Below are 576716 nucleotides of genomic sequence, written 5' to 3'. Positions count from 1 at the left end.
TTGGTGAGTTCACAGGTTTTGAGATAAACATAGTAAACTCTTTTGAAAACTTTTTAGAAATTCTTACAATGATTATGATCATTTTTCTTAAATTCATGGTTTCATATGCTTTATTACATTATCTCTTATCTTTTTAGGATACTTTACTAATCCGAATTTACTATCTTTGTAGGATATTTGTTGATCCTATCTTATTATGTTTTAAGACATTACGATCCTAATTTACAATCTTTTATAGGATATTTACTGATCCTATATTATTATCTTTTAGGATATTACCGATCTTAATTTACTCTCTTTTGTAGGATATTTACCAATCCTATCTTATTATCTTTTAGGATATGTTATTAAACCTAGCTTATTTTATCAAACACTCTAAGGTGTCCTTTAGAAGTTGGATCTATAAGGTAGTTGTAATGTATTACCCTGGACCCCCATAATCGATATTGGTTGATTAGTGATTTCCCCGCCACGATGCGTCATCAGACATCGAATAGTGACTAATAAGAAAGTTGTAATGTCAGGGTTGCAGCTAGCAATCGTAGGTCGGGGTGTCAATTCCCGTATAGATCTATACATATCATTCTTACTCTCGCAAGTTTAACTATTACATGTTCAGGCTAGCCAAATTTAATCAGACTAAGGATGATAATATTAGCTCACTAATGCATTAAACATAGGTATTTTATCTTTTATCTTTATTTCTTAGTGATTTCCTATAACTATCATAATATAAACCCCTTTAATTTATTTGTTAGATCTCAAAACTATATTCTATATATATATATATATATATATATATATATATATATATATATATATATATATATATATATATATATATTATTTTCCATACATATATACCCTAATTATGGTTAATTTGATAACTAAATATTTGGGCAGTGTAACGATTAGCTACATTGCAAACACCTATATTCGACCAACATTACTTCTAGTTACTATGTTATCCTAGGAAATAGGCGATTATAACATCTAGGTAATATCTCTTCCTAGAATCTCGGGCATCATGACTCTTAGGCATAATATCATAGCATACAACTGGGTATAGTTTCTATACCAACACTATCCTAAGGTTTCATGCTTCATAAAATGATTGATATTTATAGATATAAATATATTTTGATAAATAAGTTTGATAAGCATGTATTCCCCCTGTAAAACTTTTAAAACAGTAAAATGGGGCCGTGAACTCACTTTAGTAGTATATTCTGAAGCAACCTTGCTACTACACCTAAAGCTTTGTGGCATTGGCTGGACTTCCAAAATAGCTTGAGAGATAAAGAGAATGAGTTTTGGGAGTGATGAAATCTGATATTGAGCACCTCTATTGATAGTGTTTGTGTGTACGGCGCACGTCATGCGTGAGGTGCCCACAACTCGTGGCCCCATATAGGTTTCACCACATGTCACAGTTCTAATGGTCCACATCACTGTAATCTTGACAAATCTGGGTGTTAGACGTACGTGTCGAGCATGGCACGCACTCGGGGTGCATCTCTAGATCTTTAATAAAATTCATATCTTCCTTATGCAAATCCTTTTTCTTATCATCTTTATATATCTGTGAAGCTATCCACTAGTTTTGCAACTTTCCTTAAGGTTGCATTATAAAATTGTAACTTTTATTTTTAACATGTATTTTACTTTTTTCTAAAACTCGTATCTCCTTCGTACGAACTCCCTTTTTGACCTTTTTCCTTTAAATATCGTATCACACAGAGTACTACGATTTTCCTTTTAGTGACGTTAGCTAAAACTTAACTGATTTATTTATGCCATTTTGACGCTAAAAGCATTATTAACACATTTGATTTTTACTTTTTATAAAACCATAACTCCTCCAACCGGAGTTAGATTTTTACAACGTTTATTTCCTTAGGACTAGTTTGTTGTGTACTTTCCAAATACTCTTACCATTTTTAAAACTGGTGTAATTTTTTAGGCCACTCATTTTTGGCACTATCATATAACATTATAACTGATCATATTTTTTCGGAAATATGAAAAATTATATTATCATTATTTTTCGAGGGTAATCTCTAGTGATAGTTGATGATAGGAATTTCACAGTTTTTACAGTAACAGGTTCAACTATGTCACACCCCCAAACCAGAACGGCAGAAACGTTCAGGGGCGGAGGACGTCATGTACAATATCATATTAATACATAATAGTAAAAAAGCAACAACATCATCCATTGCATTAATAATATAATTTAATACAAGTGTCTTATATATATATATATATATATATATATATATATATATATATATATATATATATATATACATATAGATATAAGACACTAAAAATGAATAATCAAAACAAAGACGAGTCTTGTATAAGCTCCGTTTTCTCAAAACCTGGTCCAGCATACCTGTCTACCGGTGACCTAAGAATACAAGTTATTTTGAAAGAGTAGATCAGCATTAAAGCTGGTGAGTTCATAAGTATTTAGTGTCATTGTTGTATGAATGAGTTTGTAAATGTTTGTTGTAAATATTTTTCACACCCCATAACCGGAACGGCGGAAACGTTCTGGGGTGGATAACGTTATGTCAAGTATCACAACACATGCATTATAGTAATCACAGTACAACAAAACATTTCATTAATAGTAATAGTTTTACATGGTTTACGTATCAATACATCAACGTAGTACAAATAATAGTATAAGAGCAGCTTGGCACAAAACCGTCTTCAATAGAAGCTCCTGGATTGTACCTGTCTAAAGCTGACCTGAGAATACAAGTTATTTGAAAAGCGAGTATCAGCATTTTTACAAATGCTGGTGAGTTCATAAGCATTTAGTGTCAGTTTATCCAAATAACTTTAATAAAAGTAGTAGTTTTAGAGTGTCCATTACATTAGTGTCTTTATTACATTAGTGTGTTTTCCAGAAAATCCTATATTTTCTTTAATAAAAGCAGTCTTCTACCAAGACTGGACGGAGTTATGTCGTAAAAAATAGTTTTCCCTTAATCGCTATCACTATCAAAATACAAAATTTGATTATTAAAGAAAGCAGGAGAAATCAGGGAAAATAACATATGCCTCAGCAGTGAAGACTGCTGACTAAGGCAAGAGGAATCATAGACTCCAGGAGAGTATCGAACGAACGACACGCCTGGCTCAGTCTAACAAAAGAGACACAGACCCCAGACGGTACCAAATGAAAGGTACAGCTGGCAAGGTCTAAACAGGGAATACAGACCCCAGACATTATCAAATGAAAGATACAGCTAGTAAGGTCTAAAAACAGAGAATACAGACCCCAAACAGTATCAAATGAAAGATACATCTAGCAAGGTCAAAAAACAGTGTGACTCTGAGAGTGGGTTTCAAGCAAAGAGTGTAAATTGCTGGTGAAATATCATTACCTTAAGGCCATGAATTATAAGGTAACCTAGGATACTCGTAACCATACTAACCGACACTAGAGTACCTGATGCCCTACAAGCATCTACAAAATATTGTTGGATAAGGTTTCTAAGTCCATAACTTATTTGGTATATACTTGACCCGACCCGGCATGGTCCATTTGGGTTGCACTTCACCCGAACTATTTATGGATAATTTTATGAGAGTTATACACATATGTTTATTAATATATTATAAGTTATAATATAGTAATATGAAGTAATGTTATTTAATTAGTCTTAGTCTTAAATTAATTATGAATTAATTTAGAGATTAAAAGGAAGACTAATTAGATTATGGGCTATTGGTTTTAAATGGTGTGGGCTAACACTCATTTGTTAATGGGCTAGGCTTATATGGAAGTCCATGGATGATCCATGGAGCTTTTAACCATGGATCCTTGGAAAAGGAAAGGTCATGGGTTATTAGGGCTTCACCCTAACCATGTACACTATATAAGAATGCTTATGTTGCATGAAATAGCATCTAGTGTGTGTGCTTGTGTGTGGCCAAAAATTACAAGTGTGTGTACACTCTCTAAAGGTTTCCAAGTGTTTGTGGTGATTTGTGATTTCCATTTGAGGCATTCACACTATTGGTGCTTGGCTCTCAAACTCCAAGGAATCAATCTCATCAAAAGGTATGTAATTTCATCTAACTCTTTTATGTTTAAAAGTTCCCCATGCCATGTTAGATAAGTTATGAACCTTGGAAAAATTATTATTTTGCATGTATTAGACAAACATAGATCCAAGGTTTATTAGGGTTGCATGCACACTTAGGAAGTGTTAGATTGCTCAAAACCCAACAGTGGTATCAGAGACTAGGTTTGCTTGTTTGATACTTGATGCAAAATAGTGAAAAAAGTTGAAATTGTTGCTGTCTGGCTGATGGACTCGCCGAGTCCATGGGGGGACTCGCCGAGTTCAAGGCAAAATTCATCCTACTCGCCGAGTAGGTTCGTGCACTCGGTGAGTAGAATGATCAGAATGCAGAATTTCGACTTTTGCTGCTAGAAATGGACTAGAAACATTACCCTAACCTTTTTTGGTGTTTTAAAACTTGTTTTAGTTGGTGTAATGGTTGTTCTAATCCATTTACAATAGCATACATCAAAATTCCATGTTTTTTGAAATTTTGATGATCATGTTCATGTTCTTATGAATTTAGAAGATGATAGGAATTATTTGCTGAATTGTTTAGAATTAATTCTTGATCATTTATGTGTTTTAATGGAGTCCATAATTTGTCCTCAAGTTATGGATATCCAAAGGTCACTTTTCTTTAACACACATTTAAACACATAAGTTACATGAAAATGAGGAGTCTTCATTTTTATGAACCTTTAATTCATAAGTTATGAAATGAAAAGTTTTGGATAGTTATAAAACTTGCCCTCAAGTTTTGGAATTTGTAAAGTTTCACACACTTTAATAAACTTTAATTCCAACCCTTAGAGTTTTAATAGTTAAAATTCAACCCTTATACTATTTATAACATTAATGGTTAATTATTATATATATGTATAAGAATAAGTCGTTCTACCGTTAGTAGGCGTCATTCACGAAGCCGATCTATAAGGGGGGTATAAGGTTGTTGCCTATAAAATGGCAGCTTAATGGGTGTCCACTCTCACCCACCGCTTCCTTGATCGGTGGAGGGTCGTTAGCCGAACGGGTAGGACAATGACTTTAAATCCTCATTAAAAGTATAATGATTATTATAAAGTAACTAAACATTTTTTTTAATTCCCAATCTTAGTTACTTTAGGAAAATGTGAACATGGTGCTAGTCCATGGAATTCACACTTTGTACCTTACCAAGTCGTTGGTGGAGCGTGTGTGGTTAACCGGCACACTAACTTGGACTAGTAAGGATCACGAAGGGTGACTTAATGTTTGTCATAGATCAATGGAGCGTGTGTGGTTAACCGGCACATTGATTAGGTGATAATATTAAGGGAACCAAGTGAATTAGCATGGTTATTCACACCTTGTTTTGTGATCCTCGTCATCCTAGTCACAAAACTTGAAGGGCACAATCGAGATTGAAACATGCCATTGAAAAGTTCAATGAATCTCAAAAGAATCTAGGAATTTCAAATCCAATTAAAACCTAATAATTCATTTTGTTTTTCATGGTGGAAATTGGTGAATCGTCATTCACCTGCCTTTCAAATATATTATTACTTAGATTATGGCATCCCTCTTCTAAGTATAATATATTGTGATTGGATCCTAGCCTTAATATTACATTTGGGTGTCTTATTAAGGATTCTATATATCTAATCTAAACTTTCTTTCTTCTTTCAGATGTCTTCCAACACTAATGCTTCGGGCTCTAACCTAGCTGGTTCTTTCTCTCTCATGAATCTTTGTGGGAGAGTCATCTTTGATGGTTCCAACTTCATGGATTGGATTAGGAACATCAGGATGGTTACTCGTTATGAGGACAAGGAATATGTCCTCGATAAGGATTTAAAAGAGCTTGATGAGTCTACTACTACTCCTGAGGAGATCGTTGAATTCAGGACACATGAGAGAGATGCTACTAAGGTGGCATGCATCATGATGGCCACGATGACAGCCGAGCTCCAAAAGTCCTCTGAGGACTTCTACCCTTTTGAGATGCACCAAGACCTGATGGAAAGGTACCATCAGAGTGCTCGTCAGGAGCGGTATGAAATAATCTCCTCCATAATAACTACCCGCATGAAGGACGGTGAATCCGTCACGGCCCACATGCAAAAGATGCAAAGGTATGTGGACCGTTTGCTGAAGCTGATTGTGAACTTCCATGAGGAGTTGGCAATTGACATCATTTTGCACTCCTTACCTTCTTGTTATGACCATTTTCGTATGACATATCATATGAACAAGGAGGAAGTTACCCTCAGCAAGCTTCAAAGACTCTTGAAGACCGCTGAAACCGGTCTTAAGGGCAAGGCGGTTGTTACCTCTACTACTCCTACTCCAACATCTACCCCTGTTTTGGCTATCGGGCAAGGCAAAGGGAAAAAGAGGAAGCACCCTTCGAAGGGTACCAAGGGAAAGTCTGTTGAAGGCTCCTCATCGAAGACCAAGAGCGGTTCTGTCACTTCTTCTGCCATTCCCAAGGATGCTGATTGCTACTATTGCCTGGACAAGGGGCATTGGAAACGAAACTGCCCTAAGTACTTGCAGGATCTAAAGGATGGGAAAGTGAAACCCACCCATGCAGGTATTTACACAATATTGTCTAATTACTCATCATATTCTAACTCTTGGGTGCTTGATACAGGATGTGGTATTCACATATGTTCTGATTTGCAGGGCCTAAGAAGAAGTGAGGATGTGGAGCACGGGAAGATAAACTTGATCATGGGGAATAGGAAGGCTTCACCTGTTTCCAAGATTGGAGTTTATACTTTGTTGCTTAATAATGGGTTAAAATTAGATTTGAATAAATGTGTGTACTCGTCTGAAATGGAGAGGAATATTATTTCTTTTCATGCTTTGTACAAACAAGGTTTTACCTTTTCGTTTGATAATGAATGTGGTGGTATTAATGCTTTCTTTAAAAATGTTTTTTATTTTAAAGCATTACCTTGTGATGGTGTGTATGAAACTGTGTCGATTGTAGACAACTTAGGAAATAATGTGTTGTATATTGATTCTTCTACTAGCCTAGATAAAGCATCATTGTGGCATTGTCGTCTTAGACATGTAAACAAGAAACGCATAGGCCAACTCCAAAAGAATGGAGTCTTGGAGTCATTCGACCTTAAATCGGATGATAGCTGTGAATCTTGTCTACTTGGAAAGATGACAAAATCACCCTTCACTGGAACTTGTGAAAGGGGTGAGGGTTTGTTGGACGTAATACATACTGATGTATGTGGGCCATTCAAAACTGCCACAAGGGATGCTAATCAGTATTATGTGACTTTTATTGATGATTTTAGTAGATATGGGTATGTCTATTTAATCAAACATAAGTCAGAAACCTTTGAAAGGTTTAAGGAATTCAAACAGGAAGTAGAAAATCAATTGGGCAGGAACATTAAGATGCTTCGATCCGATCGAGGTGGTGAGTATCTTAGTACCGAGTTCCTTGACTATCTTAAGGAGTGTGGGATTGTCTCACAATTGATTCCTCCCAGGACACCACAGCTAAATGACATAGCTGAGAGGCGTAATCGAACCTTGTTAGACATGGTTCGCTCTATGATGAGTCGAGCTTCACTACCAATCTCTTTTTGGGGGTATGCCTTAGAGACTGCTGCCCATATCCTTAATCTAGTCCTTACAAAGAAGGTTACCAAAACACCTCATGAGATGTGGACTGGGAAGGTTCCCAATTTAGACCACATCAAGATTTGGGGTTGCGAGGCTTTCGTGAGGTGTGAGACTCATGATAAGCTCAAAACCCGAAGTGAAAGGTGTATTTTCATCGGCTACCCACAAAAATCTTTCGGTTACCTCTTCTACAGACCCAGTGAGAATGTGGTCTTTGTAGCAAGAAGAGGGGTCTTTCGTGAGAGGGAGTTTATAAGCCAAGGAGACAGTGGGAGGCAAATTGATCTTGAAGAAATTCAAGAAGCAATTGGTGAAGGAACCTCAGACACTAGCAATCAACCTGAGGAGGAAACTCCTGTTGAGCAAGCTGACAAGTCTGTACCTCCGAGGCGTTCCACACGGGTTAGGAACACACCTTCGTTTTATTATGGCTTTCATATTACTACGGAAGGTGATACGTTTATCAGCGATAGTACACTGGTAAATTTGGATGAACCTAGCAGTGTTAAGGAAGCCATGGCAGGCCCGGAGTCTGCTAAATGGAAGGAGGCTATGGACAGCTAGATACAGTCCATGTATGACAATCAAGTTTGGAACTTGGTTGACAATGTACCAGGCCATAAAACAGTCGGGTGCAAATGGATCTTCAAGAAGAAGACCGATATGGAAGGAAAAGTGCATACTTATAAGGCTCGACTGGTTGCGAAGGGTTTTACTCAGACTCAAGGTATTGATTATGATGAAACTTTCTCGCCGGTAGCAAAGATTAAGTCTATTAGGGTTATGCTAGCCATTGCTGCATTTCATGATTATGAAATATGGCAAATGGATGTCAAAACCGCTTTTCTTAATGGAAAGTTGGCTGAGGATGTGTACATGAATCAGCCAGAGGGTTTTGTCAGTGCAGAGTACCCTAATAGAGTATGCAAGCTTGAGAAATCCATTTATGGATTAAAACAAGCATCTCGTAGCTGGAATCTTTGTTTTGATGAGAAGGTCAAAGAGTTTGGCTTCTCGAGAAGTGAAGATGAGTCTTGCGTGTATGTCAGAGCTAGTGGGAGTATAGTTAGCTTCTTGGTACTGTATGTGGATGACATACTACTTATAGGAAATGACATCCCAACCTTGCAGGAGGTTAAGTCCTGGCTTGGGAAGTGCTTTGCTATGAAGGACCTAGGGGAGGCTGCCTATATCCTAGGGATAATGATATTAAGAGAAAAGAGTAAAAGACTAATTGGACTTAGTCAGAGTACCTACTTAGATAAGGTGTTGAAAAGGTTCAACATGCAGAATTCCAAGAAAGGAGATTTACCGATCCAAAGCAATGCCAAACTGAGTAAGACTCAGAGTCCGAGTACAGAGGCAGAAATAGCTGAGATGAGCCAATTACCGTATGCTTCCTTTGTTGGTTCGATCATGTATGCTATGACTTGTACCCGCCCTGATGTGGCCTTTGCTTTGAGCATGGTCAGCAGGTATCAAGGGAACCCTGGCAAGGCTCATTGGACCGCGGTAAAGAACATTCTCAAGTACCTGCGGAGGACTAAGGATTGGATCCTTACCCTTGGTGGGAGTGATGACTTGAGAGTATCAGGGTATAGTGATGCTAGTTTTCAGACTGATAGGGATAACTTCCGCTCTCAGTCGGGCTGGGTCTTTACCTTAAATGGAGGGGCAATTTCTTGGAAAAGTTCCAAGCAGGAGACAGTGGCTGATTCGACTTGTGAATCAAAGTATATAGCAGCGAGTGAAGCAGCGAAGGAGGCAATATGGCTGAAGAACTTCATCGGAGACCTTGGAGTTGTACCAGCTATTAAAGAACCTATGGAGATTTTCTGTGACAGCAATAGTGCGGTTGCCTTAGCCAAGGAACCAAGAGATCATGGCAGATCCCGACACATTGACAGAAAATATCACTTCATAAGACACAAGATTGAAGAAGGACTCCTCGTGGCAAAGAGGGTATCATCAGATGAGAATCCTGCAGATCCCCTTACGAAGGGACTGACGAGGGTTAAGCATTTTCAACATGCGAGGCGCATCGGGCTGAGAGATGATATTAGTTTTACAGATTAGATAGTTTTCCTGAAACTTGTAAAATGTAATCGACATTTGATGATGAATAAAATTTGTGATTTATTTATGAGTAAGGTGTTACTGTCATTGTCAATTATTTACTATTGTTTCAGTTTTGCATGTTTTGACTTCCAGAATAATTAATTTATTCAAACCTCCACAATCGGTCATACGTCGGAAGTAGGTATGAATCAAGATTGTCATGAATTAGGATTGTAGATGGCTAAAGGTGTTTAGACATGGCAATGGTTGATGCAACGTTCATGAGTACTCATAAGTTATGAGTATTGGTATAAACCCACGCTCACTTGTATCACTTCATGGAATTTATCTCAAGTGATCGTGAGACGATAATATCATATAAGTCTTCAAACCTAGAAATATGAGTTGTTACCTATGAGTTGGTTGTGCATTGATTGCACGTAAACGCATCAGTAACTTGATGTTGTAAAACATGCCTTTGTGTACAATTCAACAAGTAGTAGAACAAGCATATGAGTCGAAGTTTATCTGTTCCTTCTAGAAATAGAAGCGATATCTGGGCCCATTGATGATTTTGTGTTGACCCATGCACTGGGCCCGATCAGAACTAAACTGATGTGTTCAGTAAAGTTCTTTGTCAAACAAATCGGAGATCGAGAAACAACTGCCAGACAATAAGCAAGACATAGTTCCATGTGTTTGTCCGGCTGATATCATGAGAACAGAGGATTATATGACCACTTGTCTTAAAATGGCGCTTCATAGTTTAACAGAGTTTTCGAGAGCTACGATTGCTGGTTGGTTCCTGAAGTTATATAGGCAAATACAGTTATTAGACTTATCCAAGTGGGAGTCTGTTGGATAAGGTGTCTAAGTCCATAACTTATTTGGTATATACTTGACCCGACCCGGCATGGTCCATTTGGGTTGCACTTCACCAGAACTATTTATGGATAATTTTATGAGAGTTATACACATATGTTTATTAATATATTATAAGTTATAATATATTAATATGAAGTCATAGTCTTAAATTAATTATGAATTAATTTAGAGATTAAAAGGAAGACTAATTAGATTATGGGCTATTGGTTTTATATGGTGTGGGCTAACACTCATTTGTTAATGGGCTAGGCTTATATGGAAGTCCATGGATGATCCATGGAGCTTTTAACCCATGGATCCTTGGAAAAGGAAAGGTCATGGGTTATTAGGGCTTCACCCTAACCATGTACACTATATAAGCATGCTTATGTTGCATGAAATAGCATCTAGTGTGTGTGCTTGTGTGTGGCCGAAAATTACAAGTGTGTGTACACTCTCTAAAGGTTTCCAAGTGTTTGTGGTGATTTGTGATTTCCATTTGAGGCATTCACACTATTGGTGCTCGGCTCTCAAACTCCAAGGAATCAATCTCATCAAAAGGTATGTAATCTCATCTAACTCTTTTATGTTTAAAAGTTCCCCATGCCATGTTAGATAAGTTATGAACCTTGGAAAAATTATTATTTTGCATGTATTAGACAAACATAGATCCAAGGTTTATTAGGGGTGCATGCACACTTAGGAAGTGTTAGATTGCTCAAAACCCAACAAATATGACATTTGTCACCCCTTGGCTTGATAGGTCGTGGACTGTAGCCAGCAGTCAGGGTGCGGGGGTGTCAATCTCGTATAGATCTATACACACAATGTCCGCTCTCCCTACAGGAAACTCTGGTTACCAACTAGATGACGGAGAAGGCCGTGTCCCGAAGATGCATCCCAAATAGTAGGTAGTGTATTTCCAATATAAGTGCTGAACTAGAGGTAGAAAATCATAACTGAACTGACTAGAGGTAACCTATATGTCTATGCTCGTATACATAATATATAACTAATGAATCAAACGACCTTTAGATGGACATCCGATCCCACCAGACCACATCTCAACGAAGAAAAGGAAATAGGGCGAACAAACCTTCCTAAGTCCTTCAATCATTATTTATATGCATCTATACAAGCATAGGCATACATCCAACTACACTTGAGTGTGTAACAAGTGAAGGCATATCGTGAAGTATAACCAAATCGTGATGTATAAGTGAATCATGTGGAATAACCAAATCGTGGAGTATAAGCCTACAGTCCGGAATAATCGAATCGTGAAGTATAAGCGTACAGTGTGGAATAACCGAATCGTGAAGTATAAGCATACAGTGTGGAATAACAGAATCGTGAAGTATAAGCGTACAATGTGGAATAACCGAATCGTGAAGTATAAGCGTACAGTGTGGAATAACCGAATCGTGAAGTATAAGCGTACGGTGTGGAATAACCGAATCATGAAGTATAAGCGTACAGTGTGGAATAACCGAATCGTGAAGTATAAGTGTACAATGTGGAATAACCGAATCGTGAAGTATAAGCATACCATATATAAGTGTATCACGAAGTAGAAGTGACAACAAGTGATGTAAGAGCATCTAATAGGTATAAGTGACTACAAGTATAAGTGTAATAGAGGCAATAACAAGTATAAATGCATCACAAAGTGAAAGCGTTATCAAGTAGGAGTTTAAACTAAGAGGGAGTATCAAAACATGGAAGAAAACCTTTATACTTGAGAAAATCACAACTTAGTGTTCTTTGGTAAAATAAGTTTGAAAACGTTTAGAAATTCTTTGGAAACTTTTCATAAACCAGTTTAAAATGAACTTTGATAAAACAGTATAAGTAAGAGTTTTGAACAAGTGAAAACCTTTTGGAAAACCATTTATAGTATCCTACTTGGTAAAATAGTTTACAGTGTGGTAAATCCTTGTGCATGCGGGTTATCAATCACATGTAATTGATATGATAACTGGCATGTTTAACTTGTATCCCCCCCTTTAAAACATGTAAAAACATTTAAAAGGTTCATTCAGGGGTATGAACTCACCTGACGTGAGTGGATCCGACGAAGGTGCCGGTTGGGTGCTCGGTGTCAAGTAAAGACTTGGACACACTTAGTGACCTATTTAACATATGATAACATATGTTTACATACAATTAGTATATATCATACCAATTAAACAAGTATACGCACTCTAAGGAGCAGAAAACACTCTGGTTAAGTGTTTGGGGTGTCCCGGGTAACATGTAACATCTAAGGGCTTGAATGGCTTAGGAATGGAGTTTACTCTCCAAGAGTAAACTCTCCATATGGTGTTTACGGCCCTGGGATGACTCCCCATGAGTTTACGGCCGTAAACTCATGGTGAGGGTGTTATAGGATGTTTAAAGGCTTTATCTTGATCGTGGAATTTTTCTAGGTCCAAATCTAAAAGGAATGAATGGATTTAAGGCATTTAAAGGGACCAAATGGGAGTTTACGGCCCATGAACCACCCCTATGAGAGTTCACGACTGTGAACTCCTATACCTTGATTTTATGGAAGTTTAAGGCCCTTATCTCAATCCTAGTAATTTATAATGAAGTATAAGGCCATTTGGGGGGGGGGGGGGTTAAAACCACCATTTGCCATGGTTTGGAGGTGTTTATGGCCTAGGCATGTGCTTGGGCCGTAAACCCCTTTTTACCCCTCATTTCTTAGTGTTTAATTGTTCCAAACCCGAAATAACAAGCCCATATTTTATGTCTTAAACCTAAGGGTGGTTTGGGAGTGTTTGGAACCTGATTTTACAAGTTTAGAGGGTGTTTACGGCCTAAGCATGTGCTTGGGCCGTAAACCCTCTTTTATGCCCCAAAATTGATTGTTTTAAGGTGCAAACACTCCTAGGCTAAATCCTCAATTAGTTTCCAGGCTTTTAGGGACAAGTTTGGGGTCATTTTGGCCTGTTTTTAGGGGTTTACGGCCTAAGGAGGCTCTTAGGCCGTAAACTCCTTTTCAATAGCTTAAATGGTCGATTTTTGTGCTATAATGATGTGCAATAGGTTGTAAAACAAGTTAGGGTACAAGAACATACTATTTGGAGGCGGAAACTTGCGGTTTTTGGGACGAAATCGGGTTTTATGAGAGAGAGTATAGAGAGAGAGGGTGAAAAAGGTTGAAGTGGAGTTTACTCCCCCTTATATAGGGGCTTGAGTTGAAGCTCAGAGGAAATCTACCCGATACTGCCGTTATACGGGGCTTTTGGCTGCACCCAATTTAGTGGTCGTAGTAAAATTTAACTTTTTCCCAAATTGATATGGAAATGTAAAGTAATTGTTTTATTTATTTTATTACGACTTTAACGACATAGAAATGTAAATAAATAAAACATTTATTTATTTGGCGACCTCTAATTAACGGAACTTTTATAAAATGGAATATTTTGTTAACGGTAACGGGGTAATGTAACTGTATAAACTTTGGGTTGTCACATCATCCCCCCGTTAGAGGGAATTTCGTCCCGAAATTTAGGTCTAGGCAAGGTAATAGGTATGAATGACCAAGTAGAGGCAGGAGGGTACTTCCTATTCGGTTTTTCCTCGCATTCCCAAGTGAACTCTGGTCTGTGTTTGTCATTCCAACAAACCTTCACCTACGGGATGCGGATTCCGTCTCGTGTAGTTAGTAGGTTTCGACTGGTGTATCTACGAGGTTAGGTTTCTCAATGGTCTCTATCAAAATGAGTGGGATACGAAGAGTGACGTCGGGTAAACACATAATAGTCTAAGAAGTGGATTGATCCAGGATGAAGCTTGTGGAATATCCGGAAGTAGTAGTAGTCTGACGAGGGTTGGACCAAATCTCCACGAGAATTCTTAGATGGTCCTAAGCTCTCGGAAGGGTAGAGCTCTTCAGTACATAGAACATAGTGTACTTCTATGGTAAGATCACCACTAGCGTGATTGCCATTCCGAAGTTCCTAACGTTCTCTCCCATACTGGTAGTGCAGTCCTTCAGGTTGGTTCTTAGGAAGCTCAAGTTGTCCTTGGTTTCGCGCTTTCCTGTTAATTGGCTTTTAGAGGCTTTCTAGGTCATCGAATGGGTTGTGTGGCTACGGTTTTCTGTTTGCTGTAGAGTGTCTATCTCAAGCTCGTGCAAAATGAACCTGCACAATGAATCTTGAGATATTCCCAACGGAAACCCTCAGGTCCAGGGAGATAGGGTTTCACTAGATGAGTGTTGGACTATCTCGGGAGGTGGTTCTACTATTTATGCGTGATATAGCATTTGTGGAACACCTAATAGTCCAATGAATCTCTAAGACTTTGGTTTAGTTTAGTGCGGAAAGCGCATGCTCCTGCATAACCCCTTGACTAACACCAAGGCTGGTGTCAATTCTATAATCTCTTCGGGATCTGGGTCATGAGGCTTAACGCAACTACTTTCGCACTTTGATCAAGTATTCTTGGCTGCGGAGGTTATCCTGTGGTTCTTGGTATTCTAGTATTCACTTCGGAGAATGAAGTCTATCATCTATAGGGCGACGACGATTTCCACCATGCGAGAGGGTGGAGGGTTATAGGCACTACTTGTCTGTAACAGGGTGGAAGAAGTGCCTGAGTAGTGCGAACATCTTCTGCAACTACTTTTCCGATGTTCCTGAGTGTTTCCCGGTCTAGGTCAAATCTACTGAGAATAGGGTTCCATTACTCGAAAATTTATTCTCTTTACTAACTGAGGGTGTTAGCTATCATGTGAGCTTAACCGATATGACAACAAATTTCAGATTTGTGGTCATTATAGTAGCTCAACTCACAGTGGTTATCTTGACTCCAGCTCCTATTTTATGGAATAGGATGAAGGGCTTTACTATGAGGTTCGTGGTAAAGCTCACACTCGGCTTAACCACTACTACTTAGTGTATGCAAGCCGTATATAATTGAGGTCGGCAGGATGTTCAGTTGTGCGACTCCACCCCAGACCCACAACCCAACGAGGAATAGGGAGTAGGGAGGCAGCACACATCTTAAATCTTTTTGACCTCAACTATATACCACCTTTATGCATATACTTGGTTATAGTGGTCAGTCTCATGAGTTCTGTCCTTTGGGTTCACGAACCTGATGTGCGAGGTGCGAAGGGTCTTTCTGGGAGAATCTACAAAGTATGCTTCGGATGGTTATCGTCTTCTGGAGTGTCTGCAGTGTCTTTCGCTTGGGTTTCCATATGACTAAGAGGGCCGGTCAAGATCGTGCGGTACTCTTCTCTTGGGTACTTCAGAAGGTTTGAGATAATAGGGACGACTGACGGATCACATTAGGTTTGATTATTTGTATTATGTTTAGGTTCGGAAGAACCTTTATTTGCCGACATGGCTATGGAGAAAGTTCTTTTTACACAGCACTTGGGATGTACACATGGTTGCACTACGTCAAACCATGATCGATAGAGTCGTCGAAGTTAGCATACTTCAACATGATATAAAATGAGGATCGATAAAGTCATGCACCGAACAGGCACACAAGTTCTAGGTGTCTTAGGTTTCGTCCTGTGTATCACTGTCGTGGATACTTGGACCGACAGAGTCGACGCAGAACTATAAAGAGTCCTAAGTGTTTCTGAGTAGAGTACCTTTTCATGAATGGATTCTCACGAGGCATTTCTATAATCGCCTACCATATACTAGTCATGTATAGTTAAGGTGGGGAGGACTGTTGACTGAGCGACTCCACCCTAAATCCACTACCAAACGAGGAACAGGAAATGAGGCGGCATTCACTCACTCTAGGTCTATCCATCTTAACTATACATGGTCGTAACGCATATGTTTAGCCATTATAGTTTTACCTAATGAATTTTAAATTTTATAACAGTGCTGTGACTTTTGCCTTAATGGGGAAGGACTTACATTTGAATTAGCCCTTTAATGTTCTTAGTTAGTTATCTGAGATCGAGAGACGTACCAAAATCTTCCGAGTTCCTTGACGCTTCTCCCTAAACAGTAGAGTTAGGCTCCTCCTGTGTCCTTGTTGTTTCCTTCAGTTGGGCGATCTCTTTTGAAGTGTCCAATCTCACCACAAAGTCGGCAAACTGGATTGGCCGTCACATTGGTGATTGATGCAATACACTCCACCGGAGTTCTGCATATGCGAGCAGTATGCCCCTTCATGTTGCACCTAGCACATAAAAGTTCCCGGCATATACCATGATAATGGTAGCTACACTTGCCGCAGTGGGGAAGGTTTCCTAGGTATGGTCTTCTTGAAGTCGGGAGGGAAGGACTGACAGAGGCATTGACTGTCTCAGCTCGTTACCCCTCTGAAGGTCCTTGAGCCGAGGTACCTCCCTCCTCGATCTTAAGTTTTCTCTTTAGTGGATTCGGTTGAGGTTCTTGGGTAGCTGGGTAAGCAGGTGTTGGTTGCTGCTGTCGATTGCTAGGATCAGAAATCCCGATAAGGCCCTTGCTAACATTAGCGTTGTTAGCATTCAGGTGAGCCATGACAGCTGCTACGGCTGCCGAGACTGTAGCTTGGAACGTAGCTTCATCGAATAAGAGAGTAGGTTTCTTGCTTGTGTACTGGTTACACTTCTTCGGAGGCATGCTTGTTCTTACACGGAAAGGAATACAAGATAATGAGAGACGATGGCTAACCCTGGACATATCTATCCTGACTGTATTAGGCGTAAATTTTTCCCGTGCCTTGGTTACTGGTTGTCTGAGTGTGGACCTACATCCCTATGACGTAGTCCTGGTAATCAAGGTAGGAGTATGAGTATCGGAAAAAGGCCATAAGATGCGAGTCGTTCCTACTACGTTACCTTTATACTGGGAAGGATTCACTCTCCGGCCTGGAAAGATTTGAGAACAGTTCGGAACGAACACCGCTGGGAGAGAGGCTTATAAAGACTTATGGCTAAATACTCACAATAGAGGTACGGGGATCCGCTCTAATCGTGTTACTGTCAACGGGAAACGACGATTTTACCTAACACATAGCGTGAGTAGTGTAACCACTAACTCACTAAATTTGTATAATTTTATAGGTGTATTAGCATGACGAACACGAGGAGAAGACACTTCTCGGGTTCCATGTACTGGCTCCCTCTGTCTACCTCGTACCTTTGACTGGAATCAACGTTGGTTTCCTTCGGGTAGTTACCTAGGGTTCTCTTCTCGTATGGACATATTGAATCTCTACTCCGCCTTGCTTCCGAATCCGACTCTGGGTGTCATCACTTCATGATGGATGACTGGAAATCTTGGATGTTTGGGCGAGTTTCTCACCGATGTCCCTAAAAAGATATAGGCACTTGGTGAACTCAATAGTCTCGACCCAGTTCACTTATTTATGAATAGGAAATCTTCTCAATGAACCTCCTCTGGGCCTGAATCAACTCTTCTGTCAAGCACTGAAGTGGATAGGGTTGTCTACAAGGTTCGTGCGAGAATGGAAATGTCTAAAAAATCCTAAAAGATTATTAACATTTCACCGGATGATCCATATCGAGTCCTGTTACAATTACATAGGGTATACAAATCATATATAAGTTAGATCCGATAGGCCTTCGAATATGTGATACTACTCGGTATCCACATCCAAACAAGGAAAAGGAGGTAGAGCGAAACCACATATTGTTAGCCTATGGGATCCTTATTATATATAACCTTGGAAGTATACTCTCTGTAATTGTAGGTATATCAATAAGGATCTTTTTAGTTATTCACATAAGGTTATCTATGGATCCTAAAATACCCCTATGGTATTTTAATTTCTTGTTTGGTTCTTATCTTCTGAATATGGTTCTGGGATTAGTGTGAGTCTTTTAGTGTTCCAAAATACTCCTATAGTATTTTAACTTTATGTTTGGCTCTACCATTCCTAGTTGGTAAGTTTCAGACCTGTTGCACACCACTATCACTCCCAAGCACATGTTCAGCGCATCTTGAATAAATGTAGTTGATCAGGTTACATTTATTGCAGCTTACGATTAAATAATTGCCCAGGTTTGACGGAAATGCTCAACATCCGAAGACTTTTATTATCGTTCTTCTTGTGATACTTGTGTTTGAGTGTTTAGGTTCCGGATGTTCTTATACTTTGGTAAAATATGGTTATACTTTAAAGTATAATTCTTGTTCAGAGTGTTTTATCCCTTTGTATTTATAGGTTGTATATATTTTATGATTTGATATACTTAGCTCACTATAAACAATGCTCTGATACCAATTTGTCACACCCCAAAACCGGAACGACAGAAACGTTCTGGGGTGGATGACGTCATGTCAAGTATCACAACACATGCATTATAGTAATCATAGTACAACAAAACATTTCATTAATAGTAATAGTTTTACATGGTTTACATATCAATATGTCAAAGTAATACAAATAATAGTATAAGAGCAGCTTGGCACAAAACCGTCTTCAATAGAAGCTCCTGGAACGTACCTGTCTAAAGCTGACCTGAGAATACAAGTTATTTGAAAAGCGAGTATCATCATTTTCACAAATGCTGGTGAGTTCATAAGCATTTGGTGTCATTTTATCCAAATAACTTTAATAAAAGTAGTAGTTTTAGAGTGTCCATTACATTAGTGTCTTTTCCAGAAAATCCTATATTTTCTTTAATAAAAGCAGTCTTCTACCAAGACTGGACGGAGTTATGTGGTAAAAATTAGTTTTCCCTTAATTGTTATCACTATCAAAATACAGAATTTGATTATTAAAGAAAGCAAGAGAAATCAGGGAAACTAACATATGCCTCAGCAGTGAAGACTGCTGACTAAGGCAAGATGAATCATAGACTCCAGGAGAGTATCGAACGAACGACACGCCTGGCTCAGTCTAAGAAAAGAGACATAGACCCCAGATGGTATCAAATGAAAGGTACAGCTGGCAAGGTCTAAACAGAGAATACAGACCCCAGACAGTATCAAATGAAAGATACAGCTAGTAAGGTCTAAAAACAGAGAATACAGACCCCAGATAGTATCAAATGAAAGATACAGCTAGCAAGGTCTAAAAACAGTGTGACTCTGAGAGTGGGTTTCCAGCATACAATGTAAATTGCTGGTGAAATACCATTACCTTAAGTCCATGAATTATAAGGTAACCTGGGATACTCGTAACCATACTAACCGACACTAAAGTACCTGACGCCCTACAAGCGTCTATAAAATATAACATTTGTCACCCTTTTGCTTGGTAGGTCGTGGACTGTAGCTAGCAGTCAGGGTGCGGGGGCGTCAATCCCGTATAGATCTATACACACAATGTCCGCTCTCCCTACAGGAGACTCTGGTTACCAGCTAGACGACGGAGAAGGCTGTGTCCCGAAGATGCATCCCAAATAGTGGGTAGTGTGTTTAAAATATAAGTGCTGAACTAGAGGTAGAGACTCATATTTGAACTGACTAGAGTGAACCTATATGTCTATGCTCGTATACATAATATATAACTAATGAATCTAACGACCTTCGGACGGACATCCGATCCCACCAGACCACATCTCAACGAAGAAAAGGAAATAGGGTGAACAAACCTTCCTAAGTCCTTCAATCATTATTTATATGCATATATACAAGCATAGGCATACATCCAACTACACTTGAGTGTGTAACAAGTGAAGACATATCGTGAAGTATAACCAAATCATGATGTATAAGTGAATCATGTGGAATAACCAAATCGTGAAGTATAAGCATACAGTGCGGAATAATCGAATCGTGAAGTATAAGCGTACAGTGTGGAATAACCGAATCGTGAAGTATAAGCGTACAATGTGGAATAACCGAATTGTGAAGTATAAGCATACAGTGTGGAATAACCGAATCGTGAAGTATAAGCGTACAGTGTGGAATAACCGAATCGTGAAGTATAAGCGTACAGTGTGGAATAACCGAATCGTGAAGTATAAGCGTACAGTGTGCAATAACCGAATCGTGAAGTATAAGTGTACAATATGGAATAACCGAATCGTGAAGTATAAGCGTACCATATATATGTGTATCAGGAAGTAGAAGCGACAACAAGTGAAGTAAGAGCATCTAATAGGCATAAGCGACTACAAGTGTAAGCGTAATAGAGGCAATAACAAGTGTAAACGCATCACGAAGTGAAAGCGTTATCAAGTAGGAGTTTAAACTAAGAGGGAGTATCAAGACATGGAAGAAAACCTTTATACTTGAGATAATCACAACTTGCTGTTCTTTGGTAAAATAAGTTTGAAAACGTTTAGAAATTCTTTGGAAACATTTCATAAACCAGTTTAAAATGAACTTTGATAAAACAGTATAAGTAAGAGTTTTGAACAAGTGAAAACCTTTTGGAAAACCATTTATAGTATCCTACTTGGTAAAACAGTTTACAGTGTGGTAAATCCTTGTGTATGCGGGTTATGAATCATATGTGATTGATATGATAACTGGCATGTTTAACTTGTATTCCCCCTATAAAACATGTAAAAACATTTAAAAGGTTCACTCAGGGGTATGAACTTACTTGACGTGAGTGGATCCGACGAAGGTGCCGGTTGGGTGCTCGGTGTCAAGTAAAGACTTGGACACAGTTAGTGACCTATTTAACATATGATAACATATGTTTACATACAATTAGTATATATAATACCAATTAAACAAGTATACGCACTCTAAGGAGCGGAAAACACTTTGGTTAAGTGTTTGGGGTGTCTCAGGTAACATCTAAGGGCTTGAATGGCTTAGGAATGGAGTTTACTCTCCAAGAGTGAACTCTCCATATGGTGTTTATGGCCCTGGGACAACTCCCTATGATTTTACGGTCGTAAACTCATGGTGAGGGTGTTCTAGGATGTTTAACGGCTTTATCTTGATCATGGAATTTTGCTAGGTCCAAATCTAAAAGACATGAATGGATTGAAGGCATTTAAAAGGACCAAATTGGAGTTTACGGCCCATGAACCACCCCATGGGAGTTCACGGCTGTGAACTCCTATACCTTGATTCTATGGAAGTTTAAGGCCCTTTTCTCAATCCTAGTAATTTATAATGAAGTATAAGGCCATTTGGGGAGGGGGGCGTTAAAACCACCATTTGCCATGGTTTGGAGGTGTTTACGGCCTAGGCATGTGCTTGGGCCGTATACTCCTTTTTACCCCTCATTTCTTAGTGTTTAATTGTTCCAAAACCGAAATAACAAGCCCTTATTTTATGTCTTAAGCCTAAGGGTGGTTTGGGAGGTGTTTGGAACTTGATTTTACAAGTTTAGAGGGTGTTTACGGCCTAAGCATGTGCTTGGGCCGTAAACCCTCTTTTATGCCCCAAAATTGATTGTTTTATGGTGTAAACACTCCTAGGCTAAATCCCCAATTAGTTTCCAGGATTTTAGGGACAAGTTTGGAATCATTTTGGCCTCTTTTTAGGGGTTTACGGCCTAAGGAGGCTCTTAGGCTGTAAACTCCTTTTCACAGCTTAAATGGTCAATTTTTGTGCTATAATGACGTGCAATAGGTTGTAAAACAAGCTAGGGTACAAGAACTTATGATTTGGAGGCGAAAACTTGCGGTTTTTGGGACGAAATCGGGTTTTATGAGAGAGAGTATAGAGAGAGGGTGAAAAAGGTTGAAGTGGAGTTTACTCCCCCTTATATAGGAGCTTGAGTTGAAGCTCATAGGAAATCTACCCGATACTGTCGTTAAACGGGGCTTTTGGTCGCACCCGATTTAGTGGTCGTAGTAAAATTTAACTTTTTCCGAAATTGATATGGAAATGTAAAGTAATTGTTTTATTTATTTTATTACGACTTTAACGACATATAAATATAAATAAATAAAACATTTATTTATCAGGCGACCTCTAATTAACGAAACTTTTATAAAATGGAATATTCTGTTAACGGTAACGGGGTAATGTAACGGAATAAACTTTGGGTTGTCACAATATTTGTAAGAGTTCAATGTAATTGTTGTATCTCCAAGAAAATCCTATATTTTCTACTTTATTATGAAATGTAGCCTTCTACCAAGACCTAAGTGTTCTGTATGTCTGTTCTTGTGTAAAAGTGAGTGTTATTCCCAAGTGTGACTACCATTACCAAAATATAGTTTACATTGTCGTTTATATGAGAAGATCACAATGTGAATGTAATGAGAAAAATAAAGATATATTGTAGTATTGTATATAGTAACTGTTTGATTAAATGTATAAGCCCATAAGTATTATTGGTATGTACTTGACCCGAGAGTAGCATGGTCCATTTGGGTTGCATATCATCAGGGCAATTTGTTAGCATGGACTTTTCAGAGAAGGTGTTGTATATGATTTATTAATATATTATAAGTTATAATATATTAATATGAAATCATATGTTTTAATTAGTATTGATCAAGAATTAATTTGGATTTAATTTAGTGATCAAAAGAGACTAATTAAATCTATGGGGACTAATTATGTTGATTAGTTATATTTATATGTGTTGGGCTTATGATCCATGTTGGACCAAGTTTATGTATGGATACATAAAGAGTTGGGACACATGAACCATGGATCATTAAACCCATGAGTATGGATTTGGGTTATATCCATGACCCTAGAAATCCCACATATAAATACATACTTCATTGCCCATAATCATGACAACTGCATTCTTGGAGTTCATGGTGGATTTTGGGTACATGGAGATTCTCTCTCAAGTTCATCCTTAGTTCATGATGTTTTGTGATTCCACTTGAGGCTTCCACACTATTGGGGCTAAGCTCTTAAGGCTAGATACATCAAGACTTCAAGATCCATAACAAGGTATCTTATGTTAACTAGATTCTTGTGTTATATATGATAATTGTATGCTAGTAATAGGTAATACCTTGGAAAGTTCATATTTGCATGTATAATAGAGAAAATATAGATCCAAGGTATTTAGGGTTGCATGAACACCTTAGGAGTGTTAGAATGCTCAAAAACCATCAGTGGTATCAGAGCCTAGGCTTGTTTTCTTGTTATACTTGCTTAAATTACTGAAAAAATCGAAGATTTGTGCTGTCTGGGCAGGGGACTGGACGAGTCCATAAAGGGACTCGACGAGTCCAAGTGCAAACTCATCAAACTCGTCGATTTGGTTCATGCACTCGACGGGTGGGAACCCAAAACAACAAATCTTCAAGTTTTGGTGCTGGAATTGGTCTAGAATCATTACCTTCGGCTCTTTTGGACTTATAAAACCTATTTTTAAAGTGGTAATGATTATGCAAAACCAATTTCAATGTTATAATCAAAGTTTCAAGTTTTATATGTGTTTATGTAATTCTTGAAAAATGTTGATTATGAATATTCATGCTTATGAGTTTTGGTAGATCATAGGAATTATGTGCAAATTTTTTGTTAGTATAATTCTTGATCTCAATGAAATTGTATGGAGTCCATAACTTGTCCTCAAATTATGGATTACCAAGAGTTTTATGTTTCCTTCTGATGAGTTATAAAAAAAACTCTTTGATCGATTAGATCTTTGTAACAGGTAAGTAATGAACGTAAAGATAGTAAAAACGAAACACAAGTATGAATCAGAATGTGTCGAATGATTAGATTACTCGATCCTCAGCAGAGCTCGACTAAGAACTTCCACTGTAGAGGATTCTAGGGTTACAAAATAAGAACGATGAATATGCTGAACAATACTTTTCTAATCGTCTCTAATACCCTTTTTTTCTAGGATGCATGCAAACATCTATTTATACTAAACCCTACAAAACTCACGTATGGACAGGCCCATACCGGAGACAAACATGGACTAGCTAACGAGCCCAATAGACGCAACACTATACTGACCCTAACAATCTCCCCCTTTGCGTCAATTTGGAGCGAGACTATCGTTTCTTCTTGCTTGGACCAGCAGCAGGAGCCTTCTTTACTGTATGGAACAGACGTGTGATAAGTGCAAGGATTGTCTGTCTGAAGCAAATGTACCATTGAATCATATCATCAAAGTACTTGATATCATCCGCTGTGCTCACCTTGCATCGATGGATGATCCCTAAAACGTGTTCCAAACAGGCAGTGGGGTAGAGATGTTTGTCTGCCAAGGCAAAAAGAAATTTTTGTCCTTCGTTCCTGGTAAACATGACGGAGTTTCTCTTTGGGTCAATCTTCCCCATCTGCATCATGTTGAGATCACTGGCAGAGCCAACAGGAGATATGGTGGGCTTCTTCTTGAATACGCTTGCTATCTCCTGATCCATCAGAGCAACTTCCATGACATAGAATACAAGTATCCTCTTAAAGTGGTCGATGATCGGACCATATTCAGCTTCGTTCGTAAGAAGAATGTTGTGCAAGATAATCCAGTCATGGGGATTAAGGTTGGGAAGAACTACAAGTGAGATGGCATGTTCGGTCTTGGCAGATCCTCGTAGTACCTTGAACCGAATGTTGGTGAAGTTGCCTTCCCTGTACGGCTTTAGGACCCGAACATTGATGAGTTTCTGAGCGCTCCAAGTTTGGTATTGAGGTTGAGCTGCCCTCAGATAAAATTCAACTAAGTCCCGATCAACCTGTGGATGAGGATGGTGGAACTCAACAATGTTGTCAAAGGCATGAAAGACAAACACCTTTCGGGTCAGTGACATATCGAACTAAGAGTCGACAGTGTTAGAACAATCTAAAGAGATCACAGGTTCTAGCCACAAGATACTTGGTGTTTCGATGGCTTCTTTAATCAGCTTCTCAAGAGTCCAAGGAGGAAAAAGAGTTTTCCTGCTCTCGAGAAGGTCGTGGGCTTCTTTCTGTCTTCTTTCGGCTTCTTCAGCCTCTCTAGCCACACGAGCACTGATGTCAGCCTCTTTATCTCGACCCTGTCGCTTCAAAAGGTCGACAATAGTCTCCTTATCATCTTCATCATCACTCTCCTCATCAATATTCTTGCCTTTGTCTTTCACACTAGAACCTGAGGCTTGGCCTACTGGAGGAGGTTCGGTGGTGTGAGTTGCTGAAGTAGGACGTGGTTGAGACACTTGTTGTTCTTTGTCTCCCCCTTGTTTCGAAATGGACACGAAATCAAGGAGCCCTTCAAGTTTGCTTAGGAGACAGAGGGCGAGAGCAAGCTTCTCTGCAAGGTCACACCTCACAGAATAATTAAGGATCGGGTCATGTGCTTCAAGGATGGTTGAGATAGCTGAGTGGACATCTGAAACACATGATTTAACCACCTCTCTTTCAGATCGAAGAGAGTCAATCTCCTGTTGAGAGTTGGAGAGTTGAGTACTCTTGACCTTCAGAGCGGTACTTCCTTGCGAGAGCATCCATGAGAGAGTTCTTAGCAGCTAAGTCTTCTTGAAGCTTGGAGAGACGCTCCTCAATGGTTGTTCTGAAAGCTGAGTTGTCGTCAGAAATTGTTTGACGAAGTGAAGCGAACGACTTCAGCTCTGATGCGACTGAGTTAGCCAGTTGGTTGACAATGGGTTCCAGCTTTGTCGAGGTTGCTTTAGCGTTTTCCTGTAAAGATTTCAACAAGGAAGAAGCATCAGTGAATAGTTTATCGACTTTTTCGGTTGCTGCCTCACAAGCTTTGGTTGAGGCGTCAATGGCTGCAGTGGCAGAATCAAGAGAAACTTGATGAGCTTTGGAAAAAGCATCAACAATTTTCTGAATGGCAGCTTCAGAGATTGAGGACTGTGATGTGGAAGATGAGGCGATGAGAGAATCGATTTTATCATGCAACTCCTTGAGATGTTTCTTTGTGACAGGAGCATCATCATCATCATCACTTTGAACTTGAAACGGACTGTAATAGACCGAATCGAAGGTCATGTCCTCCCCATCAAGGAGTGGTTCGTCATCCTCTGATGCATGAGCAGGAGAAGATGGTGGTGGTGAAGCTTGAGGCTCGGTAGTAGTAGTAGTAGTAGGTTCGGGTTGGGTGGTGTGTTCGGTTGTTGGTATGGGTTCGGGTGCTGAGGTGGATTGGGGTGCGTCAGTATGAACCCCCGTATCAGATACGTTGGTTCTTACGTCTGCACTGGTGGTGGTTGTCGCTTCGGTAAATATAGGTGGTGGTACTGGGATGGAGGTGGATGGTATTTGAGTGGTGGAGGTTATGGGGGAATAGAAAAAGGAATTGTAACTGGTGGAGAGGAAATAGGAGAAGTGGGAATATGAATCTCTGGTTTAGGAAAACGTGGTGGAGTGTTACCACGTTGAGATCCATCAGAATCAGAACCCTCTGCCTCAGATTCGCTTGAGGACGAAGCGATGATGAGCTTTCGCCTTGGTTGGGGTTTTCGCTTCTTTATTGGAGGGGATTGGGTTGCTCTGGTGGTTTTCCTCTTCTTGGGAGATGGGCCTTTTGCTCCCTTTGCAACCTGCTTGCCCTTATCAGCCTTCTTCCCTCTGGGGGCAGGCTTGTCAGCATCATGAATCGACTTCAGCATCTCTGGAGTAAGGTCTCTCGGACCAGAACGTCGGAACTCCTTGTACGTTTGAATGATCCGGCTATCGGCAGGAACATCACCATACATTGTTTCAGGGATAGAACCATTGAAGGGAAATTTGGATGCGTCAGAGACAATGATCTTCATGGTATGGAAAGTACCAATCAAAGACATTGGAGCACCAGCGACAATGGGGACGTGGTACTTGTCCATCACCCATATAGTGACAAGAGTCCAGAACCGGGCATATGAAATCTCTGAATGTCGAGAAGTGGAAGAAAGACTCTGAATGAGTTGTTGCCATAGGACCGACCCGTAGTCCATGTTGATACCATTGTAGATCCCGTACATGATTGATAGGAACAGACGACTTTCCCCATCTGATCCAGCACTTCTTTCAGACAAGCCCTTGAAAAGCACAGTAAACATCCCATTCCACTGAGGGGGCAGATACGATATCTTGAATTCCGTGACCGTTGTAAGTACCTCAATGTACCCCATGTTGTAGAACATGTTGAACAGATGACCCATCGGAATGGTTTCAGGATTAACCTTCAACGAATCAGGTTCAAACCCTAACAGCGTACAAAACCTCTGCTTGGAAATCGACACCTTGTGCTCGAAGACATCGAAGAAAATCCTGTCGAAGACCTTGTCGTAGTGAGCTATGGCAAAAATCTGGGACAACAACTCCATGGCAACAGCTTCAGCCCTGGTAAGAGCAGGAGCGATTGGCGAGTATTTCAGGCATTCGATGATGGGAAACATGAACGCGTCGTATGCCTGAGGAGTAAGATCAATGATCAAACTATGCTGGGGACGAATAGGCAAGATGTGAGAAGTTGCGTGAACTAATGAAGAATCCGCCATTATTGTGATGAAGATGGGAGAGATGATGAACAGTAGAGGTTGGAGGATTTTCTTGCTCTCTGAGAATATAGGTGCGGTACAGAGGTAAATGGTGGTTTACATTGCCTTTTATACTATGGGTAAAGGAGAGAGAAGAATCTTTTCCCAAATCTTCAATTGAAAAACGAAGAGTTTTTTTGAGGCGATTGACGCGTGACTGTTGGTGTTGCTGATGATTACGCAGGAGAGAGAGTGTCAGTCCCTAATTACACGCCTTCCCATCAGGCGCCGTTTGGAGATGAAACGGTTCCAATTCGCACGCTTTGCCTGTTTGCGCCGTTTGAAATCAAATCGATTTGACTCCCGCCTGAGTCATCATTTTGTTATCTTATCCCTTTAGAGTTTAACGGCATCTTTAAAATAAAATCGCCCACGTGGATCAATATCAACCACAACCTTTTTATAACAACCAATCCGATTAAAATGCCTTGAAATTGATGAAACCAGAATTTTGGAAAATCAAAAAGATTTTCGTGCACGAATCTCTTCCTTCAAAGTCAACACTTTGAAGGATTAGGTGATGTCAATAAAGACATGAAACAATTGATTCCGGGCACGAATCTCTTCCTTCAAAGTCAAGAGAGACCTTAAAGTGTTTGTGTGGTTTCCCGTTGAATAACGATCAGACACTTATTAAGAAGTGTTGAAAGACTTCTTTTAATTAGGCTTATGAGGGTGGCTTTCACTTCGATTCATAGTTCCTGATCTTGATATAAGATAGAAATCGAACGAAGTACTTGCGAGACCAATGTAGTCTGTTTAACAAGTAGGTTGGAGATACTTAAAGTGGCAAGGTAAACTAATGTATGCGAAATCTCAAAGAAAAATTAAAACTGGATCCCAAGGGAAGAAATGTTATTGGATTTAACAATTTCATAGGAATCACTCAAAAGAAAAATAAAGATTTCATGTTGTACCCCCATGGATAAGTCCGTCAATTCATTAGTGAAAGCTAGAGCAAGTTAATTGTTCACCGTCAATGCATAGTAGGTATTGAATTTTGGGTTTCACTTAGCACGTAGTGACACGAAGCTAAGATCATGAACACAGAAATTGTGCAACCATAAACCTCAGTGGTAATGTCTGAGAGTCTCAAGGGTTACATTTGTGAAGCGAATGCGATGGAGAAAAAGTAATGTAGATGGTGTAAAGAGACCAAAGTACCTCTGCTGTGAAAAATAAGGACTAAGCAGAAAACTCTTATCTCATGTGAGAAGAGAGTTAGGTAGCTCATGATTAGAATAAATATGAGAGCCTAATTGGGAAGACAAGGTTTGTTTGTACCAAGTCAGTAAGGCTTTTATTCAGAATCAGGTGAGGCTTTGGACATATACAGCAACATGCTTCTAGGGACACTTAGCTAGTGAAATGATTTACCCACAAAGAGATATACAAAAAGATAAAAGCCAAAATTAAAATAACATAAAGAAAGAAAAATAAAAAATAAAAAAATATATTTTTGGAGTTTTTGAATTTAAAAAAAAAAATAAAAATAATAATAATAAATATTTTTGGAATTTTTGATAAAAAGGAAAATAAGAGATAAAAAAATTAATACAAAAAAAATGTTGGAACCGAACCCGAACGTTCAGTTTATTTCGGTTGAGAAAATTTTGGAACCGAACCCGAGCTTTCGGTCTATTTCGGGTGAGAAAAATTTTGGAGCTGAACTCGAATGTTCGGTCTATTTCGGTTGCCAAAAAAGTAAGTTTGAAAAAGAAAAGAACTTTGACAATAAGATAAATGAATTTGGAAAAATAATACAAAAGATTTACAACCAACGAAACTACCTTTGAGTGATAAGCGAAGATCAGATGATACAACCGAACCCGAGCGTTCGGTTCATTTCGGTACACCAGAACAAGACCCGAACCTGAGCGTTCGTTCTATTTTGCTTCTTACTTTTGATATTGAGAGGTAATTTTTGGCACTAACTCCGATTCCATCATTCCTAGCCCTTGTAGAATTTTGTTGAAAGAAGCTTCAGGAAGAGCTTTGGTGAAGATGTCAACCAGTTGATCAGTGGTTCGAACAAAATGAATTTCGACGTTCCCATCTTCCACATGATCCTTAATAAAGTGATACCTCAGTGCTATGTTATTAGTCTTGGAGTGTTGCACTGGGTTATGATAGATCCTAATTGCACTCTCGGAGTCGCAATATAGTGGGATCTTTTTCATATTGAGTCCATAGTCCCGGAGCTGGCTTTGGATCCAAATCACTTGAGATGTACAGGAGGCAGCTGCGATGTATTCTGCTTCAGCTGTAGACAGAGATACATAAGTCTGTTTCTTTGATTGCCAGCTAACCAACTTCACGTCAAGGAATTGGCAGCCTCCAATGGTGCTTTTCCTGTCTAGTCCACAACCTCCAAGGTCTGCATCTGAGTAGGCTTGGACGAAGAAACCTGAGTTTGATGGATACCATAAACCGACAGAGGTAGTTCGTTTTAGATACCGAAGTATGTTCTTCACTGCAAGCATATGAGGTTCGCGAGGATTCGCCTGAAATCTAGAACAGTAACAAACAGAAAACATTATATCAGGCCTGCTAGCAGTAAGGTACATTAAAGAACCAAACATCTGGCGATATAGCGTAATATCGACTGCTAGCTTATCCAAGGATGGAGTGAGCTTGGTGCCCATGGGAACTTTCACCTTCGAGTCTCCCATCATTCCGAATTTAGCAAGGAGAGTCTTGGTGTAGGCTTCCTGGTTAATAAAGATGCCTTCGGGTCCCTGTCTAATATTTAAACCAAGGAAAAAGTTAATCGGACCCATTGAGATCATTTCAAATTTAGTCTCCATCAGCTTTCTAAATTCAGCTGTTACGCAAGGATTCGTTGAGCCAAAGATGATATCATCGACATAGATTTGAACAATCATAAGGTGGTTACCTTCCTTTTTACGAAAGAAGGTTGGGTCAACCGAACCTTGTTTGAATTTGGACATCTTTAAAAACTTGGTTAGCGTTTCATACCAGGCCCTAGGTGCTTGTTTTAGCCCATAAACCGCTTTGTCCAGAATATAGCAGTGATTGGGGTACTTTTCATTGACGAATCCCGGAGGTTGCTCCACGTACACCGTTTCTTCAAGTTCTCCATTTAGAAATGCGCACTTTACATCCATTTGGTAGACCTCAAAGTTCTTGTGTGCAGCATAGGCAAGAAATATTCTAACAGATTCCAGCCTAGCTACAGGGGCAAAAGTTTCCTCATAATCGATTCCTTCCTCCTGGCAGTATTGTTTCACCACTAGACAAGCTTTGCTTGTTATCACATTGCCTTCCTTGTCCATTTTATTTCTGAAGACCCATTTGAGACCAACAACCGAGGCATCTTTAGGAGTTGGAATAAGGCGCCAAACCTTATTTCTTTCGAACTCATTAAGTTCGTCTTGCATAGCTTGAACCCAATCAGAGTGATCAAGAGCAGTGTTTACTGTCTTTGGTTCAACTTTTGAGACGAAAGAGTTAAACAAGCAGAACTCTACTTTTGAGAACAGAGATGCTTGCTTTGCCTTCAGTTGAGATCGGGTCAAGACTATTTCGAAGACATTACCCATTACTTGTGAAACAGGATGATCTCTGGTCCACTTGACAAGAGGAGGGTAATTTGGATCATAGGACGGATCCAATTCAGCATTCACCATTTCTTCTAATTCAGATTGACTATCATCGTCATAAAACATATCGGCATTCTCCCCCTCGACTAATGAGCTTTCAGGTGTAACGTGACTTTCCGGTGCTACAGGACTTTCGGGTGAAATTGAGCTTTCGGGAGCTACGGTACCTTCAGGTGCAGTAGAGCTTTCGGGTGCAGCTGGAGAAGAGTTCTCCCCCTCAACTTGTGAGCTCGGCTGTTTTGAAGAACATGGATTATCCCCCTCAACTGAAGCACCGTGCTGAGGAGGTTCATTTGAAACTGATACTCCTTCATCCATTCGTTTGGCAGCGTCTTCGACGATTTGCTTTAGATTGTCAACTTTGTTGTCTGCTCCATTGGCTTCTGAGAGAGTAGCCTTCTCCAGTTCATCGAATAACTCCACAAACTGCTCAAATAAATTTGCAATCGAGGCCGTGACTTGGCCTGTTTGAGAGAAAATTTCTTCAACTGATTCTATAGTGGCCTTCAGCTTCTTGACGTAGCTGTCATCGAAAGTCACATAATACGTTTCTTCAATCTTCCTCGAATGCTTGTTTAGAACCCGGTATGCTTTTGAAGTAAGAGAGTATCCCAGAAAAATTCCTTCATCGGCTTAAATGTCGAACTTGTTACGATGTTCTTTAGAATTGAAGATAAAGCGTCATGAGCCGAATACATGGAAGAATTTAACGTTTGGCTTCCTGTTGTTGATGATCTCATAAGGAGTGAGAGTGAAACGTTTATTGAGATATGACCTATTCTGCGTAAAACATGCTGCAACAATAGCATCAGCCCAGAAATATAAAGGTAGAGAAGCGAAACTTAGCATGGTTTGGGCCGCCTCACACAAAGATCGGTTTCGTCTTTCGACAATTCCGTTTTGTTGAATGGTGTAGGGGGCTGAGAAGTTGTGACTGGTTCCTTTTTCTGCCAAAAAGTCTTCAAATTCTTTATTTTTGAACTCCAGCCCATTGTCGCTTCTGATGTTACGAACGACTTTCCTCAATTGCATTTCAACCTGCTTAATAAACATCTTAAGCTTGAGAGTTGCCTTAGATTTGTGCTTCAGAAAGAACACCCATGTAAAACGTGAAAAGTCATCGACAATAACAAGAATATACTTGCTACCGCCAATGCTTTCGATAGATGATGGACCACACAAGTCAATGTGAATTAACTCAAGTGGTTCAACGACCTTAGTGTTTATAATGGATGGGTGACTTTGACGACTTTGCTTCCCCATTTCACACGCAGCACACAAATGTTCTCGATCAAACTTGAGCAATGGAAGACCCCGAACATGACCTCCTGTGACAAGTTTGTTGATATCCTTGAATTTGAGATGGGAGATACTTCGGTGCCACAGCCAGCTTTCGTCAGAATGTGCTTTGGATAACAGACAGATAGCTGGATTTCCTTTGATAGGTTTGAGATTGAGAGGAAACATTTCGCCTTTGCGTTCTGATTTGAGAATCACTCTTTTTGTTTTCTTCTCAATTATTTCTGAACCCTCATCTTCAAATGAAACTTTAAGACCGGTACCTCCAACAAGCTGAGATACACTGATGAGGTTGTGTTGTAGTCCTTCAACGTACGCAACCTTTCTAATCGAGAAGTCTCCATTTGTTATCATCCCATAACCTTTTATCGTGCCATATGAGTTGTTTCCGAATTTGACATTCCCGCTGTTTGGAAGAGATCGAAACTCCCTCAGCTCTTCCTTCCTTCCTGTCGTGTGACGTGAGCAGCCACTGTCAATATACCATTCTTCGTCGAACTGCTCGTCACTGATAACCTGCAAAAATCAAGCAGATTTAGGAACCCAAAGTTTCTTGGGTCCACGTGAGCCTTTCACAGGAACAGGAATATGAAGAGAAATATCAACAAGATATGTTCTTTTTATTAAAGTTCTTTCATCTTTCTTCTTAATAGTGAAAACTTTAATTTTGTTAGGATTTGTTACAGTCGGTTTGGATTCAGGTTCAGGCGTTTGGGCCTTGGAATGCTTTTGATCGTTCTTGACTGAGGAAACCTTCGATTTTCCTTTCAAATCTGTTGAAGATTTTGGATTTTGAGTTTGAACAGAATTGGATTTAGAATGGGGTTGAGAAGAATTAGAATGAGAGAATTTAGACTGAGATGTTTTCTTGAGTTGAGGTTCTAAGTGACCCTTTAGGTTTTGGTCATTAGTGGGACCGAACCTTGGACCTCGATAGCTTTTGCTGTCTGAACCGAACCTATGCTTTCGGTAGTTGGTGTTCTCTGAACCGAACCTTTCCCTTCAGTTGTTATTCCTTTCTTCCGGCCTAACAACACTTTTCTCTGACTTTGAATTTTTGTCATGATAAGAGAAATGGGCGTTTTGAGATCGCCAAAACTGTTTTTGTTCTGAGAGATTCTTTTTGTATCTCAGATTCCTTTGCTGCTTCTGATTCTTCACTTGCTTTGGCTGTCGGTGGATGTTGGCTTTTTGCTTTTGCATCCTGTCAGCCGGTTCACTTTAACAGATGATGTTTCGCTTGTAGGAGTGACTCCTTCTACAGGAACATCTTTTGTACCACTAGTACTTGGCACATCGAAGTGGTCAGGCTTGTTTAGTGGCTCTGGCACATATCTGCCTTTGGTTTTCCAGGACGTTCACTCCGACAGACCAACGGTTTCGTCAGCATTATCTATAGGAGCAGACCAGAAAAACTCATCACAACCATCTGCATTATCTTCGTTTACTATGGCGGTGAGTTCGGCTGTCTGATGTTCGGTTACTCCTATGACCTTATACACCTAATTTGGTGTTGTTCTCACCTTTTGGTATACAACGGCCTTTTCTTCAAGAATCAGGGACTTATTTTCAGACAAACGAGCAAACTCCACTGAATTTTCAGAAATAAGATTTTTGTGGTTTTCGTGTTCGCTCTTGACAAACTCAGAATAGTCGACTTCATCCTCTACAGAAATTACGCTCATATCATCATCCTCATTAAGCTCAGACGCGTTTTCAACATCAATTTTATTTTCTGAGCTCAAGTTTGCATTCAATGAGTCAAAATTTTGTATGGTTTCGTTCCTTAGTTTCAGTTTATCGTTTTCATCCAAAAGGTTTTTCAGCATGTCCTTATGGTCCTTGGACTTTATAAAAGATTCAATTTTGTCCAGACCATACATATAAGTCAGATTCACATCATCAGACGAAACTACACTTTCGCAATTATATGCTTCAGCATCGATTTCATCCTCCTTAAACTCAAGGAAGGGCAAAATCATGCGATGAATTTTCTGCCCTATTTCACAGTTCAGATGAAGTTGAGTGATGTTAGCATAAAGACGTTTAGCAATTAAACAAAAAACATTTCTCTGTTTCAGAAGTTTTAAATTGTCTCTTTGTAAATAAATGTTTTTGTCCTTAGATTTAATCAGCTCCAACTCCTTCATCTCTATCCACATCCTGCGTTCCTCACTCTTGGATGACACCCTGCTTATTTGGTCAGTTAGGTTAGAATTGGTGACCCGTGTTTGAGTTAAACTGCTATCTAGATTTGAGATTCTTGAATTTAAGCTTTTCAATTCTTTTTCATATGAATTTTGTGGGACTTTGAATGAAACAAAAACGGATTGTACCTTCTTGATCAATTCATCAAGCTCATTGAACTGCACACTGAGAGGTTTTGCTGTGAAGCATAAGTCCTCTCGCTCCTTGGTGTCCTCTTTCCCACCGTCTGTATTGTATCCCCTCATTTGAGATATATTTGTCACCATCAAACACTTCCCACTGCTTTCATCACCTCTTGCAACATACGACTTTCCATGAGATGGCTTCCTGACTTCATCATCCTATGAGTGGGTTGACCAGACCTACACGCCACCGAACTCATCATCCGCTGCCGAACCCTGCACAATCAAAGCATTCATCGAAGGGTTAGTAGCAGCTTTCTTTCTCTTGATCTCTTCTAGCTTTTTCATCAACACAGCTTCTTCATCTTTCTCCTCATCCTTCTCTGCCATTTTCTTCAGCACACATTCTTTGGCATAGTGGTTCTTTCCTCCACAGTAGTAGCAGTTCACACTAGAATCTCCTTCAACTTTCGCCTCTTTCTTTGGTTCTTTTGTCTTCGGTTCCCCCTTAACCTTTTCAGAACTGTAGCTTCCCTGCCAATTTCGGTTCTTATTGGTAGGGAACCTTTTCTTAATGAACCTCTTTGGATTCGACACCATCATTGCATAGTCTTCAGAAGTAAGATCATAGTCTTCTAAGTTGAGATCTTCATCTTCTACCACACATTTGCTTTTAGACAGGAGTGCCAAGGACCCCAAACTTGAGACCACATTTTTCTCTTGCAAGACAATCTTTTCTTGGGATTTCAGAATCCCCACCAGCTTTGCCAATAAATAAGATTTAAATTGCTCATGAGCTTTAACAGTGGACACAACTTCTCTCCACTCGGGTCTTAGGCCATTCAAGAAGGTTACTTTCTGTTCAATCAGCTTCCTTTCTATATCGTGTTTGATCATCTTGCTAAGAAGATGATTGAAGCGATCAAACGTCTGAGTAACAGTTTCATCAGAATTCTGTTTAAATTCACCAAACTCAGACAAAAGCAAGGTCTGAATAGAATGCTCCAAATCTTCATCTGTGGAATATAGCTCTCGCAGCCTATCCTAGATTTCTTTAGCGGTGCTGCAAGAACTTACCAGCCTGCATGTATCTCATTGAAGAGCGAATCGAATCAGTCTCAATGCTTTAATATTGCACTGAAAGTTTTCCTTTTCGTCTTGAGCAATGTCCTTTGCGTCCTTTAACAGATCATTATACTCTTTCTGAGTTTTAATGATTTTTGATGTTCCTGAGTGAGCAAATGGTCCAGAAACGATTGCTTCCCAAATAAGGTATCCATTGTCTTCAGATCTGATGACATAATCTTCAAAATGACGCGCCCAGACTTTGTAATCCTGGGTGTAAAGAATAGGAATCTTCATTGTTGATCCAATCCTGTTTGAGATGTTTATGGGATTAGATTGTGACTCGTCCATGCTTGATCGTTTAACCTATTTGAAAGATCAGACTTGTAATATGTAATATTAGGGCAAAACAAATAAATGTTGAGTTACCTCAATTATGGAATGAAGGCTCAATAAATATTAGTTAATGCGGAATAACCCTAATCACAAACTCTTTCATAGAAAAGATGTGTATGAATTACACAGCCTCCTGCTTTGATACCAATTGATGAGTTATAAAAAAAACTCTTTGATCGATTAGATCTTTGTAACAGGTAAGTAATGGACGTAAAGATAGTAAAAACGAAACACAAGTATGAATCAGAATGTGTCGAATGATTAGATTACTCGATCCTCAGCAGAGCTCGACTAAGAACTTCCACTGTAGAGGATTCTAGGGTAACAAAATAAGAACGATGAATATGTTGAACAATACTTTTCTAATCGTCTCTAATCCCCTTTTTTTCTACGATTCATGCAAACATCTATTTATACTAAACCCTACAAAACTCACGGATGGACAGGCCCATACCGGAGACAAACATGGACTAGCTAACGAGCCCAATAGACGCAACACTATACTGACCCTAACACCTTCATAAAATGTGTTTTTGTAACTTGTCCTCAAGTTACATAAAAGGTCACATTTACAAATCTTAAAACCCATAAATATGTCATAGGTTAGAAAATGAAAGGTTTCTTCTCATAAATGTTTTCTTTATTGACTTCATAACTTGTCCTAAGTTGTGGATTTCAAGAGAGACAGTTCTTTAAAATTGTCATTAAAGAATGAGAGGTTACATAAAATGAAGAGTCTTCATTTTAATGAACCATTAAACTCATAAGTTATGAATTGAAGATTCTTGAAATAGTTTCAAAACTTGCCCTCAGGTTTTGGAATTTGTAAAGTTACCCCCTCATGTACACTTTAATTCCAAATTGAACTCTAGAATTTTAAAAGGTTTAAAATTCAAATCTTATACTATTATTATAATTTTAATTATATAGATATGTATAAGATAAAGTCAATCTTACCATTAGTATGCCTCATTCACGAAGTCAGTCTATCAGGGGGGGGGGGGTATAAGGTTACTGCCTATAAAATGACAGTTTAATGGGTGTCCACTCTCACCCACCGCTTCCTTGACTGGTGGAGGATCGTTAGCCGAACGGGTTGGAAAGGACTATAATTCTCCCTTCATTAAAAGTATAATGATAAATACTAAGTAACTAAACACTTATAAATTCTCAATCTTAGTTACTTAGGAAAATGTGAAATAGGTGCTAACCCTTGAAATTACACTTTGTACCTTACCAAGTCGTTACTGGAGCGTGTGTGGTTAACCGACACACTAATAAGGACTAGTAAGAGTGGCAATGGGTAATTTCACTTTATTATAGATTGATGGAGCGTGTGCGGTTAACCGGCACATCGATTAGGTAATAAATTTAAGGGTACCAAGTCAATTTGCATGGTTATTCACACCTTGTTTGTGATCCTCGGCATCCCAGTCACAAACTTGAGAGGGCACAATTGAGATTCAAGCATGCCATTGAAAGTTCAATGTATCTTAAAAGATCTAGGAGTTTCAAATCCAATTAAAACTTAATTATATTTCGTTTTTCGTGGTGGAAATTGGTAAATCGTCATTTACCTACCTTCAACTATTTTATAATTTGGATTACGACATCCCTCTTCCAGTTATAAATAGGTTGTTGGGTCCTAGCCTTAATATTTCATATTGGGTGTTATATTAAGGACTTTAAATCAACTAAACTTGAATTTCTCCCATTATAGATGTCTTTTTAAGACATCTATGGTCTTCCCAAATCCTTAGGAACGAGCTTTCCTAATGAGGATGATATCCCAAATGGTAATCAAGGTTGAAGATCAATCCCTTTGTTGTGCATTAATGGGACTAGAAATCATACTTCACTTCCTCTATCTCCTCCAATAAATCTCCCTAACCCACAAGTTTCAAGACTTGATAAGTTCAAAGTCACTCAATCCCTATTAGCAAGCCTGGAGAGTCGGGTGTCAAAGTCTCGAGGCAGCTGACTGTTGACTTGGTTCTTCAGTCACTCCCTGATGATAGATCATGACATGACCCTTAGTGATATTACCTAGTTGCATGATGATGCCGAATCAGCAATGATTTGTAGCATTGGTAAAGAAAATTAGATTGGAAGAGCTACTTCCCAAACTTTCAGGACATTAACAATGGTAACACTAGAAGTCCAAAAAATCTTTCTCTTCCTAATGGAAAGGGATCGACCATGGTCAAGTTGTTTGACCCAATGGTAAAGAGAAAGGCTAAGTTTGTGATAGTCTCGTGTACCATTTCCAAAGGGTCCATATGTTTCTTTTGCCAAACGAATGCGCATTAGTTGCGAAGCTTCCGAATTTACCTAAAAGTTCATAAGGATAGTAAAGTCAAATGTTTGACTCTACTTTAGGTAAAGCCCATTATCTAACTCTATTAAGATCCTGTTTGGAGATTCTTAATACATAATGCAATGTAATGGTATTTTGATCTTTTGGAAGATTTAAAGGAATCTTAAAGAAAGAGCGTCTTGATTCTGATCTCATGGTTCGATGACCAGAATTTTGATCTGCTGGATTAGAGTTATGAAATATTTCTTAGGAGTAGATAACAACAATGTTTTTCATATGTATTTGCATTGTAAGGATAAGTTTTTCTGCAAGTTTTTAAAAGAAAAGAAATTTTTAGTTTTATTTTTTTAAGTATCTTTTACAATGGCATTTGTGAAAAAAAATGTAATTTATATGTTTCCATTGATAAGCAATATTGGTAAATGGATTTGATTCTTTCATTTGTGGTAGTGTTATAATTTACCAAATAAGGAAAGATTCTCATCACCCAAGTTTCAATTGGATAGAAAATTGGAATCATGCAAGTTGTATTTTGTGATGAATGAGAATTTTCATCTTTGGGAAATTAAGACTAAGACCTTGTTCACATGTATGTGTGAGTCAAGTGAAGGACAAAAGGATTGGGTACACTTGGTTGTGTGCTGGTCAGGTCCACCACAAAGGTTAATAAGATTATTCAGTATGATTTACTAAACTTTAGTAAATATGGTTATGCTTACAAGTTTAAGAGTAATTCTGAAACATTGGAAAAGTTTCAATGTATTACAGAAAGGATAAGAAGAATCAAATAAGGCAGGAAGATAAAAGTTTCTCCAATCTAAAGAGATGGGAGAGTACTTGAGTGTAACTCCCCAAAATACCTGTGTATCAATCAGATCCATTTGATGGTGCGGAATCCCAATCCAACAGATGATGTCAGATCAAATAGAAGAGAAGGAGAAGAAGAATATGATGAATCGTGTATGTATTGATATGAATGAAGATTCGGATACAAGATTCACACATACTAACACATACTCTCTTTTCTCTCTCTAGAACACCTTCAAATACACACACATAAGCTCTTCTATTCTCTTATGTTCATCAATTCTACTCCTCACCCCTTACACCTATATTTATACATGAGAAACATGGGCTTGGTGAATATGGGCCATGAATGGGTTTACAGCCGTAAACCTGTTCACGGCCATAAACACAATCGTAAACACGTATAAGGCCATAAACATCAAGCTGTTTACGGTCCAAGTCAAAAAAATACAGTTTCCTAGAAAAGTAAAGTATAAACCATATTTTTGACCCAACAATCTCCCCCTTGGTTTATGACTCTCTTTTCTTGCCAATCTTCATCGAGAGCTTGACTTCATCGTTAATCTTCAAATTCTTTAAAACTTCAAGATGAACTTGATGAATCTTCAAAGAATGACTTCATCTTGAGCAGTTGGGATTTTCTGCAGAATTTGACATTGAACACCCATTGGGTGAGGAGGCTTGATGTACTGAGGAGGCTTCAATGCAATTTGTCATATAATCTTCAATTTCAGCTTCACCTTGCTTCTGGGGTAGAAAAAATGAATGTTGAAAGAATAATCTTCATTTCTTGCTCCTTCGAATGAGAATTCTTCGATGATCACGAATGAAGCTGTAACGACCCAAATTTCACTTCCAAAAATTTCATTTAAATTAAGTAGTTTGTAAAACATTTGTAGTAAAACCTCATACGATCATATCATTTCAATAAACATATCTCATGTCTAAATACCCAAAACATGAAAATAGTAATAATGTCAGAGTACAATCCCAGAATATTTCATAATGCGAAAAACCATTGTGTGTGTGTATGATGTGCCGCTACCGCATCGGCTCCTTCCCCTTCGCTGAAGAGGTAACTGAAACAAAAACTAAAAACTGTAAGCATGAAGCTTAGTGAGTTCCCCCATCGTACCACATACCATATAATCATATCACATACATACTGCCAGGAATTTTTGGGGTGCCCGACCTACCCGGTACGGCCATTCTGGGGTGCCGACCAACCCATGCGGCCATTCTGGGGTGTCATCCTTCCCGTGTCAAGCCATTCTGGGGCGCTGACCTATCCGTGTCGAGCCATTCTATGGTGCTGACTACCCATCAGTCCTAACAACTGAACCTCGGAGACTGGTCCCCTCCTACTACCTCTATCGCATATAACATACAAGCCAACATGCAAACATATCATCACATACTGTCAGACGTATCTCGGATGTCTCACTACCCTTCGGTCCTAACAACCGAACTCTACTACTATCACATACAACATATCATGCTAGCATATAACATATCAGGTAGTAGCAAACCTAGATGATATCACAAATACAATCATCTAACATACGAACCCTATTGGTGGGCCGACATTGTGGTCGTAGACCCACCGCTACTGGAAGGTAACTCACCTCGTAGCTGCTGAACTATGCGGGAATCCTCTGACCGATGTCATTGTTGCTCCGGAAATCCTCCAGCTATAATTCCCACAAAACACTTAGTTAGAAACTGACACCTACCTTTAGGGTAAAATGACCATTTTACCCCTTGACCAAGTCAAAGTCAAAGTCAACTTCCAGTTGACCTGACTCACCGAGTTGGCTCGCCAACTCGCCGAGTCCCTATCCTTCCATCAGACCTTATACCCGTCTCTACTTGTCGAGTTAGGCGATGACTCGATGAGTTTTCCTTCTAAAAGAACACCGACTGAATCCACATCCGACTCACCGAGTCGTATGAACAACTCGTCAAGTTCATCATCAACTGATACTCATGTCCTGCCCTGACTCGCCGAGTTGTATGAACAACTCGTCGAGTTACTCTTCATCCTATGAACACGTTCTGTCCTTGACTCCTCGAGTTGTATGAACAACTCGCCGAGTACCATGAAGATTGCCTTGGACTCGCTGAGTCCGTTCATGCACTCGCCAAGTACCATGAATTCCCATAACACTTTGCTTAGTCCAAAACGTTGGGTCACTCCCCAAGACTCCTAAAACCCTTCCGCACTCAACTGGTCCTTATGATCCTCACTGATATGGGACCAAAACCCTTGGACTCGCCCGAGTCCAGGAATGGACTCGCCGAGTCTATCACATTCCTTACTAATAACTTCGATTTTTTATGTACAACACTTAACCAAATGATAGATCCAGGCCCCTAAACTCGATCTAGCACGTAAAGTTACAAACTTTATGTGCATGCATGGGACATTAGAGTTTAAAAGGCTCTAAAAAGGTTCTTTTGTTGCATGGGGCCTTCCTTGGTGCAAAAAGCAACCTAGATCTGACTTCTGGCTCATAAAATGACATTATACAGAAGCCCAAACCCCTAACCGTGTTTGCAAACATGGTTGGCCACCAAAAATGGCTTATAAAAACCCTAAATCACCTCAAAGAGGGATCTAACAAATGAATGAGCAAGGTTTAGACTTTATACCTTCCAAAGACTCCAAATGATGAACCAAACTCAAATCCTTCAGTCCACTCTTGATCCTTCTATGCTCTTCCTTCTTCCTTGAGATCAAAACTCACAAGAATCACTCAAAAAGCCTTAGATCTACTAAAAAACGGCTAGGCTTTTCTATGAGGAGTGTTTGGGAGCATAAAGGAGGAAAGGAGGCTGCATAAGGTCATTTAAATAGGGTGCAAACCCTTGGATTAGGGTTTTTGTCCAAACAACGGCTACTCGCCGAGTCCACAGCTCAAACCCCGCCCCTCATCCCGCTTCTACTCGGCGAGTCAGTCCTTCGAATCGCCGAGTCGAAGGCTAAAATGAAAAAAATAAATGAAGATTTAATAACATAATGCATACCAAGAACGAGGTGCTACAAATCTCCCCCACTTATTTTAGACTTCGTCCTCGAATTCTGCCGCTCGATCCTGAAACAGCTCGGGGTAGTGCTCCATCATCTCACTCACCGGCTCCCAAGTCCACTCCAAACCCTTCCGGTGCTGCTATTGCCCTTTCACGAGTTCTACAGTTTTGTTCCTCAGATCCTACGACTTCCGGTCAAGGATCACTACAGGTCGCTCGATGTAATTCAGGCTGCCATCAACCTGAATGTCCTCCAAGGGTAACACTGCCATATAGTCCACTAGACACTTCCACAGCAGAGAGACGTGGAAAGTGCTATGGATCTGAGTGAGTCCGGCAGGTAGATCCAACTGATACGCCACCTTGGCCACCCGGGCTACAACCCTAAACGGCTCGATATACCTTGGGCTTAAGTTGCCCCGCTTCCTGAATCGGATGATGCCCTTCCATGGCGACACCTTCAGGAGAACCATATCCCCGACCTGGATTTCCAGGTCTTGTCGACGCTTATCAGCGTAACTTTTCTACCGACTCTGAGCAGTCTGAAGCCTGCTTCGGACCTGCTGAATCTTCTCTGTCGTCTTGAACACTACTTCGGTGCTCCCCATGACTCTTTGGCCAACCTCGCCCCAACATATCGAGGTCCTGCACCTCCTCCCATACAACATCTCGAAGGGAGGACGGTCGATACTCGCATGATAGTTGTTATTATACGAGAACTCCGCCAACGGGAGGTAGGTATCCCAACTACCTCCGAAATCTAAAACGCATGCCCGCAACATATCCTCCAGAGTCTGGATGGTCCGCTCGCTCTGGCCATCCGTTTGCGGGTGAAAAGCGGTACTAAAATGCAGAGAAGTACCCAGCTCGTCATGAAACCTCTTCCAAAACTTGGAAGTAAACCGCACGTCTCTGTTAGAAATCACCGAAACTGGCACTCCGTGTCGTGCCACCACTTATCTGATATAAATATCGGCCAATTTCTCGGCCGAGATGCTCTCTTGAATCGGGATAAAGTGGGCACTCTTGGTCAATCGATCCACGATGACCCATATCCAATCCATTCCCCGCGCGGTCCTGGGAAGCTTCGTGATAAAATCCATCATAATATCATCCCATTTCCACAGCGGGATATCCAACAGCTGCATCTTGCCGTGAGGTCTCTCTTGCTCGGCCTTGACCTTCCTGCAGGTCTAGCACCGCTCCACGTACCATGCCACATCCTGCTTCATGCAGGGCCACCAATAGTCCAGACGAAGATCCCTATACATCTTTGTCGCCCCTGGATGAATAGAGAATCGGGATTTGTGCGCCTCCTCCATCAGAACCTGACGCACGCCTCCATGATAAGGGACCCACACCCTACGGTGAAGAGTTAATAACCCTCGACTATCATAGTCAAAGGGGAAAACTGCCCCACAATCCGCTCACTCTTCCGATATTCGTCCTTCATAGCCTCCTGCTGAGCCTCCCAAATCCTCTCCAATAGCGGAGTCTCTACTGTCATCCTCAAGCAGATACCCCTGATCGGCGCCGCCTTGCAGCTAAGCGCATCGGCCACCACATTGGCCTTACCCGGGTGATAAAGGATCTCGCAATCGTAATCCTTTACCACATCCATCCACCGACGCTGCCTCATGTTTAGATTCGATTGATCCATGAGGTACCTCAAACTCTTATGATCCGTACAAATGGTACAACAAACCCCATAGAGGTAATGACGCCAAATCTTGAGGGAGAACACAACAACCCCCAGCTCCAAGTCATGTATTGGGTAATTCGCCTCGTGAGGCTTCAGTTGCCTCGACGCGTAGGCGATGACATGCCCTCTATGCATAAACACCATGCCCAAACCAGAGATGGATGCATCGCAGTACACAACAAAATCCTCCATGCCCTCTAGCAGGGCTAAGATTGGCGCCTCGCACAATCTCTGTCTCGGTGTCTCGAACGCTGCCTGCTGCTCAGGCCCCTAACGAAAGACCACGGCTTTCCTCGTTAGCTTGGTCAACGGTACGGCTATCTTAGAGAAATCCTGGATAAATCTCCGATAATAGCAGCTAATCCCAGGAAACTCCGAATCTCAGATATCTCAGATGGACACTTCGGAGCCTCCCATCTCATCACGGCCTCCACCTTGGACGGGTCTACCGAAATCCCGTTTTGGTTGACAAGGTACCCAAGAAAATCCACCTCGCGCAACCAAAACTCACATTTGGAGAACTTGGCATACAAGTTATCCCTCCTCAAAGTCTCCAGCACCTATCGCAGGTGCTCCTCTTGCTCCTCCTACGTCTTGGAATAGACCATGATATCATCGATAAACACTATCACTGACCGGTCTAACATCGGTCTACACACGTGGCTCATGAGGTCCATGTACACGGCAGGAGCATTGGTGAGCCCGAAGGGCATCACCACAAACTCGTAGTGGCCATAGCGCGTTCGAAACGCAGTCTTCTGCATATCCTCCTCCCTGACCCTCATGTGATGATATCCTGAACACAGATCAATCTTAGAGAACCAAGATGCTCCCTGTAGTTGGTCAAAGAGGTCATCAATCCTCGGGAGTGGGTAACGGTTCTTCACTGTTACCTTATTCAGCTCCCTATAGTCTATACACATACGATGCGACCCGTCCTTCTTCTTCACAAACAGAATCGGGGCTCCCCAAGGCGAACTACATGGCCTGATAAATCCCTTGTCTAGCAGATCCTGCAGCTACGTAGACAACTCCTGCATCTCGGGAGGAGCCAACTGATAGGGTGCCTTGGCTATCGGATCCGCACCAGGGACTAGGTCAATCCTGAACTCCACCTGGCGCTCCAGAGGTATCCTAGGCAGCTCCTTGGGGAATACGCCCACGAACTCTCGTACTACGGGCACCTCGCCCACCGTCGCTATACCCACCTCCCTGATATCCATAACATACGCGACATAAGCAGCGCAACCCTCCTGGAGGTAACGCCTAGCTCTCGCTGCTGAACATAGTGCTGGTCCTCGCTGTGGCTTCTCGTCCTGAACCACCAGCTCTCCCCCACTTGGGGTCCTGATCCGCACCAACTGTTGCGCGCAGTCGATCACTGCTCCATTGGGGCTTAACCAATCCATACCGCTAATAACCTTGTTCCCCCGCAAAGGTATGGGAACCATATCCACTAGATAGCTCTCCTCAAATAACCTTAACACACAATCCCGGAACACCATAGATGCTCGCACCAAACGGTCATCTGCAATCTCTACATCTAGAAGGCAATCCAATATGACTAAAGACTCGGAAAATCTCTTGCTGAGCGCAAGAGAAACAAACGATCGGGTAGCTCCCGAATCAAACAATACCTAAACTGGAATACCGTTCACATGGAACGATCCTAAACAAAGCACATACATATTATATCAAAATCACAGCAGCATATCATAATAGCATAAATAAGAAGTCATACCCGTCACCACATCGGGTGCAGCACGTGCCTCCTTGGTAGTCAACTGGAATGCCCGACTCCTCACCACTGAAGCCTCTGCCTTGCCCTATCGGCCATCAGTGATCCACAGGGTCGCTGGAGCTGGCGCCTTCACCGGCGCTGATGCTGCTGAAAATTCAGGGCAATTGGCTTTCTTGTGGGCCCTCTGGTTGCAGTGGAAACACAGCAACTTAGACGTCTGAATAACCGATGCAGGGGCAGTACAATCCCTGTTGAAATGCCCGGTTTGCCGCACTTGTAGCAGCCCGACGATCCCAATCTACACGCCCCCTCATGTGGCCTGTCGCATTTCCTGCAGCGGCCCGGTCCTGACTGGCCTTTCGGCCTACCATCTAATCCATTGGGCTTCTTCCCCGAAGCCCCCATCGACTGCCCCTCCTCTATTTTCCTCTTCCGGACATGCTCCAGATCAATCTCCCTCTCCGTCGCCCTAGCAATCATAGAATCCAGGGTAGGGAAAGCTGAAAAACAAACATGCTCCCGTATGTCGGCTCGCAGCATGTCATGATAGCGGGTCTTCCTCATATCCTCGTCTCCCGCATACTGGGGCACCAGCAATGCCCTCTCTCAGAACTTGGCGGTGATCTCCGCTACAGTCTCTGTCATCTTCCTCATATCCAAAAACTCCCTGGCCAGCTGCTGAAGCTCAACAGCCAGCGCAAACTCTGCCCTGAACCTGGTCACAAAATCCGACCAGGTCATAGCCTCAACAGCCGAGGCTCCCAATGAGTCACCGACGGACTCCTACCAATCTCTATCTCGGTCTCGTAAGCATCGTGCTGCATATCTCACCTTCGACCCCTTGGGGCAAAAGCTAGTCAACTGTGCAGACTTGATGTCTGCAATCCACCGCTTGGTAGCTATGGGGTCCTTTGCCCCATGGAAATTCGGCGCACCACTGCCCCTGAAGTCCTTAAAGGACAGTGTGCGAGATCCTGACTGGCCAGATGCCATGTCACTCCTGAACGCCTTGAGGCAGTCCTCCATCAGCTCAACTATCCCTTCCTTGATTGACCCAAAAATGATGGGGGTCGACTCAAGGATGCCTCTGGTGATCTCCGACGAGATGAACTCGCGTAGCCTCTCATCTGTTGGCTTAGAACCTGATCTCGAACCCGATCCTTCTCCAGAACTGCCAACTGTTGGCCTCTGACGTAGTACCACCATTCTGCAATACATACAGGCAACTATTAGTGATACTGATATCTTTAAAGGGATCACATCTATTAAAAGTTCCCCGGTCTTGTCTTAGTCTTCCTCAAGTCGGGTACGGATCCTCTGCTTTCAGTAGTACGGGCCCATACTACCTTCCAAATCTATCCATACCTTCCTCAAGGACTCCCTTGACTCCACCAGATCCCTTTTACCACTGCTGATCTCTGCTATTCTTATCCTAGGCTTACCCTAGGAAACCTCTGACCCCACCCAAACCGGTCCTCAGCTGCTGAAGGTCTCTTTGTAATGCCAATTAGCCATTACCTGAATACAATCACATGCAACGAGGCTCGGATAATCCTTCGAGTAAGGGACTTATCCCTACAACGGTTAGGACTCAAACAAGAGCTACACCATAGGGTCAAATCCAACACTCTGAGATTATTCAACCCTAATTACATGTGACTTTAACGTATTCACCTAACAGTTAACTCCCATCACTCAAGGCCCACGAAGCACAAACCAAACAACATTCGGACAAAAGGAAACAATCTCAAGCAACTGTATCCTCATAATAGGAACTGCATTAGCATACAATGCTAAGCTCATACTATCGGGCATAACCTAAATAGGCCATCCTATTGCTGTCTACTCAAATCTAGCATGCAACTCTCATAAGCTAAAGCATATAAAGCAGGCACATAAGGCATCACTCCTAGATCCTTATTCCTATTCTAGCATGCTGTTCTACTAAAGCTGATAACGTAACATAAACTTGTAAGGGTACTTTGGGGAGTACTTACTTGAGCTCGGCCGGTCGCGCACATCACACACTTGTTCTTTCTGAAACAAAATCTCTTCTATTTTATTCATTAGAAAACTATTTTCTTATAAAATCTTTTAATCCCTGGGTTTGATTCCAGACGCCTCTGAAGGTGTGTTCGAATCCCTCAAACCAGGGCTATGATACCAACTTGTAACGACCCAAATTTCACGTCCAAAAATTTCATTTAAATTAAGTAGTTTGTAAAACATTTGTAGTAAAACGTCATATGATCATATCATTTCAATAAACATATCTCGTGTCTAAATACCGAAAACATGAAAACAGTAATAATGTCAAAGGATAATCCCAGAATATATCATAATGCGGAAAACCAAAGTGTGTGTGTATGATGTGCCGCTACCCCGCCGTCTCCTTCCCCTTCGCTGAAGAGGTACCTAAAACAAAAACTGAAAACTGTAAGCACGAAGCTTAGTGAGTTCCCCCATCGTACCACATACCATACAATCATATCACATACATACTGCCAGGCATTTACGGGGTGCCCGACTTACCCGGTACGGCCATTCTGGGGTGCCGACCAACCCGAACGGCCATTCTGGGGTGCCGACCTACCCATCCGGCCATTCTGGGGTGCCCTCCTTCCCGTGTCAAGCCATTCTGGGGTGCTGACCTACCCTTGTCGAGCCATTCTGGGGTGCTAACTACCCATCGATCCAAACAATCGAACCTCGGGGACTGGTCCACTCCTACTACCTCTATCGCATATAACATACAAGATAACATTCAAACATATCATCACATACTGTCAGACGTATCTGGGGTGTCTGACTACCCTTCGTTCCTAACAACCAAACTCTACTACTATCACAAACAACATATCATGCTAGCATATAACATATCAGGTAGCAGCAAACCTAGATGATATCACAAATACAATCATCTAACTTACGAACCCTACTGGTGGGCCGACATTATGGTTGTAGACCCACCGCTACTGGAAGGTAACTCATGTGACAACCCGGAATTTCCATTCTGTACAAACTATATCACTTCAATAGAAGTTGTAGCAGTCATAGTTAATTTTCAGACTTTTTGCGTAAGTTTGAGTAATTTAGGGTTTACACTTCAGGAAATATCAGGAGAGTGGGTACACTAGGGTTTTGTGCAACACTGTTATTCCAACACTCTATTATATTAGAGATCATTTCAGGAATAAAAATATTTTCTGCCAAAAATATTTCAGGACTATAAATAGAATTCTGAACCAAATTCATTCATTATTCGCATTTCCAATTAGAGAAACGCCATTTTCTCTCTCACAGATCTTTGGGTTTTTATCCCGAATCGTGAGTACCTCTTTCTAGTAATGTTAGAAAGCTTTATATGTGTTTATAACAAGATTTAGAAGGCTAAATCACTAGATCTAGGAGTTTACTCCCCAAGGTGTTCTTGGGCGGTAAACTCCCGAAACAAAGCCGAGACCGACCCTTGTGTTATGCAACTGCCTTAGACTCATATGTATGTGTGTTAGGGACAAGAAAACAACCTAGAATCACCCAAGTTTGGGAGTTCACGGCCCAAGAGTTTCTTAGGCCGTAAACTCCCTTTTTCAAACTCAAAAGAGTGTTTTAAGGCACCTAAAGCTTTAAGACTTTTATCAAGACTAGTTCCCATTTAATCTAAGGCCTTAAGCACATCAAAATCATTTATCAAAGTGAGTTTACGGCCAAGACTTTGTTCTTGGGCCGTAAACATGAAAGGATGGCACCAAAGTGTGCCTAATGTCTTCATATGCTTGGAAAAAAAGCCAAGAACTTATACCACCTATGCTTGAGACTTGAAAACAACAAGAACACCATTCCAATGGAGTTTACAGCCGTAAACTCCAAAGGAAATGGCCTTAGGGCTGTAAACTCCTAATTGGAGTGTTTCTAGACCTTAAACCCTTTCAAGAATTGAACCACCAAGTTGGAATAATTCTAGGAATCATTTGGGACTTCAAAACAAACAATACCCCCATGGTTGGGAGTTTACGGCCGTAAACTCAAGAGTTTACAACCGTAAACTCCATGTGTGATAGTATATGAGGAGTAAACTCATATATGGGGTCCTTTGGAACCCTAAACACAAGTTCCTTGTCCCACAATAGCTTAGATGCAATCCTTAGGGCTTAAAACACTTATATAAAGTGTTTATTATGTCTAGGATGTCTTAGCTTTATCAATTAGTAACTTAAGACTAAGTGAGTGCATATATGTGTGATTATATGTTCATTAGGATCGTAGTGTGTGTACAAGTCCTTGCTTGACACCTAGCAATCCTATACTGTTCAGTTCATCCCAATCACCAACTACAGGTGAGTTCATACCCCTTAATCAATGTTTTAAATGATTTTAAATGCTTTCATGGGGGGGGGGGAATACAAGTAGAAAATAGTATGTTATTAAATCAGTCTTATGTATTTTATAACTGTGTTTTCACTCAGTAGATTTCACATATTTCAAAAGGTGTCACATGAAATGGTTTTCTATCTTAAAATACTTTGATAACAAAAGTATTAGTTTTGAAATGTTTATTAAAATGACATCAAGTCATTCTTAATTATTGTTCAAAACTCCTAGATATCTTGCAAAACCATTATTTTACCTTCTTGAATCGAACTATACATATGCGCATATGTTCATTTATATGTTAGAGATTATAGTTTTCATCCTTCGTTCAGTTTCCCACACCCTGGTGTATCGAGGGTGCATAAATCTACTTGAATAACCACTTACTTTCCAGTTAATTATCATAGGGATAGTTAGAAGAAACAAAACATTATTCCTATTACAAGGAATCTAACAAGAGTAAGTTCATTCATGAGTCTATACTAGTACATTACCTGATACATGAGTGCATTTACAGTTGATTACATGATACCTGAGTACGTTTACATATACTTACATGATGCATGATCACGCTTACATGAACACATTACATGAATACCATACAGGAACACTATTACTTAGGTGCATTATCCTGTATTTACTTACCTGGATACTTCTACTTAGAACTACGAGGATGATTTATTAGTACTTACTGTGTAAATTATCTTTCCTATCCCAGTTCAATAGGATAATTCGGCGGGACTTACCATTCCGAACGCCACTGATTAGCACCAGTGGTCGATGAATGTCTACGGATGTTTAAGGTTGTTACTTACTTAGTAGTCAGTGACGGGACTAACCATCCCTCTGTCCAACTATTGCAACAGTGGATGCGATGTGAATCTTCGGAGGATCATTAGGTTAACGATCGATATTAGGAGATTGATGTTGGGACTAACACTCCCTCCAACCTGCTGCCGCTACAGAGGATGAGGGGACACTCTTCGGATGTCCATAGGGTCTATCTTTCGCTTCGGCGATGTCGTGTTTGTCCTGGTAACCCGAGACAATAACACTTACATGATTAGATTTTCCTGTTTACTTTATTTTGTGATGCTTTCACATAAACGAGGAGTTTAGACTAAGTACTCTAGTACTAGTCAATAGAAAGGAAAAGCTATCATATTACTTATAGAACATTCGGGTCTTGGTAGAAGACTACATAGTCATAACAAAACATTCGGGTCTTGGTAGAAGACTATACTTCATACTTATAGAACAGTCGGGTCTTGGTAGAAGACTACATAGTCATAACAAAACATTCGGGTCTTGGTAGAAAACTACACTTCATACTTATAGAAAATAAGGGATTTTCTAGGGTTTTTCATACTTACATCGACATTTTCATTTAAAGGTTTACATGGCCTTCATGATAGATTTTCATAAGCAAGACAATGACACTTAAATACTTATTAATTCACCAGCTTTAAAGCTAATACTCTCTTTCAAAATAACTTGTATTCTCAGGTCAACAGTAGACAGGTACGATGGCCAGGTTTTGAGAAGACGGAGCAGACAAGACTCGTCTTTTATTTTGATTGTATATTTTGGGGTCTTATTACAATGAAAGAACACACATGTATTAAACTTTACTTATAATGCAATGGATGATGTTGTTGCTTGTTTATTATATTACACTGTTGTGATACTGTACATGACGTCCTCCACCCCTGAACGTTTCCGCCGTTCGTGGTTTTGGGGTGTGACAGATTGGTATCAGAGCATTGTTTTTAGTGAATATAATATATCAACCCATAAAAGATATACTAACTATAAATACATCAGGACTAAAACACTCTGTCTCAGAGTTATACTTTTAAATAATAAAATATTTAAGTAAGTATACGTGCCTGCATTCATACTAAAATTAGTGTCACAATGACAAGAACAAAAGTATTATGATTGTTGAATATCACAAGTAAGCCTAGGGATATATGGTCAGTCTTGGGAATGGCATAGGCTGATCAACTATGCTAGTCCGAGGAGTGATTAGCATATGCCCAAGAATGGTTGTGATATGGCAACAAGTCTAAAAACTTACCAACACAACCATAAAGAAATACCATTGGGGTATTTGGTCTTACTGTAATTATCTTAGTTAGTTCGTCTATTTTAGCTATTTCTTATATCCCTTTACTCGCGTAGATTAAAATGGCTGGATTTCACCATGGCGATCCGTACTTCCCAAACCAAGGCAATGCTGGTTGGCTAGAGGTAGAACCAGAAGATGATCACCCAATCCCTTTGGATGATCACCATGCTGAGGGTTTTTCTGATAGTTCTGACTCGGAGCCAGAAGTCAACAACCTACCCCTAGGTGCTCAAAACCCAAACCTGAACCCCCGCCCTGTGTTTCAAGGACCCACACCTATGTGGGCCACTAACTTGATTACATGGAGTCATGAACAGGGTCAGCCCATTCCCTACAATGGAGACCGAAGTTTCTACAACCTCACTGAAGGGGGTTCTGCTGATAGAGTCGTACCGATCATGGTGCGTTGGATTTCTCGGAACACGATAATGGCTCAGGCGACTATAAATCAAGTCTTGGAAGTTGACACCAACTCTGTTGTTAACACTGTCCACATTCGCCAACTAGAGTCTGCTCATGAAAGGACTCTGGTCCGCAATGCAAATCTGCAGAGGGAACTTGCTGAAACCCGAGCTGAAGTTAGAGAACTTCGAGCTCAGCAAGCAAGGTCGGACAGGCGTATAAGGGACATTGAACGTCTACTGTCGGGATCAAGGACTCATGCTAGCAGTTCTCGTCGCCGATAGAATATCGTTAACTCATCTTTTGGATATGACCTAGTTTATGTAAAACTTTGGTCTAATTTCCTATCTGTATAAATATTAGACCTGTTAGGTCTTGATCTAGTCTTAATTCTGTCAAAGTTTTCCATCTTGGTTGATGTAAGGCCTACTTCTAGGCCATTTTTCCCGAACTTGTTACATCTGTAATTCCAGTATTATTGACAGATATCTAATCTTATGGAAATTATTATCCAAATGCTATCTTCTTCAGTTAGTCATACTATTCCTTCTGTTGTTGGGCTATGGGAATTTAGTCCATGAGACACATTCATTAATCATGTACTCTTATCCATGTCGTCATCTTTTAAACGTACAGTTAAAGATGCCGCCACGCATGAATCGAAGTCGAAACCCAAACAACGAAGCACCAATACCACCACCTGAACCTCTTCAACTACCAAATCCTTTCGATGCCAACATGTTCCAGGCAGCTTTCACAGCAGCAGTTGCAGCTGCTGTGTCAGCAATCAACGCTCCTGCCCCTAATGGATCAGGAACAGGTGCACCACCCTTGAACCACGGTGAAAGCCATGGACACCCTCAGGAATGCACCTACAAGGACTTCACAAACGCCAAACCCCGCAGCTTCAATGGTACTGGTGGGGTTATGGTGTTAAGACAGTGGATTGAGAAGATGGAATCTGTCTTCAAGATCTGTGGATGCCAAGAAGGCAACAAGGTCAATTTCGCAGCTTGTACCTTCTCTGACAGAGCACTAACGTGGTGGAACAGCCATGTTAACTATCTGACTTTGGTGGTGGCGTATTCCATCAGCTGGGAAAAGTTGAAAGACATGCTGATGAAAGAATACTGTCCTTGAGGTGAAATACAAAAACTCGAGCAAGAATTATGGGGTCTACAAATGGTTGGATCTGACATCACGACCTACACAAATAGGTTCTGTGATCTGGCAAACTTATGCCCCGACATGGCTGCTCTCCAGAGCAAAAAGATAGAGAGGTATATCTGGGGACTGTCGCCCCAGATCCAGTCAAGTGTGATAGCTTCCAGGCCTATTACTTTCGATAGCGCCAAAGAGCTAGCACAATCTCTCATAGACCACAGGAAACCTCAAAACCCATCAATCCTTATACCCGTACCACAAAAGTCCAACCTCGACCACAACAGGAAGGGTGGAATAAGAGGAAAAGAGGGGCTTCACAAGGATCCTCCAAGAAACAACAACTTGTAGCGATCAATGCTGCCACAGTTACTCCCATTGTCCCTGCGAACCTCTTACCAGCAAAAACATATGCTGGAACTGTCCCGAAGTGCACCAAGTGCAACAAGATGCAGTGCTCTAACTGTAACAGCAAGGGACACACAGTCCATTTCTGCAAGACTCCAACAGCTCAGGCCACCCAGGTTCCTAACGCCGGTATGGGCCAAGCTTGCTACGGTTGTGGCGAAGTGGGCCACTACAAGAGGAACTGCCCTAAAGCAGGAATGGATGGCGGAGTAGGAAGAGTTATGGCCCTAGGCAACGAGGAAGCGGTAGCTGATCCTACGATAGTTACTCGTACGTTCCTCCTCGATAACTCATATGCTTGCATACTTTTCGATAGTGGAGCCAAGAAAAGTTTTGTAAGTCACAAATTTGCACACCTGCTTAAACAAAAACCATGTGCATTAGATAGTTCATTCACGGTAGAAATGGCTAATGGGAAAACAGAGAGTACAAACTGCATATACGTAGGTTGTACCTTAACTTTAGATGGCCATACTTTCAAGATAGATCTCATGCCAGTCCCTATTAAATGTTTCGACATTATCATCGGTATGGATTGGTTGAGTCTTGTTTGTGCCGACATCATGTGCTTTGAAAAAGCAGTCCGTCTTAACCTCCCTAACAACGAAACTTTAGTTATCTATGGCGACAAACCTAGTACGAGCCTTCGCATCATTTCGTGCATTCAAGCTCAGAAGTGCTTGCGAAAGGAGTACCATGCATTCCTCGCACACGTCATCGATACCAGTCAAGAACTGAAAGACATTCAGAACATCCCAGAAGTACATGACTTTCCTGACATCTTCCCAGAAGAACTTCCTGGTTTACCACCGCAACGCCAAGTCGAGTTCAGAATCGACTTAGTGCCAGGGGCTACCCCAGTAGCCAAATCTCCTTATCGTCTGGCACCGGCTGAAACGCAGGAACTTTCCAGTCAACTTAACGAACTTCTCAAGAAGGGATTCATACGACCAAGCTTCTCACTATGGGGAGCAGCGGTCTTGTTCGTCAAGAAGAAAGATGGATCGTTTCGCATGTGCATCGACTATAGAGAACTCAACAAACTTACCATTAAAAATCGTTATCCCTTGCCCCGCATTGACGATTTATTTGATCAACTTCAAGGAGCCAACTACTTCTCGAAGATAGATTTGCGATCCGGATACCACCAACTACGAGTGTTAGAGGAGGATGTTCCCAAGACAGCCTTCCGAACTCGTTATGGCACTACGAGTTTGTAGTGATGCCATTCGGATGAACTAATGCGCCTGCAGTATTCATGGATCTGATGAATAGGGTGTGTCGTCCTTACTTGGATCAGTTCGTCATCGTCTTCATTGATGACATACTCATCTACTCTCGAAGTAAGGAGGAACATAGCCAACATCTTCGTAAAATTTTAGAAACATTGCGATCGGAGAAGCTCTACGCGAAGTTCTCCAAGTGCGAATTTTGGATTCGGCGAGTCGAATTTTTGGGCCATGTGGTTAGCGAAGAAGGTATACACGTGGACCCTTCCAAAATTAGGGCCATCGAGAACTGGTCAGCACCAAAGACACTTACTGAAATTCGTCAATTTCTAGGTCTAGCTGGCTACTATCGCAGGTTCATTCAGAACTTCTCCAGCATAGCGAAACCTCTTACAACCCTAACCCTGAATGGCGTGGCCTTTGACTGGGAAGAGAAACAAGAAAGAGCGTTCCAAACGCTCAAACGAGCCTTGTGCACCGCCCCGATACTATCCCTTCCCGAAGGGATAGAAGACTTCATTGTCTATTGCGATGCATCCAATCAAGGACTCGGATGTGTTCTGATGCAGCGAGGTAAAGTCATCGCCTATGCCTTGAGACAGCTGAAGACACATGAGGTTAACTACACAACCCACGATCTTGAACTAGGAGCAGTTGTGTTTGCTCTGAAGATCTGGCGACATTACCTGTACGGTACAAAAAGCAAGATCTTTACAGACCATAAGATTCTACAGCACATTTTCGACCAGAAAGAGCTCAACATGAGACAACGATGGTGGGTCGAGCTACTCAGTGATTACGAGTGCGAAATTCGTTATCATCCGGGTAAAGCCAATGTAGTAGCCGACGCCCTAAGTCGGAAAGAATATATTGGTCGTAGAGTCAGATCTTTGACTCTAACTATCCATTCACACTTGTCCACGCAAATAAAGGAGGCTCAGCTCGACGCTTTGAAACCTGAAAACGTGGCTGGTGAATCCCTTAGGGGGATGGATAAGAACTTGGAAGTCAAGGGTGGCGGAGCCTTATACCACATGGATCGGATCTGGACACCGAAACACGGTGGCTTCAGAGACTTGGTCATGACCGAAGCTCACAACACTCGTTATTCTGTCCACCTGGGTTCAGATAAGATGTATCTGGATCTTAAAAAGTTATACTGGTGGCCTAACATGAAAGCAGATATTGCTACCTTCGTGAGTAAATTCCTTACTTGCGCAAAGGTCATGGTCGAATACTAGAAACCTTCCGGTCTTCTGAAACAACCGGAGATACCAGAATGGAAGTGGGAGCGGATCACTATGGACTTCATAACCAAGTTGCCCAAGACGACGGGTGGACTTGATTCCATATGGGTCATCGTCGATAGACTGACCAAGTATGTACACTTCCTACCGATCAAAGAAACAGACAAGATGGAGAAACTTACCAGAACTTACATTAGGGAGATTGTAAGGCTGCACGGTGTTCCTTTATCTATCATCTCGGACCGAGATAGTAGATTCACTTCGAGGTTCTGGCAGTCATTACAAAATTCCCTAGGAACTAGGCTGGACATGAGTACAGCCTACCATCAACAGACCGACGGGCAAAGTGAGAGGACTATCCAAACCTTAGAAGATATGTTGCGTGCCTGTGTGATTGACTTTGGAAAAGCTTGGGATACTCATTTACCCCTTGTTGAATTTTTCTACAACAACAGTTATCATACGAGCATAAAGGCAGCTCCATTCGAGGCCCTCTATGGCCGAAAGTGCAGATCCCCTCTATGCTGGGCTGACGTGGGTGATACCCAGTTAGCTAAGGGACGAGTTCCCAAAAGCACTCTCATGGGTCCGAAGATCATTCCGGAAACGACAGAGAAGATCGTTCAAATTCGTGAACGATTGAAAGCCTCTAGAGACCGACAGATAAGCTATGCTGACAAGCGTAGGAAACCATTGGAGTTCCAGGTGGGTGACCAAGTCCTACTGAAGGTCTCACCCTGGAAGGGCTTGATATGCTTTGGAAAGCGTGGGAAGCTCAATCCAAGATACATAGGGCCTTTCGAGATTCTTGCGAGAATCAGCCCTATGGTTTACAAACTCAATCTACCGCACGAACTCAGTAATGTACATCCTACCTTCCACGTGTCAAACTTGAAAAAGTGTCTATCCGATGAGACTCTTGTTATTCCACTCGACGAGATCGAGATCAACGAGAGCCTCAACTTCGTGGAGGAACCAGTAGAGATCATGGACCGAGAGGTCAAGCAAACAAAGCAAAGCTGTATCCCGATAGTGAAGGTGCGCTGGAACGCAAAGCGTGGACCGGAATTCACTTGGGAACGTGAGGATCAGATGAAACTGAAATACCCGCACCTTTTTGCTTAGATATTTGTAATTTCTTATTTGCTTAAATTCTAATTTCGGGACGAAATTCCTTCTAACGGGCGGATGATGTGACAACCCGGAATTTCCATTCTGTACAAACTATATCACTTCAATAGAAGTTGTAGCATTCACAGTTAATTTTCAGACTTTTCGCGTAAGTTTGAGTAATTCAGGATTTACATTTCAGGAAATATCCGGAGAGTAGGTGCACTAGGGTTTTGTGCAACATTGTTATTCCAACACACTACTATATTAGAGATCATTTCAGGAATAAAAATATTTTCTGCCAAAAATATTTCAGAACTATAAATAGAATTCTGAACCAAATTCGTTCATTATTCGCATTTCTAACTAGAGAAAAGCCATTTTCTCTTTGACGGATCTTCGGGTTTTTATCCCAAATCGTGAGTACCTCTTTCTAGTAATGTTAGAAAGCTTTATATGTGTTTATAACATGATTTAGAAGGCTAAATCACTAGATCCAGGAGTTTACTCCCCAAGGTGTTCTTGGGCGGTAAACTCCCAAAACAAAGCCGAGACCGACCCTTGTGTTATGCAACTGCCTTAGACTCATATATATGTGTGTTAGGGACAAGAAAACAACCTAGAATCACCCAAGTTTGGGAGTTCACAGCCCAAGAGTTTCTCAGGCCGTAAACTCCCTTTTCAAACTCAAAATGGTGTTTTAAGGCACCTAAATCTTTAAGAATTTTATCAAGACTAGTTCCCATTTAATCTAAGGCCTTAAGCACATCAAAATCATTTATCAAAGTGAGTTTACGGCCAAGACTTTGTTCTTGGGCCGTAAACATGAAAGGATGGCACCAAAGTGTGCCTAATGTCTTCATATGCTTGGAATAAAAGCCTAGAACTTATACCACCTATGCTTGAGACTTGAAAACAACAAGAACACCATTATAATGGACTTTACGGCCGTAAACTCCAAAGGAAATGGCCTTAGGGCCGTAAACTCCTAATTGGAGTGTTTCTAGACCTTAAACCCTTTCAAGAATTGAACCACCAAGTTGGAATAATTCTAGGAATCATTTGGGACTTCAAAACAAGTAATATCCCCATGGTTAGGAGTTTATGGCCGTAAAATCAAGAGTTTACAACCGTAAACTCCATGTGTGATAGTATATGAGGAGTAAACTCACATATGGGGTCCTTTGGAACCCTAAACACAAGTGCCTTGTCCTACAAGAGCTTAGATGCAATCCTTAGGGCTTAAAACACTTATATAAAGTGTTTATTATGTCTAGTATGTCTTAGCTTTATCAATTAGTAACTTAAGACTAATTGAGTGCATATATGTGTGATTATATGTTCATTAGGATCGTAGTGTGTGTACAAGTCCTCGCTTGACACCTAGCAATCCTATACCGTTCAGTTCATCCCAATCACCAACTATAGGTGAGTTCATACCGCTTAATCAATCTTTTAAATGATTTGAAATGCTTTAATGGGGGGAATACAAGTAGAAAACAGTATGTTATTAAATCAGTCTTATGTATTCTATAACTGTGTTTTCACTCAGTAGATTTCACATATTTCAAAAGGTGTCACATGAAATGGTTTTCTATCTTAAAATAATTTGATAACAAAAGTATTAGTTTTGGAATGTTCATTAAAATGACATCAAGTCACTCTTAATTATTGTTCAAAACTCCTAGATATCTTGCAAAACCATTATTTTACCTTCTTGAATCGAACTATACTTATGCGCATATGTTCACTTATATGTTAGAGATTATAGGTTTCATCCTTCGTTCAGTTTCCCACACCCTGGTGTATCGAGGGTGCATAAATCTATTTGAACAACCACTTACTTTCCAGTTAATTATCATAGGGATAGTTAGAAGAAACAAAACATTATTCCTCTTACAAGGAATCTCACAAGAGTCAGTTCATTCATGAGTCTATACCAGTACATTACCTGATACATGAGACAGTTGATTACATGATACCTGAGTGCGTTTACATATACTTACATGATGCATGATCACGCTTACATGAACACATTACATGAATACCATACAGGAACACTATTACTTAGGTGCATTATCCTGTATTTACTTACCTGGATACTTGTACTTAGAACTACGAGGATGATTTATTAGTACTTACTGTGTAAATTATCTTTCCTATCCCAGTTTAATAGGATAATTCGGCGGGACTTACCATTCCGAACCCCACTGATTAGCACCAGTGGTCGATGAATGTCTACGGATGTTTAAGGTTGTTACTTACTTAGTAGTCAGTGATGGGACTAACCATCCCTGTGTCCAACTGTTGCAACAGTGGATGCGATGTGAATCTTCGGAGGATCATTAGGTTAACGATCGATATTAGGAGATTGATGTTGGGACTAACCCTCCCTCCAACCTGCTGCCGCTATAGAGGATGAGGGGAGACTCTTCGGATGTCCATAGGGTCTATCTTTCGCTTCGGCGATGTCGTGTTTGTCCTGGTAACCCGAGACAATAACACTTACATGATTAGATTTTCCTGTTTACTTTACTTTGTGATGCTTTCACATAAACGAGGAGTTAGACTAAGTAATCTAGTACTAGTCAATAGAAAGGAAAAGCTATCATATTACTTATAGAACATTCGGGTCTTGGTAGAAGACTACATAGTCATAACAAAACATTCGGTCTTGGTAGAAGACTACACTTCATACTTATAGAACAGTCGGGTCTTGGTAGAAGACTACATAGTCATAACAAAACATTCGGGTCTTGGTAGAAGACTACACTTCATACTTATAGAAAATAAGGGATTTTCTAGGGTTTTTCATACTTACATCGACATTTTCATTTAAAGGTTTACATGGCCTTCATGATAGATTTTCATAAGCAAGACAATGACACTTAAATACTTATGAATTCACCAGCTTTAAAGCTGATACTCTCTTTCAAAATAACTTGTATTCACAGGTCAACAGTAGACAGGTACGATGGCCAGGTTTTGAGAAGACGGAGCAGACAAGACTTGTCTTTTATTTTGATTGTATATTTTGGTGTCTTATTACAATGAAAGAACACACATGTATTAAACTTTACTTATAATGCAATGAATGATGTTGTTGCTTGTTTATTATATTACACTGTTGTGATATTGTACATGACGTCCTCCACCCTGAACGTTTTCGCCGTTCGTGGTTTTGGGGTGTGACAACTCACCTCGTAGCTGCAGAACTGTGTGGGAATCCTCTGACCGATGTCGCTGCTGCTCCGGAAATCCTCTGGCTATAATTCCCACAAAACACTTAGCCAGAAACTGACATCTACCTTTAGGGTAAAATTACCATTTACCCCTTGACCAAGTTAAAGTCAAAGTCAACTTCCAATTGACCTGCCTCGCCAAGTTGGCTTGCCAACTCGCCGGGTCCCTATCCTTCCATCAGACCTCATACCCGTCCCTACTCGTCGAGTTAGGTGATGACTCGACGACTTTTCCTTTTAAAAGAACACCGACTGAATCCACATCCGACTCACCGAGTTGTATGAACAACTCCTCGAGTTCATCATCAACCGATACTCATGTCCTGCCCTTACTCGCCGAGTTGTATGAACAACTCGTCGAGTTACTCTTCATCCTATGAACACGTTATGTCCTTGACTCGCCGAGTTATATGAACAACTCGCTGAGTACCATGAAGATTGGCTTGGACTCGCCGAGTCCGTTCATGCACTCGCCGAGTACCATGAATTCCGAGAACACTTTGCTTAGTCCAGAACGTTGGGTCACTCCCCGGGACTCCTAAAACCCTTCCACACTCAACTGGTCCTTATGATCCTCACTGATATGGGACCAAAACCCTTGGACTCGCCGAGTCTATCACATTCCTTACTAATATCTTCGATTTTTTATGTACAACACTTAACCAAATGATAGATCCAGGCCTCTAAACTCGATCTAGCACGTAAAGATACAAACTTTATGTGCATGCATGGTACATTAGAGCTTAAAAGGCTCTAAAATGGGTCTTTTGTTGCATGGGGCCTTCCTTGGTGCAAAAAGCAACCTAGATCTGACTTGTGGCTCATAAAATGACATGATATAGAAGCCCAAACCCCCAACCATGTTTGCAAACATGGTTGGCCACCAAAAATGGCTTATAAAAGCCCTAAATCTCCTCAAAGAGGGATCTAACAAATGAATGAGCAAGGTTCAGACTTTATACCTTCCAAAGACTACAAATGATGAACCAAACTCGAATCCTGCAGTCCCCTCTTGATCCTTCTATGCTCTTCCTTCTTCCTTGAGATCAAAACTCACAAGAATCACTCAAAAAGCCTTAGATCTACTAAAAAATGGCTAGGGTTGGCTATGAGGATTGTTTGGGAGCATAAAGGGGGAAAGGAGGCTGCATAAGGTCGTTTAAATAGGGTGCAAACCCCTGGATTAGGGTTTTTATCCAAACAGCGGCTACTCGCCGAGTCCGGGACCCGACTCGCCGAGTCCGCAGCTCAAACCCCGCGCCTCATTCCACTTCTACTCGGCGAGTCAGTCCTTCGACTCGTCGAGTCCAAGGCTAAAATGCAAAAAATAAATGAAGATTTAATAACAAAATACATACCAAGAACCAGGTGCTACAGAAGCTTTGGCTCAGAAAATCTTCGATTTAGTCTCCATGAGTCTTATCTACACCTGAAATCACTTTTCAAAACAAAACAAAACTAAAGGAAAACTTAGCACACAAAAAAATATTTTTGGATTTTCATATTTTTTGGAAAAATAAAATGTAAACAAAAATATTTTTGGATTGTTGATTTTTCTGAACAAGAAATAAAACAACAATAACCAGATGTCCCGAGTTCGAACCCCTACACCTCGAAATCGACTTCCTATTTTTTTAGATGCGAAGGCCAGTCAGTTGCTTGCGAGGACGAGCTCCGAGGAACAATACCGAGGCTCCTAAACGAGGCGAGGTGCGAAGCGATGCGAGGAACTCGTGCGATCCGTACACGTACAAGCCGTAAACTCCGAGGGCCGAAATCTCGGACCGTAAACCGTGGGTCGTACACGTACGAGGCCTCTGACCGTTAACCTTCTGACCGCGAACTCCTCGGACCGCAAACTCCTCGGAAACTCTAGCTGCTGGCCATACATGCCGCCACCCCCTCGCTGGTTACGACCAAAAACAATGTTTTTTCGACTTTGAAGCTCCAAAACTCGATCAAAAACCCCTTTTTATCAAAAACACAAAGAACAAACCCACCTTAATTTTCAGAGATCTATCCAAAAATGCAAAAATCTTTCAAAAATAAGATCAAATAAGCTCTAGATATGACAAAATTGACTGATACAATCCAAGATATGATACCAATTGTAAGTCCCCAAAATGCTTGAGTATCAATCAGATCCGTTTGATGGTGTGGAATCCCAATCAAATGGATGATGCTAGATAAAAATAGAAGAGAAGGAGAAGAAGAATATGATGAATCTTATATGTATTGATATGAATGAAGATCCGGATACAAGATTCACACACACTAACACACACTCTCTTTTCTCTCTCTCTAGAACACCTTCAAATACACACACTTAAGCTTCTTTAATCTCTTTCTCATTACTCTACTCCTCACCCCTTACACCTATATTTATACATGAGAAACATGGGCTTGGTGAACATAGGTCGTGAACGGGTTTACGGTCGTAAACCTGTTCACGACTGTAAGCACAACCATAAACACGTATACGACCGTAAACACCAAGTTGTTTACAGTCAAAGACACAAAAAATACATTTTCCTAGAAAAGTAAAGTATAAACCATATTTTTGACCCAACAATCTCCCCCTTGGTTTATAGCTTTCTTTTCTTAAATGACCCAACAAGCTCCCCCTAAAAAGTAGTTGACTTTTCTTGTTAATCTTTAGTTGGAGATTGGCTTCAGCGTTTATCTTCGATGACTTCACAGCTTCAAGATGAAGTTGATGAACCTTCAATAAATGACTTCATCTTGAGCAGTTGGGCATTTCTTCAGAATTTGATAGTTAACGCACATTATGTGAGCAGGCTTCTTGTACAGATTCTTGAAAATTGGTGCTTTCAGCTTGAGAATCTTCAGAGAGAACTTCAGAGAGAAATAATCTTCTGGATCACATCAGCAAGTTCATAAGTAGCAACATATTGATTAAGGAGTCTTCAATGCAATCTGTCACATAATCTTCAATTTCAGCTTCACTTTGCTTCTGGGTTTGAAAGATAGAATGTCAAAAGAATAATCTTCATTTCTTGCTCCATCGAATGAGAATTCTTCGATGATCATGGATGAAGTCTTGGCACATAAATCTTCGACACAAACTCCATGAGTTTCATCTTCACCTGAATTCACTTTTCAAGACAAAAAAAACTAAAAGAAAATTTAGCACACAATATTTTTGGGTTGTTCATATTTTCTGAAAAATAAATCGGAAACAATAATATTTTTGGATTTTTGATTTTCTTGAACAAGAAATAAAACAGAATATAACACTATTTTTGATTTTTGAATTTTCTGATTTTTATTTATTTTTGAATATCTTTTTTTTAATTCTCCCCTAAATTTGTGCATAGAGGAAAACTATGAGCAAATTAAATATATATATATATATATATATATATATATATATATATATATATATATATATATATATATATATATATATATATATATATATATATTTGTGATGAAAGTTATGAGATAGCCTGAACTTGTCTATCAGTACCTTCACCTTCATGAATAGATCTGGTCAATTGTTGGTATTGTGGTCCACTTAAACACGAAGAGTATCGACAAACTTTTCTAAATAAACCATTTAGCTAACGACGACCACGGGTATTATTGTCCACTTAAATTAAGCAACGAGATCTACAGGCAACCTCTTAAATGGTTCAATTTAGTTGCACTAGAACGTGTTCCCCACTTCCCGATATACCCTGGTTATCAATAACTTCCTAAGGACTCCTTACTTTAGGTCTGTAAGCAATTACTAAGGAGAAAGTCAGATTTAGAGATAGATGCATATGTTGTGTCCCAGGTCAGTTATATTTCAATCACGTAGAGGGGACAACATATGGCTTACTAGGATAAAGGGATTGAGAGGTAGAATGTTGCATATGCTGTGTCCTAGGTCGGATCTTCCGATCATGCAGAGGGGAGAGCATATGGATAACAGATAGAAAAAATTTCATAGATAAGGAGGTGCGTAGAAATAGAGTTGCATATGTTGCAATCCAGGTCGGATCTCTTCCAATCATGCAGAGGAAGCACCATATGACTGGCAGATAGAAAGCAAGAAAATAATTTCTACAGACCTACTTTATCAGAACCCCCCAGTTGCCCTATCAGAACCAGAATTAAGGACATAAGTCCGTACATGAAGGAAAAATTGAACCATTGTTCTAGATGCGTATTAATTTAGTGTATTTTGTGGATTCCCGTGTTTATCTCATTGCTCAATCTACCCGAGCGTCGTATGGTCAATCCAAACAATCCTCACTAAATCCACACTATCAAATCCTTCATGCCTACCACCACATTGAGCACATAGTCTAGACAATTCATATTTAGTCCTTTACACATGCTTTAGACTGCCCATTATCACATTCTTGAAATCAATTCCCAAACAATACTAACGAAAAGCTAAAAAAAATAAAAAATTATCTTCAAACTGAATCAGATTAAGATAAACTCAGGAGTATAGAGAAGAAAATGCAAACTGTAATTCACCGATTGAATTTTCATCCAGAATGTCTGAGAACAGCACACATAATCTCAGAATATATCAAAAAATTCTTCATGTCATTAAGCACTAACCCTATATGATCCCTTCCTTTTTTCCCTTCCTGCAAAGGACACATACTCTCACTTAAACTTTAAAATGTTGTATAATTGAGAGATGTCCCCTAATATGTGCCTGGAACAGCCACTACCAACAAACCGAAGTCTGATGATATGCCTCCATAGCTGCTCCAACACAAAGAGAGAGATCATTTGGTCTTTGGAACCCAGTCCACTTTAAAACTGGGTCGACCTTTTTCATCATTGCAGGGTACTCTCGACCATGACATATCCTGCTTATCACAAATAGAAGATGGAGAAATATTAGAATCATTAATTGATTTGGGAGATTGAACCTTTGGTACCCATCTGTAGCTGGGTTTAACCCATTTCTTTTTCGAGTGGATGGGTGCCTTGGCACTTGATTTTGAACTTGAAGTCGGCCGTTGAGATGACTTTGACCTAGCCGGTCTTGGTTTCGCTCGAGCATTTCTTGGATTGGACTTCTTGGCTGGCATTCCCTTCTTGCCCTTGGGATTTGGATTCTAGGCCTTGTAAGATTGATTCTTGGCCTTCTGTGTGTTCCATTCACCATTGTTTGAACGTGACCTTGAGGGATTTCTTTTGGAGTATCTCCCTCTTGGCGTGTGGTGCCAGCCTTGTGCATAGTAGGGAACGTATGCGCGACTAGGACAATTTCTGGAAATGTGTCTAGGTGTTCCTCAGTGAAAACAAGTCTTTTTCTTCACTGTGAAGTTATTTCTTCCTACCCCCGGTGGCGTATCCTTGCCTTGTCTCTTATTATTCCTACAAGCACAATTACAACAGGCACTCTGTTTCACTGGAATTGGTGGCCTGTATTTCTCAACAACAGGTTGATCAGAAGCGGCTGAGTTCGAAGCAACAGATTCAGAGCTCAAGGAGATGTTGGTTTGTTCAATGGTTTTCTCCTTTTTCTCATCTTCTGCTACTTTACCTGCACATAAATTAGAAACATTAGAATCTTCAACCTTAATACCTCCTGACAGAAATCCAGATGGTTTGCCATAATGAAGATGTACCTCCTTGTCAATTTCTTCCTGTCTCATAGGGATGGATGTGTAGTTATGATTCAAAGGTAGAGGAACACTATCATACCTTAGACCTTTTTGCTAGTTATTTTTAAATTGCAGACAATGGTCAATCATGTTGGCAACTACCTCGCTTGATACATCATACTTTTTAAAATCAAAATTCACAGTTTCAAATTTGCTTTTTAATGTATCAAGCTCAGTAATTAACTCGACATTCTGTCTCTTGATATAGTCACAGTTTTCACATTTGTTACTATAGTCTTTCTGAAGCCTCCTGAAGTCTTTGGTTTTTGCTTCTAATTCAGCCTTTAGGGTTTTTGTCCTTTCCTGAGTTGATATCCTTCATATCTCAGGTCCTCAACTTCTCATTTTAATAAATCAATTTGTTCACGAAGAAGTTTAATCGTAGATTCACATGATGGAGAGCATTAAACTTCATTGACCGGGATGTTTGTAGAACTCATTGTATTTCCACACCTCAAAGCGTCAAGTTCTGCAATTATAGCAGCAAGACTGAGATGATTGAGATCTTTTGTCTTCTTGATGACAGCCACGTTCATATCCCACGATTTTTGAAAGTGAATTCAGTAGCTTTTTGTTTATCTCGGACTTAGTTAAGAAGATCCTAACTATATTCATCTGAGTAGTAAGTGTAGTGAATCGCTGCAAATGAGCTTCCAGGGTTTCTCCAGAGATATAATTGAATATGTTGAAATTTTGTCTTAACATATCCTGATGACTCTCTTTCATGTCTTCAATTCCCTCGTAGACCTCAAAAGCCATTAAAAGCACAACTAGAAGCCAAAATCAAACTTAAAAATTAAACCCTTTGACTACAAACCTCAAAAGTCAAATTTAAAAAGTCAAACTTGAAAAGTCAAAAGTAAAAGTCAAATTAACCAAAAAGTCAAACTTAAAAGTCAAACCGAAAAGCTAAATTTGAAAATTTAAAAGTTAAACGAAAAAGTCAAAGTTTAAAGTCAAAGGTCAAACTTTAAAAGTCATAGGCAAAATCTTAAATAAAAAGTCAAAATTTAAAAACTAAAATTTTTGGTTGAAAATGGAATTTTAAAATAAAAGAAATTGAAATTTTGGGCTAAAAGTGTCAATTTGCGAAATTGGGTTCGAAAATGAGAGCTTTTCAATTAAAACGGAAGGAATGGAACAAGATGCTTAGTAGATCAACTGGTAAGGCGCGCTTGTTGAAGAACTTGAGGACCCGGGTTCAAACCCCGCCACCTCCAATTCCGCTTATATTTTTTAATAAGATGTTGCTGCAAGGCTTGCTGCTGTTGAGCCGACTTCCCAAGCCGTTCACCGAGCCGCGATTCACCAAGCTGTCTACCGAGCCGAGGCCGCAATCGCCTGAGCCGCACACCGCCGACCGCAAACCGCCGCCGTAAACCGCCGGCCGCAAACTCCGGCGACCGCAAACTGCCGGCCGTAAACTCCAGTGACCGTAAACTATTTCCGGCTGTAAACTCTTCGCAGATTTCGTGAAAAACAGCGTTTTTCACACCTTTTTGCTCCAAAACTCTATCAAAAACGCGAAGAACAAACCCCCCCTAATTTTCAGAGATCTATCCAAAAACGCAATAAACTTTCAAAAATAAGATCAAATAAGCTCCAGATCTGTCAAAATTGACTGATACAATCTTCGCTCTGATACCAATTGTAAGTCCCCAATCTGCTTGTGTATCAATCAGATTCGTTTGATGGTGCGGAATCCCAATCAAACGGATGATGTCAGATCGAAATAGAAGAGAAAGAGAAGAAGAATATGATGAATCTTGTATGTATTGATGTGAATGAAGATCCGGATACAAGATTCAAACACACTAACACACACTCTATTTTCTCTCTCTCTAGAACACCTTCAAATACACACACTTAAGCTTTACTATTCTCTTTCTCATCACTCTACTCCTCACCCCTTACACCTATATTTATACATGAGAAACATGGGCTTGGTGAACATGGGTGGTGAATGGGTTTACGGCCATAAACGTGTTCAAGGCCGTAAGTACAACCGTAAACACGTATACAACCCTAAACACCAAGTTGTTTACGGTCCAAGACAAAAAAATACATTTTCCTAGAAAAGTAAAGTATAAACCATATTTTTGACCCAACATTGAGTATCTTGATTTATGATTATCTTATTAATATGAAACCATATCACAATTGATCCTCTAAGGACACCTTAGTTCATTTGTTTGGCTAAGGAGAGGAATCATGAATTATTGAAATTGTCAAATCAAAAAGATAAATCATACTTCGTTCCAGAATCAAATCTTAAAGTCATACTCCAAGATTAAGCCTTGAGTAAAATAATATTAAGAAAGGTTTAAAACACATGTCAAATGTAGAGTAAAATGTTTTCTTACTCTTGTACATTTGATATTGGTAAGTTGTGATGTTTTGGATAAAATAACGACCAACTAAGACCTATTGTGAGAAATGTTTTTCGTTGACATGAATCCGCACTAAATCATAAATATCTTTTTTGTCAAGGTTTGGTTCATGACAAAGAGAATCTTATATGTCAAGAGGACAATGGGAGTCTTGAGATAGTTTCGAGAACTGATCAAGAGTATTGTTCATCACTAGCCCACGACTTAAGGTTTATAACCTATCGTGTTGACACATTCTAATTTATGTGAACATTCTAGTTAAAGTTGTCCATGCATGTGAGTTCCAAGAGTTCTCAGTTGTTTGCATAACAACCTGGAAGCAATGGTAGGCCCTTATGCTGCCAGATGGCAAAAAATTAAGATTGAACAAGTTCAGTCCATATGAGTTCAGTCCATATGAGTTTATATTTGTCACGAATCTTGTCTTCGATTCATGAAAATGATTGTAAGAAAACTCTTTCACTAAGTAGATTTTGAGTAGATAGCAATTATGAGAATGACAAAAGGTCAAAACATTATGATTACGACATCCCTCTTCATAATTGTTTAGTCACACATATGAGATATCTAAGGAAAGATGTATGTTTTTGATAAAGTCTTATCAAAGCATCTCGTATTAGAAATCTAAACTTTGGTAAGAAAGTCAAAAAAGTATTGATTTCTAGAAGTCCAGTTGATTTCTGGGTACATGTCAAAGCTAGTGGGAGCATAAGTGTTATGCTAGTAAGATAATAATAATTATGCTAGTGGGAGCATGATTATTATGTTAAGAATTGCAAGTTAGCAATGTTAATTATAGAAAACAAAAGGTTCAATTCACTTTGAAAAGTTGTTTTACTATAATTAAGGGAGAGGATTTTATACTGCATTCCAATTCTACAAGTTTAGATTAAGATTTTAATCAACTTTAGTCAAGGATATATATGAATGTTATGTTGGAATGGTTCAACATAAGGAAATTCTATAAATGTTGCGTTCTCAGAATTCGTTTATGACTACGGCATCCCTCTTCATAGTTCGAATTTTGAGAACATGGCAAATTAAAATTTTATAGCATGAATCGTATCCCATATGCTTCATGTATAGGATCGATTACATATGTTATAATATTTTTCATTCTAAATTTTCCAAATGTCTGGGACATTGAGAGGGGAAAAGGTCTAGTATTGGATATGACTAAAATGATTAAGCAATTGCAGAGGACGGTCTAAGATTTACCAAAGATTGCTTGCTAAGGGACAATTGGAAATATAGAGCTAGGACCATATTGACATATTCTGAAAAGAGGCAACTCTTCTTCAGAAGTGATAGTCAAAATGGGAATATAGAAATGTTTCCATAGGTGGAAGTTATTCTTTGAATCTGTGTAAGATTAGAGTACTTAATGCAAAGAAGGATGTTCAAAGGAATGTACTTTGAATTTAAGACTTCATTTCCATGGAATTGCTCTCCATTGGAATACTTTGTAAATGTATGTTGCCAAGTCTTTGTGACTTTTGTGCATAGTCATAGCAAAGGGATCATGACATATAAGTTTAGAATCTAACAAATTATAGTAAATGGCAAGAGTTTCGTATTCTTACATTTACTATAAGGATTTGGGATTGTGAAATAGAATCATGGAATTATGTTCAATTGATCTATTTCACAAAGTAAAGATCATATACAAACATAGTATGCATACTTGGTGTATGGCATGACAATTGTTTGAACAAACATAGTGGGCATGCTTGGAGGATGCATGACTATTGTTTTCAATTCAAGTATAAAGTTCATAAATCGAAACATAAATAATGAGTAATCCATATGGTGCTTATATAAAAGGTGTTTTTATTTACACTCAAAGTGTTGGGGCCATATAACATTAGTATTATTCTTGTGTTTCACTTTGCATGTTTTGACTTCCAGAATAATTGGCTCATTCTTCCCGAATGACTGAGTTATTCAAACCATCCATAGTCAGTCATATATTGGAAGTAGGTATGAATCAAGACTTTCATGAATTTGGCTTGTACGATTTGTCTAAGGTGCATTAGATATAGCAATGGTTGCTGCAACATTCATGAGTGCTCCTGGAATAAGATTCGAGTATTGGATTAAACCCATGCTCATTTAAATCACTTCATGGATTTTATCACGAGTGAATCATGAGATGATAATATCTTATATTCTTCAAAGCTAGATATATGAGTTATTACTATGAGTTAGTTATACATTGATTGCACGAAAATGCATTTCATAACTTGATGTTATAAAACATGCCTTTGTGTATGATTCAACAAGTAGTAGAACAAGCCGTATGAGTCGAAGTCTATCCATTCCTTTTACCTTCGGGATAAAATTGATATATGTGGGCCCCTTGGTGATTTAATGATGACACATGTGAGTGCTTGGCCAAGCCACGACTGATTTGATTTGTTCAATCAGTCAGTCGTTATAAATCGGAAATCAGGAAAAAACAAATGGATAGAGAGAATGATTATAATCCATGTATCAGTACATATGATATCTATAATGGAGGAATATATGATCACTTATCTAATGGACGTGTCATTTGATTTGTTCAAAGTTTGACAACGGCTTTAAGAGCTACGATTGCTAGTCAGGTTATGAAGTCGTACTTGCAATAATAGTTTTAGACTTATCCAAGTGGGAGACTGTTGGATTAGATGTCTAATGTGACAACTCGAACTTTTCATTTGTATAAACTCTACAATAAAGCACATCAAAGTTTTGCCAAATTCACCTCAAAACATTTTTGGCCGGTTTTAAGTCCGTTTAAGTATTTTATTTTACATTTTTCGTCAAGCAGACAAATAAAAGGAGGTATACTTTAGAAGTTGTTGTGCATCACGTAAGTCTCAAAACTCCAAGAGTTTGGAGTTTAAGGCCCCAAACATGGAGTTTACGGTCGTAAACTCTAAAGAGTATAAATATGACACTTAGTCATTTTTGGCTCATTTTTCACTTCCAAGTTCAAGAACACCCAAGATTCTCTCCTAAGTATCATATCACATTTCCGTCAAATCCGCCAAAATGTAAGTGTTTTCTTCTTAGATTCATTCATTTAACACTTTATCTAGTGTTTATACTCGATTTCATCCATGGAAATATCATCTTTTCTTAGATCTTCAAGTGTTCATCAAGAACACCATGAACACACGCTAGTGTTCTTGGCCAAAATCGATCATTCAAGCTCCTAGATCGTAAGTACACTTTCCCTAGCTTCTTGTCTGCTTAATAGGAACTTGTTTACACTCGAAAATCATCAAAATTCCCATGTTCATATGTGTTTACGGTTTGGGGAGACCTCCCAAAACCGTAAACACCTTCAAAGGGTGTTTAAGTGCCCTTAACACCTTCTAATGCTTGTATAAGTGACTAGAACCTTGCATGCATAAGATAGAAACACCAAAACACCAAAGAAATGGACAAACATGAGTTTATGGCCATAAACCCATGTGTTTACAACCGTCAACTCCCAAGGAGTGATCCAAGGACCGTAAACTCCAAAGGAAGGGTCATTTTGAGCCCCAATTACTTCCTAAGCCCTTGATTCGAGTCTAGCATAATTCCTTGAGTGGTATAAGACTTTTGAACACCCAATGGCACCACTTCCATGACTTCACGACCGTAAACTCATGGGGGAAGTGGTCTAGAAACCGTAAACACCCCAAAAGGCCACCATTTGAGGAGTAAACTCCAATGTGAGGCCATACTCTCTTTATATGCAACCCTTAGTACTCCTAGCACTGGTAGCAAAGTGTTTTCATGTATTAGGATGTCCTTACTTGAATAATTAGTTATTAAATGACTAACTAGATACTTAAATGTATCACTATACGTTAAATAGGATTCGCGTGTGTGTTCAAGTTCTCACTTGACACTTAGCATCCTATACCGTCCGTTCATCCGAATCACCCACGTCAGGTGATTTCATACCCCTTAATCAACCTTTTTAAATGATTTTAAATGCTTTTATGGCGGGGAATACAAGTTGAACTAGTAAGTTATTAGATCAATCACATGTGATTAATAACTGGCTAGCAAATAGATTTATGCATGTTAAACAGTTTTTATCCATCTAAAGGTTTTCAAATAATGTTTTTTTTATAAACTGACATCAAGTCATAAATTCTTATTTATAGATTTTCCAAAGGTTTTACCAAAAACTTACTTTTATACTTTTATATTGTCAAATCCATGCCTGTATGTGTATAGTTATATAAGTAATGTTTAAAAGACTTAGGAAGGCTAACTCACTTTAATTCCTTTTCCTTGTTTGGATGTGGCTTTAGAGTAATGGTTATCCTTCCAAAGTTCGTTAAAATATTAGTTATATATTATGTATACATATATAGTCATAAAAGTTCCATCAAGCAATTCATCACCTTTGAGTAGCAAAGGCAGCTAGATAACCTCTCAAGTAAACTATAATAGGTATAGTTTAGAAACCAACCATAACATTCATGAAGGAGAACTTAGTTATATCTATATTCTAAAACATATACTTTTTAGTAAAAGGAAAGGTATATAGAAATCAAAACACGAGATACATCCTCATGACGCGGATTCCACCGTTGTCAAATTGGTAACCAGAGTCTCCAGGAGAGCGGGCATTGTGTGTATAGATCTATACGGGACAGACACTCCCACATCCTGACTGCTAACTACAGTCCTGGCCGACCAAGCCAAGGGGTGACAAATGTCACATTCATTCCGACGCCAGCAGGTCGTCAAGTATTCAATTGTCAATCAGTATGGTTACGAGTATCTTTACATTTACCTTATAATTCATGGCTTTAAGGTAAGAAGTATTATCACGGTATTTTCTATATATGAAACCATGATGATATAATTTCCAAGTTATATACTAGGCCACATTATTAAACCGTTAAACTAATCTACATAAGATTAAAGGCTATTTTAGACTCTCCGAGGCGTGTTGTTCCCTTAATACTTCCTGGAGTCTGTATTTCACTCTTTTAGACTCTCCGAGGCGTATTGTTCACTTAATACTTCCTGGAGTCTGTATTTCATTCCTTTAGGCTCTCCGAGGCGTATTGTTCCCTTAATACTTCTTGGAGTCTGTATTTCATTCCTTTAGACTCTCCGAGGCGTATTGTTGCCTTAATACTTCCTAGAGTCCGTCTTTCATTCTTTTAGACTCTCCGAGACGTATTGTTCATTTAATAATTCTTGGAGTATGTATTTCCTTCCTTTAGGCTCTCCAAGGTGTATTGTACCCTTAATACTTCCTGGAGTCTGTATTTCATTCTTTTAGACTCTCTGAGGCGTATTGTTCACTTAATACTTCTTGGAGTCTGTATTTCATTCCATTAGGCTCTCTGAGGCGTATTGTTCACTTACAACTTCCTGGAGTCTGTATTTCATTCTTTTTGGCTCTCCAAGGCATATTGTTCACTTAATACTTCCTGCAGTCTATGTGTTATTTACTTTTGGCCAGCAGTGTTACTGCTGAGGTAAAATACTATTTTCCCTATTACTTTTGCTTGTGATCTTCTCACATGTTCTTTAAAGTATAAACTATATTTTGATAATGATAGTACTTTTGAGGGAAATTACTCCATAAACATAAAACGGTCGGGTCTTGGTAGAAGACTGCTTTTAGTAGAGATACTCCTTGGTTTAAACATAAAACAATTGGGTCTTGGTAGAAGACTACTTTTATTAGAAAATATAGGATTTTTTGGAAAGGATTCTAATACTCTGTAAACTCAAGTCACCATCACCTAGTGAGATTATTTTGAAGTAAAACATGTATCTATAACCAATGTCATTAAATACTTATGAACTCACCAGCATTTAAATGCTGATACTCGCTTTAAAAATAACTTGTATTCTCAGGTCATAAATAGACAGATACACTATGGGAGCTTTTGCGAAGTCAGCCTAGTACCAAGCTGCAGCTTATGTTATTTCCTATATCTACTTTGATGTAATTATTAAATGAAACCTATGTAAACTTATTACTATTAATGCAATGGTTGTTGTACTTCGATTACTATACTGCATATGTTGTGATACTGGACATGACGTCCTCCACCCCAGAACGTTTCCGCCGTTCCGGTTTTGGGGTGTGATAGATTGGTATCAGAGCATTGTTTATAGTGAGCTCAGTATATCAAATCATAAAAGATATACAGCCTATAAATACATTGGGATAAAACACTCTAACTAAGAATTATACTTTAAAATTTAATCATATTTTACAAAAGTATAAGAACATCCAGAATATAAAAACCAAAATAAAGTATCACAAAAATAACTAGAATAAAAGTCTTTGGATGTTGACCATTACCGTCAAACCTGGGCAGTTATGTAATCGTAAGCTGGAATAAATGTAACCTGATCAACTACAATTATTCGAGATGCGACTAACGTGTGCTTGGGAGTGATGGTGATGTTGCAACAAATCTGAAACTTACCAAATAGGAATGCTAGAGCCAAACATAAAGTTTAAAATACTATAAGAGTATTTTAGGAATCATAAATAACCTTGTGTGAAAAACTAAAAAGATCCTTATTGATATACCTATGATTACAGAGTGTATACTCCCAAGGTTATATATAGTGAGGATCTCATAGTCTGAGAATGTGTGGTTTCGCTCTACTTCCTTTTCCTTGTTTGGATGTGGATATAGAGTAGTACCACATATTCGAAGGCCTATCAGATCTAACTCTTATATGATTTGTGTACAATGTGAAACTGAAGCAGGACTCGATATGGATCACCCAGTGAAATTTTTTAATAATCTCTTAGAATTCTTTGACATTTCCATTCTCGCACGAGCTCCAATTAGAAAACCTTATACACTTCAATAATCGACAAAAGAGTTGATACAGATCCTGAAGAGGTTCATTGAGAAGGTTTCCAATTAGGAAATAAATGAACAGGGACGAGATTGTTGAAACCACCATGTGCCCATAACTTTTAGGGACAGCAGTGGGAAATTCGCCTGATCTTACGAGATTCCAGTCATCCAGCATGAAGTGATGACACCCAGAGTCAGAAACGGAAGTAAGATGGAGTAGAAATTCAATATGTCTACAAGAGAAGAGAACCTTAGATAAGTACCCAAATAAAGTCAACGCTTGTTCCAGTCAGGGATAAGAGGTGGACAGAGGGAGCCAATGCATGGAACCCGAGAAGTGTCTTTTCGTCCTTATCGTCACGCTAATAAATCCATAAAATAATACAATTTAGTGAGTTAGTGATTTCACTACTCACACTATGTGCTAGGCAAACTGTCTTTCCCATTGTGATTAATATAAATAGATCGGATCACGAAACCTCGACGGAGAGTGTTTAGCCATAAGTTTCGTGAGCCTTTTCTTCATTGATCTTCGTTCCGAACTCCTCTCAAATCTTTTCAAATCCGGAGAGTGAACCTCTCCAATTTAAAGATAACTTAGTTGGAGCGACCCTCGATTTATGGCCTTCCGATACACTTACTCCTACCCTGTTACCCGGACTGCATCATAGGGATGTAGGTCGATACTCATATAACCATAAATCAAGGTGCGGGAAAATTTATGCCTATCATAGTAAAGAAAGATACGTCTAGGGTTAACCATCGTCTCTCATCAGCTCGTGTTCCTTTTCGTGTAGGAAAAACCATGGCTCCAAAGAAACGTAACCAACCCGCTAATAAGACACCAATTCTTCAAATCGATGAAGCTACGTTTCAAGCTGCAGTTTCAGCAGCCATAGCAGCTGTCATGGGTCACTTGAATGCTAACAACGCCAATGTTAGCAAGAGCACTATTTGGAATCCCGATCAAAGCAATGGACAACAGCAACCAGCACCGGTGTGTAAAGCCACCCAAGAAACCCAACCATATCCACTGAAAATAAAATTTAAGAACGAGGAAGGAAGTACCTCAACTCAAAGACCTTCCAAAGGGCAACGAGCTGAAGTGGTCAACGCCTCTGTCAACCCTTCCATCCCGACTCCAAAAAGACCATACCTAGGAAACCTCCCCCGTTGCAGCAAGTATAGCTACCATCATCATGGTATCTGTCGATAACTCTTTTGTGTTAGGTGCAACATGAAGGGGAATACCGCTCGCTTCTATAAAACCCCGGTTGAGTTCATTACATCAACCACCAATGTGGAGACCAGTTCAGTATGCCATCTATGTGGAAAAATTGGGCACTTTAAAAGGGACTTTCCAACTGAAGGAAATGACAAAGGCACAGGAGGAGTCTAACCCTAATGCCTAAGGGAAACGTCAAGGAACCCGGTAGAATTTTGGTACGTGTCTCAATCCTAAGTATCTAACTGAGAACTTTAAATAATCAATTCTAATTGTAATTACTCCCTCGTTAAGGCAAAATTCGCAGCACTGTTGTAACACTTGAAAAACCATCAGGTAAAGCTATGATGGCTTAGTATATATATTAAGGCCATTTATTATTAAGAATGATAGACCTCGAGTGAGTGATGCTGCCTCATCTCCTATTCCTTGTTTGGTTGTGGATTTAGGGTGGAGTCGCTCAATCAACAGTCCTTTTAATCTTAATTATACATGACTAGTGTATACTAGACGGTTATAGAGAGGCCTCGTGAGAAATCCGTTCATGAATAGTACATTATTCCAAAACATCAGGACCCCCTAGAGTTCTGCGTCAATTATATCGGTCCAAGTATCTGCGATATGATACCCTGGATGAAACCCGAGACGCTGAGAACTTGTGTGCCCTGTTCAGCACATGTTCCTATCGATCTTGGTTCCATATCTTGTCGATGCTTTTAAATTCAACACTTCCGTCAATCATGGTTCCACTTGGTGCGACCATGTGAAAATTCCTAGTGTTGTGTAAAGAGAACTTTCACCATAACTTATGTGTCAAATAAAGGTTCTTCCGAACCTAATGTGAACCGTCAGTCGTCTCTCTTATCCAAACCTTCATAAGTACCCAGGTGAAGGGTACCACGCGCTGTTAACCAACTGTAACAACCCGAAGTCGTTCATCACCGAAAACCCGTTCTACCCGAATAACTCGTCGGAAATCGAAATGTCCCGTTATCGTTTTTGGGCTTAGTTAACTAAAATTATATATTTATTTTCATTCAATGAGGGTCCAAATCATTTAGGAACTCATGAATTTAGCCCAAAACATTTATTTCATAAGTTTTAGAAATATCCTCGTCGGGTGACGGAAACTCAATCGGGTGCGACCCAAAGCTTCGTTTAAGGCCGGTATCGGGTAGAATTCCACCGTGTCCAAATTTTAGGAACTATATAAACATGTTTAACCTCTCATTTGAAGCTTTTTCCTTCTCTCTCTACTCTCTCTCTAACCTCTCTCCTAAATCCAAGGATTAAGTGTCCAAAACTCAAATTTAAGGCTTCAAATCCTTAAGGTACCTTCCTAGCCTTAATCTATAGCATGTTTAGCTTCCAAATTAGACACTTAATCATGAAATTGGACAATATATGTGAGTTTACGGCCCAGGAGGCTGCCTAGGCCGTAAACACCATTTTAAAGAGTTTTTAGCCCTTAAACAACTTCCTAGACTCAATTGGACTTTAGATATGGCTAAGTGACTTCATGATATGGACTTAGAACACTTAAAACTTTGATTTTGAAGAATTTGAAGGAGTTTACGGCCAAGGCATAAGCTTGGGCCGTAAACTCATGTTAATGGGGTTTTTCATGCCTTTAAACCCTTCCAAATCACCTCTATGGCTTAGATATAAATTATAGGACCTTGGTAATAGCATTTGGACACTTGAAACATAATTTTTGGGGGACTTAGATGATTTTACGGCCAAGGATAGTGCTTGGGCCGTAAACTCCCCAAAACTTGGCATAAATCCAATTCTAAGGTGTTAGAAAGCCATCCAACACCACCAAAAGCCTTGGAATAAATCAAGGGACCAACCAAAAATACTTTAAGGGCCTTAAAAACATCATTCATGGGATTTCTAAGAGTTTACGGCCAAGACCTGTTCTTGGGCCGTAAACTCCAAAATTTTTGGTGTTAGAATGCAAACTAAACACCCCTAAGGCCCTTAGATAAATTTTAGAAGCCATTCTATGCAAGTTTTAGACCTTGAAACACCTTGTAGCATCATATATTAGAGTTTACGGCCATGAAGGGGGTTTCATGGGCCGTAAACTCCATAAATCCCTCATATGTCCCATATAAACTCATTTCTAGGCTTGTGGAATTTTTTAGAATCACATGTGATTGATTTTAACAACCTAAAAACACTAAATCATGGAGAATTGAGAGTTTACGGCCAAAGACCCCTTGCCTAGGCCGTAAACTCCCTTATGTAGTGTAAATGATGTTTTTAATTCAATCCAAGCCTTAAGAAAAATTAATCCAAGCATTTCCAAGTGTCCATATCCATTTATAACCCAAATTTGCACCATAAACCACCCTACCATGAGTTTACGGCCGTAAACTCATGGGGAATGGGTGTTTTGGACCAAAAACTCTTGTATAAGTTTATTCATGGGGAGTAAACTCAAGTCCCAAGTCCCTAGTGTCATTTCACATCCTTAAACGCCACCCGGGTCCCTTCAAACACTCGTATCGAAGTGTTTTCGCGACTTGAAGCAAGTGCCTCTATCATATAAATAAAATAAGTCCTAATTAGATACAAATGTGTATCTTTACATTATAATTAGGAACCTCGTGTATTTACAAGTCCCGGATCAACTCTTAGCATCCAAATCGTCATACTTCTCGTCCGGTGAGTTCATACCCCTACGCCTTTTTCACTGTTTTTTACTGTTTTCAGGGGGGAATACAAGCAAACCAAAACTGTTTTCAAATCATAACATTTATGTGTTTCAAATAATATCTGGCAAACTTATAAACTCTTATTCTCCTTATGTATTATGTTGAGCATAAGGAATGATTTATCAATTACAACTAAATGGATTTTAGTTAAGAAAATAATCAAACTAATCAAATTATTATGGGAATAATTTGGGGTTCTATGTTTCTCTTTATATCATGTACTGATATCTGTATTAAGTTATTAGATAAACTATGTCTGATTCAGTTTATCTCTATATCATTCGAATGTTTTGCCAGATAGTCTCTTTATACGTATTTATTTTTCAATGTATCATGTCTTGAAATCTTTGTATGTATGGTATCGTATGAGAATCCTGTGAATAGTTTAATACTAGTTTGTGAGATAGTCACTACCCTTTATGGATGATCAAGTAAATCCTCTCCGGAAGTGTAACCAGAGTCTCCTGGAGGGAGAGCGAGGAATTTGTGAATAGATCTATTCGGGACTGACAATCCCACACCTTAACTGCTAGCTACAGTTAGGCGGGCACGCTTGGGGTGACAAATTCTGTATATCGTCCGACGTCTGACTAACGTCAAGGAGGTCTCGTTGTCGTATCAGTATGGTTACCCGATTCACAATACGTATTAATATAAACTTATTCACAGTTAGGATCTGTTTAGAATCTATATCTTGTTCGGGATGGTAATCCCATGGTCTTGTAATCTATATCTCGTTCGGGATGGTAATCCCATGGTTTTATGTTTATATCTTGTTCGGGATGGTAATCTCATGGTCTTGTAATCTATATCTCGTTCGGGATGGTAATCCCATGGTTTTATGTTTATATCTTGTTCGGGATGATAATCCCATTATCTTATGTCTAAATTTCGTTCGGGATGGCAATCCCATGGGTTTGAAACTAAATCTTATACGGGATGATAATCCCATGATTTTATCAATCTATCATATATCTACTTTCGGGATAGTAATCCCATGATTTTATCAAGTTATCTTATATCTACTTTCGGGATAGTGATCCCATGGTTTTTATCGAATTATCTTATAACTGGTTCGGGATGTAGTCCCAAGGTTTTCAAAATACTTGCTATTTACAGTTCGTCTAAATTATAGTTTTGTGTATTAAACTATACCATGTGTTATTCAATCAATCTTTTAATTAGGAAAATATGGGATTTTCCTGGGATTAACTTATATATGTAACAGAACTGTAACGAAAGATAACTTAACTACTTTACTTAAGAAAATATAGGATTTTCTTGGATATCAAATCTTTTCAGAAAACTAAAGGAAACCGATACATTTTCACAAAACAAAACCGCTTATGAACTCACCAGCTTTATGCTGATTTTCAAACTGCTTGTATTCTCAGGTCCAAGTTAGACAGGTAACCGGCGATATCTTTTGGTGAAGACGGAGTGCTCCAAAGACTCGTCTCTTTTGTTCATATGATATATGTATAATTTTGTACAATTTACTTTTGAACCCAATGTAAACTTTCACATATATGTAATGCAATGGTTGTTTACTGTGATTACTATGTACATTGGATTTGATACACAACATGGAGTCAACCCCGGGAACGTTTCCGCCTTTGGTTTTCGGGGTGTGACAGATTGGTATCAGAGCCCTTGTTTATAGTGAACAGAGTATACCAAACCTTACATGGTATAAAACTATAAACATTAAGGGGCCTAAGTGCTCTAAACTAAAAGTATCCTACAAAATATAAGTATTTTCAAAAGTATTTAAGTATGCCGAGCCGTCGAAATCCGTAACTATAAGTAGAACAAAACATAAGTAAATGGATGTTGTACACTGCGGTTAAACCTGGGCAGTTATGTAGTCGTGTCTAGGTTCAATATAGCCTGGCCAACTATATTAATTCGAGACACGACCAACATGTGCTTGGGAGTGACTGTGGCATGCGGCATACCTAAAACTTACCCAATATCCCAAACAACAAATCGACGCTGCAGCGAACCATGAAATACTATGGGAGTATTTCTCAAGCCAATCCTTTGTAGAAAATCCTCGTATACGCGTTATTCCTTGATTATTTCTCTAGCGATAAAATGTTCTATCTTTATAACTCCTTTCTGCTTTATCGCTTAGTATGATGCTATAATTGCCATGATGAAATATCTCCTATCCCATATCTCTTGATTCAATTCAGAGGACTTATGATCCTCTCTTTCCTGATCTTTTTAGATCAAGATGCCTCCAAGAAAGAGACCTAGCTCAATGAACAACAACAATCCTCCTCCGCCACCACCTCCTCCTCAACTTGATCTTGCATCGCTTCAGACAGTTCTGACTGCTGCAATGGTAGCAGCCATGTCGCAAATGAACTCTAGTAATTCAAGAAGTGGTCCGCAACCCGAAAACCCAGAAGATAGTCAGGGACACCAAAAAGGGGGTTCCTATAAAGACTTCATGAACGTAAAACCGACATTCTTCGATGGCACAGGGGGTGTCATTGCCTTAACCCGATGGTTCGAGAGAATCGAATCAATCTTTGAAATATGCAGCTGTTTGGAGTCTGATAGAGTCAAGTTTGCTGCCTGCACCATCCTAGACAAAGCCCTGACTTGGTGGAATGGCCGAGTCAAATCCTTAACTTTACCTGTAGCCAATGCTACGGGTTGGGAAGCTATGAAGGAGCTTCTTCTCGCAGAGTATTGCCCTCGGGGCGAACTTCAGAAGCTAGAACACGAACTTTGGAACCTTAAGATGAAGGGTTCTGACATAGCTGCTTATACCTCAAGATTCGATGATCTGGCATTACTTTGTCCGGGAATGGTTACCCCGAAGAGTAAAAAGATAGAGAGGTTCATCTAGGGTTGACCCAGACAACAAAGGGGAATGTCTTGGCTGCGAAGCCAGACACATATGACAGTGCTAAGTGCCTTGCGAAAATCCTGATAGATCACGAAGACAACTCTGATGAAGAAGCTACTACCCCCGAGCCAGTCACTAGTGGAGGCGGAAGTAAAAAGAAATCCTGGAACAAGCGGAAGGCCCAGAGTACGCAAGGGTCTTCTAAGAAACAGCAAACGGTAGCAGTCCATGCTGCTACTGCCCTTGTCACTGTTTCAGCTGTAGGTTCCACAGACCAAACTCCCGCCAGTGGATACACTGGTACCCTTCCTTGGTGTGGTAAGTGTAACTACCACCACCGCATTCCTGGACCATGTCGCGAAAGGATCTGCGACAAATGTGGCAATAAGGGCCATCTTGCGCGAACCTGTAGAAAACCAGCCAAGCCAACGAACCAATCATCCGGAGTGGGAATCAGTCCGGCCTGTTACAATTATGGTGAAGCTGGACACTTCAAAAGGAATTGTCCCAAGACAGCTACAACCACAAATCCCTCTGCTGCCGCAGGTATATCTCTCTTTGATAATTCTTATGCTTGCAACTCTTTTCGATTTTGGGTGCAAAAAGGGAAACCTGTTATCTATCTATTCGAACGTATTCTAAACTCAATCCTTCGCATGTAATCGAAATGTGTACCGTCGAGACGACTAACTAGTGAGATAGAGAACACTAACTTCGTACCTATAGACTAAATCCTCGGTCCGGAGGACTATTCTATTCCATTCGAGTTATAAAGGGGGAAACTTTCCATGAAAATACTTTGATGCTATGTTTAACATGAAATGACCGAGTCTCATTCATGTTGTTATCTTTACTTTCAAAAGGGTCGCTCGTCTAGATTCTTCCTCGACCCTGTTCTCGTGATCTTCGGCGTCAAACTTTCGTACCATTCTATGCCTTAGAACTCAAAAGTTTTCCCAATGTGAGTTACCACGCATCCCTCGTTTCTGTGATTATTGAGAAACGGGAAGTTAGCAGCCTTTCCCTCTAAATGTATGTCCCGAAGGATTCCCGGGAGTTTCTTTCGAGAGCGTCTAGCTTAGTCTCGCATCAGACCTTTCGAGATCTTCGTAGAGATCGATTCAGCAACCTTCAGGTTTCGGATGCCCTTAGAGCTTGGTAATATCTATCTAGACTATCACGTCTCGAATCCTTAGAAACGTCTGCCCAACGAAACCCTAGTGATTCCTTTGAGGAAACCGAAGTCATTCAGTGTTGGAGCTTCCACGAGAAAGCAGATTGATATCGTAGATTGAGAGAGAGTCAAGAAGCGAAACCAAGGCATGTTCCGATAATGAGAATTCGTTAGAACGCCCAATAGAGACCTGATTCCACTTGAGGAAGTGAAGATCCGAGGCAACAAATCCATTCGTATCTCATTCCAATCCACGACCTGTATTTTATTCTTTGAATTTCGGGACGAAATTCCCTCTAACGGGGGGATAATGTAACAACCCGAAGTTGTTCATCACCGAAAACCCGTTCTACCCGAATAACTCGTCGGAAATCGAAATGTCCCGTTATCGTTTTTGGGCTTAGTTAACTAAAATTATATACTTATTTTCATTCAATGAGGGTACAAATCATTTAGGAACTCATGAATTTAGCCCAAAACATTTATTTCATAAGTTTTAGAAATATCCTCGTCGGGTGACGGAAACTCAATCGGGTGCGACCCAAAGCTTCGTTTAAGGCCGGTATCGGGTAGAATTCCACCGTGTCCAAATTTTAGGAACTATATAAACATGTTTAACCTCTCATTTGAAGCTTTTTCCTTCTCTCTCTACTCTCTCTCTAACCTCTCTCCTAAATCCAAGGATTAAGTGTCCAAAACTCAAATTTAAGGCTTCAAATCCTTAAGGTACCTTCCTAGCCTTAATCTATAGCATGTTTAGCTTCCAAATTAGACACTTAATCATGAAATTGGACAATATATGTGAGTTTACGGCCCAGGAGGCTGCCTAGGCCGTAAACACCATTTTAAAGAGTTTTTAGCCCTTAAACTCCTTCCTAGACTCAATTGGACTTTAGATATGGCTAAGGGACTTCAAGATATGGACTTAGAACACTTAAAAATTTGATTTTGAAGACTTTGATGGAGTTTACGGCCAAGGCATAAGCTTGGGCCGTAAACTCATGTTAATGGGGTTTTTCATGCCTTTAAACCCTTCCAAATCACCTCTATGGCTTAGATATAAATTATAGGACCTTGGTAATAGCATTTGGACACTTGAAACATAATTTTTGGGGGACTTAGATGAGTTTACGGCCAAGGATAGTGCTTGGGCCGTAAACTCCCCAAAACTTGGCATAAATCCAATTCTAAGGTGTTAGAAAGCCATCCAACACCACCAAAAGCCTTGGAATAAATCAAGGGACCAACCAAAAATACTTTAAGGGCCTTAAACACATCATTCATGGGATTTCTAAGAGTTTACGGCCAAGACCTGTTCTTGGGCCGTAAACTCCAAAATTTTTGGTGTTAGAATGCAAACTAAACACCCCTAAGGACCTTAGATAAATTTTAGAAGCCATTCTATGCAAGTTTTAGACTTTGAAACACCTTGTAGCATCATATATTAGAGTTTACGGCCATGAAGGGGGTTTCATGGGCCGTAAACTCCATAAATCCCTCATATGTCCCATATAAACTCATTTCTAGGCTTGTGGAATTTTTTAGAATCACATGTGATTGATTTTAACAACCTAAAAACACTAAATCATGGAGAATTGAGAGTTTACGGCCAAAGACCCCTTGCCTAGGCCGTAAACTCCCTTATGTAGTGTAAATGATGTTTTTAATTCAATCCAAGCCTTAAGAAAAATTAATCCAAGCATTTCCAAGTGTCCATATCCATTTATAACCCAAATTTGCACCATAAACCACCCTACCATGAGTTTACGGCCGTAAACTCATGGGGAATGGGTGTTTTGGACCAAAAACTCTTGTATAAGTTTATTCATGGGGAGTAAACTCAAGTCCCAAGTCCCTAGTGTCATTTCACATCCTTAAACGCCACCTGGGTCCCTTCAAACACTCGTATCGAAGTGTTTTCGTGACTTGAAGCAAGTGCCTCTATCATATAAATAAAATAAGTCCTAATTAGATACAAATGTGTATCTTTACATTATAATTAGGAACCTCGTGTATTTACAAGTCCCGGATCAACTCTTAGCATCCAAATCGTCATACTTCTCGTCCGGTGAGTTCATACCCCTACGCCTTTTTCACTGTTTTTTACTGTTTTCAGGGGGGAATACAAGCAAACCAAAACTGTTTTCAAATCATAACATTTATGTGTTTCAAATAATATCTGGCAAACTTATAAACTCTTATTCTCCTTATGTATTATGTCGAGCATAAGGAATGATTTATCAATTACAACTAAATGGATTTTAGTTAAGAAAATAATCAAACTAATCAAATTATTATGGGAATAATTTGGGGTTCTATGTTTCTCTTTATATCATGTACTGATATCTGTATTAAGTTATTAGATAAACTATGTCTGATTCAGTTTATCTCTATATCATTCGAATGTTTTGCCAGATAGTCTCTTTATACGTATTTATTTTTCAATGTATCATGTCTTGAAATCTTTGTATGTATGGTATCGTATGAGAATCCTGTGAATAGTTTAATACTAGTTTGTGAGATAGTCACTACCCTTTATGGATGATCAAGTAAATCCTCTCCGGAAGTGTAACCAGAGTCTCCTGGAGGGAGAGCGAGGAATTTGTGAATAGATCTATTCGGGACTGACAATCCCACACCTTAACTGCTAGCTACAGTTAGGCGGGCACGCTTGGGGTGACAAATTCTGTATATCGTCCGACGTCTGACTAATGTCAAGGAGGTCTCGTTGTCGTATCAGTATGGTTACCCGACTCACAATACATATTAATATAAACTTATTCACAGTTAGGATCTGTTTAGAATCTATATCTTGTTCGGGATGGTAATCCCATGGTCTTGTAATCTATATCTCGTTCGGGATGGTAATCCCATGGTTTTATGTTTATATCTTGTTCGGGATGGTAATCCCATGGTCTTGTAATCTATATCTCGTTCGGGATGGTAATCCCATGGTTTTATGTTTATATCTTGTTCGGGATGATAATCCCATGATCTTATGTCTAAATTTCGTTCGGGATGGCAATCTCATGGGTTTGAAACTAAATCTTATACGGGATGATAATCCCATGATTTTATCAATCTTTCATATATCTACTTTCGGGATAGTAATCCCATGATTTTATCAAGTTATCTTATATCTACTTTCGGGATAGTGATCCCATGGTTTTTATCGAATTATCTTATAACTGGTTCGGGATGTAGTCCCAAGGTTTTCAAAATACTTGCTATTTACAGTTCGTCTAAATTATAGTTTTGTGTATTAAACTATACTATGTGTTATTCAATCAATCTTGCAATTAGTAAAATATGGGATTTTCCTGGGATTAACTTATATATGTAACAGAACTGTAACGAAAGATAACTTAACTACTTTACTTAAGAAAATATAGGATTTTCTTGGATATCAAATCTTTTCAGAAAACTAAAGGAAACCGATACATTTTCACAAAACAAAACCGCTTATGAACTCACCAGCTTTATGCTGATTTTCAAACTGCTTGTATTCTCAGGTCCAAGTTAGACAGGTAACCGGCGACATCTTTTGGTGAAGACGGAGTGCTCCGAAGACTCGTCTCTTTTGTTCATATGATATATGTATAATTTTGTACAATTTACTTTTGAACCAAATGTAAACTTTCACATATATGTAATGTAATGGTTGTTTACTGTGATTACTATGTACATTGGATTTGATACACAACATGGAGTCAACCTCGGGAACGTTTCCGCCTTTGGTTTTCGGGGTGTGACACCAACCCCTCCTTAGACAGATAGAACCCGAAGCTAAAGGCACTGCAGGTATCCCAAAAGACAATAACCGCCCGCGGCCTACTCACTAGATCCCCCAAAAATACCCTTAGCACCTCACAATCAGGTTCGTGAATCAAGAGAAAGAACTCATGGGATTAACTTACTGCTACTGAGTATATGCATTAGAGAGGTATATAATTTAGATCAATAACATTTAAGATGTGTGCTTCCTCCCTACTCCCTGTTCCTCGTTTGGTTGTGGGTCTGGGGTGGGGCCACACATCTAAACATCCCGTCGAATCTCAATTATATACGACTTGCATACACCGAGTATTAGTGATTAAGCCGAGTATGAGGTCGACCACGAACCTTATAATAAGACCCTTCATCATGTCCCATCGAAAAGGAGCTGGAGTCAAGAAAACCACTTTGGGCTGAGCTACTAAAATGACCACAAATCCAGAAATTGTTGTCATCCCGGTTAAGCTAACACCCTCAGTTAAGAAAGTAACTCGGGTCATAAGAGTCAAGGACATTAACTACGACCATCCATTCACACTTAATCCCACAAACTAAGCATCTCAGCAGGAGACCCAGAGACCTGAAAGATGCGACAGGTTAAACTCTGGGGAGAATGGATGAAGAAATTAGAGGTTCTGTGTAGCAGGATCCATTCCTATCCATATTAAATCTAAATGGAGAAACCCATTAACACTTGAAGAGTAGTTGCAAGGGATACTCGTACTACTCAGGCACTTCGTCCATCCCGTTACAAACGAGTAGTGCCTAGTACACACCGCCTCCTCACGTGAGAGAAGTCACCGTCGCCCTATAGACGGTAGACTGCATCCTCCAAAGTTAATACTAGAATGCTAAGAACCACATGAACACCTCCACAACCAAGAATACTTGAATAAATTATATGATAGATTGCGTTAAGCATTATAACCCAGATCATAAAGAGATTATAGACACTAGTGTAGGTGTTAGTCGGTGGGTTATACAATAACACGCGCTCCTAAATGTAGAGGTTGCAGACGCGATGGAAAATGAAGCAAGTCATAGAGATTTGTTAGACTACTAGGTGTCCAAGGAATACTATCCCTAAAGAGATAGTAGAACCAGCTCCTGAAATAGTCAAGTGCTTCGGAAAATCTCTAAGGGAGAAGTTAGCCCTGATCGAAGACTGCTATCCATGAAACAACGAAGCGAGTAAGAGCATGATTCTTTCCGATTAGGGATCATGCTATGAAATCATCTATTAGATGATATTCAATATTTAAATTTTCTAAGCATCATCTAGTAAAACCCCCTATCACACCGACTTTGAGAGTTTCCGTTAGAAACACCTCAAGAGTTAGAAGTGCAGGTCCATTTTGCACTATGTCGAGATAGATGTCACATAACCAATAGAGGCCAGTACATAGCCAAAACCTCCCATGATCTAGAAAAACCTCTGAAAGCCAACCATTAGGAAATGCGAATCAGAAGACGACCCGAGCCTTCTAAGAACCAAACCGGGAACTACACCCCTGTAAGAGAGAACTTTTGGAACTTCAAAATGGCGATCACGCCAGTGATGATCTCACTATAGAAGTACATTATGTTCTATGTACTAAAAAAACTCTATCTTCCCAAGAGTGTAGGACCATCCGAGATTCTTGATATGAATTGGTCCAACCCCCATCGGACTACAAGTTCTGTCAAAATTCCATAAATTCCACCCGAACCTATCCACGTCTTAGACTTGAAAAAGTGCTTGTCTGACGTGACTCTTGAAATCATACTCGTCAAAGATCGAAATCATGAGAACCCAACTTCGTGTAGAAACCTATAGAGGTCAAGCGACCCAAGAAAAGCCATCTCCCGGTAATGAATATTCGTTGCATCACTAAGCGAAGCCCTTGAATTCACATGGGAGCGTGAGCTGATGAAACTAAAGTATCCTCATCTTTTGCTTCGCTAAACTATAACTGCTTGTGCGCTTGAACTATAATTTCGGGACGAAATTCCCTCTAACGGGGGGATGATGTGACAACCCGAAATTTTCATTTGTGTAAACTCCGCAATCAAGCACATCAAAAATTTGCGAAATTCATCACAAAACATTTTTGGCCGATTTTAAGTCGGTTTCAATATTTTATTTTAAATTTTTCGTCTAGCGGAAAAATAAAAGGAGGTATACTTTAGAAGTTGTCATGCATCACGTAAGTCTCAAAACTCCAAGTGTTTGGAGTTTACGGTCGTAAACTCTAAAGAGTATAAATATGACAATTAGTCATTTTTGGCTCATTTTTCACTTCCTAGTTCAAGAACACCCAAGATTCTCTCTCAAGTATCATATCACATTTCCGTCAAATCCGCCAAAAATGTAAGAGTTTTCTTCCTAGATTCGTTGATATAACACTTTATCTAGTGTTTATAATCGATTTCATCCATGGAAATCTCATCTTTTCTTAGATCTTCAAGTGTTCATGAAGAACACCAAGAACACCGAGAACACACACTAGTGTTCTTGGCCAAAATCGATCATTCAAGCTCCTAGATCGTAAGTACACTTTCCCTAGCTTCTTGTGTGCTTAATATGAACTTGTTTACACTCGAAAATCATCAAAATTCCCATGTTCATATGTTCACGGTTTAGGGAGACCTCCCACAACCGTAAACACCTTCAAAGGGTGTTTAAGTGCCCTTAAGACCTTTTAATGCTTGTATAAGTGACTAGAACCTTGCATGCATAAGATAGAAACACCAAAACACGAAAGAAATGGACAAACATGATTTTATGGACATAAAACCATGTGTTTACAACTGTCAACTCCCAAGGAGTGATCCAAGGACCGTAAACTCCAAAGGAAGGGTCATTTTGAGCCCCAATCACTTCCTAAGCCCTTGATTCGAGTCTAGCATAATACCTTGAGTGGTATAAGTCTTTTGAACACCCAATGGCACCACTTCCATGAGTATACGGTCGTAAACTCATGGGGTAAGTGGTCTAGAAACGGTAAACACCCCTAAGGGCCACCATTTGAGGAGTAAACTCCAATGTGAGGCCATACTCTCTTTATATGCAACCCTTAGTGCTCCTAGAATAATTAGTTATTAAATGACTAATTAGATACTTAAATGTATCACTATATGTTAAATAGGATTCGCGTGTGTTCAAGTCCTCACTTGACACTTAGCATCCTATATTGTCCGTTCATCCGAATCAACCACGTCAGGTGAGCTCATACCCCATAATCAACTTTTTTAAATGATTTTAAATGCTTTTATGGGGGAATACAAGCTGAACTAGTAAGTTATTAGATCAATCACATGTGATTAATAACTGGCTAGCAAATAGACTTTTGCATGTTAAACTGTTTTTATCCAGATAAAGGTTTTCAAATCTTGTTTTTTTTATAAACTGACATCAAGTCATAAGTTCTTTTTATATATTTTCTAATGGTTTTACCAAAAAATTCTTTTTATACTTTTATATTGTCATATGCATTCCTATATATGTATAGTGATATAAGTAATGTTTAAAGGACTTAGGATGGCTAACTCACTTTAATTCCTTTTCCTTGTTTGGATATGGCTTTAGAGTAACGGTTATCTGTCTGAAGGTCGTTTAAATATTAGTTATATATTATGTATACATATATAGTAATAAAAGTTCCGTCAAGCAACATCACCTATGAGTAGCAAAGGCATCTAGATAACCTCTCAAGTAAACTATAATAGGTATAGTTTAGCAACCAACCATAACATTCTTGAAGGAGAACTTAGTTATATCTATATTCTAAAACATATAATTTTTAGTAAAAGGAAGGGTATATAGAAATCAAAACACGAGATACATCCTCATGTTGTGGATTCCACCTTTGTCAAGTTGGTAACCAGAGTCTCTTGGAGGGAGAGCGGGCATTGTGTGTATAGATCTATACGGGACAGACACTCCCACATCCTGACTGCTAGCTACAGTCTCGGCCGACCAAGACAAGGGGTGAAAAATGTCACATTCATTCTGACGCCAACAGGTCGTCAAGTATTCGATCGTCAATCAGTATGGTTACGAGTGTCTTTACATTTACCTTATAATTCATGGCTTTAAGGTAAGGAGTATTATCACGGTATTTTCTATATATGAAGCCATCATGATATATTTTCCTAGTTATATACTAGGCCACATTATTAAACCGTTAAACTAATCTACATAAGACGAAAGGCTATTTTAGACTCTCCGAGGCGTATTGTTCCCTTAATACTTCCTGGAGTCTGCATTTCATTCCTTTAGGCTCTCCAAGGTGTATTGCTCCCTTAAGACTTTCTAGAGTCTGTATTTCATTCCTTTAGGGTCTCCGAGGCGTATTGTTCCCTTAATACTTCCTGGAGTCTGTATTTCATTCCTTTAGGGTCTCCGAGGCGTATTGTTCACTTAATACTTCCTAGAGTTTGTATTTCATTCTTTTAGATTCTCCGAGGCGTATTTTTCACTTAATACTTCCTAAAGTCTATGTGTTATTTACTTTTAGCCAGCAGTGTTACTGCTGAGGTAAAATACTATTTTCCTTATTACTTTTGCTTGTGATCTTCTCACATATTCTTTAAAGTATAAACTATATTCTGATAACGATAGTATTTTTGGGGGAAATTACTCCTTAAACATAAAATGTTCGGGTCTTAGTAGAAGACTGCTTTTAGTAGAGATACTCCTTTGTTTAAACATAAAACAATTGGGTCTTGGTAGAAGACTACTTTTATTAGAAAATATAGGATTTTATGGAAAGGATTCTAATACTCTGTAAAATCAAGTCACCATCACCTAGTGAGATTATTTTGAAGTCAAACATGTATTTATAACCAATTTCATTAAATACTTATGAACTCACCAGCATTAAAATGTTGATACTCGCTTTCAAAATAACTTGTATTCTCAGGTCATAAATAGACAGGTACACTCCGGGAGCTTTTGCAAAGTCAGCCTAGTACCAAGCTGATTCTTATGTTATTTCCTATATCTACTTTGATGTAATTGTTAAATGTAATCTATGTAAATTATTACTATTAATGCAATGGTTGTTGTACTTTGACTACTATATTGCGTATGTTGTGATACTTGACATGACGTCCTCCACCCCAGAACGTTTCCGCCGTTCCAGTTTTGGGGTGTGACATCTAAGCCAATAACTATTATTGGTATGTACTTGACCCGAGAGTAGCATGGTCCATTTGGGTTGCATATCATCAGGGAAATTTGTTAGGATGAACTTTTTAGAGAAGATGTTGTTTATGATTTATTAATATATTATAAGTTATAATATATTAATATGAAATCATATGTTTTAATTAGTATTGATCAAGAATTAATTTAGTGATCCAAAGAGACTAATTAAATCTATGGGGACTAATTATGCTAATTAGTTATATTTATATATGTTGGGCTTATGATCCATGTTGGACCAAGTTTATGTATGGATACATAAAGAGTTGGGCCACATGAACCATGGATCATTAAACCCATGGGTATGGATTTGTGTTATATCCATGACCCTAGAAATCCCACATATAAATACATACTTCATTGCCCAAAAGCACGACAAGTGCATTCTTGGAGTTCATGGTGGCTTTTGGGTACATGGAGATTCTCTCTCAAGTCCATCCTTTGTTCATGATGTGTTGTGATTCCACTTGAGGCTTCCACACTATTGGGGCTAAGCTCTTAACGCTAGATACATCAAGACTTCAAGCTCCACAATAAGGTATGTTATCCTAACTAGATTCTTGTGTTATATATGATAAGTGTATGCTATTTATAGGTAATACCCCTGAAAGTTCATATTTGCATGTATAATAGAGAAAACATATATCCAAGGTCTTTAGGGTTGCATGAACACCTTAGGAGTGTTAGAATGCTCAAAACCCATCAGTAACTACCATTGTACTAACTACCTTAAACCAGTTTGTTTAATTAAGGTAACATGTGATATGATTATAACCATACTTGATTAACTAGTAAGACACGAAGATCAAAGACGTCAAAATGGTATGACATTCGTCACCCGTAGACCTATAGTTCCCACTGTAGCTAGCAGCAAGGTGTAGGATGGTCAATCTCGTATAGATCTATACAAAAACTCACGCTCTCCCTCCAGGAGACTCTGGTTACAAAACGTGACACAACAGTATATTGCCATTCCATGAAGTAGTGGGTCACATTAATGTTGCAGTATTCTTGTATTTGTATAGTATGTTGTACCTGTTCTAGTATATTGTTTGTTCTCTTTGTATAGAATGTTCCTCCCTGTTTCTCATTATAGTATGTTCTTTCTGTTTCTCGTTGTAGTATGTTTGAACTGACTTGTGTATGAACTCACTCTTGTATGTTTCATTGTACTAGAAATAGTGAGTAGTAGTCCTCTAAACTATACCTATTATAGTTTACTAGTAATGGTGTTTGAATGACTGGGTATGTTTGTACAGTTTTCCTAACCAAAGGTGTTGAACTGATGTAAGAACTTTTATATATATACACATATACTTAATATATAACTAAGATTCAAATGAACCTCGGAAAAACAACTGATACCTTAAGTCCACAACCAAACAAGGAACAGGAAATAAAGTGAGTTATTAGTCCTAAGCCCTTTTCAACCTCATTTATATAACTATATCTATATAGACATGATTTTGACAGTATATAATTTCAAAAGAGTTTGATAAAGAGTTTTAACCATTTGAATGGTTATAGATGACTTGATGTCAGTTTATAAATTGTTTCGAAATAGTTTGTTTGATAACACAGATTGAGGTATAAGAGATCCACTTGTTTTGATAGTTATAAATCACATGTGATTGATTATACAACTATATGATTTTCTACTTGTATTCCCACCTATAAAAGCATTTAAAATCCTTTAAAACATAAGTTAGGGGTATGAACTCACTTGGTGGAAGTGACGATTTGATGAAAATGATATTTTGCTCATGCAGTACTTCGACTGGAAAGACGTTGATTTCTCGTAAATCTTGGGAACTTTGGGAATTCGGGCTTCCGTCAAGGCTTCGACACGTAACCGGGGCGTCGGGGTAGTCTCGGGAGGCTTGACACAAAGTAAAAGTAGAAAGGGAAGTAGAGGTTAGCAGCCTAAACTCGACACTTTTGGTTTCTATTTATAAGGAGTGATTTTGGAGCTCACATCGTGAGAATGTAGTGGCTCATGTCGTGAGGTCGATCCTATCCACCTGCTGACTCTACTTCTGACAACCCAACGATGGAATCCTATCCATCCCTGGCTCAGGTCGTGAGCATGGAGTGGCTCACGTCATGAGTCCTCTGATAGAGTGAGAATTCGTGTCTTGAACTTCGTAAATTCATATCTGTCGCATACGAGTTCCGATTTTGAAGTTCTTTATATCAACACGTAGGTGATATTAGGATCTACAACTTACATTTAGACTCCGTCGGCTAATTTTGACTTTTCTTTTTAATATTATGTTTTTAATTGGCCGGGACTGCAAAAGTCCGTTAAAATTTCATAACTTCTTTATCTGACGACCGTTTTCGTCTGTCTTTTTACCATTGAACTACTATTGTCGAGATCTTCGATTCTCGTTTTGGTTGTATCGGCTAAAAGTCACTCGATCTCTATTTCGAGTTTTTAGTTGTCTACTGTTATATCTGAAACTTAGAAAAATCATAACTTCCTCATACGAAGTTAGATTTGGACATTCTTTTTATATACGTTTACAGTTTAATGATATCTACGACTTTCATTTAGATACCTAAGGCTAAAAAGCGTTTTATTGAAATTTCGCATTTTCTGCTTAACAATGTTTTACCGGTTTTGTTGCGGATCTTTCGTTGGTCATAACTTATTCGCTATAACCCGGATTTTAGTGTTCTTTATATTTTTGAAAACCTTTTTACGATATCTATCATTTATGTATCCCAATTGAGATTTTTGAACATTTCATTTTTGACGCTATTCTTATTATTTCATAAATAGGTTACAATACTTGACTTTAGATCGTTACATTGACTTGAAAATATCGAGTTGTTACAAACTACTGACACTTCTTTGGGTGCACACTCAATCACTCGTGGCTCTGACTACTGGTTTCCATTAGCATTTCCTAAAGCGCTTTGTGTTCTTACCATGATGTTATATATACCGAAGCATACGTTCAATGTACAGTGACGAAAATTTTAGATAGGGAAATCTCTATTTACGACAGACGTATAAATCTCATTATCACTCCAAAAAGTTACATGTCAATTCTGTTATCGTAGTTAAACATTTTGAAACGTGAACACATAAAGTATTCAGATCCAATCGACAATTTAGGCATTTTCTCTAAAATAAGCTAGTGCATGTGTCATTTTAGCCATACAACCTAAAATATAGCAGACGGTCATCTCACAATCATTTCTTAGCATTCTAAGTTTAATTTTAGAAATCCAAGAAACTTCTAGTTCTCTTAAACTACAGCTCTAATACCAATTGTAACATCCTCAATTTCATGATCAGAAAAGATTGATTTGTTTATGCATACTTAAAAATTTGAGTATCCTTTTTTAAGAATAATATTGCGGAATTTGTTCCCAATAATATGATAAAGATATTATCAAATCATTTCCCAAGAAATGTATCTTATTTATATTAAAAACATTGAGATGTTATCTTCAATATTGTACATAAGCATAAACGGGAATAATACAGGCCTTACATACATCTATTATTCTATTGGTCTACGAATCTCTCATCTGATCATCATATATGTGCTCTCATGCTATAATACAAGAAACTGAGTGGATCAAGCTGAGGAGCCTATTGAGCACATTGGGTTTTCAACCCACAACAATTAAATTCTTTTATTTATATATTTTAATCAAAACATTCAACCTGATTACCGATTCCCATTATCCTCATTTTTTGTTCCTAAAGCATCTAATTTTGTGGCCTATCCTAAGGATCATCTTTGGGATGGAGAATAATGCTTAGGAGATTCCTTAGCAATATATGCCAACAAGGAAACCATGGGGATGGAGTATAGTTGGTGAACACGCAGTTCAAAAACACCTACAGGTTGCAAGCCTGTTAATATTCCATTGGATTGTCGAGAATAGTATATTAATATAAATCATAAATATACTATTCTCAAAAGACTAACCATATAAATTGTGTCAGTGAAGTGCAACCCAAATGGACCATGCCGGGTCGGGTCAAGTACATACTAAATATAGTTATGGACTTAGACATTAATCCAACAGTCTCCCACTTGGATAAGTCTAAAACTATTATTGAATATGACTTCAAAACCTAACTGGTAATCGTAGATCTTAAAGCTGCTGTGGAACTCGGATCTTGTAAATGACTTGTCCATTAGACAAGGGATCATATATTCCTCCATTCTAGATATCATATGGACTGAGACATGGATTATAATCATTCTCTCGGTCTATTTGTTCTTTCTTGATTTCCGATTCATGATGACTGACTGATTAAACAAATCAAATCAGTCCTGCCTTGGCCAAGCACTCACATGTGTCATCATTAAATCATCGAGGGGCCTACAGATATCGCTTTTATCCCGAAGGTAAAAGGAATGGATAAATTTCGACTCATATGGCCTGTTCTACTACTTGTTGAATCATACACAAAGGAACATTTTATAACATCAAGTTACCGAATGTGGTTTCGTGCAATCAATGTATAACCAACTCATAGTAACAACTCATATCTCTAGGTTTGAAGAATATAAGATATTACCATCTCATGATCACTCGTGATAAAAACCATGAAGTGATTCAAATGAGCGTGGGTTGAATCCAGTACTCAAAACTGATGAGAACTCATGAGTGCTGTAGCACAACTTTGTCCACCAACTTGGACCTCTACAAGCCAACCCATGACAGTCTTGATCTATATCTACTTCCAACATATGACTGACTGTGAATGGTTTGAATAACTTAGTCATTACAGAAGAATAACCTAGTTATCATGGAAGTCAAAACATGCGAAGTGAAACACAAGAATAAATGAATCTAATATGGTATCAAAACCTATGAAGATAAATAAAACACTTTCTATTTATCACCATACTGATTACTCATAATTCATTGTTTCGGCTTTATCAACTTTATGCTTGAATTAAAAAACACTAGGTGTCCCATGCTCCAAGCATGTACACTATGTTTTATAAACAATAACTTTGCCATACACCAAGTATGAACTCTATGTTTGTCTATGATCCTTTTCTTTGTGAATTAGATCAATTGAACATAATTTCAATGATTCTCTTTTCACACTCCCAATTCCTTGTCTTAAATGTAAGAATTCCAAATTCCTATCATTTATCGAAATCTGTTTGGATTTTAAACTTATATGCATTGTTCCTCTTGTAATAATTATGCACATAGCCACAAAGGCTTGGCAACAATCATTACAGAGTATCCCAATGGAGAGAATTCCATGGAAAAGATGTCTTAGATTCAAAGCGCATTGCTTTGAACATGCTACTTGCATTAAGTTTCTTTAACCTTACACATATTGCTTCCACCAATGAAGACAACTCTATAATCCCATTTTGACTATCACTTCTGAACAAGAGTTGCCTTTTTTCAGACTATGTCAATATGGTCCTTCCAATATTAATAGTATACTTCCAACTGTCCTTGAGAAACCAATCTTTGGTAAACCTTAGATTGTCCTCGACAATTGCTTAATTACTTTAGTCATGTCCAATTCTAGACATTGTTCCCCCTTAATTCCCCAAGGCATTTGGAAAATTCAGAAAGCATAAATATTATCGCACATGTAATCGATCTTGTACCCAAAGTAAATGGGACACGATTCATGATGTTTCACATAAAGACATGGTTCTAGACCAGTATTTTGCCATAATAATTTTTTTGTTTTCCATATTCTCAAAATTTGACTATGAAAAAGGATGTCGTAATCATAATCGAATTTTGACAACGCAATATATAGAATTTTCTTAAGTTGAACCAATCTAGCATGAAATTTATATATATATTCTTTACTAAAGGTGATTAAAATCACAATATAAGCTCTTTAGAATGATTATAAACTCAATCTTAGCTTTTTAGAATTGAAATAAAGTATAATTTCCTCTCCCTTAATTATAGCAAAACAACTTTTTCAACCCCTGCAACCTCACGAATTGAAACTTTATTTTTCTATAATTAACATTGCTAACTTGCAATTCTTATCATAATTATCATGCTCCAATTAACATGATGATTATTAGCATAACACTTATGCTCCCACTAGCTTTGACATGTATCCAGAAAACAGCTAGACCTCTAGAATTCAATACTTCATAGTTCTGAATAATTTTAGAACTATGAAAAAGGATTCCGTAATTATAGTCTCAATTTTTTAGACCTTTTTTCAGTTCTCATAAGTCAATGTTAGTGTGTCGGTTAACCATGCACACTCCAATAACGACTTTGAGAACTGCAAGTATCACAATTGCTATCTACTTAAAATCTACTTAGTGAAAGAATTTTCTCACCATCATTTTCATGAATCGCAGAGAAACCTTGTGACACTTAGATTTTATGGTGTATATGTTCTTATCCATGTGAATTTCTCAAAACCATAATCACAAGGCTAGGTTTGTGACAAATCCTAACTCATATGGATTGAACTTGTGCAATCTTAACTTCTTGCCACCTGGCAGCTCAAGGGCATGTCATTGCTTCCAAGTAGCTATGCAAGCAATTGAGAACATGTAGAACTCAAATGTATCGCCAACTTAACTGGAATGGGCACAAAAATGTCAACACGATAGGTTATGAACCTCTAGTTTGTGCTAGTGATGAAATATAGTTTTTTATTCTTCATTACTTCTTGAAACCCTTTCAGGATCTTTTAAACTCCCACTGTCTCTTTGACCTATAAGACTTTCTTGTCAAATATTCAAGAGACAGTGTGGATTCTAATCAAGACAAACACTTCACACAATTGGCCTAAGTTGGTCTTTGTTTTATCCAAAACATCACAACTTACCATTTTCAAATGTACAAGAGTAGGACACTTTTACTCTTACATTTGACAAGTGTTTTAAACCTTTCTTTAAGATATGTCCCTCAACTTATAGTCTCGGAGTATAACTCTAAGACTTGTTTTTTTTGGAACAAAGTATGAATCATCTTCTTGATTTAACCACTTCAACAATTCATAACTCCTCTTCATAACTATCAGAATGCACTTAGAGGATGAATTGTGATAAGGTCTCAAAATCAATAAGATGATCTTAAAACATGATACTAAATTACTCTCACATCTTTTTAGACTTGAGAAACTTTTTATCCTTCTGCCTAATTTGATTCTTCTTATTCGTTTTGTCATACATTGAAACTTTTCCAATGTCTCAGAATTATACTTAAGCTTGTAAGTATAATCATATTTACTAAACCTTAGTAAATCATGATGAATAGTCTTATCCATCTTTTGTGGTGGACATTGACAAGTGCACAAGAAAGTGTACTTGATCCCTTAGTCCTTCTCTTGAGTCACACATACATGTGAACACGGAACTAGTCTTAATTTTCCAAAGTTGAAAATTCTCACACATCACACTCAACACCTTGTATGATTCCAAGTTTCGGTCCAATTGAAACTTGGGTGATGAGAATATTTCCTTATTTGGTAAATTTAGACACTACCACAGATGAAAGAATCAAATTCATATTTCCAATATTGCTATAAACATACAAACATCAAGTTTTCATTAATGTCATTGTAAGGAGATAAAAATAAAGTAAAACAAACTTTTATTTATTTTAAAAATGCGGAAAAACTTTTTCCTTACAATGTAACTTGAAATGAAAACTATGTTATTACATGTTTCCTATTCAACATACTCTTTCTTTAAGTTTCCTTCATTTTTCCTTTGATTCTTAAAACATCAACATGTGACCTAGTCACATCATGTAATAAGAATCTCAAAATAGAAACTTAATAGAATATGATAGTGGACTTTACCTGAAGTAGAGTCAAATTTATTGACTTTACCAGCCTTATGATCTTTCAGGTAAATTTGGCAGCTTCGCAACCAATGCCCTTCCTTTTTGGCAATAGAACCATATGGATCCTTTGGGAATGGTACATGGGATAATCTCATACTTAGATTTTCTCTTTACCATTTGGTCAACCGAGTTGACTATGGCCGATCCCTTTTCATTGAGAAGAGAATGCTTTTTCTGGATTTCCAGTGTCACCATTTTCAATGTCCATAAAGTTTTGGGAAGTCGATCTTCTAATTAAATTTGCTTTACTAGCCTTCCAAATCATTGCTGATTCAGCAGCACCAAGCAAATAGATAAGATCATTAAGGGTCTTGTCATAGTCTGTTTCATAGGAGTCCCAAAGGAACTTACTATATGACTTAGAAAGTGATTGAACCACCAACTTTCTCAAGACCTTGACACCCAACTCTCCCGCTTTGTCAATATGTTACTTCATCTCCAAGATGTGATCACACCTAGACCTTGCCTTGCCAATAGGGGTTGAGTTACCTAGAACGTGTGGGTTAGGGAGAATAATTGGAGGAGGTGGAAGAAGTGAAGTTCCAAGACATTTGGGAAGATCATAGATGTCTGAACTAGACATATTTTGGGAGATATTCAAGTTTAGTTGATCTAAGGTCCTTAATATAACACCCAATATGAAATATTAAGGCTAGGACCCAACACAATATTTTATAACATGGAAGAGGGATGCCGTAATCCAAGCTATAGAATATTTGAAGGTAGGTGAATGAAGATTCACCAATTTCCACCATGAAAACGAAATAATTTAATTAGGTTTTACTTGGATTTAAAACTCCTAGATCTTTTGAGATTCATTGAACTGTTCAACGACATGTTTCAATCTCGAGTGTGCCCTTCAGGTTTTGTGACTGGGATGCCGAGGGTCACAAAACAAGGTGTGAAGTAACCATGCAAATTACATGGTACCCTTAAGTGTCTACCCCTCAATCAATGTGTCGGTTAACTACACACACTCCATCGATACTATGATAAACAATAAGTTACCCTTTGCCTACCTTGTTAAATACGAGTTAGTGTGTCGGTTAGCCACACACGCTCAAATAACCGACTTAAACAAAGTGCAAAGTGTAATTTTATGGATTAGCACCTTATTCACATTTTCCTAAGTAACTAAGATTGGGTATTAATAAAAGGTTTAGTTAATTAGTATTTATCAATAATACTTTTAATGAAAGGAGAATTTATAGTCTTTGTCCTACCCGTTCAGCTAACGACCCTCCACCAGTCAAGGAAGCGGTAGGTGAGAGTGGACACCCATTAAACTGCCATTTTATAGGCAGTAACCTTATACCCCCTTTATAGACCGGCTTCGTGAATGAGGCCTACTAACGGTAAAACTGACCTGCTCTTTTATATATATATATATATATATATATATATATATATATATATATATATATTAACTTATAATAATATAAAGTATAAGGGTTGAATTTTAAGTTTTAAGATTCTAAGGGCTAAACATGGAATTAAAGTATTCATAAGAGAAAACTTTTCAAATTCCAAAACATGAGGGCAAGTTTTGTAACTTCCAAAAGTTTTCTATTTCATAACTTATGTGTTTAAAGTAGTTTTAAAAAAACTCTTCACGTTCCATAACTTAAGGACAAGTTATGGAAGACTTTAAACTAATTAAGAAAGTGACTCTTCATTACTCATAACTTATGGAAGCTTTATGAGTTTAACTAAGGTTAAATAAAGAGACTCTTGAACCTCCACAACTTGAGGACAAGTTATGGAGTCATAAAACCATTTACTGAGAACAAGACTCTTCATTTTTGTAACCTATGACACTTTTTATGAGTTTTAAGAAACTTAAATGTGACTTTTCATGTAACTTGACGACAAGTTACACAAAGACATTTTAGAATCAACTTTTAGATTAAAATGGATTGAAAACAACTATTCAATTAATCTAAGCAACTCATATGAAGAAAGATAATTTACATTAAACTTTTCCATGTAATTAGCAATACGCTTAAACTAATAAAAAACATGAATCTATTGACAATTATCTTTGAAATTGGATTAGCATGAACATTACCACATGAGAAATAGGTTTATAAGTTCAAAAACAACTTAGGGTAATGTTCCTAGTCCATTTCTAGCCAAAACAGTCGAATATATGTTGTCTGGGGGTGCAACTCGTCGAGTGCATGAACCAACTTGGCAAGTTGGATCGATTTGAACATTCTTAAGGCATGGAGTTGTCGAGTCCCCTGATGGACTCGCGGAGTCCGTTGTCCAGACATCAAAAAACTTTGATTTTTCAGAAGTTTTTGCAAGTGTAACAATAAAACATGCCTAGGATCTGATACCACTGATGGGGTTTGAGCATTCTAACACTCCTATGGTGTACATGCAAACTTATAAACCTTGGATCTATGTTTTCTCTATTGTACATGCAAATAAGAACTTTCCAAGGATTTAATCCTAACTAGCATACTATGAGGAAACTATACTACAAAGACTAGTTAGATGACATACCTTTTGGTGTAGCTTGATGTCTTCAAGCTTTAAGAGCTTAGCCCCAATAGTGTGGAAGCCTCAAGTGGAATCAACTAGCCCTCTTAGTGTACCCACACTAGTGCCAATTTCACCAACCAAGGACATCTTTATATAGTGTGGAGACTAGGGTTCCCATGAGCTTTCATTTCATATGATCCATGGGTTAAACACTCCACGGACTATCCATGAAAGCTTAGCCCAACATAAATGAACTTGGCCCATTCCATATATATAAGAGTCCATATTTAATTTTTTCATTTTGATCACTTATTTAATTCTAAATTAAGTCTTGATCAATACTAATTAAATAATATGGTTCCATATTAATATATTAGAACTTATAATATATTAATATAAATCATAAATATACTATTCTCAAAAGACTATCCATATAAATTGTGTCGGTGAAGTGCAACCCAAATGGACCATGTCGGGTCGGGTAAAGTACATATTAAATATAGTTATGGACTTAGACATTAATCAAACAATTATATCACCATAAGCACGTATACTACAAATTATTACACATAGAACACACAATTATCCTTCATTATATCAAATAGGTTACAATTGTTGACCCTAACTATTACATCATCTTACTAATTTGTCTAGTAGGAAACCTAGGCGTTACATAAAATCATAGCGGGAAACGCCGGAGTTACAAAAAATCGTAGTATCTTTGTGTACGGAAGATTCCAGTATAATAAAGCATTTTGTAGAAACTGTTTCATTTTATAAAATTATCTTTGAGTAGTGAGGTTGTTTCAAATTCAAATTCTCTAAGGATGTCATGATTAATACACAACATTTTTATGACGTAAATATCTAATGGTCCTGAACACTAATGCAAGCTGTCTCTTAATCACTCGACATCCTAATCAAATTCAAGTAACATAACCTTGTGACCTGTGATGCAAAAAAACTGAGTGGCTCAGGCCTGGGAGCCTGGTGAGCACATATGACTTTCAACCCACAATAGTATAATTATAATCTATTAAATATATATTTCACACCCAACAAATAACCCAATTACCCATTCCCCTTATTCTCACTCGCTTATTCTAATATGATGATCTCAAGTGACCTAGCCTAATAGAATCACTATAAGTAATGAGAAGACAATGATGCTTTGGGAATTATGTAGCAATATATGTCATTGAGGATGGGGTACATGTATGAACATTCTTTTCTTTTCCCTAAAAATCATGATCATTAACACCTTCAGGTGGCGAGCCTCCCATAGATGACCGGTCCCAATTGTATAATAGTGTTACGCTTGGCGTCTCACCATTGTTTTATTTTCCCATAATCCTTCACTACTTAACACATTTTACCTTCACTACCCAACACATTTTAAATATGATAAGATAAATACACAAGTAAATCCTATAGCACTTAACCATCTAAATACTTTGTATTTATGTGTAAACACATATAGCAATTAATATAACAATTAGTCATCTAAATACTTTGTATTTATGCGTAAGATAAAAGTAACTATGCAGTCACTTGTTAAAGGCGGATGACTTTTAGTTACGTCTGCGCTCCAAATATACTTCAACTTTTCTTATAAAGAGAACCTAAATATAAATATTACTACGTTCAATCACCGTTTATATTAGTCACGACTATAATTATCAATAATTCCAAACGAAACAATGACTTATAGTTGATATGAAACAACCAGGTAAGATCACATCAGATGTAGGATTCGTTTGGCATATAAAGATATATTGTTTGGAAAATCCACTTTAAACACCTCACTAACCTTACCTTTTCATCATTATCGTAAGTCAACCGATCAGTATAACAACTGGTATTACTGATAGATCTTATTTCTAAGTTCATAATAACAATTATGAACATAAATATAAGTTGTACCTAAAGCGTAGTAAGTGTAACTTAACTTGCTGGGTCATCTGGAAGAAGTTCAAAAAGTTCATGGGCAGAACTATGACTCCAAGAACTTCTTTTCGTTGGCTATCTGATGCTACAGAACCTTGCATAAAGTACTCAAAAAGCTAAGAAGAATCGGATATGAAAGAGTGGAATTTCAAGAGAGGATTTGACAAAAATATGAGCAACAATGAACAAAATTGAACTTGTATTTATAGGGGTCTGGATATGGGGCTGTAAGTAGGGACCACGTTTCGTTAGTGTCTTCCACGTATAAGCTTCGTTTTTGGCTGTCTTTATATCTTTATCTTTGTATTGGTGAGTAGTACAACTTTCATTTAGGTGTTGTTTGTTTTTTTGAAGCAAAAATTCATAGAGTCTGCAGACCACCTCTACAACCCTCTACAGTAGAAAAAGTGGACCAAATGGCTGCAGAGTGTAATAAGAAACATGTTTGTTTTTTTAACATCTGCATGCTGCTGTAGATATTAAAAAATTAAAATAAACTGATTTTAGAATCCGAAAATAGTTTTTTAATACCGAAAATTTAATAATGTATGACATTTCGGCGAGAATTTATGATATTTCAGCAAAAAATAATGATATTTTAACAAAAAAAATAAATATATTTTAGAATAAATTAATGATATTTCATCAAAAAATTAATATTATTCATTATAAAAAAAGCAAAAAAAATTCAACAAGAATAAACACGAAAAAACGAAAAAAAAAATGTGAAATAAGATTTCAGCAATATATAATAAATATTTTAGCAAGGAAAAAAAAAGAAGAAAAAGAATGTTGGAAGAGGTAGGAAGAAAAACACGTGCTGTGCCAAAAAGAACACGCGCATAGGTTTTTTAATTCGAAGACTTCTGAAAAACAAACAGTTGTGAGATGAAAATTGTTGCGCGTGTGCTGCGCCGCACAACAATAAGAGGTCTGAAGAGTTTTTTTTCCAAAAAAACAAACAAAACCTTAGAATCCATTGGCTAATTCTCATCCTTTTTTCAAATTTATGAATATGTATCGAATTCACCGCTTTCGAAGAGTAGGGACCAATTTTCGTCCATATCTTTCACAAATGAGCTATCTTATCGATGTTCTCTTTATCGACATCTTCGTAATTTCATAGACATCAACTTCTGTTTAAACTTTGTTTGCTAAATTTCACTTTATTTTTCTGTGATTTGGTTCGAGGAGGCTTATACTATAATTATTACTACAATATTCGCAACTTATTCATACAAATTTCGTTTTCGACTATGTTTATATCCTTGAATTTGTATCGACCAGTAATGCAACTTTTATTTTGACTCCGTCGATTAATTCTCATTCTATTTTAATTTTAGAAATCTGAATACATTTTGCCTGCGTTTCAAAACTTAGGGACCAAGCTTCATTTATATACTTCACATACGAGTTCCGTTCTCGACTGTATTTATATTGGCGAATTAGAATTTACGATATCCTCAAATCTCTTTTACATTGTTTTGGCTAACAATCAACCAATTTTGATTTTGATTTCTATGTCGACACTAATGTATTTTGTCGCATTCGAAACTTTGAAAAATCTAAACTTCCTCCTACAAATTCAGATTTTTCATCCTTTATATCGTCGAGTTCCTATTGACGAGCACTACGGCTTTTTTTTACATCACTATGGCTAAAAAACAACCCATCTCCGGTTCTGTTTTTATGACTCATCTTGACGTATCATTTTGAACACGAAACTTAGATAAATTATAATTTCCTCATACGAAGTCATATTTGTACGTTCTTTATATCCACGAGATCATCTTCACGACTACTACAACTTTAGTTAATATTATCTATCTAAAACAATTTTTATTTTTAATATTTATTTTATTGCTTAACGATAAATTTTATATTAAGGTTTTCTACAAATATTCTATACTCCGAATATTTGTTCACTTACTGTGTATGCGATAATTATTTACTATTTCATAACACGTATGAAGAACAATTAATCTAACCAAGGATTTTAATTGATAGTTAAAATTTATAACTATTATTGTTACTCTATACACGCCTAACCCTAAATTGCAGTGGTTACAATTACCTCCCAATTACGATGATTATGTCCCAAAATCATATAGCGGAAAAATGAATCTAAATACCGATTCCTCAATCATCACTCGATCCCACTATGTTATACACTAACTAATTTTTTAGGTTTATTTATGGCAGCTTAACAACCTGTTAAGCTAATTCCATAACATTAAGTTTATTTAAGGTCTCATTTAAGTGATCTTATTACAACTAATTCCTCACATGACCATTTCTACATATCCAAAAATTTGACAAAGTTAACAAACTTAGCTATTTTGTTCTCCTTTCAGTTTTCAACCTTGTATGACTATAATAGTTTTCACGTTATCACCATCATAAGTATTCTTAAGAAGGTCAGAGAAGGTTCTCGGACCGAAATTTATGCTTATTCCTGATAAAGTATCTATGAAATAATTCTCTTCAGACCAATTCACTACATATGTGATACAGAGGAAGGTATACTTTTATTTCTTGGTTAATTTTGACCCGTAGCATATCGTGATTCTGCACAATCCTGGGACACTTGATGATGAGATCCAAGGCAAGATCATTCCATTTACCCATTGGCATAGGTAAAGGTCTTAATTTCTCTTATGATATTTGATGTTGTTTTCTTTCTTTCCAATGAAAACATCCATTTTATTATATACATACCAAAAATCAAAGCTAGTAACTCTTATCCTAGCTTCTTGTGCTACAACTCTCTTGGATCTTGACGTTCAATATGTAGTCGAGTTGCCTTTCACACTATTGCCTTAAGGGTTTATTTTCCCTTACATGGGTTTGAATCCTTAATTACTACTACTCACAATTGATTAAAGCCTAACTAGTTTGGCATATGTGATGTGTAACTTTTTTTCTTACTAAAAGAATTTTGTAATTGTCATATTAATGACGTTAATATTGTTAAGGTAGTATTACTGCTTATGTATACAACGAGGGATCTTCTCACATAACATGATCAAGATTATGACAAGAATGAAGTCGTTCATTAATGAGCATGTATGAAAAATGGTTATAGTAGGATATTACTAACATAATGGAAATATTAGCACCAATGATAGTTGCTGAACTATTATCCTTCCCACTTTTTTTTGGGATGATAAACCTTGTCGTGCTTCAGTTTATCTTCTTGTAATGATCCTTCCGATCATCTCTTTCTTTAATCTTTGACTAAAGATGGTCACTACATCGGACATGGTTCTTTGAACCGGGTAACTTACACCACATATTTATCTTAATCAAAATCGAATCTTTATGACTGCTAGCCTCTGAACAAAAAATCATCTTCTTAGTTATCATGAAACGAGAGTATCGGGTTTACACATCCTCTATTTGTGCCTCGGATACTTGATAAATTGAGATTCATTATAACTATTCAGTGACATGTTAATATCAGGTTTGCACATCCTCTGTTTGTGCACGAGATGCTGAGGTCTCACAAATAAGATGGCAACCAACCATGTAATAATGCATGACCTTTATTTATGTCTTAGTCCTCAAATTTTCATGCAACTTAACCACACACACTTCAACAAACCACGGCCACAAGTTCCATGTCATCTTCTTCTTATGTCTCGAATTTAGGTTTCGGTTAACCACACACGATCCATAAATAGATAGTAAGGAATAATGCGAATTATTCATGGATTAGCAACTATTCACATTTTCCTACAATAAATAAGAATGTGAATTTTGTTTTTAGTACTTACATTTGTATACTTTTAACAAGGCATCATCCTATCAAACCCTTTAAGCTAATGACAATCCACCACACAAAGAACTGATGGGTGAAAAGGACACTCATTTAACGGTCATTTTAAATGGATGAAAAGGACACTCATTCAGAAGGTGGAGAAGCCTGTCTTGTATAATGACAGTCAAAGTGCTTTGAGTTTTGAAAAGAACCCTGCATATCATGAGAAGACGAAGCACAATGATGTTAGGCTGAATTTCATTGGGGATATTCTGGAAGGAGACAAGTTTTCAATACTACAGATTGATACCAAGGTTAACCCAACATATATGTTGACAAAGTCGTTACCCATGGAGAAGTTCAAGCTTTTCTTGGACTTGGTTGAAGTTCGCAGGAGGTAGGTCCTTTCGGGGAAAAATGGCAGGAAGGGAGAGTAAATTATTGTTCAAAATGGAATTTAGAGGATGCTCAAGTCAAGGTGGATATTGTTAAGTGTGGCTCGATCATTTGGATTATGTTCATGGTGCATTTGGATCTCGTTCATGGATCATTTGGAACACTTAAAAATCGATGGAGCACTTAGGGTTCATGGAGCATGTGACAAAGGAACGGATCATCTTAGAAAGGAATGGATCATCTGACAAAGGAAAATATAATACAGAAGGGTGTTTGGAGCACCTGTAAGAGGTTTGGAGCAGTTGGGAGTGATATGGAGCAACAAGGGAACCTTGTTGCACCATATGTTGAAGGGATGGGTCATGAAGTTGTTGGATATAGTGTCTAAGTCCATAACTATATTTGGTATGTACTTGACCCGACCCGGCATGGTCCATTTGGGTTGCACTTCACCCGAACAATTTATGGATAATATTTAAGAATAGTACAAGTTATGATTTATTAATATATTATAAGTTCTAATATATTAATATAAGATCATATTATTTAATTAGTAGTGATCTATAATTAATCTAGGATTAATTTAGTGATCAAAGATATTACTAATTAAATATGGGCTTTTATATTTATATAGTGTGGGCTTATGCTTATTTGGAATGGGCTAGGCTTGGATGGAGAAGTCCATGGATACTCCATGGAGCTTTAACCCATGGATCTCATGGAAATGAAGAGACATGGGTATTAGGGTTTACATGGATGTAACCCTAATCCACCACACTATATAAAGGATGCTTTGGCTCTTGAAATCAATCTAGTTGTATCTAGTGGATACTAGTTGACACATGTTGAGGTGAGGGCCGATTTCAAGAGAAGTGTGACTATTCTCTCAAAGTTTCAAGTTTGTGGTGATTTGTGACTTTCATTTGAGGCATCCACATTATTGGTGCTAGGCTCTAAAACTCCAAGCAATCAACTACAACTACAAGGTAAGTGTTTTTACTAGCTTTATTTGATTCAAGTTCCCCATGCCATGCTAGTTAGGATATAAGCCTTGGAAAAATAATTATTTGCATGTATCTTAGACAAACATAGATCCAAGGTTTATTAGGGTTGCATGTACACTTAGGAAGTGTTAGAATGCTCAAAACCCATCAGTGGTATCAGAGCCTAGGCTTGTTTGTTTGATACTTGTTGCAATATGCTTGAAAAAGTCGAAATCTTGCTGTCTGACTAATGGACTCGCCGAGTCCATGGGGGGACTCGCCGAGTCCACTTGTATCTTCAACCTACTCGCCGAGTAGGTTCATGCACTCGACGAGTAGGGTCGACAGAGTGCAGTTTTTCGACTTTAGTTGCTGGAAATGGATTAGAAACATTACCCTAAACTGTTTTGGTACTTTAAAACTTGTTTTAGAAGGTGTAATGTCTTTTCTAACTCATTTACAACAACTAGTTATCAAAATTACAAAGCTTAAGTGTGATTTTGATATATGAAAGTGTTCATGTTCATGATCTTGTTCTTATGATGTTTAGATGATCATAGGAATTATTTGTAACCTATGTGGTAGTTTAATTCTTGATCATAATGTGTTTTAATGGAGTCCATAACTTGTCCTCAAGTTATGGAAAACCAAAAGTCTCTTGGATTAAAAAACCATTAAAAGAACACAAGAGTTAGAAAAATGAAGAGTCCTCATTTTATTACTCTATTAGACTCATAAGTTACAAGAAATGAAAGGTTTTGAAAGTTTACAAAACTTGCCCTCAAGTTTTGGAACAAGTAAAGTTAAGTTAAAACTTTAGTTCCAACCCTTAGAATTTTAAAAAGTTAAAATTCAACCCTTATACTTATATTATTATGATTTAATAATTATATATATATGTATAAGAACAAAGTCGTCTTACCGCTAGTACGCCTCATTCACGAAGCCGGTCTATAAGGTGGGTATAAGGTTGTTGCCTATAAAATGGTGACTTAATGGGTGTCCACTCTCACCCACCGCTTGCTTGACTGGTGGAGGGTCGTTAGCCGAACAGGTAAGACAAGGACTTATAAATTCTCATTCTAAGTATGATGAATATTATAAAGTAACTAAATGTTTTATTAAATTCCCAATCTTAGTTACTTTAGGAAAAATGTGAATAAGGTGCTAATCCATGAAATTACACTTTACACTTTGTTTAAGTCGTTGGTGGAGCGTGTGTGGTTAACCGGCACACTAACTTGGACTTAACAAGGTAGGTAAAGGGTGACTTAAAGGTTTATTATAGTATCGATGGAGCGTGTGTGGTTTACCGGCACATCGATTGAGTGATAAACTTTAAAGGGTACCAAGTGATTTGCATGGTTACTTCACACCTCGTTTTGTGATCCTCGGCATCCCAGTCACAAAACCTGGAGGGCACACTCGAGATTGAAACATGCCTTTGAAAAGTTCATTGAATCTCAAAGAATCTAGGAATTTCTAATCAAAAACCTAATACTTAAATATTTCGGTTTTCGTGGTGGAAATTGGTGAATTGTCATTCACCTACCTTTCAAATATGGTATAGCTTAGATTACAGCATACCTCTTCTAAGTTATATTATATTGTGATTGGATCCTAGCCTTAATATTACATTTGGGTGTTTTATTAAGGACTCTCTTATATCTAAACTAATCTTGTTCTCTTCTCTTCAGATGTCTTCCAACAATGCTTCTGGCTCTAATCCTAATGGCTCCTTTACCCTTATGAACTTGTGTGGGAAAGTCACCTTTGATGGATCCAACTTCAATGAGTGGATCAGAAACATCAAGATGATTACCCGCTACGAGGACAAAGAATATGTCCTTGACAAGGAGCTTAAGGAGATTGATGAGACCACTGCAACTCCTCAGGAGATCGCTGAATTTCGGGCACATGAAAGGGATGCTACGAAAGTGGCTTGCATCATGATGGCCACGATGACAGCGGAACACCAAAAGTCTTATGTGGATTTCTACCCTTATGAAATGCACCAAGATTTGATGGAAAGATACCATCAAAGTGCAAGACAAGAGAGGTATGAAATCATCTGCTCCATGATAACAACCATGATGAAGGACGGGGAATCCGTCACGAGCCACATGCAGAAAATGCAAAGGTATGTGGATCGTTTGCTGAAGCTTAATGTGAACTTCCCTGAGGATCTTGCAATAGATATCATTTTACACTCCTTACCATCATGCTATGATCAATTCCGCATGACATATCACATGAATAAGGAAGAGGTCACACTCAGCAAACTTCAGGGACTTCTCAAGACCGCAGAATCAGGTCTTAAGAGGAAGTCGGTTGCTATCACTCCTACTCCAAACTCAACTCCGGTTTTGGCAATTGGGAAAAATCGATGGAGGAAGAGAAAGAGATCCTCGAAGGGTACCAAGGCTCGGACCCTTGATGGCTCTTCTTCAAGTGGAACCAAGAAAGGTTTCGTCACTCCTTCTTTTGACCCAAAAGAGGCTGAATGCTTCTATTGTCATGAAAAATCTCATTGGAAGCAGAACTGACCAAAATACCAGCAGGATGTGAAGGATGGGAAAGTCAAACCCAACCATGCAGGTATTTACACTATCATTTCTAATAACTCACCCCATTCTAAATCTTGGGTCCTTGATACCGGTTGTGGTATTCATATTTGTTGTGACTTGCAGGGACTAAGAAGAAGTGAGAATATGGAGCAAGGAAGAATAAACTTGATCATGGGGAATAGGAAAGTTTCACCTGTCACAAAGATTAGAGTTTATACTTTATCGCTAAGTAGTGGGTTTAATTTAGAATTGAATAAATGTTGTTATTCGCCAGGAATGGCAAGAAATATTATTTCCTTTCATGCTTTGTACAAACAAGGGTTTACCTTTTCATTTAATAATGAAGTTGGTTCTATTGATGCTTTCTATAATAATGTCTTTTATTTTAAAGCATTACCTTGTGATGGTGTGTATGAAGCTGTATCTGTTGTAGATAACTTAGGAAATAATGTTTTGTGTATTGATTCTACAAATAATAATAACTTGGATAAAGCATCATTATGGCATTGTCGTCTTGGACATATAAGCAAGAAATGCATAGGCCAAATCCAAAAGGATGGAGTTTTGGAGTCGTTTGACCTAAAGTCAGATGATAGTTGCGAATCATGCTTACTTGGAAAAATGACAAAGTCACCTTTCACAGGCTCGTGTGAGAGGGGTGAAGGTTTGTTGGACCTTATACACACGGATGTGTGTGGACCATTCAAACATGCCACAAGGGATGCTAATCGTTATTATTTCACTTTTACTGATGATTACAGTAGATATGGATATGTCTACTTAATCAAGCATAAGTCAGAGACTTTCGAGAGGTTTAAGGAATTTAAACAGGAAGTCGAGAATCAATTGAGCAGGAACATTAAGATGCTTCGATCCGATCGAGGAGGTGAGTATCTTAGTTCAGAGTTCCTCGACTATCTTAGGGAATGTGGGATTGTCTCACAATTGACACCTCCCAGGACACCACAGTTGAATGGTGTGGCTGAGAGGCGTAATCGAACCTTGTTGGATATGGTTCGTTCCATGATGAGTCGAGCTACGCTACCAATCTCATTCTGGGGGTATGCCTTAGAGACTGTCGCCCATATTCTTAATCTTGTCCCTACAAAGAAAGTTGCCAAAACTCCTCACGAGATGTGGACTGGCAAAGTACCTAAGCTAGACCACATCAAGATTTGGGGTTGTGAGGCTTATGTGAGACGCGAGACTCAAGATAAGCTCGAACCTTGAAGCGAGAGGTGTATTTTCATCGGCTACCCACAGCAATCCTTTGGTTACCTCTTCTAAAGACCTAGTGACAATGTGGTCTTTGTAGCAAGAAGAGGAGTCTTTCGAGAGAGAGAATTTATAAGCCAAGGAGACAGTGGGAGGCAAATTGATCTTGAAGAAATTCAAGAATCAAGCGGTGAAGGAACTTCAAACACTAGCCCTCAACTTGAGGAGGAAACTCCTGTTGAGCCAGTTGATGAGCCTGTACCTCTGAGGCGTTCCACGAGAGTTAGGAATGCACCTGAGCATTACTATGGTTTCCATATTACTGCGGAAGGTGAGACACTTGTTAGTGATGAGACACTAGTAGGTCTGGATGAACCTAACAACTACATGGAAGCCATGGCAGGCCCTGAGGCTGCTAAATGGAAAGAGGCCATGGATAGCGAGATACAATCCATGTATGACAATCAAGTTTGGAACTTGGTTGAGAATGTACCTGGTCGTAAGACTGTAGGGTGCAAGTGGGTCTTCAAGAAGAAGACCGACATGGATGGTAAAGTACACACTTATAAGGCGAGACTGGTTGCAAAGGGCTTCTCTCAAATTCCTGGAGTGGACTATGATGAGACCTTTTCTCCAGTAGCCAAGATTAAGTCTATTCGGGTTCTGTTAGCCATAGCTGCATTTCATGACTATGAAATATGGCAAATGGATGTCAAAACCGCTTTCCTTAATGGAAAGTTGGCTGAAGATGTTTACATGAGTCAGCCTGTCACACCCCCAAACCAAGGATGGCGGAAACGTCCAGGGGTGGAGGACTTCATGTACAGTATCACAACAACGTGTATAATAGTGCTCAAAGTAAATACAACCATCATAAATATAATTGAAAGAGTTACATCAAAGTGTATGTTTAAATGTTTCAAAATCAATTACAATATGATGACAAAAATAAATTGTTGACGGTTTATCGTCCCATCCTCAAAGCGCTGAAGTTTTCCTGTTTCACTGATTTCCTGAGAATACAAGTAGTTTTGAAAAAGAGTGTCAACAATTAAGTTGGTGAGTTCATAAGAGTTTTGTTTGGAGTAGAAACCGTTTTCCTTTTTAAAATCGATGAAGTTTGATTTCCAGAAAATCCAATATTTTCTTAGTTAAGTGTAAACAGAATAATCCTAAATGATACGTTGATGTATTCTAGATTTACCCGTAGATTTCCCCTATAATTGTCCAGCCTATATAAGTTATATAAGATTTAGGTTAGATAAAACGTCGAATGTAATGGGTCCGCCCTAGGTCCACAACCAAACAAGGAACAGGAGATGAGGCAGGCACCACCAATTCCAAGCCAATCCAGACTAAATTCTTGTATGACTCAAGCATATACGCTCAACGATTATAGTTGAAGTCTAACCATATGAAAATCTATTGTGATTATAACCTATACATATCATAGTTCACCGGGGAGTAATAGGGATTAGGGAACCTGAACTATGCATATGAATAGCTTCTCAAAAGTGATGGTGATGGTGAGTGTAACCTATACATATCATAAGTGATGGTGAATGTGAATATAACCTATACATATCATAGTTCACCGGGGAGTAATAGAGATTAGTGAACCTGAACTATGCATATGAATAGCTTATCGAAAGTGATGTGAATATAACCTATATGATGTGTTAATGTGAATATAACCTATACATATCATAGTTCACCGGGGAGTAATAGAGATTAGTGAACCTGAACTATGCATATGAATAGCTTATCGAAAGTGATGTGAATATAACCTATATGATGTGTTAATGTGAATATAACCTATAGATATCATAGTTCACCGGGGAGTAATAGAGATTAGTGAACCTGAACTATGCATATGAATAGCTTATCGAAAGTGATGGTGAATTCCTTTCTTGTAATTTAGTTCCTAGGGTAGATGAAACATAAACTATACCTATTATAGTTTATTACTTTGTTTGTAATATGTATTTACCATAACTATACCGATTATAACTAACGCGTTCGTTTGTGGGGGTATAATGGCTTAACTATACTTATTATAGATTATCTTAATCGTCCATAGCGGCAATAACTCTTTTGTAAGTGTAAGACCTTTAATATTGTGTTTGTTATATGAATAACCCTAAACTATACCTATTATAGTTTATCGATTTATTCCGTGGGAAATGAGCATAGGCCTTACTTGTCATAATTTATCAATGTTTATATTTTAATGGATATAGCCTCGTAACATCGTGTATATATATATATATATATATATATATATATATATATATATATATATATATATATATATATATATATATATATATATATATATATATATATATATATATTTCATACTTGTGAAGGTATAAATCCATTTGTTTTCTGATGTATGTCTATGTAAGAATACAAAATTTGTTATATATTGCAACTACACATAATCACATAACGATGTATACCTTGCTCAACATGTTACAAGGTGAAATGAAATTTATTGTGTTTTTCTATTAATAACATTTTCTGTAACTGTTATTGGAAAAATTGTAGAAAAATCATAAAATGTCCAAATCAGGTTCTGTAACTTCTGAGAGTTTGGAAAATGAGTCTAGTTTGTTCATGATTTTTATTATAATTTTTAATGACCTCTAACTTGGGTGAAAAAGTCCATAATCACAAACTGGTCCGGATTGATGTTTGAAATGATAGGCGCTTTTGTAAAAATCACCATAAATTGTAGAAAAATTGTATGGAGATGTGCAAGTAGTCATTTTAAAGCTAAGAAGTGGAACTACATGCACCTAAAACAGTTTTGAAAACACAAATATTTAAGATGTCCAAAACAGTCCGTGAATGGAGTGAAACTTTTCTGAAGAAAGCTGTTAGAAAAATGTAGTTATGTTCTAAGCATTTTAACTTGTATTCCCCCCCTAAAAACTTGAGAAAACGTGAAAATGTAGGGGTATGAACTCACCTTGTGTGATTTTAGTAGAACACTAGAAGAACCGTTTGAAGATTCGAAGCTCTAGAAGAACCGTTTGAAGATTCGAAGCTCTAACACAAATATAATGGAGTTTGTGTAAGATATCCATGATTTGAGTGGAAATAATTGAGGTAATCATAAAGGAAATGGATTATGCTTACCAAAGATGGAGGAAACTCTCAAGATCAGCCCTTGAATCTCGGATTTCTAGAGAGAGAAAGTGAGAGAGAAAGGAGTTTGATCTTCTTGTGAAATGAGAACAAATGAAAGAAAATGAGGAGAGAGGATGATTATCCAGCTCTCAAAGGCATGGGGATGGCTTGTGAGGGAGGTAAAAAGTACAAGGTATGGTGGGGAGGAGTGTGGGTTGTCATGGAGTGGGTGTGGGGGTTGCTTGCGTCATAACTAAGGTAAGGTCAACACTCTTCTTTTTGTACTTTACCAACCCCTTTTTAAATAAGATTTTATCCTTAAAATGTGATTAAATCATTAATTTAGGGGTCTTATAATGAAAAATAAAGTTTTGGGTGAAAATTCCATGTTAAAATAATTAAAAATGGGTTTAAAACGCAAAAATACGCAAAAACGGGCGAAAAATGTAATTTCCAGCGAGTTTCTTCGGACCTAGGCCGAAGTTCGGTCGGATGGTGCAGGTTTCGGAGGCGAGGGGCGCGAGCCGGAGGGAAGAAGCGAAGCGAGGCTGGTCCGAGGCTCGGTCCGAAGTGAAGGCGAGAAGCGAAAGCGGGTGGTTCGGTCCGAAGGGAAGCCAGAACCGAAGGTACTGTAGTGAACAGTAATGAACAGTAGCTTCGGTTCGGACCTTCCTTCCAAGTTGGGTTCGGTTCGGACCTTCTTTCCAAGCTGGGTTCGGTTCGGATGAACAGTACTCTCGGTTCGGACCCTCATGAACAGTAACTTCGGTTCGGACCCTCTTGAATAGTGCTTTCGGTTCGGTTCATGAATAGTACTTTCGGTTCGAAGGGTTCGTTTCTTAAGTCCATTTTTCGCGTAGACTTCCATTCTTGGGCTATTTTTCGCCAATTTCGAGGGTCGGGATGCCCCGAGTGATTATAGAAAGTCGGGGAGAGATTTCGAGAGAGATTTGAGAGAGATTTCGCATACTCAGAGAGATTTGGGAGAGATTCGACATACTTGGGGAGATTTGGGAGAGATTTGACATACTTGGAGAGATTTCACATACAGAGAGATATTTGGGAGAGATTTCACATACTTAGGGAGATTTGGGAGAGATTTGACATACTTAGAGAGATTTGGGAGAGTTTTGACATACTTGGAGAGATTTCACATATAGAGAGATATTTGGGAGAGATTTCACATACTTAGGGAGATTTGGGAGAGATTTGACATACTTAGAGAGATTTGGGAGAGATTTGACATACTTGGAGAGATTTCACATACAGAGAGATATTTGGGAGAAATTTCACATACTTAGAGATATGTGGGAGAGGTTTCACATACTTAGAGATATGTGGGAGAGGTTTCACATACTTAGAGATATGTGGGAGAGGTTTCACATGCTTAGAGATATGTGGGAGAGGTTTCACATACTTAGAGATATGTGGGAGAGGTTTCACATACTTAGAGATATGTGGGAGAGGTTTCACATACTTAGAGATATGTGGGAGAGGTTTCACATACTTAGAGATATGTGGGAGAGGTTTCACATACTTAGAGATATGTGGGAGAGGTTTCACATACTTAGAGATATGTGGGAGAGGTTTCACATACTTAGAGATATGTGGGAGAGGTTTCACTGGTGACCTTTTTGAGTGTCCGGCTACGCACTGCAAGGTCCTTAAACCCAGTTAAGCCTTGATTAGGGATCTTGCATACTCCCGATGAGTATGTAACATTGTTGTATCGGTTTGGCTTTCTACGTACCACCGTTTCAGGTTAAGGAGATTTAGGTGAACGCACTTTTCGATTTATGATCTCTCATTAGAATAGAGAGTTGTTTAGAAGTTACTTAACGTAAACTCTAGTACTCACGGCAAATTGGGTTGACCGGTTTGACTTGTTGACTTTTGTTGACTTTGACTTGACCGAAAATTGACGGTTGTCACACAGCCAGAGGGTTTTGTCAGCAACGAGTACCCTAATAGAGTGTGTGAGCTCGAGAAATCCATTTATGAATTGAAATAGGCACCTCGCAGGTGGAATCTTTGCTTTGATGAGAAAGTCAAGGAATTTGGCTTTTCGAGGAGTGAAGATGAATCTTGCTTCTATATCAAGGCTAGTGGGAGCATAGTCAGTTTTTTGGTACTGTATGTGGATGACATACTACTCATAGGAAATGACATTCCAACCCTGCAGGAAGTAAAGTCCTGGCTTGGGAAGTGTTTCGCTATGAAGGACCTTGGTGAAGCTGCCTATATCCTAGGGATAAAGATTTTGAGAAACAGGAGTAAAAGGCTAATTGGACTTAGCCAAAGTACCTACTTGGACAAAGTCTTGAAAAGATTCAACATGCATAAATCCAAGAAAGGTGAGTTACCCATTCAGTGTAACGCCAGATTGAGTAAGACACAAAGCCCTAGTACTGAGGCTGAGATAGCAGAAATGAGTCGATTTCCTTATGCTTCAGCTGTAGGATTGATCATGTATGCTATGACGTGCACTCGACCTGATGTAGCCTTTGCTTTGAGCATGGTTAGCAGGTATCAGGCAAACCCTGGCAAGGAACACTGGACAGCGGTAAAGAATATCCTCAAGTACCTGCGAAGGACTAAGGACTGGGTCCTTACCTTCAGTGGGAGTGATGACTTGAGAGTTGTAGGGTATAGTGATGCTAGCTTCCAGACTGACAGGGATAATTTCCGCTCTCAGTCAGGCTGGGTCTTTACCCTAAACGGAGGAGCAATTTCTTGGAAGAGTTCCAAGCAGGAGACAGTGGCTGATTCCACTTGTGAATCAGAGTATATAGCAGCGAGCGAGGCAGCAAAGGAGGCGATATGGCTAAAGAACTTTATCGGAGACCTTGGAGTTGTACCAGCTATAAAAGAGCCAATGGAGATTTTCTGTGACAGCAATAGTGCGGTTGCCTTAGCCAAGGAACCAAGGGATCACGGGAGATCCAGGCACATTAACAGAAAATACCATTTTATCAGACATCGAATTGAAGAAGGACTCCTCGTGGCGAAGAGGGTATCATCGGATGAGAACCCGGCAGATCCCCTCACGAAGGGACTGAGTAGGGTTAAGCATCTCCAGCATGCTCGGAGCATAGGGCTGAAGGATGATATAAGTTTTAGTAGTTAGATAACCCAGAAATTTGTAAAGTGTAATTGACATTTGATGATGAATAAAAGGTGTTTTATTTATGAGTAAAGTGTTACTATCTCTTGTCGATCTTTTACTATATTTCTTTTGCATGTTTTGACTTCCAGAATAATTTTGTTTGGTATAGCATATTATTCAAACCTCCACAGTCGGTCATATGTCGGAAGTAGGTATGAATCAAGACTGTCATGATGGGTTGTAGAGGTCTAAGGTGTTGGACAAGGCTACAACAATCATGAGTGCTGATAAGTTCTGAGCATTGGACTCAACCCACGCTCACTGGAATCACTTCATGGAATTTTATCTCGAGTGATCGTGAGACGGTAATATCATATAAGTCTTCAAACCTAGAGATATGATTTGTTACTTACGAGTTGGTTATGCATTGATTGTACGTAAACGCATTGGTAACTCGATGTTATAAAACGTGCCTTTGTGTGTAATTCAATGAGTGGTAGAACAAACATATGAGTCGAAGTTTATATGTTCCTTCTTGGATTAGAAGCTGGTATCTGGGCCCCTCGATGATTTTGTTTTGACCTATGTACCAGGCCCGGTCAGAACTAAATTGATGTGTTCAGTTGAGTTCTATGTCAAACAAATCGGAAATCGGGAAACAAATGCTGGACAATAAGCAAGACAATGTTCCATGTGTTTGTCTGGCTGATATCTAGAACAGAGGATTATATGATCACTTATCTAAATGGCGCGTTCTAGTTCAACAGAGTTTAAAGAGCTACGAGTGCTGATCGGTTCCTGAAGTTATACTTGCAAATATAGTTACTAGACTTATCCAAGTGGGAGACTGTTGGATATAGTGTCTAAGTCCATAACTATATTTGGTATGTACTTGACCCGACCCGGCATGGTCCATTTGGGTTGCACTTCACCCGAACAATTTATGGATAATATTTGAGAATAGTACAAGTTATGATTTATTAATATATTATAAGTTCTAATATATTAATATAAGATCATATTATTTAATTAGTAGTGATCTATAATTAATCTAGGATTAATTTAGTGATCAAAAATATTACTAATTAAATATGGGCTTTTATATTTATATAGTGTGGGCTTATGCTTATTTGGAATGGGCTAGGCTTGGATGGAGAAGTCCATGGATACTCCATGGAGCTTTAACCCATGGATCTCATGGAAATGAAGAGACATGGGTATTAGGGTTTACATGGATGTAACCCTAATCCACCACACTATATAAAGGAGGCTTTGGCTCTTGAAATCAATCTAGTTGTATCTAGTGGATACTAGTTGACACATGTTGAGGTGAGGGCCGATTTCAAGAGAAGTGTGACTATTCTCTCAAAGTTTCAAGTTTGTGGTGATTTGTGACTTTCATTTGAGGCATCCACATTATTGGTGCTAGGCTCTAAAACTCCAAGCAATCAACTACAACTACAAGGTAAGTGTTTCTACTAGCTTTATTTGATTCAAGTTCCCCATGCCATGCTAGTTAGGATATAAGCCTTGGAAAAATAATTATTTGCATGTATCTTAGACAAACATAGATCCAAGGTTTATTAGGGTTGCATGTACACTTAGAAGTGTTAGAATGCTCAAAACTCATCAGAAGTATGTTGTTGTGCCAAGGGCATTCCTTCTTGCACCATTATACTCCCTCTTGCGCCATGAGGATCCCTCTTGCACCATGGGGTACTCCTATTGAGAATTAGAGTATGCTATTTCGCCATGCATGGCCTCGTTGTGTCATGTATGTTCCTATTGCACCAAGGTGGTGTTATTTCTCCAATCTTGATGTGCTTGTGCCACACTTGAATCATGTTGCACCATCCATACACTTGTTGCGCCATCATGGTGCAAGTTGGAAGATCTTGGTCCTTAGTGATCCAACTATGCTATAAAGTCCTCTATGATACTCAAGAATGTTCTAGAAGATGATGCATGGAGGAATATGATCGGTTGCCTCCATTCATGCGCCTATAGGCCAATGGGCTTAGCCCATTAGGGTTTTAGGTCTGATCTTATGTTTAAATAGGGATGTATGTTAGGTCATTTTGTATCTGGAATTCTAGAGTGATACGAGAATCTCTATGTAATTGTACTTGTAACCTCTGTTTGAGAGCTCTGAAATAAAGAATACTACCCTCCTACCGCTGGACACAGGTCACCTTGACTAAACCATGTAAATACTGTGTCTTGTGTGCTTATAGTTTTGCTATTTATCCGCTTTACTTCCTAACAATTTTATTGGGTTATGCTCTAGAAACTATCGCTTACATACTTAACCTGGTACAAACTAAGAAGGTTTAAAACACACCATTCAAAATGTGGAAAGGGAATCACCCTTCAGTCTATGTATGACAACCAAGTATGGAAATTGCTTGATCCCAAATGACCTTAAAATGATTGAGTGTGGATGGGTCTTCAAAAAGAATATTGACATGGATGGGAACATGTAGACTTCTATAGCTTGAAATGTCACACCCCAAAATCGGAACGACGGAAACGTTCGGGGGTGGAGGACATCATGTCAAGTATCACGTGATATGTATATGGTAAGCAAGTAATGAACAACCATTTCATTTAGAAAGAAAGTGTTTACAATGTATGTGTTCACAAAACATAGAACTCATAAACAAATAACAAAACAAGACTTGACGTTGTAATGCTCCATCTTCTGAAGTCCCAACACGAGCACCTGTCTAATAGTCTCCTGAGAATACAAGTTATTTGAATGAGTTGATCAACAATTAAGCTAGTGAATTCATAAGATTTAAGTGATGTGAGTAAGCTGTAAAATGTGGTTGAAAATGTATATGTACAAGTGATGTAAGCTGTAAGTTATGTTTTGAAAAGTTCGTCTGTTCCTCTAAAAAATCCTATATTTCCTACTTGAATGAAAGTTAAGTAAAATTTCACTACAAGCCTTTCTATGGGTACTAAGTGGGTACAAGTTATATATACTCAGAGTAAACAAGCAATCGATTGTGCGCATCTGCCCCAATCTCACAACCCAACGGGGAACAGAAAGTAAGGCGGATAGCACACATTCCATTGGTTGTTAGATCGTTATCATATATAACCCTGGTGTATTCACTTGTTACTCATGGAGTTATTTGTAATGATTCCTTTATATCTAATGAAAAGTTATTTAAGAAAACCTATATTTCTTATAGTAAAATAATGACTACGATGATTACTTGTATAATAGCTTTGTTTATACTGCTATATATAATCTGATAGCCGGTAGAAAGTTAATTGGGTGAATCTGCCCTAAGCACATAATTCAACAGGAACAAGAAGTAAGGCAGAAAACACACATTTAACTATCTATTGGATATTAGTTTTATATATAAACATGGTGTATAAACTAAGGTGTTATAGAGTTACTCACCTAAAGTCTCTAAAACTGTACTGGCTTAATAAAATGGATTAAGCCCTTATCTGGGAAATCTCTAGTTTTGTATACTAAGCATAGATATATATAGAGTCGGGTAGAGAATAGATTAGGCAACCTCATTCCAAGCCCACAATCCAACGAGAACAGGAAGTGAAGCGAAGAGCATACATCCTATTAGCTGTCGGAATCTATTAGTATATATGTATCCTATAGTGTATACATTAACGAATCATAAAGCTATCATTATGATCCTAACCTTTAATCGTAGCCTTCTACCAAGGCATCTTCTGCTCTGTGTTAAACCCGACTGTTCCTTTGTCAAATGTGAAAGTATATTCTCCCTAGTTTATAACTATCTTGACTAGAAAATAGATCAACTTTCAAGTGGTACTTTCACTTTATGAAAGTAATGGGAAAAGTAAGTACACAGATGTCGTTTATAATGACATGCGGATGTACTAATAACCTAAAAACATACATGTTTTATTACGGTCATAATGTGAAAGCTAGAACTCCTACTAAGTGCTCTCAATGTAAAGAGATTAAGGGAACCAAACGTGACCGCAACAATTCCTTGCAAGCCGTGTAATTCACATTAAAGTTATATGATCATGTATACCCAATATAACTATCACTAATGCGTTAGTGATTCATTGGTATAATTAGATCCTCTCTATATGTTCTCATGCTATAGCAACTTAACTTGTTTGTTATGCTCTGTTCTGCTATTGTTTGGTTCTCTTCACTGTTTGTTCTATTCTGGTATTGTTTGATTCTCTTCACTGTTTGTTCTGTTCTGGCATTGATTCCTTGTGTGCTTCATTGTATTAGAAATCTGAATACATTTTTCTTGCATTTCAAAACTTAGGGACCAAGGTTCATTTATATACTTCACATACGAGTTCCGTTCTCGACTGTATTTAAATTGTCAAATTAGAATTTACGATATCTTCAAATCTCTTTTACATTGTTTTGGCTAACAATCAACCAATTTTGATTTTGATTTCTATGTCGACACTAATGTATTTTGTCGCATTCGAAACTTTGAAAAATCATAACTTCCTCCTACAAATTCAGATTTTTCATCCTTTATATCGACGAGTTCCTAAAAACAGAAAGTGTTTACAATGTATTTGTTCACAAAACACAGAACTCATAAACGAATAACAAAACAAGACTTGAAGTTTTAATGCTCCATCTTCTGAATTCCCAGCACGAGCACCTGTCTAATAGTCTCCTAAGAATACAAGTTATTTGAAAGAGTTGATCAACAATTAAGCTATTGAATTCATAAGATTTAAGTGATGTGAGTAAGCTGTAAAATGTGGTTGAAAATGTATATGTACAAGTGATGTAAGCTATAAGTTCTGTTTTGAAAAGTTCGTCTGTTCCTCTAGAAAGTCCTATATTTCCTACTTGAATGAAAGTTATGTAAAATTTCACTACAAGCCTTTCTATGGGTACTAAGTGGGTACATGTTATATATACTCAGAGTAAACAAACAATCGATTGTGCGCATCCGCCCCAAGCTCACAACCCAACGGGGAACAGAAAGTATGGAGGATAGCACACATTCCATTGGTTGTTAGATCGTTATCATATATAACCCTGGTGTATTCACTTGTTACTCCTGGAGTTATTTGTAATGATTCCTTTATATCTAATGAAAAGTTCTTTAAGAAAACCTATATTTCTTATAGTAAAATAATGACTACGGTGACTACTTTTATAATAGCTTTGTTTATACTGCTATATATAATCTGATATCGGGTAGAAAGTTAATTGGGTGAATCTGCCCTAAGCCCACAATTCAACGGGAACAAGAAGTAAGGCAGAAAACACACATTTAACTATCTATTGGATATTAGTTTTATATATAAACATGGTGTATAAACTAAGGTGTTATAGAGTTACTCACCTAAAGTCTCTAAAACTGTACTGGCTTAATAAAATGGATTAAGCCCTTATCTGGGAAATCTCTAGTTTTGTATACCAAAAGTACTGACTTTGTAAAGTAAGTTTTGTACTAGAAAAACCATGTGTTGACTCTGTGTCCTATGACTTGATCCATACCTGGTACCCTTATGATGACTTAATATATACTAAGCATAGATATATATAGAGTCGGGTAGATAATAGATTGGGCGACCTCATTCCAAGCCCACAATCCAACGAGAACAGGAAGTGAAGCGAAGAGCACACATCCTATTAGTTGTCGGAATCTATTAGTATATATGTATCCTATAGTGTATACATTAACGAATCATAAAGCTATCATTATGATCCTAACCTTTAATCGTAGCCTTCTACCAAGGCATCTTCTGTTCTGTGTTAAACCCGACTGTTCCTTTGTCAAATGTGAAAGTATATTCTCCCTAGTTTATAACTATCTTGACTAGAAAATAGATCAACTTTCAAGTGGTACTTTCACTTTATGAAAGTAATGGGAAAAGTAAGTACACAGATGTTGTTTATAATGACATGCGGATGTACTAATAACCTAAAAACATATTTGTTTTATTACGGTCATAATGTGAAAGCTAGAACCCCTACTAAGTGCTCTCAATGTAAAGAGATTAAGGGAACCAAACGTGACCGCAACAATTCCTTGCAAGCCGTGTAATTCACATTAAAGTTATATGATCATGTATACCCAATATAACTATCACTAATGCGTTAGTGATTCATTGGTATAATTAGATCCTCTATATGTGTTCTCATGCTATAGCAACTTAACTTGTTTGTTATGCTCTATTTTGCTATTGTTTGGTTCTCTTCACTGTTTGTTCTGTTCTGGTATTGTTTGATTCTCTTCACTGTTTGTTCTGTTCTGGCATTGATTCCTTGTGTGCTTCATTGTATTAGAAATCTGAATACATTTTTCTTGCATTTCAAAACTTAGGGACCAAGCTTCATTTATATACTTCACATACGAGTTCCGTTCTCGACTGTATTTAAATTGTCGAATTAGAATTTACAATATCTTCAAATCTCTTTTACATTGTTTTGGCTAACAATCAACCAATTTTGATTTTGATTTCTATGTCGACACTAATGTATTTTGTCGCATTCGAAACTTTGAAAAATCATAACTTCCTCCTACAAATTCAGATTTTTCATCCTTTATATCGACGAGTTCCTAAAAACAGAAAGTGTTTACAATGTATTTGTTCACAAAACATAGAACTCATAAACGAATAACAAAACAAGACTTGAAGTTGTAATGCTCCATCTTCTGAAGTCCCAGCACGAGCACCTGTCTAATAGTCTCCTGAGAATACAAGTTATTTGAAAGAGTTGATCAACAATTAAGCTATTGAATTCATAAGATTTAAGTGATGTGAGTAAGCTGTAAAATGTGGTTGAAAATGTATATGTACAAATGATGTAAGCTATAAGTTCTGTTTTGAAAAGTTCGTCTGTTCCTCTAGAAAGTCCTATATTTCCTACTTGAATGAAAGTTATGTAAAATTTCACTACAAGCCTTTTTATGGCTACTAAGTGGGTACAAGTTATATATACTCAGAGTAAACAAACAATCGATTGTGCGCATCTGCCCCAAGCTCACAACCCAACGGGGAACAGAAAGTAAGACGGATAGCACACATTCCATTGGTTGTTAGATCGTTATCATATATAACCCTGGTGTATTCACTTGTTACTCATGGAGTTATTTGTAATGATTCCTTTATATCTAATGAAAAGTTCTTTAAGAAAACCTATATTTCTTATAGTAAAATAATGACTACGGTGACTACTTGTATAATAGCTTTGTTTATACTGCTATATATAATCTGATATCCGGTAGAAAGTTAATTGGGTGAATCTGCCCTAAGCACATAATTCAACAGGAACAAGAAGTAAGGCAGAAACACACATTTAACTATCTATTGGATATTAGTTTTATATATAAACATGGTGTATAAACTAAGGTGTTATAGAGTTACTCACCTAAAGTCTCTAAAACTGTACTGGCTTAACAAAATGGATTAAGCCCTTATCTGGGAAATCTCTAGTTTTGTATACCAAAAGTACTGACTTTGTAAAGTAAGTTTTGTACTAGAAAAACTATGTGTTGACTCTGTGTCCTATGACTTGATCCATACCTGGTACCCTTATGATGACTTAATGTATACTAAGCATAGATATATATCGAGTCGAGTAGATAATAGATTGGGCGACCTCATTCCAAGCCCACAATCCAACGAGAACAGGAAGTGAAGCAAAGAGCACACATCCTATTAGCTGTCGGAATCTATTAGTATATATGTATCCTATAGTTTATACATTAACGAATCATAAAGCTATCATTATGATCCTAACCTTTAATCGTAGCCTTCTACCAAGGCATCTTCTCTTCTGTGTTAAACCCAACTGTTCCTTTGTCAAATGTGAAAGTATATTCTCCATAGTTTATAACTATCTTGACTAGAAAATAGATCAACTTTCAAGTGGTACTTTCACTTTATGAAAGTAATGGGAAAAGTAAGTACACAGATGTCGTTTATAATGACATGCGGATGTACTAATAACCTAAAAACATATTTGTTTTATTACGGTCATAATGTGAAAGCTAGAACCCCTACTAAGTGCTCTCAATGTAAAGAGATTAAAGGAACCAAACGCGACCGCAACAATTCCTTGCAAGCCGTGTAATTCACATTAAAGTTATATGATCATGTATACCCAATATAACTATCACTAATGCGTTAGTGATTCATTGGTATAATTAGATCCTATCTGTGTGTTCTCATGCTATAGCAACTTAACTTGTTTGTTATGCTCTGTTTTGCTATTGTTTGGTTCTCTTCACTGTTTGTTCTGTTCTGGTATTGTTTGATTCTCTTCACCGTTAGTTCTATTCTGGCATTGATTCCTTGTGTGCTTCATTGTATTAGAAATCTGAATACATTTTGCCTGCATTTCAAAACTTAGGGACCAAGCTTCATTTATATACTTCACATACGAGTTCCGTTCTCGACTGTATTTATATTGGCGAATTAGAATTTACGATATCTTCAAATCTCTTTTACATTGTTTTGGCTAACAATCAACCAATTTTGATTTTGATTTCTATGTCGACACTAATGTTTTTTGTCGCATTCGAAACTTTGAAAAATCATAACTTCCTCCTACAAATTCAGATTTTTCATCCTTTATATCGACGAGTTCCTAAAAACAGAAAGTGTTTACAATGTATGTGTTCACAAAACATAGAACTCATAAACGAATAACAAAACAAGACTTGACGTTGTAATGCTCCATCTTCTGAAGTCCCAACACGAGCACCTGTCTAATAGTCTCCTGAGAATACAAGTTATTTTAAAGAGTTGATCAACAATTAAGCTAGTAAATTCATAAGATTTAAGTGATGTGAGTAAGCTGTAAAATGTGGTTGAAAATGTATATGTACAAGTGATGTAAGCTATAAGTTCTGTTTTGAAAAGTTCGTCTGTTCCTCTAGAAAGTCCTATATTTCCTACTTGAATGAAAGTTATGTAAAATTTCACTACAAGCCTTTCTATGGGTACTAAGTGGGTACAAGTTATATATACTCAGAGTAAACAAACAATCGATTGTGCGCATCTGCCCCAAGCTCACAACCCAACGGGGAACAGAAAGTAAGGCGGATAGCACACATTCCATTGGTTGTTAGATCGTTATCATATATAACCCTGGTGTATTCACTTGTTACTCATGGAGTTATTTGTAATGATTCTTTTATATCTAATGAAAAGTTCTTTAAGAAAACCTATATTTCTTATAGTAAAATAATGACTACGGTGACTACTTGTATAATAGCTTTGTTTATACTGCTATATATAATCTGATATCCGGTAGAAAGTTAATTGGGTGAATCTGCCCTAAGCACATAATTCAACAGGAACAATAAGTAAGGCAGAAACACACATTTAACTATCTATTGGATATTAGTTTTATATATAAACATGGTGTATAAACTAAGGTGTTATAGAGTTACTCACCTAAAGTCTCTAAAACTGTACTGGCTTAATAAAATGGATTAAGCCCTTATCTGGGAAATCTCTAGTTTTGTATACCAAAAGTACTGACTTTGTAAAGTAAGTTTGGTACTAGAAAAACTATGTGTTGACTCTGTGTCCTATGACTTGATCCATACCTGGTACCCTTATGATGACTTAATGTATACTAAGCATAGATATATATATAGAGTCGGGTAGATAATAGATTGGGCGACCTCATTCCAAGCCCACAATCCAACGAGAACAGGAAGTGAAGCGAAGAGCGCACATCCTATTAGCTGTCGGAATCTATTAGTATATATGTATCCTATAGTGTATACATTAACGAATCATAAAGCTATCATTATGATCCTAACCTTTAATCGTAGCCTTCTACCAAGGCATCTTCTGTTCTGTGTTAAACCCGACTGTTCCTTTGTCAAATGTGAAAGTATATTCTCCCTAGTTTATAACTATCTTGACTAGAAAATAGATCAACTTTCAAGTGGTACTTTCACTTTATGAAAGTAATGGGAAAAGTAAGTAGACAGATGTCGTTTATAATGACATGCGGATGTACTAATAACCTAAAAACATATTTGTTTTATTACGGTCATAATGTGAAAGCTAGAACCGCTACTAAGTGCTCTCAATGTAAAGAGATTAAAGGAACCAAACGCGACCGCAACAATTCCTTGCAAGCCGTGTAATTCACATTAAAGTTATATGATCATGTATACCCAATATAACTATCACTAATGCGTTAGTGATTCATTGGTATAATTAGATCCTATCTGTGTGTTCTCATGCTATAGCAACTTAACTTGTTTGTTATGCTCTGTTCTGCTATTGTTTGGTTCTCTTCACTGTTTGTTCTGTTCTGGTATTGTTTGATTCTCTTCACCGTTAGTTCTGTTCTGGCATTGATTCCTTTTGTGCTTCATTGTATTAGAAATCTGAATACATTTTGCCTGCATTTCAAAACTTAGGGACCAAGCTTCATTTATATACTTCACATACGAGTTCCGTTCTCGACTGTATTTATATTGGCGAATTAGAATTTACGATATCTTCAAATCTCTTTTACATTGTTTTGGCTAACAATCAACCAATTTTGATTTTGATTTCTATGTCGACACTAATGTATTTTGTCGCATTCGAAACTTTGAAAAATCATAACTTCCTCCTACAAATTCAGATTTTTCATCCTTTATATCGACGAGTTCCTAAAAACAGAAAGTGTTTACAATGTATGTGTTCACAAAACATAGAACTCATAAACGAATAACAAAACAAGACTTGACGTTGTAATGCTCCATCTTCTGAAGTCCCAACACGAGCACCTGTCTAATAGTCTCCTGAGAATACAAGTTATTTTAAAGAGTTGATCAACAATTAAGCTAGTAAATTCATAAGATTTAAGTGATGTGAGTAAGCTGTAAAATGTGGTTGAAAATGTATATGTACAAGTGATGTAAGCTATAAGTCTGTTTTGAAAAGTTCGTCTGTTCCTCTAGAAAGTCCTATATTTCCTACTTGAATGAAAGTTATGTAAAATTTCACTACAAGCCTTTCTATGGGTACTAAGTGGGTACAAGTTATATATACTCAGAGTAAACAAACAATCGATTGTGCGCATCTGCCCCAAGCTCACAACCCAACGGGGAACAGAAAGTAAGGCGGATAGCACACATTCCATTGGTTGTTAGATCGTTATCATATATAACCCTGGTGTATTCACTTGTTACTCATGGAGTTATTTGTAATGATTCTTTTATATCTAATGAAAAGTTCTTTAAGAAAACCTATATTTCTTATAGTAAAATAATGACTACGGTGACTACTTGTATAATAGCTTTGTTTATACTGCTATATATAATCTGATATCCGGTAGAAAGTTAATTGGGTGAATCTGCCCTAAGCACATAATTCAACAGGAACAATAAGTAAGGCAGAAACACACATTTAACTATCTATTGGATATTAGTTTTATATATAAACATGGTGTATAAACTAAGGTGTTATAGAGTTACTCACCTAAAGTCTCTAAAACTGTACTGGCTTAATAAAATGGATTAAGCCCTTATCTGGGAAATCTCTAGTTTTGTATACCAAAAGTACTGACTTTGTAAAGTAAGTTTTGTACTAGAAAAACTATGTGTTGACTCTGTGTCCTATGACTTGATCCATACCTGGTACCCTTATGATGACTTAATGTATACTAAGCATAGATATATATATATAGAGTCGGGTAGATAATAGATTGAGCGACCTCATTCCAAGCCCACAATCCAACGAGAACAGGAAGTGAAGCGAAGAGCGCACATCCTATTAGCTGTCGGAATCTATTAGTATATATGTATCCTATAGTGTATACATTAACGAATCATAAAGCTATCATTATGATCCTAACCTTTAATCGTAGCCTTCTACCAAGGCATCTTCTGTTCTGTGTTAAACCCGACTGTTCCTTTGTCAAATGTGAAAGTATATTCTCCCTAGTTTATAACTATCTTGACTAGAAAATAGATCAACTTTCAAGTGGTACTTTCACTTTATGAAAGTAATGGGAAAAGTAAGTAGACAGATGTCGTTTATAATGACATGCGGATGTACTAATAACCTAAAAACATATTTGTTTTATTACGGTCATAATGTGAAAGCTAGAACCGCTACTAAGTGCTCTCAATATAAAGAGATTAAAGGAACCAAACGCGACCGCAACAATTCTTTGCAAGCCGTGTAATTCACATTAAAGTTATATGATCATGTATACCCAATATAACTATCACTAATGCGTTAGTGATTCATTGGTATAATTAGATCCTATCTGTGTGTTCTCATGCTATAGCAACTTAACTTGTTTGTTATGCTCTGTTCTGCTATTGTTTGGTTCTCTTCACTGTTTGTTCTGTTCTGGTATTGTTTGATTCTCTTCACCGTTAGTTCTGTTCTGGCATTGATTCCTTGTGTGCTTCATTGTATTAGAAATCTGAATACATTTTGCCTGCATTTCAAAACTTAGGGACCAAGCTTCATTTATATACTTCACATAGGAGTTCCGTTCTCGACTGTATTTATATTGGCGAATTAGAATTTAGGATATCTTCAAATCTCTTTTACATTGTTTTGGCTAACAATCAACCAATTTTGATTTTGATTTCTATGTCGACACTAATGTATTTTGTCGCATTCGAAACTTTGAAAAATCATAACTTCCTCCTACAAATTCAGATTTTTCATCCTTTATATCGACGAGTTCCTAAAAACAGAAAGTGTTTACAATGTATGTGTTCACAAAACATAGAACTCATAAACGAATAACAAAACAAGACTTGACGTTGTAATGCTCCATCTTCTGAAGTCCCAACACGAGCACCTGTCTAATAGTCTCCTGAGAATACAAGTTATTTTAAAGAGTTGATCAACAATTAAGCTAGTAAATTCATGAGATTTAAGTGATGTGAGTAAGCTGTAAAATGTGGTTGAAAATGTATATGTACAAGTGATGTAAGCTATAAGTTCTGTTTTGAAAAGTTCGTCTGTTCCTCTAGAAAGTCCTATATTTCCTACTTGAATGAAAGTTATGTAAAATTTCACTACAAGCCTTTCTATGGGTACTAAGTGGGTACAAGTTATATATACTCAGAGTAAACAAACAATCGATTGTGCGCATCTGCCCCAAGCTCACTACCCAACGGGGAACAGAAAGTAAGGCGGATAGCACACATTCCATTTGTTGTTAGATCGTTATCAGATATAACCCTGGTGTATTCACTTGTTACTCATGGAGTTATTTGTAATGATTCCTTTATATCTAATGAAAAGTTCTTTAAGAAAACCTATATTTCTTATAGTAAAATAATGACTACGGTGACTACTTTTATCATAGCTTTGTTTATACTGCTATATATAATCTGATATCGGGTAGAAAGTTAATTGGGTGAATCTGCCCTAAGCCCATAATTCAACAGGAACAAGAAGTAAGGCAGAAAACACACATTTAACTATCTATTGGATATTAGTTTTATATATAAACATGGTGTATAAACTAAAGTGTTATAGAGTTACTCACCTAAAGTCTCTAAAACTGTACTGGCTTAATAAAATGGATTAAGCCCTTATCTGGGAAATCTCTAGTTTTGTATACCAAAAGTACTGACTTTGTAAAGTAAGTTTTGTACTAGAAAAACTATGTGTTGACTTTGTGTCCTTTGACTTGATCCATACGTGGCACCCTTATGATGACTTAATGTATACTAAGCATATATATATATATATATATATATATATATATATACAGAGTCGGGTAGATAATAGATTGTGCGACCTCATTCCAAGCCCACAATCCAACGAGAACAGGAAGTGAAGCGAAGAGCACACATCCTATTAGCTGTCGGAATCTATTAGTATATATGTATCCTATAGTGTATACATTAACGAATCATAAAGCTATCATTATGATCCTAACCTTTAATCGTAGCCTTCTACCAAGGCATCTTCTGTTCTGTGTTAAACCCGACTGTTCCTTTGTCAAATGTGAAAGTATATTCTCCCTAGTTTATAACTACCTTGACTAGAAAATAGATCAACTTTCAAGTGGTACTTTCACTTTATGAAAGTAATGGGAAAAGTAAGTACACAGATGTCGTTTATAATGACATGCGGATGTACTAATAACCTAAAAACATATTTGTTTTATTACGGTCATAATGTGAAAGCTAAAACCCCTACTAAGTGCTCTCAATGTAAAGAGATTAAGGGAACCAAACGCGACCGCAACAATTCCTTGCAAGCCATGTAATTCACATTAAAGTTATATGATCATGTATACCCAATATAACTATCACTAATGTGTTAGTGATTCATTGGTATAATTAGATCCTCTCTATGTGTTCTCATGCTATAGCAACTTAACTTGTTTGTTATGCTCTGTTCTGCTATTGTTTGGTTCTCTTCACTGTTTGTTCTGTTCTGGTATTGTTTGATTCTCTACACCGTTAGTTCTGTTCTGGCATTGATTCCTTGTGTGCTTCATTGTATTAGAAATCTGAATACATTTTGCCTGCGTTTCAAAACTTAGGGACCAAGCTTCATTTATATACTTCACATACGAGTTCCGTTCTCGACTGTATTTATATTGGCGAATTAGAATCAACGATATCTTCAAATCTCTTTTACATTGTTTTGGCTAACAATCAACCAATTTTGATTTTGATTTCTATGTCGACACTAATGTATTTTGTCGCATTCGAAACTTTGAAAAATCATAACTTCCTCTTACAAATTCAGATTTTTCATCCTTTATATCGACGAGTCCCTAAAACAGAAAGTGTTTACAATGTATTTGATCACATAACATAGAACTCATAAACGAATAACAAAACAAGACTTGACGTTGTAATGCTCCATCTTCTAAAGTCCCAGCACGAGCACCTGTCTAATAGTCTCCTGAGAATACAAGTTATTTGAAACAGTTGATCAACAATTAAACTATTGAATTCATAAGATTTAAGTGATGTGAGTAAGCTGTAAAATGTGGTTGAAAATGGATATGTACAAATGATGTAAGCTATAAGTTTTGTTTTGAAAAGTTCGTCTGTTCCTCTAAAAAGTCTTATATTTCCTACTTGAATGAAAGTTATGTAAAATTTCACTACAAGCCTTTCTATAGGTACTAAGTGGGTACAAGTTATATATACTCAGAGTAAACAAACAATCGATTGTGCGCATCTGCCCCAAGCTCACAACCCAACGGGGAACAGAAAGTAAGGCGGATAGCACACATTCCATTGGTTGTTAGATCGTTATCATATATAACCTTGGTGTATTCACTTGTTACTCATGGAGTTATTTGTAATGATTCCTTTATGTCTAATGAAAAGTTCTTTAAGAAAACCTATATTTCTTATAGTAAAATAATGACTACGGTGACTACTTTTATCATAGCTTTGTTTATACTGCTATATATAATCTGATATCGGGTAGAAAGTTAATTGGGTGAATCTGCCCTATGCCCATAATTCAACAAGAACAAGAAGTAAGGCAGAAAACACACATTTAACTATCTATTGGATATTAGTTTTATATATAAACATGGTGTATAAACTAAGGTGTTATAGAGTTACTCACCTAAAGTCTCTAAAACTGTACTGGCTTAATAAAATGGATTAAGCCCTTATCTGGGAAATCTCTAGTTTTGTATACCAAAAGTACTGACTTTGTAAAGTAAGTTTTGTACTAGAAAAACTATGTGTTGACTCTGTGTCTTATGACTTGATCCATACGTGGTACCCTTATGATGACTTAATGTATACTAAGCATAGATATATATATAGAGTCGGGTAGATAATAGATTGTGCGACCTCATTCCAAGCCCACAATCCAACGAGAACAGGAAGTGAAGCGAAGAGCACACATCCTATTAGCTGTCGGAATCTATTAGTATATATGTATCCTATAGTGTATACATTAACGAATCATAAAGCTATCATTATGATCCTAACCTTTAATCGTAGCCTTCTACCAAGGCATCTTCTGTTCTGTGTTAAACCCGACTGTTCCTTTGTCAAATGTGAAAGTATATTCTCCCTAGTTTATAACTATCTTGACTAGAAAATAGATCAACTTTCAAGTGGTACTTTCACTTTATGAAAGTAATGGGAAAAGTAAGTACACAGATGTCGTTTATAATGACATGCGGATGTACTAATAACCTAAAAACATATTTGTTTTATTACGGTCATAATGTGAAAGCTAGAACACCTACTAAGTGCTCTCAATGTAAAGAGATTAAGGGAACCAAACGTGACCGCAACAATTCCTTGCAAGCCGTGCAATTCACATTAAAGTTATATGATCATGTATACCCAATATAACTATCACTAACGCGTTAGTGATTCATTGGTATAATTAGATCCTCTCTATGTGTTCTCATGCTATAGCAACTTAACTTGTTTGTTATGCTCTGTTCTGCTATTGTTTGGTTCTCTTCACTGTTTGTTCTGTTCTGGTATTGTTTGATTCTCTTCACCGTTAGTTCTGTTCTGGCATTGATTCCTTGTGTGCTTCATTGTATTAGAAATCTGAATACATTTTGCCTGCGTTTCAAAACTTAGGGACCAAGCTTCATTTATATACTTCACATACGAGTTCCGTTCTCGACTGTATTTATATTGGCGAATTAGAATCAACGATATCTTCAAATCTCTTTTACATTGTTTTGGCTAACAATCAACCAATTTTGATTTTGATTTCTATGTCGACACTAATGTATTTTGTCGCATTCGAAACTTTGAAAAATCATAACTTCCTCCTACAAATTCAGATTTTTCATCCTTTATATCGACGAGTCCCTAAAACAGAAAGTGTTTACAATGTATTTGATCACAAAACATAGAACTCATAAACGAATAACAAAACAAGACTTGACGTTGTAATGCTCCATCTTCTAAAGTCCCAGCACGAGCACCTGTCTAATAGTCTCCTGAGAATACAAGTTATTTGAAAGAGTTGATCAACAATTAAGCTATTGAATTCATAAGATTTAAGTGATGTGAGTAAGCTGTAAAATGTGGTTGAAAATGTATATGTACAAATGATGTAAGCTATAAGTTCTGTTTTGAAAAGTTCGTCTGTTCCTCTAAAAAGTCCTATATTTCCTACTTGAATGAAAGTTATGTAAAATTTCACTACAAGCCTTTCTATAGGTACTAAGTGGGTACAAGTTATATATACTCAGAGTAAACAAACAATCGATTGTGCGCATCTGCCCCAAGCTCACAACCCAACGGGGAACAGAAAGTAAGGCGGATAGCACACATTCCATTGGTTGTTAGATCGTTATCATATATAACCTTGGTGTATTCACTTGTTACTCATGGAGTTATTTGTAATGATTCCTTTATGTCTAATGAAAAGTTCTTTAAGAAAACCTATATTTCTTATAGTAAAATAATGACTACGGTGACTACTTTTATCATAGCTTTGTTTATACTGCTATATATAATCTGATATCCGGTAGAAAGTTAATTGCGTGAATCTGCCCTAAGCCAATAATTCAACAGGAACAAGAAGTAAGGTAGAAAACACACATTTAACTATCTATTGGATATTAGTTTTATATATAAACATGGTGTATAAACTAAGGTGTTATAGAGTTACTCACCTAAAGTCTCTAAAACTGTACTGGCTTAATAAAATGGATTAAGCCCTTATCTGGGAAATCTCTAGTTTTGTATACCAAAGGTACTGACTTTGTAAAGTAAGTTTTGTACTAGAAAAACTATGTGTTGACTCTGTGTCCTATGACTTGATCCATACCTGGTACCCTTATGATGACTTAATGTATACTAAGCATAGATATATATAGAGTCGGGTAGATAATAGATTGGGCGACCTCATTCCAAGCCCACAATCCAACGAGAACAGGAAGTGAAGCGAAGAGCGCACATCCTATTAGCTGTCGGAATCTATTAGTATATATGTATCCTATAGTGTATACATTAACGAATCATAAAGTTATCATTATGATCCTAACCTTTAATCGTAGCCTTCTACCAAGGCATCTTCTGTTATGTGTTAAACCCGAGTGTTCCTTTGTCAAATGTGAAAGTATATTCTCCCTAGTTTATAACTATCTTGACTAGAAAATAGATCAACTTTCAAGTGGTACTTTCACTTTATGAAAGTAATGGGAAAAGTAAGTACACAGATGTCGTTTATAATGACATGCGGATGTACTAATAACCTAAAAACATATTTGTTTTATTACGGTCATAATGTGAAAGCTAGAACCCCTACTAAGTGCTCTCAATGTAAAGAGATTAAAGGAACCAAACGCGACCGCAACAATTCCTTGCAAGCCGTGTAATTCACATTAAAGTTATATGATCATGTATAACCAATATAACTATCACTAATGCGTTAGTGATTCATTGGTATAATTAGATCCTATCTGTGTGTTCTCATGCTATAGCAACTTAACTTGTTTGTTATGCTCTGTTCTGCTATTGTTTGGTTCTCTTCACTGTTTGTTCTGTTCTGGTATTGTTTGATTCTCTTCACCGTTAGTTCTGTTCTGGCATTGATTCCTTGTGTGCTTCATTGTATTAGAAATCTGAATACATTTTGCCTGCATTTCAAAACTTAGGGACCAAGCTTCATTTATATACTTCACATACGAGTTCCGTTCTCGACTGTATTTATATTCGCGAATTAGAATTTACGATATCTTCAAATCTCTTTTACATTGTTTTGGCTAACAATCAACCAATTTTGATTTTGATTTCTATGTCGACACTAATGTATTTTGTCGCATTCGAAACTTTGAAAAATCATAACTTCCTCCTACAAATTCAGATTTTTCATCCTTTATATCGACGAGTTCCTAAAAACAGAAAGTGTTTACAATGTATGTGTTCACAAAACATTGAACTCATAAACGAATAACAAAAAAAGACTTGACGTTGTAATGCTCCATCTTCTGAAGTCCCAACACGAGCACCTGTCTAATAGTCTCCTGAGAATACAAGTTATTTTAAAGAGTTGATCAACAATTAAGCTAGTAAATTCATGAGATTTAAGTGATGTGAGTAAGCTGTAAAATGTGGTTGAAAATGTATATGTACAAGTGATGTAAGCTATAAGTTCTGTTTTGAAAAGTTCGTCTGTTCCTCTAGAAAGTCCTATATTTCCTACTTGAATGAAAGTTATGTAAAATTTCACTACAAGCCTTTCTATGGGTACTAAGTGGGTACAAGTTATATATACTCAGAGTAAACAAACAATCGATTGTGCGCATCTGCCCCAAGCTCACTACCCAACGGGGAACAGAAAGTAAGGCGGATAGCACACATTCCATTGGTTATTAGATCGTTATCATATATAACCCTGGTGTATTCACTTGTTACTCATGGAGTTATTTGTAATTATTCCTTTATATCTAATGAAAAGTTCTTTAAGAAAACCTATATTTCTTATAGTAAAATAATGACTACGGTGACTACTTTTATCATAGCTTCGTTTATACTGCTATATATAATCTGATATCGGGTAGAAAGTTAATTGGGTGAATCTGCCCTAAGCCCATAATTCAACAGGAACAAGAAGTAAGCCAAAAAAACACACATTTAACTATCTATTGGATATTAGTTTTATATATAAACATGGTGTATAAACTAAGGTGTTATAGAGTTACTCACCTAAAGTCTCTACAACTGTATTGGCTTAATAAAATGGATTAAGCCCTTATCTGGGAAATCTTTAGTTTTGTATACCAAAAGTACTGACTTTGTAAAGTAAGTTTTGTACTAGAAAAACTATGTGTTGACTCTGTGTCCTATGACTTGATCCACACGTGGTACCCTTATGATGACTTAATGTATACTAAGCATAGATATATATAGAGTCGGGTAGATAATAGATTGTGCAACCTCATTCCAAGCCCACAATCCAACGAGAACAGGAAGTGAAGCGAAGAGCACACATCCTATTAGCTGTCGGAATCTATTAGTATATATGTATCCTATAGTGTATACATTAACGAATCATAAAGCTATCATTATGATCCTAACCTTTAATCGTAGCCTTCTACCAAGGCATCTTCTGTTCTGTGTTAAACCCGACTGTTCCTTTGTCAAATGTGAAAGTATATTCTCCCTAGTTTATAACTATCTTGACTAGAAAATAGATCAACTTTCAAGTGGTACTTTCACTTTATGAAAGTAATGGGAAAAGTAAGTACACAGATGTCGTTTATAATGACATGCGGATGTACTAATAACCTAAAAACATATTCGTTTTATTACGGTCATAATGTGAAAGCTAGAACACCTACTAAGTGCTCTCAATGTAAAGAGATTAAGGGAACCAAACGTAACCGCAACAATTCCTTGCAAGCCGTGTAATTCACATTAAAGTTATATGATCATGTATACCCAATATAACTATCACTAATGCGTTAGTGATTCATTGGTATAATTAGATCCTCTCTATGTGTTCTCATGCTATAGCAACTTAACTTGTTTGTTATGCTCTGTTCTGCTATTGTTTGGTTCTCTTCACTGTTTGTTCTGTTCTGGTATTGTTTGATTCTCTTCACCGTTAGTTCTGTTCTGGCATTGATTCCTTGTGTGCTTCATTGTATTAGAAATCTGAATACATTTTGCCTGCGTTTCAAAACTTAGGGACCAAGCTTCATTTATATACTTCACATACGAGTTCCGTTCTCGACTGTATTTATATTGGCGAATTAGAATTTACGATATCTTCAAATCTCTTTTACATTGTTTTGGCTAACAATCAACCAATTTTGATTTTGATTTCTATGTCGACACTAATGTATTTTGTCGCATTCAAAACTTTGAAAAATCATAACTTCCTCCTACAAATTCAGATTTTTCATCCTTTATATCAATGAGTTCTTAAAAACAGAAAGTGTTTACAATGTATGTGTTCACAAAACATAGAACTCATAAACGAATAACAAAACAAGACTTGACGTTGTAATGCTCCATCTTCTGAAGTCCCAACACGAGCACCTGTCTAATAGTCTCCTGAGAATACAAGTTATTTTAAATAGTTGATCAACAATTAAGCTAGTGAATTCATAAGATTTAAGTGATGTGAGTAAGCTGTAAAATGTGGTTGAAAATGTATATGTACAAGTGATGTAAGCTATAAGTTCTGTTTTGAAAAGTTCGTCTGTTCCTCTAGAAAGTCCTATATTTGCTACTTGAATGAAAGTTATGTAAAATTTCACTACAAGCCTTTCTATGGGTACTAAGTGGGTACAAGTTATATATACTCAGAGTAAACAAACAATCGATTGTGCGCATCTGCCCCAAGCTCACAACCCAACAGGGAACAGAAAGTAAGTCGGATAGCACACATTCCATTGGTTGTTAGATCGTTATCATATATAACCCTGGTGTATTCACTTGTTACTCATGGAGTTATTTGTAATGATTCCTTTATATCTAATGAAAATTTCTTTAAGAAAACCTATATTTCTTATAGTAAAATAATGACTACGGTGACTACTTTTGTCATAGCTTTGTTTATACTGCTATATATAATCTGATATCGGGTAGAAAGTTAATTGGGTGAATCTGCCCTATGCCCATAATTCAACAGGAACAAGAAGTAAGGCAGAAAACACACATTTAACTATCTATTGGATATTAGTTTTATATATAAACATGGTGTATAAACTAAGGTGTTATAGAGTTACTCACCTAAAGTCTCTAAAACTGTACTGGCTTAATAAAATGGATTAAGCCCTTATCTGGGAAATCTCTAGTTTTGTATACCAAAAGTACTGACTTTGTAATGTAAGTTTTGTACTAGAAAAACTATGTGTTGACTCTGTGTCCTATGACTTGATCCATACGTGGTACCCTTATCATGGCTTAATGTATACTAAGCATAGATATATATATATATATATATATATATATATATATATATATATATATATATATATATAGAGTCGGGTAGATAATAGATTGTGCGACCTCATTCCAAGCCCACAATCCAACGAGAACAGGAAGTGAAGCGAAGAGCACACATCCTATTAGCTGTCAGAATCTATTAGTATATATGTATCCTATAGTGTATACATTAACGAATCATAAAGCTATCATTATGATCCTAACCTTTAATCGTAGCCTTCTACCAAGGCATCTTCTGTTCTGTGTTAAACCCGACTGTTCCTTTGTCAAATGTGAAAGTATATTCTCCCTAGTTTATAACTATCTTGACTAGAAAATAGATCAACTTTCAAGTGGTACTTTCACTTTATGAAAGTAATGGGAAAAGTAAGTACACAGATGTCGTTTATAATGACATGCGGATGTACTAATAACCTAAAAACATATTTGTTTTATTACGGTCATAATGTGAAAGCTAGAACACCTACTAAGTGCTCTCAATGTAAAGAGATTAAGGGAACCAAACGTGACCGCAACAATTCCTTGCAAGCCGTGTAATTCACATTAAAGTTATATGATCATGTATACCCAATATAACTATCACTAATGCGTTAGTGATTCATTGGTATAATTAGATCCTCTCTATGTGTTCTCACGCTATAGCAACTTAACTTGTTTGTTATGCTCTGTTTTGCTATTGTTTGGTTCTCTTCACTGTTTGTTCTGTTCTGGTATTGTTTGATTCTCTTCACCGTTAGTTCTGTTCTGGCATTGATTCCTTGTGTGCTTCATTGTATTAGAAATCTGAATACATTTTGCCTGCGTTTCAAAACTTAGGGACCAAGCTTCATTTATATACTTCACATACGAGTTCCGTTCTCGACTGTATTTATATTGGCGAATTAGAATTTACGATATCTTCAAATCTCTTTTACATTGTTTTGGCTAACAATCAACCAATTTTGATTTTGATTTCTATGTCGACACTAATGTATTTTTTCGCATTCGAAACTTTGAAAAATCATAACTTCCTCCTACAAATTCAGATTTTTCATCCTTTATATTGTGACAACCGTTAATTTTCGGTCAAGTCAAAGTCAACAAAAGTCAACAAGTCAAACCGGTCAACCCGATTTGCCGTGAGTACTAGAGTTTACGTTAAGTAACTTCTAAACAACTCTCTATTCTAATGAGAGATCATAAATCGAAAAGTGCGTTCACCTAAATCTCCTTAACCTAAAACGGTGGTACGTAGAAAGCCAAACCGATACAACAATGTTACATACTCATCGGGAGTATGCAAGATCCCTAATCAAGGTTTAACTGGGTTTAAGGACCTTGCAGTGCGTAGCCGGACACTCAAAAAGGTCACCAGTGAAACCTCTCTCACATATCTCTAAGTATGTGAAACCTCTCCCACATATCTCTAAGTATGTGAAACCTCTCCCACATATCTCTAAGTATGTGAAACCTCTCCCACATATCTCTAAGTATGTGAAACCTGTCCCACATATCTCTAAGTATGTGAAACCTCTCCCATATATCTCTAAGTATGTGAAATCTCTCCCAAATCTCTCTAAGTATGTGAAATCTCTCTCACATATCTCTTTGTATGTGAAATCTCTCCAAGTATGTCAAATCTCTCCCAAATCTCTCCAAGTATGTCAAATCTCTCCCAAATCTCTCTAAGTATGTGAAATCTCTCTCACATATCTCTTTGTATGTGAAATCTCTCCAAGTATGTCAAATCTCTCCCAAATCTCTCCAAGTATGTCAAATCTCTCCCAAATCTCTCTAAGTATGTGAAATCTCTCTCACATATCTCTTTGTATGTGAAATCTCTCCAAGTATGTCAAATCTCTCCCAAATCTCTCCAAGTATGTCAAATCTCTCCCAAATCTCTCTAAGTATGTGAAATATCTCTCACGTATCTCTTTGTATGTGAAATCTCTCCAAGTATGTCAAATCTCTCCCAAATCTCTCCAAGTATGTGAAATCTCTCTCACGTATCTCTTCGTATGTGAAATCTCTCCAAGTACGTCAAATCTCTCCCAAATCTCTCTGAGAACGAGGAATCTCTCTCAAATCTCTCTCGAAATCTCTCCCAACTTTCTATAATCACTCGGGGCATCCCGACCCTCGAATTTGGCGAAAATAGCCCAAGAACGGAAGTCTACGCGAAAAACGGACTTAAGGGAACGAACCCTCCGAACCGAAAGTACTATTCACGAACCGAACCGAAAGCACTATTCATGAGGGTCCGAACCGAAAGTACTGTTCATCCGAACCGAACCCGGCCATGAAAGAGATCCGAACCGAACCCTGCTAAGAAGAAAGGTCCGAACCGAACCTCACATGGAAGGAAGGTCCGAACCGAAGTTACTGTTCACTACTGTTCACAACAGTAACTTCGGTTCTAGCCACCCTTCGGACCGAACTCTACCTTCGCGTCGGATAGCTGCCTCGGACCGAACCTGCTTTCGCTTCCCACTTCGCTTCGGACTGCATCGCCTCGGACCAGACCCTCGCCTCGCCCCTTCTTCTGGCTCGCGCCTTCGCTTCCGAGACCAGCCACCCGCGTCCGAACCCAAGCGCCGCCTGACCAGACTTCGGCCTAGGAACCGAGCCTCGGCCTAGGTCCGAAGAAAGTTGCTGGAAATTACATTTTTCGCCCGTTTTTGCATATTTTTGCGTTTTAAACCCATTTTTAATTATTTTAACATGGGATTTTCACCCAAAACTTTATTTTTAAATATAAGGCCCCTAAATTAATGATTTAATCACATTTTAAGGATAAAATCTTATTAAAAAGGAGTTGGTAAAGTACAAAAAGAAAAGTGTTGACTTTACCTTATTTTATGACACAAGCAACCCCATACCCACTCCATGATCAACCCACACTCCTCCCCACCATACCTTGTACTTTTTACCTCCCTCACAAGCCACCTCCATGCTTTGAGAGCTGAATTTTCACCCTCTCTCCTCATTTTCTCTCATTTGTTCTCATTTTCACAAGAAGATCAAACTCCTTTCTCTCCCACTTTCTCTCTCTAGAAATCCAAGATTCAAGGGCTGATCTTGAGAGTTTCCTCCACCTTTGGTAAGCATAATCCATTTCCTTTATGATTACCTCTATTATTTCCACTCAAATCATGGATATCTTACACAAACTCCATTATATTTGTGTTAGAGCTTCGAATCTTCAAACGGTTCTTCTAGTGTTCTTGGGTTGAACACTTCTCTTCTTCATCACTTATCTACTGAAATCACACAAGGTGAGTTCATACCCCTACATTTTCACGTTTTCTCAAGTTTTTAGGGGGGGAATACAAGTTAAAATGCTTAGAACATAACTACATTTTTCTAACAGCTTTCATCAGAAAAGTTTCACTCCATTCACGGACTGTTTTGGACATCTTAAATATTTTTGTTTTCAAAACTGTTTTAGGTGCATGTAGTTCCACTTCTTAGCTTTGAAAAGAGTACTTGCACATCTCCATACGATTTTTCTACAATTTATGGTGATTTTTACAAAACCGCCTATCATTTCTAACATCAATCCGGACCAGTCTGTGATTATGGACTTTTTCACCCAAGTTAGAGATCATTAAAAATTATAATAAAAATTATGAACAAACTAGACTCATTTTCCAAACTCTCAGAAGTTACAGAACCTGATTTGGACATTTTATGATTTTTCTACAATTTTTCCAATATCAGTTACAGAAAAGGTTATTAACAGAAAAACACAATAAATTTCATTTCACCTTGTAACATGTCGAGCAAGGTATACATCGTTAGTTGATTATGTGTAGTTGCAATATATGACAAATTTTGTATTCCTACATAGACATACATCAGAAAACACATGGATTTACATCTTCACAAGTATGACAAATATATATATATATATATATATATATATATATATATATATATATATATATATACGATACTACGAGGCTATATCCATTAAAATATAAATATTGATAAATTATGACAAGTAAGGCCTATGCTCATTTCCCACGAAATCAATCGATAAACTATAATAGGTATAGTTTAGGGTCATTCATATAACAAACACAATATTAAAGGTCTTACACTTACATAAGAGTTATTGTCGCTATGGACGATTAAGATAATCTATAATAAGTATAGTTAAGCCATTATACCCCCACAAACGAACCCGTTAGTTATAATTGGTATAGTTATGGTAAATACATATTACAAACAAAGTAATAAACTATAATAGGTATAGTTTATGTTTCATCTACTCTAGGAACTTAATTACAAGAAAGGATTTCACCATCACTTTCGATAAGCTATTCATATGCATAGTTCAGGTTCACTAATCTCTATTATTCCCCGGTGAACTATGATATGTATAGGTTATATTCACATTAATACATTATATAGGTCATATTCCCATCACTTTCGATAAGCTATTCATATGCATAGTTCAGGTTCACTAATCTCTATTATTCCCCGGTGAACTATGATATGTATAGGTTATATTCACATTAATACATTATATAGGTCATATTCCCATCACTTTCGATAAGCTATTCATATGCATAGTTCAGGTTCACTAATCTCTATTATTCCCCGGTGAACTATGATATGTATAGGTTATATTCACATTAATACATCATATAGGTCATATTCCCATCACTTTCGATAAGCTATTCATATGCATAGTTCAGGTTCACTAATCTCTATTACTCCCCGGTGAACTATGATATGTATAGGTTATATTCACATTCACCATCACTTATGATATGTATAGGTTACACTCACCATCACCATCACTTTTGATAAGCTATTCATATGCATAGTTCAGGTTCCCTAATCCCTATTACTCCCCGGTGAACTATGATATGTATAGGTTATAATCACAATAGATTTTCATATGGTTAGACATCAACTATAAACGTTGAGCGTATATGCTTGAGTCATACAAGAATTTAGTCTGGATTGGCTTGGAATTGGTGGTGCCCGCCTCATCTCCTGTTCCTTGTTTGGTTGTGGACCTAGGGCGGACCCATTACATTCGACGTTTTATCTAACCTAAATCTTATATAACTTATATAGGCTGGACAATTATAGGGGAAATCTACGGGTAAATCTAGAATACATCAACGTATCATTTAGGATTATTCTGTTTACACTTAACTAAGAAAATATTGGATTTTCTGGAAATCAAACTTCATCGATTTTAAAAAGGAAAACGGTTTCTACTCCAAACAAAACTCTTATGAACTCACCAACTTAATTGTTGACACTCTTTTTCAAAACTACTTGTATTCTCAGGAAATCAGTGAAACAGGAAAACTTCAGCGCTTTGAGGATGGGACGATAAACCGTCAACAATTTATTTTTGTCATCATATTGTAATTGATTTTGAAACATGTAAACATACACTTTGATGTAACTCTTTCAATTATATTTATGATGGTTGTATTTACTTTGAGCACTATTATACACGTTGTTGTGATACTGTACATGAAGTCCTCCACCCCCGGACGTTTCCGCCATCCTTGGTTTGGGGGTGTGACAGATTGGTATCAGAGCATTGTTTATAGTGAACTCAGTATATCGAACCACATAAGATATACAAACTATAAATACATTGGGACCGAAAGTCTCTGATTTAAAGTTTTCAAAACAACTATACTTTTAGAAAGAAATAATTCTTCGGTAAAAGTAGGAGCATGTGCACACACACACTAGGGTCAGTATCACGATGGGATGGGACAAAAGTAGTAATTGTTGAACAATACGAGTAGGCTTGGGGATGTATAGTCAGGACTGGGAATGACATAGCCTGATCAACTATGTCTCACCCAGAAATGATTACCATATGCCCAGGAATGGTCGTAGGAGTTGCAACAAGTCTAAAAACTTACCAACACTACCACAATGAAATACCATAGGGGTATTTGGAATTATTATAATTACTTATGTGAGAACTAAATAGATTTTTATCAATAGGTCAATAACTGCCTAGAGGATACAATAAAACTATATGTATCCAGGACGTCATAGGCTTAGAATCTGTGAATCTTTGCTTTACTTCCTGTTCTCGTTGGATTGGGGATTTAGAGTTAGGATCGCTTATTCGAAGGTCTATCCTGTCCCAAATACATGTGACTAGTATACCCTAAATAATATATTGAAGTACCTGATAAAGATCACCTTATAATTATCTAATTAGTACGTCTACTTAGTTATCTTTTATATCCCCATTTCTCGCAAAGATATTATGGCTGAATTCCTTCTCCACGACGACCCGTACTACCCTAACCACGGCAATACTGAATGGCTCGGAGAGGAGCCATAGGGTGAGTACCAAATCCCTTTGGATGATCACCAAGCTGAAGGCTTCGCTGATGGCCCTGACCCCAACCCTGAAGTGGAGAACCTACCCTGATAGCCCTTGTTCCAAATCCTAACCCTCGTCCGGTTATTCAAGGCCCAACGCCTCCTTAGGTAGAGTGCTTGGAAACCTGGAAAGAAGAACACGACCAACCTAGGTTGTTAAGTGGAGACATTCGAATCTTTCAGAATCCGGAGACTACACTATTCAAGGGAACCGTAGCTTTGCCCAAAACCTTCCTTACGTTAATGAGATGTAAACCTATTATCCTCGAACCCTATACTACAAACAATATACATATGGTAACTCTAAGAAATTCTTAATATGTATAAAGTAATTTAGAAAGGGATCAGGCGAAACGAATCACTAGTTGCATTTGAGTCACCAGCACTAAAATTCATTCACGAGGACTTTGTTGCGAAATACATACAAAATACTTTTAAAACAGAACATGATACAGACAAGTCTGGCTTGATAACTTCTGACTTGTCTCTATTATTAAAAACTTATCGTTTGTACGTCTCTACCAACTTATGACAGGACTATGCCGCCAAAGAAAAAGTCCAGACCCTCCGGGAGCACAGCACCGCCCCCTCCGCAGTTTGATCCCATAATGTTTCAAGCTGCCGTAACAGCAGCAGTGGCGGCAGCAATGTCGCAAATGGGTACAAATGGATCCGGCGGCTTCGGATCCGGGAATACTAACTCGAATCAGGGGGACAGCACAGGACGCACTAAGGAGTGTTCTTACAAAGACTTCACAAATGGCAAACCCGATTCTTTCGACGGAAGCGGGGGCGTCATCGTGCTGATGCAATGGTTTGAAAGGACCGAAGCAGTCTTTGAAATCTGCTCTTGTCCTGAAGCGAGCAAAGTCAAGTATGCGGCATTCACTTTTACAAGAAAAGCTCTTACTTGGTGGAATAGCCGAGTTAAGTCACTTACTCCTGCAGTGGCTAACTCTATAAGCTGGGAGGATCTAAAAGCTTTAATGCTAAAAGAGTATTGCCCAAGAGGCGAAGTGCAAAAACTAGAAGAGGAACTCTGGAACCTCAAAATGTCGGGAATGGATCTCGAAGCTTATACTGCCCGATTCAATGACCTAGCACTCCTCTGTCCTGCGATGGTCACCCCAGAGGAGAAGAAGATAGAACGATACCTTTGGGGGCTATCATCCCAGATTCATGATAGTGTATTGGCCTCAAGACCAACTACCTTCGACAGCGCCAAGGAGTTGGCACAACAACTGATCGACCATCGAGCCAGCCGTGACACTTCGACAACCACGCCAATTGTCGCGATTCATGCTGCCACAACCCTCACCACACCAACTCCCATAAAGAAATATGCTGGAACCCTTCCGAAATGTAACAAGTGTAGTTTCCATCACACTGGGGCTTGTAGAGAATTGTATTGTAAGAACTGCAATAGAAAAGGACACACTACCCGTTTCTGTAAGGCACCGGTACGACCCATCAACCAGTTCCCCGGCTCTGGAGTAAGCCCAGCCTGTTACAAATGTGGGGAAACAGGCCACTTTAAAAGGAACTGCCCAAGAGCAAGGGATGCTAGTGGTGGTGGAAGGGTACTTGCGATCACCGAAGGAGAGGCCACCCCGGAACTGCCCGCAAATAATAGTACGTGTTTCTAACATCGACGACTAAATTCCAAATTTCTTTATTTAATTAAGTCTAGCATCAATTAAAGCATGCATAGTAGTAATGCCAAGGATTAAACTGAGAACATAAACAATAGGAAATTCCAAGGTCGTCATAAGACCATTCTATGAATTTGCTTCGACTCCGCAATGGGACTGCATCATAGGGATGTAGGTCAAACTTTCGAGAACATACTTCTACTTTATAGGTGAGCGGTTAAAACACATCTAGGTTCAATGTTAGCCCTGACTAGGAACTCTAATTCATTAAGGAGAATTACTAAGTTATTTGTTATGATTTCCTCGCTTATACATTCCCCAGTTATATATAACAAATACCTGGTAGATAATAAAATGTGGGAATTCTGACTTAGTTTCTTTTCCTCGTTGGGATGTGAAACTGAAAAAGAATCACACATTTTACTATCCGCCCAGTATTGGTTATATCATAATGTGTATAAGCTAAGTTTCATGTATGATAACTCGTCTCTTAGTCAGAATCAAAATAATGTAGAGCCGACCTTAGTCATTTTCAAACTCCTTGCCTAAATTCGAATTTCGGGACGAAATTCCCTCTAACGGGGGGATGATGTGACAACCGTCAATTTTCGGTCAAGTCAAAGTCAACAAAAGTCAACAAGTCAAACCGGTCAACCCGATTTGCCGTGAGTACTAGAGTTTACGTTAAGTAACTTCTAAACAACTCTCTATTCTAATGAGAGATCATAAATCGAAAAGTGCGTTCACCTAAATCTCCTTAACCTAAAACGGTGGTACGTAGAAAGCCAAACCGATACAACAATGTTACATACTCATCGGGAGTATGCAAGATCCCTAATCAAGGTTTAACTGGGTTTAAGGACCTTGCAGTGCGTAGCCGGACACTCAAAAAGGTCACCAGTGAAACCTCTCTCACATATCTCTAAGTATGTGAAACCTCTCCCACATATCTCTAAGTATGTAAAACCTCTCCCACATATCTCTAAGTATGTGAAACCTCTCCCACATATCTCTAAGTATGTGAAACCTCTCCCACATATCTCTAAGTATGTGAAACCTCTCCCACATATCTCTAAGTATGTGAAATCTCTCCCAAATCTCTCTAAGTATGTGAAATCTCTCTCACATATCTCTTTGTATGTGAAATCTCTCCAAGTATGTCAAATCTCTCCCAAATCTCTCCAAGTATGTCAAATCTCTCCCAAATCTCTCTAAGTATGTGAAATCTCTCTCACATATCTCTTTGTATGTGAAATCTCTCCAAGTATGTCAAATCTCTCCCAAATCTCTCCAAGTATGTCAAATCTCTCTAAGTATGTGAAATCTCTCTCACATATCTCTTTGTATGTGAAATCTCTCCAAGTATGTCAAATCTCTCCCAAATCTCTCCAAGTGTGTCAAATCTCTCCCAAATCTCTCTAAGTATGTGAAATCTCTCTCACATATCTCTTTGTATGTGAAATCTCTCCAAGTATGTCAAATCTCTCCCAAATCTCTCCAAGTATGTGAAATCTCTCTCACGTATCTCTTCGTATGTGAAATCTCTCCAAGTACGTCAAATCTCTCCCAAATCTCTCTGAGAACGAGGAATCTCTCTCAAATCTCTCTCGAAATCTCTCCCAACTTTCTATAATCACTCGGGGCATCCCGACCCTCGAATTTGGCGAAAATAGCCCAAGAACGGAAGTCTACGCGAAAAACGGACTTAAGGGAACGAACCCTCCGAACCGAAAGTACTATTCACGAACCGAACCGAAAGCACTATTCATGAGGGTCCGAACCGAAAGTACTGTTCATCCGAACCGAACCCGGCCATGAAAGAGATCCGAACCGAACCCTGCTAAGAAGAAAGGTCCGAACCGAACCTCACATGGAAGGAAGGTCCGAACCGAAGTTACTGTTCACTACTGTTCACAACAGTAGCTTCGGTTCTAGCCACCCTTCGGACCGAACTCTACCTTCGCGTCGGATAGCTGCCTCGGAGCGAACCTGCTTTCGCTTCCCACTTCGCTTCGGACTGCATCGCCTCGGACCAGACCCTCGCCTCGCCCCTTCTTCTGGCTCGCGCCTTCGCTTCCGAGACCAGCCACCCGCGTCCGAACCCAAGCGCCGCCTGACCAGACTTCGGCCTACGGACCGAGCCTCGGCCTAGGTCCGAAGAAAGTTGCTGGAAATTACATTTTTCGCCCGTTTTTGCATATTTTTGCGTTTTAAACCCATTTTTAATTATTTTAACATGGGATTTTCACCCAAAACTTTATTTTTAAATATAAGGCCCCTAAATTAATGATTTAATCACATTTTAAGGATAAAATCTTATTAAAAAGGAGTTGGTAAAGTACAAAAAGAAAAGTGTTGACTTTACCTTATTTTATGACACAAGCAACCCCATACCCACTCCATGATCAACCCACACTCCTCCCCACCATACCTTGTACTTTTTACCTCCCTCACAAGCCACCTCCATGCTTTGAGAGCTGGATTTTCACCCTCTCTCCTCATTTTCTCTCATTTGTTCTCATTTTCACAAGAAGATCAAACTCCTTTCTCTCCCACTTTCTCTCTCTAGAAATCCAAGATTCAAGGGCTGATCTTGAGAGTTTCCTCCACCTTTGGTAAGCATAATCCATTTCCTTTATGATTACCTCTATTATTTCCACTCAAATCATGGATATCTTACACAAACTCCATTATATTTGTGTTAGAGCTTCGAATCTTCAAACGGTTCTTCTAGTGTTCTTGGGTTGAACACTTCTCTTCTTCATCACTTATCTACTGAAATCACACAAGGTGAGTTCATACCCCTACATTTTCACGTTTTCTCAAGTTTTTAGGGGGGGAATACAAGTTAAAATGCTTAGAACATAACTACATTTTTCTAACAGCTTTCATCAGAAAAGTTTCACTCCATTCACGGACTGTTTTGGACATCTTAAATATTTTTGTTTTCAAAACTGTTTTAGGTGCATGTAGTTCCACTTCTTAGCTTTAAAATGAGTACTTGCACATCTCCATACGATTTTTCTACAATTTATGGTGATTTTTACAAAACCGCCTATCATTTCTAACATCAATCCGGACCAGTCTGTGATTATGGACTTTTTCACCCAAGTTAGAGATCATTAAAAATTATAATAAAAATTATGAACAAACTAGACTCATTTTCCAAACTCTCAGAAGTTACAGAACCTGATTTGGACATTTTATGATTTTTCTACAATTTTTCCAATATCAGTTACAGAAAAGGTTATTAACAGAAAAACACAATAAATTTCATTTCACCTTGTAACATGTCGAGCAAGGTCTACATCGTTAGTTGATTATGTGTAGTTGCAATATATGACAAATTTTGTATTCCTACATAGACATACATCAGAAAACACATGGATTTACATCTTCACAAGTATGACAAATATATATATATATATATATATATATATATATATATATATATATATATATATATATATATATATATATACGATACTACGAGGCTATATCCATTAAAATATAAATATTGATAAATTATGACAAGTAAGGCCTATGCTCATTTCCCACGAAATCAATCGATAAACTATAATAGGTATAGTTTAGGGTCATTCATATAACAAACACAATATTAAAGGTCTTACACTTACATAAGAGTTATTGTCGCTATGGACGATTAAGATAATCTATAATAAGTATAGTTAAGCCATTATACCCCCACAAACGAACCCGTTAGTTATAATTGGTATAGTTATGGTAAATACATATTACAAACAAAGTAATAAACTATAATAGGTATAGTTTATGTTTCATCTACTCTAGGAACTTAATTACAAGAAAGGATTTCACCATCACTTTCGATAAGCTATTCATATGCATAGTTCAGGTTCACTAATCTCTATTATTCCCCGGTGAACTATGATATGTATAGGTTATATTCACATTAATACATTATATAGGTCATATTCCCATCACTTTCGATAAGCTATTCATATGCATAGTTCAGGTTCACTAATCTCTATTATTCCCCGGTGAACTATGATATGTATAGGTTATATTCACATTAATACATTATATAGGTCATATTCCCATCACTTTCGATAAGCTATTCATATGCATAGTTCAGGTTCACTAATCTCTATTATTCCCCGGTGAACTATGATGTGTATAGGTTATATTCACATTAATACATCATATAGGTCATATTCCCATCACTTTCGATAAGCTATTCATATGCATAGTTCAGGTTCACTAATCTCTATTACTCCCCGGTGAACTATGATATGTATAGGTTATATTCACATTCACCATCACTTATGATATGTATAGGTTACACTCACCATCACCATCACTTTTGATAAGCTATTCATATGCATAGTTCAGGTTCCCTAATCCCTATTACTCCCCGGTGAACTATGATATGTATAGGTTATAATCACAATAGATTTTCATATGGTTAGACTTCAACTATAATCGTTGAGCGTATATGCTTGAGTCATACAAGAATTTAGTCTGGATTGGCTTGGAATTGGTGGTGCCCGCCTCATCTCCTGTTCCTTGTTTGGTTGTGGACCTAGGGCGGACCCATTACATTCGACGTTTTATCTAACCTAAATCTTATATAACTTATATAGGCTGGACAATTATAGGGGAAATCTACGGGTAAATCTAGAATACATCAACGTATCATTTAGGATTATTCTGTTTACACTTAACTAAGAAAATATTGGATTTTCTGGAAATCAAACTTCATCGATTTTAAAAAGGAAAACGGTTTCTACTCCAAACAAAACTCTTATGAACTCACCAACTTAATTGTTGACACTCTTTTTCAAAACTACTTGTATTCTCAGGAAATCAGTGAAACAGGAAAACTTCAGCGCTTTGAGGATGGGACGATAAACCGTCAACAATTTATTTTTGTCATCATATTGTAATTGATTTTGAAACATGTAAACATACACTTTGATGTAACTCTTTCAATTATATTTATGATGGTTGTATTTACTTTGAGCACTATTATACACGTTGTTGTGATACTGTACATGAAGTCCTCCACCCCCAGACGTTTCCGCCATCCTTGGTTTGGGGGTGTGACATATATCGACGAGTTCCTAAAAACAGAAAGTGTTTACAATGTATGTGTTCACAAAACATAGAACTCATAAACGAATAACAAAACAAGACTTGACGTTGTAATGCTCCATCTTCTGAAGTCCCAACACGAGCACCTGTCTAATAGTCTCCTGAGAATACAAGTTATTTTAAAGAGTTGATCAACAATTAAGCTAGTGAATTCATAAGATTTAAGTGATGTGAGTAAGCTGTAAATTGTGGTTGAAAATGTATATGTACAAGTGATGTAAGCTATAAGTTCTGTTTTGAAAAGTTCGTCTGTTCCTCTAGAAAGTCCTATATTTCCTACTTGAATGAAAGTTATGTAAAATTTCACTACAAGCCTTTCTATGGGTACTAAGTGGGTACAAGTTATATATACTCAGAGTAAACAAACAATCGATTGTGCGCATCTGCCCCAAGCTCACAACCCAACGGGGAACAGAAAGCAAGGCGGACATCACACATTCCATTGGTTGTTAGATCTTTATCATATATAACCCTGGTGTATTCACTTGTTACTCATGGAGTTATTTGTAATGATTCCTTTATATCTAATGAAAAGTTCTTTAAGAAAACCTATATTTCTTATAGTAAAATAATGACTACGGTGACTACTTTTATCATAGCTTTGTTTATACTGCTATATATAATCTGATATCGGGTAGAAAGTTAATTGGGTGAATCTGCCCTAAGCCCATAATTCAACAGGAACAAGAAGTAAGGCAGAAAACACACATTTAACTATCTATTGGATATTAGTTTTATATATAAACATGGTGTATAAACTAAGGTGTTATAGAGTTACTCACCTAAAGTCTCTAAAACTGTACTGGCTTAATAAAATGGATTAAGCCCTTATCTGGGAAATCTCTAGTTTTGTATACCAAAAGTACTGACTTTGTAAAGTAAGTTTTGTACTAGAAAAACTATGTGTTGACTCTATGTCCTATGACTTGATCCATACGTGGTACCCTTATGATGACTTAATGTATACTAAGCATAGATATATATATAGAGTCGGGTAGATAATAGATTGTGCGACCTCATTCCAAGCCCACAATCCAACGAGAACAGGAAGTGAAGCGAAGAGCACACATCCTATTAGCTGTCGGAATCTATTAGTATATATGTATCCTATAGTGTATACATTAACGAATCATAAAGCTATCATTATGATCCTAACCTTTAATCGTAGCCTTCTACCAAGGCATCTTCTGTTCTATGTTAAACCCGACTATTCCTTTCTCAAATGTGAAAGTATATTCTCCCTAGTTTATAACTATCTTGACTAGAAAATAGATCAACTTTCAAGTGGTACTTTCACTTTATGAAAGTAATGGGAAAAGTAAGTACACAGATGTCGTTTATAATGACATGCGGATGTACTAATAACCTAAAAACATATTTGTTTTATTACGGTCATAATGTGAAAGCTAAAACCCCTACTAAGTGCTCTCAGTGTAAAGAGATTAAGGGAACAAAACGTGACCGCAACAATTCCTTGCAAGCCGTGTAATTCACATTAAAGTTATATGATCATGTATACCCAATATAACTATCACTAATGCGTTAGTGATTCATTGGTATAATTAGATCCTCTCTATGTGTTCTCATGCTATAGCAACTTAACTTGTTTGTTATGCTCTGTTCTGCTATTGTTTGGTTCTCTTCACTGTTTATTCTGTTCTGGTATTGTTTGATTCTCTTCACCGTTAGTTCTGTTCTGGCATTGATTCCTTGTGTGCTTCATTGTATTAGAAATCTGAATACATTTTGCCTGCGTTTCAAAACTTAGGGACCAAGCTTCATTTATATACTTCACATACGAGTTCCGTTCTCGACTCTATTTATATTGGCGAATTAGAATTTACGATATCTTCAAATCTCTTTTACATTGTTTTGGCTAACAATCAACCAATTTTGATTTTGATTTCTATGTCGACACTAATGTATTTTGTCGCATTCGAAACTTTGAAAAATCATAACTTCCTCCTACAAATTCAGATTTTTCATCCTTTATATCGACGAGTTCCTAAAAACAGAAAGTGTTTATAATGTATGTGTTCACAAAACATAGAACTCATAAACGAATAACAAAACAAGACTTGACGTTGTAATGCTCCATCTTTTGAAGTCCCAACACGAGCACGTGTCTAGTAGTCTCCTGAGAATACAAGTTATTTGAAAGAGTTGATCAACAATTAAGCTAGTGAATTCATAAGATTTAAGTGATGTGAGTAAGCTGTAAAATGTGGTTGAAAATGTATATGTACAAGTGATGTAAGCTATAAGTTATGTTTTGAAAAGTTCGTCTGTTCCTCTAGAAAGTCCTATATTTCCTACTTGAATGAAAGTTATGTAAAATTTCACTACAAGCCTTTCTATGGGTACTAAGTGGGTACAAGTTATATATACTCAGAGTAAACAAACAATCGATTGTGCGCATCTGCCCCAAGCTCACAACCCAACGGGGAACAGAAAGTAAGGCGGATAGCACACATTCCATTGGTTGTTAGATCGTTATCATATATAACCCTGGTGTATTCACTTGTTACTCATGGAGTTATTTGTAATGATTCCTTTATGTCTAATGAAAAGTTCTTTAAGAAAACCTATATTTCTTAGAGTAAAATAATGACTACGGTGACTACTTTTATCATAGCTTTGTTTATACTGCTATATATAATCTGATATCCGGTAGAAAGTTAATTGGGTGAATCTGCCCTAAGCCAATAATTCAACAGGAACAAGAAGTAAGGCAGAAAACACACATTTAACTATCTATTGGATATTAGTTTTATATATAAACATGGTGTATAAACTAAGGTGTTATAGAGTTACTCACCTAAAGTCTCTAAAACTGTACTGGCTTAATAAAATGGATTAAGCCCTTATCTGGGAAATCTCTAGTTTTGTATACCAAAAGTACGGACTTTGTAAAGTAAGTTTTGTACTAGAAAAACTATGTGTTGACTCTGTGTCCTATGACTTGATCCATACCTGGTACCCTTATGATGACTTAATGTATACTAAGCATAGATATATATAGAGTCGGGTAGATAATAGATTGGGCGACCTCATTCCAAGCCCACAATCCAACGAGAACAGGAAGTGAAGCGAAGAGCACACATCCTATTAGCTGTCGGAATCTATTAGTATATATGTATCCTATAGTGTATACATTAAGGAATCAGAAAGTTGTCATTATGATCCTAACGTTTAATCGTAGCCTTCTACCAAGGCATCTTCTGTTCTGTGTTAAACCCGACTGTTCCTTTGTCAAATGTGAAAGTATATTCTCCCTAGTTTATAACTATCTTGACTAGAAAATAGATCAACTTTCAAGTGGCACTTTCACTTTATGAAAGTAATGGGAAAAGTACGTACACAGATGTCGTTTATAATGACATGCGGATGTACTAATAACCTAAAAACATATTTCTTTTATTACAGTCATAATGTGAAAGCTAGAACCCCTACTAAGCGCTCTCAATGTAAAGAGATTAAGGGAACCAAACGAGACCGCAACAATTCCTTCCAAGCCGTGTAATTCACATTAAAGTTATATGATAATGTATACCCAATATAACTATCACTAATGCGTTAGTGATTCATTGGTATAATTAGATCCTGTCTGTGTGTTCTCATGCTATAGCAACTTAACTTGTTTGTTATGCTCTGTTCTGCTATTGTTTGGTTCTCTTCACTGTTTGTTCTGTTCTGGTATTGTTTGATTCTCTTCACTGTTTGTTCTGTTCTGGCATTGATTCCTTGTGTGCTTCATTGTACTAGAAGTAATGAATAGCATTCTCCTAAACTATACCTATAATAGTTTACTAATCCTCTACTTGGACTGTTACTGAAAACACTCATTTCTCTACTAAGTTATGCTTTTACTTTAAAAACGGAGTTTTGTTAACTATCAAGTAACATAACTTTAAACGAGTTTTGAAATGTTTTGACAACTTATAATTAACATAAGTAACATTTTGAAAGATGTTTAACAATAAACATTTACACAATTATCATTGTGTTCAACCTGTATTCCCCCCTTAACACATGTTAAATAGTTAAAAGATTAATTACAGGGTATGAACTCACCTGATGTGGGTGATTTAAACAGGTATGCGTGTAAGGATGAGAAGTTCCACGAATGAAGTCCCAAGACACAATAAGTCCTAGATGATATATAAGGACACATATTGACATGAATATAGTGTTTATAAACAACTATATGAAAGGAAACACCTTAGGGGACTAGGAAATACCTTGACTAAGTGTTGGAATCACATGTGATTCAAAAAAGGAAGGTAGAATGGCAATCACATGAGTTTACTACTATGGGTTTATGGCCCGAAGGAGTTTACGGCCGTAAACTCATGGTTACTCATGTGTATGTGCATGTTTGAAAGGCTAGAGATGATTTAGGGACCTTAGCTCTACCCTAGGATGAGGAAGACCACTTTCTTTGGAGCTTTTGAGGTGTTCACGGCCCTAATGAGTTTACAGCTGTAAACGCATGGCCATTTTTGTTTATGAGGGTTGTTTAGGGTCCTAAAAGTCATAATGAAGCATCCTAACTTCAAGTCTAAGCCCTAGGAAGTGTTTGTGCCATGAAAACACCCCTAACTTGAGTTTTCGGCCCATGAAACACTTTGGCTTATGTTTGTGGCCGTAATCACCTATGGGTGATGGTATTTTGATTGCTTTGAGTCCTAAACACACCAAGGTAAAGCGCTAGGCTAGTCTCAAGGCTTAAGGAAGGAATTTGGGGCATCTTTGCACCATAAAAGGGAGTTCACGGCCCAAGAACATCCTTGGCCGTGAACTCTCTTCTAACCCTTGTTTCTTGATGTTTCTATGGTCTAGACATGTGTAACCTAGTGTACAACAAGGTAGAAGAAGAGTGCTTACGATATAGGAGCTTGAACTAGTCGATTTGGCCAAGAACACTAGTGTGTGTTCTTGGTGTTCTTGGTTTTTCTTGAGTATCTAAATAAACATGACTTTTCATGGATGAAATCAATGTAAGAAGCTAGTTAATAAGATGTATTAACTAATCAAGGGATAGAATACTCACTCTTTTGAAGATCTACGGTGATTGTTGTTATGATAGTTGAGAGAGAACCAAGGAGGATTGGCCAGGAAATGAGAGAAATGACTTAAAATGACCATTTGCCTTATATATGCTCTTGATTTTATGGCCCCATGAGTTTACGACTATAAACTCATGGTCTTGTGGTCGTGAACTCACTTAGATGGGGTTAGGGTTCTCTGTGCTACACTGTGGTTCTAGCGGGTACTTTCTAACACTTATTCCTTAAGTGTATTAGGCTTAAAACTCCTTAGAATGACCTGTAACAAGGCTAGAACTCTATACTAACAATTTTGACACTCAGTTGAGTTGATTGACTGAGCTTATAAAAAATAAATTTTTCGGGTTGTCACATGAAAAGTTGCTGAAGTTTATACTAATGCTCAAGGAGTTGACTATAATTAAACTTGGTCACCGGTAGCTATGATTAAGTTTATTAGGATATTACTTTCCATGGCTGCATTTTATATCTATGAAATATGGGGAACAGATGTAAAAATTGCTTTCCTTAATGATAAATTGAGTGAGGGTGTTTACATTGCTTAGCCAGAAGATTTTGTAGTTGTCTTTCTTGCCTTATATGTTGACGGAATTCTTCTTATTGGAAATGACATCCCAACACTGAATACTGAAAAAGCTTGGCTTGTGAAGAGTTACGGTACTAAGGACTTGGGAGAAGTTTCTTATATACTTGATATTAAGATGTATAATAGATCTAGGAGACTGATAGGACTTTTCCAAACTACATGCTTAGAGGTAATCTTGTATGGTCGAATATATATTGTAATATGTCGAATTCTATGTAATGCTTGTTTCATTAGTTTTGTTATGTATTTATTAAGGCATCTTTGTAACGAAGTCTAAACCTTAGTCCTTAGTATTTTTTGTACTTTCAGTCCTCCTATAAATAGGAGTGTTTACATAGAGTTAGATAAGAGTATTTCCAAATTCCTCTGTCTGATATTCTCTTTGTAAAAAATTGAAAGTAATATGAGTTGAATCAGATTATATTTAGATCTTCTGTTCTTTACTTGTTGACTCTGATTTTTATTCCAATACTGGATTATTCACTTCTAGAAATCTTAAACAAATTCAAGTTGGAAGACTCTAAGAAAGGAATACCTATACAACTTGGCACGATTTGGATTAAAAACCAATGTACCAGTACTAGTTATAAACTGGAAAAGACGAGTCGAGTAACATATGTTTCGGCTATAGGATCAATCATGTATGCCATGATATGTACAAGGCCAGACATCTTATACACAATCAATATGGAGATTCGTTATCAAGCCAATCATTGTGAAAGTCATTAGATTGTAGTGAAGAACATTCTAAAATATCTTAGGAGGACCAAAGATATGTTCTTGGTTATTGGTGGTAAGGAAGAACTAAGTGTTAAAGGATATGTGGATGCAAGTTTCCAAACCGATCGACAAAGATAATTTTAGACCACAGTCTGGTTTTGTGTTCATGTTAAACGGAGGAGCAGTGACTTAGAGGAGTTCCATGCAAGAGACTATAGCACACTCAACTACATAGTCAAAGTATATTGAGGCCAATGAAGCGCCAATAAAGCAATGTGGCTAAAGAAGTTCATCAACAATTTTGGTGTTGTTCCAAGCATAGTTGAACCTCAATCTTCCATGATAAAGACAGAGTGGTTACAGTAGCAAAAGAACCATGAGATGACAAGAACACAAGACATACACTCAGAAGGTTCAACTATATAAAGAAGCCAGTTGAAGATAGAGACATTATTATGAGCCGAGATCCATTAGGAGATAATCCAACTGATCTTCTCAAAAAACTTTTGTCACGAATTAAGCATGATGCTCATACTAGATCTATTGACATTAGATTTGCTAGTGAACTTGTAACGATCCAAAAGTCTAGGGTAAAAATTTCATTTTTCGTTATAGACAAGCACAAATGTTACTTAATCCAACCATTCAAAAACATTGCTTAATTAAAACATTTATCAAAGTTACATCCCAAAATCACATAATGCGAAAAACACTGGTGTGTTCGCTGCGATCAAGCCAGACCCTTCCTTTCCAAACCAATGATACCCAAAACCATAAGCAAAACTATAAGCACGAAGCATAGTGAGCTCCCCAAAACATACACCACATAATCAACATAACCAAATAAAGCATATCAATCACATAAGTCATGCATATAAACACATAAGGATGTTGTGGACTCCCTCCAGGCTCTTACTCCAAGATGTTTTGGGCTCCCCCCAAGGTCTTACACCTACGTGCCATGGGCACCCCCTATGGTCTAAAATGGAATGCCATGGCCACCCCTAAATGGTCTGACAACCAAGACCATGGGCACCCCATGGTATTTACCTGGAAGGCCATGGTAACCCCCATATGGTCTGACAACCAAGTGCCAATGGTACCCCCATGGTCTTTACCTGGAATGCCATGGGCACCCCCACATGGTCTGACATCCAAGTGCCACGAGACCCCCCTGGGGTCTTCTGTGTAGGTATCATAAAGACAACTAGCATATCACGTACCACATAATCAACTAGTATACCACATAACATATAATGGGCCGACCATGGTGCCTTTGACCCACTGGTATGGTGAGCAGACTCACCTCAAATGCGAATTGTAGCTAAGTAGGTCCAAACTCCGACTATCAGCTCTGCCACCTCCCTAATCATAAACAATTCCTTAGATGCCACTTAACCCTTCAAACCCCTTAAAAGTCAACCTTGGTCAAGGTCAAAGTCAATGCTTCAAGTTGACCTGACTCGTCAAGTCCATCCCAAATCCAGAATCGCGATGTTGCGATCCAACTCGTTGATTTCTCCTACAAGTTGTCGAGTTCCTCCTTTTTCCAACAGAATCAAGGTAACTCCAACCCAACTCGTCGAGTTCCCTTATGAACTCGTCGATTTCTTCATTCTATCAACCCACTTGATGCATTAAGACCTTTTTCTTGAATCCAAAGGTTCCAAACTACAGATCAACCTTCATAGAGATGTCTAGAAGCGTAAAGTCTCCAACTTTACCCCCAAGGGTCATCTAATAAGATTTAGACCCAAGCCCTATCTCCTTGGAGGAGGGTCTTGACCCATTAACCCTCTAACCCTTGCTTCAATGTTCCATATTACAGATATGAGGTCCTAAGGTGGTTAATCATGTAAAGTTTCCAACTTTACGTCCATGCATGCTAGAAATATACTCTAAGGTTTATTTTTGGCTTCATAATGGACATATGGCATGAATGGGCCATGGAGGCTATTAAAGTGTGCAACATTAATTCTCTGGAGGTCCTATAGAGGCTAGATCTACACCTTCAACCTCTAGAAACCTCTTTTCTTTGGACATCCTAGCCAAAGTCCCAAAAACCAAGCTCAAAACTACAAAAGATGAGATCTAATACGATACATGTCAAGGTTATGACATTATACCTCCAAGATGTTGCCTTTGATGTAGAGTTTCTGGATCCAAGTTCACTTCTCCAAGTTTGATACTTCTCTCTTCAAAACCTCCTTCAAAGATCTTCAACACTCACTCAAACACTCATAAAACTCAATGAACAAGTGGAAGGACGATCTTGGGTTTCTTCTGGACAAGGGAGGTTGGTAAGGAGGACAACCCTAGAAGTTAAGCCCATTAAATAGGGTTATATACTCGGAAAATTAGGGTTTTCTCTTCCAGCACCAACTCGTCGAGTTGGACCTCCCCAACACGTCAAGATGATCTTCCAAAACACGAGTGCCACATATTTCCAACACGTCTAGTTTATGCCTTAAACTCGATGAGTTGAGCTTTAGAGATAAGGTTTTATTTCCATAATTAACCTTTTAAATTCCAGTTGTTCCAACCCTCCCCCACTTAATTTAGATTTTGTCCTCGAAAAAGCTCCTTATTAACACTTATGCCAACACAATCAAACTGTTGATCATGACCAGAAATTTTGCGCATAAAATAACCTTCTCAAGGAAACGGAAACCCGAACTGAAACTTCTATCCCGAAAATACACCCGAACCGTCAACCCTTGCAAGCCACTTCCTCATTCTAAGACCTGAAACCTACCATATCCTGACTTCCCAACAGCTCGCCCGTGCTGAAATTACTTTCTGCCAAACTCTCAATGAGTTGCAGACCAATCATAACACTTCCAACAATAATCCTTCCAGATCTGTCGAAACCATCTTCAGAATAGTTCCCCGAATCCGATGAAGAACGAATCCTCAACTCTTGAATAGAAACCAAATCCACTTATCTGGAATCTGAAACCTAAGTGTCAATGATCTAACTCCCTGTCAGACCCCTCACACTGAACTACCACCAAGCCATGCTCATAGAGTCTCGCACCAGACAATATGCTTTCAATCCCTGATCACATTGTCATCTCGACAGAGAGAAAGTCACTGACCATATACCGCTAAGAACACTTAACTTGACAGGAAGCTCATATAATCCTTCAAGTAGAAGATTCAACCCTGAAATGATTAGACTCAGACGAGAGCTACGCAACAGGGTCAAATCAATTAATCTGCGATTATTTAATCCCCCTGTGAGTGACTTGGCAGTACACAAACACCCAGATACTCCTCATTTCCATGAAACCCAAATCGCTAATACTGCCTGAAACAGTAAAATTGCCTGAAACAGTAGGCTGCTGCCTTCTGGCTACTTTCCTCAATCCACCGAGACCTCCCTGGCCCCAATTTGTCAGCCAGTCATTTGAAATTTCAGGTTCCAGCCCGGTTACTGAGCCAAAATGGCTCCCACACTTTCGCACTTCGTGACTTCCAACATAAAACTTCACAGGTAATAACTACTCAAACCTTCTTGACATTATCTCGATGCTAGGTTAAACGCTACAGCTCTAACTGTAGTCTTCCTCATACCCGTTCTCCCACGACCTACCATTTCATGATTTCAAAGATGTTGTGGTTTACCCAAAATCTTGCGAATTGGCCGACCCTTGCCTAATCATCTGAAAGAATCCAGGAATGCTATAGGTCATCCCGCATTCTCACAACATTTCCCACATTATCTGGCCGCCAGTAAATTCTATAGCTACCCTACAGTCTTACAAGACTTTCCATACTATCTAGTCGCTAGTGAATGCTACGGCTTCCCTGTAATCTTACAATACTTACCGTACTATCTAGTCGCTAGTGAATGCTACAGCTACCTCGTAGTCTTACAACACTTCCCATACTATCTGGCTGCTAGTGAATGCTACGGCTACCCCGCAGTCTTACAACACTTCCCACACTATCTGACCGCTAGTGAATTTTACGGCTACCATGAAGTCTTACAACACTTCCCATACTATCTGGCCAGTAGTGAATGTTACGACTACCCCGTAGTCTTACAACACTTCCCACACTATATGGTCGGTAGTGAATGCTATGGCTACCCCTCATTCTTACAACACTTCCCACACTATCTGTCTACTAGTGAATGTTATGGCTCCTCCGTAGTCTTACAACACTTTCACCCCAACTGACTACTAGTGACTGCTATGGCTCCCCCGTAGTCTTACAACACTTTCACCCGAACTGAGTACTACTGAATGCTATAGCTCTCCCGTAGTCTTACAACACTTCTGCCCTAACACAAATGTAGCCCATTACCTTACTCCTAATCTACCAATTCGAGACACACACAAAGTCCAGCACACACTCGACCGAACACCCAAACTGAACTCAATTCATTACTGAAACCCCAACTTGTTACCCCCAAATTTTGCAATCAAGCACCAAGAAGACGCGATTCACATGTTGGGAAGTTTTACCGAACTCCCAACTCACACAATCCTCAATCCCAACAGTCACTTGGGTCATCTTTCTTCCCAACGAGGATGCAAAACTTATCTCATTTTGATAACCGCTCCGGCTCCTGAATACCTGAATGATTCTCCCCAACTTTGAATCGACTAAATTCCCAAAGCACATAAGAATTGAAGGATTCCCAATTTCTTACCCTCCAACGATCGATCTGCTGACGACCGAGGCTTACCCTTGCTAGTGATCCATTACTTTCCAATCTCAACAATTACCCAACTCTTGGAATCCGGAAGAATACTCTTGAGACCTTAACCAGTTCGATAATCGAAATCACCTCCCATGATACCATACCAATTCCTTGAGTTCTTATGTCGATGACTAAGAACCATAACTCTTGCCATGTATTGATGAATCTTTACTCTAGCTTCTATCCTCAAGGAATCATTGAACTCTAACCGACTTCATTCCATGCGAAGGTACTATTCCCTTGACGCATCCAATGATCAAACAACTCACGCAACTGACCCCACCATCTTCATGCTACCATTCCTTTCCTAGTAACGATATTTCCTTGAACTCCAAAGTTCTTCCATAGACAAATGTTGATCATACCCAAACAAATGATAGAACCACTAAAGCCTGACTTCACTAGAGAACCATCCCACTAATTCCTGACCAAATATCGTCCAAGCAATACTCCTGAACAGATTCGGACAAAGACCCGGAACAATAGTGGTACATGTCGGACCCACTCCGCAAGATACGTCCATCTGAAGATTCATCAAAGACTCATTAGCATGTAGAATGGCATATGACAATCCTTGATAACTCAGATAGTAGCAAAGAACCGACTCGAGATCTAGCTTATTCAAACTCAATCAAAAATCTAAAGCGATAAAAATTCCCGATATCCACTTGAAGTGGTAGAAGATAACATACCCACAAACATCTAGAGGAATTCTGACCACCTCCTCCTGAGTTACCTCGACCATCCTGAGGACATGGTGCAACACTCCCTTCCGATCCCCATGAAAGGAACTAACAGTAGGATCCTCCTTCTTAGAGGATTTTAAGGATCCACAGGCTTTGGGCTCCAGATGATCCCCTAATTGCCCTGCGACAATTCCGGCCCGAAAGGCCCCAAGAGGACTATCGAGAGCTCCTGAAATCCCTTCCTTGGATGAACGAAAGACCATCGAGGTCCATTCCATAACTCTACGAGTAACCTTCGATGAGATGAACTCCCGTGATCACGTATTGATTGGCCCAGGTCCTGCTCCTAAGCCAGAGCCAGAATCTGCATCCCATTTCTGAGTTCTCCAAATTAGTCTATCGCTCTCTGGCTCTAGAAATTATATAATTCACGGTCTCGTACCCTGACACACTCACCAGCTTAATTGTCCATGGCTGAACAACAATAGCTGAAGCAACCTCTGTCACACCCCCAAACCAAGGATGGCGGAAACGTCCGGGGGTGGAGGACTTCATGTAGAGTATCACAACAACGAGTATAATAGTGCTCAAAGTAAATACAACCATCACAAATATAATTGAAAAAGTTACACCAAAGTATATTTTTACATGATTCGAATCAATTACATTATGATACAAAATGAACTGTTTGACGACTTATCATCCCATCCTCAAAACATTGTTGATTTCATGTTTTCACTGAATTCCTGAGAATACAAGTAGTTTTGAAAAGTGTCAACACAAAGGTTAGTGAGTTCATAAGCTTTTGACGGTAAGAGTTTGAAAATCGATCAAGAAAAATCCAATATTTTCCTTATAAAAGTTATGTGGTCCTAAATGCCAGGTCCGAAAATGAACAAGTATTTGTCATACTTAAGGATATAAATGCGGTTTTAAATTGGCATAAAACCCTTTCTGATTTGAGAAAAATCCCGAAATGAATGATGTGTAGTCTTAAATACCAAGACTGAAAATATACCATAATATCTGTAATTATTGATATAAAAAGTGATTTTAAATCGACGTACGAAAGAGATTGTCTCACAATTTAGGTTAACAAGTTTACGTGTGGTGTGCATGAGTGTAAAACCTTTTTCTGTGGGAATAAAACCTTCCAAAATGTGTTTGTTGTGTTAATGGAAACATAAACCGTACCTATTATAGTTTATCCCAAAACGTTTGTAATGTATAAGAACTCTTTTATGAAAACACATTTGTGTTATGAATCCATAAACTATGCTTATTATAGCTTCATATACGTGTTCTAAATGAATGAATAATCTTATTATGAATTACTAAGTTTCAGTTTATGTTGATAAACTAACAAGGAAACACATTCAATATTTAGAACTTATTGTTATACACTTTGCTCAACATAATACAAAGTGTTATGAAATTTATATGTTGTTAACTAAATTTAACCATCTTGCGCTGTTTTAGAAAAGTCTTAGAAAAATCATACGAAGTCAAAAACTAAATCCGTAAATTCTGAGAGTTCCCAAAATGTTTCTAGTTTACTCACAATTTTTTTCATGATTTTTAATGACCTCCAACTTCATTGAAATAGTCCATAATCACAGACTGGTCCGGATTGGTGTTTGAAATGATAGGCAGTTTTGTAAAAATCACCATAAATTGTAGAAACATCTTATGGAAATGTGAAAGTAGTCATTTTAAAGCTAAGAACTGGAACTACTTACACCTAAAACAGTTTTGAAAACAATAATGTTTAAGTTGTCCAAAACAGTCCGTGAATAGAGTTGAACGTTTCTGATGAAGGCTGTTAGAAAAGTTTAGTTATGTTCTTGGTGTTTTAACTTGTATCCCCCCCCCCTAAAAACTTGAGAAAATATGCAAATGTAGGGGTATGAACTCACCTTGATTAGTTTCAGTAGATGAGTCTTGAAGAAGAGAAGTGTCCAACTCAAGAACACTTGAAGAATCACTTGAAGATTCGAAAATCTAACAAGAATGTGACGATGTTTGTGTAAGCAAACTATGATTTTGAGTAGGAGGATGTGTAATAATCATAAGAAAGAGGATGATACTTACTAAATGAAGGAGAAAATCCTTGGAGTATGCCTTGACTCTCGAATTTTAGTGAGAGAATTGAGAGAGAAAAGGGTGTTTGATCTTGTGTGGAAGAATGAGAAAATGAGAGAATGTTAGGAGAGAGGATGGATGTTCCAGATCTAAGAATGTGGGGAGGGTTGGAAAGAGAGGGAAAAAGTACAAGGATGTGACTAGGTATGGTGGAGAGGGGTGTGGGTTGGTCATGAAGTGGGAATGGGAGGTTGCTTGCGCCATACACTAAAGAAAAGTCAACACTCAACAAAATATCTCACCAACTATATTTTATTCTTAGGCAAGGATTTTCCCAAAAAAAAATAATTAAAATATGAATATTTGGGGTTTATTATGATAAAATACGAGTTCGGGTGAAAATCCCACGTTAAAATATCGAAAAACGGGCTCGAAACGCTAAAAATATTGAAAATTGGGCAAAAACTGCCAAATTCCGAAATTTGGGCCGAGGATGCGAACGTTCGGCTCCTTAGGAGCTTAGAACCGAAGGTAAGGCTTGGTTGTGCATGGGAACCGAGAGTAGAAGAGGAACCGAGAGTAGAGGGGTTCGGCTGCGCAGGCTCGCTCCTCGGACAGAAGCTCAAGCCCTCGGACCAAAGGTCAGCTCCTTAGACCGAAGGTGTAGTCCTCTCGGACCGAAAGTGAGAAGAGAAGAGCAGAAGGTCAGGCTCGGTTTGGGAATGATCAGAGGATCGAAATAAACAGAGCACTCGGTCCATTTCGGTTGAGAGGGTCTCGGCTCCTAAGAGGTTTCAGTTCTTGAGAGGGTTTCGGTTCCTAAGAGGAGTTTCGGCTCCTTAAGTCCGTTTTTCGCGTAGACTTCCGTTTTTGAGCTGATTTGGCCAAATTCGAGGGTCGGGATGCCCCAAGTGATTATAAAATGTTGAGAGTGATTTTGAGAGAGATTTTGAGAGAGATTTGGGAGAGATTTCACATACTTGGAGAGATTTGGCATACTTAGAGAGATTTGGGAGATATTTCACATTCTTGGAGAGATTTCTCATACAAAGAGAGATTTGGGAGAGATTTCACATTCTTGGAGATATTTCTCATACAATGAGAGATTTGGGAGAGATTTCACATTCTTGGAGAGATTTGGGAGAGATTCTCGATAAAGAGAGATAGAGTGAAAACGATTGAGAGAGGTTTCGTGTGTGACATTTGTGAGTGTCCGGTTTCGCAACGCAAGGTCCGTAAACCCCGTTAAGCCATGTTTAAGGATCTTACACCCTCCCGATGAGTATGAAACATTTGTTTATCGGTTTGGTTAATTACTTAACATCGTTTTAGATTAATGAAATCTACATATACCAACTTTTCAATTGATGATTTCTCCTTAGAATAACGAGTTGTACGGAAATAACATAGCGTAAACCCTAGTACACAAGGGTTAATTGGGTTGACCGGTTTGACTTGTTGACTTTATTTGACTTTTACTTGACCAGAATTTGACGGTTGTCACATCATCCCCCCGTTAGAGGGAATTTCGTCCAGAAATTTGAATTTAGGCAAGGAGTAGGCATGAACAATCGTGCCAAGAAGTGGGGATACTTCCTAATCGACTGATTCTCACGCTCCTAAGTGACTCCAGGTGCTTGGTTAGTATTCCAACGAACTTTCACTAATTGGAAGCGGCGTTGCTGCATTCGCTTGACCTCTTGGTCCACGGTCACTACGGTTCTTCCACGAAGGTGAGGCTCTTGTGGAACTCGATCTCGTCGAGGGGGATTACAAGAGTCTCATCGGATAGATACTTTTGCAAGTTCGAGACGTGTCAGGTAGAATGTACTTTACCAAGCTCGCGGGAGTAGATTGAAGTAGCGAGTTTACAGGGCTGATTCTGACAAGAATCTCGAAAGGCATAATTATCTGGGGTTTTGGCTTTCCACGCTTTCCGAAGCGTACTAAGCCTTCTCAGAGTGAGGCTTCCAGAGGAATTTGGTCTCTTATTCTGGAGTTCTAAAGGTTTCTTCCTCTTGCTTCTCTTCCCAGTCAAGGGTTGCTCCCTTTAGGGTCAAATTCGTAAGGGGTTACGTAATTTACGAGAAGTTCCAAGGGAACTAAGACGGTAGGTCAGCGAGACCCGAAATTTTGGCGTATTCCTGCTGACGCCTTTGGTGTTGACTGTTTCTTAATGGTTTTGATCAATTGAAAGGGTCCTTAAGAATTTCCACATTGATAATGATGTGTCTTAGGAATTTGACTCCTCAATTCCAAAACTTGTATCTAGAGAACTTCGGGTAAAGCTTCTCTGATCGTATTGTTTCCACGGTTTGTTGTAGCTGCTCTCCTTGGTTTCCTTCTTACTACGAGGGTAGATAAACAAATCATTTACAATGACAATGACTAACAGATCCTAGTAAGAATGGCATATCCTATGAATACTGTGAGCGGGTTGGTCCTGTCCGAGGGGTATCACTACAAACTTGCAGCGTCCGCCTCAAATTTGGAGGATTGTCCTTGGACATCCTTCTCCAATACTCGCGACTGGTGATATTTAGATCTCAGGTCCAATTCCAGAAGGGTACTTCATTCCTTACGGTTGGTCGGCCTATTCGTCTATGCGAGGTATATAGTAAAGGTTTCTACTAGAGTTATTGTCGGGGCCTCTGAAGTCAATGGAACTACAAGCAATTTGCCTTTCTACTTGAAGAATAAGACCGGAGCTTTCCAGGGTGAGAAGCTTGGTTCTTCAATTTCATTGTTGAGTAGTTTGACAGGTTTGACCTGACAGTTCTTGTAGCTCGGTAGGAAGCATGTGAGTTTGGGACCTTTTCGGATGGTAGGACATTTACTCGTCCTTTAGGGCAACCTTGGCCTGAAGTTCATGGCAGGACTCGTACCTGGTCCATCTATCATTAACTTGTGCATATAGGTCGTATGTGCTTAAGATTGGTAAGAAATTTGGATGGGTGACTCTGCCCCAAATCAACAACCAGACATGGAACAGGAATTAGGGCGGAAGCACACATCCAATGTTCGTAGAATCATAATTATACATTATCCTCGTGTATACACGTAGTAGTGGTAGACTAACCGTATCCGTCCCAAGCTTTTGTGCTTGAACCTTGTCTGCTGTATGCGTGACATTCCCGAAGGTCTCCTGTAAATACTTGTGGTAGGTTTTCGGGAAGTATAACACTCCTCTGGTGCGTGTTTGGGAGTTTCTCAGCGAGAGATGACCCGGAGATCCGTGTTGGACGCTTTTATGGGAGACAAAAGTTCCAATATTCGGTGGGTTAGGTGAAAGGTTCTTTTGTAGTCGTTAAATCAGGAAGATGAGGATTATACTAATCAAAACTGAATGGTGACAACCGAATCTTTTTAGATAACATGAGTTAAGCTGTATTCATAAGAAGAGCTCACTAGAGTGATAGAGTATCTTGTGTTTCTTTTCAGGGGGGTTCCGATCCGTTTGATGTTATTATTTACTGTAGATGATTCATACCACAATGTCTAGCACTGGTAGTGGGTGTGTTTCGATAGCCAGTAATGATACTTGATATCATGATCCATGACAGGCCTCCCTATGATCGAGCGGTATACGAACGTCGTATGTAAGTTGATGTTGGTGAAATTGTCGAGTGGGTGGCCCTACTCAATTCCTACTACTAGACATGGACTAGGAGTCAGGATGGAATTATTTGTTTCAAGACTTCAGTATTTTGATTATAATTAACCCCGATGTATGTACAAAGTCATCACATCTTACAGGTAATGGTCCTAAGGTCATATATGAATGTCTTTGGTTTGATTTGAACGAGAGAGTATTTTAACTACTTTTTAGAAAGGAGGTGACTTTAGCAAGCATACCAAATTAGTTACAAACATATGGTACTTAAACTTTTTTGTCGTTGGAAACATTACAAAAGTCCTAATATAGTTCCCTGCTGCTCCTGCTGGTGTGTTCATCACACTCCTCCTGCTCCCCCGTCATTCTTCTCGGTTGGACACTCTCTCTTGAAGTGTCCCGTTTCACCGCGTAAGTAACATACTGGGTCTACCTTGGTGCTGGTGATTGAAGGGAGATGCTGGGTCGGGGCCTTACAGAAACGGAAGGTATGTCCTTTCCTGTTGCAGTTATTACATTGTAAAATTCGGCAAGCTCCTGTGTGATGGTGTTACACTTGTTACACTTCGGGAGTGATCCTTTATATGGTCTGGCTGGCGTTTGGGTGGCAGACCCCGTGGCTAGTGTTGAGGCATGTGTCGTGACTGCTGTTGTAATGGTAGGGGTGGCCATAGGTTGTTGTCTTTTAGTGGATCTTTGAGATTGGTGGCGCTCTTTCATGTTCCAAAACTTTCTCTTCTTGTTCGTAGGTTTGTGGCCTGAGGTATTTCCGCTAGCGGACACCCGTTGGTGTTCCTGATTGTTACCACAATTTGTATTGTCAGTAAGCTTCCATTTCTGTTGGCGTTGTTAGCATTGAACTGCGCCATGACGGCTGCCACGGCTGTCGTGACTGCAGCCTGAAAAGTAGCAGAATCTATCTGCAGGGTTGGCGCCTTGCTAGTTGGTTGATTTCCCCTTAGTGAAGACATAGCTCTGTTCCACGATGAAAAACGACTTTGTTAGTGGGGATAATTATATCAAGTGCATTCTTATGATTTATATTCATATATATAAATTTAGGCACATTGATGTAGTATTCTTAGTGTTTCTGCTAACGTTCCCGAGACGGAGTTATGGTAGTGGGTAAGAGTAGGTTTCATACGGGCGTTAAGCTTTACTCATCTTAGAATCATGCTTGTCCAACCCCACTTAGTTGAGGAGTTCTGATGGGATCCGGTGCATTAATGCTGGAATGATCGCACCCATAGGTCTATGAAGAAGGAACTTCTCAACAAAATGTTTAAGGTGATAATGAGTTTTTAGAATGGCTATACGTCGCGAGTTTCTAACTAAGTTTATCTTATATCGATTTGTAACGCAATTTGGTCATTAAGGGTGTTCTGAAAACAATTCATAGCGAGATTCTTTATATGGTATACTCATGTATTTCAGTAGTTTTGTATCCAAGTGAACCCTTATACTTGACCCAAGCTAGGTCCTTATTATGACCAATTGAAGTAGGCGTAGTTATATAACTAAGACTAAATAGACCTTCGAGTCTGTTAGGTATATCCTATGCCCATCTTGTTAATATGATTCTAGTAATTCTGGTTTCAGCGAAAATTTTTGACCTAGATGTAGGTTTACCTCACATCCGTGCATGGAAAAGTTTTGATAGCAACTAGATCCCCCGTTTAGTATGACCACTTAAATCCCAGTGTCGTGCTTACGCCTAGAATAGAGTAGCACCAACGCATACTCACGAACCTAATTTACAAGGTCTTGTGAGCGGTATGAACTCTACTTACGACGATCCGTCCCTTGCGATACCTAAGGCTAAGTCGATGCACCTTGCAGCTCTGTCAATCAATGCTTGGCTGCAATCCTCCTCTCTTTGAATGTCGTGTGTCTACCCCGTTACTCTCTTGCCTCTGCCTGAGTGGTGATAAGGTCCTAAACAGAGAGTTGGTCTACGAAATAGTAGTCTCTTTCCGAGTCTCGGGTACGTGAGACAGTAGGGCCTGTAGTAGCGCATAGTTTCCGAACTCGGGTTGTAGTCTATCTGCTTTAATCCCCGATGTTCGCGATCTGCCGGGTCTTCGCCGGGAGGGATCTATCAGTCGGTCCCCCGTGGTTGAGGTCATAGCACCCTCGTTGGTCTCCGCATGGTGGTTGTTGTCATTGCTATCGACATTCAACCCTTGATCACGATTGCCCAACGGGGCACAGGTTCGATGTAGTCGAAGCGGTTCGCGGAAACCCTTGTTATGCATGGAGGATTGATTACCTCCAGTTCCGCTTCTGATTCTCCTCATAACCATTCACCATTTCTCAGGTTCGGATTGGGAAAGTAGGGGTCGTCCGGTAAGTAGGATTTTACTATGTTGTACGTGCGAGAATAGTAGTGGAAGAGATAATTACTAGGTGTCTAACTCTATAATTAATTACTTATAGGGGTGATCCTTATTAGTTACTTCTATAATGACATAGAGCATACTAATTACATATAACAAGATATGATAGACCTTCGAATAAGTGATCCTACCCTAGATCCACATCCAAACAAGAAAAAGGAAGTAAGGCAATGACCACAAATTCTAAGTCTATGATTTCTAAGTTATATAATACCTTAGGGTATCCACTTAGGGACTATAGACCTATTATTAAGGATCTATTTAGTTTTCATATAAGTTATGAAATTACAAAATACTCCTATAGTATTTTAAACTCGTGTTCTGTTCTAATGTTCTAATTGTGGTAGTGTTGGTAAGTATTTAGACTTGTTGCCATATCACGACCATTCTCGGGCATGTGTTAATCACTCCTCGGACTACCATAGTTGATCAGGCTGTGCCATTCCCAAGACTGATCATACACCCCCGAGCTTACCTGTGATATTCAACAATCGTTACTTTTGTTTTGTTCGAGAATGATGCTGACCTTAATATGTATGCATGCATGTATACTTTTAATAGGAAATTATTTATTTCTAAAAATATAATTGTTTTGAAAACTTTAAATCAGAGACTTTTAGCCCCAATGCATTTATAGTTTGTATATCTTATGTGGTTCGATATACTGAGTTCACTATAAACAATGCTCTGATACCAATCTGTCACACCCCCAAACCAAGGATGGCGGAAACGTCCGGGGGTAGAGGACTTCATGTAGAGTATCACAACAACGAGTATAATAGTGCTCAAAGTAAATACAACCATCATAAATATAATTGAAAAAGTTACACCAAAGTATATATTTACATGATTTGAATCAATTACATTATGATACAAAATGAACTGTTTGACGACTTATTGTCCCATCCTCAAAATGTTGTCGATTTCCTGTTTTCACTGAATTCCTGAGAATACAAGTAGTTTTGAAAAGTGTCAACACAAAGGTTGGTGAGTTCATAAGCTTTTGACAGTAAGAGTTTGAAAATTAATCTTTGTAAAGAGATGTATGTTACCAAGAAAAATCCAATATTTTCCTTATAAAAGTTATGTGGTCCTAAATGTCAGGTCCGAAAATGAACAAGTATTTGTCATACTTAAGGATATAAATGTGGTTTAAATTGGCGTAAAACCCTTTCTGATTTGAGAAAAATCCCGAAATGAATAATGTGTAGTCTTAAATACCAAGACTAAAAATATACCATAATATTTGTAATTATTGATATAAAAAGTGATTTTAAATCGACATAAAACCCCTTTTGATTCATGAAAATCCCTGTAAACTTTATGTTGTTAAATCCCTATGTGGGCCGCTATAATCATACTAATGACTGAATAAACCTGCCACGACGTTTCTCAGGCGTCGCGAAACTGAAATGACACTTGTCACCTCAGACCTGCTGGTCTAGCTGTTGCAAGCAGCTCTGGTGTGGGGTGTCTAACCCAATATAGATCTATACACAATTATCACGTTCTCCCTCCAGGAGATTCTGATTATAACTATCAGGAATTTAGATTCCGCACTCGGACGTACGGAAGAGATTGTCTCACAATTTAGGTTAACAAGTTTATGTGTGGTGTGCATGAGTGTAAAACCTTTTTTTGTGGGAATAAACTGTCTGAAATGTGTTTGTTGTGTTAATGGAAACATAAACCGTACCTATTATAGTTTATCCCAAAATGTTTGTAATGTATAAGAACTCTTTTATGAAAACGCATTTGTGTTATGAATCTATAAACTATGCTTATTATAGCTTAATATACGTGTTCTAAATGAATGAATAATCTTATTATGAATTACTAAGTTTCAGTTTATGATGATAAACTAACAAGGAAACACATTCAATATTTAGAACTTATTGTTATACACTTTGCTCAACATAATACAAAGTGTTATGAAATTTATATGCTATTAACTAAATTTAACCTTCCTGCGCTGTTTTAGAAAAGTCATAGAAAAATCATACGAAGTCGAAAACTAAATCCGTAAATCCTGAGAGTTCCCAAAATGTGTCTAGTTTACTCATAATTTTTATCATGATTTTTAATGACTTCCAACTTGGGTGAAATAGTCCATAATCACAGAGTGGTCCAGATTGGTGTTTGAAATGATAGGCAGTTTTGTAAAAATCACCATAAATTGTAGAAAAATCGTATGGAGATGTGCAAGTAGTAATTTTAAAGCTAAGAACTGGAACTACTTACAACTAAAACATTTTTGAAAACAAAAATGTTTAAGTTTTCCAAAACAGTCCGTGAATGGAGTTGAACTTTTCTGATGAAGGCTGTTAGAAAAGTTTAGTTATGTTCTTGGTGTTTTAACTTGTATCCCCCCCCCCTAAAAACTTGAGAAAATATGAAAATGTAGGGGTTTGAACTCACCTTGATTAGTTTCAGTAGATGAGTCTTGAAGAAGAGAAGTGTCCAACTCAAGAACACTTGAAGAATCACTTGAAGATTCGAAGATCTAACAAGAATGTGACGATGTTTGTGTAAGCAAACTATGATTTTGAGTAGGAGGATGTATAATAATCATAAGAAAGAGGATGATACTTATTAAATGAAGGAGAAAAGACTTGGAGTATGCCTTGAATCTCGAATTTTAGTGAGAGAATTGAGAGAGAAAAGGGTGTTTGATCTTGTGTGGAAGAATGAGAAAATGAGAGAATGTTAGGAGAGAGGATGGATGTTCCAGCTCTAAGAACGTGGGGAGGGTTGGAAAGAGAGGGAAAAAGTACAAGGATGTGACTAGGTATGGTGGGGAGGGGTGTGGGTTGGTCATGGAGTGGGAATGGGAGGTTGCTTGTGTCATACACTAAAGAAAAGTCAACACTCAACAAAATATCTCACCAACTATATTTTATTCTTAGGCAAGGATTTTCCCCAAAAATAATAATTAAAATATGAATATTTGGGGTTTATTATGATAAAATACGAGTTTGGGTGAAAATCCCGCGTTAAAATATCGAAAAACGGGCTCAAAACGCTAAAAATATTGAAAAGTGGGCAAAAACTGCCAAATTCCGAAATTTGGGCCGAGGATGCGAAGGTTCGGCTCCTTAGGAGTTTAGATCCGAAGGTGAGGCTTGGTTATGCATGGGAACCGAGAGTAGAGGGGTTCGGCTGCACAGGCTCGCTCCTCGGACAAAAGCTCAAGCTCTCGGAACGAAGGTCAGCTCCTTAGACCGAAGGTGTAGTCCTCTCGGACCGAAAGTGAGAAGAGAAGAGCAGAAGGTCAGGCTCGGTTTGGGAATGATCAGAGGACCGAAATAAACAGAGCACTCGGTCCATTTCGGTTGAGAGGGTCTCGGCTCCTAAGAGGTTTCGGTTCCTGAGAGGGTTTCGGTTCCTTGAGAGGGGTTTTGGTTCCTAATAGGAGTTTCGGCTCCTTAAGTCCGTTTTTCGCGTAGACTTCCGTTTTTGAGCTGATTTGGCCAAATTCGAGGGTCGGGATGCCCCAAGTGATTATAAAATGTTGAGAGTGATTTTGAGAGAGATTTTGAGAGAGATTTGGGAGAGATTTCACATACTTTGAGAGATTTGGCATACTTAGAGAGATTTGGGAGATATTTCACATTCTTGGAGAGATTTCTCATACAAAGAGAGATTTGGGAGAGATTTCACATTCTTGGAGAGATTTATCATACAAAGAGAGATTTGGGAGAAATTTCACATTCTTGGAGAGATTTGGGAGAGATTCTCGATAAAGAGAGATAGAGTGAAAACGATTGAGAGAGGTTTCGTGTGTGACATTTGTGAGTGTCCGGTTTCGCAACGCAAGGTACATAAACCCCGTTAAGCCATGTTTAAGGATCTTACACACTCCCGATGAGTATGAAACATTTGTTTATCGGTTTGGTTCATTACTTAACGTCGTTATAGGTTAATGAAATCTACATATACCAACTTTTCAATTGATGATTTCTCCTTAGAATAACGAGTTGTAAGGAAATAACATAGCATAAACCCTAGTACACAAGGGTTAATTGGGTTGACCGGTTTGACTTGTTGACTTTATTTGACTTTAACTTGACCAGAATTTGACGGTTGTCACAACCTCTGACATAAACCGAGCTACAAACTACTCACAAGATATAGTCTCCAATCCCGAAAGCGCAATAGATCACACAATCAATCGTTGCCGCTCGATACAAGAGTTCCAAGGCGAACCGAATCTTAGCTTCAAAAGGGTAGGGACTAGTGCGGAAAACACTTTCCATCTTCTTAATCCAACGCGAACTCAAATTCCTGGCATTCCTTCCACTAACTGGCTGACCACCGAAGTCGGGACCAAACCCTAGTCCTTCCCCCATGCGTGCTTATGCTCATCTGGAAAAGCAGCTATCCCAACGATCAGAGCATATCCAAATATTCTACTTCCCATAAGCTTCTTAGATTCTCCAAGAATCTCACCGATTCAAGTATGGATCCTATGATTTTAGTAGTACAGGCCCTATAATACCTTCCACACCTATCTATATACTTTCCTCAGCAATCCTCCCGAATACTCTAAGTCCCTTCCTCAAACCAAGGCACCAACCTTTCCAAATCGCCTAACTAAAATCACTGGAGCATATCCTAGGTTCCCGACCTCACCCTGCCATCAACTGTTGAAGAACTCCTCATGATGCCAGCCATCCACCTCCTAAATATCGTCATATTCACTTGGTAGCTGACTCCCATCATCCAAGAGTCCCACAAAGCACAAAGCAAGAAATATTTGTGCAGTAACTCTCCAACCCATGAATCTATCATAGAACATTCAGCCCACATAACACAACTCATGCTATCCACATCCATCCTAACTATCAGCTGTCTTATGCATCCAAATTATATACAGAACAGGATCTAATAGACTGTCGAATAATAGACTCAACCCTAGGACCACAACCCAACAAGGAAAAAGAAATAAGGTCAAGTCAATTATTCTAAGGCTATAAGATCCTACTGGTATACAATTTTAAAATCATACACTTAGTAGTTACTAATACCAATAGTCATTCCCATTCCAACATAGCATCCAGTATCCCCAAGGCTATAAGCATCACATATCAGGTCAATCTATCGCTGACTAATCAGTACTAGTATGCAAGTCTACTAGATCATACAACATACATACAAAGGCATCTTTCCTAGCCCTAACTAGCATGCGATTCATAGATTCATAAATCAAGTTATAACAGATAACATATATGGGTATTATGGGGAAAACTTACTAGAGCTCGGCCGATTGCATGCACCACACCATTTCTTGTCTTAGAAAACTCTTTCCTTGAAAACATTTTTCTTTTGAAAACTTTACAAATACTCATTTTGAGTTCAAACATACCCGAAAGTATGTCTGAATCCCTCAAACCAAGGATCTGATACCAACTTAAAACGACCCAAAAATCCAGGGTAAAAATTTCATTTTTCATTATAGTCAAACACAAATGTTACTTAATCCAACCATTCAGAAACATTGCTTAATTAAAACATTTATGAAAGTTACATCCCAAAATCACATAATGTGGAAAACATGGGTGTGTGCGCTGCGATCAAGTTGGGCCCTTCCTTTCCAAACCAATGATACCTGAAAGCATAAACAAAACTGTAAGCACGAAGCTTAGTGAGTTCCCCATAACATACCCTACATAATCCACATAACCAAATCAACCATATCAAACACATAAGCCATGCATATAAACATATAAGGATGTTGTGGACTCTGGGCTCCCCCCAAGGACTTACACCTATGTGTCATGAGCACCGCCATGGTCTTACGTGGAATGCCATGGGCACCCCCACATGGTTTGACAACCAAGTTCCATGGGAACCCCCATGGTCTGTACCTGGAATGTCATGGGCACCCCCACATGGTCTGTCAACCAAGTGCTATGGGCACCCCCGTGGTCTTTACCTGGAATGCCATGGGCACCCCCACATGGTCTGACATCCAAGTACCAGACACTCCCTCCGGGGTCTTCTGTGCAAGTATCACAAAGACAACTAGCATATCATGTTGGGTTTTGAGCAATCTAACACTTCCTAAGTGTGCATGCAACCCTAATAAACCTTGGATCTATGTTTGTCTAAATACATGCAAAATAATAATTTTCCAAGGTTCATAACCTATCTAACATGGCATGGGGAACATTTAAACATAAAAGAGTTAGATGAGATTACATACCTTTTGATGAGATTGATTCTTTGGAGTTTGAGAGCCAAGCACCAATAATGTGAATGCCTCAAATGGAATCACAAATCACCACAAACACTTGGAAAACTTTGAGAGAGTGTACACACACTTATAATTTCGGCCACACACAAGCACACTCACTAGTGGCTATTTCATGCAACATAAGCATGCTTATATAGTGTACATGATTAGGGTGAAACCCTAATAACCCATGACCTTTCCTTTTCCAAGGATACATGGGTTAAAAGCTCCATGGATCATCCATGGACTTCCATACAAGCCTAGCCCATTAACAAATGAGTGTTAGCCCACACTATATAAAACCAATAGCCCACAATCTAATTATTCTTCCTTTTAATCTCTAAATTAATTCATAATTAATTTAAGACTAAGACTAATTAAATAACATGACTTCATATTAATATATTATAACTTATAATATATTAATAAACATATGTGTATAACTCTCATAAAATTATCCATAAATAGTTCGGGTGAAGTGCAACCCTAATGGACCATGCCGGGTCGGGTCAAGTATATACCAAATAAGTTATGGACTTAGACACCTTATCCAACAGACTCCCACTTGGATAAGTCTAATAATTGTATTTGCCTATATAACTTCAGGAACCAACCAGCAATCGTAGCTCTCGAAAACTCTGTTGAACTATGAAGCGCCATTTTAGATAAGTGATCATATACTCCTCTGTTCTCATGATATCAGCCGGACAAATACATGGAACAACGTCGTACTTATTGTCCAGCAGTTTGTTTCCCGATTTTCGATTTGTTTGACAAAGAACTTAATCGAACACATCAATTTAGTTCTGACCGGCCGGTACATAGGTCACAACAAAATCATCGAGGGGCCCAGATATCGCTTCTATTTCTAGAAGGAACAGATAAACTTCGACTCATATGCTTGTTCTACTACTTGTTGAATTGTACACAAAGGCATGTTTTATAACATCAAGTTACTGATGCATTTACGTGCAATCAATGCACAACCGACTCATAGGTAACAACTCATATCTCTAGGTTTGAAGATTTATATGATATTACCGTCTCACGATCACTCGAGATAAATTCCATGAAGTGATACAAGTGAGCGTGGGTTTATTCCAATACTCATAACTTATGAGCACTCATGAATGTTGTAGCAACCATTGCTATGACTAAACCCATTTAGCCATCTACAAACTCGATTCTTCACAGTCTTGATTCATACCTACTTCCAACATATAAACGACTGTGGAGTGTTTAAATAACTTAGTCATTCGGAAAGAATAACCTAGCTATTTAGGAAGTCAAAACATGCAAAGTGAAACACAATAATAATCGAATCCAATATGGTCTCAAAACCCTTTTGAATATAAATAGAACCACCTTTTATTTATCACCATATTGATTATACATTATTCATTGTATAATGTTTCAAACAATCAACTTAAGACTTGAATAAAAACAACAGTCATCCCATGCTCCTAGCATGTACACTTTGTTTTTCTAAACAATAGTTATGTCATACTCCTAGTATGCACACTATGTTTGTCTATGATCTTTACTTTGTGATGTAGATCAATTGAACATGATTCCATTGATACTCATTTCACAATCCCAAATCCTTATCGTAAATGTGAGAATCCCCGATTCCTATCATTTACCAAAAAATCTGTTAGATTTTAAACTTTTATGCAATGTTCCTCTTGTAATGATTATGCACAAAGTCACCAAAACCTTGTCACCAGTCATTACAGAGTATTCCAAAGAAGGTCAACCTCTATGGAACGGAAGTCTCATATTTAAAGTACATTGCTTTGAACATCCTTCTTGCATTAAGGTTTTCTAATCTTACATAGATTGAATAACTTCCACCCATGGAGACATTTCCATAGTCCCATTTTGACTATCACTTCCGAACAAGAGTTACTTCTTTTCAGAATATGTCAATATGGTCCTTTTCGACAACTTACATCATACTTCCAACTTTCCCTAAGCAACCAATCTTTGGCGAACCTTAGATTTGTCCTCGACAATTGCTTAATCACTTTAGTCATATCCAGTTCTAGACTTTTCCCTTCTAAATGCCCTGAGCATTTGGAAAATTTAGAAAGGATGAATATTATAGCACATGAAATCGATCCTATATCTGAAGCATATGGGACACGATTCATGATGTCTCACATAAAGACATGATACTAGACCAGTCTTTTGCTACAATATTTTTTATTTTCCATGTTTTCAAAATTTAACTATGAAGAGGGATTTCGTAGTAATAATTGAATTTTGAGAACGCAATATATATAGAATTTCCTTAAGTCGAACCATTCAGACATAAAGTTCATATATATGTCCTTGACTAAAGATGATTAATTGAATTTTGAGAACGCAATATATATAGAAATTCCTTAAGTCGAACAATTCAGACATAAAGTTCATATATATGTCCTTGACTAAAGATGATTAAAATCTCAATCTAAGCTTTAGAATTGAAATGAAGTATAATTTCCTCTCCCTTAATTATAGCAAAACAACTTTTCAACCCCTGCAACTTCACGAATTGAAACTTTGTTTTCTATAATTAACATTGCTAACTTGCAACACCAAACGTAATAATCATGCTCCCACTAACATGATGATTATCAGCATAACACTTATGCTCCCACTAGCTCTGACATATTTCCAGAAATTTGCTGGACTTCTGAAATTTAGATTCATACACCCTTTCTTAGATAGCTCACATGTGTGTCTAAACAATATTCAGGACTATGAAAAGGGATGTCGTAATCATAGTCTCAATTGCTTAGGCATTTGCCATTTCTCACAAGTCCATGTTAGTGTGCCGGTTAACCACACGCGCTCCACTAACGACTTTTGAAAATGCAAATAACACAATTGATATCTACGTAAAATCTACTTAGTGAAAGCGTTTCCTCACCATCATTTTCATGAATCGGAGAGAAACCTTATGACACTTAGATTTTATAGTGTATGAGTTCCTATCCATGTGAATTTGTCAAAACCATAATCACAAGATAAGGTTAGTGACAAATTCAGCCTTACATGGATTAAACTTGTTCAATCTTAGTTTCTTGTCACCTTGGCAGCACAAGGCCCACCAATGCTTCCAAGTTGAACTCTGATAACTCACATGCAAATTCAACTTATTTGAAGTAGGTACAGAAATAAGAATTATATCAACACGATAGGTTGCAAACCTTAAGTCGTGTGCTAGTGATAAATTACAGGTTTTACTCTTGATTAAATCTTGAAACTCTTTCTGGATCTTTAAGGCTCCCACTGTCCCCTTGACAATGCGGATTCTTATCAAAACTAACACTTCACACAATTGGTCTTAGTTGGTCTTTGTCTCATCCAATACATCACAACTTACCAATCTCAAATGTACAAGAGTAGAAAACATTTTACTCTTACATTTGACTAGTGTTAATAAATCTTCCTTTATGTCACTCAAAGTTACAATCTTGGAGTATGACTCTAAGAATCATTTTGGAACGAAATATGACTCGTCTTCTTGATTTTAACCAATCCAACAATTCATGACCTCTCTTCTTAGCCATAACATTGTACTAAGACGTCCTTAGAGTATGAATTTGTGATATGGTTTCATAATCATTAAGATGATCACGAAGTACGATACTAAAGTACTCTCCCATCCTTTCAGATTTGAGAAACTTTTATCTTTCTGCCTAATTTGATTCTTCTCATTTGTTTTGTCATACATTGTAACCTTTCCAATGTTACAGAATTATACTTAACCTTATAAGTATAATCATATTTACTAATCTTTAGTAAATCATGACAAATCAATCTTTGTGGTGGACCTTGACCAGCGCACACCCAGTGTACCTAATTCCTTAGTCCTTCAATTGACTCACATATACATGTGATCAAAGAATTAGTCTTAATTTTCAAAGATGAAAATTCTCATTCATCATACAATACAACTTGTATGATTCCAAGTTTCTGTCCAATTGAAACTTGGGTGATGAAAAACTTTCTTCATTTGGTAAATTCAGCACTACCACAAATAAAAGAATCAAATCCACTTTCCAATATTGCTATTACTGGAAACATATAAGCAACAATTTTCCACAGATGCCATTGTAAGGATATTTTTAAAATAAATAAAATTAAAACCCTTTTTTTTCTTTTATTTTAAAACATTGCGGAAAAACTTATCCTTACAATCCACATGAAAACCTTGTTGTGATCTATTCATAAGCAATATATTATAACTCTTAAGCAACAGCTCAAAATTCTGATTGCCGAACCATGCGATCGAAAACCCACCTTTGCAATCAGAATCAACATATACTTACTTTAAGCTTCCTATCTTTTCTTTGATTCTTAAAAACATCAGCATGTGACCCATTCACATTATGTAATAAGAATCTCCAAATAGGAACTTAATAGAGTTAGACAGTGGACTTTACCCGAAGTAGAGTCAAACATCTTGACTTGATCAACCTTATGACCTTTCAGGTGAATAGGGCAGCTTCGCAACCAATTCCCCTTCCTTTGGCAACAAAACACATGGACCCTTTGGTAATGGCACATGAGACTATCTCAGAATTTGCCTTTCTCTTTACTATTTGGTCAACCGAGTTGACTATAGCCGATCCCTTTCCATTGGGAAGATAAATCCTTTTCTAGATATCCAATGCTACCATTGTCAATGTCCATGTAGACTTGGGAAGTTGTTCTTTTAATCAAATTTGCTTTACTAGTGTTCCAAATCATTGCTGATTCCACAACACCAAGCAAATAGATAACATCATTAAGGGTCATGTCATAGTCTGTCTCATAGTAGTCCCAAAGAGACTCACTATGTTACTAAGAAAGTGATTGAACATCCAACTTTCACGAGACTTTAACACCCAACTCTCCCGGCTTGTCAATATGTGACTTTATCTCCAAGATGTGAGCACACATAGACTATGCTTGCCAATAGGGATTGAGTGACTTTAAACTTTTCAAGAACTTGTGGGTGAGGGAGAATAATTGGAGGAGGTGGAGGAAGTGAAGCATGATGTTGAGGGACACCATCTTCAAGAGATTTGGGAAGATCATAGTTGTCTAAACCAGACATCTATAATGGGAGAAAATCAAGTTAGTTGATTCAAATTCCTTAATATAACACCCAATATAAAATATTAAGGCTAGGACCCAACACAATATTTTATAATTTGGAAGAGGGATGCCGTAATCCAAGCTATAAAATATTTGAAGGTAGGCGAATGACGATTCACCAATTTCCACCATGAAAAACGAAATAATTTATTAGGTTTTAATTGGATTTGAAATTCCTAGATCTTTTGAGATTCATTGAACTTTTCAATGGCATGTTTCAATCTCGAGTGTGCCCTCTCAAATTTTGTGACTGGGATGCCGAGGATCACAAAACAAGGTGTGAATAACCATACCAATTCACATGGTACTCTTAATATTATAACCTAATCAATGTGCCGGTTAACCACACACGCTCCATTGATCTATGACAAACATTAAGTCACCCTTCGTGATCCTTACTAGTCCAAGTTAGTGTGTCGGTTAACCACACACGCTCCACCAACGACTTGGTAAGGTACAAAGTGTGAATTCCATGGGCTAGCACCAAATTCACATTTTTCCTAAAGTAACTAAGATTGGGAATTAAATAAAAAACATTTAGTTACTTTATAATATTCATTATACTTTTAATGAGAATTTAAAGTCATTGTCCTACCCGTTCGGCTAAGGACCCTTCACCGATCAAGCAAGCGGTGGGTGAGAGTGGACACCCATTAAGTTGCCATTTTATAGGCAACAACCTTATACCCACCTTATAGACCGGCTTCGTGAATGAGGCCTACTAACGGTAAAACGACTTGTTCTTATACATATATATAATAATTAACCATTAATGTTATAAATAGTATAAGGGTTGAATTTTAACTATTAAAACTCTAAGGGTTGGAATTAAAGTTTATTAAAGTGTGTGAAACTTTACAAATTCCAAAACTTGAGGGCAAGTTTTGTAACTATCCAAAACTTTTCATTTCATAACTTATGAATTAAAGGTTCATAAAAATGAAGACTCTTCATTTTCATGTAACTTATGTGTTTAAATGTGTGTTAAAGAAAAGTGACCTTTGGATATCCATAACTTGAGGACAAATTATGGACTCCATTAAAACACATAAATGATCAAGAATTAATTCTAAACAATTCAGCAAATAATTCCTATCATCTTCTAAATTCATAACAACATGAACATGATCATCAAAATTTCAAGAATTATATGAACACATAAAAAAACATGGAATTTTGATATATGCTATTGTAAATGGATTAGAACAACCATTACACAAACTAAAACAAGTTTTAAAACACCAAAACAGTTTAGGGTAATGTTTCTAGTCCATTTCCAACAGCAAAAGTCAAAATTCTGCATTCTGTTCATTCTACTCGCCGAGTGCACGAACCTACTCGCCGAGTAGGATGAATTTTGCCTTGAACTCGGCGAGTCCCCCCATGGACTCGGCGAGTCCATCAGCCAGACAGCAACAATTTCAACTTTTTTCACTATTTTGCATCAAGTATTCAAGAAAACAAGCCTAGGCTCTGATACCACTGTTGGGTTTTGAGCAATCTAACACTTCCTAAGTGTGCATGCAACCCTAATAAACCTTGGATCTATGTTTGTCTAACTACATGCAAAATAATAATTTTCCAAGGTTCATAACCTATCTAACATGGCATGGGGAACATTTAAACATAAAAGAGTTAGATGAGATTACATACCTTTTGATGAGATTGATTCTTTGGAGTTTGAGAGCCAAGCACCAATAATGTGAATGCCTCAAATGGAATCACAAATCACCACAAACACTTGGAAAACTTTGAGAGAGTGTACACACACTTATAATTTCGGCCACACACAAGCACACTCACCAGTGGCTATTTCATGCAACATAAGCATGCTTATATAGTGTACATGATTAGGGTGAAACCCTAATAACCCATGACCTTTTCTTTTCCAAGGATCCATGGGTTAAAAGCTCCATGGATCATCCATGGACTTCCATACAAGCCTAGCCCATTAACAAATGAGTGTTAGCCCACACTATATACAACCAATAGCCCACAATCTAATTAGTCTTCCTTTTAATCTCTAAATTAATTCATAATTAATTTAAGACTAAGACTAATTAAATAACATGACTTCATATTAATATATTATAACTTATAATATATTAATAAACATATGTGTATAACTCTCATAAAATTATCTATAAATAGTTCGGGTGAAGTGCAACCCAAATGGACCATGTCGGGTCGGGTCAAGTATATACCAAATAAGTTATGGACTTAGACACCTTATCCAACATATCATGTACCACATAATTAAATAGCATACCACATAACATGTAATGGGCTGAACTTGGTGCATTCGACCTATTGGTATGGTGAGGAGACTCACCTCAAATGCGAACTGTAGTTGAGTATGTCCAAACTCTGAGTATCAGCTCTATTACCTCCCTATTCATAAATAATTCCTTAGATGTCACTCAATCCATCAAACCCCTTAAAAGTTAACCTCGGTCAAGGTCAAAGTCCAGGTCAAAGTCAATGCTCTGAGTTGACCTGACTCGTGGAGTTATCCCCGTAACTCGTCAATCCATCCCAAAGCCAGAATCGTGATGTTGTGATCCAACTTGTCGAGTTCCTTTGTTTTTCAACAGAATCAATGTAGCTCCAACCCAACTCGCTGAGTTCCCCTATGAACTCGTCGAGTTCTTCAGTCTGTCAACCCACTTAATTCATTAAGCGCTTTTTCTTGAATCTAAAGGTTCTAAACTACATATGATCCTTCATAGATATGTCTAGAAGGGTAAAGTTTCCAACTTTATCCCTAAGGATTATCTAATAAGCTTTAGACCCAAACCCTAGCTCCTTTATGGAGGGTCTTGATCCATTAAGCCTCTAACCCTTGCTTTAACATTCCATATTATAGATTTGAGGTCCTAAGGTGGTTTAATCATGTAAAGTTTCCAACTTTACGTCCATGCATGCTATAAATACCCTCTAAGGTTAATTTTTGGCTTCATAATGAACATATTGCATGAATGGGACATGGAGGCTATTAAAGTTTGCAACTTTAATCCTCTAGAGGTTTTATAGAGGCCATATATACACCTTTAACGTCTGGAAACCTCTTTTCTTTGGACATCCAAGCCAAAATCCGAATACCAAGCCCAAAACTACAAAAAAAAAATGAGATCTAATAAGCTACATGTCAAGGTTATGACTTTATATCTCCAAGACGTTGCCCTTGGTGTAAAGTTCCTAGATCCAAGTTTACTTCTGCAAGATTGATACTTCTCTCTTCAAAACCTCCTTCAAAGGTCTTCAATAATCACTCAAACACTCACAAAACTCAATGAACAAGTGGAAAGACGATCTAGGGTTTCTTCTGGACAAGGGAGGTTGGTAAGGAGTCCAACCCTAGAAGTTAAGTCCTTTAAATAGGGTGTTATACCAAAAAATTAGGGTTTTCTCTTCCTGCGCCAACTCGTTGAGTTGGACCTCCCTAACTCGTCGAGTTGATCTTCCAAAACACACGTGCCACATATTTCCAACACGTCGAGTTTATGCATTAAACTCGACGAGTGGATCTTTAGAGATAGTGCTTTATTTCCATGATTAACCTTCTAAATTTTGGGTGTTACAGAACTAGTTTAGTTACACAATTTATAGTTTGATTTTATGGACCATTTTAGATATTTTGATTTGAAGATTATTAATAATAAGTTGTTATATTTGATCATATTATCTGTTCCTGAACAATAATTTATTTAAACTTCCACAATCGGTCCTACTCTTGGAAGATGGTAGTGAATTAAGATTGTCATTGATTATTAGTAGATTATTTATTGAGATGAACATAGCAAAGGCTCGCAATTAATACTGATAAGTATTTGAAAATTGATAATTGATGTATCGGATTAACAAAACTTAAAGATTACTTCATGGATCATGTCATGAGAAAATTATGACGACTATATTTTTTATTCATCAAATGGAGATGCACGAGGTTTTTTGTTCTACAATCTGTTGTATCTTCGTTTTTTCGCCAATGTTGTTCGTAACTGACAGTTATATAGGGTTTGACTAGATATAAAATGAGGAATAGTACTGACTTATGTACTCAAATTTTATTTGATCCTTCTGCCAGAAATAGAGATGTAGATCTCTTTGGCTCTGTCGTTAATTTGGGTTGACAACAAATGTTTGGCCAAGCTAAGATTGAGTTGATCAAATTCGATATGCCATTCAAGAAAAGTCACCATAAGTCGGTATCGAGGAACATGATCTTGAACCATGTGATTAACCATTGATTCATGTCTCTAGTTCACAATAACATATGATGAAGATCAAATGAATTTGAAGTTGCTAGTCTTAGGGCTTTTTATAGCATTGTTGTTATAAGTATATTAGTTACATTGGACTGCCATTCATTGTTGTTCTTAGTAAGTATTGGACTGATAAATTATTGATGCCTAAGTGCAAGTGAGAGTTGATGGAGATTAGTGCCCACAATCATAACAAACCACAAATATTACAATAAATAAAAATATCCTTTTGGGTTCACACAAGTGCACAATAAAACATAATTGAAAAGATATTTATATTATTGACTTGTTTTGTTAATTAATTAATAGATTAATTAATCAATTAGAAAATAAATGAATTTGAAATATTCCATAATGATTTGAAAAGTCAAGATAATTACAAATATACTTGGTAACATTCTTTAGGGTTTTAAATCACCTACCTAAAGGGTTTTAAATCACCTACCTACTTGGTACATGAAATAATACCATTCTTCCTCAAAAGTTTGGAACCCTACGGAAAAACCCAAGAATCGTCCGAGCGTGTCGCTATGCGGCCGTGGTCAATTCTTTTTCCATGTGGTGGTCCTTCGCATATTCATTTAATCGAGTCTTGTTGCTCCTGATGTTCAAGGAGCTTTCAGATATGTGAAGCTTTTGCGTCATGGGTGTGATCACAAGAGAGGAACTCTATGTTGGGCTCTTAAGTTCGATCAACTAGCTAGACCAAAGAAGTCCAAGAAAGAAAGAAAATAAATGAATTTGAAATATTCCATAATGATTGAAAAGTCAAGATAATTACAAATATACTTGATAACATTCTTTAGGGTTTTAAATCACCTACCTATATAAAAAGGGGTCAAAACCAAGTTTTGAGTACATGAAATAATACCATTCTACCTCAAAAGTTTGGAACCCTAAGGAAAACCCCAAGAATCGTCCGAGCGTGTCGCCATGCGGCCGTGGTCAATTCTTTTTCCATGTGGTGGTCCTTCGCATATTCATTTAATCGAGTCTTGTTGCTCCTGATGTTCAAGGAGCTTTCAAATATGTGAAGCTTTTGTGTCATGGGTGTGATCACAAGAGAGGAACTCTATGTTGGGCTCTTAAGTTCGATCAACTGGCTAGACCAAAGAAGTCCAAGAAAGAACATAAAGATATGTTCAGTGTCCTTTAAAATTTCATAAATTTGTTTGGGTTAGATTAGCATGCTTCGAGTTTATAGCTCGAAAAAATTGTCGCTTCCACTATCACGACTCTTTGACAAAATTGCAAAAAACGCTCGACGTTAGCTAGTCGGTGGACTGGGGTCAAGGGATTAATCGGCTAGGCGGAGATTAATCGGGGGATTAATCGGGTACCATTAACTGCTAATTTGTTGAATTTAAAAAAAATAAATATGACTAATATTATATCAAAGTTCGTAAATAACACTAATATGATAACAAAATAGGTTAATATGATTAATACAATACTAATCATGCCTCAAATAGTTTCCATTGACATAAAACTTCTTCAAAATGTTAAAATTTCATCGTTTTATATTGTTTCACTCATTATGTATGCATGGATTAATCGATAGGCGCCCTCTAATCGGTCGAGTAGCGCCAAAGGATTAATCGGAGATTAATCGGCACCTAGTCGGGATTTTTACAACAGTGCTCTTTGACTAGGCTTGAAACGCATCACCACCATTGCTTCCACTACCACCCACCTACCACCGCCACCACCACCACCACCATTAGTACTTAATCACAGTTAAACCCACCATTATCACCAACATCACCAATAATGATCATCTCCAACAACCATTGTCCTTATCATCATCAATCACCACTACCATACATGTTGCCAACACCGTCACAACTACCATGCCACTGCCACACAATCATTGACGTTGCCACCTTCACAATCACAAATCCACCGTCCTATTACCACCCCGCCACAACCATCACCTATGTGTTAGCCCCTCCATCAAGTACCACCGATATCATTTTGCTCTAAGACAAACATAACCTCAATTATCGTACATCACCTTATGACACTGCGATAACAAACAACCCCACCTGTATAAGGAAGTTATTGACTATATCAAAAAAATTATAAATAGTGCTATGATGGTAGAAGACAAACATAATCCCAATTACCGTACATCATCCATAACATGTTCTGACACTACCATAACAAACAACCCCACCGAGTATGTTTATAAGCAAGTTACTGACCATATCAAACCTAATTTATATATAGTGGCATGATGGTTGTGAGGATGGTTGCAACATGTGTGTGTTGGAGTGGTGATGATTGATGCTGGTGACCGGATATGATGGTGATCGGTGATATCACTGATCGCGGCGGTCACTACAAGGAAAAAGGCCATTACCGGCGACAAAAGTCGCCGGTAAAAGTCCCAAAAGTCGCTGGTAATACTAATAGCGGTGACGCGTCGCCGGTACTGAATCGCCGCTACTGATTCGTCGCTATTGATCAGTTTGTCACCGCTAATGATAAAAGTTGCCGCTATTGACTCTGTCGCCGCTAATGAGTATTGTCGCCGCTAATAAACTAGTCGCCAGTAATGACTTTTGTCGCCGGTAAAAGTGTCGCCGGTAATAACTTCTGTCGCCGGTAAAAGTGTCACCGGTATTTTTTTTTCAATTTTTTATTTTTTTTTTAATTTTTGATTAAAAAAGATTAAAAACCAATAGTATCGCCGGTAATTTTTAATTTTTGGTTGCCGGTGATAATGTCGCCGGTAAAAGTGTCGCCGGTAATAACAATATTCGATTAAATATAAAAACCAATAGTGTCGACGCTAATTATTTTGGGATTGAAAAAACGAATAAAATATCAAAAGTCATAATATCCTAGTAGCAAAACAACAAAATTTTTACATTCTACCAAGTAGCAAAACGTGACAACATATGCAAATAAAACCCGTCCTTACATACCATCATCGTCGTTCCCATCGTTTCCTTGATTATTTTGGTATTGAAAAAACGAATAAAGCTCATCCCTACATGTCGGGTCGGCGAGCATTGCACGAAGATTTTCCAACTATATAATTAATAACAATATATATAAACTTATAAGTTAGATCGTCAAACATAAACAAAAACTATCAAAATACATTGCTATTTTTAAACTAAGATAGAAAACCAAAGTACATTGCTATTTCTTGCACTTGGGACAAAAACCAAATTACCAAACTTTTTAGCAAATAATCACCACAAAACCAAAACTACCAAATCAACATGCATTTTACGATGCTAAAGTAGATTGCTATTTTTAAACAAAGATAGAAAACCAAAGTACAATGCTATTTCTTGCACTTGGGACAAAAACTCAATTACCAAACTTTTTAACAAATAATCACCACGAAACCAAAACTACCAATTCAACAAGCATTTTACGATGCTAAAGTAGATTGCTATTTTTAAACTAAGATAGAAAACCAAAGTACATTGCTATTTCTTGCACTTGGGACAAAAACCAAATTACCAAACTTTTTAGCAAATAATCACCACAAAACCAAAACTACCAAATCAACATGCATTTTACGATGCTAAAGTAGATTGCTATTTTACCTGTGATGGTTGTGATGGTGGTTGTGATGGTTGCGAAGGCTATGGAATCCTCGGGAGACCAGAAGGTTTGCAGCCAATGCCTCTAATGTGGCCACGTTGCTCTCCTAATACTTTCTCGAACGTAGCTCTTTCTTGAGCGGGTGTTAACTCACTTTCACCTTGAGTTTGTTCTAACAGCTCTTCAACTAACCGATTCTGTAACTCCCAAAAGTGAGTAACAATTAAGTATAAATAAACATTTAAATATATGATAAAATTATAATTAAATACTTACATATTGTTGTTCCGATTCAGCAGTAACAAATACACCATTCTTATCGGTATGAGCTTTGCGAAATGTTTCCACTCTCTTAAGGTTCTGTTTAACTTTAAAAATTAGATTATATTTTAAATAAATAATTACATGTATCGTACGGTACCTTCTTATAGCAAGTATTGCTATACGAGCTCGAACCCCCACGATTCACATTTGTTTGCTTTTCATGGATTTTTTTGTTCCTTTCTGAAGCAATTATGTGTTCGTCAGTTTGAAAATACTCAACTGCCTTCGCCCAGTTATCAACAAGCATACCATCCGGAGGATTGGCCAATGCTCTCGAGATATCTTCATACCCTCCGACCATTTTGAAATATTCTTTTGCGTTGGCTTTATGGTCTCGATAACCTTTTAACAAGGCTGCTTGAAAACCCTCTGTCAATAGATTAGCTTGTGCATCCTGGTACATTTGATTGAGATCAAACTTTGTCTACAAAAAAAAAGTTAACCAAGTAAAAACCAATTATAGTTAACCCTATAAAATATATTTAAATAAATAATTACCGCTAAATGTTGTAATATAGTGTCCTTTATATCAGGGGAAACTCTTTTCCAACTCCATTTGTCAAAAGGGACCATCTGCCACATTGTTTTTCCAACTTCTCGGGAAAACATGTCTCCCGGCTCTCCTACGGGATTAAATGTGATATCCCTATCATATTGCATGCCAATTGGTTTCCCCTGGTTCTGTAAGATTGCTTTTTCAAGATTTATATTTTTAGCTTTTCCTCGAACTTTCCTTCAGGCACGTTCCTCAACTACAAATGTAATTAAAAATTATTAGAAACGGTTTTTAAATTTATGATAATTGAACAAAAATAGTAAATAAAAATTCATGATAAGACTTACCGTCCTGCTTGTGCTGGCTAGGACCTCTACCACCTGGGAAAGGTGGGTCCTCAGCTCCGTCTCCCCCATGTCCACGACCCATGACAACAGCCATGGTAAACATAAACAAAAGTCACACTCTCATCATTTCCTGAAAAAATATAAGATATACAAATACAATTTTTATTACAGATACACATTACATAGAAATAAACATTTAGATAGGAATAAACATTTCTATTTAAACTAGAAATCCAATTAAAGTTCATATTACAAATACACATTACATAAGAACTATTCTAATCAGAATCTTCCTCATATCCTTCAGTGTCTTCTTCGGTATCATAATCAGAATCGGTGTCATCGTAATTAGTCTCGCAATCAGAAACATCATTGACTCTACCAGTTGGCGGAGGAACTTCAGATGCACTTTCTACATCAACAATGACTCTAGGAATGTTTTGAAAGTACATGCTGAAATCTATAAAAAGTGGAGCATCAGATGAAGAGATATTTTGAAGTACATCGAAATCATCTAAATTTTCGTGTGAGACATTGTCAACATTTTGAACAAGGTCATCGTTCGATGGTAGATCCCAAATACATCGATGATTAACATGCTCGACAACACACTGATGGTTATTGTTTGGCTCTATGATGTAGAACACTTGTTTGGCTTGTGAAGCATATATGAGTTGATCATCTTTGTATGATTCGCGTCGTGTGTCAATACTGGTGAAACTATCAATAGAAATAACTCCTGTTCGAGTATTAAACCACTTGCAATGAAATAGTACAGTTGCCTTTGGGAAATGATAATTACAAGAGCTCAAGGAATTGATCAAATGAACTATCAGTCCATTTGTTGTTCACCTTGATATGCATTAACTTTGCTAGAAACTCAAGGGAAGAAAAGAGGCAACCAGTATACAATTGAGTTTCCATTTCTTCCAATAACTGTGCAAAATCATCATCCACATCGCTACCCCTTGTATTCTAGGTTCCTTCATCGAGGTTAGTATCATTTTCTCTCGACTCCCACATCACATCTTTGATTAAATCGACCATTTCGTTACGTGGCAAGACGACTGGAGGAATAAAAGATTCACCATGATAGATCCAAATTTTGTACGCCTTACTGAAACCATTTATAAATATATGGCGATCAATAGCAGTCGGGTACTTGAAGTAACGGTTATCACATTTTTCACACGCACATCTGATTTTACCATTACTATCAAGGTGTGACTTGGACTTCTCGATAAAACTTTTAGTCCTGCTTGCAACTCGGGATGGTTTCGATATGGATTAGTAGTCCAGCTTTTATCAATAGACATGATGTTGCTGAAACATAATTTTGGGTTTAGAGTTTAGTATACAGAATTAGTATTGTTTTTTTTCTAATCCATATTTTTTTTACATCTAAAATAATACAAAAACTAAATAATAAAAAAATAAAAAAATATATTTTAAAAATTTTTATTTATGCATTTTTTTAATTAATTTTAATTAAAATTACTTGTAAGTTTTTAAACAATTTTATAATAGACATTATGTTGTTGTGTTGTTCTTTTTTATCGTCAAGATTAAAATATATATAAGTTTTTAAACAATTTTATAATTTTTTTTGTGTTTTGTTTTCCAATTATAACAATAATTTTTTTTTTTAATTTTTTTTCAATTATAGCATCCTCTAACCTATTTTTATGGTAACCGATTATAATTGGTTATAGAAATATAATCTTATGAATTAATTTGAAGATTATAAGTCAACTATAATACTTATTGGTTAATTAATTTGGAGTTAGCTTGGGTAAAAACTAGAAACTTTCTAGTTTTTGTATATAAGTTTTTAAACAATTATATATATATATATATATATATATATATATATATATATATATATATATATATACACATATATATATATATATATATATATATTATGTTTTTTTTTTCAATTATAACAATAATTAATTTTTATTTTGTTTTCAGTTATAGCATCCTACTTATAAGAAACCATATAATTTTACATAATACATAAAAACATGAAATTCACATATTTTTACATACATATTATGTTGTTGTGTTGTTCTTTTTTACCGTCTAGATTAAAAAATATATATATAAGTTTTTAAACAATTTTATAATTTTTTTTTGTATTTTTTTTTCCAATTACAACAATAATTTATTTATTTATTTTTTTTTCAATTATAGCATCCTTTAACCTATTTTTTATGGTAACCGATTATTATTGGTTATAGAAATATAACCTTATAAATCAATTTGAAGATTATAAGTTAACTATATAAATTATTGGTTAATTAATTTGGAGTTAGCTTGGGTAAAAACTAGAAACTTTCTAGTTTTTGTATATAAGTTTTTAAACAGTTATATATATATATATATATATATATATATATATATATATATATATATATATATATTGTGTTTTTCTTCCAATTATAACAATAATTAATTTTTATTTTCTTTTCAATTATAGCATCCTACTTATAAAAAAACCACATAATTTTACATAATACATAAGAACATGAAATTCACATACTTTTACATACATATTATTTTGTTGTGTTGTTCTTTTTTACTGTTGAGATTAAAATATATATAAGTTTTTAAACAATTTTACAATTTTTGTTGTGTTTTTTTTCCAATTATAACAATAATTTTTTTTTCAATTATAGCATCCTTTAACCTATTTTTATCGTAACCGATTATTATTGGTTATAAAAATATAACCTTATAAATTAATTTGAAGATTATAAGTTAACTATATAACTTATTGGTTAATTAATTTGGAGTTAGCTTGGGTAAACACTAAAAACTTCCTAGTTTTTGTATATAAGTTTTTAAACAATTTGATAATTTTTTTTTTGTTTTTTTTCAAATTATAACAATAATTTTTTTTTCAATTATAGCATCCTACTTATACCAAAAGCACATACTTTTACATAATACATAAGAGGATGAAATTCACATACTTTTACATATATATACCACATATACACCAAATACAAATACATACACATACATACAAAATAACATCCTACTTAAACCAAATACACATAATTTCACATATAGATAATAACATCCTATTTATACTAAATACAAATGTTTCACAATCATATACCACATTTACAATAAACATACATGCATTCATATACACACAATAATATCTTACTTATAACAAATACATATAGTTTTTACCAAATACTCATATGCCACATATACATCAAATACACATATATTGGCATATATACAACAAATTCACATATATTCAAATTAAAAGTGAAATTAGCAAATGAACTTACCTTTCTTCAAGAAATGAAGTTAGAAATTGGTCCCAAAATCTTTAACCACACCTAGAGAAATTTGCTTGGAACAATATGGAAAAAAATTTGCTTCTAATCCAAAACAACACCACCAAAAACAAATATATGAACAATTTATTACCATTCAATCACTAGATGAAACTAAAAATCGAAATTAACATACAAATTGAAAAGGAAATTACAAAATCAACTTACCTTTGTTGAAGAAATAGAGTTAGAAATTGGTCCCAAAAGCTTTAACCACACCTAGATTCTTAATAGGACACAATATGGTGTGGGAAGAAATTTGTTTGGAACAAGCAAATAGAAGTGAAAATCGGAAGAAGCTGGAAATGGCAAAAGAAAGAAGCACAACAAACAGAAAGCAAATGGAGAAATGAGGGTTCTTCGTGCGTTTTTTTTTATCTGCGAGAGGCAATAGCGCGCGACACCTTTAGCGGCGACAGGTAGAGCTTTACTGACGACTTTTAGCAATAGCGGCGACAAACTGGAGGGAAAGATACCGCGTGTTTTTTCGTTAACTATTAGTGGCCACTTTTTTAACTCTTTAGCGGCGACAAATATGTCGCCGGTATTAGGTTAGATAAGATAAGACACTCCACCCGTTGGATTAGATATCTCATCAAATGGTTCAGATGTAGGGGGAAAGCGTGGATCCGAGCGACATTATTACCGGCGACAAACGGCCGCAATATCTAGAGTCGCCGCTAAAGCCCCTTGTCGCCGATAGATATTGTCGCCGCTAAAGCTCTTTGTCGCCGATAATAATGTCGTCGGTAAAGGGTATATTTCTTGTAGTGGGTGTTGAGGGTGGCTAGCGGTGTTGGGGCTATGAGTAATGGTTGTGAGTGGTCGAAATTCGTTTTTGTCTCTTAGGTGTTATCACCAATGTTACTGAAACCCTAAACGCCAATGGTGTTACTTTTACCCTAAAGACCAAATCTGTTCCCAAAATAAGGACATTTCACAGTAAACCACACGGACGAAGACTGTAATTCACTCTTCATTTATTATTATTATTATTATTATTATTATTATTATTATTATTATTATTATTTTTAAATTCAAATAGATATCCTTTAATAAAAAGAAAATGGCAGAAAGAAAGCTTAAACAAACAAAAGATTTAATATATATATTTTTAATTCCAATAGATATCCATTAATAAAAAGAAAACGGCAGAAAGAAAGCTTAAACAAACAAAAGATTTAATAAAAAGAATACGGCAGAAAGAAAGCTCAAAGTCTTAAACAAACAAAAGATATTAACGATTTATTTGAAAACACACAACGTCAACAAGTAGACTCTACAAGTAAAAGAGGGTTACTCTTATATTAAGTACTTATATTATATTACTACATTATTGAATCAAGTATTCTAAATCCAAACAAAACGATACCGCTAACAAGCCGATCTTTGTGAAACAGATGTTCTGATCGAACCCATGAGTAAAGTGGCTAGACTATTAAAACACAGTAAGACCCGATTAAGATTTGGTTAATTAATCCCAGTCTCTACTACATATACCATTACACCAAATTAACATCTTGATATTAATTAAATCTACCTTCCTTTATATTTATACTACCATATATCTATACCTTCATGCATACATATACACATATTCAACGACGATCAAACTCTGGTCCCTTTCATGACACCTTCTTCCGCATGATGTCCTCCAACTCCATAGTCGCCGTCACGGTAGCCTGGTCCGTACCTGCTGCTGTACAAACCGGCATGCAGCAACATTACATACAACAGCTCCGTGAATGCCAAGATTATAATGAATGCTTCCACCATCTTTAACCTCCACCCTCTGTGTCCTCCTACGTTTATCTCCTTGCATGCCAACCTGCAATTCAACTCTCAGTTACCTAATTCAGTAACCACCTGTTACCATTAACTTACTTGCATGTGAAACCAAAGATATTACCCGAAAGCAAGAGCAGTGACGGCCCACGCAACCAGAGAAGACGATCCAGCGGCGGCAAGGCTGTCGTTCCTCCATACCCTAAGGTGGTTGCCACCTGCGAATTTCGAGACTATTCCAAGAACAGAAGCTAGAATGGCAAACTCCAAGAAGAACTCTGTTGCTCCATTTCCTCCAAAACCTGAAATAGAAAAGGTCAGATATTGCAATATTACGCATCAGGTAGCTGCGGGCAGATAGATAACTTACTAGGATGGTAGGACTGGCCATTGATGAACCTGTTAAGACACCAACTAGCAAATCCTAAGGTGATAAAGTACATAACAAGGTTCAGGAACAGCAATGGTGCAGCAATGCTTCGTCCCACTGTTTCCGCCATTTTAGATCAATCAAAAAGCTTGAAAAATCCAAATATAGTAATCGAGTAAAGCGGAGAATATATTTATTGAGAAGGTGAACGTAGCCAAGGTATATATATATATACAAGGATGATAGTTGGCAGGTGGCATGATACGTGTCAACGGTAGTATATGCTTGATGTTACGTAGGACACGTGGTGAACTAGTGATTGACCACATACATAGTGTTTCATGTTTGCCATTAAGATTGAGCAACCCGCCTACCCACTTGCTTATCGCCTATACTGTTCTGGTTGTTTCGTAATGTTAATCTCATGTAGTACAAAATTTCTTTTTCTTTTATGTCACCTAATTTTCCTTTTGTTTTCGACAACTTAGGAACTTCATTTTCTATCAAATTATTTTTATTTTGTTGTAAGTTGATAGACGTTTTTACCAGTCTGGTCATATTTTACAATTTGTTTTTCCTTTTATGTCACCTAATTTTCATTTTGTTTTTCACAACTTAGGAACTTCATTTTCTATCAAATTATTTGTATTTTTCATTTTCTATCATACTATTTCTATTTTGTTTAAGTTGACAGAAGTTTTTATCGATAGTTTGTATTTATTTATTTTGAAAATCATTGTTTGTATTTTCTATTTTTTAAAATATCATTTTGACTTTCTGCATTTTAACATGAAATTCTACTTTGAAAAAGTATTTTTTTTATTTCTCTACTTTTTAAAATGACATTTTAATCATTTCTATTTTCTATTTTTAGCTCGATAATTTGCACCCCTCTGACTTGTAAAATTACCAATGTTTTAAAAAACTTTAAGATTTGTATTTATTATCAAGTTTTAATAAAATGTCGTTTTAAATCATTTATTTATATAAAAATGAATCGTAGTAGAATATATATAAAATTATTAATTATTAAAAAAATTATTGTCTTCAGTTATGCATTTGACACGATATGGCTCGGTTCGAAAAACTTTAGGTTTAATATTGCTGCCAAATAAGGTCAATGTTATTTGGAACCCTGATAATTACATTTTCACATTTATTATTTTTTAATGTCATTTTGACTCCTTCGACTTTGAGTTTGTAAATTATCACTTTCACCCGCTCCCTTCATTTTCTAAACTTTGGTACTTATCCCCCTTGTATACATAATTTGATTTTTTCTAACATTTTTCGTTTGTTAACTTAAACAAATTAAATTTCTACGTACTTATTTTTATGTATATTTCATATATTCGATGTAATCAACATTTTGATGACAATTTTGAACTTTTGTTTGTTAATTTAAAAAAAATATATGTATTTTTTTTGTATAAATTTGAGTTTGTCTACTTAAAAACAAAGACTATATTTTGTCGATTTTCAACATGTAATAACTTAGTTTCTACTACTTAAATCCATTATTGTGGTCGCAACGTGCGGCGGGTAAAATCGTAGCTATAATTTAACTAGTAAAAAAACCAATAAAAAATATAATTAAACACAAAGTTAATAAAAATAAAAATACTTTATTATCTGAAAATAATTATTACAAAATAAATATAAGAAATCGAAACTAAAATATAACAATGATTAAAGTATTATATCACACCGAATTTTCTTCTGAAATTTTGTTCGCATCCTCGTTGAACAAATATGAATCTTCATATGTATCATCAAACAAATCATCGTCCTTATCTTCGATCAAAATATATATGTTAGCCATGTAAATATGTTACACAAATCAATACGAAGGGCATGATGGATATCACGTTCATGTACTTCCCTTCCGCTTGTCCTATATTGCGGCATAGCAACATCTACTCCTTCAAAGGCTGGAAAAATTTAGTTTTCATTTTAGTAGCATATCACTTTTCGTTCATTCTTCTAAAATTATATATAATATGATGGACATATACATTATGTTTTGCAATCTTACGACTCATATGATTGTGCTACGAGTTTGAGTATGTGCCAACACCACTTAATGACACCAAATACTTGTTCCACATCATTCATAAACATCCCAAGTCAAATGATCCAAATCATAAGTTCAGAGTTTTTATAAAAACATCAGAGTAATCCTAATATCATAAGGTGCAGAACCCATTGGTGGATGCAGCACAATCAAGTCGACTCTTTTCCATTGCTACTAGAAGTACCTGAAATAATAAAACTTTAAACCATAAGCACACAACTTAACGGGTTCCAAAAAATACTATATACCAATATGGGCCTCGCTCATAATACATAACGGGCCCTACCTAACATACATAACGCCCCCCCCCCAAAGTACATAACGCTCCCCAACATACATAACGGGTCTCGTCCAACTTACATGCAAGAGTCACAAAGACAATCTAGCATTCTATATAGTATTGTGAGAAGACTTATCTCACAAATCAAACTAGACTACACCGTAACTCATGAGGTCGAGAAGCTGGTACTACACACCACCTGGTGAATCACAGAAGGCCAAACCTTAGTATAATAACTAAAACTAACAAATTTCCCAAAACATAACCTGGTCAAAAGTCAATGGTCAACGGTCAGTCAACAAGCCATGACCAATCACTGACCATGCCTGGGTAGCCACACGACAAGACAGACGTGGATGAAACCCGCCACCACATTGTGTTGAGCTACACCCCATTCCATGGGATCTAACCAAAACCAGTTTAATGGCTTAAGCTCCTAATCCGCTAGGCTCAACACTCATACATTCCAGAAAGCTTCCTAGCTCCCAAAAGCTTCATAAAAATCCTTACTTTAAAAACCATGCGTGTCCAATTATAACATCCAAAGTCTGAACATACATTTCTAAAATCAGAGTATGGGTTTTACGAAAGGGATTCATTCATATTCATTAGTAGATCATAAAATCATCTTTTCGTGTCACATTAACATATTCATAGTAAATGTAACACATGTTTCACGTATGAATTAATTTATAAATTTTTTACTTTTATTTTAGGTGGCCACAACATGGTGGAGCTTCACCACAGCGTAGTAGTAGTGTTTTGATCGCAGATTTACATGACCTGCCACAACATTGCCATAGGTGCCACGACGTGGTAGGTGTTTTTGGTAGAAAACCCTAATTCTTGGGTTTTGGGCCCCATTTAAAGGACATTAAGGCTAGGATTTCATGGTCATTCGGTCTCCATTACCCTATCAAGTTCAGAAACCCTAACCCTAGCCTCCAATGTAATTGTGAACTCATTTTGGTGTTTATGGTGATCTTTGAAGTGGAAGGAAGCCTTTGGTGTGGTAATCTACATTGCAAGCATAATCTACATCAGTTAACACATCTTCTAGAGCTTGTGAGTGTTCATGACCCAAACTTTTCCTTACTAAGTTACTAGATCTTAGATTTTGTCCCTTTTCTTCATGTCTTGATGGGTTTGAGTGGTGAGATCTCATAAAGTTTTCAACTTTATGAATCTCCAGGCCGTTTTGGTTATTTAGTGCTTTGGATCTAGATTAGAAATGAGTATTGGTGGCATGCATGGATTTTTGGCCATTCAAGCTCATTTTAACCTAATAGGAGTTCAAGACATGCATTGGATATGCATCTCTGAAAAGCATGGATTTTTTTGTTAGTTGTGGTGCTAGAAACCATTATGGAAACTTTTGACAAGAAGTCTACAAGATTAAGTGCTTATTGATTAAGCCAAGTTGTGCTTTGCCCTTTTTATGCCTAGAAGTTGAGATCTTTATCTTTTGGACAGTCTAAAGGGATACAGTTGGAAGCTTTATCCATTTAGACCATAGAATGACCAGATCTGAGCTTTGGAGCCCTTAGCATCAAAGTAAATGAGTTAAGTCATTAACCTGTTAGGAACCCAATGCCCACACCATGACTTTAGGTCGCCCCGATGTGGCGACTAGGCTAAGGCTCGTTTGTTTTGTTTTTTTTGCTGGCACGACGTGGCCAAGGATGGCCACAACATGTCGACCAACTGGAGGTTGACTTTTGACTTTTGACCATTTACCATTGACTTTGACCAAGTTTGACTTTAGGTCATTTGGGGTATTTCGAGTAGTGATCAGTTTAGCTATCTTTCAGACTGTGAGGTCACTTTTCCTCACTGTACTCATGGGTCGAAGGCAACAATGCCAATCCAATATGCTAGAGTCAGTGTTGGAGCAATGATCAGTTTAGCTTTCTTTCAGACTGTGAGGTCACTTTTCCTCATTGTACTCATGGGTCGAAGGCACCAATGCCAACCCAATATGCTATGTTATGTATCCTGGTATATAAGATGTTGTTATGTTGTAGCGAACTATTAGATTGGTAGATCTATATGATTACTTATACTTGTTGGCTATATATATATATATATATATATATATATATATATATATATATATATATATATATATATATATATATATATATATATATATATATATATATATATATATATGTTTATCAGATGCATATGTCGACATATTGTGGTTAGGTTGAGGCAGTCCTACTTTGTGTTGAATGCCAAGATACCCACAATGGTCTGAATAGGTTGTACGCCTTGAGAGGTAGTCTAGTTAGGCTGTAGGCCCGTAGAGCAGTCCAGATACGCTGTAGGCCTTGCAAGGTGGTCCAGACAGGCTGAAGGCTCATATATGCATGCCATTATATGTTTAGCTATGTCTGGTATTTAAGGGAACTCACTAAGCTCAGGCTTACAGTTTGACTTTATGGTTCCATGTACTTCAGAGGATAGGGGCAAGGTGTAACACTCCGGTTTTCAAGTATTTTCAAATTCATCCATTGGTTTTAAATCATGTCATATTGGTCCTTGGATTGGAAAGAAGTAGCCATGGGAAGCCCCAGTGGCAAGATTGTAATTTTGATGCAGCGGAAGTACGCTAAACGTATTAGGGCATACCCTAGTACGCTGGGTATACACATATGTATGATGGGCATACTCATATCCGAGTAAAACCCTAAGTTTTACGGTTTTTGGGGTATTTAAGCATCTTTATGGCTCATTTACCTTAACATTTTAGCCTCCAAAGCCCTTGAGTCGTTTTTGGCACAACTTAGTCCCTTAAGAGTGTTTTAAGCTAAAAGTGTGTTCTTGGTGTGCTTTAAGAAGAAGGAGTTGCATCAAGGAGCTTAGAAGTTGAAGCAACTTTGTGGATCTTGGATCATTACCTCCTTGGGAAGCTCTAGAAGGTAAAAATTCTTCCCCTTGATGTTTTGTTTGATGGGATCTCATTTTGGTAGCTTTATGTGGTTCTTCTTGTTTCAAAAGTCCCATTTCTATGCACGTTTGGTTTTAGACATTTTGGGTTGTCCTTTTAGACCCTAGGATGGGTCCTAAGCCATAAGAATGAGGTCCCTTTAGTTAGTTTGACTCCATGATTCTTGTAGAAGGTCTTAATGGATTAAGACCTTGCATTAAGGACTTGTTGGACTTGAAATGTCATAAATTTGGGCACTTTATAATCCTAGTATGCCTATGGAACTTGGATCTGAAGTATGAGCTCAAGTGCCAAAGGCATTAAGAAGTTAATGAAGAAGTTGGATATGCGAGTGTACGCCCCGCGCATCGTGGTGTACTCCCCGTATACCCGATCAGCCACCTCGATGCTGGTTCTCTGCGAAGCTTTATGTACGCTAAGCGTACCGCCAAAGTACGCCCCACGTACTCGCATGGGTCACACCATGTTGAGTTAACTAGGTTGGGTGGACTCGGCTAGGTTGACTCAGTGGGTTTATGGACTTTGACCAGTTGACTTTAAGTTTTATCATGTTTGACCAAGTTTGACCAAGCTGGACTTTTGAGGGTATTTTGGGTATTGTTGTGATTTTGATGGAATTCGTCACTTGGTGGATGTAGGAATTGAGTAGAGAACTGAGATTCATAGTAGGCCTTATCAGTCCAGTTCAGCTTGTGAGGTGAGTTTTCCTCACTATACTTTCGAGTCGAAGGCACCAAGGCCGGACCACTGGTTTGATAAGTTGATATTGTTGATATGCTGAGTGTGTAATAGATATGCATTCTAGTCTTGATATGCTAGTCTGGTAGACCTGTAGGACTACCTGTGATACTGTCTGTTTATCTGTTTATGATATTATCTATTATATGTTGACATATTGTGTGGGTTGGTTTGAGGTTGTACTGCTACGTGCTATAGCCAACAAACCCTGGAGCAAAATAGATATGAGTTGACGGCCAGGGAGGGCATGTTAGACTCATACTGAGGGCTCATGAGCATTCCATATACGAGCTGATGTTCGAGAAGGGCATGTAAGACTCGTATGGAGGGCTTAGAGGTATTCAGTTCGAAGACTGATCAGGATGGGGAGAAAGCCAGACATAAGCTGTGGGTGAAGGTCAATCCAGACTTATGTTGTGGGCAAAGGGGTCATCATGTCTGTTAGTTGTGGACCCATTGGTCACTATTATTATATATGTGCTTTTTGTTTGTGTATTGATATTTTAGGGGAACCCACTAAGCTTTGGGCTTACAGTTTTTTAATATGTTTTAGGAACCTTAAAGGATCGCGGGAAGCCGAAGGGGTGATCGTGCACTATCACACCCCCAAACCATACGATGGAAACGTCCGGGGGTGGAGGACTTCATTTGTAGTATCACAACACATGCATCATAGTAATCAAAGTACAAACAACCATTGTATTTAAAATTATAATATTTACATGTGTGCAATCATTGTATATTAAAACCAAAATAGTTATACAAAAGAAGAAGATATGACTCATAATGGCTCCATCTTCTCAAAAAGCTCGGGGAGTACCTGTTATTATTTCCCTGATAATACAAGTAATTTGAAAAGAGAGTATCAACAATAAGTTGAGTGAGTACATAAGTCTTTATGTGTGAAGGGGTGTCTTTGTATATTGAATATGAAAACTGTTCTAGAAAATCCCAGATTTTCTTTGGTATGTGAAAAGTAGTTTTATTCCCATAAAACCGTTCTATTTGTAAAACTTGTAATTGAGAGTGTGCCTGGCTTCACCAGTTGTTATTGAAAACTATAGTATACCATTGTACTTTGTATTTTGTAAACCGGTACTTTAAAGATGTACTTACGTTTAGTTGTGTATACACTAACGTGTTGTTAATATCTTTTCAATGAGTTATTATAACCATACTACGACATGAACGCCTGAAACGAACGCCTTGTGAGCGTTTAAACTGTTGATAACAATTGTCACTCATTGGCGTGTATGCCTAACTGTAGCTAGCAGCCTGTGTGCGGGGTTGTCAATCCCGATATAGATCTACACACAACTTGTTTTGATCCCCGGACTGGAGATTTTGGTTATAATGTCAGGGCTTTACCTTGGTTGTCTAAAATGAATTAAACAACCTGAATTGAACGTCTCATAAAAAGCATATAAATGTTATATGTACATTAGTTATGAAAACCCAATCATTCTGAAATAAATGATTGACAGTATGTTCTTGAATTAGTATTCCGAACATGTATTTGACAAGTGTAAACCCTTTATTTGTTTTGAATCAAAAATCCTTGTTTCATGTAAAACAGTGTATTCTTGTATACTTAAATCATGAGTTATTGTTCTATGTATCATAAATTATACCTATTATAATCTATATGTACTTTTTTTTTGAAAGATCATTTATATGTACTTTATGAATTGGTAAATAACTATTTTTGGATGTAATCCTTTGCTCAACATGTTACAAAGGGTAATTAAACTAATGAAATAACTTTTATATTTATACACATATACAATTTTATATATAAGTAAAATTTAAACGATCTTTGGACAAATAACCGGTACTATAAGTCCACATCCAAACAAGGAAAATGACCTAGAATGAGTTATTAGTCCTAAGCCTTTTAAATCTTATGTATATTAATATATATATATATATATATATATATATATATATATATATATATATATATATATATATATATATATATATATATATATATATACAAATATGAATATTTGGGAAAAATATAAGTTTAAAAGAGTTCAATATTTGGAGTATTTTTGATGCTTTAAAATCGTTTTATCGTGATTTGAAATCATTTATTTATAACACAAAGTTATTGTGTTAAACTTGTATTTCCCCGCTTAAAACAGTAGAAATTATGAAAATACGGGGGTATGAACTCACTTGATAGATGGTGAATCGGACAGAGTTTCGTTTCACGAAAAGGAGTTTATTTGTCAAGAAACCGGCTCAAATCGGGCAGAGTTTTGACAGGAGAGAGGTTAATTCTTGGGAATCTTGGGGCTTCGAGGCTTGCTTCGGGCCCGAGTCTTGATACCGGGGCTTTAGGGGTTGTATATGAGCTTATGGAAGTGGAAAATATGAAAGAGGGTGAAATTTAGGGTGAAAAGTGAAAAAAATTCGGAAGCCCTCGCATGCCTTATATAGGCCGAAGCCTCGGATTTGAGGCTTATGCGAGGCTATACGAGGCTGACAGCTTGCGAAGGGAGGCAGCTTCGGTTCGAAGGTGGTAGGCTCGGATTGGACCAGACCTCGGTCCAATGGGAAGAAGACACGTGCGAAGGGGGTGTCTGAGGAGTGTGCAAGGGGTGTCTCCGATGTGTCTCATGCGAGGCTGTCCGCTTCTAAGTGGACCTCGGCTGCGGTCCAATCAGGAGGTGACACGCGAGGCTGTGGCCCAATCAAAAGACGCCACGTGGAGGCTCGCATGCGAGGGTGACATGACAGTTACTGTTCATGCGAAATTTCCCGGTTTTTCTTATTTTTATTTATTTTTGTGCCAAAAACTTGTAAAATTCATAACTTTCGCATACGAACTCCGTTTTTGACGTTCTTTATATGCACGCGTAGGCTAATTTTGACTTTATTTTTAATATTATTATTTTTTAACAGACCGGGACAGGAAAATCCGTTAAAAATTCATAACTTCTTCATCTGACGTCCGTTTTTGTTTGTCTTTTTACCGTTGTACTACTAATGACGAGACCTTGAATTCTCGTTTAGGTTGTGTCGGCTAAAACCACTCGATCTTTATTTCGAGTTTTTAGTTGTACACTGCTATACTGAAACTTAGAAAAATCATAACTTCCTCATACGAAGTCAGATTTTGGCATTCTTTTTATGAAAGTTCTCGGTTTAACATAAACAACAACTTTCATTTAGATTGTTAAGGCTAAAAAACCTTTTATTAAAAATTCAATTTTTACACTGAATAGTGTTTTGCCTGTTTTGTCGCGGATTTTCGATTGGTCATAACTTCTTCGTTATAACTCGGATTTTAGTGTTCTTTATATTTTTGGAAACCTTGTTACAATCTCTATCACTTGGTTCATTCCAATTGAGATTATTTAATAATTTATTTTTGAGGGTCAATTATGTAAATATACACAGTATGCCAAAATTTCTCTTTATTAATTTAAAAAGAATAAATTGACCTACACTATTACATAGGTTTAAAATAATGGTTTGTTACATGCACCTCCTCGAGTTTTGATTTTATGATTTTGGGAAAACTCAGATATTAAACTTGTTTTCAAAACTATTTGTAAACGATGATGATTTAAGGGTTGTTTTAAAAGTTAAAAATTTTCATGAATTTTATGGATGTTACAAGTTGGTATTAGAGCCTTGGTTTGAGTGAATTAGAGAAACACTCGTTTGAATCCAGTCTCAAACTAAGGAAAAAGATTTTTAAAATAATTTTTCAAATGATTTCAAAACAATCAAGGAGGATGTGATGTGTACGATCAGTTAGAGCTAGTAAGTAGACCCCAAAATACCATACTGTTGTTTGATATTGTTGTAGTTTATATTAATCGAGTATATGAAATGAAATCAGAGTATGACTCAAACAAGAACACGAAATCATAAATAGAATCTGTTTGGCTCAATATTACCTTGGAAAGATACAAGAGAAAGTTTAGAGTAAGAACAACGAAGGCTCAAAAGTGACTCTAACTCTGGCACCTATCCCTATGTATAGGAATAACATAAGTAAACAAAAAATACACAAGGGCTAAAACAATAATGCTTTGACATACATATGTGCCCTTATGCAATACATACAACACCGACTTCGACACTAACAAAGAACTAAGGACAGTTCGACACCCCACAATTAACTTTGACCTCAACATTCTCCCCTTTTGTGAGCAGTGTCAAATCCTAAGTCATTAGCATCTTGGCTTCCTAATAAAGAACTCTTCTAATCTCTACATACCAATTAATTGTTTTTCGAACCCCAGCTTTGTCTCAGTCATTATTTCTGTTGCAGATATTTATACGAACAAGAAGATTCGTATAATGTGAATTGGTATACTTTTCCACGTCACAAACTTGAAAAAGGAACTTTGTGCTTTTCCCTTTCTTGTTCTTCCTAATAAAAACGATTTCTAATGGTTTCACACAAACTTCACCATCTTTAAAATATTTAAGACTTCCTTTACCCTTGGGGCACAGTTAACTTAGCTTGAATGCATTCCTCGTTATGAATCAGCTTATGTGTATAATTGATATAACAATTGTTGTCATTTACATTTCTTTACTTTTCCACAACTAACTTTCTAACTTCTAACTCTTAATATTATTGTTGAGCTTTTAGATCCTTCGGGATTAACTATTCCGCTATATACTTGTTCTAACGCTTGTTCAAGTGTGTTTCAAAGTTTTTATCTCAACACGTAGCAGATTGAGAAGTGATGTCATGGGTCGAGTCCCATGAGTTGTATCAGGCCTAGAATTGATGTCATGGTTTGAGTGCCATGATTTGTGGTGGATTGAGAATAGGGAACGTGGTTCAGGCACCATGATTTATAGCAGATCGAGAGGTGACCACACAGTTTGAGTATCATGACATGTGGCGGTTAGTGTTTCTGGTTTTTACCAGTTATTCTGTGGGGATTGTCTAGAATGAGATAGAGGTGAATGAGTGTGGGGCCAGAAGGACATGATGAACAAGTTTTAGTGAAGCATCCCTTGAAAGTGGAAATTGAGTGAGCTCCAAGGGATTGTCGGTGATATGCCAGTTGGAGTCACAAGACTCAGGGATGAGTAGGGATGGTGCGTTATGGGAGAATATGGTCTGGGCTGGGCGACCGGCCGATAGTGGAGAGGTCACTTTCTATGACCCGAGTGGTGCTATATCTGGTTCCTGTGGGAGACATAAGAATTGTTGAGATTTCGGTTTTTGAGTTTGGAGGTGAGCCCTATGGGATTGCACGGATAGTGATATTCAACCAGAGTATGTGGCAGTAGGTCTGCCACGAGGTAGAGATATAGCTTGAACAGGTCGTCAGTGGGGACTAAGATGGTCAAGGACCAGGAGACACCCTAATTGAGTATAGTAAGGCATGTGTTAGTTGCAACATCGGAAAATCAAGAGGAGTATATCAAGGCGGTGGCCCTTATTGACTTTGATGGGTATTAAGAGTGGAAATATGGTTTATAGTCTTATGATAAGTAACGTGATGGAATGTTGGATTGAGGAGTCGATGATAAGGAGTACGACATATCATTACTTCCAGACTAAGAGTCAGGGTTAATACTGGACAGTTGGGAGGTCCGGTGATGGAATGGTGTGAGATTCTGAATGACTAAAGGCAGTCATGGTAGGAAGTTATGAGGATTTCATTTGAGTTTAGGGGCATTAGAGTTGCTCGATCTCTGTCAGGAGATCATCGAACGTTGTATAGCACCTTCCAAGAGTCGGTGCGATGTTACTGGTGGAAACAGTTTGTAGGATAGATTACTGGTGCGTCGATTGGGGTTCGTTCGAACCCTAAGTGGGGGAGAACAAGGTATTTTATTGAGGGGATTAGAGATTTGATCGAGAATGGTTAGAGATCTGGATACGGAGAGATTGGCAATGTGAACTCATGAGCCCAGGGTTATTGGTGATTGAGACGAGGTGCAGAGCGAGATAATGAATGAGTTATGTTTGAAAAGGATGAGTGTCTCCATGGAAATTGGCCGTTGGTCGGAGACCTTGGGGTGAACGGAAATTCTTCGAGGTCAAAATGGTGAATTCGAGATGGTTGGCTTGTAGGGTGAGTTCGACGGTTGAGAAATTATGGTTCAAAGATCGGGCTGTTATTCAGCTTGGGAAGGGCAGAAGATTAGACAACCAATTTCGGGTTGTAGGTCAAGCATCTATGAATCCGGTGGGAGTCCTTTAGGTTAATGATAGAAAATGAGATTGTCCAAGAATATGGAATTACAGTAGAGAAGGATGTTTTATTATGGCGATTGCCACCAGATATAGTGATGCATAATTTGTGTAAGTGCATGCACCTATATATGATTGGTCCGCGGAGTGTATGAGTCAGTTAGAGGTTGTTGTGGTGCTACGGGAATCCGTAGTACTCACTAGTCAGAGGTTGTTGTGATGCTATGGGCAGCCGTAGTACACACTAGTCATAGGTTGTTGTTATACGATAGGAAGCCATAGTACTCACTAGTGAGAGGTTGTGGTGATACTGCGGGAAGCCGTAGTACTCACCAGTCAGTTAGAGGTTGTGGTGGTACTGCGGGAATCCGTAGTACTCACCAATCAGTGAGAGGTTCATGTGATGTTACGGGAAACCGTAGTACTCACTAGTCAGAGGTTATTGTGATGCTACAGGAAGCCGTAGTACTCACTAGTGAGAGGTTGTGCTGATACTGCGGGAAGCCGTAGTACTAACCAGTCGGTGAGATGTTGATGTAGTGCTACAGGAAGGTGTAGTACACACTAGTTAGCGAGAATTTGTTATGATAAAGTACTCTTTGATTAGAGCATGACGCACAAGAGTTTTAGGTATGGGGTGGCCCTAATTTATGAGTTTGTGGGAACCTGGTGGTCGGACTAGGGGCGAGATCGGGGTCTCCTCAATGTTAAGGGATCATTATGTTCTGAGTAAGGTGTGGTCGTTGCAATCCAAAATAATGGGATAAGTGAGGTACGCATGGGTTGCAGGAAATGAGTTCTAAGTTGAGTGCTTCGTTGGGACGAGTGGTTCCCACTCTGGGTCGAACCAACCTCCCGAGTTTGAGTTTGGCTCTGGTAGTGCATTGGGTAGGAGAGATGAGGTTATGGATTCTGAGGTGGGTTCCATCCTGAGGAGTATTGTTTGTCATCTTATGTCTTAGACCTGTTTGGGTCAGTACTCGGGTACGGGAGGTACCGCAAGTTGCATGGAACTATGAGTAACAAATGACAAAGGTTGGGGTTGAGTCGATCTTCAGTTGGGAAGGTAGCACTCGCTTAGGGTTAAACAGACTTCATTACTCGAATGTCACTTTCGGCCGATGTGGTTATAGTAAGAAGGAAACCATGGAGATGGTTGGGATAATGCAATGGATGACCCTGGAGGTTCAACTATTGGGTCAAGATCAGACATGGTACTTAGTGTTAAAAAGGGATACGAGGAATGGAGTCGAGGCTTATGATTTTTAGATTCTTGAGGACACTTCAGAGCAAGCATGATTATTCTTTTGGGTTTGAGGGCAGAGAGTTGATAATTCTTTGTTCCGTTAGCAGTTCAGTGGATGAGCCCTACATGGACGTGAACTCTTCCATTTCTTGGGTCTTGATTCGAATGGTTGCTATGTTTAGTATGAGGGATCAGTAGTTGATTGTTAGAGTATGTCTGGGGAGAATCTGAAGGGTTGGTATTCCTCCGAGATTGGGAATCCCTGTTGGGATCCAGGTGTCCAGAGAGGATGGAAGCTGTGTGGCATGAGATCCTATCGATGGTGCCATTTGGTTATTAGATTCGATCTGTATGAGGAAGAGCGATTATGAGGGCGAAACCTAATTTAAGTGGGGGAGAATTGTAACATCTGGGATTTCAGGTATGTTAGTTTGTGTTTCAATTTGGAGGATTTAGGAGGGACTCGACGAGTCGAGAGTCTAACTCGTCGAGTCACGGCGAGTTGATTGCGGGTATTTAATGAAAGGACTCAACGAGTCCAAGTATGGACTCGTCGAGTAGGTGTTGGGCAGAGAAAACCCTAAGTTTCGGGGTTGGAGCCCATTTAAAGGAACTTATGACCTTAGATGCGCCTCATATCTCCTGTGAGAAGCCCTAAATCGCCATTGGAGCCTTGGGAGAGTTCTTATGATGAAATCAAGTAATTTGGTGGGTTTTGTGGAAGGAAAAGAGCATGAATCAAGCAAGGAATGAGATGGGGGCAGTGGATCTAGCATCTCTTCTCATGGGACTGCTATAGGAGGTATGAATCTATACTCATTCTCGTGTATTTTGTGGTTTTCTTGAATCTAGGGTTTTCTTATTCATTCTTTAGCTTGGATTCAAATCTTATGAGGTCCCAAAGTGGAATAAGTCTTAGATCTAGACTTTTAGAGGTCCAAAGAGTCCCAACGATTCTGCTTTATGTTGTTCCATTGGAGATACGAATCTAGGTTGCCATTTTAGGAGTTATTTCTTCATATAAGGGCATAAGAGTATTGCATGAGCTTAAAGTTTGAACCTTTATGTGAGATTTGGGTGTAAGAAGGTCATATCTATAAGTTAGAGAAACAGATCTAACCTTAGAAGGTCATTTGAGTGATGTCATGGAGGGAACTCGCCGAGTCCATATGGGGACTCGACGAGTCGAGTCGGGTTGCCCCGCGTTTCGTGACCTGTGGTAACCCGTTGAGTGAAAGGTTAACTCGACAAGTCAAGTAAGACCTTAGGAGGATTCAGAGGACAAGCATGGACTCGCCGATTCACCTGAGTACACTCGACGAGTCTGGTCAAAGTTGATCGTTGACTAGAGTTGACTTCAGTTGACCTTAGGGTTTTGGTCAAATTGATTCAAGAAAGGTCAGGGAGGGGTCGAATGGTCTTTTACCCATTCTATATAAATGAGGACAATAGAAATTATTAATTAGAGATGTTATGTGTTAGGTGGAGGCTCGACCGAAGTTATCAAGCCAGAACGTTCACTAGACATCATGAGAGGTGAGTCTTCTCACTATACTCTACCTAGAAGGGTACCTATGTGTGACTGGAAGGTCTTATATGCTATGAGATGTATGTGCTATATGATGTTATATGATGTGTATGTGTTATGAATGTTATGTATGATAAGGACCGGAAGGTCAAGATGATATGGACCGGAAGGTCAGGAGGTTACGGACCGGAAGGTCGATATGGGTAGGACCGGAAGGTCTACCGGGATTCAGGACGGAAGTCCCCTGAGACACTTGGATCGGAAGATCCCACAGAGTTATGGCCAGGAAAGGCGTACGTGTTGTATGTCGTATTTTGGGGAACTCACTAAGCATTTATGCTTATAGTGTTATGTGTAATGTGTTTCAGGTATTAGCGATGATCGCGGGAAGGTGCCGGCATGATCCGTACACACTGGCAGAAGATTTATTTTAGGGTCTTGGGATATGTTTTATCATGATGGCATTTGTTAAATTTGTGATTTGAGAATATTGAATGAGTTTTATGTTATTTGAAAAATGAAAATTTGTTTTGAAAAATGCACGTTGTTACAACAATAGGATTAGAATTATTATGCTCCCCCTCGACATCAACATTAGTATGATTATGCCCCCCCCCCCCTCGAATGTATTCTCCCCACAACATTAAGTATCGAATTCACACGCCCCCCTCCACTTGATCACCTTGCAACACTGGTGAGGTTAGACTTGTATTGGAGAATTCATTGACGATTGTGAAAGATCATCATCCTGAGTTATAGTCGAATCATCAGAATGCTTCAATGCTTCAGGAATCTGATTATCTGTTGCATGCACTTCTACATCGATTGCCCTGTCAGGAACACCAATGATTAAGTCATAACTAAAATTGAAAGAATTTGAAATAGATGACTCAACAGAAGATTTGTTAATAATGGGGTTCTATTCGAAAGTCTTTTCGACACGTTTCACGAAATAATCATCAAAAGTTAGATTGAATGTTTCTTTAATATTCCTTGTTCGCTTGTTCAACACCCTATATGCAACTAAATTATGTTAATATCCCAAGAATATCCCCTCATCATCTTTTGACTGAAATTTCAAAAAGTTATCCTTAAGATTCATAATAGAGCACCTGTAACCAAAAACAAGGAAAAATTTTACATTTGGTTTTCGATTGTTAATGATTTCATAATGGGTGATGTTAAAACGATGATGAATGAAAGATCTGTTTTGAGTAAACCAAGTTCTCGAAACCGCCTTTGCCCATACATATTGAGGTAGATTTGCATATGTGAGCATAGTCTTTGCTGCTTCGCATAGTGATCTGTTTCACCTTTCGACAACAGCATTTTGTTGTGGTGTGTAAGGTGATGAAAAATTATGAGCAATTCCAAGATTAGTCAGAAATTTATCAAGAACTTGTTTCTTGGATTTTGTTCCATTGTCACTTTTGATCCTTCTCACTTTCTTGCATAAACTGAGTTCGATATGCTTAATGAAATCGATCATTACCTGAGCAATTTTAGACTTTTGTCGAAGAAAGTATACCCAAGTGAGACTTAAAAAGTCATCAACAATGAACGATATTGCTTCCCTTGTTCGCATGCTGCACATAACGAATCGTTATCAAATTTCAAAAACGGGTAAGCCACATACTAGATTATTTACCACCAATGTGTTCACATTTTTGAAGTTCAAGTGAGAAAGTCTTGTATTCCACAACTAGCTTAGATCTAAAGAAGTCTTTGAAAGTAAACATAGGTAGGGAACACCAACAATTGGCTTGATATCAAGAGTTAACTTATCTCCAGTGCCCATAATGTGAAACAATTATCAAGTTATGCTGAAGACCTTCGACATAAGCCACTCGATTAACCGTGAACTTTCCATTCGTCACTTTGCCAAATCCCTTGACTTTAGGTCCCCAAGGCTTTTTCGGTCCTTGGAGATTAGATTGAAATGCATTATGGAAAATAGATCTTAAAACTCAATTTTGAACTTTAGATTTCAAAATATCAATCAAGTCAACTTCATAGACATAGGAATTGAAATGAAGTCATCTATTGGTTTAGAATCAACACTAACTTTCCCTTTTTCTTTTATAGTTCGTGTGGCCCAACATTTGCTTTTGGAATAGTTGTCCACTTTGGAACCGATGGATTAGATTCAATTGATGATGTACGTACTTCCATTTTGTGATTCATTCAAGTAGCTTTCATAAGCATTCCTGATTTCCTCTTGTGAGAACTTTCCAGACTGAAACACTTTTCCTTTTCCTTCAAGCCAATGATTTATGTTTTTCACATCATTTTTTCCTTTGGTGAATGAAGCATTGACTTTTAACTTCGAATCAGGATTGAGAAATTGAGGTTGTGTCGTTTGAAGGTTTCATTTCTTATCGTATTGACTTTCAGCTTAGTGAAGTGTCATTTTGGAAATGTGGATTGTGCTTTGAGTTGAAAACGATTTTGGAAAAATTTATTATAACCAACATTATTTTGATGAAAAACTTGTTGATTATTTGAAAACCTTTTTTGACTATTAAATTGTTTAAAATTCCTCCGAGTTTGAACACTATTCCTTTGAAAATTATGTTGAGAAAACCTTGCATTTTGATGATTAGGAACATACATATTTTGAGATTGGGTTTGAACAAAATTTTCAACTTTTGGTTTCTGAACAACCGATGATTGATTCGGTTTTTGAACTTTTGAATGATCTTTTGAAGAATTTTGTTTCTGAGTGGGTTGGTTCTGAACAAAAGACTTTTTGTGAGAAAAGTATTAACTTCTTCAGTAATTTTCTTATCAGATGATTTTGTTAACAAAACTTTTTTTGTTAAGAGACTCAACATTTCGCCAATAAACCTTTTTCTTTGCTTTAGACATATAAATTCCTTCATCTTTTGAAATCTTTTGAATTAATTCATAAAACATTTGTGCTTTTGTGGTTTGAGTCTGAGATGCAGATTGATTTGAAAGTTTTTCATCATTCATTTTGTCTTTCTTAATCTCCAAACTCTTTTTGGCTTTTTTCTCGTAAATGCAGATGGATTTTTGTTAAGATTGTTTTCGACAGTGCTTTGAGTTGAGAAAAGTCATTGTTTCGAAACTTCTTTGTTATCCTCATCAACAATTTTGTTGATCTCTTTTTTTACTTTATCAACGTTTCCTAAGGTGAAAAACACTTGATTTGGAAAGACATCATCATATGTGCATTTTGATGAGATTTGAAATCGAGTTTAAAGATCAATTTACGTAAGAATTAAGAAAGAAGAAATACGATGAATATGAGAGTAAATATAATAGTTGATCAGCTCATATTATGCTTTTGATTTTACAGAGTACAAAGGAATTCTCTGTAAAGAATATGTGAAAGTTAAGTACTCACTCAGTACAGTCTCCTATTTATAGGAGTACAAAATCATAACAAAATACTAAGGACTAGACATTCAGACTATTCATTAAAATGCCTTAGTAAATATAACATTACATCCGAAGATTCTACTTACGAAGATTAGAGATCCTTCGTAACCATACAACTAACACTTCGACTTATTACAACATTTATACCCTAACAATCTCCCCCTTTGGAATAAAGGTCGAAGTCTTCATGAAGTTAGTAGTTGAACAGCATACATCAGCACTCTTCGGATTTCCATGTACCAAGAGATAACTTTCTTTATCTCCTTCTTGTCTCCTTCTGAATTCTTCTTGCAATGATTCATACGAACAATTAAGTTCGTATATTGCGAATTTGTATATCTTTCCACTTTAGAGGTTTGAAACAAGAATCTCTTGGCTCTTCCAGCTTTATCTTTTCCTGAGAAGACTATCCCCAATGGCTTTAAACATATTTCTACGTCTTCGTACTTTTTCAACTCAACTTGCTTCTTCGTAGGAGCCATTGGTGCTGTAATGTCGATGCCTTTAACAGTAGCAAGTTCGACATCAGTTTGAGTTAAGCATTCGAAATAATTCTCCAAGAAAATTTTTATGTGCCTACACCCAAGACTGAAAACATCTGGTTCTGTTTCTTGTAGAAAAGAGAAGGACTTGTCTTTAAGAATCAGAGGAACATTGATGAGATCGTAAGTGTTCATCAATGGAAAGTCCGCCACAGTGAACTCTTGTATCTTTCCACTTGCTCTTGTCACAACATATTTCAAATTCTGAAACTTTCCTTTGAAAATAACATCCCTTTTTATGGATATCAACTTCTTAATCTTCTCCAAGTACCAACCTTCTTCTTGAGCCTTTGCTAACACAACATGAAATCTTATCTTCATCTTCTTTCCCTCTTCGACATCCATAGACTTTGTCTCTACTTTAAACTGTGGCATGACGAACATCATCTCGTTGATCGGAAAGTCAAGTTGACCATAATCAGTATTTGTCACCACAAAACTCTTCTTCGGAATCTTTTGAAACGAATACATATGATCGAACATCACCCTTGATTCAATAGTTTCATAGTTGAACAATTTCAAAGGATCTCCCTTATCAACATTTGAACCTTCAAGAGCTCTTTGTCGCATAATACTTTCCATATGCCTCATTCTTTCAACTTCAACTGCCACCTCAGCTTTCTTCTCTTTGTTAGTCTTCTCAACCATGACTCCTTTTCCTTTGTCTTTAACATTCGAAGGAGCTGCATTCTTTAACGAAGATACATTCGAAGGAACTACATTCTCAATTACAATACCTTTTGTAATAGGTCTTGAAATTGGAACAGTTGTAGTCACAGTCGAAATGACTGGAGCAGCTGAAACTATTGTTGGTTTAACCACAACTTTCGAAGGATAAACTTTTCCTACCACCTTCGAATCTTCAGATATCTTCTCATGTTCCCCAGCCTTTGCTTGACCAACCTTTTCTCCCCCTTGCACCCCTGTGACAGCAGGTGGGGCATCTGATATGTTCGGCAAAAGGCTTGAAATTCGAAGTAATGGAGTAAGGTGTTTTTGAATTATGGCTTCGAAATGAATGAATTTCTGAGAAAGAAATTCTTGAGAGATAATTGGAGAAGATGATTTCGAAGATATTTCTTTGAGTTCTTTCAGCAGCTTCACCAACTCTCCAAAATGTTGTTCTTCTGTGACTGAAAGAGAGATCATCTGAGGATTTACTTGTTCGAACATCTTAACACATTGAACAACCGCATCACAAATGATATCGATCTTCTGATGTGCTGATTCATACCCCTGTTGAATATGCTGAACTTGCTTTGTCATTTCTTCACGAAGTTCACGAATCTGCATATTAACGTCTTCTCGAACCTTCTTCACTTCCTGTACGAAGAGCACATGTCTCTCCTTCGTAACAGTCTTCAAATCCTTTACTTCTTTCAAAAAATCAGATCTCATAGAATTGATTCTATTTTCAGTAGAACTATCAGTCTGATCAGTCTTCTCAAGAATGCGGCTTTCAGAATCACGTATTAGCCCTGAAGTCTTCGAAATCACCCTGCTTTCCATTTCCTTCATAAGAGAATCAACTTCCAAGATATTGATTCCAGCACTTCCTACATCCGCTTGAGATTGCAAGATAGAATTCAATTTTGAATTCAATATCTTGAACTGCTTCATTATCATCAACATATGGTCAGGAAAATCTTCTTCAGCTTTATCAAAGGAAAGAGCTTCGAATGTTCCTCCAAACCCTTCGTTATCAGTTTCCTCATCAATAGCCATGGTTTCAGTAACAGGTGATGATGGATTTGGTGGATCAGTTGATTGTGTAGAGAATATGGTGGTGAAGGGTTGATCCATAATAGATTGGAATGTAGGAGAATCAGTTGTTGAAGTAACCTGTGGTAGAGACATTGATTCAATGAGCTTTATATCAGCAGGCTTCGAGATTTCAGTAGACTGAAGGATTTCTTCTTCTTTTGGAATTTCATCTTCGGGAGTCTCAGGCACTTGATCCTCTTCTTCGATACGTTGGGTTTTCTTCAAAAATTTCGCCATATCTTCAGCCCTTCGCTTCTTAGAAGATGGAGACACCGGAGCTGGAATTTCTCGAACAGTAATCCCTTGATGAGTAACCTGAGTTTTCTTTACCAACTGAGATTTTCTTTTGATCTTTATTCTTCGAAAACCCCCGTCTTTGAAGGAATCGTTTCTTTAGATGGAGAGGCTTCGATAACCGGTGTATCAGCCACTGAGGTTAAAACTGGAGACACCTCTTTGACATTTCGAGATGTAATGATTAGCTCCTGATTCTTTTGTTCTGCTTTTACCCCTTTTTCCGAAGACCCACCCTCTGTCTTCTTTGATTTCTTTGACTTTTCCTTTATTTCTTCTTGTAACATCCCAGTAACAACGGTTGTGTCAATAGATTGTAAATATGACACCAACACATTATTCGTGGGATCCACCTTCTTGAGCATAGCAACCGGAATGCGAGCAACTGTGGTAAAAATAGTCGGATCATCATGTACTTCCTTCGGAATCCCATACATATGAAAAACGGCTTTCTCTTTGTAATCCGGAACTTCGATTTTCTCCTTCTGATAGACATATTGAACTATCAGACTCCAATATCTTGCACAATAAATTCCTTGCTTAGCACTGGTCTTCGAAATACTTGTGATGAACTCTGTCCATAACTGCTCAGAATAATCAACCTGCAAATCGTAGTATAGCCCAGCTACCATTGCATAGACCTCCATCCTTCCTTTATCCAACCCCACAGTTCTTCCAGTAAGACATCTAAGAAAGATGCCAAACAAAAAATTCCAAATTGTTGGTAACCCCGACTTCTTGAAGTCACTCATACGAGTCAATGGAGGTTGGTGACCCATCTCATTGAACATATACACCACTTGTGAAGAAGTAAGTTCATCAAACGGACCAGAATTCGGAATTCCCAAAATCTTGCAAAACAACCGCTTTGAGACCCTAATTCTTGTATTTGTGACCATTGTGAATTCAACACACCCAGTCTCTTTGTTGTATGATGTCGTAGAACCTGCCTTTGATAACCAGGACATTGGAGCAGCAAATGAGTCAAACATTGCTTTAGACAGAACAAAATTCTGTAAAGCAACCACAAGCATGTGTAGTTCATCCGGATATTTTGACAAATCCGATTCGACTTGGTAGTTGGAACCCTAGATCTTCAGAATTGGAACACTGATAATTTCATCTATAGTTGGTGAGGAAGTAGTCGCCATTGAAGATGATTTTGAGTAAAGAACTGATGAAGAAGATGAATTGCACAGAGAGTTTTTGTGTTTCAGAAAGTTTGATCGCGTAAATTGTTATGGAGTTCTGATTTGCCCTTTTATATGTAACCCTAGAATTTTGAATTTGAAGTGGGATGCATTAAATGCTTGCTGACATGGCACCTTGAAAAACGGAATGTACTCATCAAAAAGTAACAATCATAACTGTCAACACGCCTTACACGCTTATCATACACCATGCGTCATCAAGAGATAGGATTGTTTGGTATTCCCCAAAAGAATTGTAACCGTCAGATGCCTTCGGAATAGAGGTTAGGCTCTTTCACTTTGAGGTTTAAAAAGTGAAGTCATTTGCCAGAATTTCGAAATCGTCAGTTTAAGTTGGTGTTACTCAAACCTCAAGGATTTCGTGTGTGTTGTGTTCCAAAAGAAATTAGATGAGAAACAAGGATAAAAAAACTTTTGAAAACTTGTGATGTCAACAATTTCTTTTGACACTAAAACAATATTATCCTAGGCAAAGATATCTTCGAAAATTATCAAGAGAGATAATTAACAGCTTGTGTGGTTTCCCGTGAATTACAATCGATAACTTGTAAAGAAGTTTCGAAGGGTTTCTTTTATTGGACACATGGGGTGGCTTCGAAAATTTTGTTACATATCAACCTTAAAATAAGGTGAGGAATTGTAAACAAAATTAGTTGTATGACCAATGTAGTCAGTGACAACTTGGTTGCGAATGATATTCAAAGTAACTATGATTTTGAAAATATACTCACACGGAAATCGTATTCATAAAAACATTTATGCTGGATCTTGTTGGGAACAAACATCGTAGTTTTCGAATGTTTGATTAAGATCACTCAAAAGAAATGAATAGGATTTGGAGTATAAAAGGTACTGAAGCAAAAGCTTCGTAAGATCTGGAACATGGTTCCTCGTCAATTCCTTAAGGTTTATGATATTTTGGGTTTCACTTCTATCACGGACTCATGATATTAGATCATAAACACAGATTTGTAATTTGTCTAGATTTTGATTGGTTTGATCAAAAACCTCAAGGACAAATTTCTTCGAATATTTGGAATGTAAGAATTGTTTGGTTTAAAAAGATTGGATAAGAATCGAAGGGTACCTCTGTTATATTGGACAAAACAGAAAACTCTTAACTCATTTGAGAAGAGTAAGGTAGCTCTTGTTGATTTATGCAAATACAAGCCTTGTTGGGAAGAAATTTTCATGAGATAATTTCATCAAGGCTTTCATTTCCCATACATAGAATCATACGAGGCTTGAGACAACATGCAGCAGCATGCTTCTAGGGACATCCTAACTAATCCAAAATGTATAGAGATCATACCTTTCCTTCAAATCCAAACGCATGAATCCTTCGTATTTGAAACTTGACAAAACTCACAATACACATGTTAAAACTAATAAATGAAAAATATTTTTGGTATTTTTGTAATTTTTTTTTAAATTAAAGACAAACTAAAACTTCCGAATGCGAAGCGTTCGAAGCGTTGACCATGAACAGTAACCTCTGAACACTGAATCATTCTTTCCGTCCATACACCAAATGATTCAGACCCATCACTCTTCGCTTTTATCAGTTTGAAGAGAATTTCCATCAATCATTCCCAATCCATCTAAGATCCGAAGAAACGATTTTTCATCCAAAGCCTTTGTAAAAATATCTGCCAATTGGTCCGTTGTTTTTACAAAATGAACTTCAATATTTCCTTCTTCAACATGATCTTTGATGAAATGATATCGAAGAGCAATGTGCTTGGTCTTCGAATGCTGCACAGGATTATGACAAATTCTTATTGCACTTTGTGAATCACAATATAAAGGAATATTTTTCATATTAATTGCATAATCTCTTAATTGACTTTGAATCCAAATTATTTGTGATGTACACGCAGCTGCAGCAACATATTCAGCTTCAGCGGTTGATATTGAAACACATGTTTGCTTCTTCGATTGCCAGCTGACCAACTTTCCATCTAGCAATTGACACCCACCAGTTGTGCTTTTACGATCAAGACTGCATCCTCCAAGATCCGCATCCGAATAAGCTTGTACAAAGAACCCTGTTTTCGAAGGATACCACAATCCTAACAAAGTAGTACCTTTCAAATATCGGAAAATATTCTTTACTGCTGTGAGATGTGGTTCACGTGGATTTGATTGATACCTTGCACAATTACAAACAGAATACATAATATCAGGTCTACTTGCAGTTAAATACAATAAAGACCCAATCATGCTTCGATATAAAGTAATATCAACAACAGATTTATCTAACGAAGGAGTTACCTTTATGCCCGTTGCCATTGGTTTTCGTAACCTTGTGCTATTTGTCATTCCAAACTTTTCCAACAAATTCTTTGTATATTTCTCTTGATTAATGAATATGCCTTCCCTGTTTTGTCTAATATTCAAACCCAAAAAGTTATTAATTTTGCCCATCATACTCATTTCAAATTTGCTTTTCATCAAATCTTCAAATTCTTTAGACAAAGCAAGGTCAGTTGAGCCAAAAATTATATCATCAACATAAATTTGAACAAGCATCAGATGATTTCCAATTTTCTTTTGAAATAAAGTGGGATCAAATGAACCTTGTTTAAATTTAGATTGTTTCAAAAATGATGTTAGAGTTGCATACCATGCTCTTGGTGCTTGTTTTAACCCATATACAACTTTATCTAAAATATAAGCATGATCAGGATGCTCTGAGTTTATAAAACCTGGAGGTTGTTCAACATATACCGTTTCTTCGAGTTCTCCATTTAAGAATGCACATTTGACATCCATTTGATAGACATCAAAATCTTTATGAGCTGCAAAAGACAGAAAAATACGAACAGCCTCGAGTCTTGCGACAGGGGAAAATGTTTCTTCGTAATCAATTCCTTCTTGTTGAGAATATCCTTTAACAACAAGTCTGGCCTTATTTCGAATAATGTTTCCATCTTTGTCAGTTTTGTTTTTATAAATCCATTTAAGTCCAACAACTGACACATCATCAGGTTTTGGAATTAATCTCCAAACCTTGTTTCTTTCAAATTCTGACAATTCAGCTTGCATAGCAACAACCCAATCAGAGTGTTCCATTGCAATCTTAACTGTCTTTGGTTCAATTTTGGAAATAAAAACATGAAACATGCAAAACTCTTGATGATTGTTCAGTACCTCATTTCTTGCATGAAGTTGTGCTCTTGTCATGATTCCTGCTTGTGGATCACCAAGAATTTGATCTTTTGGATGATTTCTTGTCCATTTATCCAATGGTGGATAATTAGGATCAAAATCCAAAAGTGCATCTTCGAACATTACATCTGTTTCTAATCCATTTATAGAAATAGAATCATCAGCATCATCAAAATGTTCTTCTTCAAGAATTGGATCATTCTCTAGTATGAGCTCCCCCTCGATGATTAACTCCGTTTCAATATTTTGCTCTGGTTCACTGATCGGTTCTTCTTCAAGAATTTGCTCCTCTTCGACACTAGCATTTGTTGACATGTTATCTCGTTCACTATAACGCTCCCCCTTAACAAAAGTATTTGAATCCAAGTGCTCCCCCTCCACTGGATCATCAGCTTGTGCATTTGGGTTTAGATTCAAATTTGAAGTTGAATCATTGGTATACTTCGAATTTTCTGATGTTTGATTATCAGTTGCATTTCTTTCTGCATCAATTGCTTGATCTGAAATACCGAAAATCGAATCATAATCAACATCATTCATTTCAATTGAATCATCTATATTTGAAGAATTTTGCAAAATAGGATAATTCACAAATTTATGATTAGACTTTTTAATGTAATGATCATCAAATGTCAAATTAAAAGTTTCTTCCACTTTGCGAGTTCGCTTATTTAACACTCTATAAGCAACTGAATTGTGTGAATATCCCAAGAAAATTCCTTCATCTGCTTTTGTTTGAAACTTCGAAAGATTATCCTTGAGATTCATTATGAAACACCTGCATCCAAAAACATGGAAAAATTTGACATTAGGTTTTCGATTATTGATGATTTCATAAGGAGTAACATTAAACCGTCTATGAATAAATGATCGATTTTGAGTAAAACACGCAGTTGAAACAGCTTCAGCCCAAAGATATTGAGGTAAATTCGAAAATGCCAACATTGTTCTTGCAGCTTCACATAATGATCGATTTCTTCTCTCAACTACACCATTTTGTTGTGGTGTATAAGGAGATGAAAAATTATGCGAAATTCCTTTTTCCACCAGAAATGTATCGAAGACATGATTTTTGAATTCAGTTCCATGATCACTTTTAATTTTTCGAACTGTCTTCTTCAATGAAACTTCCATCTTTTTGATAAAATCAATCATCATTTGTGGAACTTCGGATTTTAACCTGAGAAAATAAACCCACGTGAATCTTGAAAAATCATCTACTATTACCAAAATGTACCTTTTCTTGTTAAGAGTAGCAACTGTTGAAGGACCACATAAATCTATATGCAGGAATTCAAGGGGTTCAACAATCTTCGAATCTATTGTGATTGGATGACCTTGTTTGTGTTGTTTCCCTACTTCGCAAGCTGCACACAAACTGTCATTATCATATTTAAGAATGGGTAAACCTCTTACCAGATCTTGTATGACAAGTTTGTTGATGTTTCGAAAATTGAGATGTGATAATCTCCTGTGCCATAACCAGCTAACATCAGCAGCAGCCTTTGAAAGTAGACACACAACAGGTTTGCCTACAATAGGAACAATATCCAATGTAAACATATCACCTTTTCTTTTTGACTTAAGTAAAACTTCCTTAGTCTTGACATTTGAAATGACACTTCCTTCTTCATTAAAAAGAACTTGATTGCCAGTGCCCACAACAAGTTGTGAAACACTTATCAAGTTGTGTTGCAAACCTTCAACAAATGCAACTCTGTTGATAGTGAAATTTCCATTCGTTATCTTCCCATAACCCTTGACTTTGCATTTGTGATTATTACCAAACTTAACCACTCCTCCATTTTCTAGGCTTCGAAAATCACGCAAGTTTTCCTTCTTCCCAGTCATGTGACGTGAGCAACCGCTATCAATATACCACTTGTTATCATATTGCTCGTCACAAAGTACCTGCAATCATTGGAAAAATTTAGGTACCCAAGCTTTGTTGGGTCCATTCAAATTAGGTTTGTGATTCAATTGTAAAATACAACCATTAACCCAATCATATACTTTGGTTTTGAAACTGTCTATAAATCTAACATTTTCATTCGAAGGGTCAGATATATGAGTTTTTATTCTATTCAAATTTTCACTAATTTCACCCTTCGCATCTTGAGTTTGTGATTTTTCCCTTTTTGCTCTTGTGACCGGCTGCCAAACTTTAACTGATATATTTGACTCTTTAGATGATAAACTACCATTCGTTGAAGGATTAGCATATTTATCATACGCCTCATGTATCTGTTCTTTCGAAAACTTACTTGATTGGTATATCTTTCCTTTTCCTTCCAACCAATGATCAATATTTCTCTAGGTTGTTATTCCCTTTGCATATGAGACTTTGTCAGCTTGTTTCTTCAAAGGATTATAGCATTTTTCTGTATTTGGAACATAATCAACTTTTGGTTTTGAAAGATATGATTCATGATAAGATGTCTTGTTTTGAAACTTTAAAGTTTGATTTCAAACCTTTTTCTGAAAAAAATTTCATGGTATTGTAGATTTTATTTCATTTGAAACTTTTGAATTTTTATTTGAAAACAAAGCACTTTTCTCTTCAAAAATTTGAGATTTTGATTTTTCTTTAAAAACTTTTCTTCTTTTTGAAAAATTTGTTGATCTCATTTTTGATGGTTCAACAGTTTGCCAAAAAATTGTTTTCCTTGCTTGACGTTTCGAAATATTATTTTCCTTTGAAAAATTTTCAACTTGAGCTTTAAATTCTTTTGAATTTAATTTTATCACTTTGTTAATTGTTTTAACATCAGTTTTAACATCTTCGTGCTTTGAAAACATATTTGCAGTTGGGACAACTTCCTTCTTTTCAACTTTCGACTTTTCAATCCATACTCTTTTTGGTTTATGATGTTGAAATTTATATGAATTCTTTGTAAGATTATTTTCAACTGTACTTTGATTTGAAAAGAATCCTTCATTTGATGTTTTCATATTGTCTTCCACAACCTTCTTTTTGAATTCAGGTTTTATATTTTCAACATTACCTATTGTTACGAAGACTTGATTTGGGAACACAATATCATCAGTGCATTTGAAGATTGGATAAACAACAGTATTCGATTCAAGATAATGAGCACCTTTTTCACTAAGAATTTTCTCAAATTCTTGTGTATCCAAATAGACTTGATCAACAACCACTCGAGGAATTTCAATTTCTTTCAACCTTTGACTTTGCTTTGAATTTGTATTTTCTTCTTCATTGTCACTATCATCCGTTTGACTCTCATGTATTTCCACATATTTCATATCACAAACTTTCGAAGTTGAGGGTTTATTAGTTTCAATTTTCATTAATAAATCATCATATTTTTCTTTCCCTTTAAATTAATTTGCAACATTTATGACAGACAACTGTGAACAATCTACATCTTCTAAATCACTAATTTCACTAATATTATCAGAATTTTCTTCAATATTAGCATTATTAGTTTCACTATTAGATGTAGAATTCTCAGTCTTTTTCAAAATCCAAAGTTGTTCTGATTTAGTTAAGGTTTCATTTATAATTTTTACTAAATCATTAGCATCAAGATAATCTTCGACTTTTGCAATTCCATATCTAAACCTATCATCTGGAACTTTGTTGAAATCATAAATTTCTTTTTCACAATCATATGAAATACTATCAACCTTAGCTCTATCATAAGCTAAAAATGGTAGTAATTTTCTATGTTGTTCCTTACTTATTTCACACGAATGATGTAACTCAGTTAATTTTCCATACAATCTTTTTGCTGAATTACAAAAAACATTTCTCTGAGCTAACAACAAGTTTATTTCTTTTCCTAATTTTTCTCTATCCTCCATGATATTTGAAACTTGTAATTCTAAGTAATCAATCCTAGTGACTTTTGAATCCAACATTTTTCTCGTCTCTAGTAATTGATCACTTAACTTTTTCGCTTCATTGCTAGCAGACACAATGATTGAATCAAAGTAAGTAACAGTTTCATCAAAAGACACTAACTCGGAATTATATGCAGAAACTGGAATGTTAAAAGATTCAAGAATTTTACGTACCTTGGTAGTCATAGGCGACTTGTCAGTAGACTTCAAAACGAAGCATTGCCCACACATTTCGTCAGTCTGTTCATCATCTGAATCCTCTTCCATTTTTGCATACATAGCTCCATGAGTTGGATTTTTCATCTCTTCGTCATCTGAACCCGAAGACCATATTTGATATGTGCCATCCGATTCAGTTTCTCCATGAGCCACCAATGACAAATTCTTCGCTTTCTTCTTTACTTCCTCCAGTTTCTCAGTGTAGTAAGCTTCATCCTTTGTTTTACTCTTCTTTTCTTCCTTCTTCCTCAACAGGCAATCTACTGCCAAATGAGTTGCTCCATAGCAATAATGACAATTGATCCCTGTATCACCTTTCAATAGCATCTTCATTTGCTCCATCTCATTCTTCGAATTTGTCTTCATTTCTATTTTCTTTTCATCCAGTTTGTTTTTGTTCTCAAAACTACCCTTCGAATCTTATGACTTCTTTGGATTAAAAGGTTTCTTCAAAAATTTCTTTACTCTATTGTTTGAGTAAAAAGCAACAGCCTCATCATCAGAATTCATCAAAAAACCTTCTTCTTCATCAGACTTCAATTTTTCACTTTCTCTTTCTGAAACCTTAGAAACTAGAGCCAAAGGACCACCAAGACTTGCTATAGCTTCTTCAGCTATTTCATTAACTTCATTTTCATGAGATTTTAATTGATTGTACAAGTCATTCAAAGTCGAAGTATCAAAACTTTGTTGATTTTTCACCATCATGCTCACACTTCTCCACTCCTTTCGAAGTCCCATTACAAATATCAAATTGTACTCCATTGGTGACCTTATTATACTATAACGATTACAACGATAGATTAAGTCGTTGAACCTATCATAGTATGCTTCAATAGACTCATTTTCTTTCTGTCTAAAATCTTTGAGTTCTACCAGGCATTGTTTCATAGATGTGATCTTCGTTTTTTCACTCCCTTGAAATTTGTCTTTGAGATTGTTCCAGATTTCTTTAGCTGTTTTGCATGTTCTGACATAATTGTACACAACAGGAGGCAACGCACCTCTTAATTCCCTCATGCATTTCTTCTCCAGATGTTTTAAACGATCAGTTTGATTATCAACTTCTGAACTGCTAGAAGACATGCCGATTGGCTGAACTTGTGCAGGTTGATTGATTTCTCCTGAGATGCATTTCCATAATTCTTCATCCAATCCGTTCAAGTAATCTTCCATACGATCTGCCCACTGATCATAATATTCTGGAATAAGCATTGGAATTTTTGTGGATGATCCAAGCAAATGAGAAAATGATGTCATCGAATTCAGATTGAATGACGCCATTGTTGTACGGACAAAAACTTCAAGATGATACTAAACTCTTGAGAATTTTGAAAATCAATTTGTATAATTCAATTTAGAATTACACACCGAACACTCGATTAACAAATATTTTTGCAGAATCAAATCCTAGATTGAGATCTAGATGAAAATTTCAAATTCAAAAAGGACGGAAACTTTTTGAATCAAACAGTAGATTCAAAAACCTTTTTGATCGAATGAAAATCAGATCACAGAAAGGATTCCTGCTCTGATACCAATTGATGAGATTTGAAATCGAGTTTAAAGATCAATTTACGTAAGAATTAAGAAAGAAGAAATACGATGAATATAAGAGTAAATATAATAGTTGATCAACTCATATTATGCTTTTGATTTTACAGAGTACAAAGGAATTCTCTGTAAAGAATATGTGAAAGTTAAGTACTCACTCAGTACAGTCTCCTATTTATAGGAGTACAAAAGCATAACAAAATACTAAGGACTAGACATTCAGACTATTCATTAAAATGCCTTAGTAAAAATAACATTACATCCGAAGATTCTACTTACGAAGATTAGAGATCCTTCATAACCATACAACTAACACTTCGACTTATTACAGCATTTATACCCTAACACATTTGAAGTTTGGATACACCAAAAAATTTGATTCGAGATAATGAGAACATTTTTCCTTCATTAGCTTGTTGAATTTCTCTGTTTCCTCATACACTTGGTCAACAACTCTTGGAATAGTTGTGTGACTAGAGTCAACTTCATCATCATCATCACTATCAGTCTTACTGTCTTTGACAATTACATGGTCATAATCATGAACTTTTCAAGTTGAGGGTTGGTCGATGTCATTCTCAACCAAGTATTCATCACATTTTTCTTTAACCTTGTTTATAAAAGTAACATTCATCAATCTTAACAATACCATATGCATATGAATCATCTGGGACCTTGTCAAACTCATATATCTTTTTCTCACAGTCGTAGGAAGTCGAATCAATTTTCTCCTTTTTTTTAAGCTAAAAAGGGTAAAAGCTTCATATGCTGTTCTTTACTAATGTATGACGAATGATGCAAATCAGTCAATTTACCATAAATTTGCTTGGCCGAATTACAATAGATGTTTCTCTGTTTTAGCAAAACACAATTATCCATACGTAGACTATCTCTATCACACATAACATTTGTCAATTGTAATTCAATATAATCTAACTAACTACGCTTCGACTCCAATCTTTTTTGACAATCTATTAGTAAGGATTTTGATTTTGCAACATCACTATTAACAGAGATAAGCATGTCATTAAAGCAAGATATAGTATTATCGAAATTAGACAAAATAGCATCATATGAATTAAAAGGAATTTCAAAGGATTCGAGAAGAATACGTACCTTAGAACTCATACGAGACTTGTTAGCACCAGTAGTAATGAAGCATTTACCGATCACCATCTCTTCTTCCTTGTTTCCCTCTTCAAAATTCGCATACATAGCACCATGTATGGGATTTCGCATCTCCTGATTTTCCGAACCAGATGACCAGATCTGATATGTGCCATCCTCTTCACCACTTCCTTTAGCCACCAAAGACACACCTTTCGTCTTTGCTTGAACCTCTTCACGCCTCTCCACATAGTAAGCTTCATATTTCACCCTATTCTTATTCTCTTCTCTCTTCCTTAACATCCAACCACTAGCCATGTGGTTCGCACCATTGCAATAATGACAATCAAACCCAGAGTTACCCTTTAACTTTTTCTCAGTTTTCGCATCCTCAAATTTAACTTCCTTCTTCCCACTTTCTTCTCCTCTCTCACACTCTTCTCAGACGAACTGTCTTTCGATGCACTTGTTTTAGACTTTGAATTGAACGCCTTCTTGAAAAATTTCTTCACATTATTTTTTGATTAAAAAGCCACAACTTCAACATCAAAATTAACAATCAGTCCTTCATCTTCTGATCCTTCATTCTCAGTTGATTTGATCTCAGCATCTCTACTTGTCACCTTTGACATCAATGCTAGAGGAACACCCAAGCTTATGCTCATTTCCTCATTTATCTCGTTGACTTCGCACTCATGAGCCTTCAACTAATTGTAAAGATCACTAAGTGAAAAGTTGTCGAAGCATTGTTGAGTTTTTATTATCAAAATGGCATTACACTACTCCTTGAGAAGCCGCATTAAGAAAGTCAAGTTGTACTCCATTGTTGACCCGTGGAATCCATATCTGCTACACTTGAAGATTAATTCATTCAAACAATCGTAGTATAGCTCAATATTCTCACCTTATTTCTGCTTGAATTCACCTAACTCAAGCAGACATTGCTTAACATAACTTTTTTTCGTTTTCTCACTTCCTTGGTACTTCTTCTTGAATGTGTCCCAAATCTATGTAGTAGTAGAACATCCGCAGACATAGTTATACACAACAGGTGGAAGAGCACCTCACAATTCACACATGCATTTATTAGCATTTGCTTTAAACTTGTTAGTTTGAGTAGTTACATCAATGGATGAACCAACACTTACGACATCAGAAAGCATTGACAGACGAAAGATTCAAAAATTATGATCTGATGGATGAAACTTCCAGAAAACAAACACAAAATACTCGATTTAACAAACTAAAAGCAGAATCGAATCAATATAGATGATTTGAAAAGATTTTCAGAATCAAAAGTGTAGAATATTTTGAATCTAGAACGAGATTCAAAAACATTTGAAAACTTCAGAAAGTCAGAGATCAACTATAAGAATCCTGCTCTGATACTAAATGTAGTTTCTATTGATCGATTATATGAAACGAAATCAAATTATGAATCAAACAAGAACACAAAATCATAAATAGAATCTGTTTGGCTCAATATTACTTTTGAAAGACAGAAGAGAAAATTTAGAGTAAGAACAACAAAGGACCAAAAGTTACTCTAACTCTAGCACCTATCCCTATTTATAGTAATAAAAGAAGTAAACAAAAAATATATAAGGGCTAAAACAATAACGCTTCGACATATAGATGTGCCCTTATGCAATACATATAACACTGACTTCGACACTAACAAAGAACTAAGGACGATTTGACACCTCACAACTAACTTCGACCTCAACAATTGTGATATGTTATAACAACACGCTAGAGATAGGTTAGGGATCTTCATGATTTGCGTGATTGGATTGCCTAATTATATGATGCATGATAGCCTAGGGTTCTTTTCTAATGAAATTGACATCATTACTGTAGTTGTTAAGTGTATGCATCATGGTCATGCATAACCAAGATTTTATTGCCTGAGAATGTTTTGTCTGGCCTTATTTCTTGTTCTTGTTTGATTAAGGGCTTAGGGTAGGATCACATACTCAACTGACTATAAGGTCCAGTGTTATGTATGGCTAGAATACACGGATATTGTAGGGTTGGTGGAAGTTTCATGGATGAGTTGTGTGGGGTCAGCCGGCCAGTTGCGAGATGTGAAGCCTTTCCTCTAGGGAGTGGGGATTGAGTGTTTGTCTATGATAGTGGGTATTGATATGGTGTTGTGATGATCCTCCGATACAAATAAGGGTAGGTATGGAAGGTAGTATGGGCCTGTACTAGTGAAAGAATAGGACCCGTACGCGTAACAAGGAAGTGACAACCCCTAGGGATTTGTTGGGAGTTGGTTCTTGTGTTATGATGTGCGTCTTATCTAATATCCTCCTAGTTCATTTTCAGTATGGTGACTACGTGTCTATTTGAGGCTGGGTCAGGTTCGGGACCAGGAGAAGGCCTTCAGGGTGAGTCAGTTGCATCGGATGAAATGATTTGGGAGATCCTGCACAAGGAGGTTGTTGCTTGTTTCTTAGCTCAGTTGTCAGAGATTTTTGGGTCTATCAAGAATGCCATGATTGAGTACAATGATGAGCACTATGTTGCTTTGTCTAAGACTGCTGCTACCATTGCCATTGTATCCGTTGTGGCTGCATGGGTTGGATCAGGTTGGGTTCTTTACTTGTTCTTGTCCAGCTGACCAGAAGGTCAGCTGCTCTCAAAACCTTCTGAGGACCGAAACGAAGAATTTGTGGAGGCTTGCAACTAGTTCATATTGTGTTGAGTAAAGGACTATTGTGTCTACGGAGTACTTCTATTTGATGTTCTTCTCCCGATATGTGCCATTGGTGGAGCTTGAAAGGTTGGCCCAGGAGTACCTGGATTTGAGGCCGGGTGCCGAGACGGTGACGTAGATCACCAAGATGTTCATGGAGAGGGTTATGTTTTTCCTTGAGTTTTTTGCATCTGAGCAAGCTCAGATGACCTGTTACTTGAGAATGCTCAAGTAGAAGATCAGATAGTTTGTTTCCACCCAACGTATGGTACATTGTTAGAGACGCAGGAGGCCACCAGGCGGCGTGATCGTCTTCTGGGTACCACATTTGTTTAAGACCACTGTTGCAGCCTGTTCCAAAGTATGGTACATTGTTGGAGATGCAGGAGGCCACCACAATTGCCATGATCAGCCCTGGCCCATTCGCAGCCTGTCCCAAAGTAGTTTAAGACCACTGATGTCAGGTCTAGGGTTTGGAAGGGTTGCACTTGTGGGAAGTGTGGCAAGTTGCATCATGGTGCTTTTTCATCATCTTCTGGGTACCACAATTGTGGCTGGTAGGGCCATATGGCGAGGGATTGCCGCCAGCAGGCCCCAACACTTAGTTCCAGGATTTGTTGTCATTGTGACCAGGTTGGCCAAGTGAAGGCCAACTGCCCATCTCTTATTGCTAGGCTGGCGCAGGCTCTAGAGCTAACTACTTTGAGGATCACATATGTGATTCATGGCAGGGCGGAGCCCCCAAGGGCTTGAGGTCGTGCTTTCCAGCTCATTAACGAGGAGGCCAAAGTAGCTCCAGATGTTGTGACTAGTATGTTTCTATCTCTTATTCTGTTGATTATGTTTATATAATGCTTATCTATGTGCCTCTGTTAGCTACATTCCTAGTGAACTCTTTTCCTGCTCTAGTGTTGTTTGACTCGCTTGCGATTCGGTCTTTTGTGTCTCGATCGTTAAGTAGAGACTTTGTTATGTCCATTGGTGAGCTAGAGTGTCCATTGCGAGTTTCTATCACCAATGAACACGAGGTTTCTACATCAGCAGTATATCAGGGTTGCGTTCTGGACATCTTCGGGGTGCCTTATCTGATTGATTTTATCCCTATCCCATGGAGGATGTCTGTGTGATTGTGGGTATAGATTGGCTGATCCAGTTCGGTGCTATGATTGATTGTGAGGAAAATTGAATGGTAGTTCGAACCATAAGTGGGAGAGAGCTGGTTATCTATGGAGAGGGCACCAAGATGAGTTTAGGATTTTGTTCTGCAGCTAGAGCTCGACAGTATATTCAACACGGGTGTGTGGGTTACTTGGCTTATGTGGTGGATACGCGTGTTGGGGATCAGGTTTCAGTTTCATAGGTACCGGTTGTCAGAGATTTTGACGATGTGCTTCCATAGGAGTTACCTGCTGTGCCTCCTAAGAGGCAAGTCGAGTTTAGGATTGACCTCATGTCAGGTACGAACTAGATTACCAAAGCGTCGTACCGATTGGCACTACCTGAAATGCAGGAGTTATCATCTCAATTGTAGGAGTTGATAGGCAAGTAGTTCATCAGACTGAGTAGTTCTCCGTGGGGAGTGTTGATTTTGTTCGTCTAGAACAAGGATGGTTCACACCGGGAGTTGAACAAGCTAATGATGAACAACCGTTATCCCCTTCCATAGATTGATGACCTCTTTGATCAGTTGCATGGTGCATCTTGGTTTTCCAAGATAGATCTAAGGCCCAGGTATCATCAGGTAAGGGTGAAAGAGGAGGATGTGGAGAAGACCGCATTCCAGACTCGTTATGGGCATTACGAGTTCGTGGTGATGCCATTTGGGCTCACCAATGCGACTGTAGTATTTATTGATTTGGTGAATCGAGTATGCATGTCGATGCTCGATCGTTCGGTTATTATGTGTATTGATGATATCTTGGTATATTCCAAGACCAGAGAGCAACATAACGAGCATCTTTGTGAGCTTCTAGGTGTTTTGAGGTGAGAACGACTTTACGCTAAGTTCTTGAAGTACGAGTTTTGGTTATGAGAGGTTCAGTTCCTTGGATACCTCATTAATTAGCATGGGATATCGGTCGAACCGGCCAAGATCGAGGCTGTGATGTAGTTGGAGGTTCCAAAATCTCCCTCAGATATCAGGAGCTTCTTGGTTTTGGTAGGGTACTATTGGAGATTCATTAAGGATTTCTCAAAGATTGCAGTACCCCCCACTCGTCTGACGAAGAAGGGCGTGGATTTCCGATGGAGCCTTGAGCAACGGTCAACATTTGATACCCTTCGGCAGAGATTACGTGTGGCCTCGGTTTTCACCCTCCCAGAGGGAATTGAAGATTTTGTGATGCATCCATCACGGGTTTGCGGGTGGCCCTCATGCAGAGAGGACGTGTGATAGCTTATGCTTCATCGACAGCTAAAGTCACACGAGACGAGATATCCCACACACGATCTGGAGTTGGGGGCAGTGGTTTTTGCCCTCAAGATTTGGAGGCATTATCTTTATGGGGTCCGCAATACTATCTACACAGATCACAAGAGTTTGAGACATATTATTTAACATCTGAACCTGAACATGAGGCAATGAGTAGGTGGCTGGACGTAGTCAAGGATTATGACTACGAGATCCTTTACCATCCGGGTAAAGTGAATATGGTGGCAGATGCTTTGAGCCGCAAGCCAGTTGGGTCTTCTAATGGGGTATCATGTATGAGGATATCAGTTGATTCTCCGATTTTGGGATTGATTAGGGAGGATCAGGCCGAGGGTGTTTGGAAATATAACTGGAAGATAGAGAGGATCAAGGGTGAAATTGCAAAATTCGTTCTGAAGAGTCATGGATTGTTGACCCGTTGTGGTCGGGTGTGGGTTCCTATGTATGGTGGGGTCAGACAGATTATGTTGGCTCATAAGTCTCATTTTTCTATCATCCCAGGGCCTCCAAGATGTATTAGGATCTGAGATCGAGCTATTGGTGGTCGTGTATGAAGAGGGAGATGTCACACCCCCGCACCAGAAAGACGGGAACGTTCGGGGGCGGGTGACTTCATCTTGTAATATATCATCACAGTGTATATAATTGAATCATAGACAACATCATCATCACACATGGAATATAACAACCATCATAGTTTACGTATGTGTCTTGGTTTACAAATTACATTCCAAATATTTAATGTATGATGATAACAAAAATTCAACAAAATTCACATGTTGTTGATGACCAACCTGCTTAACGATTCCATGAAAATACAAGTTATTTTGAAAACGTCAACATATATAATGTTGGTGAGTTCATAAGCATGTCTGTATGAAAAAAATTTGTATCATTTTGTAAACACCAGAAAATCCAATATTTTTTTTTTTGAAAATGGTTTGAGGGTTTTGTTTCAAATCTAGTATTATAGAATGTGTGTTCTTATTTTTGAAAGTGTATAAAATGAATGTTCCAGAAAATCTAATATTTTCTGCTTGTAAAAGAGTTGTGGTCTTAGTACCCTAAGACCCGAGTAGTGTAATAAATGTATAATCCATACAATGTATCATGAGTATAGTATATGTATTCCATAACTTTATGGTGCTTGTTAATCTTAATGTGAGTTGTTATAACCATGCTTGATACGACTGATCTGCATGTCATGACGTTCTGCAGGCATCGCTTGTTTAAGATAAGACATTTGTCAGCCTAGACAGGCCTAGTCTAGCTGTAGCGAACAGCTCAGGTGTGGGGTTGTAAACCCGTATATATCTATACACAAACTCTCGCTCTCCATCCAGGAGACTGTGGTTATAACTATAGGAGCAAAAGTTGTACACTAGGTAGGTACGGTTCAACACGCAATCTTTTGCGTAGTGATTTTTCCCACCACAGTAGAAGCAACTGACACCAGAGTCAGCTTCACCCTTCGATTCCTCACCCTTCGGTTCATCTTTCACCTTTTCAGAACTATAGCTTCCCTGCCAATTACGATTTTTGTTGATAAGGAACTTTTTCTTGATGAACCTTCTGGGATTTGACACCATCATAGCATAGTCTTCGGCTGTCAGATCGTGATCTCCCAGATTTAGATCCTCTTCGTCTTCTGCTACACTCTTTCCTTTGGACATAAGTGCTAGAGACCCCAGATTTGAAACTACGCTTTTCTCTTGCATCACTGTCTTTTCCTGGGATTTAAGAATCCCCACCAGTTTCGCCAGCGAGTATGATTTGAACTGCTCGTGTGCTTTAACCGTTGACACAACAGCTCTCCATTCAGATCTTAGGCCATTCAGAAAAGTGACCTTCTGTTCGATGAGCTTCCTTTCAATATCATGTTTGATCATCTTGTTGAGAAGATGATTGAAGCGATCAAATGTCTACGTAACAATCTCATCAGGATTCTGCTTGAACTCTCTAAATTCATATAGAAGTAAAGTCTGAATTGAGTGCTTTAGATCTTCATCTGTGGAATACAGCTCTAGCAGTCGATCCCATATTTCCTTTGCTGTACTGCAAGAACTCACCAATCTAAACGTGTCGGATTGAAGAGCGAATCGAATTAGTCTCAATGCCTTAATGTTGCATTGAAACTTCTCCTTTTCGTCCTGAGCAACATCCTTCACGTCTTTCAACAAATCATTGTACTCCTTTTGAGTTTTAATGATTCTAGATGTTCCTGAATGAGCAAATGGGCCAGATATAATAGCTTCCCATATCAGATACCCATTATCTTCAGATCCAATGACGTAGTCTTCAAAGTGGTGCGTCCATACCTCGTAATCTTGAGTGTAGAGAATTGGAATCTTGGTTGTAGATCCTATACTATTTGAGATGTTAATAGGATTGGATTGAGAGTCGTCTAAGCTTGATCGTTTAACCTTTTATAAGATCAGACCTTGTAATACGTAATATTAGGGAAAGATGAATAAATAATGAGATACGTCAATTATGGAGTGACGGCTCAATAAATATATCAATGAATGCGGAATAAACCCTAATCACTTCTTTCACAGAAGAGATGTGTATGAATTACACAGTCTCCTGCTCTGATACCAATTGATGAGATAAGAAACTCTTTGATCGTTTAGATCTTTGAACAGGTTAATCACAGAAACGTTAAACAGAAAAATCAAACCCAAGAATGAATCAAAATATGTCGAATGATTCATAGATTCAAGCCTCAGCAGAGCTCGACAAAGAACTTCCGCTGTAGAGGCTATTAGGGTTACCAACGATAAAGATAATATCTTTTAATAATCGACTTCAAAATCTTACGTACTAAGATGCATGCAAGCATCAATAAATACTAAACCCTAGAAATAACTCACAGATGGACTAGCCCAATCCGGATACAAAAATGGACTAAGAAACGAGCCCAAGACGCAACACCTATCGGACCCTACAATACAAAACACAATTCATTCAATTTTCATAAAACATCATTTTTTCAAACTCAAATTCATAGCATATAAAAATCCCAAGATCTCATAACATAAAAATCTCGTGTGTGTACTAATCAGGCCGGCGCCTTCCCGCGATCCTCACTAGTACCTGAAACAAACAACACCAAACACTGTAAGCACAAAGCTTAGTGAGTTCCCCAAAATACCACACATAGCACATATTAGCCACTCGAGGCTATAACTCTATGGGTCCGTGGACCCTACTTTGTGAACCCTCTGGTTCTAACTCTTTGAACCTACCGGTTCTAACTCTATAAACATGCACAACATAAATCACATAGAAATAATGCAGTACAACACATACCATATATAGCATACAAATACTCTATCACATAACTCTGGTTACCTACTCAAGGTAAAGTATAGTGAGAAGACTCACCTCGCGTATCTCGGTAACTCGTAAATCCCTAAAATCACTAGTGCTCGATCTCCTGAGCTATAGTCCTCCTCTAACACAATACATCTCTAATTAACACTTTCCCAACTAGGTTGACTAACCCTATCAAGTCAACACCGGTCAACTCTGGTCAATGGTCAACGGTCAACCCAACTCGCCGGGTCTGGCGTGGACTTGCGGAGTCTCTACGGGGACCCGATTCCTCTGAATCCCTTCCGACTCACCGAGTCACTCACCCAACTCGGTTACTCAACCCCTGGTCCGAAATCAATGAACATCCCGCACCAACTCGTCGAGTCTGCCAATCGACTCGGCGAGTGCATTCCATGCACAACCCCAAACGACCTTCTGAGGTCAGATCTGTTCCACTAACTCATAGATCTAGTCCTTCCAAGCTTATTTATCACGTAAAGTTCATGTCTTGGTGCTCATATCACACCTAATGACTCATAAATGGTGTTTTAACCTCAAGCACAAAGATCCCAAGCCAAAACCTCCATGGATTCATAAAAAGCTTGGACAAAGGGACACTCTGGACCTTCAAGGGTCCAGATCCAGAACCTAACTCGCTTAAGGGACCAAGGGAGCACTAGATCTAGCCACAAAAGGGCTCAATAAGCCCTAAATCAACATGAACATCACCACAACAGAAAAGGGTTCGAAAATAGTACCTCAAACGTGATGTTCTGGACCTCAGATCTTCAGGACGTTAACCCTCTTGATTCCTCTTGGCTATAGCTTCCTTTCCCTTGCTAGACAACACCACCAAGGTCAACAATGGCTCCTTCTCTCACTCCAAACGCTCAAGCTCACTAGGGTTTCGCTTTGGGGACTGGTGAGCACAAATGACGGCCATAAGGCCCTTTAAATAGGCCCCAAACCCGAGAAATTAGGGTTTCATTAAACAGCGCGGACTCGCCGAGTCCACCAATGAGACTCGTCGAGTTCGTTCATTATTCCGGGTGAGAAATCACGTCTCTACTCGGCAAGTCTACGCACCAACTCGTCGAGTTCTTCCACAAAATTTAAAATAAAATGAATGAATATAATACCTGAAATTCCGGATGTTACAATTCTCCCCCACTTGAATCTGACTTCTCCCTCGAAGTCTCATTCCTAAAATAGCTCCGGATGCTGCTCCCGCATCTCACGCTCTAGCTCTAGATCAACTCGGATCCCATCCGATGTTGCCACTGAACCTGTACCAGAGGCACCTCCTTGTTCCTCAGAACCTTGATCTTCCGATCCATAATCGCAACTGGTCTCTCCACGTAGTTCAGGCTCGCATCCACCTGAATGTCCTCTAACGGCACTACCGCCGACTCATCGGCTATACACTTCCTCAACTGAGACACGTGGAAGGTATTATGAATCCGCTCCAATTCCGCAGGTAGCTCCAAGCGATACGCTACCCTGCCCACCCTCACGATCACTCTGAACGGCCCAATATACCAGGGCCCTAGCTTGCCCCTCTTCCTGAATCGAATCACTCCTTTCCAAGGAGATACCCTCAGGAGAACATAATCACCGACCTGGAACTCGACCTCGGATCGTCGTCTATCCGCATAACTCTTCTGGCGGCTCTGAGCGGTCAACAATCTCTGCCTGACCCGCTGCATCTGCTCTATCGTCTGAAGCACAATCTCTGTGCTACCCATCACTCGTTGCCCCACCTCTCTCCAACAAATAGGAGTCCGACACCTCCTCCCATACAACAACTCAAAGGGTGGCATACCAAGGCTCGAATGATGGCTGTTGTTGTAGGAAAACTCTGCCAAGGGCAAATACGTGTCCCAACTCCCCCCGAAGTCCAACACACATGCCCGGAGCATGTCCTCGAGCGTCTGAATCGTCCGCTCACTCTGTCCGTCAGTCTGGGGGTGATATGCGGTACTGAAATGCAACCTAGTACCCAACTCCTTATGAAACTTCTTCCAGAATCTGGAAGTGAAACGCACATCTCGGTCTGAGACAATCGAGATCGGCACTCCATGCCGTGATACCACTTCCCTCACGTACATCTCTGCTAATTTCTCTGCGGAAGAACTTTCACTGATAGCAAGGAACTGGGCGCTCTTTTTCAACCTGTCCACAATCACCCAAATTGCATCGACTCCCCTTGCAGCCCTTGGCAATTTGGTGATAAAATCCATGGTAATCTGTTCCCACTTCCATTCGGGAACCTCCAACGGCTGCAACTTACCATGCGGTGTCTGGTGCTCGGCCTTAACCCTACGGAAGGTTAAGCACCTCTCAACAAACCACGCAACATCCCTCTTCATACAGGGCCACCAATACTCTCTCCTCAGGTCTAAATACATCTTAGTGGCCCAAGGATGGATCGAGAATTTCGATCGATGAGCCTCTTCCATCAAAATGGTACGGTTCCCTCCCACAAACGGTACCCATATATGCCCCTGAAATGTCATAAGCCCCCGACCATCGGTAACGAACTCCGATAACAACCCAACAACTCGCACTCTCTTCTGGTTCTCCGACCTCACGGCCTCAGCCTGTGCTCCACGAATGGTGTCCAACACCAGAGCCATCACGGTCAATCGCAAACATACATCTCGTAATGGGGCGCTCTCCGCCCTGCGACTCAGTGCATTGGCTACGATATTAGCCTTGCCCGGATGGTATAGGATCTCACAATCATAATCCTTGACCACATCCAACCACCTCCTCTGCCACATATTTAGGTTAGGCTGGTCCATCAAATAATTCAGGCTCTTATGATCCGTGTATATCGTACACCGAACCCCATACAGATAGTGACGCCAAATTTTGAGAGCGAACACCGCTGCCCCCAACTCTAAATTATGGGTGGGATACCTCGTCTCTTGAGGCTTCAGCTGCCTCGATGCGTATGCTATCACATGCCCTCTCTGCATCAGCACCGCTCCGAACCCTAAGATCGACGCATCACAGTATACCATAAAGTCCTCCATTCCCTCCGGGAGAGCTAGCACCGGGGCTTCGCATAACCTTTGGCGAAGCGTCTCAAAGGAGGCCTGCTACTCGGGGCCCCATGACAAAGCGACACCCTTCCGGGTCAACCTGGTGAGTGGCACTGCGATCTTAGAGAAATCCCTGATAAATCTCCGATAATAACCTGCCAACCCTAAGAAACTCCTGATCGGAGGGTGACCTCGGCACCTCCCAACTCATCACTGCCTCAACTTTGGTCGGGTCGACCAATATCCCTTTCTGGTTAATGAGATACCCTAGGAACTGGACCTCTCGCAACCAGAAATCACAGTTCGAGAATTTGGCATAAAGCCTCTCCGATCTCAGAACTCCGAGGATCTCCCTCAAATGCTCCTCATGCTGCTCTCTAGATCTCGAATATACCAAAATGTCGTCGATGAATACAATCACTGACCGATCCAACATCGGCTTGCACATTCGGTTGATGAGATCCATGAACATTGTCGGGGCATTGGTGAGCCCGAAAGGCATCACCACAAACTCGTAATGCCCATAACGCGTCCTGAACGCTGTCTTTTGGATGTCCTCATCTCGCACCCTTACCTGATGATATCCATACCTCAAATCGATCTTGGAGAACCAAGATGCTCCCTGTAACTGATCGAACAAATCGTCGATCCTCGACAACGGGTAACGGTTCTTGACCGTCAGCTTGTTCAACTCCTGGTAATCAATGCACATCCAGTGTTAACCATCCTTCTTCTTGACAAAAAGGATAGGCGCACCCCACGACAAGCTGCTCGGCCAAATAAATCCCTTTCCCAGCGGCTCCTGAAGCTGCGAGGATAACTCTTGCATCTCTGGAGGTGCAAGGCAATAAGGCACCTTGGCGATAGGCACGGCCGCCAGAACCAAATCGATACTGAAATCCACTTGCCTCACGGGAGGCACACCTGGAAACTCCTCTGGAAATACATCCGGGAACTCACGCACTATCAGAACCTCCTCAACTGACCTCGGCCTCTCTGAATCAACCCGCGTATCCATCACATACGCCACAAAACCCTTACAGCCCTACTGCAGACACTGCCTCACTCTAGCGGCCGAACAAAACGCTGACCCAGAACGTGTACCCTCGCCGTACACCATAAGAACTCCCCCACTAGGGTCTCGTGTGGTCACCAGCTGCCGCTTGCAGTCGATAACCGCACCAAATCTGCTCAACCAGTCCATGCCCACAATGACACAGACATCACCCATCGCAATATGAACCAAATCCATCGGGAACTCAACACCGAAAATCTCGAATACGCACCCACGGATCACCTCCGTGGCATATATCACCCTCTCGTCAGCTATGGAAACTCTCAGAGGCCGACTCAATGCCTCACGACTAACTCTGATATGCTGACTAAAAGCCAAAGATACAAAAGACTGACTCGCACCCGAGACAAATAACACCAAGGCAGGTACAAAATTCACAAGAAAAGCACCTACGCAGAACATAATATAAGCATAATATCTCAACATCAAAATAAATACACGAAAGAATACATACCAGCCATAACATCGGGCGCTGTGCAGACCTCCTCAGCGGTCAACTGAAAGGCTCTCCCTCATGCCCTCGGCCTTCACTGGCCGACTCTCGGTAGCTCTGATGGCGGCAGGGGCAGATCCCTGAGGTGCTCCTTGAGCTGATCCCCACAACTACGGACACTCTGCCTTCCGGTGTCTGGTCTGGTTGCAGTGAAAACACACTGCAAACCTGTTGGGGCAGTCGTTGGCCATATGCCCCTCCTTGCCACACTTGTATCAAGATCCAGCTCTACAAACTCCATCATGACCCTTGCCGCACTTTCCACAAGTGTGGCCCTTTTGGCTCCCTGTTTTGGGATCAGCGGGCTTGGCCTGCTTCGCTGCCAGCTGGGACTGTGCCAGTCGCCGATCCCTCCCTTGAGACTCCGCCTCCTCCCTATCCTGAGTCTTTAGCTCAATCTCCCTCTTCCGGGCATTTTCCTAAAGCTCGACAAATGTCCGGTATGAGGAGTTGCCACGAACTCCCGAATATCTCTTCGCAAAATACTCAAATATCAACTCATACGTGCCTGCTCGGTGGACACGTGCTCTGGGAAAAACATCGCCCGCTCATGAAACATCCTCGTAATCACCGTAACAGACTCAGTACACTACTTGAGGGTTAGAAACTCCTAGGCCAAACGCTCCCTCTCCACCTGGGCAACATACTCATCTCAGAACATGGCAGTGAACCTCTCCCAAGTCACTACTGCAAGCTCAGCAGGCGTATAGTGCGCCGTCACAAACTTCCACCAGTCCTTCACTCCCAAGTGAAGCTGGTTCAGCGCGAACCGGACTCTCAAATGCTCAGGAGATAAGCAAGTAAAGAAACACCCCTCTATATCTGAAATCCATATCATAGCCGCAATCGAGTCCTGGGTCCTGTCAAAGTCCGGCGATTTTGTGTTGCTGAACTCTCGGAACAGCAACATCACCACCCTCCGGCCTCGCAGCAGCAACAGCTGCGGTGGCCACTGCAACAGCAGCCTCAGAAAGAGCAGCATAACGCTCGTCAAAAGTCTCAATCAACGTGGTCTTAATAGACCCGAACCTCTCTAGTATCTCTGCCCCGATGGCCGCAGCCACCTCCTCATGGATGATCCGGCGGATCTCCTCATCACTAGCCCCACTGCTCTCTGGCATAAGACGTGTCCTCACCATGATCTACCTCTGAAATACAACATACGATAAATTAGAAACCCATTCGAGCATACTCGCACTCGACAACTCATCCCTCCTTGATCCCTGGCCTCCCAAAGATTCTTACTTGGACTGTACACCGCCCCGGTGTTTTTAGTAGTACGGGCCCAATACTACTGTCCGCACCGTATCAGTATACACCCCAAGTCCTCCTCTTCGGATCCCAAGTCCCAAGTACTCTATTATGCATAATCCACTCTCTAACAGATCTCTCATAAGCTCCTCGCTGCTACGTACTCACTCTCAAGCATCTCATAGTAGCTCACCTCTCCCTAGGCTAAGGCATCACAAATCAGGCCACTCTAGTCCTAATAGGAGTACCTAGCCCACTCTAGCACGAGAATACATCATATCAATATCATAACATATAATATAAGGGTATCTTGGGAAATCACCGTTCGGGCGCTGACTGATCGTAGACACGACTCTGCTCTGCGTTTTCCAAAATATTTTACTCTTTTTGAAAATATTTCTCAAATCCTCAGTTTGAGTTCAAATACGCCCAAAGGTGTACTCGAATCCCTCAAACCAAGGCTCTGATACCAACTTGTAACACCGTAAATTTCAAAACAATTTTTCACATTTTATACAAAACACAATTCATTCAATTTTTATAAAAACATCATTGTTTGAAACTCAAATTCATAGCATATAAAAATCACAAGATCTCATAACATAAAAATCCCGTGTGAGTACTGATCAGGCCGGCGCCTTCCTGCGATCCTCACTAGTACCTGAAACAAACAACACCAAACACTGTAAGCACAAAGCTTAGTGAGTTCCCCAAAATACCACACATAGCACATATTAGCCACTCGAGGCTATAACTCTGTGGGTCCGTGGACCCTAATCTGTGAACCCTCTGGTTCTAACTCTGTGAACCTGCCGGTTCTAACTCTATAAACATGCACAACATAAATCACATAGAAATAATGCAGTACAACACATAACATATATAGCATACAAATACTCTATCACATAACTCTGGTTACCTACTCAAGGTAAAGTAAAGTGAGAAGACTCCCCTCGCGTATCTCGGTAACTCGTAAATCCCGAAAATCACTAGTGCTCGATCTCCCGAGCTATAGTCCTCCTCTAACACAATACATCTCTAATTAACACTTTCCCAACTAGGTTGACTAACCCTATCAAGTCAACACCGGTCAAGTCTGGCGTGGACTTGCCGAGTCTCTACGGGGACCTGATTCCTCTGAGTCCCTTCCGACTCACCGAGTCACTCACCCAACTCGGTTACTCAACACCTGGTTCGAAATGACTGAACAACCCGCACCAACTCGTTGAGTCTGCCAATCGACTCGGCGAGTGCATTCCATGCGCAACCCCAAACGACCTTCTGAGGTCAGATCTGTTCCACTAACTCATAGATCCATTCCTTCCAAGCTTATTTATCACGTAAAGTTCATGTCTTGGTGCTCATATCACCCCTAATGACTCATAAATGGTGTTTTAACCTCAAGCACAAAGATCCCAAACCAAAACCTCCATGGATTCATAAAAAGCTTGGACAAAGGGACACTCTGGACCTCCAAGGGTCCAGATCTAGAACCTAACTCACTTAAGGGACCAAGGGAGCACTAGATCTAGCCACAAAAGGGCTCAATAAGCCCTAAATCAACATGAACATCACCATAATAGAAAAGGGTTCGAAAATAGTACCTCAAACATGATGTTCTGGACCTCAGATCTTTAGGACGTTAACCCTCTTGCTTCCTCTTGGCTATAGCTTTCTTTCCCTTGCTAGACAACACCACCAAGGTCAATAATGGCTCCTTCTCTCACTCCAAACGCTCAAGCTCACTAGGGTTTCGCTCTGGGGACTGGTGAGCACAAATGACGGCCATAAGGCCCTTTAAATAGGCCCCAAACCCGAGAAATTAGGGTTTCATTAAACAACACGGACTCGCCGAGTCCACCAATGAGACTCGTCGAGTCCGGTCATTATTCCGGGTGAGAAATCGCGTCTCTACTCGGCGAGTCTACGTACCAACTCGCCGAGTTCTTACACAAAACTCAAAATAAAATGAATAAATATAATACCTGAATTTTTGGATGTTACATGTTTAGTCTTTTCAACATAATACAAAGTTACTTCTAATAGTTTTCATACGAATATCACCAATATTTGGAAGAAATTTCGAAATTTATGAGTGTTTAGCAAGCTTTCATGGCATATTCACACCATATAACATGAAAATACACACATACATGCATAAATACTTAGATATAACACAAAACCAACTTGTATTCTCCCCTAAAACATAGTAAAACCGAAAACAAGGGGGTATGAAGCTCCCCTTGAGTGATGGATCGATTTTTGATGAAGAAATGAATGAGAATGAAGGTGTTTTCGGCCTTGGAGTGTTCCTTTGGGAAGAGTTTCGATCTTAGGAAGTTCTAGGAAGCTTAAACATGAGATAAAGGTATTTATGAGATTAAATCCTTAATAGAAAATGGAATAATTCAACTTGAGTTTATATGATCTTACCTCACGTGTGAAGCTTAAAGTGATCTTCTTGAACACACACAAACTTAACAATATTGAAGATTTAATAGTAAGAGTGTTCTTGAGAGTTTAGAGAGAATTTAGAAATGAAATGAAGTTTGAAATGGAGGGTGGATGGGCCGAGAATAAGAAGAGGAGGGAGGATGTGTTGTGGTTTTTGCATGGTGGTCATAAGTTGGTGCATGGATGCATGTTAGATAATAACATTGTTATTTGGTAGTTACTAGTGAGGTGTCACCTTACTAATCACCATCTTTTCTTTTTTCTTTTTCTTTTTTTTATTAAACCAAAGAATTGGAGAGGGGGAGGGAAGAAAAGGGTATTGGGCTTGAATACAAATCGAGAATACATTAGCCCAATAAAGATTTTCGGCCCATTGGACCCACATATGTGTTTACGGCCCAAAACAATAAAAGGAATGGGTTTTCGGCCCATATAAATAAAGAAGATGTTTTTCGGCCCAATAAGGCCTGTGATGAGTCTTATGGCCCAAAATGCTATTGCTTATTGAATGTGGGTCCAACTAGGTCCCAAATGAGCTTTCTTAGCCCAAAAGATCAAGTTGAAAGTTTGTTGGTCTATTAGGCCTAATAAGAGGATCCTGGTCCAGTAAGAGTTTGAACCGGGAAGTTAGGGTTACAACCTAAAGTCGAGTGAATGTAGTGCATTGAATTAGGTTTGGAGCTTCACGTGTGAGTTTTGATTCGAATAGTTGTTTTTTGAATTATTCATATGTATAACAACATACTTAGGGTTACAAGATACATCGAAAGTTAGTTACACATTAACATAATTTCCTAGCCCTTAATTGCTAGTTGTGACATCATCCCCCGTTATTGGGAATTTCATCCCAAAATTCTTTTGAAAGTTGTTCTTAGGAACTAGAGAAAAGTTGAGGGTACTTTTGCATCGTTTGATCTTCGCTTTCCCATGTTAATTCCAGTCCACACTTTGCGTTCCATCGAACCTTCACAATTGGAATGTGGCTTTATTTTGTACGCTTTACCTCTCTGTCCATGATTTCAACCGACTCTTCGAGGGATAGGAGATTCTCATTCACCTCAATCTCATCCAGGGGTATAACGAGGGTTTCATCTGATAGGCACTTTTTCAGATTTGAAACGTGGAATATTGGGTGTACGTTGTTAAGTTCTAGGGGTAGTTGTAGTCTGTAGTCCACCAGACCAATCCGAGCAAAAATCTCGAATGGCCTGATGTATCATGGGTTTAGCTTTGCCCGCTTTCTGAATCGTACCATCCCCTTCCAAGGAGAGACTTTCAGTAGTACACGACCGCCTACTTGGAATTCCAGAGGCTTTCGCCTTTTATCAGCATAGCTCTTGTGTCGGTCTCGCGATGCTTGGAGTTGTGCATTGATTTGAACTATTTTCTCTGTTGTTTCCCAAATGATCTCAAGTCCTATAAGAGTGCTATTATGTGTTTGTCCTCTTGCCAGCTGTGTGTCTCCCACCTTAGCCCAGCAAAGAGGTGATATGCATTTCTCGCCATACAAAGCTTCGAAAGGAGCCACCTTAATGCTCGTGTGATAGCTGTTGTTGTATGAGAACTCAATTAGGGGCAAGTGGGTATCCCATGCCTTGCCAAAATCCATTACACAAGCTCTAAGCATCTCTTTCTAACATTTGAATGGTCTACTCACTTTGGCCGTCGGTCTGGGGGTGGTAAGTAGTGCTCATATCGAGCTGGGTCCCCAGTGCCTTCTGGAGCGATTGCCAAAATCGAGAGGTGAATATGCTATCTCGATCAGCGATAATGGATATCGGCACCCCACACAACCTTACCACTTCTTTTATGTAGATTCGTGTTTAGCTTTCCATCTTGAATGACTCTTTTATTTGTCGGAAATGGGCGGATTTGGTTAACCGAACGACAATAAGCCATATAGCGTCCAATCCGTCTGCTGTCTTAGGTAATTTGGTTATGAAATCCATGTTAATCCATTCCCATTTCCACTCGGGTATTACTGGGTGCTATAGCAATCCCGAGGGCTTCTGATATTCCACTTTCACTTTGGTACAAGTGAGACACTTGCCCACATAAGTGGCAATCTCTGTTTTCATGGTCGGCCACCATTAATGTTATTTAACGTCCAGGTACATCTTATCGGAACCGGGATGGACGGAGTATCGTGTCTTATGAGCTTCGTTCATGGTCATGTCTCTGAATCCCCCAAATTTTCGAATCCGGATTCAATTCATGAAAGATTAAGCTCCGTCTTCATTCGTGGCATTTTCCAGATTCAATGCCTCCAGTTGAGCTTCTTTGATTTGTGATGTTAGGTGGGACTGGATGGTTCTTGTTAGTGTTTTCACTCGAAGACCCGAGTATTATTTCCTGCTCAGGGCATCGGCCATCAAGTTAGCCTTGCCTGGATGGTACTTGATCTTGCATTCACAGATATTTAGCAGTTCGACCCATCGTCGTTGCCTCATGTTCAGCTCTTTTTGTTCAAAATATGTTGGAGGCTTTTGTGGTCTGTAAAGATGGTGCACTTAGTACTATAAAGGTAGTGCCTCCAAATTTTCAGGGCGAAGACCACAACTCCCAACTCGAGATCATGGGTTGTATAGTTTACTTTGTGGGTTTTTAATTATCTGGACTCGTAAGCTATCACTTTTCCACGTTGCATAAGGGCGCAGCGTAACCCTTGATTTGAAGCGTCGCCATACACTATGAAATCTTCAGTTCCCTCTGGCAAGGATAGTACCGGAGCACTACAGAGGGCTCGCTTCTAGGTTTGAAAAGCAGCTTCTTGTTTGATATTCCGGTTGAAGGGTACGCCTTTTTGGGAGAGGGTGGTGAGGGGCTTGGTAATCTAGGAGAAGTTCTGAATAAACCTTCGGTAGTAGCCTACGAGGCCAAAGAATTGTTTGATTTATGTTGGCGTTTTCGGATTCGTCCAGCCTTCAATAGCTTTGATCTTGGACGGATCCACATGAATTCCTTCCTCACTGACTACATGACCCAAGAAATTCACCTTGTGAATCCAGAACTTGCATTTGGAGAGTTTTGCATATTGCCTTTCAGCTCTAAGAGTTTCCAAGATCTTGCATAGATGCTGAGTGTGATCCTCCTTCCTTCGATAGTATACTAGTATGTCGTCAATGAAAATGATTACAAAATTATCGAGGAATGGGCGGAACACTCGATTCATGAGGTCCATAAATGCTGCAAGAGCATTTGTCAGACTGAAGGGCATAACAACGAATTCATAATGACCATATTGGGTTCGGAAAGCAGATTTATAGATGTCTTCTTCCCGAACTCGTAGCTGATGATAACCAGAACATAGATCTATTTTAGAAAAGTATCTGGCTCCTTGGAGCTGGTCGAATAGGTCATCAATCCGGGGGAGTGGATATCAGTTCTTGATAGTGAGCTTGTTTAACTCCGAATAGTTGATGAACATTCTGAACGATCTGTCCTTCTTCCTAACAAACATGATCGGAGCTCCCCTGGGTGATAAGCTCAACATGATGAATCCTTTTTCTAAGAGTACGCTCAATTGGCTAGATAACTCCTGCATGTCGGCGGGAGATAACCTGTTGGGTGATTTGGCAATTGATGTGGCTCGTGGTATTAGGTGAATTCGAAATTCTACCTGTCTTTCTGGGGGTATCCCCGGAAGCTCTTCGGGAAATACGTCCAGAAAGTCACATGCCACTGGGATATCTTTAATGTTTATTTCCTCTTTTTTTATCTACAACATGGGCGAGGAAGGCATAATTTTTCTTGTGTAGGCATTTTTGTGCCTTGATGCACGAGAGAAGATGAAGATTGGTGCCATGCTTATCACCCTAGATTACTAGGGTTTTGTGGTTGGGGAGATGAAGGTGGACGACCTTCTCTTGGCACATAATGTCGGCATGATAGGGGATTAACCAATCTATGTCTATAATCACATCAAAACTCCTAATATCTACCGACATCAAATTTATTTGAAACAAGTGATTATTTCGCATTAGAGTGCACCCTATGAATATATCTTTAGTTGTTTCAGTTTTCCGATTGGCCATTTCCACCGTGAAGGATTTGCTTAGCTTTTAGGGTTGTTGGTTTAGTAAGTGTTTTAATTTATTTCTCATGAAGTTCCGCTCAGCCCCACTATCGAATAAAATGCATGCGTAAGTGTTATTGAGGGGAAACGTACCAGTAACAACCGCTGGGTCTTGAAGTGCCTGCCCTTGACCCAATGTCAGGACCCTGCCTGATCCTCATGCTCCTTGGTGGTTGGCTTTGGGGCAGTTTCTCCTAAAGTGGCCAATTCCTCCACATCTATAACTAGTATAACTGTCCCCAACGTTACTGTCATTATTGTTGTTATTGTTCTTGTTGTTGTTGTTGTTGTTGTTGTTGTTGTTGTTGTTGTTGTTGTTGTTGTTGTTGTTGGGGTTGAGCTCTACAGTACCGGGCGGTGTGCCCCTTGCGGTTACATTTGGTTCATTGCATTTCTCTGCACTCACCATTGTGGTGGTAGTTGCATTTGTTACATTTTGGTAAGGTTCCTAAGTATGGCCTGGTGGTAGTTTTCCCAAATGAGGTTGGAGCAGCTGGTGCTGGCACAACTTGAGCGGTAGCAGCGTAGACTGCTACAGTTTACTGTTTTTGGAGGATCCCAGGCTCTATCGTCCCTTTCGTTTTTTTTCACCATTTTTTTGTTATTCCATTCCTTCTTGGTTTCAGTCTCAGCAGTTTTGGTACTATTCTTGTTGCCATGATCTTAAAGCTTTTGAGCTAGCCTCTTTGCACTATCAAAAGTCTCAGGGTTTGCTGCAATCACGTTTCCTTGGATTGGGGAAGTTAATCCCCGAATGAACCGCTCAATCTTCTTTCCCTCTGAAATGATCATACCTGAGCACAAAAGGGCTAGTTCACTGCATATTGAGATGTACGCCTCGATGTCTAAGTTTTGCACTGTGAGGTTCCATAACTCTTGTTCTAGTTTTTGTACTTCCCCATGGGGACAATATTCTTCAATCAACATCTCTTTAAGTTCTCCCCAAGGCATAGCATTTGCAACCGGCAAAGTCATGGCCTTCACATGATCATTCCACCAGTATAGGGATTGGAATGCAACAGAGTTTACCTCCCGCGGAGGCGGTGGTGGTGCTGGCGTCGTGTTGTTGTTTCTACGTATCGGTTTTTGAGGCATCTTCTGTCATGGAATAGGAAGATGGTGAGTACATAGCAATCTATGGTTTTTGGTTCCTTTGGCATAAAGCAGTTTCGGTGGTTTGGTTGTGCATATAAGTGAATTCATACAATATCATGAAACAAGGAAAATAGAACACGTAGTGGATAACACCATCACAAATAAAAGATAGAACCATTTCATTAATGATTAACTTTGTAGTACAATGCATGAAAATTTTCCTTTGTAAGACGTATAGTACATAGAGAAAATAAAATCCATCAGCATCACAGCTTAATGAGTAGTGTAGTTACTTAATCATAGAGTGGGTCCGAAATACAATAGTACATGAAAAGAGAGGGAGTCCGATCAATAGGGGTGGTGATACTCAGATGCCGAAGTGACGCACCAGATGCTTGCTCAATACACTCATCTCACGAGTGATCTCATCCTCCTTTTGCTCTGCTCGAACTGTCCTAGCTTCAGCCGCAAAGAGTCGTTGCTTTAGGTTGGCTACTTCCTCCTCTAGAGAGTGTATATGGTCAGTAGTGCTCTCCTGCACTGTGTTTTAGTCTGGTGTGATTCCCGAAGGGTAGAGTTCACTATGGGTCTTCTTAATGTCTTCTCCTTCCTCTGACTCCTCGTCCAATTCGATATCCTTATAATCCAGCTCCATATACTCTTCGGGTCTTGCTTCTGGATTTCCTTCTTGAACCATTTCTGGTTCTCCTTCAATCCATCCATTGGCCACTAAGGCCTGGTAGTAAGGGTTACCTAGCAAAATTTCAGCCATGGTACCTATGCGCACACGGGGGGGTGAGAAGTGTGTAGAATGTGCATGTGCGACGGTTATATGATATCCCAAAAATGCTCATATAGTATTTTAATTGTTTAAGTTTGAGTTTCTTAATACTTTTTGGATATGAGGTTGATAAGTTTCTAGACTCATTGCCCACGAAGATCACTCCTAAGCACATGTTGGTCGTATTTTGAATAAATATAGTTGATCAGGCTATATTTACCCCCAATACGATTACATAATTTCCTGAGTTTAACCGCGAAGTTCAATTCCTCCAAAGACCTTTTCTTCTTATTGTAATAATGCACACATAAGTATGTATTTTTATTTTTGTTCAGAGTATTTTATTCCCAATGTATTTATAGTTGCATATCTTGTATGACTAGATATGCCAGTTCACTATAAACATTGCTCCGATTCTAATCTGTCACACACACGAACCAAAACGACGGAAACATCCGGGGGTGGGTGACTTCATCTTGTAATATCATCACAGTGTATATAATTGAATCGTAGACAACATCATCATGACACATGAAATATAACAACCATCATAGTTTACATAAGTGTATTGGTTTACAAATTACATTCCAAATATTTAATGTATGATGATAACAAAAATACAACAAAATCTATGTGTTCTTGATGATCAAACTGCTTAATGATTCCCTGAGAATACAAGCTATTTTGAAAACGTCCACATATATAATGTTGGTGAGTTCATAAGCATGTTTGTATGAAAAAATTTTGTATCATTTTGTAAACACTATAAAATCCGATATTTTTTGTTTAAAATGGTTTGAGGGTTTTTTTCATATCTAGTATTAAAGCATGTGTGTTCTTGTTTTTTACAGTGTATAAAATGAGTGTTCCAGAAAATCCGATATTTTCTGCTTGGAAAAGAGTAATGGTCTTAGTACCCTAAGACCCGAGTGGTATAATAAATGTATAATCAGCACAATGTATAAAAACAAGTTGTGGTCTTAATCTCTATGTGAGTCGTTATAACCATGCTTAATATGACTTATCTGCCTGTCATGACGTTCTTAAGGCGTCGCGTGTTTAAGGTAAGACATTTGTCACCCTAGATTGGCCTAGTCTAGCTGTTGCGAACAGCTCAGGTGTGGAGTTGTCAACGCCGTATAGATCTATACACAAACTCTCGCTTTCCCTCCAGGGGATTCTGGTTATAACTACAGGACTTAAAGTTCTACAATAGGTAGGTACGGTTGAAAACGCGTCTCACAGGAGCCTTAACTAAATTTACATGAACAATGTATCACATTATTTACCGCTTTAAAATAATGTTTCGAGTAGATGTTTGATTACAAAACATTGGTGATAAAGTACCATTTGTTTTTATAAAAATCTTAAGTATTTAATGTTATTAACCCGATTAGTATAAAATGTGTTGTAAAACCCAATAAGCATGTAAATAGGTGTTTAAGGTCCAATAAGCATGATATGAATGTACAAGGCCCAATAAACAAGTAATGAGTATAACACGCCCAATAAGCATGTTATGGGTGTGTCTAGCCCAATTCGACTAAAAATGTCGTAAGGAGCCCATTTATTATGAAAATGATTGTTTTAGTCCGATTTGTGCTAAAAAATACATAAACGGCCTATTTTTCTTAGAAATGACCTTTTTGGCCCACTAAAACAAAAAATTTACAATAAAGGCCCATTTTCATTTTAAATGACATTTTAAGCCCAATAAAACCGAAAGTTTGCAAATAAGGCCCATTTTAATGAAAATGACATTTAAAGTCCAGTAAGGCCAAAAATTTACATTTTAAGCCCATGAAACCATGTATTTTCAAATAAGGTCTTTTTTAATGAAAAATGACATTTTTGGCCCATTTAGCTGAGAATTTACACTTTAGGCCCATTTTAACCATATTTTTCAAATAAGGCTTATAAAACCGTAAGTTGACAAATGAAGCCCAATAAAACTGTAAGTTGACAATTAAGGCCCAATAAAACCGAAAATCATCCACTTAAGCCGATTAAACCGAAATTGACTACAAAATTCCATTTTTGTTTATCTTTAGTGTTAAAAATGGTCCGTTTATGTACATTCTATGGATTTCTAGTAACCTTTACATGTTTAGTCTTTTCAACATAATACAAAGTTACTTCTAACAGTTTTCATACGAATATCACCAATATTTGGAAGAAATTTCGAATTTCATGAGTGTTTAGCAAGCTTTCATGGCATATTCACACCATATAACATGAAAATACACACATACATGCATAAATACTTAGATATAACACAAAACCAACTTGTATTCTCCCCCAAAACATAGTAAAACTGAAAACCAGGGGGTATGAAGCTCCTCTTGGGTGATGGATCGATTTTTGATGAAGAAATGAATGAGAATGAAGGTGTTTTCGGCCTTGAAGTGTTCCTTTGGGAAGAGTTTCGATCTTAGGAAGTTATAGGAAGCTTAAACACGAGATAAAGGTAGTTATGAGAGTAAATCCTTAACACAAAATGGAATAATTCAACTTGAGTTTGTATGATCTTACCCCACGTGTGAAGCTTAAAGTGATCTTCCTAAACACACACAAACTTAAGAATATTGAAGATTTAAAAGTAAGAGTGTTCTTGAGAGTTTAGAGAGAATTTAGAAATGTAATGAAGTTTGAAATGGAGGGTGGATGGGCCGAGAAGAAGAAGAGGAGGGAGGAGGTGGTGTGGTTTTTGCATGGTGGTCATAAGTTGGTGCATGGAGGCATGTTAGATAATGACATTGTTATTTGGTGGTTATTAGTGAGGTGTCACCTTACTAATCACCATCTTTTTTTATTAAACCCGAGAATTGTAGAGGGGAGGAAAAGAAAAGGGTATTGGGCTTGAATACGTATCGAGAATATATTAGGCCAATAAAGATTTTCATCCCATTGGGCCCACATATGTGTCTACGGCCCAAAACGATAAATGGAATGGGTTTTCGGCCCATATAATTAAAGAAGATGGTTTTCGGCCCAATAAGGCCCATGATGAGTCTTATGGCCCAAAATGTTATTGCTTATTGAATGTGAGTCCAACTAGGGCCCAAATGAGGTTTCTTAGCCCAAAAGAATCAAGTTGAGGGTTTATTGGTCCATTAGGCCCAATAAGCGGATCCTAGTCTAATAAGAGCTTGAACCGAGAAGTTAGGGTTACAACCCAAAGTCGAGTGAATGTAATCCATTGAATTAGGGTTGGAGCTTCACGAGTGAGTTTTGATTCAAATAGTTGTTTTTGAATGAGTAATATGTATAACATCATACTTAGGGTTACAAGATACATCAAAAGTTAGTTACACATGAACATAATTTCCTAGCCCTAAAATGCTAGTTGTGACAGGAGATCACTTGGTACGTGGAGAGTTGCATGACCTGCAGGATGGTCAAGGTTGAGCATCAGAGGTCGCATGGCAAGCTGCAACCTTTGGAGTTTCTCATGTTGAAATGGGAGCAGATTTCGATGGATTTCTTCATGAAGTTGCCGAAGATGGAAAAGGTTTTCGATGCTATTTGGGTCCTCGTGGATCGATTGACCAAGAGTGCCCCAATCCTGGCGATTCGAGAGAATTTTTCGGCCGAGAAGTTGGCCGATGTGTATAATTACGAGATCGTTGCTTTCCATTGAGTTCTGGCCTCCATTGTCTTAGACTGTGATTTTAGGTTCACCTTCCGTTTTTGGAAGAAGTTCCATAAGGAACTGGGCACGAGGTTACACTTTAGCACGACTTATCATCTGTAGAGGGACGACTAGAGTGAGCGGACGATACATACCCTCTAGGATATGTTGCGGGCTTGTATCATCAATTATGGTGGGAGCTAGGACTCCTACCTACCTCTTGCGGATCTCTCCTACAACAACAGTTTTCACTCCAGCATTGGTGCTCCGCCTTTTGAAATCTTATATGGGCAGAGATGTTGTACCCCGATTTGCAGGGGCGAGGTTGGTCACATGGTTATGGGGTGGACCGACGTGATCCTTTAGATTACAAAGATTATTTAGTAGATTAGGCTAAGATTTCTGACTGCTCAGAGTCGGCATAAGAGCTATGCCAACCGTCGCCTATCCGAGTTGGAGTTTCAGGTCGGTAACATGGTGTTACTGAAGGCCTCACCTTGGAAAGGTGTGATTTTCTTCAGGAAGAGGGGGAAATTGGGTCCTGGATATGTTGGTCCATTTTGCGTTATTTCCAGGGTTGGCAAGGTTGCTTACAGATTGGATCTTTTTGAGGAGCTCAGTCACATTCACAACACTTTCCATGTTTCACAGCTGCGAAAGTGCGTGTTGGATGATGATGAGGTAGTTCCTTGGATGATATTTACGTAAATGAGCGCCTGAACTATGTTGAGAGGCCAGTAGCTATAGGTTCTACATAGCAAGGAAGTACCTTTGTTAAAGGTATGATCGCATCATCGGAGGGGCTCCGAGTAGACCTAGGAGCCGGAGGCTGAGATGCGGGAGCATTACCCAAATTTGTTCTCTACAGCATATTTCAAGTATGATGTCTAATTCAAGTAGGGGAGAGTTGTAACACTCTAGTTTCCAGGTATTTTCAAATTCATCCCTTGGCTTTAAATTATGTCATTTTGGTCCTTGGATAGGAAGGAAGTAGTCATGGGAAGCCCTAGTGGTAAGATTTTAGTTTTGATGCAGGAGGAGTACACTAAGCTTACATATGGGTACGCTAAGAGTACTAGGGCGTACCCTAGTATGCGGAGCGTACACAAATGTACACTGGGCATACTCATGTCCGAGTGAAACCCTAAGTTTTAGGGTTTGAGGGGTATTTAAGCATCTTTATGGCTCATTTACCCCCACCTTTTCAGCCTCCAAAGCCCTTGCATCGTTTTTGGCAAACCCTAGTCCCTTAAGAGTGTTTTTGAGCTAAAAGTGTGTTCTTGGTGTGCTTTAAGAGGAAGGAGTTGCATCAAGGAGCTTAGAAGTTGAAGCAAGCTTGTGGATCTTGGATCATTACCTCCTTAGGATGCTCCAGAAGGTAAAAAGTCTTCACCATGAAGTTTTCTTTGCTTGGATCTCATTTTAGTAGCTTTATGTAGTTGTTCTTGTCTCAAAAGTCATATTTCTATGCATGTTTTGTTTTGGACATTTTGGGCTATTCTTTCAGACCCTAGGAAGGCTCCTAAGCCATAAACATGAGGTCCCTTTAGTTATTTTGGCGACATGCTTCTTGTAGAAGGTCTTAATGGGTTAAGACTTTGCATTAAGGACATTTTGGACATGAAAAGTCATATAGTTGGGGACTTTATGACTCTAGTATGCCTCTGGACCTTGGATCTGAAGTATGAGCTCAGGTGCTAAAGCCATTAAGCACTTATTGAAGAAGTTGGATCTATGAGGGTACACGTTGTGTAGCCTGGTGTACGCCCCTCGTACTCAGTCAGCCACCCCAATGGTGGTTCTCTACGAAGCCTTATGTACGCTGAGCATAGCTCCAGAGTACGCCCTACATACTCGCTTCGGTCAGCCCATGTTGAGTTAACTCAATTGGGTTGACTTAGTAGGTTTATGGAGTTTGACCAATTGACTTTAAATTTGAATATGTTGGACTTTTGAGGGTATTTTGGGATTTTTATGGAATTGGCCACTTTTTAGATGTAAGCATTAAGTAGAGAGTTGAGATTCAGATTTGGGCTTATAATTTATGTTCAACTTATGAGGTTAGTTTTCCTCACTATACTTTTGGGTCGAGGGAACCAAGGTCGGTCCATTGGTTTGATAACCTGTTATTGTTTATATATTGAGTATGGAATATATATGCATGCTAGTCTTGATTTTCTAGTCTGGAACATCTGTAGGAGTACATGTGATACAGTCTGTTTATCTGTTTATGATATTATATGTTATATGTCGACATATTGTGTGGGTTGGGTTGAGGTTGTTCTGCTCCGTGCTATAGCCAACAAACCCTAGAGCAAACCAGATATGAGCTGAGAATCAGCGACGGCATGCCAGACACATACTGAGGGCTCATGAGCATTCCAGATACGAGTTGAGGGCCGAGAAAGGCATGTCAAACTCATACTAAGGGCTTAGAGGTATTTAGTCTGAGGACTGATCAAGACGGGGAGCAAGACAGACATAAGCTATAGGCCAAGGGCAACCATACTTATGTTGTGGGCTCAAGGGTAATCCTACCTATTAGCTGTGGACCCATTGCATGCTGTTATTATATATGTGCTATTTGTTTGTGTATTGGTATTATGGGGGAAGTCACTAATCTTTGTGCTTACAGCTTTGGATTATGTTTCAGATACCTCATAGGATCGCAGGAAGGTAACGGCGTGATCGTGCACCTCCTCGAGTTTTGATTTTATGATTTTGGGAAAACTCTTATATTAAACCTGTTTGAAAACTATTTGTAAACAATGATGATTTATGGGTTGTTTTAAAAGTTCAAAATTTTCATGAATTTTATGGATGTTAAACATGGAAAAGGCATGATTGTCTATATCATCCTGGATTCTTACTGGACTTATGATTTTTGGACATTCTGAATTATTATTATGATTTTTGGAAAACTATGTGTTTGTGTAAATTCTGGATTTAGAATGGTTTTAAAAATGAAAATTTTGGTTGTGATTTTTGGGATGTTACAGTAAATTGTGAAATCTAGGTTTGTTTTGAAAACCATAACATAACATAGAATTGTCGAGATTTCCTAATCATGTCAGCTCCTTGCCCTTCGATCTTGAAGGGGACTAGAGCTAAAAATATGAAGTAGCAACTCTAAGCCTATGTCTTAGTGGGTAATTAAAAAACTCACCCATTATACATATCATATGAAATACACATAATAGCAGATAATAACACGTACTTCAAGTAATAAGTAACATATGTCTTACATTCCATCATTCATAACTAAACATATAACTTATGCTAGAATTTTGGTCATTAGTCAAAATTACACTCCTTCACTTAAGAGGCTATTCTCTAGTTGCTCTATATAGACCCCCTACCAACACCGGGACCTTCAGTAGTCGACCACCTACCCATAGTAGGACCTTCACCATTACACCACTAAACCACATTAGGACCTTTAGTGGAGTAACATATACATAACATCACTTAGTCCATATAATAAGTAAGTTAATGAGAACTTGCCTGAATAACTAATAAGATGTATCCATACAAGGAGCTAGGTGGCACTGAAACTTCTTCCAGCTTCTAGAAAAATACATACATATACATGACCCTAATTAGCAATTAATGTACAACAGTTAACCATCCTTCCTATTAGAGTCTTGATTAAAATACTTACACCCTTGTGTAAAGAACATATTATGTTTCAAGCTCTCAGTTTTCACTTTATTACCGATGTTCACCCTTTTAACTTAGTTATTTAACTATGTGTTCATTCTTTTAATTATCAAGTATTCTTTTACACTATTTTACACATGATATATCAATTTACCTACCTTTAGCTTCCTAATGATCATTCACATGGTTTTTCTTTGTGTTTGAAAAATTTCAAATATTACTAATACACAGTTAGGTTGGTATTATACTACTTAACATCTTTATTACATTTACAACCATTAAGCTCCTTTTTAACATCTTTTTACCATTCTATACACATATGGATTAGTAATGGTCATTAATTTAACATATTTCACACACATGCACTTATATTTATCCATACATATATCCATTAATTGACACACACTTTTATTCGTCTTTTTCACAAACATATTTTTAGGTTTACACAAAGACCTACTTTACTCTTGCATTTTATTTTGTATTTAGCCTTTTTAATCTAAACCAACATGAATGTTAAGCTAAAAAGGATGTACGGCTTGGTTATAACATTATGAATTTATTTATTAACATTTAGACATGATTTAGAACTAAGGAAAAACGTTTATATGGTTTGCAAATCCTAGAAATCAACTCATAACACTCACGATGGTACATAGACATTTTCAGCGATCTAGAGATCATTCTGGATCGATCCAAGCTTGCTCCAAGGATAAAGCCCTTCATGAAAATCCCAAAGAAGATAAATCAAGAGAGTCATGCTCTAGAACTTAAACATACTTTTGAAACAGTCCCGACTCCAACATAGACATTTTCGGCGATCTAGAGATCATGTTTTTTTCTTGAGTTAGCACAACCAAATGAATCCTTGAGCTTAATTGTAATGGCCCGAAAATTACGACATAATTTTTTTATAGATTAATAAATTGTTAATACAGATTGTTTCAATAAAACCAGCTTAACCAATATATAGCAAAACAACATTTAATCAGAGTAATTCATAGAATGCAGAAACATGTGGTGTGTGCTTTGTAATCATCCCGGGCTCTTCCACTTAAAAAGAGGAGTACCTGAAACATAAACTGAAAACCGTAAGCAAAAAGCTTAGTGAGTTCTCCAAAATACCAGACCAAATACAACCACAGATTATCATGCACATATATATAGATGTCATGGACTCCCCCATGGTCTTTATCTATATTGCCATGGGCTCCCCCCATGGTCTTTACTTGGAATGCCATAGGCTTACCCCCAATGGTCTCACATCCAATTGCCATAGGCACCCCCCGGGTCATCTATGCAAGTATCATAGAGACAATTAGAATACCACATAACACATATTGGGCTAGCATTGGTGCCTTTGACCCATGGATATAATGAGAAGACTCACCTCACACTGCTGAATCATATAGAAAACCCTTGGTTGCAGGCTGATTGATCCCCGAACTATCAATAACAAAACAAAACCCAATTAGCAATTGAGTTCCAATCCATAACCACAACTCCATACCTGGGGTAAAAAGACAATTTTACCCTTAACCTAGCCTTGTCCCAATCTATGACCTAAACTACAATCTGAAAGACCCAAAGGCCAATCAACTAATGGCCCAATTTTCCAAATTGGGCCCAACCCCCATATCGACCTTATATAAAGATCAAAGCTTTACTTAGTCCAACAATAATCCCAGATGGACCAAAGGCCCAAACAACAACTCCAATAATGCAACCCAAAGATATGAAGCCCATAACGCAACAAACCCAAAAACCTATCTGGCGACGAACGCGGGGTGTACAATCAGCTTACGCTGGGGGTACTCAAAGAATCCTGGTCGCGATCTCAAATCACGTACAACCAATTACACAGGGCATAACTTGGCTTAACCTAAACTCGATTTCTAACTTAATCAGTTATGCACTTTGCACCCAAACTTCAGGGAACCTCAAAATAAAGCTCCTAATGCATAATGTCGGCACCTTTATGCATTTGATTGGCTCAATGGGACCCAATGACCATTTTAGTCCGTTGAAACCCAACTTAATCCAACTAGAACATGCATTTGTAATTCTTAAGCATCAAGCAAGCATTTTTTATGGACTAAAAACATCAAAAGAGGCAAGATCCATCACTCCAAGCTCCTGGAGTGGCTCAAACTCACAAGGAGAACATAATAAACCCTAAAATCCCTTAATCTTGCCCTAAACCCAAACTAACATAAGAAGAAGTCAAGGTAAGAACTTTTTACCTTGAATGAGCTGGAACTGAAGCCAAAAGTCTAGAGATCATTCTGGATCGATCCAAGCTTGCTCCAAGGATAAAGCACTTCATGAAAATCCCAAAGAAGATAAATCAAGAGAGTCATGCTCTAGAACTTAAACATACTTTTGAAAAAGTCCCGACTCCAACATAGGCATTTTCGGCGATCTAGAGATCATGTTTTTTTCTTGAGTTAGCACAACCAAATGAATCCTTGAGCTTAATTGTAATAGCCCAGAAATTACGACATAATTTTTTTTTTAGATTAATAAATCGTTAATACAGATTGTTTCAATAAAACCAGATTAACCAATATATAGCAAAACAACATTCAATCAAAATAATTCATAGAATTCGGAAACATGTGGTGTGTGCTTTGTAATCATCCCGAGCTCTTCCACTTAAAAAGAGGAGTACCTGAAAGATAAACTAAAAACCATAAGGACAAAGCTTAGTGAGTTCCCCAAAATACCATACCAAATATAACCACAGATTATCATGCACATATATATAGATGTCATGGGCTCCCCCATGGTCTTTATCTATATTGCCATGGGCTCCCCCCATGGTCTTTACTTGGAATGCCATGGGCTTACCCCCAATGGTCTCACATCCAATTGCCATAGGCACCTCCCGGGTCATCTATGCAAGTATCATTGAGACAATTAGAATACCACATAACACATAATGGGCCAGCATTGGTGCCTTTGACCCATGGATATAATGAGAAGACTCACCTCACACTGCTAAATCATATAGAAAACCCTTGGTTGCAGGCTGACTGATCCACGAACTATCAATAACAAAACAAAACCCAATTAGCAATTGAGTTTCAATCCATAACCACAACTCCATACCTGGGGTAAAAAGACAATTTTACCCTTAACCTAGCCTTGTCCCAATCTATGACCTAAACTACAATCTGAAAGACCCAAAGGCCAATCAACTAATGGCCCAATTTTCCAAATTGGGCCCAACCCCCATATCGGCCTTATACAAAGTCCAAAGCTTTACTTAGTCCAAAAATAATCCCAGATGGACCAAAGGCCCAAACAGCAACTCCAATAAAGCAGCCCAAAGATACAAAGCCCATAACGCAACAAACCTAAAAACCTATCTGGCGACGAACGCGGGGTGTACGATCAGCTTAAGCTGGGCATACTTAAAGAATCCTGGTCGCGATCTCAAATCATGTACAACCGATTACACAGGGCATAACTTGGCTTAACCTAAACTCGATTTCTAACTTAATCAGTTATGCACTTTGCACCCAAACTTCAGGGAACCTCAAAATAAAGCTCCTAATGCATAATGTCGGCACCTTTATGCATTTGCATGGCTCAATGGGAACCAATGACCATTTTAGTCCGTTGAAACCCAACTTAATCCAAATAGAACATTCATTTGTAATTCTTAAGCATCAAGCAAGCATTTTTTATGGACTAAAAACATCAGAAGAGGCAAGATCCATCACTCCAAGCTCCTGGAGTGGCTCAAACTCACAAGGAGAACATAATAAACCCTAAAATCCCTTATTCTTCCCCTAAACCCAAACTAACATAAGAAGAAGTCAAGGTAAGAAGTTTTTACCTTGAATGAGCTAGAATTGAAGCCAAAAGTCTGGATCTAAGCCTCCTCCATTGAACCACAACCTAACACCAACACACTCTTCTTGGAAATGAGAAAGAACACACCAAAAAGCACACTTAGATAACTCAAACACTCAAAATGGGATTAGGGTTTCCGAAATGAGACTAGGATGCAATGGAGGATGAGAAAGGAAAGACCCTTGAGCTCATAAAGATGTTTATATAGTGCCCAAACCCTAAAACCTAGGGTTTGGCATACTTAACATTACGTTGGGGAAATTCACCCAGACATGTGCCTACCTCGTCATGCACGCATGGGATTTAAATGAAAACCTTTTCCAATAAGGGCCATTTCTACCAAAATATTAAAAATGCCATAAGTTCATCATCTTAGGTTCGTTTCCAACGAACCTTATATCCACGGAAAGGTGGCGAGAATCCCTACGCTTCTAACAACACACCAAAGCCTTAAAACCACCCAAAAAAACCCAATCTCCATAAAAGACCGGGTTATCAAATTACTATTATACCCTTGGCCTCCAAAAACACAATCGAACACTTGGATTACTTAAACTATAAAACCCGCATCCAAACAGGGCCAAATCCTTTCTTGCCGAAGGCCCTAAGCCTCATGACAACCGAAGATTGGGCCACAACCCCGAATAATGAAGCAAATCCAAAACCGAGTGTTACAACCCTCCCCCACTTATGTGACAACCCGATATTTCGAGTCAATGTAATGTAAAACCGATCAAATTTAGGTCAAAATGTAACCTTCCTAAAATCTTATTCGGATTAATTAAAGTAATAGAAATCATATCAAGGTTTGCGTACATAAAAAGAACGTCCAAATCTGACTTCGGATGAGGAAGTTATGAAATTTTGAAGAAATTCCTTAATCACGTCATTTTAATAAATAAATAATAAAAATAATTTCGGAATTAGCCAACGGAATCTAAACGAAAGTCGTAGATCATGGTCTCACCTTCGCGAGGATATAAAGAACGTCAAAAACGGAGTTCGTATGAGAGATATATGAATTTTTGAAGTTTATTTAAAATAAATAAGAATTTAATTATAAATTCCCGGTAATATCCGAAGGGGAGTCATCGGATTGGACCGAAGTACGCCCTGCGTACCTTCGTACGCCCCGCGTACTGAGATCTAGGGTCTCGGATCGTCCACGTCGCGCTATCCGAAGAATCTAACCCGTCCGACCCGTCCGGAGCTCCGACCCGTCCGACCCGCTGTCCCGTCCGACTCGCCGTCCCATCCGACCCGCGTACCCAACAACCCGTCCCATCCGAACCGAGGCAGTCGAGGCTTCGGTCATGCATGACGTACGCGTACGCGCTGCGTACGAGCGTACGCCCCGCGTTCGGAGGCGGTTCAGCCTTCCTATAAATAGGATGCGAGGCTTTCCGAAAATGTTGCTCATTTCTCTCCTCTCTCTCACAACTTTGTCTCGTTTTCCGTGCCCGTTATAACCCGAAGCTCTGGTCTTTTTGCTCAAGTCCCGAGGGTCGATTTTACTCCCGAGATTCCCGAGAATCCCGAGAAAAATCCGTTTTCTGAGACGAGACTCTGCCCGGTTTTCCATCTCGCTTTCTTCAATCAATCAAGTGAGTTTCATACCCCTTAATCAACCTGTTAAATATTCTAAATGCTTTTATATGCTTTCAAAAGGGGGGGATACAAGTTAAATACTTATAGTTATTGTTTCAACCACACGTGATTGTACTAATCACATGTGATTAATAACTAGGGAAATCAGTGGTTTTATCACTATTCAAACTATCTATCAAACTGTTTTACTTCTAAATGTTTTCCAAACCCATTTACTTTTCGAATTTACACTGCAACTGTGATTTAAGCAAATGTTCCTTATATTTAAACTGTTTTAATCAAATCTACACCTTCAAATGGTTTTATAGATTGACATCAAGTCAATCTTTCTTTAAAAATAATACTTATGTTTCAAATGCCTTATAAATACTTATTTATGTTTTTATATTACAAATTGCATGCCCATATATGTATAGACGTATAAATAATGTTTAAAGGGCTTAGGAAGGCTATCCACCTTGTTTCCTTTTCCTCGATTTGGATGTGGTCTGATAGGATTTTGGGTGACCATCCGAAGGTCGTTTCCATATTAATTATATATCAAATATACATATATAGACATAAAAGTACTTCCATAATCATACGTACTAGACGCACTGTTAACAAGTTACCATCGGAGTAACACAGAATCATACTATTACAACTGCTAGATCAATGAGTCAGTTCATTCATGAGTCTATACTAGAAGAGAATATATACAACTATACTAGAACAAGAAACATTTCATCACACATGCAAGAATACGATAACAAATGTGATCCACTGTATCGGAGCATGCCTTAAATGTCATGGCCCGAGTTGTAGCCAGAATTCTCTTGGAGGGAGAGCGTTGAGTTTGCGTATAGATCTATACTGGATTGACTATCCTACACCTTGCTGCTAGCTACAGCCGGACCTGCAGGTCTGCGGGTGCCAAACGTCATTCCGTTATTACGACCGTTCTTTATGTCGTTGTTATCAGTCGATAGTATGGTGCAATTATCACATTATACCTTAATATAAATCCGGTATAAGGTAGTAGTAATTAGTACAACAGTAGTTCTTATTATACAAAACTACAGTACTACAATGATTTACCCATTACATATTTTGGTGATAATCTCACTTAAGCATTAATGTACAAACTATATTTTATCAAATGATAGTTATACTTGAGTAATCACACACTTTTACAACAGACGAGTTTACAAAACAGTTAAGCCTTGGTAGAAGGTTACTTTTATAGAAAATATAGGATTTTCTGAGAGATTCAAACTTTTGCAAATACTTTTAAACATTTATTTACATTTTTACAAACTTATACATTGGGACAAGTTCAAACATTTTTGACAATGAACATTGACACTAAAATACTTATGAACTCACCAGCTTAATGCTGATAAACTCTTTCAAAATAACTTGTATTCTCAGGTCATCAGTAGACAGGTACCGATGCCAGCTTTTGAGAAGATGGAGTGTACTAAGACTCATCATTTTGTTATTTTGATTTACGTTATATTTTTGGTGTCTAAAATTGTACAGAACACGCATGTATTAAAAATTTATATAATGCAATGGATGATGTTGTTTGCCTATTTACATTTACTGTGTTGTGAATTACCTACATGACGTCCTCCGCCCCAGAACGTTTCCGCCGTTCTTGGTTTTGGGGTGTGACAGATTGGTATCAGAGCATTGTTTATAGTGAATTAAGTATATCAACCCATAAAAGATATACTAAACTATAAACCCATTAGGGATTAAACTCTGACCAAGAGTCTATACTTTAAATAATAAAATATTTAACTAAGTATACTAGTCTGCATTCATACTAAAATAAGTGTCACAATGACAAGAACAAAAGTATTACGATTGTTAAATATCACAAGTGAGCTCGGGGATGTATGGTCAGTCCTGGAAATGGCATAGCCTGATCAACTATGCTGATCCTAGGAGTGATTAGCACATGCCTTAGAATGGTTGTGATAGGTTAGCAAGTCTAAAAACTTACCAACAATACCACAAGAAGATCAATAGAATTTAAACTTAAAATACTATAGGAGTATTTTGCGCTACTAGTTACACGTATACTATATTCTTATACCTCTATTCTCGCGTAGATCTTGATGGCTAGATATCCATCATGGCGACCCGTACTTTCCCAATGAAGGCAATGTCGGGTGGATCGATGAAGAGCCCGAAGTTGATCATCCAATCCCTTTGGATGATCACCTCGCAGAAGGCTTTTCAGATGGGTCCGACTCCGAGCCTGAAGTCAACAACCTACCGATTGTAGGTCAAGCCCCGAACAACAACCCTCGACCAGCGTCTCCAGGTCCTACACCCATGTGGGCAAACAACCTGAACCGCTGGAGTGATGATCAGGGTCAACCCTTACCATACTTTGGGGACCGAACCTTTTACAACGTCAGCGATGGTGGCTCTACTGACCGAGCTCTGCCTGTCATTATCCGCAGAATAGCTCGTATTGTCGAGCAAGGTGGAGCAGCCGTCGACCGGGTCATAGAGATTGATGCCGACTCAGGTGTCAACACAGTCAGCATCCGCCGTCTTGAAGAAGACATGGAATGGACCCGGAGGACAAATAAAACCCTGCTGTAGCAGTTGGCTGCCTCACGAGCTGAAATATTGGAACTTCGAGCTCGTCAGAGGACTCAGGATCGACCCATTCAAGAGGTGTTTCGTCAAGTGTCCGACCGCAGTACTCGCCCGGGATTTTCCCATCGCCGTTGGTTACATCTCTGATGCGGATGCCGACCAACTTCTCTGCGGAAAAACTCTCTTGAATGGGAATAAAATAAGCATTCTTGGTCAATCCATCAATAATGACCCAAAATTTAATCAACCGCACGTTTCTTCCTTGGTATATTAGTAACGAAATCGATAGTAATTTGTTCCCATTTCCACATGGGAATACTTAACAACTACATCTTTCCGTGAGGCCTCTAACGTTCGACCTTGACTTTAAAACAAGTCAAGCACCTCTCAATGTACCAAATCACATCTTGCTTCATGCAGGGACACCAGTAATTGAGTCTCAAGTATATTTACATCTTTTTCGCACCCAGATGGATGGAAAACTTTTATTTGTGAGTACCGTCTATCAAAGTTTGTCGAACCTAACCCGAATAAGGACTCCAGACCGTATTATGAAGAGTCAACAACCCACGTATAACATTATCAAAAGAAGAAATATGCTCAATGATCCTTTCACTCTTCCTACGCTCCTCTTTTATTTCCTCAACATGTGCCTCTCGAATTAGGTCCAAAAGTGGAGTAACAATAGTCATCCTCATACATAGGCCCCTCATAAGTGAACCTACCACCTTGCAAATTGTAACGTCTTAAAAAATATTGACATAAAATTTCGTTTTAGTTATAGAAGAAGAATCATCAATTACTTGTTTAAATAAAACCAATACATTATTCACATTCGGGGCCCCCAGAACAAGTCAAATGCAAAACATAAAGTGTGTGTGCCAAGCAGTCAACCCGAGCTCTTCCTTTTGAAAACCGAAGTACCTAAAACATAAACTGAAAACCATAAGAACAAAGCTTAGTGAGTTCCCCAAGATAGCACATACCACACATACAGGGCCCTCGCCCTCCACTGGGCCTCTCCCGATCTCAAGTCCGACTCGGCCTCGAGCCCCGCTCGAATTACAAATCTGTTATTCTCGGGCCTCGCCTTTCACTGGGCCTCACCTGACGTGACACATGAAAAATATCACATAATCATGCGAACACATAAAATGATCATAAACACTAGAATATGTTCCAGTTATTGGGCCTCGCCCGTCATTGAGCCCCGCCCGATACACACATTACTAAATAATAATATAATCATATAGACATATAACCAGACTAGAACATGCAATAATAACAAATACTAAACCACACCATCCAGTCATCGGGCACCTCCCAACAATAGGCATCACCTGGTAATCATGAGACACATATTGATAATTAACATACGATAACCTCCTCAGCCTCGCATGGCTTCGGGCCTTTCCTGGTAAACATATCATCAGATAACACATGCAATATTTGAACAGACACCTAGCTTTCTAACATAAAACCGTGGGCCGAAATTGATGCCTTCGACCAATTAAACCCAGTGACGAGACTCACCTCGACAGATGAACCTACAAATAGATCTCTGACTGCTGATCCACTAGAATCCCCATGCTATCAAACAAATAACAACCAATTAACGATTGGGTTCCAAACCAAATCCAACACTCCACACATAAATGGGGTAAAATGACCATCTTACCTAACGCCTAGTTGGTCCAAGACTAAGGCCCAACTCTCAATCAATGCCCTAAACCAATAATCATCTAGAGCCCAATAATCGCCCAATTTTCCAAATTGAGCCCAACCCTTACATGGTCCTTACCCTTAAGCTCATTAACCTTTCCGAATCTAAAACACATATTCTCAGTTGCGCTAGCAAAACACCAAGAAATACAAGCCCACACGATAGCGCAAACCCATAATGACCCACAAGGCTCAAATTCAAAAGGTCCAATGGTTAACCCTAGTCAACTGCAAAAGTAAAACTCAAAGTCAAGGTCGACAATCCATGTTGACCCAACATGCCGAGTGCACTAATAAACTCGTTGTGTTTCTTTATCAACTTCAGATCGTGTCACATCCCGAAACCGAAGGCGGAAACGTTCCGGGGCAGAGGACATCATGTAAAGTATCACAACCAATGTACATAGTAAGCATAGTAAACACAACCATTACATTACATAGAAGTATTTACATTTGTTTGAAAGCGAAGTAATACATGTTTTACATATACATTAGTATAACAAAAGTAAAGACGAGACTGCTAAAATACTCCATCTTCTCTAAAAGATTGCGGGATACCTGTCTAACGAGGACTTGAGAATACAAGCAGTTTTGAAAATATCAGCATAAAGCCAGTGAGTTCATAAGCGATTTGTTTCTGGTAAAAGAACAAGTTTCCTTTGGTTTTCTGAAAAAGTTATTATCCAAGAAAATCCCATATTTTCTTATAAGAGAAGTTTAGTTATCCATTTGTTAAACAACCTGGTTAAGAAAGTTAAGTTATCCCAGTAAAAACCCTTATATTCCTTAAAATTTGGTGGATAGTTATCGATTCGGAATGCAGTGTACAAGTATCTACCATACTTGTAGCGTTTAAGTGAAGAATCCTGAAAGCCTGGTTATCCTTGTAAAGTACATTAGTTTTAACACGTATATAAAACTAATAAGTAGGTAGTAAACTAATTCCTAAGGGTGTTAGTTTACTAGGTTCATTATTACTAAAAAGTAAATCTCCATTATTAAAGTTTGCGAGTTCCAAAACCATACGATAGACTAGATATGGCAATAAGAATTCCATTATCATTTTACGACTTTTGTCACCCGTAGACCTGCCGGTCCCACTATAGCTAGCAGCAAGGTGGGGGCTAGTCAGCCCCTTATAGATCTATACACTCAAGTCACGCTCTTCGTCTAGGAGATTCTGGTTACAGGGGCGGTCCTCCACTCGCGTGTCTCAGTGGAGTGTGACAGAGGATGTGTCTCCAATCTTAAGAATAACAAATTTACAAGTAATAATGCGGAAATATCATGTTTTACGAATGACGTGAAATCCTTTATGAAGTAGAAAATATAACATTTTATAATGGGTTTCGCAATTAGTTTGAAAACTAACTCTGCAAATTAAACGGTTGGTTAATACGAATTTCAATGTTAAAAGCATAATGAACATGTAACTAAAACATACTAATAAATAAGTTTAGAGTACAAGTTTCCCTTACTTTTTCTTGTATTCCCCCCCCCCCCCCTGAAAACATGAAAAACATGGAAAATGGTGTAGGGGTATGAACTCACCAGACGAGAAATGTGCCGGTTAGGACGCTAAGTGTCAGCTCAGGGCTTGAATACCCACGAGGTTCCTATATAATATGAATAGATACATAATTGTATCTAATTTCATAATTGTATCTAATTAGACTTTAAACCACTAATTTTGTGACATAATACACTCCGAGACGCGGAAACACTATATTTCAAGTGTTAGGGGTGATCCGGGTTGCATCTAAGGAGGTGTAAAGCCTAGATATGGAGTTTTCTCTTAAAGAGTAAACTCCTAAGGGAGTTTTCAGCCCAATGACCATATTCCCATGAGTTTACGGCCATAAACTCATGGGTGGTGTGTTCTTGGATGCTTAACGGTCTTACAACACTTGTGGAATTAGGCTAGGTTTAGTTCTAGGGCAAATGGAAGTGATTGGATCAACAAATGGACCATTTTAAGGAGTTTATGGCTGTAAAAAAGGAGTTTACGGCCGTAAACTCTTACATACCCTTTCCTTTTGCGTTTTGTTGTTCCTAGGTTAGGAACAAGTTATTCTAGTCCAATATACAAGCCATGGAAGGAAGTTAGGGCACCATTTGACCACTTTAGAGGAGTTTATGGCCCAGGAACCATTCCTTGGGGGGTTTACGGCCATAATCTCCTAAGGAGGTGGTTTCTTTCATGCTTAAGGTCCCTAACACAATGGTGGTTGGTTCTAGACATTAATCCAAGGCATAGGAGGTGTTTAAGGGGCATTTTAACACCTTAAATGGTGTTTACGGCCTATGAAGGAGGGTTTACGGTCCAAGCATGATCTTGGGCTGTAAACTCATGTTCACTCCCTGAATAACAATTTTTTGGTGTTCTAAGTCCATTCATGTAAGCCCCTAAGTCATAGCTAAGCACCAGAAGTGATTTGGAAGGGTTTTGGGGCTTGAAAACCCCATTTGTAGGTGTTTGTTGTTTGGGGTTGTTCCTGGGCCGTAAACACATGTTTTGGGTCCTTTTGGATGATTTAGACACAGATTTCAATGTTAAACAAGCTACACTATCAGCTAGGATGGATTACTTACCAATTTGGAGCTTGAAATGGGTGATTTTGGATCAAAACTTGGATTGTAGAGAGAGTGTAGTAAGAGAGATTGAAAAAGATTCAAATGAAGTTCTTTCGCCTTTATATAGGGTTAGATTTTAAGGCTCATAGGAAATCTACCCGATACTGACGTTAAACGAGGCTTATGGTCGTACCCGATTAAGTTGTCGTAATCTGACGCGGTCGTAACTAAAAATCTTCCAAATGAATATTGAGAGTGTTTTCACGTGTTTCTAATGTGTTTGGACACTCATGAAGTCATAATAAAAGTCTCAGTTTAATTAACTTAATCCAAAAGTTAACGGAAAAATTGAAATACAAACGAGTTTTATTAACGGAAAAGAGGTTACAATGATGGGGTAAATTTCAGGTTGTCACATTATCCCCCCGTTAGAGGGAATTTTGTCCCGAAATTCAAAAATTTAGATACAAATTTTGGAATCGGAAAGAGATGCGGATATTTCTACTTCATCGAGTCCTCGCGCTCCCAAGTGAACTCGGGTCCCCGCTTGGCATTCCAGCGAACCTTCACTATCGGGATGCGACTTTGTTTCGTACGTTTGATCTCACGATCCATAATTTCGATTGGTTCTTCCACAAAGTTCAGGTTTCTGTTGATCTCGAGATTATCAAGAGGGATCACAAGGGTTTCATCGGATAGACACTTTTTAAGATTAGAGACGTGGAACACAGGATGGATGTTGCTAAGCTCTTGAGGTAGTCGGAGTTTGTAGACTACGGGACCGATCCTAGTGAGGATCTCGAAAGGTCCTATGTACCTCGGGTTAAGTTTTCCGCGCTTTCCAAAGTGTATCATGCCTTTCTAGGGCGAGACCTTTAATAGAACACGATCTCCAACCTGGAATTCCAAGGGTTTTCGTTGTTTATCGACGTAACTCTTTTGTCTGTCTCGTGAAGCTTTCAGTCATTCTCGGATCTGGATGATCTTCTCGGTGGTTTTGCGGATGATTTTAGGACCAGTGAGAGCACTGTCGAGGAATCAACTTTTGGCTAGCTGCGTGTCCCCTACCTCGGCCCAGCACTGAGGGGATTTGCATTTGCGACCGTAGAGGACTTCGAACGGGGCAGCCTTGATGCTGGTGTGGTAGCTGTTGTTATACGAGAACTTGAAAAAGGGTATATGGGTGTCCCACAACTTTCCAAAATCGATGACACATGCTCTCAGCATGTCTTCCAGGGTCTGGATAGTTCTCTCACTCTGTCCGTCTATCTGAGGATGATAAGATGTACTCATATCCAGCTTAGTTCCAAGAGCTTTCTGAAGGGATTGCCAAAACCTTGAGGTAAACCTGCTATCTCGATCGGAGATAATGGACACAAGTACACCGTGCAGTCAGACTATCTCTTGGATGTAGACTCGCGTGAGTCTTTCCATCTTGAAAGATTCTTTAATCGGAAGGAAGTGAGCGGATTTTGTCAATCGGTCGACAACTACCCAAATGGTGTCGTACCCACTCAGATATTTGGGTAACTTGGTGATCAAATCCATAGTAATCATCTCCCATTTCCACTCAGATATCTCGGGCTGATGGAGTAGACCTGAGGGTTTCTGGTACTCGACCTTTACCTTGGCGCAAGTCAGACACTTGCCCACGAAGGTAGCGATTTAGGCTTTCATGTTCGGCCGCCAGTATAACTTCTTGAGATCCAGGTACATCTTGTTCGAACCTGGGTGAACAGAGTATCTGGTCTTATGGGCTTCGTTCATAACAACTTCCCTGAAACCTCTAAACTTTGGGGTCTAGATTTGATCCATGAAACAGTAGACTCTGTCACCTCTGATCTTAAGTTTCTTATCCATCCCCCTCAAGGCTTCATTCAACACGTTCTCTGGTTTTAGGTCTTCTAACTGGGCTTCTCGAATCTGTACGGATAAGTGGGAATGGATGGTCATTGTTAGTGTCTTCACTTTGCGGCTTGAACTCTTCTTTCGGCAAAGGGCATCTGCCACCACATTGGCCTTGCCGGGATGGTAGCGAATTTCGCACTCACAGTCGCTGAGAAACTCTACCCATCACCTTTGTCTCATGTTTAATTCCTTCTGATCGAAGATATGTTGTAGACTTTTATGGTCAGTGAAGATCGTGCACTTGGTTCCGTAGAGATAATGTCTCCAAATCTTCGGTGCGAAGACCACTGCTCCTAGCTCCAAGTCATGAGTTGTGTAGTTAACTTCGTGTGCCTTCAGCTCTCTCGAGGAATAAGCAATAACTTTTCCCCTTTGCATAAGCACACAGCCTAAGCCCTGATTGGACGCGTCGTAATAGACAACAAAATCCTCTGTCCCTTCGGGCAGGGACAAGATAGGTGCGCTGCACCAGGCTTGCTTTAACGTTTGGAATGCGGTGTCTTGCTTTTCACTCCAACAAAAGGGTACGCCTTTCTGTGTCAGAGTGGTTAGGGGTTTGGCGATTCTATAAAAATTCTGGATGAATCTGTGATAATAGCCGGCGAGACCCAAGAATTGACGGATTTCTGTGGGTGTCTTCGGTGCCGACCAATTCTCTATCGCCTTGATTTTCGACGGGTCCACGTGTATACCCTCCTCACTTATCACGTGACCTAGGAAGGTTACCTTCCGAATCCAGAATTCACACTTGGAGAATTTAGTGTATAGCTTCTCCGTTCTAAAAGTTTCCAACACTAATCTCAAGTGTTGTTTGTGATCTTCTTCGCTTCTGGAATAGACAAGTATGTCTTCAATGAACACGATGACGAACTTGTCTAGAAAGGGACGACACACCCGGTTCATCAGGTCCATGAACACTGCCGGTGCATTGGTTAGACCGAAGGGCATCACTACAAACTCGTAGTGCCCATATCGAGTCCTGAATGTTGTTTTGGAAAGATCACTCTCATGAACTCGTAGCTGATGGTACCCTGATCTAAGGTCTATCTTCAAGAAATAGCTGGCTCCCTGAAGTTGATTGAAAAGGTCGTCTATTCGAGGAAGAGGATATCGGTTTTTGACGGTCAACTTATTCAGCTCACGGTAGTCTATACACATCTGAAAGGATACATCTTTCTTCTTTACAAACAACACCGGGGCTCCCCAGGGTGAGGAACTCGGTCTGATGAACCCTTTACTAAGTAGCTCATTGAGCTGACTGGATAACTCCTGCATGTCTGCTGGCGCTAAGCGATATGGGGACTTGGCTACGGGGGTAGCTCCAGGGATTAGGTCGATGCGAAACTCAACTTAACGCTCGGGAGGAATTCCTGGAAACTCTTCGGGAAAGACATCAAGAAAGTTGCAGACTTCGGGGATGCTCTCGAGGTCTTTAACTTCCTGTTTCTCGTTTATTACATGAGCTAGGTGTAACACCAAAAATTTTAAAATTTATTTTTCACAATTTATAAAAACATTTCTCTTTTAATTTAATAAAACATCCATTTCGAATTCCAATATGTATCATACAAATCCCAAGATCACATAATTATATCAAATTCCTCCACGTGTGTACAGATCAAGCCGGCGCCTTCCCACGGTCATCGCTAGTACCTAAAACAACAACACTAACACTGTAAGCACAAAGCTTAGTGAGTTCCTCAAAATACCACACATAAAACACATAATAGCCACTCGAGGCCATAACTCTATGGGTCCGTGCACCCAACTCTGTGAACCCTCAGGTTCTAACTCTGTGAACCTTCCGGTTCCAACTCTATAAACATGCACAGCATAGATCACATAGAAATAATGCAGTACAACACATAACAGGCACATAACATACATACACTAGCACATAACTCTGATTACCGACTCATGGTAAAGTATAGTGAGAAGACTCACCTCGCGTGTCTCGGTATCTCACGATCCCTGGAAATCCCTCGTGCTCGATCCTCCGAGCTCTAATCCTCCTATAACATCACAAGGCTCTAATTAACACTTTTTATCTCTAAGGTTGACTACCCCTAAGAAGTCAACACAGGTCAACGGTCAACGGTCAACGGTCAACTTTGACCGGACTCGGCGAGTACACACGGCAACTCGGCGAGTCTAGACGTTCTCACCAACTCTCTAGGATTCCCTTTCTACACGTCGAGTACTCCCCCCTGACTCGACGAGTTCCACCTGGAAGAATCGCGGGGCCACCCCGACTCAACTCGCCGAGTCTCAAGAACGACTCGGCGAGTCCCAGCTCGACTCAGACCACATGACAATCCTCTCCAACTCGCCCTGACTCACTGGGCCAACTCCTGACTCGTCTGGACCACTCACTGGCCGGTCCAAGGCAATCTTCAAGCTACTCGCCGAGTCTGCTCATCGGACTCGGCGAGTCCATTCCATGCAATCACCCAAACTTGCTTCTAAGGTCAGATCTACACCAACAATTCATAGATCTGGCCCTCCTAGACTGATTCATCACGTAAAGTCCCAGTCTTGATGCATGAACAACCTCTATATGACTAATTATGAAGAATCTTCAACAAATCTCACTACACAAGGTCATGGACTCCATTGCTCTCTATAAAGCTTGAAGAATGAGGCTCTCTGGACCTCTATGGATCCAGATCCGAAGTCTCATCACTAGCATGGGACTATTTGGCCATCAAATCAATTCAACAAAGCCACAAGAAACCCTAAAATCGATTATACTTCACAAAACAGGAGATGGGTCGAAATTATACCTTTAGATTGAAGGGTCAAGCTTTCAATCCACCAAATAGCAGCCCCCTTTGCCTCCTCTTGTCTAGAGCCTCCTTCTTCTTTGCTAAACAACACACAAATGTCAAGAAATGCCTCCTTTCACTCTCAAATCGCTCAAGCACTTTTAGGGTATCTCTCTAAGGACTGATGGATGCAAATGACGGCCATAAGGCCGTTTAAATAGGTCCCAAACCCGAGAAATTAGGGTTTCATTAAACAGCGTGGACTCGCCGAGTCCATATCCTGGACTCGCCGAGTCCGAACGAATCCCGCGTCCAGAATCGCGACCCTACTCGGCGAGTCTGATCTCCAACTCGCCGAGTCCCTTCACAAAACTCGAAATATTAAAACAATAAAATACCTGGAGATCCGGGCTGTTACAATTCTCCCCCACTAGGATTAGACTTCGCCCTCGAAGTCTCGCTCTAAAATAGCTCCGGATGTTGAGCCCGCATCTCGCGCTCCGGCTCCCAGGTCATCTCTGATCCCTTCCGGTGTTGCCACTGAACCAACACCAAGGGTACCTCCTTGTTCCTCAGAACCTTGATCTTCCGATCTCTGATGGCTACTGGTCTCTCGGCATAATTCAGGCTCGCATCCACCTGAATATCCTCTAATGGAACTACTGCCGTCTCATCGGCAATACATTTCCTCAATTGCGACACATGAAAAGTGTCGTGGATTTGCCCCAACTCTGCTGGCAACTCCAAACGATAGGCTACCCGGCCTACCCTCGCAATCACACGAAATGGCCCAATATACCGGGGCCCCAACTTGCCCCTCTTCCTGAATCGAATCACTCCTTTCCAAGGAGAGACCTTCAGGAGAACGAAGTCGCCGACCTGAAACTCAAGCTCGGACCGGCGTCTGTCTGCATAACTCTTCTGTCGACTCTGGGCGGTCAATAACCTCTGTCTGACCTGCTGAATCTGCTCTGTCGTCCGAAGCACGATCTCGGTACTGCCCATCACTCTCTGCCCAACTTCTCCCCAGCAAATGGGGGTCCGACACCTCCTACCATACAACAGCTCAAAGGGTGGCATACCAATGCTCGAATGATGGCTGTTGTTGTAGGAAAACTCTGCCAAGGGTAGATACGCATCCCAGCTACCCCTAAAATCCAACACACATGCTTGAAGCATGTCCTCAAGCGTCTGAATCGTCCGCTCACTCTGACCGTCTGTCTGGGGATGATATGCTGTACTAAAATGCAATCTAGTACCCAACTCCTCATGAAATTTCTTCCAGAATCTGGAAGTAAAGCGCACATCACGGTCTGAAAGAATCGAGATCGGCACCCCATGCCGAGATACCACTTCTCTCACATATAACTCTGCCAACTTCTCTGCTGAAGAACTCTCACTGATGGCAAGGAAGTGAGCGCTCTTCGTCAGCCTATCCACAATCACCCAAATTGCATCAACTCCTCTGGCAGTTCTCGGCAATTTGGTGATGAAATCCATAGTGATCTGTTCCCATTTCCATTCGGGAACCTCCAATGGCTGCAACTTGCCATGCGGTCTCTGGTGCTCGGCCTTAACCCTACGGCAGGTCAAGCACCTCTCAATAAACCATGCGACGTCCCTCTTCATACAGGGCCACCAATACTCTCTCCTCAAATCCAAATACATCTTCGTAGCCCCCGGATGGATCGAAAATTTCGACCGATGTGCCTCCTCCATCAAGGAAGTGCGCGAACCACCCACAAATGGTACCCAAATCCGACCCTGAAAAGTCATAAGCCCTCGCCCATCCGTAACGAATCTCGAAACCAAACCAACGACCCGTTCTCTCTTCTGCATCTCCGGCTGCACAGCCTCGGCCTGTGCCCCACGGATGGCATCCAATACCGGAGCTATCAGGGTCAACCTCAAACATACATCTCGTAATGGAGTGCTCTCCGCCCTGCGGCTCAACGCATCGGCCACCACGTTGGCCTTGCCCGGGTGGTACAGGATCTCACAATCATAATCCTTGACCACATCTAACCACCTCCTCTGACGCATGTTTAGATTGGGCTGATCCATCAAGTACTTCAGGCTCTTATGGTCCGTGTATATCGTACACCGAACCCCATATAAGTAGTGGCGCCAAATCTTGAGGGCGAACACTACTGCCCCCAACTCTAGATCATGCGTGGGATATCTCGTCTCATGAGGCTTCAGCTGCCTCGATGCATATGCTATCACATGACCCCTCTGCATCAACACCGCACCCAACCCTAAAATCGATGCATCACAATATACTACAAAATCCTCCATCCCTTCCGGGAGAGCTAATACTGGGGCTTCGCACAACCTCTGACGAAGTGTCTCAAAGGAGGTCTGCTGCTCGGGACCCCATGAGAATGCAACACCCTTTCGGGTCAACCTGGTGAGCGGCACTGCGATCTTGGAGAAATCCTTGATAAATCTCCGATAATACCCTGCTAATCCAAGGAAGCCCCTGATCTCAGAGGGTGATTTTGGCACCTCCCAACCCATCACCGCCTCGACCTTGGCCGGATCGACCAGAATCCCTTCCTGGTTAACGAGATGTCCTAGGAACTGGACCTCCCGTAACCAGAAATCACACTTGGAGAACTTTGCATAAAGCTTCTCCGATCTCAGTACCCCAAGGACTTCCCTCAAATGTTCCTCATGCTGCTCCCTAGATCTCGAATACACCAAAATATCATCGATAAATACAATCACCGACCGATCCAACATCGGCCTACATACCCTGTTCATGAGATCCATGAACACTGCCGGGGCATTGGTGAGCCCGAAAGGCATCACCACAAACTCATAATGCCCATAACGCGTCCTGAACGCTGTCTTCTGGACGTCCTCATCTCGCACTCTCACCTGATGATATCCCGACCTCAAATCGATCTTGGAAAACCAAGAGGCTCCCTGCAACTGATCAAATAAATCGTCAATCCTCGGCAACGGGTAACGGTTCTTGACCGTCAGCTTGTTCAACTCCCGGTAATCGATACACATCCGGTGTGAACCATCCTTCTTCTTGACAAACAGAATAGGTGCCCCCCACGGCGAGCTGCTCGGCCGAATAAATCCCTTCCCCAGCAACTCCTGAAGCCGTGAGGATAACTCTTGCATCTCTGGAGGTGCAAGACGATAAGGCACCTTAGCTATAGGCGCAGCCCCCGGGACCAAATCAATACCAAACTCTACTTGCCTCACAGGAGGTACTCCCGGCAGCTCCTCGGGAAAGACATCTGGAAACTCACATACCACCGGTACCTCCCCAACTGAACTCGGTCTCACGGAAGTCGCTCGCGTATCCATCACATACGCCACAAAACCCTTACAGCCCTGCTGTAGACACTGTCTCGCCCTGGCGGCCGAACAAAAGGCTGATCCCGAACGGGTACCCTCACCGTACACCGAAAGAACTCCCCCACTAGGGTCTCGTATAGTCACCAGCTGACGCTCACAGTCGATAATCGCGCCGAATCGGCTCAACCAGTCCATGCCCACAATGACACAAACATCGCCCATCGCAATAGGAATCAGATCAATCGGAAACTCAACCCCGAAGATCTCTAACACACATCCCCGGAAAACCTCTGTGGCACAAATCACTCTATCATCAGCTATGGAGACTCTCAGAGGCCGACTCAGTGCCTCACGACTAGCACTGATATGCTGGCTAAAGGCCAAAGATACAAAAGACCGACTCGCACCCGAGTCAAATAACACTAAAGCAGGTACGGAATTCACAAGAAAAGTACCTACACATAACATAATATAAGCACAACATCATATATCAAAATAAATACACGAAAGGAAACATACCAGCCACAACATCGGGCACGGCGCGGACCTCCTCTGCAGTCAACTGGAAAGCTCTCCCTCGAGCTCTCGGCGTCTCGGCCTTCACAGGCCGACTCTCTGTAACTCTGGTGGCGGCAGGAGCAGACCCCTGGGATGCTCCGCGCAACTGCGGACACTCGGCCTTCTGGTGTCCAGTCTGGTTGCAGTGAAAGCACACTGCAAACCCCTTGGGGCAGTCCTTGGCCATGTGCCCCTCCTTGCCACATTTGTAGCAAGACCCCGCTCGGCAGACTCCGTCATGACCCTTGCCGCACTTTCCGCAAGTGCGGCCCTTCAGGCTCCCTGGTCGGGGATCAGCAGGCTTGGCCCGCTTGGCGGCCGGCTGCGACAATGCCGGTCGCCGATCCCTCCCCTGAGACTCCGCCTCCTCCCTGGCCTGAGTCTCAAGCTCAATCTCCCTCTTCCGGGCATTTGCCTGAAGCTCGGCAAATGTCCGGTACGAGGAGTTCACAGCGAACTCCCGAATATCCCTCCTCAAGATGCTCAAGTAGCGGCTCATACGTGCCTGCTCAGTGGACACGTGCTCAGGGCAGAACATCGCCCTCTCGTGGAACATCCTCGTGATCGCTGTAACAGACTCAGTACCCTGCTTGAGGGTCAGAAACTCCTGTGCTAAACGCTCCCTCTCCACCTGGGGAACGTACTCATCTCGAAACATAGTGGTGAACCTCTCCCAGGTCACCGCAGAAAGCTCAGCAGGCGAATAATGCGCTGTCACAAACTTCCACCAGTCCTTCGCTCCCAAGCGAAGCTAGTTCAGCGCGAACCGTACCTTCAAATGCTCAGGAGACGAGCAAGTGAAGAAACACCCCTCTGTATCAGATATCCACCTCATAGCTGCCACCGGATCCTGAGTACCATCAAACTCTGGTGGTTTTGTGTTGCTGAACTCACGGAACAGCAACGCATCCCCACCCTGCGGCCTCGCAGCAGCAATCGCTGCGGTAGCCGCTGCAGCAGCAGCCTCAGAAAGAGCGGCATAGCGCTCATCAAACGTCTCAATCAAGGTGGTCTTTATAGACCCAAACATCTCTGGTATCTCTGCCCTGATGGCCGCAGCCACCTCCTCCTGAATGATCCGGCGGATCTCCTCCTCACTGGTACCACTGCTCTCGGGCATCAAACGTGTCCTCACCATGATCTACCTCTGAAATACAACATACGATAAATTAGAATCCACACGAGTATGCTCACACTCGACAACTCTTTTCTCCTTGATTCTTGGCATTCCAAAGATTCTGACTTGGGCTGCACACCGCTCCGGTGCTTCCAGTAGTACGGGCCCAATACTACTGTCCGCACCGCACCAGAATACACTCCAAGTCCTTCTCTTTGGATCCCAGATCTCAAGTACTTTATCATGCATAGACTACTCTCTAATAGATCTCTCATAATTCCCTTGCTGCTACCTACTCACTCTCAAGCATCTCATAGCAGCTCACCTCTCCCTAGGCTAAGGCATCACACATCAGGCCACTCTAGTCCTAATAGCAATACCTAGCCTACTCTAGCATGCGGATACATCACATCAATATGAATACAATATAAAAAGGTATTTTGGGAAATCACTGTTCGGGCGCTGACTGATCGTACACACATCTCTTGCTCTGCGTTTTTTCGAAAATCTTTTACTCTTTTTGGAAAATACATCTCAAATCCTCAGTTTGAGTTCAAATACGCCCGAAGGTGTACTCGAATCCCTCAAACCAAGGCTCTGATACCAACTTGTAACACCAAAAATTTTAAAATTTATTTTTCACAATTTATAAAAACATTTCTCTTTTAATTTAATAAAACATCCATTTCGAATTCCAATATGTATCATACAAATCCCAAGATCACATAATTATATCAAATTCCTCCACGTGTGTACAGATCAAGCCGGTGCCTTCCCACGGTCATCGCTAGTACCTAAAACAACAACACTAACACTGTAAGCACAAAGCTTAGTGAGTTCCCCAAAATACCACACATAAAACACATAATAGCCACTCGAGGCCATAACTCTATGGGTCCGTTCACCCAACTCTGTGAACCCTCAGGTTCTAACTCTGTGAACCTTCCGGTTCCAACTCTATAAACATGCACAGCATAGATCACATAGAAATAATGCAGTACAACACATAACAGGCACATAACATACATACACTAGCACATAACTCTGATTACCGACTCATGGTAAAGTATAGTGAGAAGACTCACCTCGCGTGTCTCGGTATCTCACGATCCCTGGAAATCCCTCGTGCTCGATCCTCCGAGCTCTAATCCTCCTATAACATCACAAGGCTCTAATTAACACTTTTTATCTCTAAGGTTGACTACCCCTAAGAAGTCAACACAGGTCAACGGTCAACGGTCAACGGTCAACTTTGACCGGACTCGGCGAGTACACACGGCAACTCGGCGAGTCTAGACGTTCTCACCAACTCTCTAGGATTCCCTTTCTACACGTCGAGTACTCCCCCCTGACTCGACGAGTTCCACCTAGAAGAATCGCGGGGCCACCCCGACTCAACTCGCCGAGTCTCAAGAACGACTCGGCGAGTCCCAGCTCGACTCAGACCACATGACAATCCTCTCCAACTCGCCCTGACTCACTGGGCCAACTCCTGACTCGTCTGGACCACTCACTGGCCGGTCCAAGGCAATCTTCAAGCTACTCGCCGAGTCTGCTCATCGGACTCGGCGAGTCCATTCCATGCAATCACCCAAACTTGCTTCTAAGGTCAGATCTACACCAACAATTCATAGATCTGGCCCTCCTAGACTGATTCATCACGTAAAGTCCCAGTCTTGATGCATGAACAACCTCTATATGACTAATTATGAAGAATCTTCAACAAATCTCACTACACAAGGTCATGGACTCCATTGCTCTCTATAAAGCTTGAAGAATGAGGCTCTCTGGACCTCTATGGATCCAGATCCGAAGTCTCATCACTAGCATGGGACTATTTGGCCATCAAATCAATTCAACAAAGCCACAAGAAACCCTAAAATCGATTATACTTCACAAAACAGGAGATGGGTCGAAATTATACCTTTAGATTGAAGGGTCAAGCTTTCAATCCACCAAATAGCAGCCCCCTTTGCCTCCTCTTGTCTAGAGCCTCCTTCTTCTTTGCTAAACAACACACAAATGTCAAGAAATGCCTCCTTTCACTCTCAAATCGCTCAAGCACTTTTAGGGTATCTCTCTAAGGACTGATGGATGCAAATGACGGCCATAAGGCCGTTTAAATAGGTCCCAAACCCGAGAAATTAGGGTTTCATTAAACAGCGTGGACTCGCCGAGTCCATATCCTGGACTCGCCGAGTCCGAACGAATCCCGCGTCCAGAATCGCGACCCTACTCGGCGAGTCTGAGCTCCAACTCGCCGAGTCCCTTCACAAAACTCGAAATATTAAAACAATAAAATACCTGGAGATCCGGGCTGTTACACTAGGAATGCGCAACACTCCTATCGCAGAAGTTTTTGAGCTTTGATGCAGGAAATGATGCGAAGATTGGAACTAAGTTTATCGCCGTAGATCATGAGAGTCTGGTCCGAGGGTAGATTGAGACGGATGGCTTTTCGTAACAAAGGATATCAACATGATTGGGGCTCAACCAATCCATACCAATGATAACATCGAAACTCTTTATGGAAACTGGCATTAGGTCGATAGGGAAATAATGATCATTCAGGGTAAGGGTACAACCTATGAATATATCGTTAGTGTTCTCTTTCTCACCATTAGCCATCTCGACGATAAACGTTTCTGTTAATGGTTGGGATTTATGTTTAAGAAGGCGTTTGAATGAATGGCTAACAAAACTTCGTTCAAAACCATAATCGAAAAGGATACTAGCATTAGAGTTATCGAGAAGGAACGTACCCGTGACGACGGTGGGGTCGGCGACTGCCTCATCTCGTCCCATATTTAGAACTCTCCTGGTGTTGCCAGTCGTTGCTGCCTTGGGGCAGTTTCTCTTGAAATTCTCGACTTCACCACAACCATAGTAGGCCTGACCGACACCTGCTCCAGAAACTTGATTGGTTGGTTCGATTGGAGTTTTGCAGAATCGGATCATATGCCCCTTCTTACCGTAGTTGGAGCATGATAGTTCACGACAAGGACCGGGGTTATGGTGGAAGTTACACTTGTCACATCGAGGAAGGGTACCAGCATACCTACTGGTAGGTGCTTGAGCTGTAGAAGCGACGGCAGAAACAGCAACATGAGTAGTAGCAGCGTGGACTGCCACAATTTGCTGCTTCTTTGACGGTTCTTGGGAAGATTGACCCTTTTTCAGCTTCCAAAATTTTCTTTTCTCACCACTCCTTTTTGCCGGTTCAGGAGTGGTGGCTGCTTCCACAATATTATCTCTGTGGTCGATCAGGGTTTGCGCCAGGGATTTAGCGCTGTCGAATGTGTTTGGCTTCGCAGCCAAAACATTACCCTTGGTTGGCTGGGTCAGCCCCCAGATGAATCTTTCAATCTTTTTACTTTCCGGGGTAACCATTCCCGGACAAAGAAGCGCCAGGTCTTCAAATCTGGAGGTGTAAGCGGTGACATCGGAACCCTTCATCTTTAGGTTCCAGAGTTCGTGTTCCAATTTCTGCATTTCGCCACGCAGGCAGTACTCTTCAAGTAGAAGCTCTTTCATGCTCTCCCAACCCATAGCGTTGGCTATAGGTAGGGTTAAATATTTGACTCGGCCATTCCACCAAATCAAGGCTTTATCGGTGAAAGTGCAGGCGGCGAACTTCACCTTATCGGCTTCTGAACAGGAGCAGATTTCGAAAATAGACTCGATTTTCGCAAACCATCGAGTTAGAGCAATAACACCTCCAGTGCCATTGAAAGGTGTGGGTTTTACGTTCATAAAATCTTTATAGGAACACTCCTTCTGGTGTCCCTGACTACCTTCCTGGTTTTGGGGCTGAGTACCACCTCCTAGCCCGCCTGAACCACCAGGGTTTATTTGTGACATGGCAGCTGCCACAGCAGCAGTAACAGCTGCTTGGAACATGGCGGGATCAAATGGAGAGGGAGGTGGTGGTGGAGGAGGATTGTTGTTCTTTGACCTGGGTCTTTTCCTTGGAGGCATTTTGATATAAAATGATCAGAAGAGAGAGGATGGTAAGTCCTCTGAATTGAATCAAGAGATATGGAACAAGAGATATCTCATTATGACAGATAGAGTGTTCTACTAAGCGATAAAACATGAAAGAGTTACCGACGCAAGTAAACTATTGCTAAGGAAGGAATGAGTGGCAACACCTGGAATGAATTTTTACAACGTATTCGGCTTTGACTAAAAATACTCCAATAGTATTTTATGGTTTGCTGCGACGATGACTTGTTGTTTGGATATTAGGTAAGTTTTAGGCCTACTGCACCCACAGTCACTCCCAAGTACATGTTGGCCGTGTCTCGAATCAATATAGTTGATCAGGCTATATTGACCCTAGACACGACTACATAACTGCCCAGGTTTAACCACAATGCACAACACCCAATTACTTATGTTTTGTTCTATTCAGGGTTACAGTTTCTAGCGTTTAGATATTCTTTTATACTTGGAGTAAGAATACTTATATTTTTAAAGTATACTTTTAGTTCAGAGCGCTTCGGCCCCATAGTGTTTATAGTTATATACCATGTAAGGTTTGGTATACGTAGTTCACTATAAACAAGGGCTCTAATACCAATCTGTCACACCCCGAAACCGAAGGCGGAAACGTTCCGGGGCAGAGGACGTCATGTAAAGTATCACAACCAATGTACATAGTAAGCATAGTAAACACAACCATTACATTACATAGAAGTATTTACATTGTTTGAAAGCGAACTAATACATGTTTTACATAGACATTAGTATAACAAAAGTAAAGACGAGACTGCTAAAATACTCCGTCTTCTCCAAAAGATTGCGAGATACCTGTCTAACGAAGACCTGAGAATACAAGCAGTTTTGAAAATATCAGCATAAAGTTGGTGAGTTCATAAGCGATTTGTTTCTGGTAAAAGAACAAGTTTCCTTTGGTTTTCTGAAAAAGTTATTATCCACAAAATCCCATATTATCTTATAAGAGAAGTTTAGTTATCCATTTGTTAAACAACCTCGTTAAGAAAGTTAAGTTATCCCAGGAAAAACCCTTATATTCCTTAAATGTTGGTGGTTAGTTATCGATTCGGAATGTAGTGTACAAGTATCTACCATACTTGTAGCGTTTAAGTGAAATATCCTGAAAGCCTGGTTATCCTTGTAAAGTACATTAGTTTTAACACGTATATAAAACTAATAAGTAGGTAGTAAACTAATTCCTAAGGGTGTTAGTTTACTAGGTTCATTATTACTAAAAAGTAAATCTCCATAATTAAAGTTTGCGAGTTCCATAACCATGCGATAGACTAGATATGGCAATAAGAAGTCCATTATCATTTTATGACTTTTCTCACCCGTAGACCTGCCGGTCCCACTGTAGCTAGCAGCAAGGTGCGGGGTAGTCAGCCCCATATGGATCTATACACTCAAGTCACGCTCTCCGTCCAGGAGATTTTGGTTATAGGGGCGGTCCTCCATTCGCGTGTCTCTGTGGAGTGTTACAGAAGACATGTCTCCAATCTTAAGAATAACGAATTTATAAGTAATAATGCGGAAAAATCATGTTTTAGGAATGACATGAAATCCTTTATGAAGTATAAAATATAACATTTTATAATGTGTTTCGCAATCAGTTTGAAAACTAACTCTACAAATTAAACGGTTGGTTAATACATATTTCAATGTTAAAAGCATACTAAAAATGTAACTAAAACATACAAATTAATAAGTTTAGAGTACAAGTTTCCTTGTACATTTGCTTGTATTCCCCCCCCCCCTAAAAACAAGAAAAACATGGAAAATGGTGTAGGGGTATGAACTCACTAGACGAGAAATGTGCTAGTTAGGACGCTAAGTGTCAGCTCAGGGCTTGAATACCCGTGAGGTTCCTATGTAATATGAAGAGATACATAATTGTATCTAATTAGACTTTAAACCACTAATTTTGTGACATAATACACTCCGAGACGCGAAAACACTTTATTTCAAGTGTTAGGGGTGATTCGGGTTGCATCTAAGGAGGTGTAAAGCCTACATATGGAGTTTGCTCTTCAAGAGTAAACTCCTAAGGAAGTTTTCGGCCCAATGACCATATTCCCATGAGTTTATGCCCATAAACTCATGGGTGGTGTGTTCTTGGATGCTTAACGGTCTTACAACACTTGTGGAATTAGGCTAGGTTTAGTTCTAGGGCAAATGGAAGTGACTGGATCAACAAATGGACCATTTTAAGGATTTTATGGCTGTAAACAAGGAGTTTACGACCGTAAACTCTTACACACCCTTTCCTTTTGTGTTTTGATGGTCCTAGGTTAAGAACAAGTTATTCTAGTCCAATATACAAGCCATGGAAGGAAGTTAGGGCACCATTTGACCACTTTAGAGGAGTTTACGGCCCAGGAACCATTCCTTGGGGGGTTTACGGCCGTAATCTCCTAAGGAGGTGGTTTCTTTCATGCTTAAGGTCCCTAACACAATGGTGGTTGGTTCTAGACATTAATCCAAGGCATAGGAGGTGTTTAAGGGGCATTTTAACACCTTAAATGGTGTTTACGGCCTATGAAGGAGGGTTTACGGCCCAAGCATGATCTTGGGCCATAAACTCATGTTTACTCCCCAAATAACAAGTTTTTGGTGTTCTAAGTCCATTCATTTAAGCCCCTAAGTCATAGCTAAGCACTAGAAGTGATTTGGAAGGGTTTTGGGGCTTCAAAACCCCATTTATAGGTGTTTGCGGTTTAGGGTTGTTCCTGGGCCGTAAACACGTGTTTTTGGTCCTTTTGTAATATTTACACACAGATTTGAATGTTAAACAAGCTACACTATCAGCTAGGATGGATTACTTACCAATTTGGAGCTTGAACTAGGTGATTTTGGATCAGAACTTGGATTGTAGAGAGAGAGTAGTGAGAGAGAGTGAAAAAGCTTCAAATGAAGTTCTTTTACCTTTATATAAGGTTAGATTTTGAGGCTCGGAGGAAATCTACCCAATACTGACGTTAAACGAGGCTTATGGTCGTACCCGATTAAGTTGTCGTAATCTGACGTGGTCGTAACTAAAAATCTTCCAAATGAACATTGAGGGTGTTTTCACGTGTTTCTAATGTGTTTGGAAACTCATGAAGTCATAATAAACGTCTCAGTTTAATTAACATAATCCAAAAGTTAACGAAAAAATTGAAATACAAACGGGTTTTATTAACGAAAAAGAGGTTACAATGACGGGGTAAATTTCAGGTTGTCACAGATCAGGGAGAAACCAAGCAAACATGCCGAGTTTTCCAACAAACTCGCCATGTTCGCCTAAAGTCCAACAACTTAATGCATTAAGCTGTTTTCAACGAATCCAAGAGTTCCAAAACTCAGATCTCGACCAAGAATGAAATCTAAAAGGGTAAATTTTCCGACTTTACCTCTAGGGACCACCGAAATGGGTCAAAAACCCAAACCCTAAGCTTAAAAGAGTGAGGGTTTACTCATTAAGCACCTAATCCCCAAAGACATAGCCCCAAAATACGGATCTGATCCCCCAATGTTGGAAGGCCACGTAAAGTTTCCAACTTTACGCTCATGCATTACTATAAGAACCTCAAATTCTCAAAAAGGGCCAAATGAAGGACTTAATGAACACTTAAAGCCCTTAAACCCATAAAGTCGGCACCTTTATTTGAAAAGAGCTCATGTAGACCTTACATCTGAAAGAACAAGCATTTGTGACACCCTAATCCCCAATATCCACCTAACCATGGCTAAAAGCATACAATCTAACCCAAGAAGAGATCTAAGCAACTAACAAGCAAGGTGAGAACTTGATGTCTCAAAAACATGGCAAATAAGATGGTGGTTCTGGATCCATGGCCTCTTCTTCGAGCCGAGCAACTCCTAGTTTCTTTAGCTCCTTCAAAATGCACCAAAAATGAACACCTAAGGTTCTTCACAAGCTTACGCAATCAACAATGGAAGATGATACTCGATTTTAGGGTTTCTGGATAGAGAAGGCTAGTAAGGAGGCCAGCCAAGGGATTTAAGGCCTTTAAATAAGCTGCAACACCCTAAAAATTAGGGTTTCCTGCCTAGCTGCCAACACGTTGAGTTGAGCCACCACAAATCGCCATATTGCTTCATTAAACCCTGCAGCCAAATACATCTTGACACGACGTGATGAAGTTCCAACACACCGAGTTCCAAAAAGAAAACTTAAATAACTTGGAATCAACTTCATACCGTATATCAAGTGTTACAATTCTCCCCCCACTTTACTTAGATTTCGTCCTCGAAATCATTCCTTACCAAACCAACGCATGCCATATACTCTGAATGAAACAAACATAATTCCGATCATACAACGGACTTCGCAAGGTTACCAAACCTTACCCTAGAAGAACTCCTAATACCCGAATAAGACGAATCCATAATCCAATGCACACAATCAATCCTATCTTACTTGAAGCCTGGAATCTCAAATTCTCAAATTCGTCTGGCTCCCTGACAGACCGCCCATACTGAATCATTTACCATAAACAGTTGCAGACCACTTATACTTGACAGGAGGCTCAGATAATCCTTCGAGTCGAGGATTCATCCATACGACGGTTAGACTCAGACAAGAGCTTCAGAATAGGGTCAAATCATTTATTATGAGATTATTTAATCCAATCTTCAAGTGACCTAACATATTCTATGATTATCAAGTGACTCCACGCTCGAGTTCCAATTCAACAATACCGCCTTGTCTTACCTTTCTTCCTCTCGCAGTTAGAACCAACCCAAAAACACAATCATATATGCTTGATCTATCAACCAAACTGAATTCATTCATTACCGTCGAACCCTTCGACTGATGCCCTTGGTATATAAATACCCTAAATCCATATGCCACTGAAAAGTGAATACCACATAAAACACCTACAATACCCAACTTGAGATATTTCCCAAAACCATCCCGTTACACATCTCATAACCCGAGATCCACAGATCTGCATTTGCATTTCACCTAAGACCTTCTGATAACAACAATCCTTGGTAGAATGAGGTATAAAGGTTCCCAACCAATGCTGAGACTACCGGTCTCGCACCTGGTCTGACCACCAGGTTCCCAATAGTCTAAATAACAAGGGTACCCAGCCTGTAAACCTATCTACGTCATACACTAGCCACCCACCTAATTCTACGACTCAAGATCCACATCCTTGACCCAACGGTCTCGATCAGGTCCTACCTGTATTGCCAAAATCACATGGGCCTCACCCACGGGTCCCACCCAAGTATACCATGGAGCTATCTTGCTTAAGGATCCCACCGGCCTAGAGCTATACATGCCCGACTCCGCTACGAACCCCAATGGTCTTCAACCCAAAACAGAGAAATATTACTCGACATCCCTAACCGGCATGCCAAAGGCACAACTGATTTCCCCTTTACACCTATGACCATCACTAATGTGCGCCTACTTCATTCTGGTGAATGCTACAGTCTCATCGTAGTCTTACAACACTTCAAATCGACCATTTTTACCACCCATGGCCTTACCACACGTTAACCGTCACAACCCCATGCACCTGAGTCGAAACCCATATCCAACCAGGTTTTCGGGTCATACTTTGAATTCCGCAACCCTCATCAGACAAGAACAGGCAGTCGGGCTCTAGCATGACTCTTGATCTGGATCCCTCCACAAACTTGCTAGGCATAACAAGAATATGTCGACCAGCTGTTGGGAGTTCTCTGAACTCCCACATACAAAACCTCAATCTAAACGACCACTTGGTTCATCTCTTTTCTTGACCAGGATGCGAAACTTGCCCTAGTTCCACACCCGATCCACTCCCGGAAATTCTGATCGATTCTCCCCCACTTGGATTCGATGGAGCTCTTTCATCCCATAAGTCTGATGGATTCCCAACCCATCAAACCTCATAAAGCATGAACTACCTAGGACATGTGCTTACCAAAACTAGCATTCCATTACAAGCCAATCTCAACGATTGCCCAACTCTTGGAATCCAGAAGAATACTCTTGAGACCTTAGCCATTCTGATGATCCAAATCACCTCCCATGATATCATACCAATTACTTGAGTTTTTATGCCGACGACTAAGAACCATAACCCTTACCATGCCCGAACGAACATCCCCTACAATCTGCATCCTCAAGGAATCATTGAACTCTAACCGACTTCAGTCCATGCAAAAATACAATTCCCTTGACACATCCAATGATCAAATAACTCAAGCAACTGACACCACCATCTTCCTGCTACTGTTCTTTTCTTAGCAACGATAGTTCCTTAAAAACCAAATTTCTTCCATAGGAAACTGTCGATCATACCCAAACAAATTATAGAACCACTGAACCCTAAATTCACTAGAGAACTATCATGCAAACCCTGACCAAACATCCTCCAAGAAATACTCCTGAACTGATCCCGGAAAAACAATGGAACACACTGAACCCACTCGACAAGATACGGTTTTCTGAAGATTCGTTGAAAACTCCCGACATGAATAATGGCATATCCAAGTCCCTGGTAAGATGATCCAACACTAGCAGAGAACCAACCCGAGATATATCTTATCCAAAACCGTCAAAAATCCATCGCAATATAAATTTTCCCAATGTAACCCCGAAAAACTACCGAAGATGACATGCTCACAAGGCATCTGAAGAAATCCTGACCCCCCCCCCTCCCCTCCATCCACCTGAATTACCCTGACCAACCTGAGAACATGGAAAAAAAACTCACTTTCGATCCCAGCTGATGAGAACTAAGAACAGGATCCTTCTTCCTGAAGGATCCAAGAAGTTCACAAACTTTGGGCTCCATACGAGCCCCTAATTTCCCTAAAACAAGCTCGGCCCGAAAGGCCCTGAGATGATCTTCCAAGAGCTTCAACATTTCTTCCTTCACTAAACCAAAGACCACCAAGGTCCAGTATGAAGCACTGCGAGTAATTCCAATGGGATGAACTCCCACGACCGTGCATCGATCGACTCAATACCTCCTACTGAACCGTAACCAAAACCTGAACTCCACTCCTAAGTGCTCAACACCATAACGAGACGACATGAAAACAATCTGAATATTCCCAAAAATCCTTATCCCATAGGTATTCTATATTCTCCAAGACTCTCCCCGATTCAAGTGTAAATCATGTGCTTTCAGTAGTACGGGCCCAATACTATGTTCCAAACCTATCCATACTTTCCTCCCGAATCATCCAAGTCACCTTCTCAAATCCATATAACAAACACTCTCTACCCAGCGCAACAAAACCCGCTGAATCAATCCCTAGGCTTTCCTTGGTTTCCATCCTCACCCTGTCATCAGCTGCTGAACAACTCCTCATAATATGAGTTATCTACCTCATGAATACAATCACATGCAACAAAGCTTAGATCAGCTACTGAACAACTCCTCATAATATGAGTTATCTACCTCATGAAGATGATCAAATGCAACAAAGCTTATATTCGAGTAATAGACTCATCCTTACAACGGTTGGACTTAGACAAGAGTTGCGCAATAGGGTAAAATCCATCACTTTGAGATTATTCAACCTTTGTCACATGCGACTTGACATATTAACCAAGTAGCTGACTCCCATCACCTAAGAGTTCCACAAAGAACAAAGCAAGCAACATTCGCGTAGTAGCACTCCAATCCCAGATACTACAACTCATACTTGACATATTAACCAAGTAGCTGACTCCCACTCCCGCTACTAATTATCGTACACGACCAAATCATACCCAATCTAGCATCCCATGCTTCCAAGACTACCAGGCATCACATATCAGGCCAACCTATCGCTGGTTAATCAGAATAAGCATGCAATTCTACAAGCTCATAAAATAGGCAAACAAGGCATCTCTCCTAGTATTCTATCATGTAGAAACTGAGCAGATTCTTAGCCCTAACTAGCAAGCAATTCATAGATTCATAAATCAATTCATAACAGATAACATGTATGCGTATTCTGGGAAAAATTACTTGAGCTCGGTCGATTGCATGCACCACAACCTTTCATATATCTTAGAAAACTCTTTTCTTAAAAATACTTTTCTTTTGAAAACTTTACCTAATCCTCAGTTTGTGTTCAAACACACCCGAGAGTGTACCCGAATCCCTTAAACCAAGACTTTGATACCAACTTGTAACGTCCCCAAAAATATTGACATAAAATTTCGTTTTAGTTGTAGAAGAAGAATCATCAATTACATGTTTAAATAAAACTAATACATTATAATCAGAGTAAAACCCCAGAACTAATCAAATGCGGAACATAAAGTGTGTGTGTCATGCAGTCAACTTGAGCTCTTCCTTTTGAAAACCGAAGTACCTGAAAAATAAACTGAAAACCGTAAGCAAAAAGCTTAGTGAGTTCCCCCTCAGGCCTCGCCTGTCATTGGGCCTCGCCCGAAATGATACATACAAAATAGCACATAATCATGCTAACGCATAAAATGGTCATAAACACTAGCATATGTTCCAATCATCGGGCCTCGCCCGTCATCGAGCCCCACCCGATACATACATTACCATATAATCATATAAACATATAGACATATAACCATACTAGCACATGCAATAATCACAAAGACTAAAGCACACCATATAGTCAACGGGCCCCGCCCAACATCAGGCCTCACCTGGTAATCATCAGACACATACTGATAATTAACATAGGATAACCTCCTCAGCCTCGCCTGGCTTCGGGCCTTTCCTGGTAAACACATATCATCATATAACACATGCAAGAGTCGAACAGATACCTAGCTTTCTAACATAAAACCATGGGCCAACGTTGATGCCTTCAATCCATTAAACCCAGTTAGGAGACTCACCTCGATAGATGAACCCACAAATAGATCTCTGACTGCTGATCCACTAGAAACCCCATGCTATCAAACAAATAACACCCAATTAACGGTTAGTTCCAAACCAAATCCAATAATCCACACATAAATAGGGTAGAATGGCCATTTAACCCGTCGCCTAGTTGGTCCAAGACTAAGGCCCAACTCACAATCATCAATGCCCTCAAACTAATAATCATATATAGCCCAATAATGGTCGAATTTTCCAAATTGGTCCCAACCCTTACATGGGCCTTACCCTTAAGCCCATTAACCTTTCCTAATCCAAAACACATATTCTCAGCTGGGCCAACAAAACCCCAAGCAACACAAGCCCACATGATTTCCCAAATCCGCAATGACCCACAAGGCCCAAATCCAAAATTTCCAATAGTTAGCCCTTGTCAACTACAAAGATCAAAGTCAAAGTCAAGGTCTACCGTCCATGTTGATCCAACACGCCGATTCTACTAATAAACTCGTCGTGTTTCTTTATCAACTTCAGATCGGGGAGAAACCAAGCCAACATGCCGAGTTTTCCAACAAACTCGTTGTGTTCGCCTAAAGTCCCACAGCTTAATCCATTAAGCTGTTTTCAATGAATCCAAGAATTCCAAAACTCAGATCTCGACCAAGAATGAAATCTAGAATGTTAAACTCTCCAAATTTACCCCTAGGGACCACCGAAATGGTTCAAAAACCCAAAACCTAGGCTTAAAAGAGTGAGGGTTTAATCATTAAGGACCTAATCTCCAAAGATATAGCCCCAAAATGCGAATCTGATCCCCGAAGCTTGAAGGCCACATATAGTTTCCAACTTTATGCTCATGTGTGACTAGGAGAAGCTCAAATGATCATAAAGGGCCAAATGAAGGACTTAATGAACACATGAAGCCCTTAAACCCATAAAGTCGACACCTTTATGCCAAAAGAGTTCATGTAGACCTTAGATCTGAAAGAGCAAGCATTTAGGGACGCCCTGATCCCCAATATCCACCCAACCATGGATAAAAGCATATAATCTAATCCATGAAGAGATATAAGCAACTAACAAGAAAGACGAGAGCTTAATGCCTCAAAAACATGGAAAATAAGATGGTGGTTCTAGATCCAAGACCTCTTCTTCGAGCCAAGCAACTCCTAGTTTCTTTAACTCCTTCAAAATGCACCAAAATTGAACACCCAAGGTTCTTCACAAGCTTACACACTCAACAATGGAAGATGATACTCGATTTTAGGGTTTTTGCACAGAGAAGGCAGGTAAGGAGGCCAACCAAGGGACTTAAGGCCTTTAAATAGGGTGCAACAGCCTAAAAATTAGGGTATCCTTTCCAGCTGCCAACACGCCGAGTTGAGGCACCTCAATTCTCCGTGTTGCTCAATTAAACCCCGTGGCCAAATACATCTTGACATGCTGTGTTGAGGCTCTAACACACCGAGTTCCAAATAGAAAACTTAAATAACATCGAATCAACTTCATACCAGATATCAAGCATTACACAAATCAAGGCATCGACCACTACATTGGCCTTTCCCAAATGATATAGGATCTCACAGTCACAATCATTCACCACATCGAGCAACCTGGGTTGCCCCACGTTCAAGTTTGGCAGATCCGTCAAGTACCTAAAGCTCTTGTGGTCCGTGAAAATGGTACACCGAACCCTATACAAATAGTCTCGCCAAATCTTGAAGGAAAAAACCATTGGCCCTAACTTTAAGTCGCAGGTAGGATAATTCGCTTCATGAGTCTTCAACTGCCTCAAAGCATACATGATCACATGGCCCATCTGCATAAGTAAGTACGCCTATAGCTCAGGCCCCCAAAGAAAAGTAACATTCTTCTTCGTTAAGCGGGTCAAAGGAACGGTAATGTTGTAAAAACCCTAAATGAATTTCCTATAATAAGCTGGTAAACCAAGGAAACTCCGAATCTCGAATGGAGACCTGGAAACCTCCCAATGCATCACGAACTCCATCTTAGTCGGCTTGACCAAAATATCATTCTGATTGACGAGGTATCCCAAGAATTGCAACTCATGCAACCGGAACTAACATTTGGAGAATTTGGCATAAAGTCTCTCCCTCCTTAGACTCTCATGAACCTTCCACAAATACTCCTCATGTTGCTCCCTAGTCTTGGAATATACCAAAATATCAACAATAAACACAGTCATAGACATATTTAATACGGCATGCACCCCCAGTTCATGAGACCCATGAATGATGTTAATGCGTTAGTGAGCCCGAATAGCAAAACCACAAACTCATAGTGTCCATAATGAGTCTGGAAGGTTGTCTTCTGGATATCCTTCTCCTTGACCCTTATTTGTTGATACCCTAATCTCAAATAAATCTTGGGAAACCATGATGCACCCTAGATTTGATCAAATAAATTGTCAATCCTCATAAATGGATAGTGGTTTTTCATTGTCTACTTGTTCTGCTCCTTATAATCGATGTACATCCAGTGTGACCCGTCATTCTTCTTCACAAATTAAATTGGTGCTCCCCAAGGTGAACTACGCAGCCTAGTAAACTCCATGTCTGCAGCTCCTCAGGTCATGTGGACAACTCTTTCATCTCAGGTAGTGCAAGGCGATATGGTGCCTAAACTATCAGAGTTGCACCATAAACTAGGTCGATCCTGAACTCCACCTGCCTCCTTAGAGGGCACTCTTGGAAAATCCTCGGGAAACATATTAGAGAAATCCTGAACAACCAGTGCATCCTCAACAGACTTATTCCCCTTAACGCGAGTATCCATAACATAAGCCAAAAATAATGAACATATGCGCTACAAGTATCTCATATCTCTCACAGTTGAACAAATAGTCAGCCCGCACAATGTGCCCTTGTCATGAATGATTAATTCTCCCCTACTTGGGGTTTGAACTTACACTAACTAATGTCCATACTTAATCATAGCTCCAAACCATCTCATCCAACTCATACCAATAATAATCTTCATCTCTCTCAGGAATATGGACAAGATCAAACGGATACCTCTTACGTAACATATCAACAACACAATCTCGATGAACTCCTAAAGCACTCACTCTATGATCATCAAAAATCTCTACCTCCAAATGGCAATCTAGTTCTCCTGGAGCGACATCTAACTTCTTCCTAAGAGCAAGAGACACAAACGATCGAGCGGCACCAAAATAAAATAAAAATAAAAAAGACAAGAGCATGCATACCATTGACTAGGAATGTCCCTAATCACAACATAACAAACATAAGCATAAACAAGAAACAAATGAATAAAATAGAAGACAAACCAGTAACCACATCTGGCCCTTTTCCTTTCTCCTCATCCATTAATTAGAATGCTCGACTCTTTACCACATGAACGTCCTATGAATGCAAAGATTTGCACAGAAAAGGTTTGGATACTAAAACCTTGAATTAACTTAAGATTAATGATTGCTTGTAATATGGATCCATTCAAGACTGGTAAACCAATCTTTTCTCGGTTTATATAAACTCAACAAAGTGCTTAATATAGATTAATAATAAGTATGACCAATGTAAAGCAACAAGAACAAGAAGAGTGTAAGAGAGAATGATTGATTGAATGATTCTTTGATTTGATGGACTGAAAAAGGTACACACTTATCTATCTCGATACGAAGGATGACAACTCCTGAAATAATCAAGGAGTTACTAAAAGACAAATCAGATAAAGTGTGCATGCACTGAGAGGCGATTGAAGTTCAATACATTAACACAACCATTGCTATTGATCTTGTCTCTTGTACTATACTAAATGAAATTAAGAACAATATAGAATAGTACTTGATACAATTAATGCATTGCAGACTCAAAATACTTCTAAACAAACATAGATCTCAGACAGATCTTCACTTTGGAATTACATCACTTTAGAATTAATCTTGATCTTGGAAAGCTTCAACACAAATTGCATAAGGATCACTTTTCCATGTTCCAACAATCTTCCTTAAGTGACCTTAGCAATCTATTGACTCTTCACTTGGATTCATTGAAGATAAACAGATAAGCACTCTGGAGCCAACTTTGGACCTCGATGTACCATTATAGATGCTCAATGAATTTCTTCTTGATGTATTTTGAAGAATCAGTCTTTCCAGCATTAGTGATGAATTTCTGATGAATCTTGGTCAGGACAAGATGTTTTCCAAGATCTCGAAAAAATTATTTTTGATTTGTTTTTTCTTCAGATACACAAATCTGGGTTCAGTTTCTTCAATTGGGCCTTCGGCTAGGTTCTATGCTTCTGGAAACTTAGTACTAATTATTTCCAGTAAATTCTCTGTTTCGAACAAGTGAGAAAATTCCACACCGGCTCTACATTATTCAACGATATACTCCTTTAGGAAGCAAATAGCAGTGTTGAAAGCTCCGATTCTAGATTCATTTCATTTTCGATCTTTGAAATGAGCAACAATGATAAGAATGTCGTTAGGATTGATCGAAGGAAAGTCCGCATCAGTAATTGTAATGGTGGTTTCCTAGTTCTGATACACATAGTATATGTAGAGAAGACTTGCTTTGAAACTTTTTACCATATCCGACAAACTTGGTAGTTCTTTTCCGAGACCACAATTCCTTTTGCGGTCGTGAGTTTGTAGAATAAAAGGTTCTCAGTCGCTCACGTTCAGTTCAGATGATGATATGTAGGTCATCGGATGGATGCAGAGGTGTGAACTTGACATAAAAGCCCCCGTGAGGAGAGATTGGTAAGCCAAGTTGGTCTAAATCATTTTCTAGAATAGGAAAACTCATGAAAGGCACATAATTTATATCATGGAGAATTCCTTCTCGGAAGAAAGGATAAATGTCGAGCATTAGATTGCGATTATCTTTCAAAGCTTGAATCTGGATGCTTTCTTCAAGAGCTTGATGCATCTATTCTTTAGACCAACTCTTAGACTTTTTCGACGGCTTCATTAGGATGTCTGAACTAAGTGAAATCTTTTTCCCTTTATCTTTGGTAGTATCAATTTGAGTGGAAATAGAGGAGATGATTTTTTGATCGATTTTCATAATGATCAGTTCTAAGGAAGGAGGAACCAAGGGCTCTTAAGGAAGTTCATCGAGTTTCCATATGGGAGAACCTTCATCAACGGGAACTATCATCAGACCAGGAATTGGAGGAGGCATGTACTTAGTGGATCGGAAAGAAACGACTGTTAGCTTCATCATTAACTTAGCCATTTCTCTACTCCTTTTAAAAGCTTCTTGTAGATTTGATGTCCAGCAAACGGACGACCATTTCTTCTTTTCTTCTTCTTATATGATTCTTGTGATGAGAGGTTGTTCATTGATGTCTTGAAGTCACATAATTGCATTTTTCAGAAGATCATTTTCATCAAACTCTTCTTCTGCTACAAAAGCTTCTACTTCCACGATTTCCTCATCAGTTGTTTCATCACGAAACTCATATTCTGAAATAGCCGTCCATTGAACTAACTTTTCTCCATTTCTTGCACGGGAATGCCCTGCCTACGATATTAGCAAAGCATCGGTCTTCAAACCATCTAACCTTTTAAACACTCGTTGGAAGATCATGTTGATTTTCTTGGAAAGCTTATCATAGACATCGATAATTGGAGCTTGAGCTTTGAGAGTGTCGAAGTTTTCATCCATGATTAGCAAAAGTTCATCAAACTTGTGGTTAAGAGTATCCATAAAATGTTAAGCAGAACAAATGACTTTGATGAGAACATCCTATATAATCATATTCATGCCATCTCTGTGATTGATCCCCTTCTCAAGCCATTGAACTTATTTCTCATGAAGAACATGAGTTTGCTTGATAAGCTCATAAGTAGAAGTAATCATCATCATGGATTTTGAGCATGATAGAATTGGTGGAGATGTGATGATTAAGATTATCTTTCTAATATTCCTCCACTTCTTCTAAGGTGCGCTTCAACTGCAGACAAAATAAGTTGATCGAGTTAGTTAGCTTGCTCAAGTTTCAAAGGAGCAACAAACTTGATCTTGGATAGAGATTTGATCAATAAATTGAGTTTTAAATCAATAGAGGAAAATATGGATGTAACTTTGTCAACTTTGGAATCAACTTTAGTTACATTATCTCGGAGTTCAAAAAGAGCAAATAGATCTACTATGTTTTCATCTGAGGATCTTGTGTCCAGAATGGAACTTTAGTTTTCTTATCGTTATCATCACCATCATCAGAATCATCTTGACCCATGGTGTTGTCGTTCAGATTGCCTTGAGCTTGAACAACAGGTCACCATCGACTGTTGTTTCGAGATGAGGATACTTGGTTTCTCCTTCTTGATTCTCTTTTTCTTCAATCTGATCCGAGTTTTTGCAATAAGTTGAAAGCTGAAGAAAGTAGAATGGCACCAACAGAAGTGTTGCCATATGCAAACATGATTTTTTTCAGAGCAATCATCATCATCAAGCTTGAGATCATCATGGATGGTTGTGGAAACAAGAAATTCTTTTATAGCATCATCTTCACTCCAAGGAGGATCATCCACTGTAATTTCAAGATTGGAACATCTACACTCTGTTTGGTCTTTAGATAATTAACGGTTGGAAGAAGTTCTACATCAGTTTCTTCATTTTATGGATAAGTAAAGGGAGTGTGAATTTGGAATACACATTAACGCATGGAGATTAGATGTTATTCAACTTTTTCTCTTGTGAGATCTTGATGCGTTGAGTGAGCTCTGTCAAAAAAATCATCCCAATCATCATTAAATATACCATATTGTCATTTACCTAAAGCAGGTATGAACCCGGTTGTGGCTTTCGAGGTGGTAGGGACTAATCCTATCCCAGAAAGCTTGGAATCAGTGGTCGGGTCCACTAATTTTGCATATGTAAAAGAGATAGGCCGATTCAAGTTGACTCGTGGGTGTGTCCCAGGGAGCTCCAAGGGACTTTGTTCAATACCAGCAACACCTTTTTGAGAAGGTGGGGGTAGAGTATATGTAGACTCCTTGTGAGTGTATGTAGAGGGTGGTTTTCAAACTCCGAAGGATACTTCAGAAGAGTAAGCAGGTGGGGTAGGAAATACCCAGGGTTAGGTCAAGATCCGATATATGAATCCTTTTGAGTGGATTTATCAGCTTTGTTTCTCTTTTTGGCATTAGGTTTCAAAGGGGACGCCTTTCATTTTTGAGCGATCTGTTTCCTACGACCTTCCAAGGCAGATGTTCTATTCTCTTCGGAGGCTATATCATCCGATACTGGGGTAGGTTGCATTATGGTGTTTTAGGTAAGGAGAGTCAGAAGGAATAATACTCAACATATGTTCAGGGAGAAAACAGACAGCTCTAAAAGCGGCTTGGCTTGGTAACCTATAAGTTTTAATTGTTTTAAAGGAACAGTAACCTCATGGATGTCCGAGTTGAGAGGAATTTCTTCTTAAAGATCGGATTATAGCTCTTGTAGATTCTGAGCCCATAATCTCGGACTCGGAATTTCACTTGTCTTCCTCTTATCAGTGAATTTTCTGAAGTCTTGCCAAAGGACCTCCGGTAGACCGACAATCCTTGTTCGGGTGGGGAATATGTTGTAGACGACATAAAGCCAATCTTTACTCATTGTGTCTGTTCCACCGTTCTAATCGATTTTAATGAGAAGTGATTGAAATTCGTCTAATGTGGGTTTCTGCACACGAACACCTTGAGGTTTTTCTGAAATTCAAATATTATGAAGGAAAGTCACTTTGTGAATCGGTACAATTCGATCCTCTGTGATCTTTACTTCAAGAACACCATCTTCAATCTTTACTCGTTTAAAGGCTTTGTGTAACAACCTAAGAAGGAACTTAGGGTTTAGGATTTTGGTGAGAGGAATGGTGATGGGATGTCTGGACATGAACTTGATCATGATTATGACAGACTCATCGTAGTCCATGGAATCGAGGGAAGAGAGTTGGGTGGTTTCCCTAAGGATTAGTTTAGTGGATGATGATGAAGCATATCTTTTTGATGATTTCTTCTTAGTTGCAGTTTTGGAAATTTAGATGCCATTGATGAAGTTTGAAGAATTCTAAAGAACAAAGAGAGTACGGTTGAAAGGTTATAAGAAGACGATTGCTAATTGTAATAAAAGTGGGAATAGTTAGGATTCAAAATCCTTTTATATGTGGATGTTTTTGGGTTGTGTAGAAGAGTAAGGATGATGACACCCGAATAAGGGAATGGGTTGCATTAAATGCTTAGGTCTAAAAGACCTTCCTATGTGACAGTTGCTAACCACAAGATAGGACATTTGTTTGTTCAATTTTGGTAATTGTCGATTCGATTAAGGAACACTCATTACTTTAATGGAATGCATGCCATAAGCATTTCTATTGTAAATTAAGAGGATAACCACAAGAGTAAGAATGAAGACACTCGGTACTTTAATTAAATGCAAATGTTCTTTTATTGATGCTTTTAAGAGAATCTCAGAATAATCGGGTTGCGAGATGGCAATGACATAAGATACCTCGAAAGAAATTTCAAGGCGTCATTAGTACTTGATATTGTAGAGTGAGAAATGTATAGTGAGATGTCGAAAGTACTTTTGGTATGTAAAGGTTCAAAGTCTAATACTTCGTTGTGTATGCATGGTTGTAGAACTCGCTACTCGGCACCTATTTGGCCGACTACCGAGTAGCGAATACTCGGGAGTACTCGTGAGTACTCGGGGAGTACTCGGATTCGGTAATTCATGTAGAAATATTTTTAAGGAAATTATTTATGTCAAAATTATAAGTTAAAAACAAAATTTTATTGAAATATATACCAAAATTAGATACACATGAGTTCACAAAAACTGAGAAACACACAATGGTCTTACTTCGTGAATAATTACTGAAAATTTTAGATATATATGTAGTAATAATCACAAGTGTGTGTGTGTTAAATAACAAATCATTAAGTATATTATATATATTAATCACCGAGTTGGCCGAATTTTACAACACTGCTCGTTTCAATAAGCGGCCAATCGGGGAGTACTCGGATTCTATAACTCGCCTCGGTAAGGGGCTGAGTAGCGAGTACTCGGGTGAGTAATCGGCAAACTCGGCGAGGTTTACAACACTGTGTGTATGTATTTTACAACGCAATTCTTTATGTTGATGTCGAATGTCTAGCCCTTGCATAATTTTTGAGCGTTTGTAGTACTCTATAAATAGAGTTAGTATAGAAGTATAGAGGAGCTTTTGGGCACGTTGTTCTCATTCTCCCTCTCTCTATAAATTTTATACTCATTCAGACAATTAATGAGCCAAATCGATATTATTTATGATCGTGTTCTTAATGCTTTTTTGTAATTGATTTCGTTTTCTAAACTCAATTTAAACACTCTACAATCGGTATCTGAGCAGGATATATTCAGTCAATACCAGTTGTCTTGCACTTTGTCAATAGTTTTGAATCCCTTTTTTCGATTCAAAGTTTTTTGCATTATTGATTAGGAAAACTTTTTTTAATTTGTTGATTTGTTTCGATTCTAGAATCAGTTTGATAGATCGAGTGTTTCGTGATTTTTTTCTGGTTGATTCATCCGTTAGATCACTTTTTTGAAATCAATAGTCACTTCTGTCTATACGAAAATGGTGAATTTCAACATGAACACCTTGTCAAGCTTTTCTCATTTGCTTGGATGTTCCATGAAGATTCATTTAGGTGATAAAAGGAATTTAGTGGTGTTATTTGAAGACTTTATGCTCTCTTATCAAATTTTCCCTAAATTTCTCAAAATCTTATTATCTTCAAACAAAATTTTCAAACACTAAAAATGGTAGTTCCTACTATAAATGTTGATCCTTTGAACACTAAAATGAAGAAGAGATTTCTGAACCGTTGTTAAAGATTTAGAGTTCGAATCTTTATCTTCTACCCACTATTGATCAATATCTTGAGCAGTTGTAGATATTGTTTTTTGCCCTAAATTACTATGTTCTTTCAACTGTCTTATCATCATCGTTTGCTATTCTAATGACCTGGTTATCTCTTGCTAGTTCAACAACGGTATTCAACAAAACAACAAAGTTCATTACTTTCGAACTGACGAACAACAAATTGCAAAAGCTCACCAAGAGACAGTTTACTCTAATTATGAAGTTACCATATTCAGGTATATTCTATGAGTTGCGAATGAATAGGTTCTTTTATGTTTAATGATATGGGTCATCAACCTTCTCTTACCGAGATAAGTCTATTTCGCAAGTCTAGTCTTCCCTGTGTGTGGAATTTTCTCTTTGGCTTTATACTATGATGTTTGAGTAGCCGTAGTTTAGGGGTAGATAAGACAAAATTAGATGTTTATGTGATGATTGTTGGTCTTTATTATGACTTAAATGTTGATTATGTTACTCAATTTTTGGAAGAGTTTGGTATGGCAATCACTCACACCAATGTGTCGAATGGTGTTTCTTGTGCAAGATATTGGAGTTTAATCCTCAGGGATGTGTATAAAAAGGAATGGATATTTGTTCCCTCAGAAGATGACAAGGCATAGTTTTCGACTTTGCAGGCACCAAATTTGGTTATTGATGATCCAGTTCTTTTTCCTAGTCTGGCTTGAATTCCAGACGCCATGTTAAGACGAATTGATCCTTCAAACCCAATTATGGTTCATTATTTGGCATCTACTAACACAAATGTCACAGTTGGCATTCTTTTGCCAAGGGGGGTTGAGGGTTCGTTGAAAGATGTTAAAGTACCGTAGAAAAATAAGAAGATTCAACAACCAAAACCTATTCAAGAGCATGTGGAGGAGGAAGTTGCTAAGGAAGCCATTCCTTCCAAGACAGGAATTCTCAAACACACAAAGAAGCAAGCTAAAAGACCTCAATATTCTCCTATTAGGCCATCTGTTCCAAAGGTTGAAGTTAAAACGCCTACTAAATCCCAACAAACTCATTCTTCTTCAAAGGGGATAAAGAAAATTCATAAACCTCAAATTAACAGACGAGGTGTTCTCTTTCGTGAAATTCCACCTCCTTTTTCACCTGCCTCAAAAAAACGTCAAGCACAACAAATGGTTAAAACGATTATGAAGAAGAAGAAACATTTTGAAGACCCACTTGATAAAGTTATTGTCGAATCAGATCATGGTAGTGATAGTGAAAGGCCTGATATTCACATTGCTGATTTTGGTTTTGGGTCACCTCAAAGGGATTCTCCAGTTAAGTCGATTTTTTAGAAGTCTCGAAGTCCTAGTGCCAATGTACACGTATAGTGAATGGTTGAGTTTTAAAATCTTACATGAAAGTTGGATGATATTTTCTTCAATTTTGGTCCCAAATGAGATCTAGATATGTATTGGACATACATGCCCATAAATCATCAACTTTTAAGTGTATTATGGAGTTATAAGACCTTCTAGAAAGTTAGAGTAAAAGGATTAATGGATGAAGGACTTAAATGGTTGGATTTTGACTTCAGACAGTGCTCACGACGTGAGACATAGGGTCTCACAACGTAAGGGTTGAATGACCCGGTTTTTTGTTAAGCTTCTTGTAGCTCACGACGTGAGGGAAGGCTGCCCACAACATAAGGTCAGCTCTAGTGGCTTTTCATGCCTGAGTTGGCTGCTTTGAGTCGAGATGAGATGGAATCGGACTGAGTGAGCTTTTGCAACGTGACCAAAGGTTGGTTGCGATGTGAGGATGAATAGTTGATATTTTGGGTTATTGACTTTGACTTTGACCGTTGACTTTTGGCTTGGGTTGACCTTTGGCCAATCTCTATTTTTTAGAAGGTATAGTTAGGGTTTTCCTTGTGTGGATTGTTAGGAAGTGTTTAGTACCTATCTTTTGGTGGTGAGAGTTGTTGGTTGTGATCAGTGCAACGTTGCGTGAGGTTTTAGTCAACGTTGTGATTTAGGCGAGTCTCCTCACCGTACTTGGGGGTCGAAGACACCAATGTCGACCACTGGTTTATGTTATAAAGGAATACCTGGAGGTGGCTCCTAGAAAACTGTATGCAAGACCTGGGACCGGACCTTGACAAATATATGTAGTATGCTAGTTGTCTTTGTGATATTTGCATGTAAGACCAAGAGGTGGCTCTTGTTACTTGTCTATAAGACCCAACGTTTTGGCCCCCAGCCTGGCAAGGAAAGACCATGATACGACTTATGGCATAATCACAAGACTATGGTTGGCACATAACAATTTCTATTGTATTTATGGTATGTGTTACATTGGGGAACTCACTAAGCTTTGTTCTTACGGTTGTATATTTATGGTTTCAGGTACTTCCGGTACGAAAATGAAGGGCCAGGCGTGACTGTACTGCATCCACCATAATTTTCCGCATTGGCAATTTACGATATTTACTCTGATGTTCAAATAATAAATCCACTTTGATTGGTTTTGGAACAACTCGTTTGTATGGTTTATTGTTTTAAAAATAAAAATTTTACTATGAGTTTTGGAACGTTACAATATATATATATATATATATATATATATATATATATATATATATATATATATATATATATATATATATATATATATATACTAGGAAACATTGAGTGGGTTGTGCTAAGCACGTCCCACAGATATAGCTACATGAGATCTTTATTGCTTACATCAAATGAAAGTACAATGCTATAAACAACTCGATCTTTTGAGCAAGAGTAATGGGGATAAGAAAATGAAATATGATGCTATAACAGATAAAAAGTTCTGACTTTAGAGCTTTCAGTTCCTTTTTTGAGCTAGAATAATATTTACATGGTTCTTCACAACGAAAAATAGAATTTTGTGTATACATCACTTGCATAAATTATGAAAGTTCATTTTTTGTTTAGCATTACATTGAAAGGAGAAGGATAAACCGGTCATTTACCAACATTCAGACAAATAAAAAAAAGTTAAAAACAGACTTGATGTGAACACTTCCTCCATATAGCACTAAATGAGAAAAAAAAAGACTTAAAAAGGTTAATGTATAATTTGTGATTTGAGATACATACCAGGATGTATAGGTATATACCTGAGAAAAAACTTAGGAGCCGCTTCTTGTGCATGAGGGGTAAGAGTGTAATATTCATGTTGAGCAATCACCAAGTCAAACCTATTTAATTATGTTGAATCCGAAGATTTAAAATTGCAAAAAAGGATAGTCATTCTACTACAAAAATATAAAAATGTTTTGACTTATTTCTCTATCAAAAGAGGTCTGAGTTAACTCACATGATCAACAAATACATTCTAAGATGCTAATTTCTTTTTATAGAATTTGCAATCAATAAGGTGTCTCTAACACATGCAACCACGAATAACGGCGCATCCCTAAAGAGAAGACAAAGAAAATCAAATTTAATGTCCCCAATATGAAATGAACAATAAAATATAAAAAGAAATAAAAACATCCATAATATACCATAAAAGGTCCACCTAATTGTAGTGAACCACCATGGCTAGCAGATGATTTGTAACACGATGTAAAAATGGACATTAAACTTTTAAATAATTCATGGAAAAGGCCAAAAAGAATTTTAATTTATACGATAATGTTTTCACCTTTTTACTAATTATGCAACTGACACAGATTATGCAATAATATTTCAATGGGTTTAAACAACTTGCCAATATAATATTGCAAATTTTAAGAAAAATATGAAAATATTATCGTATAAATTGGTAAAAATATCGTAAAGATTGTTAAATAAATACATATACAACCCTATATTAAACATGTAAAATAATTTGTAGGGAATGGTGGTTCTTGATTGTAATGATTTTACCTGAAGTTGGAAGGATGTGGCCAAAATTGAAGACTTCGTTGGTGTTTTGGAAGAACATTCATATAAAGTGGCATTCCAATCAATGGTCTGCTTCATAGCTGCCAGAAGTTCTTGGTTGTATTCGTATAGAGGGGAGAGGAATATAATAGATACATCATAAGAGATAGGTATAAACATTGCCATATAATGAACTTAATAAAAAGGAAGAAAGTTGCAAAACCAAACAACCAGAGAAGAACACCCAAAAATGTTTCTTTAAACGTTAGCTGCCACAAAAAAGGTGTACTTACATTTGAATCGGATTTCTTTATTACAGCCAGAATCACTTTAGCATAATACATTGATCAACTAAATTAAGTTGAAAAGAAAAAATAATATTAACAACTTGAAAATGCCTATGAACACTCGCAACCTTTAAGAGCTTAGAACCATTCATTAAGCTTAACAAAAAATAATTCAGGATATCATTCAGAGTGTACATGATCTTTAATTAAATAAAAACATACTTAGTGTCCCTACAAATATGGGTAATGAACTTTAATTTTACCCAAAATAGCATCATACTCGTATGGTTTTAGTAGCACACTTCAATTTCTTCATGGATAATTTCAAAATATTTTGATAGCAAAATCAACAAAATTGAGCTCAGATGTCGAAATCCCCAAATGATAACGCTTTTTATCAACACCATATCATATTGCTACCAATTTTGAGTCGAAAGTTGGAAAATATGATACCTTATTGTAACCTGGAACAAGATCTTGCAGAAGCTTTATTCTTTCATTTATCTTCACTCTCTAACCTGTAATGACATCAGTTTTCAGAAATTGTATCAGTTACCATTTCTTATTAACCAAGCATTTGATTTTTTTTTAACTATGAACGCATATGCATAAAATTTACAAATATGGATTTTTAACCCACTTTATTGTCCCACACCTGTCACTTGATTTTCCTATTTTATAATATCAATTTTCTTTTGTTACTTTGAATTACCTTAAATTATTTGATAAATTGAGACTCTTGAAGTGCTTGTAAAGCTGCAGGATGGCAGTGGCTGAATTCAGGGGTATAGTAATTGTTGATCTCTTTTACCTGTAAAAGGTTACAACATGGAAATTCTTACACTACGCAATCCTCCAGGTATGAGGACCAATATTAATGAAAGAATATGTGAAAAGTTATGGTAATAAACCTAACAACATCATATTAAATCATAGATGCCATTTCCACCTACCTACTGCTATCCATACTATTTTTACCAATGAAAAATTTAACACTTAGGTTAAATCGCTACACAAACTTCCTTTCATAATAGATATATCATGATAATTTTTTAGAGTTTAGACCATACTCCAAGAAAGAGAGACAGTAGAAGCTGAAAAGTGAGGACTTAAAGGACTATTTGTAAAACTTCCTTGGAAAACAGATGCCAATATTGCATTGCAACATAGACATCTGCAGTCACTTTGTTTTCTTCAAGTGATTGCTTAAGAGCATGAGCCTACAACAAGCATCAGTATCCATGAATGATCATTTTAAACTTTAAAGTGCAACATTAGACAGACAACAAACCAACTGCTGGTTCAAAAACTATTCACCTAAACCAGCTTAAACTTGTCCATAGTACTACATAGAACAATTAATTTCTAAAACTATTAAAATTGAACAAACAAACTTGCTATAACTACTTAGAAGATGTGTCCATATTCAATCTAAAAGGATTTGATACCAAACAGAGAAGGAAACAAAGTACAATACATAAGTGAAGTTTAATATAAACCCAAGCTAGCATTTGACCATAAAAAACCATACCCTTATGCCAATCATTAGAATAGTCCTTATGATTTCTAAAGCCAAAGTATATGGTTGAGTAATAATAAATCTCGTTAACTTTATACCAATTGTAATAGCCTTTGTCAGTGAAAGTTGACTTTATGGAATCATGCTAATAAATGAGTATGCTGCTAGTTTTTTAAGATTATTTTTATGGTAATGAAAAAGAGATTATATTAGAATGTTGTATATGATGACCGATTTATAAAGGAAATTCAGGTAATCCCTCAACATATAAATGATTTAATAGAATTCATTTAGATCAGCTTACATTAATGGTTAATCAACCATCTTGATAATATGGAAGGATGCGATTTTCATAATCTGGGAAAATCAAGTCGTTTAGCAAAAACCTATAATTACCTTAGAAGTTATAATAAACACATGAATAAGCAATCGATAATCTGAAAGGAAGGTCATACTAACTTGACTTTCTTCTCTTAAGCATTTCAACAAGCACGTGGTAGACGAATCTTGAACATAATCTTTTCAAGCAAACAAACATAGAAACAAACACCTATAAATGCAAAGAGATCAGTAAGAAAATGAGGATCTGATACTCACTTCACTTGGTTCCAATTCAGAAGTGTATGTCTTCATCTGAAACCCTAGAAAAGAAAAACGTGAGATAGATGGTGGTTGGCAGTCGATAGAGAACAGAGAATAATAAACTAAATTGAAAAGAAATGAAAAAAAAGAATGAGCAAAAGGATAAGGAGTCGCTTATATCTTGAACCGATTTAAACATATACCATTGAAAATCGGAGCAGGAGGTAGCCTGATGGGCCCAACATACAAAAGGTTCGACGTTGAAGAAGGAAGCGTCACACCGTTGGGTCGGAAATTAGAAGCCATATGGAGGCGTGAAGAAGAAAGAGACCCACAGATAGAGTGAACATACCTAAAGACCGTGTGATAGATAGCGCGACTATAAATCAGTAAAGCAGCCGGCGATTTGTAGTTAGAGATGGAAATCACAGCTTAATTTAGGGATTCAATATACATGCAGATGCATAACTTTGATTTAAAGCTTCCCAAATCGATTTAGAACTTCACAAATCGACGATGAAATAAAACCCACGGCTTCAAATTAAGCAACTTCTTTGGTTAAAATTAAAATTTTATATTTGGTAAAACCAATAGAGGCGTGTAAAGTCAGGTAGGAGGGAGTCAATTATGTGAAGAGATAGATGAATAAGAGATACAAACACGTTTCATCGAGGGAAGGAGGAGTTGGCAGATGATGTGAATGAAGCATCTCGGTGGCGAGAAGTTTATGTCCCAGGAGTTTGTAAGGCGGTGACCGACTTCCGATTCGATAAGACTGGGTACTTTGGTGAAACAGACAATCAGGGTGTTGACCACCATATACGTTAAAAGAGGCCGCCCGTAGACTTCTCATTGGCCGAGGAGGCAACACATCGACGTGGATATAGTTTGAACTCTTTAACATATAGGTAATGATATATATATATATATATATATATATATATATATATATATATATATATATATATATATATATAATTTTGTGTGAAAATTTTAATTTATTTATTTTGCAAATTGTTTTTCTTAAAGTTTTAGATATTTCAAATTTTAAGGTCTTTTTTTGGTTAAATTGCACAGGGCCTTCGAAATTATAGAACTAGTTATGTTAGGAACTCTTAAGGCTAGTATCAATTGGATTAGGTGGTTGCACAATCCATTGTCTGCCTTAATTTTGTATTTTTTGCTAGGTCTTAGATAGTCGTTTTTTAACTTATAAATATTTTGCTGGTGTTTGAAAAAAAATGGATCCACTGGGTTTGTTGTGCTTTTTAACATTTTTAAGTTTTTATGTTATTCCCTTCTTCCCCAGTCTTCATTCTCATACATCCCGCTCTCGAGTTCATTTTAAGGAGACAAAAAAAAAAGGAAATGGGTGGAAGTGAGAGGAATGTAAAAGAAATTGGTGTTTTCGAGTTTCATTAAACGAAGGAAGTAGAAGGAAACGAAATGATCACTTTCCCTCCTAACTTTTTCCGATTTGGAAGGATTTTTATAGAAAGAACAAACTGTTTAATTTTCCTTACATTTCTCTCCAACTCGAGAACATAAAAGACGAATTTTGTTTCCTTTCATTTTTCTTATTTTCTCTCCTTATTTTTTTTCTCTTTTCTTCTTTTGTTTGCTACAACTCAGAAACGGAGTGTTCAACAGGATCTTTATCTTTTTATAAAATTCGAAGTTTCAAATAAAAAGATATGTGCTTAATTTTATGAGAAATTAAGTATTCTTTTATTTTTTGTTCCTACAAATTAATATTCTTTTATTTTTTGTTCCTATAAATTTTATTACCAAATTAAATGATAACATGTGTCATATTTAATGCTCATTTAATGATATTTTATAATATTAAAATGACACATGTCATCGTTTAATTGAGTGATTGAGAGAATTTATAGAAACAAAAGTAGAAAAATATTTAATTTCTCTATTTTTATATATATTAAACTTGCAAACGAATAAAGGCTAAAGTAGAAATATCATTATTTGAATCTTTGACCATACATGGTTAGTCATATGTACGCGTGGCGTTTTTATCGGAGCTTTTAATATATATATAAATCTTTTATAAATTAAACAATGGATATTTATATGCCACGTTACAGTAAGACGTCTTATATAGTATAAAATACATGCGTGGAGATGAATCAATAAAGTTTGTCCGTTAAAAATAATATTATTAGGGGCACACTATCATCTTAGTTAATCTGATACGCAATATCTAATTCTTTATATTGATGATTACTTTATTTATTTTATTTTTTGGAACGGCATTAATGATAACTCTTGAAATTTATGGTTATGATTATAGTACATAATATGTGGCTACTTAGCCACAACATACATACATATGAATATTATTAGTTGCTAGCTAGCTTTAGCAGCATGAAAGTTAGGACCATGCACATCATCCAAGTTCCACAAAACGTCCCACATACCAAAATCTTCACTCATGGAGGTCTCCGGTGCATAAGATGAACCATAACAACAACCATTGGATGTTCTGTCTTTTTGTTTCTCAACCACGGTTGGAGACATATATTCTACTTGGTTCTCACTTTCTTCAAGAAAGGACATTATCTTTTTCATATCAGCAATATTTTGTTGCATCTGAAGGTGTTGCAATTGTTGTTGTCGTTGTTCTTGTTGAAACTTCTGTCTTTTTAGCTGTCGCATTTTCAGCTTTGCTGATTCGTCTAATGCCACTTTACTTTTTTTCTTAAAATGGGTTCGCCAGTAATTTTTTATCTCATTATCCGTTCTTCCTGGCAAGCTTTTTGCAATTGTTGACCATCTAAATCAAATCGTAGGAAATAAGCTCATAATATGAGCTTCTAATGCAGAAAACAAATTAAAATAGAATGGTTTTGTATATAAAGAGTACAAATACGAACCTATTTCCCCAGCGAGCGTGTAAGTCAAGAATGATGGTTTCTTCATGAGGAGTAATCCTTCCTCTTTTGAGGTCTGGTCTTAAATAGTTCACCCATCTTAGTCTGCAACTTTTTCCATTTCTTTTAAGCCCTATAATGAGTAAAACATCAAGCAAAATTAATATAAAAAATTGTTACTCTTAAAATAGTTTTTGTAGAATGCAAATGGTACCAGCAAGATTCGCCACGGAATTCCAACGGCCTTCGCCATGCAAGCTGACATGATGCATGAGCAAACGATCTTCTTCAGCAGTCCATGGCCCTTTCCTCCACCTTTCTTCAATTTCTCCCATAATTCCCCAATACATCAATCAACTAAATTTTAAATGCAATATTTGATGCCTTTCTGACTTTGTGTCTCTAAACTTCTTGATTTGGCACGTATTTATACCACCACACAACCATCTATCATAAACTCACAAGGGTCCTTATCAAAACCATTTATCTTTCTATGTAAAGCATGATCGCCTCACTTACTAATTGACCAAATTGCCCAACATTATGATAGTGTTAACGATAGTTGAGAAAATTATTGAAGGGTATCATAGGAATTGAGAAATGACAACTAGTTATGCAATCAGGTGACACATTCAATGTTGAACATATCCAATGAGTATAATTGTTGATTGTGACGTTTGGGACACGTATAAGATGGAACCAATACGTCACTAAAAGAGAACAAGAAATATTATGTTGATTAGGTTAATTAAAAAATTAGTATTGGCTAATGAGATTAGTGCAGGTGTTCATAAACTTAGTTATCAAGGGCGTATGTCATAAAATCATAATCGTATCTAATTAAACTACAATTTTTTAATTCTAAAAGGAGTGAGGGATCTAGTAGTTCAATTTATGCGCCACTACCTCAACTCAACAGATGGTCTTCTACATGAACACCATTTGCTCAAGTAGCAACTATTTTAATTAATTTCCGAGTTTTGTCTTTACGCACGGCCGTTTATAAGTTCAACATTTAATGGAGTATAGAAATATCTTTCTTCCCATCTTCCAACTCACTATGTCAAGCCAAATGTTAAAATTAAAAAAGAAAATTTATTAAAAAAATTAATGAACTTTATGTCATTATTTTTTATGAGTAGGAAAACTAGATGGGAAAACACTGTAAAGAGGATATTTAATTACAAATACACATAAGATCTGTTATAAAGGACACGGTTTCTAAAAAATCAGGTTATCTCCTTATCTTAATAAAAAAAAAAAAATTCGTATGGCTTTTCCAAAATTGTTTTCAGTCAAAAATGATTTTACCATTTTAACCTTAGTTTCTTTTGACAACATCCGTTTAATATCTAATATGTAACTGGTCTACTATTCTAAACAACCATATATGATCTTCATTGCTCTCTCTAAAACCCTAACACATAGAAAGAATGTAAACCCTTTGATTTGTGTTTCACCTGTTACGAACATACTTTCTTTGTTCTTCTTTTTTTTTTTTTTGCTTTATTTGATCCATCTATTGTTAACATTTAAACGCTTCTTTTTCATAATCCAAAATATCGAATGAAGAGCTAACTCTAAACATGTGCCTGAGAAAATCTTCAAGTGTTGCTCATCTTACTTCTATGCTTTCGTTTTCAGTAAAAATCAAAATTTTATCTTCTCGATGATTGCGATTCGGGTTTTTGATGGTTGTGTTTTTGGGTTCTATATTGTTTTTTTAAAACCTTTTTGTTCACCCATGTTTTGGTTTTTTCCAAAATTTTCATTTATTGTTCCTTCTGAAATTTTATTTATTCATGTTATTGTTATGCTATGTGTGGTTTTCAGAATGTTTTTTTGTCGTCTATGCAGGTTAGAGTGATTTGACATTAATTTTTTGGTCAACTAATTCAGCTAACACATTATCATTGGTGATCAATTAGGGTTTGGTTTTTATTTGAAAAGGATGTCGACAGTGTAGCTTTCTAAAGTTGTAATATATTTTTTCCGCTCATTTTAACCCGGGTAGATCGTATCCCAAGAAATCAGCAATAAATTAGGAATCATCCTTCTATTGTTCATCTGTTCCTTCTCCAATCACGACTATATAATCTCTAATTTCTCAATCCTCTTTTGGAATCCAAAAATCATTGATTCAATCTTTAAAATGCATTAAATCGCCATTTTGAATTTTCAATCAAAAAAACCCTAAACCTTTTTCTCTCAACATCAATCGTTTGTTGCAGTCACCATATCCTTTACCACCATTAACGCCTCAAGATGACCTTTCTTCTTCTCCGATCTTTTATGTATCTTGGCCTTCCGTGATTTGGCAGAGGAATAGTATGGAGAAAAATGGATGGTTGGGGGAAGAAGAATGTGTGGCTTTGTATGTAACAATCCGTTTAAAGATAAGATAAATAGAGTAAAATAAATAAATAAATATGGATAATAATAATAAGTGAATAAAAATAAATAAATAAATAATAAGCCTTAAAATCCCGAGATGTATTTTATATTTTATTTTATTTTAGTTCTAAATCCTTAGTAATTTATCGTGTTGGCGATAAGGAGTTAAATGATATAAATTCCAGAATTTGGGGTTGATATTGTAACTTTAGGGCCTGAAATGTACAGGATTTTGGTAAGCCGGGGTTGCATGGTAAATTATGGACTTAATTCGAAAAAAGAAGGGGATGGAGGGACTGAAAGTTTTAAAAATGAATAAAGTTTGCTATGTGGAGGCGGGACTAAGACCCATCACCTCCCACCCTTGTCCCTCGTTTAAAAGCTTAGCATCCAATACCCTCTAAAACCCTAACCCTAATATTACTATTCAGCCGCCACCCTCATCTCCACCATCCCATCCGCCACCTCCGTGACGCCATAGTGAACGACCAATCAAAGGACTCCAATGACGGGCTTGAAGACCGAGACCGCGACTGTTGTTGTTATTTCTCAATCGTTGCCCTCTCTTTCTTCCGAGTCGATCATCGTTGGGCTGTGTTGCCGCCGCTAAAGGCCACCTGTTGGCGTCATCGACGACGCTGTTGCTGTTGTGCATTCCACAGCTCCGTCTGTCGCCCTCCGTCATTGTGATTTGTGTGTGTGTTTTCGGCTGGGCGAAAGTTGAAGAGAGCCACCATGGTGGCTGCTGCCATTTTGCTTTTTTGCCATCCCCGACCACCACCTGCCACCGCGAGGGTGGCTATTTCATGAGTGTTTCTCACATGTGTGTGATATGGTGTAATTATGTGTGTGTATTGGCGTGATGTTGTAGGAGCGATTCTAGGACGGAAAATCAACGAAAAATCCCAGTACCACCACCATAAGGTGATGACTGCCACCTCATGCCACCATTTGCCGCCACCACCCGCCACTTTGGGGTAGCTGTGTGTTTGTGTGTGTGTGTGTGTTTGGACCTAAAACTAATAACTCCCGCCATAAGAATGGTGGTTGTCGCCTCCCGCTGCTGACCACCACTGCCCGTGGTGGCAGTGGGCGGTGCTCGATTTATAAGCACATATATATTTATTTAATTAACTGATTAACTAACTTATGAGTTGTAAACCCTATATAGCGTTTAGAAAACCCTAATGTCATGAAACCCTAATTTTGGAATTGATCGGGACCCACATTGAAACTATTTATTGGACCTAAAATATTAACTAATAATGCTTTGAAATTAACTTAATGCAATATTGGAATTTTCGATGCCATGAAGACAGAAAACAAAACAAGAGAAGCGTTACGTGGAATGGAAAAGAACTTCGAAGTCAAGGAGGATGGAGCAAATTATTTCATGAACCGAATTTTGATCCCCTAAACTTGGGGGATTCAGAGACATAGTCATGAATGAAGCCCATAAGACACGATACTCCATCCATCCGGGTTCAGATAAAATGTACTTGAATATCAAACAACGGTAATGGTGGCCTAACATGAAGGCAGAAATTGCCACTTACGTTAGCAAGTGCCTCACTTGTGCTAAAGTAAAGGTAGAATATCAGAAGCTCTCGGGACTATTACAACAACTGTAGTACTCGAGTGAAAATGGGAAAGGATTACTATGGACTTTGTGACCAAATTACCCAAGACTACAGATGGATTAGATACCATATAGGTAATAGTCGACAGGTTGACAAAATCCGCTCATTTCCTGCCAATAAAGGAATCATACAAGATGGAACGATTGACAAGGATCTATATCAAGGAAATCTTGAGACTCCATGGAGTACCAATATCTATCATCTCAGATCGAGATAGTAGGTTTACTTCACGCTTTTGGCAATCGCTTCAAAAAGCTATGGGAACACAACTTAACATAAGCACTGCCTACCACCCACAAACGGATGGTCAAAGTGAGTGAACCATTCAAACGCTTGAAGATATGCTTCACGTATGTGTGATAGACTTTGGAAGGTCGTGGGATACCCACTTGCCTTTAATTAAATTTTCGTACAACAACAGTTATCACTCAAGCATCAAAGTTGCTCCTTTTAAAGCATTATATGGGCGTAAATGTAGATCACCGTTGTGTTGGGCTGAGGTAGGTGACACTCAGCTAGCCAGAGGACAGACACCAAACAATGCATTAATAGGATCAGAAATCATACGCGAAACGACAGAGAAGATAATTCAAATCAGAGCTCGACTACAAGCATCACGAGACCGACAGAAGAATTACGCTGATAAATGACGAAAGCCCTTGGAATTTCAAGTCGGTGATCGGGTGTTGTTAAAGGTCTCTCCTTAGAAAGGGGTGATTCGTTTTAGGAAACGGGGAAAACTAAACCCACGATACATTGGACCCTTCGAGATTCTTGCCCGAATCGGTCCAGTGAATTATAGACTGCAGCTACCTACCGAGCTCAGCAGTGTACACCCCGTGTTCCATGTTTCCAATTTGAATAAGTGCTTATCCAACGAAACTCTCATCATCCCATTGGAAGAAATCAAAATCAACGAGAATCTTCTATTCGTCGAAGAACCGGTTGAAATCATGGACAGGGAAGTGAAGTGTACTAAGCAAAGTCGCATTCCGATTGTGAAAGTTCGGTGGAACGCAAAACGTGGACCGGAATTCACATGGGAGAAGACGAGATGAAGCAGAAGTACCCTCACCTATTCTCGCATTCTCAAATCTAGCTTCAAAAAGAATTTCGGGACAAAATTCCCTCTAACGGTGGGATGATGTCACAACTAGGAATTTTGATGCTTTGTAAACACTTAACAAGGATAACATTGTAACTAAAACTTGAAAGCATGTATGATGCTTATTCGATGACAACAAAATTTCATCAAACACCCTATTCAAACACTCAAATAGTCAACGAAAGATTGGAAACCCTAGAAATCTCGGTTTAAGTCCAATATGGACTAGGATTACATTATTGGGCCTAATGGACCAATAAGCTTCCAATTTGACTATTTTGGGCTTAGAACTCTTAAATGGGCTCTAATTTGACCCACTTTCATGAGACTTAGCCTTTTTGGGCCTTATAAGCCTAAAATGGACTAGTTTGTCTTGAATGGGCCTTATTGGGCCATAACAAATCCAATTAGCTTTAACGGACTCAAATCCATTCTCTTATATAAAAATTGGGCCGTGAGCTACCCTAAGGGCCCAATGGGCCAAGAATTTTCTTATGGGCTACATGTTTTCGAACAAGACAAGAATAGGCTCAAATTAATACACTACTCCTTTCCTTAAGCCCATTTCCGTCCCATAAGTTTAAAAGAGAGAGAGAGAGAGAGAGAGAGAGAGAGAAAATGGAGCATTTATGTGGCATTGCCACCTCCATATTATTTAGCATTTAACAAAGCTTGAAATCCCATACTTCCATGCATGTCATATCATCTCTTTCTCCCCCCCCCCCCCCTCTTCTTCTCGGCCAAACACATAAACACACACACACATACATCTCACTAAAAATCTTCTTAAACACTCTCAAAGAAAAAAACTCTTCATCATTCATTCAAACCTTCGAGAATTATAAGGGCTTCAAGAGGGATTTCATCCAAATATCACTTCAAGTTACATACTAGTGGTAAGATCTTGCAAACATATTTCCTTTCTACACTCATTCATTCTTCTTACTACCTTAAATTCTTGATCATACTCCTAGAAACATACTAAGTTTGAGATCCACCCAAGAAAGCTTGCTAGGGCCAAAAATAGCATCAAACTCTTCCATTTCTTTCTTCAAACCGAAAACAACAAGAAAAGGTGAGTTCATACCCATCTTATTTCGGTTTTCACATGTTTTATGGGGTAGAATACAAGTAAAATGTGTAGATCTAAGTGTATTTATATGTTATGTGTGATTTCTTGTGTTTATGTGGTAAATATGTGCCAAAAATGAAAGATATTTCGAGATCTATAGTTCAAGAAGGAAAAATATGTGATCTAGGATGTATTACACTTAACAAGTTAAGAAAAACTACCATATAAGGTTTATAATAAGCATGTTGCAACATAAAACTCATTATTGGACTATTTTTGTCAAATAAACAAAAGTTGTCATTTACGGTTTTTACAAGGCTCAAAAGGTCAAAACAGTTAAAATAGACGTTTTTATGAACATTATGCTTTTCAAATGACTAAAAATGTAAATTGTAGCCTATTGGGCTAAAATTTTGGGCTTTTCGGCCCATAGGCCCAAATTTGCGAAAAATATGTTTTTAAGGGGCTGAAATGGTAAATTTCTCAAAATAGTGGGCAGAAAAGTAAATAAATCTATTTCAGGGTTAAAATGTCCTTACTTGCCAAAAAGGTTTAAAAATGTAAAGTTTTTTGGATTTTGGGTCAAAGTTGTAAAAGTTGCGTAAAGTTTGGATTATGAATGAAAATCTTTTTACTAAAGGGGCTGAAACTGGGAAAAAGTAAGCATTGGGCTGAAAACATTATATAAATAAGTCTTTGGGTCAAAATGTCAAGAAAAATAGTTTAAAGACCTAAAATGTCATTTTTTTTTATAAAAAAGGACTAAAATTGTCATTTATATTAAAGAATGGCTGAATAGATCAAACCAATATTTTTGACTCAATTATTTTATTATTAAGATATTTGGGCCAAAAATAACAAATTATAACTTATGAATTTATAATAAAAGATATACATATATTTTCATAAATTTAAATATCGTTATAAAACAATCAACAAATTTTGTGCCTTTGCGATTCAACAATTGTTCAAACAGAATTCCCGATATTTATACTATACAAAAACAAGTAAACATTCAAATTGTTGGGCTTGAAAGATTATAATCATGCTTATTGGGCCTTCATGACCCATTAACATGACATTTAGGCCTAACATAAATAATACATGTTTATTGGGCCTCCTATGACCCAATTACATGCTTAAGGGACCCTCAATGGCTTTTACTTGCTATTGGGCCTCAGTGGCCCATTAGCATTGCTAGTAAGGTCCAAATAAATTATATGCGAAATAGGCCAACGCGTCATTCGTCTACTCGACAGCCTTAAATAACAAACGTGATTTGTAGGACCCCGTGGTCCTCTTCCCCTTGTCTGTTAGACTTACCTTCTATTTAAGTAAACAAAAATCAGGTTGATGATCAAGGTTAATTAAATATATTTGGATTAAATGAGTAATAACGGGCGACACCAATAAGTGTCGGTCATAGTTTGTAGTTATAATCAAAGTCTCCTGAAGGGAAAGCGAGAGTTTGTGTATAGATCTATACGGGGGTGACTCCCCCACACCTAAGTTATTCGCTACAGTTAGACTCGGCCAGTCTAGGGTGGCAAAATATTAAGATCAATTCCGGCGTTCACTAGAATGCCAAGACAGACGAACTAGTCATTATCATGCATGGTTATATCGACTCACAAAAACAATCCAATACCATCTAAGTAATCAGGGGAAATCATATTCATTCGATGCGAAGATACAATAATACAAAACGATCATACTGTTTTATCGGAAAACATCCGGTTTTCCGGGGAAATCAACATTATTCACTTGTACTTTCACTAACTATAATGCAAAACTTCTCATTTATACACGTTTTGAAATCATTCATGCATATACCTATGGATCTTCACACTTTTTGTATAAACAATTGTCGTTTCAGAAAATATCGGATTTTCTAGGTTTTATAAACTACACAAAACATTTTCATATCAAACCCGCTTATGAACTCACCAACATTCTATATGTTGATGTTTTCAAAATAAGTTGTATTCTCAGGTAACAGATAAGCTCAAGAACAATACCAAGTGTGTTAGGATGTTATGCTTTGAAAATTCTCAAACAATTTATGCTATGGATATGTAATATTTAGACAATGTACTTGATGTGAACAAGGTCAGTTGTAATGTATTAATGCATGGTGATGTTTATCTTATGTTTCATGTATATTCATTGTGATGATATTTCAATTTAAGTCACGCGAGCCCTCAGACGTTTCCGCCGTCTGGTTCGGGGTGTGACTATTTTATAAGGAAAATATTGGATTTTTCTTGGGTATACATTACAATTACAAACACGTTACAAGTACGAAACACACATATACATTCGGTCTTGGGATTTAACACTACATAACATTTTATAAGGAAAATAATGGACTCTTTTGAGTATACATTACATTTACAAACAAAGGTTTCAAACTCTACATCCAAAAGCTTATTAACTCACCAACTTAATTGTCGACACTTTTTCGAAACTACTTGTATTCTCAGGAAATCAGTGAAACAGGAAATCAACAGCTTTTGAGGATGGGACGCTAATACGTCAAACATTTCATTTTCTCACCATAATATAATTGATTTTTGAAACATTTAAACTCATATTGTAACACCCTGATCCTCAGGTATTGATAATGACATTTCGGTTTGGATTCTTGGAGGACCTACTCGGCGAGTTGGCTTCCCTACTCGTCGAGTAGTAGCGGGTTTGGACGCGGGGGTTTAATGATCTACTCACCGAGTCCATTATGGTACTCGACGAGTAGATGCTAGCAAATGAAACCGTAGATTCCAGGGCCTTGCACCCTATTTAAAGGGTCATTAGCCTCCCTTGGCCTCCCCTTTACAGCTCTATACCTCCTTAAAACCCTGATTCGAGTGTGAGTGTGTTCTTGGTGATTTTTAAAGCTTGAAGGAAGGATTTGGTGAAGGAATCACTTGAGGAATCAAGCTAGAAGGAGCAAGGGCTCGTGGGGATTCTAGATCTACTTATGTGGAGCACTTTCTGAAGGTATTAAGCTGTCTCTTGGCTCATTTCCACCCAAAACCCTCTTGTGCATGGATTCTAAGAAAGGGCTTTTGTGTTTAAGCCAAGATCTAAAGTTGTAACTTCAGATCTGAACTCCTTTTGGCCTTAAGATGCATAAAGTTATCAGTTGAGCTTAGCATGTACCTTCTCTCAAGTGTATGACCCCATTCCAAGTTTAGATTTGCTATTTTAGGGCCTTAAAGCCTTGCATGCACGTAAAGTTTGCAACTTTATGTGGAAAGCATGCCCTAGGAGCCTAGATCTGTAGTTTGGAAGCTTTGCATGGCTCAAAAAGGGTCTGTATGTCTTGGGATCTGAAAGGACTCGGTGACTCGGCGAGTCATTTGAAGGCAGGCATGGACTCGGCGAGTTGGATGAACAACTCGGCGAGCCCGATGAGTTTTGCCTAGAACTCGGTGAGTTGGATGAATAACTCGGCGATTCAGATGAAGGTTACCTAGAACTCGGCGAGTTGAAAGAACAACTCGGCGAGTCGAGTAAGATTTCCACAAGGGTTGGATGTTCGTAGACGCGTCGAGTGTCAAGCAAGGGAACTCGACGAATGACCTTAGATTATCAATCAAGACTGTATGAACTCGACGAGTCGCCTCGATGACTCGGCGAGTAGATGTTATTCTGGGAAACTTTGCGAGTCACTAGTTGTACTCAGCGAGTTAGGGTCAACATGGACCGTGGACTTGACCTTGGTTGAAGTTGACCAGGATGGACTTTGGGAAAATGACTGGAAATTTTATGACACCTTTTAGGCAGTTGCATGGAGCAGCCTGTGGGGTACATTTGGTCGCAAAGGGTTAGTTCAGCATTCGTGAGAGGTGAGTCTTCTCACCATACCTATGGGTCTAAGGCACCAAGTCCGACCCATTATGTGATTATGACATATGTGGTAGACATTCTGTGTTCTGTTATGTGGTTGCACGTTATATATGAAGACCCCGGGGGAAGCCCGTGGCATTGGATGTAAGACCATGTGGGGTAGCTCATGGCAGTCCTAGGTGAAGACCATGTGGGGGAGCCCATGGCAGTCCTAGGCAAAGACCATGTGGGGTAGCTCATGGCACTTTCACAGGTTTCATGTATGCATGGCTTACGTGATATATGTGTAGCTTTTATAGCTAACATGAGATATGATATGTGGTTTGTGTGTGTGTGGTATGCTCTGGGAAACTCACTAAGCATTTTGCTTACAGGATGTTGATTGTTTCAGGTACTTCAGAGCCGAAGGGCAAAGGCAAGGCGTGATGACGTGGCATGCACTCTACCTCTCTTTTTGTGTGATGGGACTATCTGATGTTTTCAAAAGTACATTGAGTTTGTAATAATTATGATTTGGGAAAACAAATGGTTTGGAAATTATGAATTATGGGAATTGTTTGAGTAATTAAAAACGAAAAATTTCTTGATAAAAATTGGGTCGTTACACATACTATGATGTAACTTTCTCAATTATATTTATGGTGGTTGTATTTTCTTTGGTCATTATTATACTCATTGTTATGATACTATACATGAAGTCCGCCACCCTCGGACGTTTCCGCCATCCTTGGTTTGGGAGTGTGACACCAGGGGGCGGCTCCTAACACACTGTATGCTATTATGTATGGTAGGAAGACCCGGGGGTTAGCCCTAGGCATTATGTATGAAAGACTAGGACATGGCTCCTGGCACACTATATGCTAATTGGCTACATAAAGTAGTATGTATGCTAGTTGTCATTGTGATGCTTGCATGGAAGACCAGGAGGTGGCTCTTGGCACTTGTCTGTAAGACCGAGGGGTGGCCCCCGGCTTGGCAAGAAAGACCACGTGGCGGTCTGTGGCATAATGGCAAGACTATGTTCGGCACATAGAATCTTTATTGATTATGATATATGTACGACTCATGTTGATGTATGACAGTATGTGATTTATGTGCTTATATGCTAGATAGTATCCAGTTGAAAGAGACCGAAGGGGTAGGTCAGCACCCAGATATGCTAGACAATATGTTGATATGTATGGTATATGGTATTTGGGAACTCACTAAGCTTCATGCTTACGGTTTTCAGTTTTGGTTTCAGGTACCTCCAGTTGTCAAGTAAAGGAGCTCGGGACAATCGCAACACACACACCTGTGTTTTTTCGCAATGTATGATTTCTGGGAATAATGTATGATAAATGTTTTATTTGAAATGCTTTTCTACGTGTGAACAAAGTTACAATAGTGTTTTAGTTATATTAAAAATGAAATTTTTGGTCCTAAATTTTAGGATGTTACATTGTAGGTAGCCGTTGTATTGCAGGTCGGGACTTCCATGTTTGTGGGACTTCGAAACAATCTCCACCACCCTTTTCACCTTTGCACCTTTTGTTTCTCCGCCCCTCTCTTTGTCTCTTCAAGAAAATCAGTAAACTCTACTGGCCACCTTCTCGAGTTGACACCCTATACCTTCTCTTTCTCTCATCTTTTTATGTGACACATCCATATTACATAGATATTTGAGGTTCAATCCGCCATTCAACAAGCTCATGACTAATGGAAGTTTTGAAATTTAATTTGCTTGGATTTTATGTTATTTGTATCTCTATGTTTGGAAAAAATCATTGAAATCTGATTGATAGAAAAGAAAAGGTTGTGAAATTTAATTTGTTTGATCAATCATCCAATTCTTTCATCTTGGATTTCTTTACTTTTTGGTTTCCTATTTGCTCTAATATTTTTTTCTTATCTAAATGAAGATCAAATGATTATAATGATTTGGTATATTAATTTTTAGGTAGTTGACTTTTTGTTTAATCACCAAGTCTAAGGTTGTTTTTGAATCCCTAATTTTTGCTAGAATAATATTCTTTTTTTTAAAAAAAAAAAAAACTATTAAGTATCTAGGTCTAACTGTTCTTAAGTTTTCAGTTTTTGATGTGTGTGTAATGTTGTGCATTTATGTATATTACTGTTATGTATACCTAAAAGGGTATATTTCTCTTTACACATGTTCGACATTGTACCTTGAAAACAATCCCATTTGTACTTTCAGAGTACATTGTTATAATTGAGAACCTTTGATCATTTTGTAAGTTCAATTATCATATATCTTGGAATTTAAGAAAATGTTTAATTTTTCAAAAGAAATAGCAATGTACTTTGCAAATACATTGCAATTTCTAAAATATCAAACTTACCTTGTTGTACTTTGCAATTACTTTATTTATCTTGCTAGAGTTTATGTATATTTGTCGGCCAATAGATTTTTTTGGCTCATTATGACCTTTGTAATGTGGTATGCAAGTAAGGAAGTTTTGGTTGCAAGGAAGATGCAACAAAAACGAGAAAACCATCAATAGATTTTGCAATTTAATTGTTCATCAATTATAGGTAAAATATAAATGACATTTATAAACATCCAAAGCAATGGTTCAATTTGAAATGTTGGTTGTGCTTTTCTTTCCTCATGATTAAAATCTCAAACTTGAGACCATATTATATTTTTCTTCAATTATAGAAAAATAAATATGAATGACATTTATAAATGTCCAAAGCCATGGTGTAATTTGAAACGTTGATTGTGCTTTTTTTCCTCATAATTAAATTCCCAAATATCAATCCATATTATATTAAATTTTAAATAAAGTCATAAAGGTACTAACCACTAAAATCATTTTTACTATCTTAAGTTTTAGACAATTCTTGATGGGGAGAACATATATCATATATTCAAATTAGTATATATATATATATATATATATATATATATATATATATATATATATATATATATATATATATATATATATATATATATATATATATATATATATATATATATATATATATATATATATATCAGAGCTTTTAAATAATCAATATAAAAGTCTAAACAAAACTTATATCTCCTTAGTTTAATAAAATTTTATAAATCTTTGATTTTTCGTTACTATTTTTAATTATCAATACTATTTTTCCCTCTTACTTGTAGTTTCTATGAGTTGTATCCTAGTATTATATAAAAACCGGATTTTATAAGGGGAAAACCATATGACCCGTCTTAACCAAAAAACTAGGATATATTAAGTACTAATACTTCGGTTTCTCTTGCAACAACCGGGTTCTTAGAACATAACCGAGTTCTATGAAGATTATACACAAATTATGTGATAGTAATATGACCCATTTTTCTACAACCACGTTTATTTTACATACAGGTTATGTTATGTTTTGTTTTTGTTTTTGAACACACCAGCAAAAAAAAAAAAAAAAAAAAAAAAAAAAAAAAAAAAAAAAAAAAAAAACACAACGGTTATATAACAATAACAAGGCAAAAAAAGAACGATAGAAGCAAAAGAAAAAAAAAAAAAAAAACACAAGGGTAATTCTTTAATTTGGATGCTTTCGATGCAAGGCATTCTTTATTATAGCATCAAACGTTAACAAAGAATAAAATCGGAGCTCGATTTATTTTTTTTTTATCACTAATTCTGGTTGATTACCTAAATTCCTATTCTAATAAAAGAAATAGTTTTAATCTTCTTTTGACATGTGTCATCATATTAAACTTTCTAATTAATGCATATTTTATTCTTTTTTTGACATGTGACACTCTATTAGGCATCCTAATTAATACATGTCATTTGACAACCTATTAATTTTCTATTTCAAATTTCAAATTTTAAATTTCACACTCTAATTCCATTAAATCAACAACATTAAAATAAAATTAATACACATTATAAGGTGATATAAATTCACGTATTTCTTTAAATTAACGATTATAATTTTATATAATTGAAAAATATCTCTTAGTTAATAATTTATTTAAAATAATTGTTTAATAATTTTAAATTCTCACTATGAAAGTTTAATTAATTTTATAACCGTGGTTTCCACGTGTTATAAACTAATATTTAAAATAATTGTTTAATAATTTTGAATTCTCACTATGAAAGTTTAATTAATTTTATAACCGTGGTTTGCACGAGTTATAAACTAGTATATTATAATTATGTAGTACAAGTTGAGAAATGATTAATCAAATTTACCTGTACATCAACATTTATGCAAATAGATACAAAATTAAGTTAGAGCATGAATAATAATGTCCAAGTTCTACAAAAAACAATTACAATACTTTCCCCTATAATAAAATTACAGAAATGGAATCCTTATATAAAAATTATAGAATGGTCTCCTGTAGATTATTTATTTATTTATTTATATTTTTTACTAAACTGCATATATGATCCATGTGGTTTGCTCAAAGTTGTCATTTTAGTGAAAAAATATTTGGACTTACATCATAAGTCCAAAGTTTATACTTTGTTACGAATTTCGTCCAATTTTTTATGAATTTTTTTAAATAGCAAACATCGTTTCACAACTATTTTAACATAATCATCTTAAATAAATTTTATCTGTTGTCAATATATATCCTTTGACTATATATTGTCTATAAATAAAAGAAATTGGTTATTTTAATGCAATATATACTCAAGGGATATTGACAGGAGATAAAAAAAATTTATTTAAGATTGTTCTTTTAATAAGTAGTTGTGAAATGATAGTTTTCATCATGATATAATAGTTGTTACTCATATACTTAAGATCATTCATTTACCAAATAACCATAAAACTTTCTAAAACCGAATAACAAACAAACACTAACATATAAATGAATGATGTAAACGAAAAATACATAAAAAACAACATTAAATAATTATATTGGATGATTGATATTATATAGATTTATATTTTATTTTATTTTTATTCAAAAAATACAGCAAATAAAAACATTTTATAATGTAAACGAATAAAACATCAAAAAAACAACATTTAGATAATATATTCAAATAAAACGTCAAAAATATGAAAAAAAAATTTAACGGAAAAAACAAAGATAAATAAAAAAGCTAAGAATAAATAATAATTTGATTTTATATAATTTAGATAATGAATAAAAAAAATAATATATATATATATATATATATATATATATATATATATATATATATATATATATATATATATATATATATATATAAAAGGGTGAGGTTCAATAGAGAACCGTAATTAACCAAGAAACCAATCTTTTTTCCAACTTTTATAACTTATTTTTTATCAAAAAAAAACTAAAAATACAGAAACTAATAACTTTTTATCCTTTTTCCAATGATATAAAATTCAAAAAAAAAATTTACGTCAAATTCACAACGTGAATCCGAAAAATATTTTTCACATTTACAATGTTAATATATGAATTTAGATATTTTTAGATTTTTTTTCGATAAACAATAAGCTCTAGAAATTGAAAAAAATATTTGGCTCCTTGAAGAACCCATAATTATGGTTCTCTATTGAACTTTTCTTTATATATATATATATATATATATATATATATATATATATATATATATATATATATATATATATATATATATATATATATATATATATATATATATATATATATATATATATATATATATATATATTTAAAAGAAAAAGAAAAACAAAACAAAATGAAATGGTAAGTTGATCTTTCTATATGAAGCAAGATCCTACATTATAGTATTCAAAAACAACAACCATGCAACCTAACATTTTTTTTAACTTAAGAACTAAAACTGCGAAGATCAGCTAATCATAGGAATCATTTTTGTAATTTTCTTAGTAGAAAACAATTACATGATCCTTATTAGATGTACTTGTAGAAAATAAAATACAAAAACGGTACATCTATGAAACAATTACCCATGTGATCCCTGTGGTAGGAAAATCTAGTAGAAATGTTTCTAGCGAAATATAGAAATGCATAATTGGTCCCTATGTTATATAAATGTACACTAATGGTCAATTTGTAACACAAAATTTATTACAATAGTACAAGATTGTCGTATTTAGCATATATATATATATATATATATATATATATATATATATATATATATATATATATATATATATATATATATATATAGATCCGGTAAAAAAAAAAATTTTGTAGGAAGGTAAGAAGTTTTTTTCTACATATTTTTTGACGAACAAAAGAAATGAATCACTGGATGATTCATTTGTAAGATGATTCACAAGAAAAAATTCCCAAAAAAACATCTTTATGATTCATTTTTAAGTAAATTATGAAAAAATTCACTTTTGTGACAATTTTAGTGAATAACAACAAAATCATTATATAAATGATTCATGGAGATGTTTTTTTTAAGAATTTTTTCTTGTGAATCATCTTATAAATGAATCATCTAATGATTCATTTTGTTTGTTCGTAAAAAAAATATGTAGAAAAAAAACTTCTTACCTTCCTACCAAAAATTTCTTTCTTATTTAATATTGACTGTATATATATATATATATATATATATATATATATATATATATATTGTCACACCCCAAAACCGGAACGGCGGAAACGTTCTGGGGTGGATGACGTCATGTCAACTATCACAACACATTCATTATAGTAATCAAAGTACAACAAAACATTACATTAATACTAATAGTTTTACATGGTTTACATAACAGTACATCAAGGTAATACAAGTAAATATAATAAGTACAACATGGTACTAAGCTATCTTCATCAACAGCTCCAAGGATGTATCTGTCTAATGTTGACCTGAGAATACAAGTTATTTGAAAAGCGAGTATCAACATTTTTACAAATGCTGGTGAGTTCATAAGTATTTAGTGGCATTTTATCCAAATAACTTAATAAAAGTGGTAGTTTCAGTGTATCCATTACATTAGTGTCTTTTCCAGAAAATCCTATATTTTCTTTAATAAAAGCAGTCTTCTACCAAGACTGGACGGAGTTATGTGGTAAAAAGTAGTTTTTCCCTTAATCGCTATCATTATCAAAATACGGAATTTGATTATTAAAGAAAGCAAGAGAAATCAGGGAAAATAACATATGCCTCATCAGTGAGGACTGCTGACTAAGGAAAAAGGAATCATAGACTCTAGGAGAGTATCGAACAAACGACATGCCTGGCTCAGTTTAGTAAAGAGAGACTCAGACCCCAGATGGTACCAAATGAAAGGTACGGCTAGTAAGGTCTAAAAACAACGAATACAGACCCCAGACAGTATTAAATGAAAGATACAGCTAACAAGGTCTAAAAACAGTGAATACAGACCCCAGACAGTATCAAATGAAAGATACAGCTAGCAAGGTCTAAAAACAATGTGACTCTGAGAGTGGGTTCCCAGCATAGAGTGTAAATTGTTGGTAAAATACCGTTACCTTAAGGCCATGAATTATAAGGTAACCTGGGATACTCGTAACCATACTAACCGACACTAGAGTACCTGACGCCCTACAAGCGTCTATAGAATATGACATTTGTCACCCCTTGGCTTGGTAGGCCGTGGACTGTCTAGCAGTCAGGGTGCGGGGGTGTCAATCCCGTATAGATCTATACACACAATGTCCGCTCTCCCTGCAGGAGACTCTGGTTACCAACTAGACAACGGAGAAGGTCGTGTCCCGAAGATGCATCCCAAAAAAGTAGGTAGTGTGTTTCCAATATGAGTGTTGAACTAGAGGTAAAGACTCATAACTGAACTGACTAGAGTAAACCTATATGTCTATGCTTGTGTACATAATATATAACTAATGAATCAAACGACCTTCGGATGGACATCCGATCCCACCAGACCACATCTCAACGAAGAAAAGGAAATAGGGCGGACAAGCCTTCCTAAGTCCTTCAATCATTATTTATATGCATCTATACAAGCACAAACATACATCTAACTACGTTTGAGTGTGTAACAAGTGGAATCATATCGTGAAGTATAACCGAATCGTGTGGAATAACCGAATCGTGAAGTATAAGTGTACAGTGTGGAATAACCGAATCGTGATGTATAAGCGTACAGTGTGGAATAACCGAATCTTGATGTGTAAACGAACAGTGTGAATAACCGAATCGTAAAGTATAAGCGTTACCAATTATAAGTGTATCACGAAGTGGAAACGTTATCAAGTAGGAGTTTAAACTAAGTAAAAGCGAAGCAGTGGTATCTAACAAGTAAGAGAATACGGCATGAAAAAGAACCTTGATGAAAACCTTTATGCTTAAGAAAATCACAACTTGGTGTTCTTTGGTAAAATAAGTTTGAAAACTTTTAGAAATTCCTTGGAAAATTTTCATAAACCAGTTTAATATGAACTTTGATAAAATAGTATAAGCAAGAGTTTTTGAATAAGTGAAAACCTTTTGGAAAACCATTTATAGTATCCTACTTTGTAAAACAGTTTACAGTGTAGTAAATCCTTGTGCATGCGGGTTATCAATCACATGTGATTGATATGATAACTGGCATGTTTAACTTGTATTCCCCGCCTATAAAACATGTAAAAACATTTAAAAGGTTCATTCAGGGGTATGAACTCACCTGGTGTAAGTGGATCCGACGAAGGCGCCGGTTGGGTGCTCGGTGTCAAATAAAGACTTAAACACACTTAGTGACCTATTTAACATATGATAACATGTGTTCACATATAATTAGTATATTTAATACTAATTAAACAAGTATACGCACTCTAAGGAGCGGAAAACACTTTGGTTAAGTGTTTGGGGTGTCCCGGGTAACATCTAAGGGCTTGAATGGCTTAGGAATGGAGTTTACTCTCCAAGAGTAAACTCTCCATAGGGTGTTTATGGCCCTGGGACAACTCCCCATGATGGTGAGGGGTTTCTAGGATGTTTAAAGGCTTTATCTTCCTCGTGGAATTTTGCTAGGTCCAAAACTAAATTGTATGAGTGGGTTTAGGGCTTCTAAAGGGACCATATGGGAGTTTACGGCCCATGAACCACCCTTATGGGAGTTCACGGCCGTGAACTCCTATACTCTTTGTTTTATTTGATGTTTAAGCCCTTGATTAATCCTAGCATTTTCTAGTGCAGCTATAAGGCCAATTAGGGGGTTTAAACCCTCATTTGGTGAGGTTTGGGGGTGTTTACGGCCTAGGCATGTGCTTGGGCCGTAAACTCCAATTTACCCCTCAATTCTTTATGTATAAATGTTCTAAACCCGAAATAGCAAGCCCATAATTTATGTATTAAGCCTAAGGGTGGTTTGGGAGTGTTTTGGACATGATTTAACAAGCTTAGAGGGTGTTTACGGCCTAAGCTTGTGCTTGGGCCGTAAACCCTCTTTTATGTCCCAAAAATGATTGTTTTATGGTTCAAACACTCCTATGCTAATTCCCCAATTGGTTTCTAAACTTGAAGGGACAATTTTGCGTCATTTTGGTCTCATTTAAGGGGTTTACGACCTAAGGAGGCTCTTAGGCTGTAAACTCCTTTTCAACAGCCTCTAAGTCCAATTTTTGGGGTATAATCACAAGTCATGATGTTTAGAATAGGTTAGGGTAAAGAGACTTATGAATTGGAAGCGTTTGGTTGCGGATTTGAGACGAAATCGGGCTTTATGAGAGAGAGTATAGAGAGAGAGTGTAAAAGGGGTGGAATGAAGTCCATTCCCCCTTATATATGGGTTGGAGTTGGAGCTCAGTGGGATTGTACCCGATACTGCCGTTAAACAGGGCTTTTGGTCGCACCCGATTTAGTGGTCGTAATAAAATTTACTTTTTCCAATTAAATGGAAATGTACTTTTTACATGTATTTACTTATTTTGTTATGACTATAACGACATTAATATAAATAAATAAAACATTTATTTATTTGGCGACCTCTAATTAACATAACTTTTATAAAATGGAATATTCCGTTAACGGTAATGGGGTAATGTAACGGAATAAACTTTGGCTTGTCACATCATCCCCCCGTTAGAGGGAATTTCGTCCCGAAATTCAGTTCTAGGCAAGGTAGTAGGTATGAATGACCGAGTAGAGGCAGGAGGGTACTTCCTATTTTGTTTGTCCTCGCATTCCCAAGTGAACTCTGGTCTGTGTTTGTCATTCCAACAAACCTTCACCTACGGGATGCGGATTTTCGTCTCGTGTAGTTAGTGGGTTCCGACTGGTGTATCTACGAGGTTAGGGTTCTCAATGGTCTCTATCAAGATGAGTGGGATATGAAGAGTGACGTCGGGTAAACACATATCAAGTCTAAGAAGTGGATCGATCGGGTGTGAAACCTGTGGAATATCCGGAAGTAGTAGTGCTCTGACGAGGGTTGGACCAAATCTCCACGAGGATTCTTAAATGGTCCTAAGCTCTCGGAAGGATAGAGCTTTTCAGTACTTAGAACATAGTATACTTCTATGGCAAGATCATCACTGGCGTGATTGCCATTCCGAAATTCCTAACGTTCTCTCTCATACAGGAAGTGTAGTCCTTCAGGTTGGTTCTTAGGAAGCTCGGGTTGTCATTGGTTTCGCGTTTCTTGTCAATTGGATTTTAGAGACTTTCTAGATCATCGGACGGGTTGCGTGACTACGGGTATCTGTTTGCTGTAGAGTGTCCATCTCAATCTAGTGCAAAATGAACTTGCACTTGTAACATCCCGAAATAGCAAGAGTAGAGTGGAAGGGCTAAAAGTGTTATTTGAGGAAGAGTGACTCGGCGAGTCCATGGATGGACTCGGCGAGTACGGTCGCGAATTTGGTCGCGTGTTAAGTAGCCGACTCGGCGAGTCGATGGGATGGACTCGGCGAGTAGGCGCTGGGTGGAGAAAACCCTAATTCTCGGGGTTGAGCCCTATATAAGGAACATTATGTTCCTTCCCCAGCCTCTTTACTTCCCTCTTGAGTTTCAGAAACTCTAAATCGCAGAGGAGCTCCATTGTTGAGTGTATTGGAGCATTGGAGAAGTTTATTGAAGGAATTTGGTGGGAATTGAAGGCTTGGGGCAAGGGGCTTTGCTTGGAATCAACTTCATTGCAGTTGGGGGCGTCCATTGGAGGTAATATCCCGTTCTTGGTCTGATTGTATGTTGTTTCTTCAATTTGAGGGTTGTGGGATCTTGTCTAAGGGTGTAAATGGAAGTCTAAAGGGTAGATCTGAGGTTGCTACCTCAGATCTGGAAGGGAGGAGAATCAAAGAGCATAAAAGTCCCTGTGTTGGAGTGTTTAGTGAAGCTTGCAAGTCCCAAACCCTAGTTATAAGTGAGTAAGGCCTAGATCTCTTGGGATTCACGTAAAGTTTGCCACTTTACGAGATGGATGAGTTGTATAAGGCCAGATCTATGTTTTGGATCATTTGCATGGCCTATAATGCTTCTGAAAGGATTCAGATCGGTGGTACTCGGCGAGTCATAGGGTTGACTCGGCGAGCTGCTTGAAGATGAGCTGGGACTCGACGAGTTGGAAGAACAACCCGGCGAGTCGGATGAAGATAGCCTTGAACTCGGCGAGTTGTATGAACAACTCGGCGAGTACGTTGATGATAGCCTTGGACTCGGCGAGTCTGTTCTTGGACTCGGCGAGTCTTGTCGAAGAGTTCCGATATTCTCTGGTTGAGTCAAGAATCGGTGAGTCAAGGGATGACTCGGTGAGTCGTGTGCGAGTGGACTCTGAGTTGGTGGGCTCGGCGAGTCTCGGGGTGACTCGGCGAGTTAGGTCGCGGATGGAGTGAAGTCTGAGTATGGGAACTCGGCGAGTCATAGGGTTGACTCGGCGAGTAGGGTCAGTCAGGAGTTGACTTTGACCTTGTCTTTGTCCAAGGGTTGACCAATGGTGTCCAGGGGCATTTTGGTAATTATTGTTTGTTGTTTTGAGTTCAGCGCACTGGTGGTTGACCAGTGGTGGAGATCCTATCAGTGATCGGAGTAGCTTGGATTATCTGTTCAGTCGGCAGCTTCGAGGTGAGTTATCCTCACTATATCAACGGGGTCTAAGGCACCAAGGCCGGCCCTTATCGGATTGAGATCCGGGTAGTTGCTTTTATGTTACTACTTTATCATGTTGCATCCTGTGAGTTAGGATGGTATATGCTAGGGACCTAATTGAGATCGGTAACCAGAGAGATAGGGAGATGCTATGTTAGTGACCTGTTAGGTCGGTATCCTGGATAGGATAGTGGCATGTTATGTGATCTGTTGATCTGCTTGTTATCTGTGAATTGTTAGATGATTGTATGTATATGTGCACATGGATGTTTGGACTGGAATTGGGTTGAGGCGGGTCCTGTTGTGTGCAGTAGGCCAAGACACCCAGGGCGGACCGGTTGTCCCGTAGGCCCAGCGAGCGGTCCAGACAGACTGAAGGCCCGGTGCGGGCGGACCAGTCATACTGTAGGCTCAGAGAGTGGACCAGGTGGATCGAAGGCCCGGGAACGGGCGGACCAATCACCCTGCAGACTCGATGTATGCGTATCGACTCAGAGGGTGGACCAGGTGGACTGTTGGCCGGTGCGGCGGACCAGTCACACAGTAGACCCGGAGAGCATGGCTGTTCTATGATCGGATATGTTATGGCATGTTGTGCGTGTATGGTATTTGTGGTTGGTATTTTGGGGGTATCTCACTAAGCTTTCGGGCTTACAGTTGTGGTTTCATGTTTTTCAGGTTCTTCAGGGGATCGTGGCAAGGCGAAGGCGTGATCGTACCGCTACTCATAATTTTATGGTGTTATGATTCTGGGAATACGATAAATATTTTGTATTGAAAACCTTTTTGTAAAGAATTATTGGAATTGAGATGTTTTTGGAAAATTTAAAATTTGTTGTGTTTTTCGGTTGTTACAGCACTTCTGGTTCTTGAGATATTTCTGACGGAAACCCTTAGGGTCAGGGAGATAGGGTTTCACCGGACGAGTGTTGGACTATCTTGGGAGGTGGGTCTACTATTTCTGCGTGAGATAGTATTCGTGGAACACCTAACAGTCCAATAAATCTCTAAGACTTTGGTTTATTCTAGTACGGAAAGCACATGCTCCTGCATAACCCCTCGACTAACACCAAGGCTGGTGTCAAGTCCATAATCTCTTCGGGATCTGGGTCATGAGGCTTAACGCAACTACTTTCGTACTTTGATCAAGTATTCTTGGCTGCGAAGGTTATCCTGTGGTTCTCGGTATCCTAGTGTTCCCTTTGGAGAATGCAGTCTATCGTCCATAGGGTGACGATGATTTCCTCCATGCGAGAGGATGGAGGGTCCTAGGCACTACTAGTCTGCAACAGGGTGGACGAAGTGCCTAAGTAGAGCGAGAATCTACTACGACTACTCTTCCGAAGGTTCTGAGTTTTTCCCTGGCCTAGGTCAAATCTAGTGAGTATAGGGTTCCATTACTCGGAACTTTAATCTCTTTACTAACTAAGGGTGTTCACTACTATGTGGGCTTAACCGGCATGACAACAAATTTTGGATTTGTGGTCATTATAGTAGCTCAATCCGTAGGGGTCCTCTTGACTCTAGCTCTCGTTCCGTGGGATAGGATGAAGGGCTTTACTATGAGGTTCGCGGTAGAGCTCATACCTAGCTTAACCACTAATACTTGGTGTATGCAGGCCGGGTATAATTAAGGTCGGCAGGATGTTCAGTTGTGCGACTCCACCCCAGACCCACAACCCAATGAGGAACAGGGAGTAGGGAGGAAGCACACATCTTAAATCTTTTTGATCTCAACTATATACCACCTTTATGCATATACCTGGTTATAGTGGTCAGTCCCGTTAGTTCCATCCTCTGGGTTCACGAACCTAGTGTGCGAGGTGCGAAGGGTCTTTCTGGGGGATCTACGGAGTATCTTGCTTCGGATGGTTATTGCCTTCTGGAGTATCTTGCATTATCTTTCGCTTCGGTTTCCATCTAACTAAGAGGGGTTGGTCAACAGCATGTGGTACCCTTCTCTCGGGTACTTCGGAAGGTTTGAGATAAGAGGGACGACTGACGGATTGTATTAGGTTTGATTATTTGTATTATGTTTAGGTTCGAAAGAACCTTTATTTGCCGACATGGTTACGGAGAAAGTTCTTTTTACACAGCACTAGGGATGTACACATGGTTGCACTACGTCAAACCATAATCAATAGACTCGTCGAAATTGGCATACTTCGACATGAGATAAAGTGAGGGTCGATAGAGTCATGCGCCGAATAGGCACACAAGTTCTAGGTGTCTCGGGTTCTGTCCTGTGTATCATTGATGCAGATACTTGGACCGATAGAGTCGACGCGGAACTATAGAGAGTCCTAAGTGTTTTGAATAGAGTACCTTTTTTCATGAATGGATCCTCACGAGGCATTTCTATAATCATCTAACATATACTAGTCATGTATAATTAAGGTGGGGAGGACTGTTGACTAAGCGACTCCGCCCTAAATCCACAACCAAACGAGGAACAGGAAATGAAGCGGCATTCACTCACTCTAGGTCTATCCATCTTAACTATACATGGCCGTAACGTATATGTTTAGCCATTATAGTTTTACCTGGTGAATTTTAAATTTTATAATGGTGCTGCGACTTTCGCCTTATTGGGGAAATATTTACATTTTGAATTAGTCTTTTAAATGTTTTCAGTTTAGTTATCTGAGATCGAAAGGCGTACCAAAAATCTACTGAGTTTCTTGATGCTTCTCCCTAAGCAGTAGAGTCAGACTCCTCCTGTGTCCTTGTCTTTTCGTTCTGTTGGGCAGTCCCTTTTGAGGTGTCCCTTTTCACCACATAGGTGACAAACTGTATTGGTCGCCGCATTAGTGGTTGATGTAATAAACTCAACCGGGGCTCTGCAGGTATGTGAGGTGTGCCCCTTCCTGTTGCACTTAATACAGTGGAGTTCCCGACATATACCATGATGATGGTAGCTACACTTGCTGCAGTGGGGAAGGTTTCCTAGATATGGTCTTCTTGAAGTCGGGAGGGAAGGATTGACAGGGGTATCGACTGCCTCAGCTCATTGCCTTTTGGAAGGTCCTTGAGCCGAGGTACCTCCCACCTCGATCTTGAGTTTTCTCTTCAGTGGATTCGGTTGAGGTTCTTGGGTGGCTGGGTATGCAGGGGTTGGTTGCTGCTGTCGATTGCTAGGATCGGGATTCCCGATAGGGCCCTTACTAACATTGGCGTTGTTAGCATTTAGGTGAGCCATGACTGCTGCTACGGCTGCCGAGACTGCAGCTTGGAACGTAGCTTCATCGAATAAGAGAGTAGGTTTCTTGCTTGTGGACTAGTTATGCTTCTTCGGTGGCATGGTTTTTCCTACACGGAAAGGAATACAAGATAATGAGAGACGATGGCTAACCCTAGACATATCTGTCCCGACTGTATTAGGCATACATTTTTCCCGTGCCTCGGGTACTGGTTGTCTGAGTTTCGACCTACATCCCTATGATGTAGTCCTGGTATGCAAGGTAGGAGTATGAGTATCGGAAAAGGCCATAAGATGCGAGTCTTTCCTACTACGTTACCTTTATACTGGAAAGGTTGCACTATCCGGCCTGGAAAGATTTGAGAACAGTTCGGAACGAACACCGCAGAAAGAGAGGCTTATGAAGACTTATGGCTAAATACTCTCAATAGAGGTACGGGGATCCGCTCTAATTGTGTTACTGGCAACGGGAAACGACGATTTACCTAACACATAGCGTGAGTAATGTAACCACTAACTCACTAAATTGTATTATTTTAAGGGTGTATTAGCGTGACGAACACGAGGGTAAGACACTTCTTGGGTTCCATGTACTGGTTCCCTTTGTCTGCCTCGTATCTTTGGCTGGTATCGGCGTTGGTTCCCTTCGGGTAGTTACCTACGGTTCTTCTCCTGTGAAGACATATTGAATCTCTACTCCGCTTTCCTTCTGATTCCGGCTCCGGGTGTCATCACTTCATGATGGATGACTGGGAATCTCGGAAGTTTAGGCGAGTTTCTCACCGATGCCCCTAAAGAGATATAGGCACTTGGTGATTTCAATAGTCCAGACCCAGTTCATTTATTTCCGAATTGGAAGTCTTCTCAATGAACTTCTTCGGTGTCGGAATCAATTCTTCTGCCAAGCACCGAAGTGGATAGGGTTTTCTACAGGGTTTGTGCGAGAATGGAAATGTCTAAAGAATCCTAATAGATTATTAACATTTCACTGGATGATCCATATCGAGTCCTGCTACGATTACACAGGGTATACAAATCATATATAGGTTAGATCCGATAGGCCTTCGAATATGTGATACTACTCTATATCCACATCCCAACAAGGAAAAGGAAGTAGAGCGAAACCACACATTCTTAGCCTATGGGATCCTTATTATATCTAACCTTGGGAGTATACCCTCTGTAGTTGTAGGTATATCAATAAGGATCTTTTTAGTTCTTCACACAAGGTTAGTTATGGATCCTAAAATACCCCTATGGTATTTTAATTCTTGTTTGTTTCTTATCTCCTGATTACGATTCTGGGATTAATGTGAGTCTTTTAGTATTCCAAAAAACTCCTATAGTATTTTAAACTTTATGTTTGGCTCTAGCATTCCTAGTTGGTAAGCTTCAGACCTGTTGCAACACCACTATCACTCCCAAGCACATGTTTATCGCATCTCGAATAAATATAGTTGATCAGGTTGCATTTATTCCAGCTTACGATTACATAACTGCCCAGGTTTGACGGTAATGCTCAACATCCGAAGACTTTTATTATTGTTCTTCTTGTGATACTTGTGTTCGAGTGTTTAGGTTCTGGATGTTATTATACTTTGGTAAAATATGGTTATATATTAAAGTATAATTCTTGGTCAGAGTGTTTTATCCCTTTGCATTTATACGCTGTATATCTTTTATGAATTGATATACTTAGCTCACTATAAACAATGCTCTAATACCAATCTGTCACACCCCAAAACCGGAACGGCGGAAACGTTCTGGGGTGGATGACATCATGTCAAGTATCACAACACATGCATTATAGTAATCAAAGTACAACAAAACATTGAATTCATAGTAATAGTTTTACATGGTTTACATAACAGTACATCAAGGTAATACAAGTAAATATAATAAGTACAACATGGTACTAAGCTATCTTCATCAACAGCTCCGAGGATGTACATGTCTAATGATGACCTGAGAATACAAGTTATTTGAAAAGCGAGTATCAGCATTTTTACAAATGCTGGTGAGTTCATAAGTATTTAGTGGCATTTTATCCAAATAACTTAATAAAAGTGGTAGTTTCAGTGTATCCATTACATTAGTGTCTTTTCCAGAAAATCCTATGTTTTCTTTAATAAAAGCAGTCTTCTACCAAGACTGGACGGAGTTATGTGGTAAAAAGTAGTTTTTCCCTTAATTGCTATCATTATCAAAATACGGAATTTGATTATTAAAGAAAGCAAGAGGAATCAGGGAAAATAACATATGCCTCAGTAGTGAGGACTGCTGACTAAGGCAAAAGGAATCATAGACTCCAGGAGAGTATCGAACAAACGACACGCCTGGCTCAGTTTAGTAAAGAGAGACTCAGACCCTAGATGGTACCAAATGAAAGGTACAGCTAGTAAGGTCTAAAAACAGTGAATATAGACCCCAGACAATACCAAATGAAAGATACAACTAACAAGGTCTAAAAACAGTGAATACAGACCCCAGACAGTATCAAATGAAAGATACAACTAGCAAGGTCTAAAAACAGTGTGACTCTGAGAGTGGGTTTCCAGCATAGAGTGTAAATTGCTGGTAAAATTCCGTTACCTTAAGGCCATGAATTATAAGGTAACCTGGGATACTCGTAACCATACTAACCAACACTAGAGTACCTGACGCCCTACAAGCGTCTATAGAGTATGACATTTGTCACCCCTTGGCTTGGTAGGCCGTGGACTGTAGCTAGCAGTCAGGGTGCGGGGGTGTCAATCCCGTATAGATATATACAGACAATGTCTACTCTCCCTACAGGAGACTCTGGTTACCAACTAGACGACGGAGAAGGCCGTGTCCCGAAGATGCATCCCAAATAGTGGGTAGTGTGTTTCCAATATGAGTGTTGAACTAGAGGTAAATAATCATAACTGAACTGACTAGAGTAAACCTATATGTCTATGCTTATGTACATAATATATAACTAATGAATCAAATGACCTTCGGATGGACATCCGATCCCACCAGACCACATCTCAATGAAGAAAAGGAAATAGGGCGGACAAGCCTTCCTAAGTCCTTCAATCATTATTTATATGCATCTATACAAGCACAGACATACATCTAACTACGTTTGAGTATGTAACAAGTGGATTCATATCATGAAGTATAACTGAATCGTGTGGAATAACCGAATCGTGAAGTATAAGTGTACAGTGTGGAATAACCGAATCGTGATGTATAAGCGTATAGTGTGGAATAACCGAATCGTGATGTGTAAACGAACAGTGTGAATAACCGAATCGTAAAGTATAAGCGTTACCAATTATAAGTGTATCACGAAGTGGAAACGTTATCAAGTAGGAGTTTAAACTAAGTAAAAGCGAAGCAGTGGTATCTAACAAGTAAGAGAATACGGCATGAAAAAGAACCTTGATGAAAACCTTTATGCTTAAGAAAATCACAACTTGGTGTTCTTTGGTAAAATAAGTTTGAACACTTTTAGAAATTCCTTGGAAAATTTTCATAAACCAGTTTAATATGAACTTTGATAAAATAGTATAAGCAAGAGTTTTTGAATAAGTGAAAACCTTTTGGAAAACCATTTATAGTATCCTACTTGGTAAAACAGTTTACAGTGTAGTAAATCCTTGTGCATGCGGGTTATCAATCACATGTGATTGATATGATAACTGGCATGTTTAACTTGTATTCCCCGCCTATAAAACATGTAAAAACATTTAAAAGGTTCATTCAGGGGTATGAACTCACCTGGTGTAAGTGGATCCGACGAAGGCGCCGGTTGGGTGCTCGGTGTCAAATAAAGACTTAAACACACTTAGTGACCTATTTAACATATGATAACATATGTTCACATACAATGAGTATATTTAATACTACTTAAACAAGTATACGCACTCTAAGGAGCGGAAAACACTTTGGTTAAGTGTTTGGGGTGTCCCAGGTAACATCTAAGGGCTTGAATGGCTTAGGAATTGAGTTTACTCTCCAAGAGTAAACTCTCCATAGGGTGTTTATAGCCCTGGGACAACTCCCCATGAGTTTATGGCCGTAAAATCATGGTGAGGGGTTTCTAGGATGTTTAAAGGCTTTATCTTCCTCGTGGAATTTTGCTAGGTCCAAAACTAAATTGTATGAGTGGGTTTAGGGCTTCTAAAGGGACCATATGGGAGTTTACGGCCCATGAACCACCCCTATGGGAGTTCACGGCCGTGAACTCCTATACTCTTTGTTTTATTTGAAGTTTAAGCCCTTGATTAATCCTAGCATTTTCTATTGAAGGTATAAGGCCAATTAGGGGGTTTAAACCCTCATTTGGTGATATTTGGGGGTGTTTACGGCCTAGGCATGTGCTTGGGCCGTAAACTCCAATTTACCCCTCAATTCTTTGTGTTTAAATGTTCTAAACCCGAAATAGCAAGCCCCTAATTTATGTATTAACCCTAAGGGTGGTTTGAGAGTGTTTTGGACATGATTTAACAAGCTTAGAGGGTGTTTACGTCCTAAGCTTGTGCTTGGACCTTAAACCCTCTTTTATGTCCCAAAAATGATTGTTTTATGGTTCAAACACTCCTAGGCTAATTCCCGAGTTAGTTTCTAAGCTTGAAGGGACAATTTGGGTCATTTTGGCCTCATTTAAGGGGTTTACGGCCTAAGGAGGCTCTTAGGCCGTAAACTCGTTTTCAACAGCCTCTAAGTCCGATTTTTGGGGTATAATCACAAGTCATGATGTTTAGAATAGGTTAGGGTAAAGAGACTTATGAATTGGAAGCTTTTGGTTGCGAATTTGAGATGAAATCGGGCTTTATGAGAGAGAGTATAGAGAGAGAGTGTAAAAGGGGTTGGAATGAAGTCCATTCCCCCTTATATATGGGTTGGAGTTGGAGCTCAGTGGGATTGTACCCGATACTGCCGTTAAACGGGGCTTTTGGTCGCACCCGATTTAGTGGTCGTAATAAAATTTACTATTTCCAGTTAAATGGAAATGTAATTTTTACATGTATTTACTTATTTTATTACGACTATAACGACATTAATATAAATAAATAAAACATTTATTTATTTGGCGACCTCTAATTAACGGAACTTTTATAAAATGGAATATTCCGTTAACGGTAACGGGGTAATGTAACGGAATAAACTGTGGGTTGTCACATATATATATATATATATATATATATATATATATATATATATATTTATATATATATATATATTAAAAGAAAAAGAAAAAGAAATTGTAAGTTGGTCTTTTTATATGGACAAGGTCCTGCAGTACAATATTCAAAAACAATGGGGGTGCAACCTATCAATTTTTAAACATAAAGACAAAAGTTGTGAATATAAGCAAACCATAGGGACCGTTTCTGTAATTTACTCTATAAAAACAATTAAATGAATGATTTTCTTAGAAGCACGCCTGTAGATTCGTTGTAGTCAATTTAGATACAATAAGTTTTAAAAATGACTTTTGATAGAAGATTATTTAGAATAAATAGTATTAACAAAAGTATAGTATATGTTAGTAGGATTCCGTACATATAAAGAACGTTGAAATCCGACTTATAACGAAGAAATTATGACTCGTCGAAGTTTTACGAGAAACCGGCACAAATCTGCGTATCGTAAAAAGTGAATTTTCGACAAAATAATTTTTAGTCTTAGAAATCTAAACAAAAGTCGTAGTATATGTTAAACTGAGAACGTGCATATAGAGAACGTCCAAATCTGACTTTGTTTAAAGAAGTTATTATTTTTCTAAGATTTGGCATAACAATATGCACCTCGGTAATCAGATTTTAGATTGATCGATTTTCATTGACACAATCTAAATGAGAATCAAAGATCTCGTTAATAGGAGCTCAACAATATAAAGACAGGCGAAAACGGACGTCGGATGACAAAATTATGAATTTTTAATAGACTTTACCTGTCTAAGCATGTTAAAATATAACTTTAAAAATAAAGTCAAATTTAACCGATGGATTCTAAAAGAAAGTTGTAGATCACGTCGATACCTACACGTGGATATAAAGAACGTCAAAAACGGAGCTGGTATGCGAAAGTTACGGAATTTAGAAGATAATTAATGTTTAGGATTAACCAGTGAGTGACACATGGCACCCATCTTAGCCACACCTTCTTCCCCACGAGTTGGCATCTGATCGCGACATGTGGCATGAGTACGCCTAGCATAGCTCGGAGTACGCCCAACGTACGCGGGTGCTGGCAGCCTATAAATAAAACTCATTTTTCCTCATTTCTCCACACCAATCTCATCCGATTCTCGCCCAAACACCCCCAAGCCCTCAAGGACTTTCCCTAGCACCTCCTAGGTGTTAGTAGCAAGTCCCGGAGTGCCAGAGGGCCCTGAGAAGAAGAGATTTCGGCTCAGCAGATTTGCCTGCGAAGAGCCCAGTTCCTCACTAAACTCCCTTCTAAGTGAATTATGCTTACCTTACTTTAAGTGTAACTTATGTTTAAGTTCATTATCGTTATTATGAACCTATAAAAACGATTTATCAATGATTCCAAGTCTTTATACTGATTGATGTACTTATGGAGATGATGTCTCTATTGTGATTTAGTGAGGTGTTTAAAGTAGTATTTCCAAATAATATACTTCATATACCAAACAGACCGTACGTCCACTATGATCCTACATGGTTGTTCCTTATGTGATAAATCATGAAAGTAGACTTTCAGTTAAGGATAAAACTAGACTAATAATTAGTCGCAATAAATATTAAACTAAAAAACTTAGCGAAAATAATGCTCGGTTTCGTCGAAGGAAAAGACAATTGTTAGAAGCGAAGTGCTACCCGAATTTTGAGTCACACTTTAACAAGTGAGTGCATAGTCCCATTTATGAACATGATTTTAATACAGGTATTAATTAAAGTATTAAATATGTTTATGTGTGAAATATTTGATATTGCCTAGAATACGTGTTAAGAGCATATCTGATAATATATGATAATTTAGGATACAGAATAAACCTAAATTAATTAAGATGAATATCAGGTAGTATATTCTTATGAGTACGACTGAGATATACAAGGAGGGTAGAACTTTAAAATTTGTCATTAAACCAAGAGCATAGATTAGACATAGTCATTCGTCCTTGGTACGAGAGTATGGAGATGGAATACTCATTTGTTATTAATCTGTCACACCCCAAAACCTGAAAGGCGGAACGTTCGGGGGCAGAGGACGTCTTGTATAGTATCACAACAATGCATAATAGTAAACAAACAACAACATCATCCATTGCATTAATCATATAATTTTAATACAAGTGTGTTCTGTATAGTTTATAAGACACCAAAAATATGAATCAAAATAAGAGATGAGTCTTGAACGTGATCCATCTTCTCAAAACTTGGTCATCGGTACCTGTCTACTGGTGACCTAAGAACACAAGTTATTTTGAAAGCGTAGATCAACATTAAAGCTGGTGAGTTCATAAATATTTTAATGTCATTGTTTGTATGAAAGTGCTTGTAAATGTTTGTAAGTATTTGCAAGTGTTTGTAAATGTTTGTAAGTGTTTGTAGTAATTATTTGTATCTCTTAGAAAATCATATATTTTCTACTAAATAGCCTTCTACCAAGGCCCAAATGTTTTGTGTGTTGTGTTGTTTGTAAAAGCGTATCTTTCCCAATTATGACTATCATTACCGAAATATAGTTTACATTACCGTTTATGTGTGAAGATCACAATGTGAATGTAATGGGAAAATAATAGTGTATAGTAGTATTGTATGTAAGTAACTACCAATGTACTAAATACCTTAAACCAGTTTGTTAATTTAGGAAAAATGTGATATGATTGTAACCATAATTGATAGACTAGCGTAACACGATGCTCTAAGGCATCGAAATGGTATGACATTAGTCATCCGTAGACCTGCAGGTCCCACTGTAGCTAGTAGCAAGGTGTAGGATAGTCAATCATGTATAGATCTATACACCAATTTACGCTCTCCCTCCAGGAGACTCTGGTTGCAAAACATGACACAACAGTAGATTGCCATGCCTTGAAGTAGTGGCTCACATTAATGTTATAGTGTTCTAGTGTTTGTATAGTATGTTCTTGTGTATTGTATGTTCTCTCTATACTAGTGTATTGTATGTTCTCTTTGTATAGTGTAGTGTATGTTCTCTTTGTTTCTCATCATAGTATGTTCTCTTTGTTTCTCATAATAGTATATTCTCTTTGTTTCTCATAATAGTATATTTGTATTGACTCATGAATGAACTGAATCTTGTATGTTTCATTGTTCTAGTAATAGTAAGTAGTGGCTTCCTAAACTATACCTGTTATAGTTTACTAGTAATGTTGTTTGTATAAATGAACATGTTTGCACACCTTTGCTACTCAAAGGTATTGAACTGAACGAATAACTGTAATATCTATATACATACACATAATATATAACTAAGATTCAAACGACCTTCAGACAAACAACCGATACCCAAAGTCCGCAACCAAACAAGGAACATGAAATAAGGAGTGTTGCATATAAAAGAGTTTGTAAAACTATTTGAAGCAATTTGTTTGGAAACACAGTTTGAAGTATAAGAAATCTGTCTGTTTGATAGTTATTAATCACATGTGATTGATATAATAACTATAATGTTTCTACTTGTATTCCCCCCATAAAAGCATTTAAAATCATATAAAAGATAAGTTAATGGGTATGAACTCACTTGCAGTGAGTTATACGAATGAAAGATCGGTTTGTAGGATGCTAAGTGTCAAGTGAAGACTTGAGCACGCACGGATCCTATTAAGCATATAATGACACATATTTGTATATATATATATATATATATATATATATATATATATATATATATATATATATATATTAGTGTTTATACAACTAATAATGAAAGGAAAACACTATAGGGCTTAGGAAACACTTAGATTGAAGTGTTAGAAGTGCCAAAGGTTGCATATAATGGGTGTATGGCCACACATAGGTGTGTACGGCTAGAATGGTATGTTTCATGTGTGTGTATGTGACAACCCCAAATCTATTTCCGTTACAAATCCCATTTTCACTAACGGAACGTGTCACTATACGTTATTTTATGTAATATTTGGAATCGTCAATATCCGGATATCTAAATTTATGCATGGCTTAATATTATCATAAGAAATATAACTCGTATGTGTTAACCCCATTTAACCTAATAGAGTTGTTTTACCTTTTCAACCACTTCACCCGGGTAAAAAGTTTTAACCCAGTTAACTTTAAACATCGGGTAGCCGTGTATCGGGTGCGATACCCGAGACATATGCAATGGGTGTGCACATCATTTGAACACTCATTTACCACACACCCTCTCTCTCTCTCTCTACTTTCTCTCTCTAGACTCGAAATCGGCCCCGATTCCGCTAATTTCCGACTTCCAAACATAAGTACTCATCCTCTATCTTATTCTAGTCATGCTTCATTGAATTTGGGGGCCAAAATCATAGGAATCAAGAACCAAAGAGGAGTTTACGGCCTAAGAAGCTCCTTAGGCCGTAAACCCCCAAAACCATGCCAAAGACCAAGTTTTTCCTTCTTGTAAGTTAGTATACTAATTAAGGCTTATAACTAGAAGAGTTTGGACATAAAAACACAAGAAAATGATGCTTAAAAAGGAGTTTACGGCCCAAGCTTGTGCTTAGGCCGTAAACACCTCAAACACCCCACAAATCCATGATTTAAGTCCCAAAAGATCAATTAGGGTGTTTGGTAATTTAGACATGACAACAAGGAAGGCTTAAGTGCATTAAACATCATCATTTGAACACAAAAAGAGGAGATTACGGCCAAGGCTAAGCTTGGGTCGTAAACACCCAAACTTTTGTGTCAAACAAGTCCCTAAACTACCCTAATGCATGAAAGGAATTTATCTAAGGCCTTTGGAAGTGTGTTGTACCATTAAACATCTCATTTTGATACCAAATGAAGAGTTTACGGCCAAGGATGTTCTTGGGCCGTAAACTCCCCAAAAATTCATGCCAAATTGTTCCAAACTCACTATAGGACCTTCTAGGATTTATCTAAGCCATATGAGACCATGTTGTACGAATAAAACCTACATCTTGTAGGATTTATAGGAGTTTACGGCCCTAGAACAAGTCTTGGCCGTAAACTCCCCAAAAAATGTCACAAATTATGATGTTAATCCTTCCCTTTTGGTCCAAAACACACACCACTAAATTAAGGAAGTGAGATAAGGCCCTAAACACACATTTTGGAGTGTCACAAGAGTTTACGGCCAAGCCTAGGGGGCTTACGGCCGTAAACTCCCAAGGGGTGGCTTTTAAGCCATAAACTCTAAGAGAGTGAACTCATGGACCCTCCCGTAAATCATCCATGGCCTTGTACCACTCCCGGGAACCCTTTCTAGGCCTTAAAACCCCGAAAACGATGCTAGAATGTCCAAATACTATAATGAAAAGCATAAGATGATTGACTTCTTGTAAAATACATATTTCATATGACATTAGGGTCCTAAAAGGTTCTCAAGTGGTTATTTGGTACCAAACGCTCAATCAACACTTTTACCCGATTTACCCGATTCACCCGATTTCTGCGATTTCAGGTGAGTTCATACCCCTTTAATGAACCTTTCAAATGTTTTAAATGTTTTAGGGGGGAGATACAAGTTTCTTATAAATGTTTATGTAAAGTTTTATAGAACGATTTCCGCGTTACAAGGATTAATCACATGTGATTCACTACTCTTATTTCAAATCACATGTGATTTGTCCCTATACCTTAAAAACGGGTTTTACCCTTTTCAAACTATTTTTAAACAGTGAATCAGAATTTAAATGTTCTTTTGGAAAAATACTTTTATTTAATCAATTTACTTAGAAAATGTAATCACTCTGATATATTTATATAAGTAAGACGTGGAGGACTTAGGACCGATATCTCGCCTTATTTCCTGTTCTTGTTTGATTGTGGATTTAGGGTAGTGGTTATCCGTCCGACTGTCGTTGATTTCTTAGTTATATAATCTGTATATCAGTATGGGATACAAATGTTACTGTTTTCACTTAACGATAAAGTTACTAACGTGCTAAGAACCATCCCCACTAAGATAACCATAATAGGTATGGTTACGGTTGCTACAGCTACTACTCGCTAAGGTCATTACTAACTACACTATAATACTCACTATTACTAGACGATACACTAGTAAGAGAATACACTAGGATCAATACTAAAAGATTACTACACTATAACAATAGAGAAAACAATAAACAAACAATAATACACTAACCCACTACGAGGTACTCTATTCGCTATCCACTACGCCCGGAGTTTTCCAGCAGGAAGACGACTCTACATGTATAGATCTATACGGGGCAGACGCTATTACATCCCGACTATTAATCTCAGTCCGCGCTGTACAGGCCCAGGGATGCCACTACTTCACTATATTGTGCATCAATGGGAAGGTCATGGGGTTCTCTATTAGCCACACTACTAGTAAACAAGGAATACACTATAACCACTCTAAAATACTACACTAAATGTTATACTATATCCCGAAGTAAGTAAGTATCTACCACTAAAGGAAGTTTGCACCACTATCATTGAATTCAGGCTTAACCTATTCTATCACATTTGTCATTTGGAGATTTGCCAATATACTTTACTATAAACGGTTTTCAAAGAAATGAAAAAAAAAATGGATACTTTTCACAGATTGTCACTTAGAATGCATTTCTGGAAAAATATGGGATTTTTCTAAGTTTCTACTACTTATGAAAATAAATGATACATTCTTTTTGCACTAATACTTTGTATACAAAAACTCACACTAAACTCTTATGAACTCACCAGCTTTATGCTGACAATCGTTTTCAAAATAACTTGTATCTTCAGGTCAAAGATAGACAGGTACAAACGCGACATTTTTGGAGAAGGTGGAGCACACAAGACCCATCTCTTATTTTTGACTTACTTTTGAGTGATTGTTAAACATTACAAAACACACTTGTAATTAAATTTGCTATGTAAATGCAATGGTTGTATGTTTCTTGTTTTTACTATTATGCAATTGTGATGATACCGTACACTACGTCATCCACCCCGAAACGTATTCCGCCGTTATCGGTTTTGGGGTGTGACAGATTGGTATCAGAGCATTGTTTATAGTGAATCAAGTATATCAACCTATAAAAGATATACGAACTATAAACACTTCGGGACTAAAACACTCTGACCAAGAATATATACTGTTAAGTATCTAAAAGATCTAACTAAGTATATATATACTCACATCACTATAAAACACAGGAATCCGTATTATCCTAGAACAAAACGAAAGTATTAAGATTGTTGGGCAGCGCAATTGGGTTTAGAGACATATAGTCACATTCAGGATGATGTAGCCTGATCAACTACGTTTTCCTGGGAGTGACTAGCATGTGCCTAAGTTTGATTGTGATGTTGCAACAAGTCTAAAACTTACCAACAATACCACAATAACGCTACCATAAGAATACTATAGGAGTATTCTGTATCTCTAGATTATACGTATGTGTTAACAATAATGGTCGTTACTAGTAGGACAATAGTTGCTAAGTGGATACACCACGATTACATGTGATTAGGGCGCTATAGACTCAGAATCTGCAGCCTTTGCTTCATTCCCTGTTCTTGTTTGATTGGGGGTCTGGAGTTAGGGTGGTTTATTCGAAGGACTATCTTGCTTCAGTTACATGTAATCGGTATGCACTATGCAAGTATTGGGTCAACTAGTAATGATTCGTCCTATAAGTATTTTAGAATAGTACGTCTATTAATCTACTTTTCCCCCTTTTCTCGCGTAGATAGCATGGCTGGCTTCCATCTACCCGGTGATCCGTACTTTCCGAACCAGGGCAATGGAGGGTGGCTCGAAGAGGAGTCAGACGACGATCACCCTATTCCTTTGGATGATCATCATGCTGAAGGCTTCTCGGATAGCTCGAGCTCCGAGCCAGAAGTCAACAACCAACCTCCTGAAGCCCCGAACCCTAACCCCCGACCGGCATTTCAGGGCCCCACTCCAATGTGGGCAATATCCTTGCGTCGATGGAGCGAGGAGCAGGGTCAGCCTTTACCTTACAATGGAGACCGAAGTTTCTACAACATAAGCGAAGGAGGATCAGCAGATCGGGTTCTACCCATCATGATCCGAAGGATTGCCAGGAATGTTGAGCAAAGTCAAGCTGCCATTGGTCGAGTTGTAGAAGTGGATGCCAACTCAAACCTCAACACTGTTCGCATCCGCCAACTTGAAGAAGCCGTGGATAGGACAAGGAGGACCAACGAGGCTCTGCAGCATCAGCTGGCTGCATCCCGAGCTGAAGTTAGGGAACTCCGAGCACGCCAAAGGACTCATGATCGACACCTTCAAGAAGTTATACGTCAACTAGAGGATCTGAGGGTTCGCCCGACAAGCAATCGTCGCCAGTAAAAGACATCTAGTTACCTCACTCTTTTGTTTAAAGGACTAGCCTTTTATCTCTATGTTCCGTAGGTCTCTTGTCTGTAAACATTCCTAGTTTAAAAGTACTCTAGTTGAACCTCTAGACTGCCAACATTTTCTCTATGGTATGATGTAAGACCTACTGCTAGGTCAATTTTCATGAACTTGTGTTGCATCATTAATACCCGTATATTGGCAGTTGATCTCTCTATTGCTATAACTCTTACCCTGATCTTGGATTATGTTGATTTAATCCATGAAACACTCTATTCATATTCGCAATAGGCTCTTACTATTGTTATCATTTCTATGATCTTCCAGTGAAGAATGCCTCCACGAAAGCGTCCCAGCAGAGGAAGACCCGAAACTCAAACCCCTCCTCCACCACCTCCTGCTCCTCAGTTCGATCCGGTGTTGTTCCAAACGGCTGTGACTGCGGCTGTAACAGCAGTCATGGCCCAAATGAACTCGGGCGATGCGAGTGGTGGGAATTCTAGATTTGGTGAAGTCCACCAACGAGTGCAGGGATGCACTTATAAAGGCTTCATGAATTGTAAACCTGCTTTCTTTGATGGGACCGGAGGAATTTTGGCATTGTCTCAATGGTTCGAAAGAACCGAAGCTGTATTTGAGATGTGCTCTTGTCCCGAGGAGAGCAAAATCAAGTTCGCTACTGCTACCCTCACTAACAGGGCTTTGTCATGGTGGAATGGTCATGTCAACGCCCTCTCCTTGGTCGCAGCCAATGCCATGGGTTGGGACACTCTAAAAGATCTTATGTGAGGAGAGTACCGCCCTAGGGGCGAGGTTCAGAAGCTTGAGGAAGAACTCTGGAACCTCAAGATGAAGGGGACCGACATAACGGCTTATACGGCCAGGTTTTGCGACTTGGCGGCTATGTGTCCCAACATGATCCCCTCTGAAAGCGAGAAGATTGAACGTTACATCTGGGGTTTAGTGCCCCCGTATCGAGGAAATGTTTTGGCCTCACGCCCTACCACTTTCGACAGCGCCAAGGAATTGGCCCAGAATCTGATCAACCACGAAATCTCCTCCACTCCAGCAACAACAACCACTGCACCATCCGGATCATCTGATAGAAAGAGGAAACGATGGGATAAGAAGAAAGGCAAGAAAACTCAAACCGCCACCAAGGATCAACAAATTTTGGCAGTCCATGCTGCCACCACCCCAGCCACACCAGCTGCTCCCGCCCCACCGAAGGCTTACAGTGGAAACTTGCCTAAGTGTCCCAAGTGCCCTTTTCACCATAACGGTCCTTGCCGTGAATTGCAGTGTTCCAACTGCGGACGAAAGGGCCATACTGTCCGATTTTGCAAGGCCCCTCCCAAACCTATCACACAGGTTCCTGGTGAGGGAGTGACTCCAACTTGTTATGGCTGCGGTGAAGCGGGCCATTTTAAGAAGAACTGTCCGAAGGCTGCAAATGCTGGGGGAACTGGAAGGTTACTAGCAATCGGTCACAATGAAGCAGTAGCTGATCCCACGGTGGTCACGGGTACGTTTCTTCTCAACAACTCTTATGTCTGTGTCTTATTCGATAGTGGTGCAGAAAGGATCTTCATAAATCAAAACTTTAAACACTTACTCAAACAAACCCCTCAACCACTAAAAGAAACATTCGTCGTAGAAATGGCTAATGGGAAGACAGAAAGCTCTAATGAAATCTATATAGGTTGTACTCTCATGTTAGATGATCACCCTTTCTTAATCAATCTTATACCCGTATCAATCAAAAATTTCGATGTCATTGTTGGTATGGATTGGCTAAGCCTTCACTACGCCGACATTCTATGCTCCGAGAAAGCCATTCGCCTGAACTTTCCGAATCGAGAAACCCTATTGATATACGGAGATAAGCCAAGTACAAACCTTCGTATCATCTCTAGTATTCAGGCTCAGAAATACTTGCGCAAGGAATATCGCGCCTTTCTTGCTCACGTCGTCGACACTAACCAGAAATCGAAAAATCCAAAAGACTTTCCTGTAGTGTGCGATTTTCCTGACGTAATTGATGATACCTGGATCTCAAATCTATCTTTGAAAAGTAATTTGCCCCTTGCAGTTGGTCAAACAAATTGTCTATGCGAGGCAGTGGGTAACGATTTTTGACTGTAAGTTTGTTCAGTACTCTGTAGTCGATGTACATACGAAACGGTCCATCTTTCTTCTTCACGAAAAAGACCGGAGCTCCCCAGGGTGAAAAGCTTGGTCTAATAAACCCCTTGCTAAGCAGTTCGTTAAGTTGACCAGATAGTTCCTGCATCTCAGCTGGTGCTAGACGATAGGGCGATTTCGCTACTGGGGTAGCCCCTGGAACTAAGTCGATTCTGAACTCGACTTGATGTTGCGGAGGTAATCCTAGGAGTTCTTATGGAAAGATGTCGGGAAAATCGCATACCACTGGGATGTTCTTTATGTCTTTCGTCTCTTGTCTCACATCGACAACATGAGCCAGGAATGTGTGACATTCCTTTCGCAAGTATTTCTGGGCTTGAATACTCGAGATGATACAAAGGTTCGTGTCGGGTTTGTCGCCGTATATAACTAGAATTTCGCTAGACGGTAGATTAAGGTGAATAGCCTTTTCATAACACATGATGTCGGCATGATGTAGACTTAACCAATCCATGCCGATAATGACGTCGAAACTTTTAATTGAGACCGGCGTGAGGCCGATTGAAAATGAATGGCTATCTAGAGTTAGAGTACATCCTATGTATATACTGCTAATGCTCTCGGTCTTTCCGTTAGCCATCTATAGTGAATGGTTCTTTAAGTGCTCGTGATTTTTTCTTAAGTAAGTGAGCAAATTTTAGGTTCACGAAACTCCTCTCCGCTCCACTATCAAACAAAATGCATGCATAAGAGTTATCGAGGAGAAACATACCAGTGACCACTATGGGGTCGGCAACTGCTTCCTCGTGGCCTATAGCCAAAACCCTTCCTACTCCACTGGCATTCCCTACCTTAGGGTAGTTCCTTTTGTAGTGGCCCACCTCACGATAACCATAGCAAGCCTGGCCCACACCACCGCGGGGAACTTGGTTGATTGGACTTGCCGAAGTTTTGCAGAAACGAGTAGTGTGCCCCTTCCTGTTGTAGTTAGAGCACTGCATTTCCCGGCAAGGTCCACTATGGTGGAAGTTGCATTTGTTGCACTTCGGCAAACTTCCAGCATACTGCTTTATCGGTGCAGCAGCGGCAGGTGCTATCACAGCATGAACCGCTACGACCTGCTGCTTTTTGGCAACTTTCTGCGCAACGTTCCTTCTTCTTGTCATCCCAGAATTTCCGCTTGTTATCAGTGGCTTTGGAGGGTTCTGAGATGGCTAGGGTTGTTCTTGTTGATGGGGTACAGACCCAATGGTTAATGAGCCATTGTTCCAATCGCTTGGCACTATCGAAGGTAGCGACGTTTGAAGCTAGTACATTCCCCTGAAATGGAGGCACCAGCCCCCAGATATACCTCTCCACCTTCTTTGCTTTAGAAGGGACCATTCCCGAACATAGTGCTACCAGATCGCTGAATCTGGAAGTGTAGGAGACTATGTCAGAGCTCTTCATGGTTAGGCTCTAGAGCTCCTGCTCCAACTTCTGAACTTCGCCCCTCGGGCGGTACTCTTCGATAATGAGTTCCTTCAGAGCTTCCCAGACGATAGCATTTGCCACTATAAGAGATAGTGACTTGACATGGATATTCCACCATGTTAGGGTTCGGTCCGTGAAGGTGCAGGCGACAAATTTTACCTTGCTCCCTTCCAGACAGGAGTAGATCTCGAAGATCGACTCCGTTTTCTCGAACCATTGCGAGAGGGCAATGATTCCACCAGTTGCATTGAAGGCTCTGGGTTTGCATGTGGTGAAGTCTTTATACGAGCACTCCCTAGCACGTACTGGAGCATCGCCCTAAGTAGACTGGGCAACTGCACCACCACCACTAGTGTCGCTATTGTTGAATTGCGCTAAGGCTGCCGCAACAGCCGCAGATACTGCAGCTTGGAGGGCTGTAGAATCGTATTGTGGAGGAGCTGGTGGTTGAGTTGGAGTTATCAGAGTAGTGCGCCTCGCTGATCGAAGAGGAGGCATCTTGTAGCTATAAGATCACAAAGATGAAGGTATTGGTATGAATTCAATAGAGAGAATGATGAGAGTGACTCATGGACTGACTCTCCATAGCCCAACAACACAATGAAAGTATGACTAAATGTAGATTTAGTAGAAAGATAAAAGCACTTGGATAATAATTTCCATGAGATCAAATATCTGACAATAATATTGGTATTACAGATGTAGCAAGTTCGGGAAAAATGACCTAGGAGTAGGTCCTACATCACACCAAGATAGGAAATTTTTGATAGAACTAAGACCTAACAAGACTTAACAAGTTCAAAGTCTTATCATAGATAGGAAACTAAAGCAAGAGTTTTTACATATACTTAAGTTATATCCAAAAGAGAAAGTTGAGTAGGCTCTATCTACGATGAGAACCACTAGAATGAGTCATTGATTCTACCAGACAGCGCTCCATGTCTCTCATGTGCCTTTCAAATGTTGCTTGACGAACTCGAAGTTCCCTGAGTTCAGCTTGGGTTACAGTAAGATCTCTCTGCAGGGACGCATTCTGGTTTTGAGTCCTTTAATAAGAAAACTCCATATGGAGAATGCGAATGGTATTGACTCCCGCATCGACATCAACTTCCATGATTCTGTTGATGGCCACTCTACCCTGCTCCTCATTACGAGCAATCCTACGGACTAGAATAGGCAGGACTCTGTCCGCTGAGCTTCCCTTGCTCAAGTTATAGAAGCTTTGGTCTCCGTTGTAAGGTAAGGGTTGACCCTGTTCGTGGCTCCATCTGTTCAAGTTTGTTGCCCATAGAGGTGTGGGGCCTTGAAATGCTGGACGAGGGTTAGGGTTCGGGATTTGAGCCACTAGGGGTAGGTTATTGACTTCGGGTTCGGAGTCAGAATCCTTCGAAAAGTTCTCTGCGAAGTCGTCATCCAGAGGGATTGGATGATTCTCTTCTGGCTCTACATCGAGCCATCCTCCATTACCTTGGTTGGGAAAGTACGGGTCATCGTGGGGATAGAATCCAACCATGTCATCTACCCGAGAATAGGGATAAAAGAAATAATTAATAGACATACTAATTTAGATAATTATAAGATAATCTTTATTAGTTACTTCAATACTTGCATATTGCATACCAGTTACATGTAATCAAAATAGGATAGACCTTCGAATAAGTGACCCTAACTCCAAATCCACAACCAAACAAGGAACAGGAAATAAAGCAAATATCACAAATTCTAAGTCTATGACACCTTAGTCACATATAACCTAATGTATCCACCAAGCATCTATTGATCTACTAATAAAGAGCTTTAGTTCTCAGATAAGTAATTATAGTAACACAAATACTCCTATAGTATTTTAAGTTTATGTTTTGTTCTATTGTTTTCATTGTAGTAGTGTTGGTAAGTTTTTAGACTTGCTGCAACACCACAACCATTCCTAGGCACATGCTAATCACTTCTCGGAAAGATATAATTGATCAGGCTATATCACTCCCATATCCGATTATATGTCCCAAGCTTACATGTGTTGTCCAACAACCGCAATACTTTTGTTCTGTCCTAGTGACACTGATTTTAGTATGAATGCAGGTATGTATACTTAGTTAAATACTTTATTATTTAAAAGTATAAAATCTTGGTCAGGGTATTTTAATCCCGTTGTGTTTATAGTTTGTATATCTTTTATGGGTTAATATACTCAATTCACTATAAACAGAGCTCTGATACCAATTTGTCACACCCCAAAACCTGAACGGCGGAAACGTTCGGGGGCGGAGGACGGAATGTACATCATCACAACAATGCATAATAGTAAACAAGCAACAACATCATCCATTGTATTAATAATATAATTTTAATACAAGTGTGTTCTGTATAGTTTATAAGACACCAAAAATATGAATCAAAATAAGAGATGAGTCTTGAACGTGCTCCATCTTCTCAAAACCCGGTCATCGGTACCTATCTACTGGTGACCTGAGAATACAAGTTATTTGGAAAGCGTAGATCAACATTAAAGCTGGTGAGTTCCTAAGTATGTTAGTGTCATTGTTTGTATGAAAGTGCTTGTAAATGTTTGATGTAAATGTTTGTAAGTATTTTCAAGTGTTTGTAAATGTTTGTAAGTGTTTGTAGTAATTGTTTGTATCTCCTAGAAAATCCTATATTTTCTACTAAATAGCAGCCTTCTACCAAGGCCCAAATGTTCTGTGTGTTGTGTTGTTTGTAAAAGCGTATCTTTCCCAATTATGACTATCATTACCAAAATATAGTTTACATTAACGTTTATGTGAGAAGATCACAATGTGAATGCAATGGGAAAATAACAGTGTACAATAGTATTGTATGTAAGTAACTACCAATGTATTAACTACCTTAAACCAGTTTGTTAATTAAGATAAAATGTGATATGATTGTAACCATACTTGATAGACTAGTATAACACAACTCTCTAAGGCATCGAAATGGTATGACATTAGTCACCCGTAGACCTGCAGGTCCCGCTGTAGCTAGCAGCAAGGTGTAGGATAGCCAATGCCATATAGATCTATACACCAATTCACGCTCTCCCTCCAAGAGACTCTGGTTGGAAAACATGACACAACAGTAGATTTCCATGCCATGAAGTAGTTACTCACATTAATGTTATAGTGTTCTAGTGTTTGTATAGTATGTTCTCTGTACTAGTGTATTGTGTGTTCTCTTTGTATAATGTAGTGCATGTTCTCTTTGTTTCTCATCATAGTATGTTCTCTTTGTTTCTCATAATAGTATATTCTCTCTGTTTCTCATAATAGTATATTTGTATTGACTCATTAATGAAGTGACTCTTGTATGTTTCATTTTTCTAGTATTAGTAAGTAGTGACTTCCTAAACTATACCTGTTATAGTTTACTAGTAATGTTGCTTGTATGAATGAACATGTTTGCACACCTTTGCTACTCAAAGGTATTGAACTGAATGAAGAACTGTAATATCTATATACATACACATAATATATAACTAAGATTCAAACAACCATCGGACAAGCAACCGATACCTTAAGTCCACAACCAAACAAGGAACGGGAAATAAGGCGAGTTACCAGTCCTAAGTCTTTTCAATCCTACTTATATAACTATATCTATATAGACATGATTTTGATAAAGTATAAGTTTAAAAGAGTTTAACAAGGAGTGTTGCATATAAAAGAGTTTGTAAAACTATTTGAAGCAATTTGTTTGGAAACACAGTTTGAAGTATAAGGATCGATCGATTTTTAGTCGATACAATCTAAACGAGAATCAAATATCCCGTTAATAGGAGCTCAACGATATAAAGACAGACGAAAACGGACGTCGGATGAAAAAGTTATGAATTTGTAACGGACTTTAACTGTCTAAGTATGTTAAAATCTAACTTTAAAAATAAAGTCAAATTTAGCCGATGTAGTCTAAACGAAGGTTCTAGATCATGTCGTTACCTATGCGTTGATATAAAGAACATAAAAAACAGAGCCTATATGCGAAAGTTACATAATTTAGAAGATAATTAATGTTTAGGATTAACCAGCAAGAGTGAGACGTCGCACCATCTCAGCCACACCTTCTTCCCCACGGCTTGGTATGTGATCACGACATGTGGCATGAGTATGCCCAGCATAGCTCGAAGTACGCCTAGCGTACGCGGGTGCAGGCAACCTATAAATAAACTCGTTTTTCCTCATTTTTCCACACAAATCTCATCCAATTCTATCCTAAACACCCCAAACCCTCAAGGCTTTTCCCTAGCACCTCCTAGGTGTTAGTAGTGAGTCCCGGAGCGCCAAAAGGCCCGGAGAAGAAGAGCCTTCAACTCAGGAGTTCTGCTCGCGCAGAGCCCGGTTCCTAGCTAAACTCCCTTGTAAGTGAGTTATGTCTACCCTACTTTAATTATAACTAATGTTTAATTTCATTATCGTTATTATGAACATATAAAAAAGATTTATCAGCGATTCCAAGTCGTTATACTGGTTGATCTACTTATGGAGATGATGTATAGGTTGTGATTTAGTGAGGTGTTTAAAGTGAGATTTACAAAACGGACCATACCTCCAATATGATCATACTTGGTTGTTCCTTACTTGATAGATCATGAAAGTAGACTTTGAGTTAATGATAAATCTAGACTAATAATTAGTCGCAATAAATATTAGACTAAAAAAACTTAGCGATAATAATGCTAGGTTTTGTCGAACGAAAAGACAATTGTTAGAAGTGAAGCGCTACCCGAATTTCGAGTCCTCACACTAACGAATGATTGTATAGTCCCTTTCATGAACATGATTTTTAATACAAGTATTAGTTAAAGTAATAAATATGTTTATGTGTGAAATATTTGATATTACTTGAAATACGTGTTAAGAGCATATTTGATAATATATGATAATTTAGGATACAAAATGAACCTAAATTAATTAAGATGAATATCTAGTAGTATATTCTTATAAGTACGGGTGAGATATACACGGACGGTAGAACTTTAAAATGTTTTATTAATCCTACAGCATGCATTAGACATAGTCATTCGTCCTTAGTTCAAGAGTATGGAGAAGGAATAGTCATTTATCATTAATTCGAGAGCATGGGTTAAACATAGTCATTCCAAGACTATGGAGTGGGCATAGTCATTTGTCGTTGATCCGAGAGCATGTATTAGACATACATGATATGAGAGTATTGATTAGGTAAAATTGTTAAATTTAGATCCGATATCTACATTCGTTGTGAGGATCGACGAGGTGAGGTAAAAATTGCTTATATGAGGTGAAATTGTATACATATTGTGAGTTCTAATATATATATATATATATATATATATATATATATATATATATATATATATATATATATAACATTGTGGGATTGAAATCCCTATGTACTCACCAGGTTTCCCAACCCGACCCACTCAGTTTTTTTGAATCACAGGTATTGATGCGAAGATACATTACACAAATAGATTAAAATAGATATAAATCATTAGTGTAAATGATTGTAACGTCTGTATATGCTTATCTTTCTGTATTGACGATGACATCCCGACGTTTAAAATAAAAATACATTTCTTCGAAAATGCTTTGATAACATAATTATCATGTTTTCTAGAAACAAATTCTGCAATACTACTTTTCAAAAAGGATATTATGATTTTTAAATAAACATAAATAAAAATTTTAAAATGATCGTGAATTAGAGAATGTCACAATGCAGTTACATGAATGGTCCCTTTGTTGCATCAATTACAAAAAGGTCCATGTAAGAAACAATTAAAAAAATGGTCCCTACACTTAAAGAAATGGTCCCTGAATTTAAAAAAGAAACCTGTGTAGGAAATAGAATACAAAAATGGTACATCTTTGAAATAATTACCGATATGATTCATATCGTAGGAAAATGTAGCAGAAATGTTTCTTGTGAAATATAGAAATGCCTATGTTATACAAATCTACATGGTCCATTTGTAATAGAAAAATTATATATATATATATATATATATATATATATATATATATATATATATATATATATATATATATATATATATATATATATATATATATATATATATATATAATTTTGTTTAACATATTTTTATATTTTTGCTTTTGTGATTTCTAGTTGTCTTGACGTCAGATTACTTTGAACTTTGTTTGTCAAATTAATTTTTATATCAAAATTTCTAACATACTTACACATAAAATACACTACAAGATATAATATATTGCATGCTATTACCCCTTGTGATTTTGTGTTACCTTATAGGGATATGAACCATAAATGTGCAAGAGGGATGATCTTTCCTCATAATGATGGGTTAATACACTTACTTCCTCTATAAAAAAAAATAATAATAATAACTTGAAGGTTATCATAGAGAGCATCGATGAAAGATTTAAAAGTATTAATGTTCCTAGATGACAATTGAAGTTGGTATCTAGAAGATATAGTTGGCACTTAGATTGCAATTGTTCTCATTACTACATCTTCATTTTTTAAAATGTTTATTTATAGTTAAATAAACATTTTTTTAGAATGATTCAGAATCAATTTTTTAATTAAATAAACATTTTTTAGAATGATAAACAATCAATTTGGTTAGTTGAAGCTACATGCTTATTGACAAGAATGGTTGAAAATGACGTTCTCCTAAAACATTCTTGAAGAATCAGAATTCATTCTTTAAGAATAAAAGTTAATTCTTTAAGAATCGATTAATTGATAAATGTATTTGAACCACTTAGCCAATATTTTCTTGAGAAAAAGAAGTAAGTATGTAACTATACATATGTATTCTGGAAGATTAATACATTCTGGAAAATAATGCATTGTGTGTGAAAAACAACAAAATTAAAAAACATCAATATGTTATCATGCATTCTAAAATAATAATATTGAAGATATTCTCTGTATTGAAAAAAAAATACATTCTTAGAGAATCTGGAAAATATAAAATATTCCAAATTTTCATTTAACGTCATTGACTAAAAAAGATACGTCACCACCACTAATTTCTTTTAACCTGAAACTTAAAGACATTAGATTTGAACATAAGACGTTTACAGACAAAACACAACCGTGCAACCATGAACAAAGTTACAATACTTTATATTTACCACAAGACTATTGCTGCGAATAAGATATACTACAAAAGACAAGTATACGCAGCTCGAGAATCCCTATACAGACAAGATCTCGCAAAAGGTAAGACTCTAGTTGCACTTGTTCTGGATAGTTTATAAGTCTGTTACAACAACATGCCTAAGTTACATTAACGAGGGTTCCGGAGTAGGCTCTCCTGCAGTTGTGATCCTGAGAATCCTCCCATCTACGCTAGAGTTCTTTGCTATAGGGCAATCCTTCTTGACGTGCCCTATCTCACCGCATTGGTGGCATGACTGGCTAATACTTGCATTGGTGACGGGATTGCGATGTTTAGCCAGTGTTATGTGGACACGAGTGCCTTCCTTGTTACTCCACTTTGAAAATTGCTTCCTAAAGCGTTCGGCGTTATAACTACTCTTGTGTGTAGGGTTAGTCCCGATGAAAGGGACTTGAGTGATGGGTCGTGTCGGTGCTCCACAGCCACGAGCATGGTGTCCTATTTTTAGGCAATTGCAACATTGCATTCCATGGCAAGTCCCATGATGGTGGAAACTACACTTATCACACTTCGGGAATTTTCCCTCGTATGGCCTGCTCGGTACGGGAATGGCAGGGGTTTCCACTTGTTGCTGTTTCATGGCAAGTTTTTGGGATTTCTTGCGTTCCTTCTGAGCTTGACGCCTTCGTTTCTTGTTCTCTGTCTTTCAGCTTTGCGAGCCTGTGACTGTTACTGTTTGTTGGTTTCCCGGTTTGGTACTACCATCGAAACTCTCGACTCCATTGTCAGTCTGGTTTGTGATGCCTGGGTTGAGGTGTGTAAGGAAAGTTGTCACAGCAGCTGCTACTGCAGCTTGTAATGTAGCGGCGTCGATATGGAGGATAGGGGTTTCGTTGCTCGGCTGATCGTTTGTGGATGACGACATGATTCTGTAACACGAAAGATAAGGATTTTGTGAGCAATTCTGGTTGACCCTAGGGGTACTTCGATTGTTCAAGTAAAGAGTAAGACTATGTTCTTGAAAGTTTGACCTACATCCCTATGATGCAGTCCCAGTAATGGGATGGAAGTATGATCGCGAAGGTTTGACCTACATCCCTATGATGCAGTCCTAGTAATGAGTAGAAGTAAGTTCGTAGAATGGTCTCAAGACGTTTGTCGTTCAAACCGAGGTATCGTGGGTTGGTGAATATCAAGATCCAACCACTAAAAGAGACTTGGAAATGTCTCCGGAGCTAAATTACTATAGTCCATTGACTTGACTAACGCATGTCTCAGATAGACTCAAATGAAAGTATGATAAGAGTACTTGAATAAAGAATGACACAGAAGTTAGCCGACTGTCAATATCTTTGATTTTCATGACGTAAAAGTTCGGGAAAATGACCTTGTAAAGGTCTTACATCATATCCGGAGAAGATAGTTCTTGACAGCCTAGAGATCTAACCAAAAGTACTTACGGTACAAGATAATTTCATAGAAAATGCCACATCGGGCATAGACAGAAAAACGATTCATTTTAACAAGGAAAAATAAAGTAAAGCGTCTACTACCGGCGACGGTCATCCCTCTGGTGAACTCTCAGTTCAGCCAGTTGACGTTCCACATCAAGTAGGTGTCTTTTGCACACCCTATGGTGTACTCGGAGCTCTATGACTTCGGCTCGTGATTCAGCCAGTACTCGCAGCAGGGTTTCATGGTTTCTCTCTGATCTCTCGCGAGCATCTTCTAGACGAATGGTGCGGAGGGTATGCATTCTCGCATCGGCGACAACTTCGGTAATCTGATGTAGGGCTGTCCTGCCTTGAATCTCATTTCGGGCCACTCTGCGGACCAAGATTGGCACGACTCTGTCTGCTGAGCCCCCATTGCTCAGGTCATAAAAGCTTCGGTCGCCATTAAATGGCATGGGTTGATCTTTTCCTTTGCTTCATGTTTCCAAGCATTCCACTCACTTAGGTGTCGGGCCATAAAAAGCCGGACGAGGGTTAGGAATTGGAACGGGAGCTGCCTGGGGTAGGTTCTCAACCTCTGGTACGGAATTAGCATCGTCCGAAAGGTTTTCATCATGGTGATCGTTCAAAGGGATAGGATGATCATTCTCTGGTTCTTCTCCAAACCAACCAGTAATGACCTCATTCGGGAGGTACTGGTTGCCGTGGGGATGGAGTCCAGCCATGTTATCTACGCGAGAATTTGGGTAAGAAAATAATTATTAGACAAATTATCTAGATAATTATTTAGAAAATCTTCATCGGTTACATCGCTATTTGTGAAGTGCATACCAGTTATATGTAATCGAAACAGGATAGGCCTTCGAATATGTGACCTTAACTCCAAATTCACATAGAATCGGGGTAAAGTAAAATTTCACAGATTCTAAGTCTATAACATCCTAATTACATATATCCTTTGTGTATCCACTTAGCAACTATCAACTTAGTAATGAAGATCCCATTTTAGTTCTCAAGTATAACGTACTTATAGTAACAACAAATACTCCTATAGTATTTTAAATTTAATGTTATGTTCTACTGTTCTCATTGTGGTAGGGTTGGTAAGATTTTAGACTTGTTGCAACCACACAATTAAACTTAGGCACATGCTAGTCAACTCCCGGATAATATAGGTGATCAGGCTATATCTTCCCAATTTTGACCATATGTCTCTAAGCCCACTTGTGTTGCCCAACAATCGTAATTCTTTTGTATTGTCCTAGTGACACTGATTTTAGTATGAATGCAGGCACATATACTTTATTAAATATTTTATTATTTAAAGTATAAACTCTTGGTCAGAGTATTTTTAATCCCTTATGTATTTATAGTTAGTATATCTTTTATGGGCTGATATACTTAATTCAATATAAACAATGCTCTGATACCAATCTGTCACTCCCCAAAACCAAGAACGGCGGAAACGTTCTGGGGCGGAGGACTTCATGTACAGTATCACAACAATGTAAAGTAGTAAACAAGCAACAACATCATCCATTTCATTAATAATAGAATTATTATACAAGTGTGTTCTGTCAAATTTTGATAAACACTAAAGCATAAATTGAAATGAAAGATGAGTCTTCAACGAGCTCCATCTTCCCTAGTCCTTGCATCGGTACCTGTCTATGATGACCTGAGGACACAAGTAATTTTGAAAGCGAGTATCAGCTTTGACGCTGGTGAGATCATAAGTATTTTAGTGTCTTAATTTGTTTGTAAATACTTGTATGTATTTGAAATGTAAGTATTTGTATGTATACGACTTGTAAGTATTGAAAATGTAAATGAACTGTATGTATGAAAATGTTTGTAAAACAACTGTAAACGTTTGAAAAGTCCTAGAAATCCCTATGATTCCTATTAGTAACAACAGGAGTCTTCTACCAAGACTTTAATTGTTCTCAATGTAGTCTTCTACTATGATTTAACTATTCTGAATGTAGTCTTCTACCAAGCCCTAACTGTTCTGAATGTAGTCTTCTACCAAGACTTAACTGTTATGAATGTAGTCTTCTACCAAGACTTAACTGTATTAGTATTACCCTTTGGAACAAGGGCAACTAACAATGTTAACTGAAGACATCCGTAGATGTATATTTACCTCTGTTGCTAACAGCTGGGTATAGGAATAGTAAGTCCCCAAAAGTATACCTGTAATGGTATCAACCGTTGACATCCGTGGATGTGCTTTTACCTCTGTAGCTAACAGAGATTCTAGGAATGGTCAATCCCGCAATGTATCCTTTGGTACTAGGATATTAAATCCAATCTATCTCATCGATTATGTGATTGAATCACAAGGTAAAGATAAGAATGAGGATTATATAACAGAATCTATACACATAAAATGTACTAGTAATTCTTGTAAGTGTACTCATGTGAATGTGATCATGTGACCATATCTATGTAATAGTATGGTAATGTACTGTAATGTTCTAGTTGTAGTGTACGTGCTCTTTATCTAGCAAGTATAGTAATGTAATCATTCTAGTATCGTTGTATATGTTCTCTTTCTAGTATAGTTTTATATGTTCTTCTCTAGTATAGTTGTATATGTTCTTCACTAGTATAGTTGTATATGTTCTTCTCTAGTATAGTTGTATATGTTCTTCTCTAGTATAGTTGTATATGTTCTTCTCTAGTATAGTTGTATATGTTCTTCTCTAGTATAGTTGGATATGTTCTTCTCTAGTATAATTGTATATGTTCTTCTAGTAGTAAGTATTGACTCATGAATGAACTGACTCATAGTATGATATCGCGTTCTAGTAATAGTTCTAGTATCTTCCTAAACTACCCATATGGTAGTTTACTAGTAATCTAACTGGTACGTATGAACATGGATGTATACCCTTGCTACCCAAGGGCATGGGATGAACTGGAAGGGCATTTATGACTACATATGTACATATGTTATATGACTAATATTTAAACGACCTTCGGACGAGTACCCGATATCCCACCAGACCACATCTCAAGCACGAAAAGGAAATAGGTTGGATAGTCTTCCTAAGTCTTTTGAACATTTCTTATATAACTATACATATAGAGGCATGCAATTTATAATTTAAAAGCATAAAATAAGATTTGTAAAACCTTTGAACATAAATATTTTCTAAGAAAAGACCGACTTGATGTCGATCTATAAAATGGTTTTGAAGGCATGGGTTTGATAAAGCAGTTTAGTATAAAGAACATTTGTTTGAAACAAAATTGTAAATAAGTTTGAAATGTAATATACAGAGTAAAATGTATAGTGTAATAAGGAGTTTTTAAACACATAAAGTGTTTATGAAAACTTTTGAAGGAAACTGTTTGGTAAACGGCTAATGAGTAACCAATCATTTGAATGCTGCTTATTAATCACATGTGAGTGATATAATAATTAGCATAATTCTACTTGTATCCCCCCCATAAAACATTTAAAAACAGTTTAAAACATTGATTAAGGGGTATGAACTCACCTGTAGTGAGTGGATCTGATGACAACGTTGGATTAGTTGCTAGGCGTCAAGTGGTGACTTGAGTATACACGCGAATCCTATTTAGCATATATTGGCACATATATGTATATAATTAGTGTGATGAATGACTAATTGATGATTTTGGGACCACCTTAGGGACTAGTAAACACTTATAATGAAGTGTTATAATGATATATGATTGTATGAGGGTTTATAAGGCTATACAAGAGGGTGTATGGCCAAAATACACACTATATGTGTGTGTGCGGCCAGGTGTGCGGCCTAGTGTGCTGCCAGCACTTGTATGCGGCCATGTGTGCTGCCAGATGGTGTGTGCTGCCCTGTGTGTGGCCAGATGGTGTTCTTGGTGTTCTTGGTATTTTTTATGAAGATCTTCAAGGAGAATGGATGATACTTGAGAGGATTTCGTGTTCTATGCTTGAAGAAGTGAAAGAAATGTTCAAAAATGACTAAGTGTGGTATATATAGGTGGAGTGTGCGGTTGGGAAGGGTGTGAGGCCGCAAACACATGTGTGTGGCCGCACACTCCATGTGTTGGAGTTTTTTGGCCTCTTTTTGATTCCTACACTTTGAGTTAACCCATTTCCACACTCCAACCTTGATTATAACACATTTAGAACGCTCCAATAGACCCTAAATGGTACTACAAGATAGCAAAACGAGTCTATTATTGATAAGGAATGAAGAATGCAAGCTAGAAATTTTCGGGTTGTCACATGACCCTTCCCGCACTTGCCACAAGTACGGCCCTGATGTCCCCCTGAACTGGAATCAGCAGTCTTAGACCACTTTGGCGCTGGCTGTGACTGCGTCGGGGCCTGCCTCTGCTCTCTCAGTTATAACTCAATCTCCAGCTCCCGCCTAGCGGCATCCTGTAACTCCAACAAAGTATAACATCGCTGGGTAGCAACAAACTAAGGGATGTCAATCTTGAGCATGAACAGATAACGTGTCATCTGAGCTTCCTCAGAAGCAAACTCCGAGTAGAACATCGCCTTCTCTATTAAAATACGGGTGATCTCCGTCACCATCTAACCATCCTGTCTCAACTCCAAGAACTCCTGAGTTGACCGCTCCCGCTCGACCCGCAGAATGTAGCGAGTGCGGAACATATCCATGAACTGCTCCCAAGTAACCGCAGCTCTCTGATAATCAATGTAAGACCTAGTCATCAACCTCCACCAATCCTTTGCCCCGGACCTCAGTAGGTTCAGGGCATATGTGACCTTCTGGTGAGTAGGACATTAGCATGTGAAGAAAGAACCCTCCACATCAGACAGCCACCTCATGGCTCTGATTGGATCCTGATTCCAATCAAATGTCGGCGGCTTCGTGTTATTGAAGTCCCGGTACTGAAAAGCTTGACTAACTCCTCCCCAACCATCGTTACAGCTGATGTAGCTGCTGCGACAGCCATCTCCGTAAGGTCTGCATAGCACTCATCAAAATACTTAACCATGACGGTCTTAATAGACCTAAACATCTCCGACAGATGTGCCAGGAACAGAGTAGCAACCTCATCATGCAGGATCTCTCGAATCTTGGCGTCCAACTTATTTGACCTCATCTGACCAACAACCTCAGGCACCGTCGGTCCCTCCTGACCGCAATCACCTGAACCTGATTTGGATCCAGTCACAAAGCGTCTTGTAACCACCATGCTGAAAAATACACTAGGAAGATATTAGATAATCCTCATAAATCACAGGAACCAGCTCCCAACTAAACCCTAGGGGTTGTGACTTCCTTGATACGCGTATGGGTCGTGTGCTTTCAGTAGTACGTGCCCATACTACCTTCCACACCTACCCATATTTGTCTCAAGTATCATCACAACACCCTAACAATATTCATAAACATAGCAAGTTCTTAATCCTCACTCCTAAAGGATAGCTAAATATCTCATATTGGCCTATCGACCTTAGATAAACCACCCATGAAACTTCCACCAACCCTGCAGTACTCGTGTATGCTAGCCATATATAACGATGGACCCCATAGACTTTCGAATACCTGATCCTACCCTAAGCCCTTCATCAAACAAGAACAGGAAATAAGGCCAAACCAAACATTCTTAGGCTATAAGATCTTAATTATGTACGGTCGTGATGCATACACTAAGCAACCATAGTAATGATTTGAATTTCATATAAGGAAAACCCTACGCTACCAGACATCATATAATCAGGAAATTATATCATGCAATTCCTAAAGATCCCTAGCCTAGTATTAGCATGTTGTTCTAACATATCACTAAATTAAGTAATCTGTAAGGTATTTTGGGGTCTATTCACGAGCTCTGGCTGATCGTACACTTGCATACTCCTTTATTATTTTGAAAACCATTTGAAAAATCAATTTAAAATCTCATCCTTAGTTTGATACTGGAGACACACGAGTGTTTCCTCCAATTCACTCAAACCAAGGCTCTGATACCAACTTGTAACATCCATAAAAATCATGCCAAATTTAAACTTTTTAAAACATTTCAAAACCAATAATTAGTGTCAGAGTATCCCATAATCAAAAAATAAAACATAAGGATGTGTATAATCATGTCGTCGCCTTCCCACGATCATCAGAAGTACTTGAAACAAAATCAACAACTATATGCCTGAAGCTTAGTGAGTTCCCCCAAAATACCAACACCATACAATCATAATTATATCATATAAACAAACAACATGCATAATGAGCCATCAGCCTAACTAGACCACCTCGCAGGCCTTCAACCTATCTGGACCGCTCTTCGAGCCTTCGGCACATCTGACCGCCTCTCAGGGCCTTCAGCCTATTCGGACCGCTCGCCGAGCCTTCGGTCTGACTAGTATGCCCTCCCAGGTCTGTAGTCTAGCCGGTCCGCCTTGGGTATGTTGGCCTAAGCACAAATCATGTCCGCCTCAACCTAACCCCCAATCAAACAAACATGTGCACATAAATATCATACGCAAGCTAGCATGTACAGATAGTCATACAGATCTAACAGATCACTAACATGGCAACCATCCTATAACCAAGATACCGATCTAACCGATCACTAACATAGCAACCATCCTATAACTAGGATACTGATCTAACAGATCACTAACATAACAATCATCTTATAACCAGGATACAAATCATAAAGTGTATCGTGCAATAAACCCGGATACAAATCCTAAAAGGGACGACATTGGTACCTTAGACCCTGTTGATATAATGAGGAGAGCTCACCTCACAATGTCGATCTGTAGTGCTAAGATCAAACTCTCGAATCACAACCACAAACTCCACCAACTATATTCATCATAGGACCACTTCCATAAATTCCTAATTTACTAAAATATCCCCAGAAGTCAAACTGGTCAACCCTTGGTCAAAGTCAAAGTCAGAGTCAGTAGTCGAGGTCAACAGTCCCTATTGACCCAACCCATTGAGTCCAGCTCACTGACTCGTTGAGTCCTTCCAGAACTCAAGAAACCGTGAAACCCTAGTTGACTCGCCGATTTTCCAGAAAACTCTTCGAGTCCATGCGTGTCCAAAAGTAGGGAAAACCCTAACTAACTCATCGATTCGTCTCACCGACTCGCTGGGTCATTGTAGAAACCAACAATGAGCAATCTTCATCGGAGTCTTCGAGTTGACCTTGCAACTCGTCAAGTCCCTTCAGTCCATTTCTCATTAATACCTTTTTACGCTACCCCAAAGCTCCAAATTGTAGATCTAGCTCCCTAAGCCATAGATTCCACGTAAAGTTGCAAACTTTACGTGCTTGCAAGGTCTTAAAGGCTTAGAACACCAAAACCACGTCTTGAATGAGGTTTAGGGTATGATGAGAGGTTAATACGAGATAACGTTGACATCTTTATGAATTTGGGACCTAGAGGAGTCCAGATCTGAAGTTACAACTTCAGATCATGGCCAATACCCGAAATAACTCCATAAACACCTAGAAGTAGCCCTAAACTTAAGCATGCAGAGATCTAGCTAGAGAGAAGTCAAGGCAACGACTTGTTACCTTCCAGATGAGGCCAAGATGAAGTAGAAGTCGAATCCATATGCCAAGATGATGCCAAATTAGCAAAAATCTTACAATCCTTATTATTACATCTTAGAAAGTGATTTATCAAAAAAAAAACTCCACCATATAGAACAGATCGTTTGAGAGAGAGAGAGAGAGAGGAGGTTGTAGGAAATGATGCAATAACGTCGGTGGATGTAGGGAGGAAGAGGCAGCATTTCAGGTGTTAGGTAAAGAAGGAAGTGACGTTGGTGTTATCCGGCAAATCGAAATATGATGGTCGCTAAATGAGATTTGGTGGTCGGTGTAATAAGATCTAGTAACAATTCGATGGTAGGAGGTGTTGAACAATCAGAATTTGATGGCCGTATGGTAACAATAAGTGTAGGGGCGGAGGAGGTTGTTTCCGATAGTGGGAGGTGGAGGGAGATGACAAACAAGCTCACATGACGGGAAGGAGTGAAGAGGAGTCGATCTAGTGGTTTTAACGGTGTTATGTTGGTTTTGGCTGTGGTCCGGTGATATCATGGTGATCCAAATCTAGCTTCAAGATGAGAGAGAGAGAAAGAAGAGAGAGAGAGAGAGAGAGAGAGAGAGAGAGAGAGAGTGTGTATGTGTGTATGTATGTGTCTGTGTTTGTGTGTGTATGTGTGTGTGTTTGTATATCAGTGTGTAACGTATTGTTTTTTGAAACATAAATTAGTGGTCAAAATTTATTCTCATTTCTTCTCAATTTAAAAAATATTCTCATTTGAACATATATATATATATATATATATATATATATATATATATATATATATACATATATATATATATATATATATATATACATATAAATTAACTCTGTGTCTAAGATTTTGAGAGAACTGGGCCGGTGAGGATTTCGTGGATTTTTTCTTAATTTCTGTGGATATTTGATTGAATTTTAGGGATTTTTAGAATTTCTTTCCATCTCCTATCGGGATTAGAGATGAACGCTTTGGTATGGTATCCACTCAGCCAACTTCAACATCCTTCTTAGCCACTCATTTTCCTACACAACTTGGGACACGTATATACCACTAAAGGGGATCCTCTCCCAACTTGGGACAGGTCTTCTCCAATTTAAACCCTAATAATTCTTCCTTTTCTGCCAAGCTTCTCCATTTTTTTTAGTTTTTCATCAACAAAAATAACAACACCAAAGCACGAAAATGTTGGCTTGTCTACAATCCAAACGATTACTTAGAATCCGTCAAACTTTTGGTTAATCCCCCCCAAGTATATCCCCATTTTTCTCATTGTTTCCTTCTCTCTTTGGTATCTTAAATGTGTATGTCTGTGACAACCCGTAATTTATTCCGTCATGGTAACCCATTTTTGTCAGTAAAACCGTTTGTATTTCAATTTTTCCGTTAACAGTTTGGATTAGGTCATTTAATTTAAGACTTTTATTATGACCTCGTGAGTATCCAAACCCGTTAGAAACACGTGAAAACGCCCCAAATTATTATTTGGAAAATTTTTAGTTTTATTCAGTCGGGTTACAAACAATTAAATCGGGTACGACCATAAGCCTCGTTTAACGTTAGTATTGGGTAGATTTCCACCGGGCCACAAACTCAAGCCTTATATAAAGGATGAGTGAACTTCAATTTAGCTTTTTACCACCACCTCACAACTTTCTCTCTCTACTCTCTCTCTCTCTAAAACTCGAGTTTGAGCCAAAATCATCCATTTCAAGCTCCAAATTGGTAAGTAATCTATCCTAGCATGTTTCTAAGCTAGTTTAGCATGCAAATCTATGTTTAAACTACCCAAAACCATCAAAAACTTGTGTTTATGGTTTGGGAACATCTCCCAAAACCGTAAACTCCCTTAAAGGGGTTTTGAAGCCCCAAAACCCTTCCAAGCCCCTTCTAGTGCTTAGATATGGCTTAAGGACTTGCATGTACGAGATTTAGACACCAAAATCACATGATTTGAGGAGTAAACATCAGTTTACAGTCCAAGAACATTCTAGGACCGTAAACCCTCATTTATAGACCATAAACACCTTTTAAGGTGTTAAGATGCCCCTTAAACACCTCTTAAGCCTTAGAATAAAGTCTAGAACCAACCACCATTGTGTTAGGGGCCTTAATCATCAAGAAAACCACTCCTTTAGGAGTTCATGGCCGTAAACCCCCCAAGGAAAGCTTCTTGGGCCGTAAACTCCTATAACTTGGTCAAATGGTGCCTTAACTTCATCCTATGACTTGTAAAATGACTTAGAATCACATGTGATTAACTTAGGACCGTCAAAACACATCAGGAATGAGTACTTGAGAGTTTACGGCCGTAAAATCTTAGTTTACTACCATAAACTCCTCAAATGGTCCATAAGTTGATCTAGTCCCCTTCCATAGCCTTAGAACTAAACCTAACACCATCCCTCAAAAACTATAAGGCCATTAAGCACCCAAGAACACCACCCATGAGTTTACGGCTGTAAACTCATGGGGAAATGGTCATTAGGGCCGTAAACTCCCTTAGGAGTTTACTCTTGAAGAGAAAACTCCATATCTAGGCCATACACATCCATAGATGCTACCCGAGTCACTCCAAACACTTGAATTGAAGTGTTTTCGCGTCTCGAAGTGTTTATTCATATTTGATTAGTGGTTCAAGGTCTAATTAGATACAAATGTGTATCTCTTCATATTACATAGGAACCTCGCGTGTAATCAAGCCCCGAGCTGACACTTAGCATCCTAGCCGACACATTTCTCGACCGGTGAGTTCATACCCCTACTCCTTTTTCCGTGTTTTACAAATGTTTTCAAGGGGAATACAAGCAAAAGTACAAGGAAATCTTGTACTCAAACTTATTATTTCAGTTCAAATGTTCATATTCAGTATGCTTTTAATATCGAAAACCATATTAACCAACAGTTTGACTTGCAGAGTTAGCTTTCAGACTAATTGTAGATTTCTTTATAAAATGTTATAATCTTTGTTACATTTTATAATTTACGAAGGATTCGTGCTAATCATAAATTAGGATTAATACTAATAAGATATGCCATTGGATAGTAACAAAACTACGAAAGTACAGCTAGTGCACGCCTTTGGATGGCACAGAACTTCGAAATTACAGCTAGTGTACGTCTTTGAGTGCCACCAGAGTTTCGGAAATAATTCGAAAGTACGCCTTTGGATATCGACAGAGTTTCGAAAATATACGCCTTTGGATGTGGACAGAGCTTCGGAAATACGTCTAAAGTACGCCTTTGGATGTCACCGGAACATCGAATATACAGCTAATGTACGTCTCTGAGTGTCTCCAAAGATTCGAAATTACGGATAAGTAAAGTAGATATTCGACATTCGAGTGTAGGATAACCAGGATATCAGAATACCTAACTAATACTACAAGTGTGGTAGATACTAGTATATTGCATTTCAAACCAAGAACTAACTACGACTTTTAGGAAAATAAGGGTTTTTCCTGGGATAACATAACTGCTCTTAACCAAACTGTGTAACGAATGGATAACTAAACTTTCTTTATAAGAAAATATGGGATTTTCTTGGATAACGACTTTTTCATAAAACCAAAGGAAATTTATTCTTTTTCGAAAATAAACCGCTTATGAACTCACCAGCTTTATGCTGATTTTCAAACTGCTTGTATTCTCAGGTCCGCATTAGACAGGTACCCTGCGATCTTTTGGAGAAGACGGAGCGTATAGAAGACTCTTCTTAACTTTTGTTCATATGATATATATGTATAACACTTGTAACACTTTATTTTCAGACAATGTAAATATTTGTATGTAATGTAATGGTTGTGTTTACTACGCTTACTATGTACATTGGTTGCGATACTACATGACGTCCTCCGCCCCGGAACGTTTCCGCCATCGGTTTCGGGATATGACAGATTGGTATCAGAGCCCTTATTTATAGTGAACTAGTATACCAAACCTTACATGGTATAAGACTATAAACACTAAGGGGCCGAAATGCTCTGAACTAAAAGTGTACTATAAAATATAAGTATTTTCAAAAGTATACAAGTATACCTAACTGCCGGATTCTGTAATTACGAGTAGAACAAAACATAAGTAAATGGGTGTTGTACTCTGCGGTTAAACCTGGGCAGTTATGTAGTCGTGTCTAGGGTCAATATAGCCTAATCAACTATATTCATTCGAGACACGACCAACATGTGCTTGGGAGTGACTGTGGTGTGCAACATGCCTAAAACTTACCCATTACCCAAACAATGAGTCGTCGACGCAGCGAAAACATAAAATACTATGCGAGTATTTTAGCCAGCAACCGAATACGTTGTAGAAATTCATTCCGAGTATTGCTACTCGTTCCTCCTTTTGTGATAGTTTATTTTCTTAGATAACTCTTTCCTGCTTATCGCTTATAGAACCCTATATCTATCATAATGAGATATCCCCTGTTCCATATCTCTTGATTCAATTTAGAGGACTTATGATCCTCTCTTTCCTGGCTATTTTAGATCAAGATGCCTCCAAGGAAAAGACCCAGCTCAAAGAATAACAATCCTCCTCTGCCACCACCTCCTCCTCAATTTGATCATGTGATGTTCCAGGCAGCTGTTACTGCCGCAATGGCAGCCGCCATGTCTCAAATGAACCCATTGGTTCAGGAGGCGGTACCCAGTCCCAAAATCAGAAAGGTAGCCAAGGACACCGGAAGGAGTGTTCCTATAAAGACTTTATGAATGTCAAACCCATATCATTCGACGGCACTGGAGGTGTCATGACTTTAACTCGGTGGTTGGAGAAAATCTAATCAATTTTTGAAATTTGTGCATGTTCAGAATCCGACAAGGTGAAGTTCGCCGCCTGCACGTTTACCGATAAAGCTCTGACTTGGTGGAACGGCCGAGTCAAATCCTTAACCCTACGTGTAGCCAATGCTATGGGTTGGGAAGTCATGAAGGAACTTCTGCTTGCGGAGTACTGCCCTCGGGGAAAAATGAAAAAGTTGGAGCATGAACTCTGGAACCTGAAAATGAAAGGTTCCGATATCGCCACATACACTTCCAGATTCGATGATTTGATGCTACTCTATCTGGGAATGGTTACCCCGGAGAGTAAAAAGATTGAGAGGTTTAGTTGGGGATTGACCCAGCCAACCAAGGGTAATGTCTTGGCTGCAAAGCCAGACACCTACGACAGCGCCAAATGCCTAGCGCAAACCCTGATCGACCATAGTGATGACCTAGAGGAAGCAGCCACCACTCCTGAGCCGACAGAGAGAAGTGGTGAGAAAAGAAAGTTTTGGAAGAAGAAGAAGAAGAGTCAGCCTTCACAGGAGTCCTCGAAGAAACAGCAGATAGTGGCAGTCCACGCTGCCACTACCCCTGCTGCTGTTTCTGTCGTCGGTTCCTCAGCCCAAGCACCTATCACTGGATATGCTGGTATTCTTCCGTGGTGCAACAGGTGATGTTACCACCATCGTATCCCTAGCCCATGTTGTGAGAAATTTTGCAAAAACTATGGCCAGGAGGGTCGCCTTGCACGAAGCTGCAGAACACCAACCAATCAAGCTTCTGGAGCGGGTATCAGTCAGGCCTGCTACGGTTGCGGCGAAGTCGGGCATTTCAAGCGAAACTGCCCCAAGACAGCAGCAACTAGCAACACTGGAAGAGTCCTAGCTATGGGACAAGATGAGGCAGCCGCCGACTCCATTGTTGCCATAGGTATATTCCTCCTCGACAGCCCTTATACTTGCAATCCTTTCTGATTATAGTGCTGAAAGAAAATCTGTTAGTCATTCGTTCGAACAACTTTTAATCATAGTTCTCAAATAGTAACCGAAGCATTTAACGTCGAGATAGCTAACGGTGAGAAAGAGAACATTAGCGATATATTCATAGGTTCTACCCTTACCTTCGGCGATCATCCTTTTTCCCATCGATCTTATGCCAGTTTTTCCATAAAGAGTTTTGAAGTTATCATTGGCATGGATTGGTTGAGCCCCAATCGTGCTAATATCCTTTGTTACGAGAAATATATTCATCTCAACCTTTCCTCTGGTCAAACTCTCATAATCTACGGCGATAAACTTAGTTTCAGCCCTCGCATCGTTTCGTGCATCAAAGCCCAAAAGCTTCTGCGAAAGGAGTGCCATGTATTCCTAGCCCATGCGATCAATGAGAAACAGGAAGTTAAAGACCTTGAGAACATCCCTGAAGCCTGCAATTTTCCTGATATCTTTTCTGAAGAGCTCCCGGGAATTCCTCCTGAACGCCAAGTAGAGTTTTGCATCGACCCAATTCCCAGAGCAAGCCCTGTAGCCAAATCTCCATATAGATAGGCTCCAGCAAAAATGTAGGAGTTACCCAGTCAGCTACGAGTTCACGAGAATGATGTTTCCAAGACAGCATTCAGGACTCGATATGGTCACTACAAGTTTGTAGTGATGCCCTTCGGTCTAACCACTTTCCTTGGTCATGTAGTAAGCGAGAGAGGCATACACGTGGACCCGTCCAAGATCCAAGCGATAGAGAATTAGTCGGAACCAAAGACACCCACAGAAATCTGTCAATTCTTGGGTCTCGCTGGCTACTATCGCAGGTTCGTCTAAAAATTTTCCAGAATTTTTCCAAAATCGCCTAACCCCTAACCACTTCAACATAGAAAGGTGTACCCTTTTGTTGGAGATTATGTCCTGTTGAAGGTCTTACCCCGAAAAGGCATGATACGCTTTGAAAAGCACGTAAAACTTAACCTGAGGAACATAGGACCTTTCGAAATCCTCGTTAGGATCAATCCCGTAGCCTACAAACTCCGACTACCTTCAGAACTTAGCAGCATTCACCCTCTCTTCCACGTCTCTATTCTTAAGAAGTGCCTATCCGATGAAACCCTAGTAATCCCTTAGATGAGACCGAAATCAACGAATGTCTGAACTTCATGGAAGAACCAATCGAAATCATAGATCGAGAGATTAAATGTATGAAACAAAGTCGTATCCCGATAAGTGAAGGTTTGCTGGAATGCCATGCGAGGACCTGAGTTCACTTGAGAGCGCAAAAATCTGATGAAGCAGAAGTATCTGTATTTCTTTTCGAATCCATGAATTGTATCTAAATTTTGAATTTTGGGACGAAATTCCCTCTAACTGGGGGATAATGTGACAAACCGTAATTTATTCCGTCACGGTAACCCATTTTCGTTAGTAAAACCGTTTGTATTTCAATTTTTCCGTTAACATTTTGGATAGATCATTCAATTTAAGACTTTTATTATGACCTCGTAAGTATCCAAACCTGTTAGAAACACGTGAAAACGCCCCAAATTATTATTTGGAAAAATTTTAGTTTTCTTCCGTCGGGTTACAAACAATTAAATCGGGTACGACCATAAGCCTCGTTTAACGTTAGTATCGGGTAGATTTCCACCGGGCCACAAACTCAAGCCTTATATAAAGGATGAGTGAACTTCAATTTAGCTTTTTACCACCACCTCACAACTTTCTCTCTCTACTCTCTCTCTCTCTCTCTCTAAAACTCGAGTTTGAGCCAAAATCATCCATTTCAAGCTCCAAATTGGTAAGTAATCTATCCTAGCATGTTTCTAAGCTTGTTTAGCATACAAATCTATGTTTAAACTACCCAAAACCATCAAAAACTTGTGTTTATGGTTTGGGAACATCTCCCAAAACCGTAAACTCCCTTAAAGGGGTTTTGAAGCCTCAAAACCCTTCCAAGCCCCTTCTAGTGCTTAGATATGGCTTAAGGACTTCCATGTACGAGATTTGGACACCAAAATCACATGATTTGAGGAGTAAATATGATTTTACGGTCCAAGAACATTCTTGGACCATAAACCCTCATTCATAGACCATAAACACCTTTTAAGGTGTTAAGATGCCCCTTAAACACCTCTTAAGCCTTAGAATAAAGTCTAGAACCAACCACCATTGTGTTAGGGGCCTTAATCATCAAGAAAACCACTCCCTTAGGAGTTCATGGTCGTAACCCCCCAAGGAAAGGTTATTGGGCCGTAAACTCCTATAACTTGGTCAAATGGTGCCTTAACTTCATCCTATGACTTGTAAAATGAGTTAGAATCACATGTGATTAACTTAGGACCATCAAAACACATAAGGAATGAGTACTTGAGAGTTTACGGCCGTAAACTCCTAGTTTACTACCATAAACTCCTCAAATGGTCCATAAGTTGATCTAGTCCACTAAACCTAACACCATCCCTCAAAAACTATAAGGCCATTAAGCACCCAAGAACACCACCCATGAGTTTACGGTCGTAAACTCATGGGGAAATGGTCATTAGGGCCGTAAATTCCCTTAGGAGTTTACTCTTGAAGTGAAAGCTCCATATCTATGCCATACACATCCATCGATGCTACCCGAGTCACTCCAAACACTTGAATTGAAGTGTTTTCGCGTCTCGAAGTGTTTATTCATATTTGATTAGTGGTTCAAGGTCTAATTAGATACAAATGTGTATCTCTTCATATTACATAGGAACCTCGCATGTAATCAAGCCCCGAGCTGACACTTAGCATCCTAGCCGACACATTTCTCGACCGGTGAGTTCATACCCCTACTCCTTTTTCCGTGTTTTACAAATGTTTTAGGGGGAATACAAGCAAAAGTACAAGGAAATCTTGTACTCAAACTTATTATTTCAGTTCAAATGTTCATATTCAGTATGCTTTTAATATCGAAAACCATATTAACCAACAGTTTGACTTGCAGAGTTAGCTTTCAGACTAATTGTAGATTTCTTTATAAAATGTTATAATCTTTGTTACATTTTATAATTTACGAAGGATTCGTGCTAATCATAAATTAGGATTAATACTAATAAGATATGCCCTCGGATAGTAACAAAACTACAAAAGTACAGCTAGTGCACACCTTTGGATGGCACAGAACTTCGAAATTACAGCTAGTGTATGTCTTTGAGTGCCACCAGAGTTTTGGAAATAATTCGAAAGTACGCCTTTGGATATCGACAGAGTTTCGAAAATATACGCCTTTGGATGTGGACAGAGCTTCGGAAATACGTCTAAAGTACGCCTTTGGATGTCACCGGAACATCGAATATACAGCTAATGTACGTCTCTAAGTGTCTCCAAAGATTCGAAATTACGGATAAGTAAAGTAGATATTCGACATTCGAGTGTAGGATAACCAAGATATCAGAATACCTAACTAATACTACAAGTGTGGTAGATACTAGTATATTGCATTTCGAACCAAGAACTAACTACGACTTTTAGGAAAATAAGGGTTTTTCCTGGGATAACATAACTTCTCTTAACCAAACTGTGTACCGAATGGATAACTAAACTTTCTTTATAAGAAAATATGGGATTTTCTTGGATAACGACTCTTTCAGAAAACCAAAGGAAATTTATTCTTTTTCAAAAATAAACCGCTTATGAACTCACCAGCTTTATGCTGATTTTCAAACTGCTTGTATTCTCAGGTCCGCATTAGACAGGTACCCTGCGATCTTTTGGAGAAGACGGAGCGTATAGAAGACTCGTCATAACTTTTGTTCATATGATATATATGTATAACACTTGTAACACTTTGTTTTCAGACAATGTAAATATTTGTATGTAATGTAATGGTTGTGTTTACTACGCTTACTATGTACATTGGTTGCGATACTACATGACGTCCTCCGCCCCAGTACGTTTCCGCCATCGGTTTCGGGGCGTGACAATGTCCTTAGTGCTTGGACTTGCAATGGTATCAATAATTATCCTTATTTTATCGGCTATTGTTTGTTTCAATTGGTATCGCTATTATTTTCATTTAAATATTAAGATTTATTGATATTTTATTATATCGGAAGAGGAAGTGAATGAGAAAATGTCTTTGTGACGTATGTGGTTTTGTATCTGGTTGTGTTCGTTGTTGGTTCTAATGGACAAAATGAAAAACAAACATTGGTTTCCAAATGATCTCTGGTTTTGATATTAGGTCTTTTTCGTTCTTGCCTATCGAGTAATGGTAATAATTCTTCTTTCAATTCCTATGTTTTTTATTTGTTTTTTTCCCTTAAATCTCGTTCTTTTCTGATACGTTGATGAGGTTTTTAGTTTTTTACCATCTCATTTTTCCTTAACTAAGTGTAGCATGTCCTATTTACAAGGTTTGATACTTTGATTCGTAGATTATAAATACAAGTTTCACTTTTTTTCTCGAAAACATAGAAATGGTAGTAAAAATTTTGTCAGTAGGATCATCACATGGTATGTTATATCAGGCAATGGTGTAATTTTAACCAATGGTAAAAAGGTTTCACGTAGGCGCCACATAAGCTTTTGCAATTTTTTCCATGTTTTACCTACAAGTGGGGTATGATGATATTTTTTCCTACCAACTCCTTTTTTCCAATTCATGCTTGAAGAGTTATATTACGTGCATTGTGAAAAATACACATGAATTTGTTGTTGTAAAACCCAAAATGCTTTCATGTATCAATCAGATTCACTTGTTGGTGTGGAATCCCAATCAAATGAATGATGCAAGATAAAATATGGAATAAGAACACAAATATTAATCTTCAATGCACACTATTTTGATGAATAGTCGAGTACATAAAATTCTTGATTACACTTGGTTCTATCTTGTTTCTCTCCAAATCACGTTCTAAGAAATATGGAAGCGCCCAAAACGTCCCACACTTCTATCTAGGCTAAAATAACACTATTTATACCTAGAACTAGTAACAAAGCCTGAGCCCAAAACCCAAACAAAACAATATTAAGCCCAACCGAAATAACATCTGATTTCGGTCCAAACAACACCAAAACATGGAGTTTTTGGTCCTAGACCGAGAACTTTAGTATGTTATGAAAAGAAAAGCTTAAACCAGAATTTATGAACTAACAATCCCCCTTTGGTTTATAGCTTTCTTTTCTTATATCCTAACAATCTCCTCCTGGGATTGTAGCTTTCTTTTCTTTTCAATCTTCGCTTTATGCTTGGCTTCAACTTTTATCTTTGATATCTTCACAACTTCAAGATGAACATATGAATTTCCGCATGAATGAATTTATCTTAAATAGTTAGGCTTCCTTTAAAGATCTGACCTTGAACTTACATTGGGTGTATATGCTTCTTGTAAAGATTCTTGAAAATCAGCACTTTCAGCTTTGAAAAACTTCAAAGAAAATAACAGAGAGACCGATTCTTCTGGATCATTTCAGCAAGTTCACAAATAGCAGCAAATTGATTGAGGAGGCTTCAATGCAATCTATCACATAACTTCAAGTACAACTTCACCTTGCTTCTGAGGTTGAAAGAATGAATGTTTAAAAATAATCTTCAAATGTAGTTCCTTCGAATGAGAATTCTTTAATGATCACCGTTGCACATTGAAAAGTAACCATGATTAAAAACTCCATGTGGATCACAAAATCATAAAGACCCTTCTCACCACAATTGTTCAAGGACACACCCTTGGCTCAGATGGAGACTACTCGCAGTATCTGTGTGAAAACGAAGGAACGCACTACAAATTATTGAGTATTGGAGAACTACCCATGGCTAGTTTTGATGTTAGCCCCTGCATATCCTAGATCATAGACCTCAATGCAGTCTTTCAAGTTAAACAAGTTAACTTGGCCCTTGGTGAGACGCTTAATGATAATCGTGCCTTGAGAGGTACATCCCCCTGGTGCCATGGCATATGTACAATTTCAGACTTTTAATTCCTTAAATATGACAGTTCTTAGAAAGATACTGCCTAACTGACTAATTTGTACAGTTTCAATCCTTCAATTCCTTGTGAAAATAGACTGAAGATTAATAACCATCAAACTCCTTTCCAAGTTTCTTCTCCTTGCTCAGAAAATTCCGATACAATAGAAATCACTAAGAAATAAAAATAAAATTAAGACAAACAAAACTTTGAGATAATAAAAATAAAAGTAAAAATAAATTTAGCACACAATAGAAATCACTAAGAAATAAAAATAAAATTAAAATACACTCAAAAGTAAAAATAAAATATTTTTGGATTTTTGATTTTTTTGAAAATGAAATAAAAAACATAAATAAACATATTTTTAAATTTTTAAATTTTATGATTTATGTTTGATTTTGATTTTTTTAATTCTCCACCTAAATTTGTACATAGATGAAAAAACATGAACAAATTTAACAAAAACAAAAATAATAACTAAATTTAAAACCTTTTGCGATCAAAGTTGTCAAGCAATTTAATATCGTTTATCAGCATGCACCTGCATGTTTGGATCTGGTCAATCTCCAATATTGTGGTCCACTTAAACACAAAGAATATTTACAAGTTGGATAAATTAGAAGTGACAATACATTGCAACTATATTCCTAAATAGACCATTTAGCTGACGACGACCAATGATATTGTTGTCCATTTAAATTTAGCAGCGAGATCTACAGATAACCTTTAGTTAATTCAATTTTAAGTGCACTAGAACGTGTTCCCCAGTTAACGACATACCCTAGGAATCAAGGAATTCCAAAGAGCTCTTTACTTTAGGTGAGTGCTCAATTATTTGGGAGAGAAGATAGATATTGAAATGCATATGTTATCCCAAGTCGAATGTATTCCAATCATGCAGAGGGACAACACATGACTAACATAGATAGATGGATAGAGAAATAGAAAGTTGCATATGTTGTGTCTCGGGTCGGATCTTCCGATCACGTAGAGGGGACATCATATGACTGACATAGATAAATATAAAGAAGCATAGATAGAGATGTATAGAAATAGAGGTGCATATGTTGCGTCCCAGGTCGGATCTTCCGATCATGCAATGGGGGAAACATATGGCTGATGGAGAGGATAAGAAAGAAAAACAATTTCACACTGACCTACTTTATCAGAACCCCCTAGTCACTCTATCAACACCCGAACTAAGGACATAAGTTCGTAAGATGAAGAAATGTTGAGCCACAGTTCTAGATGATAAGTAACTTTAATATATCTCATAGTCTCCCTTGTTTATCTCACTGCTCAATCTATCCAAGCGTCGTATAGTATGTCCAAATGTAACTATCTAAGTCCAAATGAGTTAACATTGTCTAGTCCTTTCATTTTCAATTATGTCTAGTCCTTTCATTTTGAATCCTTCGTGCCTACCAGCACATTGAATACATAGTCTAAACAATTCAGCTATAGTGCATTACACGAATTTCATATTGCCCTTTAGCACTAAACTTCATATCACTTCCCAATAATACTAACAAAAGAAAACACATTTTTGTTTTTGTTTCTTTTTTAATTTTTAATTTTTTGTAAATTTTAAAGTTTTTTTAATTTTTTTTAATTTCTCCTTCTGAATATGTGCATGGGGAAGAAAGAAAATAACTGTGCAAATTTAAACAAACAAAAATAAAAATTTGTCTTTGAAACAAAAATAAAATTTGTCTCCTATCATGTGACTGGAACAGCCACTATCAACAAACCGAAGTCTGATGATACTCCTCCATAGCTGCTCCAGCACAAAGTGCGAGATTAGTTAGTCTTAGGAACCCAGTCCATTTTCAAGTTGGTTTGACCTTTATCATTTGTTGGGTCAAAAATATGGTTTATACTTTACTTTTCTAGACAAATATATTTTTCTGTAATATTTTATGAGTTTATGGTCAGGTTTACGGTCAGTGGGTGTTTACGGTTGAGTTTACGGCCGTAAACCCGTAAACCCATTTACGACCCATGTCCACTAAGCCCATGTTCCCCTTGTATAAATATAGATGTTAGGGTGTGAGGAACTGATTGATGAACGAGAGAAGAGAGAAACTAGAAAGCATTTTGTGTGTGTGAATCTTTTGTATTTGGAACTTTAATTCTTATCAATACATACAAGATTCAGATTAATCTTCTTCTCTTCTATTTGATCTGACATCATCCGTTTGATTGGGATTCCACACCATCAAACGGATCTGATTGATACATAAGCAGATTAGGGATTTACGATTGGTATCAGAGCAAGGTTGTATCAGTCATTTTTGTCAGATTTGGAGCATTATTTGATCTTATTTTCAAAATATTATAGCGTTTTTAGATAGATCTCTGAAAAATAAGGGGGGTTTGTTCTTCGTGTTTTTCATAAAAAAAGGTTTTTGATCGAGTTTTGGAGCTTCAAAGTCGAAAAATCAGTTTTTTTGGTCGTAATCAGCGAGGGGGTGGCGGCCAGCAGCTAGGGTTTCCGAAGTGTTTGCGGCCGGTGTTTGCGGTCCGAGGAGTTCACGTCCTCGGTTTGTGGCTTCAGAGTTTACGGCCAGTCCGACTTTGCGGTCAGCAGCGTGTCCGAAGTTCGCGGCCAGAAGGAGTCCTCGCAACTGCAGCCTCGCTTCGCTTTTAAAAAAATAGGACGCAACTTTGGAGGTGTTGGGGATCGAACCCGCGACCTCCAGCTCGCATTCCTTCAGCGCCTTACCAGCTTCTCTATGCCACAAGTTGATACATTCCTTCCCCGTTTAATTCATAACCCGTCTTTTTCGCTTCAAGTTTCGCATTTTTTACACTTTCAGCCCAAAATTCAATTCCTTTTAATTCTAAATTCTTTTTTCATCCAAAATAAAATAATAATAATAATAATAATAATAAATAAATAAATAATAAATTAAATTAAAATTAATAAATAATATTATATTTTAATTTTTGACTTTTATTTTTTAACTTTTGACCTTAAATTTTGACTTTGACTTCCAAGTTTGACCTTTGACTTTAAACTTTAACTTTTTCATTTAACTTTTAAATTTTCAAATTTAACTTTTCAGTTTTTCTTTTAAGTTTGACTTTTCAAGTTTGACTTTTGAGTTTAACTTTTTAAATTTGACTTTTAAGGTTGACTTTTATAATAAAAGGGTTTGACTTTTAAGTTTGATTTTGGCTTCTAGTTGTGCTTTTTAATTGATTTTAAGGTCTACGAGGGAGTTGAAACATGAAAGAGAGTCGTCAAGATATGTTAAGACAAATTTCAACATTTTCGATTATATCCCTGGAGAAACCCTCGAAACTCAGTTGCAGCGATTTACTACACTTACTACCGAGATGAATATAGCTAGGATCTTCTTGTCTAAGTTTGAGATAAACAAAAAGCTACTGAATTCACTTCCGAAATCGTGGATATAAACGTGGCTATCATCAAGAAAACAAAAGATCTCAATCATCTTAGTCTTGCTGATGTAATTATAGAACTTGATGCTTTGAAGTGTAGAAAAACAATGAGCTCTGAAAACATTCCGGTCACTGAAGTTACATGTACTCCAGCTTAAGAAATTACGATTAAATTTCTTCGGGAACAAATTGATTTATTAAAAAGAGAAGTCGAGGACCTGAGATATGAAGGATATCAACTCAGGAAAGGACAGAAACCCCTGAAGGCTGAATTAGAAGCAAAAACCAAGAACTTTAGGAAGCTTCAGGAAGAGTATAGCAACAAGTGTTAAAATTATGACTATGTTAAGAGACAACTTGCTGCTGTAACTAAAGAACTTGACACATTGAAAATTAAGTGTGGAAAAACAGATGTCAGTTTCAAAAATTATACTGCGTCAAGTCAGACAGTCGAGTCCTTATTTGAAACCTAATTAAAATTCAAAGATAATCAACAAGGGTCTAGGGTATGATAGTGTTCCTTAACCTTTCAATCATAACTACACATCCATCCCCATGACACAGGAAGAAATTGCCAGGGAGGCACATCTTCAATATGGCAAACGAGCTGGATTTGTGACAGGAGGTATTCAAGTTGAAAATACTAATACTTTTACTTTATGTGCAGGTAAAGTAGCAGAGGATGAGAACAAGGAGAACACCATTGAACAAACCAACATCTCCTTGAACTCTGAATCTGTTGCTTCGAACTCAACTTCTTCTGATCAACCTGCCGTTGAGAAATATAGGCCTCCAATTCCAGCGCAACATAGTGCTTGTTGCAATTGTGCTTGTGGGAACAATACGAGTCAAGGCAAGGATATGCCACCAGGGGCAGAAATAAATAACTTCACAGTGAAGAAAAATACTTGTTTTCACTGTGGAACACCTGGACACATTGCCAAAAATTGTCCTAATCACGCATACGTTCCCTACAACGCACAAGGATGGAAAAACGCGCCAAGTGGGAGATACTTCAAAAGAAGCCCTTCTAGGTCACGTTCAGACAATGGTGAATGGAACGCGCAGAAGGCCAAGAATCAAACTTCCAACGCCAAGAATCCAAATCCCAAAGGCAAGAAGGGAATGCCATCCATGAAGTCCAATCCAAGAGATGCTCCAGCGAAATCAAGACTGTAACATCCCGAAATATCAAGAGTAGAGTTGAAGGGCTAAAAGAGTAAATTGGGAAAGAGCGACTCGGCGAGTCCATGGGTGGACTCGGCGAGTAGAGTCGCGACTTGGTCGCGTGTTAAGTAGCCGACTCGGCGAGTCAGTAAGATGGACTCGGCGAGTAGGCGCTGAGTGGAGAAAACCCTAATTCTCGGGGTTGAGCCCTATATAAAGAACATAACATTCATTCCCCCAGCCTCTTTACTCATCCTCAAGTCCAGAAACCCTTAGCCTTCGTGTGTGAGTGATCATATTGCATTGGGAAGCTTGGAGAAGCAATTGTTGAGGAAATCTTGAAGGATAGGAGGCTTGGAACAAGGGGCTTTGATTGGATTTGAGTTCCATTGCAGTTGGGGCATTCTTTTGAGGTAATATCTCGTCCTTGGGCTATTATTCTTATGGATTCATCATTATGGGGTTTGTGGGGAGCTTATGTTTTGGTGTTTTGGAGTTTAGAGGTTAGATCTGAGGTTGCTACCTCAGATCTGGAATGGGGAAGGGTTGGAATGCATGAAAGTCCCTATGTTTGAGTGTGTAGTGAAGCGATCATGTCCCAAACCCTAGCCCTAAAGTGTTAAAGTCCTATATCTCTTTGGATTCATGTAAAGTTTGCCACTTTACGTGTTGGATGGGTTGTAGGAGGCTAGATCTATGTTTTGGATCAATTGCATGGCCTGGAATGCTTCTATATGGATTCAGACTGGTGGTACTCGGCGAGTCACATGGGTGAACTCGACGAGTTGCTTGAAGATGAGCTGGAACTCGACGAGTTGGAAGAACAACTCGGCGAATGGGATGAAGAAGGCCTGGAACTCGGCGAGTTGTATGAACAACTCGGCGAGTAGGTTGAGGATAACCTTAGACTTGGCGAGTCTGTTCTTGGACTCGGCGAGACTTGTCGAAGAGTCCCAATATTTTCTGGTCGAGTCGAGAATCGGCGAGTCAAGGGATGACTCGGTGAGTTGTGGGCGAGTGGACTCAGAGTTGTTGGACTCGACGAGTCTCGGGGTGACTCGGCGAGTTAGGTCGCGGATTGAGGGAAGTTCTGAGTATGGGGACTCGGCGAGTAGAGTCAGTCAGGGGTCGACTTTGACCTTGTCTTTGACCAAAGGTTGACCAGTGGTTTCCAGGGGAATTTGGTAATTGTTGGTTATTGTTTTGAGTTCAGTGTCGTGGTGGTTGTCCAGTGGTGGAGATCGTATCAGTGGTCGGAGCCGCTTGGGTTATCTGTTCAGTCGGCAGTATCGAGGTGAGTTATCCTCACTATATCAACAGGGTCTACGGCACCAAGGCCGGCCTTTATCGGATTGAGATCCGGGCAGTTGTTGTTACGTTGTTACTTTGATATGTTTGCATCCTGAGAGCTAGGATGGTATGTGTTAGAGACCTGATTGAGATCGGTATCTTGAGAGATAAGGAGATGCTATGCTAGTGACCTGTTAGGTCGGTATCCTGGTTAGGATGATGATATGATATGTGATCTGTTTAATCTGCTTGTTGACTGTGAATTGCTATATGATTGTATGTATATGTGCACATGGTTGCTTGGACTGGAGTTGGATTGAGGCGGGTCCTGCTTTGTGCTGTAGGCCAAGATACCCAGGGCGGACCGGTTGTTCCGAAGGCCCAGCGAGCGGTCCGGATAGGCTGTAGGCCCCAAGAGGCCGGACTAGACGTGACGAGGCTAGGAGAGTGGACCAGGCCGACTGAAGGCCCGGTGCGGGCGAACCAGTTATACTGTAGACTCAGAGAGTGGACCAGGTGGATTGAAGGCCCGGTGCGGGCGGACCAATCACACTACAGACTCGAGGTTTATGGCTAGACTTAGAGGGTGGACCAGGTGGACTGTAGGCCGGTGCGGCGGACCAGTCACACAGTAGACCCAAAGTGCATGGCTGTTCTGTGATCGGATATGTTATGGCATGTTATGCGTGTATGGTATATGTGGTTGGTATTTTGGGGATATCTCACTAAGCTTTCGGGCTTATAGTTGTGGTTTTATGTTTTTCAGGTTCTTCAGGAGACCGTGGCAAGGCGAAGGCGTGATCGTACCGCTCCTCATGATTTTGTAGTAATGTGATTCTGGGAATACGTTAAATGTTTTGTATTGAAAACCTTTTTGGTAATGATTTAATGGAATCGAGTTGTTTGTGAAAAATTTAAAATTGGTTGTATTTTTCGGTCATTACAAGTTGGTATCAGAGCCTTGGTTTGAGTGAATTGGAGAAACACTCGTGTGACTCCAGTCTCAAATCGAGGAGAGTTTTCAAAAGAGAGTTTAAAATGGTTTACAAATGAGTAAAGGAGGACGCGGAGGTACGATCAGCCGGAGCCAGTAAGTAACCCCAAAATACCATGCATGTTATTTGTTTTTGAGCTTTGATAGAACAACATGCTAGTGTTAGGCTAGGGATCTTCAGGATTTCATGATAATGTTGCCTGATTTGTGATGCCTGTAGCCTAGGGTTTCCTTGTGGGAGATTTTCAGAGTTCCTCTAGTGGTGAGGGTTGAGAGTTATTATGCATGTTTTCACTAGGGTGTTGTGGTAGTACTTCATACAAATATGGGTAAGTGTGGAAGGTAGTATGGGCCCGTACTATTGAAAGCACAGGACCCATACGCGTATCAGGGAAACCATGACCTCTAGGGTTGGGTTGAGAGAGTTGGATTCCAGGATAATGGGAAGAGTCTGAGATTTTGTGTGGTGTTTTTCCGTATGGAGATTCCGAGGCATGATGAGAGTGGATCCGGATCAGGATCGGGAGCAGGAGAGGGAGTTCTGGGTGGGTCAGTACCGCCCAAGGTTATCGGTCAGATGAGCACGTGTGAGTTGGATGCGAGGATTCATGAGATCCTGCATGATGAGATTGATGAGTTCTTCCGGGCTGAGTTGTCGGAGCTGTTTGGGTCGATCAAGACCACCATGGTTGAGTATTTTGATGAGCGCTATGCAGCTCTCATAGAGACGGCTGCCGCGGCGGCTACAGGAGCTGTAGCAGCGGCAGGGGGAGGAGCTAGTCGGGGCTTTCAATATCGGGACTTCTACAATACGAAGCCTCCCACCTTTGATGGAGTTCAGGACCCGATTGTTGCTATGAGGTGGTTATCGGACGTGGAGGAGTGTTTCTTCACGTGTTCATGCCCTGCTGATCAGAGGGTGAGGTGTGCTCTGAACCTGTTGAGGCTTGGGGCGAAGGATTGGTGGAGATTGACCACGGGGTCATATTCGGATGCGTAGAGGGCTGCGGTTTCATGGGATCAGTTCTAGGAGATGTTCAGTACTCGTTATGTTCCGCAAGTTGAGAGGGAGAGATTGGCTCAGGAGTTCCTTGAGCTGAAGCAGGATTCAGAGTCGGTGACTGAGATCACCAGGATGTTCATTGAGAGGGCGATGTTTTGCCCAGAGTTCGCTTCGGAGCAGGCTCAGATGTCTCGATATCTGAGCATGCTCAAGAGGGATATCAGACAGTTTGTGTCTACCCAGAGGTGCGAGACCTTGTTGGAGTTGCAAGAGGCCGCTAGGCGGCGTGAGTTAGAGATTGAGTTGCAATTGCGTGAGCTGAGGCAGGCTCTGGTGCAGTCGCAGCCAGCGCCGAAACGGTCCAAGACCGTTGATGTTAGAGTGGGGGATCTGAGCAGCCACACTTGTGGGAAGTGTGGGAGGGGTCACACCGGAATTTGTAGGTCCGATGGTGCATGCCGCAAGTGCGGAAAGGAGGGGCACTATGCGAGGGATTGTCGGCAGTCAGCGCCGGTTTCAGATTTGAGGATTTGTTATCATTGCCATCAGGTTGGACATTTGAGGGTCAACTGTCCACAGCTTGCTGCAGGACCGGTGCAGGCTCCAGCACCGGCCACTTTGAGGATCACGGGTGGAGGTCAGGGTGGAGCGGAGCCCCCAAGGGCTCAGGGTCGTGCTTATCAGCTTGCGGCAGAGGAGGTCAAAGCAGTGCTGGATGCAACTACGGGTATGTTTCTTTCTTGATATCTTGTTATCTTGTGATTATTTGTGGTGTATTGTTTATGTGCTGGTATCTTTGTGTGGTTTTCGATGCGGTATTCGTCGTTTTGAGGGTTGTGGTTTGGTTATGGGTTATTGTAATGGGAATTTCGTTGGTTATCATTCATGAGGGTTATTAGTGGAAACCTGGCATTGGTTTGAAGGCCGGGTAGCATCTGCTTTCTGAGGAGTGGTTAGATGCAGATTGAATCTCTTTCGAGCGGGTTAATCAGTGTTGATGTGGGATCTTGTTAAGGTTGTTTATGCCTGTGTAAATCAGTTCGCGTGTAAGTGTTGGTTTTGTGCAGAGTTGTTCTGGGAGGTCGGTGATGGCAACCGGTGGTTGTTAATCAGTGCTACAAGTGGGGGAGAATTGGAAAATTCTCCAGGAGATCGATGAGTATTTGAGGGTGCTTAGCTGTTCGGATTCAGCAGTGTTCCATCAGTCCAGAGTGTAAGCTGGAAGGAGCAAGTGCCGGGCATGCGGGGCGGAATACAGACCTAGGGCATTCGATTGTGGAGGGCCTGGGAGCAGGCCGAGATCGAGCATGTGCGATTGAGACAGAGTTCGGAACCCTTAAAGGGCTAGAACAGTATGCATGGGAGGATTTCCGGGAGAGATAGCTCGGAATGATGAATGCTAGTTGAGCGGTCCGGATAGACTGAAGGCCGGTAGGCATACCAGTTAAGCCGAAGGCTCGGAGAACGGTCCAGCCAAACTGAAGGCACTGAGAGCGGTCCAGATTGGCTGAAGGTTCTGAGGGTGGTCCAGATTGGCTGAAGGCCTGGTGAGGCGGTCCAGTCATGCTGAAGACTCTGCAGGTATTGCTATTCCGGTTGAGGAGATAGATTGAGTATGTTGCGATGTGTTAGCATCAGGAGGTCTGGCTCCGGGTATTGCTCTTGATTAGTGGAGATGGTGCATGGACTCGAGAGTCCTTGCGAGCAGATTCAGAGCATGCGTGTTGCATGGATAGCGGTTATGCTATAAAGGGGTGGTGCAGCGTTGGGTGAGCACCGTGGCACTTGTTGTGGTGACAAGGCAGCCAAGTGGATTTCCTTGGTAAGGAATGAGGGAGGAGTGTAACTCCGAGAGGGAGTGCAAGTTCACGGAAGTGAAAACGGCAGAGCAGAGTTATGATTAGAGTGATCCGAGTATGGTTATTGAGCAGCATGTTTGCGGCAGTGGAATGGAGTCACATCCGAATTGGGATGTCTGCTGAGGTCGCGGAGGGAATTCCGCGGGTGTAGAGCCAAGAGGCTCGGAAGGGATGCAGGGAGAGAGTCTTGGGCTCTCAGTGTGATTCTGATCAAGGGTTGAGTGCGTATTAGTGGTTCATCCTGGGGGATGTTTGAGGATATCATCGGTGTATCGGGTTTCCCCCACCTGAGGGTGCTAGAGCTAGTTCAGCATGTGTATGTGATTGCAAGAGGAGAACTCGGGGGAGTTGCTTTGAGATTGAAGAATGGGTCTTTCCGTCAGCATGGAATGGATAGAGTGGGATTCCGATCGGGGATCCGATGGTTCATGGTTTTCTAGCTCATATGGGTCGAGTGATGGTTGTGATTTGGTGCAGTGATGCATCTTGGGTAATTCTCGATTGTTGAGTGTGATTATCAGAGGGTACAGCCGGTGCCCGGTTTGAGACGGTGGTCAGGACACCGCAAGGAAAGGGGAAATGAGTTCGAGTTTCGATGGTTATGCCTTGAGGAACCTGGTTCGGTTAGGGCCAGGTGGCGCGTCGTGGGAGTATTTTGGAGTTGAGTTGTCGTAGGCTTCGAGGACGAAGCCTAATTTAGGTGGGGGAGAATTGTAACATCCCGAAATATCAAGAGTAGAGTTGAAGGGCTAAAAGAGTAAATTAGGAAAGAGCGACTCGGCGATTCCATGGGTGGACTCGACGAGTAGAGTCGCGACTTGGTCGCGTGTTAAGTAGCCGACTCGGCGAGTCAGTAAGATGGACTCGACGAGTAGGCGCTGAGTGGAGAAAACCCTAATTCTCGGGGTTGAGCCCTATATAAAGAACATAACATTCATTCCCCCAGCCTCTTTACTCATCCTCAAGTCCAGAAACCCTTAGCCTTCGTGTGTGAGTGATCATATTGCATTGGGAAGCTTGAAGAAGCAATTGTTGAGGAAATCTTGAAGGGTAGGAGGCTTGGAGCAAGGGGCTTTGCTTGGATTCGAGTTCCATTGCAGTTGGGACATTCTTTTGAGGTAATATCTCATCCTTGGGCTGTTATTCTTATGGATTCATCATTATGGGGTTTGTGGGGAGCTTATCTTTTGGTGTTTTGGAGTTTAGAGGTTAGATCTGAGGTTGCTACCTCAGATCTGGAATGGAGAAGGGTTGGAATGCCTGAAAGTCCCTATGTTTGAGTGTGTAGTGAAGCTATCATGTCCCAAACCCTAGCCCTAAAGTGTTAAAGGCCTAGATCTCTTTGGATTCACGTAAAGTTTGCCACTTTACGTGATGGATGGGTTGTAAGAGGCTAGATCTATGTTTTGGATCAATTGCATGGCCTGGAATGCTTCTGTATGGATTCAGACCGGTGGTACTCGGCGAGTCACATGGGTGAACTCGACGAGTTGCTTGAAGATGAGCTGGAACTCGACGAGTTGGAAGAACAACTCGGCGAGTTTGATGAAGATGGTCTGGAACTCGGCGAGTTGTATGAACAACTCGGCGAGTAGGTTGAGGATAGCCTTAGACTCGGCAAGTCTGTTCTTGGACACGGCGAGTCTTGTCGAAGAGTCCCAATATTTTCTGGTCGAGTCGAGAATCGGCGAGTCAAGGGATGACTCGGTGAGTTGTGGGCGAGTGGACTCAGAGTTGTTGGACTCGACGAGTCTCGGGGTGACTCGGCGAGTTAGGTCGCGGATTGAAGGAAGTTCTGAGTATGGGGACTCGGCGAGTCATCAGGTTGACTCGGCGAGTAGAGTCAGTCAGGGGTTGACTTTGACCTTGTCTTTGACCAAAGGTTGACCAGTGGTTTCCAGGGGCATTTGGTAATTGTTGGTTATTGTTTTGAGTTCAGTGTCATGGTGGTTGTCCAGTGGTGGAGATCGTAGCAGTGGTTAGAGCAGCTTGGGTTATCTGTTCAGTCAGCAGTATCGAGGTGAGTTATCCTCACTATATCAACAGGGTCTACGGCACCAAGGCCGACCCTTATCGGATTGAGATCCGGGCAGTTGTTGTTACGTTGTTACTTTGATATGTTTGCATCCTGAGAGCTATAATGGTATGTGTTAGAGACCTGATTGAGATCGGTATCTTGAGAGATAGGGAGATGCTATGCTAGTGACCTGTTAGGTCGGTATCCTGGTTAGGATGATGATATGTTATGTGATCTGTTTAGTTTGCTTGTTGACTGTGAATTGCTATATGATTGTATGTATATGTGCACATGGTTGTTAGGACTGGAGTTGGGTTTAGGCAGGTCCTGCTTTGTGTTGTAGGCCAAGATAACCAGGGCGGACCGGTTGTTCCGAAGGCCCAGCAAGCGGTCCGGATAGGCTGTAGGCCCCAAGAGGGCGGACCAGACGTGCCGAGGCTAGGTGAGTGGACCAGGACGACTGAAGGCCCGGTGCGGGCGGACCAGTCATACTGTAGACTCAGAGAGTGGACCAGGTGGATTGAAGGCCCGGTGCGGGCGGACCAATCACACTACAGACTCGAGGTTTATGGCTAGACTCAGAGGGTGGACCAGGTGGACTGTAGGCCGATGCGGCGGACCAGTCACACAGTAGACCCAAAGTGCATGGTTGTTCTGTGATCGGATATGTTATGGCATGTTATGCATGTATGGTATATGTGGTTGGTATTTTGGGGATATCTCACTAAGCTTTCGGGCTTACAGTTGTGGTTTTATGTTTTTCAGGTTCTTTAGGAGGCCGTGGCAAGGCGAAGGCGTGATCGTACCGCTCCTCATGATTTTATAGTAATGTGATTCTGGGAATACGTTAAATGTTTTGTATTGAAAACCTTTTTGGTAATGATTTAATGGAATCGAGTTGTTTTTGAAAATTTTAAAATTGGTTGTATTTTTCGGTCGTTACAAAGACCGGCTAGGTCAAAGTCATCTCGGCAGCCGGCTTCAAGTTCCAAATCAAGTGCCGAGGCACCCATCGGATCGAACAAGAAATGGGTTAAACCCGAATATAAATGGGGTACCAAAGGTGAAAACTCCCAAATCTTCTAATGACTCTAATATTTCATCGTCTTTTGTTTGTGATAAACATGGTATATCGTGGGAGAGAGTACCCTACAAGGATGAAAAAGGTCGACCCAGTTTCAAAATGGACTGGGTTCCAAAGACCAATTAATCCCGCTCTGTGTCGGAACAGCTATGGAGGCATATCATCAGACTTCGGTTTATTGGTAGTGGTAGTTCCAGGCACATGATAGGAGACATCACTCAACTGTACAACACTTAGAACATTATTTGAGAGTATGTGTCCTTTGCAGGAAAGGAAGAAAGGAAGAGATCACAAATGGGGTTAGTGCTTAATGATATGAAGAATTTTCAGATCTGTTCTGAGATTATGCTTGCTGTTCTCAGACCTTCTGAATGCAGATTCAATCGGTGAATTACGGTTTACGTTTTCTTCTCTATACTCTTGAGTTTTTCTTATGTTGATTCGCTTTAAAGACTAATTTTTTGTTTTAGGATAGTTTAAATTTGCGCATTTACTTTCGTTTCTCTCCTATGCACAAATTTAGGGGGAGAAATAAAAACAAAACAAAAATTAAAAAAAAAATTTTTAAAAAATCCAAAAACATTAGAAAATCAGAAAATAAAAAATATGGTGTTAATGGAATGTGCTTGCAGGAGATGTTTTGGGAAGTGATATAATCATGTGATAACAAACAATCTAAATTTGTGTAAGGGATTGAATCTGAATTGTCTAGGCTCTGTGTTCGATGCGCTGGTAGACACGAAAGATTTTAAATGGACTTGACTAGGAGGAGTTAAAACTTAAAAAATTCAAGGACTTGACAAACATTGAACTAGTTAGATCCGTTTAGCCTGACAATACGACGGTCGGATAGGTTGAGCAGGGAGATATGCATGAGAATCTACCGATCACATTAAATGAACCCGTATCTAGAACTATAGATTCACTTTTCCTCGATGTGCGGATTCTGTCCTTAATTCCGGTTGGATGGGGCAACTGGTGAATTCCGATAAATTAGGTCTGTAGAAATTTTTTTTTCTTTCTATATGGTAGTCATATGTTGTCTCCTCTGCGTGATCGGGAGATCCGACCTGGACTGTAACATATGCAACTCTATTTCTCTACATATTATATCTATGAAATTCTTCTTATCTGTTAGCCATATGTTGTCTCCTTTGCATGGCTACCAATCCGACCTGGAACACAGCATATGTAACCTTCTACTTCTCAATCCCTCTAAAACTATAAGTAATAACAATCTAAATCTATCCTCTCTCCTAATGATTGTCAGCGCACCCGATGTAAGGAGTACTCTGGAAGTCCTTGATGGCTGGGGCATATCAGGAAGCGGGAAACACGTTCTAGTACAACTAAAATTGAACACATACAGATTGTCTGTAGATCTCGTTGCTCACTCTAGGTGGACAACAATATCTTTGGTCGTCGTCAGCTGAATGGTCCTTAAGGAATATTATCTATGAACTTAGGATCACATTGTCTTGTCACTTATAGTATCTCTTAATTTTTTCACAATCTCTCATGTTTAAGTGGACCACAATACCGACGATTGACCAGATCTATTCATGAAGGGAGAGGTGCTGATAAACGGATAAAGGCTGTCAAAAAACTTTGATCCCAAATCACTCTTAAAGTTAGATATCATTTTATTTTTGTTAAATTTGTTCATACTTTCTTCTAATTTAAATATTAAGGGGAGAATTAAAAAATATAAAAAATAAAATAAAAAAATCAAAAAAATTCAAAAATCAAAGAAAAATCAGAAAATTAAAAATCCAAAAATAGTGTTATTTCTGTTTTGTTTCTGTTTTAAGTTTTCTTTTAGTTTTGTTTTGTCTTGAAAAGTGATTTCAGGTATAGATAAGACTCATGGAGTTTGTGTTGAATATTTCTGAGCCAATGCTTCATCCGTGATCATCGAAGAATTCTCATTCGAAGGAGCAAGAAATGAAGATTATTCTTTCAAATTCAATCCTTCAACCTCAGAAGCAAGGTGAAGCTGAAATTGAGGATTATGTGACGGATTGCATTGAAGCCTCCTCAATCAGTCTGCTGCTATCTTAAACTTGCTGAAGCGATATAGAAGATTATTTCTCTCTGATGTTCTCTCTGAAGATTCTCAAGCTGAAAGCGCCATCTTTCAAGAATCAGTACAAGAAGCCTCCTCACCCAATGTGCGTTCAGAGTCAAATCTTGAAGAAAAGCTCAAGTGCTCAAGATGAAGTGATTCATTCAAGATTCATCAAGTACTACTCATCCCTTGTGGCCATGGAGGTTCGCCTGCAGTGACTCCAGGGCATGAGGCAAAGTCTCATGTTTGTAGCGGGGGATTAGTCGGTGCACGTAAGCTGGCCCGGAAACCCCCGTTAGGGAAGTTCCCTTTCCAAAAAAAAAGTTGTGAAGAATTTGAAGATAAACGCTGAAGCCAATCTCCAACTGAAGATCAACAAGAAAAGTCAGCTACTTTTTAGGGGGAGCTTGTTGGGTCATTTAGAAAAGAAAGTTATAAACCAAAGGGGAGATTGTTGGGTCAAAAATATGGTTTATACTTTACTTTTCTAGACAAATATATTTTTCTGTAATATTTTATGAGTTTATGGTCAGGTTTACGGTCAGTGGGTGTTTATAGTTGAGTTTACGGTCGTAAACCCATTTACGGCCCATGTCCACCAAGCCCATGTTCCCCTTGTATAAATATAGGTGTTAGGGTGTGAGGAACTGATTGATGAACGAGAGAAGAGAGAAACTAGAAAGCATTTTGTATATGTGAATCTTTTGTATCTGGAACTTTAATTCTTATCATTACATACAAGATTCATATTAATATTCTTCTCCTTCTCTTCTATTTGATCTGACATCATCCGTTTGATTGGGATTCCGCACCATCAAATGGATCTGATTGATACACGAGCAGATTAGGGATTTACATCATCTACACAAGGTACTCTCTCCCATGACATATCCTGTTTATCAGACACAGAAGATGAAGAAATGTTAGAATCATTAGATGATTTGGGAGTATGAACCTTTGGTAGCCATCTGTAGTCGGGTTTAACCCATTTCTTGTTTGATCAGATGGATGCCTCAGCACTTGCTTTAGAACTTGAAACTGATTGTCGAGATAACTTTGACCTAACCGATCTTTGTCTAACAGAACCATCTTTTGAATTTGGCTTCTTGTTAGACATTCCCTTCTTGTCCTTGGGAGATTGATTATTTCCCTTCTTAGCGTTCCAGTCACCATTGCGCGATTGTGACCTCGAAGGATTTATTTTGGAAGATCTCCCTCTTGGCATATTCTGCCTACATTTTGCAAAGTAGGGGACATATGCACAATTTGGGCAATTTCTGGCAATGTATCTAGGTGTTCCACAGTGGAAACATGTCTGTTTCTTCACGTAGAAGTTGTTTCTGCTTGTCCCGGTTAACGTGCCCATGCCTTGTCTCTGATTGTTCCCATAGGCACACTTACAACAAGCAGTCTGTTTCACTTCTTTTGGTGTCCTGTATTTACCAACAGCAGGTTTATTCGAAGTAACTGAATTAGAAGCAACAAATTTAGAGTTCAAAGAGACATTTATTTGACAATCAATAGAATTAAGAGAACTATAATTATTTATGTTCTCCTTGTTCTTATCTTCCACTACTTTACCTGCACATGAACTAAAGACATTTATCGTTCACCTCAATACTCTCAGTTGGACCGGATTGTTCAGTTTTAACTGAAGCTGGTACAGGGGTGGGCCAAACTGAGTAGGTATCTCTACCTCATTGGTTTCAAGGGGCGGGTTATAGTTGCCATTGAAGGGAGGTGGAACATTGTGATACCCTAGACCCTTATTCTGATTATCTTTGAATTTTGACTATTTTTCTATCATGGACACAACTACCTCACTTGACACATCAAATTTCTTAAAGTTAAATTCAACATCTTTATATTTAGCTTTTAATGCATCAAGTTCGGCAGTTAATTTGGCAATTTCCTTTTTAGCATAATCATAACGTTCACACTTTGTGTTGTATTCTTCTTGAAGTTTTCTAAAGTCCTTGGTTTTGGCCTCTAATTGTTCTTTTAAAGGTTTTTGGGCCTTTCATAGACTATAGCCTTCATATTTAAGGTCCTCGACTTCTCTAATTAATAACTCATTATGTTCACAGTAATTAGACATGAGGTTTCACTTCCCTTGGTGATTGAAGAACTCATTATTCACCAAAAAGAATAATTTACCAAAAAGAGAAGTGATTCTGAGACCAAGAAAAAATGTCATTTGACTTGTAACCTCGAAAGTCAAACTTGAAAAGTCAAAATTAAAAAGTCAAACATGGAAATCAAAGTTGAAAGTCAAACTTGAAGGTCAAACGTGAAAACTTGAAAGTCAAATGTCAAATTTGAAAGACAAAAGTCAAATTTGAAAGTCAAAAGTCGAAAGTCAGAACTTTAGGCCGAAAACGAGACTTCAAAATTGGAAATTTGTTTTTTAGACCAAAATTGCGAGGCTTCTTATCCACACCGAGAAGTCTCGCACCGAAAACAGCTGTTGACCGAAATCAGAGACCGAGAAGCGAGACCGAAATCTTCATATCGAGAACCTCGCACTAAGAAGTTGTGCAAACCCTAGACCGAAATTGCTTCATGTCGCCGAGAACTGCTGAAACCCTAAATGAGAACGAGGCCGCCACCGAGATCTAAAGTAGTTTGACTGAGGACCTCGCATAAAGTGCCAAAAACATGAAATTTTCCAATTTTTAAGGCAAAAATCTATCATAACCTCAAATATGAAGAACAGAAAGAACAAACAACCAAAATTTTGAAAAAAATAGATCAAAAACACTAGAAACATCAAAAAAAATTCCAAGAGATGTTTAATATCTTTCCAATTTGACCGATACCGATCCAGGCTCTAATATCAATTGTAAAACCCAAAATGCTTTGATGTATCAATCGGATTCACTTGATGGTGTGGAATCCCAATCAAGTGAATGATGCAAGATCAAATATAGAATAAGAACACAAAGATTAATCTTCAATGCACACTATTTTGATGAATAGTCGGGTACATAAGATTCTTGATTACACTTGGTTCTGCCTTGTTTCTCTCCAAATCACATTCTAAGCAATATGGCAGCCCCCAAAACGTCCCACACTCCTACCTATGCTAAAATAACATTATCTATACCTAGACCTAATAACAAAGCCTAAGCCCAAAACCCAAACAAAACAATATTAAGTCCAACCGAAATCACATGCAATTTCGGTCCAAACAACACCAAAACATGGAGTTTTTGGTACTAGACCAAGAACTGTATTATCTTATGAAAAGCAAAGTATAAACCACAACTTATGACCTAACAGTTGTGTAAAAGTCACATATGCTATGATGTCAAACATTTACGCATTGACTTGTTGTACCATAAGCTAATCCAAAAATACATTGGAGTAAGAAGAAGTGGTATAGGTTTGGTAAATTGTTTTAATGAGCGTTGAATTTGACGGTAAGTTCTCACCGTTGAAAATTTCCGCTGGAAAAAATTAAGATAATGGTGCGGTGTTTACCGCCGGTAAACATGCAACGTCTACATACCGATGGTAAGATTATCACGACACCCCACAGACTAAACGAATATACAAGTAATGCCGTTTTCCAAAATAAAAACAAGTATATTCTGGTTTAGAAACTTTGCGACTGTCCCTGGTGATGCTACTCCAAAAGTTTCCTCTAAATATTCTAAAGATCCGGTGTAGTTTTATCAATTCTAGAATATTAATCTTTTTCTTATGATTGTAGGCCATAAAATAACAATATTAGCTGAACTGCAAGGAGGGTTATGAAGCGGTACAATTAGCTACTTTATGTTTTTTTTTCTTTTGTATTATATATGTAATAATATAGTTCCTATTATTATATAATCCTTTGTATTTTTCTTAACATGTCTGGCCTTGAACTTATGCAACTCTTCTTTAGTAGCAAACATCAGGGAAAATTACAGAAACACAAAATTTATTTTGGGTACTTTTACAGTTTGACCATTTAAACTTTATTCTTTCCAATCATACCAAAAAAGCTTCAATAATTTTTTTCAAATTAATCATTTTTACCTATTATATTAGTTTTCGAAGGTAAGTTTGTTATCCCATGTTTCACCACCTTTTTTATATTTGGTGTATAAATTATGAAGATTATATACAGGTTATGGTGAGTGGGTCATATTTCAACTGTCTCTTCCTCATAATTCCACTCGAAGTGTTTATGGTGTAAATATGTAAGATCGTGTTCATATAAAATCTATGTTTCAGGTTGTTTGAGGTACTTCTATATCATTTGTACCACATGTTATTGATACTTACATCCTATTAATTCTTATCCTGTGTATTATAGATGATGGATATAAGCTTACTATTATTATTATTCAAATGCAAGAAATAGCAACACACTTTCCCTTATTTGGGTATTATATCATCATATTCTTATTTATTTGTATTATGATACTCAGGTAACATATTAACTAGTATTTGATGAATAAAGTTATCCTTTTGTTGCTTACCATCTCACAGTTATGAAGGTAAATTCTTCCTTATTTAGGCATTATACTATGGAAATTCTATCTAACATGTTGGTCTTCTCTTTAATAGTATTTAGTTTAAGATAAGGACCCTTGAGCTTGATGGAAACTAGATCAAACTACAATATAGTAGTGTTGGACAGCATTGCATACTGAATGAGTTAGGTGCCATTTGTTTTTTTGAAGCCAAAATGCCTGAAGTCTGCAGACCACCTCTACAACCCTTTGTAGCAGAAGATGGGACCACACGACTGCACATTGTATTCAAAAGTTTGTTTGTTTTTTAACATCTTCATATTGCTGCAATAAGTTAAAGTAAGGTGTGAATAGGTTTGAAGTAGAGGGTCAAGTGTTGCGCCACGCAACACACGCGTAACCATTTTTAGGTTTGAAGTCTTTTGAAAAACAAACAGCTGCTAAGGGACAAGTGTTAGGCTTCGCAACAATAAAGTGGTCATAAGTGTTTTTTTAGCAAAAAAAAAAACAGCACCTTAATGATGCTCTAGATCTTGGATGCAACATTGGCATCGAGTTCATGAATAATATATAAAATCTTATGATGTGTTCCTATTGCCATATTTTCATCAGATTGTGTCTCATCCTATCTTCTCTTCTTGTGAAGGGAGCAATTTCTTTTTTCTTCCGATGCTATAAAAGGTTGTTGGAAAAGGCAATCATGAGTTGATATGTTATATGATGTTAGTCTCTGTGGGATTATTATGGAAAGAATCAAGTCCGGTTCCTCAAAAGAGACCTGTAAGAATTCGACCTAAACTTATCTAATTTGAGATTTGTACTATGTGATGATTGTTTACCCTTATGTCTCAATAATGATGTACATAAACTACATTGAATTTTTTAAATATGAACAATCACCGTTTCTTTTTTAGACCAAGTGAGAAACATCACCTTTTTACATAACCGTCACCTTACATAATCCATTACGTCACACGTCACACATCACACGTCATAGGTACTTGGGCCATCCATAGGACGACCTCTACAATTTCCTAGTGTGTCTGTGTGTGTGTGTGTGTGTGTATATATATATATATATATATATATATATATATACACACACACACACACACACACATTTTTATGGAAAACAAAAAAACCTAAAAAAACCCTGAAAATCATAAAAAAAGCACTAAAAAACCTTAAAAATAGTAAAAATGTATAAAAAATACTTAGAGATCACGCAATTTTTTTTTGACTTTATACATAAAAAAATCACAACTTTTTTAAAAAATTCGTTGAAAAAAAAAATAAAAAATTGATTTTTCTTTTTGTTTTTTTTTTCAATAAAAGTTTTAGCAAATTTATATAAAAACTTGCGAATTCTAAGAATATAAAGTCAAAAAAAAATTGTGATCTCTAAGTATTTTTATGATTTTTAGGGTTTTTTTTTGGATTTTTTTGTTTTCCATTGAACCTAAACCTCTCTCTCTCTCTCTCTCTATATATATATATATATATATATATATATATATATATATATATAATAAAGCCTCCCTTTTTAGAATTTGTGCAAAGTGGGTGACCTGGAGGCATCGACAATTTAGCAAAGTATTTTTTAGGGAATTTTCCTAAATTTTGGATGAATTTTAGCTAAAATTTTCTTGTTGGGTTGGGTATATAATGGATGATCCATGATTTTAGGTTCAAATTCTGGGGCGGTCTATCCCTCGCTTTAACCGCTTAACCTGTGATACACTCGCACCATTGCTTTTCTTGGGTTCCGTGTTCACCGACTTCCCTTCCAACAACACTTGTATCCCAATAAGCTTTTTGGGTTTCCTAATACTGCAATATAACACAAATTCCCCCTCTTCCGTGTGAATCATTAATCTTGAAGAACAAGACTATGTTCTCTCTCTCTCTCTTAAATATCCGACTTCACGCCCCCATGAATGAACAACACTTTTGTTGTGTGTATTGTTGATTGCTTATCCCGTTGTTCAAATAGCAGCTTATTTTGTTGATTCTATTCGGAAATTACATTTTATTCGAATAGAATTTACATATTATAGATGTTCTTTTTAAGAATTTTGACTTCAGTAGTTCAACTATATATTTGGTTGATGTTCTATTCGGAATTTACTTTCAGGATGTTCTTTTTTATCTAAATATCTACTTCAAGGTTCGCCTACCACCTGGTTGATGAAATGCTCGAGAGAAATTGTTGTATTCCACCATAAACGGTTCATTCTCTACTTGGACACGCGTATCACATACCAGATTTGTATTTCCCAATACACCTATATTTTTGACGCTCTCCTTTTCTATCTCCATCGCTAGACCACAACCACTTCCATTTTAGGGTTTTCTCTACAAATCACTTGTCAAGGTGGTGTTCATCTTTTTTCCCTTTCAAAATTAGGATTTTTTTATTCTTTCTTCTTCTTTTTCTACCGTTTAATTTTGATGCGGACGGAGTGGAGCTCACCGGAATGAACTTTTTCTTTTAAGCATGGAAACATGAAGGTGCTCGTCGCTATCCCTATCTACTTAAAAACAATTTGTTGTTTCCCAGGTGTTTAATCTAGGCGATTTTTTTTTCTGAATCGCTGAGGGCATCTCCAACCCACCCCCATGCTCCATTTCTTTCCCCATTTTTCTCCAACCCTACCCCATTTTCACCTCCATTTTTGGAGATATGAATACTATTCATATCTCCAAAAATGGAGGTGAAGTTTGGTTGTCAATTTTAGTCCCTCTCGTTTTTATTTTATACATTTCTAGTTTATTTTATCTACTAATTATAATTTAAATGCAATATTTAATATTTATAATATCATGTTGTATACTAAATTATATTAATTAATCATAAATATAAAATTTAATTAGTAGAGAGATGTATTTGACAATATATATATATAAGTAATAAAAATGGAATATTCCAAAAATATATTTTTTAGGGTAAAAAAAGGTGAAGTAGAAAATAAAATAGGATTAGAGATAAAACAATGAAAAAAGTGAAGTAGAAAATAAAATAGAATTAATGGAAAAAAAATGAAGATGGGTGAGGGCTCAACATCCATTGGAAGTATGCTGGCCTCCATTATGTCTATCACTTTGTCCAAATTTTACATACCACCGCTGCCTTAAATCCATACCATAGATGAAGCAGCCAGAAAAAAGTTCCCACCATGTTTGGCGGTGGTGTACCTGCCCTGTCGAGCAATGCTTCATGAAAAGCCCTAGAAAATTGATGGAGACGAAGAAGGCTATGTTAAAATCGGTGCATATCAATTTTTTGGTTGAGGGCATATTACTTCTGATGTTCTTGCTTCTCTTCTTTTATTACAATTGATTTTTGACAAATTTCTTTTTCTTGGAAGAGGTTTGAGATTAATGGCGAAGGATTTGAAGCATCGTTGTCTTCATTAAAGCATCACATTTACTAAAGGTATGTTTTCACAAGTCGTTCATGTTTGAACTTGCACTTAACTTATTCGATGAAATGCCTTAGTGAGACACATGATTTTATTTTAGAAAACAAGAACCTTTCAAAATATTGAAGCTTTTTATTGTGCTTGTCCTTTAGTATTTAAGAAGATCACTGGTATACTTTTTGGCCCATGGAGTCTGGATTATGTTTTTTCTCACTCTCACCGTTGAAGATGAACTATTGTTTTTGTCTGTTGATCATTTCCATATGGAAAGGTACTTCATATTTCCTATTACTTTGCGTTCCAATTACAAATACATATTTCTACAATTATGTTCAAAATTATTAAAAAAATAGGTATAAGTGTTGCATAGTGTTCCTAGGTGGTGTACAGAGAGACATTTTCCATTAAGCATGAATTTGAAGTTTATTTTTTATGAATTATGCATACTCCCTTCTGTTATATGTTCCTATGATGGACAATAAAAAAATTATTATGCACACGATGAATAGAGTAGCTCTTGAATTTGTTTTGGGTGCCGAGTTACTAAAAGTTTCATATAATACTTGGTATAAAAAGAATTCTCAAATATTAGACTTAAGAAAAATATGTTTAACTAATTTGCATTCTTGATGTTAAACCTCTAATACTTACTACAAGAGAATAAATGATGATGGCTTTAAAAGTGATTATAAAGGTTTAGCAGTCTTGATGCTTACATGAAAGTCGTGGAAACATTATGCTATGGTATGTAGTCTGATATTGTTGATTTAAATATATGATAGGCAAAGCACCTTTAGAGAAAGATACGGGGGTAATCACAAGTAATGGAAAAGAATGGGGATAAAGAAATTGCCACTCCCAAGGTATCAGGGCTAGCTTGACAATGCAGGTATATCCCTAATTAATATTGTTTCTAATCCAGGGTTAATAATTTAATATGATATTTCCTAGATCTTTCTCACTCTAGAAACTGTAGAATGATAACATTTTGTAATGTTTATATACAATAATGCTGTTATATATTCAAATTTTAACATAAACGTAGTTCCAAACTCCTTTAGAGACACCGGAAAGACCCATGGTACAGATATCAACATATTCAGAACCAGAAGGAACATTTTGAAAGATGCTTGTTACTGGAAGGATAATTTGCAACTATGATGTAAAATTGTAACTTGAATTGTTTATTGGCAAGCTTTAATTTTTTTTTCCCATGCTAGCAATGTAGTTACATCCATTTAGTTTCATCTTGACGTCGTATGTTGCTCTTCCCTTTATATTATGGTCATCTTTTACATTCCCAAAGTCAAATGTGAGAGACTCATGTCAATCATTTTTAAGTCAAATGTGAGAGACTCATGTCAATCTTTTTTAAACCATTTCACATCACGCAAGACTCCATAAATGCAAATTCACATTCTTTCTAATTCAAAGTTTTTCCTAATTTTTGGTCTCTTTTTGACTTCAATAAAACTACAAAGCAGCACTATTCCATTAGATTTCAAGAAAGAAGCGTACACGTGGTATCATCTATATATCTGAATATTTTTCCAATTTATTTAATTAAAATTCCTATAATTAGGTCCCTAAAAGTAGTCGAATGTTAGCTCTGTCAAAGTTGAGGGACCTGTTTTGCATAATTTGATATAATAGTAGTGAAACCGAATATAAATCGTCACAATAAACATGGCTTAAAATCGGAATCTTTAACCTTGAAAATTATGTAAATAATTTCATCAAAATGGAATGAAAACGAACAGGAAACTAGAAGGAAAGGCAAACCTCGTTTACCTGTCCACTTGGGGTAACTTTTGCACATTGTGATTTGTTTATGTTAGCTTTTGATGTCTCTAAGTAGTATGTATATTTATCTCAGGCCAATAATAGGAATTGAAGTCCAGTTCTTAAATTTTGCAATTATTAATGAAATCTAGTGAAATCATCAATAACACGATGAGATGAACAGATCCAGTTTCTAATTTTTTTGGAAACGACTTCAGTATTTTTTGATATTTTTGTGTTTTAGCTTTGGACCAATAGATTTAGTTTATAACTTTTAGAGTCAACTTGACTTTGGCCTTGTTGTTACTACTTATAGTCGATTTGACTACTATAATATCAATTTTTGCAAAAGTGTCCCCTCAACTTTGAGGGAGCTAACATTTGACCGAGAATTCTCAACAACAATGCATGTCTCTTTTTCACTTTACATCGATGAGTTTTTTTTTTGTTTACTCAATTTATTCTCTTCAACTTATAAAAATAATAAATATGTATGCGGAAAACATTTGTTTGATAATGTGGACCACCAAGTCACCTCTTGCAGTCAGCGTAGTTGTATGGAATCTACCGAAAGACTAAAATGCCCTTACATTCTAGGTCTGCAAGTAGTCAAAAAAGTTTTGTCCATGGATGGTGTTTCTAGCTACACTATTTATGGCACAACTGCTTCTTTGAAGTATAATCACCAAAAAGAAAAGTCTCTTGCCTATATCCAACTATACAATAAAGTATGTTGCTATTGTTGGCTATGTATCTGATACCTCAATGCCCAACACCAATAACAATTGTCTTACAATATTTACAGAATCTTCCAAAAAAAAACTTCCGTGGGCCGTGCTTAGCACGGACTTTACACGTCCCTAGTATATATATATATATATATATATATATATATATATATATATATATATATATATATATATATATATATATATATATATATATATATATATATATATATATATATATATATATATATATAATTTTTGTGGACTTTTGTGGTTTTTCTATCTAATTTTGTGGATTTTTGGTGAATTTTCGTAAACTTCACACGTCGCAACTCAAAAAATAAATAGAAAATCGTTGATGGGTTAATTGATAGTATGGGCTACTTCTGTTGGGCTAAACGTTCTTACATTTTGAGGAAAGTGGTTGTTTGTGGATTTTTGATAATTTTCTATCTAATTTTATGGATTTTTGGTGATTTTTCATAAAAGCGAAATATGAGAAACTTAAAACAAAAAAGTTTTAAAAGGCTGAATTTTTTTTATATATATTTAAATGGTTGCAACATGTAGGTTACATTCATTATCAAGTAATCCATATAGTTGTAATTCAAATGGCTTTCTGTTTTTATTTCTTCTACAAAAGTGTCAGGATATTTGGTTTATTACCTAGGCAAAAGTCTTTTAATAAGTTTTGTTCAGAAATCGAGTATTTTATAATTCAAGTATTTTTATAATTGTGGGTAGTTTTGTTTATACAAACTGCGTTTTATTTTATAATTTAAGCAACTTAGATGGTCTAACTGTTATTCTTCGGGCGTGTTCGGCAAAATTAGCTGGTAGCGGGTGGCTTATAGCGGATAGCGGGTAGCTTGTAGCTTGTAGCGTTTTGTTAAACGCTACATAAAGTAGCATTTGGATTTGGAGCGTTTTGTTTAAACTAAACGCTAGAAGCTTGTAGTGCCGAACGAAACTTTTTGTTTAAAACGGAGCGTTTTATCAAACGCTAGAAGCTAAAAGCTTTCAAATGCTACGTGCCGAACATTATTATAAACATAATTTGTTATAAAGATTTGATTTTGAAGATGATGGAAGCTAGAATATATTAACCCATCACTTCAATTTTTTTATAGATACTTCATGCATCCCATACATTTTTTATATGTTTGACACCTCATTTTAAGCAAACTTCTCAATGACATCAGTAGAGAGACGCTTTTTGAATTTTTAGAAAAGGTTTCGACACAATTAAAGCGAATAATAGCAAGTTTCAGAGCGATTTTTTTATGCATACAACAAAATGATTTTTGGGAAATGACACAAATACCCTACAAAGTTTATAGGGTTGATCGATTCAGTCCTTAATGTTTTTGCTAGGATTTATGGGGGTATAAACTATGATACGAACTACTAATTTAGTTCTTTTCAACCTGTAATAGTCAGTCCACCATGCACGACAGTGACCATTTAGACCAAAAAACTCATATCGTGCCCTTATAAAGCTAAAAAAAATAAGTTCAGGGATCAGATGTTTATGCCACAAGATCGGTGAAACCGAAAAATTAGACATGAGTACGCATTATATGTTTATTAGATGTCGGATGAAATATTTGATTTCGTTTTTCAAAGCTTGTAATGTTCCGATCGAGTCAACAACGAATCTGATTACCAGAATCCAAAACCATCGTCAATAGATCAGCAGAATCGCCAAAGAGACAAAGGAGTACTGGAACTCGGAACGACGACGAAGAAGAGCGGAGTAGGAGGAGGAGGAGAAGAGTCGCCGACCAGGAAGCAAAACACCAATCTCGACGATCTTGTGGCATAAACATTTGATCCTCGAAGTTATTTTTCTGGCTTTATAGGGGTACAATGTGAGTTTTTTTGCTCTAAATAGTCGCTGTCGCATGGTGAACTGGCTATCACGGGTTGAAAGGGACTAAAAAAAGTCGTATCATATTTTATACCCTCATAAAATCTAGCAAAAACTTTAAGGATCGAATCGACCAACCCTAAAAACTTTATAGGGCATTTGTTTCATTTCCCCAATAAATTTTTAATAATACATATACGAAACACATAAACATTAAAACATACACACTAATTCACCTTTATGCATATCACAGCCAAAAGGATTTAATATGAATCATTTTTTTTCAAGTTGAAAGGAAATTAAAAAGAAATTTACCTTTTACAAGATATGACCGCTGATCACTTCAAGAATTAATGCAACTAGATACTTTACCAAATGATTTCAGATATTGAGAGTAAATTATTCAATTCGTAAAAAAAAATTTCTATTTGCCTTCGTGCTTTGCAACAATAACATCAATGCACAGACTCTTGTAGGCCCAAATAAAAAAAGTAATAAATCTACAATATATATATATATACACACACACACTAGGCGAATCTCCGCGCGTTGCGCGAGAATAGAATTATATAGTTAAAATAATGACTTTTACCAAATTATTATTTAATATTTCTACTTTGAAACAAAATGTTAGTAGTAAAGCAAACATATAGTTACCATATTAGTTTTATTAAACATTTTAATTTTTAAGTCATTGTGATATATACAACTATTTGATAATTTTATAAACCGTTTAAAATTGTGTAAATTATATATCAAATGAATGATAATATAACGAGTAACAAAACGTATGAACAAAAATATGAACTGCAACTTTTAAAAACATAAAAATAGAAAAACATCTATTATAACTTTTGTATTAAAAAAGATATATATATATATATATATATATATATATATATATATATATATATATAACGAATAATAAAAAATATGAAAAATAAACACTATAACTTTTAATAATATAAAAACACTAAAACATCTATTATTTCATTTATTAACTCTTCAGATTTAAATCACAAATCTTTTCAAATACATTAATGTTTTTAATGAGAAAACTTTACAACCTTATAAAAGAAAGGAAAATAAAAAGTTATTAGTGATTACTAATTAATAATCATAAGTAAAAAACTCTTAAGTTGTAACTAATAAATATAAATAAATTAGAAAACTCTTGATTTGTAGTTTGAGTTTCAAATGAATGCGGTACTTGGAAATGTGTAATTATTATTATTATTATTATTATTATTATTATTATTATTATTATATTTGTCTAAATAATTGGTTTTGATGCATCATTTTAATCCCTTCAATTATTAAACATAAACATATTTACTTATAAATTTATAACATACATAAGTGGATATACATGTTAAACAAATCACATATAATATATATGTTTTCGTAAATGTCATATGTAATTCTTGTCGTAGTAATATGGATAAATTACTTTCATATGAAGAACATATCATGATAAGTCTATCATAATTACATATCAAATGTTAAAAATTATGTTATCTTTTAAATATTGTCTTTTAAATATGTTGTGTAGGATAACCCAACAAATAAATAATAGAAAATAAACATAATCAGAATAGAAAAACTACAATCAAATAAATAAGAGCATTGGGTGGTGGAGTATATAAATAAAGATGTTACATAAACATACATTTAAATCAAAAGAAAAAACTAATATTCATCAACATTGTTCAAACAAAAAAAAAACATATATCCGTTTTCTGAATCTTCTTTCTTCATTTAACATCATTCAACCATAGAAACTTGATGACAATTCTTCACTAACCTGCAATCAAAATATTTTTCTTGAAAAAGAAGAATCATAAAGATATTCCAAGCAAAACATTGATATTTGGAGAGTCACATTCAAGATTGAGTAATACATACAAATCACATATAACGATTAAATAAGAAACTGAATATAAAGAAAGAATAGAAAAACTTCATTTGTTTTGGTTGAAAGATATTCCAAGCAAAACATTGATGTTATAACATCCTTCTTACATGTAAGATTTTATATAACACAAAAGACACAAAATATTGACCTTTTATAGTAAAATTTTCACTAAATGCTAATTAAATGAATCACATAAACATTAAAACATACACACTAATTCACCTTTATGCATATCACAACCAAAAGGATTTAATATGAATCTTTTTTTTTCAAGTTGAAAGGAAATTAAAAAGAAATTTACCTTTAACAAGATCTAACCGCTGATCACTTCAAGAATTAATGCAACTGGATACTTTACCAAATGATTTGAGATATTAAGAGTAAATTATTCAATTAGTAAAAAATATTGCTAATTGCCTTCATGCATTGCAACAATAACATCAATGCACAGACTTATGTAGGCCCAAATAAAAAATGTAATAAATCTACAATATATATATATATATATATATATATATATATATATATATATATATATATATATATATATTGTAGATTTATTACTTTTTTTATTTGGGCCTACATAAGTCTGTGTCACACCCCAAAACCAGAACGGCGGAAACGTTCTGGGGTGGATGACGTCATGTCAAGTATCACAACACATGCGTATAGTAATCAAAGTACAACAAAACATTGCATTAATAGTAATAATTTTACATGGTTACATTACATAGTATCAAAGTAATACAAGCAACATATATAAAGTGCAGCAAGGTACTTAAGCCATCTTCATCAGCAGCTCCAGGGACGTACCTGTCTAATTGCTGACCTGAGATTACAAGTTATTTGAAAAGCGAGTATCAGCATTTTTACAAATGCTGGTGAGTTCATAAGTATTTTGTGTCATTTAGTCAAATAACTTTAATAAGTAGTAGTTTATGAGTTTTTAGTGCATCAGTGTTCTTTCCAGAAAATCCTATATTTTCTTTAAATAAAGCAGCCTTCTACTAAGACTGTTCAGTGTATTGTGGTAAGAGGTAGTTTTCCCTTAATTGCTATTTTTTTTTTATCAAAATACTGAATTTGATTATTAAAGAGAGCAAGAGACATTAGGGAATAATATATGCCTCAGCAGTGAGGACTGCTGACTAAGGCAAAGAATCATAGACTCCAGGAGGGTATCGAATTAACGACACGCCTGGTTCAGTCTAACAAAAGGGGAGACGCAGACCCCAGAAGGTACCAAATGAAAGGTACAGCTGGTAAGGTCTGAAACAGTGAATATAGACCGAAGACGATACTAAATGAAAAGTACATCTCACAGGGTCAAAACAAAGACTACATACCCCAGACAGTATCAAATGAAAGATACAGCTAGCAAGGTCAAAACAGAGACTATAAACCCCAGACAGTATCAAATGAAAGATACAGCTAGTAAGGTCAAAATAGAGACTATAGACCCCAGACAGTATCAAATGAAAGATACAACTAGTAAGGTCAAAACAGAGACTATAGACCCCAGACAGTATCAAATGAAAGATACAGCTAGTAAGGTCAAAACAGAGACTATAGACCCCAGACAGTATCAAATGAAAGATACAGCTAGTAAGGTCAAAACAGAGACTATAGACCCCAGACAGTATCAAATGAAAGATACAGCTAGCAAGGTCAAAACAGTGTGAATCTGAAAAGTGACATCAGCATACAGTGTAAATTGCTGACGACATACCGTTACCTTAAAGCCATGAATTATAAGGCAACCCAGGATACTCGTAACCATACTGACTAGAGTTCCAGACGCCCTACAAGCATCTATAGAATGTGACATTTGTCACCCCTTGCCTTGGTGGGCCGTGGACTGTAGCTAGCAGTCAGGGTGCGGGGTTGTCAATCCCGTATAGGCCTATACACACAATGTCCGCTCTCCCTACAGGAGACTCTGGTTACCAACTAGACGACGGAGAAGGTCGCGTCCCGAAGATGCATCCCAAATAGAGGGTAATGTGTTTCTTGAGGGGAGTGGGTTTCTAATGCAAGTGGTATACTAGAGGTAGAGACTTCCAAATAGTGGGTAGTGTGTTTCTAAAGTAAGTGTAGAATAGAAGAAGATATTCTTAATTGACTTGACTAGAGAATTCCTTATATGTCCATACTCATATACATAGTATTTAACTAATGGACCAAACGGCCTTCGGACGGCTACCCGATCCCACCATACCACATCTCAACGAAGAAAAGGAAATAGGGCCGACGAGCCTTCCTAAGTCTTTCAGTCATTACTTATATATACCTATATAAGTACGGACATACATCTAACTATGACTAAGTGCGTTTCAAGTAGAAGTGATCCTTGTGAAGTAGTAGTGTCTAATAAGTGAAGTAAAAGCGTTCGCAAGTGAAGTAGAAGTGTCGCACAAGTATAAGCGTATCATGAAGTAGAGGCGACAATAAGTGAAGCGAAAGCGTATCAAGTATAAGTGAAATAGAGTTGTTATCAAGTATACGCGAAGAAGGATCGTATCACTAAGTAAGAGGGTGAATAAGTATAAGCGTTATCAGGTATGAGTGACTTCAGGTATAAGCGAAAGCATTACAGAGTAGGAGTATAAAATAAGTATAAGCGAAGCAGCGGTATCTAACAATTAAAAGTATTCATGAAAACCCCACAAGACTTTATTACTCAGGAAAATCGCATTTGTATTCTTTGATAAAATAGGTGTGAAAACCTTTAGAAATCTTTGGGAACCTTTTATAAATCAGTTTGAAAATGAATCTTTGATAAGCTATGAAAGTAAGAACTTGAACAATTTAAAAACCCTTTTTGAAAGCCATTACAGTGTCCTACTCGGTAAAACAGTGTACAGTGGTAAAATCTTGTGCATGCGGGTTATCAATTACATGTGATTGATATGATAACTGGCATGTTTAACTTGTAATCCCCCCCTATAAAACATTCAAAAGCATTTAAAAGGTTCATTCAGGGGTATGAACTCACCTGGTGTAAGTAGGTCCGACGGAAGTGCCGTTTGGGCGTTCGGGGTCACGCAAGGACTTGAACACACACAAGGACCTATTTTAACATATGATAACATATGTTCACATACAATTAGCATATAATATACTAATTAAACAATTATACACACTCAAAGGAGTGGAAAACACTTTTGGTTGAGTGTTTGGGGTCCCGGGTAGCGTTTAAGGGTGCTAAGGGTCTCTTATCAGTTGTGGAACTTTGCTAAACTCAAATATCAAGAGTGTAAAGGGGTTTAAAGCATCAATATGGACCAAACAAGGAGTTTACGGCCCAACCTAAGGGAGTTTACGGCCGTAAACTCCCAAGGTCAATTTCTTGGGTGTTTGATGCTTCTAGCTTGTTCATAGGATTATTCTAAGCACTTTTTCTCAAAGGCATGATTGGATTTGAGGCTTCTAAGGGTACTTTATAGGAGTTTACGGCCTAGGAACTCTCCCAAGGGAGTTTACGGCCGTAAACTCTCAATATTTGAGTTTAGCGAAGTTTTAAGCCCCTAATGCCTTTCTAGTGATTTCTAATGAAGTGTGATGCCATTTTGGGTGATTAAAACCAACATTTTAGGGGGTTTTTGGGGAGTTTACGGCCTAGATAATGCTTGGGCCGTAAACTCCAAGAAATCCCTCATTTTTCTTGTGTTTAAGCCCTTATTTCCATTCTAGCATTTTATAGAAATAGCCTATGGTCATTTGAGGGGAAAAAACTAAAATTTTGGGCATGAATTAGGGTGTTTACGGCCTTGACCATGTCTGGGCCGTAAACTCCTTTCTTTAATTCATTTTGGAGTGTTTCAAGGGTCTAAACTCAAGAGGATATGTCCCTAAATTATGTAATAAGCCCTAGGATGAGTTTGGGAGTGTTTTGGGGCACTTTTGACATGATTTTTGAGGAGTTTACGGCCTAAGCTTGTGCTTGGGCCGTAAACTCTCCTTTACCCCCTAATTCCATGAGTTTTTGTGTTAAAACACTCCTAGGCTATTACCTCAATTTATTTCCTAGCCAATGGGGACAAGTTTGGGTCGTTTTGGCCTTGTTTTAGGTGTTTACGGCCTAAGAAAAAGCTTAGGCCGTAAACTCCTTTTCCATTGCTTCTAAATCCGTATTTTGGTCCATACACATGAATCAATATGTTTAGAATAGGCTAGGGTAAGAGGACTTACAATATGGAAGCGTTTGGTTGCGAATTCGGGGCGAAAACGGGTCTAGAGAGAGAGTTTAGAGAGAGAGAGTGTAAAAAGTCTCCAATGGACTCCACTCACCCATATATAGGTTTCACAGTCGGGGCTCAGTGGAATTTTACCCGATACTGCCGTTAAACGGGGCTTTTGGTCGCACCCGATTTAGTGGTCGTAATAATAAAACTTGACATTTTCCAAATGAATGAAAATGTGTGTCCTGTGTTTTTTTTTATTTCCTTTTATCACGACTTAACGACATGTTAAAGGTAATCAAATGGAATGTTTATTAAATTGATGCCCTCTAATTAACGAAACTTTTATACAGTGGAATATTCCGTTAACGGTAATGGGGAAATGTAACAGGACAATTTGGGTTGTCACATCATCCCCCCGTTAGAGGGAATTTCGTCCCGAAATTCAAGTCTAGACAAGGAAGTAGGTATAAAGGGCCAAGTAGAGATGAGGGAGTACTTCCTATACGGTTGCCCTCGCAATCCCAAGTGATTTCTAGTCTATGTTTGTCATTCTCACAGATCTTCACATACAGGATGCGCATTCCGTCTAGTGTAGCTAGCGGGTTCCGACTGGTGTTTCTATGAAGTCAGGGTTCTCGATGGATTCTACCAAGATGAGTGGGGCACGAAGAGTGTTGTCGGATAATCGCATATCAAGTGTAAGAAGTGGATCGATCGGGTGTGAATCTGGTGGCATATCCGAAGGTAGTGGCAGCCTGGAAAGGGTTGGACCAAGTCTCCAGGAGTATTCTCGGATGGTCCTATGCCCTCGGAAGGGTAGAGCCTTTCAATACTTAGAACATAGTGTACTTCTATGGCAAGATCATCACTGGCGTGATCGCCATTCCGAAGTTCCGAACGTTCTCTCTCGTACTGGTAGTGTAGTCCTTCGGGTTGGTTCTTAGGAATCTCAAGTGGTCTTCAATTTCGTGTTTTCTGTCAACTGGCTGATAGAGACTTCCTAGATCGTCAAGTGGGTTGCGCGACTATGGTCATCGGTTTGCTATAGAGTGTCTATCCCCAGCTTGTGCAATATGCACCTGCACTAATGACACTTGAGATACGGAAACCCTGAGAATCGGGGAGGCAGGGCTTCACCAGACAAGTGTTGGACTATCTCGGGAGGTGGTTCTACTATCTCTGCTTGAGATAGTATTCGGGGAACACCTATTAGTCCAAGGAATCTCTAAGACTGTGGTTTATTCCAGCATGGAAAGTGCGTGCTCCTGCTAAATCCCTCGACTAACACCAATGCTGGTGTCGAGTCTATAATTCTTTCGGGATCCGGGTCATGAGATTTAACGCCACTACCTTCGCACTTGACCAAGTATTCTTGGCTGCGGAGGTTACCCTGTGGTTCTCGGTATCCTAGTGTTTACTTCGGATAATATAATTCATCGTCTATAGGGTGACGACGATTTCCTCCTTGCGAGAGGGTGGAGGATGATAAGCACCACTTGTCTATAACTGGGTGGACGAGGTGCCTGAGTAGTTAGAGCATCAGTTGCAACTACTCTTCCGAAGGTTCTAAGTTTTCTCGGGTTAAGTCAAATCTAGTGGGTATAGGGTCTTCATCACTCGGGACTTTACTAGTTCGTCCCGCAGTGTTTCTCTCGACTCCGGCTCCTATGTTATAAAATAGGGTGAAAGTGTTTTGCGAAGAGGTTCGTGGTAGAGTTCATGCTTGGCTTAACCGTCAATACTTGATGGATGCCAGCAGTATACCTGGTTATAGTGGTCAGCCGCATGAGTTCTATTCTCTGGGTTCACGAACCTGATGTGTGAGGTGAGAAGGGTCACTCAGGGGACTCTACGGAGTACGCCTCAGATAGTTGTCATTTGCTGAGGTATCTGCAGTGCCTTTCACTTCGGTGTTCATCTGACTACGAGGGGTCGGTCCTCAGCACGGGGTACCCTCACTTGGGTACTTCGGAAGGTTTGAGATAAGAGGGACGATTGACGGATTGCATTAGATGTGATTATTTGTGTTAGGTTCGGGTTCGGAGGAACCTTTATTTGCCGATATGGCTAAGGAGAAAGCTCACAGCACTAAGAATGTATACATGGTGGCACGAAGTCAAACCATGATCAATAGAGTCATCGAAGTTGGCACACTCCGATATGATATAAAGTGAAGATCGATAGAGTCATGTGCCGAACAGGCACACAAGTTCTAGGCGTCTCGGGTTTCGTCCTATATATCGCTACCGCGGATACTTGGATCGATAGAGTCGACGCGGAACTATAGAGAGTTCTAAGTGTTTCCGAATAGAGTATCTTTTCTTGAATGGATTCTCACGAGGCATTTCTACAATCGCGTCACATATACTAGTCATGCATAATTAAGGTGGGGAGGACTGTTGACTGAGCGACCCCGCCCTAAATCCACAACCAAACGAGGAACAGGAAATGAGGCGGCGTTCGCTCACTCTAGGTCTGTCCATCTCAAATATACATGGTCGTAACGTATATGTTTAGCCATCATAGTTTTACCTAATGAATTTTAAATTTTATAACAGTGCTGCGACTTTCACCTTACTAGAAAGAATTTTATACTTGAATTAGTCTTTTATTGTTCTTAGCTTAGTTATCCGGGATCGAGAGACGTACCAAAAATCTAACGAGTTTCCTTGCTGCTTTTTCCTAAGCAGTAGTGTCAGACTCCTTCTGTGTCTTTGTCTTTCTCTTCAGTTGGGCAGTCCCTCTTAAAGTGTCCCATTTTACCACATAGGTGGCAAACTATACGGGTCGCCACATTGGTGGTTGGTGTAATGAACTCAACCGGGGTTCTGCAGACACGAGCAGTATGCCCCAGCATGTGGCACCTAGCACAATAGAGTTCCCGGCAGGTACCATGATGATGGTAGCTGCACTTGCTGCAGTGGGGAAGGTCTCCTAGGTATGGTCTTCTTGAGGTCGGGAGGGAAGGATTGACAGGGGTATAGACCGCCTCAGCTCGTTGCCCTTCGGAAGGTCCTTGAGCCGAGGTACTTCCCTCCTCCAACTTGAGTTTTCGATAGTGGGTTCAGTGTAGGTTCTTGGGTGGCTGAGTGTGGAAGAGTGGGTTGCTGCCGTCCATTGCCAGAATTGGAAATCCCGACAGGGCCCTTGCTAACATTGGCGTTGTTAGCATTCAGGTGAGCCATGACAGCTGCTACGGCTGCTGAGACTGCAGCATGGAACGTAGCTTCATCGAATAAGAGGGCAGGTTTCTTGCTTGCGGATTGGTTACGCTTCTTCGGTGGCATGGTTTTTCCTACACGGGGAGGAATACAAGGTAATGAGAGACGATGGTTAACCTTGGACATTTCTGTCCTGAACGTATTAGGCATAAATTTTTCCCGTGCCTCGGGTACTGGCTGTTTGAGTGTCGACCTACATCCCTATGATGTAGTCCTAGTAATCAAGGTAAGAATATGAGTATCTGAAAAAGGCCATAAGATGCGAGTCGTTCCTACTAAGTTACCTTTATACTGGGATAAGTTTCACTCTCCGACCTGGAGAGATATGAGAACGGTTCGGAACGAAACTTGCGGAAAGAGAGACCCTCAAGGGCAGATGGCTAAAATTTTCTCAATAGAGATGCAGGGATCCGCCCTAATCGTGTATCTGGCAACGGGAAACGACGATTTACCTATCACATAGCGTGAGTAGTGTAACCACTAACTCACTAAATTGCATTATTTTAAGGGTTTATTAGTGTGACGAACACGAGGAAAAGACAATTCCCGGGTTTCCATGCACTGGCTCCCTCGGTCTGCCTCGTGTCTTTGGCTGGAATCGGCATTGGTTTCCTTCGGATAGTTTCCTAGGGTTCTTTTCTTGTATGGACATATTGAATTTCTACTCCGCCTTCCTTCTGATTCCAACTGTGGGTGTCATCACTTCATGATGGATGACTGGGAATCTCCGAAGTTTAGGCGAATCTCTCACCACTGTCCCTAAGGGAATATGGGCACTTGGTGCATTCAATAGTCTCGACCCAGTTCATTCATTTCCAAACAGGAAATCTTCTCAATGAATCTCCTCGGGGTCGTAATCAACTCTTCTGTCAAGCACTGAAGTGGGTAGGGTTTTGTACAGGGTTCGCGCGAGAATGGAAATGTCTAAAGAATCCTAAGAGATTATTAACATTTCACTGTATGATCCATATCAAGTCCTGCTATGATTACACAGGGTACACAAATCCTATATAGCTTAGATCCGATAGGCCTTCGAATATGTGATACTACTCTAGGACCACATCCCAACGAGGAAAAGGAAACAGAGCGAAACCACACGTTCTTAGCCTATGGGATCCTTATTATATAAGATCTTGGAAGTATACCCTCTGTAGTTGTAGGTATATCAATAGGGATCTTTTGAGTTATTCACGCAAGGTTGTTTATAGGTTCTAAAATACCCCCATGGTATTTTAATTCTTGATTGAGTCTTATCTTCTGATTATGATTCTGGGATTAGTGTGGATCTTTTAGCGTTCTAAAATACTCCTATAGTATTTTAACTTTATGTTTGGCTCTAGCATTCCTAGTTGGTAAGTTTCAGACCTGCTGCACATCGTTATCACTCCCGAGCACACGTTCATCGCATCTCGGATAAATGTAGTCGATCAGGTTACATTTATCCCAGCTTACGATTACATAACTGCCCAGGTTTGACTGTAGTGCTCAACATCCGAAGATTTTTATTATTGTTCTTCTTGTGATACTTTTGTTCGAGTACTTAGAATCTGGATGTTATTATACTTTGGTAAAATATGGTTATATTTTAAAGTATAATTCTTGGTCAGAGTGTTTTATCCCATTGTATTTATAGGCTGTATATCTTTTATGAATTGATATACTTAGCTCACTATAAACAATGCTCTGATACCAATCTGTCACACCCCAAAACCGGAACGGCGGAAACGTTCTGGGGTGGATGACGTCATGTCAAGTATCACAACACATGCGTATAGTAATCAAAGTACAACAAAACATTGCATTAATAGTAATAATTTTACATGGTTACATTACATAGTATCAAAGTAATACAAGCAACATATATAAAGTGCAGCAAGGTACTTAAGCCATCTTCATCAACAGCTCCGGGGATGTACCTGTCTAATTGCTGACCTGAGATTACAAGTTATTTGAAAAGCGAGTATCAGCATTTTTACAAATGATGGTGAGTTCATAAGTATTTAGTGTCATTTAGTCAAATAACTTTAATAAGTAGTAGTTTATGAGTTTTTAGTGCATCAGTGTTCTTTCTAGAAAATCCTATATTTTCTTTAGATAAAGCAGCCTTCTACCAAGACTGTTCAGTGTATTGTGGTAAGAGGTAGTTTTCCCTTAATTGCTATTTTTTTTTTTTATCAAAATACTGAATTTGATTATTAAAGAGAGCAAGAGACATCAGGGAATAATATATGCCTCAGCAGTGAGGACTGCTGACTAAGGCAAAGAATCATAGACTCCAGGAGGGTATCGAATTAACGACACGCCTGGTTCAGTCTAACAAAAGGGGAGACGCAGACCCCAGAAGGTACCAAATGAAAGGTACAGCTGGTAAGGTCTAAAACAGTGAATATAGACCGAAGACGATACTAAATGAAAAGTACATCTCACAGGGTCAAAACAAAGACTACAAACCCCAGACAGTATCAAATGAAAGATACAGCTAGCAAGGTCAAAACAGAGACTATAAACCCTAGACAGTATCAAATGAAAGATACAGCTAGTAAGGTCAAAACAGAGACTATAGACCCCAGACAGTATCAAATGAAAGATATAGCTAGTAAGGTCAAAACAGAGACTATAGACCCCAGACAGTATCAAATGAAAGATACAGCTAGTAAGGTCAAAACAGAGACTATAGACCCCAGACAGTATCAAATGAAAGATACAGCTAGTAAGGTCAAAACAGAGACTATAGACCCCACACAGTATCAAATGAAAGATACAGCTAGCAAGGTCAAAACAGTGTGAATCTGAAAAGTGACATCAGCATACAGTGTAAATTGCTGATGACATACCGTTACCATAAAGCCATGAATTATAAGGCAACCCAGGATACTCGTAACCATACTGACTAGAGTTCCAGACGCCCTACAAGCATCTATAGAATGTGACATTTGTCACCCCTTGGCTTGGTGGGCCGTGGACTATAGCTAGCAGTCAGGGTGCGGGGTTGTCAATCCTGTATAGGCCTATACACACAATGTCCGCTCTCCCTACATGAGACTCTGGTTACCAACTAGACGACGGAGAAGGCCGCGTCCCGAAGATGCATCCCAAATAGAGGGTAGTGTGTTTCTTGAGGGGAGTGGGTTTCTAATGCAAGTGATATACTAGAGGTAGAGACTTCCAAACAGTAGGTAGTGTGTTTCTAAAGTAAGTGTAGAATAGAAGAAGAGATTGTTAATTGACTTGACTAGAGAATTCCCTATATGTCCATACTCATATACATAGTATTTAACTAATGGACCAAACGGCCTTCGGACGGCTACCCGATCCCACCAGACCACATCTCAACGAAGAAAAGGAAATAGGGCCGACGAGCCTTCCTAAGTCTTTCAGTCATTACTTATATATACCTATATAAGTACGAACATACATCTAACTATGACTAAGTGCGTTTCAAGTAGAAGTGATCCTTGTGAAGTAGTAGTGTCTAATAAGTGAAGTAAAAGCGTTCGCAAGTGAAGTAGAAGTGTCGCACAAGTATAAGCGTATCATGAAGTAGAGGCGACAATAAGTGAAGCGAAAGCGTATCAAGTATAAGTGAAATAGAGTTGTTATCAAGTATACGCGAAGAAGGATCGTATCACTAAGTAAGAGGGTGAATAAGTATAAGCGTTATCAGGTATGAGTGACTTCAGGTATAAGCGAAAGCATTACAGAGTAGGAGTATAAAATAAGTATAAGCGAAGCAGCGGTATCTAACAATTAAAAGTATTCATGAAAACCCCACAAGACTTTATTACTCAGGAAAATCACATTTGTATTCTTTGATAAAATAGGTGTGAAAACCTTTAGAAATCTTTGGGAACCTTTTATAAATCAGTTTGAAAATGAATCTTTGATAAGCTATGAAAGTAAGAACTTGAACAATTTAAAAACCCTTTTTGAAAGCCATTTACAGTGTCCTACTCGGTAAAACAGTGTACAGTGGTAAAATCTTGTGCATACGGGTTATCAATTACATGTGATTGATATGATAACTAGCATGTTTAACTTGTAATCCCCCCTATAAAACATTCAAAAGGATTTAAAAGGTTCATTCAGGGGTATGAACTCACCTGGTGTAAGTAGGTCCGACGGAAGTGCCGTTTGGGCGTTCGGGGTCACGCAAGGACTTGAACACACACAAGGACCTAATTTAACATATGATAACATATGTTCACATACAATTAGCATATAATATACTAATTAAACAATTATACACACTCAAAGGAGTGGAAAACACTTTTGGTTGAGTGTTTGGGGTCCCGGGTAGCGTTTAAGGGTGCTAAGGGTCTCTTATCAGTTGTGGAACTTTGCTAAACTCAAATATCAAGAGTGTAAAGGGGTTTAAAGCATCAATATGGACCAAACAAGGAGTTTACGGCCCAACCTAAGGGAGTTTACGGCCGTAAACTCCCAAGGTCAATTTCTTGGGTGTTTGATGCTTCTAGCTTGTTCATAGGATTATTCTAAGCACTTTTTCTCAAAGGCATGATTGGATTTGAGGCTTCTAAGGGTACTTTATAGGAGTTTACGGCCTAGGAACTCTCCCAAGGGAGTTTACAGCCGTAAACTCTCAATATTTGAGTTTAGCGAAGTTTTAAGCCCCTAATGCCTTTCTAGTGATTTCTAATGAAGTGTGATGCCATTTTGGGTGATTAAAACCAACATTTTAGGGGGTTTTTGGGGAGTTTACGGCCTAGATAATGCTTGGGCCGTAAACTCCAAGAAATCCCTCATTTTTCTTGTGTTTAAGCCCTTATTTCCATTCTAGCATTTTATAGAAATAGCCTATGGTCATTTGAGGGGCAAAAACTAAAATTTTGGGCATGAATTAGGGTGTTTACGGCCTTGACCATGTCTGGGCCGTAAACTCCTTTCTTTAATTCATTTTGGAGTGTTTCAAGGGTCTAAACTCAAGAGGATATGTCCCTAAATTATGTAATAAGCCCTAGGATGAGTTTGGGAGTGTTTTGGGGCACTTTTGACATGATTTTTGAGGAGTTTACGGCCTAAGCTTGTGCTTGGGCCGTAAACTCTCCTTTACCCCCTAATTCCATGAGTTTTTGTGTTAAAACACTCCTAGGCTATTACCTCAATTTATTTCCTAGCCAATGGGGACAAGTTTGGGTCGTTTTGGCCTTGTTTTAGGTGTTTACGGCCTAAAAAAAAGCTTAGGCCGTAAACTCCTTTTCCATTGCTTCTAAATCCGTATTTTGGTCCATACACATGAATCAATATGTTTAGAATAGGCTAGGGTAAGAGGACTTACAATATGGAAGCGTTTGGTTGCGAATTCGGGGCGAAAACGGGTCTAGAGAGAGAGTTTAGAGAGAGAGAGTGTAAAAAGTCTCCAATGGACTCCACTCACCCATATATAGGTTTCACAGTCGGGGCTCAGTGGAATTTTACCCGATACTGCCGTTAAACGGGGCTTTTGGTCGCACCCGATTTAGTGGTCGTAATAATAAAACTTGACATTTTCCAAATGAATGAAAATGTGTGTCCTGTGTTTTTTTTTATTTCCTTTTATCACGACTTAACGGCATGTTAAAGGTAATCAAATGGAATGTTTATTAAATTGATGCCCTCTAATTGACGGAACTTTTATACAGTGGAATATTCCGTTAACGGTAACGGGGAAATGTAACGGGACAATTTGGGTTGTCACATCATCCCCCCGTTAGAGGGAATTTCGTCCCGAAATTCAAGTCTAGACAAGGAAGTAGGTATAAAGGGCCAAGTAGAGATGAGGGAGTACTTCCTATACGGTTGCCCTCGCAATCCCAAGTGATTTCTAGTCTGTGTTTGTCATTCTCACAGATCTTCACATACAGGATGCGCATTCCGTCTAGTGTAGCTAGCGGGTTCCGACTGGTGTTTCTATGAAGTCAGGGTTCTCGATGGATTCTACCAAGATGAGTGGGGCACGAAGAGTGTTGTCGGATAATCGCATATCAAGTGTAAGAAGTGGATCGATCGGGTGTGAATCTGGTGGCATATCCGAAGGTAGTGGCAGCCTGGAAAGGGTTGGACCAAGTCTGCAGGAGTATTCTCGAATGGTCCTACGCCCTCGGAAGGGTAGAGCCTTTCAGTACTTAGAACATAGTGTACTTCTATGGCAAGATCATCACTGGCGTGATCGCCATTCCGAAGTTCCTAACGTTCTCTCTCATACTGGTAGTGTAGTCCTTCGGGTTGGTTCTTAGGAATCTCAAGTGGTCTTCAATTTCGTGTTTTCTGTCAACTGGCTGATAGAGACTTCCTAGATCGTCAAGTGGGTTGCGCGACTATGGTCATCGGTTTGCTATAGAGTGTCTATCCCCAGCTTGTGCAATATGCACCTGCACTAATGACACTTGAGATACGGAAACCCTGAGAATCGGGGAGGCAGGGCTTCACCAGACAAGTGTTGGACTATCTCGAGAGGTGGTTCTACTATCTCTGCTTGAGATAGTATTCGGGGAACACCTATTAGTCCAAGGAATCTCTAAGACTGTGGTTTATTCCAGCATGGAAAGTGCGTGCTCCTGCGTAATCCCTCGACTAACACCAAGGCTGGTGTCGAGTCTATAATTCTTTCGGGATCCGGGTCATGAGATTTAACGCCACTACCTTCGCACTTGACCAAGTATTCTAGGCTGCGGAGGTTACCCTGTGGTTCTCGGTATCCTAGTGTTTACTTCGGATAATATAATTCATCGTCTATAGGGCGACGACGATTTCCTCCTTGCGAGAGGGTGGAGGATGATAAGCACCACTTGTCTATAACTGGGTGGACGAGGTGCCTGAGTAGTTAGAGCATTAGTTGCAACTACTCTTCCGAAGGTTCTAAGTTTTCTCGGCTTAAGTCAAATCTAGTGGGTATAGGGTCTTCATCACTCGGGACTTTACTAGTTCGTCCCGCAGTGTTTCTCTCGACTCCAACTCCTATGTTATAAAATAGGGTGAAAGCGTTTTGCGAAGAGGTTCGTGGTAGAGTTCATGCTTGGCTTAACCGTCAATACTTGATGGATGCCAGCAGTATACCTGGTTATAGTGGTCAGCCTCATGAGTTCTATTCTCTGGGTTCACGAACCTGATGTGTGAGGTGAGAAGGGTCACTCAGGGGACTCTACGGAGTACGCCTCGGATAGTTGTCATTTTCTGAGGTATCTGCAGTGCCTTTCACTTCGGTGTTCATCTGACTACGAGGGGTCGGTCCTCAGCACGGGGTACCCTCACTTGGGTACTTCGGAAGGTTTGAGATAAGAGGGACGATTGACGGATTGCATTAGACGCGATTATTTGTGTTAGGTTCGGGTTCGGAGGAACCTTTATTTGCCGATATGGCTATGGAGAAAGCTCACAGCACTAAGAATGTATACATGGTGGCACGAAGTTAAACCATGATCAATAGAGTCGTCGAAGTTGGCACACTCCGATATGATATAAAGTGAAGATCGATAGAGTCATGTGCCGAACAGGCACACAAGTTCTAGGCATCTCGGGTTTCGTCCTATATATCGCTACCGCGGATACTTGGATCGATAGAGTCGACGCGGTACTATAGAGAGTTCTAAGTGTTTCCGAATAGAGTATCTTTTCTTGGATGGATTCTCACGAGGCATTTCTACAATCGCCTCACATATACTAGTCATGCATATTTAAGGTGGGGAGGACTGTTGACTGAGCGACCCCGCCCTAAATCCACAACCAAACGAGGAACAGGAAATGAGGCGGCATTCGCTCACTCTAGGTCTGTCCATCTCAAATATACATGGTCGTAACGTATATGTTTAGCCATCATAGTTTTACCTAATGAATTTTAATTTTTATAACAGTGCTGCGACTTTCACCTTACTGGAAATAATTTTATACTTGAATTAGTCTTTTATTGTTCTTAGCTTTGTTATCCGGGATCGAGAGACGTACCAAAAATCTAACGAGTTTCCTTGCTGCTTTTTCCTAAGCAGTAGTGTCAGGCTCCTTCTGTGTCTTTGTCTTTCTCTTCAGTTGGGCAGTCCCTCTTAAAGTGTCCCATTTTACCACAAAGGTGGCAAACTATACGGGTCGCCACATTGGTGGTTGGTGTAATGAACTCAACCGGGGTTCTGCAGACACGAGCAGTATGCCCCAGCATGTGGCACCTAGCACAATAGAGTTCCCGGCAGGTACCATGATGATGGTAGCTGCACTTGCTGCAGTGGGGAAGGTCTCCTAGGTATGGTCTTCTTGAGGTCGGGAGGGAAGGATTGACAGGGGTATAGACCGCCTCAGCTCGTTGCCCTTCGGAAGGTCCTTGAGCCGAGGTACTTCCCTCCTCCAACTTGAGTTTTCGATAGTGGGTTCAGTGGAGGTTCTTGGGTGGCTGAGTGTGGAAGAGTGGGTTGCTGCCGTCCATTGCCAGAATTGGAAATCCCGACAGGGCCCTTGCTAACATTGGCGTTGTTAGCATTCAGGTGAGCCATGACAGCTGCTACGGCTGCTGAGACTGCAGCATGGAACGTAGCTTCATCGAATAAGAGGGCAGGTTTCTTGCTTGCGGATTGGTTACGCTTCTTCGGTGGCATGGTTTTTCCTACACGGGGAGGAATACAAGGTAATGAGAGACGATGGTTAACCTTGGACATTTCTGTCCTGAACGTATTAGGCATAAATTTTTCCCGTGCCTCGGGTACTGGCTGTTTGAGTGTCGACCTACATCCCTATGATGTAGTCCTAGTAATCAAGGTAAGAATATGAGTATCTGAAAAAGGCCATAAGATGCGAGTCGTTCCTACTAAGTTACCTTTATACTGGGATAAGTTTCACTCTCCGGCCTGGAGAGATATGAGAACGGTTCGGAACGAAACTTGCGGAAAGAGAGACCCTCAAGGGCAGATGGCTAAAATTTTCTCAATAGAGATGCAGGGATCCGCCCTAATCGTGTATCTGGCAACGGGAAACGACGATTTACCTATCACATAGCGTGAGTAGTGTAACCACTAACTCACTAAATTGCATTATTTTAAGGGTTTATTAGTGTGACGAACACGAGGAAAAGACAATTCCCGGGTTTCCATGCACTGGCTCCCTCGGTCTGCCTCGTGTCTTTGGCTGGAATCGGCATTGGTTTCCTTCGGATAGTTTCCTAGGGTTCTCTTCTTGTATGGACATATTGAATTTCTACTCCGCCTTCCTTCTGATTCCAACTGTGGGTGTCATCACTTCATGATGGATGACTGGGAATCTCCGAAGTTTAGGCGAATCTCTCACCACTGTCCCTAAGAGAATATGGGCACTTGGTGCATTCAATAGTCTCGACCCAGTTCATTCATTTCCAAACAGGAAATCTTCTCAATGAATCTCCTCGGGGTCGTAATCAACTCTTCTGTCAAGCACTGAAGTGGGTAGGGTTTTCTACAGGGTTCGCGCGAGAATGGAAATGTCTAAAGAGTCCTAAGAGATTATTAACATTTCACTGTATGATCCATATCAAGTCCTGCTACGATTACACAGGGTACACAAATCCTATATAGCTTAGATCCGATAGGCCTTCGAATATGTGATACTACTCTAGGACCACATCCTAACGAGGAAAAGGAAACAGAGCGAAACCACACGTTCTTAGCCTATGGGATCCTTATTATATAAGATCTTGGAAGTATACCCTCTGTAGTTGTAGGTATATCAATAGGGATCTTTTGAGTTATTCACGCAAGGTTGTTTATAGGTTCTAAAATACCCCCATGGTATTTTAATTCTTGATTGAGTCTTATCTTCTGATTATGATTCTAGGATTAGTGTGGATCTTTTAGCGTTCTAAAATACTCCTATAGTATTTTAACTTTATGTTTGGCTCTAGCATTCCTAGTTGGTAAGTTTCAGACCTGCTGCACATCGTTATCACTCCCGAGCACACGTTCATCGCATCTCGGATAAATGTAGTCGATCAGGTTACATTTATCCCAGCTTACGATTACATAACTGCCCAGGTTTGACTGTAGTGCTCAACATCCGAAGATTTTTATTATTGTTCTTCTTGTGATACTTTTGTTCGAGTACTTAGAATCTGGATGTTATTATACTTTGGTAAAAAATGGTTATATTTTAAAGTATAATTCTTGGTCAGAGTGTTTTATCCCATTGTATTTATAGGCTGTATATCTTTTATGAATTGATATACTTAGCTCACTATAAACAATGCTCTGATACCAATCTGTCACACCCCAAAACCGGAACGGCGGAAACGTTCTGGGGTGGATGACGTCATGTCAAGTATCACAACACATGCGTATAGTAATCAAAGTACAACAAAACATTGCATTAATAGTAATAATTTTACATGGTTACATTACATAGTATCAAAGTAATACAAGCAACATATATAAAGTGCAGCAAGGTACTTAAGCCATCTTCATCAGCAGCTCCGGGGATGTACCTGTCTAATTGCTGACCTGAGATTACAAGTTATTTGAAAAGCGAGTATCAGCATTTTTACAAATGCTGGTGAGTTCATAAGTATTTAGTGTCATTTAGTCAAATAACTTTAATAAGTAGTAGTTTATGAGTTTTTAGTGCATCAGTGTTCTTTCCAGAAAATCCTATATTTTCTTTAAATAAAGCAGCCTTCTACCAAGACTGTTCAGTGTATTGTGGTAAGAGGTAGTTTTCCCTTAATTGCTATTTTTTTTTATCAAAATACTGAATTTGATTATTAAAGAGAGCAAGAGACATCAGGGAATAATATATGCCTCAGCAGTGAGGACTGCTGACTAAGGCAAAGAATCATAGACTCCAGGAGGGTATCGAATTAACGACACGCCTGGTTCAGTCTAACAAAAGGGGAGACGCAGACCCCAGAAGGTACCAAATGAAAGGTACAGCTGGTAATGTCTGAAACAGTGAATATAGACCGAAGACGATACTAAATGAAAAGTACATCTCACAGGGTCAAAACAAAGACTACAAACCCCAGACAGTATCAAATGAAAGATACAGCTAGCAAGGTCAAAACAGAGACTATAAACCCCAGACAGTATCAAATGAAAGATACAGCTAGTAAGGTCAAAACAGAGACTATAGACCCCAGACAGTATCAAATGAAAGATACAGCTAGTAAGGTCAAAACAGAGACTATAGACCCCAGACAGTATCAAATGAAAGATACAGCTAGTAAGGTCAAAACAGAGACTATAGACCCCAGACAGTATCAAATGAAAGATACAACTAGTAAGGTCAAAACAGAGACTATAGACCCCAGACAGTATCAAACGAAAGATACAGCTAGCAAGGTCAAAACAGTGTGAATCTGAAAAGTGACATCAGCATACAGTGTAAATTGCTGACGACATACCGTTACCTTAAAGCCATGAATTATAAGGCAACCCAGGATACTCGTAACCATACTGACTAGAGTTCCAGACGCCCTACAAGCATCTATAGAATGTGACATTTGTCACCCCTTGGCTTGGTGGGCCGTGGACTTTAGCTAGCAGTCAGGGTGCAGGGTTGTCAATCCCGTATAGGCCTATACACACAATGTCCGCTCTCCCTACAGGAGACTCTGGTTACCAACTAGACGACGGAGAAGGCCGCGTCCCGAAGATGCATCCCAAATAGAGGGTAGTGTGTTTCTTGAGGGGAGTGGGTTTCTAATGCAAGTGATATACTAGAGGTAGAGACTTCCAAATAGTAGGTAGTGTGTTTCTAAAGTAAGTGTAGAATAGAAGAAGAGATTGTTAATTGACTTGACTAGTGAATTCCCTATATGTCCATACTCATATACATAGTATTTAACTAATGGACCAAACGGCCTTCGGACGGCTACCCGATCCCACCAGACCACATCTCAACGAAGAAAAGGAAATAGGGCCGACGAGCCTTCCTAAGTCTTTCAGTCATTACTTATATATACCTATATAAGTACGGACATACATCTAACTATGACTAAGTGCGTTTCAAGTAGAAGTGATCCTTGTGAAGTAGTAGTGTCTAATAAGTGAAGTAAAAGCGTTCGCAAGTGAAGTAGAAGTGTCGCACAAGTATAAGCGTATCATGAAGTAGAGGCGACAATAAGTGAAGCGAAAGCATATCAAGCATAAGTGAAATAGAGTTGTTATCAAGTATACGCGAAGAAGGATCGTATCACTAAGTAAGAGGGTGAATAAGTATAAGCGTTATCAGGTATGAGTGACTTCAGGTATAAGCGAAAGCATTACAGAGTAGGAGTATAAAATAAGTATAAGCGAAGCAACGATATCTAACAATTAAAAGTATTCATGAAAACCCCTGAAGACTTTAATACTCAGGAAAATCGCATTTGTATTCTTTGATAAAATAGGTGTGAAAACCTTTAGAAATCTTTGGGAACCTTTTATAAATCAGTTTGAAAATGAATCTTTGATAAGCTATGAAAGTAAGAACTTGAACAATTTAAAAACCCTTTTTGAAAGCCATTTACAGTGTCCTACTCAGTAAAACAGTGTACAGTGGTAAAATCTTGTGTATGCGGGTTATCAATTACATGTGATTGATATGATAACTGAGATGTTTAACTTGTAATCCCCCCTATAAAACATTCAAAAGCATTTAAAAGGTTCATTCAGGGGTATGAACTCACCTGGTGTAAGTAGGTCCGACGGAAGTGCCGTTTGGGCGTTCGGGGTCACGCAAGGACTTGAACACACACAAGGACCTATTTTAACATATGATAACATATGTTCACATACAATTAGCATATAATATACTAATTAAACAATTATACACACTCAAAGGAGTGGAAAACACTTTTAGTTGAGTGTTTGGGGTCCCAGGTAGCGTTTAAGGGTGCTAAGGGTCTCTTATCAGTTGTGGAACTTTGCTAAACTCAAATATCAAGAGTGTAAAGGGGTTTAAAGCATCAATATGGACCAAACAAGGAGTTTACGGCCCAACCTAAGGGAGTTTACGGCCGTAAACTCCCAAGGTCAATTTCTTGGGTGTTTGATGCTTCTAGCTTGTTCATAGGATTATTCTAAGCACTTTTTCTCAAAGGCATGATTGGATTTGAGGCTTCTAAGGGTACTTTATAGGAGTTTACGGCCTAGGAACTCTCCCAAGGGAGTTTACGGCCGTAAACTCTCAATCTTTGAGTTTAGCGAAGTTTTAAGCCCCTAATGCCTTTCTAGTGATTTCTAATGAAGTGTGATGCCATTTTGAGGGGCAAAAACTAAAATTTTGGGCATGAATTAGGGTGTTTACGGCCTTGACCATGTCTGGGCCGTAAACTCCTTTCTTTAATTCATTTTGGAGTGTTTCAAGGGTCTAAACTCAAGAGGATATGTCCCTAAATTATGTAATAAGCCCTAGGATGAGTTTGGGAGTGTTTTGGGGCACTTTTGACATGATTTTTGAGGAGTTTACGGCCTAAGCTTGTGCTTGGGCCGTAAACTCTCCTTTACCCCCTAATTCCATGAGTTTTTGTGTTAAAACACTCCTAGGCTATTACCTCAATTTATTTCCTAGCCAATGGGGACAAGTTTGGGTCGTTTTGGCCTTGTTTTAGGTGTTTACGGCCTAAGAAAAAGCTTAGGCCGTAAACTCCTTTTCCATTGCTTCTAAATCCGTATTTTGGTCCATACACATGAATCAATATGTTTAGAATAGGCTAGGGTAAGAGGACTTACAATATGGAAGCGTTTGGTTGCGAATTCGGGGCGAAAACGGGTCTAGAGAGAGAGTTTAGAGAGAGAGAGAGTGTAAAAAGTCTCCAATGGACTCCACTCACCCATATATAGGTTTCACTGTCGGGGTTCAGTGGAATTTTACCCGATACTGCCATTAAACGGGGCTTTTGGTCGCACCCGATTTAGTGGTCGTAATAATAAAACTTGACATTTTCCAAATGAATGAAAATGTGTGTCCTGTGTTTTTTTTATTTCCTTTTATCACGACTTAACGGCATGTTAAAGGTAATCAAATGGAATGTTTATTAAATTGATGCCCTCTAATTGACGGAACTTTTATACAGTGGAATATTCCGTTAACGGTAACGGGGAAATGTAACGGGACAATTTGGGTTGTCACAGTCTGTGCATTGATGTTATATATATATATATATATATATATATATATATATATATATATATATATATATATAATAACATCACATATGACAACCAAAAATTTACATTCATTTTAAAAAATTTATTGATATTTATTTTAAAACAAAGTATTTCTTTTGGTATCTTTTCAAGACTTAGGGGCTGTTTGACAGGATATAAATTTTTAAGATCTGGATTTTTAAGAGGTCTGAATTGCAAAGAGGGTCTGAATTTGTAAGATTTGAATTTTAAAATGTTGTTTGGTTGGAACCTCTGAATTATTGTGCTAAATATTAAAATAGACCATTTTACCCTTTTGTATCATTTATTTTAATTACAACATTATACTTCTTATTAATACATCATACTCTCAAAACTATAACCAATTATTCTAATTAGGTAGAAATAGGAAGTACAATGCCATGGCAGCTAAATGGAGAACAAATATACTGATTAAAAACCATGAATCGTACATATATAAACAATTTCAAAATCAAAACACTTTACATTTTAAATTCCTATATATATATATATATATATATATATATATATATATATATATATATATATATATATATATATATATATATACAATTCCACATAAATTGTAATCATCTCTTCCCTAATTGTAATCAAGATCATAATGTTTACAACTTTAAAAAACTTTGAAAAACATACATATTAAACACCATGAATCTATGCTATTTCTTCAGTTTTTCCAGTCTCTTTTACAAAGAGAAACCTGATAATAAATAATTAGAAACACAAAATCAATAAGCTTTAAATTATTAATAGCATTGAATTATGGCAGCCCCAACACAACAAAAATTGCAATCAACAATGAGAAGAACAATAGCTAATTGCAAAATGAACACACCTCATAAAACAATAACAGCTCATAAAACTACAATTCATATTTGAAACATAAGCACCACATTTGATTTAATGTTTCTTTCTTAATTGCAATCAAATTCACGATCTAACAGAATAAAAAAAATGGAAGCTACACATACATCAAATTGAATAATCACATAAAGCATGAAATCGTGAACTACATCAACAAATCAACAAGATAGCAGCAAAAAACATTAGAAAAATCACAATTTTTTGAAGAACAAAACAACAAAAACCAATATTTGAAATAGTAAAAAGCATCATTACCGATTTCAGCAAAAATCAAGAGAAAAAAAAACGAAGAAATAGCGATTTTATGAAGAACGAAAAACATACATGTGTTATGCGATTAGGGCATAAACAAAGAAAACGATCGCGCCGGAGTGAACGTAGGAGGGTGGCATACAGAAAAAGCAAACAACAATCACAAGAAATTAGAGGAAGGTCTCCATTATTGCCAGCCTCGAACAGGGACAATTATGCAAGGTGAAGGTTAGAGGACGACGACACTGAAGGAAGGATAGAGAACAGAGGCGGTGGCGAAGGGAGGTGTCGGAGGTGGTGTTGACGCTGGAAGGAGGTCGAAGCTTCAGAGGATTTGTTTGTGTCTTGTGTGCGATGGAGGGGGAGCATGTTTATGTGATTAGGGAAAAATGGGAAGCAACCCTTTTTTTCTTCTTTCAGATGCGATAACAAGTCTGACCGAATAAGATATAAATTTCAGATTCAGAGCTAAAATTAATAGCTAAACAAACACTCTTAATGGAAAAGATTCAGATATGCCTCTTATTAAGAGGCAAAAGAGGCAAACAAATAGCCCCTTAGGATGTCATAACTGATACAAAACATAAGCATAAACAGATCTTACATTAATTTATACCAATGATCAGCGTCTCATTTAATCTCTCAATATAATGTTTATTCGCATCGATACCTGTGATAGAAATAAGCTGAGTGGGTCAGGTTGAGAAACCTAGTTAGACACATAGGGTTTTCAACCCACAATAATTTAGTCATTTTGTTTATTCACATATTTCATGTCAAACAATTAACATAATTACCCATCCCTTTTTTCTTTATTTATTCTTCCATAAGGATTTATCCTAATGGTCATCTCCTACATCGCATTTACTTATCATTGCCTACATCGCATTTCCTTATGTGTTTGTTGTGAAGGACTTTTAGTAAGGATCATTGCCTATATCGTATAGACAATATTGTGTTGGGGATTAATCCCCCAATACGTGTCCAGTAAGGGTTAGAGTATCATCGCATGAATACATAGTTACTGCATCGCATGAGCTCATAATTTAACACCTACAGGTTATGAGCCTGCCAGTGTTTCCACATGACTTATTTATATTATTCAATGGTGGCCATCTATACTCCGATAAATGACTACATCACAAAATCGCAAGTCAAGGTCATGACATCTCCTAGTCATCTCCTATTTATCATCACCTATTTGTCATCGCCTATCTACCAACACCTATCTAAAATATCCTATCTACCATCACGTACTACAACGCAATACATATTTATAAGTGTATAATACTTATATGATTAGATCAGTTAAACATCATCTCATAATATCTTATCTTACACACAATATTCTTAGCATAGATAATACGCACATAAGCATGTAATTATCTAGACACTTCATATCTATGTGTAAGATGAAAGTAACTATGCACTCTCTTGATGAAAATGGGTAACCGACGATTTCGGTAGCGCTTCGCTTCGTACTTTTGAAAGACCTAGATGCATAAAGTGTTAAAGCCTTATTCTAGTTTCAAAATCCTGGTGACTATAATAATTATCATCTATATTCCTCACTAATCCCAATATCTACATCAAGATTCATTTAATAAGGATCAACCATGCAGGACGGTTGAGAGGCAGGACCATTTCGACGTATAGTCTTTATGAAATTCAACAACCAAGCCAACATGACCATTCTAGACACCTCTCCCGTAAGTAAATCAATCAGTATAATGACTTGGAATTAGTGATAAATCTTATTTATAGGTTCATAATAACGACTTATGACTATAATTACAAGTTACATTGAAAGAAATAGAGGGTATCTTAACTTATAGGTATTTCTAGCGAAAGGTTGGGAGTTCTACTAGCATAATTCCAACTCAAGAGCTTCTATTTGTCAGGCTCTTTGATGCCTTGTAACATCTTGATTTCCAGGTATTTTCAATTTGACCCTTGTTTTTTGAATGATTTGCAAATCTAGTCCCTAATGACAATTTCATCATTATTTGGGCAGGCTTGCGTACATTGGGCGTACGTGGGCAGGCTGCAAACCATAAACTTTCGGGTTTGGACCCTATTTAAGCATCATTATACCCCCATACCCCTCCTTAACTCCAACCTCCATTCCTCCTTTACCTCATTTCGAAACCCTAAAGTGCGTGAGTGTATTTTGAAGCTTGGAGTGTATTTTTGGTGCCATTTTTCTACTCTTGGTGGTGAAGGAAGAGCTTGGAAGTTGTAGTGTTTCACTCAAGGCCTTGGATCCAACATCTACACTCCCTTGTGCACTTTATAGAGGTATAATGCTCCAAACTTGTTGAGTATTTCATTTAGATCTAGTTTTAGCTTAAAGTTAGCACATTTTTTCCTAAATATTGATCCTTGTGAGTCTGGAGTAATCCAAGATGTTTGAGTTGTCCTTTTAGATGTTATAAGGTGTGTTACGTCATAAAAATATGATCTTGGACATTATTTCTTCCCATGCATGTTATAAGTTGTCTTAATGTGTTAAGAAGCTAGGGTTTTGATGTTAAGGTCTTATTAGCCATGCAAAACCATGAAGTTGGAAACTTTATGGTTAAGAACACCTTTTACGGTCTAGATCTAGATTTTGGACGAAAGTGCTTAAGGATTAAGAACTTAATGGGTTGAGATGGTGGTAGTCGTGTACGCTGGGCGTACCAAAGGGTACGCTACACGTACGTGGTTAGCATTCATGGTTTGGTTAACCACTTAGTAACCCCCATGTACGTATTGAGTACACCTAGCGTACTCACCGAGTTGACCTGGTTGAATTTGACTTGGATTTTGACCAAAGTTTGACATAAGGGTACTTCAGGTATTTTGATCTATATTCTGAGTTTTGGTCACTGTATTTGTCAAAGTGACTGGTAGAGTTAGTTTTGGAGCAGCGTGCTTTTCCTGTTTTCTCATCTGTTTGTGAGGTGAGTTTTCTCATTGTATCCATGGGATGAAGGCACCAATGCCGGCCCATTATTTGGTTATATAGAAGGCTAGCTGCTATGTGATGTGTACTTGTTTGTATGATCAGGTTGAAATACACCCCAAGGCGGGGCCCACTATGGTATGTGGGGTTGAAATATACCCTAGGGCGGGGCCCACTATGGCATGTTCGGGTTGAAATATACCCCAAGGTGGGGATCATATTTGTTTATTGGGTTGAAATATACCCTAGGGTGGGGCCCATATTCGTATGTTTGGTATGTGGTACTTTGGGGCACTCACTAAGCTTTATGCTTACAGTTTAGGTTTATGGTTTCAGGTACGTGATAGCACAACATCCTCCCCTCATGATTTCCTAAACTTGAACAATTGTACTATGATGTTTTGAATATTATGATTTGGTTTTGGATTTTGAAACAATTGATGAATGATTTGATAGACTTCAAATGAAAATTTTTATTGTTGTTTCTGGGCTGTTTCAAGCTGGTATCTGAGCCTTGGTTTGAGGAAATTCAGGTACACTTTTGGGTGTGTCAAAACTCAAACTGAGGAAATGATGATATTTTTAAATAAAAATGAAATTGAACTTCAAAACATATTTTTACTAAGAAAAAGGGGTGCTATGGGTGCAATCAGCCGAGCTCAAGTAAGTGGTTCCCAAGATTACCCATAACTATGTATTATGAGTAGTATGCTTGATATGAGAATTGCATGCTAGGTTTGGGCTAGGAATACATGAGAGAATTTCCTGATTTGTGTGATGCCTTATAGCCTAGGTGGATTGGATGCTATGTATTACTTGGAATTGTTATCCGTCCAGTTAATTGCTTAGTGTATGTTTTCAAAGTTGTATACAATTAGGATTATATAGCCCTAGAATGATCAATTTGGCCTCATTTCCTGTTCCTTGTTTGGTTTTGGATTTAGGCTAGAATCATCATTTGATAGTCTATGTAATCCTATTTTGTGTATAACTTGCATGCATAAGGCAACCAGCGGTGTTGATTGAGGTTCTTGGTATCGTGAGCGGTGGGGGTTGAGACTTCCTAGCAGAGAATCAGATATGTATGTTGCTTAGCTTAGGATTGGTATATGGTTTTAGTGTGGTGACTTAGAGGAATCAGGACTGCTCTTGAGGAAGGTATAAGTAGGTGTGAAAGGTAGTATTGGCCCCATACTACTAGAAGTACAAGATTTGTACATAAGACATTGTCACACCCCAAAACCAAGAACGGCGGAAACGTTCTGGGGCGGAGGACGTCATGTAAAGTATCACAACACAGTAAAAGTAAACAAGCATACAACATCATCCATTGCATTAAATATATAATTTTAACACAAGTGTGTTCTTTACAGTTATAGACACCAAAAATAATGTGAATCAAAATAATAAGACGAGTCTTGGATGCGCTCCATCTTATCAAAAGCTAGCCTCGGTACCTGTCTACTGTCGACCTGAGAATACAAGTTATTTTGAAAGAGTTTATCAGCATTAAGCTGGTGAGTTCATAAGTATTTTAGTGTCGGTGTTTGTTATCAAAACGTTTGAACAATGTCTCAAGTGTAAGTTTGTAAAATGTATGTAAATGTTTGTAAGTGTTTATAAAAGTTTGAATCTCTCAGAAAAACCTATATTTTCTATTAAAGTAGCCTTCTACCAAGGCTTAACTGTTTTGTATGTTCATTTGTTGTAAAAGTGTGTAATTTCCCAAGTGTAACTATCATTAACAAAATATAGTTTGTACATTAATGTTTAAGTGACATAATCACTAAATATATGTAATGGGTAAATTATTGTAGTACTGTAGTATTGTATTATAGGAACTACTGCTGTACTAACTACCTTAAACCAGATTTATATTAAGGTATCATGTGATTTATTGTACCAAACTATCGACTGGATAAACAACGACAAATGTAGGTCGTAAAAAGAAATGACGTTTGGCACCCGCAGACCTGCAGGTACGGCTGTAGCTAGCAGCAAGGTGTAGGATTGTCAATCCAGTATAGATCTATACGCAAACTCACGCTCTCCCTTCAAGAGACTCTGGCTACAACTCGGGCCATGAAATTTAAGTCATGCTCCGATTCATATCACAATAATTAACGTATTCTTGTATATGTAATGTAATGAACCGCTCTAGTATAGTTGTATATGTTCTCCTTCTAGTATAGTTGTATGTGTTCTTTCTCTAGTATAGTTGTATATGTTCTCCTTCTAGTATAGTTGTATATGTTCTTTCTCTAGTATAGTTGTATATGTTCTCCTTCTAGTATAGTTGTATATGTTCTTTCTCTAGTATAGTTGTATATGTTCTTTCTCTAGTATAGTTGTATATGTTCTCATAGTAATAAGTATTGACTCATGAATGAACTGACTCATTGATCTAGCAATAGTATAAGTATGATTCTGTACTACCCCGATGGTAGCCTATTGATGATGTAACTAGTACGCATGAATATGGAAGCAATTTTATGTCTATATGTATACACATGATATATAATCAATATTTAAACGACCTTTGGACGAGTACCCGATATCCTATCAGACCACATCCAAATCGAGGAAAAGGAAACAAGGTGGATAGCCTTCCTAAGTCTTTTAAACATTACTTATATAACTATACATATACGGGCATGCAATTTATAATAAGTGTAACAAAGTTTAAGTAAAAGTATTTGATACGTAAAAGAGTTTGTAAAACAGTTTGAAGTAAAATAGTTTGATAAAACAGTGTGAACAGTATTAAAATCATTGGTTTTATAGTTATTAATCACATGTAATTGATGTAATAACTATAAATATTCAACTTGTATCCCCCATAAAAGCATTTAAAACATTTAAAAGTATTTCAAAGGTTAATTAAAGGGGTATGAACTCACCTGTAGTGAGTGGTTCTGAAGACAATGTTGGATTAGATGCTAGGTGTCAAGTGGTGACTTGAGTACAAACGCGAATCCTATTAAGCATATATTGTACATATATGATTATAATTAGTATTATGAACGACTAATTAATGTATTGGGACCACCTTAGGGACTAGCAAACACTTATAATGAAGTGTTACAGTCATATATGATTGTATGAGGGTTTATAAGGCTATACAAGAGGGTGTATGGCCAAAATATACACTATATGTGTGTGTGGGGCCAGGTGTGCGGAAAGCACATGTGAGCGGCCATGTGTGCTGCCAGATGGTGTGTGCTGCCAGAAACATGGTGTTCTTGGTGTTCTTGGTACCTTTTATGAAGATCTTCAAATAGGATGGATGATACTTGAGAGGATTTCGTGTTCTATGCTTGAAGAAGTGAAAGAAGTGTTCAAAAATGAGTATGGTATATATAGGTGGAGTGTGCAGTTGGGAAGGGTGTGAGGCCGCAAACATGAGTGTGTGGGCGCACACTTAAGTGTGTGGCCGCACACTCCATGTGTTGGGAGTGTTTGGCCCGATTTTGATTCCTACACTTCGAGTTAACCCTTTTTAACACTCCTACCTTGATTATATCACATTTAGAACTCTTCATTAGGCTCTAAAGGATACTACCATATAGTAAAATAAGTCAAACATTGGAAAGAAATGAAGAGTGCATGCGAGAAGTTTTTCGGGTTGTCACATCATCCCCCCGTTAGAGGGAATTTCGTCCCGAAATTTGAGTTTAAGTTACTAGATTATTACAAAAAACTAAGTAAAAAGATGAGGATATTTTAGTTTTATCTGATCCTCTCACTCCCATGTAAATTCTGGTCCTCGCTTGGCGTTCCAGCGAACCTTCACAATCGGGATGCGGCTTTGTTTCGTCTGTTTGACTTCACGGTCCATGACCTCTACAGGTTCTTCCATGAAGTTGAGGCTCTCGTTGATATCGATCTCGTCGAGTGGGATTACAAGAGTCTCGTCGGACAAACACTTTTTCAAGTTGGAAACGTGGAAGGTAGAATGTACGTTAGGAAGTTCGTTCGATAGATTGAGTTTGTAAGCCACTGGGCCGATTCTGGCGAGAATCTTGAAAGGCCCAATGTACCTTGGATTCAGCTTTCCAAGCTTTCCGAAGCGTATCAAGCGCTTCCAGGGTGAGACCTTCAATAAAACACGGTCGCCCACCTGGAATTCCAATGGTTTTCTACGTTTATCGATGTAGCTTTTATGTCGGTGTCTGGAGGCTTTCAATCGTTCACGGATCTAAACGATCTTCTCTGTCGTTTCCCGAATGATTTCCGGGCCTGTGAGAGTACTATCAGAAACTTGTCCCTTAGCTAACTGGGTGTCACCCACTTCAGCCCAACAAAGAGGGGATCTTCATTTCCGACCGTAGAGGGCTTCAAATGGGGCAGCCTTGATGCTCGTGTGATAACTGTCATTGTAGGAAAATTCGACAAGAGGTAAATGAGTATCCCATGCCTTTCCAAAGTCAATCACACAGGATCTCAGCATGTCTTCCGGTGTTTGAATGGTCCTCTCACTTTGCCCGTTGGTCTGAGGATGGTAGGCTGTGCTCATGTCTAGCCTTGTTCCTAGGGAATGTTGCAACGATTGCCAAAATCTTGAGGTGAACCTACTATATCTATCGGAGATAATGGATATAGGGACACCATGCAGTTGCACGATTTCCCTAATGTATGTTCTCGTAAGTTTCTCCATCTTATCAGTTTCCTTGATAGGTAGGAAGTGTGCAGACTTGGTCAATCTATCGACGATGACCCATATGGTATCAAGTCTACCCGTTGTCTTGGGCGACTTGGTTATGAAGTCCATAGTGATCCGCTCCCACTTCCATTCTGGGATCTCTGGTTGTTGTAGTAAACCAGAGGGTTTCTGGTACTCGACATTAACCTTTACGCAAGTAAGGCATTTACTTACGAAGGTAGCAATCTCTGCTTTCATGTTAGGCCACCAGTATAACTTCTTAAGATCCAGATACATTTTATTTGAACCTGGGTGGACGGAATATTGAGTGTTGTGCGCCTAGGTCATGACCAAGTCTCGAAAACCACCGTGTTTCGGGGTCCAGATCCAGTCCATGAAATATAGGGCTTCACCACCCTTGGCTTCTAAGTTCTTATCCATTCCTCTGAGGGATTCACTCGCCACATGTTCAGGTTTCATAGCTTCAAGTTAGGCTGCCTGAATTTGCTTAGACAAGTGCGAATGGATAGTCATTGTCAACGACTTGATTCTTCGACCAGAATATTCCTTCCGACTTAGGGCGTCCGCTACTACGTTGGCCTTACCCGGATGATAACGAATGTTGCATTCGTAGTCATTGAGTAGCTCGACCCATCGTCGTTGGCGCATGTTGAGCTCCTTCTGATCGAATATGTGTTGTAAACTCTTGTGGTCAGTAAAAATGGTGCTTTTGGTGCCATACAGGTAATGTCTCCAGATCTTCAGGGCAAACACAACTGCACCCAACTCAAGATCATGTGTGGTGTAGTTGACTTCATGTGTCTTCAGCTGTCTCGAGGCGTAGGCCATGACCTTACCCCGTTGCATCAGGACACAACTGAGCCCTTGGTTTGACGCATCGCAATAGACCACGAAGTCTTCTATCCCTTCGGGTAGGGATATTATTGGTGCGGTGCACAAAGCTCGCTTGAGCGTTTGAAATGCTCTCTCCTGTTTCTCTTCCCAGTCAAAGGCCACGCCCTTCTGGGTCAGTGTTGTAAGAGGTTTTGCAATACTGGAGAAGTTCTGTATGAATCTGCGGTTGTAGCCAGCAAGGCCTAGAAATTGACGAATTTCTGTAGGCGTCTTTGGTGCTGACCAGTTCTCAATAGCTTTAATTTTGGATGGATCCAAGTGGATTCCTTCTTCGCTTACCACATGTCCTAAAAATTCGACTCTTCGGATCCAAAATTCACACTTCGAGAACTTTGCATAGAGTTTCTCCGTTCGTAAAGTTCTTAAAACTTGTCGTAGGTGATTGCCATGCTCTTCCTTACTCCGAGAGTAGATCAGAATGTCGTCGATGAAAACAATTACGAACTGATCCAAGTAAGGTCGGCATACTCTATTCATCAAATCCATGAAGACTGCGGGCACATTGGTCAATCCGAATGACATCACCACGAACTCGTAGTGTCCGTAACGAGTTCGGAAGGCTGTCTTCGGAACATCCTCCTCTAGCACTCGTAACTGGTGATATCCGGATCTCAGATCAATTATGGAAAAATAATTCGCCCCTTGGAGTTGGTCGAATAAATCGTCGATGCGAGGCAGAGGGTAACGATTCTTGACCGTTAGTTTGTTGAGTTCTCTATAGTCGATACACATACGGAATGATTCGTCTTTCTTCTTAACAAACAAGACTGGTGCTCCCCAAGGTGAGAAGCTTGGTCTTATGAAGCCCTTGCTGAGAAGTTCGTTAAGTTGACCAGATAATTCCTGCATCTCTGCTGGTGCTAATCGGTAGGGCGACTTGGCTATTGGGGTAGCTACTGGCACTAAGTCGATTCTGAATTCGACCTGTCGTTGCGGAGGTAATCCTGGTAGCTCTTCTGGGAAAATGTCGGGGAAGTCGCTCACTACTGGAATGTTCTTTAGTTCTTTCGTTTCGAGGATCGTGTCGACGACGTGAGCAAGGAATGCATGGTATTCTTTACGCAGATACTTCTGTGCTTGAATACTTGATATAATACGAAGACTCGCACCGGGTTTGTCGCTGTAGACGATAAGAGTTTCGTTAGATGGAAGGTTTAGACAGACTGCTTTTTCGTAGCACATGACGTCGGCGCGATGAAGACTTAACCAATCCATACCAATGATAAAGGTGAAGCTTTTTATTGAGACCGGCATAAGGTCGATTGGGAATGAATGGTTATCTAGAGTTAGGATACAACCTAAGTATATGTTATTCGTACTTTCAGTTTTTCCATTTGCCATTTCTATGGTAAATTGTTCCTTAAGTGTGTGTGGTTGATGCTTAAGCATGCGAGCAAATTTATGGTTCACGAAGCTTCACTCCGCTCCACTATCGAATAAAATGCATGCATAGGAGTTATCTAGGAGTAATGTACCAGTCACCACTGTCGGGTCAGCAACTGCTTCCCCATGGCCTATTGCTAGTACCCTCCCTGCTCCTCCAGCATTCTTCGCTTTGGGGAAGTCCCTCTTATAGTGGCCTGCTTCGCCACATCCATAGTAGGTCGGGCTCGCGCCAGAGCCGGGGACTTGGGTGATCGGCCTCGCCGGGGATTTATAGAAACGGACGGTGTGTCCTTTTCTATTGCAGTTAGAGCACTGCATTTCACGATAGGGGCCGTTGTGGTGGAAGTTGCATTTGTTGCACTTAGGCAAACTTCCAGCATACTGCCTCACCGGAGCAGTAGCAGCAGTAGCGGTTATTGCAGCATGTACAACCACAATTTGCTGCTTTTTGGCAGCTCGCTGCTTCTTCTTGTCATCCCAGAACTTTTGCACTGTCGAAAGTAGTGGGGTTTGATGATAGAACATTTCCTTGGTACGGAGGCACTGGCCCCCATATGTACCTTTCGATCTTTTTCCCTTCAGTGGGAACCATATTGGGGCAGAGGGCCACCAGTTCCCTGAATTTGGCGGTATAAGCAACTACGTTGGTGCCCTTCATGGTGAGGCTCCAAAGCTCCTGCTCCAATTTTTGGATTTCGACCCTCGGGTAGTATTCCTCAATCATGAGGTCCTTCATGGTTTCCCAGCCCATATGATTTGCCACTACGAGAGTCAGCGCTTTAACGTGGCCGTTCCACGACGTCAGGGCATTTCCTTCAAAGGTGCATGCGGCAAATATGACTTTGCTCGCAACAGGGCATGAACAGATTTCGAAGGATTGATTCAGTCTCCTCGTCCCTTCGAGTGCTTCTTCCAGATGTCGAATGCGGACGGTGTTAACGCCTGATTTGGCATCAATTTCCATGACTCGGTCGATGGCCACTCGACCTTGTTCGACGTTTCGAGCAATTCTACGGACCATGACGGGCATAGCTCTATCCGCAGAACCACCTTCGCTAACATTGTAAAAGCTTCGGTCCCCAAAGTAAGGTAAGGGTTGACCCTGTTCGTCACTCCAGCGATTCAGGTTGTTTACCCACAAAGGAGTGGGACCTGGAAAAGCTGGCCGGAGATTGTTGTTTGGGGCTTGACCTACGGGAGGTATATTGTTGACTTCGGGTTCCGAGTCAGAACCATCAGAAAAGCCTTCAGCTTCATGATCATCTAAAGGAATCGGGTGATCATCTTCCGGTTCCTCTTCCAGCCATCCTGTATTGCCGTGGTTGGGGAAGTATGGGTCGCCATGATGGAATCCAGCCATTTAAATCTACGCGAGAAGAAAGGTATAAGAATATAGTATATATGTAGCTAGTAGTAGTACAAAATACACCCATAGTATTTTAAGTTTAGGTTCTACTGATCTTCTTGTGGTATTGTTGGTAACTTTTTAGACTTGTTAACATATCACAACCATTCTAGGGCATATGCTAATCAATCCTCGGACCCGCATAGTTGATCAGGCTGTGCCATTCCCAGAACTGACCATACATCCCCGAGCTCACTTGTGATATTTAACAATCGTAATACTTTTGTTCTTGTCATTGTGACACTGATTTTAGTATGAATGCAGACTAGTGTACTTAATTAAATATTTTAATATTTAAAGTATAGACTCTTGGTCGGAGTGCTTTAATCCCAAATGGGTTTATAGTTAGTATATCTTTTATGGGTTGATATACTCAATTCACTATAAACAATGCTCTGATACAAATCTGTCACACCCCAAAACCAAGAACGGCGGAAACGTTCTGGGGCGGAGGACGTCATGTAAAGTATCACAACACAGTAAAAGTAAACAAGCATACAACATCATCCATTGCATTGAATATATAATTTTAACACAAGTGTGTTCTTTAAAGTTATAGACACCAAAAATAATGTGAATCAAAATAATAAGATGAGTCTTGGATGCGCTCCATCTTCTCACAAGCTGGCCTCGGTACCTGTCTACTGTCGACCTGAGAATACAAGTTATTTTGAAAGAGTTTATCAGCATTAAGCTGGTGAGTTCATAAGTATTTTAGTGTCGGTGTTTGTTATCAAAACGTTTGAACAATGTCTCAAGTGTAAGTTTGTAAAATGTATGTAAATGTTTGTAAGTGTTTATAAAAGTTTGAATCTCTCAGAAAAACCTATATTTTCTATTAAAGTAGCCTTCTACCAAGGCTTAACTATTTTGTATGTTCATTTGTTGTAAAAGTGTGTAATTTCCCAAGTGTAACTATCATTAACAAAATATAGTTTGTACATTAATGTTTAAGTGACATAATCACTAAATATATGTAATGGGTAAATTATTGTAGTACTGTAGTATTGTATCATAGGAACTACTGCTGTACTAACTACCTTAAACCGGATTTATATTAAGGTATCATGTGATTTATTGTACCATACTATCGACTGGATAAACAACGACAAATGTAGGTCGTAAAAAAATGACGTTTGGCACCCGCAGACCTGCAGGTCCGTCTGTAGGTAGCAGCAAGGTGTAGGATTGTCAATCCAGTATAGATCTATACACAAACTCACGCTCTCCCTTCAAGAGACTCTGGCTACAACTCAGGCCATGAAATTTAAGTCATGCTCCTATTCATATCACTATAATTAACGTATTCTTGTATATGTAATGTAATGAACTGCTCTAGTATAGTTGTATATGTTCTCCTTCTAGTATAGTTGTATGTGTTCTTTCTCTAGTATAGTTGTATATGTTCTCCTTCTAGTATAGTTGTATATGTTCTTTCTCTAGTATAGTTGTATATGTTCTCCTTCTAGTATAGTTGTACGTGTTCTTTCTCTAGTATAGTTGTATATGTTCTCCTTCTAGTATAGTTGTATATGTTCTTTCTCTAGTATAGTTGTATATGTTCTCCTTCTAGTATAGTTGTATATGTTCTTTCTCTAGTATAGTTGTATATGTTCTTTCTCTAGTATAATTGTATATGTTCTTTCTCTAGTATAGTTGTATATGTTCTCATAGTAATAAGTATTGACTCACGAATGAACTGACTCATTGATCTAGCAATAGTATAAGTATGATTCTGTAGTACCCCGATGGTAGCCTGTTGATGATGTAACTAGTACGCATGAATATGGAAGCAATTTTATGTCTATATATATACACATGATATATAATCAATATTTAAACGACCTTCGGACGAGTACCTGATATCCTATCAGACCACATCCAAATCGAGGAAAAGGAAACAAGGTGGATAGCCTTCCTAAGTCTTTTAAACATCACTTATATAACTATACATATACGGGCATGCAATTTATCATAAGTGTAACAAAGTTTAAGTAAAAGTATTTGATACGTAAAAGAGTTTGTAAAACAGTTTGAAGCAAAATAGTTTGATAAACAGTGTGAACAATATTAAAATCATTGGTTTTATAGTTATTAATCACATGTGATTGATGTAATAACTATAAATAATCAACTTGTATCCCCCCATAAAAGTATTTAAAACATTTAAAAGTATTTCAAAGGTTAATTAAAGGGGTATGAACTTACCTGTAGTGAGTGGTTTTGAAGACAATGTTGGATTAGATGCTAGGTGTCAAGTGATGACTTGAGTACACACGCGAATCCTATTAAGCATATATTGTACATATATGATTATAATTAGTATTATGAACGACTAATTAATGTATTGGGACCACCTTAGGGACTAGCAAACACTTATAATGAAGTGTTACAATCACATATGATTGTATGAGGGTTTATAAGGCTATACAAGAGGGTGTATGGCCAAAATATACACTATATGTGTGTGTGTGTGGCAAGGTGTGCGGCCTGGTGTGCGGCCCTGTGTGTGGCCATGTGTGCTGCCAGAAACATGGTGTTCTTGGTACCTTTTATGAAGATCTTCAAATAGGATGGATGATACTTGAGAGGATTTCGTGTTCTATGCTTGAAGAAGTGAAAGAAGTGTTCAAAAATGAGTAAGTATGGTATATATAGGTGGAGTGTGTAGTTGGGAAGGGTGTGAGGCTGCAAACATGAGTGTGTGGCCGCACACTTAAGTGTGTGGCCGCACACTCCATGTGTTGGAGTGTTTGGCCCGGTTTTGATTCCTACACTTCGAGTTAACCCTTTTTAACACTCCTACCTTGATTATATCACATTTAGAACTCTTCATTAGGCTCTAAAGGGTACTACCATATAGTAAAATAAGTCTAATATTGGAAAGAATTGAAGAGTGCATGCGAGAAGTTTTTCGGGTTGTCACATCGTCCCCCCGTTAGAGGGAATTTCGTCCCGAAATTTGAGTTGAAGTTACTAGATTATTACAAATAACTAAGTAAAAAGATGAGGATATTTTAGTTTTATCTGATCCTCTCGCTCCCATGTAAATTCCGGTCCTCGCTTGGCGTTCCAGCGAACCTTCACAATTGGGATGCGGCTTTGTTTCGTCTGTTTGACTTCACGGTCCATGACCTCTACAGGTTCTTCCACGAAGTTGAGGCTGTCGTTGATCTCGATCTCGTCGAGTGGGATTACAAGAGTCTCGTCGGACAGACACTTTTTCAAGTTAGAAACGTGGAAGGTAGAATGTACGTTACAAAGTTCGTTAGGTAGATTGAGTTTGTAAGCCACTGGGCCGATTCTGGCGAGAATCTTGAAAGGCCCAATGTACCTTGGATTCAGCTTTCCACGCTTTCCGAAGCGTATCAAGCCCTTCCAAGGGGAGACCTTCAATAAAACACGGTCGCCCCCCTGGAATTCCAATGGTTTTCTACGTTTATCGGCGTAGCTTTTCTGTCGGTCTCTGGAGGCTTTCAAACGTTCACGGCTCTAAACGATCTTCTCTGTCGTTTCCCGAATGATTTCCAGGCCTGTGAGAGTACTGTCAGAAAGTTGCCCCTTAGCTAACTGGGTGTCACCCACTTCAGCCCAGCATAAAGGGGATCTTCATTTCCGGCCGTAGAGGGCTTCAAATGGGGCAACTTTGATGCTCGTGTGATAACTGTTATTGTAGGAAAATTTGACAAGAGGTAAATGAGTATCCCATGCCTTTCCAAAGTCAATCACACAGGATCTCAACATGTCTTCCAGTGTTTGAATGGTCCTCTCACTTTGCCCATCGGTCTGAGGATGGTAGGCTGTGCTCATGTCTAGCCTTGTTCCTAGGGAATGTTGCAACGATTGCCAAAATCTTGAGGTGAACCTACTATCTCTATCGGAGATAATGGATATAGGGACACCATGCAGTCGCACGATTTCCCTAATGTATGTTCTCGTAAGTTTCTCCATCTTATCAGTTTCCTTGATAGGTAGGAAGTGTGCAGACTTGGTCAATCTATCGACGATGACCCATATGGTATCAAGTCTATCCGTTGTCTTGGGCGACTTGGTTATGAAGTCCATAGTGATCCGCTCCCACTTCTATTTTGAGAACTCTTGTTATTGTAGTAAACCAGAGGGTTTCTGGTACTCGACCTTAACCTTTGCGCAAGTAAGGCATTTACTTACGAAGGTAGCAATCTCAGCTTTCATGTTAGGCCACCAGTATAACTTCTTAAGATCCAGATACATTTTATCTGAACCTGGGTGGACGGAATATCGAGTGTTGTGTGCCTCGGTCATGACCAAGTCTCGAAAACCACCGTGTTTCGGGGTCCAGATCCAGTCCATGAAATATAGGTCTCCGCCACCCTTGGCTTCTAAGTTCTTATCCATTCCTCTGAGGGATTCACTCGCCACATGTTCAGGTTTCATAGCTTCAAGTTGGGCCGCCTGAATTTGCTTAGACAAGTGCGAATGGATAGTCATTGTCAACGACTTGATTCTTCGACCAAAATATTCCTTCCGACTTAGGGCGTCCGCTACTACGTTGGCCTTACCCGGATGATAATGAATGTCGCATTCGTAGTCATTGAGTAGCTCGACCCATCGTCGTTGGCGCATCCAAAGGAATCGGGTGATCATCTTCCGGTTCCTCTTCCAGCCATCCTGCATTGCCGTGGTTGGGGAAGTATGGGTCGCCATGATGGAATCCAGCCATTTAAATCTACGCGAGAAGAGAGGTATAAGAATATAGTATATATGTAGCTAGTAGTAGTACAAAATACACCCATAGTATTTTAAGTTTAGGTTCTACTAATCTTCTTGTGGTATTGTTGTTAAGTTTTTAGACTTGTTAACATATCACAACCATTCTAGGGTATATGCTAATCACTCCTCGGACCAGCATAGTTGATCAGGCTATGCCATTCCCAGAACTGACCATACATCCCCAAGCTCACTTGTGATATTTAACAATCGTAATACTTTTGTTCTTGTCATTGTGACACTGATTTTAGTATGAATGCAGACTAGTATACTTAATTAAATATTTTAATATTTAAAGTATAGACTCTTGTTCAGAGTGCTTTAATCCCAAATGGGTTTATAGTTAGTATATCTTTTATGGGTTGATATACTCAATTCACTATAAACAATGCTCTGATAGGGGTGAGCATAATAACCAAAAAACCGAACCATAACCAAATTAACCAATATAACCGAGCCATTAAAACCAAACCATTATTGAAAATGGTGGTGTGGTTTTTTATTTTCATTAACCAATTGCTAATGGTTTGGTTTTGGTTTTTCTGAGAAACCGAACCATATATAATCGAAACGAACCGATTAGGATATATAAATTTTCTAATTATTTTATATATTATATAATTGGTAATTATCTTATTGTATAAGGAAATAAAGGAATTTAAGGCCTTTATATTTGAATGAGATATGCAATTAGCATATTAAGCACATAACAATTGAACAAGTCAACAAACAGTCAAACACTATCATATTGTCGCTGGTTCTCCCTCATTATCGGCTATCCCACGACGAAAATATTTTGATACTTAGTTACATATGGATGTTTGAATAATGTTTTTGATTCTCGCTTAATCGGCTATCACACTCAATACAGAAGGTACTCTAAAATCTCATGTCTCGATATTTGTTGGATATATACCATTGTTTAAACTTATGATGTTCTCCAAGCTATTGTTTGATTAGTTTTTTTTATTAGTTTTTTGTATTATCAATTATAGTTATTTTCCTAAATTTAACGCAAGTCGTTGATTCTTGGTGGTGGTGGGGGCTATTCCTTTACCCATAAAACAAAGATTCTAGAAATTCCTTTATGGAAAAATAATAGTTTAATACATTGCATTGGATCTTGTATATTTTCGTCAATGTTAATTTTCACCAAAAGCATATAGGCTAACATCTATATTTTAATTTTTAAATTACGAGTATGAGGGATAACTTATTCATATTTGTTGAAAAAAAAAGAAAAAAAATACATATGTCGATGTTTTCATATTGTTTCCTTTTAATGTTTGCACTTTCTTCCATGTTTTATAAATGTCAATATTATAATATGGATGCCATCAGGCCAATGTGTTCTATAGAACCAATGTTATTGTGTTGAGTGCTTTTTGAATAATTTGTTGAATCACTGAATGTAAATGTCATAATACACTTGTATATAGTTGTATATTAGGCTACTAGCTTATAATTTGAATAACGTCTCAATGTGTCTTATTTATTTGTTATCTTCAGGAAATTATAGATGGAAGCAACGAGTACAGAGAACGCAAATAAAAATTTAAGGGATGAAGCAGATCCGATCATTGATGTTGATGATGAAAACAATGAACCGGAGAATGATGTGGATGACGTAAACGATGAGACCGAAAATAAGGGTGATCGTCCGAAGAGATCCTTCGTGTGGGACCATTTTACTCGCATTAAGGGTAGTAAAATTAAGGTAGAATGCACTTATTGTAAAATTATAATGACAGGGGGTAGCAAAAAGAATGGTACGAGTACCATGTCATATCATTTGAAGAATGTATGCAAACGATCTCCACTTTACAAAAAAACAAATATGAAGAAACAATCTACATTAAACTTCAAGCCTGCAATAAAGGGGGAATTTGGGGGTAGTTTAACTTCTCATCACTTCAACCAAGAAAAGGCTAGGAAATTCCTAGCTAGAATGTGTATCAAAGATAATAGGCCTTTTAGTATTGTTGATGACGAGGGATTTAAGGAATTTGTATGGGAAATTAATCCCATGTTTAAATTTCCATCTAGGTGGACTGTGGCAAAAGACTGCTTATCAATATATGAAGAAGAGAAAAAGAAGCTTAAAAGACTTCTAAAAAACCAAAAAATTTCTCTTACCACCGACACATGGACATCGGTCCAAAATTTTAATTACATGTGTCTTACCGCCCATTGGGTTGATGAAAATTGGACATTGAATAAAAGAATTTTGAATTTTTGTCAAACACCCAACCATAAGGGGGTGACAATAGGGAAGTTAGTGTATCGTTGTTTGCAAGAATGGGGCATAGATCGGGTTTTAACCATAACCGTTGATAATGCTTCATCAAACGATGGGGCAATCAAATATTTAAGATCTATGCTTAAGGGATCTCGTTCTGTCTTAGATTGCAAATATTTGCATTTAAGATGTTGTGCCCATATCATCAACCTTGTGGTGAGAGATGGATTAGATGAGCAATTTGATACAGTTACAAAGATTAGAAGTGCGGTTAAGTATGTGAGATCATCCCCTTCTAGGTATGAGAGCTTCAAAGAGTGTGTTGAGTTTGAAAAAATTGAATAAAAAAGTAAGCCATGTCTTGATGTAGACACACAATGGAATTCAACATTCTTAATGTTGGAAACAGCGGAGAAGTACTCAAAAGCATTTGATAGGTATTTTATTATTTTTATATTAGTTTACTAATTAATCAGTTATTGTGAACTTCACTTTCTTTCTAAAATTTGTTAATGTTTGTCTGTTTGTTTTTTCAAATAGGCTTCAAGAGATTGACATCAACTATAGCTCTTACTTTTATAGTGAATTAAATGATGATGATGATGATGATAATGAGAAGAGTACTCGGAAGAGAAAGAAGAATGATCGAGCTTTAGGGGCTCTCGAAGAAGAGGATTGGGAAACAACTAGGTACTTGAATATATATATATATATATATATATATTACTTTTTTCATTAAAATTAATTCTAATCACTTGCTAACAAAAATGGACAGCACATAATTTTTGAAACTATCATAAAACAAAACCCTTTGTTGTGATAGTCCTTGCAGTATTTACTATTTATTAAGTATTCGTGTGTGTTCATTTAAGCATCTAGGATGGTATTTGTGATATTAAATAGTCCACTTGAAATAAGTGATTACCACATATAAGTTTTCCCACATGGCAAGTGACTTGCATATATTGGTTTGTTTAGGCGTTAACAATGGCCTTTAAGCACACTGTCATGTTAGAATTTTTTTAAAACATTCTTTACATATATTGGTTTAAGTGATTACTACATATAATTTTCTATACATGGCAATCATATATTTACCAAGATTTTATGTTAATTATATGTTTTCAATAGGCATTTTATGGAGTTCTTGAAGATTTTCTGCAATGTTACAAAAAAAGTGTCCGGTAATAAGTACGTGACTTCAAATTTGTTTGTTGGGGAGCTTGTCACAATGCATGCGGCCATATCAAGTATGTGTCTAAACATAGATGAGAAAAAGAAAAAAATGGCATTGTCAATGAAAGCCAAATATGATAAGTATTGGGACAACTTGGACAACATGAACTTTTTGTTGCATGTTGCATTAGTCTTAGATTCGCGAAACAAGATGTTTTTTCTTAATTATTGTTTGGGGCTTATGTATGGTGGTGATAATGAGAAAGTCAATAAAGTTAATCACCGAGTGCTAGAAACTTTAAGAGAGTATTTACTCACTACAAGAAGATTGAAGATAAAGATAATGAGAAAAATACATCCGGTTCTTCATCTTTTACTACTACATCGTTTAGTAGTGTTGTAGATCTTGATTTGGATGACGGTTATGCAAAATATTTGGAAAATCGGGGGAAAGGTGTTAATAATACAGAACTGGATATATATTTGGCCGATACAACGGAAAAGAAATCAAAGGGGGGAGATTTTGATGTATTAAGTTGGTGGAAACTTAATTCGGGTAAATACCCCATACTCTCTAAAATTGCAAAACATGTTTTGGGAATGCCAATTTCTACCGTTGCAAGTGAATCGGCGTTTAGTACCGGAGGTAGGGTTATCGACAAATTTAGAAGCTCTCTTACACCAAACACCGCTGAAGCTTTGATATGCACACAAGATTGGCTACGTGCTACACCGCTAGACTTGCAAGAGACTCCCATTCATGGCCTACAACTAGAAGAGTTGCTCGTGAATTTGGAGAATTTACAGATTGGTAACCATTTCTCTATTTTATTAGTTATTTAGTTTATAACTTTTGCTTTTTAGCTTTTAACAATATTTTAAATGTTATTTCTTTACAGATTACTATGAAAAGGGGAAAAGGTCAAGTGATGATTGTGCCATGGATGAAGATTGAAGGCTCTTTTTTTTTCTCAGTTTTTTTAAGTAAGATGTTGGTTTTGTGATGATTATCGCGTTTTTGAATTTTGTTTTTGCTTTTTATAGCAACACACTCTTATTTTCTTCAGTTTTTAGTTTTATAGCAGTGTGGTTTGTTTTCTTTTTTTCACTTTTATATCAATTCATTTTTAGTTTTTGTATCATTTTTTATTGTAATGGTTAACCCATATTAACCATTAACTAAAATCCATTAACCGACTAAAACCATTAACCATAACCATTACTAACCATAACCAATGGCTACTAAAAAACATTTACCGATTCTAATGGTTATGGTTCGGTTTTGATCTATAACCGAACCAAACCGAACCATACACACCCGTATGCTCTGATACCAATCTGTCACACCCCAAAACCAAGAATGGCGGAAACGTTCTGGGGCGGAGGACATCATGTAAAGTATCACAACACAGTAAAAGTAAACAAGCATACAACATCATCCATTGCATTAAATATATAATTTTAACACAAGTGTGTTCTTTACAGTTATAGACACCAAAAATAATGTGAATCAAAATAATAAGATGAGTCTTGGATGCGCTCCATCTTCTCACAAGCAGGCCTCGATACCTATCTACTGTCGACCTGAGAATACAAGTTATTTTGAAAGAGTTTATCAACATTAAGCTGGTGAGTTCATAAGTATTTTAGTGTCGGTGTTTGTTATCAAAACGTTTGAACAATGTCTCAAGTGTAAGTTTGTAAAATGTATGTAAATGTTTGTAAGTGTTTATAAAAGTTTGAATCTCTCAAAAAAACCTATATTTTCTATTAAAGTAGCCTTCTACCAAGGCTTAACTGTTTTGTATGTTCATTTGTTGTAAAAGTGTGTAATTTCCCAAGTGTAACTATCGTTAACAAAATATAGTTTGTACATTAATGTTTAAGTGACATAATCACTAAATATATGTAATGGGTAAATTATTGTAGTAGTAGTATTGTATTATAGGAACTACTGCTGTACTAACTACCTTAAACCGGATTTATATTAAGGTATCATGTGATTTATTGTACCATACTATCGACTGGATAAACAACGACAAATGTAGGTCGTAAAAAGAAATGACGTTTGGCACCCGCAGACCTGCAGGTCCGGCTGTAGCTAGCAGCAAGGTGTAGGATTGTCAATCCAGTATAGATCTATACGCAAACTCACGCTCTCCCTTCAAGAGACTCTGGCTACAACTCGGGCCATGAAATTTAAGTCATGGTCCGATTCATATCACAATAATTAACGTATTCTTGTATATGTAATGTAATGAACTGCTCTAGTATAGTTGTATATGTTCTCCTTCTAGTATAGTTGTATGTGTTCTTTCTCTAGTATAGTTGTATATGTTCTCCTTTTAGTATAGTTGTATATGTTCTTTCTCTAGTATAGTTGTATATGTTCTCCTTCTAGTATAGTTGTACGTGTTCTTTCTCTAGTATAGTTGTATATGTTCTCCTTCTAGTATAGTTGTATATGTTCTTTCTTTAGTATAGTTGTATATGTTCTCCTTCTAGTATAGTTGTATATGTTCTTTCTCTAGTATAGTTGTATATGTTCTTTCTCTAGTATAGTTGTATATGTTCTCATAGTAATAAGTATTGACTCATGAATGAACTGACTCATTGATCTAGCAATAGTATAAGTATGATTTTGTACTACCCCGATGGTAGCCTATTGATGATGTAACTAGTACGCATGAATATGGAAGCAATTTTATGTCTATATATATACACATGATATATAATCAATATTTAAATGACCTTCGGACGAGTACCCGATATCCTATCAGACCACATCCAAATCGAGGAAAAGGAAACAAGGTGGATAGCCTTCCTAAGTCTTTTAAACATTACTTATATAACTATACATATACGGGCATGCAATTTATAATAAGTGTAACAAAGCTTAAGTAAAAGTATTTGATACGAAAAAGAGTTTGTAAAACAGTTTGAAGTAAAATAGTTTGATAAACAGTGTGAACAGTATTAAAATTATTGGTTTTATAGTTATTAATCACATGTGATTGATGTAATAACTATAAATAATAAACTTGTATCCCCCCATAAAAGCATTTAAAACATTTAAAAGTATTTCAAAGGTTAATTAAAGGGGTATGAACTCACTTGTAGTGAGTGAATCTGAAGACAATGTTGGATTAGATGCTAGGTGTCAAGTGGTGACTTGAGTACACACACGAATCCTATTAAGTATATATTTTACATATATGATTATAATTAGTATTATGAACGACTAATTAATGTATTGGGACCACCTTAGGGTCTAGCAAACACTTATAATGAAGTGTTACAATCACATATGATTGTATGAGGGTTTATAAGGCTATACAAGAGGGTGTATGTCCAAAATATACACTATATGTGTGTGTGTGGCCAGGTGTGCGGCCAGCACATGTGTGCGGCCCTGTGTGCAGCCATGTGTGCTGCCAGAAACATGGCGTTCTTGGTGTTCTTGGTACCTTTTATGAAGATCTTCAAATAGGATGGATGATACTTGAGAGGATTTCGTGTTCTATGCTTGAAGAAGTGAAAGAAGTGTTCAAAAATGAGTAAGTATGGTATATATAGGTGGAGTGTGCAGTTGGGAAGGGTGTGAGGCCGCAAACATGAGTGTGTGGCCGCACACTTAAGTGTGTGGCCGCACACTTAAGTGTGTGGCCGCACACTCCATGTGTTGGAGTGTTTGGCCCGGTTTTGATTCCTACACTTCAAGTTAACCCTTTTTGACAATCCTACCTTGATTATATCACATTTAGAACTCTTCATTAGGCTCTAAAGGGTACTACCATATAGTAAAATAAGTCTAATATTGGAAAGAATTGAAGAGTGCATGCGAGAAGTTATTCGGGTTGTCACATCATCCCCCCGTTAGAGGGAATTTCGTCCCGAAATTTGAGTTTAAGTTACTAGATTATTACAAAAAACTAAGTAAAAAGATGAGGATATTTTAGTTTTATCTGATCCTCTCACTCCCATGTAAATTCTGGTCCTCGCTTGGCGTTCCAGCGAACCTTCACAATCGGGATGCGGCTTTGTTTCGTCTGTTTGACTTCACGGTCCATGACCTCTACAGGTTCTTCCATGAAGTTGAGGCTCTCGTTGATATCGATCTCGTCGAGTGGGATTACAAGAGTCTCGTCGGACAGACACTTTTTCAAGTTGGAAACGTGGAAGGTAGAATGTACGTTACGAAGTTCGTTCGGTAGATTGAGTTTGTAAGCCACTGGGCCGATTCTGGCGAGAATCTTGAAAGGCCCAATGTACCTTGGATTCAGCTTTCCACGCTTTCCGAAGCGTATCAAGCCCTTCCAGGGTGAGACCTTCAATAAAACACGGTCGCCCACCTGGAATTCCAATGGTTTTCTACGTTTATCGGCGTAGCTTTTCTGTCGGTCTCTGGAGGCTTTCAATCGTTCACGGATCTAAACAATCTTCTCTGTCGTTTCCCGAATGATTTCCGGGCCTGTGAGAGTACTGTCAGAAAGTTGCCCCTTAGCTAACTGGGTGTCACCCACTTCAGCCCAACACAGAGGGGATCTTCATTTTCGGCCATAGAGGGCTTCAAATGGGGCAGCCTTGATGCTCGTGTGATAACTGTCATTGTAGGAAAATTCGACAAGAGGTAAATGAGTATCCCATGCCTTTCCAAAGTCAATCACACAGGATCTCAGCATGTCTTCCAGTGTTTGAATGGTCCTCTCACTTTTCCCGTCGGTCTGAGGATGGTAGGCTGTGCTCATGTCTAGCCTTGTTCCTAGGGAAAGTTGCAACGATTGCCAAAATATTGAGGTGAACCTACTATCTCTATCGGAGATAATGGATATAGGGACACCATGCAGTCACACAATTTCCCTAATGTATGTTCTCGTAAGTTTCTCCATCTTATCAGTTTCCTTGATAGGTAGGAAGTGTGCAGACTTGGTCAATCTATCGACGATGACCCATATGGTATCAAGTCTACCCGTTGTCTTGGGCGACTTGGTTATGAAGTCCATAGTGATCCGCTCCCACTTCCATTATGGGATCTCTGGTTGTTGTAGTAAACCAGAGGGTTTCTGGTACTCGACCTTAACCTTTGCGCAAGTAAGGCATTTACTTACGAAGGTAGCAATCTCTGCTTTCATGTTAGGCCACCAGTATAACTTCTTAAGATCCAGATACATTTTATCTGAACCTGGGTGGACGGAATATCGAGTGTTGTGCGCCTCGGTCATGACCAAGTCTCGAAAACCACCGTGTTTCGGGGTCCAGATCCAGTCCATGAAATATAGGGCTTCGCCACCCTTGGCTTCTAAGTTCTTATCCATTCCTCTGAGGGATTCACTCGCCACATGTTCAGGTTTCATAGCTTCAAGTTGGGCCGCCTGAATTTGCTTAGACAAGTGCGAATGGATAATCATTGTCAACGACTTGATTCTTCGACCAGAATATTCCTTCCGACTTAGGGCGTCCGCTACTACGTTGGCCTTACCCGGATGATAACGAATGTCGCATTCGTAGTCATTGAGTAGCTCGACCCATCGTCGTTGGCGCATGTTGAGCTCCTTCTGATCGAATATGTGTTATAAACTCTTGTGGTCAGTAAAAATGGTGCTTTTGGTGCCATACAGGTAATGTCTCCAGATCTTCAGGGCAAACACAACTGCACCCAACTCAAGATCATGTGTGGTGTAGTTGACTTCATGTGTCTTCAGCTGTCTCGAGGCGTAGGCGATGACCTTAGCCCGTTGCATCAGGACACAACCGAGCCCTTGGTTTGACGCATCACAATAGACCACGAAGTCTTCTATCCGTTCGGGTAGGGATAGTATTGGTGCGGTGCACAAGGCTCGCTTGAGCGTTTGAAATGCTCTCTCCTGTTTCTCTTCCCAGTCAAAGGCCATGCCCTTCTGGGTCAGTGTTGTAAGAGTTTCTCTTCGGATCCAAAATTCACACTTCGAGAACTTTGCATAGAGTTTCTCCGTTCGTAAAGTTCTTAAAACTTGTCGTAGGTGATTGCCATGCTCTTCCTTACTCCGAGAGTAGATCAGAATGTCATCTATGAAAACAATTACGAACTGATCCAAGTAAGGTCGGCATACTCCATTCATCAAATCCATGAAGACTGCGGACACATTGGTCAATCCGAATGACATCACCACGAACTCGTAGTGTCCGTAACGAGTCTGGAAGGCTGTCTTCGGAACATCCTCCTCTAGCACTCGTAACTGGTGATATCCGGATCTCAGATCAATTTTGGAAAAATAATTCGCCCCTTGGAGTTGGTCGAATAAATCGTCGATGCGTGGCAGAGGGTAACGATTCTTGACCGTTAGTTTGTTGAGTTCTCTGTAGTCGATACACATACGGAATGATCCGTCTTTCTACTTAACAAACAAGACTGGTGCTCCCCAAGGTGAGAAGCTTGGTCTTATGAAGCCCTTGCTAAGAAGTTCGTTAAGTTGACCAGATAATTCCTGCATCTCTGCTGGTGCTAATCAGTAGGGAGACTTGGCTACTGGGGTAGCTCCTGGGACTAAGTCGATTCTGAATTTGACTTGTCGTTGCGGAGGTAATCCTTGTAGCTCTTCTGGGAAAATGTCGGGGAAGTCGCTCACTACTGGAATGTTCTTTAGTTCTTTCGTTTCGAGGCTCGTGTCGACGACGTGGGCAAGGAATGCATGGTATTCTTTAGTTCTTTCATTTCGAGGCTCGGGTTTGTCGCTATAGACGATAAGAGTTTCGTTAGACGGAAGGTTTAGACGGACTGCTTTTTCGTAGCACATGATGTTGACGCGATGAAGACTTAACCAATCCATACCAATGATAACGTCGAAGCTTTTTATTGAGACCGGCATAAGGTCGATTGGGAATGAATGGTTATCTAGAGTTAGGATACAACCTAAGTATATGTTATTCGTACTTTTAGTTTTTCCATTTGCCATTTCTACTGTAAATTGTTCCTTAAGTGTGTGTGGTTGTTGCTTAAGCATGCGAGCAAATTTATGGTTCACGAAGCTTCGCTCCGCTCCACTATCGAATAAAATGCATGCATAGGAGTTATCTAGGAGGAATGTACCAGTCACCACTGTCGGGTCAGCAACTGCTTCCCCATGGCCTATTGCTAGTACCCTCCTTGCTCCTCCAGCATTCTTCGCTTTGGGGCAGTCTCTCTTATAGTGGCCTGCTTCGCCACATCCATAGCATGTCGGGCTCGCGCCTGAGCCGGGGACTTGGGTGATCGGCCTCGCTGGGGATTTACAGAAATGAACGGTGTGTCCTTTTCTATTGTAGTTAGAGCACTGCATTTCACGACAGGGGCCGTTGTGGTGGAAGTTGCATTTGTTGCACTTAGGCAAACTTCCAGCATACTGCCTCACCGGAGCAGTAGTAGTAGTAGGGGTTATTGCAGCATGTACAGCCACAATATGATGCTTTTTGGCAGCTCGCTGCTTCTTCTTGTGATCCCAGAACTTTCGCTTAAAGTCAATGGGTTTGAAGGGTTCTGAGACGGCTTGGGTTGTTGTCGCTGTTGGGGATTGGATTCCATGGTCGATGAGTCGTTGTGCCAGTCGCTTGGCACTGTCGAAAGTAGTGGGGTTTGATGATAGAACATTTCCTTGGTACGGAGGCACCAGCCCCCAGATGTACCTTTCGATCTTTTTCCCTTCAGTGGGAACCATATTGGGGCAGAGGGCCACCAGTTCGCTGAATCTGGCGGTATAGGAGACTACGTTGGTGCCCTTCATGGTGAGGCTCCAAAGCTCCTGCTCCAATTTTTGGATTTCGACCCTCGGGCAGTACTCCTCAATCATGAGGTCCTTCATGGTTTCCCAGCCCATATCATTCGCCACTACGAGAGTCAGCGCTTTAACGTGGCCGTTCCACCACGTCAGGCCCTTTCCTTCAAAGGTGCATGCGGCATATTTGACTTTGCTCGCAGCAGGGCATGAACAGATTTCGAAGGATTGATTCACTCTCCTCGTCCCTTCGAGTGCTTCTTCCAGATGTCGAATGCAGACGGTGTTAACGCCTGATTTGGCATCAATTTCCATGAATCGGTCGATGGCTGCTCGACCTTGTTCGACGTTTCGAGCAATTCTACGGACCATGACGGGCATACCTCTATCCGCAGAACCACCTTCGCTAACATTGTAAAAGCTTCGGTCCCCAAAGTAAGGTAAGGGTTGACCCTGTTCGTCACTTCAGCGATTCAAGTTGTTTACCCACAAGGGAGTGGGACCTGGAAAAGCTGGTCGAAGATTGTTGTTTGGGGCTTGACCTACGGGAGGTAGATTGTTGACATCGGGTTCCGAGTCAGAACCATCAGAAAAGCCTTCAGCTTCATGATCATCCAAAGGAATCGGGTGATCATCTTCCGGTTCCTCTTCCAGCCATCCTGCATTGCCGTGGTTGGGGAAGTATGGGTCGCCATGATGGAATCCAGCCATTTAAATCTACGCGAGAAGAGAGGTATAAGAATATAGTATATATGTAGCTAGTAGTAGTACAAAATACACCCATAGTATTTTAAGTTTAGGTTCTACTGATCTTCTTGTGGTATTGTTGGTAAGTTTTTAGTCTTGTTAACATATCACAACTATTCTAGGGCATATGCTAATCACTCCTCGGACCAGCATAGTTGATCAGGGTATGCCATTCCCAGAACTGACCATACATCCCCGAGCTCACTTGTGATATTTAACAATCGTAATACTTTTGTTCTTGTCATTGTGACACTGATTTTAGTATGAATGCAGACTAGTATACTTAATTAAATATTTTAATATTTAAAGTATAGACTCTTGGTCAGAGTGCTTTAATCCCAAATGGGTTTATTGTTAGTATATCTTTTATGGGTTGATATACTCAATTCACTATAAACAATGCTCTGATACCAATCTGTCACACCCCAAAACCAAGAACGGCGGAAACGTTCTGGGGCGGAGGACGTCATGTAAAGTATTACAACACAGTAAAAGTAAACAAGCATACAACATCATCCATTGCAATAAATATATAATTTTAACACAAGTGTGTTCTTTACAGTTATAGACACCAAAAATAATGTGAATCAAAATAATAAGATGAGTCTTGGATGCGCTCCATCTTCTCACAAGCTGGCCTCGGTACCTGTCTACTGTCGACCTGAGAATACAAGTTATTTTGAAAGAGTTTATCAGCATTAAGGTGGTGAGTTCATAAGTATTTTAGTGTCGGTGTTTGTTATCAAAACGTTTGAACACTGTCTCAAGTGTAAGTTTGTAAAATGTATGTAAAGGTTTGTAAGTGTTTATAAAAGTTTGACTCTCTCAGAAAAACCTATATTTTCTATTAAAGTAGCCTTCTACCAAGGCTTAACTGTTTTGTATGTTCATTTGTTGTAAAAGTGTGTAATTTCCCAAGTGTAACTATCATTAACAAAATATTGTTTGTACATTCATGTTTAAGTGACATAATCAGTACATATATGTAATGGGTAAATTATTGTAGTACTGTAGTATTGTATTATAGGAACTACTGCTGTACTAACTACCTTAAACCAGATTTATATTAAGGTATCATGAGATTTATTGTACCATACTATCGCCTGGATAAACAATGACAAATGTAGGTTGTAAAAAAATGACGTTTCGCACCCGCAGACCTACAGGTACGGCTGTAGCTAGCAGCAAGGTGTAGGATTGTCAATCCAGTATAGATCTATACGCAAACTTACGCTCTCCCTTCAAGAGACTCTGGCTACAACTCGGGCCATGACATTTAAGTCATGCTCCGATTCATATTACAATAATTAACGTATTCTTGTATATGTAATGTAATGAACTGCTCTAGTATAGTTGTATATGTTGTCCTTCTAGTATAGTTGTATGTGTTCTTTCTCTAGTATAGTTGTATATGTTCTCCTTCTAGTCTAGTTGTATATGTTCTTTCTCTAGTATAGTTGTATATGTTCTCCTTCTAGTATAGTTGTATATGTTCTCCTTCTAGTATAGTTGTACGTGTTCTTTCTCTACTATAGTTGTATATGTTCTTTCTCTAGTATAGTTGTATATGTTCTCCTTCTAGTATAGTTGTATATGTTCTTTCTCTAGTATAGTTGTATATGTTCTTTCTCTAGTATAGTTGTACATGTTCTCATAGTAATAAGTATTGACTCATGAATGAACTGACTCATTGATCTAGCAATAGTATAAGTATGATTCTGTACTACCCCGATGGTAGCTATTAATGATGTAACTAGTACGCATGAATATGGAAGCAGTTTTATGTCTATATATGTACACATGATATATAAGCAATATTTAAACGACCTTTGGACGAGTACCTAATATCCTATCAGACCACATCCAAATTGAGGAAAAGGAAACAAGGTGGATAGCCTTCCTAAGTCTTTTAAACATTATTTATATAAATATACATATACGGGCATGCAATTTATAATAAGTGTAACAAAGTTTAAGTAAAAGTATTTGATACGTAAAAGAGTTTGTAAAACAGTTTGAAGTAAAATAGTGTGATAAACAATGTGAACAATATTAAAATCATTGGTTTTATAGTTATTAATCACATGTGATTGATGTAATAACTATAAATATTCAACTTGTATTCCCCCCATAAAAGCATTTAAAACATTTAAAAGTATTTCAAAGGTTAATTATAGGGGTATGAACTCACTTGTAGGGAGTGGTTCTGAAGACAATGTTGGATTAGATGCTAGGTGTCAAGTGGTGACTTGAGTACACACACGAATCCTATTAAGCATATATTGTACATATATGATTATAATTAGTATTATGAACGACTAATTAATGTATTGGGACCACCTTAGGGACTAGCAAACACTTATAATGAAGTGTTACAATCACCTTAGGGACCACCTAGTGTTTGCTAGCAAACACTATCAAAAACTCCTACCTTGAATATATCACATTTAGAACGCTTCATTAGGCTCTAAAGGGTACTACCATATAGTAAAATAAGTCTAATATTGGAAAGAATTGAAGAGTGCATGCAAGAAGTTTTTTGGGTTGTCACAGACATGAGTAGATCTGGAAACTCTAAAGAGGGTTGTATAGTGAGGATATCCTTGAGTTATATATTGATTATTTATAAGTTTGTGTTTCAATTTGAGTATGGTAATGACTACTCAAGGAGGTTCTAGATCTAGTTTTGGTTAAGGTTCTAGCCTAAACACAGAACCAATTAATGAGAGGTTGCGCGAGTTCATTCCGGCTGAGGTTACTCACAGTATCTTGGATGCTACTCTTGTGATGTTTGGTACCATCAAGGAGGGGATTATAGAGCTGATGGATGAGAGGCTAAGGTATTTTCGAGTTGATATTGTTGCGGGCCAGATAGGAGCTCAAACTCCCTCATTCAGGGAGTTCAAGGCATGTGGAGTTCATGAGTTCTTTGGGGCTAAAGACCCCATCGCTAGCCGATGTTCTATCAATGATATGGAGAATGCTCAGTGGATGAGTTTTTTCCCTGAGGGGGAAAAGGTGGGATTTCTATCCTGCCTGCTAAGGGACCGATTAAGAGACTGGTGGGAGAAGGTTAGTCGAACTATAGGATCAAAAGCAATGGCTATCATGAACTAGGAGGATTTTGTTTTCGAGGTTCTAGAGGGAGTTTGCACCAGCTATTGAGGTGTAACAGCTGGCGAGGGAGTTCTAGGACCTTCACAAACTATGGAAACTGTGGCGGAGATTGCTGCCAAATTCAGCGAGAGGGCTTTGTTGGTCCCACAGTACAATGAGGAGATGAAGAAGATGAGGTATCATTACATGTTGAGAAATGATATCAGAGAGTTTATGAGTTTTTCAAGGTGCAAGACCCTGAATGATATGATCGAGAGGGCCCGTGAGAGGGAGATTGAGTTAGAACTTCAGATGAAGGGGAAGCCAGAGCAGGTGCAGACAGTATTGGGTTAGGCTAAGAGGCCTAAGACCTTCGATTCCCACACCAAAGGCCAGCAGGGTCGGGGCCGTTGCGGCAAGTGAGGCAAGCCGCATAGTAGGGCTTGTTGAGTGACGGGTTCAAGATGTTTCAGTTGTTGTTAGTTGGGCCATATGAGTAGGGACTGCCCCAAGGGTGCTCTTATTTTCTTTTGTTGCATTCAATCTTGTAACACATGGTTCCGGTATAAGTTTGTTTTTCCAATTGTTTATATTTCCTTTGGGACTTGGCATGTCGATAGGGCTTTGGCCGTGGAAATTAATGAACCAAATCGGTGAGTCGAGGTGTCTCAACTCGGCGAGTTGGCGGATGAGAATGAAACCCTAATTTTTAGGGTGTTGTGCCCTAATTAAAGACCTTAAGTCCCTTGGTTGGACACCTTATAAGCCTCCTCTGCCAAGAAACCCTAACAGTGTGTATCATCTTCCCTTGTGAGTGTGTGAGATTGTGGAGGGCCTTGAGTGTTGATCTTTTTGTACACATTAGAAGAAGCTTTGAAGTTGAAGGTGTATAGCTTAGATCCAAGACATAGATCCAAAATCTCTCCACTTGTTGTAGTCTGTTGGAGGTATCAAGTTTATACCTTGCTTTGATATAATTTAGATCTTTTTGTTTGGGGGGTCTTATCTTGATTTTGGGCTCATAGTTGGGTTGTCCAAGAAGTTGAATGTTCCAGGGGTTGTTATGTTAGATTTGACCATTTTATGGCCTTTTTTGGTTTAAATTTGCAAGCCTTACTAAGTTCTAGGTCCTATTCATGCAATAAGTCCTTTATTAAGCCCATCTTCAGCCCTAGGGTTTCTTTTTAGCATGCATGGACATAAAGTAGGAAACTTTACATATTTTCCAACCTTTGGATGCGAGATCTGTATTATAGGACTATGTCTCTTAGGAGTTTAAGGACTTAATGGGCCAAGCCTCACTCTAATGAGTCTAGGGTTCGGGTTTGACTCATTTTGATGGTTCCTAAGAGTAAAGTTGGAAACCTTACCCTTCTAGACGTCATTTTGGAGGATAACTGAGATTTGGAGTTCCTCGATTCGATGGAAACAACTTAATGCATTAAGTTGTTGCATTTCTGGCTAGCTCGGTGAGTTCATTAGTGAACTCGGCGAGTTGATAAGATTTTTCCCGATCTTTGTAGTTAATGGAGAAACACGACGAGTTGAATGACAACTCAACGTGTTGGGTCAACACGGGCCATTCACTTTGTTTGAATTATAAGGGATTTTGGGGCATTTTGAGTTATATTTATGGAATTGTTTCTTTATAGGGGTTGAGTAAAGCAGATATTCAGAGCCAGGATCTAGTCAACTATTGTTCAATATTCAAGGTGAGTCTCTCACTACACTCATGGGTCGAAGGCAGCAAGGACGGCCCATTAATTGATATGACATGATTTGTAATGGAGTATGTAATGGTTTGTTATTTGATTTATGTGAGAACTTATGTGAAGACCATGGGAGGAGCCCATGGAACTTGGCAAGACCATGGGAGGAGCTCATGGCTCGGGGATATAAGACTGTGGGGGTAGCCCATGGCATTCCAGTAAAGACCATGGAGGGAGTCCATGGAAAATTTATATGTATATATGCATGGTATTATGTGATTTCATGTTTTGCGTGTTTTGGGAAACTCACTAAGTGTGTGCTTACAGTTTGGTTGTATGTTTCAGGTACTTCTGGTTCTAAGGAAAAGGGTCCGACTTGATGGCGTGACATGCATTCTCCAATATTTTTGCATATAGCTTTTGATAATCTGATCTTTTGAAACACTATGGTTCTGTAACTAGATTATTTTGAAAATAATTGTGGTTGGTTTTTATAAGTATAAAAGCTAAAATTTTGTGTAAAATTTGGGATCTTACAAGTTGATATCAAAGCCTTGGTTTGATAGATTCGGGCACACTCTTGAGTGTGTCAGAACTCAAACTGAGGAAATGGTAAAAATTGTTTTTCAAAAAGAAACCAAAAGTTAAATGTTTTCCTGAAAATAATTTTGTAAGAAAAAGGGAAGAATGCAATGCGCATAATCGGTTGAGCTCAAGTTTGTGTTCCCATTGTTTTAGCCATGCTATAATATATATGGAAATTAATGTTGCATGGATTATTAGCTAAGTGTGTGCTTTCAAAGTTGTATATGCTTCCTATGGCATAAACCTGGAATGAGGGAATCTGCTTTATTCCCATTCCTTGTTTGGTTGTGGTTTAGGGTAGAAGCTTTATTTGACAGTCTATGTGATTCTCTTTGTGTATAACTTGCATGCATAGAGCAACCTGCTATGATTAATCTGAGTTTCTGGTTTGGTGAGGGTTATGAATCCTAGAGCAATCTAGGATCTGTGTTAGTGTTGTGTTTATGAGTCACGATTTGTGATCGGATGATTTAGGGATATCAGGTATAGCCTTGGGAAGGTGTAGGTAGGTGTGGAAGGTAGTATTGGGCCTATATTACTAAAAACAGAAGACATGTACTCGAATTACTGACAAACCTGATAGTTCTTAGGAGTCTGGTGAGGAGGAATCTCTTTCGAATTTCTTATCTTTGTTATTTGTGAAATTTTCAGTTGAGGATGGTGCTGATCATGCGAGGTTCAGGTTCAGTATTAGGATCTGGTTCAGGCTCGGGTGCAGAGCGCATTGATGATAGACTGCGCGATCTTATCGCAGCCGAGGTTACTTGTGGCATCCTTGACGCTACCCCGGTGGTTTTCGGTACCGTCAAGGAGTGCATCTTGGAGATCATGGAGGAGCGGCTCAGGTCATTCAAAGCCGAGATTGCTACATGCCAGATTAGGGCCTAAGATCCCTCATTCAGGGAGTTTAAGGCATGTGGAGCGCGTAAGTTCTTTTGGGTCGGGGATCCCATCACTAGTCGACACTGGGTGGCAGACATAGAGAATGCCCAACGCACGAGCTTTTGCCCCGATGCGGCAAAGGTGGGATTCACATCCTGTATGTTGAGGGATTGAGCACGAGACTGGTGGGAGAAGGTTACCTGCGAGGTAGGATCAGCAGGTATGGTTGAGATGTCTTGCCAGGAGTTTGTAAGGAGGTTTGATCAGGAGTTTGCATCGTCCATTGAGGTGCAACATTAGGTGAGAATGTTCTAGGATTTATAGCAGACTATCGAAACGGTGGCGGAGATCACCACCATGTTTCGGGAGAGGGCATTATTGGTCTCGCAGGACGCTATGGATGAGGAGATGAAGAAGGCGAGGTATCATTCCATGCTAAGGGATGATATCCAGGAGTTTGTGAGCTTTTTGGGGTGCAAGACCCAGAATGACATGGCGGAGAAGTCCCGAGAACGGGAAATTGAGTTAGAGCTCCGCACGAAGCGAAAACCTGAATAGGTTCAGGCAGCTGCGGGTTAGGATAAGAAGCCTAAGACCTCCAATCCTCCCAGTAGGGGCTAGCAGGGTCGTGGCCGATGTGCCAAGTGTGGTAAGCCACATAGTGGAGCTTGTCAAGCTACAGGCTTGGCATGTTATGCATGTGGTTAGCCGGTTCATATGAGTCGGGATTGCCCTAAGAAGGGCATGATTTGTTTCCACAACAACCAAACCGATCATAAAAGTCCGATTGTTCGAGGTTGGATAGAGGGGGGGGGGTGATGTGTATTATTGATGGCCACCCGATCAAGGCGGTAGCTCTTATAGTGAAGAGCCACACATTTTAGCTAACTACCGAGGAGGCCCGAGCAGCACCTGACGTCGTGATTGGTATGTGATATGTTTCTATCTTGTGTTTTTTATTGTTATGCTTATGTTGTTATAATTTTATATAGGGACCTTTTTCGTCAATGGTTTGTCGGCTCAGATTATTTTTGATTCGGGGGCTACGCGGCCGTTTGTATCTCTTGCGCTTAGCAAGAAGTTTAATGATGCTTTGGGGACTTTGGATTCCCCACTCGAGGTGGAGATTTCAGATGACCGCACCATAAGTGCCGCAAGAGTATTTCAGAGGAGTGCTCAAAATATGTTCAGGGAGAGGTTTCCTATTGATTTGGTCCCTATTCCTTTGCGAGGATTGAAGGTGATCATCAGGATGGATTGGATGGGGCCCAATGGGGCCATGATAGATTATGAGCATCAGTTAATGGGGGTCCGAACCCGAAGTGGGGGAGAACGGGTTATTCATGGAGAGAGAGCCTCACACGGACCAACTCTCTATTCGGCTACGAGGGCTGGGAGACTCCTTCAATAGGGTTATTCTGGGTCTTTAGCATATGTTTCAGATACGAGGGTCAAAGGCCACACCAGATATGAGCAGGGTACAAATTGTGTGATATTTTCCTGATGTAGTTCCATGAGTTGCCTGGGGTGCCTCCCGAGAGACAAGTGGAGTTTTGTATTGATTTAGTGCCTGGTGTGGCTGCTATAACCAATGCGTTGTATCGTCTAGATCTGCCTGAGATCCAGGAGTTGTCTACGCAGCTTCAAGAGCTGCTAGACTGGGGATTCATTCATACAAGTAGTTCCCCCTGGGGTGCAACGATCCTGTTTGTGAAAAAGAAGGATGGGTTACACATGATGTGTATTAGTTATCGAGAGTTGAACAAGCTAACGATGAAGAACTATTATCGCTTCCAAGGATTGATGATTTGTTTGATCAGCTTCAGGGTGCATCTTTTGTTTTCCAAGATTGATCTTCGGTTTGGGTATCACCAGATGACGATCGGGGATGAAGACATACCGAAGACGACGTTCAGAAGTTGTTATGGTCATTACAAGTTTGTGGTGATGCCATTTGGACTCACCAGTGCTCCAGCAGCGTTCATGGATCTCATGAATCGGGTTTGCAGACCGATGTTCGATCAGTATGTGATTGTTTTAATTGATGATATTTTGGTCTATTCTAAGACCAAGGAGGAGCACCAGTAACATTTGAGGGAGGTGTTGTAAACCTTGAGGAGGGAGTGACTTTATGCCAAATTCTCCAAATGCAATTTTTGGTTGCGTGAGGTGCAGTTTATGGGGCACATCATCATCCAACAGGGTATTCTGGTAGATCCAGCCAAGATTGAGGCGGTAATGCGTTGGGAAGTTCCGAAGAATGCATCCGAGCTTCAGAGTTTCTTCGTTCTAGCATGGTACTATCAGAGATTTATTCGGGATTTCTCCAAGATCACCACACCTTTGAACCATTTGACCAAGAAAGTGTAATTTTGTCGATGGGGTCCAGATCAGCAATAGCCTTTCAAGATATTGAGGCGGAGATTATGCGAGGCCCCGATTCTAACCCTACCCGAGGGATTGGATGATTTTGTAGTGTATTGCGATCCTTCTATTTCGGGGTTAGGAACTATTCTGATGTAGAGAGGGCATGTGATTGCTTATGCCTTGAGACAACAGAAGCCTCAAGAGGTGAATTACCCCACTCATGATTTAGAATTGGGGGCATTGGTTTTCACCCGCAAGATTTGGAGGCATTATTTGTACGGGGTTTGATGCACCATTTACATCGATCACAAGAGTTTGAAGTACTTGATGGATCAACATAATTTGAATATGCGACAGAGGAGATTGCTGGATGTGTTATAATATTATGACCGTGAGATTTTGTATAATCTTGGAAAGGCCAATGTGGTGGCTGATGCTTTGAACGGTCATGCGATGAGTTTTCCGATTCGAGATGTTTGCTTGAGGATGACAGTGATTTCACCTTTATTGAATATGATTAAGGATGCACATGTGGAGGGTTTGAAAAGGGAGAACTGGAAAATTGAGCGGATTTGGGGGCAAATTCCTTTGTTTGTTCGAGGTAGTCGGGGTTTATTAACTCAAAGTGGTAGAGTTTGGGTTCCGACATTCGGGGGTGTGAGGCAAAGGATCTTAGAGGAGGCGCAAAAATCCAAGTTTTCTATTCATCTAGGGGCTACAAATATGTACCGAGACCTGAGATTGAGCTATTGGTGGCCCTGCGTGAAGCGAGAGGTTACGTGGTTTTGTTGAGCCGTGTTTGACCTGCAAGAAGGTCAAAGCCGAGCATCAGAGGCATCATGGCAAGGTCCATCCGCTACCTATTCCCATATGGAAATGTGAAGAGATCACCATGGATTTTGTCACGAAGTTACCTAGGACAACGCAGGGTGTGGATTCCATTTGGGTTATAGTGGAAAGGTTGACTAAGAGTGCACATTTTATTCTGATTTTCGAGAGTATCTCCACTGAGAAATTATCAGATATTTATGTGTGGGAGGTGGTGGTTAGGCACAGAGTACCGGTATCGTTGTTCTTGGACCGTGATGTTTGTTTCACCTCCAGGTTCTTGGACCGTGGTTAGGCACAGAGCTCGACTAAGAACTGCTACTGTAAAGGTAATTTAGGGTTACAATATCATTAATTGATACATGGTGCATGCATGCACTATTTATACTTTAACGCTAGTACAATAAAGAACTGGGTGGACTGGCCCAACCTATTAGGGACTCTCAGAAATTACTACTGAGGTTTACGGTTACACAACTTCTATGTTTGTGATCTTAAATTCATTATTACCATGAATTGAGTGAAACCCAAAATCCAACACATATTTACGAATTGACAGTGAACAATTTAAATATTCTAGATTAATCACCATGGAATTGACGAAACTCTACTCTTGTGGTTCGTACCTTGAAATCTCTTTTATTGTTGCGAGATCCTAATGAAATGTTCTAGACCTAAGACTTTTCTTTCCTTAAGATCCATTTTTTTCTTGAGATTTCTAAATTATCCAACCACCCAAAATTTTTCCAAAGCATACTTGTTCTTATTGATACACTGGTTAGACAAGTACTTCATACAAATCTTAGGACTTATATTAAGTTCCGGATGTAGTTGAAGATGAAGCCACCCCTTTTGCCTTATTAAAAAGAAGCCTTTCACTGTTTCTCCATAAACAGATTATCGTAATTCAATGGGACACCACCCAGTCACTTTAAAGTCTCTCTTGACTACGAAGGAAGAGATCGTTGCCCGGGATCGAGACTCACAACTCTCTCCTCACTGCTTTTGTTTGTCAACATCTTGTAGAGAAATTACAGCCTATCTTCTCCATGTTAGATAGAATTCAAGGTGTTTTAGAATCTTCTATTCCAAAACAAGGGGGAGAAGAAACGAAAGAAGCAAAGAAAGCGACAACTAAAGATGTTAAGAAACCAGCTGGTGGTGGTGATGATCAAGAACAACAACCCAAGATAAACAAACTAAAGGTTAATCCAGCTTCGAGTTCGAGAGGCAAAGAGAAATTGATTGATGACAGTGATGTGGAAGAAGAAGATGAGAACAAAAAGTTGCAAAGGAAGATTCGTCGAGCTGAAATAGATGAAAATCATCGTATTGTCAGGGAAGCTAAAGAGAAAGAAAGGCTTGCTCGTGAAGCAGAGGAAACCTTGAAAGCTCAGAAAACTATCTTTCCTCTGTGGACACTGGAACAAATTCTAAAAGAAGCCATTGATAATCCGAACGTTTACTGGCTAGAGCCCGTTGGCTCATTCGATTTGGAGAACTCTTTGGATTTGTAGCTTGATATGCCTATTACATCGAAGGCTTTTCTGATTCGCAGTTTTGATAAGATTGCGAATGTCTCTCCTGCAGAAAAAGGTACTGATCAGGTGGTCTTTTCTTTTAAAATTTTTAAACCATTTCCAGAAATGCGAACGTACTAATTTGAATTCTCAAAAATCAAATTTTTCGTAGGTTTAGGTCCGCTTTTAACAAATTCTGAACATTCAACCTCATCCTCCATAGAGATCTCACTCATGTTACTATCATCATCAAGTTTAGATACATTTTCAATATCATGTGTATTTGTTGAACTCAATTTAGTGCTCAATGAACCAAATTTATGCAAATTATCATATTTAATATGCTCTTTATCTTTTTTGATTAAAATTTGTTTCAACACGTTCTTATGATCTTTCGACAGTATGTAAGATTTAATTTTGTCCGGTCTAATTCTGTAAGCATCAGAGACTTCATCAGATGACATGATGGATTCGCATTTGAAACAGTCTGCATCGATTTTGTCCACTTTCATTTCTAGAAAGGGCAAAATCATTTTGTGGATTTTCTTCCCTATTTCACAATCAATGTGCAGCTAAGTGATATTAGAATAAAGACGTTTAGCAATCAAACAATAATATTTTGTTGTTTCCAAATCCCTAGATTGTCTCATTGTGAATAAATCCAATCATCCCTAGACCAAGATAACTCCAACTCTAACTTCTCAATCCACATCCTCCTTTCCTCACTTTGTGATGTTACCCTACCGATTTGATCAGTTAAGTTAGTATTACTTTAATAGGTTCTCTTAAAACTATCACTTAAACTAGAAACTGAAAATTTTAAATCATCTAACTCAGTTTCATACCTAGATAGCGGAATATTTAAAGATTTTAGAATAGAATTTACCTTCCTTATCATTCTCTCACATTCACTGATCTGCTCTGTGACTGGTTTCATAGCGAAGCAATTGTCTGAAGTTTCTCTGAAACATCATTGTTGACCATGAAACATTTTCCCTCATACTCCAAAACTTCAGCCTTAGCAACGATGCACTTGCCTTGAGTAGGTCTATGAGCCTCGTTATCCTCCGAGTCAGTCAACCTGACATGAACTCTTCCAAACTCGTCATCATTTTCCTACACAATGAAAGCAGGCTTAGCGTTATCAGCATTCTTCCTTTTCTTAAGCTCCTTTATCTTCTGAAGATAGTAGGCTTTGTCTTTTTCTTCCCCATCATTTTTATCATTCATTCTTTTTCAACATACACTCCTTCGCCAAATGATTCTTCCCAGGACAATAATTACAGTCATAGCCAGAATCTCCCACTGGCTTACTATCTTCCTTTACTTCTCTTTTGGCGATTTATTGAAGCTTTCATCCTTTGACTTTTCAAAACTATAGCTCCCTTGTCAATTCCTATTTTTGGTGCATCCAAAGTTTTTCTTTGCAAACTTCCTAGGGTTTGACACCATGTGTGCATATTCCTCTTTTGTGTGTTTGCAATCTGAGAGATCCGTCTCCGAACCTTCTTCTTCTACAACTTGCTTTACTTTTGCAACTAGCTCCAAAGAACCCGTTCCAGAAACAATCTTCTCTTCATTTTCCATTTCATCCTCGTGGGACCTAAGAATCCCTATAAGTTTCACTAAGGAGTAGATTCTAAACTGTTTGTGTGCTTTAACAGTAGACACCACAACTTTCCATTCTAACTTCAAGCCATTCATGAACATGACCATTTGTTCAATAAGTTCACGTCCTATCTTATGCTTCATCTTCCTAATTAAAAAATGATTGTACTGGTTGAACGTTTGATCCAGTTTTTCCTCAGGCTTCTAGAAAAAGGGTCCAAATTCTGATAGAAGTAGCGTCTAAATAGAATGCTCAAGATCAGCATCACTCTAGTAGAGTTCTTTCAGCCTGTCCCATATCTTTTTCCCTGTATCAAAGGAAGTCACCATATGAGCGTGTCTGGAGGCAAATCAAACCTAATAATCCTCATTTCCTTGACATTACTGATTAACATATCTCTTTCGTCTTGTGGAACATCTTTTACTTGAAGAAGAAGATTATTGTAATCGGCTTGAGTTTTAACAACTCTTCTTGTACAAGTATGTTCAAATGTCTGCACCGTCATGGCTTCCCATATAAAGGAACCATTTTTCAAGTCCTTGAACACAATCCTCAAAATACAAGGCCCAAACTACATAGTCTTGAGGGAAGAGAATGGGGATCCTGGTAGTGGATCTGATGCTGCTTGAAAGATTAAAGGAGAGCGTGTGTGGATCTTCAGGGTGCATGTTGTCAATTCACTTAAACCTATAAAGAACCAGATGTGTAAACTAGAAACAAATTTAGGGCGTAATAGAGATCAAGATCTAAAATAAAATCTATCAAAACGATGAACGGCTAAAACAAATCCTATAAAAGCGGAAAAACCCTAATAACACTTCAATAGAAGAGTTGCGTATGATTTACAAAATCTCCTGCTCTGATACCAGTTGATAAGATTAAAATAATAAGATTGATAGATTCAAAACATGTAGAAGAATCAAAGACAAAGAATGAAGATCAAATTTGTGCTGGATGATTGAAAAGCATTGCCTTAGAAGCGCTCGACTAAGAACTGCTACTGTAAAGGCGGTATAGGGTTACAAGATCTTTAATTGATACACGGTGCATGCATGCACTATTTATACTCTAACCCTAACACAATAAAGAACCAGGTGGATAGTCCCAACCCATTAAAAAAGATTGAATAAAACAATACAATAATTGACACAACACAATATAACCCCAACACCTTCCACTAGCAGAGCTCTCATACAACAATAGTTATCATGATATTATTGACCGACCCCTGTTTGAGATGTTGTATGGTCGGAGGTGTAGGATGCTAGTTTGTTGGGGTGACGTTGGACATCGAGTTATGGGAAGCACCGAAGTAGTGCTTAAGACCAATGAGTTGATGTGACAACCCGATATTTCGAGATAATGTAATGTAAAACCAATCAAATTTAGGTCAAAATGTAACTTTCCTAAAATCTTATTTGGGTTAAATAAAGTAGTAGGAATCGTGTCAAGGTTTCCAAACATATAAAGAACCCTAAAATCCGAGTTATAACGAAGAAGTTATGACCAACCGAAGATTCTCGGCAAAACCGGCATCAGCGATTAAACGTAAAACGCGAAATTTCGATGCCATAGTTTTTAGCCTTAAGTATCTAAATGAAAGTTATAGACAACCTCAATCTATGATCGTACATAAAAAGAACGTCCAAATCTGACTTCGGATGTGAAAGTTATGAATTTTTGAAGAAATTCCTTAATTGCGTCATTTTATTAAATAAATAATAAAAATAACTTTGGAATTTGCCAACGGATTCTAAACGAAAGTTGTAGATCTTGGTCTCACCTTCGCGTGGATATAAAGAACGTCAAAAACGGAGTTCGTATGAGGGAGATATGAATTTTAGATGTTTAATTAAAATAAATATAAATTTAATTATAAACTCCCGGTATTATCCGAAGGGGAGTCATCGGATAGGACCGAAGTACGCCCTGCGTACCTTCGTACGCCCCGTGTACTGAGATCAAGGGCCTCGGATCGTCCATGTCGCCCTATCCGAGGTGTCCGACCTGTCCGACCCGTCGGAAGCGTCCGACCCGCTGTCCCGTCCGACCCGCCGTCCCATCCGAAGCCGAGGCAGTCGAGGCTTCGGTCATGCATGACGTACGCATACGCGTACGCGTTGCGTACGAGCGTACGCCCCGCGTACCGAGGCGGTTCAGCCTTTGTATAACTAGGATGCGAGGCTTTCCGAATTATTTGCTCAATTCTCCTCTTTTCTCTTGCGTCTTGCCTCGTTTTCCATGCCCGTTCAAACCCGAAGCTTTGGCCTTTTTGCTCAAGTCCCGAGGGTCGATTTTACTCCCGAGATTCCCGAGAATCCCGAGAAAAATCTGTTTTCTGAGACGAAACTCTGCCCGGTTTTCCATCTCGCTATCTTCAAGCTTTCAAGTGAGTTCATACCCCTTAAATAATGTTTTAAACTACTTTTAAATGCTTTATGGGGGGGGGGGATACAAGTAGAATCATGCTAGTATTACATCAATCACATGTGATTATTATACAACATTCAAAAGATTTGGCTACTCATTAGCCGTTTTACCAAACAGTTTCCTTCAAATGATTTTTATAAACATTTTATATGTTTTAAACTCCTTATTTCACTGTACCTCTTACTCCGTTTATCATATTTCAAACTCATTTAGAACTGTGTTTCAAACAAATGTTCCTTATACTTATATCGTTTTATCAAACTTATGCCTTCAAATTATTTTATAGATTGACATCAAGTCGATCTTTCCTTAAACTAATATTTATGTTTCAAATGTTTTACCAAACTTATTTATGCTTTTATATTATAAATTGCATGCCTCTATATGTATAGTTATATAAGAAATGTTTAAAAGACTTAGGAAGGCTATCCACCCTATTTCCTTTTTCTCGATTTGGATGTGGTCTGGTGGGATATTGGATACTCGTCCGAAGGTCGTTTAAATATTAGTTATATATCATGTGTACATATAAAGTCATAAAAGGTCTTTCCAGTTCATCCTATGCCCTTGGGTAACAAGGGTATACATCCACGTCCATACATACCACTTAGATTACTAGTAAGCTACCATATGGGTAGTTCAGGAAGATACCAGAACCATTACTAGAATGCGATATCATAAAATGAGTTAGTTCATTCATGAGTCAATACTTTCTAAAACATTACTATACATTACATGTACAAACTATACTAGGACGAGAACATATACATCTATACTAGAACGTTTATATTGCTATACTTGCTAGATAGAGAGAACACACATTACAGCTAGCAGCACGTAGAACCCTACCGTACTACTATAATATTTACATTACTATACTTATAGGAGTACTTGTGCATAGATACATCAGTAGGAGTCCTATTACATTTTATATGTATCGACTCCATTATTAAATCCGTGTTCTTACCTTTTCCTTGTGATAAGATCACATAATCGACGAGATAGAATAGATTATTATCCTAGTACCAGAGGATGCGAGTTGGGGGATTGACCATTCCTAGAATCTCTATTAGCTACAGAGGTAAAAGTACATCTACGGATGTCAAACGGTTGGTACCTTTTCAGGTGCACGATTAAGGGATTAACTATTCCTATACCCAGCTGTTAGCAACAGAGGTAAAGAGTACGTCTACGGATGGCTTAAAGTTAACGTTTACAGTACCAAAGGGTATGATTCAGGTTAGTTATATTATTACCCATAATTGTGACTCATTCACATAACCAATGAGGTAAAATTATATTAAGGTATCCTTGTACCAAAGGATAAAATTTCTTATAATGAAAATAATAGTAACACAGTTAGGTCTTGGTAGAAGACTACAAAGAGCACAGTTAAGTCTTGGTAGAAGACTCCTTTTGTTACTAATAGGAATCATAGGGATTCTAGGGCTTCAAACATTTACAACTGATCTACAAACATTTTCATACTTTTATGAGCTTTCTTTCAAAACAATGTCAAGTCTTAAAAGTTATAAGTTTTTTTCAAATTAAGACACATTAAAACTTATGATCTCACCAGCTTTATAGCTGATACTCGCTTTCAAAATTACTTGTATCCTCAGGTCATCTTAGATAGGTACCGATGCAAGAAGAAAGGAAGATGGAGCTTATTCAAGACTTATCTTTCATTTTGATTTATGCTTTAGTGTTTATCAAAATTTGACAGAATACAATTGTATAATAATTATTTTATTAATGCAATGGATGATGTTGTTTCTTGTTTACTACTTTACATTGTTGTTGATATTATACATGACGTCCTCCGCCCCCGAACGTTTCCGCCGTTCTAGTTTGGGGGTGTGACAGTTGATTCAGCAGGTACGTGATAGACTGAGGGTTGCTTAGAGTTGTCAGAAGAGCTATACTGACCAACATCGATCAAATCTTGAGTTCCAAGTGGGTGATTTAGTGTTGCTAAAAGTGTCACCTTGGAAGGGTGTTATTCAATTTCGGAAGAAGGGCAAGCTGGGGCACCGATACATTGAACCATTCAGGATTTCTGCTCGAGTTGGCAGAGTTGCCTATCGGTTGAATCTTCCAGTCGAGCTCAGTCAAATCCATAACACCTTCCACGTGTCCTAGCTCCGAAAGTGTGTATTAGATGAGACTGCAGTTATTCCTTTGGAGGATATTCAGGTGGATGACCGCCTGAATTATGTTGAGAGACCAGTGGCAATATTAGATCGGAAGAGAAAACATTAAGGAACAAGGTTGTAGAACTAGTGAAGGTGCAATGGTAGCACCGCAAGGGGTCGGAGTGGAATTGGGAGCCAGGGGAGGAGATGAGGGAGCATTAACCAGGACTGTTCGAGGCAATAGACTTTGAGGACGAAGTCTGATTTAAGTGTGGGAGAGTTGTAACACTTGGTTCCAGTAAAAGTTTATTTCTCCAATTGTTTATATTTCCTTTGGGACCCAACGAGTTGGAAGCTTCAACTCAATGTGTTAAGAGGGCGTCGGCCGTGGAACTTAATGAAACACCCGACGAGTCGAGGTGTCTCACCTCGGCGAGTTGGCGACTGAGAAAGAAAACCTAATTTTTAGGGTGTTGCATCCTATTTAAAGACCTTAAGTCCCTGGTTGGCCTCCTTCCCATCCTTCTCTTCCCATAAACCCTAATAGTGTGTATCATTTTCCTTTGTGATTGTGTGAGCTTGTGGAGGGTCTTGAGTGTTGATCTTTTTGTACTCATTTGAAGAAGCTTTGAATTTGAAGGTGTATAGCTTGTAGGGAAGACATAGATCCAGAATCTCCCCACTTGTTGCAGTCTCTTGAAGGTATCAAGTTTATACCTTGCTTTGTTATCGTTTAGATCTCCTTTTATGGGTTTTATCTTGATTTTGAGCTCATAGTTGGGTTGTCCAACAATTTGAGTGTTCCATGTGTTGTTATGTTAGATCTGACCATCTTATGGCCTCTTTTGGCTTAATGTTGCAAGTGTAATAGCCCAATTTTTTTATAGAAATTTTTGAACTTTTTATTTCATAAATATCAACCATAAGGTGTCCAAAAATCCCATTACATATCCATATTATTTTAAAATTCAGAGTACGAAAACTAAATGTGAAAACATGGGAGAATGCACGCAGTGCCATCAAGCCAGGCCCTTACTCTTATCAAAACAAGTACCTGAAACATGCAATAAAATTGTAAGCACAACCTTAGTGAGTTTCCCAAAACACTTGAATCATATATTCACATAATACCATGCACACATATACACATATAAGTTTGCCATGGACTCCCTCGATGGTCTTCATTGGAATGCCATAGGCTATCCCTATGGTCTTATATCCCTAAGCTATAGGCTCCTCTCATGGTCTACACATAATTCATCATATAAATCCATTAGAAAACAATTACATATTGCAATACAAACCATCTCATAACCATTAATAGGCCGGCCTTGGTGCCTTCTTCCCATGAGTGTGGTAAGAAGACTCACCTCAGTCTACTGAACACGATAGCTGCTCGAATACTAGCCCAAATCACTAACTGTACAAATATACAAATTAGCCAAATTAGATTTATGCAACAATTCAGCTAAGGGCCCAACATCATAATCTTTGACCCACTAATCAAGCCTAAAAGTCTATCCTACCATAATGGGCCCAAGATCAAAGTCCAAACTATAATGGGCCACATGAACCAATAAAGCCCAATCAAAATCCAAAAACCCAAAGCAATTCCCATGGTGCAACATTATCCTAACGGTCCAGGCCCAAGGCTAAGTGAAGTCCAAATGGTCCGCAAAGTCTACCGAATCCCAACTAACATAGTTGAGCATATGCCCAACGTTTATCAGAAGTACGCTAAGTGTACTGGGTACTTTTGTTGTACATGCAATGTACAGGTTGGTACTCCCACCGTACAAACATAATAAGAACATCCTCCATTAAGTGCTTGATGCATGAAGACCTTACGTTTAAAACTCAGATTTAGGTCATTTTTAAAGTCCTAAGGCATAAATGTGGCAACTTTATGCCTTTGCATGCCCAATATGCTCACAAAAACCCTTCCCAACTCGTTAAGACCTTTCCAAGGGTCTTAACTCATGCATGGAGTCAAAGTAACCAAAAAGTCTACATTTTTATGACATGAAAAAGCTAAAGGACTTCAAATCTACCTTCCCTAATTCCTAGAGATGCTAAAACTCCCATGAGATGATTCATGAACTAAAAAGAGGACTACATGGAAATGTTGGATAAGGTGTCTAAGTCCATAACTATATTTGAGATGTACTTGACCCGACTTGGCATGGTCCATTTGGGTTGCACTTCACCCGAACAATTTATATGGATAATCTTTTGAGAATAGTATAAGTTATGATTTATTAATACATTATAAGTTCTAATATATTAATAAAAATCATATTATTTAATTAGTATTGATCTAAAATTAATTTAGTGATCAAAAGTGTGACTAATTAAATATGGACTCATGTATTTATATAGTGTGGGCTAAGTGGTTATTTAGAATGGGCTAGGCTTGCATGGTAAGTCCATGGAGCTTTAACCCATGGATCTCATGGAAATGAAAGGTCATGGGTATTAGGGTTTACATGGATGTAACCCTAATCCACCACACTATATAAAGGAGTCCTTGGCACTTGAAATCAAACTAGTTTTAGTGTGAAAACTAAGAGGGCCGATTTCAAGAAGAGTGTTACTATTCTCTCAAGTTTCCATGGTTTGTGGTGATTTGTGACTTCCATTTAAGGCATCCACATTATTGGTGCTAGGCTCACAAACTCCAAGCAATCAACCTCTACTAAAAGCTATGTAACTCTATGTAACACCCCGATTTCCAAAAACAAAATTTTCATTTAATTAATCAATTTAATATTAAAAACACTTGTTTAAAATCTTATTCACATTCGAATTACAAAACGTAGTTTCATTTTCATTATAATAGAAGACCAGGATCCTCCAAAACACAACTCTTTCTTCGGTGTGTACAATCGAACCGTTGCCATTCCGCGTTACTGTAATAACCTGAAACAACATAACATAAACAACGTAAGCACGAAGCTTAGTGAGTTCCCCAATATACCTTATACACATACGCCTTCCGGCCCGGACCTTTCGGTCCACATAACATTGCCTTCCGGCCCGGACCTTTCGGTCCACATAACATTGCCTTCCGGCCCGGACCTTTCGGTCCACATAACATTGCCTTCCGGCCCGTAATAGTATCGCCTTCCGGCCCATAATATATATCGCCTTCCGGCCCATAAGATAATTGCCTTCCGGCCCATACACATATATAACACATAATACAAATACTCTAACACATAAAGCACATATATCATATATCATACCTGACCTTTCTGTCACATAATACCTTGCCTTCCGGCCCATATATAAGCATGTATATCATGCGTAGCAGCTAACTTTCCATTTATAGCATATAAACATAACACATAACATACTTGACCTTCCGGTCACACAATCAAACCCTTCCGGGTGAGGTATAGTGAGAAGACTCACCTCACGGTCACTGGAAGATAGCAACTCCTAAAATCCCTTGCGCTTGATCCTCCGAGCTACAGGCTCCCTGTAACATCATATATCCCTTATTAATACTTCTATCTTCCACGTTAACTGGCCCTAAGAAATCACACCAGTCAACTCTGGTCAACAGTCCATTGTCAGCTCGACTGGACTCGGCGAGTTCCCTGGCGACTCGGCGAGTCTGGTCGTCCTTCAATCCTCTAAGATTCCCCTTCTACTCGTCGAGTATCCTATTTGACTCGACGAGTCACTCCTGGAAGAATCGCGGGGCCACCCCGACTCCACTCGCCGAGTCTGAAGAACAACTCGGCGAGTCCCAGTGAATCTTCAAGCTACTCGCCGAGTCTGATCATCCGACTCGGCGAGTCCACGCCATGCAGTCGATCAACTGCCTCCTGAGATACATATTTTCCCGAATATACAAACATAGGACCTTCTGGACCTCTAAGGGGTACTAATACAGGGTTATAAACGTTGGATAACAACACCACAATCCATCTAATCTCCCAAATGGGTTTCATAAACCCTAAAATCGTGCACACAACAATATAGCAGAAATGATCCGAAATATTACCTGAATAACACCCTCTCTGTGTCTCCAAACCTCAGAACTCGATCCCCTTGATATTCCTTTGGCCAAAACTCTTCTTCTTCTTGCCTAACAAATTCTTCAAGGTTCCAAAAGCTTTCTCTCCTGCTCTAGACGTCCACAACGATTAAGGTTCTCCACAATCGGCCAAAAGACGTGAAATGACGACATAACAACCCTTATATACGACCCAATACGAAACGGCTAGGGTTTCCGCTGAACAGCGTCGACTCGCCGAGTCCATACCTGGACTCGTCGAGTCCAGTCGCGAACCCGCGACCAAATCTGCGACCCTACTCGGCGAGTCTGGCTCCAACTCGCCGAGTCTCCCCTTTAAAACACCCCAAAATGCAATTTAACAATACTTGAGATTTTGGGCTGTTACAATTCTCCCCCACTAGAATTAGACTTCGCCCTCGAAGTCTCACTCTGAAAATAGTTCTGGATGCTGCTCCCGCATCACACGTTTCGGCTTCCCTAAACACTTCCGATATCTTCCGAGGTCGCTACTAAACCAATACCAGAGGTACCTCCTTGTTCCTCAGAACCTTGATCTTCCGATCTCCGACGGCCACTGGCCTCTCGACGTAACACAGGCTCGCATCCACCTAATCGTTCTCTAGTAGAACCACTGCTGACTCATCCGCTATACACCTCTTCAACTGCGACACATACCGGTGTCATGGATCCGTCCCAATTCCGTTGACAGCTCCAAACGATAGGCCACCCTTCCTACCTTCGCACCTTCACGAAAAGACCCAACATACCGGGGCCCCCCATTTACCCCTCTTCCTAAATCGAAGCACCCCGTCAGAAATACGAAGTCGCTGACCTGAATCACATGCTCGCAACGGCGTCTGCCTGCATAACTTTCCTGTTAACTCTAGACAATCACTAACTCCCTTTAACCTGCTGAGTCTGCTTTGTCAACTAAAGTACGAACTCTGAACTGCTCATCACCCTCTGTAATCGGAAATTACCCAAGATGCACTCTGCTCCGAATCTCAACGATCACTCAACCCATAAGGGTTAGAAAACCCTGAACCACCGGATCCCCGATCCAAAGCCCACTTGCCCATTCCGGACCGACTGAGAGATCCGTTCTCCCTCTTAGATCAACTCTCACAAGTTCCCTCTTGCCATCACATACACATACTGAACTAGTCCCAACACCCGCAGGTGGAAAGACCCGATACACTGATGATATCCTCGAACATCTCCCAAGATGAACCACTACATCCACCATACACTCTGATCAGATTCACACTGAGAATTTAAAATTTTCTCTCTCCATGCATCCCTTCTGAGCCTCAACAGACATCCCAACCGGATGGGTTCCTACTCCACTGCCGCGAACACGATGCTCAAAACCATACTCGAAATACTCTAACCATAACTCTGCTCTGCAGCTTTCACTTTCGTGAACTTGCACCCCCCCTTCGGAGTTACATACCCTCCTCTTTTCCTTTTCCACGGAACTCTCTTGAACATAATGCCACTCCAACCGGTGCCACGGTGCTCGCCCCAAGCGACACCACCCTTTTTGCGTAACTGCTATTCACATACTCTGGTTCTCATTGCAGGGCTCTCAATCCCATGCACTCTCTCCACTCATCAAAATCACTGCCTCCGCTAAACAAGATCAATAACCCGGGGCCAGACCTTCCAATGCAATCACACTGCAACATACACAATCCGCAATCTCAAACTGATCCAGCAATACCAACAGAGTCTCCAACATGACTGGACCGACTCTCATAACACATACTAGCCACTCGAGGCTATATCTCTGTGGGTCCGTACACCTAACTCTGCGAACCCTCAGGTTCTAACTCTGGAACCTTCCGGTTCCAGCTCTAGAAACATGCACCACATAATCCCGTGGGATTAATGCAGTACAACCCATCACGTACCTCAAACATACCAATACTCTGATCACATAACCCCGGTTACTTACTCAAGCTTGATCCCGGCCTTCTCTCAGGCCTCCACAATCGAATGCCCTAGGTCTGTATCCCGCCCCGCATACCCGACACTCGCTCTCGTCGGCCTATACTCTGCGCTGACAACCACTGCTGAATCCCAACAGCTAAGCACCCTTCCATACTCATCGATTTCCCGGAGAATTCTCCAATTCTCCCCCACTAAAGCACTGACTAGCTGCCACCGATCGTCTTTAACAACCTTTCAGAACCATCCTGCACAAAGAGAACATTTACCCACTGACTGCTTCCCACAAGCGTAAGCAACCCTCAGCAAAACACATCTCCTCCCTGATCAATCCGCTCAAAAGAATCCGATCTTTCAATTATCCACTCCACAACTGCAGATGCTACCCGTCATTCAACCCCGTGCCGCATCTCCACTATCAACCCTCACGAACGATGACCAACGGAATTCCCAAGCAATAACCCATAACCAAACCCACAACCTGCCAAAGGTTGAATATCGCATCGAAAACCGCACAAGGCTACCGGTACCAAAACACCAAACTATAATCATACTAAACCATCAGGGAACAATGAATGCCAAGCGAAAACCTGAAGCACCAATCCATAACCATGCCAAACCCGCGAAACAACGAATACTGCATCGAAATCCACACCAGACACTAGCACAACAATACGCCACAATCAACGCAAGCTACTCAAGACATCAAGAGAGCATCATACCCGCAGCTGCCTCCGGCACTGCTCCGTCTCCCTCTGCCGCAAGCCGATAAGCACGACCTTGAGCCCTTGGGCTCTGCTCCATCCTGTCCTCCTCCTGAACTCCTCAAGGTGGCCAATGCTAGAGCCTGCACCGGTCCTGCAAAAAAAACTGTGGACAGTTGACCCTCAAATGTCCAACCTGCCGACAATGGTGACAAATCCTCAAATCCCGAATCGGCATTGACTGCCGACAATCCCGCGCATAGTGCCCCTCTTTTCCGCACTTGCGGCATGCACCACCGGACCAGCAACTCCAGTGTGACTCCTCCCACACTTCCCACAAGTGTGGCCGCTCCGATCCCCCATTCCAACGTCTACGGTCCTGAACCGTTTCGGCGCCGACTGCGACTGCATCGGGGCCTGCCTCAGCTCACGTAACTGCAACTCAACCTCTAACTCACGCCACATGGCGGCCTCCTGCAACTCCAACAGGGTCTCGCGCCTCTGTACAGACACGAACTGTCTGATACCCCCCCTTGAGCATACTCGGATATCGGGACATCTGAGCCTGCTCCGAAGCGAACTCGGGGCAAAACATCGCCCTCTCAATAAACATCCCGGTGCTCTCAGTCACCGACTCCAAATCCTGCTTCAGCTTAAGGAACTTCCGAGCCAATTTCTCCTTTTCATCCCGCGGAACATAGCGAGTACTGAACATCCCTCTGAATTGATCCCATGAAACCGCAGCCCTCTGCGCATCGGAAAATGACCTCGTGGTCAATCTCCACCAATCCTTCGCCCCGAGCCTCAATAGGTTCAGAGCACACCCCACCCTCTGATCAGCAGGGCATAAACTCGTGGAGAAACACCCCTCCATGTCTGATAACCATCTCATAGCAACAATCGAGTCCTGAACTCCATCGAATGTGGGAGGCTTCGCATAATAGAACTCCCGATACTGAAAACCCCGACTAGCCCCTTTCTTTGCCGTTGCTACAGCCGCTGTAACCGCCGCGGCAGCCGTCTCCGCGAAAGCCGCATATCGCTCATCAAACTACTTCAATCATAGTGGTCCTGATCGACCCAAACAATTCTGGCGACTCAGCCCGCAACAATGCAGCAACCTCATCACGCAGGATCTCGCGAATCCTCGCATCCCGCTCGCTCGTGCTCGTCCGATCGATAACCGGATAACAAGATAGCCACAAGCATCATCCACTACGAACCATGGTACTCATCCCATGACATCCCTCCTCAACATGCTTCGGTGTATGGTACCTGAACCATAGCACCACTCCTCAATCTGCTCCAATGTATAGCACTCGAACCACAACATCTATCTCAAACTGTTCCGATGTATGGTGCCCTGACCATAACATCACTCTGTATCCGCTCCGATGTATGGTATTCGAACCATAACATCACTCCTCAATCTGTTCCTTAGGACCTTCAGAATGCCCCCTGTATCAAGTATGGGTCCTCTGCTTTCAGTAGTACGGGCCCATACTACCTGCCACATCTACCCATACTTTCCACACGGACCATCCCAGAGTTCCTAAGTAGCTGATAAACCTGCTCTTTCACCCCATCTCATCGCGCGTGCTTGCTTTCCCGCGAAATCCTCTACTCTACCAAGGCACTCATCTGGCTAGGTGTACTCCCTAGTCCCTTCTGCTGTCCTCCCACTTCTTTGCTATCAGCTGCTGAAGAGTTCCTAATGATGCCAGCCCTCTACCTCCTGAGTATCGTCATACTCACTTAGTAGCTGACTCCCATCATCGATAACTCCACAAAGCACAAAGCAAGCAGCATTCGAGCATTGAAGCATACATAGGACTCCCCATCTGTGGTAGCTCCACCTTCTCGGCTCATCCTCGGAAGTACCTCTGTACCCCGTAGCTTTACCCCTTGTGCGTTCTAACTAGATACTCTCACTCATCACATACACACAAAAGCATAACGCACATATAACAGCAAACCCTAGACTAAGGCATCACAAATCGGGCCACTCTAGTCCTAAGATGTGAAATACCTAGCCTGTCTCTAGCATGCAATAATGTCTCATAAAGTGCATAATAGATATTTCATAATACAAAAGTAAGGGTATTTTGGGAAATCACCGTTTGGCCCTGGCTGATTGTACACACTGCTCTTTCTTGCTTTCTCTTTGAACTCTTATTCACTTTTAGAAAACCATTTATTTGGAAAACTTTTTCTTACTTCCTCAGTTTGAGTCCAGATTTACCCGTAGGCGCGTCCGAATCCCTCAAACCAAGGCTCTGATACCAATCTGTAACACCCCGATTTCCAAAAACAAAATTTTCATTTAATTAATCAATTTAATATTAAAAACACTTGTTTAAAATCTTATTCACATTCGAATTACAAAACGTAGTTTCATTTTCATTATAATAGAAGACCAGGATCCTCCAAAACACAACTCTTTCTTCGGTGTGTACAATCGAACCGTTGCCATTCCGCGTTACTGTAATAACCTGAAACAACATAACATAAACAACGTAAGCACGAAGCTTAGTGAGTTCCCCAATATACCTTATACACATACGCCTTCCGGCCCGGACCTTTCGGTCCACATAACATTGCCTTCCGGCCCGGACCTTTCGGTCCACATAACATTGCCTTCCGGCCCGTAATAGTATCGCCTTCCGGCCCATAATATATATCGCCTTCCGGCCCATAAGATAATTGCCTTCCGGCCCATACACATATATAACACATAATACAAATACTCTAACACATAAAGCACATATATCATATATCATACCTGACCTTTCTGTCACATAATACCTTGCCTTCCGGCCCATATATAAGCATGTATATCATGCGTAGCAGCTAACTTTCCATTTATAGCATATAAACATAACACATAACATACTTGACCTTCCGGTCACACAATCAAACCCTTCCGGGTGAGGTATAGTGAGAAGACTCACCTCACGGTCACTGGAAGATAGCAACTCCTAAAATCCCTTGCGCTTGATCCTCCGAGCTACAGGCTCCCTGTAACATCATATATCCCTTATTAATACTTCTATCTTCCACGTTAACTGGCCCTAAGAAATCACACCAGTCAACTCTGGTCAACAGTCCATTGTCAGCTCGACTGGACTCGGCGAGTTCCCTGGCGACTCGGCGAGTCTGGTCGTCCTTCAATCCTCTAAGATTCCCCTTCTACTCGTCGAGTATCCTCTTTGACTCGACGAGTCACTCCTGGAAGAATCGCGGGGCCACCCCGACTCCACTCGCCGAGTCTGAAGAACAACTCGGCGAGTCCCAGTGAATCTTCAAGCTACTCGCCGAGTCTGATCATCCGACTCGGCGAGTCCACGCCATGCAGTCGATCAACTGCCTCCTGAGATACATATTTTCCCGAATATACAAACATAGGACCTTCTGGACCTCTAAGGGGTACTAATACAGGGTTATAAACGTTGGATAACAACACCACAATCCATCTAATCTCCCAAATGGGTTTCATAAACCCTAAAATCGTGCACACAACAATATAGCAGAAATGATCCGAAATATTACCTGAATAACACCCTCTCTGTGTCTCCAAACCTCAGAACTCGATCCCCTTGATATTCCTTTGGCCAAAACTCTTCTTCTTCTTGCCTAACAAATTCTTCAAGGTTCCAAAAGCTTTCTCTCCTGCTCTAGACGTCCACAACGATTAGGGTTCTCCACAATCGGCCAAAAGACGTGAAATGACGACATAACAACCCTTATATACGACCCAATACGAAACGGCTAGGGTTTCCGCTGAACAGCGTCGACTCGCCGAGTCCATACCTGGACTCGTCGAGTCCAGTCGCGAACCCGCGACCAAATCTGCGACCCTACTCGGCGAGTCTGGCTCCAACTCGCCGAGTCTCCCCTTTAAAACACCCCAAAATGCAATTTAACAATACTTGAGATTTTGGGCTGTTACACTCTACTAGATTATTATGTTTTACAAGGTTCCCCATGCCATGCTAGTTAGGTTAAGAATCTTGGAAAAACAAATTTGCATGTATCATAGTAAAACATAGATCCAAGGTTTCTAGGGTTGCCTGTACACCATAGGAGTGTTAGAATGCTCAAAACCTAACAGTGGTATCAGAGGCTAGGCTTGTTTATTTGATACTTGATGCAAATTATTGAAAAAACTCAAGTTTTCTGCATTCTACAGCATGAACTCTCCGAGTCCATGGGGGGACTCGACGAGTCCATGACTAAATTCATCTTACTCGTTGAGTAGGTTCGTGCACTCGACGAGTAAGAGCCCCAGAATGCAGATTTTTCGAGTTTTGCTGTTGGAAATGGACTAGAAACATTACTCTAAATTGTTTTGGTGTTATAAAACTTGTTGTAGATGGTGTAATTGTTATGCTAATCCATTTTCAATAGCTATTATCAAAATTTCAAGTTTTATATGGTTAATTTATGATTCTTGAAATTGTTGATATGCATGTTCATGAACTTATGAGTTTAGAAGATCATAGGATTTATGTGTAACTTTCTTGTTAGTTTAATTTTTGATCATTATATGTTTTAATGGAATCCATAATTTGTCCTCAAGTTATGGATTACCAAAAGTCATCCTTTTAAAGTCCATTAAAGAAACACATAGGTTACATAAAATGAAAAAGTCTCTCATTTTATTAAACCATTAACTCATAAGTTATGAAACATGAAAAATTTTGAAAGTTAGAAAACTTGCCCTCAAGTTTGGGAACATGTAAAGTCACTTTAAAAACTTTATTTCCAACCCCTAGAATTTTAAAAGTTAAAATTCAACCCTTATACTTTATAACATTATAGGTTTAATAATAATTATATATGTATAAAAAAAGATGTTTTACCGTTAGTAGACCTCATTCACGAAGCCGGTCTATAAGGGGGGAATAAGGTTGCTTCCTAGAAAATGGCAGCTTAATGGTTGTCCACTCTCACCCACCGCTTCCATCATCGGTGGAGGGTCGTTAGCCGAACGGGTAAGACAAGGACTTTAAATTCTCATTAAAAGCATGATGAATATAAAGTAACTAAATGTTTTTTTTATAAATTCCCAATCTTAGTTACTTTAGGAAAATGTGAATAAGGTGCTAACCCATGAAATTACACTTTGCACTTTGATTAAGTCGTTAGTGGAGTGTGTGTGGTTAACCGACATAGTAACCTGGACATAACAAGGTTGGCAAAGGGTGACTTAATGTTTATCATAGTATCGGTGGAGCGCGTGTGGTTAACCGACACATAGATTGAGGGGTAAATATTAAGGGTACACTCGAGATTGAAACATGACATTGAAAAGTTCAATGAATCTCAAAGAATCTAGGAGTTTCAAAACCAAGTAAAACTTAATAATTTATTTCGTTTTTCATGGTGGAAATTGTTGAATCGTCATTCACCTACCTCAAATATTTTATAGCTTGGATTAAGTCATCCCTCTTCTAAGTTCTAAAATATTGTGTTGGGTCCTACCCTTAATATTACATTTGGGTGTTTTATTAAGGACTCTCTTTATATCTAATCTAAACTTGTCTTTCTTCTTTTTAGATGTCTTCTAACAATGCTGCTTCTGGCTCAAATCCCACCGGCTCCTTCTCTCTAATGAACCTTTGTAGGAGAGTCATCTTTTATGGATCCAATTTTATGGATTGGATCAGGAACATCAGGATGGTCACTCGGGATGAAGACAAAGAATATTTCCTCGGCAAGGAGATTAAGGATCTTGAGCCATCTGCTACTCCTGAGGAGATCGCTGAATATCAGGCACATGAAAGAGATGCTACCAAAGTGGCATGTATCATGCTGGCTATTATGACAACCGAGCTCCAAAAGTCCTATGAGGACTACTATCCTTTTGAGATGCACCAGGATTTGATGGACCACTACCATCAGAGTGTTCGTCAAGAGCGATATGAAATCATCTTCTCTATGATAACAACCCGAATGAAGGATGGTGAACCCATCACGGGCCACATGTAGAAAATGCAAAGGTACGTGGACTGTTTACTATAGGGGTGTGTATGGGGCGGTTTGGTTCGGTTATTGGTTAAAACTGAACCATAACCATTATGATTGGTTAATTCATTTTGGTAACCATTAGGTATGGTTAATATTTGTTATGGTTAATGGTTTTTATCGGTTAACGGTTTTGGTTAATGGTTAATATTGGTTAACCATAATGTTCAAAATAATATAAATGACGAAAATATATTGGCATAAAAAATGAAAATAGAATACCAAAAAGTCCTCGACGCCAATGTTTGTAACCTAACTTATAGTAATAGAATAAAATGTGTACCTTTAATACTTAGAGTGAGATAACATATAGTCACATTCAAAATAAAAAACATTCAATAAACATATAAAACAATAAAAAAGGTTGACATTAATAATTTAATATATTGATAATTGATGTTAATATTAAAATAAAGTCAAACAATCATACACGTTTAATGCGATTAAATCAAAAACTATCAAGTAAAAGAGCCAAACATTCATATTATGTGTTATCTGGATAAGAAAAAGCCAATCACTTATACATTCAATGTGATTAAGTTAACACAATAAATAAATAAAGCTAAAAAAGTACATTCTTAATATCAAAGAGTCAAGAAGAACCAAAAACTTAACTTAGATAGAAGTCTTGATTATTAAGTCAAAAAATCCTTCGAATAAGACTATAAAAATCAAAACAATCTTTGATTATGATTAACGGTGTAAGAACCTTTCGATTAAGATTATGAGTGTAAAGATTAAACTAATTGTAAATAATGTTTGCAAATTGTAGAATTAGCCGATTACAAATTACAACATTAATCAACAATCTAACTCGATCAATGGATGATTGGAAGATTGTGTGTGTCTGTGCGATCAACCTTTGATGGTCTTATTGCTCGTTCGTCTCTTGATAAGTGAGGATTACTGGATTATATTTTGAAATTTTAATGGGTCTTAAATAAGTCTGACTATATTATTTTATATATAATCCATAATTTTTATATATTAAAATATAAAGTTAGCGGTTCGGTTAATAATGGTTTGGTTAAACTATAAAACCATAACCGAACCGTTAGTTATTGGTTAACAAAAATTAGAAACCAAACCAACGGTTCTTTAAATGGTTCGGTTATATCGGTTAATTTGGTTTTGGTTCAGTTTTTCGGTTATTATGCTCACCCCTAGTTTACTGAAACTAAATGTGAACTTCCCCGAGGAGTTGGAAATAGATGTTATTTTGCACTCCTTACCTTCGTGTTATGATCAATTTCATATGATGTACCACATGAGCAAACTTCAAGGACTCTTGAAGACCGTGGAAAGTGGTCTTTAGAGTAAATCGGTTGTTACCACTCCTACTTCTACCGCGGTCCTTGTCTTGGCAATCGGTCAAGGGAAAGGAAAGAAGAGGAAGAGCCCTTCGAAGGGAACCAAGTGGACAACCCTTGATGGATCCTCTTCAAGTGGAACCAAGAAAGGTTTCGTCACTCCTTCTGCTAACCCTTAAGAGGTTGATTGCTTCTATTGCCATGAAAAGTCGCACTGGAAGCGAAACCACCCAAAGTACCAGCAAGATGTTAAGGATAGGAAAATGAAACCCAACCATGCAAGTATATACACTATATTGTCTAATAATTCACCCGATTCTAATTCTTGGGTCCTTGATACAGGTTGTGGTATTCACATATGTACTGATTTGTAGGGACTAAGAAGAAGTGAGAATGTGGTGCATGGGAAGATAAACTTGATCATGGGGAATAGGAAAGCTTCACCTGTCACCAAGATTGGAGTTTATTCTTTGTTGCTAAGTAGTAGATTAGTGTTAGATTTGAATAAGTGTTGTTGCTCGTCTGAAATGGCGAGAAATATTATTTCCTGTCATGGTTTGTACAAATACGGTTTTTCCTTTTCATTTGATAATGATAGTGGTGGTATTCATGATTTCTTTAATAATGTTTTTTATTTTAAAGCATTACCTTGTGATGGTGTGTATGAAACTGTGTCGGTTGTTGATAACCTAGGAAATAATGTATTGTGTATCGATTATTCCACTAGTTTGGATAAAGCTGTTGGGTTTTGAGCATTCTAACACTCCTAAGTGTACATGCAACCCTAAATACCTTGGACCTATGTTTTCTCTATTATACATGCAATTATTACATCCAAGGTACTATCCTAATCTAGCATACAAAATAATGAATATAACAAGATAAAATACATACATCTTTGATGCAGAATGTCTTCATGAAGCTTGAGTGCCTAGTGCCTCAAGTGTGATACCTCAAATGGTTCACACAACACCAAATACACTTGGAATAACTTGAGAGAAACTTGAGCACTCCTAAAATCGGTTAGCCCTTTCTTATTAATCATAGTGGCCGATTTTTCCCAAAGAATATGATCTTATATAGTTGTTACAATTAGGGTAAACCCTAATTGTCATGGCCTTCCATTTCCTTGGATCCATGGGTTCAAATACACCATGAAGCATCCATGGACCATCCTATGAGTTTTAGCCCAACTTGATTATCCATGGAGCATTAGCCCACTATACAAGTATGGATGATTTACACAATCAACCCATATATTTAATTAGTCTTCTTTTGATTACTTAATTAATTCTAGATTAATTCTTGATCAATACTAATTAAATAATCCTATTAATATATTATAACTTATAATATATTAATCAACCTTAAGTGTTATTTCTCTCATTATAGTCTATCCAAGTGCATGATGCCATTGAACCCAAATGGACCATGCTGGGTCGGGTCAAGTCTTACCAATTATAGTTATGGACTTAGACATTAATCCAATAGTCTCCCACTTGGATAAGTCTAAAACTATTATTGCAAGCATGACTTCAAGAACCGACTGGCAGTCGTAGCTCTCAAAAGCTTTCGTCGAACTCTGACCTTGCCGATGAACTTTGACCTTTGTCAATGACTTGTCCATTAGATAAGTGATCATATATTCCTCCATTCTGGATATCGTATGGACTAAGACATGGATTATAAATCATTCTCTCTGTCCATTTGTTGTTTCCCGATTTCCGATTCATGATGACTAAGTGATTAAACAAATCAAATCAGTCCTGGCTTGGCCAAGCACTGACATGTGTCATCATTAAATCATCGAGGGGCCCACATATATCACTTTTATCTCGAAGGTAAAAGGAGTGGATAAACTTCGACTCATATGGCTTGTTCTACTACTTGTTGAATCATACACGAAGGCACGTTTTATAACATCGAGTTACCAATGCGTTTTCGTTCAATCAATGTACTATCAAGTCATAGTAACAACTCATATCTCTAGGTTTGAAGAATATAAGATATTATCGTCTCATTATTACTTGTGATAAAATCCATGAAGTGATTCAAATGAGCGCGGGTTGAATCAAATACTCGGAACTTATGAGCACTCATGAGTGTTGTAGCACAACTTTGCCCACCAACTTGGACCTCTACAAGCCAACCCATGACAGTCTTGATTCATATCTACTTCCAACATATGACCGACTGTGGATGGTTTGAATAACTTAGTCATTCCGGAAGAATAACCTAGTTATTCTGGAAGTCAAAACATGCAAAATGAAACACAAGAATAATTGAATCTAATATGGTATCAAAACCTATGAATATAAATAAAACACCTTTTATTTATCACCATACTGATTACTCATTATTCATTGTTGCGGTTTTATCAACTTTGTACTTGAATTAAAAACACTAGTTGTCCCATGCTCTAAGCATGTACACTATGTTTTTTTTTTCTAAACAATAGCTTTACCATACACCGAGTATGCACTCTATGTTTATCTATGATCCTTACTTTGTGAAATAACCCAATTGACTAAACTTTCAATGATTCTAATTTCACACTCCCGAATTCTTATGGCAAATGCAAGAATTCCAAATTCATGCCATTTTACCGAAATCTGTTAGATTCTAAACTTATATGCAAGGATTCTCTTGTAATGATTATGCACAAAGTCACAAAGACTTGACAACAAACATTACAGAGAACTCCAAAGGAGATCAACTCCTTGGAAACATCCTTCTTGCATTAAGTTTCCTAATCTTATACAGACTTATTGAACAACTTCCACCAATGGGATCATTTCCACATTCCCTTTTTGACTATCACTTCTGAACAAGAGTTACCTCTTTTCAGAATATCTCAATATGGTCCTTCCAACAATTAACACTATCCTTCCAACTATCCATGAGCAACCAATCTTTGGTAAACCTTAGATTGTCCTCAACAATTGCTTAATTGTTTTAGTCATATCCAGTTCTAGACCTTTTCCCTTCTTAATGCCCCAGGCATTTGGAAAATTTTAGACAGGATGAATATAGCACATGTAATCGATCCTATATCTGAAGCATATGGGACACGATACATGATGTCTCACATAAAGACTAAACCAGTCTTTTGCTATAACATTTTCATTTCTATTTGCCAAGTTCTCATAATTCAGATTATGAAAAGGGATGCCGTAATCATAAAATAATTTTAGAACGCAAATAATGAACTATATATAGAATTTCCTTATGTTGAGCCATTCTAACATGAAATTCATATATATTCTTGACTAAATTTGATTAAAATCTCAATCTAAGCTTTTAGAATTGAAATGAAGTATAATTTCCTCTCCCTTAATTATAGCAAAACAACTTTTTCAACCCCTGCAACCTCAAGCATTGGAAATTTTGTTTTCTATAATTAACATTGCTGTCTTGAAATACTTATCATAATTATCATGCTCCCACTAACATGATGATTATTAGCATAACACTTATGCTCCCACTAGCCTTGACATATATCTAGAAATTACTGGACTTCTAGAAATCAATAATTTATTGACTTTCTTACCAAAGTTCAGATTTCTGATACTAGATTGCTTTGATAAGACTTTATCAAAATCATACACCTCTCCTTAGATAGCTCATAGGTGTGTCTAAACAATTTTAAGAACTATGAAAAGGGATGTCGTAATCATAGTCTCGATTGTTTAGACCTTTGCCACTTTTCACAAGTCCATGTTAGTGTGCTGGTAAACCACACACGCTCCACTAACGACTTTGAGAATGCAAATATCACAATTGTTATCTAGTTAAAATCTACTTAGCGAAAATGTTTCCTCACCATCATTTTCATGAATCAGAGAGAAACCTTATGACACTTAGATTTAATGGTGTATGTGTTCTTATCCATGTGAATTGTCAAAACCATAGTCACAAGAAAAGGGTAATGACCAATCCAAACTCATATGGGCACTCAATCTTAATTTCTTGCCATCTGGCAGCTCAAGGGCCTGCCATTGCTTCCAATTTGTTATGCAACCAATTGAGAACTCTAAGAAATCATATGCAAAGCCAACTTTAATTGGAATTGGCACAGAATATGTCAACTACAAGTTTGTATTCTTGATTAGATCTTGAACTTCTTTTTAGGATCTTTAAGACTCCCACTATCCTCTTAACATATAAGACTATCTTGCCAAATATTCAAGAGATAATGCGGATTCTTTATCAAGACAAACACTTCACACAATTAGCCTCAGTTGGTCTTTGTTTTATCCAAACCATCACAATTTACCAATTTCAAATGTACAAGAGTAGGACACTTTTACTCTTACATTTGACAAGTGTTTTAGACCTTTCTTTAAGATATGTCACTTAACATACAGTCTTGGAGTATGACTCTAAGACTTGTTTTGGAATGAAGTATTACTCATCTTCTTGATTTAACCATTCCAACAGTTCAAGATTCCTCTTCTTAGCTATCAGAATGCACTTAGAGGATGAATTGTGATAAGGTCTCAAAATCAGTAAGATGATCTTAAAACATGATACTAAAGTACTCTCCCATCTTTTCAGATTTGAGAAACTTTTATCCTTCTGCCTAATTTGATTCTTCTTATTCGTTCTGTCATACATTGAAACTTTTCCAATGTCTCAAAATTGTAAGTATAATCATATTTACTAAACCTTAGTAAATCATGGCGAATAGTCTTATCCATCTTTTGTGGTGACTTTGACAAGTGCACAAGAAAGCGTACTTGATCCCTTAGTCCTTCTCTTGAGTCACATATACATGTGACCACGAAACTAGTCTTAATTTTCCAAAGTTGAAAATTCTCATACATCACACTCAACACCTTGTATGATTCCAAGTTTCGGTCCAATTGAAACTTGGATGATGAAAATATTTCCTTATTTGGTAAATTTAGACACTACCACAAATGAAAGAATCAAATTCATATTTCCACTCTTGCTCTTTCCGGAATCTTATAAGAAACAAAGATTTTCACAAATGCCATTGTAAGGATATTTTAAAATAAATAAAATCAAAAAAATTTCCTTTTATTTTAAAACTTTGCGGAAGAAACTATCCTTACAGTGCAAAAGCACATGAAAACTTTGTTGTTATCTATTCCTCAACAATATATAATAACTCCTAAGAAGTAGCTCAAGAATCCGATCTTCAAACTATGTGATAGAAATCCATCTACGCGATCAGATTTAGCATATTCTTTCTTTAAGTTTCTTCACTTTTCTTTGATTCTTCAAACATCAACATGTGACCCAGTCACATCATGTAATAAGAATCTCCAATTAGGAACTTAATAGAGTTAGACAATGGACTTTACCTGAAGTAGAGTCAAACTTATTGACTTTAACATCCTTAGGTAAATTTGGCAGCTTCGCAACCAATGCCCTTTCCTTTTTGGCAATAGAACCATATGGATCCTTTGGGAATGGTACATGGGATAATCTCAGACTTAGCCTTTCTCTTTACCATTTGGTCAACCGAGTTGACTATGGCCGATCCCTTTCAATTGGGAAAAGAATGTTTTTTCTGGATTTCCCGTGTCACTATTCTCCCTGACCATAAAGTTTTGGGAAGTTGATCTCCTAATCAAATTTGCTTTACTAGCCTTCCAAATTATTGCTGATTTAGCAGCACCAAGCAAATAGATAAGATCATTAAGGGTCTTGTCATAGTTTGTTTCATAGGAGTCACAAAGGAACTCACTATGTGACTTAGAAAGTGATTGAACCACCAACTTTCTCAAGACTTTGACACCTAACTATCCTGGCTTGTCAATATATGACTTCATCTCCAAGATGTGATCACACCTAGACCTTGCCTTGCCAATAGGGCTTGAGTGACCTTGAACTTGTGGGTTAGGGAGAATAATTGGAGGGGGTGGAGGAAGTGAAATTCCAAGATATTTTGGGAAGATCATAGATGTCTGAACTAGACATCTTTTGGGAGATATTCAAGATAGTTGATTTAAAGTCCTTAATATAACACCCAATATGAAATATTAAGGCTAGGACCCAACAAACTTTTTTATAACTTAGAAGAGGGATCCCATAATCCAAGCTATAAAATATTTGAAGGTAGGTGAATGACGATTCACTAATTTCCACCAAGATAAACGAAATGTATTATTAGGTTTTAATTTTATTTGAAACTCCTAGATCTTTTGAGATTCATTGAACTGTTCAACGGCATGTTTCAATCTCGAGTGTGCCCTTTAGGTTTTGTGACTGGGATGCCGAGGATCACAAAACAAGGTGTGACAACCCGAAATTTCCATTTGTACAAACAATATCTATTCAATAGAAGTCAGGCCAATTTCAGTGATTTTCAGACTTTTCCGAACAAGTTAGTGTACCTTAGGGTTTACACTTTAGGAGATATCAGGAGAGTGGATGCTCCTGAGTTTGTGAAATTTGGACATTTCAAGTTTCATAATGTTACAGTCCAAGTTCAAGAATGAAAATATTTTCTGTCAAAATATTTCAGGACTATAAATAGTTTTCTGAATTTATTTAATTCATTATTCACAATTCCAACTAGAGAAAAGCCATTTTCTCTCTGACGGATCTTCGGGTTTTCATCCCATATTGTGAGTCTACTCTTCTAAATGTGTTTAAATGCTTACTAGATGCTTATAACATGATTTAGTGGGCTAAATCATGAGATCTAGGAGTTTACTCCCCAAGGTGTTCTTGGGCGGTAAACTCCCGAAACAAGGCCAAAACCGACATCGATGCTAGAATAAGGCCTTAGGACATTAGGTAAACACCTTGGGGACAAGAAACTAAACACAAAACCACCCAAGATTAGGAGTTTACGGCCCAGAACTCTCTTAGGCCGTAAACTCCATTTCAAAGGGCTAAATGGTGGTTGTTGGACTTAAGGACTTTAAGGCTTGCTTCTAGATTAATTCCCCAAGTAGCTTAAGGTCTTAAACACTTAAAATGACACAAAAGAAAGTGATTTTACGGCCCAGAACTCTCCTAGGCCGTAAACTCCATGAAAATGGTCACAAAGGGTGTTTTCATTTCACCTAAAGCCCTAGCCCTTTACAAGAAATTGTACCCACTGAATGGAAGGACCAACACTCACCAAAATCACTTATCAAAGTGATTTTACGGCCAAGATAATGTTCTTGGGCCGTAAACTCAAAGAAATGGCACCAAAGTGTTCTTAGGGTCCTCATTTGCCTTAAAGAATTATCTAGAAGATGTCCTTCAAAAGCAAGAAGCTTGAAAACAACATAAACCACTCCCCAAGGGAGTTTACGGCCGTAAACTCCAAGGGGAAATGGTCTTGAGGCCGTAAACTCCTATTTGGAGTACTTCTAGGTCTTAAACCCTTCCAAGAACATAGCCACTAGGTTAGAATAATTCTAGAAAGCTTATTGGACTTCAAAACACACCAAACACACATGTTTGGGAGTTTACGGCCGTAAACTCAAGAGTTTACAACCGTAAACTCCATGTGTGATGGTTTATGGAGAGTAAACTCTCATAAGGGGTCCTTTGGAAACCCTAAACTCAAGTACCCTGTCCCACAACAGCTTAGATGAAGTCCTTACGGCTTAAAACACTTACATAAAGTGTTATCTATGTCTAGATGTCTTAAACATTATCAATTAGTCTGTTGTGTCTAATTGAGTGCATATATGTGTGATTATATGTTCATTAGGATCATAGTGTGTGCACAAATCCTCGCTTGACACCTAGCAATCCGATACCGTTCAGTTCATTCCAATCACCAACTACAGGTGAGTTCATACCCCGTAATCAATGTTTTAAAGGATTTTAAATGCTTTAATGGGGGGGGGATACCAGTAGAAATAAACATGTTATTAAATCAGTTTCATGTATGTTATAACTATGTTTTCACTCAGTAGATTTCACATATTTCAAAAGAAGTCACGTGAAATGGTTTTCTATCTTAAAATACTTAGACAACAGAAGTATTAGTTTTGAATTGTATAATGACTTCAAGTCACTTTATATCATTGTTCAAAGCTCCTAGATACCTTGCATAAACATACTTGAATAACAACATACTTTCCAGTTAGCTATCATAGGGATAGTCAGAAGATATCAAACAAGAGTCAGTTCATTCATGAGTCTATACTAGTACATTGCCTGATACATGAGTACTTATAGATGTTTACCTGATACATGAGTACCTTTACATATACTTACATGATACATGAACACGATTACATGAACACATTACATGAGTACCTTTCTATAGATACACTTATCTGTATACATTAACAGGATTACTTGTATCTCGCATTACGAGGATGATTTATTCGTACCTTATGTGTAAATTTTCCTACATATTCCACCGTACCTCGGAATATTTAAGACAGGACCCTATCCCATAGTACCTCGGGATACCTAGATGGGCCTATATCCCACAGTACCTCGGGATATACGTACGGGACTAACCATTCCGGAACCCATCTGTTAGCAACAGTGGGTAATGAACATCCACGGATGCCTACGGTTAATACTTATACTAGGAGTACCTTTTAAAGGGACTAACCATTCCTTCCACCTGCTGCTGCTACAGAGGAAGAATTGGACTATCTTCGGATGTCTATTAGGTTATATGTAACATGTTAGCCCCAGTACCTCCGGTCAACATTCACATTCGTTTCATTAGCACCAGTACCTCAGGCTAACACTTACCTGCTTATATTTTTCCTGTTAACTTTATTTTGTGATATCTTTCACACAAACGATGAGTTAGACTAAGCACTTTTAGTACTAGTCTACACAAAGGAAAAACACTTCATACATACAAAACATTCGGGTCTTGGTAGAAGACTGCAATTCATACATACAAAACATTCGGGTCTTGGTAGAAGACTGAAATTCATACATACAAAACATTGAGTCTTGGTAGAAGACTACACTACATACTTATAGAAAATAAGGGTTTTTCTAGGGATTTCATACTTACCTCAACGTTTTCACTTAAAGGTTTTCATGGCATTCATAGTAGGTTTTCACAAACAAAGTAATGACACTTATATACTTATGAACTCACCAGCTTTAAAGCTGATACTCTCTTTCAAAATAACTTGTATTCTCAGGTCGCCGGTAGACAGGTACGGAGGACAGGTTTTGAGAAGACGTAGCAGACAAGTCTCGTCTTTTATTTTTGTATATTTTTGGTGTCTTACCACAATGAAAGAACACACATGTATAAAACTTTACTTATAATGCAATGGATGATGTTGTTACTTGTTTATTATATTACACTGTTGTGATACTGTACATGACGTCCTACACCCCTGAACGTTTCCACCGTTCGTGGTTTTGGGGTGTGACAGATTGGTATCAGAGCATTGTTTATAGTGAATATAGTATATCAACCCATAAAAGATATACTAACTATAAATACATGGGATTAAAACACTCTGTCTAAGAGTTATACTTTTAAATAATAAAATATTTAACCAAGTATACGTGCCTGCATTCATACTAAAATCAGTGTCACAACGACAAGAACAAAAATATTACGATTGTTGGATATCACAATTAAGCCTGGGGATATATAGTCAGTCTTGAGAATGGCATAGCCTGATCAACTATGCTGGTCCAAGGAGTGATTAGCATATGCCCAAGAATGGTTGTGATGTGGCAACAAGTCTAAAAACTTACCAACACAACCACAAAGAAATACCATATGGGTATTTGATCTTACCGTAATTATCTTAGTTAGTTCGTCTATTTTAACTATTTCTTATATCCCTTTTCTTGCGTAGATTAAAATGGCTGGATTTCACCACGGCGATCCGTACTTTCCGAACCAAGGCAATGCTGGTTGGCTAGAGGCAGAGCCAGAAGATGATCATCCAATCCCTTTGGATGATCACCATGCTGAGGGCTTTTCTGATAGTTCTGACTCGGAGCCAGAAGTCAATAACCTACCCCTGGCTGCTCAAAACCCAAACCTGAACCCTCGTCCTGTGTTTCAAGGACCCACACCTCTGTGGGCCACTAACTTGATAACATGGAGTCATGAGCAGGGTCAGCCCATTCCTTACAACGGAGACCGAAGCTTCTACAACCTCACCGAAGGAGGTTCTGCCGATAGAGTCCTACCAATCATGGTGCGTAGGATGTCTAGGAACTCGATAATGGCTCAAGCGACTATCAATCAAGTTTTGGAAGTTGACGCCAACTCTGGTGTTAACACCGTCCACATTCGCCGACTAGAGTCTGGTCATGAAAGGACTCTGGTCCGCAATGCAAATCTGCAAAGAGAACTTGCTGAAACCCAAGCTGAAGTTAGAGAACTTCGAGCTCAACAAGCAAGGACAGACAGGCGTATACGGGATATTGAACGTCTACTGTCGGGATCGAGGACACATGCCAGCAGTTCTCGTCGCCAATAGAATCTCGTCGACTCATCTTTTGGATATAACCTAGTTTATGTAAAACTTTGGTCTAATTTCCTGTCTGTATAAATCTTAGACCTGTTAGGCCTTTGGCTAATCGTAAGTCTGTCAAAATTTTCATCTTGGTTGACGTAAGGCCTACTTCTAGGCCATTTTTCCCGAACTTGTTACATCTGTAATTCCAGTTTTACTGGCAGATATCTAATCTTATGGAAATTATTATCCAACTGTTATCTTCTTCATTTATTTATACTATTCTTTCTGTTGTTGGACTATGGCGATTTAGTCCATGAGACACAATCATTATCATTTGTTCTTATCCATATGGTCATCTTTTAAACATATAGTTAAAGATGCCGCCACGCAGGAATCCTAGGAGGAATCCAAACAACGAAGCACCTATACCACCACCTGTACCTCTTCAACCACCAAATCCTTTTGATGCCACTATGTTCCAGGCAGCTTTCACAGCAGCAGTTGCCGCTGTTGTGTCGGCAATCAACGCTCCTGCCCCTAGTGGATCAGGAACAGGTGCACCACCCTCAAACCACGGCGAAAGCCATGGGCACCCTCGTGAATGCACCTACAAGGATTTTACTAACGCCAAACCCCGCAGCTTCAATGGGATTGGGGGTGTTATGGTGTTGAGACAATGGATCGAAAAGATGGAATCTGTCTTCGAGATCTGCTCATGCAAAGAAGGCAGCAAGGTCAAGTTCGCAGCTTGTACCTTCTCTGACCGAGCACTAACATGGTGGAACAGCCATGTTAACTATCTAACTCTGACGGTGGTGTATTCCATTGGCTGGGAAAAGTTGAAAGAAATGTTGATGAAGGAATACTGTCCTCGGGGCGAAATACAAAAGCTCGAGCAAGAATTCTGGGCTCTACAAATGCTTGGATCCGACATCACTACCTACACAAATAGGTTTTGTGATTTGGCAAACTTGTGCCCCGACATGGTTGCTCTCCAGAGCAAAAAGATCGAGAGGTATATCTGGGGACTGTCGCCCCAGATCCAGTCAAGTGTGATCGCTTCCAGGCCTATTACCTTCGATAGCGCCAAGGAACTAGCACAATCCCTCATCGATCACAGGAAACCCCAGATCACGTCAATCCCTACACCTGTACCACAGAAGACCAACCCCGACTACGTCAAGAAGGGGTGGAATAAGAGGAAAGGAGGGGCTCCGCAAGGGTCCTCCAAGAAACAACAGCATGTGGCGATCAATGCTGCCACAGTGACTCCTGTAGTCCCTGCGAACCCCTTTCCAGCAAAAACTTATGCTGGAACTCTTCCGAAGTGTACCAAGTGCAACTTCCACCACCACGGACCTTGCAAGGAGATGCAGTGCTCTAACTGCAACAAGAAGGGACACACCGTCCGCTTCTGCAACTTTCCAATAGCTCAAGCTGCTCAAGTTCCTAACGCTGGTATGGGCCAAGCTTGCTACGGATGTGGCGAAGTGGGCCATTACAAGAGGAACTGCCCTAAAGCAGGGATGGCTGGAGGAGTGGGAAGAGTGATGGCTCTAGGCCATGAGGAAGCAGTAGCTGATCCAACGATAGTTACTGGTACGTTCCTCCTCGATAACTCTTATGCTTGCATACTTTTCGATAGTGGAGCCGAGAAAAGTTTTGTAAGTCACAAATTTGCGCACCTGCTTAAACAAAAACCATGTGCATTAGATAGTTCATTCACGGTAGAAATTGCTAACGGGAAAACAGAGAGTACAAACTGCATATACATAGGTTGTACTTTAACTTTAGATAGCCATACTTTCAAGATAGATCTTATGCCAGTTACCATTAAATGTTTCGACGTCATCATTGGTATGGATTGGTTGAGTCTTCTGCGTGCCGACATTATGTGCTTCGAAAAAGCAGTCCGTCTTAACCTTCCTAACAACGAAACCTTAACTATCTACGGCGACAAACCTAGTACTAGCCTTCGCATCATTTCGTGCATTCAAGCACAAAAGTGTTTGCGGAAAGAGTACCATGCATTTCTCGCACACGTCGTCGATACCAGCCAAGAGCAGAAAGACATCCAGAAAATCCCCGAAGTACGCGACTTTCCCGACATATTCCCAGAAGAACTTCCCGGTTTACCACCACAACGCCAAGTCGAGTTCAGAATCGACTTAGTGCCAGGGGCTACCCCAGTAGCCAAATCTCCTTATCGTCTTGCACCGGCTGAAATGCAGGAACTATCCAGTCAACTTAACGAACTTCTCAAGAAGGGATTCATTCGACCAAGCTTCTCACCATGGGGAGCACCGGTCTTGTTCGTCAAGAAGAAAGATGGATCGTTTCGCATGTGCATAGACTATAGAGAACTCAACAAACTCACCATTAAAAATCGTTATCCCTTGCCCCGCATTGACGATTTATTTGATCAACTTCAAGGAGCCAACTACTTCTCGAAGATAGATCTACGATCCGGATACCACCAACTACGAGTGTTAGAGGAAGATGTTCCCAAGACAGCCTTCCGAACTCGTTATGGGCACTACGAATTTGTAGTGATGCCATTCGGATTAACTAACGCGCCCGCAGTATTCATGGATCTGATGAATAGGGTGTGTCGTCCTTACTTGGATCAGTTCGTCATCGTCTTCATTGATGACATACTAATCTACTCTCGAAGTAAGGAGGAGCATGGTCATCATCTCCGTAAAATCTTAGAAACAATGCGTGCGGAGAAGCTATACGCAAAATTCTCGAAGTGCGAATTTGGATTCGGCGAGTCGAATTTTTGGGCCATGTGGTTAGCGAAGAAGGTATACACGTGGACCCTTCCAAAATTAAGGCCATCGAGAACTGGTCAGCACCAAAGACACCTACTGAAATTCGTCAATTTCTAGGGCTAGCTGGCTACTATCGCAGATTCATTCAAAACTTCTCCAGCATAGCGAAACCTCTTACAACCCTGACCCAAAAAGGCGTGGCCTTCGACTGGGAGGAGAAACAGGAAAGAGCGTTCCAAACGCTCAAACGAGCCTTGTGCACCGCCCCGATACTATCCCTTCCCGAAGGAATAGAAGACTTCATTGTCTATTGCGATGCATCCAACCAAGGACTCGGATGTGTTCTGATGCAGCGAGGTAAAGTCATCGCCTATGCCTCGAGACAGCTGAAGACACATAAGGTTAACTACACAACACACGATCTTGAGCTAGGAGCAGTTGTGTTTGCTCTGAAGATCTGGCGACACTACCTATACGGTACCAAAAGCACGATCTTTACAGACCATAAGAGTCTACAACACATCTTCGACCAGAAAGAGCTCAACATGAGACAACGACGGTGGGTCGAGCTACTTAGTGATTACGAATGCGAAATTCGTTATCATCCGGGTAAAGCCAATGTAGTAGCCGACGCCCTAAGTCGGAAAGAATATACTGGTCGTAGAGTCAAATCTTTGACTCTAACCATCCATTCGCACTTGTCCACACAAATAAAGGAGGCTCAGCTCGACGCTTTGAAACCTGAAAATGTGGCGGGTGAATCCCTTAGAGGGATGGATAAGAACATGGAAGTCAAGGGTGGCGGAGCCTTATACCTCATGGATCGGATCTGGACACCGAAACACGGTGACTTCAGAGACTTGGTCATGACAGAAGCTCACAACACTCGTTATTCCGTCCACCCGGGTTCAGATAAGATGTATCTAGATCTTAAAAAGCTATACTGGTGGCCTAACATGAAAGCAGATATTGCTACCTTCGTGAGCAAATGCCTTACTTGCGCAAAGGTCAAGGTCGAATACCAGGAACCCTCCAGTCTTCTACAACAACCGGAGATACCAGAATGGAAGTGGGAACGGATCACTATGGACTTCATAACCAAGTTGCCCAAGACGACGGGTGGACTTGATTCCATATGGGTCATCGTCGATAGACTGACCAAGTCTGCACACTTCCTACCCATCAAGGAAACAGACAAGATGGAGAAACTTACCAGAACTTACATTAGGGAGATTGTAAGACTGCACGGTGTTCCGTTATCTATCATCTCAGACCGAGATAGTAGATTCACTTCGAGGTTCTGGCAGTCATTACAAAGTTCCCTAGGAACTAGGCTGGACATGAGTACAGCCTATCATCCACAGACCGACGGGCAAAGTGAGAGAACTATCCAAACCCTAGAAGATACGTTGCGTGCCTGTGTGATTGACTTTGGAAAAGCTTGGGATACTCATTTACCCCTTGTTGAATTCTCCTACAACAATAGTTATCACACGAGCATCAAGGCAGCTCCATTCGAGGCCCTCTATGGCCGGAAGTGCAGATCCCCTCTGTGCTGGGCTGAAGTGGGTGATACCCAGTTAGCTAAGGGACGTGTTCCCGAAAGCACTCTCACGGGTCCGGAGATCATTCGGGAAACGACAGAGAAGATCGTTCAAATTTGTGAACGACTAAAAGCCTCTAGAGACCGACAGAAAAGCTACGCCGACAAGCGTAGGAAACCATTGGAGTTCCAGGTGGGCGACCGAGTCCTACTGAAAGTCTCACCTTGGAAGGGCTTGATACGCTTTGGAAAGCGTGGGAAGCTCAATCCAAGATACATAGGGCCTTTCGAGATTCTCGCGAGAATCGGCCCTGTGGCTTACAAGCTCAATCTACCGAAAGAACTCAGTAACGTACATCCTACCTTCCACGTGTCAAACTTGAAAAAGTGCCTATCTGACGAGACTCTTGTTATTCCACTCGACGAGATCGAGATCAACGAGAGCCTCAACTTCGTGGAGGAACCAGTAGAAATCATGGACCGAGAGGTCAAGCGAACAAAGCAGAGCCGTAACCCGATAGTGAAGGTGCGCTGTAACGCAAAGCGTGGACCGGAATTCACTTGGGAACGTGAGGATCAGATGAAACTGAAATACCCTCACCTTTTTGCTTAGTTATTTGTAATTTCTTATTTGCTTACATTCTAATTTCGGGACGAAATTCCTTCTAACGGGAGGATGATGTGACAACCCGAAATTTTCATTTGTACAAACAATATCTATTCAATAGAAGTCAGGCCAATTTCAGTGATTTTCAGACTTTTCCGAACAAGTTAGTGTACCTTAGGGTTTACACTTTAGGAGATATCAGGAGAGTGGATGCTCCTGAGTTTGTGAAATTTGGACATTTCAAGTTTCATAATGTTACAGTCCAAGTTCAAGAATGAAAATATTTTCTGTCAAAATATTTCAGGACTATAAATAGTTTTCTGAATTTATTTAATTCATTATTCACAATTCCAACTAGAGAAAAGCCATTTTCTCTCTGACGGATCTTCGGGTTTTCATCCCATATTGTGAGTCTACTCTTCTAAATGTGTTTAAATGCTTACTATATGCTTATAACATGATTTAGTGGGCTAAATCATGAGATCTAGGAGTTTACTCCCCAAGGTGTTCTTGGGCGGTAAACTCCCGAAACAAGGCCAAAACCGACATCGATGCTAGAATAAGGCCTTAGGACATTAGGTAAACACCTTGGGGACAAGAAACTAAACACAAAACCACCCAAGATTAGGAGTTTACGGCCCAGAACTCTCTTAGGCCGTAAACTCCATTTCAAAGGGCTAAATGGTGGTTGTTGGACTTAAGGACTTTAAGGCTTGCTTCTAGATTAATTCCCCAAGTAGCTTAAGGTCTTAAACACTTAAAATGACACAAAAGAAAGTGAGTTTACGGCCCAGAACTCTCCTAGGCCGTAAACTCCATGAAAATGGTCACAAAGGGTGTTTTCATTTCACCTAAAGCCCTAGCCCTTTACAAGAAATTGTACCCACTTAATGGAAGGACCAACACTCACCAAAATCACTTATCAAAGTGAGTTTACGGCCAAGATAATGTTCTTGGGCCGTAAACTCAAAGAAATGGCACCAAAGTGTTCTTAGGGTCCTCATTTGCCTTAAACAATTATCTAGAAGATGTCCTTCAAAAGCAAGAAGCTTGAAAACAACATAAACCACACCCCAAGGGAGTTTACGGCCGTAAACTCCAAGGGGAAATGGTCTTGAGGCCGTAAACTCCTATTTGGAGTACTTCTAGGTCTTAAACCCTTCCAAGAACATAGCCACTAGGTTAGAATAATTCTAGAAAGCTTATTGGACTTCAAAACACACCAAACACACATGTTTGGGAGTTTACGGCCGTAAACTCAAGAGTTTACAACCGTAAACTCCATGTGTGATGGTTTATGGAGAGTAAACTCTCATAAGGGGTCCTTTGGAAACCCTAAACTCAAGTACCCTGTCCCACAACAGCTTAGATGAAGTCCTTACGGCTTAAAACACTTACATAAAGTGTTATCTATGTCTAGATGTCTTAAACATTATCAATTAGTCTGTTGTGTCTAATTGAGTGCATATATGTGTGATTATATGTTCATTAGGATCATAGTGTGTTCACAAATCCTCGCTTGACACCTAGCAATCCGATACCGTTCAGTTCATTCCAATCACCAACTACAGGTGAGTTCATACCCCGTAATCAATGTTTTAAAGGATTTTAAATGCTTTAATGGGGGGGAATACCAGTTGAAATAAACATGTTATTAAATCAGTTTCCTGTATGTTATAACTATGTTTTCACTCAGTAGATGTCACATATTTCAAAAGAAGTCACGTGAAATGGTTTTCTATCTTAAAATACTTAGACAACAGAAGTATTAGTTTTGAATTGTATAATGACTTCAAGTCACTTTATATCATTGTTCAAAGCTCCTAGATACCTTGCATAAACATACTTGAACAACAACATACTTTCCAGTTAGCTATCATAGGGATAGTCAGAAGATATCAAACAAGAGTCAATTCATTCATGAGTCTATACTAGTACATTGCCTGATACATGAGTACTTATAGATGTTTACCTGATACATGAGTACCTTTACATATACTTCCATGATACATGAACACGATTACATGAACACATTACATGAGTACCTTTCTATAGATACACTTATCTGTATACATTAACAGGATTACTTGTATCTCGCATTACGAGGATGATTTATTCGTACCTTCTGTGTAAATTTTCCTACATATTCCACCGTACCTCGGAATATTTAAGACAGGACCCTATCCCATAGTACCTCGGGATACCTAGATGGGCCTATATCCCACAGTACCTCGGGATATACATACGGGACTAACCATTCCGGAACCCATCTGTTAGCAACAGTGGGTAATGAACATCCACGGATGCCTACGGTTAATACTTATACTAGGAGTACCTTTTAAAGGGACTAACCATTCCTTCCACCTGCTGCTGCTACAGAGGAAGAATTGGACTATCTTCGGATGTCTATTAGGTTATATGTAACATGTTAGCCCCAGTACCTCCGGTCAACATTTACATTCGTTTCGTTAGCACCAGTACCTCAGACTAACACTTACCTGCTTATATTTTTCCTGTTAACTTTATTTTGTGATATCTTTCACACAAACGATGAGTTAGACTAAGGACTTTTAGTACTAGTCTACACAAAGGAAAAACACTTCATACATACAAAACATTCGGGTCTTGGTAGAAGACTGCAATTCATACATAAAAAACATTCGGGTCTTGGTAGAAGACTGAAATTCATACATACAAAACATTGAGTCTTGGTAGAAGACTACACTACATACTTATAGAAAATAAGGGTTTTTCTAGGGATTTCATACTTACCTCAACGTTTTCACTTAAAGGTTTTCATGGCATTCATAGTAGGTTTTCACAAACAAAGTAATGACACTTATATACTTATGAACTCACCAGCTTTAAAGCTGATACTCTCTTTCAAAATAACTTGTATTCTCAGGTCGCCGGTAGACAGGTACGGAGGACAGGTTTTGAGAAGACGCAGCAGACAAGTCTCGTCTTTTATTTTTGTATATTTTTGGTGTCTTACCACAATGAAAGAACACACATGTATAAAACTTTACTTATAATGCAATGGATGATGTTGTTACTTGTTTATTATATTACACTGTTGTGATACTGTACATGACGTCCTACACCCCTGAACGTTTCCGCCGTTCGTGGTTTTGGGGTGTGACACAAGGTGTGAAGTAACCATGCAAATTATTTGGTACCCTTAAGTGTTTACCCCTCAATCGATGTGCCGGTTAACCACACACGCTCCATCGATACTATGATAAACATTAAGTTACCCTTTGCCTACCTTGTTAAATACGAGTTAGTGTGTCGGTTAACCACACACGCTCCACTAACCGACTTAAACAAAGTGCAAAGTGTAATTTCATGGATTAGCACCTTATTCACATTTTCCTAAGTAACTAAGATTGGGTATTTATTAATGGTTTAGTTACTTAGTACTTATCATTAATACTTTTAATGAAGGGAGAATTCTAGTCCTTATCCTACACGTTCGGCTAACAGCCCTCCACCGGTCAAGGAAGCGGTAGGTGAGAGTGGACACCCATTGAACTGCCATTTTATAGGCAGTAACCTTATACCCCCCTTATAGATAAGCTTCGTGAATGAGGCCTACTAACAGTAAGACTGACTTGCTCTTATACATAAATAAATATTATTAACTTATAATATTATAAAATATAAGGGTTGAATTTTAACTCTTTAAAATTCTAAGGGCTTAACTTGGAATTAAAGTATTCATAAGAGAAAACTTTTTCAAATTCCAAAACTTGAGGGCAAGTTTTGAAACTATTCAAAACTAATTAATTCCATAACTTATGAGTTTAAAGTAGTTTTAATTAAAAAAAAACTCTTCAAGTTCCATAACTTGAGGACAAGTTATGGAAGACTTTAAACTAATTAAGTAATTAAAAAAATAACCTTTTTTTTATTGTAACTTATGGAACTCATTAAGGTTACACTTATTTATTTATTTATTTATTATTTAATGAAGAGACTCTTGAACCTCCATAACTTGAGGACAAGTTATGGAGTCATAAAACCATTTAATTAGAACTAGACTCTTCATTTTGTAACCTTTGCCAACTTTTATGAGTTTTATGATTCTTAAATGTGACTTTTCATATAACTTGAGGACAAGTTACAAAAACACACTTTGGAATCCACTCTTAGATTAAAATGGATTGAAATCAACTATTTCACACAACTTTTCTATTAATCTAAGAACAATATAATTCAAATTATCAATCTTCAAGAAATTAGCATGAACATACAAACTAATACAAATCTTGAAATTATGACAATTATCTTAGAAATTGGATTAGCATGAACATTACCACATCAAAAACAAGTTTATAAGTCCAAAAAAATCTTAGGGTAATGTTCCTAGTCCAATTCCAGCCAAAACAATCAAATATATGTTGTCAGGGTGTCCAACTCGTCGAGTGCACGAACCAACTCGGCGAGTTGGATGCATTTTGCCTTGGACTCGGCGAGTCTGCTGTGCAGACAGCATCAAAACTAGATTTTCAGCTACTTTTGCAAGTATAACAAGAAAACAAGCCTAATCTCTAATACCATTGTTGGGTTTTGAGCATTATAACACTCCTTAGTGTACATGCAACCCTAAATACCTTAGATCTATGTTTTCTCTATTATACATGCAATTATGAGCATCGAAGGTATTATCCTAATCTAGCATACAAAATAATGAATATAACAAGATAGAATACATACCTCTTTGATGCAAAATGTCTTCATGAAGCTTGAGTGCCTAGTGCCTCAAGTGTGACACCTCAAATGGTTCACACAACACCAAATACACTTGGAATAACTTGAAAGAAACTTGAACACTCCTAATATCGGCTAGCCGTTTCTTATTATTCATAGTGGCCGATTTTTCCCAAAGAATATGATCTTATATAGTTGTTACAATTAGGGTAAACCCTAATTGTCATGGCCTTCCATTTCCTTGGATCCATGGGTTCAAATACACCATGGTGCATCCATGGACCATCTTATGAGTTTTAGCCCAACTTGATTATCAATGCAGCATTAGCCTACTATACAAGTATGGATGATTTACACAATCAACCCATATATTTAATTACTCTTCTTTTGATCACTTAATTAATTGTAGATTAATTCTTGATCAATACTAATTAAATAATCCTATTAATATATTAGAACTTATAATATATTAATCAACCTTAAGTGTTATTTCTCTCATTATAGTCTATCCAAGTGCAAGATGCCATGCAACCCAAATTGACCATGCCGGGTCGGGTCAAGTCTTACCAATTATAGTTGTGGACTTAGATATTAATCCAACAAAAGCATCATTATGACATTGTTGACTTGGACATGTAAGGAAGAAACACATAGGCCAACTCCAAAAGGATGGAGTCTTGGAGTTGTTTGACCTAAAGTCAGATGATAGTTGTGAATATTGTTTGCTTGGGAAAATGACAAAGTCACCCTTCACTGGTTCTTGTGCTAGGGGTGAGGGTTTGTTGGACCTCATACATACTGATGTGTGTGGACCCTTCATAACTGCCACAAGAGATGCTAACCGCTTTTATGTGACTTTTACTAATGATTTTAGTAGATATGGACATGTCTACTTAATCACGCATAAGTCAGAGACGTTTGAAAGATTCAAAGAGTTCAAACAGGAAGTGGAGAATCAGTTGGGCAGTTACATTAAGATGGTTCGACCCGATCGAGGTGGTGAGTATCTTAGTACATAGTTCCTTGACTTTCTTAATAAATATGGGATTATCTCACAATTGACACCTCCCAGGACACCACAACTTAATGGTAAAGCTGAGAGGCGCAATGGAACCTTGTTGGATATGGTTCGTTCCATGATGAGTCGAGCTTCGCTACCAATTTCATTCTGGGGGTATGCCTTAGAGACCGCCGCCCATATTCTTAATCTAGTCCCTACAAAAAAGGTTGCCAAAACACCTCATGAGATGTGGACCGGAAAAGTTCTGAATATGGACCACATCAGGATTTGGGTTTGCGAGGCTTTCGTGAGGCGTGAGTCCCACGACAAGCTCGAACCTCGAAGTGAGAGGTGTATTTTCATCGGCTACCCACATAGATCCTTTGGTTACCTCTTCTACCGACCTAGTGATAATGTGGTCGTTGTAGCAAGGAGACGAGTCTTTTGCGAGAGAGAATTCATGAGCCAAGGAAATAGTGGGAGGCAAATTGACATTGAAGAAATTCAAGAGTCAAGCGGTGAAGGAACATCAAACCCTAGCAATCAACCTGAGGAGGAAACTCCTGTTGATCTGACATAAGAGTCTGTACCTCTGAGGCGTTCCACGAGAGTTAGGAATGCACCTGAGCATTACTATAGTTTCCATATTATTTTGGAAGATGATACACTATTCAAAGATAACATAGTGGTAAGTATGGATGAACCTAATAGTTACACGGAAGCCATGGTAGGCCCTGAGGCTGCTAAATGGAAAGAGGCTATGGACAGCGAGATACAGTCCATGTACGACAATCAAGTTTGGAACTTCGTTAACAATGTACCAGGTCGTAAGAAACTCGGGTGCAAATGGATCTTCAAGAAGAACACCGACATGGATGGTAATGTCCACACTTATAAGGCCCGACTAGTTGGAAAAGGATTTTCTCAAACTCCGGGAGTTGATTATGATGAGACATTTTGACCAGTAGCGAAGATTAAGTCTATTAGGGTTATGTTAGCCATTGCTGCATTTCATGATTAATAAATATGGAAAATGCATGTCAAAACCGCTTTCCATAATGGAAAGTTGGCTGAGGATGTTTACAAGAGTCAGCCAGAGGGTTTTGTCAGTACAGAGTACCCTAATAGAGTGGGTAAGCTTGAGAAATCCATTTATGGATTAAAGTAAGCACCTCGCAGATGGAATCTTGGCTTTGATGAGAAGGTCAAAGAGTTTGGCTTTTTGAGGAGTGAAGATGAATCTTATGTATATGACAAGGCTAGTGGGAGTATAGTCAGTTTTTTTGTATTGTATGTGGATGACGTACTACTCATAAGAAATGACATCCCAACTTTGCAGGAAGTAAAGTGCTTGCTTGGGAAGTGTTTTGCTATGAAGGACCTTGGAGAAGCTGCCTATATCCTAGGGATAAGGATTTTGAGAGACAAGAGTAAAAGACTAATTGGATTTAGTCAGAGCACCTATGTGGATAAAGTGTTGAAACAATTCAACATGCAGAACTCCAGGAAAGATGAGTTACTGATCTAGAGTAACGCCAGACTGAGTAAGACTCAGATCCCGAGTATAGAGGCTGAGATAGCAGAGATGAGTCAAGTTCCATATGCTTCCATTGTAGGCTCGATCACGTATGCTATGACTTGTACTCGTCCTGATGTGGTTTATGCACTGAGCATGGTCAGCAGATATCAGGGGAATCCTAGCAAGGATCACAAGACAGTGGTAAAGAACATTCTCAAGTACCTGCAGAGGATTAAGGACTGGGTCCTTACCCTCAGTGGGAGTGATGACTTGAGAGTAGTAGGGTATAGTGATGCTAGCTTCCGGACTGATAGGGATAATTTCCGCTCTCATTCAGGCTGGGTTTTTACCTTAAACGGATATATGGCTAAAGAACTCTGATTCAACTTGCGAATCAGAGTATATAGCAACAAGCGAGGTGGCAAAGAAGGCTATATGGCTAAAGAACTTCATCAGAGACCTTAAAGTTATACCAACTATAATGGAGCCTATGGAGATTTTCTGTGACAGCAATAGTGCGGTTGCCTTAGTCAAGGAACCAAGAGATCATGGCAGATCCAGACACATTGACGAAAAATATCATTTCATCAGACACCGAATAGAAGAATGACTCCTCGTGGCAAAGAGGGTATCATCAGATGACAACCCGACAGATCCCCTCACGAAGGGACTGGGCAGGGTTAAGCATCTCCAGCATACGAGGTGCATAGGGCTGAAGGATGATATTAGTTTTAGTAGTTAGATAGCTTTGAAATGTGTAAAGTGTAATTGACATTTGATGATGAATAAAAGTTGTGTTTATTTATGAGTAAAGTGTTGCTACCTTTTGTCAATCGTTTACTATCATTTCAATTTACATGTTTTGACTTCGAGAATAATTATGTTATGTTATTTCATATTATTCAAATTCTCCACAGTCAGTTATATGTCAGAAGTAGATATGAATCAAGACTGTCATGTAGTTTGTTGTAGATGTCTAAGGTGTTGGACATTGCAAAGTGTTGCTACAACACTCATGAGTGTTCATATGTTCTGAGTATTGGATTCAACCCAAGCTCACTGGTATCACTTCATGGAATTAATCTCGAGTGATCATGAGACGGTAATATCATATAAGTCTTCAAACCTATAGATATGACTTGTTGCCAATGACTTGGTGATACATTGATTCTGTGAAAACGCATTGGTAACTCGATGTTATAAAATGTGCCTTTGTGTATAATTCAACAAGTAGTAGAACAAGCATGAGTCGAAGTTTATCTGTTCCTTCTTGGATTAGAAGCGATATCTCGGCCCATTGATGATTTTGTATTGACCCATGTACTAGGCCCAGTCAGAACTAATTGATGTGTTCAACTCAGTTCTATGTCAAACAAATCGGAAATCAAGAAACAAACTGCTGGAAAATAAGTAAGACATTGTTCCATGTATTTGTACAACTGATATCTAGAACAGAGGATTATACGATCCCTTATCTAAATTGGAACTTAATAGTTCAACAGAGTTTTATTAGCTACGATTGTCGGTCGGTTCTTGAAGACATAATTGCAACTATAGTTATTAGAGTTATCTAAGTGGGAGACTGTTGGATAAGGTGTCTAAGTCCATAACTATATTTGAGATGTACTTTACCCGACCCAGCATGGTCCATTTGGGATGCACTTCACCCGAACAATTTATATGGATAATCTTTTGAGAATAGTATAAGTTATGATTTATTAATATATTATAAGTTCTAATTTATTAATAAGAAATCATATTATTTAATTAGTATTGATCTAAAATTAATTTAGAATTAAATTAGTGATCAAAAGTGTGACTAATTAAATATGGACTCTTGTATTTATATAGTGTGGGCTAAGTGCTTATTTAAAATGGGCTAGGCTTGCATGGTAAGTCCATGGATAGTCCACGGAGCTTTAACCCATGGATCTCATGAAAATCAAAGGTCATGGGTATTAGGGTTTACATGGATGTAACCCTAATCCACCATACTATATAAAGGAGTCCTTGGCACTAGAAATTATCTAGTTTTAGGGTGAAAACTACGAGGGCCGATTTCAAGAAGAGTGTTACTATTCTCTCAAGTTTCCAAGGTTTGTGGTGATTTTTGACATCCATTTGAGACATCCACATTATTTATGCTAGGCTCACAGACTCCAAGCAATCAACCACTACTAAAAGGTATGTAACTCTACTAGCTTATTATGTTTTAAAAAGTTCCCCATGCCATACTAGTTAGGTTAAGAACCTTGGAAAAACAAGTATCATAGTAAAACATAGATCCAAGGTTTCTAGGGTTGCATGTACACTATAGGAGTGTTAGAATGCTCAAAACCCAACAAGAAAACCCTAGCTCCATAAATAACAAGGATTGGCAAGGAGAAAGTTGTTGGGTTTTGGTATAATACAACATCCTATGATGCATATACAACCCTAAATACCTTGGATCTATGTTTTCACTAATTATAAATGCAAATGGTTTCGAAGGTATTACTCTTACAATTAGCATGCATTTAACATAAAAACATAATATACTAGTTAGCATGACGTACCTTTTGATGGAGCTTGAAGTCTTGGAGTATTTGGACTTGAAGAGCTTAGCCCCAATAGTGTGGAAGCCTCAAATGAAGTCACAACACATCATGGACAAAGGTAGGACTTAAGAGAGAATTACATGCACCACAAACCTCCATATTTCACTAAGAAAAGAAGTATACACGTTTTGGTCATGAAGTAGCACATTTATATGTTGGATTCCAAGAGTCATGGGTATAACCCAAATCCATACCCATGGGTGTTATGATCCATGGTCCATATGGCCCAACCCTTTATGTATCCATACATAAACTTGGTCCAACATGGATCATAAGCCTAACACATATAAATATAACTCATTACCATAATTAGTCCCCATAGATTTAATTAGTCTCTTTTGACCACTAAATTAATTCCAAATTAATTCTTGATCAACACTAATTAAAACATATGATTGCATATTAATATATTATAACGTATAAAATATTAATAAACCATAATTAACCATCTTTCAAAAGTCCATCCTAACAAATTGTCCTGATGATATGCAACCCAAATGGACCATGCTACTCTCGGGTCGAATACATACCAATAATAGTTATGGGCTTAGACACCTAATCCAACAGTCTCCCACTTGGATAAATCTAAAACTATTATTGCGTATGACTCCAAAACCCGACTAGCAATCGTAGCTCTTAAAGCCACTGTTGAACTCTAAACAAATCAATGACACGTCCATTAGATAAGGGATCATATATTCCTCTGTTCTAGATATCATATGGACTGATACATGAATTATAATCATTCTCTCTATTCATTTGTTGTTTCCCGATTTCCGATTTATGATGACTGACTAATTGAACAAATCTAATCAGTCCAGGCCCGGACGAGCACTTACGTTTGTCATCACCAAATCATCGAGGGGCCCACATATATCACTTTTATCCCTCCAATGGTAAAAGGAATGTATAAACTTCGACCCGTATGCTTGTTCTACTACTTGTTGAATCATACACAAAGGCACGTTTTATAACATCGAGTTACCAAATGCGTTTTCGTGTAATCAATGTATAACCAACTCATAGGCAACAAGTCATATATCTAGGTTTGAAGAATATAAGATATTATCGTCTCATGATCACTCGTGATAAAATCCATGAAGTGATTCAAATGAGCGTGGGTTGAATCCAATACTCGAATCCCTATTCCAAGAGTACTCATGAATGTTGTAGTAACTCTTACTATGTCCACTACCATGGACATCTACAAACCCGATTCGTGACAGCCTTGCCTTAATACCTACTTCCAACGTATTATCGACTGTGGATGGTTTGAATAACTTAGTCATCCGGAAAGAATAACCTAGTTATTGTAGAAGTCAAAACATGCAAAGTGAAACACAAGAATAATACTAATCCTCTATGGTCCCAAGCACCTTTGAGAGTAAATAAAACACCTTTTATTTAAACACCATATTGATTACTCATTATTCATTGTATAATGTTTCAAATAATCAACTTTATACTTAAATTAAAACAATAGTTGTCCCATGCTCCAAGCATGTAAACTATGTTTTCTAAACACTAGTCATGCTATACACCAAGTATGCACACTATGTTTATCTATGATCTTTACTTTGTGAAATAGATCAATTGAACATGATTCCAATGATGCTCATTTCACAATACCAAATCTTTATCGTAAATGTAAGAATTCCAAATTCCTACAATTTAACGAAATTTGTTAGATTCTAAACTTATATGCTATGATCCTCTCGTAATGACTATGCACAAAGTCACAAAGACTTGTCAACAGACATTACAGAGTATTCCAATGGAGATCAATTCCATGGAAATGAAGTCTCAGATTCAAAGTACATTACTTTGAACATCCTTCTTGCATTAAGCTTTCTAATCTTACATAGATTTGAAAGAACAACTTCCAACTACGGAAACCTTTCCAGATTCCCCTTTTGACTATCACTTCCGAACAAGAGTTACCTCCTTTTAGGATATGTCAATATGGTCCTTCCAAAATTAACATGTATACTTCCAACTGTCCATGAGCAACCAATCTTTGGTAAACCTTAGATTGTCCTCGACAATTGTTTAATCATTTAGTCATATCCAATTCTAGACTTTTCCCCTCTTAATGCCCTGAGCATTTGGAAAATTTAGAAAGGATGAATATTACAACACATGCAATCTATCCTATATCCGAAGAATATGGGACACGATTCATGATGTCTCACATAAAGACATGATACTGGACCAATCTTTTGCTACAATATTTTTTTATTTGCCATGTTTTCAAAATTTGACTATGAAGAGGGATGCCGTAATCATAATCGAATTTTGAAAACGCAATATATATATAGAATTTCCTTAACTCGAACCATTCCAACATAAAATTCATATTTCTACTTGACTAAACATGATTAAAATCTCACTATCTAAGATGATTTTAAATGAAGTATAATTTCCTCTCCTTTAATTATAGCAAAACAACTTTTCAATCCTTGCGACTTCACGAATTGAAACTTTTGTTTTCTATAATTAACATTGATAACTCGCAATATTAAACATAATTATCATGCTCCCACTCACATGATGATTGTTAGCATAACACTTATGTTCCCACTAGCTTTGACATGTATCCAAAAATTAGCTGGACTTCTAGAAATCAATACTTTATTGACTCTCTTACCAAAGTTCAGATTTTTGATACAAGATGCTTTGATAAGACTTTATCAAAATCATACACGTTTCCTTAGATAGCTCACATGTGAGTCTAAGCAATTTTAGCACTATGAAAAGGGATGCCGTAATCATAGTCTCAATTGTTTAGACCTTTTCCATTTCTCAGAAGTCTATGTTAGTGTGCCGATTACCCACAAACGCTCCACTAACGACTTTGAGAATGCAAATGTCACAATTGCTATCTACTAAAAAACTACTTAGTGAAAGTGTTTCCTCACCATCATTTTCATGAATCGGAGAGAAACCTGATGACACTTAGATTTTATGGTGTATGAGTTCCTATCCATATGAATTTTGTCAAAACCATAATCACAAGACAAGGTTAGTGCCACTTCCAAATTCATATGGATTGAGCTTGTGCAGTCTTAACTTCTTGCCTCCTGGCAGTCCACACTACAAGAAAAAGACCCTTTTACAACGCGCAAAATAAGACGCTCATTGATTTATGTTACGCAAGAGAGAGTGACATTAAAAAAATGTCATCTCTTCAAAAAATTTAAGTATATATGTCGCGTTTTATTGAGTGCCCTTAGAGTTAGTGTCTAATGTAAAAAACTTAAAAAAAATGGAGGGCACTTAATGTAAAATGTGCGCCGTCTCAATGAATGTCACATTATAATTTTAGCGAAAGGCGCGCGTCTCTTCACAAAAATCGAGGTTACTAATAAAATATCTAACACTCACTATTCATCAGTCACTTCACCCTCTACGATTCGATCGGCTCTGAGACCTCGACTCACCTCCCCTTGCAGACAACGTCTCCTCCTCCGATTGTTAGGTTACTTCTCCTCTGGCTGATTTTGCCTCGCCGACGACCGTGGGCTCAATTGACATCATTGGAGACTGCTCAAATTTACATGCCCTAGGTCCGATTAAGGTGTTCCTGTTGAACCGATTTAGGCCAAGTGAACTTCGCGGTTGGCCAGAGAACCCTGTAACAGTAGAGAAACAGCAGAAGAATGTCGACACAAGGGGAAAAAGCGCCTGGTAGCCATGAATCTGATGCTAAGTTGAACACATTCAATGGTTTCTCACCTACTGAATCTTCTCAAGTCGAACACAAGGTAAAACCTCAAGCTTCTCAAGTTATATGTAATGTTTTTATCCCCTTCTTTCATCTTGCAAACATTTTCTCTGCTTTTTATCCCAAAATTTCACCTTGTCCTCAAGATGAAGAAAGGATTGGCTAACCGCATATGTATAATGTCAGTGGCCTAAGAAAAGAGACGAAAAATCCCTCAAAATTCCCTTTATCAAACTCCCCTGTGAGATTTTTCTCTTCAGGGTCTTCGAACCCTGGTCTGGTAGAACGTAATTTGTTTGTTTTCTGATTGTACATATGAAATTATGAAATCGTATGGTATCTTTCATTTCGATTGGGGGTATGTATGGACGATTTGTAATAGGGATTGGGATTATGAAATCATGTGTGAGGCATTCATTAAACCCTAAATGTAGATGTCTAAGTCGAGATTTATTTTTGAATTGTTGAGAAATTCTGCAAGGACACTTGATCTTCTCAAGAACATAGAAAAAAGTTCTAAGTTTTTTGACTTAATTAGTCGAAAAGCATCTTATTCTGGAACCAAAAGACTTGTTAGAGCATATTAAACATTGAAAGTGTATGTATTTATGAAATCAGACACTGATTCATTTTGCATTTTGATCATCACACAACCTCTTCATTTGTAACGCACTAAATTACTACTTCCTTTATCATATAAAATTCAAACACTTACTTCCTTTATCATGGAAACTACCCTTCATATACGCTACTTCCAAACATACATACATACATAATACATAGCCACACACATGTTCAATTCTTTTGGTCTCTCACACCTTTCTAAAACCAAAATATATACACCAACTTATCTTACTATCTTGTTTTATGAATATTAGAATATACACCACTTTACAATGTTTATTTACAGCCAAGGGTCAAATTCAAAAACCACATTAAAACATGGGTTCTTAAATAATTATAATTTGTACAAACATGAGCATGCCTAACAAGGCAAGCCTATTTTCAAGTTCTTTTCTGTACACCTGTATCAAACCACTACCATCTGTAACTTGAAGCTTCTCATTTAACACTGTCTTGTATTCATCATCTCTATCTTCTAAACCACGCATTAGTTCAACCTGTTCAATAGAAACACCACATCATTTGTTGGTAATCACCATAAATTTATGATGTTGTGTCTTGTCCTAATGGGGCCCACATCATTAGAGCATATTAAACATTGAAAGTGTATGTATTTATGCTTCTAACTATTTTTGCTCACATGACTATTGGAAAGAGGATTAAAAGTGCATTGATATGGGTGGTAACTACAGCTATTGTATGTGGCTTGGTACTATGCATCTTATACGGTTAGTATCTCCTCCACTTATTAATTTATTCCTACAAGAAACATTTTCACTTATGATCAAATGCAAATAGGAGTAGAAGCTACTATTAGTCATTTAGAAGGTTGATCTCCCTGGTTTCCCATGCAAGTAGGTATGATGGGCACTGCCAAAAAAATTAGCTTACATGGCAAAAATTACTATTCTAGGTTTGCATTTTGTATACTTATAATAGGATTGATGAATGAGATGTTTCTAGGCTTTGACATAATCTGACTGTGGTTAGTTTCATGGTCACACTAAAGCATAAATGGGCATGATTTCTGAGTTCACAGCATTGCTTGCTTTCTAAAAACGTGATTTTTAGTTACTTTAATGAAGTCTTTTCAAGAAACTTACAACATTCGAGTTTTAGAAAGCTCTTAGGCGATTTTAACAACTAAAAAGTCTTTTTAATTGGATTTATGAGTGATTTAATGTGAATTTTTGAAGATCAGGTACTTTTATCTCGTATATAAAAAGAGCAGCTGAGAGCAAAAAGCTATTTTTTACAGTAACATCAATGTATGCATCAGTTATCATAGTACCATGATTATTTACCCCTATATTAGAATGAATACGATTCCATTTGGCTGTTTCTCTTGAATATATATGCATGCCAGTCTCTTGTCCCACCAATGTTCAAATCCTTAGAGCCAGAAGCAATAAATGCATGCTTCAAAGTATAATATCCAAGCTTGCATTATGTGAACCTTCCTTCACACATAACTTGCTAAATGCTAATGTTCATTAATTTTTTTCATAATTGTGCATTGCAATATGCATATAGTTACAATGAGTTACAATTTTTTTGTTACTTGTTGCAGGCTCAAAGGGTGATAAGGCAACGGTTTCTGCTATAAATTACACTGATATTCCACATACTCAGGTAAGAAAAGGTATTTATTTTTAATCTATCTATTTTTTAGGGTACATAAGTTTTTTATTTTTCATTTTCTAAGATAGATTCTATCATATTATTTTGATTAAAAATTCATTTTTGTGAATATTCGTTTGAAATATCCAAGCCTTTTTAACTTAACATTAAAAATAATCAAAAGCCTAACATATATTGTACATACTCTACAAGAAATACATATAACATATAGCTCAACATAATGAGATTAAAAAGAATGTCATCCAAAAAGCTTCTTGCTACTCTACAAGCAATACATATAACAATTACACCTCTTCTTTTCTAATAGATCCATCATGTTCACCCTTTAATAGGATTCATACAAATCAATTCAATCATATTATAACAAAAACAATAATTAATCTATAACTACAGTTATTATAGATAATAAAAATAACCTTGAGAAACAGAGAGTTTACTTGTGACTGTGAGTTACCTTGATTAGGTTGCAGTTGTGCTCCTTCTTTTCTAACAGGTCTTTTATAGATCTTAGGTACTCACCCTTTCACAGGATTCATAAAATCAATTCAATCATCTTTATATAATAATAAAATGATAATTAATCGATGTGTGATGAAAATTTTACTAACCTCAATCTGCCACATTAAATCAGGAATGGAAACAAGTAGAAACATCTACTCATTAACCAACAAAGACAGAAGAGAAAGAAAGAAAGAAAAAAAGAACAAAGAACAGCCATACCTATAGGAAGTTCTTATGCAGTATTAATCACAATTAACATCAAACATAAATATTTATACATTTTTAGAATGTAACTGTCAACTGACGGTTAATACCTAATTATGGCAGTTACTTTCTATCTAACTAACACAACTTTCACTAATTCCCATTCTTAAAAATACGTGAAACCAAATATCAAATGCATGTATTTATATTTGTAAGATTGGGCTTGGAGCAATCTATATTTATTAAAGAAAATATTACAGTTAGATAATTACATATTGAAAAATAAAGCTAATTTTAAACAGATTGACCACCCAAGGGTAAAAAGGTCACACACATAAATTATGAAGTAACGGGTTTGCAGGTGGTTTTGTGTTGGACACCTGTTTAGCCCATTTCTAACTTTCGAATTTCTACAAAAGATCATATTCAAAATTTTAAAAGTATTTCTAATTTTCAAATTTCTATAAAAGTTCATAAAATTTTATAACAAACACATAAAAATATTCAAACAAGCTGAAAAAAGTAACTGGATGCTGAAAAAGTAATTGATAACCTATATAGTTTTGGTCCCTGCTTTAGTTTTTTCACTATACAGTTTTGGCCCCTATACAATTTTTTTGTCCCTGTATAGTTTTGGCCCCTGTACAGTTTTGTTTTTGCATAGTTTTTGTCCCTAAACATGCGTAATCATTATTGCTTTAAATGGTAAATAATTATGTAGGTTGGCAACAAATGTTTAATGGATAAATCATGGATTTCCTCTAGTAGATTATCAAATGCATATGATGAAGGTGTGAATGCTTTTCTAGAGTTTGCACAAACTAATAATCCAAAGTTAGATGTTAGTCCATACCCTTGTGTAAATTGCATCAATTTGTGTCACCACTCAATTGACAATGTCCGTTATCATTTGTTTGCCCACGGCTTCGATGAGCATTATAAGATTTGGTCTTTCCCTGGAGAAAAACAACCCAATAGTGATTCTAGATGCCCTAACAATTCCATTCCTCCTGATGCTATTTATAAAAAGGATATGCTAGATGATGCCTTCAAATATGTAGACGATGAACCTGATTTGTTGAAATCACTTCTTGAAGAGTGTGATAAGCCACTTTATGTAGGGTCAAAGTATAATGCACTTAGTGGATTATTGAAATTCCAACATTTGAAGGGTCAATTTGGATGGTCTGATGCTAGTTTTGATGCTTTGTTGTCTGTCCTAAAAGATATCTTACCATCAAACAATACCATCCCTAGCTCGATATATGAGTCCAAGAAGTTGCTAAAAGGAGTAGGTCTACAATATGAGAAGATTCATGCATGTGAAAATGATTGTGTTCTATTCTGGAAAGAACATAAAGAGGCTTCTCAATGTCCAACTTGTGGCACTTATCGTTGGAAGAAGAATTCCAAAAACGTACCTTCAAAAGTTTTGTGGTATTTTCCTATCATCCCTAGATTTAGAAGAATGTTTTCAATACCACAAATTGCACATGACTTAACTTGGCATGCACAAGGTCGGGTCAATAATGGGAAGCTTACTCATCCTCGCGATACCCCTTCTTGGAAGCTTGTTGATACCACGTGGAAAGAATTCAGACAAGAAAAACGAAATCTTAGATTAGCCTTGTCTGCTGATGGTATCAATCCACACAAGTCATTAAGTTCCAAGCATAGTTGTTGGCCGGTTATCCTAATAACATCAAGAAAATTCATGATGTTGACTCTGTTGATATCCGGGCCAAACCAACCTGGTAACAATATTGATGTCTACTTGGCACCATTGATAGAAGATCTAAAGCTCTTGTGGGAAACTGCGTTGAGACTTTTGATTCTAATAAGAAAGAATACTTCAATTTAAGAGAAATATTACTTTGGACTATAAGTGATTTTCCCGCATATGGTAATCTTTCGAGGTGTGTTACCAAAGGTTATTATGCTTGTCCAATATGTTCAAAGAATACTTGTTCACAATGGTTGCCAAAGTCCAAAAAAAGTATGCTTCCTTGGGCATAGAAGATTCCTACCACTTGAACATCCTTTTCGCAAAAGAAAAAAACATTTCAACAATCAACAGGAGCCCGATTTTATGCCACAACCATCATCAGGTGAAGATATTTATGACTATCTGGCGGGATTTGAGACTACATGGGGTAAGAAGATAAAGCCAAAAAAGGTAGTATCAAAGAAGGTAGGATCAAAGAAGATAAAGTTAAAGAAGATAAAGTCAAGGAAGGGAGCGTCAAAGAAGGAAACGCCAAAGAAGGAAAAGACAAAGAAGAAAAAAGAAAGTATCGACGAGAGATCTAAATTTTGGCATAAAAAGTCGATTTTTTTTTAACTTGAATATTGAAAGAAGTTGCCTGTTCGCCATCAGTTAGATCTCATGCACATAGAAAAAAATGTGACTGAGAGTGTTTATAGGACAGTGTTGAATTTGCCTCACAAGAAGAAGGATGGATTAAAAGCATGACAAGATCTTGAAGCATTGGGCATCAAGACTGAATTACAACCTGAACCAAAAGGGGATCGACATTGGCTTCCGCCTGCCAAGTACACATTGAATTCTGCAGAGAAACATCTATTTTATGAAACCCTGTCTAACATAAAAGTTCCTTATGGGTATTGCTCTAATTTCAAGAATCTCGTGTCGGATGATGTTTCAAAGATGAATGGTTTGAAGTCTAATGATTGTCATGTACTAATGCAACAACTTCTCCCTTTTGCAATCAAAGGGGTGTTAGATGTGAAGGTGCGGAGAACAATCCAAAGCTTGTGTCATTTTTTCAATGAGTTGTGTAGTAAAGTTGTTGATGTTAGTAAGCTAGGCAAGTTGCAAAGTGACATCGTATTAACATTATGTTTGTTAGAGAAGTACTTTCATCCTTCATTTTTCGATGTCATGACTCACTTTATGGTGCATTTAGTTAGAGAGGTGAGGTTGTGTGGCCCGGTTCATTTTAGGTGGATGTATCCATTTGAGAGATACATGAAAACACTTAAAGGGTATGTAAGAAATCATCATCAACCCGAGGGTTGCATTGCAGAGTGTTATGTGGTAGAGGAGGCCTTAGAATTTTGTTCAGACTACTTAAAAAACAAGAAATCAATTGGCAATCCTCATGAACGTGTTGATGAAAGAATCCGCAGTGGCAAGCCTTTATCAAAGGCTACAATTGATGTTGTAGATGCTTAGTTACTTAATCAAGCTCATCTTTATGTATTACGAAACATTGCTGTTGTGGAGCCGTATATAGAGTAAGAATTACATGAAACTGTATACTCTTATACCATTATCTATCATATAAAACATTCTTCTAACTTGTAATACATGGTTGCAGAGCCAACATAGTCGGACATTTATTAGTTGGTTTAAGAAAGAGGTTTGTTTTTAAAATAAGATTGTTAGAATTCCAATATTTTTAATTATTTTTTTGAATTACATTAATTAGATATTTTTCTATTAGGTTGGAAAACGTTTGGCTAACGGGGAAGATATTTGTGATGATGTTCGTTGGTTGGCCAAAGGGCCTAATTTTGATGTTACTAAATATAGCGGTTTTGCCATAAATGAGTATCATTTTCATACAACATCTCGAGATGAGTCTAGAACAACTCAATGCAGTGGAGTATCTTTAGTTGCACATACTATGCAGATTGCTAGTGCAAAAGACTCCAATCCTGTGTATGGTGCTGTTACTTACTTCGGCCGTATAAAGGAGATATGGGATCTTAATTATCACATGTTTAGTATTCTTGTATTCATGTGTGATTGGGTTGAGAGTCGTGGAGTAAAAAAGGATGATTTAGGATTCACGGTAGTTAACTTTCATAGGCTTGGTCAAAAGTTTGAACCCTTTGTATTAGCTAGTCAAGTCAAACAGGTTTTTTATGTTCAAGATCAACAAGATGAGAATTTGCATGTTGTTGGATTCACACCTCATAGGATGTACAAGTATGGATCAAATGGTGAAACTGATGATATGTTGGAATTTGATGTTACTTTTAATTTAACACAAGACTCCGCTTTATTAGACCTTGATGATGATTTTTTGTGTATGCGTCCGGATGGCGAGGGCATATTAGTTTAAATATTTTTTTTGTAGAATAATAAAGTTTTTGGTATGTTTTTATTTCAGATTTTGAATGAGATTAATTTTTTTCCAACTACAACAAATAACAACGTACTTAATTTAATTTGAATCTTGTTGAAACAGGTTGTGTTTTTGTGACATGGAATCAGATTCAGCTTTTGATCACGATGAGGACTCCAAACAAAGAGGTCCGACAACAAAGACAAAAGCTAATAAAGTGAAGGTTGTAATAACTTACAATAAAAAAGGTGTCCCGGTTGGAAAGGAAGCCACAAAACTGTCTACTTTTGAGGGTTTGGTTGCAAGAACAATGGTTCCCATAACCTATGACTCGTGGCTGGAAGTTAGTGAGGAAGTAAGGGAAGGGTTATGGCAATATGTTTTGGTAAGTCTCTGTTTTCTTCCTGTTATTACCTTTGTTCAGATCTGTTTTTGTCCCTGTTTTTGTCCCTGTTCAGATTTGTTTTTGAACCAACCTTTTTTTATGTTTCAGGAAAAGTTTGTAGTTGACCCAAAGAGCCGAAAGCAAACTCTCCAATCGATCAGGAAGAAGTGGAGAAACTTCAAGCATTATCTATATGCCAAGTTCATTAAGAACCGAAGTAAAGATCCCAAGGCAAATCTATTCAACCCTCCGAAAGATTATCCGTTTATAAAGAAAGAAGATTAGAAAGTTTTTGTATTCTAGAGAGTTACAAAGAAGTGGGAGGTTTGTTAAACTTTTCTTATATGCATTTTTAGTTACAATTTTAATGTTTGTATTTACAATTTTAATGTTTCTAATGCAGGAGAAAAGTATGAAAGCTAAAAATACCCGTGCACATCATAAATACAATCATCGTTTGAGCAGAAAAGGATATGTTGGACTCATTAATGACATTGTATGATTCCTACTGAATATTGATTATTTTATTTGTATATATTTATGTTAATTGATTTTGTTATTCTTGATAATTTAGATGCAAGAAACTGGCAAGACGGAAGAGGAGATTGATAGGACAGTGTTGTGGAAAAAAAGCAAGAGAGTTGAAGACAGGAGGATACGATACAGATGTGAAGATGATTGTTGATAAAATTGTAAGTTTATTAATTCCCAAATATATAAAAAAATAACATGTGTTCCATTTTATTTTTCTAACATTTGTCCCATTTTATTTTACAGGATGAGCTTCAGAAATCGGGAAGCTTTGGAGAGGTTACATGTGGAACACATGATGTGCCTACAGAGGCCTTGGGTACTCAGGAACAACGTGGGCGTGTACGAGGGATGGGTAAATTTATAACGCCACAACAATACTTTTATTTACCCAAGAATGTTAAGTATTACTTGGAGATTGAGAACGAGAGGGTGGATAAACGAATCAACAAACTTGAAGATGACTTGGATAAACTAAAAAGAGGTGTACTTAATGTTTCTGAAGCTGCAAGTTGCCAAATAGGGGGCGTCATTGAAGATTTTGAAAAACAACAACAGAATGAATCACTTGTAAGTCCTTGAAGACAATTATGAAAAATATATTTAAAGAATTTTTTTTCTACAAACTAACATACTATATTTTGCAGGATAATTCATGTCTTCTTGCGGTTGAATTTGCTGCAAATGTAGTTGCTAAAGGAACCATAGTGAAGTATAGTGCATCAGGGTATTTTGAAATATATTTGCATTATTATTATTTATATATTTTCATTTTTTAGAAGATTGGATCTTAATTATTTTTTATGTTTATGTAACAGATGAAAACATTGAAGTTATGATTGAAACAGTTTTGCAAGGAGAAGCTTTAATACCCTTTCCACTTGAAGAGGAGTTCATTGTGAAGGTCAAAGATGCACTAGGACACATACTAAGCTGGCCAAGACACTTAGTTATTCGTTGCTCTGACCTGGTAATACTATTTGAACATATTTTCCCTTGGTTATCTTAATTTTTCTGATATTTAAGTGAGTTCTTTTTCAGCTTCAATTCAGTAAATGATTCCTGTTTCATTCTGTATTTTTGATTGCATTTGTAGGGAAAATTGGTGGCGAAATCTGTGAAAAAGCATGCAACACCAGTGAAGAAAGCTGCAACACCAGTGAATGAAGATGTAACACCAGTGAAGGAAGATGCAACACCTCCAAAAGAAGAAATAGGAAGTAATAAGAAAGAAAAGGGGACAGGAAAAATGGTTGATGGAGAAAAACAACCATGTGATATGGAAGAAGGGAATGATGTGGAAGAAGTGATTGGAATAGAAAAGAAGATTAAAAATGAGAAACAAAATGTGACCGTGCAAAGAAGGTGGACCAGAGCACAGATGAAGACAAGGATAAGGATTGAGAATAGTAGTATTTTGAAAATGACTGCATTGATGGCTGATGGACAAGTTACAAAGGTTGATTCTATAAGAGTGCAGAGTGAGAACGGTCTTTTTGGGTACGATAGTTACACGTACTTAACTTGGCATGATTTTGAAGCAGTTCTTACAATGGATGAGCTGACCGGTGCTGTTATTGTGTCTTATATGACGTAAGTGCAAGAAAATTAATTTAAATAACAATGTGTCTTAAAACAAAATTTGTTTAATGAATTTAGTGTTTGTATGATAACAGGGTGTTGTTTAACAAATTGAAGTATGGCTCCCCAGAAAGAGACCATGGAATTTGCTTTGTGAACCCGTCAGTAATCTCACCAAGTACGCGTAAAGGGAAATCTAAGAATATTGGCGATGCAAGCAGAGGTTTAGCAGATCGGTTGTCTAAAAGAAAGGGCAATGACATCATCTTTATGCCCTACAATCCCGGTTATTGTTATTTGACATTTTATTTTTAAAATGACTGCAATTATGTTATTTGACATTTTATTTTGTTTGTGGTTTTTGTAGAAGACATTGGGTATTGGGTGTACTAGACATGAAATTTTTCACACCCCCAAACCAGAATGGCGGAAACATTCGGGGGTGGATGACTTCACGTAGTATCACAACAATTGAATATTGTAATGAAAGTAACACAACCATCATATATATAATAAAAAACGTATATTGTTGCGTTATACATATTTGCAAAAGAATATTACAATATGATGATATAAATGTTTAATGATAAATGTCCTTAGCGTTCCTTTTTCAAAAGCTGGTGGTTACCTGTATTACTGATTCCCTGAGAAATACAAGTGGTTTCGAAAAAGTGTCAACAATTAAGTTGGTGAGTTCATAAGTGTTTTGTATTGAAAAGTATGTCCTTTTGGTAGTAAATCGGTGAACGACGTTTTCAGAAAATCAAATATTTTCTATAAATGGTTTGAAAAGTTCCCAGAGTTGGAGTGCGTTAGTATGTTACATACTTGAATAATATTGATAAACTTTGTGCTAAAAATAATGTGGAAAACTGAATGCATATATGAATCTCGTAAATCAAACTTGTTTTTATACTTTTATGTGAGTTTTATAAACATACTACTGACACTGACTGCCTGTAACAACATTCTTCAAGTGTTGTAGTGTTATGACATTTGTCACCCCAGACCTATCGGTCTAACTATAGCTAATAGTTTAGGTGCGGGGTTGTCAATCCCGTATAGATCTATACACAAGTATCACGTTCTCCCTCAAAGAGATTATGGTATATAATACAGGACTTGAAATGCATACATAAGAGTACGTTGAAGTTTGAATATCTCACATTGCTTGGTATAAATAGATTTACGATAAGAAAGACTTTACTTCATTTGAAAGTTTTTCGTTTGTCAAGGTGTATATGTAAAAATGTACGAATAATTTGCTAACTATACTCATTATAGTTTCTCAAAAAGTATGTTTCCATTTAGTAAAAATAACTCGGTGATATAATAGCCCTTTAAACATAAAGACGTTTGTATCAATACTCTATAAGATAGATATTACATTTACGTTTATAAAATGATACTTTGACTTGTAATGTACTTGTATTCCCCCCTTAAAACATGAAAAGAATTGAAAGGTAGGGGTATAAACTCACTCGTTTGGTTTGAAGAGAGAGAGGCTAGAGTTGAGCAGAACTTCGACCGCGGAAAGCTGCGTCTTCGGGCTCTTCGAGGATCTCGGTAGCGTAGATCTTTCGTCGGGGCTCGGGTGCGGAAACTGAGGGCGTCGGGACAGCTTCTAGAGCTTGAAAGTATGAAAGAGTATGTGGGAGTTTGAGATGGTGTGCCAAAACCCGTAGCTCATGCCCTCTATTTATAGTGCTGGAAAGTCACGTACACTGGGCGTACCACCGGAGTACGCTGGGCGTACACATTACGCTAGGCGTACTTCGGTTACGCTGGGCGTAACTTTGCGTCATGGCTTACGACTTGAGTCTACCTAGGCGTAGAGCTGCAGCCGATGGGACTCGACCCTGCTCCTAAGTACGCTGGGCGTAATCCCGGCTTCCGTCTTCTAAATTCCGTAACTTTCGCGTACGGGCTCCGTTTTTCGTGTTATTTATATCCACGCGTAGGTGAGATTATGCTCTACAACTTTCATTTAGAATCTGTCGGCTAGTTTTGACATTATTTGTAATGATATGTTTTTAATAGGCCGGGACTGCTAAAGTCCGTTAAAAATTCATAGTTTCTTTATTTGACGTCGGTTTTTGTTTGTCTTTTTATCATTTTAGTCCTATCGTGGAGATCTTCAACTCTCGTTTAGGTTGCGTTAGCTAAATAACACTCGATCTTCAATTCGAGTTTTTAGCCCTCTACTACTGTTACAAAACTTTGGAAATTCGTAACTTCTTCATACGAGGTCCAATTTGAGCGATCTTTTTATGCATGTTTACAGTTTAACGAACTCTACATCTTTTGTTTAGATACTTAAGGCAAAAATGCATTTTATTGAAATTTCACTTTTTACGTTAAATAGCGTTTTAACGGTGTGTCGTAAATATATGAGTGGTTATAATTTCTTCAATATAACCCGGTTTTGAACGTTCTTTATGTTTTTGGAAACCTTGGGACGATATCTAATATTTGATGCATCCCAACTTAGATATTTAAACACTTTTATTTTGAGGTTAATTTCGTTGATTCCAAATAGTTTTCGTTGTATTTGACATTTGAGCGTTACACTTCTTTTGGAAAAATATAGGGTTGTCACAAAATTGGATACTTGCTATTATCTTGATTCCTTGAGCTCTGGAAATTTCAATATGCAGTTGAAGCAAATTATTGATTCGTAAGTAATATAAATTATCAAAACACTTGATGTGAGTACAATAAACACATATTTGTTAATGTTTTTTTTATAGGGCAATGGTTCTATACACTACACAAAGTGGATCCAACAAAAGGGTTAAACTAAATTGGGTTAATGTTATGGTCAGCACTTAATTCCTTATTGAAATTTTAGTTTTAACTTTATTTTTTGGATCAATTGAAATGATCATTTTATATATATGTAATTGTGTAGTGTCCAGTTCAGCCCGGATCTACCGAATGTGGCTACTACATGCTAAGGTTCATGAAGGAGATAGTGGAAGAAGGAATTGAAGTGTTGGTCAAAGACAATGTAAGGATATAGCATTCTACTTTCATTACTATAATTTATGGCATCCTTACAGTTACAGAATATGTGCTTTCATTCATTTGAAAGTACAATGCTCTATTAAGAAAGAATAATTTACATTTTATGATTAGTTGTTGAATATAGCAACTTACTGTTACAGAATATGTTAATATGCTATTTTTTTATTAATAAAAACAATATGCAAATGTTTTCACAGATCGGGGATGGCAAAGCTGAGTAAACAACTGCTGATATCGATGAGATACGTGAAGAATGGTCAACATTTGTTACATGCTTCATTTATCGATGATATGTATGGTCTTTTGACAATGTATCCGCAAAACAATGTTATGGTTAATAGTGAAATGCTAGGTATGGTCTTTTGACATGTGTAATGCTAGGTAGTCTTTTGAGACACATGTACAATTTTTTGCTAACTTTTAGTAATGTTACTTAAGGTAACATGTAGTTACAACTTAGGTAATTCAACATATATGTAAAGTTGTTTGACGTTTCGATGAAAATGAATGTTTTGGTATATTTTTCATTTATTATGTGTATTCACGTTGTAAATGCACGTCGTAAAAACGTCGTAAAGGCGCATAGTAAAAACGAGAGACGTAAGGTTACGACATGCGAATGCGTGTCGTCTTCCTTTATGACAGCCTTCCTTGACACGCATTGCGTATCATAAGCGTGCATCGTCTCTAAACGACGTGCATTTGAGCGTCTTCTTCAATTATCACATGGCCTTCCTTGACACGCATTGCGTATCATAAGCGTGCGTCGTCTCTCTTTATGACATGGCCTTCCTTGATGTGCATTGTGTATCATAAGCGCGCGTCGTAAATGCGCGTCGTCTATAGACGACGCGCATTTGCACATCGTCTATCTTTATGACATGGCCTTCCTTGACACGCATTTGTGCGTCGTCTGAGCCTTTTATGACGCACAATGAGTGTCGTAAAAGGCCTTTTTTCTAGTAGTGCCAAGGGCCTGCCATTGCTTCTAAGTAGTTATGCAATCAATTGAGAACTTTCAGAACTCCTATGCAAAGCCAACTTTAACTGGAACGGGCACACAAATGTCCACACGATAGATTATAAACCTCAAGTCGTGTGCTAGTGAATTTTATCCTTGATTAGTTCTTGAAACTTTCAAGACCTTTAAGACTCCCACTATCCTCTTGACTATTTTTTTTTGTCAAGAAATGGTTCTTGACAAGAGAGTCTTATATTTTTCCAACGTTTCAGAATTATACTTAAACTTGTAAGTATAACCATATATAAGACTCTCTTGTCAAGAACCATTGCTTCACAAAATAAATATTCAAGGGAAAGTGCGGATTCTTATCAAGACTAACACTTCATGTAATTAGGCTAAGTTGATATCTGTTTTATCCAAAACATCACAACTTACCAATTTCAAATGTACAAGAGTAGAAAACATTTTACTCTTACATTTGACTAGTGTTAAGAAACCTTCTTCAAGATATATCACTCAAGTTACAATCTTGGAGTATGACTCTAAGACTTTGTTTTTGGAACGAAGTATGACTCATCTTCTTGATTTAACCATTCCAACAGTTCATGTCTCCTCTTCTTAGCCATAAGAATGCACTTAGATGTCCTTAGAGGACGAATTCTGATATGGTATCTTAATCATTAAGATGATCATAAAACATGATACTAAAGTACTCTCCCATCTTTTCAGATTTGAGATACTTTTATCTTTCTACCTAATTTGATTCTTCATATTTACTAAACTTTACTAAATCATGACGAATAGTCTTTGTGGTGGACCTGATTAGCGCACACCCAAGTGTACCCAATCCCTTTGTCCTTCACTTGAATCACATATACATGTGACCAATGACTTAGTCTTAATTTTCCAAAGCTGAGAATTCTAATTCATCACACTATACAACTTGCATGATTCCAAGTTTCGGTCCAATTGAAACTTGGGTGACGAGAATCTTTCCTTATTTGGTAGATTATGACACTACCACAACCGAAAGAATCAAATCCATTTTCCAATATTGCTATAAATGGAATCATATAAACAACCATTTTTCACAAATGCCACTATAAGGATATTTAAAATAAATAAAATAAAACCTTATCTTTTATTTAAAACTTGCGGAAAAATTTATCCTTACAATGCAAATGCATATGAAAAATTTGTTGTTATCTATTCCTAAGCAATATATTATAACTCGTAAGCAACAACTCACAATTCTTATCACCGAACCATGCCATCAAAATCCATCTTTGCGATCAAAATCAGCATATACTTCCTTTAAGCTTCCTCTCTTCGATTATACAAAACATCAAAATATGATCTGGTCACATCATGTATAAGAATCTCAAATAGGAACTTAATAGGGTTAGCTAGTGCCCTTTACCCGAAGTAGAGTCAAACTCTTTGACTTTACCAACCTTATGTTTGTTCAGGTAAATTAGGCAGCATCACAACCAATGCCCCTTCCTTTGGCAATAGAAGGTTTAGGAAGTTGATATTTTTATCAAATTTTCTTTACTAGTCCTCAAATCATTTCTGATTCAGCAACACCAAGTAAATAGATAAAATCATAAAAGGTCATAGTCTGTTTCATAGTAGTCCCAAAGGAGCTCACTGTGTTAGTTAGAAAGTGATTGATCATCCAACTTTCTCAAGACTTTGACACCCAACTCTTCCGGCTTGTCAATATGTGACTTCATCTCCAAGATGTGATCACACATAGACCTTGTTGGCCAATAGGGCTTGAGTGACCTTGAACTTGTGGGTTAGGGAGAATAATTGGAGGGGTGGAGGAAGTTAAATTCCAAGAGATTTGGGAAGATCATAGATGTCTAAACTAGACATCTACAATATGAGATATTCAAGTTAGCTGATTTTTAAGTCCTTAATATAACACCCAATATGATATACTAAGGCTAGGACCCAACACAATATTTTATAACTTGGAAGAGGGGTGCCGTAATCCAAGCTATAAGATATTTGAAGGTAGGTGAATGACGATTGACCAATTTCCACCATGAAAAACAAAATAATTTATTAGGTTTTAACTAGATTTGAAACTCCTAGATCTTTTGAGATTGATTGAACTTTTCAATGGCATGTTTCAATCTCGATTGTGCCCTCTCAAATTTTGTGACTGGGATGCCGAGGATCACAAAACAAGGTGTGAATAACCTTGGAAACTCACCTGGTACGCCTAATATTATCACCTAATCGTTGTGTCGGTAACCCACACACACTCCACCGATCTATGATAAACATTAAGTCACCCTTTGTTATCCTAACTAGTCCAGATTAGTGTGCCGGTAACCCACACACGCTCCACCAACGACTTGGTAAGGTACAAAGTGTGAATTTCATGGGTTAGCACCATAATCACATTTTCCTAAGCAACTAAGATTGGGTATTTATAGTAGGTTAGTTACTTAGTAATTATCGTAATACTTTTAATGAAGGGAGAATTATAGTCCTGTCAAACTCGTTTGGCTAACGACCCTCCACCAGTCAAGGAAGCGGTGGGTGAGAGTGGACACCCATTAAACTGCCATTTTATAGGTAGTAACCTTATACCCCCCTTATAGAGCGGGCTCGTGAATGAGGCCTACTAACGGTAAGATGGCTTTTACTCTTATACATTTATATATATATATATATATATATATATATATATATATATATATATATATATATATTAACTTTTAATATTATAATAGTATAAGGGTGTATTTTACACATTTAAAGTACTTGGTGGTTTAATTGAATAATTAAACTATACTCTTAATATAATAAAACTTAAACTGTAACAACCCAAAAATTTTAAAAAAATTTCAAACCTTCCAAAAACCATCCTTACACAATTAAAAGTTATTCAAGCATCAACAAGTTCTAATTGTTTTAAAAATGTTTTCGTATCAAAGTTCCCAGAAATCCAAAATCATAAAAACGGGGATGTGTACATCATGCCTTCGCCTTGCGATGGTCAACTTATGTACCTAAAAAAATAAACGATAAAATGTAAGCTCGAAGGCTTACCGAGTTACCCAAAAAATACCAATCTCTAACATCCATTACAAAAAGAGTAATAATTAACAGCATGCATAATGAGCCTTTAGCCTGACTGGACCGCCTCCTACGGGCCTAAAGCCTATCTGGACTGCTCTTGAGCCTTCGGCATGACTGGACCGCCTCCTACCGACATACAGCCTATCCGGACCGCTCCAGGTATGTTGGCCTCAACTGCACAAAGCAGGGCACCGCCTCAACCCAACCCATGCATATATGTCGACATATAAATAGCACATAACCATACAATAAACACAGATCACACTAACTGCTAACATAATGGCATTCTATCCATCAAGATACCAATCCAACTGATCATAAATATGGAACACATACTAACACCGGGAATAAATCCCAAGGGACCGACCTAGTGTCGTAGACCCTGTTGGTATAGTGAGGAGAACTCACCTAGCAATAGTGCAAAACTGAACTGAGAGTCTTCAACTGCTATGCCTGACACCCTCGACTAAGAGATAAAAGAATACGAATTACTCAACTAGACCCAAATTGTCCAAATCTTTTATTGGACCAATACATTAAATGGGGCCCATCACTCTATTGGGCCTACACGAACCTACAAGTCTAACCTGGCCCAGCACCATTGCATCCATAGCCCATTAAGGGATTAACCCAATTGACCCATAACTGGCCCAAAGCATAAAACCCACAAGCCAAAAGTTCAACAGGGAGTGTACGCGGGGCGTACCTCCCAGTTACGCTGGGCGTAGCGTAGTTCACCGTTGACTATCATCGGGACGGCTGACTACGTACGCTGGGCGTACAGATATTATGCGGGGAGTACACGCAGATTTACCAAAGTCTTATTAAGTGCTTAATAGGTTGAGCTCTTGAACCCATATTCTAGATCCATCGACCAAATATGCCATAGAATCATAAAGTTTCGGACTTTATCACATTGGACGACCAAAAAGTCCTTAACTCATAGTCTTAATCCATTAAGACCTTCTTATCACATGCATGGATAGAGTTTAGCTAAAGAGGACTGATTTTTATCACTCAAGGCCTCTCAAAACATCTGGAAGGACAACTTATTTTGTCTATAACTTCACATGCATCAACTTGGGAAATCTAGGGACCAAAAGACCTTCATAAAGCTAAAAAGTCTAGATCAAAGGTAAATAAGCATAAAGGTTCAATCTTTTTACCTTCTGGAGCTCTAATGGTGTAACCCAACTTCAGATCCAAGGCCTTGCTTTCCTCCTCTAGCTTCTTGGTGCGATAACTCCACTCTCCAAGGCTCAAAATGCACACTAACTCACTCTTCACACACAAACTAGGGTTTTGGGGGCATTCTCTGAGGTATGGAGGCTGAGGTGAGGGTAAAGAATGAGCCATAAGGGTGTTTATATAGTCCCAACTCCGAATATTAGGGTTTTTAGCTGATGCGAGTACACCCAGCGTACATTGGCTTACGCCCAGCGTACTTGGGCGCGCCTAGTACGCCCATCGTACTCTTATGTACACTTAGCGTACCCTTTCCCCCCGCGGCCCAAGGTATCAACTTTAGGTCCCTAAAATTCCCGGGACTCAACGAAACTTCTCCGAGGGCTATAAAAGACAAAAATCAAAAGAAGGCGGGTTTCGAAATATACCTGCTCGGTTCGGGGCGTTACAACTCTCCCCCACTTGATCTAGACTTCGTCTCCGAAGTCAGATGCTACAAAAGATCTGGGTAGTGCTCCTTCATCTCAGACTCTGGCTCCTAAGTTTACTCGGATCCCTTACGGTGCCGCCACTGCACCTTGACCAGCGGTATTTCCTTGCTACGGAAAGTTTTCAATTTCCTTTCCAAAATAGCCATTGGCTGCTCCGAGTAGTTCAGGTGCTTGTCAACCTAAACATCATCAAGAGATACCACTGCATCCTCATCCAAAATGCACTTCCGCAACTAGGAAATGTGAAAAGTGTTGTGTATCTGACTGAGTTCTTCCGGAAGGTCCACCCTATAGGCTACCTTGCCAACTTTGGCTAACACCCGAAAGGGTCTAATAAACCGGGGACCCAATATTCCCCTCTTCATGAAATGGATCACACCCATCCAGGGTGAGACTTTCAGGAGCACCATGTCTCCGACTTGGAACTCCAGCTCCGATCGACGTCGGTCAGCGTAACTCTTTTGCAGAATCTGAGCAGTTTGAAGTCTCTGTCTGATCTGTTGAATCCTCTCAGTAGTTTGCAGAACTACATTGGTCCGACCCATAACCTTATGACCCACCTCACCCCAACAGACCGGGGTGCGACATCTCCTTCCATACAACAGCTCATAAGGCGGGGCACCATTGGAATGCAACCTGTTAATGTATGAGAATTCCTCGAGAGGTAGGTAGGAGTCCCAGCTCCCACCAAAATCGATTACATAGGCCCTCAGCATGTCCTCAAGTGTCTGAATGGTTCGCTCACTCTGGTCGTCTGTCTGCGGATGATAAGATGTACTGAGATGCAGTCGTGTGCCCAGTTCCTTGTGGAACTTCTGCCAAAATCGAGAGGTGAAGCAAACATCACGATCCGAGACAATAGAGACCAGAACTCCATGCCACGCGACAATCTCACGGACATAAATCTCAGCTAACTTCTCGGCTGAGGATCCCTCCCGAATGGCGAGAAAGTGAGCACTCTTGGTCAATCGGTCTACAATGACCCATATAGTGTCGAAACCCCTTGCTGTCCTCTACAGTTTGGTTATGAAATCCATCGCGATCTACTCCCATTTCCACATAGGAACCTCAAGAGGCTGCAACTTCCCATGGGGCCACTGATGCTCAGCCTTGACCATCCTACAGGTCAGGCATCTCTCTACGTACTTAATGATTTCTCGCTTCATGCACGGCCACCAATAGCTCAAACATAAATCCTGGTACATCTTGGTTGCTCCCAGGTGAATGGAGAACCGAGACTTGTGAGCCTCCTCCAATATATTTTGCCTGACTCCTCCAGTCATCGGAACCCAGACCCGACCATAACGGGTCATCAATCCCCGAATATCCTGCTTAAACCCGACGTTTTCACCCGTTATCCTCTCTAGTTTCCAGTTCTCTCTACGCATACCCTCCGACTGTGCTGCTTGGAGCAAGATCACGAGTGTGGAATCCACTGATATCCTCATGCATGATACTGGGACAGATGGTCCGACCGCCTTGCGGCTTAAGGCATCTGCAACCACATTCGCTTTACCCGGATGGTAAAGGATCTCACAGTCGTAAGTCTTGACTACATCCAGCCACCTGCGTTGCCGTATATTAAGGTTCAGATGATCCATGATATACCTCAAGCGCTTGTGGACCGTGTAGATGGTACAACAGACCCCATAGAGGTAGTGTCTCCAAATCTTGAGAACGAACACCACCGCTCCCAATTCCAGATCATGTGTGGGGTATCTCGAATCATGCGACTTCAACTGCCACGATGCGTAGGCGATAACTGTACCCCTCTGCATGAGAACCGCTCCCAATCCTATGATGGATGCATCACAGTACACCACAAAATCCTCCACCCATTCGGGGAAGGTGAAGACTAGGGCTTCACACAACCGTTGCCTGAGAGTCTCAAATGCCCTTTGCTGCTCAGGGCCCCACCGTAAATCCACCCCCTTCCTCGTCAGATGAGTGAGGGGTACTGCAATCTAAGAGAAATCTGGAATGAATATCCGGTAGTACCCTGCCAAACCCAAAAAGCTTCTGATGTTTGAGGGGGATCTTGGGACCTCCCACCGCATAACGGCCTCAATCTTGGCCGGATCTACCAAAATCCCATCCTGGTTAACTAGATGCTCTAGGAACTGACCCTCTTGTAACCAAAACTCGCACTTCAAGAACTTAGCATAAATCCGTTCTTTCCTCAGAACCCCCAATAACTCTCGTAGATGATCCTCGTGTTGCTCTCGGGTCTTGGAATATACCAAGATGTCGTCAATGAACACTATGACCGAGCGATCCAGCATCGGTCTACAAACCCAATTCATCAGGTCCATGAAAATTGCTGGCACATTGGTGAGCCCAAATGGCATCACCACAAACTCGTAATGCCCATATCTAGTTCTGAACACCGTCTTCTCCACATCCTCTTCCCATACTCTTAACTGATGGTACCCGGACCCCAAATCAATCTTGGATGTGACAACCCGGAATTTTTTATTTTATACGCTCAGTCAGTCAACTCAACTGACTGTCAAAATCATTAGTACAGAGTTCTAGCCAGGTTACAGGTCATTCTAAGGAGTTTTGAGCCTAATACACTTAAGGAATAAGTGTTAGAAAGTCCCCGCTAGAACCACGGTGTATCAAATCGAACCCTGACCTCATCAAAGTGAGTTCACGGCCACAATACCATGAGTTTACGGCCGTGAACTCATGTGGCCGTAAACTCAAGGGTATATATAGAGCATTGGGTCATTTCTTCTAATTTCTTCATTCCTTGGCCGATTTTCCTCCAAATCCTCTCAAGTATCATCAATACTTTCACCTTAAATCTTCAAAAGAGTGAGCATTCTATCCCTTGATTAGTTAATACATCTTATTAACTAGCTTCTTACATATATTTCATCCATGAAAATCGTGTTTGTTTAGATATTCAAGTTACACCAAGAACACCAAGAACACACACTAGTGTTCTTGGCCAATATCAACCATTTCAAGCTTCTAGATCGTAAGTGTTATTCCCTATGCTACATATTCAGTTAGGATTCATGTTTAGACACTTAAAAACATTACGAATCAAAGGTTGGAAGAGAGTTTATGGCCAAGCATGTTCTTGGGCCGTAAACTCCCTTTTATGGTGCAAAGATGTCCTAAATTCCTTCCTTATGCCTAGAAACTAGCCTAGCACCTTACCTTGATGTGTTTAGGACTCAAAACAAGCAAAATACCATCACCCATAGGTGATTAAGGGAACAAACACATGACAAAGTGGTCCATGGGCCGTAAACACCCCAAAGGCTTCAAAGATAGTGGACTTCCTCATCCTAGGGTAGAGCTAGGGTCCCTAAAACATCCCTAGCCTTCAAACTTGCACTTACACATGAATAACCATGAGTTTATGGCCGTAAACTCCCTTGGGCCGTAAACCCATGGTAGTAAACTCGTGTGAGTGCCATTCTACCTTCCTTTGTTGAATCACATGTGATTCCAACACTTGGTCAAGGTCTTTCCTAGTCCCGGAAGGTGTTTCCTTTCATATAGTTGTTATAAACACTATATCCATGCCAATATGTGTCATTATATATCATTTAGGACTTATTGTGTCTCAGGACTTCATTCGTGGAACTTCTCATCCGTACTCGCATACCCGTTTGAATTACCCACATTAGGTGAGTTCATACCCCATAATGAATCTTTTAAACTATTTTAACTGTTTTAAGGGGGGATACAAATTGAACACAATGATAGTTGTGTAAATGTTTGTTATAAACATCTTTCAAAATGTTACTTATTTTATTTATAAGTTGTCAAAACATTTCAAAACTCTTAAAGGTTGTGTTACTTTATAGTTATACAAAACTCCGTTTTTAAAGTACAAGCATAACTTAGTGGATAAAGGAGTCTTTTAAGTAACAGTCCAGGTAGAACATTAGTAAACTACTATAGGTATAGTTTAGGAGAATGCTATTCAATACTTCTAGTACAATGAAGCACACAAAGAGTCAGTTCAGGTCATGAGTCTATACTAATGCAATACGTTCACTCAAATACATTTACGTAGATACGCTTACATGAATACGTTTACATAAATACGATATCAATACGTGATAACAGAACAGAACATAATAAGGTGCTATAGCATGGAACAAGTTCAGGATCTAACTATACCAATGAGTCACAATGCATTGTGATTGTTATATTGGGTATACATGATCATAGTAATGTGGATCTTCGCAGCTTGCACTCATGCAGGGTTGCGTGTAGTTCCTAGAATCTCTTGACAAGGGAGCTTTTAGCATGGGATCTAGCCATCACATTATGCCTTAACCCTCAATTAAGGAAAAATAGTACTAAAAATAGTCACTTATTACAAATATTACAGTACTTACACTGTCAATATGACAATTACATAAGGATATAAAATTCCAGTTTCAATATTATTAATACCTTTACCATGTGTCATATTCACATAATCGATGAGGTAGGTTAGATTTAATTAATAATAGTTGTACATTCGGGTCTTGGTAGAAGGCTACTTTCAAAACAGTCGGGTCTTGGTAGAGGGCTACTTTCAAAACAATCAGGTCTTGGTAGAAGGGTACTTTTAAAAGTTAGGACCATAATGCTAGTCTTATGATTCCTTAATGTATATACCATAGGATATATATATATATATATATATATATATATATATATATATATATATATATATATACCAATAGGTTCCGATAGCTAATAGGATATGTGCTCTCTGCTTCATTTCCTGTCCTTGTTTGGTTGTGGGCTTGGAAGGGATTCACCCAATCTATTATCTACCAGATTCTGTATATATTTATGCTTAGTATACACTAAGTCATCATAAGGGTACCAGGTATTGATCAGGTTGTAGGACACAGAGTCAAAGCAGAACTTTTCTAGTACAAAACATACTTTTCAAAGTCATCACTTTTGGTATACAAAACTAGAAATTTCCCAGATAAGGGCTTAATCCATTTTACTAGGCCAGTATAATTTTAAAGACTTTAGGTGAGTAACTCTATAACACCTTAGTTTATACACCATGTTTATATATAAAACTAATACCTAATAGATAGTTAAATGTGTGTTTTCCACCTTACTTCCTGTCCTCGTTGGGTTGTGGACTTAGGGCAGATTCACCCAATTAACTTTCTACCCGATATCAGATTATATATAGCAGTATAAACACAACTATTATAAAAGTAGTCACCGTGGTCAATATTTTACCATAAGAAATATAAATTTTCTTAAAGAACTTTTCATTAGATATAAAGGAACCATTACAAATAATTCCATGAGTAACAAGTGAATACACCAGCATTATATATGACAAGGATCTAACAACCAATGGGATGTGTGCTATCCGCCTTACTTTTTGTTCCTCGTTGGGTTGTGAGCTTAGGGAAGATGCGCACAATTGATTGTATGTTTACTCTGAGTCTTATATAACTTGTACCTACTTAGTACCCATAGAAAGGCTTGTAGTGTTATTTTACTTAACTTTCATTCAAGTAGGAAATACAGGATTTTCTAGAGGATCAGGCGAACTTTTCAAAACAGAACTTATAACTTACATCACTTGTACATATACATTTTCAACCACATTTTACAGCTTACTCACATCACTAAAATCTTATGAACTCACCAACTTAATTGCTGATCAACTCTTTCAAATAACTTGTATTCTCAGGAGACTATTAGACAGGTGCTCGTGCTGGGAATTCAGGAGATGGAGCATTATAGCTTCAAGACTTGTTTTGTTATTTGTTTATGACTTCTATGTTTTGTGAACACCCACATTGTCAACACTTTCTTTCTAAATGAAATGGGTGTTCATTACTTGCTTGCCATATACATATCTCGTGATACTAAACATGACGTCCTCCGCCCCTGAACGTTTCCGCCATTCCGGTTTTGGAGTGTGACAGATTGGTATCAAGGCCTTGTTTATAGTGAACTAAGTATATCAACCAATAAAAGATATACGTCTATAAATGCAATGGGTTTAAGTGCTCTGGATAATGATATATTTTAGAGTATACCTACAAGTTATAAAAATATACCTACTTGCTTATACGTGTACATAATAGAACTAGTGTCACGAGGAGAACCGAACTAAAAGTATTTAAAGGTTGGGCACTGTTGTGAACCCGAACAGTTATGTAATCATAACTAGGATCAATATAGCCTGATCAACCATATTCATTCGAGATGTGACCAACATGTGTTTGGGAATGATGTGGTGTTGCAACGGGGTTAAAACTTACCGGAACACAGTCAAGAGAACGCCGGAACAAGTACAGTTAGAGTTAGAGTACTATGGGAGTATTCTATGATACGATAGCGCGATATAGAATCTAGAACATACCATGCACATTACGTTAGAATACTATAGGAGTGTTTTAGTCCAAATAAATAACTTATGTGAGAACTTAAAAGACTCTTATGGATAAACCTATAATCTTACAAGGTATATTCCTAAAGTGTTATATAATCAGGATCTTATAGACATAGAATCTATGGCCTACGCTTCACTATCCATTCCTCTTAAGGGTGTAGTGTTGAGGTGGGAACAATTATTCGAAGGTGTATTTGATCTTCAATTATATACAAACTTGTGTACCTTGTACAATTATAGGAGGATTCCGTAAGGATCACCCCATAAAGTTACCTTAAAGCTCATAGGTTCTTTAGTCACTTTCATTCTCGTACGACAAACCTAGACAAATGTAACCACATCCTCAGAGTATACAACAGAAGAGTCCAGGAGGAAGAAGGACAAGTTCATGAGAAGATTTCAAGGAAAGATCAGCCGAAGTAACCAAAACGTCTTACGCGTCACACTAGTAAATATTAATTAGGTTAATTTATCGAGCGAGTGGAAACACTGCTCACATTACATATGTTAGGATTATTTTCTTACATGCAGCTGGTAACAGTTATTCAGGAAACAGATATTCATTCGAGGATAGTTATTTCAAATTCATCGAGTTTATTAGGTATAGAATCATTTATGAATTGTTCCTAGAACCCTGTGGAATTCAGGACCCGATACATCCAGAACTAGGATAACCTCGTCTTTTTAGCTTTCGGCTTGTGTCCATTGCTATAAACTTATTCCGATTCATCTTTGTTTTCTTTTAGCAAAGATGCCTCCTCACAAATAACCCAGACACACTACTCCGATAACTCCAATACCGCCTCCTTCGCAAGTCGATATGGCAACGATAAACGTTGCAGTGGCCGCGGCTATGGCAACAGCCATGGCCCAACATCACTCCACCAGTATAGGTGGAAATGAAACGCCTACCGATTCTACTCAAGGTGTGGTCCCTGTGCGCCCACGAGAGTTCTCCTACAAGGACTTCTCTAGATGCCAACCATTGTCCTTTAATGGGACTGGAGGAGTCATTGCCCTCATGCAATGGTTCGAGAAGACAAAGTCTATCTTCGAAATCTGTTTATGCCTAGAAGGAAGCAAAGTGAAGTTTGCTGCCTGCACCTTCTCCGGCAAGGCCCTAACATGGTGGAATGGCCATGTTAAGTCACTGACCCTATCAGCGGCAAACTCAATAGGTTGGGAAAACCTAAAAGACTTATTACGCGAAGAATACTACCCGTGCGGCGAGATTCAAAAACTGGAACAAGAGCTGTGGGATCTCACTATGGTCGGCTCAGACATACTGACCTACACTGACCGGTTCAGCGAACTAGCAGCTCTATGCCCCGGAATGATTACCTCCGAGAAGAAGAAGATAGGAAGATACATTTGGGGTCTGACTGCTCTGACCCAAGGAAACATACTGTCTTCTAACCCAGCCACGTTTGATAGTGCTAAACGCCTGGCTCAACGACTCATCGATCATGGAGTCCGCCACAGCGTAAAAGTTCAAATTCCCGAACCATCGGGGGAAGAGGACTATAATCAAAAGTCGGGTAACAAGAGGAAGAAGAAGCGAACAACAAAAGACACCCTGAAAGAGCAACAAGCAAGTACTATGTACGCCGCTACGACGCCTACTGCTTCAGCACCAACCAGTCGATATGCTGGAAACCTTCAGAAGTGTGGAAAGTGCAACTTTCACCACACCGGAGTATGCCGGGAAATGCAGTGCCTGAACTGCCAAAGAAGGGGACACACTGTTCGTTACTGCAGGGCACCGACTCAACTGATCTCCCAAGTCCTCGGAGCTGAGGAAAACCAAGCCTGCTATGACTATGGTGAGACTGGACACCGTCAGAGGGACTGCCCAATAATAAAGAAATCAGGAGCGGATGGACGTATTCTGATGATCACCGCAGGAGAATCTACCCCAGAGTCGTCGACGAGTAGTGGTACATTTTCAAATATTAATTACTTTTAAAAATTAATTACAGTTAAAAGTAACTATAACAACTCACATGTTGAAATAGGTCGTAATATTCAAGAGAACTAAAAGATCCTTTAGAGAAGCTATTATGGCACACCATATACATCAGGGTTGTGCGCAACTAAGATGTTGCATACTTAGAGTGAGTGACTCCGCTTAGGTCCCCTTTCCTTAATTGGTTGAGGATTTGAGGTAGAGATGCTCAATCGACTACCTGGCTCATCTTAAGTATTCATAACTTGTATATGACGGGTGATGGTAGTGGTACCAGGAAGGATTATGGTATAAAAGTATCCCTACAGCTAATAAAGCACTTTTATTTGTGTGTATGCGCACATAGAGGTACGATACATAAGAGTGTTAACTTTAAATAGAAGATAGGAAATACGAGAACAGTTACAAGGAGTACATTTTTGATCATACTAGGAGTTCAGTACCGAGTATACCAGGGATACATCGTCGTTTATCAGACGTTTCTTTCATTTTACCAAAACTTTGTTCAGTATAGAGTCCGTTGTTTTCTTTCGTCATGAATTGGCATGGTCCTTACCATACTGAGTTTATATGTTTCTATCGCCTCGATCGGCAAGTTCTCGAAACTTTCATCATTCGTATCGAAAGTATGAACTGAATCAAAAATTTTATCTTTCGCATTCTAAACCCCCGAAGTACTCATGCGAAGAGTACATTGTCCTCCAAAGCCTTATCGTCAGATGTCCGTAGACCGTCACGAAATACCACTCGTCCATCAGACCAAGTTCGAGCACAGAGGCTATGGACGAATACAGCCCACCTATTGTTATTTAGTGTATACGCGAGGGTGGTATATGATTATGATTACGCAGATCTAGTATGTATGTTTACGCCCTATCTCCTGTCCTCGTTGGGTTGTGGATCTAGGACAGAGTTGCACATCCGACAGTCCTACTAATCCTAATTATAGACGGCTTGTATATACGAGGTAATGATAGATGGAGCAAGTATGAATCCTATCAAGAACACCAGGGCAAAGTTGCAAGGTCTATGAGTGAGTATGCTACAAAGCAAAAGAGCTCAACCCCAGTAGTAACGCTAAGAAAGCCAATTTCGGGACATAATTCCCTCTAACTGGTAGATGATGTGACAACCCGAAATTTTTTATTTTATAAGCTCAGTCAGTCAAATCAGTTGAGTGTCAAAATCATTAGTACAGAGTTCTAGCCTAGTTACAGGTCATTCTAAGGAGTTTTGAGCCTAATACACTTAAGGAATAAGTGTTAGAAAGTACCCGCTAAAACCACTATGTATCAAATCGAACCCTAACCTAATATAAGTGAGTTCACGGCCACAAGACCATGAGTTTAGGGACGTAAAATCATGTGGCCGTAAACTCAAGGGTATATATAGAGCATTGGGTCATTTCTTCTCATTTCTTCATTCCTTGGCCGATTTTCCTCCAAATCCTCTCAAGTATCATCAATACTTTCACCTTAGATCTTCAAAAGAGTGAGTATTCTATCTCTTGATTAGTTAATACATCTTATTAACTAGCTTCTTACATATATTTCATCCATGAAAATCGTTTTTGTTTAGATATTCAAGTTACACCAAGAACACCAAGAACACACACTAGTGTTCTTGGCCAATATCAACCATTTCAAGCTTCTAGATCGTAAGTGCTCTTCCCTATGCTACATATTCAGTTAGGATTCATGTTTAGACACTTAAAAACTTTAAGAATCAAAGGTTGGAAGAGAGTTTATGGCCAAGCATGTTCTTGGGCCGTAAACTCCCTTTTATGGTGCAAAGATGTCCGGAATTCCTTCCTTATGCCTAGAAACTAGCCTAGCACCTTACCTTGATGTGTTTAGGACTCAAAACAATCAAAATACCATCACCCATAGGTGATTACGGCCACAAACACATGACAAAGTGGTCCATGGGCCGTAAACACCCCAAAGGCTTCAAAGATAGTGGTCTTCCTCATCCTAGGGTAGAGCTAGGGTCCCTAAAACATCCCTAGCCTTCAAACTTGCACTTATACATGAATAACCATGAGTGTACGGCCGTAAACTCCCTCGGGCCGTAAACCCATGGTAGTAAACTCATGTGAGTGCCATTCTACCTTCCTTTGTTGAATCACATGTGATTCCAACACTTGGTCAAGGTCTTTCCTAGTCCCAGAAGGTGTTTCCTTTCATATAGTTGTTATAAACACTATATCCATGCCAATATGTGTCATTATATATCATTTAGGACTTATTGTGTCTCGGGACTTCATTCGTGGAACTTCTCATCCGTACTTGCATACCCGTTTGAATCACCCACATCAGTTGAGTTCATACCCCATAATGAATCTTTTAAACTATTTAAACTGTTTTAAGGAGGGAATACAAGTTGAACACAATGATAAAAATGTTACATATGTTATTTATAAGTTGTCAAAATATTTCAAAACTCTTTAAGGTTATGTTACTTTATAGTTATACAAAACTCCGATTTTAAAATACATGCATAACTTAGTGGATAAAGGAGTCTTTTCAGTAACAGTCCAGGTAGAATATTAGTAAACTATTATAGGTATTGTTTATGAGAATGCTATTCATTACTTCTAGTACAATGAAGCACACAAAGAGTCAATTCATTTCATGAGTCTATACTAATGCAATACGTTCACTCAAACACTTTTACGTAGTTACGCTTACATGAATACGTTTACATAAATACGATATCAATACGCGATAACAGAACAGAACATAATAAGGTGCTATAGCATGGAACAAGTTCAGGATCTAACTATGCCAATGAGTCACAACACATTCTGATAGTTATATTCGGTATACATGATCATAGTAATGTGGATGTTCGCGGCTTGCACTCATGCAGGGGTCGCGTGTAGTTCCTAGAATCTCTAGACAAGGGAGCGTTTAGCATGGGATCTAGCCATCACATTATGCCTTAACCCTCAATTAAGGCAAAATAGTAATAAAAGTAGTCACGTATTACAAATACTACAGTACTTACACTGTCAATATGACAATTACAGAAGGATATAAATTCCAGTTTCAATATTATTAATACCTTTACCATGTGTCATATTCACATAATCGATGAGGTAGGTTAGATTTAAATAATAATAGTCGTACAGTCGGGTCTTCGTAGAAGGCTACTTTCAAAACAGTCGGGTCTTGGTAGAAGATTACTTTCAAAACAGTCAGGTCTTGGTAGAAGGCTACTTTTAAAAGTTAGGACCATAATGCTAGTCTTATGATTCCTTAATGTATACACCATAGGATATATATATATATATATATATATATATATATATATATATATATATATATATATATATATATATATATATATATATATATATATATATATATATAGCCTTCTCCTATCTTAATTGAATAGTTTCCCCTTCGTAATATCTTTACTCAAAAGAATATATATATATATATATATATATATATATATATATATATACCAATAGGTTCTGACAGCTAATAGGATATGTGCTCTACGCTTCATTTCCGGTCCTCGTTTGGTTGAGGGCTTGGAACGGATTCACCCAATCTATTATCTACCTGATTCTATATATATTTATGCTTAGTATAAATTAAGTCATCATAAGAGTACCAGGTATGGATCAGGTTGTAGGACACAGAGTCAAAGCACAACTTTTCTAGTACAAAAAAAACTTTTCAAAGTCATCACTTTTGGTATAAAAAACTAGAAATTTCCCAGATAAGGGCTTAATGCATTTTATTAAGCCAGTACAATTTTAAAGACTTTAGGTGAGTAACTCTATAACACCTAAGTTTACACACCATATTTATATATAAAACTAATACCCAATAGATAATTAATGTGTGTTTTCCGCCTTACTTCCTGTCCTCGTTGGGTTGTGGACTTAGGGCAGATTCATCCAATTAACTTTCTACCCGATAACAGATTATTAATAGCAGTATAAACAAAGCTATTATAAAAGTAGTCACCGTGGTCAATATTTTACCATAAGAAATATAGGTTTTCTTAAAGAACTTTTCATTAGATATAAAGGAACCATTACAAATAATTCCATGAGTAACAAGTGAATACACCAGGGTTATATATGACAACGATCTAACCACGAATGGGATGTGTGCTATCCGCCTTACTTTCTGTTCCTCGTTGGGTTGTGAGCTTAGGGAAGATGCGCACAATTGATTGTTTGTTTACTCTGAGTCTTATATAACTTGTACCTACTTAGTACCCATAGAAAGGCTTGTAGTGTTATTTTACTTAACTTTCATTCAAGTAGGAAATACAGGATTTTCTAGAGGATCAGGCGAACTTTTCAAAACAGAACTTACAACTTACATCACTTGTACATATACATTTTCAACCACATTTTACACCTTACTCACATCATTAAAATCTTATGAACTCACCAACTTAATTGCTGATCAACTCTTTCAAATAACTTGTATTCTCAGGAGACTATTAGACAGGTGCTCGTGCTGGGAATTCTGGAGATGGAGCATTATAGCTTCAAGACTTGTTTTGTTATTTGTTTATGACTTCTATGTTTTGTGAACACCCACATTGTCAACACCTTCTTTCTAAATGAAATGGGTGTTCATTACTTGCTTGCCATATACATATCTCGTGATACTAAACATGACGTCCTCCGCCCCTGAACGTTTCCGCCGTTCTAGTTTTGGTGTGTGACATTGGATAACCAAGATGCCCCTGTAACTGATCAAACAGGTCATCTATCCTTGGGAGTGGTAACGGTTCTTCACCTTTAACTTGTTCAACTCCCTATAGTCTATGCACATCCGATGAGATCCATCCTTCTTCTTTACGAAGAGTATCGAGGCTCCCCATGGAGAACTGCTCGGACGAATGAACTGCTTCCCTAGCAGCTCCTGCAGCTATGACAATAACTCCTGCATCTCTGGTGGTTCCAGTCGGTACGGGGCCTTAGCCACAGGCGCCGCACCCGGCACCCAGTCGATCCTAAACTCGACCTGCCTGTCCGGAGGTATCCCGAGTAACTCCTCCGGAAACACATCGGCGAACTCCCTGACTACCGAGACATCTGAAACTGGAGAGGGGTTGCCGACCCGCATATCCTCCACGTACGCAAGATAACCCGCACACCCGTGCTGAATATACTATTGAGCCCTTGCAGCTGAACAAAATCCGATACCTGATCTGGTGCCCTCATCATAAACCACCAGTTCTCCCCCACTTGGGGTTCGAACTGTAACCCGCTGACCTTCACAGTCAATCATGGAACTGAACCGACTCAACGAATCCATCCCCACAATCACGTAGACATCCCTCATGGGGATGGCAATCAGGTCAATCGAAAAAGGTATCCCAAATATTTCCAAAGTGCAATCCCGATAAACTGAAGAAGCAGAAACCCCAAACTCATTGGCAATAGAGACTAATAACGAACACTCAAGCTCTCCTAAAGGAAAACCAAGTCTGTTACCGAGACTCGGGGAAACGAACGAACGACTCGCACCCGAGTCGAATAATACCAAGGTAGGCAAGGAATTCACTAAAAACGTACCTAATACAATTACCCAAAATAATTTAGAATAAATAATCATGTATATTTAGCAAGAAAGAGTAGAGAAACATACCAGCCACCACATCAGGTGCTGCTCTGGCCACCTCGGCAGTGAGCTGAAAAGCGCATCCCCGAGCCTTCGGAGGCTCTGCACCACCCTGCTTCCCATCCGTGATCCTCAATGTAGCGGGAACTGGAGCCTGCACTGCTCTGGCGGCTAACTGCGGACAGTGGGTCTTCACTTGACCTACCTAATGACAATAATAGCAAATCCTCATATCAGAAGTAGGGGCAGGCTAGCGGCATTCCCGTACGTAATGTCCCTCCTTGCTACATTTGTGGCATCCAGTACTCAGTTGACATACTCCCGAATGAATCTTCCCGCACATCCCATAAGTGCGAGCCTGCTGCCCTCCCGACCTAGAATCTACGGCTTTGAATCGCTTTGGCGCCGGCTGCGCCTAACCTAGGGCCTACCTCGCCTCCCGTAACTGCAACTCAATCTCCAGCTCGTGCCTCCTCGTGGCCTCCTGGAGCTCCAATAACGTACTACACCTCTGTGTCGCGACAAACTGTCTGATGTTTGTCTTGAGCATACCCAGACAGCGAGTCATCTGTGCCTACTATGACATGAACTCCGGGAAAAACATCGCCCTCTCAGTAAACAGTCTCGTAATCTCTGCCACCGACTCTTTGTCCTGACGCAGGTCTAAGAACTCCTGTGCCAGTCTCTCCCTCTCCAACCGCGAAACATAACGGGTACTGAACATGTCTTTAAACTGATCCCATGATATCTCAGCTCGCTGCTCCTCAGTGTATGATCCAGTAACCATTCTCCACTAATCCTTTGCCCCAGACCGCAAAAGGTTCAGGGCACACCTCACCCTCTGATTATCAGGGCACGAACACATGAAGAAACATCCTTCCACGTCAGACTACCATCTCATAGCAATAATCGGATCTTGAGTCCCATCAAAAGTCGGGGGCTTCGTATTGTCGAAGTCCCAATACTGAAAGGCTCAAACAGATCCTCCTCCCGCTACTGTTACAGCCGATGTAGCTGCAACAGCGGCCGTCTCAACCAAAGCTGCATAACGCTTGTCAAAGTACTCCACCATGGCGGTCTTAATAGACCCGGACATCTCTGGTAACTATGCCCGAAATAGAGTGGCAACCTCATCATGCAGGATCTCCCGAATCCTGGCATCTAACTCATCCGTCCCCAACTGAACAACAACCTCGGGCTGTACTAGTTCCCCCTGCCCATTAACTCATGTCCCCGAGCCTAATCCGGATGTGGCTCCAAAGCGCCTCGTCATCACCATACTAAAAACATACCAATAAATGCATTAGAAAGATCTAGAATAACCCATATACTAACAGGGAACCAACTACTAACCAACCCTAGGGGTTGTGACTTCCTTGTTACACGTATGGGTCCTGTACTTTCAGTAGTATGGGCCCATACTACCTTCCACACCTACCCATATTTGTCTCAAGTATCACCACAACACCCCAACAGTATACATAAACTGGCAAATGCTCGATCATCACTCTTAAAAGAAGGCTAAATATCGCATGACTGGCCTCCCGGCCTCATACAACCCACTATCCATGAAACTTCCACCAACTCTACAGCACTAGTGTATGCTAGCCATACATAACGCTGGACCCTATAGACTTTCGAATATCCAATCCTACCCTAAGCTCCCAATCAAACAAGAACAGAACATAAGGCCAACTCCAACATTCTTAGGATATAAGATCTTAATTATGTATGGCCAAGATGCATACACTAAGCAACTACAGTAATGATGTCAATTTCATATAAGGAAAACCCTAGGATAGCAGCCATCATTCAATCAGGCAATTCTATCATGCAATTACTGAAGATCCCTACCCTATCTCTAGCAAGAGGTTCTAACACATCATAACATCAAATAACAATATGGTATTTTGGGGTCTACTTACTGGCTCCGGCTGATGGTACACACCTCATCCCCTTCGTTTAAGTTAAATTTTATTTTGAAAATCATTTTAAAAAAATTATTTCCTTGATTTGAGACTGGATTCACACGTATGTTCCTCCAATTCACTCAAACCAAGGCTCTGATACCAACTTGTAACAACCTAAAAATTTTAAGAAAATTTCAAACCTTCCAAAAACCATCCTTACATAATTAAAAGTTACTCAAACATTAACAAGTTCTAATTGTTTTCAAAATGTTTTCATATCAGGGTTCCTAGAAATCCAGAATCATAAAAACGGGGATGTGTACGTCACGCCTTCGCCTTGCCATGGTCAACTGATGTACCTAAAACAATAAACGATAAAATGTAAGCTTGAAGGCTTAGTGAGTTACCCCCAAAATACCATTCTCTAGCATCCATTACAAAAAGAGTAATAATTAACAACATGCATAATGAGCCTTCAGCTTGACTGGACTGCCTCCTACGGGCCTACAACCTATCTGGACCGCTCTAGAGCCTTCGGCATGACTGGACCGCCTCCCACGGGACTACAACCTATCCGGACCGCTCCAGGTATGTTGGCCTCAACCGCACAAAGCAGGACACCGCCTCAACCCAACCCATCCATATATGTCGGCATATAAATAGCAGATAATCATACAATAAACACAGATCATACTAACTGCTAACACAGTAGCATTCTATCCGTCAAGATACCAATCCAATTGATCATAAATATGGAACACATACTACCACCGGGAATAAATCCCAAGGGACCGACCTAGTTTCGTAGACCCTGTTGGTATAGTGAGGAGAACTCACCTAGCAATAGTGCATAACTGAACTGAGAGTTTTCAACTGCTATGCCCGCCACCCTCGACTGAGAGATACAAGAATACGAATTACTCAACTAGACCCAAATTGTCCAAATCTATTATTGGCCCAATTTATTAAACGGGGCCCATCACTCTATTGGGACTACAGGAACCTACAAGTCTAACCTGGCCCAACACCATTGCATCCATAGCTCATTAAGGGATTAACCCAATTGACCCAAAGCATAAAACCCACAAGCCAAAAGTTCAACAGGGAGCGTACGCGGGGCGTACCTCCCAGTTACGTTGGGCGTAGCGTAGTTCACCGTTGACTATCATCAGGATGGCTGACTACGTATGCTGGGCGTACAGATATTACGCGGGGCGTACACGCAGATTTACCAAAGTCTTATTAAGTGCTTAATGGGTTGAGCTCTTGAACCCATATTCCAGATCAATCAACCAAATATGCCATAGAATCATAAAGTTTCAGACTTTATCACATTGGAGGACCAAAAAGTCCTTAACTCATAGTCTTAATCCATTAAGACCTTCTTATCACATGCATGGATCAAGTTTAGCTAAAGAGGACTGATTTTTATCACTCAAGGCCTCTCAAAACATGTGGCATGACAACTTATTTCATCTATAACTTCACATGCATCAACTTGGGAAATCTAGGGACCAAAAGACCTTCATAAAGCTAAAAAGTCTAGATCTAAGGTAAATAAGCATAAAGGTTCAATCTTTTTACCTTTTGGAGCTCTAATGGTGTAACCCAACTTCAGATCCAAGGCCTTGCTTTCCTCCTCTAGCTTCTTGGTGCATTAACTTCACTCTCCAAGGCTCAAGATGCACACTGACTCACACTTCACACACAAACTAGGGTTCACACTGACTCACACTTCACACACAAACTAGGGTTTTGGGGGCGTTCTATGAGGTATGGAGGCTGAGGTGAGGGAAAAGAATGTGCCATAAGGGTGTTTATATAGTCCCAACTCCGAATATTAGGGTTTTTAGCTAACGCGAGTACGCCCAGCGTACATTGGCTTACGCCCAGCGTACTAGGGCATGCCTAGTACGCCCAGCGTACTCTTATGTACGCTTAGCGTACCCTTTCCCTTTCTGCGTCCCAAAGTTTCAACTTTAGGTCCCTAAACCTCCTAGGACTCAACAAAACTTCTCTGAGCGTTTTAAAAGACAAAAATCAAAAGAAGGCGGGTTTCGAAATATGCCTGCTCGGTTCGGGGCGTTACATAAACCATGCCATTATGGAACTATTAGCTCTTTTAATTAAACACTTTAATTAATTTAATGAAGTCCATAAAGTTTTAATTTTAACTTTTAAAATTATAGGGTTTGGAATTAAAGTGTACATGGGGGGTAACTTTATAAATTCCAAAACTTGAGGGTAAGTTTGAAACTTTTCAAAACCCTTGGATTTTCATAACTTATGAGTTTAATTAAGGTCATAAAAAAACTTTAATAAGGAGACTCTTGAACATCCATAACTTGAGGACAAGTTATGGAGTTCATAAAACTATTTATGACACAAAGACTCTTCATTTTGTAACCTATGGCAATTTTATGAATTTTATGAAACTTAAATGTGACTTTTCAAGTAACTTGAGGACAAGTTACAAAAACACATATTATTACCAACTTCTAGATTAATTTGGATTGAAAACAACTTAACACATATTTTTTTCTATTAATCTAAACAAACTCATAAACATGAACATTCATAATCAACAATTTTCAAGCATCATATAAACATGTATAAAACTTGAAACTTTGATTATAACTTTATTTGGATGAGAATAAACATTACCATAGTACCAAAAACAAATTTTATGAACAAAAGCAATGTGGTAACAATTCTAATCCAAAACAGGCCAAAAAAAACACGAATATATGCTGTCAAGAGGTCCAACTCGTCGAGTGCATGAACAAACTCGACGAGTTGGTCGAGTCACACACTGGACTCGTCGAGTCTGCTGTCCAAACATCAAAAAATTCGTTTTTTTCCAGCTATTTGCATCAAGTATAATTGAAAACAACCCATGGCTCTAATACCACTATTGGGTTTTGGTATAATAGAAAATCCTATGGTGCACATACAACCCTATATACCTTGGATCTAGGTTTTCACTAATTATACATGCAAATGGTTTCCAAGGTATTAATCTTACAACTAGCATGCATTTAACATAAAAAAACATAATATACTAGTTAGCATGACATACCTTTTGATGGAGCTTGAAGTCTTGGTGTATTTGGCCTTGAAGAGCTTAGCCCCAATAGTGTGGAAGCCTCAAATGAAGTCACAACACATCATGGACAAAGGTAGGAATTAATAGAGAATTCCATGCACCGAAAACCTCCATATTTCACTAAGAAAAGAAGTGTACAAGTTTTGGTCATGAAGTAGCACATTTATATGTTGGATTCCAAGAGTCATGGGTATAACCAAATCCATACCCATGGGTGTTATGATCCATGGTCCATGTGGCCCAACCCTTTATGTATCCATACAAAAACTTGGTCCAACGTGGATCATAAGCCCAACACATATACATATAACTAATTACCATAATTAGTCCCCATAGATTTAATTAGTCTCTTTTGACCACTAAATTAATTCCAAATTAATTCTTGATCAACACTAATTAAAACATATGATTTCATATTAATATATTATAACTTATAATATATTAATAAACCATAATTAACCTTCTCTCAAAAGTCCATCCTAACAAATTGTCCTGATGATATGCATCCCAAATGGACCATGCTACTCTCGGGTCGAATACATACCAATAATAGTTATGGGCTTAGACACGTAATCCAACAAAAGATTCTTACCTCCACAAGCTTCCCAAGCTACTCTATAGCTCCAGAAGCCTTTCTCTCATTCAATCTTGCTTCCACTTCTTCCCTTTAGCTAACACACCAAGAATTAGATATTTGAGGCACTTACAAGCTCAAGAAACACACAATATGCATTTTAGGGTTTTAGGGACGTTTGAGAGTGATGGAGGCTGGCTAGGGTGAGGTCCAAATGACTTAAGGGTGTTTAAATAGGTCTGAAAGTTAGGGTTTTGGCCATCTACTATGTATGCCCCACGTACGTGGTGCATCTTCACGATCACTCCTTCACAGTAAACTAAGCGTACTCTTAAGTACGCCCAACATACAAAATGGGACCATTTTTGCAAATAACTTCATTTAAAGGAAAGAAAGGTGATTACCTGGATAAGAGTGTTACAACTCTTCCCCACTTCAGCTAGAATTCGTCCTTGAAGTCCGCTGTCGTAAATAGATTCGGGTAATGCTCTCGCATTTCGTCCTCTGGCTCCCACGTCCGTTCGGAGCTCTTCCGGTGTTGCCATTGCACCTTAACCAACTTTACCACCTTGTTCGAAGGGCTTTAGTCTTTCTATCTGACACTGCAATGGGTTTCTCTTCGTAGTTTAGGCTCCCATCCACCCGAATGTCATCCAAGGAAATAATCATAGTCTCATCGAATACACACTTCCATAGCTGAGACATGTGGAAGGTGTTGTGAATCTGACTCAGCGCATCAGCGAGATCCAACCGATAAGTGACCTTGCCCACCCGAGCGGAAATCCTAAATGGACCAATGAACTGGGGTCCTAATTTGCCCCTTTTTCAAAAACAAATGACACCTTTCTAAGGTGACACCCTAAGCAACACATAATCTCTCACCTGAAACTCGTGGTGTGATCGACGACGATCAACATAGCTCTTCTGATGGCTCATCACAACCCGCAACATTTTAAGCACATCCTGAATCAAATCTATGGTCTTAAGCACTACTTCGGTGCTATCCAAGACTCAATGCCCAACATCCCCCCCCCAACAAATTGGAGTCCTGATCTCCGCCCATACAACATCTCCAATGGGGGTCAATCAATAATAGCATGATAACTATTGGTGGATGAGAACTCTGCTAGTGGAAGGTAAATATCCTAACTCCCTCCACAAGCTAATACACATGGCAAGAGCATATCCTTGAGTGTCTGAATCGTCTGCTCACTCTGGGCATCATTTTGGGGGTGGTATGTAGTGCTAAAATGCAATTGAGTACCCGACTCCTCATGAAACTTCCTCCAGAATCTGGAGGTCAAACGAACATCGTTGTCCGAGACCATAACTACCGGCACCCCGTGCCTGACCACCACCTCTCGCACATAAATGTCTGCTAATTTCTTGGCGGAGATACTCTCGAAAATTGGAATAAAATGCATAGTCTTGGTCAACTTGTCCACAATAACCCAAATGGAATCCACACCTCACGTTGTCTTAGGTAGCATCATGATAAAATCCATGGTGATCTCTTCCCATTTCAGCATGGAAATAGGTAGCGGCTGCATATTTCCGTGATGCCTCTGATGTTTGGCTTTGACCTTCATGCAGGTCAAACACTGCTCTACAAACCATACAACCTCCCGTTTCATGTAGGGCCACCAATAGCTCAATCTCAGGTCTCTGTACATCTTTGTGGCCCTCGGATGAATAGAAAATTTGGACTTGTGCATCTCCTCCAAAATTCTTTACCTCACACCCCCCATGTGCTGGAACCCAAACTCTGCCACACTGAGTCAATAACCCCCGACTATCTCGAACAAACGATGAAGTTTGCCCCTGAATCCGCTCGATCTTCCAGTTCTCTTTTTTTAAACCCTACGTCTGTGCCTCATTAATCATATCCAATAAAGGTGAAATCGATGTCATCCTCAAGCAAACATCTCGAATTAGGGCACTTCCCGTCTTACAGCTTAAAGCATCGGCCACCACATTGGCCGTCCCAGGATGGTAAAAAATCTCACAGTCATAATCTTTCACCACATCTAACCACCTCCTTTGATGCATATTCAAATTTTGTTGATCCATTAAATACTTCAAACTCTTTTGATCAGTGAAGATAGTACATCTTACCGTATATAGATAATGCTTCCAAATCTTGAGGGCAGATACCACTGCCCCTAATTCCAAATCATGAGTGGGGTAATTCGCCTCATGAGGCTTCAACTGCCTCGAGTCATAAGTAATCACATGCCTCTTCTTCATCAGCACAACTCCTAACCCTAAAATAGAAGCGTCGCATTAGACAACAAAATCATCCAATCCCTTGAGTAGAGCTAGAATCAGGGCCTCACATAATTCCTTCCTCAATGTGTCAAAAGTGGACTGCCGATCTGGACCCCACCGAAAGGTCATACTTTTCTTGGTCAAACGGGTCAAAGGTACAACAATTTTGGAGAAATCATGGATGAATCTCGGATAATACCCTGCTAATCCCAAAAAACTCCTAATCTCGAATGCATTTTTCGGAACCTCCTATTGCATTACCGCCTCAATCTTGGTGGGATATACCAAAATACCCTCTTGGTTGATGATGTGCCCCAGAAATGGCACCTCGCATAACCAAAACTCGCAATTGAAGAATTTGGCATAAAGCCTTTCCATCCTCAAGGTCTCCAACACTTATCTATAATGTTGTTTCTGCTGCTCCTTTGTCTTATAATAGACAAAAATACCATCAATGAAAACAATCACAGACTGATCCAACATCGGTCTGCAAACCCGGTTCATGAGATCCAGGAATGCTGCTGGAGCATCGGTGAGATCAAATGGCATCACCACAAACTTGTAATGACCATAACGAGTTCTGAACGCCATCTTCGGTATGTCTTCATCTCGAATCCTCATCTGATGATACCATAACCAAAGATCAATCTTGGAAAAACACGATGAATCCTGAAGCTGATTTAACAAATCATCAATCCTCGGAAGTGTATAACTGTTCTTCACTGTTAGCTTGTTCAGCTCCGAATAATCAATTCACATCCTGTGCGACCCATCCTTCATTTTCACGAACAGGATCGGTCCTCCCCAGGGGGAACTACTCGGACGAATGAATCCCTAATCTAATAGCTCCTAAAGCTACATAGAAAACTCATGCATCTCAGGCAGAGTTAGACAATACAGTGCCTTAGCTATCAAAGCCGCACCAGACACTAAATTGATACGGAACTCCACTTGACTCTCGGGAAGTACCCTAGGAAAATCCTCTAGGAATACATTAGGAAAATCTCTCATAATCGCTACCCTTCTCATATTTGGCGTGGCCTCCACCCTCGTAACTGAAACATAATCCAAAACCCTAGAACAACCCTGCTGAAGGAGTCTCCTAGCCCTCGCAGCCGAATAGAGAGCTTGCCCATGCGAGGCTCTCTCACCATGAATAACTAGTTCTCCCCCACTTGGGTTTCGAACCCTCACTAACTGACACTCTCAATCTATCATGGATCCATTGGGCGCCAACCAATCCATCATGATACTCACCTTCAATCCTCGCAAAGGAATCGGGACCAAATCGATAGGAAACCTCTCCCCGAACATATTCAGAACACTCATCCGAAAGACTCTCACATCACTCATGGTGCGGTCATCTGAAATCTCCACCTCGAGTGGGGAATCCAAAGTACCCGGAGCATGACGAAACTTCTTTTTGAGCGCAAGAGATACAAACACTCAGGTAGCCCCCAAATCAAAAAGAATCTGAACTGACAACCATTGACGAAAAAGGTACCTATATAAAATCATAACATCATAAGAATAATAATAAAATAAAAAAGATAGAATTAGATCACATACCAGTCACGATGAGAGGTCTTGCACGAGCCTCCTCGGTAGTCAGCTAAAATGCACGACTCTTCACCGTAGGACTTCCGCCTTGATCGGGCGGCCATTAGTAGTCTTCATCATGGCAGGAACAGGCGCCGCCACTGCTCCTCCACCTCTAACCAACCTCATACAATCAACCTTTTATGACCAGTTTGGTTGCAGTGGAAACAAATCAAGCCCTTCTTGGAGCAATCCCAGCTCATGTGACCCGACTTGCCATACACATAACATGCTGAGCCCACTGCTCGGTAGGCTCCATTGTGTAACTCACTGCACCTGGCGTAATGGCCACGACCCTACTGGCCCTTGCTGGGAGGATCGGAGGTCTTAGGCTTTTTGATTTGACCCACTGCTGCGTAAACCTATTCTGGCTTCCGCTTTGTGCAGAACTCTAACTCAATTTCCAGTTGCCGAGCCTTCTCCACTATCTTATTCAGGGTTATGCACCCCGAATAGCTCACAAAGTCATGGATATCATCCCTTATCATGGAATGATACCTTTGCTTCTTCATCTCCTCATCAGTAACTTACTGTGGGACCAATAGTGCCCTCTCCTGGAACTTGGAGGTGATCTCCGCCACAGTCTCGGTAGTTTGCTGCAAATCCTGGAACTCTCTCACCAAATGTTGCACATAAATGAACGGTGCAAACTCCTGATCAAACCTCCTCACAAACTCCTCCCAATACATCTCAACCACACTCGTGCATCCCACCTTGCGGGTCACCTCCTACTACAAATCTCGTTCTCGATCCCTCAACATACAAGATGCAAGCCCCAACATTTCCAGCTCGGGGGAAAAAGCTTGTGCGTTGGGCATTCTACATGCCTGCCACCTAACATTGAATAGTGATAGGATCCCTGACCCCAAAGAACTCAAGCGCTCCATATGCCTTAAACTCCCTGACTGAGGAAGCTAATGCCCCAATCTGGCCTGCAAGACCTGAGCCGATCCTCCATGACCTCCATGATGACCTCCTTGATGGTACCGAAAATTACCGAGGTAGCGCCAAGGATGCCACGAGTAACGTCGGCAACGATAAGATTACACAACCTCTCATCAAAGGGCTCTACACCAGAGCTTGAACCTGATCCTGATCCTGAACCTGAAGCTCGCATGATCATCACCATTAACTGAAAATATCACAAATAACATAGATAAGGAATTCGAAAGAGATTCCTCCTCACCGAACTCTTAAGAACTATAATGTCCGTCATTGATTTGGGTACATGTCTTTTGCTTTCAGTAGGACGGACCCAATACTACCTTCCACACCTACCAGTACCTTCCCCAAGGCCATAACTGATATCCCATAATCATCCAATCACAAATCATGACTCATAAACACAACACTAACTCAGACCCTAGACTGCTCTAGGACTCTCAACCCTCACCAAACCATAAACTCAGATTGATCATAGCAGGTTGCCCTATGCATGCAAGTTATACACAAAGTGAATCACATAGACTGTCAAATAATGCTTCTACCCTAAACCACAACCAAACAAGGAAAGGGAATATGGAAGATTCCCTCATTCTAGGGCTATATAATGCTAAGGATGTACAACTTTGAAAGCATACACTTAGCAAATAATCCATGAAACATTAATTTCCATATATACTATAACATGGTACAACATTAGGAACATTTACTTGAGCTCGGCCGATTACGTGCATCGTATGCTCCCTTTTTTCTTACAAAATCGTTTTAAGGAAATTTAACTTTGGTCTCTTTTTGAAAAGCAATTTGTTACCATTTCCTCAGTTTGAGTTCTGACACACCCATAAGTGTCCCTGAATCCCTCAAACCAAGGCTCTAATACCAACTTGTAATAACCCAATTTTTTACATAAAATATTAAACTTTTAATTTCATAAATATCAACCACAAGGTGTCTAAAAATCCCATTACATGTCTATATTATTTTAAAATTCATAGTACGAAAACTAAATGTGAAAACACCAGAGAATGCATGTCACGCCATTAAGCCTACCCTTGCCTTTATTAAAAGAAGTAGCTGAAACATGCAATAAAACTGGAAGCACAAGCTTAGTGAGTTTCCCAAAACACTCTAATCATATAATCACATAATACCATGCACACATATACACATATAAGTTTTCCATGCACTCCCTCCATGGTTTTCATTGGAATGCCATGGGCTAGCCCTATGGTCTTATTTCCTTGAGCCATGGGCTCCTCCCATGGTTTTGCCCAATGCCATGGGCTCCTCTCATGGTCTACACATAAGTCCACATATAATTCCAATAGCAAACAATTAAATATTCCAATACGAACCATCTTATAACCATGAATGGACTGAGATTAGTGCCTTCGACCCATGAGTGTGGTGAGAAGACTCACCTCATTCTACTGAACATGATAGCCACTCGAATACTAGCACAAATATCAAACTGTATAAATATACAAATTAACCTAAATAGATTTATGAGACACTTCAACTAAGGGCCCAACATCATAATCTTTGGACCACTAATCAAGCCTAAAAATCTATCCCACAATAATGGGCCAAAGATTTCCAAACTATAATGGGCCACATGACCCCATAAGGCCCAATCAAAAATCCATAAACCCAAAGCAATTCCCAAGGTCCAACAATGTCCTAACTGTCCAGGCCCAAGGCTAAGTGAAGTCCAAATGTTCTACAAAGTCCACCAAAGCCTAACTAACATAGTTGAGCGTATGTTCGGCGTTTATCAAAATTACGCTAAGAGTACTGGGTTATTTGGCTATATGTTCAACGTACAGGTTGGTATGCCCTACCTACATACACAATAAGCCCATCCTCTATTAAATGCTTAACGCATGAAGACCTTACATTCTAAACTCAGATTTAGGTCATTTGAAGAGTCCTAAGGCATAAAGTTGGCTGCTTTATGCCTTTGCATGCCCAATATGCTCCCAACAACTCTTCCTAACCCATTAATACCTTTCTAAGGGTCTTAACTCATGCATGGAGTCAAAATAACAAACAATTCTACATTTTTATGACATGAACAAGCTAAAGGACCTCATATCTACCCTCCCTAATCCATGGAGTTGCTCAAACTCCCAATAGATGATTCATCGACTCAAAAGAGGACTACATAGAAAACCCTACTCTGTAAATAATAAGGATTAGCAAGGAGAAAGCTTTTCACCTCCACAAGCTTCCTAAGTTGCTCTAACTAAAAGATCTAGCAGCCTTTCCCTTGTTCAAGCTTGCTTCCACTTCTTCCCTTTATCTAACACACCAAGAATGAGATATTTGAGGAACTTACAAGCTCAAGAAACACACAATATGGATTTTAAGGTTTTAGGGACATTTGAGAGTGATGGGGGCTGGGTAGGGAGTGGTCTAAATGACTTAAGGGTGTTGAAATAGTTCTGAAAGTTAGGGTTTTAGCCAACAGCCATATACGCCCTACATACCTTCTCGTACAACCCATGTACGTGGTGCACCTTCATGATTATTCCTTTACAGTATGCTAAGCGTACTCTTAAGTACGCTCAATGTACAAAAAGGGACCATTTTTGCAAAAATAACTTCATTTAAACGAAATAAGGGTGATCACCTAGGGTTTCTTTTTAGCATGGATGGACATAAAATTGGAAACTTTACGTAATTTTCCAGCCTTTGGATGTTAGATATGTATTTTGGGACAATGTCGTGGGAGTTTATGGGCTTAATGGTTCAAGCCTCACTTTAATGAGTCCAGGGTTCGGGTTTGACTCATTTTGATTTTTCCTAAGGGTAAAGTTGGAAAATTTACCCTTCTAGACATCATTTTGGAGGTGATATGAGATTTAGAGTTCCTAGATTCGATGGAAATAGCTAAATGCTTTAAGCTGTTGGATACCTGGCTAACTCAGCGAGTTCATTAGTGAACTCGGCGAGCTGATAAGATTTTTCCCGATCTTTGTAGTTAATGGAGAAACACGATGAGTAGTAGGACAACTCGACGTGTTGGGTTAACACAGGCTATTGACTTTGACCTTCGATTTAGTCTTTTACCAAGTTTGACTTATAAGGGTTTTGGTACATTTTGAGTTGTATTTAAGGAATTGTTTCTATTTAGGGGTTGAGTAGAGATGATATTCGGAAGTGAGACCTAGTCAACTATCGTTCAGTATTCAAGGTGTGTCTTCTCACTACACTCATAGGTCAAAGGCACTAAGGCCGACCTATTAAATTATTTGACATGATTTGTAATGGAGTATGTAATGGTTTGCTATTTGATATATGATAGAACTTATGTGAAGACCATGAGAGGAGCCCATGACACTTGGTAAGACCATGGGAGGAGCTCATGGCTCGAGGATATAAGACCATGGGGGTAGCCCATGGCATTCCAATGAAGACCATGGAGGGAGTCCATGGTAAACTTATATGTATGCGTACATGGTATTATGTGATTTCATGTTTTGCGTGTTTTGGGAAACTCACTAAGTGTGTGCTTACAATTTTTTGGATGTTTTAGTTACTCCTAGTTTTAAGGGCTAGGGCCCGGCTTGATGACGCGACATGCCCTCTCTAATATTTTTGCATCTAGTTTTTGATACTCTGATCTTTTGAAGCACTATGATTATGTAACGGGATTATTTTGGAAATATCTGTGGTTGGTTTTTATAAGTATAAAAGTTAAAAATTTGTGTTAAATTTGGGATGTTACAAATATGGACATAAAAAAGTCTGATTGTCTGAGACTGTCAGGAGGAGAACTGGCAGCGCTTGGGGTAGCCTCCTTGAGGATTATTGATGGCCGCTTGGGAAAGGTGGAGGCACATGTGGTGAAGAGTAGCGCATTTCAGCTGACCACCAATGTGACCTGTGCAACACCGAATGTGGTTACGAGTATGTGACTCATTTGTATCTTTTATTCCTTTCCTTATTTATTATGATAATGATTATATTTGATCTTGTATAGGGACATTTTTGGTCAATGGTATGAGTGCTCATGTCCTATTGATTCGGGTGCTACCCGATCCTTTGTATCTCTTGCACTTAGCAAGAAGTTTTGTGATGCACTCGGACTATGGATTTCCCTTGGAGGTTGAGATTACAAATGATTGTACCATGAGTGCTTCGAGGGTTTATTGCGAGGGTGTCCTGAATCTGTTTAGTGGGAGATAATATATGGATTCGGTGTTGGTTCCTTTGAGAGGATCGAAGGTTATAATTGGGATGGATTAGTTAGGCTCCTATGGGGAAATCATTGACTACGAGCGACAACTAGTGAGAGTTCAAACTCCAAGTGGGGGAGAACTAATTATTCTTGGCGAGGGAGCCTCGCATGGGCGGACTCTCTATTCAATTGCGAGGGCCATGAGATATCTTTAGAAGGCTTGTTATGGGTTCCTAGGTTATGTTGCAGTCACGCGAGTTGAGGGCACGACGGATTTGAGTGGGGTTCCCATTGTTCGGGATTTCTCCGATGTATTTCCTAGGATTTGCCAGGCCTACCTACCGAGAGGCCGGTTGAGTTTCGAGTTGATCTCGTTCCTGGCTCGAATTCTATAACTAAGGTACGTACCACTTGGCACCACCAGAGATGCAGGTGTTGTCTACCCAGCTTCAGGAGCTGCTAGAGAGGGATTTATTTAGCCGAGTAGCTCTCCGTGGGGAGCACCGATCCTGTTTGTGAAAAAGAATGATGGTTCACACAGGATGTGCATTGACTTCCAGGTGTTGAATAAGTTAACGATGAATAACCGTTAGCCACTTTCGAGGATTGATGATTTATTTGATCAGCTTCAGGGTGCATCTTGGTTTTCCAATATTGATTTGCCATCAAGTTACCACCAGATGAGGGTCAGAGATGATGATGTGCAGAAGACAGCCTTCAGGACTCGCTATGGTCATTGTGAGTTTCTGGTGATGCCTTTCAGTCTCACCAATGCACCAACAACGTTCATGGATCTCATGAACCGGGTTTGTAGGCCGAGGTGTTGGAGACCAAGGAGCAGTATGAGGAGCATTTTCACGAGGTGTTGGAGACCCTCAAACAAATAAAGAAGAGACACCATCGTCGTTGATTCAAACTAATAGTCTTCATCCAAAATAATCAATCGATAAAGATGAAGTAAATGTGATTCACACCGATGGATAAAATAGGATGCAATAGGTGCGGAAAACTATCGAATGTATTCAACTTTACTCGACCTAATTAAAAAACTAACAAATATAAATCAACAAATAACAAATACTACATGAATCACTCAAATAGGAAAAGAAGATATATCCATAAAATAATATAAAAACAAAGAATGAAACTTCTTTGATGATTAGGAAGGGCTTCATTGAGAAACATAGTAATCGAAAACACGCTATATCGTCAGGAATATGGTGGAGAAGTCGTGATGGAACAACTGCCCCAAAACATAGAGGAGAAGGATGATTCAGAATAGATGGTAAAATTTTCAAGACAAAATTGCAAATTTGATCCTATAGTTTGCCGAAAATTGGGACTTTGATCCAAAATAATTTTGGAGTTGCACCATTAATACAAAATAAGTTTTTTGTTACGTTTTTTTATTCAATTTCATGATTAAATGTATTTGAAAATACATTTTTCCCTTTCTATTTGTTTTTTCCTTTTTTATTTAATTTACTATTTATTTAATTAAAATAATACAAAAACAAAATCTACACCCCAACCACCCACATTCTCTTTCCTAAACTCTCTCTCTTCTATCTTTTTATATTGTTTCAATCTTAAAAAACTGGTTCACCCGAATAATACCTCTAGAGATTGGTGGTTTGGTAAAGATAACAAAATTTTCCCTCTAATCCAACAAGTTAATCGGTGGAATCCGGGAGGAGAAGTTTAACTTCAAGAGATTGTATGCAATTAATTTCAGCGACAACAATCTCACCGGTGACGTAAAGGCAAATATTAGAAACTGCTCTGATATAACTTCGTTAGATTTAAGCTGGAATGAATTGTATGGATAAGTTCTGAGATGGATTCTTAGTTTATCATGCTTAAACATCCTCAATGTCTCCCAAACAAACTAATCGTTGAGATCCCGTCTAAGATCACATGAAACGCCTGGCAGTTTTAGATCTTTCCTACAACCAATTCCCTGACAGAGTTCCCATCGACAACCAACTAAAAGACTTCAACAATAGTCTTTATTAGAAACCCTAACCTCTGTTCACCTCATCTCCCTCACTGCGAATCCAAATACAATCTCAGACATCATTCTGTTTCCATCAACAAATCAAAATTCTTCCTCTTCATCTTCAACACAATCATAATAACATTCTCGATTCTAATCTTCTTCGGAGTTATCAAACAGAAGAACAAGATCCAAAAGTCAATATCATGGAAACTAACAAGTTTTCAAAGGTTAGATTTCAAAGATGAAAACGTTATCATGTGTTTAAGAAATGAAAATATAATCGAAAAAGGAGGTGCCATAATCGTCTAGCATGGATCAATGCCAAACGAAATTGACGTCGCAATCAAATGATAATGGGAAGAAACCACATATTCGAAGCAATAATCCAAACATTAGGAACAATCAAGCATCGAAACATGTTAGATTAATCCGAGTACGTCTTTAATCGTGACACAAATCTTCTTATCTAAAAAGTTCATGTCTCACGGGA

At 38.7% G+C, this 576716-nt stretch overlaps 2 protein-coding genes and 1 long non-coding RNA gene across 5 annotated transcripts; 1 reads left to right on the top strand and 2 right to left on the bottom strand.

Annotated features, from left to right (window-relative positions):
- Positions 1 to 200668: 200668 nt before the first annotated feature.
- On the bottom strand, positions 200669 to 201731 carry LOC111875865 (membrane protein PM19L). The gene is made up of 3 exons (XM_023872390.3): positions 201538 to 201731; positions 201292 to 201469; positions 200669 to 201210 (listed from the first exon to the last, which is right to left on the bottom strand). Exons 1-3 carry the CDS (start codon positions 201665 to 201667, stop codon positions 200991 to 200993), a joined length of 528 nt encoding a protein of 175 aa, XP_023728158.1. The 5' UTR covers positions 201668 to 201731; the 3' UTR covers positions 200669 to 200990.
- A 115199-nt stretch (positions 201732 to 316930) lies between these two features.
- On the bottom strand, positions 316931 to 318000 carry LOC111875867 (transcription repressor MYB6). Its single transcript, XM_023872391.3, has 3 exons — positions 317763 to 318000; positions 317552 to 317681; positions 316931 to 317451 (listed from the first exon to the last, which is right to left on the bottom strand). Exons 1-3 carry the CDS (start codon positions 317896 to 317898, stop codon positions 317025 to 317027), a joined length of 693 nt encoding a protein of 230 aa, XP_023728159.1. The 5' UTR covers positions 317899 to 318000; the 3' UTR covers positions 316931 to 317024.
- Positions 318001 to 410092: 92092 nt separating this feature from the next.
- Positions 410093 to 411704, top strand: LOC111875864 (uncharacterized). Of its 3 annotated transcripts, none has more exons than XR_006184381.1 (5): positions 410093 to 410303; positions 410404 to 410471; positions 410610 to 410728; positions 411240 to 411346; positions 411503 to 411704. It is a non-coding gene; the product is annotated as an uncharacterized LOC111875864 (long non-coding RNA). The 3 variants fall into 3 exon arrangements; XR_006184380.2 differs by having other exon boundaries at positions 410095 to 410303; positions 411519 to 411704; XR_008224809.1 differs by having other exon boundaries at positions 410095 to 410303; positions 411240 to 411704.
- Positions 411705 to 576716: the final 165012 nt, after the last annotated feature.

The sequence above is a fragment of the Lactuca sativa genome, chromosome 6 (assembly GCF_002870075.4).
Source record: "Lactuca sativa cultivar Salinas chromosome 6, Lsat_Salinas_v11, whole genome shotgun sequence".
Taxonomy (NCBI): Eukaryota; Viridiplantae; Streptophyta; class Magnoliopsida; order Asterales; family Asteraceae; genus Lactuca; species Lactuca sativa.
This window is presented reverse-complemented; position numbering and strand designations above follow the sequence as displayed.

Coding starts and splice junctions, on each gene's coding strand:
- LOC111875865 (XM_023872390.3), bottom strand. CDS start 201,667: ATGGCGGAAACAGTGGGACGAAGCATTGCTGCACCATTGCTGTTCCTG. Junction 201,470..201,537: donor TGGCCAGTCCTACCATCCTA/GTAAGTTATCTA, acceptor TTTCTATTTCAG/GTTTTGGAGGAAATGGAGCA. Junction 201,211..201,291: donor GTCACTGCTCTTGCTTTCGG/GTAATATCTTTG, acceptor GTTGAATTGCAG/GTTGGCATGCAAGGAGATAA.
- LOC111875867 (XM_023872391.3), bottom strand. CDS start 317,898: ATGTATTGGGGAATTATGGGAGAAATTGAAGAAAGGTGGAGGAAAGGG. Junction 317,682..317,762: donor TTCCGTGGCGAATCTTGCTG/GTACCATTTGCA, acceptor TACTCATTATAG/GGCTTAAAAGAAATGGAAAA. Junction 317,452..317,551: donor CACGCTCGCTGGGGAAATAG/GTTCGTATTTGT, acceptor GATTTGATTTAG/ATGGTCAACAATTGCAAAAA.